The 553,413-nt window shown below is 43.1% G+C and overlaps 3 protein-coding genes across 7 annotated transcripts; 1 reads left to right on the forward strand and 2 right to left on the reverse strand.

Annotated features, from left to right (window-relative positions):
* The first annotated feature begins 19,415 nt into the window (after positions 1 to 19,415).
* Positions 19,416 to 297,001, forward strand: mid2 (midline 2). 3 transcript variants are annotated; one of them, XM_041195865.1, is made up of 10 exons: positions 19,416 to 19,603; positions 143,187 to 143,902; positions 231,491 to 231,586; positions 246,320 to 246,427; positions 251,177 to 251,325; positions 254,226 to 254,353; positions 259,668 to 259,811; positions 283,155 to 283,316; positions 293,006 to 293,213; positions 295,064 to 297,001. In XM_041195865.1, the coding sequence occupies exons 2-10, from the start codon at positions 143,243 to 143,245 to the stop codon at positions 295,467 to 295,469; spliced, it is 2,061 nt and encodes a 686-aa protein (XP_041051799.1). In that variant the 5' UTR covers positions 19,416 to 19,603; positions 143,187 to 143,242; the 3' UTR covers positions 295,470 to 297,001. The 3 variants fall into 3 exon arrangements, with proteins under 3 accessions (XP_041051799.1, XP_041051798.1, XP_041051800.1); XM_041195864.1 differs by lacking the exon at positions 19,416 to 19,603 and adding an exon at positions 129,950 to 130,082; XM_041195866.1 differs by lacking the exon at positions 19,416 to 19,603 and adding an exon at positions 129,950 to 130,082 and having other exon boundaries at positions 143,187 to 143,788.
* Positions 297,002 to 491,107: 194,106 nt separating this feature from the next.
* On the reverse strand, positions 491,108 to 512,153 carry nek12 (NIMA-related kinase 12). 3 transcript variants are annotated; one of them, XM_041194826.1, is made up of 4 exons: positions 512,047 to 512,153; positions 502,741 to 503,940; positions 501,713 to 501,913; positions 491,108 to 492,376 (listed from the first exon to the last, which is right to left on the reverse strand). In XM_041194826.1, exons 2-4 carry the CDS (start codon positions 503,897 to 503,899, stop codon positions 492,222 to 492,224), a joined length of 1,515 nt encoding a protein of 504 aa, XP_041050760.1. In that variant the 5' UTR covers positions 503,900 to 503,940; positions 512,047 to 512,153; the 3' UTR covers positions 491,108 to 492,221. The 3 variants fall into 3 exon arrangements, with proteins under 3 accessions (XP_041050760.1, XP_041050761.1, XP_041050759.1); XM_041194827.1 differs by having other exon boundaries at positions 511,805 to 512,137; XM_041194825.1 differs by having other exon boundaries at positions 511,674 to 512,137.
* Positions 512,154 to 515,928: 3,775 nt separating this feature from the next.
* Positions 515,929 to 518,019, reverse strand: bmp15 (bone morphogenetic protein 15). The gene is made up of 2 exons (XM_041196155.1): positions 517,872 to 518,019; positions 515,929 to 516,800 (listed from the first exon to the last, which is right to left on the reverse strand). The coding sequence occupies exons 1-2, from the start codon at positions 517,990 to 517,992 to the stop codon at positions 515,929 to 515,931; spliced, it is 993 nt and encodes a 330-aa protein (XP_041052089.1). The 5' UTR covers positions 517,993 to 518,019.
* Positions 518,020 to 553,413: the final 35,394 nt, after the last annotated feature.

The following is a 553,413-nucleotide window of genomic DNA, read 5'->3' on the forward strand; positions in this document are numbered from 1 at the left end:
AGATTTTGGTCCTCAGCAGACGGAGGCAGGGACATCCAAGGACACCGGCACTCAGAGGACTGCTGGAGCCAGGATTCTGCTGAGTCCCAATCAGATGACGAGCCAGTGGACTCGGTCTTAATGCAGATGTTAGAGCTGCAGTAGCAGTCACTGGAATATCAGGCACGGTTGTCAGATGCATTCCACAGATTGTAATAGCTGATTGAAGAATTCCATCGCATTCAGGTGTTAGTGCTGATATGCCAGCGCACTGAGGTCAACATTGGTCGGATGGTAGTCGCCATGGTGGCCTTGGTCCAGGACCTAGGTCCTGAATTGTGCCACGAGTTGCACCCCATCGCTGTAGGCATTGGTGGAATCTATCAGTGGCTACGCAAGAGGGGATCAGGGCACCTCGATCTCAATCCAGCTGCCCCTGAGCCTCTGGGAGTCAGCCGGGGGCCCTCAGCTACCCATAGGGAGGACCATCAGCTGGATGTGGCAGGGCCATCTGCCCAGGTGACTCCAAGAGTGTCCAGCCAACCCCAACCCCCCCTGCCTGTGACACCATCACTTCCAGATCCATGGGCCAAGAAGGGCACACCTCCCCCACAGAAGAAGATCCAAAGCCAGTGGGACCCTCCAAGTCTCAGCCCTCCAGAGGACACCTGCCAAAGTCATCACAGGCAATTGGCGTAGCAGTCAGCATGCTGTCTCCACCTCCACTATGGATGTTAGGGAAGCACCAAGACATAGTGGCAGGGTTAGGAAGATCAGGAAATAGTAGATGAGGTGAGATTGACTGCCCTTGACATCGAGGCAGCATTTGACCAAGTGTGACATCACTGCAGGAATTCCTTAGGGTGATGACCTAGGCCCAACGATTTTCAGCTGCTTCATCAATGACCTTCCTTCCATCATAAGGTCAGAAGTGGGGATGTTTGTTGATGATTGCACAACGTTCAGCACCATTAGCGATTCCTCAGATACTAAAGCTGTCCATGTCCAAATGCAGCAAGACCTGGACAATATCCAGGCTTAGGCTGGCAAGTGGTAAGTAACATTTGTGCCACACAAGTGTCAGTCAATGACCATCTCCAAAAGATAGAATCTAGCCATCACCCCTTGACATTCAATGGCGTTACCATCACTGAATCCCCCAATATCAACATCCTGGGGGTTACCGTTGACCAGAAACTGAACTGGACTAGCTATAGAGATACTGTAGCTACAAGAGCAGGCCAGAGGCTAGGAATAGTGCGACGAGTAACTCACCTCCTGATTCCCCAAAGCCTGTCACAAATCCACAAGCAACAAGTTAGGAATGTGATGAAATATTCATCACTTGCTGGATAAATGCAGCTCCAACAACACTCAAGAAGCTTGACACCATCCAGGACAAAGCAGCTCGCTTGATTGGCACCACATCCACAAACATTCACTCCCTCTTCCATCAACGCATAGTGGCAGCAGTGAACACCATCTACACAATGCACTGCAGGAGTTCACCAAGGCTCCTTAGACAGCACCTTCCAAACCCATGACCACTGCTATCTAGAAGGACAAAAGCAGCCAACACATGGAAACACCACCACCTGGAAGTTTCTCTCCAAGCCACTCACCATCCTGACTTGGAAATATATCGCTGTTCCTTCACTGTCTCTGGTTCAAAATCCTGGAACTCCCTCCCTAACAGCACTGCGGATGTACTTACACCACATGGACTACAGCAGTTCAATAAGGCAGCTCACAACCACCTGCTGAAGTGCAATTAGGGATGGGCAATAAACGCTGGCCTAGCCAGGGACACCCACATCCCATTAATGAATACAAAAAAATACAACAATGGCACGGGTGTTCACCATATGTATATACTTTTCACCTATGTAAATACAATGCACCCATTCCCCATCTTTTGTGTATGCCTCCTCTGTATCCTGAATTGTGTTGTGATTGATCAGGGGTCACACCATGTTCCCTGCCCCCACTTATCGCTGATCTCTCATCTTGTGCCTCTGGTTCATGTTCTGTGAAACCATCTCATCACATTGTGTGTCCCTTTTCAGTTCTTCTCCGACATCACTGATGCATCGCCCCCTATGTAAAAAGTGCTTGTGTGAGACATCTTGTTGACAAGTGCTGCCGGTATAAATGATGTTCATCTTTGGCTATCTAAGATGGAAGCTCATGTAGCGCCCCCCAACTTATCACAGTTGTGGAAAGATGAAGGTGTAGCGTACAAGGAGAGATGTAGATGCGCGGAGAAGGGTAATGTTAAATCCAGTATCCTTGGTTTGTAGGTGAGTCGCTTGTTTCAGGGTGACCGAGTTGGTATAGAGACAGGGAACATCTGAAGATCATTGTTAGAATAAATGCATGCTGTCTATTTACAAACTAAACCCAACAGCTACACTTGTGTACTCACTGCATAAAACTCTGTCTTCACTTATCTGTGACTAACTCAAGACTGCACATAGAGATAGCCCGCACTACCCTGCTATTGGATATTAAGATCATGTGACCTTACATTACAATGCTTGTCTTAAAGGTATATTACATATCAGATTACTACATCTCTCTCCCTTTACTGAAAAATACATTTTACAATTTTTCAATATATCAAGTTATTAACACAGATCATTTATTTACAAAGTCAGTCTTTCTGGGGGTTTCCTCATGCATCTCAGCTCTACAGCTTCTGAAGATTGCTTTGGAATCTCCCTTACTGAAGTTGTCTGAGCATCTGGTTCTATGGCAGGTACCTGTAAATTTGTTTCTTCGACTCTTTCAGGTACAGTCGGCCCTTCAAATACATTTGTACTTGGTTGAGTTCTTTCAACGGGAAATGTTGATTCAGTCTCAAACACTGGTGGAATCCCTGCTGGATATTTGGTTTCTCCACTTTGTATGTGATCTGTATGTCCTCTTACTAGTCAATCTCCAACTTCCACATGGTAGGAAAGGGGTTCCGTTACAGCATTTATTTCACCAAACAACCGTGTTGGTCCTTCTCTAAAATTTTTCACAAATACCTTCTCTCCTACATTAAATGTTTTGTCCCGACCGTGACAATCATGTCCCATTTTGTACCTTTTCTGCCTTCTTTCTACCTTCCCCCCCAAGTTTGGCATGATTAGGCTCAGTCTCGACTAGAGATGGCGCTTCACCAACAATTCCGTTGGTGTGACACCTGTTGATGAATGAGGAGTGGTTCTATAATGGAAAAGAAAATGTACTAATTTAGTCACAATCGAATCTCCAGAAAATTTCTTCATGCCAGATTTGAATGTCCGAACTGCTCTCTTGGCGAGTCCATTTGAAGAAGGGTGGTATGGAGATGTTTTCACATGAACACTGCCATTGGGGCTTGTAAATCGGTTAAATTCAGCACTTGTGAATATTGCCCCATTGTCTGATACTAGCACTTCAGGAATCCATTCATAGCGAAGCTTTGTCGTAGCTTGTCTATTGTCGCTGAAGATGTGGGTGACCTCACTTCGTATACATCCATCCATTTTGAATGAGAGTCTATGATAAGGAGAAACATTGTTCCCATAAAAGATCCCACATAACCATTGTGTACTCATACCCATCTCCTTCCTGGCCACTTCCCGGGGTGTAATGGGGCTGTTGCAGGTAATTTTTGCACTTGTTGACACTGCATACAACTTCTCACTAAGTTCTCTATCTCTCCATCCATTCCCGGCTACTACATATAGATATTGCCTTCATTTTAAAAATTCCAGGATGTGCACTGTGAAGTTCAGATAACAATAACTTTCATCCTTTTGGAGGAACAATCAAACAAGCTCCCCACAATAAAATACCATCTTGGCTGGTTATCTCGTATCTTCTCAGGAAACACAATTTAATTTCATCAGGCTCTTGTGTTGTGACCAACCATAAAGAACTTGATTTCTCACCTTGGATAAGACTGGGTCTCAGTTCGTCCAATCTTTAATTCGTTTTGTACATATCGGTGATGAGTCCAGGAAGTTCAATAGTTATACATATTTCCGAGGAATTGGCATATCCTCATCTTTTATGTGCAAGGGTAAATGACTGAGTGCAATTTGACTTCGGGTCTGTGAATAGAAGTATACTCATATGCTGCTATGATCAGCGCCCATCTTTGTACTCTTGCTGAAGCCATAGGAGATATAGCCTTGTCTTCACTGAATAATCCTAATAATGGTTTGTGGTCCGTTATGATAGTAAAATGATGAACATGTACATATTGATGAAAGTTTTTATCATCAAAAATGATTGCCAGGGCTTCTTTTTCAATTTGTGAGTACTTTTCTCTGCAATACTAAATGTCCTTGACACATATCCTATAGGTCCTTCTGATCCATCATCCATTCGATGGGAAAGCACTGCTCCCACTGCATAAGGTGATGCTTCTCACGTTAATGTGAACTCTTTCTTTGGATCAAAATGTACAAGCAGTGGAGATGACTGTGGCAACTTTTTCACTTTTGTGGCAGCTTCTTCTTGTGGTGTTTGCCATGACCATCTCTGGTTTTTCTCGAGCAAGTAATACAGGGGTGCCAGTTCTGTCGACAAATTAGGCAAAAAACGTCCATCGTAATTGATCATCGCCAAGAATGATTTCAATTCAGATGTATTTCTTGGTGTTGGGACTTTTTAATGGCTTTCACTTTTTCTTCAACTGGATATAAGCCTTGTGAATCTACCTTGTGACCTAGCTAAGTTACCTCTTTTGCCTGGAATGTGCACTTTTCCTTTTTCAATATCACTCCAACCTACGAAAAACGTTTCAGGACTTCTTCCAAGTTCATCAAATGTTCGTTTTCAGTGAGCCCAGCCACGAGAACATCTCCCAAATAAACTACAACATGGGGCAGTCCCTGTAGTAAACTTTCCATGATTCTTTGGACTATGGCACAAGCAGAAGATATGTCAAATGGTAAACGAGTGTATTGGTTCAATCCCTTAAGTGTATTTATAGTGACCAACCTCTTTCTTTAATTACAGTTGCTGGTAGGCATGACTTATATCTAACGTTACGTACACCCTTCCACCTACCAGTTTCTCATATAAATATTCAATTTTAGGTATGGGGTGTCTATCCAATTTTGTGACTTTGTTAACTGTTAATTTATAGTCCCCACATATTCTAATGCGTCAGTCAGGTTTGAGAACAGGTATGGGGCTGCACATTCTGAAAACTGTACTGGTTGTATCACTCCCAGTTTTTCTAATCTGTCCAGTTCAGCGTCTACCTTATCCCGCATTGCATAAGGTACTACTCTTCCTGCCTTCATGAATCTTGGGGTTGCCTCTGGATCTACATGGATTTTTGCTTGTAGTCCCTCATTTTTTCCAAGTTCTTCCTTGAAAACTGAGGCATATTTTTGTAATAGTTGTGATAACCCACTGGTTCTCAGTTGGAAGATTTAAGTCCGTTCCAATTTAATTCTTTTCAGCCAGTTTCATCCGAGGAGACTAGGTCCCTCAACTGCTATTGCTATCGAGGGTAATCTCACTGTTTGACTGTCATAGATGACTGTGACTTTACATACACCCTTGACTTATATGTCTTCTCCTATGTAAGTTTTTAATTTTTCATCAGTTTCTTCTAAATTCAACTTACATTCTCTATGATTCAGGGATTTGAACGTATACTCACCATGTATTCACTTCTATTCTGAGAGGCTTCTCATTCACTCTCATGGTTAAAAGCAAAAAACTGCGGATGCTAGAAATCCAAAACAAAAACAAAAATACTGGGAAAAACTCAGCAGGTCTGGCAGCACCTGCAGAGAGGAGCACAGTTAAAGTTTCGAGTCCGTATGACTGTTCAACAGAACTAAGGAAAAATAGAAAAGAGGTGAAATATAAGCAGGTTTAAGGGGGCGGGGGGAACAAGAAGATCTGGATAGAGAACTAGTGATAGGTGGAGATAACCAAAAGATGTCACAGACAAAAGGACAAAGATGTGTTGAAGGTGGTGATATTATCTAAGGAATGTGTTAATTAAGGGTAGAAAGCAGGACGAGCAAGGTACAGATATCCCTAGTGGGTGTGGGGTGGGGTTAAGGAATCGAAAAAGGCTAAAAGGTAGAGATAAAACAATGGATGGAAATATATTCAAAAATAATGGAAATAGGTGGGAAAAGAAAAATCTATATAAATTATTGGAAAAAACAAAAAGGAGGGGGAAAATCGGAAAGGGGATGGGGATGGAGGAGAGAGTTCATGATCTAAAATTGTTGAACTCAATATTCAGTCCGGAAGGCTGTAAAGTGCCTAGTCAGAAGATGAGCTGCTGTTCCTCCTGTTTGCGTTGAGCTTCACTGGAACAATGCAGCAAGCCAAGGACGGACATGTGGGCATGAGAGCAGGGTGGAGTGTTGAAATGGCAAGCAACAGGGAGGTCTGGGTAATGCTTGTGGACAGACCGAAGGTGTTCTGCAAAGCGGTCACCCAGTCTGCATTTGGTCTCTCCAATGTAGAGGAAACTGCATTGGGAGCAATGAATGCAGTAGACTAAGTTGAGGGAAGTACAAGTGAAATGCTGCTTCACTTGAAAGGAGTGTTTGGGCCCTTGGACAGTGAGGAGAGGGGAAGTAAAGGGGCAGGTGTTGCACCTTCTGCGGTTGCATGGGAAGAAGGTGCCGTGGGAGGAGTAGGGGGTGATGGAGGAGTGGACCATGGTGTCCCGGAGGGAACGATCCCTGCGGATTGCCAGCAGGAGGGTGAAAGGAAGATGTGTTTGGTGGTGGCATCATGCTGGAGTTGGCGGAAATGGCGGAGGATGATCCTTTGAATGCGGAGGCTGGTGGGGTGATAAGTGAGGACAAGGGGGACCCTGCCATGTTTCTGGGAGGGAGAAGAAGATGTGAGGGCGGATGCGCGGGAGATGGGCCGGACACGGTTGAGGGCCCTGTCAACCACCATGGGTGGAAAACCTTGGTTAAGGAAGAAGGAGGACATGTCAGAGGAACTGTTTTTGAAAGTGGCATCATCAGAACAGATGCGATGGAGGCGAAGGAACTGAGAGATTGGGATGGAGTCCTTACAGGAAGTGGGGTGTGAGGAGCTGTAATTGAGGTAGCTGTGGGAGTCGATAGGCTTGTAATGGATATTGGTGGACAGTCTATCACCAGAAATTGAGACAGAGAGGTCAAGGAAGGGAAGGGAAGTGTCAGAGATGGACCATGTGAAAATGATGGCGTGGTGGATATTGGAAGCAAAATTAATAAAATTTTTCCAGGTCCAGACGAGAGCATGAAGCAGCACCGAAGTAATCATCGAAAAACCGGAGAAAGTGTTGTGGGAGGGGGCGGAGTAGGACTGGAACAAGGAATGTTCCACATACCCCATAAAGAGACAGGCATAGCTCGGGCCCATGCGGATACCCATAGCCACACCTTTTATTTGGAGGAAGTGAGAGGAGTTAAAGGAGAAATTGTTCAGTGTGAGAACATGTTCAGCCAGATGGAGGAGAGTAGCAGTCGATGGGGATTGTTCGGGCCTCTGTTCAAGTAAGAAGCGGAGAGCCATCAGACCACCCCAGTGGGAGATGGAGGTGTAGAGGGATTGGATGTTCATGGTGAAGAGGAAGCAGTTGGGGCCAGGGAATTGGAAATTGTTGATATGATGTAGGGTGTCAGAGGATTCACGGATGTAGGTGGGAAGGGACTGGACAAGGGGAGAGAGAATGGAGTCAAGATAGCAAGAAATGAGTTCTGTGGGCCAGGAATAGGCTGACACGATCGGTCTACTGGGACAGTCCTATTTGTGGATTTTGGGTAGGAGATAGAAGCGGGCCGTCCGAGGTTGGGAGACTATCAGGTTGGAAGCTGTGGAAGGGAGATCTCCAGAGGAGATGAGGTCAGTAACAGTCCTGGAAACAATGGCTTGATATTCAGTGGTGGGGTCATGGTCCAGGGAGAGGAAGGAGGAACTGTCTGCGAGTTGACGCTCAGCCTCTGCGAGGTAGAGGTCAGTGCGCCAGACAATAACAGCACCACCCTTGTCAGCGGGTTTGATGACAATGTCAGGGTTGGACCTGAGAGAACGGAGTGCAGCAAGTTCAGAGAGAGACAGGTTAGAGTGGGTGAGAGGAGCAGAGAAATTGAGACAACTAATGTCACGCCGACAGTTCTCAATGAAAAGATCAAGAAAAGGTAAGAATCCAGAGAGAGGGGTCCAGGTGGAGCAAGAATATTGGAGATGGGTAAAAAGATCCACTGAACGGGGAGAGGACTCCTGCCCAAAGAAGTGAGCATGGAGACAAAGGCAGCGGAAGAAGAGTTCAGCATCGTGCCTCTCATGGTTACTTAGATAGGCTCCATTCTCCCTCCCTTTAAATTATACAGCAAATAGATATCAGCATCTATTTCTTCAGGCTTTTTAAACTGTTTATCTCATTGAGTTTTTGCTTTTGTCTGAAAATCTGCCTGCTTCTGTCTTTACAATGTCTCATGAGGTGTCCATTACAATGGCAGAAGAAACATTCAATTTTTTAAACCATGTTTCAGTACAGGGCTGTCTGCTTCCACCTCTGTCACTATTATGCCATGTTTTTTGCTACAAAGTTTTCCTTTTTAATTTGTCTGCTCGCGGTGGCTGCTTCCTACTTCGGAACAAAGCTCCGCACTTCTGTTCTTTTTTTTGTTGAGGCTCCCTGCCCAACATGGAGGACAGTGCCATTTTGCACTCCTCGAATGTCTTCTGAGTCTCGCACTGCACCTTCCACTGCAACAGCAATTTCCAATGCCTTCTGAAAATCTAGATTTGATTCAGCCAACAATCTCTTCCAAACCACGTTTTTATTTTGTCCACCCACCAAACGATCTCTAAGCATATCATTAATAGATGTACCAAACTCGCAATACTCGGTGAATTGCTTCAGATTTGCCACTTAACAAGCGACTGTCTCCCCCACAACTCTATTTCTTGTGTTAAATTTAAACCGCTGCATCATCATCGAAGGCTTGGGCTGGTAATGATTTTTTACGAGGTTCACTAAATCATCAAAACTTTCCAAGTCTGGGTCACTGGGTGCCAACAGATTCTGAATTAGTCCCTCACATGGACAGAAGGATCACATGCCTCTTCTCCTCCCCCGCAATGTTGTTCACCTGGAAGAAGAACACGAGGCGTTCAACATAATGAGACCAGTCGTCCGAGGTTGGATCAAAAGGCTCCACTCTTCCATATTGCAGCATGCTTAGAGGGGATCAGTTCGACGGTCAGAAGGAAATTTTCTTTTAATTATCGCTACCGTGTGAGATGCGGCCCGATTTCGATTCTTCTGGATTCCTTCATTTTTTTCGCTCTTTTTACCTTGCCTTTTCCATGATTTTTTGTGCTTTTAATCTCGTCACCAGTTGGATCTGGTGCCCTCGGTTTGTTGGATCTAAAGGATCCGGGTTGCACTCTTGTTTCCGGGTGACCGAGTCGGTACAGAGAAGAGAACATCCGGAGATCGTTAGAATAAATACGCACTGTTTATTTACAAACTAAACTCTACAGCTACATTTGAGTGCTCATTACATACAACTCTTTTTTCACTCATCAGTAACTAACGCAAGACTCTGCACATAGTGATAGCCCACACTACTCTTATATTGGATATTGAGATCATGTGACCTTACATTACAATGCTTGTCTTAAAGGTATATTACATATAAGATAACTACAGATAACGTCTTCTTTATCTCCATGAACTCTCTGTCATAACTGAGGGTCTGCAAACTAAAGGGCCATGCTCAGAGATCGTGCGCGCTTCTGTCTGCGATAAAGCAGGCAACATTAAATGCAGCCTCTATTTTCTTCACGTTCTCCTCTCTGTTGGATCATTGAAATACACACATGAGTTAGCAGCAGTCTCCAAAGATTCTTTTTCTTTCTCTGACTAGTGAGTGACTGTGGCTTTAAAGGCTTGCTTACAGTATTGACACCTATTAGCCAATGCAATCGTGGCCATGGCTATGCATGCTCTCAGTGTCACAGTATCCTTGCATTGATATCCCTGTGTTACCGCTGTGAGTAATTTACTCCCCCCCCCAATCTTGAGGCCTACCGTACCGTGACATATAGGGACAACTCCCCATGAGATCATTGACTGCCTGCCCCTACACTACATCTACAGGCTGAAGATGCCTCCCCTGACTGTGACTATGCCAACTGCAGCTGAGTACTATGCCAGAAAACTCTGGACTGCTGTGTATGAGGTGCTCCACACAACATACTGGACACTACTGACAGTGGAATGGCATGTCCTCCCCTTCCCTGCACTGGTACAAGGACAGTCTTTTCAAGCTCTAGTCACTACTTAAGTGCTTCTTTAGTTGGCTGTCTTGCCATTTTGCCTGGGGCTTCTTTGGGACTGCTGCCCTTACTCTCTGTTTGGCCATGAGATTTCTTTGCCCCCAGTCTCCACCACCTCCCCCCCTGCCCCCTCCTGCAATCATGTGTCTGAGTTCAACATCCCTCAGTCTTCCTCCCCCACAGTCAAGCCTTTGCCCTCCTGTCCCTTCCCTTGTCTACCCTCACCTAGCCAAATCTTAAACCTGTAGTACATTAGCAACCATCTCTACTTCCCGCTGGTCTGGTATATGGAGCATTGTCTGAGATAGCTCTCTGAAGTTGATGTGCTGAAGCCTGGCACATAGTTTGCTGAGGTGCAAGCGTAGTGCAATGCAAGGTAGGTGAACTTATCTCGAAGTCACGAGCAAAGTGCAGTTTGACAAGTGCACCTCACTTATACCCGGTCATGATGCATGTTGGTCTAATTAGACACCGATGTAGCCTTTTGACCCAACACTGGTATGTGATTCCGGCGAACTGCCTTGATAATGAGCATTCATGATATTCTAATGTATTCAAATGGATCGGCGGGAAATGTGACCCGCCATTGAAGGCTAGAGTGGACGATTGCAACCTGTTTTCCCACTGGCAGGAAACTGACTCTTTGGCTCCCATGATATTGGTTCCTGCCCACCATTATCTCTGCCGCAGGTGGGAGTGGAAAATCCTGGCCAATGTGACTAGCTTATAAAATAAGAATGTGGCAGCTGATTAGAGGCAAAGGAAGTAAACTTGTTGGAAAGTGTAAGTGAATCTGATAATACTAAACAAGCACTTTGCCTCAGGTTTCACAAAGATAGAAATTGGGAAGTACAGCCCTGATTTTAACCTAACCCATATAGCTTAGATAAGGTCACAACAAAGCCAAGTGGAATCCTTGGCGGTAAATTTCACATGAAGTTGCGGCCCGCCAGTGGAAAGTTAGGTTGAACCCACCTCTGCTGACCCAGGAAGCCATACCCGAATTTTACAGTTGTCAGGCAGTTAATTGCCTCAAGTCATGGCTTCCTCCCTCATTAGCGAGGATGTCCAGATCGGCCAACCAAATGGCTAGCAGCTTTCCAGTCCCAGCAGCACCACTTGGAGTGGTGATCGCTGTTAGAATTGCAGCCAGTGCCCAAGAAGAGACAGCTATGGAGGCCTGAGCTAAGTCAGGGCAGCTTCACCAACGCAAGTCCGGCAGCCCGCAGTAAGGTGGAGGGGGGTGTCAATCAGGAGGCCAGTGTGGTTCAAGCGGGAGCAGCCCTTTCTAGTAGGAAGCCCCTCCATTAGGAGCAGGGTGCTTGTTTAAGTGGAATCCCACTCCCCCCACCACCCCGCTCCCCCTAGCCTGCAAGCTAGCTCCCAGAATTTATCTGCCAGACTCACCATGTGGCAGGAGCAACATCTGTCACTGCTAAAATCCTAGCAGCAGTGGGAGGAGGCACTTGAGTGGCCATTAATTAAACACTTAAGGGCCTCAATTGGCCTAGGGTAGTCAGACCACCCAACAGCTACCTCACGACTAGTAAAATACCAGCAGAGGTGCCTAGGCATTGGGTATGGCACCCCCCACCATGACACCTGATTTTTCACTCCATCCTTCCTGCTAGCCTGCTCCGGGAGTGCAAGTTGGGATGGCATGTGACTTGGTGCAGAACTTACAGGTAGTGGTATCACCTTCTATAAAAGAGCAAACAAGAAGTGACCTTTCCCCAGGCATGAAGGAGATGTTCAGCTTTTTGAATAAGCAAGTAAGGAGCCTGCTTCAGATCCTTGGTCCAACATTTGCTTTTGAGCCAGCCAATGCCATTATAGAGCTTCACTCAGGGAAAGCAGATCTACAGAATGCCTGCAAATAAGAAGGTAAGTAACTTAACTGTACATGAAGCCAGGAGGAGCAGGAGTGCTACACCCTACACTACATTAAAGGGCCCAATCATTGTCTCTCACAAATCCCCAGCTCCCTGGCTCTGTGATTCCCAAACCCTGATTAAGAAGTATTTGCATATGCACTTGCGATGCCATTGCATACAAAGCTATGTGCCTAGTGCTGGAAAATGTGATTAGAATAGTTAGGTACTTGTTTGACTGGTGCAGACTTGATGGACTGAAGGGCCCTTTTCTGTGCTGTAGACCTCTATGACTCTATGATTTCCCGTCACAGCCCCAAGAGAGTCAACCTCCAACCCTCCACCCCGGATTAACTCTGGATTTTCCTTCTTCATGACTCCGTGTCCCATAGCCCTCACCATTTTTCAAATACATTGCACCTACGAAGTGCTCAAAAATACCAGCTCCCAATTTCTAGGCTATAGAATATAGAAGCAAGCATTGAAGCTGTGCAAGATGTTAGATCATAGATATTGCATTTCTCATTTCGGAAAGATTTAAAAGTAAAGGAAAAGTGGAGTATAGCTTCTCTCAGATGTTACAAGGGATGAATGTTACAAAAGGAGATTTGACAAAGTGTTTTTTTAAGTGGAACAGAGAAAGTTAAGCAGTGACCAGATAAAGGTCTTAAAGATTATGAAAAATTTTGATAAGGTAAGCAATGACAGGTTGTTTTCACTTGTGAAATAGTAACAAGACAGCACAAATTAATGTAATTACTAAAAGAATTTTTGGAGGTCATGTCTTTACACAGAGGGTGGTTAGAATGTGAATTTCTGTGCAACAAAGCATTGTCAAAACAATGTCCATAAATTAATTGAAAAGGAAATAAATCATTTCTTGAAACGTTAAGGGAACAGGACAGTGGGATTAGACAACATCGCTCACACGGAGAAAAACACAGCTGCAGGCCTGATGAGCTGAATGGTCTGTTTCTGTATTCCTATTTTGTATTCTGTAACATTATACGATTTTATAATTGTAAATCCTAAATCAGAACACCAAGACCTCTTTATGTTAGCAACTAGAGATGTACAGAATTTAATTGGAAGATGGATTTAAATAAAGGGCCAGAATTTGCTGTCAAAATAACAGTAATGCTAGTGGTGCTCATGGTTATTTATGTGTAAATGGAACAACAACTTCAGGTGAGGAATACATGTATGGTTATATGTTAATGTCCGAGAGCTGCTGGGTCCAATTTGTACCACTCCACTATTAGCTTTGTGAAGTTGGCATCTCGCCTTCAGCCTCCCTGTTTTTTTAGGAGCTTCCTGTGTTTGTTCATTAATTGCTCTTCAAACTCACCACAGAAAGCTAAATGTTGTCATTATGAGTGTAAGTACCCTGCTAACATTGTGATAAATGTTAATGACTACTAATCAACCTTGGGGCACTGAAAATACACCATTACAAGTGTGGAGTCCCATTCCTTCCAATCTTGAATATTTTGGGGACATTTTAAAAATGTCAAATTTTAAATCAAGTATTTTTCCTTTCCTTTCTGTCTCCTGGTTCTCTCTCTCTCCCTCTCTCAATTCAATCTTTCTTTTGCTCTCTTTATTTCTCTTTCTGTGTCTGATTTACATTGAATTAATCCGCTTTTAATACACCCTCATTCTCAGTCCTTCCTGGGTTTATTTTCAATCCTTAAATATCATTTGGCAAGAGATACACTTTCATTACCCTTTCAATCAGTTCCCAAATGCCCATCTACCTGGCTGCACTGTTATTTCTTGTACTTTTAACAAAGTTGTGATAAAAATATTTTGAGTTGAAAGATATAGGAATGGGTATAACTAATAGCAGATACCATTAGATGACTTGTTACAGAAAATTCTGGCCCGATATTATACATGTGTCATGAAGACAAAAGCTTGGACCACTCCTGTCTTCTGTCCAATACTTTAGCAAAGAACATAAAAATGTCTGCTATGCATGATTAAAAGGCAGGCAGGTCAAGAATGGTAGAGAATTGGCAGTCACCACCCACTCACCCAAACTTCAAATAACCTGTTTGCTGCCCCCGTCTAGTGATAATGAGGCTCTGAGCCTTCCTTCATTTATTCAGCCTATACCCTTTGCAAAATGATTTCAGCCTTAGTTACAAGCACCACTTAACTTGTTATGGCCGAGTGAGGAGGGGTAAAAATGATTCCACTATCCTACCACTCCAAGTCAATTCGTAGAGTCTATTTGGGACAGTTTCCTAGAACAATATATTATGGAACCAACCAGGGACCAGGCTATTTTGGATCTTGTAATGTGTAATGAGGCAGGCTTAATAAATGATCTCAGAGTAAAAGATCCCCTAGGAAACAGTGATCATAACATGGTAGGATTTAGCATTCAGTTTGAGAGTGAGAAACTTGGGTCGGAAACAACGGTGCTAAACTTAACTAAGGGTATTACAAAGGAATGAGGGCAGAGTTGGCTGGAGTGGACTGGGAAAGGGATTTAGCAGAAAAGGCAGCTGGTAAACAATGGCAGACATTTAAGAAAATTGTTCATGACTCATAAAGATATATCCCAGTGAGGAAGAAGGATTCTAGGAAGAGGATAAACCAACCATAGTTAACCAAGGAAGTTAAGGATAGTATCAAATTGAAAGAAAAAACAACGTGGCAAAGATTAGTGGTAAGCCAAAGGATTGGGAAAGTTTTAAAACCAACAGAAAATTACCAAAAAAAAGGGAGAAAATAAACTTCAAGGGTAAACTAGCAAGTAATATTAAAATGGACAGTAACAGCTTCTTTAAATATATAAAAAGAAAGAGAGGGATCAAAGTGAACATAGGGCCCTTAGAGAATGAGGCTGGGAAAATAATAATGGGGAACCAAGAAATGGCAGAGGAGTTAAAATAAATACTTTACATCGATCTTCACGGTAGAAGACACTAATAGCCTTCCAAAAATACTAAATAATCAAAGGGCAAAAGGGTGGGGGAGAAAATAAATACAATAACTATCACTAGAGAAAAGTACTAGGGAAAGTAATGGGGCTAAAGGCTGATATGTCCCCTGAGCCTGATGAATTGCATCCTAGGATATTAAACAAAGTAACTACAGAGATAGTGGATACACCGATATGGTAATTTTCCAAGAAACCTTAGAATCTGGATAAGTCCAAGAGGATTGGAAAGCTGCCAATGTGTAATACCCTTATTCAAAAAGGGAGACAAAAAACAGGTAACTATAGGCCAGTTAGCTTAACATCCGTCTTTGGGAAAATATAAAGGATGTAATAGCAGAGCATTTAGAAATGCATAATATAATCAAGCAGAGTCAGCATGGCTTCATGAAGGGGGAGATCATGCCTAAAAATTTTATTAGAATCCTTTAAGGAGGTAACAAGCAGGATAGCTAAAGGGGAACCAGTTGGTAATATATTTGGATTTCCAAAAGGCATTCAATTGGGTACCGCACATAAGGCTATTTAATAAGATAAGAGCCCATGGTGTTGGGGGTAGTATATTAGCTTGGATAAAGGATTGGCTAACTAATAGAAGACAGAGAGTCAGGATAAGGGGGGCATTTTCGGGATGACAACCTGTAACTATTGGAGTGCCACAGAAATCAGTGCTGGGACCTCAATTATTTACAATATATATTAATGGCTTAGATGAGGGAAGTGATTGTACTATCACCAAGTTTGCATTTTATGTAAAAATAGGTGGGAAGGCAAGTGGTGAAGATGACAGAAAGAGACTACCGAGGGATATAGGCAAAAACTTGGCAGATGGAATGTGGGAAAATGTGAGATCAGGCACTTTGGCAGGAAGAATAGAGGAGCTGAATATTATTTAAATGGAGAATTTAAGAAAGTTGTAGCACCGAGGGATTCGGGGATCCTCATGCATGAATCACAAAAATCTAGCATACAAGTTCAACAGATAATAGGGAAGGCAAATGGAATGTTAGCCTTTATTTCAAAAGGAATGGAGTGTAAAAATCGGCAAGTCTTGCTAATACTATACAAGGCACTAGTTTGACCTCACCTAGAATACTGTGAATAGTTTTGCTCCCCTTATCTAAGGAAAGATATACTGGCATTGGAGGCAATCCAGAGAAGGTTCACTAGGTTAATCCTGGGTATGGAGGGATTTTCTTATGAGGAGAGGTTGAGTAGGTTGGGCCTGTACTCATTGCAGTTTAGAAGAATGAGAGGCAACCTTCTTGAAACTTGCAAGTTTCTCATGGGACTTGACGGGGTAGATGCTGAGAGGTTTTTTCCCCTTATGGGAGAGCCTAGGACCAGAGGGCATAATCTCAAAATAAGGAGTCGCCCATTTAAGACAGAGATGAGGAGAAATTTCTTCTCTCAGAAGGTAGTAAATCTGTGGAATTCTTTACCACAGAGGGCTGTAGAGGCTGGGTTGTAAAGTATATTCATGGCTGAGATAGACAGATTTTTAATCAGTAAGGGAATCAAAGGTTATGGGGAAAAGGCAGGAAAGTGGAGTTGTTGATTATCATATCAGCCATGATCTCATTGAATGGTGGAACAGACTCGATGGGTCAAATAGCCTACTTCTGCTCCTACATCTTATGATCTTATGGGCGGTAATGGTTTTTTTGTGAATTTAGTGAGGATGAAGACATTTACTCAATGTCTGCACTTAACCATTTATGTGCTGATTACAAACAAACTAGTCTGGCAGGCTTTCTTGAGTTCAAAACAAAAAACGGTTAGTTTTTATTGAGTTAAAAACCCACCCAGGTAAAGATATAAAAATATTTTAAAAAGTAAATCCTCGTCTCAACTTTCACAATACACACATCCACACGCACACAGAATTATAAGTTATATAGTAGGAAGTTACTTTTTTAGCAACTTCAATACTAAAAGGTAAGAAAATTGAGTATTCACTGTTAATAAGTGCTTTGCTGCTATCTGTGGCTAAAGCAGTTTTTTTTCCACGGTGGTCTTGAAAACTCAATGGAGTTGAAGCCCAGGTAGGCTGCAATTTCTGGAGACACTTACATTTTTAAGCATAATCTTTCCCAAAGGTCAATGATTTTTGCACCTGAGGTTTCTTTTAATGGAAATTCTCTATCTCTGTACTGGATTTTAAACTGTCACAGAGATAAGGTCTTGAACTTGGGACAGAAGTGCAGACAGAGAGTATTACTGCTCAAGTGGCAGGTTTTTTCCAGTCTATTGCTTAGCAGCTTGCATGCTGTAATTAAAGAGATTTCAAAAATGGTTACTCTAATTTCATGACCTCTCTCCCCATAATGATTTCAGAATATTTGCTTAGCTCATGTCTGGACAGACCATGGTTATTGTTTTATTGCTGAGGTGATTAGATTCTATAATGTCCCAGCCATTGACTCCTGAATGATTCATTACCCATCTTGATGATATAGGAAAAGTGCCTTTCCATATAACTGTTGTCCTGGTGTCTCCACTTAAGAGGTAGCCTTATAGAAATGCAAATTTGAGGCCCAGTATAGTTTCAGTAAATCTTTTGAAGTAGTTCTTGACATCAGTCAGTGTGAAATTTCATCGGAGGATGCCTGGGCATGTCTTAATTGTATTCCACATTGGAACCTTTCAGAAAACTGGTCAACTTGGAATACTAGACATCAGATGACTTGTGGCTGCCATGTTTTGTCAACATCTTTGCTTGCTTTTTAAAATCCCTCTTTAAACAACTTAACATGTGTTTGATTAGCCAATGAAATTGGAGATTAACATCACACATGCATAAGTCACACCATCATGACAACTATATTCAGCAACTATTTACTATTTATTTATGAATTAATGAGTTGCATTTGAGTGTATTTATATCACAGTTCACCTGGATGTACAAAATGCATGATTATGTGAATAGTGTGTAACTTTGCATGTACCTTAATTTAACTAGTTGTATAATCTTCACAACTGACAAGGAATCTTTGATTACTGCCCCCGCCCCTCCAAAACTCTCAGCCACTACCCCTGCATCTGCCCCTGCCCAACCACCAATGAGTTAACTGGTAAGTGCACAGCCCAGATTAGTTCTGAGCGAAGGGATACATTTAGAAAGGTCTTATGTTTAATGCCCAGGCTGTGCCAAGTCCATCTGTGATACTTCAATCAGCATCAATGGCCCTGGGAAGGGAAACATTCCCTCACTGATTTGCAGCTGAGTACATGAATGTAAGTATCAGATCAAGCCAGGTCAAACTGTAATGGTTGAATAGACCATGAAGAATGCCCAATTGGTCAAACTATGGGAAAGATATGGAGCTGAACTTGAAAGAATGAAAATAACTTATATTTATATTGCATCTTTCACTACCTCAGTAGGTCCCAAATGCTTTACAGGCATTGAAGAACTTTTAAAATGTAGGCACCGTTGTAATTTAGGAAATGTGGTAGATAATGTTCACATGACGAAGATACACATATGGACAATAACCAGATAATCTGTTTTTGCTTATGATGGTTAACGAAAATGGTCAGGGAGAATTCTCCTGCCTTTCTTCAAAGTAATGCTGTTGGATCTTTTACATGCACCTGAGAGGGCAGCCAAAGCCTTTGTTTAACATCTTATCTGAAAGGCAATATCTCTGACAGTACAGCACTCCTTCACCACGTCATTGAAGTGTTAGCTTAGATTTTGTGCTCATGTTTCCCTAGAGGGGCTTGAACCCATGACCTTTTTACTCAGGGGTGAGAATGCCAGCCAGAGTAATTGAAAGAGGAGAACACGAGAGAAAACTGAAGGGGGAAATGTAAAAAACAAAAATAAAATAACTTCCTTAAAACCTACAAATATAATGCCCCCCCCCCACCCCCACACAAATATAGTGACTTAGCTCCAGCCAATTGCTTAAGGCAGCAGAATCTCTTTTAAAATTTAGATTGCCAACAGCTCAAGAAATAATTTCCCCCGAGACTGTTAAAATGGATGGTGTATGACCATATATAGAAGCAAGAGAATTCCATTGTTTTTCCACTACGCAGAGTGTTTCCAGACAGTTGGATTAATAGCACAAAGAATGTTGGTGCTTCCTACAGAGCTAGAACTAGGAAAAGGCAATCAGTAGAGGGTGGGAGGATATCCGCGGTCCAGCCAACTGCAGTGAAGCAGCATTTTAATTGATCCCAGCTGCTTGTGAGATGAAAGTCATTCTGGCAGCTTTAGTCACGTGTCCCCTGGGAAGCTGGTCACTGAGCTCTGGGCTGTGTATCTCTGCTCCCGCCTTGCCATTTGCTGATGACATTGGGGTGGGTGATAGAGTAGAGTAAATGAGCACAGTTTGAAAAGCTCTTGCACAGAGAGACCGGAGCACAGCAAAGGGGCTCTCAGCTTCATTGACGTTGCTGCCAGCTAGGCAGCAGAAGGGAAAGAGATACATTGAGGGAGAAGTAAACACAGGCTGTTGGCAAGGGACGTGTACACTGACGGATGAAGGTAAGAGCTAAAGAAGTAACAAATGGAGAAATCTCTGCTCCGAACAGTGAGAAATCAAGAGCACAATGCTGTATTAATGATTCAATTGTTGTTGGACTTGTCCAGCTTTGATGAAAACTTTTAAATATTTTGTAAAACACTTTTACAACAGCAAGAAGTTTATTAAAGGCTTATGAGAACGTTACTTCTGCGTTTCCACAGTTTTGAATTCTTGTATGGAAAAAATGTACACCTAAACCTTTTAAGCTGGAGTTTGATACTGAGCCAAAGTTAAGATTTTAGTCTTTCAATGCCAGTGAAAGGGATTTATCAAATGAGACAGGATGTTTGAAGGATGTGTTGTATTCCTTATTTAAATAGCCAGCCTTAGTTACAGATTTATATAATGACTGGCTTGCTGCACATTTGTAGCCAGTGAAAAGGTACGTGGGCTACTAACAGCCAGAATTTTACGGCCCCGTCACGGCAGGGACGGGGCTATAAAATGCGATGAGACATTCTAAACTCCATTGACTTTGGCGGGAACGTAAAATCCCATTGACATAAAATTCAACCCATTGTGTGGACCACAGTGCTGGTAGTAAAAAGTACTCTCATTTTATGGAAAGGAGGGTAATAATTAATTTGAATGAGTTTGAAATATGCAACGGTATTGTTATGTTTTAGAAAATTCCATGTTAGTACGTTCTCTTTTACAATTTGTGTTTTCACCCACTATTCCTTCCATCAGTAAAATCTTTTTTAAAAGATCTTAATGCTCAGTAGGTGAATGTGCATAATGTTGTAGTCCTGAGTCTCACAGGTCAGCAAAGACCCTGCTGTTTTATACAGCTAATTGTTTGGAGCTCGGATGGCAGTAGGGGTTATTATGATTACCTTATCACTCTCAGCCTGCCGCATCACCCCCACCCCCCAATTCTCTGCAAGCCCCCAACAAACTGGGAAGGTAAAAACAAAAAAACTGCGGATGCTGGAAATCCAAAACAAAAACAGAATTACCTGGAAAAACTCAGCAGGTCTGGCAAAGTTAGATGGAAAGTGTGTGTGTGAGTATGTAATGAAGGAAAGAATTAAGTGTAACTGTGACGCCCTCTTGGTCAGGCAACATGCCGTCACCCTTTATTTAGGCTCATGCATAAAGACTGACTAACAAGTGAAATACTAGAGAACTGCTGGCACCTGTTATCCCACTGTACTAAAGACATGAGTACATAACAAATAGGAGCTGGAGTTGACCATATGGCCCCTCTAGCACGATCTGCCATTCAATATGATCATGGCTGATCTTCTGCCTTTTACTCCATTTTCCTACCCGCTCCCCATATCCCTTGACTTCCTGAGTGACTAAACATCTGTCTATCTCACCTTTAAATATATTCAGTGATGGTGCATCCACTGGGATAGAGAATTCCAATGATACACAGGCCTTTGAGTGAAGAGATTCCTCCTCATATCTCAGTCCTAATGATTGACCCCTTATTGTGAGTCTGTGTCCTCATATTCTAGCTTCCCCAGCCAGGGGAAGCAGCCTCTGTATCTACCCTGTCAGGCCCTTCTGAATTGTGTATGTTTCAGTGAGATCACCTCTCATTCTTCTAAACTTAAGAGATTGCAAGGCCAATTTACTCAGCCTTTCATCATAGGGCAAATCATTCATCCCAGTAACCAATCTAGTGAGATTCAGGACCTTCAGGAGTGGAGAGGGGAAAATGAAACAAAGAGTTGAAAAAAAGCCACTTCCTCATTGCAGCATAATGGAATGATGCTGGTGTGAAATTACAAAGTGGGACAAGCAAAATCTCACAGCAGGATTCACTCATTCAATTCTTCCTTCCCAAAAGTAACAGTATGATTTGTAAGAGAGAATATTTCTCTACCAGTTGCTCTGTCTGACAACCTAACCAAGATCACACACAACTCACTTGATGAAGGAGAACAACTTTTGATGTGATTTAAGGCTGGGTCTAGATGGGGGACATGTTCTCCTGCAGTTACTGCAACTGACCTGCTATCGTTAAATAGAATAGGAGCTGAGGCTTCCTGTAAACCAATGTTTATACCTTAAACCCTGAGAGGCAGAGGGGCAGAAGGAAATTGTATCATGTTTGAACCCAAAGTAGCACAAACTCCTACAAGATAGAATTACAAATGGAAATCAAACATGGTAGATTTTACATCCCATTGTATTCGAGCAGGGAGATAGGAAGAGGGTGAGGTAAGGTTGTGTTCCTACTCAAGGAGGGGAATGGCATGATTTTTGATAGATTTTTAAGGGCCAGGTGAGGAGAAGGCAGAATCAGACTATTTTATTTGCTATTTATGAGATCTTGGTGCTTGTGACAGGATAATTGAAATACTGATGGAGATGGGCATGTAAGTGAGGTGGTTAATTTGGGAAAGAAGATCCAGCCACTGGTAGCTAATTCCAACAGGTGAAATGCTTCTTTGACTTGCAGATATTCAAAGGTGTTTTCTAGTGATGGGAGTGAAGAACAAGCTCAGATCAAAGCTGATGTGGAAGCTTGAGTTGGGTAGAGTAAGGCGCATAAGCATCTATTGTTATCCCAGGGAGTAAATATGGGTGGTGGATCTGCTAAGTCCTCCACACTGTAAGGCTTGGGCTATTCCAAATCCTGGCCTCATTTTAATTTCTCCAATGACTCCTGCCTGAAGTCAGTGCAGACAATATGGAGCCTAGGGGGCAGGGGTATAGGAATTAACTAAGGAAATGGATCCCAGTAAAATAAGTGAGGAGAGGGGGTTGGGGAAGCACAGCACACCATCACTGTCAAAGAAAGGGGAGAATCCCAGTACAGAGGAGCCCCAAGGTTTCCTTGAGTGGTCAGGAGGAACAACCTAATGTAATTTTACTTCTGAAGAATTTACCTATGCATTTTTGGTTCTGACCTTTCTTGCAGTCAGCTTTTCTCTAGACATAAAGCAACCAGCAACCTCATTTCATCCTGCCACTCGGGGATTATACAGAAGCAAAAATAGGGCTTTGAATTTCCTCACCACCTTCCACACTTACATAGTTATTATTGCACTAAAAGGATTCATGGAAAGGGCATCTAGTTCATTAAAGCCTAATAAATGGCATGATGTGTTAAATATGTGCATGCTTGATCTTTTTGCCAGCTTTTACGATCCGTCCATCTAAGTTGCATGGGGCTCATTTGTATAGGACCACTACTCTTATGATGGCACTGGCCTGGGGATCTCCATTTTTTGGTTCTATGGCACTACCCTCCCATTCTGGTTCCGACACTACACAGGTTAAAATTGGGACTTAAGTATCAACAAAGTTAGCTTGTAGATGCAGGCAGGATAGGTGAATCAGTCCTAAAGTGGACACGGTCAGTAAAAGCAAGTCAAATACTTATTGTCTAAAACAGTTGGTGTTGCTTGTCTGATTGATTCAGTACACCAGACGGCTCTGTATGAGTTTGCCAGCACTGGATCTGTTATCAGTCCTTGCACACATTTATGGCTCAGTTCTTTGACCGGACTAATTCACCTGTCTCGTTTGACTAATGACAGACAAATTTAATCAATTTTATCTGGACCAAACACACCCACATAATGAGATGTTTGATCAATGTGATGAACAATTAGTCCAATCAATTTTTGATTCTTTACTGAGATTTTGCTGGACCATCAAAGAAACCCACATCCTCTCCTTTCCCAGTGGGTTTGTCCCAGCCTTCCCCTTCCTCCCGTACACTTAAAAAGATCTGAATAAAATTCTCTAGACTAGTTATTAAGTATGGCTTCATTATTGATTGAATTATAAATCCAGAAATCTTCAACTTGCAAAGGAAGGGCACAGTCCAATAATTACAAAACCAAAATACTGCCAATGCTGGAAATCTGAAATAAAAACAGAAAATGCAGGAAACAATCAGCAGTCGGAGGGTCAGTGCTGAGGGAGCGCCGCACTGTTGGAGGGTCAGTGCTGAGGGAGCGTCGCACTGTCGGCGGGTCTGTGCTTTGGGAGCACCGCACTGTCGGAGGGTCCAACAGCATCTGCAGAAAAACAAACTGTAGGCTGGATTTAATGTTGGTGGTGGGGTTCCCATGACAGGCCTGAAAACATGGGGCAACCCCACATCAGCAGCCAGTGGGGCCTGGGGTCACATATTGTCAGCAGCAGACAATTAAGTGGCTGTCATCTGGGCTGCTGTCCGTACTAAGGAGGCTGCCTGCCATGAAGAACTGCAGGCAGATCAGAGGGTAAGTGGGGTCTGAGGGAGCCGGCCCAGTCAGATAGGCCCTGATGGGCAGGGTTTGTTGGTGAGGGCAGACAGCGCTATTGCCACAGAGGCAGCATTAATGCTGGGGACCTCTCCTCGAACCAAGAGTGTCTGAATAGGAGGACCTCCTGCTCTGGAGTCCACCAGGCTGCTGCAAGGTTTAATTTGCAGTATTCTCATGTAGTAGAGGAAATCTCCTCCCCTTGCCGCAACTAATAAAATGTCAGTGGGGTTGGGAAGGCCCTTAATTGGCCACTTAAGTGGCTCACTTGGCCTCCGGGCAGGATGGCCCTCCGCCACCTTTATGGCTACTGGCAAGATGGCATGATGGTGGGAAGACTACGGGCACACCACTCCCTGCCTTCTCTCTCCATTTTACAGCCACCATTCTGACCCTGGCTACAACCTTGCTCTAAATGGCCCAGTAAAATTCCAGCCAGAGTTAAAATTTCATGATGCTGACATATTATCAGAACTGGAAATAGAGATTGAACAGACGTGAAGCAATTACAGAAGCAGGGAAAGCTGTAAGGGGAGCAAAGAACAAAATGGAAGGTCTGTGATATGGTGGAAGACAAGGGTGATTAAATGTCATAAAAGATGATAGTGTAAGCCAAAAATAGGATGGCAATGGTACAGGTAAAGAAGTAAAAGATGTGTCTTGAGGAAGTGTTCATAGAAAATGCAGAGTCATTACAAAAGCTCCCATCCAAAAACAAACAAAGTGAGAGCAGATTTAAGGAATATTTTTTAAATATTCCACATTGCTTATTTAATGTCATAACTTTTAATCTAATTTCCCAACCTACTTTAGCTAACTCACCTCTTATGCCAATGTAATTGGCTTTATTTAAGTTCAACACTCTAGTTTCGGACATACGTATGTCACTCTCAAACTCAGTGTAACTTTATCACCCCTAGTGGGTTCCTTACTCTGAGATTACTAATTAAACTTGGTTTCATTACACAAAACAAGATTTAAAATAGCATTTTCCCTGGTTGGTTCCACAATGTATTGTTCTAGGAAACTATTTTGAACACTTTCCATTAAATTATCCTCCAAAGTATTTTTGCCAGTTTGATTTGTTCAGTCTGTATGAAGATTAAAGTCCCTTATGATTATTGCATTTCCCTTGTTACAAGCTCCTCTTATTTCTTGGTTAATACTCAGTCCAACCATATAGCTACTATTAGGGGGGCTGCAACTATTTGTACCCAATGTTTTCAGACAATTGTTCTATCTTAGCTCCACCCATACTGAATCTACTTCCTGCTCCTTTGAGTAAAGATCCTTCCAGCCATTGGTGCTGTGTTCTTTGCTGCTTAACGTGTACAATTGATAACTATTCAAAGTACTGAAAGATTATTTGAACATGAAGACTATGATATTGAATATGTAGTTTACACATCCACGTAATACAAGGTGGTGGCGAACACTCCTATCTGCTGAGGACACTTAATATTTTGAGGACTTGTATATAAGTCCTATGGTTGTATCTTTTGGCAGTTATTTACTCCTGCTATGTATTTTGTGCTGCTTCCCAGAAAAAAAACAGTATAAACTGGAAAATAAGAATACTGGTCTGAACTGGTCTTGTGTACTTTAAAATGGAACACCAGTAAAAACTGGGAAATAGGAGTATTGGATCGAACATTTTTTTTCCTGTTCTACATAGATAAGGAAGGAAACTGTCAGTTCCAGGTAGGTGCCCTTGCTAAACAAAAAAGAATTACCTGGAAAAACTCAGTAGGTCTGGCAGCATCGGTGGAGAAGAAAAGAGTTGACATTTCAAGTCCTCATGACCCTTCAACAGAACTGAGTGAATATTAGGAGAGGGGTGAAATATAAGCTGGTTTAAGATGGGGGGGGTGGGGTGGGTGGGGGGAAGAGAAGTGGGGGGGGGCTGGTGTGGTTGTAGGGACAAGCAAGCAGTGATAGGAGCAGATAATCAAAAGATGTCACAGACAAAAGAACAAAGATGTTGAAGGTGGTGATGTTATCTAACGAATGTGCTAATTAAGAATGGATGGCAGGGCACTCAAGGTACAGCTCTAGTGGGGGTGGGGTGGAAAGACTAGCAGGGCATAAAAGATTTAAAAATAATGGAAATAGGTGGGAAAAGAAAAATCTATATAAATTATTGGTAAAAATAAAAGGAAGGGGGAAGAAACGGAAAGGGGGTGGGGATGGAGGAGGGAGTTCAAGATCTAAGGTTGTTGAATTCAATATTCAGTTCGGAAGGCTATAAAGTGCCTAGTCGGAAGATGAGGTGCTGTTTCTCCAGTTTGTGTTGGGCTTCACTGGAACAATGCAGCAAGCCAAGGATAGACGTGGGCAAGAGAGCAGGGTGGAGTGTTAAAATGGCAAGCGACAGGGAGGTTTGGGTCTTTCTTGCGGACAGACCGCAGGTGTTCTGCAAAGCGGTCGCCCAGTTTACGTTTGGTCTCTCCAATGTAGAGGAGACCACATTGGGAGCAACGAATGCAGTAGACTAAGTTAGGGGAAATGCAAGTGAAATGCTGCTTCACTTGAAAGGAATGTTTGGGCCCTTGGACGGTGAGGAGAGAGGAAGTGAAGGGGCAGGTGTTGCATCTTTTGCGTGGGCATGGGGAGGTGCCATAGGTAGGGGTTGAGGAGTAGGGGGTGATGGAGGAGTGGACCAGGGTGTCCCGGAGGGAACGATCCCTACGGAATGCCGACAGGGGGCGTGAAGGGAAGATGGGTTTGGTGGTGGCATCATGCTGGAGATGGCGGAAATGACAGAGGATGATCCTTTGAATGCGGAGGCTGGTGGGGTGATAAGTGAGGACAAAGGGGACCCCATCATGTCTCTGGGAGGAAGGAGAAGGCGTGAGGGTGGATGCACGGGAGATGGGCCGGACACGGTTGAGGGCCCTGTCAACGACCATGGGTGGAAAACCTCGGTTAAGGAAGAAGGAGGACATGTCAGAGGAACTGTTTTTGAAGGTAGCATCATCAGAACAGAGGCGAAGGAACTTAGAGAATGGGATGGATTCCTTACAGGAAGCGGGGTGTGAGGAGCTGTAGTTGAGGTAGCTTTGGGAGGCGGTAGGCTTGTAATGGATAGTGGTGGACAGTCTATCACCAGAAATTGAGACAGAGAGGTCAAGGAAGGGAAGGGAAGTGTCAAAGATGGACCATGTGAAAATGATGGAGGTGTGGAGATTGGAAGCAAAATTAATAAATTTTTCCAGGTCCCGACGAGAGCATGAAGCACCGAAGTAATCATCGATGTACTGGAGAAAGAGTTGTGGGAGGGGGCTGGAGTAGGACTGGAACAAGGAATGTTCCACATACCCCATAAAGAGACAGGCTTGGCTGGGGCCCATGCGGGTACCCATAGCCACACCTTTTATTTGGAGGAAGTGAGAGGAGTTGAAGGAGAAATTGTTCAGTGTGAGAACAAGTTCAGCCAGACGGAGGAGAGTAGTGGTGGATGTGGATTGTTCGGGCCTCTGTTCGAGGAAGAAGCTAAGGGCCCTCAGACCATCCTGGTGGGGGATGGAGGTGTAGAGGGATTGGACGTCCATGGTGAAAAGGAAGCGGTTGGGGCCAGGGAACTGGAAATTGTTGATGTGACGTAAGGTGTCAGAGGGATCACGGATGTAGGTGGGAAGGGACTGGACAAGGGGAGAGAGAAGGGGGTCAAGATAATGAGAAATGAGTTCCATGAGGCTGAAGTGATCAGTCTACCGGGACAGTTCTGTTTGTGGATTTTGGGTAGGAGGTAGAAGCGGGCCGTCCAAGGTTGGGCGACTATCAGGTTGGAAGCTGTGGGAGGAAGATCTCCAGAGGAGATGAGGTCAGTGACAGTCCTGGAAACAAGGTGCCCTTGGTGCCTGTTCAGATAAGTATTTAAGACAACAAGATCTAGGCGGGGCATCAGCAGATAAGTCAATTGATTGAGTTTAACTTTCTACTGTCCCAGTTTCTGCTGGCTGAGTAGGGCTTAATTCGACATTTAGGATCAAAAGAATAGAAAATTCCCTGTTCTCCAAAAATGAAAATGCTCAGTTTGACTGCAGTATAAAGTATTGATGCTGTAATTTGCAGATCTTTATGGGTGACCACAAAAAAACTGCAATAGATCTTAGGCCTGAGAATATATAGGATGCACCCAGCAGTGACCCCTGGCACTGACACTGCAGGGTCAGAGGGAGGTCACTATTCTTACAGGATTCAGGCTTGTGCCTGCACTACTAAGGGTACATAGCAAGTGCCTGTCAGGGGGAACACTAAAAGTTCTATTATCAGACAACTCTGGGAGAAGATGCAGGGACCACTACCTCCAACCTGCCCTTCCCAGAAAGAAGTTTTAAGTGCATCATCAGATTCAATTAAAATTACAATAGCAAAATTTCAGTCTTTAGGCATCTTGGCCATACACCAGTTCTGCATCTCCAAGTTGGTCCATGCGCTGAATGGTACACCTCCTCTCACTCAGCATACCACCACCTTACTGCTTTGCCAGGCTCGGATGTAGGAAATCCTAACTTCAAGACCCCTCCCGCAGTAAAATTGCCTTTGACATCAGTGGCTATCTTTGGAGTGGGTGGAGGCTCCAGCTCTTAAAAGTTCCTGCGGAAACTCGCAGGAAAAGCCTGGACCTGCATATAAGGGTCCAGGATTACTTTTCAACCCCTTCACCTGTGAGACATATGGCGGAAGTGCGCCATAAGATCCACTCTTTTTGGCCCCAGTGTTTTGAACTGTGTGAAGGGGCTTAATGAAGGGGATAGAAGGCTTTGAAGGCACGATAAAGGAGAAAAGGTCTAAGAGGACACTTGATGCTCAAAATGAGAGCATATTTAATCTCCCAACACTAACACCCTTCCACCCCTAGCTGAAGGTTGTCTGGTGTGGTGCAGTCATCCACTTTTGAGACTGGACTATCTATGAATGCTGACTCCATCTAATTTGTAAACTGTCTGCCTGTGATTGATTTATCTGAATTCTTATTATTACTACTGCATATCTGTCAGTATAGTAAACTCCCCTGCAAACTGAAATAAACATGAACTAAGGCCAGCATGAAAATTGACAGATCATGATAGACTATTGATTATTGCACAGGTCATGTTAATCAGTGTGAAATCCACTTTCATCCAATTGGCACGTATGTTTCAAAGAAGAATTCATTTATTGAGAAGAAAATTTCCACCAATTAACCATGTGTCTCTCAAACACCTTGTGCAATCAATGATCAATTCTGCTATTGACAATCAGCAGTGAGGTGGCTAGCCTAGATGTTCCACATGGGATGCATCTGGAGATCAGCACCACTCTCATAATCTCGGGTGCTACTGGTGTGAAAATAGTCCTCTGAATAGAAGATTTATAGCTGCTCACCTGGAAATTTGTAATAGACTGTAATTTGAACCAACTTTCATTGTTAGGGAACACTGCCATACACTTTTGGCTCTCAACAAGACTCCCACCATTGGAGAGAGAGCCCATTGCTGCAAGGACACAAAATCTTATCTCTTAATTAACAGAATGAGATAGGCACCCCATCAGATAGATTTAAGAAGTAGAAAAGTTTGCACCTTCTGTGTTGGGTTTATGTGCTCGTGTCAATGGCTCCCAATATGTAGGTCTTGCGCAGCTGGTAACAACCCAAAAGTAGACTTGCAGGATCCATTAAGACTGATGAGCAGAAGAACCTGTTTTTTTTTATCAGGTCTTCCCTTTCAACCAGTCTAAGTGAAACCAGGAAATTTATATTGAGCTAGAATGACCCCTGCCATGGCAATAATGCTAAACAATACAAAAGAAGATTAAGGCTCCAATATGCCCTACCCCTGCCAGTGTACAGGTTGAGCACCACACAACTGCACTATGTGACATGGCCTGAACACACCTAATTTTGTAGGCTAATGTAATTTACATGGTCCCGATTTGTCCTTGGAACAAGCTATCCCCTGAATGAGGCCTGCACCCAGAATTTGGGTCTGGCAAAGCCTAGGAGGCCTGCAGCAGTAATGGCCCTGGACTACATGACCTTTGGAATGCTGTGTAAAAACAACCGTCAAAAAACCTCATTTCTGAAGATTTGTTGGTCTGTGTGGGAGGAAGAAATAGCCACTTACCTTTTTTCGCCTTTGCCTTGCTGCCTCAGACACATCCTACCCAATCTGAAAAACCCCTATTAAAGTCACAAAAAACATCTTCTACAACTGTGGCCATGGTGTGCTTCCTCCTTGCCCTTTCCTAACACACTGCAGCCTTTGACACAGTCCATGCTCCTCCAAAACCTTTCATCCACTGTCCAGCTGAGCAGAAACGTTCTTGCTTGATTCCATTCTTAGCTATTCAACTGTAGCCAGAACAATTCTAACAATGGTCTCTCTTCTCATTCATGCACTATTATCCCCGGAACCCAGCCAAGGATCTATTCTTGGTCTTTTCTTCCTCCTCATCTACTTGCTACCCTTGGCCACATCATCCAAATACATTGTGGGGAAGTAATTTTAATCTTGAGCACCTTACAGGAAAGGGCTAGACACCCAGATATACATTGCATCTGATTTTACTTTCCACTCTTGGTGAGGTAGAGACACCAAACAGGCCTCTCCAGCTGACCTTTCTCGACAATTAGGAATGGGGACGTGGGTTAATATTCCCTCCATAGCCCTAGGGCACCAAAACATCCACCCCAACTGATCTCAGCTAATTCAACAAAGACTAAAGATCAAACTTTTAATTCTGTTGGTTTGTATAGCTCAACTGCCCAGTGCATTTACCAGCTGAGTCAATTGAGAATGATTTTTTCTAATAATCTTGAATTATGTTTGAAGCAATGTCGAAACTTAAAAAACAAGTTACTGGACAGCTACTATTTTCTTCTTTGAAATCCATATTGCTAATGCATCAGCTGATCCAGGAACCTTCCAGAGATGCCCAGTCCATCACAGTATTAAGCTTAAGGGTCTTTACCTGTACATTGAATCGATTTAAAGCAGAATATCTTACAAAAAGAGAAAAGGGAATCTAACAGACACAGCAATGTAGAAAGATCAATTATTCTGGCTGTTATATCTGTAGATCTAAGAACCCAGGCACCCTATTAGTAACACTTTGCTCACTGGATCAGCAAAGTTTATCTTCCTAGAAGCATTTACCATAAATTTATATGAATAATGTACACCGTTGTTATCATCCAAATCTGCCCATTAATCACCATTTCCATTGTTTCTGGAACTTTTTGTATTCAAAACTACAGCAGTCAGACAGCAAACTGGTTGTAAGTTAAGAAATTCACAAACTTTGTCTTAGCCAGAACACTTGAGTTAACTGTTTCATATTAGAAAATATTTGCAAAACCCAATTAAATGTGAACATATTTTTACAGAGACAGGGAAAAATGTGAGTTATATGCAACTGTGTACTAAGTATGATGTAAATTTGAGGAAAAGTGGTCCTAATCTTTGTGGGAGATGGTGACATAGTGGTGATGTCAGTGGACTAGTAATCCAGAGACCCAGGCTCATGCTCTGGGAACATGGGTTCAAATCTAACCATGGCAGCTGGTAAAATTTAAATCCAATTGATAAATCTGGAATTATAAATCTAGTCTCAGAAATGAGTTTCAGTGAACCATGAAACTATCATCGATTGTGGTAAAAACCCATCTGGTTCACTAATGCCCTTAGCTGCTTTGGCTTACATGTGACTCTTGATCCACAGCAATGCCCTCTGAAAAGGCCTAGCAAACTGCTCAGTTCAAGAGGGATGGGGGCAACAAACGCTAGTCTTGCCTGTGACGCCCACATCCAATGAAAGAATAAGGAAAAAAATGGCAATGCAGATTGCAGAATTGGGCATGGAGGTCATTGGTTATGGAATCACTACCAACTGTGCAGGCTGTGAATTAGGCATGCTTATGCACATGAGTGTTTTCTTGTAATACATATCCTTGTCTATGTCAGCACCAAATGATCCACTGATCTTCCACTGAAGTTACAGTTGCAGATTAGGGAAAACCCCTGTGGAACTTTTTTTTGACTGTGCTAAAACAGCTCTGTCCTGACTCTAAGGGCAGAATTTTTTGCCCTGCGGGCGGGGGTGCGCCCACCCGATCGGGAGTTAAATAACTCGTGCGATATTTTACTCGGCGGATGTGTGTAGGTGACGCCCCCATTAATTAAGCAGCCACTTAAGGCTCTTAACAGTCCATGTGACTGTGATTTTTCCTAGCCTGAGCAATTTTCTGCACGTTGCTTGGGCAAAACATTTTCACAAACCTCATCCAAGGGTGAGATAAAAAGGATCAGCAGCATTGCCAATGTGAGTGGTGAGGAGTTTGGGAGATAGTTTGCAACTGGTTGTTTATTGGTACTTGACGGCTTCATTCTTAGCATTTCCAGGCTTCATTTCAGGGCTCATTGCTGTCTGCCAGGCCCCCAGAGGATTCAGACCGTGTGGACCCTTCCAGGTATCAGACAGCCTTCCCTTACCCTGGTAATGGGTAATGGGGATGGTGGTATCTACTGGAGGCACCTCCTCTGAGGAGGAAGAGAGGGGCAGAAGGGAGAGGAGGCCAGGTGTCCCAATGCAGCTTCCAGGGGAGGGACTTGTGGGAGGAGAGGCGCTGGCACAAGGGGCGGAGGGCCAGTAGGAAGTCCAAGGTGGAAGGGGCTGCAGAAGACATCCCTATCCTGCTGCCAGGGTTTACAGGCAGCGATGCAGCTACCTCAGTATGTCTGAGATGTGCAATGTGCAATGACAAGGGAGACACAGCCTCTCAAGGGAGACCATGACCTCCGTTTGCCAGATGATTGGGCCTGAGATCAGCTCTGACTGTGTGGGTGGACACCTCATGCCAGTGGCTCTGAAGGTCACAGTGGCCCTCAAATTCTATACCTCCGACTCTTCCCAGTGGGGGAATCTGTGTGGAGTCTCCCAATCAGCTGTCCACAGTTGCATCAAGCTGGTGAAAGAAGCTCTGTTGCGGCAGGTACTGATCTTTATTCTTTACTGTGTGGAGGAGGTCAGCCAGGCTGAGCAAGCCAGAGGCTTTGCAGCAATTTCTGGGTTCCCTCATGTCCAGGGTGTCATCGACTGCACACATGTGGCTATCAAGGTGCCAGCAGGTCAGCCGGGTGCCTTCGTCAACAGGAAGGGTTTCCACCCCATGAACGTGCAGATAGTGTGTGATCACAGGATACAAATTCTACAAGTCTGTGCAAGATGCCCAGGCAGCTCCCATAATGCTTACATCCTGAGACTCTTCAGTTCTCCAGCCTGACTGGATGGATGGCTGTTGGGTGACAAGGACTATCCATTGAAGAAGTGGCTCATGACACCTCTCTGCCACCCAAGAACAGAGGCAGAGAAGCTTTACAATATCCGTCATGCCTCCACAAGGGCGGTGGTAGAGAGGACTGTTGTCTTTTCGAGATGCGCTTCCAATCCCTGAACCGTTCAGGGGGAGCACTACAATAGCCCCAGAGTGGGTGTCATTGATATTGGTTGCGTGCTGTACTCTCCACAAACTGGCACTGGCAAGGGGGCACCCACTGGATGAATCCAATTGTGAGTCCAAAGAGGAGCACAGTGAGGAGAACGCTGACGATGTGGAGCCAGGCCTCGGTAACCTGCAGGGAGATGGGGACACCAGGGATGCCTTGATACAACACTCCTTCAGCTAGGCTGCCAAAGATCAGCTTCAAATGAATGTCAAAGCTGCCGCCTCCATCCCGGATGTCTGAAAGGACCCTTTCATTTTAACACAAAGAACACTCAGTGCCTGTACAATAAAGTTCAGAGCCACTTCAATCCAGCATTACATACTGGCATTCCCCGTACCAATGAAATAAAAATGTGAAGCATACTCAGGCCATGATGACAAAAATGCAATTTATGTCATTCTGACAGTTCAATAATCTTAACAGAAATGATTCTGGTATTCAACATCAGACCAGTAAAGTAAACAAAAATGAACATAAAATTATCCATGACCTGTCCTTCTTGTGCTTATGGTGCCTTTAACTTATATTTGCGAGTGCTTCTCCCCCCTCGCTGGCACCAGCATAGGAGACAGCCTGCTGATTCTGCCGTCTTGTTGGCCTCAATGACCTTGGCAATCGTCCTCTGGCCAGTGGAGTCTGAATAGGCCCCACCTGGGAGGGAGTGGCCAGTACCATGGCTGGCATATCTCCAGTCACCACAGCCTCATCAGATGCCACAGTCACTGGCAGAGGAGTGGCACTAGCCAGGATACTGGTTGCCTCATCCATCTCCCACACTGCCACTGACCTGATGTCAGTGCTTGTGTGAGAGCTTGCAGATCCAAGCACAACCCCAGGAACCCCTCATTCTGTCCTTGAAGCTGCCTCTTCAAGACAGTTACCACTCTCTCAATGGAAGAGGCAGTGCACTCAGCCATGATGGTTAACACAGTGCTCACGCTTCGCATGGACTCCTCCATCATGGAGACGATGGCACGCAGACCCTCATGGATCTCTGCCAGATCCTCCCACACATCCCATTGGACATCCAGTATCTGCTGCCAAATGGACAACTCCAGAGGCTCATCGTCAGCCTTCGACTGAGCATTGTCCTGGTCCCCAGCAGCCCTCCGACTGCCGACGCCCTGGGCACTCTCTGCCTTCGCCTGCACCTCAAGCGATTGTGAAGTGCCCTCACCAATGTGCACCGAGATACTATCCACCACTGTAATGCCCACCGAGATGCTGGTATATGCGCTGGTGCCTGCTTCAGAGAGCAGGTGTGACACAGGCGCAAATGACACTTGGTGGTCCGCCAGTGTCAGGGATGGCCCTTTGGGGTCCGGAGGTCGAATGCCAGCTGGACAACCTAAAAGGGAGAAGAAGGACATGTTATTTGTTTAAGTCATCACACTATCACTGTGCATGCCAGGCACCCTGGTGAGGCAATGGGGACCTGCATCACAGTGCCATCATCTTCCAATGATTAATGGGGACTCCAGGTTCGAGGCTCACATCAATGAAGAGAATACACTTGAATGGTTGCACAAGCTGAAACTCTCACCTCTGTGCACTGCACTCTTGCCTTCGTCTGGCACCTCCGTGTCTCCATGCCCAGTTGCACATGGGGTGTGCCGGCTCTCAAACTCCAGGATGTCTTGCTCCTACCTCAAGAGAGTTAGGAGGCTAACCTTTCTATATTCTTATGCACTGTCTTCTCCTGAAACAACAGAGGAGCATTGATTAGCCCACTCTCTGCCTGGAGCACCATTGCAGCCAGGCCAATCCCAGCTGAGGAGCACCTGACAGGGCACATCCAAGTCATGGCCCTCAAGCCACAAGGCACTCAATCAAGCAGCCTTGGCCAGCTCCAGTGTGACTGACAGTTGGCACTCAGACTCTAGCATCCGCTCAGGTCCATGGGGGGTGCGGGGAACGGTCAGACCATTCTGCATTCTGTGTACTGACCCATACCAACATAGTACTCACCCTGAGTGCAGCAGGTCATTGAAGCCCTTCCGGTACTGCACTCAGGAGCGCTGCACCATGTTAATATAAAAGCAAAAAACTGCAGATGCTGGAAATCTAGAACAAAAACAAAAATAACTGGAAAAAATCAGCAGGTCAGACAGCATGTGGAGAGGGATACAGTTGACGTTTCGAACCTGTATGACCCTTCATCAGAACTAAGACATATAGAAATGAGATGAAATATAAGCTGGTAGAAGGGAGTGGGTCAGGAGAGCTCAATAGGGGGCCAGTGATAGGTGGAGGCCAAGAAGAGACTGCCAAAGATGTCATAGACAAAGGGACAAAGGGGTGTTGACGGTGGTGATATTATCTAAAGGATTCCTAATGGGGACATTAAGGGAAGGAAGCAGGACAAGCTAGTGGCAGATGGTCCTAGTGGGGGTGGGGTGGGGGGGAAGGGATTGAAATGGACTAAAAGGTGGACAGCAAGGCACTCATCAGAGAAGCGGGGACCGAGTGCCCTCCAACCTGCCGTTTCCAGCTGCACATGGGCCCATAGTGCCAGCTCAGGGAATGTCTTCCGTGGCAGCCTTTCAGGATCTGCCAGAGCCATTTTTAAACCGACCACTGGGGCCACCTTTGGACAGGGCAGATGACTGACCCTTGCACCCGCACACTGTTTGCCGACCAGTGAGGAGCCTTGTTTCACGCTGGCTGGGTCTTAATTGGCCCACCAGTGTGAAATCGTGGTCGGGGCCTGATCACGGGTGGCAGGCTGTTTCGCGGCTGCTCCCGATCCTGCCCACTGCACCTTTCCTTCAGCAAGTAAACAAGACTGCTGCCATACATCTTACTAAATTATGGCAGTGAAACTTTGAGGAAATTCCCAGCTCAACAGTGTCTTTCGCAAGACTGACTCTCCTGACACTAACTGTGTTAAAAAAGACTGACCGTCCTGACACTAACTGTGTGTAAAACAGACTGACTGTCCTGACACTAACTGTCTTTCACAGGACTGACTGTCCTGACACTAACTGTGTGTAAAAAGGACTGACTGTCCTGACACTAACTGTCTTTCACAGGACTGACTATCCTGACACTAACTCTGTGTAAGCAGGACTGACTGTCCTGACACTAACTGTCTTTCATAGGACTGACTGTGCTGACACTAACTGTGTGTAAAAAGGACTGACTGTCCTGACACTAACTGTGTGTAAAAAGGACAGACTGTCCTGAGACTAACTGTCTTTCACAGGACTGACTGTCCTGATACTAACTCTGTGTAAAAAGGACTGATTGTCCTGACACTAACCCTGTGTAAGCAGGACTGACTTCCAACATTGATGGCAACTCCTGGGGGTGGGGTTGTAAAATTGGGCTGGGACACATTTTTACTACATTCCTGCTGATTTTCCTACTCATTAATTTGTCATTAGTAACTTTCAACATTCCTGTCTATGGATGTGTATATTGAAATGATATTCAGATAATGGAAATATGTCACTTGACATGTTTTCCATCAGATAACCCATAGCAACACTGGCAAAAGGGACTGCTATTGATTCCTGGATCCATTGTTGCTAAGGATGGCTAATTAAAATTCAAATTGTTCAAAAGTGTATGCAGGGGATTGCTGAGTGAATGTGTGCATATGCCTTGGTGTTAAATTAAATCAGATTCTGAATTTATTCTTCATGCTATTATGGACTAACTATCCTGTGGAACCTGCAATTCCAACCATAATGGCACAGATGATTCTGGCACATATCTTCATGATGGCCAGTGGCCCTACCAAACACAAGAGTCTAACTCCACCAAAGCAGAATATCAGCCTCATGTTCATCATTAGTACTCAATAATCAGCCCTGTTATTGACAGATTTGAAATAAAGGTGATGTTGGCTATTCAGAATCAATCCCTTTGTAAAATATTAACAGTATCACTATCATATTGATAAGTTCTAAATAACAGAATACTAGCCAAGGATGGGCTCAAGATGTAAAAATATTGAATATGGAAATAAAATTTGAAGTGTTAATTGTCAGTAAGTTCTGAATGCTGCTGACCATTCTTTTGTTTTTGGTGTTACAGTATTTTTGCTCATGCTATGAAATATAATGTGTACTCACTAAGGAGTCAATACTAGTGTTATAATGAGCACATTTGCCTTGGAGTGTTATGGGTTTGTATTACTTCATTCTTGGTTAGATAGGCCATAGGATGTGTAATCTGCATATCTGCCCCCAGAGCCATCTGAAACTGACTAAACAATAACTGTAACAGGCCAACAATGTTAGAGCTGGTCATCCTTTAGACCACCGGTAGTCCAAATAGATACCAATCAAAAGTCTAAGGTATTCAAATTTGGAAGTCTGTTATTATAAAAACAATATAAATTAATGTAGAATTGATACCCTGTCACTAGATATCATAGCACATTTAGTAAATACTATATTCACCATATTAATGATTCCATTAATGACATGCTAAACATAGTCTTTCCTGGACTCGTAATTCTCCTGTTCATCATGCACTTTGGATGGTATCAATCTATGCAGCCCAGTAAGGCCCAAGTTCCACCCTAGCCTCTGCTGAGTTAGCCTTGCTCAGCCAGAACAGTAGTTATTGAAAGTGAAGGGCTGTAAGAATTGCTGAGTTTGTCATAAAGAAAGAAAAGATCAGGCACAGTTCCTACATTTTTCCCTATCCAGTAACTTGTGTTGAAAGGTTGCTTGCATGATGTTAGCTAAGTACAGACACTGGTTCAGTTGTGACATTTTGTTTGTTATCGGATTGTCATGCCTACTCCTCTGAGAATTGTGATGATCACTTGGGTGAGGTAAGGACAACTTTCAGGACCCAGGGGTCTATTTCTCATCTTGAATTATCCCTAGGTGTTTGCTGTTTGTGCCACTTTAGCAATTATAAGTGTAATCCTAAGAGTTCTTTGATGGACACCTCTGATATTTCCTCTGGGGCAGAAGGCAAATAGCTTATGTATTGGATTCACCCACCAGCAGATTTCCTTGTGAATCAAAGAGAAGGAAAACATTGTGGGTGGGAGGTTCAGGGAGGGAGAATGATCCTTGAATTGAGGCAGCCTTGAGTGAAGTTCATCTGATTGCATTACCCATAATCCACATGACTTTGTCCATTTCCAGTTAATTCAAAGTTGACTTGCATTCCTGTAGAGCTGCTTCAGTGAATTAATATAACGTGCCTTAAAAGTAACAAACAGGATTATAGATCAACTGACTGACATAAACATATTCCATGGCATATATTCTACCAGCTGAATAAACTTATTTACAATCAAAGAAATCAAAATCGCTTGTAGCTTGTGCCATAAAGTTCATAATTAGGTATGTTTTATACTGCTAGTACTTTTGACAATCTAACTGGGGGGTGAAAAATGAGAAAAGGTTTTTCAGATCTTTGCCTCAACATTAACCCCAGAGTAGTAAGAAACCACTTCCAGCAGAAACGCAACATGGAAGGAGATAGCATTAGTCAAATAGATACATCTTCCCTGAGAACCAGAAATGGAAAATATATTGTAATCAGTCTCATATCAGTAACTAATATTCTTCAGTGTCTCCCCTCCACCCCCTTCAGATTCAGCTAACACACCTCGCACTTTGATTCCTATTTGTAGAGTTTGCCTTTAATCAAAGGGGTACAATCAGTCGGGTGAAGCATCTTGAGAGACACCTTTGTTTCTATGCAGAAACAAACTAATATCAGGACTGGGAATTTCCCCCGAACTTGTCTGCTGTAACGTTGGCTGAGGTGTGGCAGAAACCTTGGCATAGTTTGGAACGTGATTGAGTTAACAGCCGTTGTTCTTACTTTAATTTTAATAGAATTGTTCAAAACATTGAAAAATCAAAAACACATCAAAAAGCTTGGCATGGCAGAAGATTTATGCATAATATGGTTGTCAAGCTGAACAGTTTTCACACGGAACTGTTCCTGTAGCTCACTGTCCCCAGGACCTCCCTGATTTGCACCAACACCATCTCTTTAAATATCAACACTTGATTTAAAAAACATGAACTCTGGAGATGTTTACAACTCTCAGCACTGCCATCATGCACCCAATGCAAAAAAAAGTATATTGTGCATTCACTGGGAGAAAAACTTTTAAGGATTTCTTCCTTTTCCTTTAGTAAGGTGTAATTTATGTTATATGGTTAAGTAGGAAGTTGTGTCCAAGAAGGTATTGTCATTTGAAATGTCATACCACAGGGAACAAACCACAATCAAGTCCAATTCTTATCTGATTCATGGCTGTATTTACCATGTTTCGTTTGAAGAGGTCAAGAGCATATCACCTCCTTCACTTAAAGCTGCTTAAAATTTAAATCAAACAATCTGGAGTTTAATACTCAAAGTTCCTGCATGCTTACAGACAGCACTGCTTTAGCTAGAGTAGAAGTGGAATTAAATGAATAATTCAATTGTCTCCTAAATAAGCTCAACAATTAAGTTCATTAAGATAGTTGTAAAAGACAATGTCGTGAGGTAAGACTAGAAATTTGGGCTCTTTATGCTTGAACACAGGTGATCAAGAGGATCTCGGATGCATCTTTCGTAGGAAATAGGCTGTATTTGTGAAAAATATAAACTATTTCTTCTGGTGAGTGAATCCAGAGGCATTGGGCAGCCTACTCACCCATGCCTGGTCACCTAGTGGCCTAGTAAAACCTGGCAAGCTTTGATGTTAGGTTTGGTGTAGTTGCTTCCTTGATGGGCACACCTTACCCATTGTATGACCCAAGGTGCAACAACCCCTGCCCAATCCCCCAAATCCCTATTCATGGTATGTGGGCATCACTGGCCATTGCCCATCCCTCATTGCACTGCTTAGAGGGTATTTAAGAATCAACCACATTGCTGTGGGTCTGAAGTCACATGTAGGCCAGGCCAGGAGGACAGCAGATTTCCTTCCCAAAAGGGCATTAGTGAACGAGATGGGTTTTTACAACAATAACCAATAGTTTCATGGTCATCATTAGACTTTTAACTCCAGATTTTTATTGAATTCAAATTCCACCATCTGCTGTGGCGGGATTCAAACCCGGGTCCCCAGAGCATTACCCTGGGTCTCTGGATTACTAGTCCAGTGAAAATACCATTACACCATCCGCTGGTGAAGGGAGGACATCCCACTTCAAGCCAGTTATAGGACCATTGGCCGTTATGGCTGCGAAGTGAGACAGCCATGTGGAAGTAGGCTCGCCTCTGACTATTACAGTGGGGTTAGGGAACCCCACCCCCAGTGTAAAATTTAGCCCCATGTTTTGATGTTCCAAGGTGCCCTGGTCATCCCTATCCTATCTAACTCAAATTGCTGCTTAATCACTGCAAGGCAAGTTGCCAGATATTGTTCAAAGTAAAGTCATAATCTGCCTGCGGTAACACAAGAGTTGCTGACAGTTTGTGCAAAAATGTTCCTAAGGGACCCAAGACCCAATTTTGGACTGGTCATATGCTTCCTAATTTGGCCACGCACTGTCTATGCAACCCAGATTCTAGGACTGAAATGGGCCCAGACAAATTTCTTTTTAAAGGATTTGCCAGCAAGCAGCCTTCTTAGAAAAAAATATTGTGGTGCTACTCACCAAAAGATATCCTGACAGTCTTCTTTATTAGAGGTATTAATGGAAAGACACCCTGTCAAAAAGAAGTTTCTACAGCAACACTGCCTGTTTATCACTGTCAAACACTAATCTCTGGTAACTGATTAAAATGAAATTTTCTGCAGTTACTAAAGGCAATTATGCCACATGTGTCAAAAAGAATGGGACTGGATTTAGGCTAATCTTTCCAAGGAGCCAGAATCACCAAACACTTGCCTCCGGACTGAAAATCAATCTTTGAAAACAGCTGTGCTTCCTTAATGTGAACGAATTTGTTAAGTTCCAGCAATCTCCCCCCCAGGAGGTGACCTGCTGGACAGAAAACCCAAGGCGGAAGAGTAATTACTTTTTTAGCCTTGAGCAAAAATAGGCCACAGCACCTCCGGATATTCAATGATAGATAACATTTTTCATCTGTCTTATTAAAGCAATTGGCCAGTAACTTAAAATAAAAACAATAAGAGAAGCTTTTTGTTCCATTTCATCAGGGCCCTGATTAACAATACAAATGTAATCTCTTATGTTCATCCTCTTGGTCTGTTACAATTCTGTAAATGCATTAATGTTCAAATCAAATCACTTTCAAACATGAAAATAACAAGCAAAATAATCAGTGGGGATCATACAAGAAGACCAAGTACTGTGCAGTTCTGCTTCAATCAATTCATTTCAGTGAATAACTAATTAAGAATAATTTGAGTAAATAGGAATTGAGTCAGACCAACACAGCAGTTAGGAAATTATAAAACAGAATTCTGTCAATTATTGCTGAACATAAACAGGATCCTATGGAGGTAAAATGGGACAATATTGGCTTGCCAGCACAACTTGACCACAAGCTGTTTTCAACAGAAGCCCTCAGGTAGGTCTTAAGAGAGGTGGGGAGGAAGTGATTGGGAAGGAGAGGGGCAATCAGAGGGAGGGAATGAAAGCGAAGAAAACTGAATGAGTTCGGGATAGAGTTGGTGTCATGTGTGATATAATATTGTAAAGGCACCGATCGCTCATAAGGAAATGCACAAACACATTGTGGGTTCATTTATTGAGACTAGGCACATGGAAACATGTATGCAGAAGCATAAAGCTTGAAGACACCAGCAGCAGAGCTGTATATTGTGTGATCTGCTTAAAAGCAAAAGTGAAACTAAAGCTGGATCGCATGACACACTTCCTCCTAGTGATGTCATGCTGCAATCTCTTAAAGGCATATTACAACATTACCCTTTTTAATGATACTTCCCCACTCTTCCAAAGAAGTATAACTATTCACAATACATATTCATGTTTAGTTACCATTACAAAAGTATATAGACCTGATGAATATATGACTCTCTAAAGCGTAGAGGCAATCTGCTAGTATGCCCAGATTTTGTAATGGTAATCTTGTCTGGAGGTTTCTTTAATTGCTCACAGTGAGCTGTGGGATTGTCATTCCTGAATGTTGTTCTTAGTTGAGTTTGGGATCTTGTCTGAGATGCTATAGGACTGTATGGTGGTTGAGGAGCTGGGATTGATCTGATTTGGCTTGGTTACATCTCAACATTGTGCCTTTGTGTGTAATGACTTCATAGGCCCTTTATTCCAAACAAATGCTTGTCATCTCAGCTGGTTATCACATACATTCTGTGGGATCCTGCATGTGAACTTGTTGTCCCAACTCAAAACTTGGCAATTCTGTCCCTACATTTTTATCGTGCCCTTCGGTAATTTTCTCTTGCAGTTTTACAAGTTGTTCTCTATTTCTGAGAGAATAGTATGGGTAAGAGCAGACAAATTAGTAGGCACTGGTCTGCCAAACAGGAGCTCTGCCAATGATGCAATAGTTGCACTCAAAGGCATTACTCTCAAATGTAACATTGCAATGTGTAGATCGTGTTTGGTCTGTCTACATTTGAGAATTAGGGATTTCACCATGTGAATCATTCAGCAAGGCCATCAGATCTAGGGTAATGAGGAGAAGAAGTAGTGTGATCAATATTCCACTTCTCTCGCATGTCCTGAAATAACTTACCAATAAATTGTGGATCATTATCTGTAATGATCTCTAGGTGCACCAAATAAACTGAAAATAGCACTTGGAGTGTGCTTGACATATTGTGCAATTGTCAAATGATGGGATAGTTGGTAAAGTAGTTAACGATGATGATGAAGTCAGTGTCATGGAAATGAAAGATGGCTGATGTGATTTTGGACCAAGGATGTGTAGGAACTTCATGTGGAATCAATGGTTCTTTATGCTATCTCAGCATATGCTCTTGGCATGCCTCTCCCTTCCACAGACAAATTCAATGTCATTGTTCATAGCCGGCCAATAGAATGCCTTTCTTGTAAGTCTTTCCATCCAATCTATGCCCAAGCGTGAGTGAGTGATGGCATCTATGTTTTCCACGAAATTGATGGTGTGAATCATATTTTCCCCACTCTTCATCTTGTTGTCCTCATCATTGTCATGTTTTGGTTTGTCAATCACCTCATGTATATGTTGCGGATGGGATACCGGGTGGTTATTCTTGTTGCTTGATGGTACCCATTTTGTATGGTCTGTTTAGATCAGTGCACTGCTCTTTGTAGCTGCATCAGCCTTTGCTCTAGTGCACTGCTGCCAATGGCCCTTTCTGCCACATGATTTGTTGAATTGTTAGAAAGCTGGGCATTTCCTTGATGCGTACAAAAGGCCACACCTTCCACACGCCTTGCTAGGTTTAGGTGTTCTAGTAAGTGCGTCAACAATTGGGGTTGTACTTAGGACCTGTGAACATCATCAACCTGTCAGGAATGTTTTATATTTACGTCCATCCTTCAGTAGGTTTGTGATGCTATATATTTTGGGCTTGTCTAGCATATCTTTCTGGAATGCTTCCAGGGAGTGGATGCAATTATCAACTCAACAATTCTGTCTGCTAGCTCTGTGTTTGAAAAATCACAGTATGTACCCTTTTCTCTGCATCTGCTGATGAAGTGGTTTATGGATTCTGTAGCTGTTGTCGAAATGACATGAACTCTAGTCGATGAATACAAAGGTTTAACCTGACTGTGAATTAGTCTTCCAATGTAGTTCATATCTTTTGGAGATCCTTTAATTCTTCTGCTATTAATCCTGACATGTTCAGCCTGTGTAGACCTTCATTCCCAATTGCCAGATGAATTTTTATGACTTGCTTATCTGGTTCAGACACTCCTGAATCAAGAAACCATAGCTCTGTTTAAACATTTTGAATGCGGACAGTGGGTCAGCTGCATCCCAATTCAACCTGGGGAATTTTGTGGATATTTTGACAATATCCCTTTGACCTTCCTTCTCCTATAGTACCTGGAAAGAGTGTCTCTGGAGCCACTTTCATGCTCTTTTCCAAAGTTCCACCCATTATAATTGCAACCTTCTCTGGCCCGATTTTTTTTTTGTGTGTGATGGTTTTGTTTTGTTTTTGTTTGACTCTCCCTTGCTTCCTATCAATCCAGCCCACACCCTGGTCGCTCGTCTTTCCCCACTGAGCTAACCCAGTGCTGGTCCTCTCAAATGTGCTGCCCTATTCACCATGAGGGACCCATCAGCTTACCATTTCTTTACTTGAGGACTGTCCCGGCATTGTGTCTTCAAAGCCTTTCTCCGCAGTCAGCACACTGCAATTTCAACGCTTTCCAACGATGCAGTTTGTTGTGGTCTTACCAAAACATCAAGGGTCACCTCATACCATGTAGCATGATCTAAGGCTCTTCTCTGTGTTGCATCCATATTTAATCTTGCTGCCAGGCTGAGCAACACGATGTTAAGAAGGAACCACTGCTGTACACCACATTACATGTGTAATAATAATGTAAAGGCATCAATTGCTCATAAGAAGGTGTGAAAACACATTGTGGCTTCATTTATTGCAAATATGCACGGAGAACATTTAAACAGAGACATAAAGCTTGAAGACACCAGCAACAGAGCTGTGCACTGTGTGCTCTGCTTAAAAGCAAAAGTGAACCTAAAACTGGACACTTCCTCCTAGTGATATCAAAATGCAATCCTTTAAAGTCATATTACAACAGTTGGTGTGATCGAGAGAGAGTAGAAGTGGCTAGGTGGGAGAGAGAGACAGATCAAGAGTAAGGTGAATGGGTCAGTTGCACGCAGGGAAAATGTGAAATGTTGGCAACCAAGTCAGTTGCCTTTTAGCGGCTGCCTGACACCCAGCATGCACTTATTTAAATGAGTCCCAAGGACTAGTATCAGGTGGGCCTCAGGCCCCCGGCCGCCCCATTTTAGCAGGCCGGCCTAAAACAATTTTAAGTCAGTGATTTCTTCTTTTGCTACATAGTATTTATTTTCATTCAGTTTCAGCTATTTGAGGAAATACAATGCTTTGTGGTGCGATTGCATTAAATGGATTGATCTGACCATTACCATCACGGCAGTTTGAGTGACATTGGAGTAGTGATCAGTTTTACATAATTGTATTACCACATCAAGAATGCTCTGTTTCTGGCTTTTTCATTGTAGCTTGTACTGACAGAAATTCAAAAGCATTTTTAATTTTCCATCATTCCACCCAAGGGTAGAGAAAAAGCAAATCTCAGCGCTAACAGTATTCTTTCAAGTAGTTACTGACACATATTAATACCCAGTATTCTCAAAGCTCAAAATTATAATTTTACATCTAATAGAGAAATCATCATTCTCAGTAACTTTGAAGGAGGCAGTCTTGGGGATAAGCTATCACAGTAGATTAGCTAAGTATCCTTTGACATCTATGGCCTGGATTTAAGTCCAGGTGACTTAGGAGCTCTTTAAAAATGGCAGGTGGGTCCTGATTCTAAAATTCCTGACCCCATTCCCTATTGTCACTATAGGGGTCATTGGTCCTATACAGTGTATTATGGGTCTATGGGCATGAAAGTACCATAGCTTGGCATTTGGAGCATGAGGGGCCATAGCAACTGGGTGGAGGGCATAGCATGGCATGGGGGCATGAGGTGGCATGGGAATGTGTGGGGAGCGATGCATGAGAGCTGGAAGGCCTTTGTGTTTGTGACAGCCCGCCTCAGCACATGGCAGTCCATGTAGCTAGCTCTGACCACTTTCCCACCTTGGCTAGCCTAACTCCAGCCCGCATCCATCCCCACACCCCCGACAATGAAGATCCTGCCTTTACAGGCACTTTCTCCAATGGCAGGCTGGCTGCGCTGGGCTGGGAATTATCTCCCTGCCTTGAGGATGAAAGTCCAGGGGCAGAATTTTACGGCCCCGTTTCGGCGGGGATGGGGCCGTAAAATGCAGCGAGACATTATAAACCCCATTGACTTCAGCGGGAAGGTAAAATCCTGCTGCCGTAAAATTCTGCCCCAGGTATGGGTTGATGGTATAGAAACCTCCTCTCTGCACTGTCTTAATTAGAATAAACTTGGACAGTCCCAACCAAATCCCGAATGATCCCTGAACTAGCAGCACAAAACCAGCATTAATCAGCATACACACCCCCATTTAACAAAGTAGCAAGAATTGCTTGTGTCAGGAAAGATACCTTTGTTTGTAGCCATCCAGTCAATATCAATGAGAATCTTGGGCTCCAGCATACAAGGTTGGGGGTGGGTCCAGGACTCATGTTTACTTTACTTTATTAGTATCAGCAACCTTCATATGACAAAAGAATCAGTTGGTCTACATTTTTTATGGGGTGACAATGCTGCTAGTTTCTGGAAGTTGATTTGTTTACACTACCTGAGCCTGCAGTCAAATATATTCCTTCAGTGTAAAAACATTTTAAAGGAGGGATTTTCACCAGCAGTGCCAGCTCATCTTTAATCCAATACTGACAGAGGTCAGGGAGCAATAACCAGCCTGTCATTTTATACATTGAATGATGATACAGGAACAGATCTAATAGCGGGCGAGGAATATGAACAAAACATAGAAAAAAGTACAAAAATGTACAAATATGCATGCATTTATTAAGGACCCTGTAATTCACTCTGAGGCATGGTAGAGGGATGGTCATAAGTTTCCCTCAGGCAAGGCATTGATGGGATGTGGAAGCACTCGAATCAATCCCTGAGCACCTTCTTCTATCTACAGAGACATCATCAGTCAGAGTTACTGCTAACTGCTGACTAGTGATCCCTGCTAGAAAGTCTAATTGTGCGGATGACAGATGAGGAAAGGATAAGGTTTGGTTGTCATGTCTTCCATGGTGCAATTCTGATGCTTGCTGTCTTGGCTGATATGTGAACAGCAGCCACTGCCGGTACCCTATGAACAACACCAGGGGAGGAGGGGAAAACAGGACAAAGAAATTTAACCGAGCAGAAAAAAAAGTGACCTGGCTCTACAATATTTCCAGGCAGTTGTCAAAATGTTTATAGACACTGAGCATTGTCATTGTCATACCCTACCTCAGATTTTAGTTAACAATAGGGTGCAGCAAGCTTTCAAGCATGTATACTGTTTGTATTTTCTTGAAAGTCAAGAATACGGTTTATTTTGTCAAAAGTAATGCTCTCCATATAAATTATATACACTCTCTGCTGTGTGTAAAGCAAAGCGATAGCCAAGGGGATGACATATACATCATTCTCTTCACCTACTGAAACATGTAAGGGCAAAGGTTTATTTTTCTGAATTTTTACAGGCAAGATGCAATTTTTACTGTCACTCAAGATCACTTGGAGCGTGTGCAGCGAATATTCTGTCTGGAATTTCTGCAGGCATTCTCTGCTGGGAGATCAATGCAACTCCCAAAGAAAGATCATAAAAGATTTCAAATGACCAGTGCAATTTAATGGAAATTCTTCTCTCCCATATGTTCATACAGAGTTAGCTAATCGGAGCTTGGATAGTATTAGGTGCCTTGTGTCTGACTTCAGTGCCCTTAAGATAAGAAGGGAGAAATCATGAATCATTTGTGTCCTTGATCACCTTCCAACAACCCATGTAGAAGTGTCAAGCATGGGTGTTGAGTGAAGACAAGATTGGCTGTGACATCTGGTACCTCCCAGCACTCGCTGGAATGGCTCACACAGGGAGGAGCAACTCCTGTGAATTTAGGTAATCTCAATTCCTTATATGAGTTGAAATAATTGTTGAAATTACCTTTGCTAGTGAGACTCTATTTAAAAGAGTCCTATTGACATATCATGGGGTCCTAATTGTAAGGTTCTGGGTGTAATTTGAACTTTACCTGCTAGGCAGGTTAATTTAAAATTTAAAAGTTTTCTTTCAGTCAACCAGGTAACTCCTCCAATGGTTCATGATGTTTCACTAAGTCTTTATAGCCCAGGATAATTGCCGGTCCAATCACTAGTCTGTGCTGAAGAGGTTGACCTCAGTGGAATGCCAGCAAGAGTATCTCAACTGAGCTCAGTGCTCCTGAATAGAGAAGGAAAGATCAATGTGATTTCTGCTCCTGATTGCATTCAGCCACACTTCTGGGAGTTCACCAGGTCTGCGGATTATTGAAGATATGATGATGTTTGACTATGAATAGTTTGTTAATACTCACATGTGAAACACAGTCACTGGGGTGAGACACTGCCAGTGCCTGTGGAACTATGATGTAGCACAGGCGTCAGGAGGATAGAGGAGAAAATTGAGGTCAAAAGCCTAAATAAATCAGCCATAATCTTTCAGCCAGGTTCAAATTGATGGTATATAACATTGCCTATCATAATCTTTTTGCATAGATTTAAGAATCCCAGTGCAAATTTGGACTTTTCCAAAAGATAATTCATAATTAAATTAGACTATTTTCCAGCATGTCCTTTTCCTTCCGCAGTCCTGTCTTATAGATCACTTGTGCATCCCTAATGTTACAAGATTTTAGACCAGATCAGATTATTATGTTGTATTCACTAAAACAGGAAAAATATTTGCAAATGCTTCTACTCAGTCTTGAAGGCATCAGCAGAGTTACCCACTGACATGCAGACCGAGAAAGAACTATACACTGACAGAGCTACACACTGAGGGGAAGACAGAGAGAGAGAGAGAGAAAAAGAACTGCACCCAGACAGAGAGAGTGAGAAAGAGTGATACGTACTGACAGGAGAGAGATACACGGTGGCAGGGTAGGAGAAATACAGGTGACAAAAAGAGAGAGAAATACAGAGAGAGAGAGAAAGATAGACATCATCAGAGAGATGCATGCTGACAGAAAGAGAGCGACACTGACAGAGACACAGAAAGGGAGAGAAACATGCTGAGACACAGATATACACCAACAGAGAGAGTACAGACTGACAGAGAAAAGGAGAGATTAAATGACTGAGAAAGACAGAGATACACACTGACACAGAGGGCTGAATTTTCCCCCTGTCAGGGGGGAAATTGATGGGCGGGCGCGCTTCCGATCGGCACCCCCGATCGGAGGCGTGACGCCATTTTATGTGAGCGGGCCAATTAAGGCCCATTCAGCGTGATGTCCGCGTGGAAGCACTGTGCGCTCCCTATATGGGCGGGGGGAATCCCAAAATCGAGAGTGTGCTCTTTTGCGCATACGCACAAAAAAGCACACTCATCTCCTTGAGGCTAAATGCAGCCTCAGGAAGATCGCCTCTACTGTAAAATTTATTAAAAATAGAAAAATAAAATTTCCCTTACATGTCCCCTCATGTGACAATGTTACATGAGTTGGGACGTGTCCATAATTTTTACAAAATCTTTATTAAAATTTTTTAAAGCCTACATGAAACCTCATCCCACCCATGGATGAGGTTTCATGTTTTTTCTAGTTCCCGCTGAGGTTCCTGGCCTGCCCACCAACCTTAAGGTTGGACAGGCAGGTCCTTTAATTACTTAATTGACCCTGTCAATGGCCACAATTGGCCATTGCTACTTCGGCGGGTGTGCAGCTGATTTTGCTGTGCCCCCACCTTCCTGAAAATTTAAATCAGGCGCGGTGACATCGGGAGTACCCTCTAATGTCATTGCGTGTCATTTTATGCGTCGGCGAGGGGGCCCCAACCCGACTCGCCAAGTCGTAAAATTCTGCCCAGAGAGAGAGAGATATACTCAACGACAGAGAGAGATACACAGTGAGGGAGAGGGAATGATATAGACTGACAGAGAGTTAGTCAGTTAGAGAAAAAGGGAGAGTGGGAGATACATTAACAGAGAAAGACACACACACACATTGACAGAGAGAGTGAGAGATTCACTGACAGGGAAAGAAAAGGATTAGATGCACACTGACAGGTAGTGGGAGAGAGCGACATACATTGACAGAGGAAGAGAAAAAGAGACAGATCGGCAGAGAGAGAGAGAGAGAGCAATGTACAGCAACAGAGTGAGAGACACACTGAGAGAGCTACACACTGACCGAGACAGAGAGAGAGGTACACTCTTACAGAGAGAGAGAGAGATATATACTCTGACAGAGAGTGAGGTACACACTGACAGAGAGAGGGAGAGAAAGGTACATACTGACAGAGACAGAGAGAGAGAAAGGGCTACACACTGACAGAGACAAAGAGAAAGACACACTGACAGAGATAGAGAGAGGTACACTCAGAGAGAGAGGGGTACACACTGACAGAGACAGAGAGAGAAGGAGAGGTAATTTCTGACAGATACAGAGAGAGAGAGAGAGAGGTACACACTGAAAAAGAGAGATGCACACTTACTGACTCAGAGCGGGGGAACTAGTCACCAATAGAGATTAAACATTGATGTGCCTTTATGCAGTAAATCTTCAGGAGGTTAAAAATTATCAAAACATACTCGTTGATTTACGTTATTGTACATTTTACTCTCATCTCATCCTTTGCTTCGCTGTAGTTTTTAAATAAATTCCTGGACTTACATATTACTTTTCCATTAGAACTGCTACAAAAAGTTAAGCCTAATAATTAAGTGTGCATTTGCCTTTCTAAGCAAGCAAACAGCCAATTCATTTTTTGTGTTCCCTGTGGCTGTCAATCCAATACATCCTGGCACAGGACCAGGAAAGTCTTATCATTGGATTTTGAATTAACAGTTACGTTGTTTATTGTAATCAGCATTAGAGATCACAAAAAGGAAAAATTGAAGAGACACTGTTCTATCTGCCTGTTTCAGAGTCATTTAATAGCACATTTATGGATTGGTTGTTCCCAATTTTTTTTATTCATTTATGGGATGTGGGTGTCACTGGCTAGGCCAGCATTTATTGCCCATCCCTTAATTGCCCTTGAGAAAGTGGTGCTGAGCTGCCTTCTTGAACCGCTGTAGTCCATTTGGTGTAGGTACACCCACAGTGCTGTTAGGAAGGGAGTTCCAGGATTTTGACACGGTGACAGTGAAGGAACAGTGATATATTTCCAAGTCAGGATGGTGTGTGACTTGGAGGGGAACTTCCAGGTGCTGGTGCTCCCACGTGTCTGCTGCCCTGGTATTTCTAGATGGTAGTGGTCGTGGATTTGGAAGGTGCTGCCAAAGGGGCCTTGGTGAATTTCTGCAGTGCACCTTGTAGGTGGTACTCACTGCTGCTACTGTACATCGTTGTTGGAGGGAGTGAATGTTTGTGGATGGGGTGCCAATCAAGCGGGCTGCTTTGTCCTGCGTGGTGTCAAGCTTCTTGAGTGTTGTTGGAGCTGCATTCATCCAGGCAAGTGGAGAGTATTCCATCAGACTCTTCACTTGTGCCTTATAGATGATGGATAGGCTTTGGGGGGTCAGGAGGTGAGTTACCCGTCGCAGGATTCCTAGCCTTTGACTTGCTCTTATAGCCATAGTATTTATATGGTTAGCCCAGTTCAGTTCCTGGTCAATGGTCATCCCCAGGATGTTGATAGTGGGGCTTTCAGTAATGGTAATGCCATTGAATGTCAAGGAGTGATGGTTAGATTCTCACTTGCTGGAGGTGATCATTGCCTGGCACTTGTGTGGCATGAATGTTAATTGCCATTTGTCAGCCCAAGCCTGGATATTGTCCAGGTCTTGCTGAGTTTGGACATGGATTGCTTCAGTACCTGAGGAGTCATGCATGGTGCTTAACATTCTGCAACCATCAGCGAACATCCCCACTTCTGATCTTACGATGGAAGGAAGGTCATTGATGTAGCAGCTGAAGATGGTTGGGCCTAGGACACTACCCTGAGGAACTCCTGCAGTAATGTCCTGGAACTGAAATGATTGACCTCCAACAACTGCTTTTGTGCTAGGTATGACTCCAACCAGCAGAGAGTTTTCCCCTGATTCTCATTGACTCCAGTTTTGCTAGGACTCTTTGATGCCACATTCAGTCAATTGCTGCCTTGATGTTAAGGGCAGACACTCCCACCTCACTTCGGGAGTTCAGCTCTTTTATCCATGTTTGAACCAAGACTGTATTGAGGTCAGGAGCTGATTTCAGAGTCGATTTCACAGAGCTCCCCAAAAAATATTGTGATTGACTTTCTTCAACCAATATCTCTGATATCTGTGCATTGTCAGAACAGTGTTGGGAGAGTTTCAAAGCCTTAATTCAGTATGGTAGTACTAACTATCCATTAGTGGTCCTCATCAACATAAATCTCTATTCTTGTTATGCAGCAATGATTGTGAGAATATTCCCAGAATTCTGGTGAGAGGTGGAAGGAGAGGGAATGGCGACAAGAAGGCCTTTAATTTAAAACTTCCTCCATCTTCATGATGATATATGTGTGGATCCTGTGAAGGATAGGAATTTAAAATGAATCACAGACTCACTGATTTGTACCGGTTGTTTTCTAGCTATGGCCCATTCAGCAACTTTTAACTGACTTCTCAAACTGGTGGTCAGCAAGATGCTCGAAAAGCTATCAATTAGTCTGTCTCCAGTGCTTTGAAGGTGAAGAAAGTCAGTTGGGTAATGTCTTAGTGAAAAATTGGGAGTATATCTAGAAGAGTGAGTCTATTTCCTCATAACTAGGATATCTAGAAGAGCTATGAGTCTATCTCTTCATAACTACTTCACAAAAGAGAAGTGATGCATTTGAATTTAATTTACCTCACTGAGATATGCAAATTTCCCTTTTGTGAAAACAACACTGCTTTGAAAAATCGTTGATAAATGAGTAATTGATGGTTTTTTCACAGCAAATTATTGGGAGAGAATTTAAAAAAAAATAAATGGAATGCAAGCTTTTCTGTAACCACAGGAATATAAATAGTGATTAAAACTGGCATTCTGTAAAAGAGCATGCTGGATGGGGAGGAGGGTAGGAGGATATTTACTGAAGCAAAATACAACGGATGCTGAATGGGAAAAAGCAGTTAAAGCTGGGAAATAAGAATACTGGTCCAAACTGGTCTTGTATATCTTGAAGTGGAATGCCAGTTCAGACCAGTACTCTTATTTCCCAGTTTTTACTGTTTTTTCCTATAGGGTAGGAATCTGAAATAAAAACAAAAAATGCTGGAGATACTCAGCAGGTCAGGCAGTATCTGTGAAGAGAAACAGAGTTAATGTTTCCTTTCATCAGAATAGAAGAACGATAGAAATGTAAGAGTTTTTAAGCCAGTGAAATGGGGGAGGGGGCAGGAAGAACCAGGGGAAGGTCTGTGGTGTGGTGGAGGGCAAGAGAGATTAACTAACAAAAGATTTCATGATGTTAAAGCTTGCCTGTTTAAGAGTGGTTTCTTCTGTGGAATCTACATGCAAGTTTTGGCAAATCAATCTTGCAACTGAGTGATAGGTAAAAATGTAATCATTTCAAAGAAAGCTCACTGCAAGGCCATTTCCTACCCTGATTTCAGCAAGAAATAATGTAGTATCCTCACATTCAGAAACCAGATGACAGATGCAACCATCTTGGTAAACACTTTTTTTTTACACTTCAGAAGCGAGTCTCTTCATGTAAATTCTATAATTTGCTGGCAGCGAGTGTGGGGTGCAATTAATTATTACATCAATAATACAACTGGTAAGTAATTAGTGTCAGGTCTAGAAGACATCCAAAGTGTGTTCCCCGCCACCCCCCCCACCCCCCTACTCAGCAGGATTGAACAATCTTCACTGGGTTGGCACATTGTCTAGTATGTGCTGATTTCTCTCCAGCAATACCTCCTCTACTTTTTCAAAGAGCCGGATATGAAAGGTAGAAAGATAACTCTGAAATTGTGATGGTGATTTTCATATTTATGTGTGCATATCATTTGCTGGTTGCTTATATTTCAATCTATATTTCTGATGTGGCTCAGACACTGGGATTCCTGAATATATTTTAAATTGAGTTCATAATAGGGAATTCTGATTATCTTATCAGGATATTGATTTTGTTCCTGTATAGACCATTTGTTTGGGTAAACAACTTGAGCTGCAAATATAGAAAAAAATTGTACCATGACCTACGTAGGATGATCTATAATCTTTGTGCTTGTCTTTCACATTCACACTTTTTTTCTCCATCCCAAAACCTCCCCCACTCCATGGATATTGAGAATGGTTTTAGGCATGATTCAATACATTAATAATCATTGCATTTTCCTCTGATTCATAGGACTACTCTAATGAAGGAAACTCCTGTGGCTTTACAGTCAACATGTATTCTTTAATTACATATATCCAATTGTTATGTTCTACTGCAGGGTCGCTTTGCTCGCGAACTGGTTGCACACTTATCCGTCAGCGGGTGAGTCGATAACAATACTCTGCAGATGCAGTGACCAATGTGAAATGAAGTGCATGCTACTTATTTACACAGACAACAGAGCATGAACATGGTGTGTGCTTCTCCAGCCAGACCCTACTCTGGAATAACATTGTAGCCCACATTACACGCTATTGGGTCGTAAAGTCAAGAGGTCAATCTGCCTACATTCTCTTAAAGGTGCATTGCACCTCAGATTATAACAACAACCCTTCTGGCTTCAAAATCATTCTAACTGATTTACTAATACTAGTTGTATTTGCAAGCGAAGAATGGGGATGGCTGGAAATGGGGATGGAAATAAATCAGACCATCATGTGATACATGTAATAATTCTTAGTGGTACTTCTCAAAGAGTTAACAAACCACTTTACCAAGATAACAAAGTTCATTAATCCAACTGTTGCATCCAATATCTATGTGAAACAGCACTAACATTTGGGAAAATGCTAATTTACCCAGTGGAGCTTGAATTTCTGGACCAACATCTGCTGTCTTGTAAAAGGAATCTGATGTGTTTACAGATCCCTCTCACTGAACAATGGCCAATCTGTCTAAACCTCACAAACAAACTCACACAGAAGTTTTCTTTTTACTGGATGCATGTGATGTCTTTTGACAGTTAACTTTCATGTTTTGTATTTTATGTTGAAATCATGCTGGAAGCTAAAAGAATAGTTTGTTGTGATAATGATCTGCATTTTAGTCCAGAGGCTGAAATTCCTTGTGGGAGGCGCTGTTTTGAGATTCCCAGAAGAATGAATGTCCCAAATATTCCATCATTTTTAACTTATTTAAATTATTTTCTGTCAGTTCTCTACTCACAGGCAGCCTGATTGACAGGCTGGAGGCCTGTAAGAGGGGAAGCCTGTAGCACAAGGCTGCAGTCAAGGGGAGCGGATAGGTCCATTAAGGCTCCAGCTCCGGGCATCTGAATTGTATGTGGTCCTGATCTTGAGAAGAAAGTCCTGATTGTGGGAGGGTGGGGCGATGATGCTTGTTAGGGTTCAATCACAGGCAGTGGGGCAGAGCAGACTGATCACGGGGTGGTCAGAGTGCAGTATTTACTCAGTTGCTTGTTGGTCCTAGAGAAAACAATGTTTCTCTTCCTGCTCTATAAACTGTAAAGGCTCCTAACTAATGGATTCAGCCCTTCTCACTTCCTTTCACCTGCCAGGTTTCCCTAGGCCTGGACACTCCAGCCAACATGAGTAAAAATGAAATGACTGTTAAAATGAAGACGGACAACCTCATTATAACATTTTAAAGACCAACCCACCTCCCTTTAGCAGATTGTTCACCTGTGCCTTGTGCCATTTCCATTGAAACTGGAAGTGGGCATGTTTCAGGTGAGTTGTTTCATTTTTGTTGAATTTTAACCTCTGACACAACCCTAACTGATCCGTTTTTGGGAGTTAAGTTTCAGCCCAATGCATCTCTATTCCCATTCAGTTGTGAGATCTTGATAAAAGCCTTTGTTTGCACACTTCTAAGGGGCATTTGCAAAACGTGGCTAATAAACCTTTGTTCAACCTGATTTCAAAAGAAATTAGTACTTTCTATGTGAAAACATTAACTGTTGTAAACTTTAATGGATTGGTGTTTAGACAGGCTGATCAACAAGTCATTTAACTTGCATTAGTTTCCTAATTATGAGTGCCAGTTCTGCTTGGTTAGTAGCATTCTTATTCTGAGTTAAGTTTAAGTCCAATTGCAGACATGAGCACATAATCCAGGCTGATGCTTTAATACATTAGTGATGAATGTTGGAAGGTCTCTATGAGACTCTAAACCAAAGCTCCATCTAGCTGCTTAAGTGGACATTAAAAGATTCATAGTACTATTCAAAGAAGAGCAAGGAGTACCCATTGTGTCCTGGTCAATCTTTTTGTTAACCAATGTAACTAAATGTACATTGGGCATCCGCTTACTGTGGTTTATGGGATTTGTCTGAAGATAGTGCATGTGTTTGACAATTCATTGGCTGGGAAGCTCATTAGGATGTGATAAAGTGCTCTGCAAGTTCTTTTTGTTGTGAAAGAAATAAACGGCGCCTTGGCAGAAACCAAGCACTCCATTTTATATTTGGCTTGCCTTGGGCCATGGTATTACCATTCACCTTTCTTTTCCTTTCTTGTACATTCATCCCCATACCCTCATCCCCAATACAAACTAAGTGCGCATTATTCTCTATCTAAATAGCAGGCTGTTAACATAGCTCAAATGTTAGTGCCAAATATTCCATTACAAAACATGTCAGCATCAGGAACCAATATCCTTTAAGGGCTGGTTTGTCTCACCCAAGTGTCTACTTGGACCATCTTAGGACGAATTGCCGGGATCTTCCCGCCTCACCATAGCGGGAGCTGCTGCGGGGATGCAGCAACCCTGCCAAAAGTCCATTGACTTTCAATGGGACCAGATGATCCCGGTGTCAGGTGGGGCCAGGAAATCCCGCCCCTTGAAAAAGCACACATGGAAAAGATATAATTATGTAGTATATTTATTACGCCCTTAGGTCATACAGATATAGAGGAATATGAGCAAACTCTCGTTAAAAGTAGAACACCCAAATCACTTACAGGAGTGACTGATGTCACTGAACCCAAGAAAGGATCTAGAGCTGACCCAAATTTGTAACTCTATTTCCTTTAATTCATTTTATATGGACCACATCAAGAGTGGATATTATAATAATCATATTCAAAGAGAATTGTAATAACATGGAAGAATGTCAAAACTGCCTTAATCTTTTCTCCATTTTGATTACTTGGCAGCAAAATTCCACAGCACGCACAGCTTCAATTGCATAACACCTGCATTTTCAGAGTAACAGATAACATTTCAGATCCAAAATGACATTTGCGCCATGCACACGTGCTTCTGATACATGCTCTGCTAGACAGCATTTTGGGTAGGTTCTCAGCACGAACACTGGGAACGTGCATTAGAAGTATGCAGAGTAGGCAGATCACAACATCAGTCAGAGTGCACTGCTGATTTGACAGTAGCGCTGCCATTTGCAAATTCTTTGCTCCATCTAATGCTCCCTCAGTAGCAGGGAGGACAACCCCACCTGTGCTATTTAAAGGGATCATCAACTACTTTCAGGTTAGTTGTTGACTGATGTTGCTGAATTAGTGGAAATGTTTGAAGGTTTGTACTGCTACTTAAAAGCTGGTGATGTCTACAGGGAGTGTTGAAGCATGTGCTGAAGTCCTTGGTTCTCACTCAGACCACTTGCTGTCAGTCATGAGTAATATAGTTGCCATCCCCTCTGTGCTCTATGGGCTGTTCCCAGGGACACACACCGAGACAAACGTCAACTGCAGCTGGAGGATCATCAACTCAGTGAAAGGCGATCTTTGGTCTGCCCGAAACTTGTTGGTCTTCCAGTGCAAAGAGTTGTCCCCAACCAAGTGTTGCAGACTGGCACATTCCAAAGTCCAGGACTACGTGCTGAGGGACGCACTAAAGCTTGGGGCAGCCACCGCAAAAGTGCAATGGGGAAAGGTCGCTGTCTAAGACCTTTCTGCCATAGTGCACCGAGGGGCTGGGAAATGTGTAGACCCCTCAGGCTTTATGGCTCACAGTGAATGTATGCATTGAATACTAATTGTATTATAATTGTATTGAAGCACCTTAGAGTGCAGCATGATGTATGTTGATAACTCCAATACCATTGCACTGTCTGTAATGACCATATTGAAATGATTGTAATATTCATTGATTGTTTTGAAGCATCTCGTGATCCATGTGTAAAAGTTGAATCTGATTGCACTTTTTGTGATGGCGATTTAGGAATGTTTTGTAATGTTCTTCCAGATATTTTATGAATAAAGTATATTTTTCAACAAAAAAAAATTGTAGTTACCATCCCCCTTGGCCTGCAGCATGACAGTGAGATTGAGCAGAGATAAAAGAGTGATGGACAAGCCGCTTAAAGAGGGAGGAGGGGAAGAGCTCTCAGCAATTGGCCCTGCATTTCCAGCAGATCTCAGTCTCAGAGAGGAACAGTGTGTGCAATACCTTCTTTTCTTTATAGTGATGCTTACTGAAATCTGAAACCTATTGCAAGCAGAACTGCAGCCTGACAGCATGGTGAGGACAGCATGTCCAGTGGCTGTTCCTGTGACATGGTTATGAATATTTTTGCTTCAGCTTCTTTCCAGTTGGAGCAGGTGACATTTCCAAAATCTCACAGTTCAATGTCCACTGTTGTATAAAGGAGGTCTCTGAGGCTTTGTATACAGAGTGAGCTGAATACATCATTCTCTCCTGCCAGAAAGAAGTAAACAGAATAAACATATAATCTCACCAGGGATGGAATCATCCCAGATTTAGACTAAGTATGGTAACAGGTGGGAAAAATAACATTTTACCTGCTAGCAACATTGGCGGCTTCTCATGCCGTATCTTCCAAATTAACGATGCATTTTTGGGAAACATGCCATTTTAATGCCAGGCATGATCTCATTCGCCCACCACGCCATCACCTCATCACGTCATCATGTCGGGCGCTACATTTAAAGTGCAGCAACACACACACCTCTCAGTGTTCCCAGCCCAGGACTGCTGCATAGAAGACAGGAAGGCAAAAAGACTGCAGCCCCCCCTGTTTAGTGACATGTCCCTCGAGCGCCTTTTGGACATCCTGGAGGCCCACCGTGATGTCCTCGAACACCGCTCTGGCCACATGATAGGCAGCAGCATCATCAATCCAGCATGGGAGGTGGTGGCAGTGGGGATCGGCGCCAATGCCCTGTAAAAGAGGACAGCCACCCAGTGCCGCAGCAGGATGAATGATCTCCTTTATTCTGCCAGGGTAAGTCACTCTTCTCATCACTCTCAACTCTCAACTCACAAACCCATCACACATCTACAAGGATCTCACCCCTCAAGGAACAACTAACCACTAACTCTCGCAAGCACCCTCACATCTCCATTGGTCTCATATCCTCTCAAGCTCACATCCTCATCCTGTCCATGGCTCCGCTCACCACACAAACATTCTATGCAGTACCATGTGTTCTGCTCACACTCTCTCCATCTGTTTTCATGCAGGAAAAGCTGGCTCACAACAGCAAGGACAGATCACAGACCAGAGGTGGAGTGGCCCTCACTCACTTTGAGGAGTGTGACACCACACTGACTGGTGAGGACATGGACCGTGGTGACAGTGAGGTTGGCAGCAAAAACCTCGTGAGGATCCTGCACCACATAATCCCTCTCTCAACGCAACTGTGAGTGCTCTCTCTCTCCTGCTTTTGACCCTGGTGCCATGCACTAATTATCTCTACTTTGGTTCACAGGGAGCTCTGCCAAGCGACCGACACCTTCAGCCAGCCAGTCCCTCAGCTCCACCCAGGACCTCTCCTCCAGCCAAGAGGGCACCTCCTCCATTGAAGAGCGGAAATAAGCAGCCTGGAAGATCCTTCGCAGTGCTTACCCACACGCACCAGCACAGAGACACCACCTCGGTGGGACCTAGATTTAGAGCAGGCTCAGGTTCACAATCTGGTGGTCACCGCAGCAGGTGGATGCAGGTGCAGCTGGACTTCCCGGCACTCGGAGGACCGCTGGGGAAGAGGCATCTGTGAGGTCCGAGTCAGATGACAAACCTCGGAATTTGGCCTTCCAACTCATCCTGGAGAGTCAGCAGAAGGTGGGGGAACATCACAGAGCTGTTGGAAGCCCCCAGCAGAGTAGCTCATGAATTGGAGAAGAATATCTTCCTCCTGTCTGATGAAGTGGTGCCCACGTGGAGTACGGAGGTCTCCATGAGAAGGATGGCAGATGCCATGGAGACCCTGGTGTTGCAGAACACGGAAACATGTACAGAGTTGCACTCCTTTACAGGAACCATGGGTGAGTTCCTGCAGTGGCAACGCAAGAGGGAAATGGGGCACCTCAACATCCCTCCAGGTGCTCCTTCTCCTCAAGGAGTTAGGCCAGGGCCCCCGGACACCTGAAGGGAGGGGGGCCAGCAGTTGGACACCCCAGGTCATCCAGTCAGGAATCTGAGGCTGCGCCCTCTCTCCAAGTCCACTTTGCCTGTGAACCCCTCAACCTTGTCCTCTGTCACCACAGAGGAAGCATCTAGCCAATAAGTGATTCTGAGGGGAGAAGTGTGTGTGGCAGGGCCTTTCGGAGCCTCATGCAAGCACTCTCTCCAGCATGTGGACCCTTCCCGTATCACACTCACCTCAATGTCCTGAGCATTTTCAGTGCTGCCTGCTGGGGTTCGCTTTCAGCTGTCCATTTGAGTCAACCTGCATCTCCCCCCACCCACTGGTCACACTCCCATGTGCAGCACTTGATCTCGCCAACCACGACTCTCATTTCACTTTTGATTTTGACAGCATGGTGGCAGTACAGCTTTTCATTTGCTCCCTCAGTCACCCATTTCCTTTCTCCATCATTGTTGCCTCCCCCCACCCCAACCTGGCATCACTTTCCTCCTCCCTTCCATAACCTAGCAGCCACAATCCTTGCCCTTCGGGGATGTCCAGGTGGAGGTAAACGTTCCCTTCCTTCCCAAAAAATTCCACCTACATCCACATTAACCTCCCCAACCACTTCCTTCCCACCCCCAGGGTCCATGTCTGCCTCTGAATCCCCACCAACCACCCTCACTATCCCTTCTACCAAGACCATCAAACCCTCAACCTCCCACTCCACTGCCTCACTCTGCCCTCGGTCATTCTCAGAATTCCCTCATATCATGCCCACCCTCAGTTTGCTCCCAGGAGGCCATCATGGACTCATCAGAGCCCTCCCTTGTATGCTCACCCGGACAGCCCCGCAAACTCCAGCCACCTTTCCCCTCTTGGAACCCATTCCCCCTTCCTTGGAGTCCCTTCCTCCCCAGAACTCCTTCCCCACCCCGGACTCCACCTCCCCTTAGTCCTTTCCCCCCTCCTGACTTCTTTCTCCAGCCTTAAACCTTCCCCCTTCTTCCACCTGTACTTCTTCCTCCACTCTTCCTCCCTCCCCTCTCCCCACTCCTTCCTCCCCCTGGACTCCCTCCCCTCTCTGCATTCCTTCCTTCGCCTGGGCTCCTTCACCCCTCCGAACTCCTCCCCTTACACCTTCACCCCCCTTATACCTACCTTCCCAGTTGCTGTCTTCACCCTCATTTCCCCTCCTCATCCCCGCCCCCCCCCCCCAACCTACCCCATCCGATACCTTTGTTTCCCCCCTCCCAATCTCACCTCTTCCCCAGGCACCTCTTACTCTCCCAGTCGATCCTAGACCTCCCTCTCCCATCCCCCAGTACATCTTCCTCTCCCAAACACAGCTGGACCTTCCTCTCCACCCCCTCATCCATCATCCGTTGTGAGCAAACTCTCAACACTGACTTTACAACTCCCATGAACTGCTTCACAGGGGAGCCATGCCCATGAGAACCCACCCGGCATGCCATGGATGTTCCTCTAGTGTGCCATTGCTATCCGGCTCCAGCATCTTCTACTCCTCGGATGTCCACAATGTGAGCAAGGCTTTGGCAGTTATTCCCAACTTCTGCATGTCACAAAAAAAACAAAAAAACTGCGGATGCTGGAAATCCAAAACAAAACCAAAAACAGAATTACCTGGAAAAACCTAGCAGGTCTGGCAGCATCGGCGGAGAAGAAAAGAGTTGACGTTTCGAGTCCTCATGACCCTTCGACAGAACATTCTGTATTACAATGAGGTTCCAGATGTCTGTTGGTGGGAAACACGGACTTCCATCAGTGGGCTGAGCGGATGATCACAAACTCATTTCACAACATGGTTAAATAGATTTCTGGCCTTTTCGCCATATTGTCCGCTCACGCCACTGAACATGCCTGACGCCAGGGGCACAGAAAATTCCACCCCAGGACTGCAGGCTTCCCCATGATGCAGGATGTTGTTGACTGTACATACATCAGTTTTTGGGTGTCACATGTAAGCTCAGAGACACACTGCAACTAGAAGGGACAGAGCCTCTATCTCCAGCTGGTGTACAATCATGCAGATCAATGCTCAGTATCCTGGTAGTGGTCATGACACCTTCATTCTGAGCCAGTTTGTAGTAGCATCTGCATTTGCAGCACAATGACAAACCAAAGATTGGCTATGGAACTAAAAGGGCTTTCTGCCCAACAGCCTCTGGTTAACCATTGTGACTCAATTTTCTTTCATATTCATTCATGGGATGTGGGCATTGCTCTTTAGGTGGATGGTGCAATAGGCTTCCTCAAGATGAAGGCACAGCGCTTGCTATATAGTGATAGTATATAACTGCTGCCAAGATACTGGGCATTGAACTGGCCATCTGGCTTATGAGTCTGGTGCACAACCCAGGAGGGCAGCATGCATGAAGTGGGAGCCATGTTACCGCACAAAATGTCATTGAGAAAACCATTGGGGTGCTCAAGCAACCACTGCCTGAGGACTGCTCTGGAGGAACTCTACAGTATTCATGGGTATCTATGTGGCCTGCTGTATCCTGCACAAGCTCGTCAGCATGAAGGCACAGCGCTTGCTATATAGTGATATAGTGAGCAGCAGAGGAGGAGGAGGAAGGGAGAAGATGGAAGGAAGGAGGAAACCAACACAGTTCCTTTTTGGCCAGGAAAGTAGAGTTGTGACCGCAATCAGATCAACCATGATTTATCAAATGGCAGAGCAGGCTCAAGGGGACAAGTGACCTACTCAAACTTATAATTTGCATGATTATTGTGTGTCGCCTCTAGCAACCATAAGTGAACCACGTTATGAGTTTGCCTGATTATCTTAAATTGGTTGTTAACGTAACTATTAGTGCAGTCAGGATCATTCAGCAATGCTGCCTAACTGAGGAGTCACTTCTCACAGTACACATTTTGTTTTTGGTTTTGCATGCATGGGCTGGTTGAGTACCGTCTGTAATCTGCATATTATAAATAAACAGAAGAACATGCCATTTGATTCGATCACCAATCACTGGGACATATGGCCTACATACCTGGCATCGTATAGATACTGAAATTCATAAATGTCATTGCTCAATTGAGTAGTGGGCAGAATGTCTTTTTGGGCTGACAGCAGCATTCTGTTAGTGGCAAATATCACTCACGTAGCCATAGTGTAGTAGTAGCATGAAATGGACAGTGATGGTAGAGGCTCCAACTTTATTTCCATCATATGATTAACCAGGAATCTCTCCCATTCTGATTTGCATGTTGATAATCAACCTGTTTGGCCATGTTAAGTTGCCACCTTTCTTGGCCGTCATTTAAAGCTAGCTTGTACCTTATAAAGAGGAGGTGCATTCTGGCTGGAGCCAGTGCTGGAAATGGCTGTGAAAACTGTCCATGCAGAAAGAACCCTGAATATTGATGTAACAGGACAGAGAGATTGCTCTAGGGTTCTCCAATGCAGCATTGCAAGCCTTGGTGCAGGAGGAGGGAAGCCCTCTATCCACAGTAGGACAGGAATCCCTTCAGACAGACATTATGATGGGCAGGAGAGCAGATAGCCATTGAGTCAATGTGGCTCCGAGGACTGGATGTATCACTACAAACTGTTCAAAATCTTGAATATTGCTGAAAAGAGAGACATGTTGCTGAAGCTTTTCATCTTGCACTCATCAGGACTAATGCAAGAATGCCAAATTTCAAACAGTCACAACAATTTATACTGCGGGAGAAAAGGGTGCTGATTGGTTGGCAAGTCGACTCTTGCCGAAACATTGCCATGAAGAAAGCAATGGAGAACTATAGGTTCCCAAAGGTCCCGAGTAATTCGAAAAATGCAAGACTGGAGCACAGTCCTGGAATGGGACTTGAACCCAGAGTTTCTGGCTTAAAGACAGGGACACTACCATTGAACCTCATTTTAAATAGTGTGTGAACTTAGGACCCCTACTCAAGTGTGCAGCCATTCAACAGCACATTTAGTGCTGTCTGCCTGCTATAATCATAGTAAGGAGCAGGCAGCATGAAGTCTGTGAACAGCCTGCATTGGAAAGAACGGGCGTTAGTTAATGGCACATTATGCTTCCTGCGTCTGTTTTCGAAGGCGCGACATTTCTGAGCTCTTCACCACGCCGCCCCCCCCCCCCCCACCAAGTCCTATATGGCGATTAACTTCTGCATGACAGTTTATTTCAGAAACCTAGATTAAATGCCTTGTAGCCTTTCCTGAACTACAGATTGCTTATTTCAGAACTAGTAAAAGTAACTGTTTTCTTAGTGTGAAGTGAAACAGCATTTAGCAAAATGCTAAGAAAAAATGTAAATACCACTTGAAAGGTGATGTGTATGGTTGAGAAAGTGGGACATATCCTCTGAGGGTTAAATGTGCTGTTCCAAATCTCCTTTAATTGAATTTTATAGAAGAGACTGACTTCAGAAAGCCTTTCAAGCTTGTTTAGTTGCTTCAATTAGCAGAAGCAACATTCCTTGGCTCTGCTGAGGAAATCAGGATGCTTGAACTTCTGAGTAACAGAGAGTACCTTATATTTTTATAGAGAACTGAGAGACCGTGGGAACATTCCATTCATCGTCCATGAGGGGTAGACAAACTGAAACTGCGTAAAGGCCAGTGTTTATATGGCCTAGTTAAACAATCAGAGAACACATTAGGGAAGATAATACACAAACACATTACCCCGAGATAGAAAATATTTCAACTGGCACACAGCCTACAAAATAGTGATTATTATTCACATGTTGTGTGTTAGAATGAGTGCCAAAGTTATTTAGGTCTTTTGTTTCCTGTTACTCTTCATTGTGCATTGCTCTCAGACGTGGGCTAAAAGACCTGGCCTTCTAAAAATAAATTAGGATAGAGTAAGCTCGAAACCTTTCATTTCTACAACTTGGTCATGTTTCCTCTCAGTTCTTTAAAATTGCAAGCTCCATTCTAGACCTGCCTTAGTACGGTCTGTCACCTTGTTTATTGTTGTGTAGTCACAGACAAAGAAGCAATAACTGTGTAAAGCATGAGCAAGATAATTTAAGCTGATCCATCTATTGTTCTAACTCTCTCATCTTGGCACTGAGCTGCGTTTTGAATATTCATAATTCGGTATCTTCACTACATTCCCTGTCAAAATATTTGAAACATTTTGTGATCGCTCTGACAAATTTAAATAGCAATGAAAAAAATTCCCCAGATCCTCCTCCTTCTCCTCATCATCACCATCACCATCTTCATCCTGCTCTGCCCCCTGGTGGTGGACCTGCAGGAAAGTGATTTTAAAGCTAAGAATGGGTGAGTGTTACTCTCTTGAGATTAAAGAGATAGAGAAAGAAAATGGAAGGTTCTGTCTCTAAGGGATTTCAGAGTGACATTGTAGGTACTTGCTTAGGAACCTGGTGCTAGCAAGATCTCATAAACCTTCCTACCTCCCATTGCAAGGGCCAACTAAGCACTTATGATCTGCATGGCCTTGTCCTCAGAGTGTGAGTGGTTTAAAGGTAGAGAGGGACCCTCCTGTGGCCCAGCTTTGGCAGCCAATTTTCCCTGCAAGAAGGTAAAGTGAATGTGTTAAAGGTTAACAGTTGAGGACAACGTGACATGCAATAGGGGAGAGTTGAACTATGACATGTCAGGATATGAGGCTCTTAAAAGTGCAGTTTTTGGGTTGTGCATTTAATAATTGATATGGGGGAGCTGGGTGGGCATAGTACACCCCTAACTGGAGTACAGTATGAAGGATTTGTTGTAGAAGTATTGCTTTGAGAGGGTGAAGAATGTGCTGTTGCTCTCGGAGGGCAAGGAACTATGGTGGGAAGCTCACTGTCCCGTGTTTTTCTCTGAGAGTGAATGACACAAGTTGAAAGATTCCAAGCAATGAATCCACCTTGTTATTCAATCACAACAATGAGAACAACTCTGCCAAGATCAGTTGGACCTCAGGCTGATGAAGTCTGTCAGTTCTTTTCTGTTCTTCAAGTTCCAGTACTGACAATTGTGTTCCCTTAACATGCAATGACCATATCCAGCAACTGGTGCTCTGGTGTATTGATACAGAATATGGACACAATCGAGACATATTACAGCTAATGTACCTGACCCAACGGTAAAGGCTCAGTCCTTTTCTCAGACCATTTCTCCTTTCATTCCTCTTCTCATGAAGGCGTTCCTGACTTTTTACTGGGCTGCCGTTCCACAAGCAACAAACACCCTCCAATGCAGGTAGCAGTGGTGGATGATAAACCACAAGCAATCACAACAAAACTCAAGCCTAGTTAAAGTTCATAAAATATTACTGGAATTCAAAGAAGTAAGAGTGAAACACAAACAGCAACTCTTGGAATGGTCAAACTTATTTTTGCACCAAAACTAATGTACTATTGTTATGCATGTCTGGTAATAAATGTCAATATTTAATGACATAGCTCTTAAACTAGCCCCCTGCCGACACACTCGGAAACACTCAGTGGTGTATAATGTCAGAATGCTCTTTAATTGACATACACACAGCCAGACTTAAAAATAAATTACTTTCATGGACACACACACACAGTAAACTAACTACTAATCTGATAACTTTCTGACTCAAGTGAGATGTTATGAATTTGAAGTCTGAGAGGACTTAAGTGCATAATCTAGTACAGCATTACCTTGTCAGAGGTGTTGCCTCTCAGAAAAGATATTAAAGGGCCCAACTCCTTCTAGGTGGCTTAAGTAGATGCTATAAAAACTCATTAGCACCAATTAAAGTAGACTAGAGAGTTCCCTGCGCAATTTAGTTCATTGTTATTTGTAATAAAATTGCTAATGTGTTTATCTACAGAAAAATGGTTGATGTAAGTGAATTAATTGTATAAGAGATATTTGAGATGTTTCTATGAGATGTAAGATGTAATAAGGTACCATATGAAGGCAGGCCTTTTTTTACAATATCATGATACTATTTTGAAAGGAAATTCACTGAACTGCGTGACAAGAGCTCTCTTGGTCTCCTGCTTTGGATGTAGTGGCAGTACTGGTGAGGTGATAGTGACTGCCCTTGGCAACAAGGCCACATTTGACTAAGTGTGGTATCAAGGAGCCCTAGCAAAACTGGATTCAGTGGGAATCTGGGGGAAATCTCTCCGCTGGCTGGAGTCATACCTAGCACAAAGGAAGATGTTTATGGTTGTTGGAGGTCAATCATCTCCAGGGCATCACTGCTAGAGTTCCTTAGGGTAGTGTCCTAGGCCCAACCATCTTTGGCTGCTTCATCAATGACTTTCCTTCCATCATAAGGTCAGAAGTGGGGATGTTCGCTGATGATTGCACAATTCATGACAGCATCATTCATAACTCCTCAGATACTGAAGCAGTCATGTCCAAATGCAGCAAGTCCTGGACAATATCCAGGCTTGGGCTGACAAAGTGGCAAGTAACATTCGTGCCATACAAGTGCCAGGCAATGACCTTCTCCAACAAGGGAGAATCTAACCATCACCCCTTGACATTCAATGGCATTATCATCTCTGAATCCCCCACTATCCACATCCTAGGGGTTGCCATTGACCAGAAACTGAACTGGACTAGCCATATAAATACTGTGGCTACAAGAGCAAGTCAGAGGCTAGGAATCCTGTGATGAGTAATTCACCTCCTGACTCCCCAAAGCCTGTCCACCATCTACAAGGCACAAGTCAGGAGTGTGATGGAATATTCCCCACTTGTCTGGATCAGTGCAGCTCCCACAACACTCAACAAGCTTGACACCATCCAGGACAAAGCAGTCTGCTTGATTGGCACCATATCCACAAACATTCACTGCCTCCACCACTGACGAACAGTAGCAGCAGTGTGTACCATCATCAAGATGCATTGCAGGAATTCACCACAGCTACTTAGACAGCACCTTCCAAACCCATGACCACTACCATCTTGAAGGACAAGGGCAGCAGATGAATGGGAAAACCACCCTGGAAGTTCCCCTCCAAGTCACTCACCACTCTGACTAGAAAATATATCGCTGTTCCTTCACTGTCGCTGGGTCAAAATCCTGGAACTCCCTTCCTAACAGCACTGTGGGTGCACCTACACCACATGGACTGCAGTGGTTCAAGAAGGCAGCTCACCACCACCTTCTCAAGGGCAACAAGGGATCAGTAATAAATGCTGAGCCAGCCAGTGAATTCCACATCCCGTGAATGAATAAAAAATAAGTTCTATCATCAAATCGTGAAAAACAAGTTGAAAAAGTTGGGTTATTAATTCAGAATTCAAACATACTGGTAATAGACCAGTTCTTGCAGATGAGGTTTGTTAATGCTGAACAACAGAACTGTTTATCTATTTTTTATACCCTGTGTCAGCAGTCAGTGCCTCCCTCACAGGTATAGTATAAATGCAGAATAATGCTCCTACTACATTACACCATTAAGCAGTTCCAGGTCAGATAATGGTAGTGACAAGATGCTGAGTTGGCTCGCACTCTACACTGTCCCACTAAGTACTCCAAGGCCAAGTATAACATGGTGAGATGCAAAATGAAGATCCTGCCACACTTTCCTATTAATGTACAGTCATTCTGGTAAAAGAAATGTAGCCATGACAGAATTACCATATATACACCGAAATGCATCCAATGTGCAATTCTTTCCATTTGTGGGGCAACTGGTGGGCTTTCTGAATGCAGTTGGCATTTTGTGTCCATTTCTGCATCAAATTAAGGGTTGATCTTTGTTGTAGATTAACTCCCATTTGAATGAATCTACGGCGTAGATACTGACAGTTGAAACTGGTTTTTTACCTAATTGGTACATGTATTTAAAAAAAGAGGTCATATGGGAGTACAACAGCTTCAATGAAAAGCAGAGTAGAAAGTGGGCTGCAAATAGAATGAGATTAGTACTTTGAAAAACAGGAATTTGTCTAGATTGGAATTCAATGCTGAGGAGAAGTAAGTAGCTGCAGAGAAATTTAAATGTCAGTGTAGAGTATGCACTTAAAATTTAACTATGACTTGAAGAATGGCAATAGAGTGATTCATGGCTCATGCAGGTTGTGGGAACTTTGAGCAGCAGATATGATTCAGATAAACATGCCTGAAGCAGTTCTCACCCATAGGAACTGCCTGAGTTCAAGAACTCAAAGTGGATTGGGATTTTCAGAGCAAGGACAGTCACCCTACTAAGAGATTGGGAGCTGGCAATGGGAGAAGGAATGTGACCAGCCAAAAATCAGGGGTCGGATGAAGCAGAAACGCACAATGCAGATTATTCTGTTCAATAGGTTTGAAGCATTTGTTTCCTGTTAAGAAGATGAGAAATCTGGACAGAGCTATTAAATGAATTAAATGGCATTGAATAAAATGAGGATGAAACTAACATTTCTATTGGGAATGCAGTAAGAGACTTGAACACTCTCATTTGCAATTCAGACCAAGAGTCCAGAATGTTGTGTTGCCTCCCAAAAGCCAGGATAAGCAACATTTCTTAAAGAATATAAAGGGGAGGAAGAGCAACATGTCATTGTGGTCCACCTGTGAACCTACAGTATTGGAAAGGAGTAGCATGAAATCCTGCAAAAGGGATTGAGGAGATAAGGAAGCAGGTTTAGGAGCAGGACTTCAGGGGCAGTAATATCCCAATTAAAATTGGGAAGGACAGGCAACACATGGCTGAAAGAGTGGTGTCAGGAAGAGAGTTTATTTTGTCATGAGTTGTGAACAAGATGGGGGCTGTTCTGCAAGAATGGGCTACACCTGAACATGGAGGGAGTTAATGCAGTGCCCAAACTAATCAATAGGGAAGTGAAAAATCATTTAAACTAAGAAGGAAGGGGATAGTGAAAATAAAAGCAAACAGAAAAATCAAGCAGGGAAAGTAAAAATAAATGAGGTTAATATACACATTTTTAAAAAATTAACAAAAAAGATTGAATGTGGAAAGAATAAATGGTGTAGATAAGGAAATTCAAATTGGCCAGCGATGAGCAGGGAAAAGATGAGATAAAGGATGTGTTGACTTGAACCAACATAATTAAAGGAAAATGATTAGCATTAATTGTATGCAAAGGAAGATAAAGTGCATATATTATAATGCTCAGTGGGAATTAAAGTGCAAATTAAAAGCAGTTATGTTACAGGAAGATATAGATTTAACAGCAGCCACAGGCATGACTGTAAACTTGGCAGGAGTGGAAAATAAATATATTGAGTTATAATATTTTTCAGAGGATGAAGGAAGGAAGGATAAGGGAATATAAGAATAGAGTGGGCACAAGGGATTAGAATTGCTGCTATATGGAAATAAATAGCAATATGGGTTGCATTGACTAGCTTGTTTCCATGTTGTAATTTTTATTTAATTCAGAGAATGAAATGGTTAGAGATCATATGACAGTTATTTCACATTAAGTCCTCATGGAGAAAGGAACATTCCACCATTGTATGTACAGTTTGGACTGGCCTAGTAAGTATTTGTACTGTTTGTCCATACAGAAGCTGTAAAGCCCTGGGTCTGGATTTCTATGGGAATTGGGAGGTGGTTTGATTCCAAGTTGCAAACCTGCCCCTGTCTCCAGCGTGCTGTGAAGCATGATTTTCACGGGGTCATGGTCTTAATGACCCTAATTCGTGGCCGGTTTGGTGGAAATGGAGGTGGGACACCAGGGAAGTGGGCCCATTTTGGCCCGAATCAGCAGCCATTAGTATGGCTGCTGTATGTGCATGGTCTTAAACAAATGAGGATCTTCATCTTCAGAGTGACTAGCGTAAATAGAGACCTATGATATGTAAGGTTGGTTAGTAAAATTTCCTTACTACTCGGCTGTACTTTGTCCAAACTTTAACCAATTTGCATTAAAAAAAACCCTTCCCGCGCTGCCATATCCACCAGGTTGCAGTTGGTGCACTCAGAGAACTCCTAATGGCCACCCAAGCCCAGGAAAATCACTGGCAGTTAGAGGGTGTGGTAATTATAGTTCTATCTAATGTGTAGTGTACCTTTAAGAGGTATGTTATAAAGGAAGATCATATGATCTTGTATAACCAATAGAGGAGTAGTGTGGGCTACCTCTGTAGTCAGTAGTCTGTAATTGGTAATCAGGAGTATGGAGATTGGGTTGGATGTGAAAGCACACATGTTTAGCTGCTGAGCACCTTTGTTAATAAACAGAATGTGTTCCACCTAAGAATTGTTTGCTGATCAACTCTATCTATAGTACCAACTTGGCCATCCCACAATAAGCGTACAACTGTGATTCACAAGTCCCAACAAAGAGTGAGCTCTTAACGAGCTGCCGCATGAACTCAATCCACCCACTTAATGAGGTAGGCAATTGCAAATTCCACTCATCCACCCACCCCGTCTCCTCCCCATGCCCACCCCTTGTACTTCGTTTCCTTCCCCAACCCCATCCCCCATCCTCGGAATCATCAGGTTGGGAATGAATGTGGCAGATCAGCACACAGGCCGCCATTTTGTTTGCCATTCAGCTTCCGTTCAGTCCCAATTTGGGACAGGACAATCTGGCCTTTTATCTGTCCTAACCAACCATTTAAGAAATAAAATAACAGTTTTAATCCAGTGCTTGGCTCCCTCTGTTGGATACATATGTAATTAAGTAGAACAGGGAATAATTTTAAGACTGCCCACTCATCAGAGACTAAACAATTAGGCAGTTAAATTGGCCCAAGCTACTTATACAACTTGGGCTTACCAGAATCCTGCTGTCCACAGTTTAATCTTTCTCTCCTGCTTGCCAAGGGCAAGCCAGCAGCACCTTTATTTAGCTAGACATGTCAGACCTCAAAGGAATCATTTTTCGCCTGATTGTAATCAGGTTTAAATTGCGAATCAGCTTTGATTTTCCTGTCAGGCTGACTCAGGACAGAGCTGGATCAGTTCCAGAAGCGACCAAAAAAGGCAGATATTTTTGTTTCACTTTTGGTGCCCCCATAAGGAAAACTGAGGCCTCCCTGCTCCCGGAGCTCCCCTGCTCCCTCCAATTCATCTCCCTGTCCATTCCAGGTGGGATATCGGCTGGTGGGATTTAATTGAGGCCCAGCTGTTAAAGTCAACCAGACTGCATTCTGCTGCAGGCAGGAAATATAACTTGCCAGCATGGTTTCCTGTTGGCAGTTAAAATCCTGGCCATAGCCACAAGCACTCTAGCCACTGCATTGTAGAGCTGCTAGAATTGTCATTGCTAGTGAAACATTTGGGCTGAAGTTTATGCCTCAGAGCGAGTGAGAGAGGTTATAATTTTTAGCCGAACTGAGCAAATGTTAGATAAAAACAAAAAACTGCGGATGCTGGAAATCCAAAACAAAAACAGAATTACCTGGAAAAACTCAGCAGGTCTGGCAGCATCGACGGAGAAGAAAAGAGTTGACGTTTTGAGTCCTCATGACCCTTCAACAGAACTAGGTGAATCCAAGGAGAGGGGTGAAATATAAGCTGGTTTAAGGTTGGGGGGGGGTGTTGGGGGTTTGGGTTGGGGGAGAGAAGTGGAGGGGGGTGTGGTTGTAGGGACAAGCAAGCAGTGATAGGAGCAGATAATCAAAAGATGTCACAGACAAAAGAACAAAAGAACACAGAGGTGTTGAAGTTGGTGATATTATCTAAACGAATGTGCTAATTAAGAATGGATGGTAGGGCACTCAAGATATAGCTCTAATGGGGGTTGGGGGGCATAAAAGATTTTAATATAATGAAAATAGGTGGGAAAAGATAAATCGATATAAATTATTGGTAAAAACAAAAGGAAGGGGGAGAAAACAGAAAAGGGGTGGGGTTGGAGGAGGGAGTTCAAGATCTAAAGTTGTTGAATTCAATATTCAGTCCGGAAGGCTGTAAAGTGCCTAGTCGGAAGATGAGGTGTTGTTCCTCCAGTTTGCGTTGGGCTTCACTGGAACAATGCAGCAAGCCAAGGACAGACATGTGGGTAAGAGAGCAGGGTAGAGTGTTAAAATGGCAAGCGACAGGGAGGTTGGGTCATTCTTGCGGACCGAGGTTTTCCACCCACGGTCGTTGACAGGGCCCTCAACTGTGTCCGGCCCATCTCCCGCGCATCAGCCCTCACGCCTTCTCCTCCCTCCCAGAAACATGGCAGGGTCCCCCTTGTCCTCACTTATCACCCCACCAGCCTCCGCATTCAAAGGATCATCCTCTGCCATTTCCGCCAACTCCAGCATGATGCCACCACCAAACACATCTTCCCTTCATGCCCCCTGTCGGCATTCCGTAGGGATCGTTCCCTCCGGGACGCCCTGGTCCACTCCTCCATCACCCCCTACTCCTCAACCCCCACCTATGGCACCTCCCCATGTCCACGCAAAAAATGCAACACCTGCCCCTTCACTTCCTCTCTCCTCACCGTCCAAGGGCCCAAACACTCCTTTCAAGTGAAGCAGCATTTCACTTGCATTTCCCCCAACTTAGTCTACTGCATTCGTTGCTCCCAATGCGGTCTCCTCTACATTGGAGAGACCAAACGTAAACTGGGCGACCGCTTTGCAGAACACCTGCAGTCTGTCTGCAAGAATGCCCCAAACCTCCCTGTCGCTTGCCATTTTAACACTCCACCCTGCTCTCTTGCCCACATGTCTGTCCTTGGCTTGCTACATTGTTCCAGTGAAGCCTAACGCAAGCTGGAGGAACAACACCTCATCTTCTGACTAGGCACTTTACAGCCATCCGGACTAAATATTGAATTCAACAACTTTAGATCTTGAACTCCCTCCTCCATCCCCACCCCCTTTCCGTTTCTTCCCCCTTCCTTTTGTTTTTTCCAATAATTTATCTAGATTTTTCTTTTCCCACCTATTTCCATTATTTTTAAATCGTTTATGCCCCCCCACCCCCACTAGAGCTATACCTTGAGTGCCCTACCATCTATTCTTAATTAGCACATTCGTTTAGATAATATCACCAACTTCAACACCTCTGTGTTCTTTTGTCTGTGACATCTTTTGATTATCTGCTCCTATCACTGCTTGTTTGTCCCTACAACCACACTCCCCCCCTCCACTTCTCTCCTCCACCCAACCGCCACCACCCACCCCCCCCCCCCCCCCCCCCCCCCCCACCCCCCCCCGCCACCACCCACCTTAAACCAGCTTATATTTCACCCCTCTCCTTGGATTCACCTAGTTCTGTTGAAAGGTCATGAGGACTCGAAACATCAACTCTTTTCTTCTCCGCCGATGCTGCCAGACCTGCTGAGTTTTTCCAGGTAATTCTGTTTTTGTTTTGAGCAAGTGTTAGTTTTGTCACTGGGTAAATACTTTTCAGGAATGCTTAATGCTTCCTATTTGGTTGATCCGCCCAATAAAGAACTTGCATTTTATAGTACCATTCAAGACCACCGGACATCTCAAGGAGTTTTACAGCCAATTAGATGTTTTTTGCCATATAGTCACTGTTGTAACATACAAAACACAGCAGCCAATTTGCACACAGCAAGCTCCCACAATTAGCGACACAATAATAACCAAATAGCATGTTTTTGGTGATGTTGATTGAGATAAATATTGCCCAGATCACTGGAGATAACTTCCCTGCTCATCCTCCAAAATAGTACATTGAGATATTTTACATCCACAAGAAGGTAGATGTGTCCTTGGTGTAGCATTTTGTTATGACCCATCCCCGGCAAGGTCTCCCAATTTGTTATGATCCTGGACAAGGTACCCCAAATTATTATGCTCCCAGGTGAGAAGGGATGAACTGCCTCACCTTTTTTATTCAACCCCACTGGTTGGTCACAACAAGGTTAATTTAAATAGGATCCCTTCCCGCATGGATACCTTTTCCCAGTCCAAATGTATTTATGTTTTAGAAGGAGCCAATTTAACCAGCCTTTCTTGAGTCAAAGAAAGAGTAAGTTTATTATCTACTTCAAAATCTGAGAAAAAAATAATAAAAGCACAACACACATACACACAAATCAGAAATGAGAAGTGGAATCCAAAAATAAAAGTTAAAAAAGACATACAAATCAGTCTTTGGCTTGTCCGTGAGGCACAGATGGTGAAACGTAGAGGCTGTTAAGTTGGGTGGTTCTGATACAGCTGGCTTTGGCAGTTGGTTTGGAGACACTTGGTTCTGCAGGTTAGCTGAAGGAGCTGTCCTGTTTCCTTTTTGACTGTGGCTTTGTTGACTTGCCTCCAGCAACAGAGAGTTTTTTTTAACCTGCAAGCTGCAGGGATGCCTAGTTGATGTTCTTCAGCTGTGAAGTTCACAGCACATACTAGCACACCAGAACTAGCACACACAGATCAGCATTGCAGTTGGCTTTTTAACCCCGTTTTCTTGTGTATTCTTGGAAGGGAAAAACAAGTATGTCTTTCACCTAGAACCTGCTTTCTTTCAATTCGGGTCATTTCCACCTTCTGAGATATAACTCATCAGGAGATGGTTTCTGCTGAGATGGTAATCAGTCTCCTTTGTCTCCGCAACCACAAGAGATTAAAGTTCAGTTTTTTGCATTGCATCTCTTCCTTTGAAGTGTCTCTGTCTGAAGTAGGCCTTGACACCTTTTTAGGTGCGACTTTCCATGTTTTCTGGGCCAGTCAGTCAAATGTAATCACATAGGAATTTTCCAGCAAGTGGCTACTTTACAGTCTCAGCCAGTTTTTGCTTGTATGTCCTTTTAAAAAATACATGTCTTCCTCAAAAAGTTCAGTATGCCCGTAAGTAATTTGGGCTGTGATCTTCTGTTTTGATAATCTCATCCAAAAGCCAACCCCTCCAACAGCAATGGAGTGTCAGCCTTGATTTCTGGGCTCAAGTCCTGGAGTGGGACTTGAACCCACCACTGTCTAATGGACAAGACATGGGTTACTATCATGCTTTCCCACTATGCCATATCATTTGACTCAGTGGCTTTGCTGTGGGAGGTGTTGCAATGGGAGGCCAGGCGCTTCCCCTTGGGGAGAATTATTGCCATTCACTGGGCAAGGGTGTAGAACTGGGATAAGGCATTTGCCTAACTTCTTTGTTGAGGAGGCATATCACTCAGGGAGCTCGGTACACAATGAAAAAGAAGGAAGGTAGAAAGATTTCACACCTTCATTAAAAAAAAAGATACTTAGCTTTTTTTGACAAATTAAAAAACAATTTTATGGATGGGGCCATCAACTTATTCATTGGAATCCTTATCTTCATTCTCCATAAATACAAAATGCTCCTGAATTTTCCCAAGACAAGTAAAATAACACTCATTTGCATAAAAAGAAAGCTTTTATTCCAAATTGGACCAACCTTGCTGGAACATACTCTACATTTATGTACAAAAAGCCTTATGATATGCATTTGTTTGGAGTGAAAGCCAATAGTGAAAGCCAAGTCAGCAGTCCCTGAGACTGAGAAAATGGGATTTCTGTTATTAAACACTTGCCCTTCTTAAATCAACCTTCAAAAGTCAAATAGATCAGTTTTTCTAAAGTGTTATAATCTATTTGGTGACCAGTAACCTTTTGTTTAAAGTAGATGGAATTTAAAATCCGTGTTACTTACTAAGAAAATAAAGCCACAAGATTCCACGGTGTCAAACAAAAATAATATTTTTTTACAATACGAGAGTCAACAAAACAAACAGTCAATACTATCTATCTTATATTCCAACATCCAGAATTAACGAGGTAAACATGAATTAGCAGGCAAAACATGGTTGAATGCAATGCAAAGTGTACATTAAATAGCAGACACAACCAAGATGGAATCCATAAATTTTCTCAACAAACTACCCAGAGTTCAATGATCACTGTGAGATACAAAAACCATTTAAACTCTCTTCCTCATGAAGGATTTCAGCTCCTCCCTTTTAAGGATTTGGCCTCTGATTTCCCTCAACAGCAGCTCCAATTCAGCCTGCAAGCTCTCTAGCTTCTTCTGCCTGCAAAGGATTGTCAGGCAACCAGATTCCAGCTCAGACTCAACTGTTCACCTTCCAGCCGCTCAATGACTTAGTTCAGGACAGGGTTCCCATGATAATTACCAGGCTGCACAACAGAGCCTATACTCAGTCACAATTTCAGATCTCCAGCTGCACTGTTACCAATCTTCTTCATTGTCCCCAGCTCTCAGTTGCACTGAACAATTATTTCTCCTGGGCTTCTCTGAGCCCCAGTTGCATGGAGCTAATGATAGCACTTCAGCTGTATGGAGCCGACCCTCTTCTTCTGCTCTTGGCTAACTGTCACACGGACTGCCTTTCACACATCTAGAAATTTCAACCTGGCTGAGGACAGCCAAAGTCAAATTGACCCTCACAAACCTGATGGCAAAGCTTCTTCCATCAATTGGAGGACACAGTTCCATTTATCTTTACTAAGTCATCATGTGCAGCCTTACATTGACCTCACAATGTGAAAGAAAATTGGAACAAAATCACATTGCTGCACAACAACACCATATTAGGAATCTATGCTCTGTAAAAGGTTTAAGAAAATTAAGAACAAAAACAGAATTACCTGGAAAAACTCAGCAGGTCTGGCAGCATCGGCGGAGAAGAAAAGAGTTGACGTTTCGAGTCCTCATGACCCTTCAACAGAACTAGGTGAATCCAAGGAAGGGGTGAAATATAAGCTGGTTTAAGGTGTGTGTGTGTGGGGGGGGTTGTTGGGGGAGAGAAGTGGAGGGGGGTGGTGTGGTTATAGGGACAAACAAGCAGTGATAGAAGCAGATCATCAAAAGATGTCACAGACAACAGAACAAAAGAACACATAGGTGTTAAACTTGGTGATATTATCTAAACAAATGTGCTAATTAAGAATGGATGGTAAGGCATTCAAGGTATAGCTCTAGTGGGGGTGGGGGGAGCATAAAAGATTTAAAAATATTTTAAAATAATGGAAATAGGTGGGAAAAGAAAAATCTAGATAATTTATTGGAAAAAACAAAAGGAAGGGGGAAGAAACAGAAAGGGGGTGGGGATGGAGGAGGGAGCTCAAGACCTAAAGTTGTTGAATTCAATATTCAGTCCAGAAAGCTGTAAAGTGCCTAGTCGGAAGATGAGGTGTTGTTCCTCCAGTTTACGTTTGGTCTCTCCAATGTAGAGGAGACCACATTGGGAGCAACAAATGCAGTAGACTAAGTTGGGGGAAATGCAAGTGAAATGCTGCTTCACTTGAAAGGAGTGTTTGGGCCCTTGGACCAGCTTATATTTCACCCCTTCCTTGGATTCACCTAGTTCTGTTGAAGGGTCATAAGGATTCGAAACGTCAACTCTGTTCCTCTCCACCGATGCTGCCAGACCTGCTGAGTTTTTCCAGGTAATTCTGTTTTTGTTTTGGATTTCCAGCATCCGCAGTTTTTTTGTTTTTAAGAAAATTAAGGTTGCTTTCTTTGGAAAACACACTTTGAGGTGGTCTAACTAATGCTCCGAAAGGGATTAATAAACAATTACTGCCACAAAACACTGGCTCTCAAAATGATGTCTTTCAGAGTGAAATATTTACCTTTGATATATAGGCCTGAATTTTACTCTTGGTTGGCGGGTGTGATCAATGGACCAGCGATCAGCCCCCAATCGCAATTTCATGCTGGCTGGCCAGTTAAGGCCCACCCAGCGTGAAATGCGTCCTCCCAATGGTTGGGAAGCGGCAGGCAGGGGCGGGGGCCTGTCAGCCACCGGGTCCAATGGCGACCCGGCAGCCAGTTTAAAAATGGCACAGGGAGCTCCTTGAAGGCTAGAAGGGAAGAACATATCTCCTACATTGTGAACACTGAAGCAATGGTATTAAGCGGGGCTGGAGACGCCAGGTGGGAGTGCAGGTTGGGTAAGCACTCGGCAACCCCCTCCGTCCCCGGTTTTTGGATGAGTGCCTCGTGGTGCTCCTGGAGGAGGCGGCTGCCAGGAGGGACACCCTTGTCCCCAGGGATGGAAGGAGGAGGCCATCGCATCTAACAAAAAGAGCTTGGGAGGCAGTGGCAGCGCAGGTCAGCAGCCAGGATGTTGTGTGGCGCACATGGGTGCAGTGCCAGAAAAGGCTTAATGACCTGCTGCAGTCTGGAAGGGTGAATAATGTGTTGGCATGGGTCAGTTTGTTGAAGTGTTAAGGGCTGGCTGTCCCCACCAAGGAGCTCAGGGGCGCTAGAGTCTGAATGCCAACTGGCAATGACGCCGGAGCTGGCCAGGGTGAGTCCTGGCTGCTTAGACTGAGTGCTTTGCGGCTTGAGGGCCACAACTCGGATGTGCCCTGCAAGGTCTTCCTCAGTTGGGGTTGGCCAGGCTGCAATGGTGCTGCAGGTAGAGAGTGGACTAATCAATGCTCCTCTGTCCTTTCAGGAGAAGGCAACCCATAACAACATCGAAATGTCGGGGACAGGAGGAGGTCCTCAAAACCTCCTAATCCTATCCCGATTCGAGCAGGACGCCTTGGAGCTGGAGAGGCGCTGCGCGCCTTGGTCAACTGACCAAGTAGAGGCTGGGGTGTCAGACAAAGGTAAGAGTGTAGTGCACAGAGGAGAGAGTTTCAGCTGGTGCAAACATTCTTGTGCAGTCTCATCATTAATGGGAGCCTCAAAACTGGATTCCCCATTGATCATTGAAAGGTGATGGCACCATGGTGCAGATTTTCATTGTCTCACCAGGGTACCTGGCATGCACAGTGACAATGTGATGACTTAAACTAATAACATGCTGTTGTTCTCCCTTAGACTCACCAGCATGCACTCAATTGCAGGACCCCAATGAGCCACCCCTAACGCCAGAGGACCGCCAGGCTCCACATGCATCTGCATCACACCCTCTCTCCGCACCAGGCACCAGTGCAGATACCAGCACCTCAGTGGGCGTTAGATCCTCAGCCAGAATGTCAGAGTACAGCAGTAAAGGCACTTCACATTCGCTTTAGGAGCAGGTGGAGGCAGAGAGTGCCCAGGGCGCTGGCAGTCGGGAGACTGCTGGAGACCAGGACCATGCTCAGTTGAAGGCAGATGATGAGCCTCTGGCGTTGTCCATTAGGCAGCAGATACTAGACGTCCAGCGGGATGTGCGGGAGGATCTGGTGGAGATCCATGAGGGTATGCGTGTCATAGTCGCTGTTGTTGATGAGTCCATGCAGAGGTTGAGCACTGCACTGACCCTCATGGCCAAATGTACTGCCTCCTCCATTGAGAGAGTGGTGACTCTCATGGAGAGGCAGCTTTAGGAACAGAATCAGGGGTTCCTGGGGTTGCACTTGAACTTGCAAGCCCTCACACAGGCACTGACTTCAGATGGTCTCTGCCAGTTGGGAGATGGATGATACACCCACTACCCCATCAATGGTAAGCAGGGAGGTCCAGGGCGACCTCACATTGGTGCACAAACTGCTTGTCATCTCTATGGGCTCCTCTCAGGGCACTCCGGATGACAGCAGCAGCTCTTGCGCCCCTCTGCCAGTGACCGTGGCATCAGATGAGGTTGCAATGACTGGGGAGATGCCAGCTGTGGCACTGGCTGCTCCCTCCCAGGTGGGGCCAGCACCAGTTCCACTGGCCAGAGGACGACCGCCAAGGTCATCAAGGCCAACAGGTCAGCAGAGTGAGCAGGTTGTCTCCAATGCCAATGCCAGCGAAGGTGGGGTGGGGGGGGGGCACCAAGATATAGCACCCGCAAATGTACGTTTAATGCATCATGAATGAGCACAAGAGGGACTGGTCATGGATGATCTTCTGTTGTGGAATGTTTTGTTTATGTTTACTGAATGAAGACCAGAGAAGGTGATGTTAATTTTTTTGGATTGTCAAAATGAGAAAAATTTTGATTTTGTCGTAATGGCTTGACCCTGCTTCACCTTTGTATATTTTTGGTGCAGGGTATGCCAGTATGTAATGCTGGATGTGAGTGATTTTAAACCTTATTGCACAGGCACTGAGTGGACTTTGGGTTCAAATGAAAAGGTCCTTTCAGACATCCTGGATGGAGGTGGGAGCCCTGCCATGAGGTGGAAGCAGACCTTTGGCAGCCCAGCTGAAGGAGCGTTGGATCAAGGCATCCCTGGTGTCCCTGACTCCTTGAAGGATAGAGAGGTCTGCTTCAACACCCTCAGCATTCTCCTCACCATGCTCCTCTTCTGACTCACCACTGGATTCATCCTCTGTGGCCTGTGGAGCTGCCTCAAGATCCTCTTCCTCCAGTGGGTCCCCTCTTGCAAGTGCCAGATTGTGGAGAGCGCGGCATGCAACCTCGATCAGTGACACCCACTCTGGTGGGTATTGTAGTGCTCACCCTGAATGGTCCAGGCTTTGGAAGCACATCTTCAGAAGACCTATAGTCATCTCTATCACCATCCTTGTGGAGGCATGAATCCTATTATAATGCTGCTCTGCCCCTGTTCTTGGATGGCGGAGAGGCATCATGAGCCATCTTTTCAACAGATAGCCCTTGTCACCCAGCAGCCATCCATCCAGTCAGGCTGGAGCACTGAATAGCTTCCGCACCTGGGGGTGTCTGAGGATATAAGGATCATGGGAGCTGCCAGTGCACCTTGCACAGACTTGCAGAATCTGCATCTTGTGGTCACACACTATCTGCATGTTCATGGAGTGGAATCCCTTCCTGTTGACAAAGGCACTTGGCTGACCTGCTGGCACCTTGATGGACACATGTGTGCAGTTGATTGCACCCTGGATGCGGGGGACCCAGCAATCGCTGCAAAGCCCCTGGCTCACTCAGCCTGGCTAGCCTCGTCCATAGGGAAATGAATAAATGCCATTGCCTGCTAAACAGAGCTTCAGTAACCAGCTTGATGCAACTGTGGACAGCTGATTGGGACACTCCACAAAGATCTCCCACTGACCCCTCAGGCAGAATTTTCCGCTGAGTGGGTGGGCACACGCCCGGTCCCGCTCAAGTGTAAATTAGCACGTGATGACATCGGGATGTTCGCCCGACGTCTTCTCGCGCTACTTAATGCCCGATTGGGTTGGGTGCGCGACTGCCCGCGAGGCACAAAATTCTGCCCATAATGTGTCAAGCACTATCAGGCCTGTTTTGCTAAGGCGAGTTACAGGATAAATTTCCCTCTACAGTGGTCCAACATGTTTCAATTTGAAACATAGTACAGCATCAATGTGATTTTTTTTATCTTCATACACGAAGAGTGCTGTCAGATTGCTCATTTTGTGGCAAAATTATTGGTGCGTTTGGGCTGTTGACTCATGCCCTTTAGAAATTGGGATTAATATCGCACTTAGCACTTTGACACAGGACCCTTATACTGTAGCTAATAGTAATAGTAAGTAGTAAAATATCCCCGCAGGCTCAGGTGTACATGAACCAAAGGCCTCAGAAGTACAAGGTCTACATGTTAACCTATTCAGTCTGTCTCCCTAGAAATTCACACGGGGTTAAAAGAATGTTATAGGTGGAGAACAAATGATTTTACATAAATATGTTTCTCAACACCCAAGTCATTTGTACCTCAGGGAGGCGGTGGCCTACTTTGGCTCATAGTAAGTTTCCAATGCTCTGAATGTATAACTGATTCCAGAGCTGGAGAAATAAAATGAACAACTTGTATAGCATTAATAATAGGTGTCTAGTTTAAATGTGGACAGGTGCCCCAGATGTATTCCTATAACTAATGTTATTTTTGCATCAGTAAAGAATAGAAGTGAATAAATCATTGTCATGGAGAAGGATGGGGGAAGGGGGTGCAAGGGAGAGATAATTGCTTGGCCTATTTACTGTCACAGTTCCCTCCAGTAAAATAGAAGTAGTGATTATTTGCTGTGTGGCGTTCTGTAGTTGTGGTTCTTGATATTTGTTAAACCATTGTACCACCCAGTCTCCAGTTCAACCACATTACAAGATAGTTAAGGACGTAAAATAGTATTTATCACGTTTCAGCTCATCCATTCAGAATGAATGCATATTCTACCAATTATATAAATTAGCTGTTTCTTAAAAGACTTCAGGGTGTTTTCCTCAGTTACTTGGTCCAGAAGTCCATTGTACATGCTGACCACTCTTGTGGTAGATTTTGAATTTGTGTGTTAGTGTAAGACAGATGATGACGCATCAGCAGACTATTTTACAACTCAGACATTTTTTACTTCTGTTGTGGCAAAAATACAAAACAGACTGTCGATTTGTAACCCTTTGTATGAAAAGCTGATTGACATCAATTCATTTTCAGGGTCAAGCTACATTATCATATATGCAACAAGCTGCACATCTCAAATGGTATCCCAGTGCAGTTCCCTGGCTCTGTGTTTGTGCTATATCAGGCAACCCAAAGGATGACCAAGCCAAGAAAATTGGTCAAAACAGTCCAATATCTGCTTGTCAATCCAGGAGGGCTATCCCTGCACTTCTTCACTCAACAAAAATAACTTAAATGCTTACCTTTCCAGACCTCTTGTGCTATCCTTCCAGCTTTTACTGAGTGGACCAATATCAGGATCCTATATCCACATGATTTGCATGAATTAGTGACTCTTCCACTTGACATAGGTGAGCACCTTGGTTGCCCAGAGAAACATGGAAGGGCGTATGATGGTGGGCGAAAAGTCCACTGCTGCAATATTAAAACACCACCCCCTGGTTTCTTTCAGACAGAGGGAATTGAAATCAGCCCGTAGAAGCTATTTTGATCTATGAACCAAATCTGTGGTCATCCCTTTCTACACAGAAAAGATATTGGGCTTGAGTTATGTTTAAGCGTTGAGTTTTAAAACAAAGCGAATAAGGTCTTTTAAAACACACAACTACTTGCTGCGGGCTTTGAAGATGCGTTTTATGCCAGTGAAATGTGACAGCTCAGAGTCTATCTCAAACTGAAGCAGCGAAGGTCAATTAGCCTATTAGCCAGGATGTCCCTCATTTTGAGAACACCAGGAAATGCTGTCTTTAATCCTGCACCCTGGGTACTCTGTCAGTACTGCATAGAAATGTGAGCTTAAATTTCTACCCACAGCGTATTAACTCAGAGGTGAGAATGCTACCATGGAGCCAAGCTGGCACTCTGATCATCTTGAAACTCCACTTCACACTGTGCATGAGATCCAGTTATCATTGTACCTCAGCAAACAGACTGTGCTTTGAGTCACATTTGACACATACATACACAAATAGAAAATACATCAACTGAGTCTATTGAATTGCTTAGTCTTGAAAACAAGGCCTAAGTGCTGCAGGTGGAAGGATAGGAGCACTGCCTCAGCCAAGTGAAGTAATTGCTCTCTGATACATGTCAACAGTTTCCTGTACATTTTACATCTGGGATACAGATGGGAACTCTCAACACAGCTCAACCAACTAGTCTGGAACATTATAGTGAGTTATAAATAGCAACCCAATGTGAAACATTGTCATTCCCATAAATGATAATGAATCGATATGCCTGAAAACCAATGGGAGATTTGGCAGCAGCTAAACTCACACCAGAAATCATTGTAACTGTTAGATAAACTAGAATAGCAGTAAAGTAGGAAAGCTTCAGTGCATTACATCTGCAGTGAATTAAGTTTCTTGGGCTGAAAGTTTTTCTATTCCTGTGGTATAATTAATGGAAGCCAGCAAATGACTAAACTATAAACCGTATACATCTTGCTCAGTTAGAGCACGCTGTGCAGGTAATTTATATCAGAAAATTAATCTTTAAATTGTCAGGACTTGCATTAAGTTACTCCAGGGAATTTCTGAAAAATATCATTCAGTAAAATAAATTACTTGGTTTGTTCTGATAAATGTTAACTGAATATTTGGTGTTGATTTTGTTTAACAAAGGCGATCTTCATTGTTGAGATTCCTTCACTTGTTCCATGCACTGTTCATCAGCCAAGATAATGAGTAGATGTTGTCATCCAGTGCCCTAAGGAAGTCTTTTTAAACTGTTCCATTTGAGATACACTTGAATACCATGGACTGAGAGCACTTATAGTGCAAATAAATACCTTCTCTTCGCTTTTTTAGCCTCATTTGAGGCAGTGCATATTTCCCAGCCTCAGTTCTTCAAGAATCTTTAATGCAGTGGTATTCCAATTGTTTGAATGGCACTGAAGCATGATTAAATCTAATGAGGGCTCACCCTGTGAATAATGTTACATGCCAAATTTAGTCTATGGAGAACGGTAGTCCTGGCTCAGTTTATTACTGCCAGGCCTGTAGGCAAAGCTAGTCTCAACCACATGAGCAACGCTGGCTCCACTTACATAGACTTATACCAACCCTAAAGTATACCCCCCTCCCGCCCCTGACCGCCCCCCCCCCCCCCCCCACCGCCAACCACCCAGATTCTGAGTGACTATGGTTCTAAAAAAGTTAATGTACAATATGCCCCATTTTGTTTTACTTTCATTTTTCAGTTTCCTCCCTCTTCTGAAAATTCCTGGAGTCCTCCAAGTACCTTAAGTGACCATTTACCATGTGTGAGCCTAGCCAGCCAGTTACAGCAGTTGAGGTCCAGCTGTTGAACTCAAGACCAATCTTGGCTGATTTTTTTTCCCTACCCTAATTCAGAGCACCATGAAAGTTGTAGTGGTTTTACAGCCTCCCCAGCTGAAATCAGTTAACTTAGCACAAACCCATATCAAATATGCCACTTTTATGGGTGTGTATGGCTCAGCTACACGCTGAGCAGTGCATTTCCTGAGCAATTGGAAAGCTAGTATTCTTGATAATTGTAGAGAAGCTTCCATACCAAACCTTCCTGATACGGGAATCAAGTGTGACAGAAACTAAAAAGTGTCTATAGACAAACTTTGTTTGCTCCAAGTAGAAGGTTAATATGACAGATGCCAACTATATAGTATGTAAATCACAACAGTCATCCAAACTGTGTTTATAGTCAACAAAAGAAAAGCTCTCTGGTCTCTGCTGAAGCAGCTCAGGTCTAAAAGTGTGATTCCTTCAGAGCAAGTTTAAGCCTGGTTAACCTCAACTGCAAAAGAAACAAATATTGGAGCTCTCGGTAAACCAGCTGTCCTCTAATTTATTTTGTTTAACAGAAGTGTTCTCCCTTCTTCAAATTCCTTCCATCTGTTCCCTGCACTGTTTATCAGCCAAGATAGTAAGCAGATGATCTTACCTCAGGCATCAAAAAAGCTGTTTTTGGATGTTACAATTACCAGCAGATGGCAGCAGAGTAGACTTAATAGGAATAAAAATAAAAACCTGCGGATGCTGGAAATCCAAAACAAAAACAGAAATACCTGGAAAAACTCAGCAGGTCTGGCAGCATTGGCGGAGAAGAACAAAGTTGACGTTTCGAATCCTCATGACCCTTCAACAGAACTAAGTAGAAATAAGAAAGGGGTGAAATAACAGCTGGTTTAAGGGGGAGGGGGCAGGAAACCAGCTTATATTTCACCCCCTTCCTATTTCTACTTAGTTCTGTTGAAGGGTCATGAGGACTCGAAACGTCAACTTTGTTCTTCTCCGCCGATGCTGCCAGACCTGCTGAGTTTTTCCAGGTATTTCTGTTTTTGACTTAATAGGAAGTTGCTTTCAGTGATTGTACTATTGCTGGAGAAATATTTCAAGTTAGGGTCCAGATGGGATCCCATGAATTCATGATGGGAAATTTGGACTTAAGTCATTACAGCTGAAATTCCTTCAGACCAGTGCACAGAGTGCATTATAAATAAATATTAACTGTTAGATGTCAATATACTGTATGGCCAGGATCTTTAGGGCGGGAGGCGAGGCCACCCACCGACGTAAAATTATGCGGGATGACTTCGGGCAGAACTCCCAACCTTTCCCCGCCTCATTTCAATTTTCAGATCTGGGGGCACAGCCGAATCAGCTGTGTGCCTGCCGACCTATCAACGGCCTATTGAGGCCACTTAAAAAGTAATTGGCTTAATTAATGGACCTGCCCATCCAATCTTAAGGTTGGCGGGCAGGCCAGGAGCCCTGGTGGGCTTCAGAAAATTGTGAAACCTCATCCATGGGCGGGATGAGGTTTCATGAGGGTTTTTAAAAATTTAATACAGGTTAGAATTAAAGTGATGGACATGTCCCAACTCATGTGACAGTGTCACATGAGGGGACATGTCAAGGAAATTTTGTTTCTGCTGCTTGACTATTTTTAAATTTGGCGCTGATCTCCCTGAGGCAGCACTTAGTCTCAGGGAGATGAATGCACTTTTTCGCATGCATGAGCGAGAGAGCACACTCGTTGATGGATTCCCCCACCCATACAGGGAACGCATAACGCTTCCTGGCGGACATCAAGCTGGGCAGGCTTTAATTGGCCCGCCCAAGTAAAATGGCAGCGCTCCCCTGATTGGGGGAGCCGATCGGAGGCATGCCCACACCTGCACTTCCCCCCTGACGGGGGGAAAATACTTCATTAAGTGTTTTAAGGATCTTTCTGGAATACATGGTTTGTTCCCTGCCATTCAGTGTTTCTGGACTGAATTACTTGTGCAGTAAAGGATGCTCATCTAAGTCTGATTTATGTTAGGATAAAGAAAATGGATTTACTCTGCATCTAAGTATATCGTATCCAACTTGAAAGTTCTTTATGCTGGCCCTGGGTGCTTGAAAGGGAAAGTGTCTCCTTCTCAAAGACCAATATCCCTCACTTTGATAAGTATAATGTTCACCAAATGAAGTAGTGACATGTGTGACAATATTCATTTTGGGTAAATTAAGTGAAGCCTGCTGCATCCCTTATAGCTAGAATGGCAGCGGATGAGAGATATATATTATTGGCTGCGTGGTGATGTTCACATCTTCTGCTGTCACACAGTCATTGTGATGGAAAATTATCAAAAGAGTTTTTGTGACAACAGACATAGCATCTATGGCAATGAAAGCCTTCACCAATGAATTATACTGTTGGCCTAATGAAGCAGATAGAGTGTTCTATGTTCCACCTTGCATCCAAAATCTGAAATTGTGGTGGCAGTAATTTCCCCAATGCCCAGTCTTGGCTATTTAAGCATTCTATGCACCATAAGGATAGTGACCACTCTGCGATGCTTCAAGGAGAGTGTGTAGTGGCTATGCAGCTCTTGCCAGTTATACCCTCTCTGATGCTCTACTAATGGGCATGGATATGCCAGGAAATTCATTATCAATGCATTCTCCTGTAAATCTATCAAAATGTACAACTGCATGCTAACCCAGGCAGACAGTGCAACATGCTTATCCTCTCAGTGTCCCTGATTTGAATGCTCACACAAAAATCTATGGCAGGAACAATATGGTGCATAAAATCTAAGTTAGCTAGGAATTCATAAAGAGCAATTCTAAAAATTATCTTAAGTGTGAGATTCATGTGTACAAAAGATATATAAAAATTGCATCAATTATAATATTTGATCAGCATTCTTATTTTCAGAAGGAACAATATCCCCTGTTTTGTTTTAAGTTCTCTTCAGAATGCAGTAACTTATTCTGTGCACCCTCTGGGTACTTCATCCAAGTGAAGAGTGTCAGTTGGCATAGAACACATCATCACTGAGCTTAATCTCACCCAACATAAACACATGCATAAAGAGGGAATAAAAAGATCAAAGAGAAGCATGAAAGATTGGCAAAGTAAAACTGTCTTCATTGGCTCAAGGACCTGGCTAAAGAAACCTGCCAACTGTTGATCCAACAGAAGTCACAAACTCCAACCACTAATCCCTCCCCAAAACCCATCCCACATTGACAGTGGTTTCCTGCTGGATAGAAAATGTCCAAAGTCATTAAAGTCAATATTAAAGTCAAAGTGCTGTTCTTCAAACTTGTGCTGAGTTTCATTGAACCAATACACAAGGTCAAAGAGAGGATGATCAGAGTTGGGCTGTCCCTTTGCAGCATCATCCAAAAGCGCAGCGTTAGTTTTCACCTGTACACTGACAACATCTAGCTCTATCCCACCACTACCTCTTTTGACTCCTCTACTGTTGCTAAGATATCAGAATGCTTATCCGACATCCAATACTGAATGAACAGAAATTTCCTCCAATTAAATGTTAGAAAGAGTAAAGTCACTGTTTTCGGTCCCTGCTCCAAAACTCAATTTCCCAGTCCATCTTCCTGGCAACAGTGTGAGGTTAAACCAGACTGTTCACAACCTTCGTGTCATATTTGACCTCAAGATGATCTTCCGACCACATAGTCACACCATCACTAAGATTGTCTATTTCCACCTCTGTAATATCCTCCAACTTCACTCCTGTCTTAGCTCATCTGCTGCTGAAACTCTCACTCATGCCTTCACTACCTCTAGCAAACAAAAATTTCAAAACTTTTATCTTTTGCTTTAATAAGAACATATTCTGTACAAGTACAGGTGCTACCGAGTGGCTCTTGAAGAGCTGCCACTTCTCTGATAGCTGGTGATATTGTGATTACAGTGAAGTCAGTGTGGAAACAGCACCTCCGGATGGAATGTAGCCTCATAGTTCTTCCCCACACACTCCCAGCTGCCCTCATATGTAGATCCCGATCCATAAGAGGAGGAAAAGTATTCCAAATCCCATTGGCCTTCTACATACTACCCTCCATAAACTTGAGGTCACCAAACTCTGTTGCCTGTACCTTAACTCACAAAAAGCCCAATTGCCCCATCACCTCTGTGCTCACTGACCCACATTGACTTGCAGTCAAGCAAAGTTTTGATTTTGAAGTTCTCATCCTTGTTTTCAAATCCCTCCATGGTCTCACTCCTTCCTTTCTCTGTAATTTCCTCCAGCCCCACAGCCCTCTGAGATATCTGCACTCCTTTAAACTTGGCCTCTTGAGCATTCCCGATTTTAATCTCTTTACTATTGGTGGTCTTGCCTTTACTTGTCTAGGCCTTAAGCTCGAAATTCCCTCCTTATACTTCTCCACCTCTCTACCTTGCTTTCCTTCTTTAAGACATCCCTGAAAACCTAAACCATTGATCAAGCCCATGGTCCTTTGATCTAAAATCTCCTAATGTGACTTGATGGCATATTTTGTTATAAAATTCTCCTGTTGTTATTGTTCTTAATCACATCTCTACATTTAAGTCGAAATCATTAATAAATACTATGAAAAGCAAGAAAATGTCAGTCATCATTACGGATGCATTCTTCGTGTGGTGCATCCTTTACGGCAAAACCACTATCAATCAGAGTCCACTTGGCAACCAAACAGCACTTTCTTCTCATACAGCATAAATTGTTGTTTTTCCCCTTATGTTGACTTTCTTGCGAAGTGTCCTGATGAGTGCAAGACAAAAAGCTTCAACATGTCTCTTTTTCTAGCAATAGTAAGCTAGTAAGTGGATTCAGAGTAAGGAAGGAAGTAATAAAATTTAACTTAGGGTTACTGTGCATGTATGTGAATGTGTGGAGGGTAGTAAATAATTTGGTGAGTTATATGCACAGGTTGCCATGTGAAAATATGATGTTGTGGCTATAACAAGACCTGGCTCAAAGAAGGGCAGGAACTGGATATTAAATATTCCTGGAAACAATGTGTTCAGGAAAGATAGGAAAGGGAGGAAAATGGGAGAGATGGCAGTATTGATTAAGGAGAACATTGCACTGCTCGATAGAGAAGGTATCTCAGAGGGGTTGAGGACGGAATGTATTTGGCTAGAACTATGGAACAAAAAGGTACAGTTACATTCCTCGGTATAGTCCAGAGACCACCAACTAGTAGGAAATATGTAGGGAAATAAATTTGCAAGGACCTTACAGGGAGGTGCAAAAATTATAGAGTAATGATAATGGGGGATGTGAATTATCTGAATATAGACTGGGATAGTAGTAGTGTAAAGGACAGAGAGGGTCAAGAGTTCCTCAAGTATGTTCAAGAGAATTTTCTGCAGTAGTGTGTCCTGTCCAATGATTAAGGAGGCACTGCTGGACCTGGTTCTTGGGAATGAGGTGGACCAAGTGGATGAAGTGTTAGTAAAGGAACATTTAGGGAACAGTGACCATTGTATTCTAACTAAGCTTTAGGTTGACCATGGAAAAGGACAAGGAACAATCCAGAATAAGAATAATTAACTGGGGAAAGCCAACTTCAATGGGGTAAGAATGGATCTGACCCAGATAAATTGGAATCAAATGTTGGCAGGCAAAATTGTAATTAAACAATGGGCTTTTTTCTTTCTTCATTCATGGGGTGTGGGCTTCGCTGGCTGAGCCAGCATCTGTTGCCCATACCTAGTTTCCCTTGAGAAGGTGGAGGTGAGCTGTCTTCTTGAACCGCTGCAGTCCATGTGGTGTAGGTACACCCACAGTGCTGTTAGGGAGGGAGTTCCAGAATTTTGACCCATCGATACTGAAGGAACAGTGATATATTTCCAAGTCAGGCAGGTGAGTGGCTTGGAGGGGGACTTCCAGGTGGTGGTGTTCCCATCCATCTGCTACCCTTGTCCTTCTAGATGGTAGTGGGCGTGGGTTTGGAAGGTTCTATCTAAGGAGCCTTGGTGAGTCCCTGCAGTGCATTTTGTAGATGGTATATGTAGCTGCTACTGTGCATTGGTGGTGGAGGAAGTGAATGTTTGTGGATGTGGTGCCAATCAAGTGGGCTGCTTTGTCCTGGATGATGTCATGTTTTTTGAGTGTTGTGGGAGCTGCACTCATCCAGGCAAGTGGGGTGTATTCCATCACACTCCTGACTTGTGCCTTGTAGATGGTGGACAGGCTTTGGGGAGTCAGGAGGTGAGTTACTCGTCGCAGGATTCCTAACCTCTAACCTGTTCTTGTAGCCACAGTATTTATATGGCTGGTCTAGTTCAGTTTCTAGTCAATGGTAACCCCCAGGATGTGGATATGGGGGATTCAGTGATGGCAATGCCATTGAATGTCAAGAGGCAAAGGTTGGATTCTCCCTTGTTGGAGATGGTCATTGCCTGGCACTTATGTGGCGCGAATGTTACTTGCCGCTTGTCAGCCCAAGCCTGGATATTGTCCAGGTCTTGCTGCATTTGGAGATGGACTGCTTCAGTGTCTCAGGAGTCATGAATGCTGCTAGATATTGTGCAATCATCAGTGAACATCCCCACTTCTAACCTTATGATGGAAGGAAGGTCATTTATGAAGCAGCTGAAGTTGAAGCTGAGGAAACTACCCTGAGGAACTCCTGCAGTGATGTCCTGGAGCTGAGATGACTGACCTCCAACAACCACAACCATCTTCCTGTGTGCTAGGTATGACTCCAACCAGTGGAGAGTTTTCCCCTGATTCCCATTGACTCCAGTTTTGCTAGGGCTCCTTGATGCCACATTCGGTCAAATGTTGCCTTGATGTCAAGGGCTGCCTTGGAAGAAGAGAGAGTTCGGGTACAGTTAAGCTATATTCCCACATAGGGGAAAGGCATGGCAAACAAATCCAAAGCTCCCCAGATGACAATGATATAGGGATTAAGATGAAGAAGGAAAAGTTTGCTTATGACAGCTGGCAGGTAGATAATACAACCAAGAACTTGGTTGAATACAGAAGGTTCAGAACGGAATTGAAAAAAGCAAATAAGCATAGCAAAGAAAGTGTATGAAAATAGATTGGCAGCTAAAATAAAATGAAATCCCAAAGTCCTCTATAGGCATATAAATAGTAAAAGGGTGGCAAAAGGAGAAGTGGGTCCCATTATGAACCAAAAAGGGGATTTATGCATGGAGGCAGGGTACCTGGCTGAGGTATAAATTAATACTTAGCATTTTTCTTCGCCAAGGAAGAAGATACTGTGCAGGTCATGGCAACAGGAGGAGATCATTTGGAGGGTTAAAATTGATAAGGAGATGGCATTGGATAGACTGTCCGTAACTAAAGTTGATAAGGTACCAGTAGCAGATGAGATGCATCCAAGGATACTGAGAGAAGTAAGAGTAGAAATTGCAGAGGCACTGGCCATAATTTTCCACTCTTCCTTAGACTCAGCAGTGGTCCCAGAGGACTAGAGAATTGCAAATTTTACACCCTTGTTCAAAAAAGGGTATAAAGATAAGCCACTACAGGCCAGTGATGAGAAAGCATCTAGAAATGATAATTTGGGACAAAATTAATAGTCACTTAGGCAAATGCAGGCTAATTCAGGACAGCCAGCATGGATTTGTTAAGGGAAAATTGTGTTTAACTAACTTGCTAGAGTTTGTTGATGAGGTAACACAAAGGTTTGATGAGGGTAATGCTATTGATGTGTACATGGACTTCCAAAAGGCATTTGATGAAGTGCTGCACAGCAGACTTTTGATCCAAACTTAGAGATCACAGACTAAAGGGGACAGTAGAGGGGAGAGACGATGGCATAGTGATAATATCGCTGGTCTTATAATCGTGAGGCTCAGGCTAATGTTCTGGTGACAGGGGTTCAAAATCCACCATGGTAGCTGATAGAATTTAAGTTCAATTAATAATCTGGAATTGAAAAGCTAGCCTCAGTAATGGTAACCATGAAACCATTGTCAATTGTAGTAAAAACCCACCTGGTTCACTAATGTCCTTTAGAGAGAGAAATCTGCTGTCCTTATCCAGTCTGGCTTCCATGTAAATCCAGACTCACAGCAATGTGGTTGGCTCTTACCTGCCCTCTGAAATGGTGTGGCAAGCCACTCAGTTCAAGGGCAATTAGGGATGGGCAACAAATGCTGGCCTTGCCAGTGACACCCACCCCATGAAAGAATAAAGGAAAAAAACATGGATACAAGGTTGGCTGAGTGACACGAAACAGAAAGTAGTCGTTAATTGATGTTTTTTGGACTTGAGGAAGTTTTAAAATAGAATTCCCCAGGAATTGGCGTTAGGGCCCTAGTGACCTGGACCTTGGTGTACAGGGCACAATTTTTAAAATATGCAGTGATACAAATCTTGTAAGTTTTGTGAACTGTGGGGAGTGTGTAGCAATTCAAAAATACATTGAGAGGTTCGTGGAATAGGCGGATAGGTGACAGATGAAGTTCAATGTGGAGAAATGAGAAGTGATTCATTTTGGTAGGAAGAACACAGAAAGACAAAATAAAATAAAGGGTACAATGCTGAAGGTGGTGCAGGAGCAGAGGAGCTTGGGTGTATTTCTACATAAATCATTGAAGGTGGCAGTAAAGGTTTGGAGAGCGGTTAATAACGCATACAGCATCCTAGGCTTTATTAATAGGGACATAAAGTACAAGAGCAAGGGAGTTATGTTAAACTTGTTTAGAACACTAATTCAGCTTCAACTGGAGTATTGCATCCACATCTGGATGCCACACTTTAAGAAGGATGTGAAAGCATTAGAGAGAGTGCAGAAAAGATTCACAAAAATGGTTCCAGGGATGAGGAATTTCAGTAACACAGATAGATTGGAGAATTTGGGACTGTTGTCCTTGGAGAAGAGAAGCTTCAGATGAGATTTGATTTAAAATCATGAGGGGTCTGGACTGAACAGTTGAGGAAAAACTGGTCCTATTGGTGGAATAATCAAGAACAGGGGGGCACAGATTTAAGGTAATTGGTAAAGGAAGCAATGGTGACATTTGAGAAAACAGGGGATGGCATTAGATGGAGAGCCAGCTCAGACACAACAGGCTGAATAGCCTCATCCTGTGCTGTAACCATCCTATAATTGGACATGCTTGCTGTCAATATAATTTCAATTAAATTAACAGCGCAAGTCAGACATCATTCCCCTGTGATCAACCCCCACTACACAAGTATCAGATCACCATAATTATTGGAGATTATTGAGAGCAAGCAATTCACTACTGATAATGATTGACAGTCCACTGACTCAAAGTCAGTGCACATGACAGCAGAGACTTTTGCTCCTCACCTCACCTTCAATTATTCCCTACATCTACTAGGGTTCAGTGAATCCAATTAAGTGCCTCAAACTGAGGCCTGAAGCCACCAAAGGAAATCATGTTAAACCTACAGAAGTGAAGCTGTCAACACTATTCCATTTTACAACTATCATACAGCAGCACAGAATAGATAAGGCCACTGAAGCATTCATCCAAATCCCCATGTAAATAATATAAAACATTTCATTCTTGAGCCAGAATATTCACATGCAGATTAATTAAATTAATTAAGGATAATTATGGGGTTAATTAAGGACATTGTATACAGGGGAACTGTGATTTTATTGGTTTTCTGAGACAATCAGCCTGAATATGAAAGATCTGTGAGGGTCTTTCACTGACTAACCATGCAGCAGTGGTCTGGAAGAGCAGGGCACTAATAGATTTAGCCAATGTTTTTGTTTCTGGCTCTTTGGCATTCCTTTCTCCTCTATTTTTGAATCATTTCTGTGACTTGTCCAATATATTGTCACACCTTCTCTCAGGACAAGGGAATAGAAAAGAATGACCCAAACCTCTGCTTTGGGCCCTTTCTTGAGTCTTATTCCGGGAAATGAACGCTTTAATCTTGGAGTCGAATGTATTACATGCACCAATATCTGGCAAGAAATTTTATAGCACTTATTTTAATTACTGTCTTGAGAGAGTGACATTCTTGTCTCACATGTCCCCCTTTTACACTTTGCTGTCACATGCTGAGTTCTACAGGATGGATGGACTGCACACAGAGGCCAATTATCACAGATTGCCAATGAATGGGATCAGTTCACTGTCAGACCTACATTCCCTGCAAATCAAGTTGTTTCCACTTAGATGCGAACACAATGGAAAGGAGAATAATAGGTGGAATTTTCCACTCCTGCCAGCAGTGGCAATCATGACTGATGGGGGCAAGTAATTTGGTGGGAGGTAAAAAAAATCTACTTCCCGATGGTGGGATAAACAGCTGGAATTTTGTTCTCCTGGCTTTCAAGGTGGGTTGAGCTTCCCAACAAACATTGTTAGGAACCCCATTTGCATGCATTCACATCTCATATAGGCTCATTAAAAGGCCACCCTTGTCGGAATTAAGTTCCTCCTTCAAATTAAGCTTCCCGCCAGTGAGAATTTAGAATGTTTGGTTTTACCACTGTATATAAGTAGCATGCACCTGGCCAGTTTCACCTCTTCCACGACTTTGAGCTCAGTGGATGTTGCTTTCTTCCTCTTGGGGACCTCACATAACTTCACTCGAGTGCCATTAGGAAACACTGCACCATGGCCTGACAAGAGAGACAGGTGGAGGCTGGAAGGAGTGAAGGCTGGACAGGTAAACGGGCTTAAGGGGGAAGGGGTGGGGGGAGAAGAGTGTCTGGGGAAAGGAGGGGCTAGTGTTTTAGAAGGTAGGGGGTTGGTGTCGATGGTGAGGTGCTGGGGGGTTGATTGGGAGTAACGGTGATAGAAGGGAACAGTCACAGTCAGAAGGGGGAGTGAGATGCAGTAGGGTGGCAAGTCCAGGGTGAGAGTCTGGTAGGTGAAGGTTTCATCAGGTGGGTCACGGAGGGGGACATGACAGGTGGCTCGGATAACAGGAGGGGGCAAGGTCAGGGTGGGCATGGGGACAGTTCTGAGGGGAGGAAAGGCATGTGAAGGTGGATAGTGATAGGGTGCTAGGTAATGGGGGGAGCGGGTGTCCAAGGGTGACAGAGGGGAGAGGAATGGTAATATTGGGTGGGTCTGTGGTAATGGGGGGAAGTTGCTGGGTGACAGTGGGAGGGTAAAAGCTGGTGGACCAAGTGTGGAAGATAACAGGAGCCATTTTTTTCAAATCTGACCTTGACCATGCAGTTAGTCAGTCAGTGAAATCCCTCGAGGTGGGAGAAGGGTCTTTTTGGGCGGGCGGAGTTCAATGTCAGCACAAGTGACCAATTAAAGGGACACCCTAATAATTATGGGGCAGCTAGAGAAAAACATTGTCTTGACAAATATTTTTCTATATGTTGAAAGCACAATAGGTTAACCACAACCGAGTTGTGGACACCAAAAATGGATCCCATACCTGACAGTCCTTAGGCTGTTATGCCTCTTTCTTCTTGAGGTACCAATATGATACATCAAGGATTGAGAAATCCCAGGAAAGGCCTAACCCCCAAACAAGGCCACAGGAATTTCAAATGCAAATGTGGGATGCAGTGTATCCAGATATGGGTGTCAGGCAGTTTCCGCATAATTGATTTGCAATCCTTTAATAACTTACTCACAGTTATTCCTCATTTGTGAGCCTGAACAGTCAGCGCCAACAGGCTATTTGACAATGGGAGATCATAAATGAGCTGAATTATACCTTAACCCATTGTGCATGCACACACACACAAGTAGGGATCGCCAGGTCCCTGGCTGATATTATTCAAACCTGTTTAGCTCAGTACAGACTGGAATGGACCATGACACCATCTGGACATTATGGCTTAGCATAATAGCAAACTAACCGAGTGATAAGCATAGTTAATGCATTTTTGTAAAATGATGTGGATGCATGACTACTTCAATGTCCAGCACTGGGTGGCTTTATCAATTTATCATGTCTCATAAAAGCTGTTCCCCAAAGGCACAACTTGTTTAAGGCTTAGGATTCCTAAAAGAAATGACTGAATTTGTTACACATACATTGAGTCCTTCCCATCTTTCAAAAATATCAGCACATCTCTTTTAAGATTTTAAAACAACTTCTTTGTATCTCTCCATCTGAAAAATGTCCCTCTCAAAGGAATAGCTGCAAGAGGAAGAAAGTAGGAGGATATGCTGAAAAAGTTAGATGAAGCCAGGTGGGAAGAGGTTTATTGTAGCATAAACGCCATAGCATTGGCCAGTTCGGTTGAATAGACTCTTTCTGTAAATCCTATTAATTCCCAACTGCTAACTGCCCTCAGTCTGTGTTTTTTTGAACTGTGCATTAGATTCCTTCTCGAGGTTGAACCAGAGACCATATAAATTTCATAACACTATGAGGTAAGCCTAGCACAAAAATCTGGCTTAGGCTGTTAAAAACCCTAGCACAGACAAGGACTGTATCAAGACTTACACAAAGAAAATGCACCATTTTCACAAGGGTTTCCTGAATCTCCAGCCATTTATTTCTTTGATGAAAGATGGGTGGAAATCTCCAAGAAACAGTATAAATGTCAGTTAACGTCATTTCTTTAGGGTTACTGATGAACCATCATTGAATTTAAGGAGTAATAGCAGAACAATATCAATAGGAATTATACCCCAAAGACTCAGAGGCAGCATCACTATCAATTTAACCAAACTGACACAATTGTTCCAGCCCCCAGAATTATATTATTTCCAATCTCTATTCAATTGACCACAGATGTTGATGTGTCAGTGAATCTGCCTGCAAGTACTTGAAATAAAACTATGCAGTGACTCAACAAAATATACTGATGGATTCTTTTGAATAATCAACTATTTTATTCCTTATATCTTGCATTTTGCTTACTGTTGATATCGATGAATATTTTAAATTTCTCTTCCACTCTAATTGATTTGCAATTCTCAGTTCACTTTTGTTGTCATTTCATGATTCCTTCTGTTGCTTTAAATTTGCCTATTTAATTTTATATTTATATTTTTATTTAACAGCCTGTGTTTTCAAATTATTGACTTCCTCTTTAACAGCATAAATTGGAATTAAATCTCTCCAAGATTTTCTTTAAGTAAAATCATTATTGTATCCAGTGTATTTAGACAAAAGAGGAAAGAGAACAAGCGGCCTATTTGAGATGTGTATGAAAATGAGAAGTAAGAAGCAAGTGGATAGTTCAGTGACAGGAAATGTTCTTGAAGCTGAAACAACATGGAGGCTGGGATAGCATAAGATCTGGAGCTGAGGGTAGGACATTGACTGGAATGAGTGAATTGGAAGAGGTACTTGGATTTGGAGGAAAAGTGTCAAGTTTATTCTTAGAATAAAGGGGTTAAGAGAACGTTTGATAGAGGTTTTCAAAAGCATTCATGGTTTTGATAGAATAAATAAGAAGGAATTGTTTCCAATAGCAGAATAGTCAGTAGCCAGAGAATACAAATTTGACATGATTGCCAAAAGAAGGCAACATGAAGAAATTTGTTTTGCAAAGGAAATGTTTGCGACCTGGAATGCACTGCCTGAAAGGCTGATAGAAATAAATTCAGTAGTAGCTTTCAAAAGGAAATTGGATAAGTACTTGAAGTGGAAAAAATCGTAGGTCTATGGGGAAAGAGCAGGGGAATGGGACTAATCTACCAAAGACCGGCCATAGGCATGATGGGTCAAGTGGCCTCCATCTGTGCTGTAAGGTTATATGTATCTACGTTTATTTCAACAACAGATTGATCAAGTTCTGTAAAACATAACAGCATGCTTAGCTGTATTTGGTTAGGTAATGGTTTCTGGGAGTTATAATCTGATTGCTTGGTTATCTTGCAACATCTCTTTACAGATGCTTTGTTTTTGAAACAAGGTCATGCAGTGGCTGGTGAAAATTATAGTATGGGTGTCTGAGCTGCGAAGTATCAGGGGAAAGATTTACCCAAGGTTGGAAATATTCATTAGACCCAGTAGGATAGGTGATGGTGTGTGAGATCATTTATCTGATCACTTTAGGCTGGATTGTACCCAGCTACCATAGTTGAAAAAGTAGTCTTCTTTTGATTCACTTTTTATAAGGACCACTAAAAGAAAAAAAAATTATACCGCTTTTTACAAAGGTGCTTAAAATGTTAAGGGCATAGATGATGCAGATGGAAGTAGGCTACTTAGACTGCGAGCACAGAGTTGGAAAATACAGGCTTAAATTAGTAAGCTTGAAGTCAGACTGATGCCTTGAAATTACAATGTAGAAGATTTAGATGAAATTCCTGCTTCATTTTAGCAACTTGGTTAAAGTAAGGCATTTGTTATTGATGTCATGTAGCACTATCAATCCAGAAGAGATTGGAAGAAATTTTTCACCCACAGAGTTCATGTTAAGAAGAAAGAAAGACTTGCATGTATATTGAGCCTTTCACAAACTCAGGATAGCACAAAGTGCTTTGTAGCCAATGAAGTACTTTTGTAGTGTGGTCACATGTAGTAACGTAGGAAAACGATAGCTAATTTGTGCACAGCAAGCTTCCACAAACAGCAATGTGATAATGATCAAATAATCCATTTTGTGATGTTGATTGAGGGACAAATATTGACCAGGATACAGGGGATAATTCCCTTGCTCTTCATCAAAATATTGCTGTGGGATATTTAACATCCGCCTGATAGGGCCTTGCACCTAGAATTTAGTGCTCGTCCTGGAATGGGACCTTGATCCACAACCTTCTGACTCAGAGGTAAGAATGCTAGCAACTGAACCACAGCTGACTTTTTATATTAACTCCTTTAGAAAACATTGGATAAATTTCTGAGTTTGAACAAAAATGAAGATTATTGGAATAAATACAGAAGCTAAATAAATACTTCACATTAGCTTCTCACTAAAAAATTCAATACTGTTTCCAACGAAATATGCTGGGATCAGGAGAAGGTATAGGGACGGGGAAGAGGGTGAAATACGATTTGTTTTTTTAAAAAAACTTGTTGATGTTGAAAAATGGGAATTATTTTTTAGGAGACTTGCTTGATTAACTTTGTGGATCAGGGAGTCTTTATTCAGAAGGAGTAGTGTCAATTCTATGATAGCCTAGTTTTACAAGGTCTATAAAAGGAATAGGCTAATGTGTTGAATTTCACTTTTGTAATTCATGCTTTTTTATCTTTTTATGCAAATGTATGTGTTCCACTGTATAGAAGTACATTTTTCCTCGGTGTATTTTCCTCAAATTCCAGTGTGGAGATACTTTCAAAGCATCCACACCATACAACGATGCAGCATGATGTCTGACCAAACATAGATATGGCATTGGGCCAGTCAAGACCACTTTCACTATGTATATTTTAAACAGTGCACGTAATACTTCTCAATTTCCGCCATAACAAACAGATGGCAGAGTCTCACTCAACAGATGAGCCAACAGTTGCTTAAACGCATATTTCCTTAAGAAAACAGGCATTTAAATATATCATAACAACAATCTACTGGAAACTTTACAAAATGAAGTATCATTCACAAGGAATGCTGTAGAACAGAGAGAAAACATCAATAGATAATTGTCAATGCTGTGAGAATTCCTCCTCCTTAAAAACAGGTGCTAGAAACACGAGAAACAAAGACCAACTGACTGAACTTGTTAGGACCTTGTTAAAAGTCATGAATGAGCATCCTGCTGTTACTGAGGCACACCAGATGGTATCACATGCGAGTTCTGGCTTGGCTTTCATCAGGATTAGGTATGTGCACGTAGGGGGTGTCCTGCAATAGAGTTAACTACCAGGTCATGACATGAAGCAACATCTGAAGAGGTTGAGGTTCATCAGGGAGATTGTGAGTAAATCATTCAAGAAAACCTGATGGGGCACTAAATGATTCATCACACATTGCCAATGATATCAAAGGCCATCAAATAACCTCAATTTTTATACCTCAGAATTTTTTCAGGCACTTGTGGAAGACATCACAGACTTCAATTGCTTTACCATTTTTACACATCCAACTATATATGCCCCAACATTATTTGCAGGGATACAGATGTGTAAGCATCGCATTGTCCCTTCTTTTAGTGAGGTCTGTAATCAGATATTATGTTCTTTTGCACATTTTTACAATCAGACTTGTTTATTATTTATTATCCCTGTTTAGTTTGATTGCATACTTGCAGAGATTTTGTTAGGCATTTGGACAAATGATACCAAATTGCCTGCACAATGGAGGAATGAAAGGTGCAAGATCATGTGCTCTACACCAAGTATTCCCCTTCATGAGCACAGTTATCCACAGGAAAGGCTTCATCCTTTCTTTATTTTCCATTGTGGTACAGTATTTCATTTTGAAATAAAAGTAACACTGCGTGCAATATGCTGCTGGTTTGATGATGTGGATGGCTGAATCACAGACTGTATAAAGAGGCAAAGCATCCATCTGAAAGGTTTTGAAGTATCAAAGATAAAACAACAGTATTCTAGGCTGGGAATAGTTTCTGTATTTTTCAGAATTACAGAATTGATACAGCAATGTGTCTGCACTGGCTCTCCAAATAAGCAATTCGCCTGGTACTATTTTCCTGCCTTCTCCCTGTAACCCTGCACATTCTCCCTTTTCAGATAATAGTCTAATTCCCTTTTGAATGCCTCAGTTGCCTCCACCACACTCTCAGGCAGTGCAATCCAGGTTTTAAACAACCGCTTCATGAAAATATTTTCCCTTGCTTCTTTTGCCAATTACTTTAAAACTCTCATTCTTGATCCTTTCACCAGTGGGAAAAGATTCTACCTAACTACTCTGTCCAGAACCTCGTGGTTTTGAAATCCCCTATCAAATCTCCTCGCAGCCTTCTCTTCTCCAAGGTAAACAATCCCAACTTCTCCAATCTACCTTCATAACTGAAGTTTCTCATCCCTGGAGCCATTCTCGTGAATTTTTTCTGCACTCTCTTCAATGCCTTTACATCTTTCATAAGGTGCGGTGCCCAGCAGAGGATGCAACTCCAACTATGGCCAAACTATACAAATTCAACATAACCTCCTTGCTCTTTTACTCTATGTCTCTATTAATAAAGCCCATGATACTGTATGTTTTATTAATCGCTCTCTAACCTTTCCTACCACCTTCAATAATTTATGCTCACGTACATTTAGATCCCTCTGCAGCTGCACCCCCTTCAGAATTGTATCCTTTATTTCATATTGACTCTCCATGTTCTTGCTACCAAAATGACTCACTTCACATTTCTCCACATTAAATTTCATCTGCTATTTATCCACCCATTCCACCAACTTGTCTTTGTCTTTTGAAGTTCTATATCTTCCTTACTGTTCACAATACTCCAAGTTTCATATCATCTACAAACTTTGAAATTATGCTCTGTACATCAAGATCTAGGCTATTAACATATATCAGGAAGATCAAAGGTCTCAACACTGACCCCTGGGGAACTCCATGACAAACCTTCCTCCAGTGTGAAAAATATTTATTACGCACTACCCCCAGTTTCCTGCCACTCAGCCAATTTTGTATCCATATTGCCACTGTCCCTTTTATTCCACAAGCTCTAAGTTTTCTTCTAATTCTGTTGTGCAGCACTGGATCATGTACTTTATAGAAATACCACATCAACAGCGTTGCCCTCATCAGCCCTCTCTATTACCTCATCAGAAAATTCAAGCAACTTAGTTAAACATAATTTTCCCTTAACAATTCCATGCTGGCTTTCATTAATTAACTTGCATTTGTCCATGTGGCTATTAATTTTGTCCCAGATTATTGTTTCTAGAAGTTTCCCCGCCACTGAATTTAACTGACTGGCCTTAGCTGCTGGTAAAGTTGTTGGATAAAACTTGTTACATTCTAGACTGTCTCAACTAGTTCCCAGGCTGTGTATCCCACAACAAAATTATCAATAAATCAGCATTAACTGGAAATTCCACTCAGGAAGGTCACAGGATGGCAAGTGTGAGAAATAGAAAATAGTCACATTGAATTAAGGGTTGCTTTTCCAAGTTTGGCGCTGAAGTACATTGTTGGGGCAAAGAAGAGACATTGTTAACCAAAAACAACAAGGACAACATAAGTAGTAACTTGTATTTATATAGAGGTTTTAACATATTAAATGTCCCAAGGCATTTCACAGGAGTGAAGAAAATTGGACATCAAGCCAGATAAGGGTAGATGGCCAAAAGCTTGGCCAAACAGATTGGATTTTAAGGTTTGACTTAGAGGTGAAAAGAGAGCTAGAGAGGCTTATGGAGGGAATTGCAGAGTTTAGGGCTTAGGGAGCTAAAGGCTCAGCCACCAATGGTGCAGTAATTAAAATCAGGGATGTTCAAGAGGCCAGAATTAGATAAGCGCAGATATCTCGGAGGATTGTGGAACTGGGGGAGATGACAGAGGTAGGGAGGGGCGAGGCCATGCAGGAATTTGAATCAAGGATGAGAATTTTAAAGCCAAGATGTTGCTAGACCGGGAGCCAAAGTAAATCAGTGAGCACAAAGTTGATAGGTGAAGAGGACTTCACATTGAATTATGGATGAATTCAAGTACTCTGCATTTAACACATATTTTGGAATTTCTAGAATACTTTTCTACAGAAATAATTTCAAAATACTGTTATTTTCATCAAAGAATATTCCCACAGAAAATGACAAGGTAAAATGTGACTAAAATACTTAATTGTTGTTTTCACTGATATCAAAACTATAAGCAATTTGACTGAACGTGTTTGACTAATCAAGCAAAATCTCTCACCATTGAGGTGGAAAGTCCTTTTTATCTCAGTTAAAGAGTTTATATCCTATAAAGAGTGGAATAAAAGAGACACATGTAGACACAAAAAGAAAAGCTTTTAAAACAGGAATGTCTGTAAGCGCAATCAGTTATGTTAAAGGGAAAACTGTAGTGGCCCTTTGCTGTGGTGAATAGCTTAGAAATGATGGAGAAAATTTAGATAGTATCTTGTTCAAGTTGAATAAGATGGCCTTCTTGAAGCATGGTATATTCTTTGTTTTGTACCTCACATTAAATTAAGTTGTACTGATTGAATTGTATGAATCTGATCATCACTTGCTTTGCATATCCACTTGCTGTGAAGTAAAAACAGAAAATACTAGAAATACTCAGCAGGTCTGGCAGCATCAGTGGAGAGAGAATTAGAGTTAACATTTTGGGTTGTGAAGTAAGCCTGCTTAATGACCTTATCATATGTTAACTCAGTCCATCATTGGAGAATTTCAAGAAATATGTGTGAAGGAAGAAAGAAAGACTGCCCTCAATGAGCCAGCATGCCAAGGGCAAAATTCTGCCCCTAATGTTGTGATATCCTTTTAATTTGCTCATGGTCTTAATGAATAGCACACAACGTCTGATGTGTAATCTTAACTGCACTGTCAGAAATGAACATGATAGTCCTCTTCAAACAGGGCACCATTTAATGTTGTCAGTCATAATTCTAACAGTTCTTCCTAACTGTGGTATTACATTCAGTTCTAGTCACTTAATCATAGAAAGGATATTATTCATTTTGAGAGAATACAAATGTGAGCAAAAATGATTAACTAATTTATGAGGATCAGTGGGTGGGAATCAGATAGGTTTCCTATTAAATCTGGAGTCAGGCAGGGCTGTCCTCTCTTGCCTGTTCTTTTCGTGTGTTGCATAGAACCCTTTGCTGAGTCCATCAGAAAAGATCCGGGCATAAGAGGAGTGACGATCCCAGGCAGTGGAGGCACTCAGATCAAAGCCTCCCTGTACATGGACGATGTTGCCATCTTCTGCTTGGATCCACTGTCGGTGCACAGACTGATCCACATCTGCAACCAGTTCGAACTGGCCTTGGGAGCCAAGGTAAATCATGGGAAGAGCGAGGCCATGTTCTTCGGGAACTGGGCCGACCGATCTTTTGACCCCTTCACTGTCAGGGCTGACGGCCTGAAGGTGCTGAGGGTATGGTTCGGAGGGACCGGGGCATGCATTAGAACCTGGAAGGAGCGAGTGTCTATGGTAAAAAGGAGACTGGGCATGTGGGAGTGACGCTCCCTCTCCATTGCGGGTAAGAACCTGGTCATCAGGTGTGAGGCACTCTCGCTGTTGCTGTACGTGGTGCAGGTCTGGCCCATTCCACATTCCTGCGCGATGGCAATCACCCGAACCATCTTTCGCTTTATCTGGAGGTCGAAAATGTATCGTGTCCGCAGGGACGTGATGTACAAGCCTCTAGATAAAGGGGGAAAAAACGTGCCCAACATCGCCCTCATACTGATGGCCATCTTTGTGCATGGCTGCATCAAGCGGTGCGTAGACCCTCAGCACGCAAACACCAAGTGCCACTACGTGCTGAGGTTCTACCTGTCCCCGGTGTTGAGAAGGATGGGTCTGGCCACGCTGCTGCGGAACGCTCCAAGTAGTTGGACCGTGCCGTACCACCTGTCCCTTGTGGAAAAATTTATGCAGAGAAACAGCTTTGACCACAAGTCCATCAGGCAGTGGTCATCACGTAACGTCTTAGAGGCCCTGCAGGAAAAGGAGAGGGTGGATCCTGCGGGATGGTTCCCGGAGCAGACTGTCAAAGTCATTTGGCAGAATGCCTCATCGCCAGAACTTTCCAACAAGCCCCAAGATGTAGCTTGGCTGGTGGTGAGAAAAGCCCTCCCCGTCAGATCCTTCCTACATGCCAGGAGTCTCACTCCCTCAGCACGTTGCCCTTAAGGTGGCTGTGGTGGGGACGAGACCGTCGTTCACCTCCTTGTGGATTGTGCCTTTGCAAAGAAGATCTGGAGAGCGATGCAGCGGTTTCTGTCGAGGTTCATCCTGAGCAGTTCTGTGACACAGGACTCTGTGATCTACGGGCTGTTCCCAAGGACACAGACCGAGACAAACATCAACTGCAGCTGGAGGATCATCAACTCGGTGAAAGACACTCTTTGCTCTGCCCGAAACTTGTTGGTCTTCCAGTGCAGAGTTGTCCCCGACCAAGTGTTGCAGACTGACACATTCCAAAGTCCAGGATTACGTGCTGAGGGACGCACTAAAGCTCGGGGCAGCCGCTGCAAAGGCGCAATGGGGAAGGGTCGCTATCTAAGACCTTTCTGCCACAGTTCACCGAGGGACTGAGAAACTGTTTAGAGCCCCTCAGGCTGTACAGCTCAAAATGAATGTCTGCAAATGATTGTAATATTCATTTATTGTATTGATGCACCTCGTGATACATGTAAAAGTTGAACCTGATTGTACCTTTATATTGGGGATTTTGAAATGGTTTGGTATGTTCCTCCAGATATTTTATGAATAAAGTATATTTTTCCCAAAAAAATAGATTAACTAATTTATGATTGTTAAAATATATGCTGCAATCCTGTTTCTTTCAATCCTAAAATGATAATTGTACGTGGGGATATCTGATGATAAATTCTGATGGGGTACTTGAGCACATGATAATCCACCACTCATGCAAAACATGAAGACTTCATCTTGTTAACATTTCAGCTCTCCTTTTCCTACGTATCACCTCAGATTTGCTAAAATTGGAGTCAATCTGTCATCCTTCATGCCAACTACTAATTGGCCAAAGTGCTTTAGAATCTGTCCCTATTATTGTACTGTAATTGATTAACTATCGCATCATATGGGAGAACATTGAATTCCAATGTCTTTTCCAAAAGAAACTGTCTGCCTAGGCATCCTCTATGTAAACTTTGTTCACCCTTTCAACATCTACTCAATCGAGACAACATTTTTGCCTCCTTTTACCACATTCTCCCCTAGCCGGCCTCTTCTCTCATTTATTTTTCAGAAGCTCATTTCACACAAATAAAGCAATATCGGCTCTCTGGGGTGTTCCAGCCTGACTACCTCAAAGCATGTTTCCAATACATAACGTTGCCAGCACTGTTCTTCTAGTTTTAATCGCTTTTTGTGAGTTCCACAATCATGACATCATAAGAAATAGGGTCGGTGGTAGGCCATTCTGCACCTCAAGTTAAGATCATGGCTGACCTGATTGTAGCCATAATTCCACTTTCCTGCCTGTCCTCCCATAACCTCTGACTCCCTTGTAGTTCAAGGGCAATTAGGGATGGGCAACAAATACTGGCCTTGCCAACGAAGCCCACATCCCAAGAAAGAATAAAGGGTCAAGGGGTTAGAGATGTGGAGGAGGTGGGACAGAAGTTATCTCCAAGCTATATTGAGAATCACTGACTTAAATATTTTATGCTCTTTAGGAAGCTTATAAACATACAACGATTTCTGATATGAGACTACAGGGGTGATCTTAATGCTACTTTCCCAGAGGAAACCTGGCTGATTCCCCTGATTATTTATCCACTCTGGAATCACCGGCAGCTAGCCAGCTGGGATTTTTAGCAATGTAAAGGGAATTAGGATACTGCCACCCCCCCCACCCCGAAGTCAGTTAGAACCTTATAAATATATGCAATTCAGGTTCAATGACACAACCTTGACTCGGTGGCCTGTGCAGGAAAGGGCAGTCAGTTTCTCACCTGGTCAACCCAGAAAGGGAGTGAATCAGACCCTGAAGAAGCCAATAAAGGTAAGTACTCCTCGAGGCCCAATAACAAAACCTTAGGCCTTCCCTGTAAAATATCCTCACCCATAAACCCTGCCATGAGGACACCCAGCTGATAATCCGGCAGCCAGATTTTGCTTTACCGCCACATGAATCACCAGAACTGTTTACTATCTCACCTGATGGACACAGCTCTCACAATGCAGAAGTATTTCAATACTGCACTGCTGTGTCAACTATGGTTGTGTGCCCAAGTCTTAATGAGACTTAGACTCAAACCTGCTGTCCTTTGACTTAGAGCCAAGAGTGCAATCAAGGGAGACAAAACTGAGCAAATTAATGAGCAAGAGGTCAAGAAATATCCAGTTTCTCTATTTTAAGCCCCTGTTCAGCTTTCAGTTTCCTGTTCACCATTTTTCTCTTGCTTCCATTTCTGCTATCATATGTTTTTCATGTTGTAAACAATCCTAAGGGTTTTTTTGCAAGTGCCAATAGCACACCCTTAACCTTGTCCAACTGGCCAGTTATCAGACTTTTCAATCACGAGGGAGGAATCTTCAGAGTTGAGCTGAATCCTGTCCCTAGTTCAGTGTCCACACATTTATTGTGGGAAAGATTTTTATGCATGCGTCATGTACCCGCTTATCAAGAAAAGAAATCTGAATTCAGAAATCTTCCCCTCCTTTTTTTGTTCTAAGGCTCACAGTAAGGAAGCAGGAACCCTGAATGATTTTACTCTTCTCTAATCCAGGTGGTAGACCTGCACCATTTGTTGCATGCTTACCATAAACTAATAAACTAAAAAAAATCAGACTAAGGATTGAATTTGAGAACTCCTGGTCTGTGTATCATACCACATGTTGCATTTAACCAAAGTGCTCTTCCACTCCCTTTTTTAGGCTTTATGTAAGAACAACAACTTGTCCTTCCCGCAAATGGAGCTTCTATTAATAATAATCTTGTTAGAATCAATTTTCTTCAAAGGTGAGCTAATTTAATTCTTCATTGTTTGCAAACTGGCCTCTATGTTTTATGGATTAAATTATTACTTTTCGCACAAGGAAAATGCTAAGCCTAATGTCTAGAAGCGAAAAAAAAAATCTTTGGCTTCAAGCAAGCATTGGATTTGCATTCTAGTTCTCTTGAATTCAGCAGCTATCTTTGAAGTCTAACCTTTGGGAACTCCTGCTTCAGATCCCAGTCAGTGGGCCACACCATATCAGAGCAGTCAAGTGTGTTTTGTCCACACTTAAATCTCCAAAAAGTATATGATTCATAGATTTATAGATCCCAGTGATTATCTAGGACAAAGCCTTAAAACAAAAAAAGGAGGGGAAGATTTCTGAATTCAGATTTCTTTTCTTGATAAGCGGGTGCATGATGCATGCACAACAATCTTTCCCACAATAAATAAATGGACCAGCAGCAGCTACTAATAATGTAAAGTCAGTAGGGAAGGTCAACAATGAGTATACCTATATAATGTATGCAGAGCAGAAAAAACATGATTATACATTTTGCCAAATGCAGCAACTTGAATGACCCACCAGAGTCCTTTCAAACATATCTACTAGAAACCTGAAAGCATCACATCTTTGAAAGCACCAGAAACAAATATAATGGTGGGCAAGCAAAGTAATTTCTAAAACATAACACTGGATGATCTAATTGCAGTAAATTGTTATTATATGGGGGAAAGCATGAAATATAACCCAGTTCCAACTATAGAATTAACTCTGCTAGCCATTTTGTTTTTCAATTCACCTTGAATCTAACAATATGAAACAAGGTTGACAGCTTAATCCATCATTAACAAAACAAACAGGATAATCAGCTAATATACTGGAGAACTGCCAGCTCTCAACTACAAACACACCCAGAAGGAAATTGTTTGAATGTCATTGAATTGTTTAGCAGTTAAGAGTACCAGCAGGTGCCAGGTAGGCCCCAGGTTGGATCACTTACCTGCACTAAGCCAATTAGCCTCAGCTAGGACAGTGGTTGAAATGTTAACATTGCCCTTAGCCAGATCAAAGAGAGAAAGTAATTGAAGTTTCAATTCAAGTGACATGTGGTGGAAAATGCACATCTGTCCTTCCACCTTAAATTGAATAGTTCACTCGCAATCTCAGCTGACAAACGTCGATCTGAGCAAGATGCCAACTGGTACCTGGCACCTCTGGAATTGGACACCAGGGGCTGGATTTTGCTGTCCTGAGGCTGAGAAAACCTACATTGAGTAGCCAAAAATGGAGATGGTGGGACTGTAAATTTAAATTTCCCAGCCGATTCCCTCTGGCCCCCATTTTGACCAGCACAGGAAGATAGCAGATCTCAATGTCAGGTTCAGCTTTTTAAATGTCCCCTCTGTCTCAATACTGAATTTCCCTGAGTTTTAAGATCTTCAGCAAGGCAGTGTGGGTTCCTGATAGCTGTGTGAAACACCTTGTGTCAGTCAGTTTGTGAATCTTGAGGGACGTCTGTGTGGGTTTGGGAACCTTTTGACGGGTCAGTTAAAAAGGTGTTGCCAATGTCAGATGTGATAATTAGATGCTGTATGATAAGTTAACCATGCTTTTAATGCAGTGATTGATCACAGGGCTTTGTCCTTAAAAGCTAAGTAATCATTAAATTGACCAGCATTGTGTAAGTGTTTGGATGAATAAGAATACTTTCTCCAGTAGGTAAAGGGCTCTTATGCAATCAATAATATTGGGAGTCAGATATTAATGTGCCTTATTGACCCTGTGCTTTGATTTTTATAAGTCCAGATATCCATTGAGCCTTTGAAAAAACGAAATTTCAAAGGCTCTATGGTATTAGGTTTTGAAAGGTTTGTTTGTACAGCCGTGCATTGGAATCTCACTATGAAAGCATGGCTGAGAACCAAACCCCACTAATGGATTTAGCTCAGCAGGGGGTGATGACACAGCTGTCAAGAGGACTGTGAGTTTTGTTTGATTGACAATTTAGTGAGCAAAAACCTTTAATAGGATTAAAGATTTTGAAGAGGTCTTTGAATGGATAGTTTTTATTTTGACAGTTTCATGAGCACTTAAGAGGAGTAAATTTTTCTTCAACTGGAGTTTGAATGGCTGTATGTTTGACTGATAATTTTATAAGTTCCTAAGTGGAGCATTTTTTCAATTGGAGATTGAATGGATGATTGTTGATTTTAATGGTTTCATGAACACTTCAAAGACTTCCCAGTGTTATTATTAAAGGACTCATCTGTCCATAGTGGATACTGGATGAGTGGTGTGGAGAATGAATGAGGGGTATGGAGGGGGCATGGGGAGGATGCATGGAGCATGGGAGATATGAAGGGCCATTGAGGGGACTTGGGAGATTGAAGTAGACATTGGGGGATGAGGGGGGTAAGGGGTGAGGGCTAGGGGGCCTAACAACCATAAATAGGTCTGTCTAATGTCCCAGAAAACAGAGGCGGGCCAATCCATCCTGCCAGCCTCAGCTACCACCCGCCTTCATTACCATCTCAGGGTTGCTTCATGGGCAGAGGACTCGTCTCCACCCACACTCTGACTCATAGGGCAGAAATTTCCCCCCGTTGGGGGGATAGTGTGGGGGCGGGCGGGGTCGGGCGCAAACCTGATCAGCGCCCCTGATCGTAGACGCACTGTCATTTTACGTGGGCGGGCCAATTAAGGCCTGCCTGGAAGCGCTGAGCGGGTGGGGGGGGTGATTCCTTGAGTCAGGGCCTGCGTTCTTTCACACATGCGCGCAAAAGAGCGCAGAAATTTTCCTGAGGCACAGAGGTGCCTCAGGGAGATTACTTTCACTTATGAAACATGGAAGAATGGTAAAAAAAATTTAAGGACATGACCCCTCATGTGAAGCTGTCACATGAGCTGGGACATGTCCATTAATTTTTTCAAAATTTTTTATTTAATTAATAAACCCTTCATGAAACCTTATCCCACCCGTGGATGAGGTTTCATGAAAAATGCGAAGGCCACCTGGGCTCTTCGCCTGCCCAGCAACCTTAAGGTTGGATGGGCAGCATTCTTAACAACTTTAATTACTTTCTCAATGGCGGTGACGTTGGGATGCACGTCTGACGTCACCACGCGTCATTTTATGCTTTTATCCCACCCCCACTCGCCAACCCAAAAATTCTTCCCATAGAGTGGAAATAATATGTGCATGCAAGTTTATACAGAAGGTGGGATGTGACGTTAGGAAGTGGCACAACTCAAAATCCTCAACTCTGACATGAAAATCTGACCCTAAGTTTCTCCCATGGGAAAGGAGGAAAAGATAATTGGAGATAGAAAAAATAACTGTGTGGCTGTGTGAAAACTTTATGATGCTGAGAGAAAAATAGATTGCACAAGTTAATTATCTTTAAATATGTATTTTGCAATAGGCCATCTAACACCAATGGAAAGCAGATCCTTCCCATGAGTTACATCTTTATATTTCCACTAAAACTGCAACATCAGACTTTGAAGTTTGAACCATAGAGACCCATTAAATTTAAAGGGAATTCATCTGGGGCAGGTCTGTGGAAGTGGGAACACTGCTCAGGGATTCTGGAGATGGGATTAATAGCCAGTTTCATGGCCCATTATCACTTTAGTGTGAATATTTCCTGTCGAAAGTACACCTTTCTGCTTTTCCTTCCTGTCTCCAAGACAATTTGATCTGATTACATGCATGGCTGGAGTACAACTGGTGGCAGGGCTATTAGCAGGATTGATTCTTTATCACAGACGCTCCCCTTTGCGAACGTGTTACTTGAGTTCAGTGGTGTGATCCATCAGAAACTTGATTAAATAGATGGTGCACGTCTACTGTCATCCGAAAGTATTAAGCCGTCAAACAATGAAATACAATGAGGGTCTTTGTGATAAGTGCAAGCATCTCATGGTTCATCTTATACCATTCTAATTAAAATTTACTTAAAGGGGCACTATCTTTATTAAATAATTTTTTGGCTAACAATTATTTCATTAGTGAGGGAGCTCTGTACACCATTTTAGTTATAATGATCAAATATGACACATTTTCATTATGTCATATGTTTGTAAAGCAACTATAAAAGCTTCCCAAATTTATGTTCATAATGACAATATTCTTTTAATTACTTCGTATTCACATTCTATCAAACATCATCAAGAAACTGCTTGTTTCTGTGCAGCCCTTCAGCATTTTTCGCAAATGGTGACTTTTCAAATGTAGGCCTAAACAGTACTGGTAGATAATTCAACCTTATGGAAAGTAAACTACTGAGCCTGCTCTTATCTTCATCTATTGTCCACGCACACAACTGCTCTAGGAATCATCAGTTAGACTGAGGAGTGGGTACCCCAATCCACCCAAGGGACTTTGAGGCCTCTTTACTATTGCCTGCCTGGCTTTATCTAATTCAGCACTGACCAGAGATTGAACCCAATACCTTACTCTTTATGGATAATATGTCTACCAGCTGAGTCATGGGGGAGCCTCTTCCTTGTAAGATTTACTTGAACGGTTTATCTCAATTGTCTCAGGAATTAAATTCCTAGAAATGACCAGTTTGTTATAACTGTGTGAATATCAATACTTGTGGTGGTTTTTGAGTGCCCTGCACTCATTGAAATAGTAAATTTATTTTTTCATTATTCATAGTGAAACGGATGTGTGGAATAATAGGAACATCCACTGTTAGACAAGTACCATCTCACCACACTCCTTGGCTTCTTTCACAGCAGAGAAAACTCATTTTAACAGAGAATGAAGCGTGGGCATTGATAACAGGGTCTTGACTGGTTGATTTCACCCCATTTATTCACTTGGGCTTTCAAGTGTTCAGCCAGAACCAAATTGTTAAAAGGTTCATGACCTGGCCATTCTATAGCAGTTGTGTCAGAGCAAGCCTTAGGAAACAATACTTACCTCAGAAGTATCTCAGAAGAAAAGGAGTCTACAAATTCATTACCGACCATTAGTAATGATACAGAATTGTTTCCTGATGCAACTGTTCTTTCCTGCATCTCTTTGTTGAGCTTTTGTTTACAGTGAGAGTATTCTCTTTTTCTGAGACATTCAACCTGTTATTAAAAGCTTAGAATCAGATTGATCACTAGGATGTGCTAAGATCACTAATAAAGTACATGATGGGCGTATATATCTTTTTCACTATGCTTATTTAAATTATGAAAATGCTCCAGCTGTGAAATTATGGATTTTGTCCTTTCAGACCTGGCTTGTGCCTGAAGAGAGTGTTTGAGTGTAATGGGTTACAAACCTCACTTTGAAGGTAGTCAGTCAGACCCATCTAAAAGCACAAAATATAATATCCATAACTGTCTCTGCAACATGTTTTCAGGCATGTTTTTTAATGACTGCAGTATGCAGTGATTTTTACTTCCAGTACAAGAAAATGAACCTATTTTGACACGGTCAAAAGAACAAAGTGCTACAAAATGTGCCAAATAAAATGTCAGAAATAAAAATGTCCTAAAGCGGAGTTGAACATGGTCCTATAATCAGCCATAAAATGAACCTCAAAGCTTCAGTGCTCACATTCCCGTCAGTAATCTCTAAATCCATCATTGCTGAAAAATACATTTCTTGTGAACTTTAGTTCATTTCCCTCTCTGCAGTAAAAACGATGGGATATTGGGTGTAACTGCTGTGTAAGTGATGACGAGCCGTTCCCCTGGTCCACTTTCAGCCTAGCTCCTTGTTGTCAACTATCGAAAAGACCTAAATTAAGGATTGGTTTAGAGTCTAGGGTTTTTGGAACTGTCAACTTTTGATGCTGTTACTCCATCGTAGCTAGTTTTCTATATTAGCATGAATATATTCTACAATGTAGTATGGCTCCCTCTGTTTTGTTAAAAACAAAAAACTGCGGATGCTGGAAATCCAAAACAAAAACAGAATTACCTGGAAAAACTCAGCAGGTCTGGCAGCATTGGCGGAAAAGGAAAGAGTTGATGTTTCGAGTCCTCATGACCCTTCAACAGGTAATTCTGTTTTTGTCCCTCTGTTTTGTGTTCATCCAATTTATTCTGTATGATGGCACCATAGCAACTCAGCATACAAGAGATTTCTAGTTGAGTAATTGTCCAAATGTTGAAAATCGACTCTAAAGCATTGGTACGGATGATCCTCTTTGCAACTTTACTTTCCTGACTTTCATCTACCCTTGATACGAAAGAAAATTCTAAAGGCCATCAATTAAATGAAGAATACCCATCGATATAGCACATTTCACATCCTCAGATCATCCCAAAGTGCTTCACTACCAAATAAATGTTTTTGAAGTATAGCCACTGTTATAATATAGTCACAGGTGGCGCCTAATGTGCACAGAGCAAGATACCGCAGAGCACGATGAAAGGAATGACCGGATGATTTGTCTTTGGTTGAGGGATAAATGTTAATCAGTATACGGGAAAAATTGCCCAGATCTTTTTTGAACCTTGCCATGAAAGCTTTTACTGGCTCCCAGGGCACCAGATAAGGCCTCAATTTGATGGTTCAGCCAAAGACAGCATCTTAAACTATGCAATCCAGCTCAAGATTGCACTGAATTGTCAGAGGTGGAATTCTGTGCCTTGAGTCTTATATTTACTGTATGCTTTAGATTGCAGACCTGTAACCTGAGACATGCTCCAGTGACAATATTGTAATATAAAGAGGATTAGAGAGTAATGCATTGGTGACACTCACCGACTATAATGATACTAAATCACTAAATAAGCCAGATGGCATTGCATTTGGCTTCTAACCTTGCTGTAATTTAGAAATAAGCTATGAATGGGCAGGTACTGTTTGTACACAATATATAAAGTAAAGGTGGAGAGGAACAGGGCACAGGAAACTACAGAATGTTTGCAGGGCCAGAATCTTTAGGTCGGCGTGCAGGGGTGGGCCCTAATCGCCGATGTGTAAAATGGCTTGCATCCCGAAGTCACCGCACATCATTATGACCCTCAGTTTGGCGGGCATACAACAGAGTCAGCTGAGCGCCTGCCAAATTATCAAAGGCCTATTAAGGCCATTTAGGTATCAATTAAACTAATTAATGGAGCTAATTAACTAGTTAAGGTTGGCGGGCAGGCGAAGAGCCCAGGCGGTCTTAGCATTTATCACGAAACCTCATCCACGGACGGGATGAGGTTTCATGAAAGTTTTTAAAGTTTAATAAAATTTTTTAATAAAAGTCATAGACATGTCCCAGCTCATGTGACACTGTCACGTGAGGGGACATGTCTTAAATGTTTTTTTTTCTTTTTATTTAAAATTTTCAAGTTCAAACTGATTTCCCTGTGCCTCAGGGAGATTGCTGTGCTCTTCTGCGCGCCCTGACTCAGCCTCCTCCCTCCACCCACACAGGGAGCACTCAGTGCTTCTGGGTGTGCATCACGCTGGGCGATCCTTAATTGGCCCGACCACATAAAATGGCGCCATATTGCCAATCGCGGGCAGCAATTGGCTGTGTGGCTGCCCGTGCCGGCTCCCGCCCAAGCCCCCCATTGGGAAGAAAATTCTCCCCCAGGAGTTTGAAAGAAAGGAATTTAATCGGTAATCAAAGAGACACTGTCTTTATGAAATTAAAAGCTGAAAATACTGGAAGTACACAGCAGCTCTGGCAGCATCTTGGAGAGAGAAACAGAGGATGGAATTTTTCATGCCTGCTGGTGTCAGGTGTGTTTGGCAGCCTGAGTGGACAATATGGCGAGAAGGCCTGAAATCGGTTTCACAATGTCATGATCATTGGATTGTCCGCCCACGTCAGCAGGAAACCACGCTGGTGCAGAAAACGTCTTGACAAGTGTGATGTGCAGAAGTTGGGACTTACCGCAGGGCCTTGCTCACATCGCGGACATCCGAGGAGCAGAAGATGCTGGAACTCAACAGCAACAGGACCCTGGAGGAACGTCCATGGCATGCTGAGTGGATTCTCATGGACATGGCTCCACCATGAAGCAGCTCACGGAAGTTGGAAAGTCACCGTTGAGGATCTGCTCACAACGGATGATGGTTGAGGAGGTGGAGAGGAAGATCCAGCTGTGTTTGGGAGAGGAAGATGTACCCGGGGGTGGGAGATGAAAGCCTAGGATCGATTGGGAGAGGAAGAGGTGTCAGGAGGGTGGTGAGGTTGAGAGGGGAGGAATGAAAGTGTCAGGGGGTGGTGAGGTTGGGAATGGGGAACAAAGGTGTCAGGAGGAGGTTGGAAGGGGGAGGGAGTGCAGGGAAGGAGGGGGTAACAGAGAAGCAGACAGCAACTGGGGCGGTAGTATAAGGGGGTTAGGTGTACGGGAAGGAGTTCAAGGGGGAAGGAGTGCAGAGAGGGGAGGGAGTCCAGGGGGCGGAAGAAATCTGGAGAGGGGAGAGGGTCTGTGGGGAGGAAAGAGTTCAGGGAGAGGAGGGAGTCCAGGGGGAGCAAAAACTGCAGAGAGGGGAGGGAGTAAGGCTGGAGGAAGGAGTGAGGCTGGAGGAAGGAGTCAGAAGGGGGGAAGGACTAAGTGTGACAGAAGAATTAAGAGTGTCTGAAGGAATCAGAAAGGGGGAAGGACTAAACGGGGGGGAGTCTGTGGGGGGGATTGACCAAGGGAGGGGAGTCCGGGGGGAGGGAGGAGTTCTGGAGGGGGAAGGGTCCAGGGAAGTAAGTGTTCCAGGGGTGAAGGAGTTCTGGGGGGGAATTCCGGGGGGGAAAGGGATCCAAGGGGGAAAGCGGTCCTGAGGGGGGGATGCCCAGGTGAATGTGTGGAGCCATGGACAAGATGAAGATGTGAGTTCTAGACGATATGAGCCTGATGGAGATGTGAAGGTGTGCTTGAGAGTTCATCATGTTGTCCCTTGAGCTGTGAGACCCCTGTAAATGTATGATATGTTTGTGAGTGTGTGAGTTGAGAATGATGAGAAGAGTGACTTACCCTGGTGGAACAGATGAGACCATTCATCCTGCAGCAGCACTGGGTGGCTGTCCCCTTTTGCAGGGCATTGGCACTGACCACCTCTGTCATCGCCTCCCATGCTAGATTAGTGATGCTGCTGCCCATCCTGAGGCCAGAGCAGGGATAGAGGGCATCACAGAGGGTCTCCACAATGTCCAAATGGCGTTCGAGGGACATGTTACTGAAGCTGGGGGCTGCAGCCTTTTTGACTTTAGGGGCCATCTTCTCTTCTGTGCAACAGTCCTGGCCTGGAAGAACTGAGAGGTGTGCGCACGGCTGCGCTTTAAAAATGACGCCCTGCGTGATGAAACGGCGAGGTGATGGCGTGGCGGGCAAATGAGAACACGCCCACCATTGAAATGGCGTGTGTTTCCCGGGAACACATAATTAACGTGACGGGTTTTGGATGATATGACGTGAGAAGCTGCCATTGTGGCTGGCGGGTAAAACGTCGTTTTTCCCGCTCCACTACCACATTTAGTGAAAATCTGGGACTTGCCATCAGAAATTTCATTTTGTCTTTATGGAAATGTATTTAATAAATTATGGCTCAGGGGAGCAGCAGATGACCTGACTGCTGGCTGGGTGGGACTGCACCCGCCTATATCTATTCCATCCAGTTGTAGCCAGCAAGTCACCTGCAATGGATTCTCTCCCCCACTGTCACATTGTTACCTCTGTATCCATTAAGATTCTACCCTTGCCCCCTCACCCCCACCCCTCACCGCCCCTCCCCCCCCCCCCCCACCACCATTTCTCTTCTGCATGCAGCACTGTGCTGACATCATCCTAAAACACCCTAGATTTTCATGCCTCCATCCGTCCATGTTGAAATCAAGGTGGACAGGGTTAACAATGGCAGGTGGGCCCTAATTCCAGAATCTCCACCCTCATTCCCATCTGTGCAGGATTAATATGGCCCCAGGATAAGGGTGCGGATAATGAGCCTACATGCAACAATCCTGCCTTGCCTGCTCCATTGCGGGAATGTGGTTATTTTAGACACCCATTATTTCCATAGATTTGGGATTCATTTTGGTAGGAGGCATAGTTCAGGGCATCTCAGACGAGTTGTGAATCATGGGCGGAGGCCTATCCTGGAGCCGGGAGCCTCTTCATAGGTGAGTTCCAAAGGTGTTGATATTTTCATGGACAGAATTTCTAGCTCACACAATATTTCAGTTGGCGGCCATGCGCGAAAGTCGGAAGCATGTCCGCCAGTAATTAAGAGGGCAATTAAGCTGATTAAAGTTTCTATTGTCCCAGATTTTCCATGGCCCATCCAATCTTACGGTGGTTGGTGGATGGGCAAATATGCCAGGCGGACTTTGCATTTTTGATGCAACCACATCCAAGGCGGGATGAGGTTTCCATTATTAAATTTCTAAAAATAAAAATGTATGGAATGAATTTTCATCATGTATGTGTTCAGGTGGCTGATTCTTGTGCGCAGACATTTTTTTCCAGATTTTAAATTCTTTCTGTATTGCTTTTAAATTCTTCAGCTGCCTGAGGCAGCTCTCTGCATTTTGATAGCTTTCATTCCATGTGCCTGTGCTTACGTCAGCGCCTGCCCTCTTCCTGCCCCCACTCCGGTAGTACTGAGCATTTCAGTGCATGTGTCATGCGGTCGGGGGCCAATCGCGGGCAGACGCTGACTTAAAAATCCTGCCCCATATGTCATAATGATAATAACTTCAAAAAGCTTTAATGTATTCAGCCCAGCATCTGTTCAACATTTAAAGCATTGGAACGGATAGCCAACTGTTCCCCTGCTTCAAAAGTTGAACAGATGGCTGAGGTCTTTCAACAACATCAGAGGTTTTAATATATTCAGCTCTGGAGGTTTTGTTGACACATTTCTGCAATGGAATCAGATTATGAATGTTTGACTGAGTTCCAAAGCTACTAATAGATTGAGTTTAGTTGACACAGCTATTAAGGGGCTCGAGAGTTTTCTTTTGTTGACAGCTTTATGAGCAGTTAAAGTTTTTTGAAGAGGTTTGTTTGTCTTTTTTGACAGTTTAATGGCCACTTGAGAGGAGTAAGTTTTATTGACAGTTTTATGAGCTCCTAAGAGGATTAACATTTTTTTGAATTTTTTTTTATTTTGACAGTTTCATGAGCATGTTAAAGACTTCCCAATGTTATCATTGGACTCATGAATTCTGCCCGTATTTGATAATGGATGAATGGGCATAGGAGATATGGAGGGCTGTGGAGGAGGAATGAGAGGACATGAAAGGACATTTTTAATTCTTTCATGGGATGTGGGCATTGTTAATAAGGCGAGTATTTATTGCTCATCCCTAATTGCCCTTGAACTGATATTGCTAGGTCATTTCAGAGGACAGCTAAGTTGCTGTGGGTCTAGAGTCACATGTAGGCCAGATCAGGTAAGGATGGTAGATTTCCTTCCCTAAAGGACATTAGTGAACAAGGTGGGTTTTTACAACAATCGATGATAGTTTTCTGGCCGCCATTATTGAGGCTAGCTTTATATTCCAGATTTATTAACTGAATTCAAATTCTACCAGCTGCCGTGCGATTTGAAATCATATCCTCAGAACATTAGCCTGGGTCTCTGGATTACTAGTCCAGCAACATTACCACTATGCCACCATCGCCCTGATGCGGGGATATGAAGGGACATGGTGGGATGGGAGAGACATGGGGTGGTCGGGTGTTCAGAGCTATATTTACAGAACTGAGCTGATATCACAATGAACTGAAAGGGGCCTTCTAACCTTCTGGCTTTGACATCCGACCACCTCCATTCCCACCTCAGGCCTGTTTCTGGTGGCGGCAGCCCCGACCACTTGCTGCCCCCGGCACCCTAGCATGAAAATAGTGATGATGGGCACAGGAGGCATGATGGAGACATTGGGAAATGGCCCAACTCATGATTCCTGCCATGGAGGATGGAAATCTGGGCCACAGTATCAGTTTACACCTCTACACTGAGAACATCCAGCTGTACCTCACCAACTCTTCCGATTCCTCCTCTTTGTCTGAATTGTCAGACTTCCAGGACTGGATGAGCAGAAATTTCCTCCAATGAAATGTTGGGAAGACTGACGACTTTATCTTCAGTACAAGCCATAAACTCCGTTCCTGAGTCATCAACTCCATCCCTCTTCCTGGCAACTGTCTGAGGTTAAATCATTCCGTTTGTAAGCTCAGTGGCACATTTGACCCTGAAATGAGCCTCTGACCACAAATGCAAGCCATCACAAGGACCTCCATAATAATGCTAAACTCCACCCGAGTAGGGTGCCACTGCCGGAAGCCACTAATACTGGACACTGCTTCAGCATGTGGAAATGGAATCACCACGATAGGGTGGTGCCATCATGAAGAGGTGGCATCATCATGTACAGAGATTATGTCATCACACACAGAAATCCATTGCGGTTTGAGATGGAAAACACTCAATATCAAGTAAGTGAGAGATGATGAGCAAGTGAGAAAAAAAATAAAAACATGGTTTCCATATCCTAGTCAAATTGAGGCTGCTACAGATGAGGAAAGGAACAAGTATAGGCCCCTGTTGGTGCTTCACTGAGTTAAGTGTACTAAGGCACACAATATTTGACTTAAAGCCATCATGTACTGAACCACTGCCAGACTGGCTAAAAACTGAACTATCCTGTTCACTCATTACCTCTGTCTTCCTAGCCTATATTGACACTTGGTTCAGCAACTCCACAATTTGAAAATTCTCATATTTGTTTTCGAATTCCTCAAAGGCCTCACTTCTCCCATCTCTGTCATTTTCTCCAGCCCTCTGAGATATCTGCACTTCTCTAATTCTTGCTTCTGGAGCTTACTCAATTTTAATAACTCCACTATTGGCAACTGTGTCTCCAGTTGTTGAGGCCTTAAGCTCTGCAATTCCCTCTCTAAATCTATCCACTTCTTTCTCTCTCTTCTCTCTTTTAAGAAACTTCTTAAAAACTACATCTCTGACCCAGCATTTGGTCACCTACCCCCAGTATTTCCTTATATGGCTTGGCGTGAAATTATAATTTGATAGCACTCCTATGAAGTGCCCTGAGATGTTCTGCTACTTTAAAGACAATATATAAATACAAGTTGTTGTTGTTTCCAGCATGTAACAGTATGATTGTTATGACACAGCAGTTTGTAAAGGCTGAGTTATTTAAACTCCCAGAGGGAAACTTTAAACAACTGTTATAACCTATATTTAAAAAAATAATAATTTCCAATAACATTATACACATTAATAGCTTCATGATAATGATGCATTTGTCTATTTTACGTAAAGACTGTATCACTGTCAGATTCCCTTTTAAACTGTTAAGCTATAAGGAGGCATATGAATTAATTATAACATTACTATATCTGTTTAAATCTTTTCTCTTAAACATGTGAGGGATCTGCTGGGAGAAGTTGGTGGAATCAACAAAGGAGCTAGTGGAGTTATGGTCATTAGCCCTGGGTGATTGTGTCATTTCAGCTTTGTGTGTTAATTCAGTTTCCTCATCCTGTTTCCTCCTGGTCAGTTCCCTTGGTGATGCCACCAGCTCTCAATGTTTAAAATAAAAATACTTCAAAAAGAAAAAGACAGCAAAATACAAAAGGATGTTAAAGAGACATCACTGGAAGAGATGAACTGGTCATTATCTCATTGCTGTTTTGATCACTGCCTTTCATAACAGAGACTATACTTCAAAAGAGTACTTCATTGGCTGTAAACATCCAGAGGTTATGTAATGTTTTGTATAAATGTAAATTCTTTCTTTTTATCAAAATTGTTTTGACTATCCAATTTTTAAAGGGGCAATCTGCTTGAAAGAACTTTTTTTTCTTTTGGAAGACTGAAGAGTCAAATATTATTTTTGTCATTTTAGGGGTGGGTGTGAGATGGTGGGTTGAGGAGAGGTATGAAATGTTTAGTCACAGTGCTCCAAACATCGTGGTGTGGACCAGACTTGATGGATAAACTAATCTTTTCCTGTCTATAAGTTTTGTATGTTTGTATATCATAGACACGAGCAATGAGATTAAAACCACATGTCATTTACTAATCACATTGGGTGTTTATAAACAAACAAAAAATGGTTTACCAAACATTTTTTCATGAAAATAATGACCTTTTTTAAAAGCTTCCTGTTGGCGAAAATTGCTCCTGAAGACAATGGGCGGAATCATTCCGGATTTACATAAAGTGCGGTAGCGGGCGGGAAAAAAATCATTTTACCCGCCAGCTGCAATGGCGGGCTTTTGCACCTATTGTCCCATTCCCACCTCATTAATTATGCAGCCAAAGGAAACATGCCCGTCTCGCTGGTGGGCAGCCTCAGATTTGCCTATGCAGGGCGCCATATTTAAACGGCAGCCGTGCGTACACTTCTCAATGCTTGCAGCCCAGGACTGCTCTGGTGAAGATATGGCCCCAAAGGCCAAGAAGACTGCCTACTGGACACCGTGAAGGCCCACCGTGATGTCCTCTACCCCCATGCTGGCTGCAGGAGACCCATCAGTCTCACCATTCCAGCCTGGGAGGTGGAGGCAGAGGTGGTCAGTGCCAATGCTGCACACAAGAGGTTGGCCATCCAGTGCAGAAAGAGGATGTATGATCTCATCCATCCTGCCAGGGTAAGGCAACCGCCTTATCACTCTAAACACACTCTCACAAGGCCATCACACATTCACTTGCATTTCACTCACTGCCAGCTCAAGGCTGTCTCTCACACACACCCACACATCTCCATCTGGCCTCATTTCCTCTGGAGACTGCCTCCTCAGCCCTCACCATCTTGAGGCCACTTGCAAAGATCAACTTGTGCCCTCGCACACATACCCTGGGATACCCCACTTCGGCTGTACAGCTCTCGCCGTGCAGCCTCTTCCCTTGTCTGAGGCCACTTCTCCCCCTTCCCCAAGCAAGCCCTGGTTCTGCAGCAGTTGAAAAGTCATCCAAGCTTTACGGCTGGTCTGGTAAGTAGACATCTCCCCATAAGCCCCCCTAAAAGAGATGTGGTGCTGCTGGCAAAGCCTGGTGTTGATAGCCATGAGCGCGACCCAAAGCAAGGTAGGCAAACAAACCTTGAAGTGCAGGTCGCCAGGTGCATGTTGCTTATGTACAGTTGTGAAACATATCAGAGTGATGTGCCCGGATGATCCAGTATGGGGGGCTGATTCCTGCGAGCAGGGCTTATAATGAGATGCTAAAGTATTGAAATTAGGTTCCAGGCATGCAGTGGCAGGAATTGTGTCCTGCCATTGATGGGTGGAGCAATCACAAACTGGCTTCAAGATGACATGAAACTGATTTTTGACCTTCTCACCATATTGCCCCCATTCACCCACCATGACGCCTGATGGCAACTGGGCTGGAAATTTCCAGGCAATGTTGGGCAAACATTTGTCTTGGGCACTTGTTTAAAACAGGCAGTGTCAGATCGGCCACCCACTATACACAGCACTTGATATGTAACTCTATTGACAATAATGAAACAAAATAGCAGACACTATGTATAACTGGCAGCCAACCCGATATCACCCATTTTGTACCACTTCCCAAGATGAATTTCTATCCCGGTGTTATTTTAAGGTTTTTATTTTTATTTAAAGCCTCCTGTTTATTTTTTTCTACCAGCTACAGGCTGTTAATACTTGTGTGATATCCTGGTGAGTGATAATATCATTACCTCAGCTTCTGCATGTAACTATGGATGTTCAGAATTCAGTTACCAGCTGCTCTTCCCACCAAAGTAGCTCTGAGAGTAGGGACATAAACCTCTGGGACATCACTTTTGAAGCAAATGTCAACCCTCTCCCAAATGTTCCCCTTTCACAATGAAGCTCAGAGCTTCAGAGTGGAAGTTCTCATCAATTCATGAGTGCAAGGGAGATAGCAGTCTGTAGGAACCTTTACACACACCCAATGGACGAAGTATAGAGTCACCAGCAGCAACTTCTGGATCTCCGCATTATTTTGTCCTTGTCTACATTCCCTGACATTGCTGTTAGTTTTCATGGAATAATGATGGCGAACACTGAGAGTTTCACCATCATTGCCTCAATAAAACATGACTCTAGAGATATTGTGTGGGGGTGCACAGGCAGAATTTGTTTTGCTATTTCAAGTCAGTTTTCAACTGTCAGCTGTTACAGAAGCCAGAAAGCAGCACTGTGAGGAATGGAAGCATGTTGCAAGTTCTGGTCTTGAATGCTTTTGCCAATTAATACTGGAAGATGTCTGCATTGAATGGGTATCAGACCATGACTCTCCTCTCCCCTATACCCCAGGAAAGTATAAGTCGCATAAGTGCTAAACTATTCATTTAGAATTCAGGAGATTGTTCTGGCCAAACAGATGTTGGACTGAGACCAGTTTTATCCTGTATCTAAACACCATCCACTGCTACAAATGAATATGTTGCTGTCACATATAATAGATTCGCTTCAAGGCTCAGTGAATGTCAACTAGGAGTTACTCGTCAATTAAGCACCATTCAAATCTAGGGACACAGTCGTGAATGAGCACAGCAGGGAAAATCTCAGTTCAGGCAACTGAATAGTTCAAAATACCACCGCGCTTGCTGCAGGAGGGACTGCTCAGTTCACTGAGGACATGCAACGTGGCCTGGTGCAGCCAAGGTGAAGCAATGTCGGACTTTGTGTAAACAGTTCTTAGCTGAATGGCAAATGCAGTGAACTACAAATTCAACTAATCAGCATTCATTAAAGCCATGCTAACACCACCTCTTAATGAATGACTTGTCAAATTCAGGTCAGTTTCGTGAATTCAGAATCAGCCAACCGCTGAGAGATGTTGGGCTGAAATAGAAACAGGACCACAAGTTTGAAAAAAAAATTCCAAACAAACAAATCACTTTTAAGTGGAATTGATTTTTACTGAAATCAGAAGTATACAGCAGAGAATTTACTTAAAATCTCATGACCTCTTCTGGCACTGTATTTATGGTACTATCTTGCTGTCTCTATTAATGTGAGCTGTAATTTAAATCTAGTTCAACAAGTCAAAGCCTATTCCAAACAAAAATTCTCATTTTATAATTTCCATAAACATGCACTTAACAATAGGCACCGGCTGTGTCAGGGAGGTCTGTTATCTAGGATACCCACAAGAAAAGTATCCTTTCAACTCACCCCTTTCTTTCCAAAAACTAATTTCCCCTCCCTCCTCCTTATGGTCTGCCCAAACAGATCATACTTGAATGGTTGGTCAGGTGAGATTACCTTCTCATTTGAGGGTCCAGCTATGTGAAATGAGCTCCTTACATTTCTTCATAAAATTTTTCACAAGAACATTTTGTGAGATAAGATTGGGAAAACTTTAAAGCTGATAAATGTACAACAGTACAAAGGAATAAATAAAAAGTTTTAGTATGCTGCACTGTATCACAGAGTGGTAGTGGTAGTGGTAAGATGGGACTTATTACCTCTAATATATCTGAGTTTGTCACCTATTTAGTTTTTGAGTAGGTTGTTTGGAAATTGACAAAATACAGACCAGACACACATGTTTGGAAACCTGTGGATTATATAAACTGAGTGCTAGACGGCCATGAACTTTCCCTAACACTTCATTCCCCCTCACTTCTATTTGGTGAGTGAACTGAAATCAGGAACTCATCACAGGTGGCAGAGGGATGGAATCATCATACCGTGACATTGCGCATTAGCATCCAAACCCTTTATGCACTCAAGCCAAGCTAAAAGTTTGCAAAAGGGCAATTTGCAACCAAGCCAAGAGAAAATTCTAGTGCTGAAATTTGACGGACACATAACCAACAATGGAATCAGCCTGACCCCCAAAGCCCAGTCCCAGAAGTGAGTGAATGATGCTCCTGAACCGACTGTCACACAGCATCCAATTGGGATGTTTAATGCACTGGCCTTTTCCAGAAATGTGTTCTAAAATCTTTAGCATCTGTTTAAAATGAAGCAATGCATCGACTTAAAGGCCAGAAGAAAGAGAATACACAATTAATTGGTAGCACTCTCACCCCTGAGTCAGAAGGTTGTGGGTTCAAGTCTCACCCCCAAACTTGAACACACAAACCTAGGCTGACGGTCCAGTGAAGGAGGGCATGCTGCATTGTCAGAGGTGCCATCTTTCAGGTGAGACATTAAACCAAGGCCCCTTCTGCTCCTTCAAATGGATGTAAAAGATTATGTGATTCTATTTTGAAGAGCAGGTGAGTTATCCCTGGTGTCCTGGCCAATATGTATCGGTCAATCAACATCACTAAAAAAAAATGATCTGGTCATTATTACTTTGCTGTTTGTGAGAGTTTGATGTGTGTAATTTGTCTGCTACTTTTCCTACATTACATACATTACAACAGTGAGCAATGAGTTAAAACTTCAAAAGTCCTTCATTGGTTTTAAAGCACTTTGGAACACCTTGAAGTTGTGAAAGGTGAAATATAAATGTAAGTCCGTCTATCTGCCTGTCTGAGAGCTGCATAATGTGAGTGTGATGCAGCTGAAAGAGCATTAAATCTGAGAGCCTTATAATACGTATAAGGTAAACAGAGAGTTTTAAACTAAGACTTAAAAACAAGGATGACATATTACAGAATTTTATAACTGAGAGCTTCTTGTGCATAGGCTGACAAGTAATTAGATGTCTTTTATATAACAATAACACTTTGTAGGATTCGGATGTTAATTATCCCATTCTTTCCTGTGTGTAACATTATGACCCCGCCGCAGTGGTGTCTCTCCCCAGCAGATGCAGCGAGCCATTTAAATCTCCATTCAGTTCAGCGGGACCGTAATATCCCGCCAGGTGGGAGGGGCCATTAAATCCTGGCCATAGGCCACTTAGTATTCTATCCTGTTTATAATATCGCCTACCTATATGTTATCCTCTGTGTAATGCATTCTACTCTATTCAGTGCTCATTATATGCACTGCACCGTGGCTCCAGCGTCTGCATGAAATGTCAATCTTAGTGTTATCCTGCGTGTAGTAGCTACAATCCAAGAACAATTCTATGTAAAGCATGTTCTGACCTTTGTGTTATCCTTTGTTAACTCGGCTTATTCCATTCACAATCCTCTGTGTTGAGTACTCTACTCACATGCTACCCTGTGGCTACTTTCTTAAATTCCATTAGGAGTGGTCTTAGTAAAACTTGTTTCTAGCAATGATGTGCTAGACATCGAGAGAGAGCATGCCGATAAGGTTGTGTCACATGAGTTGAACTGAAAAAATATTGTATTTTATTTATAGCAGAATAATTGCTAAATTTAAAAATGTAACTCAAAATGAATGTCCAGGTTCATGCACTAAGAAAGGTCATTAAGTAAGGGTACTGGAGTCAAAGAATCATAGAATGTTACAGCACAGAAGGAGGCCATCAGGCCCATCGTGTCTGCGATGGCTCTCTGAAGGAGCAATTCATATGCAACTATATCATGGCTTACATCACTCCTTTAGGGCAGGATTAGGAAGAAGAATACATTAAAGGGGAAGGAAAAAAGCCATGTGGCTCACATAGGCAGTTGCTCCCATCTTGTGTCTATTCACAGTACAAAATGGTGACAGATATAATAAGTGCCAGTTTGGCTCAGACTTTGAATTAGAAGGTTGTGGTGTTAAGCTAGGACCAGACGATGTATTACAGATTGACGCTGATGTAGTACTGAGGTAATGCTGTGTTGTCCAAAGTAGTGTCTTTAGAATGAAACATTAAACTGAGGTTCTTTCTGCCCGGGTTATTGTCAATGATCCCATGGCACTCATTACAGCAGAGAGTTCTTTCAGTACCCATGCCAGCACTTGATCAATGTCACAAAAAGCTTGCCAATCTCAATGCTGTATATAGAACTTTGCTGAGTGCAAATTAATCATTACATTTTCTACATCACGACAATGACAACACTGAACAGTAATTTTGTCTTGGGTAAATTGTTTCTCACACTTGTGATGCAGTTGTCAATTTTTGTCTTGTTAATTGGAACTTATGTTTTACGATGTGTCTATTTTTGAGTTCACCTCCAATATTCTCCCCTGATCACACTACCTCTTCTGGTGTACAGTTGTGGGGGCACCTCTGTTAAATTTGTTTATTGTTTAGGCTCATACTTGTGTATCAAACACATTTCTGTCATGGGGGGCATCACAGTTGAGTTTGATCCTGTCCTCACCTACTGTCCACAAACACATACTTTGTAGGAGATGTTACTAGAAAGCGAACAGGAGGGCAGCTGACTGATTTTCCCTCCTTCACCCTGGGATCCTTAGTGGTTCTAGCAATACTCTGTTGGAGGGAGGTAACTCAGAATTGAACAAGAACTGAACCTGCGGTCTTCTGATCCCTTGTGTACCGAAGAGTTACCATCTTACCCCATCCGAGCACTCTTTACCTTTCCCAACCCTTCCAGATTCAACCTCCGCAGTATGTAAATGAGAACCAAAATCTCCAGCCCTGCATGAGTTAAATTGTCAGAGGAGTTGTTGCGGGCTATAAAGAGGCCAGCTGTTTTTAAAATCATGAATAAATACGGACTGGAGTGAGCTTTCTTCGGTATCCCCAGCCTAGTAGTCAGAGGTCAATTATATTAACTATGTGAGGCGGTGGTCGTGGTCGTTAACAAGTGCTTTATTGTAGCTTTTCCACTGAATTTACATGGGAGAGGATAAAGGAAATAGCCCCCTCAGTATGCTCTAGTGCGCCAGTAAATCTTGCAGCTCGCTCTCTGTTTGTGTCAGTGAGGTAAAGTGGGAGGAGTTGTTTTTCCTGCAATTGTGTCGCTTCAGAAGTTGGATATTCCGATTCCAGTGCTCAGTCTGCTGCTGTCGGGACTCGGAGCGGCTGCTTTTCTGCTCCCACCTTGTTTCCACATTCCTCTGGTTTTGTGTTTCTTATTCCCTTTCTTCTACTTCTCCACGATGACAGGACAGTCAGCTGCATACCAGAGTCAGCTGGTAAGTAACCCCTCCCACCAGGGTCTTCATGGGTACCAGATTTCATTCCTGTTTCTGCTATCAGCCTCTTTATTGTGAGAGGGTGAAAGAGGGGGAAAGGGCCCGAGAGAAAAATTAGAAAAGACTTGCGACTGAACAGCGGTAGCCTGAACTCAGTTTAAAAAGTACCTTCCTCTTGCAGTCTTGCTCTCAGTTCGATTTTGGTCTCTAGATACATTTGAACGCTGCCTTTTCATTCAGAAAACATGGCAAGTGTTTTAGGTTTATAGTATTCAATTGTGGTTGACAGAGTCTGAAAAATTTCCCGTGTGCAAGTGCAACAGTATAAACTGAAAAGGGGGACTCCAGCATGTCAATAAACTGTATATGACAGTAATTTGACCCTAATTTTGCTACAGAAACTTTAAAGTGTGTGATACTTCTGTTAATATTCTCGTGAGGTCTGTGTCCTGATTAGAATGCACTATGCAGCTCTTTAAGTTCGATGTGTTTTTTCCCCAACTCTTGTTTCTGGGTAATTACTAAAGATGTACATAGTGGAGCTCTCATCAGTTAATAGAATTTGTGCTGTTTGGCTAATTGTGAATCGCTGCTGTGTTATATCTATTATTTTATTGACATGGTTCAAATTCTTCAAAACATGTTTGCCTGCTCCGTGCCCTGTTCGTGTGAGTGCTTCTTTCAAAGGGCCACAGTAAAAATTAGTCTGGGGCGGTGGGTTGTGTGGAGGATCTAGATACCGATTCATTATAAGAGAGTGTGTGCTGTAAAACCGATTTAATAAAAAAAAATCAGTGCGCGAACTTGAATCTGTTGGGGAGAAGATCAGATGTGCCTCAGAGGGTCTCTTGCACCTTTGAGGCTGAGCACACTTGAGGGATGACGGCGGCTTCTGGTCGGATATCAGTGAAGTGATTCGCTGCAGAATGCGTGTGGTGTTCAAAATGTATTTGCGGTTTTATTGTATAAAAGCGCAATATCTCTTCTGTAAACATCTGGAAAACAGTGCTATATATAAGAAAACAATCATCTGGTGCCTGCCTTTGCTGAGTAATAGGAATAGTTACTTGTCTCGCCCTCCTCCCCATGGTTGTGCAAGCTGCGTTGGGTTTGTTCCGGCCATGATGCGCAAGCTAACTGGATATCACCTCCTGCGGCTCGCAATTTCCCCTCTCAACTTTGCTCGCTGCGCGCGGCTTGTTTCTTTGAACGCGCGGTATTTTTTAAAAATTTTTTTGTGAGACCGTACATGTGTGCAACCTTAAAGAGGACAACTTATGAATGAGTTGTGCGGTATTGGCCGGGCGGCTGCGTGCCTGGCCCCATATGTACGCTGGTGGCTAAATGTCAAATGTCGCCAGCGTTCCTGTGAAGCACCTGGGACATTTTACTTTAAGAGTTCCAAATAAATGCAAGTTGTTGGTGTATTATTTTGTTTACCATACTTTTTTTGCAACATTACAAGAACGCTGAGCTAACTTTGCCTTTTCTCATCATTTTAAAGCTAAAGCCAATTATAAATTCCCATTGAAGACAATGGGTGTTCCTGACATTTCTGGGCAAGAAAAGCATTTAACAGATGATCTGTTTATATGGATTAAACTCAAAACATATGCTGGCCAGTAATGTGAAGTTACAAGGCGCTGAGGTAATCGTGTCATAATAAGAGTGAAACTCAACCAGTTTCTGATGTTAGATACTGGAGATTGGAATATCTCCCTGATGCATTCATTTTGATTTTTTTTCCTTCTGGCATTATCAAATCTGCTGGAGATAATTTCATGGGCACAGTCCTCCATAACCTTGCCAGAGTGACTGTTGTTTATGTGCAAGCCTAAATGATGGAGTGACAACAGGCTATTCTACCATGGAAGCATCATGGCTGAGCCTGTCCAAATCTCCCTGACAGGTACAGTAGGTGTTGTTCAATAGCGATCAGCGATAACATCCTCATTCATTTATTTTCCTCCTCCTTTCCCAGAATTTGAGGCCAGTTTTAATACTTGTCCCCTTCCACTGCCAATGCTGAGATCAGTTAACTCCAGACAAGTCAGGGTCAAGCCAAAGGGTGGGTGCACTGTACAAATCCAGGGCTTGCAAGTGGCAGGGGTAGGTGTTGGGGAGAAAGGTTTATGCTCCATAACAATAACATTGTATGTTGAACAGTGCCAATTACTGAAACTATTATATAGAAACCTCATATGTAGATGAACTGTGGAAATATATCTTTTGGGAATATAGATAACAGTTGGGAGTGTTAACAGTTCTAAGAAGGAGCTTCCCCAGTGGCTCTGCTCTGAAAGGCTTTGCAGTCATAAACTATAGGGGTCAGAAGCTCCCAAGTTCAATTCCTGACCTGTGTTGAGTTTGTTGATCGCGCCTGAAGCAACAGTCAAAAAACAATTCTGGATTTTGGGATAGTCAGAAGGAAAGAAGAGCTAGGTTTCCTGTTCAGTGTTAAACATTGGATCTCCTGAAATCTGTGGAATTACATGCCAGTAACAGCTGCCCAGTTTAGGGTGGGACCAAAACTATAAGATTAAAAGTTGTAATACATCTGAGGATTTCAGATGACATTACAAGCATTGAAATTATAACATCAAGCAGTTTTGAATCACCTCCAAGTTGTTTGCTTGTGGAATTGTTTAAGTTACAATCATTTTTAAATTTTACATATTGTATTCCTCATGACATCACTCATAGTCTAAGAAGGAGATGGATTAGTGCTGTCTGCAGGTGAGGTTTGGGTGTGTAGATATTATCAATGCTATTTAAAAACTGTTCTTAGCCTGTGCTTGGGAATGTCATAGCACCCATTTCTCAAAATTAAATTGGGTTGGTTATTTTGCAAGAATGTGATTGCAGTGAAGATTGAAATTGAGAAAGATTATGTACAATATGATTGATACATGACAAACAATGGAAAAGAAAACCACAGCAATGTAAACAACCAGGAATAAGAAAATTGATACGCATGCTCAATGGCCAATGTTGATAACAAACAGTTGAAATGTTATTCAAATATGGAGCTTTTACTTTGTATAATTACAGGTATAAAATCAAAGCATCCATTTGGACATCAATTTATATTTTTATTTTTTCATGGCATGTGAGATACGATTATTGGAATGTTAGTACATTTTGGCTCATTACTGCCAGAGCCAAACCAGATAAACACATTTTAATGCAGGCATCATACTATTTTGGTCTATTAAGGACATATAAAGCTGGGAATAAAGTTAAATTTGCTGTGAACTGTGGTTTGTTGTCTACATAATACAATGAAGACACTGGATGCAGTGTTGGAACTTGTTGGCGAGAGGATGCAAGCTGTTGCTTCTGGGATTGTGGTTTATTTGTAACTGGAAGAAAAAGTCATGTGATAAGTCATTACACATAGTTGAGTGTGTATGTTGTTGCTATGCAGTCATACAGCTTGCACCTCATCCAGAGGGTGTCCACATTCCCTAATGACTTGCAAGACAGTATTTTAGAAGATCAGTGCTTTCCTGCTGAGTTCCTCCACATTCATATTAGTTAAAGGGTGTTCTTCCTGCAAGGAAAATATAAGTATATGCATTGAATACCATGCACTGTATGTTTTAGGTGCCAGCAAAGTTTTATCACTGTGCATGTTCTGTTTGAATACAAAGTACCTAACCAGCAGAATGTCTGAGAGCCAAAGTAGTACATAGTAACAGTCATCTGTAAGTGTGAATATTTGGTCAGGCTTTGAACAATATCCTCTGTACAATGCTTTCTCGGTTTTTTTAGTTCCTGCTGTGCTAGTTCACAACCATGATTAATATTTCTCTTTTGCGCTATATTAGCTGGGTTAAGCTTAATTAGGTATACTAAGGTTACAGATCTCAGACAAGTCTATGACCTATTGCTTATTTGTCATCAGTGTTCTATTCCAGAAATTCAGTTGGTGGGTGATAGAACCGGAGTGAATCTTTACACAATTTTATTTATTCACATTCTAAGCATACACCACCTAACACAACATAACCACAGTTTTAGTCTGCCTATATATTAGGGGCTCAAGTAAATCTCTAGTTAATGCCCAGCACCTGCGTACAATTAACAATCAGTGCCCCTCTATAAACATTAGCCTTCCCTTATTGGCAGGCTGTTTATTCACAACATTTTTTTTCATGTATGACACATTACTCTGGCTACCATAATAACCTCCAATGTTCTTCCATATCTGCTTTCTTGAGCTTGCCTCTCTCTTTTGTTGGCAGTACTTTGTTATGCCCTCACACTGTCTACTATGATCTGCTGGGCTTGATGTACAAATAGTAATTTATGCCTTCAAGCACTCTACCTCCATTCTCATTGAATCCATATACTCTATGGTAGAAATTGGCCCACAGTACAGGATTTATACCAGTTGAACCAATTAATTGGTTTTCAGGTGGTTTCTAATTGACCACTTAGTTTGGCATTAGTGGAGCCTTATGAACTCCAAGTCAAGAAAGCGTGCTAAAGAAAGTTGTGCATTTCTGGCAGTGTTTTTTTAAAACAATCTTAACTCTAATTTGGCATACTAGTCTGTGTTAAGGTTCACTTCCAATGCTGGTTACTGGGTATAACATTCCTAAATAGATTATGAACAATGATAATGAGTAGGAGAATCATAAATTACATTTTTGTAATTATTTATATTATCTTATAATCTCTCAATCGTATCCTGTTGTCATCCTTTGTTGAATTTGTGTAGTGTTGTTTAAGAATCTGTATCTGATTCCATGTTATCCTTTGTTCTCATCATTCACTAAATGTTCTCATTGTCCAGTTTTATTTTGAGTGGGTTATGAGCTATAAGGGAAAAATCCAGCAATTATAATGCAGTAGAATAGAGTGTTTTGGTGTGAATGACAATTTTTGTGTTCCACAAGAAAAGTATCTGAATATGAAACAAAGGCCCCATACACGGTTTCCATCTTTTTCCCTCTCTTTTTGCATGCTACCCATTGATGAGGGGTCAGCATTCACATATACGCTGATGACATTCATCTATTTCTCTGTCACTGTCCTTGATTTGAAGAGCATTATTGTGTTGTTTTACTTCTTATCTGATACCAGTTGATATATATGCAAATGTCTTCTTCAACCTGACATATTGTTTGGTTCCCATCAAAACTTCCAAAGCCTGGCCCCTTGATTCTAGCCTCTGTCTCAAGCTGAACCTGAGGTCACAACCTTGATGTTTGATTCGTCACTGACATGAGCATCAAACCCCAAACCATTGCCACCATCAAGACCACCTATTTCCACTCTTGCAACCTTCCTGCCTTTGCCTTGCATCACCCCCACAACCACGAAAACTCTTAACACCTTTTTTATTAGTTCAACTCTACCCATGCTAGCCACCAGAGATCCACCCCTTATAAACTACAGTTAATCCCAAAACTCCCCATCCTCATTCAATTACTGATTCCTATTACCTGTATCACTCCTATCCTCAGCAATGTTGATTAGGTTCCCAATCACCAACACAGAATTCCAGATTGCTCATCCTTGCCCTCCCCTACTTCTAGAACCTTCTCAAACCCTACATCCTATGACACACCCTCTTTCTGACTCTAATCCTCTCCCACCTTTTGATTGCAGAATTTTCAGCCTTCTTTATCCCTTCACCTTGCTAATTCTCTCTTCCTCCAAATCATCATCAAAACTTGTCCCTTTGACTGTGCTCACAGTTACCTCCCCTAATTATCTTTTTCCCATCACTCCTTAGTTGACTTTTTGAAACGCTTTGAGATATATTAAATTCTATATTGCCATTAATTTAAGCTGTTGTTGAAGTAAAACTAGTAATCTACAGCAAAATTGGAGACTGACAAAATAGAGAGAGAGGATACCAAAGAGGTACATAATTAAATGGAGATACGTATAAATGAACAAAAGAGATTCTCAGCAAGACAGATAATGAGACTCTGAGGGCACAGAATATAGAGAGATAAAGGGGCATGAAATACATAGAGAGAACCAGGGAAAGGAAAAGACACAGAAGAGGTACATAACATATAGGGAAGTTGACAGAAAGCAAAGAGAGCTACAGACCCACAGAAAGATACCAACAATTAATATGGAAGATACAAAAGAAAAAGGACATGGAATAAAAAGAGAGAAAAGCAGAACATGCCAGAGTGCAGAAAAAAGTCACAGAAATGGGAAAAGAAAACTGAGAAGTGCCCTGCTTAACAAACTGTCACAATTTATAAATTTTAAACCAACACTACCAGCATTATCTTTGCAACTTCAATTTCTATAGGAATCAGCAAAGTAACAATTTTGAACATTGGCCTCATTCCTGAAGAGGCATTTACTTCTGGGTTAACAAAATATGCCAAGACCCCTGTTTTCTTAAATGATTTACCAAAATATAAGCAAAAATGTCATTTCTGTGGTACTATTATACACGGGAAAAGACAAAGAAACAAAAGAATGAAAATATGCTGCACTGTAACATCAGAATATGATAGGCAAGGCTAGAAGCAAGAATGGTAAACAGTGGGCAAATCTTGTGTCAAGTTTTTAGTCATGGTTCACATACAAGACTTGCACCATAAATATGGCTAAGAGTGACAGTTTTTCCATCATGTAGGCTGTAGAGATGGTCAAATGAATTTTTTTTGTCCTCTTTCCACACTGCCTTTTTTTCACAACCTCCTGGCTGCTGGTCAGAGCAGGTGCCGCATGGGTTGGATGCAGGTTAAAGTTTTTTGTATCAGAATCAGAAAAGCAAGTGCCACTGTGACAATTCTGTTCCCTACCCCAATAATCATTATGGGCTTTGAGTGAAACCGGAAGCATCTGCTAATTGGTGCAAAATTGCCCAATTTGAACATGCCCAAGGAATTGAATTAAGATAATTCCAAAATCATTTCACATGAATCCTTACTGATAGTCAATTTTAATCTATTATGTTGTGGTTGAATTAGAATTAGACTCCCATAAGTGAAAAGACAGTGGACAAATTGTACCATCCAGTCTCTCCAGATATGCTGTAATAAAATATCTGAAAATTATTTTTCTGTTTTGGTTATATACCTGTTTAAATCAAGGATCAACTTGACGTTATATGTTTTTTTTTCATTTGAAGTTGATCGTCAGTCAAGAAGACAAGATGATGGAGCTTTCTTATCTAATTTATGTACATACAGTGCACATGTTCATGTGTCCACCCATGCATTCCAAACATGATACTTGCTTGGCATATCAAGTAGTTTGGATTGTTCCCAGATTATGATCAGGCTTTTCTTGTGTAAAATGGCAAAAAATCGTAAATCAATTGTGTTTCCTGGATGACTTCTTGCTATGCAGTGAAGTCTTTACCTTCCTCAAAACGCTTCTGACCTCCCTGTATTAGGTCTGTTTTTGTTGTATACTGTGACATTTCCATTTCTCTCAACAGCAATCCTTACAACCCTTCTGAACAAAAATATCGATTACTGAAGTTTTTTTTTGCTTATGCCAACTAGAGATTGCATAAATCTGCATAAATTCACTTCTGCACAGCAAGAGAAATATTGACATGAAAATGTTTTCTTATCTAGCTAGATTTGAACCTGGCCCACAAAGCTGAAAAGACCATGTGCTAGGTCTATCATGCCATCCATGCATTTACACCCCCAATTTATTTTTAAGCAGAACAAAAATTGACTTTGCTGCTTGAGATTGGGGTATTGAAGTTGCTGTAATGGGTACTTTGTGTCATTTTTCCTTCCCCTCACCTCCCCAAATTAATAGGCAAGTGTGTGTACAAGCATGAGCATCCCTAATCTCCCATCTGAAGTTACGTCTGGAAGCTGGGGAGGCCTAGACAGCACTGAAAGACATTTCACTAATGAGCAGACTAACCGCTAAGTGCATGTGTCATACCCAAGGGGAAAAACAAAACAGTCATGGTCACGAGTTGACTAATAGAAAGTTTTCTGTTTTAATTTTTATCAATCTTCAAATCAGTTTTCAGGCTGAGTAAAATTTGCTATATAAAACCTCGCAGGAGTTTTCCCAACGTAGAAAATGCAGAGCTTTGAATGTTTTGTGGTTTTGAAGCAGCTTTTTCATAAACCTACTCTCTAAAGAATCCAGAAGATTATCTCATGGGATAGACTGGCTTCCAATCAGATCACATTGAAGACAGTTCTACATTCAATGAGTGCAAGAGATGTGAGTTATTCCTTGTGTCAGCTGTAGTCCTAATGTATATGGCCAAATCTGAAGGAAATCTTTGGGTGGCCCAATTCACCATTTTTTTTTTAAACAGGTGCTGGCCTGAAATGTGTTGTTGGATTGTGAAATTTCAGAAACTTGGTTACTAAAGTAGCAAATACATGAGAAATGTTTTAGCTTGAGCCTGTTGGTACCTGAGCTCTAGATAGATTCTGAGATCTATATTTTTGAGCGCTCATAAAGTGGCTGACAGGTTGCCTCATTAAACATTGCCAAAGCAGCCATAGTGTGAATTAGATGCAGAGGGCAAGCCCTCAAAACTACCTTATCAGTTTTTTGAGGCCTGATGCAGCACACAAAGGTGAAATGTCCCTTAACTCCAATCTCAGAATGACACCTATCACTATTGATATTTCCTACGTCAATGCTTTTTATGGCTCTGACAATGAGATGCGTAATTCAGTGTCAAATAGTATTGAACTATAGGCAGCTCTAGGCTGTGACCTGGTGTAATACTGGCTCAAAAGCATTTCACATCTGACTTGTACAGTTGTCAACAAAGTAGACTTTAATACTACCCATTTTTGGCTCCTTGGCTGGCGTGATGCTTTGAAGGTAAAATGCGAGTGTTCTTAATTCATTAAGTTATCCCTTGCTGTTAAATTGTTGCTTTTCCATTACCAAAAAATTTCTTTGGTTCCATACCTGCAAATTTGACCCATGATCAGAGACATTCAAACACAGATAACCATCGACCTGCTGAATGAAGTTGTTAAAATGTGCATTAGGGTCTTTTGGCTAGCCCTGAAATGAATTCTTTTATGCTCCCATCAAACATGGAAGTTAGTGTATTAGAATAACAAACCTTATTTCTGTTGAATCCACCAGTATGCTAACAATACAAAATCAACTATAGTATAAAAAGCTTTTCTGAACAGTCTTTTTCTGTGATCTCTATCATTATCAGTCTACTGACTATCTAATTGATTTTTCTTTGTAAATGATCTCCAATTTCTACCTTCAAATTTTTTTTTAGTGCATTGCTGCTTTTAAAACATTCTTTAGCTTTGTCCTTTTTTAAATTCTCCCTTCTTCCATTCCTATAGGGCAAGCCAAAAGACCCTAAAGCAAATTTGAATGCCTTAATTCAGCAGGTTGATAGTTATTGGTGTTTGAATGTCTCTGACCATGCATCAAATTTGCAAATCTGGAACTGAAGAAACTTCTTGGTAATGGAAAAGCAACAATTTAATGGCAATGGATTTTCTCCTTGTTGGTGTACATACAGTACAGCGCTACAGGATTGTCTGCCTGTACCTTGCCAAGTGACATGTAATAATGTATGAGAGGGCCGGCAGGTTATTTTACCAAAGGAATAGATGCATCACACTAAGGTTGTTGCTGCCCTCCCCCAACATTAGTCCAGATGCTCTTTCAGCAGTGATTGCTGAAGAAGTGATCAGCAATAGGAATCCTGGCTGAATTTCCCTGTTTGATCAACCTAAGCACCCCTGGATTACAACGTACATCTGTCACTGCTCTGGTTGAAATTTCGGGCTGAATTTTTGGGCCCCGCCAATGCAGGAACAGAGGCAGACATGGCCCAAAAGTTACGAGGCTGGTTGGCCTGCTGGCTTTCCAGCAATGGCTTGATGCAGGTCAGGCAATTAGGCTCAATAACAGCCTTAAAGGTAGGTAATGGAGGCTGACTGGGTTTTTCCAGTCAGTCCCCAATTTCTCGATGCAAAATGTAGGGGTGGCAGATCAACTGGCAGTGGCAGACTGCAGTGCCAACACTCCTGGGAGGCCTGCAGACCTTTCCTGCTTGCATTGTTGGGGATACAGTGAAAAACCATCTCTCCACCGCCCCTCGCCCACAACTCTTCCACCACTTCCACTACAGTTGTGGCTTGGCTTTTATTTATTTATTTGTTTATTTATTAAAGCTTTTAAGAAGTAGCTGAGAGAGCACCCTCTTGTTGAAGTGCCCTCCCAGCTACTTACTTCAAATGTAAAGCCTTAAAGCCAAGTGCTTCTCTGAAGCTGGAAAACCTCTTGGCCTTCCAGCTTCAAGAGCCCACTCATCTCCCTTAATTGAACAGGAAGCCAGGCTCTGCCCAATTAAGAGTTCACCCATGTGAAAAACCTTGACTTTGATCAGTTTCCCATTGGAGACAGGTTATGGACCCCCAAGCAGTTCCAACTCCTACTTTCCCAGCTCAGTGGGGAAGATTCAGTTACGGATAATATCAGCCGTGAATTGGACCTGAGACCTGTCTAATCTGCATGGCTCAACTACTTTTTGTCATTCGTTGGGTTTACCTAGAAAGCCCCTCCATTTTGACTGGCTTAATAGAGTTATTGCAAGGTTACAGTTCAGGAGGAGGGTATTCGGCCTGCCATGTCTGTGACTGCTTTCAAGCAACTCAGCTAGTCCCACATAGAATCGTCGAATTGTTACTGAATAGATTTTCAGAGTGGAAAGTCCTTTCTGATCCAAGATATATCTTCACTCACACAACTGCAGCCTGCTTCCTGGGCCTCCGCCTGATCATATTCATCAAATGAATTAGTTTAAGGGCCATTGCCACCATAAGCAGATTCACAATTTCAGCTTAATATGTTATTTTGACATGATACTCAGCTGAGTGATATTCATATGTAGTGACATTTAGTAGATTTGGCACTGGCAAATCCAATTACTGAAGCTGCAATTGACAAAGCAAATAAAATACTGAACTATCTTTCTAAATCAGTTGATTGCAAGTTGAAAGTTTTTCTCATACCAATTAATTATCTGGCCAGAGCACGTTTTTATTATAAGTGTCCAGTTTTGTTCAGTGAGCTATGAGGAAGACATTTCACCAAGCTAATATCTACTGTCGGGCGATTGAGTTACTAGGAAAGATTGAAGAATTACTGGCTCTCCATTGAAAGGAGATGACTCGTAGAAATATATAAATTATTAAATAAATAGGTATAAATAAGGTAAATACTGAATACTACTTCGGGTTCAGCTGAAAAGGGTCACAAGTTCAAATTGGTGAGAAACAATAGGACTGATGTCAGGAAGTTCTTCACAAACTGATTATTAGTTGGAATGAATTTTCAGTTCAAGTCGTGCAAACAAAAGCATTGGAATTGTTTAACAGGCAGTTGGATAAATGACGTGGGACTTATATTTATGTGGATAGTTGAGCCCGGATGGACCAAATGACTTTCCCTGTCCTTATGTACTTTGTAATCTTTTGACAAGGCACTGGCAATACCTGTGACAGACTAGTCAGTTTTATAGGGTACCTTCTCAGTTATTGCTCAGGGCTTTTGAGTGGATTTTAGAACCTAGTGCAACTGTGACTGAGAGGCAAGGTGAGTATAGTATTAAGTGGCAGAATGAAGATCTAGACCCTCATGTGGTGTGCCAGCCTGTAGGAAGACACTTATAGGATAGGGAGGCACTTTCACCAAAGGAAGAAAATGAGAAATCAGGCAGGTCAGCAGTTGCTCAGAGCAATTTCTTCTCGCTTACTGTTTTTAAAAGAACAGAATGATGCAGTCCCTGACTTGTCACTCTTGTCCCTGTAAGAAAGGTTGGCTCATGAGTAACAGGCATTGTCCACGATTGCACTCATCCATTCAGACTAGGAAGGACCCAAAAAAGGGCCATGCAATTTCAGTGGTGAACTGATCATTCTCCTCCTGTCTTCCTTCTTTCAGTTACAAAGTTATTTTTGTTTTCTCCCTTGACCCCCAATTACAATGCACCTCCCAATCGTACGTGAGCGTCTTTTATTTCTGTCACATGAGCCTTTGGAATAAATACTGGCTAGTCTTGGATACAGACAGGAATAGAAAATTACTTTGTCTAAGATGACAAACTACACGCCACGAGCTTGCCAACTAGGATAGTGTTTACTGCACAGATGGTGCTCCAAAAGACACACTGAATCCCGTAACGTATCACACTACAACTCAGCTTGATCTTGGGCAGTAAGCATGAACCTATTTGAGTAAGACCTACATCATTGTATGATGTAACATATTTCCAATTTCCCAGAGTATGCAGCATCATTTTACAGATATCCTGTGTTTACATTGAAATGTCAATATTTGCTCCTCTGAAAGATTTTCTTTGTTTTGGGGCCAAGTGGGAACTTATCAGCTAAACTGTTTTAATACATTAATACATTACAGTTCTTTTTTTCAAAGAGAAGCAAGTGCTTGGTTACCGAACTTTTTCACATTTGTTTATAAACTAATTGTATGAACTAGATTTAAGAATGCCATGATATCACTTGCATGTTATTATCATCATAATGAGACACATCTCTACTGGCTGCAGTTCACCCTAAACAGAAAAAGGTTTGCCATAAACATTTTGCATGAAGATGCTCCCACATCAGCAGCAGCAGCAGCACCCGCCCCCCCCCCCCCCCCCCCCCCCAGCACTACTACAATTTTCTTCATCTTTTCCTCTATTGAAAATGTTGGCTCCTGCTGGGACTGCTCAGCTACAGTGAACACCAGTGGCCCTTCAATAACTTGTCCAAATTCTCATACTTTCCCTCTGAGACAGGACAGCAAATACTAGCAGGAAACAAGGGTGAGTATCACAAGTTAAGCTCATCCCCCTTTGCAATTTCCAGCAGGAGTCAACTGAGCAGGACAAAGATCAATTGTTTCTATTTGGTTTTTGTAGAACTTACACCATAAACTAATATTAGGAAATTTGACATCGACTGAGGATTAAGCATAGGTTTTCTGGTTCACTACTTACTGAACTATCAGGAGAACCAATGGGGCTTCATTGACACTGGTCTTTAACATTACAGTTGTAGCTGAGGGAAAAATCTTTGGCATGTTTTAAATGGTGTGTGGCCAGCTCAAGTTGATTCTTTTTCTTCTTTATTCTTGTAGGTAGCTGACCAGCTTCTCTGGGTACCGCTGATGATGCAATCTTGCTTTGCCTGAAGATGGAAACACTTGAATCTGAATTAACCTGCCCAATTTGTCTAGAGCTATTTGAAGATCCTCTGCTGTTACCGTGTGCCCACAGCTTGTGCTTCAACTGTGCCCATCGGATCCTCGTCTCTCACTGCACCTCCAACGAGACAATCCAATCGATTGCTGCCTTCCAGTGCCCGACCTGCCGGTATGTTATATCTCTGAATCACCGCGGCTTGGAGGGGTTGAAGCGGAATGTAACACTGCAAAACATCATTGATCGCTTTCAGAAAGCCTCACTGAGCGGACCGAACTCCCCCAGTGAATGTCGCCGTGAGCGATCCTACAAGGATCCTGTCACCATGTCCTCCGAGAAAGTCCAGTGCCAGTTCTGCGAGCAAGAACCACCGCGGGATGCCATCAAGACCTGTGTGACCTGCGAGGTTTCCTACTGTGACCGGTGCCTCAGGGCCACCCACCCGAACAAGAAGCCGTTCACCAGCCACCGGCTGATTGAGCCCATTCCGGACTCTCATCTCCGTGGACTAATGTGTCTGGAACATGAAGATGAAAAGGTGAATATGTACTGTGTCACGGATGATCAGCTGATCTGTGCCTTATGCAAACTTGTAGGACGTCATCGGGAGCACCAGGTTTCCTCACTGAGCGATAGATATGACAAACTGAAGGTACAGTTTTTAAGATTCATTATCTGAGAACACTTTTTTAGAAATCAATGCAGATTTAATGTTATAATTTGGTCATTGACAATCTAATGTTGTATCTGAAATTGGATTATCAGTGGCCAGGTTGTTTAACCTATTTAATCTCATCTTTTGTTGCAGAATTTCAGACTTCCCAGTGCCGTTTTGAATACCCACTGAAACAGGCAGACAGCACCTTGGTTTAGTATCCTATTCCAAAGAATGGCACCTCCACTAATGTAGCATTTCCTCAATGCTGCATTATGGTGTCAACCCAGATTATACACCCAAATCTTGGTGTGGGATATTAACCCATAGCCTTCTGTCTCAGAAACAAGATTGTTTTCAACCACTATACATACATGAATAGTGGTGCTTGGAGGACAATTTCAAATGTACCAAAACCTTTTTCCACTTTGTGCACAATGATGAAAAGTTTTGATAGAGTAGGTGGAGTATAACTGTTAAAAACAAAAAACTGCGGATGCTGGAAATCCAAAACAAAAACAGAATTACCTGGAAAAACTCAGCAGGTCTGGCAGCATCGGTGGAGAAGAAAAGAGTTGATGTTTCGAGTCCTTGTGACCCTTCAACAGAACTGAGTGAATCTTAGGAAAGGGGTGAAATATAAGCTGGTTTAAGGTGGGGGGGGGGGGGGGGGGGGGGGGGGGGGCGTGGGGGGTTGGGTGGGGGGAGAGAAGTGGAGGGGGGGTGGTGTGGTTGTAGGGACAAGCAACCAGTGATAGGAGCAGATAATCAGTAGATGTCACAGACAAAAGAACACAGAGGTGTTGAAGGTAGTGAAATTATCTAAACGAATGTGCTAATTAAGAATGGATGGTAGGGCACTCAAGGTACAGCTCTAGTGGGGGTGGGGTGGAAAGGCTAGCAGGGCATAAAAGATTTAAAAATAATGGAAATAGGTGGGAAAAGAAAAATCTATATAAATTATCCTCCGCCATTTCCGCCAACTCCAGCATGATGCCACCACCAAACACATCTTCCCTTCAACCCCCCTGGCGGCATTCCGTAGGGATCGTTCCCTCCGGGACACCCTGGTCCACTCCTCCATCACCCCCTACTCCTCAACCCCCACCTATGGCATTTCCCCATGCATACGCAAAAGATGCAACACCTGCCCCTTCACTTCCACTCTCCTCACTGTCCCAGGGCCCAAACACTCATTTCAAGTGAAGCAGCATTTCATTTGCATTTCCCCCAACTTAGTCTACTGCATTCGTTGCTCCCAATGCGGTCTCCTCTACATTGGAGAGACCAAACGTTAAACTGGGCGACCGCTTTGCAGAACACCTGCGGTCTGCACGCAAGAATGACCCAAACCTCCCTGTCACTTGCCATTTTAACACTCCACTCTGCTCTCTTGCCCACATGTCTGTCCTTGGCTTGCTGCATTGTTCCAGTGAAGCCCAACGCAAACTGGAGGAACAGCACCTCATCTTCCGACTAGGCACTTTACATCCTTCTGGACTGAATATTAAATTCAACAACTTTAGATCTTGAACTGCCTTCTCCACCCCCACCCCCTTTCTGTTTCTTCCCCCTTCCTTTTGTTTTTTCCAATAATTTATATAGATTTTTCTTTTCCCACCTATTTCCATTATTTTTAAATATTTTATGCCCTGCTAGCCTTTCCACCCCACCCCCACTAGAGCTGTACCTTGAGTGCCCTACCATCCATTCTTAATTAGCACATTCGTTTAGATAATTTCACTACCTTCAACACCTCTGTGTTCTTTTGTCTGTGACATCTTTTGATTATCTGCTCCTATCACTGGTTGCTTGTCCCTACAACCACCCCCCCCCCCCCACCTTAAACCAGCTTATATTTCACCCCTTTCCTAAGATTCACTCAGTTCTGTCGAAGGGTCATGAGGACTCGAAACATCAACTCTTTTCTTCTACACCAATGCTGCCAGACCTGCTGAGTTTTCCCAGGTAATTCTGTTTTTGTTTTGGAGTATAACTGTTTCTGTTTGTAGTAACTGGAGGTCACAGATTTAAGATAATTAGCAAAAGGACTGGGAAGTAAATTATATTTTTCCTTTTTACATAGTAAGTTATGATGACCTGGAAAGCATAGTGGAAACAGAGTCAAAGGGAATTAAGTATATATCTGTACAGGAAAAATTTGCAGGACTATTGAAAAAAAGCAGGGGAATAAATAGATAACTCTTTCAAAGAGCCAATATGATATACTCAATGACCTCTTTTTTTTGCTATATGGTTTTGAATTTAGCAAGGATTATGGAGACAATAAAGCATAGAGAACGTGATCCTGTTGTAAGTTCTCAATTTTTCTTTGCTAATGGATATTAACGAAGCACTTCACAGAACAAATAGTCAAATTACAAAAGTAAACCAAAAAAAGAGCACTTATGTTCAAATATTGAAACCCTTTTTATTTTAAAAATAACAGTCCATTCTTCCAGGTAAAATTTTTCCAAGTATTTCACCAGGTTAGTAAATAGAATCAACAATAACACAATCTTGTGTAGGAAATCATATCATTTTTTTGAATATCTTGCCATTTTATTTTCACAAAAAAGCATCTTTTCAACATCTAAAGTATATTTGATCACCCTTTCCCTCCTAACAACCCCATTTCATTAACACTGTCCAAAAATGACAAGCTGTAATAAGAAGCACATTTGTTTATTGTATTTCACTAATGGAGAAGTCATATGCTTGGGGCCTTGTTAGGGAGGTGAATCTGTGTAACATAGTACTCAGTAACATCTGTAGGAAGAAAAGAATGTACTTGCTTTTGCTGAATCTGGAACTGCACTATTTGTGTGTTGTACTTTTTTCTTGAATTTTTGTTTGTCTGTTTTCTTTGCACATGGTACACAAAATTACACAGCTTTTTGCGAATAGCTACACTGAGGATCCAACATATTTCTGTACATATCGCTAATATTAGATGTTGTCACTTCAAGTTCTAAATCACTTCTATTTGATCCAGATTTTCATCATTTTTGTGCCAATTTCTGCTTTCTCTTCATCACTGTATCTATAGATTGAAAGCATGTTCTCAAATGGATTGTGTACTTAAACGGGAGTAGCCATTAATTGCTGTTGAGTACTTATCTACTATGTCACATCCCATTTTGCCTGAGGGAAATACAGGAGGGATTCATAAACCCAGCAGATTTTGTTAAACTATTTTTTTTCTCTAACAATTTCTCAAAAATTAAGGGGTAAAGTTGATGGGATAAAAATTAGACATAGGCCTTAGTTTTTTCAATGGCAGAATCTCCCTTCCCGCTATCCGAATCCCCGCCAACCGAATCCCCGCCAACTCCCAGTGCCCTACAGCTATTTCGCGCCCAAATGAGTGTTAATTAGCTGCAGGCAGGACTTCCTCCTCTCACTCGGGAGGAAGTCCTGCCTTAGAGATCTGCCAGCCCATCTGATCTGCCAGCAGCTCTTCAGCCCTTGTAGCGACAGCGCTGCAGTGGACAGAAAATTATATGCAGGAGGACGTCTGAGAAAAAGTCTGTGCACCGGAGGCCCAGGTAAGATCAAGGGGTCCTAGGGCAGGGAGGGTAGGGAAGGCCTGAGTGGGGTGGGGTGGGGGTGGTGGTGGGGGGCGCAAACGGGATGATCAGGGACTTGGGGGAGAGGTCTGGGATGGGTAGGGAGATCCGGAGACCATCGGACCTTAAGTGGGGTGCGCCGACTTCAGAAGGGGGCTTCCGATGGAGGTGCTGCCCCACCTTCCCACCCGAGATGTAACTTTGCTGATTTTTAGCTTTTCCCCATGCAACTTCAATCCTCCTGCCAGCCTAAAAATTGAGGCTGGGTCAGAAACAACCCTTAAGTGGCCAACAATGGACCATTTTAGGGCTTCAATTGGGGTAAGGGCAGGTTGCCTGTCTGGAGCCTTGCCCGCTCCAGCATAAAATCACAGTGTGGTCAGGATAGATGGGAATCCAGAGGGAATCCCATCCCTTCAATTTCATGCTCTTTCAGCACCCACTCCCTCCCTCCAATGCCCCAACTAAAAGCGGCAGGGGTGGGAGGGGAGCATAAAATTGTGGTCCTAGCATATTTCCTATTTTATCAGTATAAGATGGCTGTAACAAGGATTATTTTGGGAGACCAACCTCTGCAATCGGGTCAGAATATTTTTTCAGGTGTCCCTGGAGGCTGCCTCACAAGTGTTGAACAAAACGCCCATGGAGAAATTGGATTGTAGTGGATTCCTCAACGACTGCCGTGACCTAAGCAGCAGGTGCCAACAAAACAACACTTTTTTACTTTATAAATAACATCAAAACATTTTTTGGAGGGAGCCAGGAGGAGCAGGAGTGTTCTCCTTACTCCACAGTCCTTGTGATCTACCCCCATTGTTGCTCTACCACCAAACCTTACTCCCCACCCAACTCACGGAACTTACCTTGAGGCCAACGCTGAAGGGACAAACAGCCTGAAATTAAAATGGGTGAGCTGCCTCTGGACACTGGCTGCTCTCCCAAATAATGTTGTTGAGGAACCAGGTCCAAATTTGAGCTGGCCTTGAGCTTCCCAGTTCAGGCCCTGGTAGTTACATGCCTGAGTATGGGCTAAAACTAATTGTACCCTTGACTGATGCTAGAGTAGCACCAACTTGCATCTTTTTACATTAAGCACAAAAGAAAAAGAACGATACTGATCATGCGAGAAAAATTATTTGGGGGGGGTGAGTGGGGTTGGTGGGGGGGGTGGGGGGTGGTTGCGGGGAGGCCAAAGCAATAAGCTAAGGCAAGAGGCTTGTGAAGAGGTGAGGGGCAAGAGAAAGAGAAATAGAGGCGCCATCATCAAGCAGTTGCCAATGGTGGAAAGGAAGAAATGAGAAACAAGTCTAATCAGAGGGTATGAGCAGGGATTTAAGCTGAAGATCACTCAGATATCTGTAGGTTCAATCCTTAGTGTGTCCTGAGTAAAGTGATTTTTCAGCAGTTCTGATACTGCTGTCCTGTGTGTCCTGAGGTTTACCACGCAGCAGCTTCTAATGGAAATGTGCATGGGTGGATGCCAAGGAAGGACAGGATCAGGCTCGGCTATGATGTCTTCCAGTCAACAGCTTGTTGGCACTAGCTAACAAGGCTCACATGACTAACAGTCACTGGGAGAAAAGCTCCTGAAGGCAAATATTGCCTGTAAAACTGTCCCATGAGGGAAATGATGGCCCTGATTACAGGTGAGGCAAAAGCGGGGATGTAGGTGGATGTCAGTGAAGGTAACCTTTAGCTGCTGAATATGCAGAGGATTGAATGCCCAGCTAGATAAACAGACGATATTTAATCACTCTCACAACTAGCTTAGTGCAAACCAGGGATGAAACTTCATAAAATCCCATCCATTATTTTAACAGAAAAAGAGAGATTGAAGGAACTTTGTTTGAACTTGGAGTTCCATAGTGTAGTGTGACAGTGAAACTGAATAGTTTTCCATAATTCCTTCTGATCAGACAATATAAAACCACATGCTGTCTGTTGGCTCCAAGGGTTGTTAATGTTATGCTGTGGGTGTTGAAGATGGGTTTGAGATCTGTGTTCCACTGGAATTTAGCCAGGCCTGGAGAAACATTCTGCCACGTTAGCAGTTTCTTAGTATTGTTGTTGCATTAAAAAGTAGAAACTGTTGACATTGTAAAAGCAAGAAAAATATAAAGGATTGAACAGTTGGGAGGAGAGGCAAGGTGAGATGCTGCATCAAGTTCATGATGGCAGAGGTCTCCGTGCATGCAACCAAGACCAGCTCCTGAGACTGCAATAGTACCTAAAGAGAGGGAAAGTGAGCCGCACTGTCGATCAGTGAATAAATACGCAACCCAGAGGGTCAGAGAGCCATACCGACCAGTAAATAATGACATTGATTGCTGGTCTGTACTAATTTAGCTGATCTCAACCAGGAGGTTGGGATTAGCTCCTCCTGAGAGATGGGAGGGAAATTAGTCAAGATTCCCGCTTCTGCTCACTCTCCTATAGAGAGTGAGTATAAAAAATATGTATTTGGTCCTGGTGTGAAGAGAAAATGGGGCAAATTTGTGATGCCACCCCATTCTTTCTCCCACTTTGGAAGCAGGCCACGCCCACTTCCTGATGTCAAGTCCCTCGATCAGACTCTGAGTGCCTTTGATTAAGGGACCTCCCCACTCCCCAGGAGATGACAGGCTGGCAGCATGGTTTTTGCTGCCATGTACACCGGATGGCAATGCGCCCTCCTGCAGCTGGGTTACACCAGCAGTGGCGGGATGAGGTGAACATTAATTGGTCACTTAAGAGCCTTAATAGCGGCGGGGCAAGCAGGTCCACCATGGGCCTTCCCGCCCAGAACTTGGCTCTGGCAGTGACAGGAAGGTGGCCAGCTGTACATTCTGGTATGCCACCATCCCACCTAATTATATGCCTTTCCTCCCTTCAAGCTCACCACCAGCAAAAGTGGAAGATTTTTCCCCATGTCTCCAGGGCCTGAATTTTTCCTGCATCGGACAGGCTCGGCGGGAGAGGGCAGAGGCAGTCGGGAAGCCAACTGCTGCCAGCGATCAGCTCTGCACCGCGATTTCACGCGGGTGGGCCAATTAAGGCCCGCCCTGCATTGATCGCGAGCGGGACCTATGCAGGTGGGGGGAGGAGGAGAGCTGGCCTGGCGTGCAAAAATGCGTTTCAATCTCCCTGAGGCAGGGAGCTGCTTCAGGGAGATTGAAGCACTTTTCAAAAAATTTAATAATGACATTAAAAATTTAATGAAACGACCCCTCATGACTGTGTCACATGAGAGGGACACATTTTTAATGGCAAAAGATAGTTTTTATTTAATTGATATTAGCTTTAGGAAACCTCATCCTGCTCATGGATGAGGTTTCCTAAAATATGTAAAGGCTGCTTGGCCTTTTCGCCTGCCCACCAACTGTAAGGTTGGACAGGCAGCGTAAAATTCAAGTTAATTAGGTCCTTAATGGTCTTAGTAGGCCATTCAATTATCAGCGGACATGCAGCCGACTCTGGCGCCTGCCTGCCGAATGAAATATCATGATGGTGCACAGTGACATCGGCATGCACACCCGATATCATCGCGTGCCATTTGTTGTTCTGTCGTGTCGGGCGTGCGTTCGCACCCTAATGTAAAATTCAGGCCCAGGAGTTTTATCGCAGTTACAGTGGCTGACTGACAACAGAAATTTCCTCAGGGATTTTCTCAATGTTCAGATTCTCATACAGCCAATTGAACGAGGTATAGGAGACCAGTGGCACCTGTTGAATCATATTTGACCAAGCCAGTGCCTTAACTGGAAAGGAAGAGGAGAGGAAATAAAAATAGGCAAAATTTAGGCTCTTGTTGTAGCAGTGAATTCATAACTGGCTTTAGGATGCATTCCAAATCACGCAGCAAATCATATTTGATTTTTGTCATTTCAATTTAAAACATAAATTAAAAAAATTATAGGGTACAAATTATAGGGTACAAAGAAAAACATTTCGTTTAATAAAATAAATGTAATTATCGAGCTATATTGTGTGTCAGTAGCATTTTCCCTAATGCTTTCTACATTTTCTGGATGTACTGATGGTCACACAATTACTCTTGTGTCAATTATCGCAAGTATTAAGACCAGCAGGAAGCACAGACAATAAAGCCTTAGAATGAACCGTAGTTAGATATTCAGTAATGCCAGATTTACTGATGGGATGAAATTGGCTTTTTCTTGTTTTGTTGGAGGGATGCCAATACATTTATGAGCAAAGCCTTGAACAGCTCGCAATTTAACATATGCAATTGACCAACCCTTGTTAGGTTTCAAAGGATTTAGAGTTCAAGTTGTTCAAAGTAAGAAGGCATTTTCCCAAGATGTTCCGGTAGACAAGACAATGGATGGAAAGAAAGTTTCCTTTTAACAATATGTCTGCAGTATTTTGGTACCCGACATCCATTGCATTTTAGGTCACAGACAATAAAAATGTTACAGGTACATTATTATGTAATGCTGTATTGAATAAATGTGAAAATAAAATTACTGCTGAAACCAGCTTCACATACAGTTTCATTTAGTAGTGCCCTACTAATTTATAAACTCCATCAGTCAGTATCTTTCAGTTGCTTAATTGACATAATTACAAATAACCAAGGCCATTTGACCCATTTTGGACATCCATTTAGATTGATGGCAATGTCCCCCTACTACAGCATTTACTTTGGAGAATATTTCTAAATGTTTCTGTTAAAATATATATCGCCAGGATTTTGCAGGCAACACCAGAAATTCCCGCCCAAAGTGAATGGACCTTTGGCTGGTCTGTCAAAATTTCTATCCTGCCCGTGACAATTCCGGCAGGACCAGAAAATTATCGTCACAGCATGCCTTCAATACAAAATAAGGATGAAAGCTAAAAGGTGCACTATCTTTATAAGAAGTATTTGTCATACTTTTTTGTTCCCTTAATACAAAACACATCAAGAATATTGTCTCTCTCCTTGGCTTCTAAGGCTGAAGAATACTATTTGCAAACTTGGTGTCTTATTTGACTCTGAGCTGAGTTTCAAATCCTATAATCCTCCACCTACTAATATCATATCTAATACTCCACATTCTAATATTACCTGTCTCTGCCCTACTTCAGCTCATCTGCTGCTGAAACTCTCACCCATGCCTTTGTTACCTCCTATTTCAAAGGTCTCTTGGCCAGCCTCCCACCTTGCACCTCTGTAAACTTGAGTTCATACAAAACTCTGCCCATATCCTAACATCACGTCCTGTTCAAACATCAGCCCTGTGCTTGATGCGGTACATTGGTTTCAGTCCCACAGTCCTCTGAGATCCCTGTGCTCCTCCAATTGTGGCCTCTTGCACATCCTTGATTTTCTCCGCTCCACCATTGCTGGCCTTGCCTACAAATGCCTAAGCCCTGGAACTCCCTCTCTCTCCTTCAAAAACCTACCTTCTTGGCCAAGCTTATGGTCACCTGTTCTATCCTTATGTGGCTCAGTGTCATTTTGTTTAATCACTCCTGTTTTACTATGTTAAAGGTTGTTATCTTTATTTAAGGTTTATAAGATCATTTTGGGACTATGTCTTTAACTTATAGTAAAATGAAGGGGTCATGTGAGCTGTCTGAAGTCCGCCTGACAACAGGCCTGAGGAAGGGGGTTGTTAAAGATTAAAAGAAGGCCCAGATTGTTTTGCTGGGAAGAAGTTGTAAGGTGTTCACACTTGCAGGCAATGGCAGCAACATCTGTACTATCATAGACTGATACTCTTGAAAGTACCAGGAAGGTGTTCAGAATAACTGTTTACAACCCGACATGCTTTAAGCTGTCCACTTCTAGGATGAAAGTTGGAGTCTAAAGAATACCTAATTAGCATTTCTACATGGATACAAAGCCCATGTGATTGATGTTGCAATAGAGATGGGCTTTGAGATGGGAAGGGTTTCTAAGATAGCGCTGAAAACTCTCGGACACTGGAAGTCTGTTGGGAGAGAGGGAGCAGCTAGAGGCCAAACGTCTCTATGGTTCACCATGCAGGAATGCAGGTGGGAGCTCATGCTTGGATCAAGAAGACCAAATTCATGACGATTTCAAATGAGGCTGGAAAATTTACCTAGCTTGTGCTACAGAGAGAATCATCAATGGAAAAACCATCACCATGAAAAGACAGTTCTGGGGGATAAAAGTTAACAGGCGGGTAACTGAAATAAACCCTTGGGAGTTAAGAATCTCTTTGGACTGGGTCCAGGGAAATAAAATTACTAAAGGGACAGCATAAAGTATACCTGTGAAGCGGATTTTTTTCAGTTGTGTTGAAATTAAAAGGGGAAAGTTCTGTTCTGTAAGTATAAGTTGCCTATAAATCTCATGTTAGGCCAAGAATGCTTTTAATCTGTTTGTTACATTAAAAGTCTTCAACATGTGAAATCTTGTATGTCATCCTTTTACCTATCAACTGCAAGTTTGAATTTTTTTTTAAAACTTATCAGTCTCCACAGAGATTGCAACATTACTAATCCTAATGTCACTGCACCCTGCAGCCATGTTGGTTAGTTCCACAGGCTTCAAGAGTTCATCTGTTGAACCTTTGCTGGATCAGATGGTCGCTCACAATAATGGCTTCCTCGACAGACGTTGTTGGGACACTCCGAGCCTGGCCATCTCCATGGTCATCTGGACCAGCTCACATAACAGAAGGCTCCCCCTCCATGTCACCTACCCCATTCTCTACCATGGATATCCTCTTCCTCCGAAGATATCATCCCTTCCTCTCTCTCCACCTCTTCAAAGGTTTTACTGTATCCCTTTGCTGGACATATTGTGAAGCATGCAGTCAATTGCAACCATGTGAGAAACTCTGGCAGATGAGTATTGTAAGGCCCAATCCCTGTGGTCCAGGCAACAAAAATGCATCTTGAAGGCTGATGGGCCACCCTGAGGGTTCTTATCAGTAGAAAGCTGTCATTGTAACACCTTTGGCTTAGGTAGAGAGGTGAGGAGGTATTGCTTCAGAGAGCAATCCTTGTCTCCTAGAATCCATCCGTGGACTTGGGAGGTGAGGTGGAAGAGCTGCGGAGGGCTTGACTTGAATGAAAGCGTGCACAGACATGCCTGAAGTTTTTCTTGTTGCAGGTCTTCTTCACATTAATGGAACGGTAGGTCTTCCTGCTGATGAACTGGATGCCCCGATAACCACATGGGGGCAGTTAATGCCCTGGACTTGAGGGGGCACCTGATGATTGAAAATCCAAATGCCCTCTGAGGCCCCAGCAGTGAGGAATTTGATGCAGTCTCCAGCTTTGCAAAAGAGGGCATCCGTGACTATCGTGGCGTTGCTGACTGTGGAATGCTGCAGAGATCCTTGGCTGAGTCCTGAAATGAGATGAAGGAATTTGAGGCTGTGGTAACTTTGACTGCTACTGGCAAGACCTGGCCATGAGTTGAGTGAGGTGTGAGCTCCTCATCGATGAAGGGACAAATGACCATTTCCCTGGAGAGTCTCAGTCTCCTTCTGCACTGCTTTTCTGTCCTGTCCAGACAGCATCGCCTGTTCTGGTAGACCCTGCACTAGAACACTCTCTCCTACTCCATGGCTGTGCACTACTGATGCCCTGGTCCCCTTCATTGCTGCACATGCTGCCACTGAGATTCCTCAACATTCTCTGTGCACACATGGAGCCAGTCCCATTTCCAGGTGTGTTCTTTCTGTTTCCAAGCAGCCTGATTCAATGCCCCAATGGCCAGGCGATGTCAGTTATGTTCACAGCCCCTGAAGTGACAGGAACCTCATCCCTGGGTCACCATCCTACCTTGAACAGCTCCTGCAGCTTTTTGGTGCATGCTGTGAGACCTTTTGACTAATTCAATTAGAATAAAGTTTCAAAGACTTTCCTTGCCTGCTGCCTTAACTTCATGACTTTTCATGCCTTCACTCACTGAGCATGATTGCTGAGGGCTCCCAACTCCCAGCCACTTCCCGGAAAGTTGCTTGGCATCTAAATTTGGGTCCTTTACTGTGGCCTCAGTGAGCTGGATTGCTGCTTCAGTATGTGGAAGTCTGGTTTCCTGCCAGCGCCCTTTCCTGTGCTGCATAAAATGGCAGAGTGTGGAAACGGGGGCAGGATTTCTGCCATGGCTCAGCGGACTATTTTATTTGTCCTCCAACTTCCATTCTATTCTGAATCTGGCTCTCTACTTGTAGCTTGAACTTGACTTGACATTGAGTTGTAATTGTGGTCTTTATTTCAATAACAAATTGCATTTATATAGTGTCTTTAATGTAGTAAAGTGCCAAGGTACTTCATAGGAATGCTATCAAATAAAATTTGACACAACAATGTGAGATATTAAGGTAACAAAGGCATGGATGAAGGTTTTAGCAGCAGATGAACTGAGGCAGAATAAGATGTTACGGAGATAGGAATAGGCGGTCCTAGTAATGGCGTGAATATGCGGACAAATGTGGCACCAACACTCGAATTTTAACCGAGTTGGAAGGGCTCTGTGCCTTGGTCAAATTGGCACTGGAATCCTGATTCTGGAAGTCTCAGAGCCCACCATTTTCACCGGGGGTGGGGGTGAGGACGGGAGGTATTTTCCACAGTCATGGCTCACGAAGGCAGCTGCACATTTAAAAGTGCAGATGCCTTCAGTTAGAAGCAGTTTTGGTCCCTCAGGTTTCTGTAAAAGGATGGGTGGGCTTTAGATATTTAGGGAAAAGGTCTAAACCTGCTGAAGTTCTTTGGAGAGGTCAGGTACCCCTTTCGAATTATTCAGATTAAACATGAATATGTGTAAAAAGTGGATAAGGTCTGTCCAGCTGTCAAGTTATTTAAATCTGTTGCCCTTTAAATGTTGCAAAAAAACAGCCAGCCTGTAGTTGAAAAAAAATTGATGCTTTCACTTTCACGCGATGTTTGTTGATATAAGCCTAAATGCTATGACAAAATATTATTTCTGCTTGACTGCTTCCACAATCTATCATTATCACAGTGTGGGGCAGTGAAGGTGGGGGTGGGCTTATAGTTTGACTGCTTGAATTGGTTATAAAGAAATCAGCTGTCTTTGTGGGGTTATGAATGTAAATGTTTGTTTTTATAAGGGATTAAGTACTTGAAAGGATTTAAGTGTGTTGAATGGGTTTTTACCGAACAGACACTGGAAACCTTTCTTATTTCATCTCAGCATGGTTCTTGAGTTCTGGATACTGGGTGAATTGGTGTGGAGGGTTTGTGGGCAAAGGGTGGTAGTTGATATGTTGACATGTGTTAGCACCAAGCTGGTACAGAGGCTATAAAAGGCTATGGGATAAGTGGGTGGGTCATAGATTTGCGTGAGTTGGCATAGGGACTATAAAGGGCCATGAGGTGGGTAGAGGGGGATGTGTTGACATGGAAGGTATGAGGGGCCATGTGTGGGTAGCATGGATGGGGAGTGTGGAGCGGTGGGGGTGGGAACTTGAGGGTTTTTTTTTGTTTTATTGATTTTATTATAACTGGGACCAAGTCCCAGAGGACCAAGGTGGGCCTTTCAAATAGCCCACCTCGGCACCTGGCAGCCCTTGTGGCTGCCTCTGCACTGTTTGTTGGGAGAGTCAGGTTTGACTCAGTTAACAGTCCACCAAAATGAGAGTCAGGCAGGTCATGGCAGTTTCTCCCTCAGGTTTGCAGAGTCCCAACTCTGTGTATCCGACTCAGGAATGAAAATTTGGCCTCAAGTTTGTAACAGTCTGTGCCTTAGGCAATTGCCAGGTAGTCCAATGGTGTCAGTGACTAGGGAATGGAGTTTGTGACAGGTACCAAGAACAGTGGCTTCAGTCTTCACAAAACTTGTTGGATGAAATTTCTGCATATCCAATACCAGAATGTTGGTCAAGCAGTGGGACACTGACAGTAGAAGGGTTGAGAGAGGTGCTGATATAGGACATGTGGAAGCTGACATGTTTTCGGATGATGAAGGGACCTTGTGCACTGATAAGTAAAGAAGAACAAGATAGTTGCAAACCTGTATTATAGTAAGGCAGAAAGCTTTCGGAAACTGAGTGAACTAAGTTATCCCATTGGTGATTGATATTTGGACTAACAAGTACTTACCACCATGCAAATGTATGTTTATGAGCTATTTAACACAAAGGTTGGAGGTATGTGTGAAAGACGGAGTTAGGCTGCATAGGGCAACCTGAAGAACTGCATTCTTCTGACACTAAATCAGAAATTAGCTTTTATCTACCAGGTAGGTATATTGTTAGTGTAATCAGCTGTTCTGCTGGTATTTTGAAATGTAATACTGTAGAAGATGGAAATTAAAACACCTTATTAAACCTGTTATTTGGACAAGGGATTCAGAAAAATTTCTATTATCAGGATTCATGCCCTTAAGGGTAATGGAGGATACCCCCCAAAAGGTAGAAATTTTTAACTACTTATTTTTATGTGGCATTTGAGGAAAAGGCATGCTCCTTCCAGCTCCAAAACATTATTGCAGGCTGCTGCAGTCTGCTGCAGGCCACAGTTTTGCCTTCATGGAGGGATGGTTTCTGCCTCACAAAATGATCTTCTCACAATGGTGACCAAACACCATCATGAAAGTGTCTGTTAACTGGAATGTCCTGGCTGCCTTTTACTCATTTACCAACAGTTGGCGGAGTTTGGGGATGGAAGGATTGTTTTCTTCACTAACTATATTTAGCTCAGTTTTACAATCTGCTTTTGGCTTCTTATGTCTGAATTTTTGGAGTCCTGTTTTTCTTTTTGCTAAACTGGATCGATGCATTCCCTAAAATTGAGAAGCAAATCTAAGAAATTAGCCACAGAGTGAAAACACAATTCTCCTTCCTTTAAGAATTTTAAGTTAACTTTCTTGGGAATAAGACCAGTCATAAAATTGTGCATTGTTTGCGCTTGGGTAACAAATTATGGCTTATTTCCTGCTGCTAAAATGCCAGTGCATACGTAAGCAAGGATGCAGAAATCTAAAGTTAGAAACTGCTTTATCGGAAACAGCCCTGGTGGGGAAAAGTAAAACTATGTTTAATCAAAGGTTGAAAATCATCATTGACAGTGCAATATTCAAGATCTGTAATATATTTGCTTCACCACTTTTCCTTATTTTCTTCAGGACCCAGAATTGGACGGTACAGCAGCATAACGTGTTAGAAATGTTCACCTTTTTTGAATCTTGTCTGGGTTAATAGGTTTTCTTCATTTGAGAGGTGTGAATGCTTTGTGAAATGAACTCGGAGAAGTGTATTTTCTAATCTCTCAGCACCCCGCAGTAAACCGCAAACTGTCAGTCTCACTCAGAATTCCCAAAGATGGCTAACATTGTAAATGGAAAATATCACTCCGGTGTAGGAGGGAATAGTGTTTTCATAGTCAAGCCATTTGCTCTGATTTTAAGCCATACTTGGGGCTAGGCATGAAAAGTGGAAAATGTTGCCATTTCCCAAAACTGTCATTCTTTTGTTTCAACATGACTCAATGACTTCTTATATTTAATGTAGTAACTGTATATTTAAGATCCAAAGAGCAATTCGTTCTAAATAAACTCTGATGTTCTTGCTGCATAAGTGTTCATGGAACCTCTTAACAAACTCAATGTTCCAGAGGCAGCAATAGCAATTTTTGTTAATAGGGGTTTCCAGAATTACTTTAGACCATTTTACCAAAACTAGAAGCTTGCAACCTGGAAGGAACAGACATTGACTTTAAACTTTTCATCAAATATTCACCCTATTTTCTACCAAACTATTTTCTCATCATAATTAGAAACATCTGCTGGCAGACTAAAATTATGAGCTCCAGTAGCCCTCTGCAGTTCTCTGGAGAATGGCTCCTGCAGCCATAATATAATTCCTTATTAGAGTTATAAATCAGCGAGTGGAAGATGACTATCTCCCAAAATTATTTCTTCCTATACTTGTCATTGTGTAGCTACATATTATATCAAGTGGCAATCACTTGTGTTTATTATTGACCTATAGCTCCCATTAAGCTGCCTGAGCAATATAATTCACCACAATCTTAAGAGTTCCTATTTCTGTAATGATGTGACATTTGCACTTGACACTGAATGAGGTGATTCATTTGTGCAGTACTGTAGGAACTTTTGTGTTTTTTTAATTCATTCACGGGATTTGGGCTTTACTGGCTGTCCCAGCATTTATTGGTCATCCCTATTTTCCCTTGAAAGGATGGTGGTGAGCTGCCTTCTTGAACCGCTGCAGTCCATGTGGTGTAGGTACACCCACAGTGCTGTTAGGAAGGGAGTTCCAGAATTTTGATCCAGCGACAGTGAAGGATCGGCAATATATTTCCAAGTCAGGATGGTGAGTGATTTGGAGGGGAACTTCCAGGTGGTGCTGTTCCCATCTATCTGCTGCCCTTGTCTTTCTAGATGGTAGCGGTCATGGGTTTGGAAGGTGCTGTTGAAGGAGCCTTGGTGAATTCCTGCAGTGCATCTTGTAGATGGTACACACTGCTGCTACTGTGCATTGGTGGTGGAAGGAGTGAATGTTTGTGGATTTGGTGCCAATCAAGTGGGCTGCTTTGTCCTGGACAGTGTCGAGCTTCTTGAGTGCATTCATCCGGGCAAATGGGAAGTATTCCATCACACTCCTGACTTATGCCTTGTAGATGGTTGACAGGCTTTGGGGAGTCAGGAGGTAGGTTACCCATCGCAATATTCCTAGCCTCTGACCTGGCCTTGTAGCCACAGGATTTATATAGTTAGTCCAGTTCAGTTTCTTGTCAATGGTAACCCCCAGGATGTTGATAGTGGGGGATTCAGTGATGGTAATGCCATTGAACATCTAGGGGCAACGGCTGGATTCTCTCTTGTTGGTGGTGGTCATTGCCTGACACTTGTGTGGTGCAAATGTTACTTGCGACTTGTCAGCCCAAGCCTGGATATTGTCCAGGTCTTGCTGCATTTGGACATTGATTGCTTCAGTAGATGAGGAATCGCAAATGGTGCTGAACATTGTGCAATCATCAGCCTACATCCCCACTTCTGACCATTGATGGAAGGAAGGTCATTGATGAAGCAGTTGAAGATGGTTGGGCCTAGGACACTACACTGAGGAACTTCTGCTGAGATGACTGACCTCCAACAGCCACAACTATCTTCCTTTGTGCAAGGTGTGACTCCAACCAGCAGAGAGTTTTCCCCCTGATTCCCATTGACTCCAGTTTTGCTAGGGCTCCTTGATACCGCACTCTGTCAAATGCTGCCTGGATGTCAAGGGCAGACACTCTCACCTCACCTCTGGAGTTCAGCTCTTATGTCCATGTTTGAACCAAGGCTGGAATGAGGTCAGGAGCTGAGTGGCCCTGGCGGAACCCAAACTGGGCATCAGTGAGCAGGTTATTGCTAAGCAAGTGCTGCCTGATAGCACTGTTGATGACTCCTTCCATTACTTTACTGATGATTGAGAGTAGGCTGGTGGGGCGGTAATTGGCCGGGTTGGATTTGTCCTGCTTTCTGTGTACAGGACATACTATTGTGTTGTGAGTCTCATGCCGATTTTGCATCTGAGCTGAGACTGCCCAGACTTATTACACTCGAAACGTTTGCAGCCATGTAGTGGTCAGACACTCGTCCGATTATTCATCTGGACTAAAACCATGTTGAGATGCCTGTTTACCAAGTCTCATACGCCCATTACCCCTGTGCTCGCTGATTTACATAGGCTCTTAGTTAAGCAATGGCTCAATTTTACAATTCTCACCCTTGCATTCAAATTGCTCCACAGCCTTGACTCTTCCTATCTCTGTAACTTCCTCCAGTGTCTAAACCCTCCAAGGTATCTGGCTGCTCTAATTCTGGCTTCTTGAGCATCCACGATTTTAATTGCTCCACCATTGGCAGCTGTGCTTTCAACTGCTAAGCCCTAATTCACTCCCTAAATGTTATTGCCTCTCTTTCGTTCTTGATACATCTCGTAAAACCTACCCCTTGGACCAAGATTTTGGTGATCTGTTCCAATATCTCCTCACATAGCTCGGTGTCAAATTTTGACATTTGTGAAGAAGCTTGGGATGTTTTTCTACATTAAAGTCACTATATAAATGCATATTGTTTTGATGAATGGATAGGGCTCTAATTGACTGTACCATCCAGTCCCAAAACTGATTTCTTACAGGCTGTGACTTGTTCAGATTTGTCAAAGCACGGGTTAACAAAAAACTTGCATTGAATTATTAAAAAAATGAATATTTGAAAGAAAAGAAAACTTGCATTTACCTAGAGCCATTCAAAACCTCAGTGCCCAATGCACCTTCTATCCAACGAAATACTTTGGAAGTCTAGTCACACTTGTATTCCATTACTAATATCTCAAACCACTTTGCTTAATGAATAACCTTCGTGGAGCATGACTATATTGTTATGTTGGAAAAAATGTATTGTTCTAATTTTACAATAGCCATGCTCATTATTGGTATTGAAAGATTTTTAGCACATCAATATGGATGTCAAAACAAAAACAAAAACAGAATTACCTGGAAAAACTCAGCAGGTCTGGCAGCATCAGCGGAGAAGAAAAGAGTTGACGTTTCGAGTCCTCAAGACCCTTCGACAGAACTATGGATATGGATGTCAATGCTAGTTGAGGTTTACTTTAAATATTTTCATTGGTGTCTGCAATCCTTTTGGTTTTGTAGTAGTTCTAAATCACAATTTGTGTCTGGGGCAGAACCATCATTGTTCCAAACAGGTGAGGAGGGGTCAAATGGCTCCCCTCTTTTCCCTCAACAGTTTTTTTTTGTTGGAAAAGGATATACTGCCAATTCAAGTGCAATGATCATAAAAGAACCATTAGGAGACATTTTCTTGAGCTTAACAAAGAAAGAGGTTGGCATTATTATATCTAAATTTGTTCAGGTAAAATAATAAGATATGCAGGACTTTTTGCCCACACTCACATACAGGTTACAGCATGGGGAGGGATAGGCTTGCCAAATGAGTGTTCATTGAAGTTGAAAGGAAATCAGTTTGTAGTTTAGTGATTCGGTTGGCTTTAGGCTGAATTCGATGGCCTTGATGATTCCAATTTAAAGATGTAGACAACAGAGCTGGTCTTTCTTCAGGAAATGACAGTGAAGTGTTGGATTCTCTAGAAAATCTCCACCTGCTGCAAGGTGTCCCTGGATGATCCCAGTCAGCAAACAGGGCTTGAAGCTGCTTGTCCTCAGTTCTGCTGAGAAAATTTGTGCTTAAAACATACAAATGTTTGGTTTGTCATGTGACTTTCCTTCTCCATCTGCAGGGGGGTTAAAAAATACATTGTCCATGCTTTCAAAAGGTGACCTGATTAGCTCATTTCTGCAAGTTAACTTAGCTGGGTGCCATTGCCTAAGCAGTTAGTCTTAATGGCCCATCTCCATCTGTTGAATACCTAAGGCAATTGCCATAGGTGCCTTGCTAATTAGACAGAAGATGCAAGTCCTTCACATTCCCCTGAAGTCATTGTCATTGGGGTTGCAGAGAGACTGACTCCAGTCCAAGGAATTGGAATGTGGACGGTATAGTAATGCAGCTGGGGTTAGCCATCTTGGGCTGTGAATTCAAAATACTTTAGTCTCTGTGTCTTTAAAAAGTCTGCTTTAAAAGTTCAATTTAGGTATCTAGTTATGGACTAAAAGTCATTATTTGGCATAAAACGCATCTTCAATGGTGCCTGTTATGACACAGCAGTTGATAAAGCTGAGTTATTTAAAAATCCCAAAGGGAAACCTTAAACAACTGTCATAACCTATATTTTCAAGTAATATATTTGAGATGCAACTCTAAATTCAGGCATCAGACCACCAGTTCTTGAGAGGTTTTATATCAAACTACATGAGACATTTATTAATTTACACAAGTTAAATACATACACATGGCTACAAATTACTACGATCATAACTTAGAATAAATTCCCAAACCAATCTCCATTAAGGCAACAGCAACCCATAGGACAGAATTCTCCCTTTGGCAAGCGGGGGCGGGGCCCAGGCCCAGGCCCGCCCACCAACACATAAAATGAAGCGCGGTGATATCGGGCGGGCGTCTTGACGTCATTGCGCGTCATTTAGATTTTCAGTTCAGCAGGCATGCAGCCGAGTCAGCTGCGTGCTCACTGACCTGTCAACAGCCACTTAAGGCCATTAGTGAGGTACTTAAAACACTTAATGGACCATTAGCTCAGTGCCAGTTTTCACTCCCCTTCTTGAATGCTCTTTTCAACAAAATGCAAATATACCTCTACCTCTCTTACATCTCAAAATTAGTATACATCAAAGCACCCAGACTAGCTGGTTTTAATCCAGTTAAGACACACCCACAGACTAACCTCTATTTTAAAAAAATAATTTCCAACAATATTATATGTATTAATAGCTTCATGACAATGCCATCCATTTGTTTTTGTTTTCCCTGTATGATCACACATCACCTGAGTACAATGTCACTATTACAAAAAAGGACAAGCATCTCTGCTGACACTTCCCTCCATTCCTTGTCTGCCGCCAAACTATTGCCAAGTTCTTTTTTGTGAAGACTCTGCCCCTTTAAAGCTTACATAAACTGCCCTGTACAGTAATAAATGTCCACATAAAGTTACAGACCGCCCATTCACTCTGTGCTGCTTGCAGTGTGTCACTACCTGGTGGTTACGCTAACAAAATGGATCATTGTTGATACCTGCCCCTAGGAAGACAAGACTTTAACTTCAATTATAGGGCATGCGATCAATATGGAGTACCCTTTTTTGGAATGTTTGATATTAGTCTACAGTGAAGGGTAGGGCACAATCACATCATTGTGTTTGATTGCATGTAATGATAAACATTTCCCTTCGATAGCTTTCATGAAATAAACTACAAAAGCCAAAATAAAATATGTTGATGTGAGAGCAGGCATTGAAACAAGTTGTGTACAGCCTAATACAATGCATATAGTGTCTGTTAATTTTTTTATTGATTCATGGGATGTGGACATTGCTGGCTAGGTCAGCATGTATTGCCCATTGCTAATTGCCCTTGAGAAGGTGGTAGTGAGGCACCTCCTTGAACCACTGCAGTCCATATGGCATAGAAACACCCACAGTGCTGTTAAGAAGGGAGTTCCAGGATTTTGACTGATTGAAAGTGAAAGAACAGTGATATATTTCCAAATCAGGATGGTGTGTGGATTGGATGGGAACTTCCAAGTGATGGTGTTCTCATCTATCTGGTGCCCTTGTCCTTCTAGATGATAGCAGTCATGGATTTGGAAGGTGCTGTCTAAGGAGGCTTGGTGAGTTCCTGCAGTGCATCTTGTAGATGGTACACACTGCTGCCACTGTGCGTCGATGGAGGGAGTGAATTTTTGTGGATAGGGTGCCAATCCAGCGGGCTGCTTTGTCCTGGATGGTGTGCAGCTTCTTGAGTGTTGTGGGAGCTGCAGTCATCCAGACAAGTGGAGAGTATTCCATCACACTCCTGATCTGTGCCTTGTAGATGGTGGACAGGCTTTGCTGAGTCAGGAGGTGAGTTACTCATCGCAGGATTCCTAGCCCCTGACCTGCTCTTGTAGCCACAGTATTTATGATCAGTTGGAAGGAAAGGGTTTGGTGAATAGAATAATCTTTCTTCACTCCTACCACCCCCTCTTGCCTCCATCATTCTTTTTTCCATTTAGTCACTTCTCTTCTCACCCCTAATCTTCCCCTATTTTCTGACCCCAGCCACACACCTTTCCCTGGCTTAGTACTTTCTTAAAAGCTGTTAAATCTGTATCTTTTTCCAGTTCTGTTGAAAAATCATCAAATTGAAATGTTAACTCCATTATTCCCTCCTGATGCTGATCATCTGAGTGTTTCAAACACTTTCTGCTTTCCTCATTCACCCTTTCTCCTGTTCTTAACATGCAGGGTCAGTAATGTGCCTAAAGCTACTGCTTATTGTCAGATCACTGTTTGTTGTAAAGACTTAAATAATGGGTTGTCAATTTTAAATATAAAAATACCAGCATAGGACTCAGAGGTTGCCTCTCAAAATTAAACAGGATTGTTTTTAAAATTCCAATTGAAAGGTGCTACTACTATTGAGGGAAGTTTATTTTGGAAGTGGAGAGGATGGGGTAGACGAGCAAGGGTATATTCCCTGGAAGACTGAGGAAATACCAGGCTCCAGTAAAGGAAACAATGTTGGTCATTTAAAATAAAAATACCTGGAAAAACTCAGCAGGTCTGGCAGTATCTGTGGAGAGGAACACAGTTAACGTTTCGAGTCCATATGACTCTTCAACAGAACTAAGTAAAAATAGAAAAGAGGTGAAATATAAGCTGGTTTAAGGGGAGGGGGGTGGGACAGGTAGAGCTGGATAGAGGGCCAGTGATAGGTGGAGATTGCCAAAAGATGTCATAGACAAAAGGACAAAGAGGGTGTTGAAGGTGGTGTTGGTCATTTGTCCCTTTCATGTAGGACCATGGTAGGAAGTATGTTTTTTGCCCTTCCACTATTAATTTTGTAAAATATTTTATGTTAGAAGTAAAGAATGATTAAAAGACCAATGTGCAAATGTCATCCCGCCCCAGCGAGAGCTGAAAGTAGTCTTTCCTAGCGTGCGCTTTGGGATTCTGAATCTATCTTTGACTTGAGCTTTAAACTGTTCTTTAGATTCTAACTTTTAAAATTCTAACTTTAGAAAATGTTTTGCATTTTAGCCTAAATAGATCTCCCTTCTTCCCCACCCCACCAATTCCAAGTGGTTCCTTCCTCAGTTTGTGGAACCAGCTATTCACAAAGCATGATCAAGCTCCACCCAGCATAAGGGGAATGTGTGTGAAATTCCTCGGAATGCTGACAGATTGCCAAACCAGCTTGCTAGGTGGTAGAAAGGCTGACTGATCCAATCACCCATGAGGGTTACATTCTATGCTTCACTGGTGCAGAGCTGCAATACACAGTGTATTTGAAGGGAGCTGATGCAGAAAGGCTTAGCTTAACAGGAACTGTCCAAAAACTAGGACACCATGATTCTGGGTGACATTGGCTGATGCTGAAGGAGGCTAATACCTTAAAGATAAAAGTCATTACGACGTAGGAAAGCTTACACTAGAACACTGTTATAGGGTTCAATTCAGGGTTTAATTTCCTCCAGTAGTGCACTTAATGCATTCATATATTTTTATGCACTATTTTAATTTCTACTGATTAATGACTGCATTAAAGTACAAATAAATGTTACGTAAACACATTAACCAGTGCACTGCCAGTGAAAATTAAATTCCACTGTTTGTGCCCCCTTTCCAGATTTCCAGAAATTCCAGACAATGTCCTCCCATAAACTACCTCCACTGGTATAGCATGTCCCCTTACATCATCTTATGGGTCCTTTAGGGTTTGAGGACTCCATTTTGAAATATTTACAATTGCATGTTATAGATATTGTACTGAACTAAGATTGCTGATTGACTGCAAATGTTAAGAGTTGAAGGAGCATGCACTTTTTTCCTGGTGCCAGGCTTTTGTCAGTTTGACAGAGACTTAATAACAGGTCATTGGGTAAAAATTTTACATTACAAAAACAGAATTACCTGGAAAAACTCAGCAGGTCTGGCAGCATCGGCGGAGAAGAAAAGAGTTGACGTTTCGAGTCCTCATGACCCTTCGACAGAACTTGAGTTCGAGTCCAGGAAAAAAAAAGGGTCATGAGGACTCGAAACGTCAACTCTTTTCTTCTCCGCCGATGCTGCCAGACCTGCTGAGTTTTTCCAGGTAATTCTGTTTTTGTTTTGGATTTCCAGCATCCGCAGTTTTTTTGTTTTTAAAAATTTTACATTGGTCAGTCATCCAGTTTTGAAATTTGACACTTTTGTCCCGCATCTGTACCACCAATTCAATGTTGATATGTTTGATGCTCTGTGAAGGAAAAGTAAACTGAAACAGGTAGTTTGGAGAGGCAATAGGCCTAAAAATACACCAATGTGAAGGTCAATATGACATCAACCTGTAGCAGTGAGTAGTAGGGTTGAAGCCTCTCCATTGCTAAGGTGCAGGATCGACAACTTCTCTGATAAATATTGCTGGCCAGAGTTTTTAGGATGGCAGGGGCTGATCCCCACTGACTTCAGTAGTACCGATGCCCTATCATGCTCTAACGAGTGTTGATTGGCAGAAGGTGGGACTTCTGCCTGTCACCGGGAGGAAGTGTTGCCTTGGAGAGCTGTCAGCCAATCAGGTTGGCCTGCAGTTCTCCAGTCATTCCAGGAACAGTACTGCAGTGACCAAAGGAGGCCTGGAACTAAACACCAGGAACTGGAGGAGAGGTAAGTGGCAAGGGTCAAGGGTGGGTGTGGTCACGAGGGGGGTGGTGATCTGTGTCCTGGTGGGTGGCGGGGGGAAAGGAGGTCTGGAGGTCACCAGAGCCCAATGGGAGAGTGCCCCCAGTCAGAAGGGGGCTTCTGAAGGAGGTGCCATTCCCCGACCCCCTTCCTGCCCGAGATCAAAGTTTGTTCAATTTCGCATTTCCACCGATCTATCATTCACCTGTCAGCCTAAAAATTGAGCATGGGTGGGAAAAGGCCCTGAAGTAGTCATTAAGTGGCCACGAAAGGGCCTTAATTGGGGCAAGGGCAGGTTTCCTGGCCAAGGCCCTGCCCGCTCCAGCATAAAATCAGTACCTGGTTGGGGTGGACGGGACCCTGGAGGGAATCCCATCATGCTATTTCATGCTGCCCTCCCCACCTCAGAATCCGCTAGGCTTGGAGGGTGGGGGGGTTGGGGGAGTGGGGGGGCAGCATAAAATTCTGGACAGTTTCTTTAAAAAAATTGCTTTTGAAGTGAAGCTCGAGCTGTTTTTCATGGATGTGCTAACACTTTGGTAATGCATTAAAATGATTGTCATCTCCTGAACGGTAGCCATCACTTCAAAGATTATAAGATAACGGGCCGTAACTTCCAAGCTCCCCAGCATTGGATTTGGAGAGTACCCCAAAGATGCGATGGGGAACCCCTCTCGGAACTTCAAAGGTCAGGGGTTTGCACAGCATTTGCCCAGAAGTGCAAACTTCCTCTGGGCAATTGCCCTGCTCTGAGAACCATCCGAAAATGTGATTTTAAATTGCAAATTTCAGATGGTTCCGGCTGTGTTACACAAATAGTTACCCAGGAAAAGTTTGAAAAATTAAAACCTCTGCTAACTTCTGGGCAACTATTGTAAAGACACAGACTGCCCCCCCTCCCCCACAACGTGCCCAGGAGCAAAAATTGCTGGGAAAACTCAGCAGGTCTAACAGCGTCTGTAGAGAGAAAGACAGAGTTAATATTTTGAGTCCGTATAACTCTACTTCAGAACAAAAGAGAAGTAAAAATGTGGTGAAATATATACTGCTTCTATCCAGCTTCACCTGTCCCACCTCCCCTTAAACAGTATATATTTCACCACGTTTCTACTTCTCTTTAGTTCTGAAGAAGAGTCATATGGACTCGAAACGATAACTCTGTTTTTCTTGCCACAGATGCTGTCAGACCTGCTGAGCTTTTCTAGCAATTTTTGTTTTTGATTTAGATTAAGTAATTGGACACAGAGTGGTAATCTGACACCATAGCCACTCTGAAAAAGTTATGGCCCAACAGCAGATAAGGAACATTGTTCAGCACATTTGATTCACCATCCAGGGAGATCCAATATCCCTTCCCCACATTGAACCTCCCCAATGTTCCTTTAGATGATTCTCGGGTATTTACTTCACATGTTGATCACTCTGTGGATAACAATTTCCTGGCTATATGTCCTAAAAGTATATGCTAAACAGTGATAACTATGTTCATTTAAAATACAACGGAGCAGTTTTCAGGATGACGCATTGAAGACAATAGTGCAGGTCACATGCATACATCCTCAGCCAGCGAGAGGAACAAAAGAAATAGATCACACTCAATTATTTTCCTTTTGGTCCCCCAGGATAAATCCAGCTCTCAGAATGCAGTGTTGTCACCTGTACGTCATTCTGATCAGGTTATCTGGTTAACTCTTGCACAAAACTTGCCTCTTGTTAGTCATTAAGAGGTGTCGATAGTGACCACAGAACATTCCAAGACATAATCACATCCTCACAGATGAATAGATTGTTGAAGCAAAAAAGTGACAATCAAACCCCAAAATTTAAACCTATACATTATTGCAATGTTCCTGTTCACCTTCCTTCATTTTTAAAATCCATTTTCTTAATGTCTGCACTATCACCCCATTTAAAGCCCTCTTACTTCCCCTGTTTTCTTTCTTGATTGCCACCTCCTTTCAACGTAAACTAAAGCTGAGGAATTTTCTAACATGAGAAATCATAAACTAAGGTGGGAGGGCATGTTGTGATGAGGACATAAGGAATCTGCAAGGGGAAAAAGACATGTTGAGTGAGTGGGCAAAAACTTGGCAGATGGAGTTTAATGTAGGAAAGTGTGAGGTCATGCACTTTGGTAGGGAGAGTCAAAAGGGAGACAATTATTTAAATGGCGAGATTCCAAAAAGGTGCAGCACAGAGGGATCTGGGTGTTCTTGTGCATGAAACACTAAAATTTAGCATGCAGGTGTAGCAAGTAATTAAGAAGGTAAATGGAATTTTGGCCTGTATTGCTAGAGGGTTGGGGTTGAAAAGTAGGGAAGTCTTGTTACAACCGTACAGGGTGTTAGTGAGGCCGCACCTGGAGCACTGCATACAGTGTTGGTCCCCGTATTTAAGAAAGGCTTTACTGGCATTGGAGGCAATTCAAAAGAAATTCACTAGGCTGATTCCTGGGATGAAGGGGTTGATTTATCAAGAACGGCCCAGGTTAGGCCTTTATTCATTTAGAGTTTAGAAGAATGAGGGGTGACCTAATTGAAACGTAGAAGATTCTGAGGAGGCGTGACAGGGTAGATGCTGAGAAGATGTTTCCACTTGTGGGGAACAGAGTTGCAGAATAAGGGGACATTCATTTAAAACTGAGATGCGAAAGAATTTCTTCTCTCAGAGTGCAGTGAATGTCTGGAATTCTGTACCCCAGAGAGATGTGGAAGCCAGGTCACTGAAAGTATTCAAAGAGGTGGTAGATAGATTTTTGGAATATCGGGGAGTTGACGGTTATGAGGAGCTAGCATAAAAGAGGAGTTGAGGCCTGGCACAGATCAGACACAATCTTATTGAATGGCAGGGCAGGCTTCAGGGGCCAAATGGCCTACACCTCCTATTTCATATGTTCTTATGCATAGTCTGTGCTGAAGTGGGATTGATACCCATCTGGTTTGAAGTAGGCAATCCAGTTTTCTGGCATGTTGTCTGACAATTAATATAATTCAGTCATCAAAGGTTATAAAGCATTTTAACCATGCGCACCCTGGGAGGTGGGGGAGGGGGGACATGGTTGATGTGATTTTTCCACACCAATACCAATGTCTTCCCATGCATCCTCCTTTAAATGGGCAGATTAGGCTCCAGATAGTTGCAATTTTAACTAGAAACTTGAGTTTCCTTGTTAGGCCAACCCATCAGCAGAAGGAACCTGGGCCAAAAGAAGTGCAGAAAGATGAGTTTTTTATTTAGTTTCCTTAAGGAGCAGGAGCCCAATAAGGAAACTTTGGGCCTCCCTTTCCCCAGGCTTCTCAGCTGCCTCTGTTGACTATGATGCCCTCTCATCCCTTCTCCCGGTGCTAGAGACTGAAATCCTGCCCCTATCCACTGGCCATCTGCTTCCCACTGGTTGCATATAGAAGACTGATGGAGTCTATGCAGGTGGGGCCCAGGAGTTTATAATATCTCAGGCCTCAGGCTGTCCACATTGGCCTACACCCATACACGGCTAAAGCTTCCATTAAAATAACATTGCTTATTCACTTTTCAGTGTTCCACAAATTCAAGTTTTTGAGGAATTACAGTCAACAGTAAAGCAAACATTGAAACACTAGGCATGATTTCACACCCTCATCCTAGCCCTAGAACCAAACCCCTCCCAGAAACCACAACACTCCAGTCTATTATGCAAACAGACAGATGTGCTTTCATAAAGCAGAACTGGTTCTGCCAATTCCTATTGGATCTCAAACTTTGAAACATTATATCAAAGAAAATCTGAGCTTTTCAGGTTGGCAGAAGGAGTTAGAGTGGACTCAAAAATTGCAACTGTCTAAATTTAGAATAATTGTTCAGCAACAACAAAATGTTTGCTTAGAAGCCAGGCTGAAGAGGTTCCCTAACAACAAAGGCAGAAACTATGGTGATTTAATTAATGCAGCTTCCTGCTACATTTTAAACAAAGGAATCTATAAACAATGCTGACCTTAATTCTGTCTGTCAGCTACAGATATGCAAATATTCATCCTTAAAAGGCTTCACATCAAAGCATCTCCACAGCTCATCTTCAAAGCAGAAGAAACTTAGATGATGGGTAAGTGAGTTGTGTCAGGGTGACAATGTTCACTACATTTAGGTCACAATCTCCCCTCCCATGGAGGCATGTGTTTTGAAAACCACTCCTGACAGTCAGTTATCTAAAATCTGGAACTCCTTACCCCTCTTTCCCCAGCCCCCCACACAAAGCTGTTGAAGCTGTAAGTCTATTGCAAATTTATAAACTGAGATTGATAGATTTATGCTATGCAAGGGTATTAAGGGTTAAGGCAGATAGATAGAGTTAAGATTCCAATCAGCCATGGTCTAATTGAATGCCAAAACAGAGCACTTCCTCCAATGATAGGACGTACCAACCAGAATAGTTTCCTGCAGGGTTGCTTTTGACAAGCAGGTGAGCCTGTTTTGGGACTTGAGAACAATTATGCATGCATAATTCTTGTGTATGCATGATTTTCTGTTGATGCAGGGTCTATCATGCAGTTTAGATGGATTACAATTGGTCACAAGCTGGGTTATGTTACAGAACTACTTCAGCAATGTAAGCGGCATATGAAAAATCAAAAGGTGGCTATAGAGAACATAAAAGATTCATGAAATTTTTTTTGATGACTAAACTTTGCTTTACTTTCCATCTGTTATCCTTTGCATTTGAATGCAAATGAGGATCCATTTTTGCATGGATGACAATTCATCAATGGGTGTCATTGCATTTTTTATTCCATCCCCATTAAAACACAACTGTTATTACACAACAAAAACAGAATTAACTGGAAAAACTCAGCAGGTCTGGCAGCATGAGCGGAGAAGAAAAGAGTTGACGTTTCGAGTCCTCCTGACCCTTCAACAGAACTGAGTTTTTTGTTTTGGATTTCCAGCATCTGCAGTTTTTTGTTTTTATGTCAACTGTTATTACACACCTATGGTGTAAGGCCGCTGACTTTAGATCACTTAAGTCTTTAGATGACAGAAATCAAATAATTTTAGGCTAATGGTCCAATGCCAATCTTGAAAACCCATTTGTTTGCTTGCTTTTAGCCTTGATATTTCCCCCAATTCTCTCAAAACAGGGCAGGCATCAAAACCAAAAATTAAATGCTATTCTTCACCACCAATACACTAAGCGTACATTCTAACAAATTGATAACTGAGAAGATGGTGAAAGTATCAATTTAATGAAAAATTGATTTGTTGATTGTATTACGACAATAAAGTAACAGTTTTGATTCTTTATACGTGGTTTAAGAGAACAGCCTGGCACTGTACCCTGGAATACCAGGACACAAGTTTTAACTGTAGTCCCTTATGATAGTTCACAATCTTGAAATTTTGATGTGCTAAAATTCTTTTACTCCCAGTATTTAGGGAGAAAAATTCCAGCCAGGCCAAGGCGAAAACCTCTGGGAGTTGGGATCGGAGCTGGCATAGACAAAGAGCATTGTTAAGACTGGTCCCCGACAAGGTCCCCCAATTAGTTAATTTCCCGAACGGGACCCTGATTTTATTATGCTCCTGAGTGAGGAGGAATGGCTCCCCCTTATTAAGTGCCTTGGTTGGTCGCAACAAGGTTAATTTAAAAGGGATCCCTTACCCCCGTGGATACCTTTGCCCAGTCCAAATGTATTTATTTTTTAGCAGGAGCCAATTTAACTAGGTTTACTTGAGTCAAAGAAAGAGTACATTTATTAGTTACTAAAACCCAAGAAAAATAATAAAAATGCAACACACAAATATATAGATCAGAAGTTACAAGTCCAAATAAAAGTTTCTTTTAAAAATATATGAATCTGTCTGTGGCTTGTCCATGAGGTGTACATAGCAGTATGTTGCAGCTGTTAAGTTGAATGATTCTGTTAGAGCTGACATTGGCAGTTTTGCAGTTGGTTTGGAGACACTTGGTTCTGCAGGGTGGCTGAAAGGCTGTCCTATTTCCTATAGATTGTAGCTTCTGCTGAGCTTTGCCTCCAGCAACGGAGAGAGAGATATTTCATCTGCAAGTGGCAGGGGGTGACTAGCCTGTTCTCCTGCTTGCCGTCACACAGTCATACCAGCACATCAGCTTTTTTACCCATTTTTTCTCTGTGTATTCCAGGAGAGGAAATATTTGTCTTGCATTCATATCAGAACTATTTACACATTCTGAGATATAAATGAGATGGATTTTTGGGTGACTGCTGAGATGTGCAAATCAGTCCTTCATCTCTGCAACCACAGGAGATTAAAGTTTAGTGTTTTGCATCTTTCCTATCGCCCTTTCAAATGACTCTGCTTGAAAGAGGCCATGACACCTTTTTAGGTGGGACATTCCATGTTCTCTCAAGACAGGTTTGTCAGTCTAATCCACATAGGAATTTTCAGTGTATTTGCTTGTATTTCTTTAAAAACACTTAAATCTTCCTTTAAAACGTTCAATATGCCCGTAAGTAATTTGCGGCTGCAAACGGCTTTTCATGACAGCAGAAAGTCCTTTCTTTGTGCTAACTGTAAGACTCCGATATGAAATGAGCTTAGAGCAATTTCATCCATAAACGTTTACAAAAAAGAAGCATGCCTCAATCCAATCTCATAAGAGCATCCTCTTCTCAAGTGAGAGATTTGGTTTCCCAAATCAATCATCCTGATGGCTTCTCTAAGTGAGATTGTCAAATTCCAGATAGTTTTGTGCTATACCGACTTGGAATTAGATTGGCTTGTCAAATAATTTGAGGAAGAAATTTTTTATACAGCGAGTGAAATAAGTGGTCACTGCTTACAAGAGTGGTGGAAGCAGAGATAATAAATAGTTTCAGAAGGAAATTGGATGGGCACTTGAGGAAATTAAACCTACAGATCTATGGGAATAGAATGGGCGAATGGAACTGATTGGATTGTTCTATAGAGAGCTGGCATGGACTCAATGGATTGAATGGCCTTTCTTTCAGTTGACAGAAAATATAGACCTTCATGCCTGGGTTGGACTCAAATTTAGGCCCCATCGAAGTTTTCACTGTCTGGCTTTGTTTTTGTATTCTTTCATGGGATATGGGCACTGCTAGTTTTGTTGACTGTCCTTGAATGAAGTGGCTTGCTAGGCCATTTCAGAGCAGTTGAGTCAACCACATTGTTTTGTAGGCCAAACCAACTAAGGATGACAGATTTCCTTTTCCTAAAAGACATTTATGAATCAGAAGTTTTTACATCAATCAATGCTAGTAATGGTGACTAGCTTTCAATTCCAGATTTATTAATTATTTGAAATTCCATGTCATGTCAGGATTAGAACCTGTGTCCCAGAGAATTAAACAGGGCTACTAGATTACTGAGCAAGTGACATTACCACCAGACCACCATCTCCTTTGTAAAGTTAATTGTCTAAATGAAGAATCCATTGTGAAGAATACTACTAGCTCAGTAAAACAACATCAAACAAAAAGATAAGAATCTATTAAATTGATGCCTTCCTTTCATCAAATGGTAAGAAACTTTTTGGTTTGTAAGAGTGTTTAAATGCTTGAAAAAAGTAGAGTAAGACCAACATTCCCTCAAGAAAAATTCAGTTATAATTTTTATTGTCATTTATAACTGCTGCCACCCTCCCCCCCCCCCTCCACCCCCCCAACATCCCCATGAGGAAATGCCAATTGTGTTTTCCAAAGCCTAACTGGAAGTACTACGCACATGCTCACTTGTAAATATAGGAATTTTCTGACGTATAGGCTTGCATTGAATTCCGGTGAATGCTTTCTCTTTTTCAGATGTAAATCTTTTCTTTCCTTAGCTAGCCAATCAAGGTCACACAGATTTCCTGACAACGCACAAAAAACAATGTCATCTCCTTGCCCTGACAGACTAAGTTCATTTCCCTCTGTTCAGGTCTTGAAAATTGAAGGAGAAACTCACCCAATTCCAAATGAACTTAACAGCTGATCCAAGCATATTTCAGTCCACTTGGGAATATCAGCATTTTATCGTCTTCAACAAAGAACTGAGCATAGCTCTTCGTGCAAAATTGCCATTCAAACATAAAATTCCAATTAGTTCCATGCATCTGTCTTTAATTGCAGGGAGAGATAGCCTCTGGTTTCTAGTTTGTAGTGCCCTTGTTTTTTATATTGTCCAGAACATCATCAAAGTAAAAAAATATATATTGGTAGGGGGTAGATATCCAAAGTGCATGGTCCTGGGAGGATTCGTCTGATATACATAGGAATGTGCCGCTGTGCCATAAGGGAGCTCACCTTGGGAAAGAGGCCAAAAGGTCCAGTGGAGGTTCCCAGGCAAAGAGGCTTTTCATTCCCCCTCAGAAACAAAATGGAATTGCCCCAGAGGTCTCCTTTGTAAGGGGACAGTGTTGTTATGACCAGTCCGCGGGCGAGGTCCCCCAATTTGTTAACTTCCCGAACGGGACCCCAAATTTGTTATGGTCCCAGATGGGGAGGAATGAACTGGCTCCTCTTCTTGGTTCAACACCCCCGGTTGGTCACAACAAGGTTAATTTAAAAGGGATCCTTTCCCCATCTCTCTGCCTTCCTCCCATGGATACCTTTTCCCAGTCCAAATGTATTTTTTTTAGAAGGTGCCAATTTAACCAGGATTTCTTGAGTCAAGGAAAGAGTAAGTTATTAGTTACTAAAACCCGAGAAAAATAATAAAGATGCAACACACATACAGATCAGAAATGAGAAGTTAAGAGTCCAAATAAAAGTTTAAAAAATACAAATCAATTTTTGGCTTGCCTGTGCAGCATAGATGACGGTACATTGTAGCCGTTAAGTTGGGTGATTCTGGTAGACCTGACTTTAGCAGTTTCTCAGTTGGTTTGGAGACATTTGGTTCTGCAGGGGAGCTGAAGAGGCTGTCCTATTTCCTTTTTAATTCTGGCTTTGCTGACTTGCCTCCAACAACAGAGAGAGAGACTTCATCTGCAACCGCAGGGCTGACTAGTTTGTTTTCTTATGCTGTCACTCTCATAACACACCAGCACACTTTGCACTGCTCTGCTGCTAGCTTTTCAACCCACTTTTTTTTTTCCTATATACTCCAGGAGAGAAAATAGTCCTCTTACATTCATATCAGAGCTATTTATACATTCTGAGATATAAATCAACAGGAGATGGATTTTTGGGTGACTACTGAGACATGCAAATCAGTCTTTTGTATCCATAACCACAGGAGATTAAAGTTCAGTCTTTTACATCCTTCCTACCCCATTTTCAAGTGTCCCTACTTGAAGAAGGCCATGACACCTTTTCAGGTATGACACTCCATGTTCTCTCAGGACAGGTCTGTCATATAATCCATGTAGGAATTTTCCAGAAAATGGTCACTTTACATTATCAGCCATCTTTTGCTCAGTGTCCTTGCTTGTATTTCTTTAAAAACGCAAATCTTCTTTAAAACGTTCAATATGCCCGTAAGTAATTTGTGGCCGTAATTGGCTTTTCATGACAGTATTTAATATTTTTTAAGTAGTTCATCTTTGGGAGTCAATGTGCTGATGGTCAGCATTTTATATCTGGTCTCAGCAGATGGAATGGTTGCATAGTGATAATTTCACTAAACTAGTTATCCAGCAACCCAGACTAATGTTCCAGAGTCACGTTCAAATCACACCATAGCAGCTGGAGGAATTTAAGTTTAATTAATAAATCTGGAATAAAATGCTTGTTTTGTTAATAATGATCATGTAACCACTTGATTGTTGTAAAAACAGGAGGAAATCTGTCTGACTTAACTGGCCTCTGAAATATTTGGCAAGCCACTCAGTTGTGTCAAACTGCTGCAGAAATGTTGATGAGGGCAATTATGGATGGACAATAAGTGCTGGCCTTGCCAGTGGTACCCACATTCAAGCACAAATCAAAAAATGCTATGCTGGTGCCTTTGAGCCAGGGACTCAGGAATTCCCAAAATAGGGAGCCCATGGCTGATTAGCCTCAATAGGCCAGCCCAAATGCTCCAGCAGTAGGCTGGGACTCAACCTATCCTAGCCCTGGCCAAATTTTGCATTCTTCTGGCATTGTTATACTGAAGTTACAGCAGGAATGCTGTGGACATGTATAGATAGAAAGATATAACTATGTGTAGAAATAGTTAAACCCATAGATGTGCAATTGTTTTCACATCTAGTAATAATTATGAACTCGGTGTATTTTAATATCGAGGCTATAAAGAATAATATATGGCTATAAGGTAAATAAGGAAGTAGTTGCATTTTGCAGTTACAATAACCATTGTGAAATGCTTGAAATTTGAGTTCTCCAGTAGCTCAGTGCCACGTGTGGTTCTTAATGACTCAGGTTGGGAGGGCTCTGGGTTTGATGACTGAACTGTGCTGGTTTGGCTAATTGAGATGACAGCAAAGGGGCTTCATTTGGCTACAGAGGAGAAGAAAAATACTCAGGGCTCGTACTCACGATAACTCTTGTCTCTGACTCGGTTGTGTGTTAATTCCACTTCAGAGACTTGAGCACAAAAATCCAGGCTGACACTCCAGTGCAGGAGTGAGCTTTCAGAGGTGTTGTCTTTTGGGTGAGATGTTAAAATAAGGCCCTGTCTGCTTTTTCAGGGGGGTGTTAAAGATCCCATGGTATTATTTTGAAGAGCAGGGAAGTTCTCCCCAATACAAAAACAAAAATACCTGGAAAAACTCAGCAGGTCTGACAGCATCTGCGGAGAGGAACACAGTTAACGTTTCGAGTCCGTATGACTCTTCAACAGAACTAAGGAAAAATAGAAAAGGGGTGAAATATAAGCTGGTTTAAGGGGGGTGGGACAGGTAGAGCTGGATAGAGGGCCAGCAATAGGTGGAGAGAACCAAAATATGTCATTGACAAAAGGACAAAGAGGTGTTGAAGCTGGTGATATTATCTAAGGAATGTGATAATAAAGGTACAGATAGCCCTAGTGGGGGTGGGGTGGGGAGAAGGGATTGAAATAGGCTAAAAGGCAGAAATAAAACAATGGATGGAAATACATTTAAAAATAATGGAAATAGGTGGGAAAAGAAAAATCTATATAAATATTTGGAAAAAAAGGGGGATCAGAATGGGGGTGGGGATGGAGGAGAGAGTTCATGATCTAAAATTATTGAACTCAATATTCAGTCCGGTAGGCTGAGAAATGCCTAGTCGGAAGATGAGGTGCTGTTCCTCCAGTTTGCGTTGAGCTTCACTGGAACAATGCAGCAGGCCAAGGACGGACATGTGGGCAACAGAACAGGGTGGAGTGTTGAAATGGCAAGCGACAGAGAGGACTAGGTCATGCTTGCGGACAGACTGAAGGTGTTCCCCAAAGTGGTCACCCAGTCTGCGTTTGGTCATTCCAATGTAGAGGAAACTGCTTTGGGAGCAGCGAATGCAGTAGACTAAATTGAGGGAAGTGCAAGTGAAATGCTGCTTCACTTGAAAGGAGTGTTTGGGCCCTTGGACAGTGAGGAGAGGGGAAGTAAAGGGGCAGGCGTTGCACCTTCTGCAGTTGCATGGGAAGGTGCCGTGGGAGGGGGTTGTGATGTAGGGGTTGATGGAGGAGTGGACCATGGTGTCCCAGAGGGATCGATCCCTGCGGAATGCTGCCAGGGTGGGTGAAGGGAAAATGTGTTTTGTGGTGGCATCGTGCTAGAGTTGGCGGAAATGGTGGAGGACGATCCTTTGAATGCGGAGGCTGGTGGGATGATAAGTGAGGACAAGGGGGACCCTATCATGGTTCTGGGAGGGAGAGGAAGGTGTGAGGGCAGATGCGCAGGAGATGGGCCGGACACGGTTGAGGGCCCTGTCAACCACTGTGGATGGAAAGCCTCGGTCAAGGAAGAAGAAAGATATGTCAGAGGAACTGTTTTTGAAAGTAGCATCATCAGAACAGATGCGACGGAGGCAAAGAAACTGAGAGAATGAGATGGACTCCTTACAGGAAGCGGGGTGTGAGGAGCTGTAGTCAAGATAGTTGTGGGAGTCGGTAGGCTTGTAATGAATATTGGTGATAAAAACAAAAAAACTGCGGATGCTGGAAATCCAAAACAAAAACAGAATTACCTGGAAAAACTCAGCAGGTCTGGCAGCATCGGCGGAGAAGAAAAGAGTTGACGTTTCGAGTCCTCATGACCCTTCGACAGAACTTGAGTTCGAGTCCAAGAAAGAGTTGAAATATAAGCTGGTTTAAACTCTTTCTTGGACTCGAACTCAAGTTCTGTCGAAGGGTCATGAGGACTCGAAACGTGAACTCTTTTCTTCTCCGCTGATGCTGCCAGACCTGCTGAGTTTTTCCAATGAATATTGGTGGACAGTCTATCACCAGAAATTGAGACAGAGAGGTCAAGGAAGTGTCAGAGATGGACCATGTTCTCCCCAATGTCCTGGCGAATAACACCACAAAACTGAGTACTTGATTCTTATTGTATTGCTATTTCTGGGACCTTACTGTGCACAAATTGGCTGCTGTGTTTCCTATATTACAACAGTGACTACATTTTAAAAGTACTTCATTGGCTGTAAAGTGCCTTGGGACATTCTGAGGTTTTGATAGGTGCTATATGAAAGAATTATTTCTTTTAACTGTCCATGACTCCAGTTGGAAACTTGAGCTAAAGATTAGATAACGTTTGGTTGCATTGTGCCTTTTGGTCGAATGGTTCACCAACACCCGTTGTCCAAGTTCATTATATGAAGAAAAATTGCTGAAGGACTACCACTATACATATAGCAGTATTACAGAATGAGTAACTGCCTTCAGGAGATGATTAGGAGATGCTGGAAAAGTCTTTTTAAGTTGCCCTTGTTTTGAAATCCTTTTGAATCCAGTCATAACTGTAAAAAGAGACTTGCATTTATATAGCGTTTTTAACAACCACCAAGCATCTGAAAGAGCTTTACAGTCAATGAAGTGTACTTTTCAAATATAGTCACTGGTGTAATGTAGGAAACAGGCAGCCAATTTGCACTCAGCAAACTCCCACAAACAGCAAATGTGCTAATGACCAAATAATCTGTTTTTTGTATGGTATTGATTTGAGGGATAAATATCAGCCAGGACACTGGGGACAACTCCCCTGCTCTTCTTTGAAATAGTGTCATGGGATCATTTGCATCCACCTGAGTAGGCAGATGGGGCCTTGGTTTAATGTTTCATCTGAAAAAAATGGTATCTCCAATAATGTAGTACTCCCTTAGTACTGCACTGCAAAGTCAGCCTTGCTTTTTGTGTTCAAGTCCTGGAGTGGGACTTGAAAGCAGAATCTTGTGACGCAGGTGAAGTGCTACCAATTTTTGAGCCATCGCGGACACTTCAACATTAAACCTTCCTTTCCTCCCTGTCAAAAGCCAGCTATAAATTAGCTTAAGACACAATCTGATGCTTTTCCAGGGAATGACTGAAAGCTTTGAAGGACATGGAGCTGGATTTTTGCATCTGGGGTGCTAAACAGGAATCGGAGCTGTTAAAAACAAAAAACTGCGGATGCTGGAAATCCAAAACAAAAACAGAATTACCTGGAAAAACTCAGCAGGTCTGGCAGCATCGGCGGAGAAGAAAAGAGTTGACGTTTCGAGTCCTCATGACCTTTCCTAGACCCGAACCCACCTCCAGGGTCAAATGGTCTCTCTTTCTTTGTGAATTTCATAGAAGCATCCTGCTAATTGGCATGGAGACAAGTTCCCTATCTAATTAAGGGTGGCGGGTGCGCTAGACTGCTAGTCAGAGATCTTCCAGCTTGATAGGAGAGAGATTAAGTGAGTCAGTAAAAATTTGGCAGATGGGGAATAACATGGATAAATGTGAACTTCTCCACTTTGGCCGAAGAATAGAAAAGCAGTACACTATCCAAATGGAGAGAGATTGCAGAACTTGGTGGTACAGAGAGATCTGGGTGTCCTCATATGTGAATCACAAGAAGTTAGCATGCAGGTACAGCAAGTGTTTAGGAAGGAAAATGGAATGTTGATATTCATTGCAAGAGGAATAGAATTTAAAAGCAGGGAAGTTTTACTGCAGCTGTACAGGGCCTTGGCGAGACCACATTTGGAATACTGTGTGTGATTTTGATCTCCTTATTGAACAAAGATATAACTGCTTTAGGAGCAGTTTAGAGAAAGTTCACTGGACTCATTGCTGGGATGAAGGGCTGATCTAATGAAGGAAGATTGAACAGGTTGGGCCTATGCTCGTTGGAGTCTAGAAAAATAAGAGGTGATCTTATTAAAACATATAAGATCTTGGGGGACTTGATTGGGTAGATACCCGGCGGATGTTTCCTCTTGCGGGGGAGACTAAAACTTGGGGACATAGTTTAAGAATAAGTGTTCTCCGTTTTAAGACAGGTGAGAATTTTTTTCTTTGAGAGGGTCATTAGCCTGTGGAATTCTCTTCCTCCAGAAGGTAGTGGAGGCTGGGTCTTTAAATTTTTTCAGGCTGAGTTTTGATAGATTTTTGATAGACAAAGGAGTCAAGAGTTACGGGGAGGGATGGTGGACGCAGACAAGAAAGTGGAGCTGAGACCACAACCAGAATAGCCATGTTCTTATTGAATGGTGGAGCAGGCTCATAGGGCCAAATTGACTACCCCTGCTCCTAAGTTTTATGTTCCTATGAGAGGTACAGCTTTACAGCCAATTAAGTACATTTGAAGTGTAGTTACTATTGCCTATATTGGCAGGCAAATAACAGAGTGCTTCAATAAGCAGGTGCTATCTCCCTGACATGTTTCTTAAACAAAAAATGGCTTCTGCAGCAAGGCCGCCACTGTGTGGGGGAGGGTGAATCCATCGACAGGTCAGCCTGAGGTTGCACTGACATCCAGGCAGTCAGGGACAGCCTCTCAGCCTGCCTTGAATGCTGCCTCCTCATACTGCTACTGGGTGCTCATCTTAAGGCAGTTAACCTGCTCTATCAGCCCCATCCAGAGCAGGAAACTGGCAGCCTATTTGAAAATTCCAGTCGGCTTCCCTTACTTGCAGTTAACAAAGCTCTCAATGAGCCTAATTGGCTGCCTGCATTATGAGGGTGGATAGACCTGCCAGCCTCAAACCTGCCGCCTCTGAAATGGCCAGTGCCGGGAATGGTGTTGGGAAACTGGCACACTGGCCAGTGTTGACATTTTTGAGCCCTATCTGCCTCTGTTTCAGGTGGAGCCTGAAAATTCAACTTGGTAAGAAAACAGATATGTGGGATTGACAAAACCTCCTGTTAAGCCCTGTCCTGTGGAACTCTTTCCTTGAAGATTTCAATCTTGCTATCCCTTCCAATGTGTCAAATGCCTCCTAAAATATCACCATTTCTATTGAGCTTAACTTTTCATTTTCTAACATCCCTCTTGTGAAATACACTGACACATTCTCTTGTGTGCTAGCTAATATATAAATGGAAATTGCTGCATTAAATTCCTCATCATATGAAATAAGCAAGACCCTAATTGAAGCATAAAATATTGCCTGATTGTACACTGGCTCCTACATTGACAAACACCATCAAAAACTAATTGCTATTTGTGGGATCTTGTGATCAAAATGGTTCCCAATTTCTGGATTGTTTTTCTATTTCCTGGAACAGAATTATTATCAACATTTGTTGAGAGAAATAGCCGTGTCAATCTGACATGTTCTCTAATTGATTCCTTGTTGTTGAGTGGATGTGAGGACTGCTGTAGAGTGTATAAATGAGCCTGTTGAGTGATCACTGATCAGCTATGGTTCAGTCCTTATAATTTTGATTACCTCTATTAGGTCTCCTCATAACCTTCTACATCTAAGGAGAATAATCCCAGCTTCTGCAATCTCTTCCTATCCCCAGTTTCATCCTGGTAAACCACCTCTGTAGTTTCTCCAGGGCCTTGAAATCTTTCTTTAAATGTGGTGCCTAGGATTGAGGCCTCACCAGAGATTTGTAAAAGTTTGGCATGACTTCCTTTTGTTTTTGTCTAAAAGACAAATGCAAATACCGCATTTCTTAACCACCTTATCAACTTGTCCTGCCATTTTCAAAGGTTTATGAATAACTAAGACAATTGCAAGTGCAGCTTCAAAGGTTTGGATGTCCAAGAAACTATATCACAATCTTGCAACAGCTGCATGATGGTATGACTGCAACTGTGTTGAGTAGGAGATTGAAACCGACACAAGATTGTGTGATAATCCTCATACTATTTACAATCTACCTGACAGTGGCTTTTCACCTGATCAAAGATCGACTAACCTCTGGTGTCGGTATTAATTACCATCTAGAAGGAAACTCATTAACCCCAGTCGCCTCCATGCCAAAACTAAACTGACCTCCATAGATATAAATGATCTATGCTTTGGAGATGACTGTAGTGTTGTTGCCCATTCTGTAATGAATTTGCAAGCCTTGATCTTTTAATTCTTCACACAAGAAATATGACCTGTTCTTGAATGTTGCCAAAACAAAACTTGTATCAGCCCATACCTGGTCATATTCCACCTCCCATATGTGTTGGAGGAGAGCGTCTGTAATGTGTTGAGCACTTCCCATACTTTGGCAGCCACTGTCTCAAAAGGCTGCCACAATTGATGAAGATATCCAACACCTGATCAGCTACGCCAGCTCAGCCTTCTTCAAACGATGGCAGTGAGTGCTTGACAACAAATACCTCCAAGTCAACAAAAGCCCCAGTGTAGAGAACAGTTGTTGTCACCACACTCCTGTACTGCAGTGAGACTCGGACTGTGAATTAGCGAAACGAGTGCTAGAGAAATTCCATCAGCAATTCCTCCTCTGTCTTCAGGATCCAATGGCGGGACTGTTGAAGCAAAGTCCATAAGCATTCCGACAAACCTCCTGCAAAATCAACTTCGATGGATGGGACACTATGTCCAAATGGCCAAAAACCATCTGCCCCACCAGGTCCTGTTTTCTAAGCTCTCAAATGGCCACTGTTCCATGGGAGGACAAAGAAATCATTCCGAAGTTCTCCTTGAAATGCAGAAGTGTTGACTTTAACGAATAGGAGGAGCTTGCTACTAATCATTCAGAATGTTGAATTTGTCCATCAAGCTCCATCGCCCTGTCAATTCCTTTAATGATGAGGCAGAGTGGCAATAGAGAAAGAAAGAAAAGGAAGAAAATCTTGCACTCTGAATCCCACTACCTTGTGGGATGTTCTCCCTACGTGCCCAAAGATGTTTGGATCGAGAATCGGCCTGTTCAGTCACGTTCAGGACCCATGACAGAAACTCATGCCCCTGAGGTAGATGTCATTTTTGAATAGAGGGACAGCTGACAATTTTTGTCAGTAAATATGATAGGTGCCATATTGTGGCCGATCAGGTTTTGTTTGATCAGTTTACTATGATTGGGGTGCTTCTGAAGAACTAGTCTGTATAATGTTTAGTCAGCAGTTCTGTGGTAAAGTGGAGTGCTACGTACCTTAAGAGAATGTAGTTAACTGACCACAACTGTATCGACTAATTGCTATACAGCGCGGGCTACTTGGGTAACGGTAAGTCTAGAGCTGGAGGTGTTTGAAGAAGCACACATGGGGCAGAATTTTTTCTTTGGTGAGGAGCTTGGCAAAGGCAGGCAGGGATGGTCAGGAAGCTGACTGCCACCTGCGATCGGCACCAGACCACGATTTCATGCTGGCAGGCCAATGAAGGCCCACCCAGCGTGAAATGCGAGTAGCAGTACCTGTGTGGGGTGGGAGGGGCGGTAAGCAGGCTGAGTGCGAACTTCGTGCATGCACGTGAGCGCGCGCTTCATAATCTCCCTGAGAAACAGAGCTGCCTCAGGGAGATGAAGAGATATGAAAAAAAATTTTAAATAAAAATGTAATTAACATGTCCCATCATGTGACTCTGTCACATGAGCAGGAACATGTTATTAATGAAAAATTAATGTTTTTATTTTTATTTGGTTTTGGAAACCTCATCCCGCCCATGGATGAGGTTTCTAAAAAAATGCAAAGGCTGCTTGTCCTTTTCGCCTGCACACCAACTATTAGGTTGGACGGGCAGTGAAAAATTTAAGTTAATTGATTAACAGGCCTTTTAACTGCTGGCTCCAGCACGTGCCCGCTAACTGAATTATCGCGCAACTGCGTGTTGACGTCGGCACGCTCGGCCAACGTCACGCACGTCATTTCAGGCTCAAGTGGGTCGGGTGCATGCCTGCCCACCGAGGGAAAATTCCTGCCCATGGTGTTAATGCTCTGTTCTTAGTTCCAATAAACCCCCTGTGTTTGTTCAGTTAATCTCTCTGCCTATATTGTTTCAAGCACCAACTAATATGTTAATATCAAGGGTGCAGCTTGCGTTTGCTGGACAAAGCGAACCTGATAACCTGAAAAATTAGAAGTTCACACTCTTACTGCAGGTAGATTAGGCTGGGAAATAGGCACAAACTGCCTGACAAAGCAAAGTCAGCCTGCAGGTAGGTGTGTACTGGTACCAGCAGGTGGGAACAAGGCACCTCTTGTACATCATAACCCGGTTGTGATCCCACAGTGACCTCCATTTCTTCTCACCAGTCCAAATCAAATCATGTCTGCTCAGTTACAATGTTACAGATGCAGAACAATCTTTAAAGAATGGATTACAAAAAAAGGAAAGCCACATGCTGCTGCCAAAGTATTCACAAATAAGGTCAATAATGCAATGGTAGGTGTCTAAAATGCTGACGCGAACCAGCTCTCTGTGTTATGGTGCAGGGGCCTGCAGCTTGCAATGTAACTGGTGTGCAAAAGAAGCCAGAATGATCCTTGAGTGCTTGGAACCAGTGCACGGACAGTGCTCCAGGATCAATATAATCTACAATTTTAGATGTTTGAGCAGCCCTTCCCCTCATGATCAGCGTGCATGAATAGGCCCAAGAAGATGAATGTGATATTAAAAAGGAACTGTGGAGGCTATTCCCTTCAGTTTGGTCACTGTTATTAAAGATACATTGCTATAGGCATAGATCTTTATTTACAGGTTCTGGAGGAGAAAGATCAGAGGAAGCATAACAGAATCAGTCATGCTTCCCCAATTTTGGAAATCACATCATTGTGTATACTACTTTTTAATGGTTAAAGTTTGTAATGATTTTTATTTCCAAGTTAGAAGAAAATAAACCTTTTTTGACGGGTTCAAAAGAGCAACATAGGCTAGGGATTACTGTTGCCTATAACAACAGAAAAATACTTAACATGTTCATTTGATGTTTCTCTATCTTTAATTTCAACGGATCTTAACCTATTTATTTTGACTTATTGAAGTCTGGAAAATTTTGAATATTAGAAATATTTTAATGCTTTTAAGAAGAATAACTTTTAGCTTAAAGCAGAATTACAGTAAAATCAAATGCCAGACAGAAACTCCGAAGAGCAGAATGTTCAGCTCTTTGATAACTCTGGAGAAGATTTAGCACAGTAAATTGGAGTTTTTATGTTTCCAGTCAGAGCATTGGGGAAAGAAGCTAAGCTTGAGTTTAACGCTTCAAACAAGGAGTGTGGCACAGTGCTCTGGGGTGGCCACGTTCTATCAGTTCTGTTGAAGGGTGATGAGGACTCGAAACATCAACTTTTTTCTTCTCCGCCGTTGCTGCCAGATCGGCTGAGTTTTTCCAGGTAATTCTGTTTTTGTTCTCTCTCTCCAGCTTTGTGCTCTGGTCATGCAACTGTTGTTTACACCTCCATGAATGCCCCCAGACATAGAGGCTACATGGCAGAGGCTCCAGTGACTGATCCCATGAAGTGCTGACGTTGAGCTACTAAATAACCATTGAACAGAGGTCCTGTGAAATGCAAATCTGTTAAGCACAGCACCTTGCACACAGTTCAGCATGTTGCACCTCCTGTAATTCCACTTGCGCTTTCTCTTCCTTATTTGTGCTCAATGCTTCAAATATTCCCTCCTGCAACTCGCTAATGAAAGCCCCCCTCTCCCTCACTAGGTCTGTGAGGGTGCTTGTCCTAATAGCACTGGGTGATGATTGGCCCAGGATGTGAACTGTTCGGTTCAGGCTGTTTGGTTGGCTCAGCCAAATTAGTCCTCCTGGGCATGTGAAGGAAACTTATTGCCATATACTTAGTTAGTGCCTTTAACGTAATTTAGTTAGTGCCTTTAATGTAATGAAATATTCTAAGGCGCTTCACAGGAGTGATAAGTTTGACACCGAACCACATAAGGAGATATTAGGTCAGATGACCAAAAGCTTGGTCAAAGAGAGAGGTTTAAGAAGCGTCTTAAAGTAAGATAGAGAGGTGTAGGGAGGAAGTTCCAGAGCTTGGGGCCCAGGCAACCGAAGCTACCAAAGAAGCAATTATAATTGGTACATACTGCTGCACTGTGCATCAGTGATGGAGAGAGTGACTGTTTAAGATGGTGGATGGACTGCCAATTAAGTGGACTGCTTTGTCCTGGATGGTGCCAAGCATCTTGAGAGTTATTGAAGCCACATTTATCCAGGCAAGTGGAGAGTATTCCATCACAATCCCATCTTGTGCCTTGTAGATGGTGGACAGGCTTTGGATGAGTTAGTCGCCGCAGAATTCCCAGCCTCTGACCTACTCTTGTAGCCATATGAGCACATTATGAGCGTGCATGAGGGAATAAATGACTCCTTGTCAACGTCTATACACAATGAAAATCAAAGGAGGCTAGGCATGAACTTACAACTTCACCCACTCTCTCATTGTCTTTATGTGCAACTTTGTCTTGCAAATAGTTATGAAAGAAGTATATGAAAGAGGTGATTGTGAGAGAAATTGTGGTCTAATAATGTGGCCAGGACAACAGCAGCTTTTTTGTAATTGTGTGAACATGCAACTGTAAGAAACTTGGTGTTGGTACAGTACTTGGCACTTGATAGTAAATCCATTCAATGGCCCACAAGGGCAGCTATGTGATACAGTAACATGAGCAGCGTAAAATAGAAGCAATTGAGCATGCCTCAGAATTTGCAATGATCAGTAATTAGCAAAGCTCTGTGCATGCTCCCTCTGTGATGGTTTACCAAGTTTACAGTGAGGAACAAAAGGATGGTTGCAAAGTCCACCTACTAAGATGATGTCACTTCAGTTTTGCAAAGGCCACAGTTTCTTTCTTGTCTGCCCCAGTTTCGGACCAGAAGTAAAACTGAACTGACAGGGTCTTTAACCTCCATGCATGTTGCTCTGTTTTTAATAGTTAATGCTGGGTGACCCCTTCAATGTAGAACTTCTGCAGCAGGATTTCTAACGTTAGGGCCATGAATAGGGCCATTCTGTCCCTAACCTTAAAGGACTACCAATAGTTCTTTTAAGAAGTGTTGGAACAGGACATCGGCTACCTGATCCCTGTAGACTCCAAGCACATCATTTGCAACACTGGTGTGCTGGTAGACTATGTTAATAAGTCAGCTTCTTAGGACATTGGTGTAGCTAACATCCTATTCTTTTCTTTCAGACTCAATTAGCCCACTTAATGATCTCTGTTCCTCAGATAAATTAGCCTTCAGTTAATATCAGGATGCCTTTAATAGCAAATAGATCTTTCAAGATTTATGCTACAGGCTTTGTGATATATGGTTGTATCTTAGTTGTAGACTAATACATGGCATTACACAGTAACATGCTCGTGTCCATGTATTAAAACAAAATCAGTTTAATACCACTTGAATTCAAAAAAGGTTGCTTTATTTTTGCTTTGTGATTGCCTGGGGATGGGAGGAGACAATGGCATCTGTGTAACCAAATGATAAATATTTACTCGCCACCTGTTTACTGTAAGTGCCAAGGGATGCTCGTTGGCAGTGTTGCATTTATGATTTCAGTAGAGCAGATATGGAGGAATGCAGGATTGACCTAGGCCAAATCTCAGTGAAGAATGAAAATCATAGACTGCTCATTATTCTATAAAATAGGAATAGACAAAATGCTGCAAGATCACCAAAAAGATACAGATGAGGAAGGCTACTCAGCCCATCCTAGCTCATCCATCCATCATGATCTCCAGCCTTTATCATGCTATCTGTGATCAGTCTTGTGCCCTGTCAACAATCATTCATTTGGACCCATGTTTAATTTGGCCCCGACACACAGCTTTTTTAAAATCTGTTTGTAGATCATAACAATACTGTACACTGACATAAATGCTTTTAAAATAGTGAAACATCCAAAAGCTCTTTGCAAAGACGCAAATGAATACTGAATAATTTCAAAGGCGCATACGAATGCTGAATAATAATAGAAGAGTTAGAAAAGGTGAGCTAAGGCATGCTAGAAAAGGACTGTTTTGAGGAGCTGATCTTAGATTGTGAGAGAGGTAGCAAGACAGGTTTTGAAGGAGATTTCTGAAGTTTGGAGTCAAGGTTAGGCACAGAGAGGGGAATTCAGAGAGAAAAGTGTGTGTATTGGTATGTACAGCTGGAGGGTAGGAAGCATCAAAGCCATAGAGGGATTTGGAGATAACCATGTAGATTTTCCAGGTAATTCTGTTTTTGTTTTGGATTTCCAGCATCCGCAGTTTTTTTGTTTTTATCTCGAAACGTCAACTCTTTTCTTCTCCGCCGATGCTGCCAGACCTGCTGAGTTTTTCCAGGTAATTCTGTTTTTGTTTTAGATTTTGAATTCAATGCTTTGGGGTACATGGTGCTAATGGAGGTTGGTCAGAATAGAATGTTAACTCACCTGCAAACCCTTCACTACTTCACAATATTCTACACACTAATTCTCCAAAGGAAGAGAGTGCAGATATGTAAGTGGGTGAGGTTTGTGCAGAGTCGCTCCCACTCTCACAAGCACAGCATCTGAAAAGATGCAGGTTTTAATTTTGGAGTTGTCCTTCTAGATAAGGTGCTAAACAAGTGAAAGAGCCTGACCTGCCCTGTCTGTATTACCATCTAGTCCATTCCTGCCTATGTTCTTCTGCACTGTCAGCTGACAAAGACATTACCATTTGGTCCATATATGGGGCATTTAAAAATCAAGAGTTCTCCTTCTCCTAGGCCAACCACCAACCAAGGCTGGCGAGCCCTGCATGCCCGGAGCTATCTGATTTTGAGGCGTCATTATCCTAATGCATGGCTAATGGCAGATGGGGAAAATTCGGAACAGCTTCTTTATTATTGAAGAATTGTTGTTTTCTTATCTTCAAAACCTTTCGGCCTTGCTATCTCTCTCACAGTCTAAGGTCACCTCCTCAAAATAATCCTTTGTGAACATACCTTAGCTCACCTTTTCTAATTCTTCTATTATTGTTCAGCATTCATTTGAGTCTGTACAAAGAGCTTTTGGATGTTTCACTATTTTAAAAAGCACATGTTAGTGTATAGTATTGTTATAATCTACAAATGGAATTAAAAAAAGGCTGTGTGTGTCAAGTTAAACATGGATTCTCAGTCATGATGGTCACTCTCCACTGATTGGGGTAGATTTGGAGTGCGTATTCTCCTAAAATGACAAAGCAGACCTTTTTGGGTACTGCATTGTTCTCCCCAATCCAGGGAAGTGGAAAAAAAGGAAACCTAAACACAGCCTGCCCTCCCTGCGCCTGCCAGGTCACTGCTCCTGGCTGGTCACCAATCACTGCAGTCAAAAAATCAACTAACTACTGGATGACACTTGGCTCATGGAATATTATAACACTTTCAGACAATGTTACAAGAACAGCTCTCATAAGCAGAACACTGGACAGGTACAATATTGATATAGCTGCTCGAAGTGAAACAACATTTGTAGAGGAGTATCATCTTGAAGTAGGCACAAGCTACATATTTTACAGGATTGGCAAGTACGAGGACTAGCGTTGACAGTCCTGTATGGGCTTTGCCATTCGATCTGAATTGAAATGCAAGCTCGACTTACTTTCCAAGGGTATCAATGACTGATTAATGGTACTTTGAAGTATTGCTAGAAACCAGTATGCAACACTCATCAACCGCAACAATGACACACAGATGAGTGAGGTCTTCTACAACAATCTCAGTAGGATCAATGCCCGTGTTGGTACAGACTCTAATACATGTGGGGAGTACTGTGGCACCATGGAATGGGAGAGTAAACTCCAACAGTCAGCTTCCCTCGAAGTGCCGCAAGTTAGATCTTGGCATTACAAATACAAGCTTCCAACAGATTGTGATTAAATTGAAAATAACACTGATGGACCCCGGATCTGAACATTGGTGCATTTTGGACTATATTAATGTACAACACAGAGACGTCATGGACGTGCGCTTTACATGCTGTCTTAAAAGTGCTGAATGCTGGCCAGACCAGCACTATGACACGGAGTCAAACCACAAAGGAAGCTTGATATAACTATTCTAAAGATTTGGGCAAGAGGTAGGAACTGATAGAAAAATTAGCCATAGAGCTTGCTGGCACCCCAGAAGATTCTTGAAGAAGTTATGGGATGTTGTTCATTGCGTGGCACCTGAGGTTCGGATAGTCAAATGGAAGTATCAGAATTGGTTTTAACAAGAATGATCAAGATATCGCCAAGTTCACAGATCCTACATTTCTAACAAAAAATCTCCAGCAAGGAAAGCCAGATGCCATCAAGCAAACACATACTGCATACCAAACTAAGAAACAAAGAACCATTGATGGGAGAACAAGACATCGGCAGCTTCCTGAAGCCCTGCAAAGTATGACCCAAAGGTTCTCAAGGCCTGCCATCTGTCTATGGCCCCAAAACCAATGGTACCACACCTGTCCTCTCAACAGACATCAATCAGCATCTAATGAACAGGTATGAGGTTCTCTCTCATTGGGCAGTGCACATTAATTATCTCCTGAGCCTAGAATCCACAGTGTGCGAAGATGCCATTGAATCATTTCTACAGCATTCTGTTCTTGATGAGCTTGCCCTTGATCCATCTCAAGCCGAAGTCACCAAGGCTGAAAAGCAACTGTCTGTGGGTAAGCCTCTGGGAGCTGATGGCATTCCACCTGAAGGATTCAAGTAATGAGGAGCTCACATGGTTAGGAAACTTATTAGCCTTCTTTGCTTCATTTAGAACGAGGGCATTGTGCCCAAGAATACAAAGATGCTGCTCCCTTCAAAAATTTACACAATTGTCTGTACAGATGGAAGGGAAACAAATCTATCTATGGCAGTCATCATGGTATTTCACTTTACTCCACAGGAGGAAAAATTCTTGCAAAGGTTATTCTCAACAGGATTGTCACTCATCTCACAGACATTGTGTACCCTGAAGCACAGTGGCTTTTGTGCTGGACAAATAACAAACAACATTATCCTTGTGGTGCATCAAATTCAAGAAAAGTCCCATGAACAGAACAAAGATCTCCAAATGGTGTTCATTGACTGGACCAAGGCCTTTGACACAGTAAACTGTGAAGACCTGTGAAAGATGCTGTACAAACTAGGGTCATCTGCACATTTCATGATAGCCAGTGTGATATAAAATGGTGCCCAATGCCTTTCCTGCCATGAATGGCACCAAGCAAGATTGTGTAATAGCTCCAGTTCTGTTTGCTGCCTGATTTTCAGCCATGTTCTTAGGTGCACTCCAGGACCTCAACTTTGGAGTACACATTTGGCTCAGGACAGATGGCAATATCTTCAACCTGCAAAAGCTCAAGGCTTACACAGCGGTTACAGAAGTTACTAAGGGCAGAATTTCGCCCATGTCGGATGGGCTCAGTGGACCGGAGGGGGCAGTCGGGGAGCCAACCGCCACCTGCAATCAGGGCTGGAAGGCAATTTCATGCTGGCAAGCCATTTAAGGCCTGCCCAGTGTGAAACGGGACTGGCAGTGCTCAGCGCTGCCTTTGTAGGTGGTGGTGGTGGTGATGTTGGTGGGGTTGGGGGGGGGGTGGGGTGTGAGCTGGGTGAACACGAACTTCGCACACGCACACGAGTGCGCGCTTCATAATCTCCGAGGCATAGAGCTGCTTCAGGGAGATGAAGAGTTTTTAGAAAATAATAATAAAGAAAATAAAAATGTAATGAAACCTATCCCCTCATGTGACTCTGTTGCATGAACAGGGCCATGCTATTAATTAAGTTTTTCAATTTTTATTTAATTTTTATTTGCTTTAGGAAACCTCATCCCGCCTGTGGATGAGGTTTCCTAAAAAGTACAAAGGCCGCTTGGCCTTTTCGCCTGCCCGCCAACCGTAAAGTTGGGCAGGCAGTGAAAAACTCATGTTAATTTATCATTTAAAGGCCTTAACGAGCCTTTTAATTGTCAGCAGGCGCGCTGTCGATTTCGGCGGCACTCGCCAACTGAAATATCGCATGAGTGCACAATGACGTCGGGACATTCGCCCCATGTCACTGCACATCATTTATGCTTGTCACGCCCACCCACAGAACTAAAAATTTTACCCTAAGTGAATTCTTGTTTGCCAACAACTATGCTGTCATAGCACACGCTCCGGAGAACATCCAACTGCTTGTTACAACTTTGCCCAAGCCTTAGAATGCTTTGGCCTTACAAGATCTGTCTTTTTCAGATTTTTGTATCAACCTGACCATGAACACAAACTCCAAGACCCCATAGTCACAATTAACAATACACCCCTCAACTGAGTTCAGAAATTCTGCTATCTTGGGAGTGTCCTCTCCAACAACACCACTCTGGGTGATGAGATTGCTGAATTCCTGGTAAAAGCAAGTTCAGCATTCTTCAGGCTCGACTGCAAGCTTTAGAGAGAGACTCAAAACAAAAATCAAAGTCTACCAGCCAGTGGTTCCATCATCACTGGTCTATGGTCACAGCCATAAAAAACCTTCCAGTGCCACTTAAAGCAATTAGATCTGAAGCAGTGAAGGCACTTATGCAGTGAATGCATCTATCTAAAACATCAGGTGGAAGGACAAAATCCCTAACACTGAAGTTCTTGCAAAAGTGTTGCATAGCTGGTAGCGAGAACATACTCAGCAGAGATAAAAACAAAAAACTGCGGATGCTGGAAATCCAAAACAAAAACAGAATTACCTGGAAAAACTCAGCAGGTCTGGCAGCATCGGCGGAGAAGAAAAGATTTGACGTTTCGAGTCCTCATGACCCTTCAACAGAACTAGGTGAATCCAAGGAGAGGGGTGAAATATAAGCCGGTTTAAGGTGTGTGGGTGGGGGGGAGGGTTGGGTGGGGGGAGAGAAGTGGAGGGGGGGGGTGGTGTGTTTGTAGGGACAAACAAGCAGTGATAGGAGCAGATCATCAAAAGATGTCACAGACAAAAGAACACAGAGGTGTTGAAGTTGGTGATATTATCTAAACGAATGTGCTAATTAAGAATGGATGGTAGGGCACTCAAGGTATAGCTCTAGTGGGGGTGGGGGGAGCATAAAAGATTTAAAAATAATGGAAATTTGCTGGGTCAGCCATGTAGTTTACATGGAGATTCCAGCATATCAAAGATATTTTAAAAGCCAGCTGAGCATGGGAACCGACACCATAGGACATCCCAAACTCCAATACAAAGCCAATCTCAGAGCCTGTAAGTTGGGCCTCATTACATGAGGGGAAGAACAACCCTGGATAAACCCAAATGGAGAAGTCTCTGTCATCAAGCAATCTCAACATCTTGAGGAGAACAGAGTCAGGTCCCTGCAGGACAAGTGAGAAAACTGCAAAGCAAATGCCTTCATCCACCCCTCCAACCATGATATTTGCAATTGGATCTGCAAACTGAGATTTGGCTTAGCATTACTTATGAGATGACACCAATCTAGACAGTGAACAATTGGTCTCTTTGCTGAGCACTCATCCATCAAAGAGACAGGAAATGCTGCACATTTTATTATCTACCATGGCGATTGTGTTTTTAATTTTAATTGTGCTGCTTAAGGGCAAAATAATTATTTTAAAACAGAATGGATTTTTCTTTACACCTGCAGTCAAAAATTTGGCCGTTGAGCCATACCTTTTAAAATAGTACAAACTTAAACTTGACCATTGGGATCCACTAGAGCTGGGGATATAGAGTGGGAGCTATGCTGTAGCTCCCACTCATGATAGCTGTACATAAGCTGATCCCAGCCCCCTAAATTAGATATTTACTGTGTTAGTAATTGCTAATTGCAAGCTATCTTAAAAATAAATCTATTAGCATCATACTTGCACCGGAGCACTTTTCAATGACGATGGCCATTTGCTTATGCCAGCAGTAAGCCAATATAAAATGCTTTTACTTTGCAGCCTGAGTGTTGGGAAAAGTAAGCTAACTGTGCTGTTCTGCAATTAGTTTTGTGCTGTACAGCCAGTTTCCTGTAAAGTGCTATGGGCACCTGCTGGTTATGACATTTTGACCAGTGCACATACATAGAGTATGAACAGAATGAGTACGACTAAATATTTAGCACGCAATGGATTACTATGAAGAAGTCACTGTTGTCATATGGGTACCTATCATTGCCACCAATAAAGGGTGTTCTTGGCACATCAGGCCTATTGCAATTATGACTGGATCTCAAGCTTCAGCACTTTCAATGTACTGTTGACTTGAAGGTCTAATAAGTTACTTAACTTAATGTATGTGTGCAATAAGCAGTAGACTGTTTACCTGAGTCTGTGTTTTAATCTGATTGAATGATAAAGATGGACAATATATGTTGATGGCATCATTTAATGGATGACAAGGCAAAACTTCCACCTGCTATTATGCTTTCACTATGACTCCATCCCAAATATAATCATTTAAATAATAATATGGATGGCTTCCCACACAATTAATAACAAAACAGGGGCACTAACGCCCCCAGGCAGGCACATGGGACCACCTCCACCTGCAAGTCCCAGTTCCAGTCACACACCATCCTGACTTTGAAATACATTGCCATTCCTTCACTGTCATTTGATCCTGAAACCCCTTAGCTAACAACACTGAAGAGTTCCTTCATCACACAGACTGCAGAAGTTCAAGAAGGTAGCTCACCACTACCTCCTTGAGGCCAATTAGGGATGGGCAATAAATGCTGGCCTTGCTAAAAATACTTTCTTTCATTCTGTGAATGATTAATTTTTTAAAAATCTTGAATGGCACCCATCTGTTTCAGCTTGAAGATCAAAAGGTGCATTATTGTCTTATTTCTATAATGTTAGACTTTTTGGGTAAGTCACCTACCATGTGGATAGAGACAGATGTTATTCATATGGACTTCAGAAGGCATTTGATTTAGTTCCACATGAGATTATTTACAAAAGTAAAAGTACATGTATATGGGTTAGTGTAGGAGACCGAGAAAAGGAACCAATGGAACTGACCTTATTTGCAGAATATAGGATCCATTGGATCATTAGAGGGCTGGGATCATCTTATGCACAGCTTTCGTGAGTGGGAGCATTGTTGTGGACATTCAACTATAGCATGGCTGAGCACCAAGCTACATCTCCAGCTCCAGTGATATTCTCCAGAGATCTGTACTCCGCTTTGGCTTTTCACCATAAATATCAATTACTTGGGTGAATGAATAGATGACACCAAATTAGGAGGCACAGTAATTGATTTAAGAGTGGATGCTGGAAATCTGAAACAAAAACAGAAAATGCTGGAAAAACTCAGCACGTTTAACAGCATCCGTGGAGAGAAAAACAGAGTTAAGGTTTTGAGTTCGTATGACTTTTCTTCAGAGCTAAAGAGAAGTAAAAATGTGATGACGTTTACACTGTTTAAGAGGGTGGAGCAGGTGAAGCTGGATAGAAGGCCAGCAATAGGTGGGGGCAAGGGAGAGATTGACAAAGATGTCATGAACAAAAGGACAAAGGGGGTATTAACAGTAGTGGTAAGGGCTAAAGGAGGTACTGATAGTGGCATTAAGGTAAGAAAGCAGAATGTGATAATAGCAGGTCAAGGGTAAGCACTCTGAAAATGACAACATGAACAAGCAACAGATGGCCCTTGTGGGGGTGGGGTGGGGGGAGGGGATGGTTGTGGGGAAAACAGATCAAAAATAGCATAAAAGGTGGGGATAAAACAATGAATAAATGAATAAAAATGAAAATAAATAAAAATAAGTGGATAAAAAATGAAAAATAAAAATTAATATTGTAAAAAGGGTTGAGGATAGATGAGAATTCATGGTTTGACGTTGTTGAACTCAATGTTAAGTCCGGAAGGCTGTAAAGTGCCTAAGTGGAAGATGAGGTGCTGTTCCTCCAGTTTGAGTTGGGCTTCACTGGAACATTGCAGCAGACCAAATACAGACGTGTGGGCATGAGAGCAGAATGGTGTGTTGAAATGGTAAGTGACAGGAAGGTCTGGTTTATGTTTGCGGACAGACCAAAGGTGTTCCGGAAGCAGTCACTCAGTCTGCATTTGGTCTCTCCAATATAGACGAGACCACATTGGGAGCAGTGAATACAGTAGACCATATTGTAGGAGGTGCAAGTGAAGCGCTGCTTCACCTTAAAGGAGTGTTTGGGGCCCTTGGATGGTGCAGAGGGAGCAGGTAAAGGGGCAGGTGTTGCACCTTCTGCAATTGCATGGGAAGGTGCCATGGGATGGGGATGAGGTGCTAGGGGTGATGGAGGAATGGACCAGGTTGTCCCGGCGGGAACAGTCCCTACAGAATGCCGATGGGCGGGGTGAGTGGAAGATGTGTTTGGGGGTGGTGGCATCATGCTGGAGTTGGTGGAAATGGCGGAGGATGATCCTTTGAATGCAGAGGCTGGTGGGGTGAAAAGTGAGGACAAGGGGGATTAATACTGTTGAGGCTGATAAATCGGTGAAATTCAGCACTCGTAAATACCGTTCCATTGTCTGATACGACCACTTCTGGTAGTCCGTTGATTGTGAAACTTTGTGGTAGCTTGTCTATTATAGCAGAAGATGTCGGCGACCTCACTTCACATATGTCCATCCATTTTGAACGTGCGTCGACAATAAGTAAAAACATTATTCCCATTAAAGCTCCCACATAGTTGATGTGTACTCACACCCATGGTCTTCCTGGCCACTTCCAGGGGTGTGAGAGCTGTTGAAGGTAATTTTTGTACTTGCTGACACCGCATGCAACTTCTCACTAAGTTTTCTACTTCATCCATCCCAGGCCACCATAGACGGCTACGTGCTATTTCTTCATTTGGGAAATTCCTGGATGTGCGCTGTGAAGTTCAGATAACAATGGCTTTAGTCCTTCTAGAAGAACATTCAATCGTGCTCCCCACAATAAAATACCTTCCTGGCTGGTTATTTCATATCTTCTCTGGAAATACGGTTTCATTTCATCCGATTCTTGTTCTTGTGACCAACCATGAGTAACTTGATTTGCACTTTGGATAAGACTGGGTCTCAATTTGTCCAATCTTTAATCTGTCCAGCACATATCAGTGATGAGTTCAGCAAGTTCAATAATAAAACAAATTCTTAACATCCTTATCTTTTACTTGTGTGGGCAAACGACTGAGTGCATCTGCATTTGCAATTTGACTTCTGGGTCTATGAATGAAAATATACTCATACACTACCAAGATCAATGCCCATCTTTGTACTCTTGCTGAGGCTATTAGGGGTATAGCCTTGTCTTTGCTGAACAATTCCAATAATGGCTTGCGGTCCGATATGATAGTAAAATGACGATTGTGAACATATTAGTAAAATTTCTCAACACCAAAAATGGTTGACAGGCCTCCTTTTTCTATTTGACAGTACTATTCCTCTGCAGTACTGAGTGTTCTTGCTACATATCCTATAGGTCATTATTCCTACCTTTAAATTATATAATAAATATTCAAATCTATTACTTCTGGCTTTTCAATGTTGTTACTTTCATTGGGTTTTTGGTTTTGCCTGAAAGCCTGCCTGATTCTATTTTTACAATGTCTCATGAGGTGTCTATTTCAATGACAGGAAAAACATTTGGTCTTTTTAAACTGATTCAATAGAGGGTTGTCTGCCTTTGTTACCACTATGCCATGTTTTTGCTGCTAAGTTATCTCTTTTAATTTGTCTTCTGATGGTGGTTGCTTCCGACTTCTGAGTAAAGCTTTGCACTTTCATGCTCTTTTTGGCTGAGGCCCTCTGCCCAACACAGAGGACGGTGCCATTTTGCGCTCCCTGTATGGATTTCGAGTCTTGCACTGCACCTTTCATTGCCAGAGCAATTTCCAATGCCTTCTGAGAATCTTAATTTTTTTCAGACAGTAATCGCTTCTGAATCGCATCTTCATTTATACTTCACACCAAACAATCTCTAAGCATATCATCGATAGATGTACCAAATTCGCAATGTTCAGTTAATTGTTTCTGACTTGCCACATAACCAGCAACTCTCTCCCCCGCAGCTCTATTCCTAAATTTGAACCTTGCAGCGTCACTGAGGGCTTGGGCTGGTAATGATTCTTTATGATGTTCACTAAGTCATCATAACTTTGAGTTTAGGGCACTGGGTGCCAACAAATTTCAAATTAATCCATATGTCTTACGCCCACACGTGGATAAGAGGATCGCATACTTCTTTTCCTCCCTGTGATGTCGTTTGCTTGGAAGAAGAACACGAGATGTTCAACATAGTGAGACCAATCGCCCAAGATTAGATCAAAAGGCTCAACTCTTCCAAGTTGTGACATGCACTGAGGGGACTGTTTTGATGACCAGGAAGGAAATTGTTCTCTTTACTTACAACTGCCATGTGAGGTATGGCCCGATTTCAGTTCTTCTGATTTCGTTTGTCCTTTCTGGCTTTTTACCTCATCCTTTTGTGCCTTTTCTTGCTTTTTACTCTCGTCGCCAGTTTGTTGGATCCAGTGCCAAATGGTTAAAGGATCCTGGTTGCACGCTTATTTTGGGGTGAGCGAGTTGGTACCAAGACAGAGAAGATCAGTAGACCGTTCCTAGAAGAAACACATTCTGTTCATTTGTAAAAGGAACTCAGCAGCTACGCTTGTGTGCTTACAACTCAAAACTCTGCCTTTATTCTTCAGACTCAAGACTACTGACTACAGAGGTAGCCCGCACTACGCTGCTATTGGGTATCAAGATCATGTAATTTTACATTACAGTATTTGTCTTAATATCAGATGTCTACAGTACCTCAGTTCAGGAAGAATATATTGGCCATGTAATAGGTGCAGCACAAATTCACCAGAATTAGGGTTAAATTATGAGTACATAAACTTGGCTTGAATTCCCTTGAGAATAGAAAAGTGATATAGTTGAGATGTTTAACATTATTAAGTGACGCAATAGGGTAGAGACAGAGAGGTTATCCCCTCTGGTGGAAGGATCCAGAACAAGGGGAGTATATATTTACAATTAGGCCACCTAGAGGTAAAATCAAGAACGTTTTCACAAGTAAATTTTCAAGACTGAAATCATTGAATGTTTCCAAGATAAAAGCCTGCTGTTGAACATAAGAAATTGGAGCAGGAATAGATCATGTGGTCACTTAAAGTGATCTTCTACTTCAACTCCAACTCCACTTTCCTGCCCGCTCCCCATATCCCTTGATTCCCTGGGTGACCAAAAATCTGTCTATCTTAGCCTTAAATATATTCACTAGTGCATTCACAACCCTCTGGGTAAAAGAATTCCAAAGATTCATAACCCTTTTGGGTGAACAAATTTCTTCTCATCTCAATCCTAAATGATCAACCCTTTATTCTGAGACTGTGCCCCCATGTTCTAGGTTCCTCAACCAGCAGAAATAACCTCCATGTCTAGTCCCTGTCAAGTCCCTTCAGAACCTTATATATTTCAATGAGACCACCTCTCATTCTTCTAAACACAGGAAATTACTCCAATTTCCTCAGCCTCTCATCATATCATCCTATCATCCCAGGAGCCAATCTTATGAACCCTCAGTTATTGCCTTCAATGCAGGTATATCCTTCATAGTTATGGGGACCAAAATTGCACACAGTGGGCAGGATTTTTAGGTCGATGGGTAGGTGCGATCAGCAGGTCCAGGATGGCCGGGGAACAGACCATGGACCGCGATTGGCCCCCGACTGCGAATTCATGCTGACTGGCCAATTAATGGTGGGGGATCGGAAGGAGGGCGGGCACTGGAGTCAGTGCGGGCGTGGGTGAGCGCTCACAGAAAGCTTGCCCAAGGCAGAGAGCTGCCACAGGGAGCTGATGACCTGAACAACCTAAAATAAAGGTCACAGAAACCAGAAAAATAGTGTCCAAGCTTCATAATCAGTCACCTGAAATTGTAAGTAATGAAAATGTTACAAACAGAAATTTATTTTTATTTTAATTTATTATGGAAACCTCATCCCGCCCATGGGCGAGGTTTCATGAAAAATGGAAAGGCTGCCTGCCCAATTTGCCCGCCTGCCAGCCATGACTTTAGCCAGGCAACAAAAAATTTCTGTTAATTGTGACATTAATGGGCTTTTTTGACCTCTTAATTGTTGACGGGACCGCTTCCGAGTTTAGTGCGTTCCCACTGACCGAAATATCGCGTGAGTGCGTGATGACGTCGGGATGCTCACCCGACGTCATCATGCACTATTTTACACTCGAGCGGGTTGAGCGAGTAGGTGCCCGTTCAAGTGAAAAATTCTGCCCAGTATTTCAGATGTGGTCTCACCAAAGCCTTGTACAATTGTAGTAAGACTATTTTTGTACTCCAACCTCCCTTGCAATAAAGGCCAATGTGCCATTTACCTTAATTGCTTGCCACACCTGCATGCTAATTTTCCATGTTCCTTGTACAAGTACACCAAGTCCCACACTTGGCCTAAATAGCCAAGTGGTTATGGTACTGGGTTTGTAACCCCAAGATCAAGAGTTCAAATCTCACTATGAAACAATGTAACTTCATCGGAAATGGGTTTGTACTCGAAAGAGTTACACCAAGTCCCTGGCTTGGCCTAAATAGCCAAGTGGTTATGCGCCGCCATATGAACACACTCGACCTCTCCCTCCAGCAGCATCGCCGTACCCTTTTTCAAAGCTGCGCGTGCCCCCAGTTTCATTTTATTCTTCGGCTCATCCGACACCTCAACAAGAAACTTTTTCTCTTTCTCTCAAGTGTTAAGGAACGCAAGCTCCAACAACTCGTCGACACCAACACCCAAGTAGGACCCTCCACCCCTGCCCGTCCCTCCGTCCCCACCCCATCTTCCAATCCCAACCCCAGCCGTGTATTCACTATACCCCCTGACCTTCCCCTTTCCGATGCTGAACATTCAGTGCTCAGCAAAGGACTTAGTTTCATACCCTTACACCCTCACCTCAATGAATTTTGGGCTCGGCATGATGCTGAACTCTTCTTCCGCCGTCTTCGTCTCCGGGCTCACTTCTTTGGGCAGGAGTCCTCTCCCAGTTCAACGGATCCTTTTACCCATCTCCAATATTCTCCCTCCACCTGGACCCCTCCCTCTGGATTCTTACCTTCTCTTGATCTTTTCATTGAGAACTGTCGGCGCGACATTAGTCGTCTCAATTTCTCTGCTCCTCTCACCCATTCTAACCTGTCTCTCTCTGAACTTACTGCACTCCATTCTCTCAGGTCCAACCCTGACATTGTCATCAAACCCGCTGACAAGGGTGGTGCTGTTGTTGTCTGGCGCACTGACCTCTACCTCGCGGAGGCTGAGCGTCAACTCGCAGACACTTCCTCCTACCTCTCCCTGGACCATGACCCCACCACTGAACATCAAGCCATTGTTTCCAGGACTGTCACTGACCTCATCTCCTCTGGGGATCTTCCTCCCACAGCATCCAACCTGATAGTCGCCCAACCTCGGACGGCCCGCTTCTATCTCCTACCCAAAATCCACAAACAGAACTACCCCGGTAGACCGATCGTCTCAGCTTGCTCCTGCCCCACAGAACTCATTTCTCGTTATCTTGACTCCCTTCTCTCTCCCCTTGTCCGGTCCCTTCCCACCTACATCCGTGATTCCTCTGACACCATATGTCACATCAACAATTTCCAGTTCCCTGGCCCCATCCACTTCCTCTTCACCATGGATGTCCAATCCCTCTACACCTCCATCCCCCACCAGGATGGTCTAAGGGCCCTTAGCTTCTTCCTCGAACAGCGGCCCGAACAATCCCCATCCACCACTACTCTCCTCCGTCTGGCTGAACTTGTTCTCACGCTGAACAATTTCTCCATCAACTCCTCTCACTTCCTCCAAATAAAAGGTGGGGCTATGGGTACCCGCATGGGCCCCAGCTATGCCTGTCTCTTTATGGGTATGTGGAACATTCCTTGTTCCAGTCCTACTCCAGCCCCCTTCCACAACTCTTTCTCCGGTACATCGATGATTACTTCGGTGCCGCTTCATGCTCTCGTCAGGACTTGGATGAATTTATTAATTTTGCTTCCAATCTCCACCCCTCCATCATTTTCACATGGTCCATCTCTGACACTTTCCTTCCCTTCCTTGACCTGTCTGTCTCAATCTCTGGTGATAGACTGTCCACCAATATCCATTACAAACCCACCGACTCCCACAGCTACCTCAACTACAGCTCCTCACACCCTGCTTCCTGTAAGGACTCTATCCCATTCTCTCAGTTCCTTCGCCTCCGTCGCATCTGTTCTGATGATGCCACCTTCAAAAACAGTTCCTCTGACATGTCCTCCTTCTTCCTTAACCGAGGTTTTCCACCCACGGTCGTTGACAGGGTCCTCAACCGTGTCCGGCCCATCTCCCGCGCATCCACCCTCACGCCTTCTCCTCCCTCCCAGAAACATGATAGTGTCCCCCTTGTCCTCACTTATCACCCCACCAGCCTCCGCATTCAAAGGATCATCCTCCACCATTTCCGCCAACTCCAGCATGATGCCACCACCAAACACTTCTTCCCTTCACCCCCCCCTATCGGCATTCCGTAGGGATCGCTCCCTCCGGGACACCCTGGTCCACTCCTCCATCACCCCCTACTCCTCAACCCCCTCCTATGGCACCACCCCATGCCCACACAAAAGATGCAACACCTGCCCCTTCACTTCCTCTCTCCTCACCGTCCAAGGGCCCAAATACTCCTTTCAAGTGAAGCAGCATTTCACTTGCATTTCCCCCAACTTAGTCTACTGCATTCGTTGCTCCCAGTGTGGTCTCCTCTACATTGGAGAGACCAAACGTAAACTGGGCGACCGCTTTGCAGAACACCTGCGGTCTGTCTGCAAGAATGACCCAAACCTCCCTGTCGCTTGCCATTTTAACACTCCACCCTGCTCACTTGCCCACATGTCTGTTCTTGGCTTGCTGCGTTGTTCCAGTGAAGCCCAACGCAAACTGGAGGAACAACACCTCATCTTCCGACTAGGCACTTTACAGCCTTCCAGACTGAATATTGAATTCAACAACTTTAGGTCGTGAGCTCCCTCCTCCATCCCCACCCCCTTTCTGTTTCCCCCTTCCCTTTTTTTTCCAATAAATTATATAGATTTTTCTTTTCCCACCTATTTCCATTATTTTTAAATATCTTAAAATCTTTTATGCTCCCTCCACCCCCACTAGAGCTATACCTTGAGTGCCCTACCATCCATTCTTAATTAGCACATTCGTTTAGATAATATCACCAACTTTAACACCTGTGTTCTTTTGTTCTATTGTTGTTGACATCTTTTGATGATCTGCTTCTATCACTGCTTGTTTGTCCCTAAAACCACACCCCCCCCCCCCCCACCTCTCTGTCTCTCTATCTCTCCGCCCCCCACACACACACCTTAAACCAGCTTATATTTCAACTCTTTCTTGGACTCGAACTCAAGTTCTGTCGAAGGGTCATGAGGACTCGAAACGTCAACTCTTTTCTTCTCCGCCGATGCTGCCAGACCTGCTGAGTTTTTCCAGGTAATTCTGTTTTTGTTTTAAACTATTGTCAATGTTGCAGTTGGTCAACCCCAAAGTCTGTTAGTGAAGATTCCCTCTTTTTGACTTTTCTACCCACCCATTCCCTACATGTCCCTACAACCACACCCCCCCCCACTTCTCTCTCTCTCTCTCTCCGCCGCACCCCCCCCCCCCCCCCCCCAAAACCTTAAACCAGCTTATATTTCAACTCTTTCTTGGACTCGAACTCAAGGTCTGTCGAAGGGTCATGAGGACTCGAAACGTCAACTCTTTTCTTCTCTGCCGATGCTGCCAGACCTGCTGAGTTTTTCCAGGTAATTTTGTTTTTGAAGTGGTTATGGTACTGGGTTTGTAACCCCAAGATCAAGAGTTCAAATCTCACAATGGCAAACTATGAAACAATGTAACTTCATCTCAAACAGATGGAAACGTGTTTGTACTCAAAAGAGGCTTGGCCTAAGTAGCCAAGTGGTTATGGTACTGGGTTTGGAAGCCCAAGATCAAGAGTTCAAATCTCACAATGGCAAACCATGAAACAATGTAACTTCATCTGAATAGGAACAGATGGAAACATGTTTGTACTCAAAAGAGTTACAATAAGTCCCTGGCTTGGCCTAAATAGCCAAGTGGTTATGGTACTGGGTTTGTAACCCCAAGATCAAGAGTTCAAATTTCACAATGATAAACTATGAAACAATGTAACTTCATCTGAAACAGATGGAAATGTGTTTGTACTCAAAAGAATTACACCAAATCCCTCTTAAAAGGTGTGAAAGTTGATAGTCAGTTATTCTACTTCTCTATTCTTATTTATAAGTGAATAACCTCAATTTTCCACCATTACATTCTGTCTGCCACCTTATTTTCCTATTCACTTAACCTGTCTATATCCCTTTGCTGCCTCTTTGTGTCCTCATCACAGCTTACATTCCCATCTAGCTTTACATTATCCGCAAACTTGGATACATTACTCTCTGTCTCTTTGTCTAAGTTGATTAATATAGATCATAGATAGCTGAGACCCTAGCACTGATCATTACAGCGCTCCACTAGTCACAACTGCCAACTTGAAAATGCCCCATTTATCCATACTCTTTGCTTCCTGTCCATTAACCAATCTTCTATCCATGCTAATATATCACACCCAACTCCATGAGCCCTTATCTTGTGTATTAACCTTTTCAGTGACACCCTATTAAATGCCCTTTGGAAATTTAATTTTACCACATCTTCTGGATCCCGTTTCTCTAACCTACTAGTTACACATTGAAAGATTCTAATAACTTCATCAAACATATATTGCTTTTGTAAAACCATGCCAACTTTGTCTAAATGTGCTATGACTTCTAAGTGCATTGTTAAAACTTCCTTAATAGATTCCAGCAATTTCCTGACGAATGTCAGGCTAACTGGCCTGTTTTCGCTCTCCCTCCTTTTTTTGAATAGCAGTGTTTCATTTGCTAATTTCCAATCAGTTGGGACCATTCTAGAATTGAGAGAATTTTGAAAAATTATAACCAGCGCATCCACTATCTTTGCAACTGCCTCTTTTACCTGAGGGCCGCTGCTGGTGAGGCAAGCAACACTAAATTTATTTTCTCAAAAAGGCCAGCTGCCTGTGGTAGAAGCTTCCCAAAGGTAGGGAAATGATGCCCAAGGTTCAACTTTGGGTCGGCCTTGGACTTTGCTGTTGGGCATGCGTTGCAGTCAGGAGTTGAAAGCAGGCACAGATGAATATCTGCCAAATTTTTTTTGCAGAAATAGAAGCATTATTCTTCTGTCAGTTCACTGTTCACAGCTGCTTTTGGCTCCTTTCTACCGATCTGCCTGGGGATTAATCTCTGTACACTTGCAATATCAGGGATTGGCATCCATTTTAGGTATCAGAATTAGATTACCAAATAAAGCAGCAGTAAAGAATCCTGATTGAGAAAGAGGACAATAACTGTTTTTGTAAAAGAAGTAACATATGTCCTGATTTTAATGGCTCTAATTTGACTTGCCATGCCCTAGGTGGTTGTTTATTGCCCTTAGCTGAACTCCCACTGTGCTTTTAAGGAAGAGGAGGTTCTACCCTCCCTCAGGTTTTTCCTCACCATTCCTGATGGCATTTATTCCTGGCTGAGAAGTGGTTCCTAGGCCAGATTATAATCTCATATCTGAGCCTTAATATGCTAGTTGATGGGGAGTCATGTGGGGATGGGAGGACATTGCAGCCAATCTTAATTCTAATTGTGTTCCCACTTGATGTGTCTTTCATATTCAGGAAAGCAGTTTAGAAAAAGAAATGCTTCAAGATTGTTTTTCTTAAGGAAAATTAATTTTGAGCTTCAGGCATATTTCTGAGCTTGTTCAAGCAAAATATTTTTTGATGCCATGTGACTGTATCTAACCTTGTTTAGCTGGATTGATGACATAACTTCATATTTTAAGGCCAGGATTTCCCCTCGGAGATTTGGGGCGGGGCCCGGTCGACAGGAAAATGATGCGGGATGACATCGACAGGCTAATGACAGGCTATTTAAAGTAATTAAAGACCTGCCCAGCCAACCTTAAGGCTGGCGGGCAGGCCAGGAGCCCCAGTGGGCTCCAGATTATTCATGAAACTTCATCCACTGGCGGGATGAAGTTTTATGTCTGTTTTGAACAAAAATAATAAAGTTCGTGTTCTTTTTTAATATGTCCCATATCATGTGACATTGAACGCACTTTGACAGATGGGGATTCCCTCCCCCACTGGATTACTGCCTTAATTGGCCCGTCCACTTAAAATGGCGGTGGGGTCTGTTTCAGTGGCTGCCCGCCCGCAATCCAAGATTTTGCCCTAAGATTAAGCCCATGATTCAATGCCTGTGCAAAGTAGATCCTTAAGGATAATTTTACAGGAATACTTTTCACCATAGAATTTGCTCTGAATAGGCATTAACTTGCTCAAGTTACCAAAACCTTTTAGTTGTTTTCCTGATTGAGTCATTCAGTATGAGAAGGAGGAAGCATTACAGATATGCTTAACAGTCATTTGCCAGCAGCAGTAATTGGACAAAGATAAAAAGTGAGAATTTTGCTGATTTTCTTTCCTCTCCATTACACAATACACTGGATGGATACTTGTAGGAATAATGAGAGAGAAATTAGTCTACATCGGGAACATGGTTATAGCAAATTGGCAGCCTATTTTACAACATGTCCAATTAACTTCTCTATTGAAGTCAATGGAACCAAAGATTGGCTGTAGTGTGAAAACAGCCTGCCAACTCATCATGAGCCCATTTCGCACAACTGACTTAGAGCAATTCCACCTACAATGGTTCCAGTGGTTTTTACAGTCGATGTGGCTGAGACTGATAGTTCTTGAGGCAGAGAGGGGAAATAATTGGTTGTTTACCATTACTGGCTGCATAGCTACATGGTTAACAGTATTAAAAGCACAAGATGGAATTCTAAAGGGCCCTTTTGTAAGTGTGGCTAATAAATTATTGAATAGCTGAAGAAATTTAATTCAGCTTCAGCTGAAAAAGAACTTCAAGTGTTTTATGCACTGCAAACTCTTGAGTTTAGACTTAATTTATAAATATAGTAATATATAACTATTTCATTAATTTACTTATAATTAGGCATGAACAGAGTAAATTAGGCATGAACAGAGTAAATGCATAAGCTGCCAAGTGGTTGAGGGAGATAATGTCCTTTTCATTCCTTGATTTTATAACTCAGGATTTATATTGGAATGTCACTTGATGATAAACACTGGAGAATTTCCCACAATTTATCCACAGGCAATTGCTGGTTACTATGGTTACTATTGCAGTTTGGGTTTTCACTTGCATCTCTTTTCTCATGCAAAACGCTTGCTGGTATTTTCTGTAAGCAAACTGAAACCTGTGTCTTTTAAACATCACTGTGATACTTTTGTGTAGCACAGACCTGTTTATTAACCTCGACCATATAATTTGCTTACTGAAGAACAAAATGCACGTCTGTTACATATGTCAATTTGGAAGACGGAGTATATCATAATGTTCAGCCAGTTTGTACAGGCTAAACTATTGTCCAAATTTATTTACAAATAAAATGATTTCCAGAAGCAACAGTATAAGCAAGATACAATACAGTGTGTACTATGCGGACAGTTTATAAAGAATTTTGTCACCTATTCCCTTCGGGCAAACATTTGGAAAGACAATGCTTATAGAGCTCAATACACTATACCACTATACAAAGAGAAAATGGTGGCAATGAATAGAAATTGATAAGCACTAAAACTTTTTTAGCTGCGAGAATATATTCGCCTTAGTATTTTCATGGAACTTGCTAGAACAATCGCCTATCAAGCTTGATTACATAGACCACATCAAAGCAACACTGGGGTCACAAAAATACAAACAGAAATCAAAGGAAAATTTAGAGCCAAGGTAATAGAGGAAGAAGCATTAGGGTTATTTGAAATACCATCAGATGCCTTAATGGATGAGTTAAAGTACAAGTGGGATGAATGTCAAGAAGCCAGCTGGATTTTTCTCAGCCCCATAAGTTTTTATGACCACATCGATTGTGTTTGCCACTACTAATTATTAGTGCCCTTCAGTTCCACTCCTACAGATACACAGGCAACATGGTGGTGTGATGCTGGCCTTTCAGGAACAAATAGATCTTCAGTTACTGCTAGAACTCTGTAATGAGATGTCACTGCCTCAGTCGTGAGGTGCTGAAATATTGTACAATGATAGTGTACTTCTGTTTCATTTTAATGTACCTTCAGATCCCAGGCACCCAGTCTTGCTATAAGCCACATTCAGAAGAGAGTTTGTCACTGGTTTGACATATTTATGTGGCTGCTTGTTATACAAATCCATCCTGTATAACTGTGATAGAAGTAATCTGCTGTTTGCAATGAACCCCGTAACAAAATCTGTCGTGTTTCTCACTCATCAAGGTTTACACGATTATATTTGGAGGATGCAATGAGATGATTGATACTGTTGTTGATCACTCCTTTTATTCACCTGTACCACCTCTTTGCCAGAAAGATCAAATTTAATCTTACTGCCCGCCTCTCCCTCTCCACAGTCATGTACTATTCTTCCCTTAAAAATGCAATGGGTCTCTGCTTCAACGATTTCCTGTGGCAAAGCATTCCCCACTTGAAAGTGATGGGCTTTCCTTCTGTCTGACCCACTCACCACCACTTCCAAGATCCCCCATCTAGAAAGTAGCCCCAGCAATCAGTAGCATTGACCATATAGAAAGCAAGAGGTCCTTTCTACAGTTGCCTCCTGAGTCCGTATAGGCCTCTGCTTACACTTTGTAGGGTGTTAAGGAGAGTAATGCAGTACTGGAGAAAGAGAATGTCTCAGAGGATTCAAGGACAGAATCGATTTGGCTAGAGCTAAGGAATAAGAAGGGTGCAATTATATTGCTCAGTGTAATTTATAGACCACTAGCTACTGGGAAGGATATAGAGGAACAAATCTGCAAGGAAATTACAGAGAGGTGTAAACATCGTACAATAGTTATAATGAGGGACTTTAATTACCCGTAAATAGGCTGGGATAGTGGTAGTGTAAGGGGCAGTGAGGGACAAGCGTTCCTAGATTGTGTTCAGGAGAATTTCCTACAGCAGTACGTGTCCAGTCCAACAAGAAAGAAGGCACTGCTAGACTTGGTTCTTGGGAATGAGGTGGGCCGAGTAGATCAAGTGACAGTAGAGGAACATTTAGGGGATGGTGACCATTGTATCATAAGGTTTAGGATGATGGTGGAAAAGGATATTGGTCAATCCAGGGTAAGAATAATCAACTGGCACAAAGCAGACTTCAATGGGGCAAGAATGGAGCTGGGCCAGATTGACTGGAACCAAAGGTTGGTGGGAAAAACAGAAGCTGAACAATGGGCTACCTTCAAAGAGGAGATGGTTTGGGCGCAGTAAAGGTATGTTCCCTCAAAAGGGAAGGGTAGGACAGACAAATCCAGAGCTCCCTGGATGACAAAGGAGATAGAAAATGTGGGTATGACAGGTGTCAGGTAGCAAATACAACTGAGAACCAAACTGCATACAGAAGGATCAGCAGGGATGTGAAAAAGCAAATACGAGAAGCAAATAGAGATTATGAAAAAAGACTGGCAGCTAACATAAAAGGAAATCCCAAAGTATTCTATAAGCACATCAATAGTAAAAAGGTGGTAAAAGGAGGAGTAGGGCTGATTAGGGACCAAAAAGGGACCATGCAAGAGGCATGGCTGAGGTGTTAAATAAATACTTTGCATTTGTCTTTACCTACGAGATAGATGCTGCCCAGGCCATGGTGACAGAGGAGGAAACTCAGTCACTAGAAGGCTTTAAAATTGATAAGGAGGAGATATTGGATAAGCAGTCGGTACTTAAAGTTGATAAGGAACTGGGACTGGATGAGATGCATCCAAGAATATTGAAGGAAGTGAGAGTGAAAATTGCAGAGGCACTTGCAATAATCTTTCAATGTTCCCTGGATTTGGGAAAGGTGTCAGAGGACTTGCTAATTGCAAAAATTACCCCCTTGTTCAAAAAAGATTGTGAAGATCTGCCTTGCAATTACAGACCAGTCAATTTAACTTTGGTGGTGGGAAAACTTCTAGAAACAATTATTCAGGATAGACTTAACAGTCACATGGAAAAATTTGGATTGAAACGGAAGACCTGGCATGGATTTGTTAAAGGAAAATCGTGTCTAACTAACTTGCTGGAGTTTTTTGAAGCGGTAACAGAGATGGTTGATGAGGGCAAGGCTGCTGAAGTGGTGTATATGGACTTCCAAAAGGGGTTCAGTACAGTGCCACACAACAGACTTGTGAGGAAAGTTATAGGTCATGGAATAAAAGGGGCAATAGCAACGTGGATACAAAATTGGCTGAGGGATCGGAAACTCAAAGTAATGGTTAAAGGGTATTTTTCGGCTGGAAGAAGGTTTGTAGTGGAGTTCCCCAGGGATCGGTATTGGGACTCTTGCTCTTCCTGATATATATAAATGACCTAGATCTTGGTGTGTAGGGGACAATTTCAAAGTTTGGGGACAACACAAAACTTGGGAGAATTGTAAACTGTGAGGAGGACAGTGTAGAACTTCAAAAGGACATTGACACATTGGTGGAGTGGGCAGATAGATGGCAGATGAAGTTCTGTGTGGAGAAGTGTGAGGTGATACACTTTGGTGAACATGGAGAGACAGTATAAAATAAAGGATACTATTCTAAAGGGTGTGCAGGAGCAAAAAGACCTGGCTGTATATGTACATAAGTCTTTAAGATGGAAGGACAGGAAGAGAGAGCTGTTTCTAAAGCATACTGTATTCTGGGCTTGATTAATAGGGGCATAGAGTACAACAGCAGGGAGGTTATGATAAATTTATATAAGACACTGGTTAGACATCAGCTGGTATATTGTGTACAGTTCTGGGTGCCACACTATAGGAAGGCTGTGAACGCATTAGAGAGAGTGCAGAAGAGGTTTGCAAGAGTGGTTCCAGGGATGAGACACTTCAGTTATGAGAAAAGATTGGAGAAGTTGGGACTGTTTTCCTTGGAGAGGAGAAGGCTAGGAGGAAAGTTGATAGAAGTTTTCAAAATAAGAGGGGCCTAGTCAGAGTGGATTGGGAGAAACTGTTCCTGCTCGTAAATGGATCGAGAACCAGAGGGCACAGTTTTAAAGTATTTTGCAGAAGAAGCAAATGCAAGGTGAAGAAAAGCTTTTTCACATAGCGAGTTGTTAGGATTTGCAATGCACTGCCTTGAAGTGTGGTGGAGGCAGGTTCAACTGAGGCATTCAGGAGGGCATTGGATGATTATCTAAATAGTTTGTGCAGGGCTATGGGAAAAAGCCGCTGAGTTAAAATGCTCAGAGAGCCAGTGCAGATAAGATAGGCCGAATGGTCTCCTTCTACACTGTAACAATTCTGCGATTCTGTGTGGTCTGCTGAGGTCTGCATGGTAGTGGGCCTGGTGATCTTCAGGATACTTCTTCCTTTTAACCTGCCTGGGTGTAGAATTCTGCAATACTGCTGGAATCATGTGGCTGAACTTAGGCAGGCTTCATTTTCATAGCTCCAATGCATGGAGCCTACAAGTTTCTCTCCAAGTCACACAACATCCTGACTGTTGAGTCAAAACCCTGGAACTCCCTCCTTAATAATACTATGGCTACATCTACACCACATGAGCTGCAGCATTTCAAGAAGGCAGCTCAGCCATCTTCTCAAGGGCAATTGGGATGGGCAATAAATGTTGGCCTCGCCAATGACACCCACATCTCATGAACGGATACTTGAAAATACATCTTGGTGGTAGGACTTTCACTGTGAGCACTGCGCAACCAAAGTGACCTTAACCATGGAAATGGATCAAGAAAGAGGAACATCCAGGCAAGGCAATCCAGACCACGTTTAGCCTTCAGATGAAGTGAGGTCAGAGGGCAGGACATAATTGGATCATTTTAAAGTCATATAATCATATAATCTTATGTCCACATTTATAATGGCCCTTAAGTGACCAATAATTGGTCACTTAAAACCTTATAGGGGCAAAAGTTGGCTTTGGCCAGCCCAGCATAAAATCGTTGTGTGGCCAGGGCAGCAGGAACCAAGAGGGAATCCCATCCCTTCAATTTCAGACTCCCCCACCCCACCCCACCTAAAAACCCACTGGTGCGGTTGCATAAAATTCTGGCCCAGGCCTTGATGGCCAGGGAAGGTGCATTCATAATGTGGCCAAACCAGGTTGAGAATCAATCTGTAAATCCTTCCAACATCCACCAATGGCAGACAGTAAGAGTGGGAGAGATTCCTGGTCAACCATATGATAGAAAGAAAATTGGAGCCTCTACCATCACCATTCACAGTTCCAGGCTACAACATGCATGTAAATGTGTATATTATATAGCAACTAGGGCTTCTTGGGGGACAGATTGGCTCAGTTGGCTGGATGCCTGGTGTGGATCAGATTGGTGCCATCAACAAGGGGTGAATCCTTGCTCTGGCTGGGGTGGATTTGGGACCTGCCTTCTTGCCCTACCCATGGTGGAGGTTGTGGCCCTGTGGGTCGGTTTGGGCAGAGAACTAAAAGAGGAAGAATACACCTATCCCCCGACCTTCCTTTTTTGTTGAGTTTTGACAGATTCACAAACCATAAGCTGTTGAAGAAATGGTGAAGATTGATAGTCTTTTTGTCTTATGAAGTCATCAAGCACAGTCACAATACCCTCTGCTAGTTTGCTAATTCTAACACTAATTTATTAGAAAAAGAGATTTTGAGCCATTGACTTAAGCGCTTTGCTTCAGTTATATTCAGAAAATTTAACATCAGGTTTTTTTGGTTCATCTCTGCCTAGTGGTGTCATAAATTTGGAGTAGTACAGGATGTCAAGAGGAAATTGATGCAGCACAGTGAAACTGAATGAGCTCTTCTTAATCCTTGGGGCTGTTCAATTTCCTTCTAACCCGAAGCCAGCAGTGATCTTTTCCTCAAACTGATCTTTTTGAATTTGATACCATTCTCATTCCCAAAATAGACCAAGCTTTTACTTCATCTGTAAAAACCTAGTATATTGCAGCGATTATTTCAAAATGTCTTCTAGAATCTGGATAGAATATTGTATTTTTCCTTGGGCTTCAAATTAATTTTCCTGCCACTCTTTAGCACCCATTCTGCTTCAGTGTAGCTAGGTCAGGAATCATTACCCATGCACAGAGGGCACTCCCCACCATAACTAGCTCACTTTAACTCTAGTGTGCACATGATGCAGCAATTTGGCAAGATTAGTTTAACAGTACCTTTCTCCTCTGTAATGTCTACCACCAAGAAGAATAAGAACATTGTGAGAATTGTGAGAATACCAGCAGCTCTTTACGTTCTTCTCCAAGCAATACACCATCCCAGCTTGGGCAAATATTGCCTTTCTTCTTTCATTGCTTGGTTAGGATCCTAGAATCTCTACCAGCATATACAGTCACCGCAAACACCCTGACGTTACGTGGAGAATCTCCACCACGTGAACAGTGCTGGGCAATAAATATGATCTTGCCTGCCTCACTACGTCCCAAGGTCAAATTAAAAAAAGGAAGCCTACCTGTGTCATTGAGCAACATCAGTTAATGCTCCAGAGAAACTGCTGCCTCAGCACCTGAAGAGTGGTAAAGGACCTTAGATGGGCAGAGGACCTAAAAAATGGCACAAGCCGAGTAAGTACATCTAAGAGGGGAAGATAAAGGGAGAGGAAGACCCCACTAAGCTTTCTTCCTCCATTTGCAGACATTGGGGCTCCCTGTATGGGCTAACTGTTACATTCTTACAGGTGATCCCATAAATTGGTCTTAACAGGGCAGACAGGAAGGAATTGGAATGGGAAGCCAGAATGTGTCTTCTCCCTCATCCCAGCATCATTGCACATTGTGGGCAGGGAAGAGACTGTCACTGGCAAGCTCAATGAAAGTGGAGGAGTGAGCTTAGAATTGTAATCAAGGTGGCATTAATTTATTTGGATAATTCTTTGCCATCTAGAAATTCTGCAGTAATTAATTGAATTAATTAAGGAACATGTGTAGCAGGTCAGATGTAAAATCATTGACCCATCAACGCCCCTTATTGCCACTTAAAAAAGAAAATCACTTATTCATATCAGAGCTCCAACATGGCCTTTCACGCAGTGAAATTGCCAATTTACCACCCATTGGTTCTCACCTTTGGGCAGTACTGTGCTTCAGGTAAAAACTATCAAAACACATTTCACATAGGATCAGCACAGCGAGGTGTCATTCATTCCATCAGCTGGAATTGAATTCCCAATCCAACAAGCAAATGGTGCAGCTTACCCAGACATCAAATATTAACTTTGTAAAATAATTAGAGGTGATAGTTGGCTAGAAAGAGAAAAGTACATAAGTATGCTAACTCTACAGCAAAAAGCTAGGGGCAGAATTTTCCGTGGTTGGTGGCATTGGGCATGTTCGGTGGCGTGTGCAGACAATATGGCGAGAAGGCCAAAAATCAGTTTCACAATGTCGTGAAACCAGTTTGCGATCGTCTGCTCATCTCTTTAATGGCAGACTGTGTTTTCCACTGTCAGATGTCGGGGACTTCATTGTAATACATCTGCACAGGATCATAATCCCAGCTCACCAGAATCATCCCCCCATGCTGGATCATTCAAGCACGGCAGTGGGGGTGAGGTTGGGGGGGTGGAATGAAAGTGTATTTCGGGGGGTGGGAGGGAGTATGGCGGCGGGGGGACGAAGGGAGTAACAGGTGATAATCCGGCAAATGGGGAGGTAGATGTAAGGGGGGAGGATGATGTAAGGGAAGGAAGCTAGAGGGGAGAAGGAGTCTGGAGAGGAGAGGGATCACAGAGGGGACAGGGAAAGGAGTCCAGGGGGAGGAAGGAGTCCAGGGGAGAAAGGAGCCCAGAGAGGGGAAGAAGTAAGCCTGAGGAAGGAGTCAGTAAGGGGGAAGGAGTAAGGCTGGAGGAAAAAATAAGGATGGAGGAAGAAGTAAGGATGGAGGAAATGGGAAGGACAAAGAGGGATGGAGGAGTCTGGGGGGGTGCAATTTGAAGGTGTTTGGGGGGTGGGGGCGGTTGGATGGAGGAGTTCCAAGTGGGGATGTCGAGGTGAATATGCGAGGGAGGGCTTTGTTGAGCTCATGACTGTCTCCTGGGGAGCGAACTGAGGGTGGGTGTAGTATGAGTAAATGGTGAGAGTGAGGTGATATGAGAGGATGAGGGTGCGACGGTATCGATAGAAGGGACGACAAGGGTGGTAGGTAGCTACTCAGAGGCAGACATGGATCCTGGAGGTGGGAAGGAGGAGGTCAGGGCGTTAATGTGGATGGTGGTGGGATTTTTGGGAAGGAAGGGCACCTGGACATCCCCGAAAGAAAAGGTTTGTGGCTGGTAGGTGACAGTGGGGAGATGGAAAGTGATGCCGGGGAAGGTCAACAGTGATGCGGAAAAGGAAATGGATGACTGGGGGAGGGGGAAGAAAAACTGTACCACTACCATGCTTGTTTAATTGAAAGTGAAATGAGACTCGTGGTGGGTGAGAACAGGAGCTGCATGGGAGTATGATCAGTGGGTGGACGGACATGCAGGTCAGCTCAGATGGACAGCTGAAAGTGAGTCCCAGCTGGCAGTATTGAAATGAATGTGATTGGGGAAGGATCTGCATGTGTGGGAGAAGGCTTGCATGATGCTCTGAAAGGCTTGCCACACACACACTTCTCCCTCCATAATCATTTGTGAGCTGGCTGTGTGCAACTGAACTGCTAGTTGCAGGGAGTCCGGGGGGGGTGGGGTGGGGGGGGGGCAGCAGCGGTGGATACAGGGGTGGACTCGCAAAGCCTGGAAATGAAGTTAAAAGCTAAAGCATACCACTCCACATTGAGTGAAACTGAATACATTTTCAGTTTGTGAAGTGACAAACTGTGTTCACTCGTGCAACCAACTGTGACCAGAATTTCTTGACTTTTCTATGCTATAGACTTCTAGCTATTGTCCTGACATCTGCAGCAGGGGTGGAGACAGCCTGTGCAATGGTTGGCCTTGTTGCCTCTGATGACTTCAGCATGGGTCCTCTGGAGAGCCAAGGCCTTGGGGGCCCCGGCTTACTTTGGCTGCCCTCCTGTGGTCCAGCTGCTCCATGTGCAGTGACAGAGGACGAGGTTGAGGGGTTCACAGGCAAAGGGGACTCAGAGGGAGAGGACAGCCTCTGAGATTCCTGAGTGGATGAACCAGGGGTGAGTCCAGCTGCTGCTCGTCCTCCCTTCAGGTGCCTGAAGGCCCCAGCCTGACTCCCTGTGGGGAAGGAGCACCTGGAGGGATGTCAGGTGCCCCGTTCCCCCTCGCACTGTCACTGCAGGAACTCAACCGTGGCAACTGTGATGGGTACAGCCCTGCACGCATCTCTGCATTCTGCTGGACCAGGGTCTCCATGGCGTCCACCATCCTTCCCATGGAGACCTCCATTTGCACATATGTGGGCACCACTTCATAAAAGAGCAGGTGGACTCACCCCTCCAACTCACGTGCCACTCTGTTTATGGCTTTCAGCAACTCTGCATGATGTTCCCCTGCCTGCTGCTGAGTCTCCATGATGAGTTGGAAGGTCGAATCCAGAGGGTCATCAACTGACTCAAACCTTACTGATGCCTCTTCCTCAGCAGCCCTCCGACTGCCGGGGAGCTCAGCTGAACTTGCCTCTTCCTGCTACGGACACTTATCCATGCGGTGACCCGGTGAACCCGAGCCTGCTCAAGTTCTAGGTCCCACCGAGGTGTGTGTCTCTGCGCTGGTGGAGGGTGTGGGTAAGTGCTGTGGTGAACCTTCCAGGCTGCTTATTTCCAACTCTTCAATGGAGAACGCGACCTCTTGGCTGGCTGAGGGCGTTAGTTGCTTGGCAGAGCTCCCTGTGAAACAAAGTAGAGATAATTAGTGCATGGCAGCAGAGTCAAAAGTAGGAGGGAGAGCACTCACATTTGCGTTGAGAGAGAGATGATGTGGTGCACATGTGGTTGTTCACCACTGACCTCACTGTCGCCGCAGGCACATCCATGTCCTCACCAGTCAGCATGATGGCATGCTCCTCAAAGTGAGTGAGGGGTCTACTGTGGGACACTCCACCTCTCGTCTGGACCTCTCCCTGCTGTTGTGAGCCTGCATGAAAACAGATGGAGAGAGTGTGAGCAGGATGCATGGCACTGCCTGGAATGTTTGTGTGGTGAGCGGAGCCATGGATGGGATGAGGATGCGAGCTCGAGAGGATATGAGCCTGATGGAGATGTGAGGGTGTGTGTGAGAGTTAGTGATGCTGTCCTTTGAGGTGTGAGATCCCTGTGGATATGTAATGGGTTTGAGAGTGTGTGAGTTGAGAACAGTGACTTTTCCTGGCGAAATAGATATAACCATTCATCCTGTTACAGGACTGGGTGGCTGTCCTCTTTTGCAGTGCATTGGCACTGACCACCATTGCCACCGCCTCCCATGCTGGATTGGTGATGCTGCTGCCCCTCCTGTGGCCAGAGCAGGGTAGAGGACATCACAGTGGGCCTCCGTGGTGTCCAACAGGCGCTCAAGGGATGCTTCACTAAACCAGGGGCTGCAGCCTTCTTGCCTTTCAGGGCCATGTGTTCCATGCAGCAGTCCTGGGCTGGGAGCACTAGAGATGTGCGCATGGCTGCATTTTAACAGAATTACCTGTTGCCAGACCTGCTGAGTTTTTCCAGGTACTTTTGTATATTCTTTTTGGGGCCCTTCCTTCTCATGAGACAATCCCAGGACCCTCTTTTCCACACTCACCTATATTGTTCCCCAATTTTCCAGAGACTGCCAGTTGTTTTCCATCCATTCTTTGCCCAGAATGGGCGGGAAGAGGATCGCCATTTAATGGTTTCCATCTCAATACACCACCCATCTGCCCATTGAATTGGATGCTAAGCACTGCAGATTCCAGATGTTACCCGTCAGGTCTTCATTGTGTTTTTCTCCGCTGTGCCAAATGAGACCCAATCAGAGAGATCCCAGAACCACAAATATGTTCTTGCCATGCAGCAAGGTGATTATGATGGTTATCAAGGAAAAATATCATGTAGTTTTTCTTTCCTTATCTAACCCAGTGATACTCAATCTAATTGTAGTTACCCCACCACTACCATAGCCAAATTGGATCGCCATGGAACAAGAATAGGAGCTTAGAGCTTCCTGATTTATATGGCTAAGCAGCACTCTAGATTGATGAATGAACCCTTGGAAGGACACTACAGCAAGCTTGTCTTCATTTTAGAACATAAGAACTAGGAGCAGGAGTAGGCAATTCAGCCCCTCGAGCCTGCCCCGCCATTCAATACGATCATGGCTGATCTCATTTCAACCTCAACTCCAATTTCCCGCCCTCTCCATATAACCTTTCAACCCATTACTAATTAAAAATCTGTCTATCCCCTTCTTAAATTAATTCAGCGCCCCGGCATCCACTGAACTCTGAGATAGTGAATTCCACAGATTCACGACCCTTTGAGAAAAGTAATTCCTCCTCATATCTGATTTAAATCTACCACCCCTTAGCCTAAATCTATGGCCTCTCGTTCTAGAATGCCCCACAAGGGGAAACGTCCGTTCCACATCTACTTCGTCTATCCCCTTTAGCACCTTACACATCTCAAATAGATCTCCTCTCATCCTTCTAAACTCTAGCAAGTATAGGCCTAAACTGTTCAATCTCTCCTCATAAGACAAAGCCCGCATCTCTGGAATCAATCTAGTGAACCTCTTCTGAATCGCCTCCAAAGCAACTACATCCTTCCTGAAGTAAGAGGACCAAAACTGTGCACAGTACTCCAGGTGTGGTCTCACCAATGCCTTGTACAGGTGCAACAACACTTCCCTATTTTTATATTCTATTCCTTTAACAATAAATGCCAAAATTCCATTTGCCTTCCTTATTACCTGCTGTGCCTGCATACTAGCTTTCAGTGATTCATGCATGAGGACACTCAGATCCCTCTGCACTGAAGCATTCTGAAGTTTCTCTCCATTTAAATAATAAGGCACCTTTTTATTCTTCTGACCAAAATGGATAACCTCACACTTATCCATGTTAAACTCCATCTGCCAAATTTTGGCCCATTCACCTAACCTGTCCATATCCATTTGTAAATTTCTTATTTCTTCATTGCAACTCACTTTCCCACCTATTTTATGGAGGACTAACTCAACCGGTCATAGCATGACAAACATTCGTCCTTTGTTAATGTTGCAAGTTGCTTTAGCAAGAGCAGAAGTGTCTGATTGTACAAGAAAATGTCAAAAATATTGTTATTCTCATATTCTGTTTTGGTAAATCTTCCTCCATTTCACCCCCGCCCCCCCAAAAACACACCATCTACGTAAGCAACTCTGCAGAAAAGTAAATTTGAATACTTTCAGGATTCTATAATATAATTTTCCTTTGATCTTAGAATCTGACTCTATCTCTCTCCTAATTGGTAGCAGCTTTCATGCTGCTCCGGGGGGTTTGTATCATGGTTATTATTTGATACGTTTGGCAGAGAAGAGACCAACTTCAAGACCAACTAGTGATAGTTCAAGGCATTAGGTGCACTGATCTGTTGGAGGTATAAACTGTTGAGCATAATGCACCATTCTAAATGCCTCATGTTTGAATTATATCATTGGGGAATGATAATAACACTGAGAAGTTAAAATGGAATGGCTAATTAGAATTTACATTACACTGTCTGCCTTACCGTGTTGGCTTCTCAAGTCTCAGAGCTGATACATGTTCATGATCGGCTGGCAGAAATTGCTACAATGCCTGCCCATTTAGAATAGAATCTCTCAGATGCTTTGATTTATCCATGGCTAGGCCTCAAGGATCTGAGTCCATGAATAAAGGTGTTTTATACATTTATTTTTTGTTTTAAATTGCTGACTTATACATGCTTATGTATGCTCGCAAATGGGAGCTTTGCACTAGTTTGAGAGGTTAGAACGCAGTGTTTACCAATTCCAGTGAGATCCACTACTGTCAGAGTTGCATCTTCAGACGAGACATTAAATCAAGGCATTGGCCTGAATTTTACCAACCCCCAGGTGGCGGGAATGAAGGCAGGAGGTTCAAGTAAAATATCAGGGAGCCACCTCAGGATGGCTGCCCAATGTGGTCGCCCCACCTGGGATTTTCCCAGTCGCGAGACAAGATGCAGATTGGCTACCTGCTCCAAGGAGGCAGGCAGCCAAGACTCAATTAAGGATCATTTTAGGGGGCTGCCAGCATTTTGCCAGTGTGGCGGGGCAACTTCCTCCACATGGGGAGGCCAACAGCTCAATGGAGGTGGCCTACCTGCAGCAACGAAGGAGGGGGTCCTTTGTAGCCAGAGGCACAATGGCCTAAAGAAGGAGACCGCAAGATAAGAAGGCACCCACACAGCCCCAGCATCTCCACAGAGGGTTTTCCCTCAACCCTCGGCCCTCTGAACCTTTAATTTTTTTTTGAGCTGACCTGGTCGACCTCCTGAGGTCTCCTGTATTCCTCAGTAGCAACCAGGTGGTGCTACTGAGGCATCAGAGCTGTCAGCCCTGTGATTGGGCCAGCAACATCTGGAGCCCACCCAGGATGGCCAACTGTCCCATATTTTAAGGGATTGTTTGGCCTGCATCCCCTAAGGGCCACCATTGTCTGTTATTTCTAGGGCAGGTTTTGGGGGACCAAGCCCCTGCCCATATGGTTACCAGCAGGGACCCCACTCCCACTCTTATGTTCACCAGCACCCCACCATAAATCCCTCAGTTGAAGTGGCTCTTATTTTAGTTCATAAGCGTTAGTCACCCTGAGCCCATCCACCATTCTTAATTGGAAGCAGGCAGCTAATTAGGAGGCTTCCAGCAGTAAAATTGCTGAGCCGGTCCCACTGCCTGTAAGTCTGGGCACGGTACCAGGTTTTCATTGCAACATTGGGGTCCCATGTCTGTGGAAAAATTCAGACCATTGCCTCCTCTTTCAGGACCTATAAGTTCCCATAGCAATATTCCAAAAAGGGCAAGATAATTTATTATCTTTCATGGGCAACATTTATCTCTCAATCACTTTCACTATAATAGATTATCTGCTTATTTATCACATTGCTCTTTGTGGGACCTTGCTTTTTGCAAATTGCATGTTTTTCTACATTCCCACAGTAACTGCAATCCAGAAGTATTTGTTGGCTGTGAAGTACTTTGGGACCTGCTGAAGTTGACAAAAGTGCAATTTAAATGATATTTCTTAAAGTATTTACATTCTTTCAATTGGAACATTCAATTAATATAGAAGTCAAGCACTACAATAATATTTTCCATTATAAATATGGACAAATATACTTGTAACGGTAACATTTTAACACACACATGACAAGAATGTGACAATGGGCTGTAAGGTTTTGAGCGCAGAAAGCATACATAGACATCGGGATTTTTTAATAAGACAAGAGATCTACTTCCATAAGATTCCTTCTTAGTTGCATTTTCTCAAGGCCAAAGATTCCCTATTTCTTCAGCCTTTCTTCAGGGCTTCTGCTGTCCAACCTATGATGTAAATAGGCTTTCTACCAAAGTTATGATGTTTCAGCTAGAGAAGCCCCAAAGGAAATTCTGGTTTGTAATGAAACCTTCAGCACTCATTATCAGCTTCATGAGTCTTCTCTTCAACACTTACATGCCTTGAGGGATCTATGAGGCTCCATTTTAGGATCATATAAGGGTAATGTTCACCACAAGGACAATAAACAGGTGGAGCATTTTGTGTGCTCTCATTGAACTCATGCGACCTTCATTCCATTGAAATCCAATTTGAAGATACAAGTCTCCTTTCTTTGGTTCTGAAAGTCCTTTGTGAGTTATGTTAGTCTCAACCCAATTAATAACAGGCACTAGGTCACCCTGTAGCAAAAGGCTAGCTACAAATGACCACTGACTGACTTTTAATTGGGCAACATTATTCAAGCCATTAGGCTGACTGATCTGGAGAATGAAGATGCCATATTTATGCAGCAGGGGATAACTTATTTTGCAGCCAAGAATTATATACCTTATGCGAGTATAGGAGAGTCTAGAGGGATTTATTATGGATCTGACCTGTGCTATACTTAACACAGGTTGTCAAGTGGAAAACACATCCTTTGTCAGCTCAAATATAATTCCAAGAAGTATATGCAATATATTAGAGTTCTTTAAAAAAAGATTTATTGTCCAGATATGGGCATTGTCACCATTTATTACCCATCCCTGAGGCAACTGAATGGCTTGTTGGGTCATTCCAAAAGTTTATAATCAATCACACTTGTGTGTGACTTGGTTTACATGTAGGTTAATATGGACAATGATAGCAAGTTTGTTTCCCTAAAGGATATTAATAAACAGTTGGGTTTTTATAACAATCTGATAGCTTTCATGGTCAGTTTTTCACTGATAGCAGCACTTTTTAAAATTTCCTTTTTGTTTTTAATAGAATTCAAGTGTCATTAACTGCAATGGTGGGATTTGAATTTGCTTTCCCTGGATTATTAGTGCAAGCATCTAACTACTAGTTCAATAACATAACCATTACATCAGCATATTCCTCTTTCTGACAACAAGAAATGGGTGTTACAATGTAGTCAGGCTTTTTTGACATTAGTACCCTTCTGGTATGGTAACATTTTTTTTCCCATTCATTGTAATAGGACTTCCTATAACAATCATTTTGTGGCAATTTTCGATTCCTGAAGCAGTCTATTGGATCAATTACTTTTGGTCATCGGGAATGCAACATCAAAACTATCCTTTATTTGAAAAACCTTTTATTGATGTTTTGCTTGCACTTCAGCCCCACGCTCCTGATCTATGGGCACCCAGTGCGGAAGGGGGTCGGGAAGGAGGAGGACCTCCTCGTGAACCTGCTCCTGGGCCTGGCCAAGTTGGCCATTAACAGGTCCAGGCAGCGGGCGATCGACATGGGAGTCCCGCCCGATTGTTTGTCCCTCTTCCGCGGCTACGTTCGCTGCCGGATGTCCCTGGAGAGGGAGCACGCGGTGTCTGCTGACACGCTTGAGGCCTTCCGTGCTCGGTGGGCACCACGGGGACTGGGGTGTTTTGTTGACGCCTTTAATCACATTTTGATTTAAAGTTTGTAAGGTTCCTTTAACTTTTTGTCCTTGGTTTTACAGCTGACCTGAATTAGGGGCTGTGCCTGATTTATCCCAATTTTGTTGATTTGGTTTAATTGTTTTCATTTAAAAGATTATCAAAACTATCCTGTCACACATCTTCACCTTTTTTAACTTGCATGAACATTCTAGGTTTTAAAATACAAGTTTAAAGTAACTTTCTAAATCCTTTCTGTGCAACATGGTCAGAAGATTCAGAAAAATATGAAGTATCCTGTTAACTAAAATTAAAGATATAAATATTTTTTCAGTCACTTTAATTCAAATGCTTATCTCAGGCTCATGTTAAAATACATATCCTTATAGCTTCAGGTTACAAATGAGATTTCATCACATTCTTCCAGCCAATATATATGAGGAATTTTGTCTGCTGTAAGCTGAATCTCAACAAAAGCCTCTGTCATGTTGAATATTCACTGTGTTGCTTGGGGGTTTATGAATATTACTTAATCTAAATAGTTTTTTTTCAGAGATTTTTCACAGCATGGCTCAGAAATTATTCCACACTCTTAATGTTGAGCCAGATTCAAAGGAGCCAGTATTAAAGAATCAGGGCTATCTCTGACCAGTCACTTCAAGCATGACTCAATGAAGAAATGCTGAATTCACCTGATAATAAGCTGAGGTATTGGGAGATTCTAATTTGTATAATTAACACAGAGGGCAATGAATATAACACAGGATACAATCTTTCGTAGGTTACTGCCTTGAATCACATCTAACACATGTAAATTGGGACATCCCAGCATTAGACATATCAACAAACAGCAGTGGCATGCAAGACTTTCAAATTGGCAAAATGAACTGACTCGCTGGTTCTACAAAAGAAAATGGTTTGGCACTTGTAGCACCAACCCAAATCTAGCTCTTTCAAAATTGTATGGGTTGAGGTACAGCCATGAAAATGGATGGCATAATCTCAGTCAATAAATATATTGACCCAAAATTCTATGGGCTACGGTGCTAAAGTTTATGGGATCAACTGCTACAGTACTACAGGTATATCTCTAGCTTCCTATATAACTGATAAATCAAGCATCTGCTTGCAATTTTGGGGAGGGGGAGGAGGTGGAGGGGTGGGTTGTAGAGCAAGAGTTTCTCAGATCTCTTTTAGGCCACTTGCAAAGTCCAATTTTTGTAAAAAGGAACCCTTATTCTTCTGGAAGACAGTAAGCTTCACTTGTCATGATGCATTAGCTTCCAATGTTAAGCCAGTTCCCATTTGAGCTGGGGATGCAGGAACTCCCAGAGTAGAAGATGCTGACTAGAAGAACCTGAAATCAATGGGGACCCAGAGTATCGGTCTCTCTGATGTTTTCCACTGGGCTCAGACAGACTTACACTGGGGTCAGTAATTCAGGTATTACAGACTATGAAGCATTGTGCTGTAGTTAGTGTATCTCCACAGGCTTGTCACTAGAGTTTCAGCAATGCACAAGGTATGAAATTTTCATGGTTAGATTTTCCAGTTCCCCACTTAAGGCGTGTGAGGTACTCAATGAGTGTGAGGTCTTGAAGAATCAACTCTACAATATCATCTTGAACTTCGGCTGTACCTGGAGGAAATGCTTTTGAGTTATATATATCTCTATAGAGGTGCTGACAGGTCTGTCATTGGTGGTGGAACTATTCGGACTAATGAAGAGTATTATATAAGTGTCATATTTGGCACAGCTTTAAAGCATGGTATTACAAATGCAATTTTCTCTTTAGCATGCTGGTACTAATCCAATGACAAGACTAGCCTGTATGACAATGGCTAAACAGATTTAAAGAAATAAGTAGAACAATATTTACTATATATTAGGATCAAGGCTGAATGTTACTGAGTTTGAAAGGTGAAATCAAACCAGACATGGTTTGCATCTCAAACTAGTGCTTATTGATTTTTACTAAATCACATTCAATCCAATCATATTTTTTGCTTAAGTAAGGACTGCATGACACTGTATATTGCAAGGTCAGCATTCCAGGTGATCTCCAATGCCAGCTGTTTTGTTACCCAATGACTCAAAATGACTGTCCTTTCACTGTTTCTGTCATATTCGAAATGTGTGAGGTAACGTGATCAATTTGTAGGAACCATGTCATTATTTGTGTCAAACTTATGTCCATAATGTGTGAATCGGAATTAAACTCAGAATTTATACACAAAATAAACTGCATCTCTATCTCCATCTGTGCCTTTACTGGTGTGAGGAAATCCACCTCAGTATTGAAGAAAGTTAAAAGCTGAAAGTCAGTTTGTACACAATCCTCAGTGCATAAAGAAATTGTATAGATCCTATACCAAGAAACCAGCTCATAATCTAGACTGACGCTTCAACGCAATAATGAAAGAGTGTTGAAATGTTGGAACTAATAAGAGGAATTTAGCCCATTAACAGTGTAGTATAAGAATGCAGTTCACTACATATTGAGCTCTCAGTAGTTGCTCAAAATGTGTCAGCAAACACAGAAACATAGGGCTTAATTTTATGAGCCACCTGTGAGCAGGAAAACAGATGGGTGGAATGTAAATTAGGGTACAATGCCATCAGCGGTGTGCTCAGCACTGGCCTGCCCACCTTCACCCCCACCACAAGTTACAGGTAACGGGGGAGGCACCAGGTAGGCCGCCCTTCCTTGGCCCAGTTGAAGCTCTTAAGTGGGCAATTAATTCCCAATTAAGGGCCTCAACTGCCACTCCAACATAATGAGCTCTGGGAGAGGCCTGCGCCTAACATGTAGCCTGGCAAGTTTGACCCTATGGGCTGCTGATCAGTGAAAGAAGGAGTACCTCCTTCCTGGGCCCTCTGTGCCAATTGTGGGCTCACCCCACAGTTTTGCTTCCCCACATCCACACTTTCCTCCCCACAACTGTCCTGCCTTGTCCTCTCTCCCCTTCCCCCTGCCAACATGGCCCTGGCGAGATCCCAGATTTACCTGGGTTTGGGCTTCTCTTCCTGCCAGGTCTCCTGCAATACTGGCAGTGGCCATTGATCCTGTTATGAGATAGAGCTGCTGGCCTCTGATTGGCTGGCAGCTCTATGAGGTGGGACTTCCTCCTGGAGGCAGATGGAAATCCCGCCTCCTACTAATTAAAGGGCTATCGCCTGAAAAATTAAAGCGGAGTGAGCCAGCCAAGTGTGAAGGGAATCCACCTTCTGTGTATTCTGCAGCCCATAGGATATTTGCCACACAAAAGGAGGCTATTCGGCCCATTGTGACTCTGAAAAAGAGTTATCCAGCCTAATATCATTTTCTAGCTCTTGGTGTGTAGCCCTATAGGTTATGACACTTTGGCAGCATATCCAATTACTTTTTAAATGTGATAAGGGTTTGCCTCTCTACCCCCCTTTCAGACAGTGAGTTCCAGGCCTCCACCAACCTCAGGGTGAAAAAGATTCTCCTCAACTCCCCTCTAATCCTTCTGCCAATTACTTTAAATCTTTTTTTTACTAAATTCTCTGCTAAGCAAATAGAGCCTTCCCATCCACACTATCTAGGGCCCTCATAATTTTATACATCTCAACTAAATCTATCCTCGGCCTCTTCTGTTCCAAAGAAGCAACACCAACCAATCCTCATAGCTAAAATTCTCTGTTCCTAGCAACATCCTCATAAACTTGGTCTGTATCCTTTCTAATGCGATCACCTCCTTCCTGTAATGCGGCGAGAAAACTGTATGCTGTACTGTAGTTGTGACCAAACTAGTGTTCTGTATGGCTCTGGGAAAACTTCATTGCTCCTCTATTCTTTTTCCTCTGCTAATAAAAGAAAGTATCCTGTAAGCCTTCTTAATCACCTTATTTACTAGCCCTGCCACCATCATGAATCTGTGCATATGCACTCCAAGGTTCCTCTGTTCCTCTCTACTTCTCAGTTTTCTATTATTTATTCTGTATCTCCTGGCTTTGTTTGCCCTTTCCAACTGCAATACCTCATACTCCTCTGGATTGAATTCCAGTGGCGACTTTTCCGCCCACCTCACCCGTCCATTGATATCTTCCGGCACTATCTCTTCAGCCATACATCCATCTACAGTATTTTATTTCTGCACTTGCTGTGTGTGGCACCAGGATTACTATGGAGATTACTACCATTGAGGTCCTGCTATTTCTTTTCTTTCCTAACTTCCTAAAATCTGCATGCAGGTCCTCATACCTCTCTCTACTATGTCATTGGTACCAACACTGACCATAACCTCTGGCTTTTCATCCTCCCCTCAGAATGTTCTTAGCTACTCAATGACAGCTTTGACCCTCAAGAAAAATATACCATCCCAGATTCAAGTTTGCAGCTGCAGAAACACCTATTTGTTCCTTTAACTATTGAATACTCTACCATTATTGCTTTCCTGAACTGCACTGCCTTCAGCCCTCCTGTATAGCTGAGTTGTCCACAGTGTTGTGGCCTTGGCTCTGACTGTACTCCTCAGAGTACATTGTCCTCACCAAAATGCAGAACTAATCCCAGTTAGAGAGCAAGATGCACACAAGAGGCTCCTGCAATACCTGCCTGGACCACCTAGACTGTCCGGTGGTCACCCATTTCCCCTCTCCTGCACACCCTTAGGCTGTAAGGTGACCTTCTCCTGGAATGTACTATCCATATAGCCCTCAGCCTTACAGATGACCAGTGATGCCAGCTACTGCTTCAGCTGCTCTAGCTGATGAGGGAATGGTGACAGAACATATGGCTGTCCAGGGAGTCTTGGAGTTCCCAAATGGGACAGGATAAACATTTGACAAAACTAGAATGCCATACCTTGATTTATTAGACTACTCGCTAAAGTTCTTAATTTAGAGAATAAAAGACAATTACCAACTTGCTGTCCTGTAAGGTCTTCACAGGATGGATGTGTAAAGAATGTTTCCCCTTGTGGGAGAATTTAGAACGAGGGGTCACTGTTTAAAAACAAGAGGTCGCCCAATTAAGACTGAGATGAGGAGAAGTTTTTTTCTCTGAAAGTCGTGAGTCTTTGGAACTCTGTCCCTCAAAAGGTGATGGAAGCAGAGTCTTTGAACATTTTTAAGGCACAGGTAGATAAATTCTTGATAAGCAAGGGGGTGAAAGGTTAACAGGGGTTGGTGGGAATGTGGTGCCGAGGTTACAATCCGATAGGCCATGATCTTATTGAATGGCGAAGCAGGCTCAAGAGGCCGAGTGGCCTACTCCTGCTCCTAATTCAATTGCTCGTATGCCACTTAGGTCCATGCTTTGTCCTGGCCCTTCTGTCCTGCTGCTGTGAGAATATGGCATTGAGATAGAGGATCAGCCATGATCATATTGAATGGCAGAGCAGGCTCAAAGGGCCGAATGGCCTACTCCTGCTCCTAGTTTCTCTGTTTCTATGTTTCTATTTACACTTAGCTTATACATTTTAATCTTTTAACAAATTATTTGATCTTGCTTATGTTATAGGTAGATTAAATGTTTACATGTAACATGAACCACTACAAGTATTGAAAGCAAAAGCTACACCTCCATCCCCTCTGCACCAAATTCCCAACTTTTGCACCCTTGTTTGTGATGCACTCTGTTCTGCCACCATTCTGTTTTCTGCATATGGTTGGTATTTTACATCTATGATGTCAAATTCAGATGTCAAAATGTTTATTATGGTCTTAAAACCTATGTAAATACAATGATATAAAAGCAAATTACTGTGTTCAGTATAGTTGTTCAATTCCCCCAGACAGCTAGAAGGTAAAATGTAATTCATACTAGAGGAAATAGAAATGTGCCATTCATTTGTGTGGTGACTGCACTAACATGAGATGGCACATATTCCTGTAATCTTCCTCCACCATTAATTAATCTCCATAAACTATTTGAATAAACGTGAGATGATGGTCATTAATGCCGCATAAGAAATATTTTCTAAATGTTCCTCTACATGGCTAAAAAACAAATTAATGGCATAATGCATTAGGATTTAACATGCTACATCTACCTTCTTTGGATTTGAAGTTTAAGTTAAATGTAAGTGGTGCATAGACTGGGTGATCACGGACCAGGCAATCTCCTTTCAACGTCGGAACATTTGTTGAATCTAGCCCAGATTGACGGGATTGAGATTTCCCCCTCTCTGCTGTTATGATGGTCCTATGTCAAATGGGTTTAGGCCATTTTGACCCAGTTGCTGGTGAGCATGAATCCACTGCATACCATGACCCTAATTAACAGTTGATCAGTGGATGTGGAAATGTCAGATTGGTGCAGATAGAGGGACATTCGCCTGAGTTTGAGCTAATTTACATTACTTGGGCGGAAAGTAGATTCATTTTGCAGGTTTTATTTGATCCATGTTTTTTAATGGTAACTCAACATGACAGAAATTGTGTGCCTACACCCTTCAACTTGATAAGCATAAAAAAAAGCTAATATGGAAGGACATAGCAGCTGAAAACTCACATGACTATTTCTTGTCTCACCACAGCAAGCATTGGAGGCTAACCTTACAAATCTGGTGAAGAGGAACACTGAGCTGGAGTCACAGATGGGCAGACTCATTCAAATCTGCCAACAGGTGGAGGTAAGTTCCTTCTTATGCTAGCAAGCTACTTAACGGTCCTCACTGAGGCACAAACTAATGCAAACAAGTGAGTTGTGGAATTTTATTGCAGTACGCTCAACAGCAGTATTTTAGATTGAAAAACTGTAATAATCTGGCCTTTAATAGATTATTGATTTATGGTTTGTTTCCTCATTAGCTTGGAGGGTGTTATTTATTCTGGTAGGCAATGAAGACTTAACTGTAGATCCCAAATTGTCAAGAAAAGAGGTTTATTGCTAACAAGTTGATGAGGTTTCTAGGAGATTGAATGAACCCCCCATACTTTTGTAACAAATGGTGTTTTGTTGAGTGAATTTATAGAGGGGACTATGATTGCCAAATTCAGAGATTGCTTCTCAGTTTAACTGATGATTGGAAGTTGATACTCTGTGAGCAGGATTTTTATCTCGTCAGGCGCGGCGGGCGGGCCCAGGAGCGGTTGCAAAGTCGACAGCTGCTCATGATTTGGGCCCTGATATAGATTTCATGCTGGCTAACCAATTAATGGCCAGCCAGCGTGAATCACGCGCTGCAACAATGAGTGCTGCCTGGGTGGGGGCGGGAGGAGGGCAAGCACGAAGGTTTGTACATACACGCAGGTGCGCGCACTGAAAACTTCTTGAAGGCACTTAAGGCCCGCCCACCATGACGTCCGCAAGGCAGCGCTATGCGCTTCCTGTGCGGACGGGAGGGATACCCTGAGCCGAGGGTGCGAAAGAGCGCACTTATCTCCCTGAGGCTAAGTGCTGCCTGAAAAAATTTTAAAAACAGAAGAAATAAATTTCCCTGACATGTCCCCTCATGTGACACTGTCACATGAGTTGGGACATGTCCATCACTTTCATTGACAATTTTATTAAATTTTTAAAACCTACATGAAACCTCATCCCTCCCGTGGTTGAGTTTGACGCTTTTTCTGAAGCCCTCCAGGGCTCCCGGCTGCCAGCCAACCTTAAGGTTGGATGGGCAGGTCCATTAATTACTTTAACTACTTTGTCAATGGCCTCAATTGGCGGGCACACAGCTGATTTGGGAGGTCCGCCCAACATCATCCCACGTCATTTTACGTCGGCGAGCAAGCTCCGCCACCTGTTTGCCGACCGGGAAATCCTAACCTTCTAGACCACAGTACAATACTGACAGTTGCTGAATGAGGGGGCTGTTCCTTGGATGAAATATTAAACCAACACCCTATCTGCCAATCCTGTAGTTCAAGCAAATGCTAAAGGTTCCACGACACTCTTTGGAGATGACCAGGGATTTCTCTTGATGCATTGGCCAATATTTCTCCCACATCCAAAAATAGATTGACTCCTGCCTGTGGGATCTTGCTGTCCGCAAAACGGCTGTCACACTTGCTTATATAACAGCTCACTGCACTTCAAAATAATTTACTGAATACAAATTGCCTTAGAAACTTGTGATGGGATGAAGTACCATACAGAAGTCTTTTCTTTCCCTTTTCATTGATTCAACTAGAGTATGATTTATCAATAAAGACTCAATAAATTAACTGTAACTCCTTCCCCCTTCCTGCTACATCAGTGTTTGATACACTATCACTTACAGCAGGATGCTCACTTAAGCTGACTAAAGTGAAGGTGAATGCATTTGCTGTTTATAGGCATCAATTCCAAATTCTCACTTTTACACTATCAGTTCCAATATCATGTGCATTGCTTTTCAAAGATGAAATTCATTGCATGACTTAGTCACCCTTCCAGAAGACTTAGAGAACTTATTCTTGGATCACTCATCAATAAACCTGACCAGGCTTAAAAATTTCAAATGTCATGGGCATTATTCATTTTTATTTTAGATTGCATAAACACTGGACACAGCACCTTATTTGGCTTCTCTACGAGACACCCTCCTCCTGCTTTACAAAACTCTTTCCATCAGTCGTCTAATTGCAGGGAGGACCTGCTGCCTTACTGAGCTGAATACAAAGCAGCTTGATCAGAAACAAAGTAATCCCTGTTGGTAACTTGGGGCAGAATTTTGCTCTCGTCAGGCGGGGTTAGGTGGGAGAGGTCGGGAATCCAATTGCTGCCCGCGATCGGGGCCGGACCACGATTTCACGCTGGAGGGCCAATTAAGGCCTGCCCAGCATGAAACACATGCTGCAGCGCTCAGCACTACCTATGTAGGGAGGGGGGGGGGTGGTGGAGGCGGGTGAGCGGGGAACTTTGTGCATGTGCGCGGGTAAAGCTCCCTGAGGCACAGAGCTGCCTCAGGGAAATGAAGATATGAAAAATTAAAAATAAAGCATTTTAAAATGTTAAAAAACATGTCCCCTCATGTGACTCTGTCACATAAGCAGGGACATGTTAGCAATTAGTATGAAAATTTTTTTTTTCTAATGACAAACCGAAACCTCATCCCACCCATGGATGAGGTTTCACAAAAAATGCAACAGCCGCTTAGCCTTTTCACCTTCCTGTCAACCAGACAGTTAGATGAGCAGCAAAAAATTTAAATCAATTACATTCTTAATGGCCTTAATAAGCCTTTTAATTGTCGGGGAGCACGCTGCCAACTCCAATGCACACCCACTGACTGAAATATCACATGTCATTTTACATTCGTTTGGGTCGGGCACGCGCCCACCCAATGAGCGAAAAATTCTGCCCTTGGTGTCTCCAGAAATATATAGAGCAGGCACGAACTCAATCACAAGCTCTAGTGCAGTCTCAGCAAGGCCGAAAATCAATGCTCATGCAAATGCTGACAATAACCTGGCTGTGGGACACAGACAGTTGGATGCATCTGGAGCTGATGACTGGTGTTGTATAAACAGCACCTTAGGCACAATTCCATTTAAAATCATCGAGCTATATATAACTGCTTGAAGTGTATCCCTTAATCTCTTTACTTATGAATAATTGTCCAGGAAATGGTGGCTTTATTGGTAAATGCATGCCTGGAATCTTAGATTGAATTCAATCAGATTGTGATGTGTTACGTTCTACTATGAGGTCGCTTTGCTTGTGAACTGGTTGCACGCTCATCTGTCAGCTGGTGAGTCTATTACAATATACTGCAGATGCAGAGACCAATATGAAATGAAGCACATACTATTTATTTACACAAATAACAGAGCACTAACATGATGTATGCTCCTCCAACCAGACCCTACTCTAGACTAACAGTAATGTGATAGCCCGTGCTACACAGCTATTGGGTCTTATAGTTATGTGGTCAATCTGCTCACACTCTCTTAAAGGTGTATTACACCTCAGATTACCACATCCCTCCCCTTTACTTGAAGGTACATTTTACAATATATTAACTATTTGCAAATTTAGCCTCTCAAGAGGCTTTTTCAAATACGTCGACTGATGTAGTTCTACGACTTCAGATGGTTTACCTGAGGCCTCCCTCTCGGGAGTTATCAGTCAATAAGGCTCCCTAGTAGGAACCTGTAAGTTTGCCTCTTCAACCCTCTCAGGCTCAACAGGTCCTACAGGTCCTTCCAAAGCAAGAGGAGTTCCTTCTCCTTGCGGTGTAGACCCAAACGGGAATGTTTGATGCACCTTTACTTATGGATCTGTTTCCCTTTTCCTGAGGTGATCTACATGTCTCCTGATTATCAACCAATATATAGTAGGACAGGGGTCCTGTCACTGTACTGACTTTGCCTGATAGCCATTTGGGCCCATCTCCAAAGTTCTTTGTGAAAACAGCTTCTCCTATAGTGAAGTTTCTTTCACAACTGTGGTAATTGTGTTCATTTTTCTGGCCCCCTGCCTTCTCTCTACCCTCCCCAATAAATTTGGCCTTATGAGGCTTATCCGTGTCCTGAGACGTCTCTTTATTAATAACTCTGTGGGGGCAACACTGGTGGTCATATGTGGCATAGTCCAATGGCTGAGCAGGAAATGTGATAATTTTGTCGCTATGGAGTCCCCATTTAGTTTTTTTATTCCAGCCTTAAAGGCCTGGGCTGCCTTCTCAGCCAACCCATTGGACACAGGGTGGTATGGCAAGGTCTTGACATGTGTTATGCCATTGCGATTTGTAAATCTTTGGAATTCCCGTTGGTGAATGCTGTTCCATTATCATACACTATTATCTCTGGTAAACCGTGTATTGCAAAACTCTGATGCAATCTGTCTATGGTGGTGGCAGATGTGGGTGACCTCACCTCGGATGCATCCATCCATTTGGAATGAGTCAATAAGTAAGAGGAACATTGTGCCCTAAAAAGGCCGACAGAGTCCATGGCCAAGGGCCTCCAATCAAGCCCCAAAGAAATCTCTGAAGAGGAATCTGGAGGCACCCTCCCTGAAGACTCATCACAGCGCTCACCCACACCCTGGCACTGGTGGGTGGGATTCCCATGTTGAGCCCTTCCTGCCCCCAACTTAACTGAAGTCAGTTTTCCCAACTTCGGGAATCTGAATGTGGATACTGCTGCCCGATTCTCCCAGTCCTCCTGTTATCATGTCAGTTCTGATGGGCTCTATTAAATTCCACTCTTTAACTCCATTTTTCTCTCCACAGCTGCTGCCATGACTTGCTGAATATTTCCAACACGTTCAGTTTTTATTTCAGATTTCCAGTAGCATTCTGCTTTTGCATTGACTACTAATCTCTGCTTTCTGTCATATATTTCATATCCATGTAGCCACTAACCCTTTAATCCCTTGGGCCTGAATTTCGCTATCAAGTCTATTATACAACACTTTGTCAAATGCCTTTTGAAAGTCCATAAATACAGCATTAAACATACTGCTTTAATCAACCTTCTCCATTATTTCATCAAAAAACTTAATCAAGTTGGTCAATCATTGATTTGCCTTTAACAAAGCCACCCATCCCAGCTGTCAGTTATTCATTTATATTTTTCCAAGTGAAAATTAATCTTGGCCAAAATCTTCTGCTATTGTGAACCCCACCACATTCTCACCTCCACCCCAATTAAGTCTATGGTGGAAAGGCCTGCAGATGATCTTCTTGCCCTGTTGCCATTTGAGATGCTTAAATGGCCAATTAAGGCCTCCTTAGGGCCTCATCCCACCACTGCTGGTATTAACCCAGCAGTTGGAGCTTGCCATGTGGGGAGCACAACAAGCAAACCCTTGTGCCTAATATTGGTGGTGGGGAATCCTTTAGAGACAGAGTTGAGGGCTGATATCTTGACAGGCTGGCGGCGGGCCTTTCCTTAAGGTCAAGGACCCCGGGTGGAAGTCCCACCTGCCTGTCTGGGGTGGGGAGGCATCCCTTGTTCAACTGCATTCAAAGTCTTATCAAGGGACCCCGGCATCAAAAGGGTGTTCTGCTGTGAGCTACTCCCTGGTCATTCCCAAGGGTGCAGTGGAGCAGAAGGAGGCAATTTCTGCACCTGCTGGCACTGCATGCAGCTCTTGACCATTTTTATGTTCTCAGTGTTCATCCCTGACCACCATAAGTAGCTGCGCGTTAACATTTCATTCTAGAAATACTGGGGTGAATGCTATGCAATTCTATCAATAATGGTTGTCTTCCTCTGGGAGGCACAATGACTCTCGCTCCACACAATAAGATGCCATCCTGGCAGGTGAACTCTATCCCCTGTTAAAACAGGGCCTCCTTTTGTCTGACTTTGGCTCTTAAATCATCCCTGCAAGACTTGTTCCCTGACATGAGACAAAACTGGATCGTGGTCTGTCCATTCTCTGATCTGTTTGGTATTCACTGGTGACGAATCTGGAAAGTTTATTAACAAGACAAGTTCTTGAGGGATGGGGACGTTCACATTGTTGTCCTTCAGGGGTAATGGGTTAGTGCATCGGCATTGGCAATCTTACTTCCCGGCCGGTGGATAAAAGTATATTCGTAAGCAGCTAGAATCAGTGCCCGGCTTTGAATCCATCTGAGGCAATTGAAGATAATGCCTTATCTTCTCCAAACAAGCCCAGTAGTGGCATGTGATTGGATATGATGGTAAAATGGCGATGATGGATGTATTGGTGGAATTTCTTAATGACACATACAATGGATAAGCCTTCTTTCTCTATTTGTGAGTACTTTCATTCTGCCACACTGAGTGTTCTTGAGATGTAGTTCAGAACCATCCGCCATCCGTAGGAGAGTACTGCCCCTACTCCGTAAGGAGATGCATCGCAAGTTAAAATCAATTCTTTCTTTGGGTCGAAATGTACCAACAAGGCCGATGAACATAGTAACTGCTTTATTGCCATCAAAGCCTGTTGTTGTGGGGCTTGCCAAGTACTTTTGACAAATTTGAGAGAAAATGACCATAGTAGTTAACCATTCTCAAGCAGGACTTGAGTTCTGTGGCGGTTTTTGGTGCTGGCACCTCACAAATAGCTCTCACCTTGTCTTCTACTGAGTGAAGGCCCTGACAGTCATCCCTATGACCCAGGTAAATCACTTCTTTTACTTGGAAGATACATTTTTCCCTTTTCAAACGTACTCTGGCTTGTGAGAAATGCTTCAATATCTCTTCCAAGTGAGCCAGGTGTTCTTGATCAGTTTGTCCTTTTACTAGATATCATTGAGCTAAACCCCTACACAGGGTAGACCTTAGAGTAAATTTTCCATAGTCCGTTGGAAAATGGCACAAACCAATGAGACTCTGAAGGGTAACCTGGTATTCTGGTATAACCCCCATGTGTGTTGATAGTCACAAGATCCCGAGAAGCCTTTTCTAGCTCAACTTGCTGGTAAGTGTGGCTCATGTCAATTTTCGTTATGCGGTTCCCCCTTCCAGTTTGGAGTACAATTCATCAATTTTTGGTATAGGATGCCTCTCAAGTTTGGCCACTTTGTTAACAATCAACTTGTAGTCCCTGCATTTTCACACACTCTGGTCAGGCTTTAGTGCTGGAACCATGGGTGCTGCCCATTCGGAAAATTGTACAGGTTGTAAGACTCCCAACCTTTCCAGCCTGTCAAATTCAACATCAACTTTCTCCTTGTGATGCATAGGGGACTGGCCTCACCTTCAAATATCTGAGGGTTTCTCCAGGATCCAAGTGGATTTTAGCTTACAGTCCTTGAATCTTCCCAAGCTCTTCCCTGAATACAGGGGCATATTTCTGTAATAATTCTTGCAGCTCTTTCATCCTGAGTTGAAAAATCTCAGTTCACTCCAACTTTAATTCTTTAAGCCAGTTCCAACCAAGTAAAGTTGGACCCTCCCCTGCTACCAATTTTGCTACTATGAATGTGGTTTTTATCCGTTAAACCATTGCTTTTTGCTGGTCTGTTAATGGTGGCTGTTTCCCCCTTTCCACAGAGCCCTGCGCTGCCGTGCCATTTCCAACTGGTGCCTCCCTCCCAACGTGAAGGACGCCGCCATTTTGTGCTCCCTTGATTGCTTCTGAATCCCTGACTGCGCTCTCTATTGAGAACGCCAACTCCAGCGCCTTGCTGAGGTCTAAATTTGTTTCTGACAACAATCTTTTTTGAATGGCATCTTAGTTAATCCCACACACTAACAGGTCTCTTAACATGTCAGTTGTTTTAAGGCTGCTACATAGCAACTGACTGTCTCTCCAGGGATGCAACACCTTGAATTGAATTTAAAACATTGTGTTGGTACTGAGAGTTTTGGCTAAAATTGGCTTTTCACAAGATTCACCAACTCATCAAAGCATTTGGAATCTGTGGCATTGAGTGCTGTTAGACTATGGATTAGGCCTTATGTTTTACTGCCACATGTCAATAAGAAGATCACCTGCCTCTTCTCCTCCCCGATATGTCGTTGGCCAAAAGAAAATGGCGAGGCGTTCGATATATTGTGACCAGTCATCAGTGGTCTGATCAAACAGTTCAATGCAGCCAAATTGTGACATACTGGAGGGAGATAACGTCGACGAGTATGATGAGGGCTGTACTTACAATCAGCCTGCAAAATACAGCTAATTCACTTCAGTTGAGTTTTCGCAGCTTTTCTTGGTACCATTGACTGGTTGTGTTTTGCCTCATCGCCAGTTGTTATGTTCTACTATGGGGTCGCTTTGCTCACGAACCAGTTGCACACTTATCTGTCAAGGGTGAGTTGATTACAATATACTGCAAATGTAGAGACCAATATGAAATTAAGCACAAACTATTTATTTACACGAACAACAGAGCATTAACATGATGTGTGATTCTACAGCCAGACCCTACTCTAGACTAACATTTACATGGTAGCCCGTGCTACACAACTATCGGGCCTCATGGTCAAGTGGTCAATCTGCTCACACTTTCTTAAAGGTGTATTACACCTCAGATTACCACATCCCTCCCCTTTACCTGGTGAAGCTACATCACAGGACTACTTGCCTGCCAAACAGCGTAAGCAGCAAGTGATAGACAGAGCTAAGCAATCCCACAACCAACAGATCAGATCTAAGCTCTGCAGTCCTGCCATATCCAGTTGTAAAAGGTGGTGGACAATTAAACAACACACCGGAGGAGGAGGCTGCATAAATATCCCCATCCTCAATGATGGGGGAGCTCAGCACATCAGTGCAAAAGATAAGGCTGAAGCATTTGCAACAATCTTCAGCCAGAAGTGCCAAATGGATGTTCCATCTTGGCCTACTCCAGAGGTCCCCAGCATCACAAATGTTATTCTTCAGCCAATTTGATTCACTCCACGTAATATCAGGAAAGGGTTGAAGGCACTGGATACTGCAAAGGCTATGGGCCCTGACAATATTCCGGCAATAGTACTGGAGACTTGTGCTCCAGAACTTGCTGCACCCCTAGTCAAGCTGTTCCAGTGCAGCTACAAGACTGGTGTCTACCTGGCAATGTGGAAAATTACCCAAATGTGTCCTGTACACATAAAGCAGGACAAAACCAATCCGGCCAATTACCACCCCATCAGTCTACTCTCGATCATCAGTAAAATGATGGAAGGGATCATCAACAGTGCTATCAAGCAGCACTTGCTTAGCAATAACCTCACTAACACCCAGTTCGGATTTAGCCAGGATCTTCCAGCTCCTGACCTCATTACAGCCTAGATTCAAACCTAGACAATAGAGCTGAACTCCCGAGGTGCGGTGAAAGTGACTGCCATTGACATCAAGGCAGCATTTGACCAAGTGTGGCATCAAGGAGCCCTAGGAAAACTGGAGTCAATGGGAATCAGAGGGAAAATTCTCTGCTGGTTGGAGTCATACCTAGCACAAAGGAAAATGGTTGTGGTTGTTGGAGATCAGCCATCTCAGCTCCAGGACATCACTGCAGGAGTTCCTCAGGGTAGTTTCCTCAGCTCAACCATCTTCAGCTGCTTCACCAATGACCTTCCTTCCATCATAAGGTCAGAAGTGGGGATGTTCGCTAATGATTGCACAATGTTCAGCACCATTCACAGCTCCTCGGGTACTGAAGCAGCCCATGTCCAAATGTAGCAAGATCTGGACAATATCCAGGCTTGGGCTGACAAGTGGCAAGTAACATTCATGCCACACAAGTGTCAGGCAATGACCACTTCCAGCAAGTGAGAATCTAAGCATCGTCCCTTGACATTCAACGGCATTGCCATCATTGAATCCCCCCATAATAACAACTTGGGGTTACAATTGACCAGAAACTGAACTGGACTAGCCATATAAATACTGTGCCTACAAGAGCAGGTTAGAGGCTCGGAATCCTGTGGCAAGTAACTCACCTCCTGACTCCCCAAAACCTGTCCACCATCTACAGGGCACAAGTCAGGAGTGTGATGGAAAACTCCCCACTTGCCTGGATGAGTGCAGCTCCAACAACACTCAAGAAGCTCGACACCCTCCAGGACATAGCAGTCCACTTGATTGGCACCCCATCCACAAACATTCACTCCCTTAACCACCGACGCACAGTGGCAGCAGTGTGTACCATCTACAAGATACACTGCAGGAACTCACCAAGGCTCCTTAGGGAGCACCTTCCAAAACCACAACCTCTACCATCTAGAAGGACAAGGGCAGCACACACATGGGAACACCAGCACCTGGAAGTTCCTGTCCAATCCTCACACCATCCTGAGTTGGAAATATTTCACCATTCCTTCACTGTGGCTGGGTCAAAATCCTGGAACTCCCTCCTTCCCTCCCACCTGGTGTACTTACACCATGTGGACTCCATTGGTTCAAGAAGGCAGCTCACCATCGCCTTCTCAAGAGCAATTAGGGATGGGCAATAAATGCTGGCCTAACCAGTGAGGCCCACATCCTATAAATGAATTTTTTAAACTGGGCTGGATCCCAAGGCGACCTCCTTTTGTGCGTCAATCACAAATTACAGTGATGATTCACAACCCTCTAGATTAAAAAATGTTTCTCCCGCATCCATATCCCCTGGTCCTATATCCATCAATAGCTGGAAACAGTTGTTTTTATTTACCCTGTCTGACCCCTGCATAGAGACATCTTTATCAAATCACCCACACTCTTCTATTCTAACAAAGGCTTATTCAACCTTTTCTTCGTATTTGATTTCTAAGATAGCTGCCCTGTGAGGACAGACAGGGTAGAATAGATCTATGTTGCCTGGGCTTTAGAAGAATAGGAGGTGATTTCATAGAAGTGTATAAATGTCTTACAGGGCTTGAGAAGGGTAAATGCTGAGAGGCTGTTTCCCATAGCTGGACAGTCTAGGACTAGGATTCTTCATCTCAGGATGATGGGTCAGCCATTTATAACAGAGATAAGGAGAATTCTTCTCTCTGAGTGTTGTGAATCTTTGAAGTTCTTTTCTTTCATTCATTGATGGAATGTGGGTATCACTGGCTGGGCCAGAATTTATTGCCCATCCCTAATTGCCCTTGAGTGGGTGGTGGTGAGATGCCTTCTTGAACCTTCACTCCATTCTAGAACATTCTTTGTTCCAGAGTGCTGTGGAAGCTTGGTCAATGAGTATACTCGAGACTGAAACCAATAGATTTTTGGGCACCAATAGAGTAAAGGGATATGGCAATAGGATGGGACGTGATGTAAAAAAGCAGCCATTATCTTACTGAATGGTGGAGCAGGCTCAAGAGGCTGTACGACCTACTCCTGGGCAAGAATTTTCGGGTCGGTCAGCGGTGACGTTGGACATCACTGCGCGTCATTTAGATTTTCAGTTCAGCGGGCATGCAGCTGAGTCGGCTGCCCACCCACCAAACTGTCAAAGGCCTATTAGGGCCATTTAAAAAGCAATTAAAGTAATAAACTGAGCTGTCCGTCCAACCTTAAGGTTGCTGGGCAGGCAAAGAGCTCAGGCGGCCTTTGCATTTTTCATGGAACCTCATCCACGGGTGGGATGAGGTTTCATGAAGGGTTTATAAATTTAATAAATTTTTCCATTAATGTTCATTGACATGTCCCAGCTCATATGATGCTGTCACATGAGGGGACATGTCCTAAATTTTTTTATTTTCCTTATTTAAATTTTTGAAACTTAAACTAATCTCCCTGAGGCACCTTTTTGTGTGGAAGAGCGCAGGCCCTAACTCAGGGAATCCACCCCCCCCCCCTCCTGCTCAGGGACCGCTCAGTGCTTTCAGGCATGCTTCACGCTGGGAGGGCCTTAATTGGCCCGCCCACATAAACTGGCGGTACAGCCCCAATCAGGGGCACAGATTGGGTTCATCCCCCCCCCCCCCCCGCCACCCCCACACAACCTCCTCTATTGGGGGAAATTTCTGCCCCTGGTCTTAGTTCATATGTTATTCTTTAAGGGGTGCCTTGGCCTTGTTTGGCATAAAATACTAAAGAATAATTCCATGCTGAGGGCTCACAAACCCATGCCCATCCAACAGTATACCGCTGTTCACAACTTTTGTGGGTCTATCCTCTCCCAGGAAAGGATATATGCGGAGATAGTTAGACTGGGTAATGATGGCACATTCCCTTCCCTAAAAGACATTGGTAAACCTGTTGAGTTTTAACTATTGGCTATTTTTCCAGTACAAACCCACACAAAATTCAGTTTCACCATGGTGGAATTTGAACTGATGACCTTTGAGTTATGAGTTTAGAGACATAGCTATTCAACTACCATACTTTATAAGTGGAGCTGCGCCATTTTGCTAAGATTCACCATTACCCACAGTATGTAGCAGCCCCTTTATAGTGTGAGCAGTTACTTAACTGTTTAACTTGACATTAAAAAATAATGGGCAGATATGAAGTCAAGGGCTATTGCAGGATTACTGTAGAAAATGGAATTCTAACACATGCCCGACTGGCCTTCCACATTCTATCCTTCATAAAATTGAGGCCATCAAAACTTTGCTTACCGAATCCTAACTTATACCCATTCACTCATCATCCTTGTGTCTTGAATCTAAATTGGCTCCTGGTTAAGTAATGCCTCAATTTTTAAAATTCTCATCCTTGGTCAGAAATCCTCACCCCTCCCTTTCCCTGTAATCTCCTTCAGCCCTACAACCCTCCAATGTATCTGAATTTTTCTGATTCTGGTCTCCTGAGTGTTCCTGGTTTTCACTGCTCTACATTTGGCAGCCATGCAGTCAGCTGCCAGAGCCATAAGCTCTAGAATTTCTTCCCTAAACCTCCACCTCCCTTTACTCCTTTAATATGCTCCTTAAAGCCTACCTCTTGTGTCAAGCTTTTGATTATCTACCCTAAAATTTCCTTGTGTGGTTTGGTAACAAATTTTGCTTTATAACTCTCCTGTGAAGCACCTTGGAGTCTTTTATAATGTCAAAGATGCTAAATAAATACAACTTGTTGGCAATTTAGTAATCTATTTATTTCATACAAGGCAATAACAAACCAAATAAAAATTAGCTTGTGGGATTATTGCAAATTCTTTTCACCTCCAATATGTTGATTCAAATTCAGTTTATATGCATAGATAGAAAGTCTCTTCCCTCATCTGCCAGCAAGGATTCTACTTTCTTCTGATGAAAGTTCATCAACCTGAAACGTTAACTCTGTTTCTATCTCCATAGGTGCTGCCTGACCTGCTGAGTATTTCCAACATTTTCTGTTTCTATTTCAGATTTCCAGCATCTGCATTATTTTGCTTTTCTATGAGGATTCTACTTGCAATGGATTTGGGCACTCCCAATTTAGTTGCCAGTACGAAGAATCTTACAGCACAAAACTGGCCCTATTTATAGTATAAAATTGGTAATCTTACTCAGAGGCCCACATGATCGGCAGAATTTTGCCCTCAGATGGCGGGCAGGCCCCACCAGCTCAGCGGAAGGCAGACAGCCGACCCCCGCCACCGAAACGGGGCCCGCAGCCATTTTGAGTGGGCGGGCCAACGAAGGACTACCCAGCAGCCTGCCCAACAGGAAGCATTATGCGCTTCCTGTGTGGGGGTGGGGGGGAAGGGATTTCCCCATCTGTCAAAGTGCACTCTTTTGCGCATGCGCAGGAAAGAGCACACTGTTCCCTGAGGCAAAGTCCTGTCTCAGAGAGATTAGTGACAGGTAAGAAAAGTCAAAAAATAGAAAAATTAAAACATTATTAACATGTCCCCCTCATGTGACAATGTCACACGAGATGGGACCTGTTAATAAAAATGACATAAACTTTATTAGACTTTTTAAAAATGGACATGAAACCTCATCCCGCCAGTGGATAAGGTTTCATGCTTTATCAGAAGGCCACTGGGGCTCCTGGTCTGCCCGCCAGCCTTAAGATTGGACAGGCAGGTCTTTAATTATCTTAATTAGCCTGTCAATGGCCTTAATTGGCTCGACAGGTCAGCGGGTGGACAGCTGATTTCGCTGTCCGCCCATCTTCCTAAAAATTTAAAGGGACCGGGATGACGTCGGGGGTTCCTCCCGACGTCATCCCGCGTCATTTTCCCATTGGCGAGTGGGCCCCGCCCCCAAATCGCCAACGGGAAAATTCAGGCCGATGTGTGGTGTGGGTAATTAGTGCCCCACTAGTATAGTAGGAGGTGGTTTTCTGAAGATGGGGTACATTAGGGTGGGTTTTGAACTTCATCAGGACAATACCTGAACGAGCAGTGCTTGTATTGTACAGTATTTGCTAGAATAAAGAAATGAAGTATAGCTTTCAGTAATTTAAGTCAATGAATTTTCCAACTTATGCTAAGACATTCTTGGTTGGAATGTTACCTGGCCCTAGTTCGAAGTTTTTTTAAAAATTAATTTGAGATTTGGGAATCCCTAGCGTCTGTGGCCCTTGAGAAGGTGGTGATGATCTTTCTTCTTGAACTTCTTCAGCTTGTGTGGTGAAGTGCTCCCACAATGCTATTAGGTAGGGAATTCCATGAATTTGACCCAGCAATGTTGAGGAAACAATATATATCCAAGTGAGTGGGGTATGTGTCTTGGAGGGGAAGTTGAGGGTAATGGTATTTTCATGCAGATGCTGCATTTGTCCATCTTGGCAGTAGAGGTCATGGGTTTGGGAGGTGCTGCCAAAGAAGCCATGTTGAATTGCTACACTGCATCCAGTACAGATAGTACACGGCCGTCACAACCTGCTGATCGTAGAGGAAGCAGCTACTTTAAGCCAGTGGATGGGGTGCCAATCAAACACACTACTTTGTCTTGGATGGTGTTATTGGAGCTAAATCCCATTCCCAGGTATGGGAAGCATTCCATCACACTCGAGAGGAAACAGCACACTCAAACTCCGTGCAAAGAATAACATCAATGATGAATAATAGCCAAAGCAAAAAGGTTACCAATCTACTTCTATGTTTGCACTAAGACTTGGAATACTAGACTGAGAGTCAATGAATTCTTGAAGAATAGAAGATAACAGTTGCATTGATATTTGCTGACAGGTAAACACTGCAATACAAGAGAGCAAACTGAAAGAGGAATGCGATGAGCTGATGGACATTATTAGGCAAAGGAAGCAGATCATTGCTGTGAAAATCAAAGAGGGAAAGGTAGGCACTTTTCTGTGTAAATTGTTCATTTAAATTCACTCAAACAAAGACCAGGTTCTTAGTCCTATGGTCTATGGTTCACAACACATTGAGTAAGACACTTCTTCATATGGTATATGGAATAGCCTTTATTCATGACTAGCTTGAATGATCAGCTCAACCGGAAAACAGAGGAGCTTTCAGCTTTAATTCCTATCTTTTGAATTCTCTAAAGAACCATTAAAAACCATGCTCCTTTATACATTATATTTTATCTATATCAAATGTCATAGATAATAATTCATGATGCCAGAAATCCCACTCGTTGAGAGCTGCCGGTCAATCAGAGGCTGACTCCAGTGTCTTTGACAAGGATTGTTTATGGATCCCTAGACTCAGGTGAGTGAGTGAGGTGGGATGGAGGGGTCACATGGGGATTGGAGGCAAGAGCAGGGGGGTTGGCTTTCAGCAGTCACATCCCCCTTCACAATGCCAGATCCCTCAATCAGGCACTGAGTACCTTTGAAAGAGGGACCCGCCCTCAAAGGCACAGGCAGCATTCAAAGGTTGTGGATAAGTCATGCCATTCACATTTAATCCCTGAGCCTCCACTAAATTCTGTTGGGCTCAAGGATAATTGCTGTCAATTGGCTCAATAATAAGCCTAATTGACATCCCACCGTAAGCAGGCAAGTTTCCCTCGTGAGTCCCTTGCAGCCTTCAGCTTAATTGCCTTTCGCATGATTAAGTGGGCCCTACTGCCAAGTTTCGCACCAACATTGGCTGCAGTAAATCCAGCCCTGTCAACTCGTGCAAGTAGTTGTAGCTGTTTATCTTCCTTAAAAGAGTTACTGACTTAACTGTTCCTAAACTCTGAAAAACAGGCTTTATCTTTCTATACTACAGTTAATCAATCATCTGCCTTTCTTTATACCTAAATGTCTAAAGCTGGACCTTAATCACTCATGGTTGACTTCATTAGTCTCATGTATTTCTATACACAAGCACTTTTTATATCAAAGGCAAGATTTGTCTGTCAACACTTCAAAGCCCACCCTATGTATCCTGGAAGACCAATTGCTCAAGCTACAAAGAAGTTTGACAATAATCCTTAATTCTCCAAGATGCCCAAGATGCATCCCCCCAGAATGTCTAGCACAGGCCTTTAAAGTTTAAAAAAATGTCACCAGAGAGGAAGTGTTGTTCCATTAAAGAGGAAGTATCACTATGGCAAAATCATGATGCCATTCTTTAAATGACAGCATTTATTTCTTAAATACTCAGCCACATTTTGCACTGAGATTCGTGGACTACTGAGACTGCTGATGTGATAATGGTCCGATATTACATCTACCGCTATAGGTTGCTTTTACTTTTGAATTTTAGTTTTAAGGTGATCAGAATTTGTTGTTCTTTGTTTTCTGAAAAGGGAAGACGAGATGGTTTACTATATGTTGGAAGATTGGGCTCTTGACGGCAAGGTTCAACAATTTAAATGGCATCTCGATGATGTTCCATCATTAATCAGTTATGATTAAGTTTCCTCTCTTAAAAAAACATCCCATTATTGACCCTGCTCTTCTGATGTAGAAGCTCTCCTGTTTTTTTTCTTGTTCTCTGTCTTAAAATAATGCATTAAAAATAACGCCACGAATTGTGACATATTTTGGTGAGTGAGACATAAGCAGATTACTGCTCATGTAGCATTTGCATTCAATAAATATAAGGGGACCCTTAGAATTTATGCAATTTTTTCCTACGCCTTAACAGCTGAATTGTGTTCATGGAAATCTTGGGCTCACACCGGTGAAAATATACATGATTCCCAGTTGTGATTTGTATTTAGTGCTGGGTATTTAGGTAAACTGCTTAAAGCTCTCTCATAACTTGACAACAGTCAGATTTCAATCAAATAACAGTGGAGTTAGCTGGAAAATAGTTCAAAAGAGGAGGCCAGGTCCATTTTGAAGGTTAAATCTCATAAGCATAGGCCCGATGGACTGCAGGGGAACAATGAGACCCCTGGGGCAACCCACCACCTCAATATAAAGCAGCCTACAGACCAGGGCAAGTGGGAGCACTCCTCCTCTGGTCACATAAATACAAATGAAAGTTTACTTGCTAAGCTCCTCAACTGTTGGACCGCCAGCTGATACTGGATGGAGCATGCAGTGTGCATGGTATGCCCAGCACTGTCCTAAAATGACAATCAGGGTTCATAAGGCCTTCATTTGTATATTAAAAAGCTTTACTCAAGTGGGTGTTCTGACAAGGCCCTTCTGACATTAGTGTTACCCAGAATGGGAGCAGGAGCATAATGGTAAACATTACCCCACCTTTTAAAAGCACTTAGTGGCTGAAGTTAAAACCTACCTGTGTCTTACTCTGCTGTGAACACTAACAGATTGCTGAAAATATTAGTGATATTTTCAATTCATATTTACCCAGTGAGCTAATTGTTAGGGTTATCCCAGTTTTGATCATCAGCCTGTTATGTAAATATATCTGTCCCGGAATTTAAGAGGATTAAATCTGTGGTATCTCTCTTCCAGCAGACATGACAATTATGCAAAATTTTTCAAGGTTTTCAATGAAAAGCAGGAAATTATTATTTATTTAAGAAAATGAATTGGCAAAGCCAGAGCTATTCCCCACTGACCATGAAGTTGTCATGGGAGGTGTGCGCCATAATCCTAATGTCATTTAGGACAAGAGTTAACCATTCAATGCCTTTGATTTCATCGTTCAATGCACAATAAATTACTGTAAAATGAGTTTATTCTGCAGTAAATACATTTGCTATATTCGCATCTCACTTGAGTTTCTCAAAATATTTATTGTTAACATTATTTAATAATTAAGCTGATTCGAAGTATTTCAGAAATAAAATCAAAATGTTGGCATTAAAATCAAAAATTTCTAGAAATTAGCAGAAGCTAAGACAGTGTCTTGAAAGTGACGAGTATCTTAGGTATAGATCTCTTATCCTTTCTCATGTCGGGTGAGATTAGTTAACTCAGCACAGGTCAGAGATCTAATCTGGCAAAATAGCATATCATCAGACTTAGTGGTGAATTTACCATCCAATAGAAGTAGGGCAGTACCACCCAAAAACAGTGGGCTAGGACCTAAGATTGTCACCATCATTGTGACCATGCCAATATTCCTTCAGGTCCACTGCTTGGCAGCCTCGAGTTAGGCAATAGGCTCATTTAAATGCTCCTCCCAATACACAGAACTCTAATCAGAATTTTTAGACTGAACCAATCAGAGCATACTTTCCTGTGTTATTGTGTAATTCCAATATTGGTTTCATCCATTAAGAATTCCCAACAGGATTCTGACATTCTGCAGTGGAGTTTTTTAATATAGTGGTTCATATTAAAATAAGTATCCTGTAGGTCATGATACAAAAGGGTTGTTCAATGCAATAATTGAAACAGTTATTTCAACATTATTGAAAAATTATCTTTGACTTGCCAAAGCATCCTCCAGAGAGCAATGGTCATTTACTGAAGAATATTAATCATGCTTATGTATCCCTTAAGGGCCAAGATTTTCTTTAAAGTACTATTGCATTTGAAAACAGTCACTGCAGTGAACTCTACAGACAATTGAGCAGAATTTATTTTCCTGAGTTATGTTCAACAGTCTATTCATGTTGCTTTCTCTGCAGCTGGAATATGCAGATTAGTTGGGTTTTTTTCTGGCAATTCCATATGACTAGCGATCAAATCTGGCACCTTAGCATATCACTACACTTTTGGGATGCACTTTCCACATTACCATCTCCAGTTCCCCTCTTCTCCTAAAAAAGTACCCATGCTGGCTCTGATCAGTATCTTTGTTTTCATTCCCAGAGACAATGGGCCAGATTTTCGTTCCCAGTCAGGTGCACAGAGACAGAAGAATCCCAGTTTCACGAGCCGGACCTATAAAAATGGCTATCTGGACATCAGATTTTTGGTCTCGGGTGGGTGCAGCCTCGAATAGGAGTTGGGCTGGGCAACCTGAGAAGAAGTGAGGAGGCTGTTGGGTGCAGAGGCGGGCTGGGTAGAAGGGCTGCCTCAGGGCTTGGGCAGTATCCAAAATAAAAGAAATGAAGATTAAAAGATCCCTCCAACCCTCACCCTTCATCCCCCATACTCCCCATGCCCCATCCATGCCAATCCATGACACCTCTTGCCACCTACCCACCTCCATGGTCCCCATAGCCCCTATGCCCTCTACCCACCCCATGACCCTAATAACCCATATGCCAACCCATGCTCCCATTCATCCCCATGGTCCTTTATAGTCCCTGTGCCAACTCATATTAACCCATGCAACTCCCATCCACCACCCTTTGTAATTTTAAGTTAACTCAACATTGTCCTTAGATTGAAACAGGGACTCTCCTGATTTAGATTTTTAATTGCATTTACTATTTAAGCTGGCAGGCGTTGGATTTTTTTTTATTCACAGTCAAAACTATGGAGGTAGGAATTTAATCTCTGCACTTGTTAGCCCATTTTTTCCCACCCAATTATTTTAATGGATTGAAAATGATGTGTGTAAAGAACTGGAGTTCCTTCCCCTATAATTTTACATTAAACCCTTTTTCTTCTTTCTAGCCTTTTTTTTATATAACCACTTCAACAATCAAAATATGAATAGGGCAAGGTATTCTTTCTACAGAAGCAGGCTCAACACCTTCATTAATGAGTCTGTTCATTCAAATCCTAAGCCTTGTTTATATATTTTCTTTCTTTCTATCTATTCCTCATCAAGGTTATGAAGTTGAGAAAACTAGCACAGCAGATAGCAAATTGTCGACAATGCTTGGAGCGGTCAGGGTCTCTCATCAGTCAAGCGGAACACAGCCTGAAGGAGAATGATCATGCACGTTTTTTGCAAACGGCCAAAAATGTAACGGAAAGGTGGGTGAGACTTGCTGGGAATATTAGCTGTTCTATGGTTCAGGCCAACTGTATCTATGTACTACCCATACATTGTAAAGGACAATTTCTCTCTCCAGTTTTCTCAGCTCCTCTCCTAAGGGTGATGACTCATGTTAGGATGCAGTTTCATATGTATCACTCATCGCTTGTTACCTTGTCCAAGCTGCCATTCTTCGATGTCAGCTTGGACAGTGACCAGAATTAGGTTAATTGGCCCTGGGATTCATTATAATTGAGTCCAATCTTGTCTTCTCCCAATGTGTACATGCAAGTTCTTCCAAGTAATGGATTATGATTATGGGCAGGAATCCTAGCTGAAGTTTCTCCTTCCTTGTCCAAGGAATACTAATGTTGATTGCAGCATTAGTATCCAACCCCATCTGCAATCAGTTAGCATAGCTTGACCCTTGGGCATTCAGCTTATATGGTTCAGATCCACACAGAATAAGGTACAACCATCAAGGCACTGGGGAGTACTTTCTTTGCTCTTTTTGTTTTATTACTTTGAAGTGCTCAATTATTAGGAAAATATTATATCAGACATTACACTTCCTAGAATTTTATAAAATGGATGACAGTTCTGTCGAAGGGTCATGAGGACTCGAAACGTCAACTCTTTTCTTCTCCACCGATGCTGCCAGACCTGCTGAGTTTTTCCAGGTAATTCTGTTTTTGTTTTGTGACAGAATTTAAGGTTGTCGTAACCTTTTATGGGTTTTAAGTGACCAATTGGAATTTTTGATAAGGGATCAATAGTTATTGCAGATATACAACTAGGACAAAAGTATTTCACAAAAAAAGTTTGTTAATAAATGCAAAGCAAAGCTTAATTCTTTAATAACAAAAGAAGCTAACAGGCAATACTGCGCTTACTGATTGAGTCTACCATGTTCAAATTTATTTCTTATGCCTTAATTTTCTCTCAGTTTTGGTTCTTTCTTGTCAAAGCTAATGAAATAAGTTGAGATACTATTGCATAAATGCCAACTTTCTCAATACCAAATGTACATGACCATTCTCATTTTTAAACTGTGAAAGTTAGATTTACATGCAATTCTATCATAAGGTCTTGATTTCTGAACTTGATACCATCAACACACATCCAAATTGTTATGGGTAGTCATGAAAGAGATTTCATGTGGGGTAGCCCTGGTAGAATTTTCATTTCTTAGCTTAGAGAATTGAGACCAGTAGTGATGCCCCTACCATTGTCGTGAACGAGATCAGCTAACACAACTTAGACTGTATGGCTCAGTTCTAAAATGGTGGCAGATTTTCCACTGAGCCACCAAGAGGACTCTTCGTAAATTGAAATAAAAATGTAATGTGACAAATTTTCATCACCAAAGACTTATTGTGCAACCGATCTACTGTAGTATCAAATGCCACATTGTGCATTCTGGCTGCAACAACGGACATTTTTCAAGTGAACTGTTCAGATATTTAACATGTCTTTAAAAAATATTCCACATTAAGCTGTGCCTTTAAGAATTTGCATCTTTAGTTCTGTGACCCCTGTGAAACTTCAATGGCTCATAGTTCTGCTGGCTGTGGCCTGTGACTGCAAAGTTAATGCAGGAGGACAGCACACAGCAACTCAATGACTCAGCAAGTTATTGCAGTTCTAGTAATGCCTTACAGCACTAAGTATCACAGAACGGAAAGCAAACCAGACTTTGCTATTATTTGTGTCTCTAAGGAGCTCCACAAGATTGACCTCAAACACTCCTGTGTTTCTCAGTTCCCAGCAGTGTTAATTAAATTTCTTATTGAAGGTAATTATATCCTTAGTCAGTGATTATATGTCACATCAAATTTTAAAAAGTAACATAAAATCAAATGTGAGAAAAAGCCCTTCAGCCAATTGCAGTTCATCTTTCCAGTACCCTAACGCTCCCATTTCAACATCCAATGCATTTGAACATCTTTTTGTCTCTGTGCCTAAGTTTATTCCAAACATTTCTCACTTGAGTAAAGAAACCTTTCCCAACACAGTTCTACATTTACAATTGACTAAGTTTGACTTATAGCCTCTACTTCTAGTTCCTGGCTTATTATGAACCAATACTGGGGTTACTTTAGGTGTGCAATTCAATATTTCAAAAAGCTTAGGTTTACAATAATCATTTTTTTCTGGACAGTTTCTTTAATATTCCTTACAGCTCTCCACTTTACAGTTAGAATCAGTGCTGTTGCTTTTCTTTGTATCTTGTTTTATAGATGGATATTAGCTTTTGTGACGTGGTTACCAAAATGAAACTTTGTACATGCAATCTGACTAGTTTTAATATAATTTCTGAAGATTTATACTCTACTGTTCTACCTGTACGTGCTCCATCATATTATCTAGACATTGGTGGGGGGGGGGGGGATTTTCCAGCCCCACCAGCCACAGGCATCGTCACAGGCGGGATGGGAAAATTTGAAGAGCAGGCAAAAATCAATTGACTTTTGACCAATCTCCAAATTTTTCCATCCCACCCACGGAGATGCCTGCTGCTGGTAGGGGCCAGAAAATGCCACCCATTGAAAATGCCCGGTCTATTATCTGCAGTTTCTTGCATTGTCTTGCTGTGCTAATTCAATTCTGTTCCATATATGGTTTGAATATGGTAACATACCTATGTTACTGTACCCCAAAACAAATCTATCTCTTCAAGAGATGGGGGAAAATGTAAAAAAAAAATGTCAGTTCAACATAATAACTATTAATTCTGGTTATTTTCCTCAACAGTTTAAAAAGAATGCCGATTACACAAAACAATGAAGTCTAAAGCTTTGTCGCTTTTTTTTAAAACTTGCTTTACAAGTGAGATACTTCTTAAGAATTATTTTCTAATTCTTGTTAATTCATTTCTGTCTATGGTTGCTTTGGCCAGGGTCGCTATGGCAACAGCATCTTCTCAAGTCCTGATCCCAGACATCAATTTGAATGAGGCCTTTGAAAATTTTACCTTAGATTTTTCAAGAGAGAAGAAATTACTCGAAAGCCTGGACTATCTTACAGGTAAGGATGTTAGAACAATGGTGAAGATTTTTTTTGTGGTATATTATTACCCTACAACACTTTTGGAACTAATTCCCACCTTCCACAGATTCCAACTTACTAATAACTACACAGTATCATTTTCACTTAAACCAACTTCCATATAACTATTACAGTTGTCCTTGTCAAGCCCCACTGGCTTCCTATACCCCAGCAACTCATCTTCAGTATTGATGGGCAGAATTCTTAGGTAGTGGTGCGGGTACGTGCCCAACCCAATCGGACGTGAAATCGCATGAGATGAGATTGGGCAAGCATCCTGTAACGTGTACCACATTAAATAAAAAACGTGAAGCATACTCAGGCCATTATGAAAAAAAATTATCTCATTTTGACAGTCCAAACAAATTAACAGAACCTTCTCTGGTCTTGAACTCCAAACCAGTACACATAAACAAAACACTGCACAACAGAAGATGCCCCGTGACCAGTCCCTTGTGTGCTCAAGCCTTAAACTTACACTGCTTGTGCTACATCTTGGTTCTCCCCCCACCACCCCCCCCCCCCCCCCACACACATACACACACACACACCTCGCTGGCAGTAGCATTGGAGGCAGCCTGCTGACTCTGCTGTCTAGTTGGCCTTGATAACCTTTATAGTTGTCCTCAGGCCAGCGGAGCCTGTGCTGTCCCTGCCTGAAAGGGAGTAGCCAGTGCCACAGCTGGCATCTCCCCAGTCATTGGAGCCTCATCAGATGCCACGGTCATTGGCGGAGGGACAGAGGAGTTGCTGCTGTTATCTAGAGCACCCTGAGAGGAGTTGCAGGGATGACAAGCAGCTCATGCTCCAACATGATGACCGTGGCATCTGATGAGGCTCCAATGACTGGGGAGATGCCAGCTGTGGCACTGGCTACTCCTTCTCAGGCAGGGCCAGCACAGGCTTCGCTGGCCAGAGGACAACTATAAAGGTCATCAAGGACCTAACTGGGATACTGGGTGCCTCATCCATCTCCAACACTGACACTGACCACCTGAGGTCAGTGCTAGTGTGAGGGCTTGCAGGTCCAAGCGCAACCCCAGGGACCCCTCATTCTGTCCCTGGGCCTGCCTCGCCATGAGATTCGCCACTCTCTCAATGGAGGAGGCAGTGCGCTCGCCCATGACGGTCAACGTAGTGCTCACACTTCGCGTGGACTCCTCCATAATGGAGACCATGGCACACATACCCTCATGGATCTCCACCAGATCCTCCCATCTCGCTGGACATCCAGCATCTGCCTCCTAATGGATGACTCCAGAAGCTCATCATCCGCCTTCGATGCAGCAGCCCTCCGACTGCCGCTGCCCTGGGCACTCTCTGCCTCCGCCTGCGCCTCAAGTGAGTGCAAAGTGCCCTCACCTCTGTGCATCTACATTCTAGCCACCGATCTAATGCCCAGCAAGGTGCTGGCATCTGCACTGGTGCCTGATTTGGTAAGTAGGTGTGTCACAGGTGCATGTGGAGCCTGGCAGTCCTCTGGCATCAGGGGTGGCTCTACAGGGTCCTGGGTTTGGGTGCTTAGTGGCAAACCTAAGGGAGAACAACGACATGTCATTAGTTTATGTCATCACACTGTCACCGTGCAAGCTAGACACCCTGGTGAGACAATGGAGATCTGCATCATGGTGCCATCATCCTTCAATGATCAATGGGGAATCCAGTTTTGAGGCTCCCATCAGTGATGAGACTACACAGGAATGTTTGCACCATCCAAAACTCTCACCTCTATGCATTACACTCTTACCTTCGTCTGACACCCCAGCCCCTCCAGCCAGTTGACATGAGGATCGCTATCTCCATCTCCATCCTGCTCGTACCTCGTTAGGATTAGGAGATTTTGGGGGCCTCCGCTGGTCCACGACCTTTCAATGTTGTTAAAGGCAGTCTTCTCCTGAAAGCACAGAGGAGCGTGGATTAGTCCACTCTCTACCTGCAGCGCCATTGCAGCCTGGCCAACCCCACCTGAGGAACACCTCACAGGGCACATCCGAGTCATGGCCCTCAAGCCTCAAGGCACACAGTCCAAGGTGCTATGGCCTCCTTCTGCTATCGCTGGGGACAAGGGTGTCTCTCCTGCCAGCCACCTCCTCCAGGAGGACCACAAGCCACTCATCTGAAAACCAGAGGGCCGAGTGCCTACCCAACCCGCCCTCCTGCCTACCAGACCTGCCCTCCTGCCTAGCGTCTGCAACCGCATTTTATGCCACAGCTTCGTGGTCACAATGATGAAGAGGTGTTCGCCGCTGGCAACCTTCCAGGGGCTATCTGTGCCATTTTTAAACCGGTTGCTGGGTCGCCATTGGAACCGCTGTCTGACAGGCCCCCACCCCCAACCTGCCCTTCCCGACAATTGGGGAGTTGCATTTCACGCTGGCCAGGCCTTAATTGGCCCACCAGCGTGAAATCGTGATCGTGGGCAGCAGTCCATTTCCTGGCCGATCCTGGGCCCACACGCTGACCAAAAAATCCAGCCCTATGTCATCCTTTTCAAAGATCTCCATGGTCTCATTCCATCATAACCAATCTTGGTCAGCTGCACATCCATAAGTACTGGATAAATGTTTATTCTCCGTACTTTGTCCCACGTCCCTTTCCCTGAGATTCATTCCCAAAATCTCTTTGCCTCCCACCTTCAAAACCTTCAGCTTTGGCATCTTTGCCACCGCCAAATTCTTTCTCCCCCTTTAGTCCCAATGTTATTCTATCCTATAAAGCATTTTGAGGTGTTTTCCATTTTAGAAATGTAAATTACTAGCGTTCAAAGGCTCACTTCATCAACCAGTTTTCTACAAAGTGACTCCTCTCAATATCGAATTTCACGATTGTTACTTGAGTCTTTCACACCATCAGTGGATGGAGAACAGGAGGAGTGAGAGGTTGATGGTGGAATGGGAGAGGAAAGAATAAAGGTCAAGGACATGGTAAAAATGAAGAGAAAAAAGAGGGTTAGGATATAAAATTTTTTCTATGAAAACTTGGGAGCTTTGCTCATTAGACGTTTCTTTTAGTGGGAACATACCTGTAGGGAGTATGTGCACTCATAGTGAGGAGACAGAAACTCCACCTATGTGGATTGATTGCACTTTGTTTGGAAGCTCTTCAGCAAGGTAATAAATTTCCACCTGTTTCAGGTGCCCAGCTGACCAAAAATAAAAGCCAGGATTGAATGCTAATGGCTAAATTTCTGCCAATGTTACCCCTGTTCAAAGGGACTGAAGTTACTCCTCTCAAGCAGTTATGAACTGACTTGCTACTGACATAATCCAGTTCACACATTGCTGGCTCAGTAACTTCTCCCAATGAGCATCCTATGCTACTAACTTTATATCAATTGATATTAATCCATGGTGTGCACGTCCATCAGTTTCAGTAATTATACATATTGTGTTAAACCTGAGCTCATATTAATCTAGCTCACTCAAAGTGTTGGGTGTCAGAGAACTAGATTAACTTTTTGGTCTAAAGACTCAAGGCATTCTCAACACTCAAGTATGTAATGGATACATTTAATGTTGACAAGAGCATAGTAGGCTTATATCCAGAGTGAAGTCTGTAAGGTAGATTACTACTCGATTGTGAATCTTACAGGTACCATAACCAACATAGGCACTGACCTGGCAAGAGATGATTGCAGCAGTCACTGTGGAAATAGTCTGAGGGATTCAGTCTGGAGTTGCTAGTTCATTGAGCTTTGATGTTATATGATTATACAGCTACAAACAAGGTGATACCAGATGGGCATGTCATCACCTCACTGGCATCTATCCAGCACTGCACTATTAAAATTCCCAGTCTCTCACATGCCTTCAGGTAAAACAGGCTATACACTGTTTATTACCTGAAAAGCATGGAGCAAGCTTAACTGGAGTTCCTCTTTGGATACAAAACATAGCTGAACCTGCTTCAATTCAACTTCATAGGAGTGAAATATCCTTTTTATACTTTGAGCCTAAGACATTCATGAAATTGAATCCAAGCCTCAATCACCTTTTAAATTCTCACATCTGACCTACTCATTCTATTTCTTATGTACTTTGCAATACCCCTTTCAGAGTTTTAAGTAGCATTTTAAAATTAGATTGACTTAACCTTATCTCAGATGCTTGATTAATGCAAACATATGTTTGCTGGTTACTTTTACAATATTGCCATTCTGTCACATATATTATAATAATACTGACTTATTAAAATCTTCCTTTTTTGCATTTGCACTTTTAGTTCCCCCTCCATCCCCAACATGTGGAAATGCTGTGTAATTCAAAAATTCCAAATAGTTTTAAATATATATATATAAATTATTGAAATACCCAACAAGTTGATTAGCTTACTTTTCTCTTTTAGATACCACTGCTCCAAGTAGGACCCTTCTTCAGAAAACCTGAAACTTTAGTCTATTTTTCCCTTTCAGTTTCTGACCAGACTGCTGTGTCCTGATTTTATTTCGGGTTTCCATATTTATGCTTTGTCGTTATGTCCTTATTAATATAACTGTTTTTTCTACAGTTGCTGAAAGTAATACAGGTAGATGTTTCTTGCATTCTGATCTCTGCGCTGTCACCCCTAGATCCATCCAATGTACCCTTAGCAAAGTTTCTCATACATCAAAGCTATACATAGTGACAGAACCTTTCAGGTGATCTATGGGCTGCCTTTCCACACAGAAGAAAAAACTATAGTTTACCATTTACATTGAAGCCCCAGCCCTTGCCCTGATAATCTGGCAAAGACAGATAGATTTGTGTTGCAGCAAAGCTTGGCCGAGTGATGGAGAGGACCAAGTTTTAATAGATACTGACGTAGTTGAAGAGGGAGGATAATGGATGACGCTGTTTCACACAATTATCTTTTCACTTGTACCAATATAAAATTGATGTTAACCAAAGGAATCAAATTCAAAATTCAAATTCAACACATAGTTGTTCAAAGATGAAGAGCGAATAAGTGGGGTAGTGAGGAGCTAGAATATGGGGAAAAAACAATAGATAAGATACAGCAGGAAAGCAGGTGAAGAAAAGGGGTAAATTTAGATATAGTTCATTGTCCAGTTTAACTTCATTCCTTTCATGGCAATGGCACAAGCCTGGGTAAAGTCACCAACCTCCTATATAATTGAAACTGTGACTCCTTCCACTTTTGTTTTTTTGTCCTACTCAACTTCCCTGCCTCTTCAATATTGTTGATCACTCCATTTCTTTCACCCCTTTTACATCAATACGACGAGAGTGTATGCCATTTTAGGATTTGCACAAAACCATCCACTGAAATGATTTTTTCCACTTTTCCTTTGCAGCCCCAAACCCTCCAAGCATTCGAGAAGAGCTCTGCACAGCATCTCATGACACCATCACTGTTCATTGGACCTCGGAAGATGAATTCAGCATTGTTTCCTATGAGCTGCAGTATACTATCTTCACAGGACAAGCAAACTTTATCAGTAAGTTTAAGAAAAATCATGGAAGTACAGTAAATCAGACATTTTTATAAGGATAAGATGGGCAAACTATTGTCAATAATAAGATAAAAACAAAAAAACTGCGGATGCTGGAAATCCAAAACAAAAACAGAATTACCTGGAAAAACTCAGCAGGTCTGGCAGCATCGGCGGAGAAGAAAAGAGTTCACGTTTCGAGGCCTCATGACCCTTCGACAGAACTTGAGTTCGAGTCCAAGAAAGAGTTGAAATATAAGCTGGTTTAAGGTGTGTGTGGGGGGGGCGGAGAGATAGAGAGACAGAGAGGTGGAGGGGGGGGTGTGGTTGTAGGGACAAACAAGCAGTGATAGAAGCAGATCATCAAAAGATGTCAACGACAATAGTACAATAGAACACATAGGTGTTAAAGTTAAAGTTGGTGATATTATCTAAACGAATGTGCTAATTAAGAATGGATGGTAGGGCACTCAAGGTATAGCTCTAGTGGGGTTTTTTTTTAAATAATGGAAATAGGTGGGAAAAGGAAAATCTTTATAATTTATTGGAAAAAAAAAGGAAGGGGGAAACAGAAAGGGGGTGGGGATGGGGGAGGGAGCTCACGACCTAAAGTTGTTGAATTCAATATTCAATCCGGAAGGCTGTAAAGTCCCTAGTCGGAAGATGAGGTGTTGTTCCTCCAGTTTGCGTTGGGCTTCACTGGAACAATGCAGCAAGCCAAGGACAGACATGTGGGCAAGAGAGCAGGGTGGAGTGTTAAAATGGCAAGCGACAGGGAGGTTTGGGTCATTCTTGCGGACAGACCGCAGGTGTTCTGCAAAGCGGTCACCCAGTTTACGTTTGGTCTCTCCAATGTAGAGGAGACCACATTGGGAGCAACGAATACAGTAGACTAAGTTGGGGGAAATGCAAGTGAAATGCTGCTTCACTTGGAGGCTGAGCGTCAACTCACAGACACTTCCTCCTACCTCTCCCTGGACCATGACCCCACCACTGAACATCAAGCCATTGTTTCCAGGACTGTTACTGACCTCATCTCCTCTGGGGATCTCCCTCCCACAGCTTCCAACCTGATAGTCGCCCAACCTCGGACAGCCCGCTTCTATCTCCTACCCAAAATCCACAAACAGAACTGCCCCGGTAGACCGATCGTCTCAGCTTGCTCCTGCCCCACAGAACTCATTTCTCGTTATCTTGACTCCCTTCTCTCTCCCCTTGTCCAGTCCCTTCCCACCTACATCCGTGATTCCTCTGACACCTTACGTCACATCAACAATTTCCAGTTCCCTGGCCCCAACCGCTTCCTCTTCACCATGGACGTCCAATCCCTCTACACCTCCATCACCCACCAGGATGGTCTGAGGGCCCTTAGCTTCTTCCTCGAACAGAGGCCCGAACAATCCCCATCCACTACTACTCTCCTCCGTCTGGCTGAACTTGTTCTCACGCTGAACAATTTCTCCTTCAACTCCTCTCACTTCCTCCAAATAAAAGGTGTGGCTATGGGTACCCGCATGGGCCCCAGCAATGCCTGTCTCTTTATGGGGTATGTGGAACATTCCTTGTTGCAGTCCTACTCCGGCCCCCTTCCACAACTCTTTCTCCAGTACATCGATGATTACTTCGGTGCCGCTTCATGCTCTCGTCGGGACTTGGAAAAATTTATTAATTTTGCTTCCAATCTCCACCCCTCCATCATTTTCACGTGGTCCATCTCTGACACTTCCCTTCCCTTCCTTGACCTCTCTGTCTCAATCTCTGGTGATAGACTGTCCACCAATATCCATTACAAACCCACCGACTCCCACAGCTATCTCGACTACAGCTCCTCACACCCCGCTTCCTGTAAGGACTCCATCCCATTCTCTCAGTTCCTTCGCCTCCGTCGCATCAGTTCCGATGATGCTACATTCAAAAACAGTTCCTCTGACATGTCCTCCTTCTTCCTTAACCGAGGTTTTCCACCCACGGTCGTTGACAGGGCCCTCAACCGTGTGCGGCCCATCTCCCGCGCATCCGCCCTCACGCCTTCTCCTCCCTCCCAGAAACATGATAGGGTCCCCCTTGTCCTCACTTATCACCCCACCAGCCTCCGCATTCAAAGGATCATCCTCCGCCATTTCCGCCAACTCCAGCATGATGCCACCACCAAACACCTCTTCCCTTCACCCCCCTTATCGGCATTCCGTAGGGATCGCTCCCTCCGGGACACCCTGGTCCACTCCTCCATCACCCCCTACTCCTCAACCCCCTCCTATGGCACCACCCCATGCCCACGCAAAAGATGCAACACCTGCCCCTTCACTTCCTCTCTCCTCACCGTCCAAGGACCCAAACACTCCTTTCAAGTGAAGCAGCATTTCACTTGCATTTCCCCCAATTTAGTCTACTGCATTCGTTGCTCCCAATGTGGTCTCCTCTACATTGGAGAGACCAAACGTAAACTGGGCAACCGCTTTGCAGAACACCTGCGGTCTGTCCGCAAGAATGACCCAAACCTCCCTGTCGCTTGCCATTTTAACACTCCACCCTGCTCTCTTGCCCACATGTCTGTCCTTGGCTTGCTGCATTGTTCCAGTGAAGCCCAACGCAAACTGGAGGAACAACACCTCATCTTCTGACTAGGGACTTTACAGCCTTCCGGACTGAATATTGAATTCAACAACTTTAGGTCGTGAGCTCCCTCCCCCATCCCCACCCCCTTTCTGTTTCCCCCTTCCTTTTTTTTCCAATAAATTATAAAGATTTTCCTTTTCCCACTATTTCCATTATAAAAAAAAACCCCCACTAGAGCTATACCTTGAGTGCCCTACCATCCATTCTTAATTAGCACATTCGTTTAGATAATATCACCAACTTTAACTTTAACACTTATGTGTTCTATTGTACTATTGTCGTTGACATCTTTTGATGATCTGCTTCTATCACTGCTTGTTTGTCCCTACAACCACACCCCCCCCCCTCCACCTCTCTGTCTCTCTATCTCTCCGCCCCCCCCACACACACCTTAAACCAGCTTATATTTCAACTCTTTCTTGGACTCGAACTCAAGTTCTGTCGAAGGGTCATGAGGCCTCGAAACGTGAACTCTTTTCTTCTCCGCCGATGCTGCCGGACCTGCTGAGTTTTTCCAGGTAATTCTGTTTTTGTTTTAAACTATTGTCAATGTTTCAGTTGGTCAACCCCAAAGTCCGTTAGTGAAGATTCCCTCTTTTTGACTTTTCTACCCACCCATTCCTCTCTGTGGGAGCTTTTGCTGGACCCTTTATTCATTTGTGCAGTCGATATTGAGAACTTGGTGAAGCAGAGAAAACTGAATCTACATCAGAACACTTATTTTTTTAACCCCTTCATTGTCCATTGATTTTCCACTTCCTGCACATCTACCCCTTTCCCTATGACATTGGTTTGTGTTGGGGTATAGACCCAAGTATCCTTTGCCTTTCATGTAGCCATTCTTCGTGTGTGAGTGTACACTTGGAATCTCCAATACCCTCCAAGTTTGAAAAGCCTGTCAACAATCCCTGTCTCGTCTTGACCCAGTGTCAATAAATGCACTTCAAACAAGCGTCACTGGGTGGTAATCAGTACAGGGAACCCTAGCTGCTTTTTTCCCTTCCAGTCTAGGAACTCTGATAAACACTGATAGTGTCCCCTGCTGTGATCAGCACAGTTCACAGCTGAACCTGGAACTCATGATCTGCCTGAGTTTCTGATCATAATGGAGTGAAATGCCATCCTTTTGATGGGTATCTTACTGAAGTCCCAGCTGTTTTTTTTCAACTATTTAAAAAATATTAAATATCTTGCGCTGTTCAAAGAATAAGAATTCTACTGGTGTCCTGGTTCATTTGATTGCTGTTTGTGGACTTTGTGAATGTAAAATGACTGCCCAATTCACATGCAAAACAACAGTTACTGCACCTCAAAATTCAGTGCTAAGAGCTATAAACATTTTGGCATTAAGGAGCACTATAATAAGAAAAACAAAACATTTTCCTCCCTTTTCCAGCTGTCCTGTCAGAGAACTCACCCTGTCCATTTTTACACAACAGACGACAATGTAACATTGCAAATTGGTAAAATATGGATTTGCACTTACTATACCTGTAACACAGAAATTTCCAAGTGTCAGCAGTACCAGAAAAGGGGGGAAGCCGTTTGTATTAGGCTGCAATATGCTTTTGCCATTGCTAGCCTTTACAAACCTTTCCCTGACATCAGAGAATGTCTTGGCCAGATTGGCAAACTTGGCACTAACTCTACTTATGCGCAATCTGCAGGTAATCATGTGTTTTTGCAATATTTCCGAACTAGATATGCAAAACTACACATTGACCTTCACAGACAAGGCCATTCTGATCACTTCCTTGTATTTCTCATTGTTTATATCTCCCTGTCTCCTTTCATCTCATATCCTTCTTATCTGCTCCTGTTTTATTTTAAAAACGCTCTCCCAGGCCATTGATAAACTTGTATTTTCAAACTCCAACTGTCTAGTCTTTGACTCTGTCTTTCGTAGATATTTCTGCAGCTGTCACTCTGCTCAATCTCTCACCAATGCCTTTGAGACTTCTACATTCAATAAAACCTTTACCCTCACCCACATTGCTCATTCCCCAATAGAGACCAGCCATTGCCCCCTCAAGGCCAAGGGGCAGAGACTTGAAAGGATCTCGTGCACTACAAGTTTAGACATTCATTTCCACACCTTGTGGAACTGCATCAAGCACTATTGGGAAATGCACTCGTCCGTCAAAACCATTCACCACCCCAGGAGCATCCTGGAGAGCAGAGGTAACCTTCTGCTTCTTTTCTCCATTACTAATCTCTCCTTTGGCCTCTCCATTCTCACCTCCAGCAAGAAGTGCAAGAAGTTCACAGCTTTCTTTTTCACTAATATCACGCCCACCTGTTCTGCTGCCTCTACTGCATTGCCACCAAATCAAAGTTCCCCAAGGTCCCTGGCCTAGTCCTAAGTGTACATCATTCTCTAGTTTCCTATCTCTCTTGGTGCCATCTCCAAGACAATCCTGTCAGGGACCCACCACTTGCTGTCTCACTAATCTGCTGACCACCCAAAGTCCCTTCCTGACACTTATGTTAGCTGACATTGTGACAGTTTCCTCTCCTCAGGTACTACCTTCCCCACTGACTTTAAAAACTGTTGTGATCAACTGCCTTGTTAAAAGATCCACCCTCGATCATTCTGTTCTTATAAATTACCAGCCCATCTCCAACCTCCAACTTCCCAAAACTGTTTGTTCCTGATGGTAGCCTCTTGGGTATCCTGCACTTCCTTCAGACCAGCACAGGTGGCCATGCCTTTAGCTGTCCAGGCGCTAAGTTCAGAAATCCATCCCTAAACTTTACTCTCCTTCTTTAAGATCCGTCGCTGACCAAACTTTTACTCATCCCTCCCACTAAGTTGTTCTTTTGCTCAATGTCAAGTTTTGTTTGATTATGCTTCTCTGAAAAGTCTTGGGGCATTTTCCTACATTCAAAGTGCTTTATAGAGGCAAGCTATCATTAATTATAGTACTGCATTATGAATGAGATGGAATTCCCAGACAGGCTTAAAGGGTGCAAATGAATAAATCTTCAGGGTAGATGGTATTTATCCCAGAGTGCTAAAGCAACAGGGAGGAGGTTTGAGAGACACTGTTAGACATTAGGAGGGAGTGTGCTATTGCTAACCCAACTGCTTTCTCCAATTTTCTGTCTCAATCTTGTCACGAGCAATTAGTGTCCTCTGCACTAACAAGATACTAGCCTAAGGCATTACCTTTTTTATGGTGCCATTAGTTTTATGTTAAAAATATTCTAACTTTTTCAAATTAACCATTTTTGTTGCACAATATCAAGTCACGTAAAATGATTAGTAAGATCAGTTCCTCTTGTTACTATGAAATCTCGCCTCTATATAAGAATTCATATGTCAGCCTGTTTTAAGATGCCAACCATCATTGGCACTTCAGTTCATACATAAGACCAGAAGACATAGGAGCAGAAGTAGACCATTGGGCCCATCGAGCCTGCCCCATTGATCTGATATTCCTCAACTCTACTTTCCTGCCTTTTCCCCATAACCCTTGATTCCTTTACTGATTAAAAATCTGCCTATAAGACCATATGAATACAAATTTATTTTAGACTTTTGTGAAATAAGCATTGTTTTGCTCTGTGGGCAGAATCATCCCAGATTTGCACAAAGTGTGGTAGCAGGCGGGAAAAAGGACATTTTACCCGCTGGCCGCAATGGCGGTTTGTTGCACCATATCGTCCTATTCCCAGCCTGTCCAGCCTCAGTAATAATGTATTCATGGGAAACACGCTGGATCGCTGGCAGGAGGGTGCAGATTTCCCTGCCATGCCGTGACCTCAGTGCTTCCTCGCTCCGGGCACCATATTTAAAACGCACCATAACACATGCCTACTTCATGTCTTCAGACCAGTACTGCTTCTGGCGACATATGGCAGCCCCCAAATTTAGTGACACCTCTCAGTGCACTGTTGGATGCAGTGGAAGGCCGCCGCGATGTCCTCTACCTCCACTCTGGCCGTTGGAGGTCCACCAGAGTCACCAATCTGGCCTGGAAAACAGTGGCAGCGGCGGTCAGCACCACCTGAAAAACAATGGAGGTTAGCCATCCAGTGCAGGAAGAGGATGAATGATCTCATCCATTCCACCAGGGTAAGTCAACCACCTCATCACTCTCAACTCACATACTCACAAACCCATCACACATCCACAGGGATCTCACTCCTCAAGGAATAATACCACTAACTGTCACACACACTCTCACGTCTCCATCAGGCTCATATTCTTTGGAGCTTGCGTCTTCATCCCGTCCATGGCTCCGCCCACCACGAGTCCTCCTCTGCATTCCCCCGACCCCCCAACCCACTGGCAGTTCAGCTGCACACAGCTGGACCACAACTGATGCTGGAGGGAGAAGTGTGTGTGTGGCAGGGCCTTATGAGCTTTGTACAAGCACTCTCCCACACACGTGGAGCCTTCCTCCATCGCAATCATCTCAATGTCCTGAGCATTTTCAATGCTGCCTGCTGGGTTTCTCTCTCAGTTGTCTATCTGAGCCGACCTGCATCTCTGCCCACCCACTGATCACACTCCCATGCAGCACCTGGTCTCGCCCAACACGAGGCTCCGCCCACTTTCAATTTGAAAACCATGTTCGTTGTCACGTTTCTCGTAAACTCCCCCATCTTTTCCCCTCCCCTAGTCATCCACGTCCTTTACTCCATCACTATTGACCCCCCATGGCATCACCTTCCAGCTCCCCACCATCACCTACCAACCCAAACCCTTGTCATTCCACGATCTCCAGGTGAATGCATATATTCCCTACCTTCCTGAGAATCCCAACCCAATCGACCTCCCCTTTCCCACTGCCAGGGCCCATGTCTGCCACTGAGTCCCCACCACCCATCCTCACCATCCCATCTACTGCCACTGACACACCCTCATGCTCCCATCCTCCCAGCTCACTCTGCCTCTTCTCATACTCACCATTCCCTCCTACAAGCCCACCCTCAGTTCTCTCCCAGGAGACAGTCATTGATTCCAGAGACCCCTCCCTTACACATTCACCTAGACATTCTCCACCCTTACTCCTCCTCCACCCTTACTCCTTCCTCCCACCCCGGACTCCTCTCTCCACCCCTCCCGGACTCCTCCTACCCCACTGGACCCCTTCCCCACTCTGAACTCTTCACTCTCTCCTGGACTCCTTCCTTCCCCCAGACTCCTTCCCCCCTCTGAACCCTTTCCCCGCTTCTGAACCCTTTCCCCGCCTCTGAACCCTTTCCCTGCCTCTGAACCCTTTCCCACCTCCTCCCAACCCTCCCCCTTCTGAACCCTTTCCCCCCCGAACCTTTTACCCCTTCTAAACCTCCCCCCCAAAATCTTTCTCCCCATCCAAACTCCTTCCCCCCTCCAAACTCCTTCCCCCCCTCTGAACTCCTTCCCCCCCCCCGAACTCCTCCCCTTACAGCTACCTCCCCACTTGCTGCATTCTCCCCCATTACACCCTCCTCCCACATACTCTCTCCTCCCCCTAACCTCACCCACTTCTGACACCTTTGTCCTCCCCCTCCAATCTCACCCCCCCAACTCATTCATTCCCCCCCTCCCTCCTTATCCTCTCCCTAGCTATGCCAACCTCACCCCTCCCTGACACCTTCATCCCCCCCACTACCAACTTCACCCCCACCCCGGTACACCTTCCTCTCCGAGTCAAACCTAGACCACTTTCCTCTCCCACCCCCAGGTACACCTTCCTCTCCCATTCACAGCTGGACCTTCCTCTCCACCCCGCACCCCCAGCCTCCCCGCCAATTATCTGTAGCAGCCCATGGCCAAGACCGTGGCCAGACCCGAGACACATCGGCGGAGACCTCCCGTCTTCCGAGAGCTGCTTTGCAGCAGAGCCCAGTCCATGATAATCCACCCAGCATGTGACACATGTATTCCTCCAGAGTCCGGTAGCTTTAGGGCTCCAGCATCTTCTGCTCCTCGGATGTCTGCGATCTGAGCAAGGTCCTAATGGTAAGTCCCGACTCCTGCACATCACACTTGTCCAGATGTGTTCTGGGCCGGCGTGTTTTCCCACCGACGTAACAGAAAACCTGGTGTGGGGCGACATTTCCAGTCGGACCTTGCTTTGCATTCCATTAGGAGGATGCAAGCGGGCCTCCAGCGGGATTGGCATTCTGCCATGGCGAACACCATCGGATGATCCCGCTGTGCTTTCACACCAGCGTGAAACCGATTTTTTGCCTTCTCACCATATTGATCTGCCCCATCCACCCACCCTAACACCCGATGCCAGCAGGGCCAGAAAGTTCCGGCCTGTATCCCTGGATAGTTCTTACAAAGACTTAATGTTGTATCAGAATTTAAGAGCTCTTAAATGAGGAAAAAATTATTTATGCAGCATGTTATTGTCATTTTCATCCCTGTTTTAATTCCAACAACAGACCCTGATCTCGCTCACAATACATGTGCAGTACAGTTCAGGAGGCAGCCATTTCTAGCAATATTTCAAGCAATTCTTAACTGCTCTCAGGCAATGTTTTGCAACTTGGACAATTGCTAGCACAGCATTGTCTGCTGCAATCAAAGTCACTGCAGCCTTGAACTTTTTTGCCTCTGGCTCCTTCCTGGCAGCCTCAGGGGACGTCAGTAACATCAGCCTGTCTGCAGTCATGCATGCATTAAACAGGTGACTGATGCTACGTTTGCTACATCAAACATTTTTCGTACTTTCCCCATAGACAAGCAGAAGCAACAGGAGAAGGCTGCGTGGTTCACACAGATAACAGGAATCCCACAAATGCAAGTGTCATTGACTGCACTCACATCACCCTATTGGCTCCTTCACATGCCCTCATTGCCTTCATGAATCATAGAGGCTTCCATCCTATTTATATTCCATTTATATGTAAATGTGGTCTGATCACCACAGCACATCACACAGGTCAGTGTCTGCTTTCCTGGCTGCTGCCATAATGCTTTTACTTGGCACCTAATCTGTGCCTCTTTATACTCTGTCCGCTAATTTATGCAACCTGTAACAATCACTCCCTTACTGCTCTTCTGATCCTGCCAAAATGTTTTTTCTTGCACTGGGAATAAAAATCACAACACAATGCAATCATTTAAAAAGAAAAGTACATGAAAACATGGTGTGCAGGAACAACCATAGGGAGCTGAAGTTTGGTGCTAGCAGCTGTATCCAATTACTTGCTCCCACTCTGGGGATTGTCATGTTATATTTTAATTGACTATCAAGGACTCATTTTCCTGCCCATGCTCAAGTGCTGGAAAGGAGCAACATGTATCCAAAGTGCATCAGAGGCTTGTACCTGTGGTAGGGCCACCAGAGTCAGTGCTTTCTGGCCACTAATGGAGATTAGTAATTAGAAAACTGTAAGCTAACTAAGTTAATGAGTATAAATTTCTCCTCTGTCTTTAATTCTTCAGTCAATGGGATCCCAGGGAAAGTTTAGCAGAGTTTTCCTTGGAGAAGAGAAGGCTAAAAGGAGGTTTGATAGAGGTATTCAAAATCATGAGAGGCCTGGACAGTGGAGACTGGGGGAAACTGTTCCCGCACATGAAAGGATCGAGGACGAGAGGCCACAGATTTAAAGTAATTTGCAAAGGAAGCAAAAGCGATAAGAGAAAAAACTTTTTCACCCAGCAAGGGGTTAAGATGCACTGCCTGAGAGGGTGGTGGAGACAGAGCCAACTGAAGCATTCAAAAGGGAACTAGACTATTATTTGAAAAGGAAGAATATGGAATATCATGGGGGGAAAGTGGGAGAATGACACTAAGTAAATTGCTCATTCGAGAACTGGTGCAGATACAATGGGCTAAATGACCTCCTTCTGTGCTGTAAAAATCCTGTGATTCCATTAGGCTTGCCTGCCTTGGCACATCTAGGAAACATTACTCCATGGGAAAAATAACGAGGCTGGATGTCAGGAATGACCTCACTTTGTATTGGTACCTTGAGCCTGTTTCTGTTACAGGTGTAAGCACAAAAGCAGAAAAGCCCCGAGGCTACATTGAAGGGGAGGAGATCTGGAAAAACAGCCTCCACCCTTCTTTTCTGATCTTTATAGCCAGGCAAATAAGTGTTTTCAAAGGACAAGGGTCTGGCAGATTGTTTTTTCTTGTTAACGTTAATAGCTGTATTATAGATAATGTGGGCTGCCTTCCAGTTACTGCAGGGTGAAAAAGCACCCTCACCAAGATACCTTAAACAAACTCAAAACAGCTATCAAATTTACTGAGCGTAGCCAGACTGTGCAACTCCTGTGTATTTGAATATGTATACTTTTTAAAATTAAGGATAATTCACTACAACTCCCATCAGATTTCTCATTTTATCTCCAACTCTTGAAAATTTCACAAGTGCATTGACAAGTATGCTCATATAAAGCCAGTTAATTGCAGTTGCATCAAGAGCATCTCAATAAAAAACCATTGAAGGAAATAAAGATTCTCACAGACAGCACACAGGCATGCTGGGGAACATTTCTTTGTGGAAAAATAAAAGTTTAACATAGCAACTGATTTTTTCAATATGATTTCTTTCAATAACAGCAGCTTGCACTGGTCTTGTAGAAACATGTCCCAACATACTTCATAGAGGTGTAATCAACCAAAAACTGATGTAGAAACAAAGAAGGAGATATTAAGAGCAATTACTAAGCTTGATCAAGGTTTTAAAGAAGGCCTTAAAAGGAGGAGAAAGGGGTGGATGGAGCAAAGCGATTTAAGGAGGGAATTCCAGAATGTAAAGCTTAGATGTCTAAAGGCACAGTCACCAACCATGGGTGAAAGAAAGAGGGTAGTGGGGATGGACAAGAGGACAAAGCCGGAGAATTGGAGATCTGTGTGTGTGGTGTGGGAATGGGGTTAGGTTGAGGCTGGAAGAAGTTATAAAGAGGGATGAAGAAAGCAAGGTCATAAAGTGGTGTAAAGATGAGAATCAAAATTTTGAATTGGAGATGTTGGGGGATTAGAAGCAGGTCAGCAGTGATAGATTAATACATTTTGGTGTGGAAGAGGATACAAGCAATACAGCAATGCATACGGTGAAGCTCAAAGGGTGAAAAGTGGGAGGCCAACCAGGAAAGCATTGGAATAAGTGTCCGGAGGAGACCAAGGGATGGGTAAGTTTAGGCTAAGGCAAGGGAAGAAGTAACCATATTGTAGAGTTTGAAGTAGGTGATCATTGTGATGGAGGGCATATGGAGCTGGAACCTCTGCTCGGGGCTGGAACCTCTGCTTGGGGTTGAAAGCTCTGCTCGGGGTTGGAAAATAACACAAGATTAGGAACAGTCTGTTTCAGAATGAGTGGCTGTGTGGGGTGGGGGGGTGGCATTGTTGATACAATGGACTAATTAGTTGCTAGGGGCTTCAGTATTTAACAGGAGGAAATAGCAACTTATCCACGACTGGATGTTGAATAAACAGTCTAAAAGCACAAAAGCGAAGATAAGATGTTAAAAGAGGTGGGGGCATCAGTGTACATGTGGAATCCGACAGCGGACCTGTAGACAACAGGCCAGATTTTCCCTTTTGAGGTGGGGATAGGGACACAGGCAATTTCTCAACTTTGTGGTCTTGCCTTCTAAGTGCCCACCCACTGTACTTTCCCCTCTCCAAATCAGGCAGACTGGAGTCAGGGCTACAGTTTCCCAAGGTGGGTGGAGGCAAAAACAAGGCAGAAACAAAGACAGAGGTGGCCAGTTAGAAGGCCCATCTCCATTTGCTGGGACATTGGCCCAGTTCTGTAGATGTGTGTGAGGCCCCTTAACCCTCAACACCCCCCCCGACCACGCTTTTCACCCACCCCTTATTCCCCATGCTGCCCCTCCTACATGACCCTCTACAATCCCTCCAAATCTGATGTACTTCTCCATATGTCGCCTTGGTCCCCTCACCCACTAACCCGCCGATGCTCATTCACCCAGTATCCACTATGTACAGAACCCTTGAGCCCAATAATAACATTGGGAAGTCTTTGAGATGCTGATTAAACTGTCAAGATAAACAAAGACTCATTCAAAAACTACTTCAAAGAATATAATCCGATTACGTGGTCATAAATCTGTCAAGATCTCACAGTCTCCTTGAAAGCTGGAGCACCAACCCCTGCTGGATTGAATCCATCGGTGGAATTTAATGCTCCCAGGGAGGCAAGTTCCGGGGAGTGTTAGGGGTGCTTTTGATGAGTGAAAGGGCTGAGAGTGGGAATCCCACCAGCTTCCCTGCCATCCCATCCAGGCAAATCGTTATTGGGCTTGGTTGCGGCCTTCAGGAGAGCGGAGGGGTGTGCTTCTTTAAAGGCCAGATTGAGGGACCTGGCATTGGAATGATGGCGCACTGAGGACCCCCGCCGGCCCTTTCCTCCATTTCCCCCTCATCCCTTTGCCCACGACCCCTGTCGTACCTTCACTTACCTTTCACCAGCAAACCCTGGTGAAAGTCCCAAGTGTATTGCGGGCAGCCTCCATTGCTGCTGGTGTTGTTGTCGGTAATGGAGAGCTGCCAGCCTCTGATTGGCCAGCAGTTCTCAGGTGGGATTTCTGCCCCCCTGGGCAAAGTGCAGCAATTAAATGTCCCCCGTGGAGCTTGGAGCCTGGGCAGCAGGGATCGCTTGCCAATTAGGGACTTCAGAAGGCTTTTCCATTTTCACAATGTTAGTCAGTTTAATGACCTTAAGAACAAACCCCAATTATTAATCACTATTAAAAACATATTTAATTATCATAGACCATTACTTTATGACATTGTGAAGTTGTCAACACCTTTTGAACTTAACCTGTCAAAAGGTTCCCAACTCCAAACTTGGGTTCCCCATGATTCACAACTCCCTTGAACTCCTTGCTGGACCACATCGCCTTCAAAAGCCAACTCAACTCCATGAAAATTGTGGGGAGTCTAAAATGCCCATCTCTGCAATGGAGCTGGCCAGGGCAAGAGTGCTGTGTGCTGGCTGGTGACCCACCCTCTTGCCAACACTGATCAAAATCATTAGCGGCAGAATGGGGGTGGGACCTCTGCTTCCGGGACTCACCGCTTTCACTTCCGCCGGCCTGACGTGGCTTTGCTGGAAAACCTGGCTCAATGTCACCACACAGCGTGGAGATGATGGAGAAAGAGAAGGGCGCCAAGGATAGACCTTTAGGGGACTCCAAATGTAATAGACAAACACTAACTAAACACACCTGTAACTGTAACTCTCAAACATCATCAGTTCAATAAAAATCTTCTACCTCAAGTTTGTGTATAATTAATGGTGCAAGAAAGTAACATCTGATGGATTAGTCCTGACAGGTTCCTGTCCTGTCCTCCAAATGAACTGATTGATAGATAGTGACAACTTTCACTTCCAGTGCAAAAGGCTGAGTTTCTTGTGAAACAGTAACAAGCTGTCCCATGGGATGAAATGCTGTCAGCTTAAAACAATCCCTCTTTTCTTACTGTGCACATATTTAGTATCCTGTACCTTATCTCAGCATGCCAGCCCATGTGCTTAGTGAATGTCTTTCATTTCATCAACTTACTCCAGGAATCCTATTATACAAGGCTAGAACTGGTTCTGAATAAATAACTATTCATTGAATCCTCTAAGAGTGGTAAGTAAAACTAAGAGGAATACTTGCGGCCAACAAACTCAATCTTTCGTTTGAATAAAGCAGGTTACCTCCCTATTAAAAGGTACCTCTATTTTTGTATTAGGTCTTCCACCTTATTCCTTGTCAGCCTCCCAAAGCCCTTGGATATGGCAGATTTGGAGTTGGCCACGTACCTCTGAAGTAGCTTTACTGATTTCAGTAGGAACCCAGGGACAAATGTAGAGTGATCTCTCAAAAGGTGAATTGGATCATTTTTGATGGAGAATGTGACTGTGGAGTAAAAAATATGAAATGTATTATTGTGGTTTTGTTTTATCTTTGGGACAAGCCAGATGAACTGCTGTTCATTCTTTTTAATCCTGTATATTCGCAAGTTCCTATGTACCTGACTGCAGGAAAACGACCTCGTGAGTACACATTCTGTGCTATGCGAGAGCTCCAGGACACTTTCCGTATCTAGGATAACCATATGTGCAGGAAGTGCCGAGCTGGGTTTCAGAGCTTGAACAACAGCTGGCGTCACTGTGGAACATCTGTGAGGTTGAGAGCTTTGTGTATAACACATTTATGGATGTCACTGACCCACAGTTTAAAAGTATGCAGGGAGAGAGGGAATGAGTGACTACCAGGCAGTCAAGAAGAAACAGGCAGGTGGTGCAGGAGTCTCCTAAGTGCATCTAACTTTACAACCAGTGTTCAGCTCTGAATGCTAATGAAAGTGGAAGTTCATGGGGAGTGCAGCCATAGCCGAGTCCTTGGTACCACAGTTGGCTCAGCTGTATAGGAGCCAGGAAGAAGTCTGGAAGGGCAATAGTGATAGGAGATCGACAGTTAGGGGAACAGACAGGTGTTTTTGCAGCCGCAGGTGTAAATCCAGGATGGTATGTTGCAATCCTGGTGTCAGGGTCAAGGATGTCACTAGGGCTCCCTGAGGGGGGAGGGTGCAGAGCCAGTAGTCATGGTCCATATCAGTACCAATGACATAGGCAGAAAGAGAGATGTGATCTTACACTCAGAATTCAGGGAGCTAGGCAAGAAATTAGCAAATAGACTTCAAAATATTAACCTTCGGATTACTCCTGGTACCACACGAGTGAGTATAGAGATAGGAGGATAAAGCAGGGGAATGTGTGACTGAAAAAATGGTGCTGAAGGGAGGGCCTTGGATTCCTGGGACATTGGAACCAGTTCTAAACAGAGCCAGGACCAAAATCTACTTGCAGGGCAATTTGCTAGTGCTATTGGGGAGGGTTAAGCTAACTTGGCAGGGGTGTGGAAACCAATAGGTAAAGCAGAGAGGAATACCAAGATGCACATAATACTGGGAAAGGCAGATAGCACTACAGTAGGAAACAGGCAGTTATTAACAGGGTTCAGAGTAAAGAAAGAAGTAATAAAGAGCAGGATTAGCCAGTCCTGCTGGCAGTTGGGAGGGGGCGATGGTGAGGACAATTCAGCGTGAGGGGCAGAAATTGGTTTCACGCTGGTGTGAAATCACGGCAGGATCATCTAATGATATCCACCATGGCAGAACATGAATCCCACTGCAGGCCAACGTCAACCCGATTTGCATCCTGGTAGTGGGATGCAAAGTAAGGACGAACCGGAATCGTCCTCCCATGCCTGCTTTGCCATTCCATTGGCGGGAAAACACACCAACCCAGAACACGTCTGGACAGATGTGACTTGCAGAAGTCGGGACTTACTGTTAGGGCCTTGCTCAGATCGCGGACACCCGAGGAGATGATCCTGGAGCCCTACAGCTACCTGATGCTGGAGGAACACGTGTATCGCATGCTGGGACATGGACATGGTTCTGCTGTGAAGCAGCTCTCAGAAGGTGGGAGGTCTCCATTGATGCTTTGGGTCTGCTTTGAAACATCATGATCTTGGCCATGGGCTACGGATGATCGACGAGAGGGGTGCGGGAGAGGAACGTTTAGGGAGAGGAAGGTGTACCATGGGGTGGTAGGAGAGGTATATCTAGGTGTGACTGAGTGGGGAAGGTGTATCTTAGAACCATAGAAAAGTTACGATGCGGAAAGAAACCATTCAGCCCATCATGTCTATGCTGGCTAGAAAAAGATGAAAAAGTAACTGGTCACTTATTTTAATCCCATTTTCCGGCACCTGGTCCATAGCCTTGCAGGTTACAGTGCTTCAGATGCAGATCCAAGTACCTTTTAAATGAGTTGAGCATCTCAGCCTCAACCACTGATTTAGGCAGTAAATTCCAGATGCCCACCACGCTCTGCGTGAAGAGGTTTTTCCTCACGTCCCCTCTAATCCTTTTACCAATCACCTTAAATCTATGCCGCCTGGTAATTGACCTGTCAGCTCGGGGAAATAAGTCTTTCCTGTCTACCCTATCTAGGCCTCTCATAATTTTGTACACCTCAATTAGGTCACCCCTCAGCCTCCTCTGTTCTAAGGAAAACAACCCTAGCCAATCCAATCTCTCCTCATAGCTGTAATTTTCCAGCCTTGGCAACATTCTTGTAAATCTCCTCTGCATTCTCTCCAGAGCAATTATGTCTTTCCTGTAATGTGGTGACCAGAACTGTACATAAAATTCCAGCTGCGGCCTAACCAGCATTTTATACAGTTCCATCATTACAAGCCTGCTTTTGTATTCAATGCCTTGTCCAATAAAGGAAAGCATTCCATATGCTTTCTTTACCACCTTATCCATTGTCCTGCCACCTTCAGGGACCTGTGGATATGCACTGCATATATCTCACTTCCTCAACCTCTCTCAATATCCTCCCATTTATTGAGTATTCCCTTGTTTTGTTCGCCCTCCCCAGATGAATTACCTCACACTTTTCCATTTTGAATTCCATTTGCTACTGTTCTGCTCACTCAGCCAAACCATTGATATTATCCTATACTACAGCTATCCTCTTCACTATCAACTATCTGGCCAATTTTTGTGTCATCTGCAAATTTCTCAATCATACCTCCCACATTGTGTCCAAATCATTAATATATACAACAAACAGCAAAGGCCCCAGTACTGAACCCTGTGGAATGCCAATGGAAACCCTTTTCCATTTGCAAAAACATCCATTGACTGTTACCCTTTGTTTCCTGTCACTGAGCCAATTTTGGATCCAACTTGCCACCTTCTCCTGTATCCTATGGGATCTCACTTTTCTGACCAGTCTGTCATGTGGGACCTTGTCAAATGCCTTACTAAAATCCATGTAGACAACATCCACTACACTGCCCTCATCAATCCTCCTTGTTACTTCCCTAAAAAATTCTATTATGTTAGTAAGACACAATCTTCCCCTAATAAAACCATATTGACTGTCCCTTGTCAATCCGCGCCTTCCTAAGTGACAGTTTATTCTGTCTCCCAGAATTGATTCCAATAGTTTGCCTACCACTGAAGTCAGACTGACCAGTCTATAATTTTCTGGCCTAGCACCCTTTTTAAATATTGGTACAATATTTGCAGACTTCCAATCCTCTGGTACCTCGTCTGTATCTAGTGAGAATTGGAAAATGATCTTCAGAGCATCTGCTATTTCCTCCCTGGCTTCCATTAACAGCCGGGGATACAATCCATTCGGCCCTGGTGACTTATCCACCTTCAAGGATGTCAGTCGCTCCAGTACTTACTCTCTCACTATGCTTATTATATCTAATGTTTCACACTCCCCCTCATTGACTAGAATGTCTGCATCATCCCTCCCCTTAGTAAAGACAGAGACTAAATACTCATCTTCAGCATCAATGCACAAGTTACCATGTACATCTGTGATAAGCCCTACCCTTTCCTTAGCTATTCTCTTGCTCTTAATATATTGGTAAAAACATTTTTGGGTTTTCTTCGATTTTACCTGCCAATATTTTTTCATATCCTTTCTTTGCTTTCCTAATTTCCATTTTTACTTCACCCCTGTACTTTCTATATTCCTGTATGATTTCTACAGTATTAAGTCTTTTGTGGCTGACATAATTTCTTTTTCTGCTTTATCTTGGCCTTGTATACTTCTGGATAACCAGGGGGCTCTAGATTTGGCAGTACCACCCTTTTTTATGGGGACAGGTCTACACTGTGCCAGTAGAATCTCACTTTTGAATGCCTCCCACTGATTTGACACTATTTTTCCTTCTAATAGCGGTATCCAGTCCACTCTCGCCAGCTCACCTCTGAGCTTCGTAAAATTTGTTTACCACCAATTTAGAACTTTTACTCCTGTTCTATCTTTGTCCTTTTCCATAATGATGCTAAATCTAACTGCATTATGGTCACCGCCTCCAAAATAATCCCCCACTGCTACTTCATCCACTTGCCCAGCTTCATTTCCTAAAACTAAATCTAGAATTGCACCCCCTCAGGCATTGTTGGGCTTGTTACGTGCTGGCTGAAGAAATTCTCTTGAATGCAGTTCAAGAATTTTGCACCCTTGTGCCCTTCACATTGTTCGTATCCAAATCGACATTAGGGTAGTTGAAGTCTCCAACGGTTACTGCCCTATTGTTTTTACACTCAGAAATCTGCCTACATATTTGCTCCTCTAACTCCCTCCCACTATTTGAGGATCTATAGTACACTTCTAGTAGCATGGATGCCCCTTTTTCATTTCTGAGCTCAGCCCAAATGGCTTCACTTCTTGCCTGAAGTGACCTTGTGCTGCATGTCGTCATCTGCTTGGCTTGCTGTGTAATGTCCTTGCATGTCTAGCAGGATGAAGTTCTTTGCATCTCTCACAGTAACTAATGTATTATCCTATAAGAGGCCATGGGATGTTGGCACACTTACAGAAAGTTTCTTGTGAGTCATTTCAACAACATGGCCAGTTTCAATGTGGGCTTGACGCACGATATCTAGGACTGCTTCCTCGGTAGCCGTGTATTTCCCATTGTTCTTGGTAACCTTGTCCACACCACCTAGAGATCTAAGCGCGAAAGTTTTCAGGATGTGATATTCATCTCTTGGGGGTTTCTGTCCAGTTTTCCCATGCTTGAAGACAGCAATAACCTTCTATTCATATTCAGCAGACCACAAAACAGCACAGCTCTCAATACAGTCATCCATCTTCAGTGTTTGCAGGGGTTATGCTAGTTAGTATAGATATCTATGTTTTCTACTGGTTCTACAAGAGGTGTGAATGCCATCACATTTTCATCTGGGTACAACAAAGGAAAGATGAGCTTGTCACCAATGAACTGTTAAGTGTTACTTGCCATATGAGCCTTTGAAGTCAACACCAAGTTGTTTTCACTTCCAGCATGGATTTCCACACCTTCCATCACCTGCTGTGTGAACCATTGAAGTCAAACAGGCAGATGTGAACCAGTCCTTTTGAAACTTATATTAAATTTTACACCTTCCACCAGCCACTGTGCATTTGTGGACAAACTTGCTTTCCCAAATTTAAAGTGTTCATGCTGTTATTGAGCAGCTTAGTACATGATATTAAGCCTGTTCACTAAAACAGGCTTGAGCAACAACTCCACGAATAAGATTTTAAAACTCGTACGTAGCACTGGCCATTTCATGGGCCAGGATTTTCCGGTGATCGGGCAGGCTCAGCGGACGGGCCTGGGAGTGGCCAGGATGTCGACTGCAGTCCATGATCAGGCTGCAACCTCGATTTCACGCTGGCTGACCAGTTAACGGCCAGCCAGCATGAGTCGCGCACTGCAGCACTCAGTTCTGCTGGGGTGGGGGGTGGAAGGAACGCAAGCACAGAATTGTGTGCACGCGTAGGGGTGCGCGCCTTAAAAGTTCCTTGAGGCACAGAGCTGCCTCAGAGAGCTGAAGAATTTTGAAAATAAAAAATAAAGTTAAAAATGTTAATAATATGTCCCCTCATGTGACTGTCACATTAACAGGGACATGTTAGAAATTAATTTGAAAATGTTTCTGTTTGATCAAAACCCCATAAGGTTGGACAGGCAGCAAAAAAATTCATTTAATTAGATTTTTAATGGCCTTAATAGGCCTGTTAGTTGTCAGTAGGAATGCTGCTGACTTCCACACCCGCCCGCCAACCAAAATATAGTGTGAGCGCGCGATGACATCAGAATGCTCACCCGACTTCATCACGCATCTTTTTACGCTTGTTCGGGTTGGGCGCACCCCTGCCTAATGAGTGCAATATTCTGCTCATGAAATGAGCAGTCAAACTGTCTATTTTATGATCCGGGCAATGGGTTTGCCTAGTTCATGAAATGGGTTCTACCAGTGCCAAGTTCATGAAATGGGCAGTTTCACAAATTGGGTGTAACACTAGCAACTACAAGCCAGTTAGTTTAAATTTGGTGGTAGGGGAGCTTCTACAAACAATAATTTGGGACAAAATTATTAGTGCTTGGGCAAATACAGGTTAATTAATAAAAGCCAGCATGTATTTGTTAAGGACATATGATGTTTAACTAACTTGCTTAAGCTTTTTTAAGAGGTAACAGAGCGGGTTATTAAGGGTAATGCTGGTGATGTGGTGAGCATGGACTTCCAAAAAGGCATTCGCTAAAGTTCCTCAGAACAGACTTGTGAGCAAAATTAGAACACATGGAATAAAATGGACAGTAGCAGCATGGATACAAAATTGGCTGAGTTACAAGAAATAGAGAGTAGTGGTTAATGGATGTTATTTGGACTGGAGGAAGGTTTATGGTGGAGTTCCCCAGGAGCCAATGTTAGGATCCCATCTTCCTGAGATACTCTGGACCTTGGTGTATAGGGCACAATTTCAAAATTTGTGGACGGTACAAAAGTATTGTGAACTATGCACTGGATAGTGGGGAACTTCATAAGAACATTGGTTGGTGGAATGGATGGACAAATGGCAGATGACACTTAACGTGAAGTGATTCATTTTGGTAGGAAGAATGTGGAGACACAATATGAAATAAAGGGTGCAATTCTGAAGAGGGTGTAGGAGCAGAGGGGCCTTGGGGTATATGTGAATAAATCGTTAAAGATGGCAGGACATGTTAAGAGAGCAGTTAATAAAGCATACAGCATCTCAGGCTTTATTAATAGGGGCATATGATACAAAAGCAAGGAAGCCACATTAAACTTGTATACTTGTAAATTGGTTCGAACTCAACTGGAGTACTGTGCTCAGCTCTGGGCACCCCACGTTAGGAAGGATGTGAAGGCTTAGAAAGAGTTCAAAGAAATAGTCATGAGAATGGTTTAAGGGATGAGTAACTTCAGTTGTCTGATAGGTTGGAGAAAATGGTACTGTTTTCCTTGGAGAAGAGAGGGTTGAGGGGAGATTTGATAGTCGTATTCAAAATCATGAGGGGTCTGGACAGAATACATAGGGAGAAAATGCTCCCATAGGTGGAAGGGTTTATAGCCAGAGGGCATAGATTTAAGTTAAGTGGCTGAAGAAGCAACGGTGACATGGGAAAATATTTTTCATGCAGCAAGTGGTTATGATCTGGAATGCACTGCCTGAGAGTGCGATAAAGGTAGGCTCAATCGAGGCTTTCAATACAGAATTGGATTATTATCTGAAAAGGAAGAATGTACAGCGCTACAGGGAGAAGGCAGGGGAATGATACAAGATGATTTGCTTCTTCAGAGAGACAGAACAGACATGATGGTCCAAATGGCCTCTTCTGTGCTGTAACCAATCTGTGATTCTATGATAAACGGCTTCAATAAAGTGATTCAATTTCATAACTTCTGAAATACTACAATGGATTTTGAATAACCAATTGATAGCAAATATTGCAAGGATTGATTCTTCATGCAGCCTGAATTGAAACAAGTTTAAGCATCATTCCACCCACCATTCCCTCCCACCCCCACCCCAAATAGACTAGATTGATCATGGAGTCATTTGCCGATTGATTCAACCTAATAATAAGACAATTAACCACTGCCTATGCAAATTGAATAAAGTAATTAATTGTTGATTGAATTGAATGACCAAAGCCTCTTCCCAGAATTCTCCTGCTGACCTAATGGGTTAAACTTGTCTGGTGACCATAAGTTTCCAGGTTTGATTTGCATCCTGTGCTGAGTTAGTTTGTGTTATTGAGGGCAACAATAGGGAAGATGTAATTGGCCTGAGGGCTCCCAGAAGTTGGAGAAAATCTGCCAGGGTTTTCACTCTAGTTCACTATCCAACCAGATGAGTTATGGATGTTGAATTAGGACAGGAACATCCTCAGCTTTGATGGCTTCATTAGTTGAATAGCAAAGTGACACCACAGTTTGTACACTTGGGGAGGGTTGCCCATCGTACTGTACTCCAACTGGAGTCACCAACTTTAATGGAAGACATGGGAAAAGATATTAAGCAAATTAAAAAACCTCATTTGAATGATGGTGCTTCGAACATTGCAGTATTTCCTTTCTACTATAAAGTATCTACCTAGATTGGCTGGAGAGTACAACACACAACATCATAAAATAAAATGGCACATCTAGCATGCATTTCTTGTGATCACACTTGTCCATCTTTTGAAATGTCATACCAAATTTGTGTGTGACACTTCTATAAAATAAATATCTATGAACAGAGAATGTCAGAATCAGAATATCTGAAGTCAGAATTAACTTTACCAATTCACTTAAAAAAAACCAAGTCAGGGATCTAGTCTGGAATATGAATTAAGATCCCAAATTCACACAACTAGTGTTTATTTATCAACAATTCAATGTGGTGCATTAGCAAGGACATGGCTCCAATTAACTATAGAATAGTTAATTGTGCATTACATGACATAACATTTGTGTCCTTATAAAATCACATATCATCCAACCTAAGTGTTCCAACTTATTGTGAGCCATGTAGCATGAAATTTGTAACTCTCATAATAATCTTGGTCACAAAATTCCAGTGGAAGGGCTGAAATTGGATGGATCAGCCACAGTGGTAATCAGAATTTGGGGAGGAACCTAGATCTGCCAAGTTTCTGTTCTGTGCATCCAAAAATCCAACTTCTTGTTAAGAGGAGCAGGTGAGTCTTCCATCATCCCTCCCCAAGTTCAATGGATGCAATTCCAAAAGCTCTTGTCATTACATATATGATTGAATGTCTTCTTTACCAGAGTCATAGTTTACAAATAACAGGTAAATTCAAACCTCTATGCAAGTCTCCTGTGGAGTTTTTTTTTTGTTCACATGCAGCTCAAGTGTCTAATAATTTTTTGTGCTTATTTCTTTATTTAGTCATAACTCTTCTCATTACAGGTTTGTACAACTCCATTGATAGTTGGATGATTGTTCCCAACATCAAGCAAAACCATTACACTGTGCATGGACTACAGTCTGGGACCAGATATATCTTTATTGTGAAGGCAATTAACCAGGCTGGCAGTCGCATCAGTGAACCGGCTAGACTGAAGACTAATAGTAAGTACTCCCTTATGATTTCTTAGCCATGTTGTTTACTCAAGACTGCACTGTTAATTAACTAGATAGAAATCATTGGTTGGCCTCATCCTTGCCGTTGACAATTAACAAACTTCAGGCCAGAATCATCCTTTTAGTTAACAAATGAATAAATCTTATTCTGATCTCATCCTCTTAGCAATGGGAAATCCTTGCCTTGTTGTTACCCTCTTGGTTAACATAAGCAATAATTGGGTTTTGCTAAGAAAAACAGTACATAACTGAAGCATTTACAGTTCCATTTCAGTTAGCTAATCTCAGCTAGATGAGCAGGAGGCATGTTAAAATTGGCACTAAGAACCCCTTGGCTAGAGAGAGGAAAAGTAGCTATAGTTTCTCCTCCTGTTGGCTATTCAGTAATTTTTGGCAGAAAGTGTTTGCATAGATGATAATTGAGCTAGGATTAGGCATGCAATCAGCCTCCAGGGCCTAGCAAAAGTCATTTTGTAAGGCTTACTTGTTATCACTGTATACCATGTATAGTCTGAATGGAATGTATAATGATGTGTTGTAGCAATATAATAATAAAAAAATGATTTAATTTCCTCTGGTGGTGCATTGGTTACCATGTTTGAGTTATATTCCTTTGTGTGCTGTTTAAATGCAATTAACAGATCTATTGCATTACAATTACACACAAAGGGATTTTGCATTAATACAATAACCATGTGCAACTAGGAGGAAATGAAAACTCTCACCAGACTTTTCCCATCAGGACCCTTTTAAGGAGCATTCAAAAGGAATGTGAACTTTTAGTGTTAGTTTTTATGTTTATTTATCTTAAAAGTCTCCTTCACATAGTAAATTTAATGAAGTAATCAAAGGCTTGATGTTTTTATTCAGGAACTGCTTTGGTACTGTTCATAATGTGGGGTCAAATTTCAGAACATTGAGTCACAGAATAGTACAGCACAGGAGGCCATTCATACATAAAACATAATAGAGAAGTGGTTGAGACCTGGCAATGCGAGGGAGATGGATTTATGCACTCAATTCAAATGAGACATCACTGAAACATTTTTCAACTTTGTACTGATATTGGTTGTTGTTTAAAGCAAAAATATTCAAAAAATAGAAATGAAGTAAAAATTCTGCTTCTGTTCTTTTTCCTTCTTTCTCTCTTTTCTTGAAAAAGTCAACTCAATTTCACAAGTTAGCAGCGCAATGGTAACTCATCCTATTCTTTATGTGCAAGTATCCGCCAGCTGTTCAATCTTGAGGAGGTGACATTGTCAATATCAATTCTGTAATCACCTAATGGTTAGATGTCATTCCAAAGAGAACTTGATAAATATCAGAAGCAGGAATTAGGGCTGATTTTACTCTTTAGCCAGGCTATGGAGGCCAATCTCGATTGTTGTTACAATAAAATAGTAAGTAGTACAGCTCAAAACGAGGATCAAACCTTGGACCTTTTAACTGTATGATTATGTATTACACTGGGACGTGCTTTTAACTACATGGCTGTCCAGTTCAACCGGCTGTTTAAATATTCAGTAACTCCATCTTAAAAAAAATTGGTTCTGAGTCCGGGAATGTGCCAGGTTTAATCCCTGGTCTATGCCGAGTTAAATGATCTCAGTCAGGATGGTGTAGTTAAACTCCATGTACACTCACTTGGAGAGTGTAAAAATCAGGCTAGAGTCCTGCTTCTAATGAATCTCCAATTTGTGGGCCTTTGAAAGATAAAATTTGTATCTCGAGAGTGCCTTTCACCACCAAAGAAGAACGCAAAGTGCTTCATGGCCAATGAAGTACTTTTGAAATGTAGTCACTGTTGTGAAGGTAGGGCTGTTTTAGCTGTGATGCTCTTTGCATTCAAATAAAATGGGGAGGTGGTGGTGTAGTGGTATTGTTGGTGGACTGGTAATCCAGAGACCCAGAGCAATGCTCTGGGGACTTGGGTTTGAATCAGGCCACGGCAGATGATGGAATTTGAATTCAGTAAAATACCTGGAATTTAAAGTCTAATAATGACCATGAAACCATTGTCAACTGTTGCAAAAACCCATCTGGTTCACTAACGTCCTTTAGGGAAGGAAATCTGCCATCCATACCTGGTCTATATGTGACTCTAGACCCACAGCAATGTGGTTGGCTCTGAACAAGGGCAGTTAGGGATGGGCAATAAATGTTGGCCTAGACAGTGATGTCCACCATCCCATGAATGAATAAAAAAATAAATAAATCACCTGATGACACTCAATGCATAGGATAACATATGAGGAACAGCACTGAGCCAACACCTATGGATCCACAGATGCTCACTGCATTGCTGAGGGAGTGCTATATTACCCTTTTTCCTTTGATTAAACAAACAGAGACCATGGTTGCTCGCCCACTTGCATGTAAAAGATGCATTGGCAGTGTTTGAAGAACAGAGTAAGGAATTAGGGGAATCCCATGATGTACTGACCAACACCTACCACTAACGATTATCTGATCATGTATTTCGTTGCAATTTTTGAGACCTTGCTGGGTTGAAATTAGCTCCTGTGCTTTACCGACATTACAATAGTGATTATATTTCAAAATCTGCTCTATTGCTTGCAGAGTGCTTTGGGAGATGTTTTATAAATGCCAGTTCCATCTTTACTTGAAAAAAATGGGGTGGAAAATATCTGTATATAATGCAAGGATTGTACCTTTTCTAAAATTATTTACCAGTGTCCCAGAATAGTGTATGAGTCAGGGATTCAGCACAGTAAGAGTGAATCAGGCAGATTTGGTCCATTGAAATTGTGGGCTGAATTTTCCAGGTCCTGGGGTGGTAGGCTTTGAGGTGGGTTGGGGGTGGTGGGTGGGGGTTCCAGGCTAGCGAAGACCTGAGTCAGGACAGCTCACCAATGGATTTCTGCCATCAGGGAAGTTTCCTAATGACCGACTGGGATGAATATCGGCTGCCGATACCACGGAGGTGGGCAGCTAAATTAAATAATGAAGGTCCCGACAAAGTGGCAATTTAGAGAGCCCAGTGGCATTTTGCCAGTGGACGGGGTAGTCCTCCACCAAATGAGGAAGCTTCAACCTCAATGGATGTGGCCTCCCTGCAGCAGGCTGGCAGGGCCATTGGATCCGGAGACTCCATCCCCCAAAAAGGGGGCCTCCACCGCCCCCCATCGACCAAACACTGTTGTCAGAGGGATTTCCCCTCATCTGCCTGCTTGGTCCATCTGTATTTGATTTTAAATTGATACCTCTGAGGGCACCTCCAGTTTTAGGCCTTGAGGTCTCCTGACTGCCTCAGTAGCGCCCACCTCTCCTGGTGTGATTGCCAGGGCTCTAGAGCTGGCAGCCCTGTGTTTGAGCCGGCTACAGCATTGGGAGTGTGCTGTCGTTCTTAATTTGATGGTGAGCAGGGCCAATTAGGCCTGTACCCCAGCAAGTCCAGGCTCAGCACTCATTGTCCTGAAGCCCATTGGAAAATCTTGTCCTGTGTACCTGAATCAGGTTTCTATTTGAATCAAAAGCACATCTATTTGGAGCTGGAACAAAATATCAACGTGACATCAAATGATCAGATATCTTGACAGGTTAATCTCAGGGAGAACACCAACAATCAATGTAGTTATGACAGGAGCTTTGTTGCCTAGCTGAGAAGGTATCACACACTGAAGGATTAGAATTGCCGAATCCCTTCCAATATTGATGTAGTCATGTTCATGTGAAGGAATCTAACTTACTACTTATTTTCAAGTACATGTATATTGGGGAACTGTTGCTATGGAGGCTGTTTGTATTATGCATTCTATTTTGTTTATTATCACAAGTTGGAGTAGACAGCACCATTCTCAAAGGAGAGCTGACTGAATTGCCAAAATCATAAAAATTAAACTGTTTAAAATTACAATCATGACTTCAATTTGCTGGCTGCTACTTTATTCCAATGTTGGGCATAGTATCTATCTAATAGTAACGTAAATGCAACATTGCTGGCCCATGCAGGACACACCTCTGACCTGAAAAAGTAGCCTCCAATGTTATGTTACAAGTGTTTTTTTTTAATCCAGTATGACAGAGAAGCATCATCTGCTGAACTGTGTCTCTGTGATATTGGGGTCAATATTATTGTTTTATGCTAGCACTGGAGTCTAAGGGCAGAATATTACGCAGAGATCATTGCCAGTATGAGGATTTGCAGGTCTAAGCGCAACCCCAGGAACCCCTGATTCTGTTCCTGGAGCTGCCTCTCCATGAGGGTTGCCACTCTCTCAATGGAGGAGGCAGTGCGCTCGGCCATGAGGGTCAACACAGTGCTCAACCTCCGCATGGACCTCTTCACAACAGAGGCCATGGCACGCATACCTTAATAGATCTCTGCCAGATCCTCCCGCACATCCCGCTGGACATCCAGCATCTGCCACCCAATGGATGACTCCAGAGGCTCATCTTCTGCCTTCAACCCAGCATCATCCTGGTCTCCAACAGCTCGCTGATTGCCGGCACCCTGGGCACTCTCTGCCTCCGCCTGCACCTCAAGCGAATGTGAATGCTCTCACCAATGTGCACTGACAATGTAGCCAATGAGCTAATGCCCACTGAGATGCTGGTCTCTGTGCTGGTCCCTGGTTCAGAGAGCAGGTGTGACGCAGGTGCAGATGAAGCCTGGTGACCCTCAGGGCTGGCCCTTCGGGGTCCTGCGATTGAGTGTGTGCTGTCAAATCTAAGTGACAACAAGGACTTCACAATGTCACTGTGCATGCCAGGCACCCTGCTGAGTCAATGGAAATCTGCATTGTCGTGCCATTGTCTTTCAATGATCAATGGGGACTCTAGGTTTGAGGCTGCCATCAATGAAGAGACTACACTAGAATGGTTGCACAATCCAAAACTGTATGTGCACTGTGTTTTTACCTTTGCCTGACACCCCAGCCTCTCCACGCCCAGTTGCACAGAGAGCATGCCAGTTCTCCAGCTCATGGGCATCTTGCTCGAACCTGGTCAGCAGCAGCAGGTTGGGCAGGCCTCTACCTGTATGTGACCTCTCTTATTGGTTATAGCTTGTCTTCTCCTGAAAGGACAGAAGAGCATTGATTAGTCCACTCTGTACCTGCAGCGCCATTGCAGCCTGGCCAACTCCACCTGAGGAACACTTTGCAGGGCACATCCGAGTCATGGCCCTCAAGCCGCAAGGCACTCAGTCCAAGCAGCCAGAGCTCACCCCCTTGGCCAGCTCTCAGACTCTAGCACCCCTGAGCTCCACAGGGTGACAGCCAGCCCTTAACACTTCACCACACTGATCCATGCCAACATGGTACTCACCCTTCCTGAGCGCAGCAGGTCATTGAACCTTTTGTGGCTCTGAACCTATGCGTGCCGCACAAAATCATGGCTGCTGACCTGCGCTGCCACCTCCTCCCAGTCTCTCTTCATCAGGTGTGGTGGCCTCCTCCTTCTGTCTGTTGGTACAAGGGTGTCCCTCCTGGCAGTCAACTCCTCCAGGAGCATGGCAGGGCACTCGTCCGAAAAGCGGGAGGCCAAGTGCCCACCCAACTTGCCTTCCCGCCTGGTGTCTCCAACCATTGCCGAGGCTATAGGTACCGTCTCCGCACCGCAGACTGTATGCTTCTTCACTGGCAGTCTTCAAGGTGCTGCCATTGCCAGTTTTAAACTGCCTGCCGGGTTGCCAATGAACCCAGTACACAACACGCCCCCACCCGCATCTGGCCCCTCCCGACCATTGGGAAGCCGCGTTTCACGCTGGGAAGGCCTTAATTGGCCAGCCAGTGTGAAATCACGGTCGTGGGCCGATCATGGGCGGCAGCCCATTTCCTGGCCTATCCAGGGCCTGCCAATCATACCCATCCGCCGATCTGAAAATTCTGTCCTAGGTCTCTGCTAGTGTCAACTCTATTGAACTGCAACCAAGTCAACAACAAAACAGAGCCAACTGTCTGGCATTAACAGCATATGGTGTGCTACATGGCTCATTAAATAAACTGTCATTGACAGTTTGTTGGTACATATGGTATACCCAATAATCTGGCATTGATAGGTCTTGGATTTACAAGGATGTATACCCCATAGCCTGGCATTGGTAGAAAGTTTCTAACACATCATATCCATTGACAGTAATAGAAACAGAAAAGCTGGAAATATTCAGCAGGTCAGGCAGCATCTGGAGAGGGAAGCAGAGTTAACGTTTCCAGTCAGTGACCTTTCATCATATTTCCTGCACTTTCTATTTTTAGTTCAGATATCCAGCAGCTGCAGTATTTCGCTTTTATGGCCATTGACAGTTTTTTTGTATCAAATTACATACCCTGGGGTGAATCATATATCAGGGACAAGGTCCCTGCCCCCCCCGGCTTAGAAGTTGGAGGCAAGCCTACCTATGCTTGGCTGGCTGAACCTCCAGCCACTTAACAGCCACTGGGGTTTCACCAGGGCCAGGCTGGAGGGCTGGGATCATCGGAAAGTGGGTGGAGAAAGCTGGTGAGGGAGAATGACCTTGGGATGAGGGGGAGGGGCCTGCCCTGGGCACAGGGAGCCTGAAAAGGAGGCGTTTCCACCTTGCCCAGCCACCAGTCTGCCAGTTTTCACCTGGCAAGCTGGGCACTTGGCTCCAGCCTCTCCCACCACAGGTAAAATCCCAGCGGCAGCAGAAGGAGGTTCTTAAGTGGCCATTAATTGGCCACCTAAGGACCTTATTTGGTCCACGGGGGAGTGGGCCGCCTGACACCTCTACCACCACTGGTAAAATTGCAGTAGGATTGGGAAGGGGCAGGTAGGCAGCAGGCATGGCGCCACTGCCATGGCACCCAATTTGCAGCACCCCCACCTGCCATCCCACCCCTGGTGGTCGGGTGGGGGGGTGGGGTTGTGCGTTGTAAAACTCCAGCCCTTATCCCTTTCTATTTTCATCAATTCCACTTATTTTACTTTTTAAAAGTTATTCTTGCGTTTCCAGAATGGAGAATGAGGCTGCTGTTGCATTGCAGCTAACATGCTGAAAAGTAAGGAGGAATTTGGACATAGGATTAGTGCTGGAACAACAGAACAGAAGGACAGGTTAGGGTGTGTGACCCAAGTTCTTTATATAAATACACAGAGTATAAGGGACTAACTGAATGAATTACAGAAACAAATTCAACTTGGAGGGTATGATATACATGGTTCATGGTTACAAGGTCAGGACAGGAATTAAATATGTCAGGTTAAGGCCTGGAGGAAATATAGAGAAACTATAAAGGAGGGGAGGACCCTTAATGATTAAGGATGTAATCATTTCAATGATGAGCGAGTTAGCAGGCAGTGGAAGCCATATGGGTAGAATTAAGAAATAAAAAAGATTTAAGATTGTAGTGGAAGTTGTGAATAGAGCCCTGGGAGAAATGGGAGCCCTCTAAATATAGTGCCCTGACCTACGACTCGTAACAGCAGGATCATCGACTTCCTGCCCACCCCTACTGCATGATTGGTCAGGCACCTCATTCATTAATACCTAATTGTTAGGCTACCACACAAATCCATATGGCCAGCTGCCCTGCCCACGACCTGAAATCCCCCACACTTCCATCCCACCATTGACATACTCGACATTGCAAGAAAATTCGTGCCAGGGAGTGGGCAGGAAAGTGGAGTTGAGACAGAAGGTCAGCTTTGATCATATTGAATAGTGGAGCAGGCTCATGGAGCTGCATGGTCTACCCCTGCTCCTATTTCTTATAGTCTTATGTTCAAGTTTGCTGATGACACAAGGATAGGTAGCATTGTAAGCAGTTTAGTTGGAAGCATAAAATTGTAAAGAGGTATTAATAGATTAACTGAATAGGTAAAGCTGTGGCAAATGGATTTCAATGTGGGCAAATGTGCAGTCAACTTGGATCCAAAAAGATAGAACAAAGTACTTTCTAATTGGTGAAAAATTAAAAACAGTGGAGGCCCAAAGAGAATTAAGGGTCCATAGATCAGGTAAATAGATCATTAAAATGGAATGAACAGGTACAAAAGTAATCAAAAAGCTTCATGGAATGCTGGCCTTTATAGACGACTAGGGTACAAGGGGCTGGAATATATGCTACAACTGTGCAAAGTCCTGGAGTACTGCAAGAAGTTCTGGGCAACTTACGAAGGATGTATTGGCCATATAGCTAGTGCAGCGTAGATTTACAGAAATGGTGTGCTTGGACTTCAAAGTGATAAATTACAAGGAGGGATGATTAAACAACTGAGGGTTCTATTCACTGAAATTTAGAAGCTGCAATGCAACAGCAGCCTCATTCTCCACTTTGAAAACTCAAGAATAACTTTTAAAAAGTAAAATAAGTGGAATTGATGAAAATAGGAAGGAGTGATTTGATCAAAATTTTCAAGATATTAAGAAAAATAGGGTGAATACAGAGAAACTATTACTGCTGGCTGCAGAATCCAGAACTAGGAGGCTAACTAGTCTAAAATTTAGAGCCTTTCAGGAGTGAAATTAGGAAATACTTGTACGTACACTGGGCAATATTTAATGTCCTTCCCTGTGGCGAGTATGTAGGCAAGGAGGGCATTTAATTGGGCAGGATGGTAGTGGGTGGGGACCCCTCCGCTACCCCAATTAAGTCTGTGGCAGGAAGGCCCATGGATGGCCTTGCCACCTCACCATCAATTAAGGCCCTTAGGTGGGCAATTAATGCCCGCTTAAGGGCCTCATCCTACCACCTTTGGTTTTAAACCAACAACAGGCAGGCCTGTTGCCACTCAGTGACCATGACAAGCATAACTGTACAGGTTCCTTGTGATCTCCCAGAAGATGTCCCTTGTTCAAAGGCACTCAGTGCCTGATCAAAGGGACTTGACATCACAAAGCAGGGCGACCCACTAACAGGCAGCCTCTGCCCTTGCTACTGGCCCCTCTATACTTCTCTCCCCCGTGGCCTCCAAACCACAAAACCTCTCCCTCTATCATTGGCCTGGGTCACTCCACAATCCTAGGCCTCTGCTGGGTTTACTTCCCACAGCAGCCACCACTCCCCAGTAGCACTACTGAGCAAAAGAGCCGCCATTCTCTGATTGGCCAGCAGCTCTTAGCTGGCAGGACTTCCCACCCTCGGGGCCTTGATCCCATGGAATGCCTGCCGATAGCCGATTATTAGAGGAGGGAACCAAGGTCTCTCGCCGGCTCTCCAACCAACAGCCAAGACCCCTGCCACTTGCATAAAATTCCCCCTAAAGGGAAATTGTTAATTTTAAAACTGATGTTAATAGATTTCTGAAAACCAAATATAGCAAGGGATATGGGACAAAAGCGGCTATATTTATTTCAGTGGCAGGTCAGCCATGATCTCACTAAGTGGCACAACAGGTTCGAAGGCTAAATGGCCCATTCCTGGTCCTATGCTGTTAAGGGGTGGGAGTTATAAATGAAAAGTAAATCAGAAAGAAATAACATGAAGGAAATCAATCCCTTTCTGTAGATCTACTTAAATATACCCATGTGGAAAACCCTTTTGTTATTGTAACTGAAGCTGGGGTTCAAATGTCATCAAGTTGTTGAAGTGATGTAACTATCATTGGTGCTGATCTTTAACTGATACCAATAGATTATAAATGAAGTGCAAAGAACAGTCAAGCTCATAATAACGTTAGTTGAAAGGTAATGCAGTGCTAATGGCGACGGTTTGTTTAAATTTACATTTTTGTTCTTGGCATGCATTTTCCAGGTCAACCATTCAAACTGGATCCCAAAACTGCTCACAAGAAGTTGAAGCTGTCCAATGATGGCCTGGCTATGGAACGGGATGAGAATTCCATGAAGAAAAGCCATACCCCCGAGCGGTTTGGCAGCCAAGGGAGCTACGGGGCATTGGGGAATGTATTCATCGACAGTGGCTGCCATTACTGGGAGGTCCTACTTGGTGGATGCACATGGTACAGAGTTTTGAACGAATAACATCAAACATCTCCACCCATACCTCTCTTATAAAGTTATAAACAATGTGGATTTAAAATTTTTGATAGACTCTGCTCCCAACTCTCACCCCTTTTCAGTTTTTAGCTTAAGGTAACAAATCATACTGTAGTATATTAAACAGCCCTCCATTACCACAACCAAATAGCAATTCTTCACGTTAATCTGTATGTAACATCCTGGCATTTGAGGCTCTGTATCACATTATACAGTGCACTTATCCATTCAGCCATTAAGGGAGCTTCTTTTCATTCATATTTTTTCACCTTCTGGCAATCTTAAAAAATAGTTTAAACAGGAAAAGCTGATGACAGCAGGATGAAAGAATTGACCATCTACCATCACTAATGGAACTATAGATGGAAAATTTAAACCTAAACAAAATAGGGTCGAATTGGGTCGAAAGGAGGATTTTGGTGTGGGGCGGAGGGGTCAAAGTCTGAAAAATCTGTTTCCCAATCCAAACTCACCACCAACCACCCCCCACCACCCGTTTCCACCACCCGTTTCCAGCTTCACCTGAAGCCAAAAGGTAGGGGAAGCCAACACGGCCCTTGGTACTTGAAATATGATAATGAGGCTGTGAGCCTCATACTATTCAGCTTTCCAACTTTAACTCTGGTCGATCAGGTTTTCTAAAGGCAGAATACTACAGGTGGGGTGGAGATGCGGCAGTGGTAGGGCTGCCTGGCCAGGGCCCTGGACTTACCTGTTTCGAGGGACCCTTTGGGCCTTATTCTGCTTCCTCATTGCAGCCCCAGCAGCTCCCACTAATGCGCTCTTGGTGCTGCTGGAGCTGCTGGCCAATCTTGCTTGGCCGGTAGCCCCTGAGGTTGGGGCTTCCTCTGCAGTGAGGGGCAGATGTCCCACTCTGCCCATGTTTAGCCTGCCCACAGCACTTTATGGTTGCAGGCCGGGCTGGAGTGGAACTGTCTCTGCTTCCAAGGAGGACGAACCATGCACCCCCCACCACCGCCTCCCAATTGGCTTGGTAAGAAGCCTAGTTGACCTTTGATTAATATTTAAATATGGTGAACAGGCTGCCGATTTTGGTGCACGCCCACTCCCCTGTATTATGGGGGTGAACACAGGGGTGGAAGGGAAGTTGGTGGGGTGGGCACCCACCCTACTTTACATGTTCCGCTGCAGAAAACACACCTGGTGGGGGTACATAAAATGTAGCCCTAACTATTGGGAAGCCCAGCAGCTTCATTGAGGATTCAGGAGGTGAATGTCCATACACCTACCTCCTGGACCCAGGTGCCTGCCTGAGGAATCTCCACGATCAGACACCACTCCCACCTAACAACCTTCTCTTAACAGCATCAGATCCCACAATGAGAATTACAAACCCCCATTCCTGACACCACCACCACCAGGCTTCCAATTCTCCCCCCACCCCACCAGCACCACCAACACCCCCAACCTCCCAACCCAGGCCTGCAGTCTTCATCACAATCTGGAACCGCATGGCCGAGTGGTTGAGCATATCCTTCACTCTAGCGTTACCAACAAGCCAATGAAACAACCCTGGTGTAATGAGAAGTGTAGGAGAGCATGCTGTGGAGCAGAATCAGGCTTACCTAAAAATGAGGTACAAACCTAGTGAAACTACAATACAAGACAACATGCATGCCAAATAGCGAAAGCAGCACAAGATAGACAGAAGGAGCGATCCCATAACCAACAGATCAGATCAAAGCACTGCCGTCCTGTCCTCTTTCACACCTCTAGCTAGAAATGCTAGCAAACTGAAGACTAATAATTGAGAAAGGCTACATGACTTTTCATTCTGTTTCTATCTCTCCAGGTATTCCATTGGCATTTCCTATAAATCAGCCCCGAAGAATGAGTGGAATGGAAAGAATTCATCCTCTTGGGTATTCTCGCGCTGCAATAACAACTTTGCTGTCAGGCACAGTGGCAAAGAGATGTCAGTGGATGCTAGCCATCAGCTGCGGAGGCTTGGTGTCCTCCTAGACTATGATGGTAACACACTATCATTCTACGATGCCATGAACACGCATCACCTGCACACATTTGACATTTCTTTTGCTCTACCTGTGTGCCCCACATTTACAATCTGGAACAAATCATTAATGATCCTGTCAGGGCTCCCTGTCCCGGACCCATTAGACTGCTTGGAGCAGCAGCAGGAGTGCATTTGTAGACCCCAGGAATCTCCTTACATGACAGGGATAAAAGTCAGTCAATAAAGGCCAGACTGAAATGGAGCCCTGACCCATCCACTATTCCCCTCCACCCCAAAAATTACATTATCCCAGGCAGGGCTAGACTATGCATCGTGCCCCCTCAAGATAGCACAAGAGCCGCCTTACACAGAATGACTACTATTATATGAATTTATAAATTATTTATGATAAATATGTTCACAGATTATCATTGGAGAGAGATTGTATTCCAAATGCACTTTCAAGACATGCTTTTAGATTATGGAAAGCTGTTTTTAATATGTCAAAGCTGGAAGAAGATATATTAAGTAGATCTGAAGATGTGGCTTCTTCAATTTCTAGAAACTCGTGTATTGTACACTAGACACACCTAACTACGAGAGTCTGAAACAAATTGTTGTTCTTGTTTGCTGAGAGAATCATCTGCACCACAGAGAAGAGAGCTTCTCACAGTGAAAGGAGAATGATTCCACCCTTCATGTGTCACTTAACAGTACTGCAGTCACCATGAAGGGATCATCAGGAGTTGCTGTAAGGTGACAGACAAGGTGTACAGAGAACAGAGACAGCAAGCATGTTTAGACAGTGCCTCAAAGCAGAACCTAATTCCATCAAGAAATTTGTCCTGATATATTCATGGATTCATTATATTGTCAACTTTGTTGGTATTGTTTGTGAATGAAGAAAATTCCATTCAAGGATGTGTATAAGATCCATGCTGTTGATATATGGAACTTTAACTGGTCTGTGTAATGTTAAAACGTTAAAAATGGTATAAATATTTAATGACAAACTGGTTGTTTGTACTTCACCCAATTTGAAAAGAGGGATTATTTTCCTAGCTGTTGTTATTTTTGAAAATGGAAGAAATTTCATTGCAACTAGGTATGATTCTAGTTTAAAATGTAAAGGAATGTATTAAAGGGTGGAGTCTGCAAAATTCAGATACTCGTGAGGGGGAAATCAGCAATCAAAATCCAACAGCCTGGCATCCAGACCTCCAAGGAACACAAACATCTTTCCAATTTAGCAAAATCTTCTCCTTCCCTCCACATTCACATCACAAGGGAACACATCGGTATTCACCTCCACATCATCAGGGATCCAAGCACAAGCACCCATGCCCTGTAGATTTCTAACTATCAACTGGGGAAAACAAGATATGTCCTCCAACTTAGATTTTTAGGAAAGCCAAGTGCTTACTGTACTGCTAAACTACTAAAGATAAAACCATAAATACATACTGTGTATGTAAACATACCAGAGTCAAACAGTGATCAGTGCTTCCCACCCTAGTATACAAGGAATGAAACATAAAATTCATTTTAGCTTAAGAATGTTAGCATGACATTGGTATACATCTAGTAGCCATGCAAGTGCAGAGGCACAAATGCTCCCATGTATCTAACATGCCATAGAAGCAGAAATAGAAAATGGAGGCTAATGGATGGAAATGATTTGTTCTTCTGGTTACTGTGCTCATAATTGAAAAACGAAATTAAAATGAGTCTACCCAGTTCCAAAGTACCTAAATAAAAAATAAAATCATGGCTTGGTCACCATTTCTATACTGAAGTCATATTTGATACAAAAGCTGAATATAAATAGAAAACAATAAAAAATTGTAAAAGAAATTAGGTTGACTCACATGCTGATCAGACAACAGGCTTATACATCAGGGACCTATATTTAAATATTAGGGTAGTTGGTGAACATATTTGTGTGTGTGAAATGGATTTGGATAATCTTAACCCAGTTCCAAATGGACAGGGATCACAGAACAGTGCCTCAAATGCTGCACAAAAATTGGCAATCTCACCTAAAGACATCGGGTGGTGTAGAACCAAGGTATGCATCATACTAATGCAGTTTACTTTTTTGGATTTGTTCATGGGATGTGTGTGTCACCAGTTAGGCCAGCATTTATTGCCCATCCCTAATTGCCCTTGAGAAGGTGGTTGGGAGCTGACTTCTTGAACCACTGCAGTCCATGTGGTTTAGGTACACCCACAGTGCTGTTAGGGAGAGCGTTCCAGGATTTTGACCCAGCGACAGTAAAAGAACGACAATTTATTTCAAAGTCAGGATGGTGAGTGGCTTGGAAGGGAACTTCCAGGTGGTGGTGTTCCCATCTGTCTGCTGCTCTTGTCCATCTAAATAGTAGTCGTCATGGGTTTGGGAGGTGCTGTCTAAGCAGCCTTGGTGAGTTCCTGCAGTGCATCTTGTAGATGGTACACACTGCTCCCACTGTTCATCAGTGGTTGAGGGAGTGAATATTGGATGGGGTGTCAGTCAAGTGGACTGCTTTGTCCTGGATGGTGTCAAGCTTCTTGAGTGTTGCTGGAGCTGCACTCATCCAGGCAAGTGGAGAGTATTCCATCACAATCCTAGCTTGTGCCTTGTAGATGGTGGACAGGCTTTCAGAAGTCAGGAGGTGAATTACTCATTGCAGGATTCCTAGTTTCTGACCTTCTGTTGTACCACAGTATTTATATGGCTAGTCCAGTTCAGTTTCTAGTCGATGGTAACCCCCAAGATGTTGATAGTAGGGGATTCAGCGATGGTAATGCCATTGAATGTCAAGGGGCGATTGTTAGATTCTGTCTTGGTGGAGATGGTCATTGCCTGGCATTTGTGTGACATGAATATTACTTGTCAGCCCAAGCTTGGATATTGTCCAGGTCTTGCTGCATTTGGACATGGACTGCTTCAGTATCTGAGGAGTCGCAAATGGTGCTGAACATTGTGCAATCATCAGTGAACATTCTGACCTTATGATGGAAGGTCATTGATGAAGCAGCTGAAGATGGTTGGGCTGAAGACACTACCCTGAGGAACTCCTGCAATAATGTCCTGGAACTGAGATGATTGACCTTCAACAAACACAGCTTTTGTGCTAGGTATGACTCCAACAAGTGGAGAAATTTCTCTGATTCCCATTGTCCCCAGTTTTGATAGGGTTCCTTGATGCCACACCCGGTCAAATGCAGCCTTGATGTCAAGGACAGCCACTCTCACCTCACCTCTGGAGTTCAGCTCTTTTGTCCATGTTTGAACCAAGGCTGTAATAAGGTCAGGAGCCAAATGCCTTTTGCAGGTCTCAAGCTGAGCATCAGTGAGCAGGTATTGTTAAGCAAGTGCTGACTGTTGATGACCCCTTACATCACTTTACTGATAATGGAGAGTAAATAGACTGATGGGGCAGTAATTTGCCTGGTTGGATTTGTCCTGCTTTTTGTATACAGGATGTACCTGGACAATTTTCCACATTGCTGGGTAGATGCCAAGCGTTGTAAGAGTTAGAGGTGTTGGTTAGGTTGAAATAAAGCATATTGTTAACTTGGAATAAAAAGGATTTTTCTTTATACCTAACTAATTCTGTACCAGATCTGCAAATGCACAATGCTACCATTAGCACCCAAAATAGGAGAATGCTTAGGATCAACATCCCTCACTGTACACCCATAAACATATTCTTGTTTGTAAGTTACTGTTATTGGTTTCTAACTCAATGAGGTTTTTCAACTTTTTAAACTTAATTAATTCTTTCAGTGCCTAGATCTTGAACATTGCCACAAAATGAATAATTTTGTTAACCTGCACACTTCTGAGTTTCACAGAAGTGTGAATCATACTTCCAACTTATTGCTACTGACTTAGATTTGTTCAGCTACTGTGACAGCATAATACTAAAAAAAATAATTGAACTAAAATTTTGGGTAGAGGAGTTTAATATTTGGTGGAGAATTCCAGGATTTAGTATCAGCATTGAAGAAACAGTGGTACATGTCCAAGTCAGGATGATATTTGATTAGGAGGAAACTTGGAGACGGTGTTCCCAGTGGAGGTCTAAAGGCTGGGGGATATTACATTTTAGTCTAAACTTCACTGCTATTTAGCTGTTGTACAGCTTGTGATGTGTCTGTAAATGTGCAATATTTTTTATATTTATATTTGCTCTTCTCGTTGGAGGTCTAAAGGCTAGGGGTTATTACTGATGGAAGCTTGGTGAGTTTCTACAGTCAAAGCTGTCAATAGGAAATACTGCAGAGTTGAGTTATATGGGAGTTGCATTTCAAAAAGAAGTTTACATCTATCTCACAAAATGACAAAGTTGTTGGGGAGTGGTATAAAGGAATAGTAAGCTTATTAGTGAGCAAGCATTAGGATATTTAATCAGCTTTATATTGCCCCCAAAAATAGGATTTTAACATGCATTAGCTCAGATACAATTTTGCCATTAAGTGGCAACCTCCAAAAAATAGAGATCAAGTGTAAACCTACACACCAGGTTTTGCAATCATATACTGATTGTCTTCAGTAATGCTCATTACAAGTTAGTTGTTCTTGTAATTCATAATCATAAATCATAATATGGTGTTTCAACCTAAGGACCAGCATTTTATAAGAAAAGTCAAATGTTCATGTGTAGAATTGAAGGTTCCTTATATTTTCCAATCACAGCAGTTGTAGAGTAGGCTGGAGGTTGTTCAAAGCAATCAGATCAATTTGCATGTTGGACTGGAGACTCTCAAAACCAGTCAGATCAGTTGGAAGATAGGATTAGAACCTCCCTGAACCAATCAGATTGATCTGAAAATTGTCTGTCGGTCATCAAAAGCACTTTAATTAGCTGAAGGACAGTCAGCTGGAGCCTGTCAAAGTTTTAAAGTGAGCCAATGGTTTCTTGAAGTTATAAGTGTCTTTACTGTGTGACTCTGAAAAAATTATATCAGATCAGCTGTTAAGCTACAGCCTTTTCAATTTTCCTGAAAAGATGTGTTATCTGTATGAAGGTTTATTTGTTCCCAAACAAAAACAGAAACAGAAATACCTGGAAAAACTCAGCAGGTCTGGCAGCATCGGCACAGGAGAGCGAAGTTGACGTTTCGAGTCCTCATGACCCTTCAACAGAACTAAGTAAAAATAGGAAAGGGGTGAAATATAAGCTGGTTTAAGGTGGGGGGGGGGGGATGGTTTGTTGGCACAAGCAACCAGTAATGGGTGGAGATAATTGGAAAACTAAAAGTACAACCCCACCCGCACTAGAGCTACCTGTACCTTGTCTGTCCTGCTTTCCACTCTTAATTAGCACCTTTCTTTAGATAATATCACCATCTTCAACACGTCTTTGTCCTTTTGTCTGTGACTTCTTTTGGTTATCTCCACCTATTACTGGCTGCTTGTCCCAACAACCCACCCCCCCCCAATTTAAACCAACTTATATTTCACCCCTTTCCTATTTTTACTTACTTCTGTTGAAGGGTCATGAGGACTCGAAACATCAACTGTGCTCTCCTCCGCTGATGCTGCCAGACCTGCTGAGTTTTTCCAGGTATTTGTTTCTGTTTTGGATTTCCAGCATCCACAGTTTTTTGCTTTTATTTGTTCCCAGACTCATTTCAGCTAAGGCTGTTACTGCTGCAAATATATTACTTTCACTGCAATTGTTAAACTTTAAGAGTTAGGAAATAAAATAGGTAGAGGTATTAGAGTGGTCATAGATTTACTTATATTTGAAAAATTATAAGTTTCCATGCTTAGAATTTTACTGTGGTGTGCTATTATGAGCGAATTGTAATACCTGGCCTATAACTTTGAAAGCTTGTTTTTTGTTTACTTATGTCATGAAGGTGTTTTTGTTAAACCTCATTCCCCAACCACCAAGAAAAAAGAGAGCCCATGTTGTCTAGCTGGAGAGTGAGCCACATAGAGGCAAAGGTGAGGAGTCAATTTAAAAATCATTAACTGAATAATAAATATATTTATAAAGTTCCTCTCTAGGGAGGGGAGGGGGGGAGAGAGGTAGAAATAACCTCCCCCCTTTTAGGCAGTAAAGGAGAGGAGGGAGAGGAGTAAAGGGCAGGGAGGCACAGGAGGGAAAAGAGCAAGTTCAGGTGGGTGTCTCTGGTGTTTGAAAGTACGTTGGGTGGGGGCCTGTTGATCTTCAGGCAGGCAGGGGGAGGTGATGTCTTCCCCCTGAATAATAAATGGTGAGCTTCTTAATAGAGACTGTCAATTGGATTCACCTAACGGCAGAAACCCCTGATTGCTATGCTTATTCCTGCCAACCACATTTTCATGCACATTTGCTTGTTAATGGTTTCAAGACTTAAATGACAAAATCTTTGAAATGCACAGTTAATCAGCATCTGATAAACAAAAATGCAAGTTAATGTGTGGTTGTGACGTTTCACAAAGCTCAAAGATTTGCATAGCTGAGGGAAGCAAAATAACCCCTTGAATTCATTGTTAATAAAAAACCTACTACCCTCCTCTCCCATCATAGCCTTCAGCTACCTACAGCCTGAGGTTTTTGCCACCAGTAACTTGCCTATGAGACTATTTTGAGTATTGGAAAGAATGCTTCATGACATCAGTGCTGAACTTGTCTTTTAACAATTGAAACTATGGGTAGAATTTTACACCCCATCGTGGTTTACAACAGGCTATAAAATGTTGCAAAGTTCACACATGTCAGAAATAAACTTGGTAAAGTGGGAATACACCCAGACCCCCTTAGAAAATAAATCTCATCTTTCAGCCTTCACATTTCCTTTCAGGTGATTCCTAAATTGATCATTACCCTATGCAATAAATGGCCTTGAGCATGCCTTTGTCCTTTTTTTTAAAAAAGGAAAATACTGCATATGCTGGAGATCTCAAACAAATTCTGAAAATGCTGGAAATACTCAATAAATTTGGCGTCAGTAGATCTGTGGAGAGAGAAACAGAGTTAATGTGTCAAACCCAATATGACTCCTCTTCAGAACTTGGGCATATCTCAGCTTAATTTATGACAAACTTGTGTTTTGTAAATCTAACTCATCTTCGCATGTTACATACCATAGACAATTTTGGGCTATTTTTTGTTTTTGAAACAGTGAGCTTTTGCTAGCCTTCAAATTGGTATGTGTGGATGTCACATGCGGCAATCTTTGCCCTGGATGCAGTACAGTTAGGAAATTGTAATTTCTTTAAAATATCTATGGAATGCATAATTGGTTATAAAAATGTTTGAAAATAACTTTTAAAGGCTTGCATCAATTGTAAACGGATAAATTGTGATTTCCTTGGCTAATAAGAAACAATGGTTCATGTGACCTGGTGACTCTTGACCTGGAAGCAGTAACAACAGGAAGGAAGTTAACATATGAAGTTGTCTGGGCAGACATAAAAGAGATCTGCAGTAGAAAAGAGATTAGAGGAGGCACATTTATAAGGACCTCTGTATGTGCAATACAGTTAATATTACAGAAAGCTAAAGACAGGGTTAGAGCAGGGATTGTGAATTGGACAATTTTACTGGTGCTTCTTCAGTTTTGCCAGAGTCGACAAGACTATTTATTGGGGTTTATCAAGGGGTTCAAATAAAGGAGTCTCTGTGCCAATAAGACAATCCTGAAGCTAGCTAAGGAGGTTCTGCAGGCGTGTACCATCCGGGTGACAACCATCTCTGGAACCTGGTTGGAATATGACTCAAAGGCCAAATCGATTAAGTCGGAAAGTGAGCAATCCTACCTAACGGGCTGAGTTAGAGAACTTCGAAACTGCACGTGGCGCCAGATGTCTGCAGGGAGTAATGCAGGTGATTGTAGTTGTATAAGATGTATCTATGTAGTATCACCTATTTAAACTGAAATGTACTTTTTATTTGAAGTATCATTTGCCTGTTAATTCATATTTAATTTGTGTTCGTTTTGAACATAAAGTGAAATCTTGATGGTAATTTCCTTATTTGAAGGTTGGTAAATTTGGTTGTTTTGGTTTATGGTGATTGTAAGACATTGGACAGTAGAGGATTACAATAAATCACATGCAAATGGGGAGAGGGGTTGCCAATACTTTGCTCTTCAAAAGGCCTAAGACTTGTGATAAAGGTCCTGCCCTCATTCAGAAAAGTTACAGAATTTCATGAACAATACATGGGCTGAACATACAGAAACAAATTTAACATCTGTAGCCACAGTGATTGTCTAATTGTCAACTGATTTGGGGTGGAATAAGCATATCTGACATCATGTACACAGAATATTGTAAAATTTTGCAATGACCTGATATTTGCACCTAAACACTTCCAAATCACAAACAATTATCATATTGTTTTGAATCTTTGACTAAGTGCGCAATCATTCTAGGCCAGCAGATTTCATGAGAATTGAAGTTGTAATTTTGATGTTGAAGCAACTGTGGTTTCGAAAAGAATTGTCAACAAATTTTGGAATACCAGTACCTTGTCCAGGATCCTCCCAGTATTTGATATATGGATGAAGACCGTAAATTAAATTAAATTAATGCCTGCCAGAAACAAAATTTAGCAATTAGATTAGCATCTAATTTCCATCAGCGTTAATACTTTGTAAACGCAAAGCATCATTTTGTGTCAGTCTGGTGTTTGCATGATTGTAAACTTTCAAAATCATCTTGGATTCTTCAGTTTTGCTGTACAAATGGCAGCTGTGCCACCTTGTTAAATCATTGCTCTGTAATGTAGGCATGAAAATTGTTACGACCAGTTAAGGAGGGACACATCCTCACTTTAACCACTCTTCTTTGACTGTAGCAGAGGTTTTGAATTTTAAAAGGATGCTATATTACCAATTCAGGATGTACTTGACTGTTGTTTGTAATAATTAAACCAGGTACTGTTGAGTTAAACACAAAGGGTTATACTGGACTAAAACCCACTCAGGTAAAAATGTTAATGTACAAATATGTCCTCCTTCCCACTAACACACACAAATGCCAAACATACTCTGTAAAAATGTTTTTTCTGCATTACATGTTAAACTTGGCCAAGCTAAAGTGCAGATAAAAAAAAAAGGAAAAATCAATAAAGATTCACTGATTGTATTCGAAGGCACTTGCTCTCAGCTGAGGCAGTTACTTTTCATGGTCATGGCTGATATGTCCCTTTTTTCTCCTGGTAGAAATCCAACAGCTTTTAGTGGAGAGTCTGCTATAGAAATGCAGACACATTTTTTACCTTGAAAAAACAGGGTTCAAAGCTTCGATGGAATCTTAGAGAGAGAGAGTCTCTTAGTTCAAAAATCCAGCAGTGAAGCACAAGAGCTGGGTCACATGACCTCTCTAGTTTAATCACAGCAGTTGAAAGAAATCAATTGTGAATTCCAAAAGGAAACTGGTTTCCCATGTCCAGGCTGACCTTTAACCATTGTCTCTTTTAGCTGAGGTAATTATTTTTAATGACCCAGCCATTAACTTCTGAATGTAGCTAGTTAGTTCAGTTGGTAGCTAATGGAATTCTTGATCCAAGGATCATGGGTTCAAGTCCCATGTTGGGTAATACGGTTTTTATTCAGATATTTAAGGGGATATTTCAGAATATTCAGTAAGTATATTCCTACTAATAAATAAACATTCTAAGGGGAGGATCCACCATCTGTGGTTAATTAAAGAAGTTAAGGAAAGCATCAAAGTTAAGGAAAAAGCATTTAACTGTGCAAAGATGAGTGGCAGGTTAGATGATTTGTCAGAAAATAAACAATGGCAGGGAATGACTAAAAGGTTAAACAGGAGAAAAATCAGAGTATGAGAGGAAGCTAGCTAGAAATGTAAAAACGGATAGCAAGAGCTTCTTCAGGTATTTAAAAAAGAAAAGTGTATGTAAAGTGAGTGTTGGTCCTTTAGAGTGACAATGGGGAGTTAATGATAGATAATAAGGAAATAGTAGATGAAATAAACAAATATTTTGCTTCTGTCCTCACCATAGAGGATACAAAAAACATTCCAGTAATAGCCATAAGTCAAGGGGTGGAAGGGAGAGAAGAACTTGGTGAAATTATAATCACTAGGGAAGCCTTACTGAGCAAACTGTTGGAGCTGCAGGCTGACAAGTCAATGGGTCTTGATGGACTTCATCCTAGTGTCTCAAAAGAGGTTGGTCTCAAAAGAGTTGGCTAAGGTGGTAGTAGTTAGGTTGATAATTTTCCAAAATTCCATAGGCTCTGGAAAGGCTCCATCAGATTGGAAAATAGCAAATATAACCCCCGTACTCAAGAAAGGAGGGAGGCAAATAGCAGGAAACTATAGGCCAATTAGCTTCACATCTGTTGCAAGGAAGATACTAGAATTGATCATTAAGGAGGTTATAGCTGGGCACTTAGAAAAACTCAAAGTAATTGGGAAGAATCAGTATGGTTTTGTGAAAGGGAAATCATGTTTAACCAATTTACTGGAGCTCTTGTGCAGTGGATAAAGGGGGGCCTGTAGATGTACTTAGATTTCCAGATGGTATTTGATAAGGGGCCACATCTAAGGTTATTGCGGGAAATAAAAGCCTATGGTGTAGGGGGTAACATATTAGCATGGATGGAAGATTAGCAGAAAGCAGGGCATCCATAAATGGGTCATTTTCTGATTGGCAGAGTGTAACAAACAGAGCCCCACTGGGACCTCAACTTTTTTACAATTTATATCAATGACTTAGATGAGGGGAGCGATGCCATGGTAGCTAAATTTGCAGACGACACTAAGATAAGTAAGAAAATATGTTGTGACGAGGATATAAGGTTGCAGGTGGATATAGGTAGGTTGAATGAATGGGCAAAAACCTGGCAGAGTACAATGAGTACAATGTAGGAAAATGTGAAGTTGTTCACTTTGGCAAAAAGAATAAAAAACAGAGCATTACTTAAATGAAGAATGGCTGCAGAATTCTGGGGTGCAGAGGGATCCAGGTGTTCTCATGCATGAGTCACAAAAAGTTAGTATGCAAAGTACAACAAGTAGTTAAGACCAATGGAATGCTATCCTTTATTACGAGAGGAATTTAATATAAAAGCAAGGATGTTATGCTTCAGTTATACAGGGCATTGGTGAGACCCACAACTCGAATAATATGTGCATTTTTGGTCTCTTTATCTAAGGAAGGATATAAATGCATTGGAGGCGGTTCAGAGGAGGTTTACTTGATTGATACCTGGAATGATTGGGTTGACTTATGAGGATGGTTTGGACAGGCTGGGCTTGTTTCCACTAGAGTTTAGGAGAGTGGGATGTGGCTTGATTGAAATATATAAGATCCTGGGCAGCTGTGGGGGGGTCACTGTTTCAAAATTGGGTGGTGCCCTTTTAGGATGGAGATGAGGAGAAATTTTTTCTAAGTTGCATGACTTTGGAACTCTGTCTCAGAAGCAGTGGAGTTGAGGTCCTTGAACATTTTTAAGACGGAGATAGATTCTTATTAGGCAAGTGAATCAAAGGTTATCGGGGGTGGATGGGAATGTGGAATTAGAAACACAAACGGATCAGCCATGATCTTATTAAATGGCGAAGTAGGCTCAGGAGACTGAATGACCTACTCCTGCTCCTCTTTCGCATGTTTCTATGCAATGATCTATCATCCATTTTAATGAGATAGGAAGGAGCTGTTCATGCCTCCAGGAGCACTTTTGTCTCTGTTGGAATCTCCACAGATTTTACATTCCATTCCATGGCAATGCAATATCACGGGTGTAAATTAGCAGCTACTTCAAGTCAATATCCAAAAGTGTCTTTCTAAAAAAAGTGCTTCTCTATAACTAGCTGATGAAATTTCAAATTGATATTTCATATAGCAGGTCTTTATGACAAAAGAAAAAGTTATAATTATCTCTTTGCCTCTTTTAGTGAGTGATTCACCAGGTGTACAATCAAGTTTTCTGGACCAAGGAATTCCCACATAACTGCTGACCAGTACAAGATTAGCTGTGTCATAATGAGGATAATAAAACTGACCTCAATGTCCCTGAGCTAGAGAGGAGGGGGAAAATATATCACTTAATGTTTCAAAATTTCCTGTTCGGATTGTTCAATGAACATTTCTTGGTAATGCATATCTGTGTAGGTATGGTGAAGACTGAGCTAATCTTTGTAGCCCACTGTATCAAATAGTTTGCTGTACACATTGTTCTGACTCCCATATGAATGATTACTTTGGAGATGGAGCAGAAGACAGATGCATTGATGTAACCATACATCTTTAGGGAAAAACAAACTTAGGAAGGTAGCTGATTATGTAAATGTGTAATGCTAAATTTACATTGTAGTGTACAACAGTCAACATTAGGAAACAGCTCATTCAGCCCAACTTGACTGTGCTGATGTTTATGCTCCACATGAGTCTTCACCATCTCCGTATCCCAACTATTTCAATTAACTATCAGCATATACCCCCATTCCTTTCTCATTCATTTGTTATCTAACTTCCCCTTAAATGCATCTACATTAGCCTCAACTACTCAATGTGGTATCAAGTTCCACATTCTAACCACTTATTGGGTAAAGAAGCTTCTTCTGAATTCCTTGTTTGTTTTATTAGTGACTAGTTTATGCTTATGACCTCTAGTTTTTGATTCCCCCAAAGCAGAGAAATGTTCTCTCCATTTACCATATGAAACTCTTAATCACACAAGGTTTCACTGCTTGAGAGACCATTGGTTTTCTGGAAACTTTAATGAAATATAGAGGACACTGGCAGTGAGATTTTGAGGAAAGGAAGTGTCAGGAAATGGACCGAAGAGAATTCATTGTGTTGAATGTGTTTTCAGAGATAACTCACTTAGCAATTGGGCTGCTCATGCTTCACCTTGTATATCACGGATAATAAAGTAAAGCAGCTTTATCATGAGCATAACTCAGAACTTCTGCAGATAGAAAGATTTATCAACTCACTGCCTACTAACAAGGGCAGAGAAAATATTTCTCAAGCTCTGCAGTTATTGTGATTTCAGTAATATATTTGGAGGGATACTAGTACCTGGCACATGAAGCATCTTACTAATTTTTCTTCCACTATTTGTTTTTTTTCCTTGCTGTCATCACAGAAGTCAGCATCATACTAATGAACACGGTTTACCCATAACACTGTGAAAGTGAATCCATTAGGTGGCGGTCTAAATGGCAACTTTGTTTGCTCAGAACAGTTTGGGTACATTCTGTCTCTGTTAAATGTGAAACTTAGGAAGAGATTTTAACTCAAAACCCACAGTTAAAATCAGGCTCCTAGCCGATTAACAGGAAGCACACAGAAAATGTAGTGCTCAAGATCTGAAGCTGGGTTAGTGGAGCCATGAAAGTTCAATTTTTAATTTTTTTTTAGTTTATGAATTTCTGCTCAGCTTAAACACACAAGCCTGGTTCTTCAAGTTATTGTTATTGGTTGGGAAGCCTTATTCACCAGCTGCCCATAGCAGATAATCATGAATGCAAAGCCAATTATTTGCTCTCAATTGGAATGAATGGATGGAAAACTATGCAGCTGTTGATGAATTACTCATTCATACAGCTCGCAGGCAGCGTTATTTACAGGCAGAACTTAAAAAACTCAGAACTTAAATTAATTTTCCTCCTCCTGGCTCTCAAAATGAGTTATTAACCTTTTCAACAAATTTTCACCAAGAAGAATGTAAAGATCAAAACTCAAATCAGCAACCTTCATAACTCCACTCTCTACCCCACCCTTACCCTGTCCTTGGTTTCTTTTTGGACTTGGAAAAAGATAGCAACCCCAGTGCATGAAACACGGAGAAAGTATAGCCACAATGATGGTCCTGGACAACCATCTGTGGGAATTATGATTAGACAGACAACAGACTGCTCAAGCTGACAGTGACTGATTTGTCCCATTCTGTACTTTTTTTTATCAGCTGAGTACAGTTTGTAATTTCAATAACATTTCTAATTGGCAAGGTGATTTAAAACGTCCCAGCTGTTTATTATGCATACTATATGGAGGCTGGAAATTGCAGTACATTTTTAATTAAGTGGATGTTTAAAACAAAACAAACATTGGCTCAACAGTAATGCTTAAAGGACAAGCAACTGAATTTTATAAAAGAATGAGTGAGGTACTGATTTATTGGTTAAACACCTATTAATGCTGCATGAGTTCAGTCGACTACACTAGAAAAATCTCAGGATTACATCAAGGGATGCTAACAAGCAGGTTCTTAAAACATGCTTGAAAATGTTCTCTCCACTATTTTAACTGGGACATTGATGCATTTATGTTAAATGGGTTTTGTGCTTTTATTTATATCATATAGAAGAGACATTTTAGATGAGTATGTGAAGAATCCATCCACTAGTATCCAACACCATAATTTCTGAGCCATATAGTTTGTTCTTGTATCGGTGACACTGCTTTCAAATACTGCTAGAGATTTGCCATTCCTTGGACTCTGAAATCTCTAATAATTATCAGCATAAAAAATTGCATTGGAGTAAATGGCACTTAAATAGGTTGTGCCATTAAGCAGATGCAGCATGGTTAAGCCGTAGAGTTGTTGAAAATAGGTTTCTACCCCTCATATCCCGTCGGGCTTTTCTCATTCAAGTAAAAGAAATTGAGTTTCTGAAGGCCTGAAAGCAGGTTATTTTGGTCATAGGTGTTGTGCAACTCAGGAGACACTAGGACTGGAAAAGCTCAATCCTTTTGATACCACCCATCCATAATTAACCATAGTCCATGAGGGGCTGTAGAGATCCCTTTCTGCTCACTTCTGGTATACTGCCATTGTATCTCACTGGACTAAGATACTCCAGGTTACAGACTTCATCCAGAGTTTCCATTTCATCTTGTAGGTAAACTATCTAACCATCTTAAAACAAAGCCAAAGAGAGAGAAGAATGCAAGGACTCTCCTGTATCGAAAGTTTCCATATTCCCAGCCTCAGAGGCAGACAGCGCATCACCAAGTAGTATACTTGGTGAAACCAGATATGTTAGACCACCAGGTGGCAGATGTGGGGCCTAGCTTGGTGGTCAAGGCCTGGGACATGAGCTGGAGCCCAAAGATTCTGCTAGTAGAAGAGTACTCAAGACACTTGCTGATGGAGCCGTTTTTTAAATGTTTGTTAGCTAATTGACACTTTTTATACAGCAAAGTAAAATAATTGTTTCATACATTTAAGCTTTTTATTGGTTCTCCTCAACTTCTTCCATCCCTTAGCCCCTCTACTTCTTTAATCTCCTTTTAATACAGTCCTTGAACCTAACAAAGCTTTTGATCACCAATCTTGAAATCTCCTTATGTAGCCCAGTATCAAAACTGTTCCGATGATGCCACCTTCAAAAACAGTTCCTCTGACATGTCCTCCTTCTTCCGTAATCGAGGTTTTCCACCCACGGTCGTTGACAGGGCCCTCAACCGTGTCCGGCATATCTCCCGCGCATCCGCCCTCACGCCTTCTCCTCCCTCCCAGAAACATGATAGGGTCCCCCTTGTCCTCACTTATCACCCCACCAGCCTCCGCATTCAAAGGATCATCCTCCGCCATTTCCACCAGCTCCAGCATGATGCCACCACCAAACACATCTTCCCTTCACCCCCCCTATCGGCATTCCGTAGGGATCGCTCCCTCCGGGACACCCTGGTCCACTCCTCCATCACCCCCTACTCCTCAACCCCCTCCTATGGCACCACCCCATGCCCACGCAAAAGATGCAACACCTGCCCCTTCACTTCCTCTCTCCTCACCGTCCAAGGGCCCAAACGCTCCTTTCAAGTGAAGCAGCATTTCACTTGCATTTCCCCCAACTTAGTCTACTGCATTCGTTGCTCCTAATGTGGTCTCCTCTACATTGGAGAGGCCAAACGTAAACTGGGCGACCGCTTTGCAGAACACCTGCGGTCTGTCCGCAAGAATGACCCAAACCTCCCTGTCGCTTGCCATTTTAACACTCCACTCTGCTCTCTTGCCTACATGTCTGTCCTTGGCTTGCTGCATTGTTCCAGTGAAGCCCAACGCAAACTGGAGGAACAACACCTCATCTTCCGACTAGGCACTTTACAGCCTTCCGAACTGAATATTGAATTCAACAACTTTAGGTCGTGAGCTCCCTCCTCCATCCCCACCCCCTTTCTGTTTCCCCCTTCCTTTTTTTTCCAATAAATTATATAGATTTTTCTTTTCCCACCTATTTCCATTATTTTTAAATATCTTAAAATCTTTTATGCTCTCCCCACCCCCACTAGAGCTATACCTTGCGTGCCCTACCATCCATTCTTAATTAGCACATTCGTTTAGATAATATCACCAACTTTAACACCTATGTGTTCTTTTGTTCTATTGTTGTTGACATCTTTTGATGATCTGCTTCTATCACTGCTTGTTTGTCCCTACAACCACACCCACCCTCCACTTCTCTCTCGCTCTCTCCACCCCCCCCACACACACACACACACACACACACACACACACACACACACACACCTTAAACCAGCTTATATTTCAAATCTTTCTTGGACTCGAACTCAAGTTCTGTCGAAGGGTCATGAGGACTCGAAACATCAACTCTTTTCTTCTCCGCCGATGCTGCCAGACCTGCTGAGTTTTTCCAGGTAATTCTGTTTTTGTTTTGTATTTCCAGCATCCGCAGTTTTTTTGTTTTTACCTCTGTTTTATAATATGGTTTTCTAGGACCTGCAAAGGTAAGTGACACTGATTACCTTTAAGAGGGCCGGCTGCAGCACTCCTGCAAGTAGCCACACTCAAAGGTAGACTGCAGGGTGTGAAAAGTCCTGCAAATAACACCATAAAAGTGAGGCTGAAAGTGGATTCCTCTCTACTTCTCAGCTATTGTGATGAAACTCCTTGGCAGGCTTTCTAATGTCTGATATAACTGCTTGTGTGAAGCAAGAAGCTTCCTTCTCATGACTGGGACTCCCAAAATGCTCATCTGTGTCCTCCATGTCGAGCTGGAAGAGGTCCTTGCCCTCTGACAGGCTATCTCCTGGGAAATTCCCATCATCAGTATTTGCAGCTGTTCATTAACCGAGTGATTTACATCAGAAAAACTATTTGTGAAAATTTGAGTTGCTTGTCTAAAACTCCAGTCTTTCACAGATTATGTATTGTTGTGCAAAGACAATATGTTTCTCAATCATGGTTTTTGAAGTCATTATTTTGCCATGAGCATTCAGACGTCAGGTTAAGGATTCGCGGGCTTTGATTTAAGTTAATGAAACAAGGATAGACAGAAATGAATCAAGTAATTACAGTAACAATGTACTTGAAATTAGACATCCTGTTCCTAGCCTTAGAGCTACAATATCATTGCGCAGGAATGGATCCGCTAATTATTATATATGCAGTATATAATTACACAGTCTTTAAATAGCAGGGTTGTGCTTTAAAAATAAGGGTGAGGATTGTATACATAATTGAACCAAATTGCTGCTTTTGTTTTTAAGATAGGAATGAAATGCCAGCATTAGAATAAAGGGATCAGGGAATTACTGATAATGTTCTGCAGTGTCTAAGTCCATATCTCTTTAGAAAAGAATGTGACACATAGAGACTTTACAGATAATTACAACAATTGTACATCCATAATTAGAACCTGTACCTTTTTTTTGCAGCAGAATACTGCTGTAGGGAAAGGATCAAGTAATCAGGATAAGGGACTGTACAAGTCAGCAGTAAAAGGTAATCAGCAAAGGGAAACCATTTGGTTAATGTGCTTTCAGCAGCTGGAGAAATTTAAAGAATTGCAAGGGTAGAAGAATTTTGTTAAATTCAAGTTGCTCCACTCTCACTATAACCATCAATACTCCTAGTCTGAAGGTATCAACTAATGGCAGGAACAGTTCCATGAACTGCAGTCACCTTCTGTTACCTCACCCAAATGAGCAATGCTCATTTGTGAAATTAAACAGCAAGTGAATATGGATTATTTGAGCACAGAGAATCACCACAGACAAAGCACAATCTGTACAATGTCTCCAATTCCGAATATTTCAGAGCCCCACCATCATTGGTAAAAGCAAGGTAGAATGTCACTCCTGCATGCTGATAGCACAGGATGCAGATCATATCATATCCCAAATCCCAAAAATGGGGTAAGCTTGCCTAACATTTCAATTTGGAACTGCATACAGCTATTACAGTACAGAGGACCTAGAGGCCCTATTCAGCTTGACAAGAACCTGGGGGATCTTATCAGAACTTCAGGGTCACTCTATGGCCCAAAGGATATCAATTGGGAGCATGAGTACATAATTTTTACTTCATTTCTGAGCTAGCTCCAAAACAATTATGGTACACATATTGCTGGCCTGCCAGAGATCTGCTATTGCAGTACAGACTGGGAATTTAACCATGGGCCTTTGAGTTTGCGTCAGCACCATTCTTGGTAGTGTATTTTACTATTAAGCCAACCAGAAAGTCTTTGAATTGCAAATTCCTCCCAAACAAAGATTGAGGATGTGGTGCAGGAATGAGGTTCATATGCTGCAGTCTTCTTAGGCAATCCCTCAGGTTTGAGGATGACTTGCTTCCACATTGATTTGATGGGTTGATGGCTGATGAGCCCGATGTGCGATCTGCAGACTTTGCCAGATGCAGGGCAGGTTGTGCTTGAAGGGTCAAGCAGATGAGATGTTTGGAGGTTTGTGTGCTTTCTCCAATGCTTTGACTTCACCTCTTCCATGCTCCCGATGAAGTCTCTTTCTGTTTTTGATGTCTTCCTGAATAAGCCGCCTCCGTTTTGGTCATTCACAGGCCAGGGATTCCAGTGAGTTGGCCGGGATGGTTGGTCTCTTCAGAGATGCTTTGAAGCATTTCTGAGCCCTTCTAGAAGTCTTCTGGCCCGAGTGAGATCTGAATAGAACAGTTGCTTCAGGAGTTTTACATCGGGCATACAAACATGTCCTGCCCAGCAGAGCTGGTTTTAAGGAATTAGTACCTCGATGCTGCTATGTTGGCTTCGGGGAGGATGCTGCTGTTGGACTGCCTCTTTTTGCCATTGAATATGGAGGATCTTGTGACAGTACTGCTGGTGGTACTTCTCCAGTGCTTTGAAATGGCTACCGTAGGTTACCCAAGTCTGAGAATGTAAAATGCTGCCAACCAACAATCTCCAGCCACCAGGAGCTATAGTGCACCCCAATATTGAATGCCATATTAAAATAAAACTGTTACTGAAATTAAAGAAGAGCGAGGGGAAAAAAGACAATGTGGAACAAAAAATAAAATGCAGGACATTGGACAATAGAGCCCATGAAAAGAAAGGGAAATAAATAGTGACAACAGTACAATAGTTCAAGATATCTCTGGTTGGGGATAGGAGGGTGGGAAGTGTGTGGATGGAATCTGAAATTTGATGATGTCAGAATGGCGAGTGAAGTATTGGAGGCAGAACTATTTCTATCAGGTATCAACCACATTCAAGTTGAAAATCACATCCTGATAAAGGAGGTAGAGGGTGCTTCTTCCTCTAACCCCTGCCCTAGTTGTGTTCTTTCATCATTCCCACCACCAAATGTGATTTTACCTGAGGAAGGGCAATGGCACTCACCAGATTGAAAGGTTGCCTGATGAAGTCCCAGCAGTTCCACCAACTGTATGTCACTGGTATATGGATCCAATAGTGCCATGTCCAAATGGGGAATTGATCTTGGAGAGATCAGTTGTTATTTTAAACATTGGGCACTCGGGAAAGGGGCAATATTGAAGAAGCTTTGTTTTAAAATTTCATCTACTCCACTCTGCATTCATTTCCTGACAGTGACAAGCTACTAATCCCAAATTCCACTAGGTCTCTGTCAACCTTTTAAATGGCCCTGTTTCCAGGATTTGGGACAAGGCTCAAGCATGATCAAATAGTGACCAAAGCCCTGGTCCACTACATGTGCTGGCCTTATCACACTTCATTGCAAAAGTGACAGCGTAACTGGAGTTGCAATCAGTCTCTAAAATGCACAAAAGCCAAGTAATTCAAAGACCCCATCGCATGATCTGTCAGCACAGCATCAGCCAGATTTAGAAAGAAACTGGACAAGCAATTGGTCACTTTAAATTTGACAGTTTCTTTAATAATATTAAAAAGCGGGTGATGCTTTCCCCAAAATATTTTTTAAAGAGCCACTATAGGGGTCGGACTTTACACAAGCATCTAAACGTACATTACTGGACATTGTGGTTCACAGTAAGATGCAGCCCACAACATAACCGGTATTGGCAAGTACATTTGCTATCTGCAGTGACAGACCTGACACACAGTGCAGTTTTAGAGGGCGAGAGAAAGCATTAGAGCTATTTTTCAGCTTCCTACTATTGGTCATCTGGGAGTAACATGTTGTGAAAACTTGGGTAATTACTGTGCAAGGCTTCACAGCCATTAGTTTGAAATGATCCTTTCTGATGCACATTCTGACAGTAACAGTCAGAAAATGGCTTAAGTCAGGGTTTATTCTTGTTGGAGAACCCTAACAATGTATTTATAATTAGACCACAAATGACTTCCAAAAATAAATTAGACAACCCCAATAACAATGTGTCTATAATTAGATCTCCTGTACGCTTTTGTTTACTGGACTGGTGTTTCCTGTTGTGTTGTATCTCCCCCGTTTCAGCAGTTAAGTCACACTGACCTACATTGGTTCCCAGTCCAGCAATGCATTAGTTTCAAAATTCTCATCCTTTTCAAATCCCTCCATGGCCCCACCTCCCTATCTTTGTAACTACCTCCATCCCCACAACCCTCAGATAATTGCACTCCTCCATATTCTAATCTCTTTGGAATCCTGGATTTTAATCACTCCACCAGGGGGTGGCCATGCCTTCAGCTGCCAAGACTCCAAGATCTGGAATGCCTTCCCTAACTCTCTCTGCCTCTCTACCCTTCTTTATGACACCCCTTAAAACATACCTTTCGCAACAAGCTTTTGGACACTTGTCCTAACACTTCATTATGTGATTTGGTGTCAGATTTTATTTATTAACACCTCTGTAAAGTACCTTGCAACATTTTACTACATTGGAGGGGGTGGGGGGGGTGGTTTATAAATGCAAGTTGTTGTTGCAAAAGAAGGGTTCATTGAGGAACGGATCAGAAAAGTCTTTGGAGGACAAAAGGTGGATCACCAGAGAAACAGCAAACTTCCCAAAAGAACAAAAGGCTGCTATTGTCTAATCTCAACTCATGGTTTAAAGGTAACCCTTCTGCTACACCAAAGGCCAATCTTTCAGACACTTCACCAATATCTGCTCCCCGTCACCTTCTTGCCTCTGCTATTTAAGTCCGCAGCAGGAAAGCTGTTGGACAGCCTTCCTGCCCAGCTGCTAATTGAGGCCCACAAATGAGTAATTAATGCAGTGGTTGGGGGAGTCGCCATGTGGGAAGCCAGGAATGCAAACACTGTCAAGTTTGCTAGTGGGCTTCTGGGAGGGGAAGACACTCAATGCCGGATCAAGGAACCCGACATCGGGAAGGGGGCCCTGCTGAAAGCCCTGCCCTTGCCTCTGACTCCCCTCCCCATCCCGCAACCCCCATCCCACCCTCACCTTTGGCCTGGGGTCCGTTGTTGATCCTGGGCCCATGGTGGATGCATTACCGGCAGCTTCCACTGCTCCCGGTGGTGCTGATGGCAAAAGAGAACTGCCAACCACTGACTGCAGCTCTCGGGGGTAGGATGTTTCCCCTGTGGTCCTTAATCCAGTTGAAGGCCCCTGGTGGCCATTTAAGTGCATTTAATGCCAGCAGGTTTTCCTTGAGAGTGTGACATTGCATTAGTTAGGGGTAAGTACATGTAAGTTCATTAAATGTAAATTCATGTAAAAGCAAGCTGCTGAATTGTTTAATTGGAATATACACTCCAAGGATTAGAAAAGACACACTTCTTTCCATACAAAAAATACTGATTATGTGTAGTGTGAGCAGTTACATTGGGTGGGATTTTCCGCACCCGCCTGCTGCCGGGGTCTTCCAGTCCTGCCACAAGTCAATGGACTTCTGACTGGTGCGCCACCTTGCCCGCGGTGGGTCCCACCTGCAACAGGGCCAGAAAATCCCAGCTATTCTATCCATGATAGTTATTTTGATTAAACAACAACACACAGGACCAGAGAGGCTCACTCTCTTCAGGTAACATGCCCTGAAAGGGCGTTGGTGACCATGGACTTCTGTGATAGGCCCACAGTTAGGCTTGGCAAGATATTGCAAAGGTTGCCATTGCCTTCTGCAGATGGCTGACCAGGAAACTCTCCCATTCTTATTGCCTGCTATAGGCGTATCAGAAGGGTTTACATATTGACAATCAACCTGTTTGGCCAAGTTGTAACACACCTTCTGTGGCCATCCAGTCCTGAAGTGGGAATGGAACATTGTGCTTCAGGCCCAGAGATTTTTCACTACCACTGCACCAAAAGACCTTCACCAGAGTCTCTTAATCTATTTCTATCCATGTAGTTGTTAGAATTAGTGTTTTCTCACACTCTTTTGCTTATAGCAAAAGAAAACATTAATGGATCCAGATGTTGTATGAACTGAAACTTGCAACTTTGATGCATGATGTTATGGGACAGTGTGTCACAGGGCTAAGATTTACCCTTTAGCCTTGGCATTTTGTGCAGGAGATATCATAAACTGCCTATGAAATTCCACTTCAAGGGTCTCAAATGTCATTGGAGCATATTACACAGGCTGAAACTAGTCGCCAAATATTTTTACAAATGAGATAATTATACAGAAAGATTACACCACAAGCAACTTGTAATACGACACTTGACAATGGTAGACAACACTTAAACTTTAGATTTTTACTTTTTGGAACAGTTTTTGTCATGTATTCTATTATCTCATATCAGAATTTGTTGAAATGTTAAGCAGGTAACAGCTTTCCGAAGAATTCCTCTTAGTCACCCTAATGTGGAAATAATCAGCCAAAACAGGAACTTGAAGCCCCAAGGGAAAATAGTCATTGCTAACACAACTTTGAAAGTTCCAAAAACACGTTTTGACACAACATCAAAGACATTCTGGCAGGGCAAACTCACAAATAGTCTGACATGTCTCCTTGCAGTTTCATACCTGTCAACATCAGAAACAATACACAGTAGAATTTTGACTAGTGTAAAACATCCCAGATGATTCAACTGCTGGATGCTAATAAAATTGGGGGTATACTTGTCTGGAAAACAGACTTACTTCTGCTTATGGAGGGGTGGTGGGGGCAGGGGGTGTGTGTGTGAGGAAAGCTATTCCCACCTGTCCATAAGCTAAATAGACAACAGGAAGCCTGAATAATAACACGAGTGGCTGGAGGAGAATTCAGCGAGGTAGCAACAATTCTTAAAGGGCTACTCCCTGGCATTAATAAAGGGATTTCATACTTTGCCATAATTGTTTGTTCACAGAAAATTTGGTGATTGTTGTGCAAATATTTAACTGCACAAATATGTGAAATATGGCCTGAGGTGTAAATGTTTTACTTGACAGTAGACAACTTGGGAGGGCCTGCTGGAAGAACTATAACCAAGAAATTAACCCACTTTGGAGCAAAAGGCCAATCCTGGGAGAGTTAAGGTGTAAACTGCATGGATGGAGGTAGCTCATTGATAACATGCAGTTTCAAATGAAGTATCAAAATGTCCCCAGATTTGCATATATATGACCACTGAGGCAAAGAAGGGATGGCGTAAATGCACATGGCAAGCTGTTGTAATGTCAAGAACATCATATGCAAATCATAAAGATAACCATTGCTTTATTTAAGCACTTTTATTGCACAAAGAGGGGAGGCATATTGATAGTTTACACAAAAACAATTATTTTTTTCTTCTTTCACCAGATGTGGGCATTGCTGCAAAGGCCAGCATTTGTTGCCCACTCCTAATTACCTTTGAGAATGTGATGCTAAGCCGCTGCCTTGAACCACTGCAACCCATGTAGTGTAGGTACACCCACAGTACTGTTGGGGAGTGAGTTCCAGGATTTTGAATGTGATTATGAAGGAGTGGCGATAGAGTTCCAAGTTGGGAGGGGAATTCGCAGGCGATGCAGTATTCCCTTGCATATGCTGCCTTTCTCCTTCTAGATGGTAGTGGTCGCGGGTTTGAAGGTGCTGTTGAAGGATCCTTGCTGAGTTTGCTGCAGTGCATCTTGTATAAAGTACGCACTGCTACAACTGTGCATTGGTGGTAGAGGGAGTGAATGTTTAAGGTGATGGATGGGTGCCAAACAGCAGGCTACTTTGTCCTAGATGGTGTCAAGCTTCTTGAGTGCTTTTGGAGCTGCACTCATACAGTCAAGTAGAAAGTATTCCATCACACTCCTGATTTGTGCCTTGTAGATGGTGATCAGGCTTTGGGGAGTCAGGAGGTTACTGACTCGCCACAGAATCCCCAGCCTCTGACCTGCTCTTGTAGCCACAGTGTTTACATGGCTGGTTCAGTTAAGTTTCTGGTCAACGGTAACCCCTGGGATGTTGATGGGGGGGTGGATTCAGCAATGGTAATACCATTGAACGTCAAGAGAAGATGGTTAAATTCTCTCTTGTTGGAGATGGTCATTGCCTGGCACTTGCGTGACATGAATGTCACTTCCCACTGATCAGCCCAAGCCTGAGTGTTGTCCAGGTCTTGGTGCATATGGACAAGGTTAGCTTCAGTATCTGAGGAATCACAAATGGTGCTGAACATTGTGCAGTCATCAGCAAACATTCCCACTTCTGACCTTATGATAGAAGGAAGGTCATTGACAAAGCAACTGAACGTGGTTGGGCCTGGGACACTACCCGGGGAACTCCTACAGCGCTGTCTTAGGGCCGAAATGATTGACCTCTAATAACCACAACCATTTTCCTTTGTACTAGGTATGACTCCAGCGAGCTGAGAGTTTTCCCCCTAAGTCCCATTGACTTCAGTTTTGCTAGGGCTCCCTGATACCACATTTGGTCAAATGCGGCCTTGATATCAAGGGTAGTCATTCTCACCTCACTTCAGGATTTCTGCCCTTTTGTCCAAGTTTGGACCAAGGCTGTAATGAGTTCAGGAGCTAAGTGGTCCAGATGGAACCCAAACTGAGTGTCAGTGATCAGGTTATTGCTTTATAAGTGCTGCATGATAGCAGTGTCAATGACACTTTCCATCACTTTGATGATTGAGAGTAGACTGTTGGGGCAGTAATTGGCTGGGTTGGATTTGTCCTTTTTGTGGAGAGGACATACCTGGGCAATTTTCCACATTGTCAGGTAAATGCCAGTGATGTAGCTGTATTGGAACAGCTTGGCTAGGTGTGCAGCTAGTTCTTTGGTAAATGCCTTCAGTAGTACTGCCAGAATGTTGTCAGAGCCTTCAGCCATTTCTTGGTATTACGTGGAATGAATCAAATTGGCAGAAGAATGGAATCTGTGATGCTGGAGACCTCCAGAGGCCAAGATAGATCGTCACTCAGCACTTTCCTGAACGTCCCCAAAATTTCTAAGGGGTGGTACTCTTAATTTTATCAATGAGCTCATATATCTATACTGCTACATATATTTTAAAATCAATTAAACAAAGTGTTTAATGTGAAAGAGTGCTGTAGATCAGGAGAAAGGACCACATACTTTCAAATGGGGAAGAGCCAGCCAATGGAATTTTCCCATTAGTGAGGAATTCAAAATTAATCTTTGGGAGTCCATGTAAATATTTTCCATAAAACTGGCTGACCATTAAACAAACTATGAAAGGTCAGAGTTTAAATTAGCAAAAGTTGGTTTGCATACAGTACACAATTCCAAAAAAAACTGTCCTACCTGAATTCATAGCCACTTGTGTTTCAAGTGTTAATCGAATAGATTTGCTTTGCTTCTAATTGGCTTCATAAAATACAGCGACATATTATTTGTCCTCGGACCTTGCTAATTAATTTAGTTTAGATGCAAATGAGTCTCAAGTTACTGTATAGATCCCTAGTAAGCAATCAAAAAATCTGCCATTGAGGGACAGAAGCTGACAGCCTACAGCCTACAGTGTGCTTCAGGGTCCAGGACTGTTTTGCAACTGCAACAATATTAAAGAGGAGCAAAGAAGAGTCTTTTTAAAAAAAAAATTCTAAACTCCTTGATGCCTGATGTCATCCCTCAAGCCAGCTTGAGCTGATTCCAATAGTAGCGTTTTATTAGCATTGATCTCACTGCTAACGAGGCAAGCATGCATATGTAATTAGTTGGTGTGAATGTGATGGCTAACTTGCCAAATTGGAATTGCTGCTGGAAAGCTCACAACAAATTATATCAGCATCACTTAATAATCCTATTAATACCAATCAGAATATAGGCTATTTTATTTAAAAGCTAAGTTAATTCAAGCCTACTGATCTCAGCTGGGGTAATGATGTATTCCCTATAATTGGCTTCAGTGACTCAAGGCTAGTAAAGAAGAGAAAAATGCCCATTTTTTGTGTTCCCTATTGTTATTTAGCAACTATTACTGAAAAATGCATGTATGTGGATGTATTTGTTTTAGTTATGATGTTCCCTAAGATCAAATAGACTTTTTAAATGTCAAGGTCCATAGTACAGTCCACCACCAAGTTTGAAAAGGAAATGAGCTAAATAAAAAATAGATATTAGATGATGGGAAGTCAGAAAAACAATGAGCATCTTTTTGGTGCTGGGTAAAGGGTTGGGTTTTTGAGGAAAGGGGTGAAAACAGCAGATTTAAAGGAGAGAGAGATACAGCACCTGAAGAGAGAGAAACCCGTTAACAATATCAGCTGACATGGGAATCAGGAGAGGAAGTTGGGCGGTCAGAAGTTTAATGGGAATACGGCCGTCAAGCCAAAAAGACGTTCTGCTTAGCTCACAAATGAATAATGTGGTATATGAATTTCAGTGCCAGTGTGATGCTAGGTACGTAGACCATACGTCCCAAAGACTGGTGGATCATATCAAACAGCATGTCCCAGCTGCTGTCCACAACGGGCACGGTACAGACCGTACCAATCAGGCCGTGCTTGCAAAACTCAAAACATAATGTCCAACATTAGATGTGATTCTGCGATTGGACAACATTTTCTAAGTAATCCTCAGTGCGCTAAGAATTACGCTGACAACCAATTTAAGATTGTCAGTCGGACTTGCAGTGTGGCACATTTGTGTGTACTGGGAGCCACCTATATTAATACACAGGGCCCTGTTCTTTACTGACAGAAAGAACATGTACACACATTGTGCTTGTTTCAGCCAAAATGTGATAGCCAGTCACTGACTTGCCTTGACCAATCAGAGTCAGGCTGCCTAATTTAAATTTGAAATAATGCTAGGCAGTTAACTGTCAGTCACCATCATTGGTGCATTCTCCATGGCAACGCCACTTGCCAACCAACCAGCACACTCTTCCTATACAGTGTAAATTGTTATTTTCCCCTTATTGGTATTCTTGCGAATGTTCTAATGAGCACAAGACGAAAAGCATGGACATCTTTCTTTTCAGCAATATTTGAAAGTTGTTAATGTCATTAAATAGCAGAGAGGAAAAATTTCAGATAAACACATTTAGGTATTCATCTTGTTGCATAACAACTTCATGCCCTCAGTACTCTTGCAACTAACTGAATGCTATACAGTATTTGCGATCGAAGCTTAAAGAGACCCTTGGAAATCTATTGCAAAGGACCTTGGAAGTTTGCCTTAACATCAACTGCTAACTAGTACAGCATTTATCAAATGACAGAATATGCTCCATCCGACTGACACATGAGGAAGGCTTTGTTGTCTCTCTCGTTTATGAAATGGGCAGATCAATTCAAATTGATTAAAACTTTGTGAATTAATCTGATGTAAACAAATGAGATTCATCATGGTTAAGGCATTTATGTAGTGATCACACGTATAAACGTGGCGTTGACATATGTATTTGGGCATGATTTCATTATTTCCAAATAAAATGCATTTAATTTGGACTCTCGTGTGTCTTTTGCTGTACTGATAAGCTTTCAAACAAATTAAAACTGATTTCACTTCAATGAAATTCCAGCCTTCATGTGCTTGCCCAGGTGGCAACATCCAGTCAAGGTCACCTTGACCTCTCTCTCAATTTCTGGGATAGACTGTCCACCAATATCCATTATAAGTCTACTGACTCCACAGCTACCTCGACTACAGCTCCTCACACCCCGCTTCCTGTAAGGACTCCATCCCATTCTCTCAGTTCCTTCGCCTCTGTCGCATCTGTTCTGATGATGCTACCTTCAAAAACAGTTCCTCTGACGTGTCCTCCTTCTTCGTTAACCGAGGGTTTCCACCCACGGTAGTTGACAGGGCCCTCAACCATGTCCGGCCCATCTTCCACACATCCGCCCTCACGCCTTCTCCTCCCTCCCAGAAACATGATAGGGTCCCCCTTGTCCTCACTTATCACCCCACCAGCCTCCGCATTCAAAGGATCATCCTCCGCCATTTCTGCCAACTCCAGCACGATGCCACCACCAAACACATCTTCACTTCACCTCCCCCCCGGTGGCATTCCGTAGGGATCGTTCCCTCCGGGACACCGTGGTCCACTCCTCCATCATCCCCTACTCCTCAACCCCCACCTATGGCACCTCCCCATGCATACGCAAAATATGCAACACCTGCCCCTTCACTTCCTCTCTCCTCACCGTCCAAGGGCCCAAACACTCCTTTCAGGTGAAGCAGCATTTCACTTGCATTTCCCCCAACTTAGTCTGCTGCATTCGTTGCTCCCAATGCGGTTTCCTCTACATTGGAGAGACCAAATGTAAACTGGGCGACCGCTTTACAGAACACCTTCAGTCTGTCCACAAGAATGACCTAGACCTCCCTGTCGCTTGCCATTTCAACACTCCACCCTGTTCTCTTGCCCACATGTCTGCCCTTGGCTTGCTGCATTGTTCCAGTGAAGCTCAACGCAAACAGGAGTAACAGCACCTCACCTTCCGACTAGGCACTTTACGGCCTTCCGGACTGAATATTGAATTCAGCAACTTGAGATCTTGAACTCCCTCCTCCATCCCTTTTCCGTTTCTTCCCCCTTCCTTTTGTTTTTTCCAATAATTTATATAGATTTTTCTTTTCCCACCTATTTCCATTATTTTTAAATCTATACCTTTTATGCCCTTTTAATCTTATTTCACCCCAACCCCACTAGAGCTATCGGTACCTTAACTGTCCTGCTATCCATTCTTAATTAGCACATTCTTTTAGATAATATCACCACCTTCAACACCTCTTTGTTCTTTTTGTCTGTGACATCTTTTGGTTATCTGCTCCTATCACTGCTTGCTTGTCCCTACAACCACCGCCTCTGCCACCCCCCCCCACCTTAAACCAGCTTATATTTCACCTCCTTTCTATTTTTACTTAGTGTTGTTGAAGGGTCATTAGGATTCGAAATATCAACTTTGTTCTTCTCCGCCGATGCTACCAAACCTGCTGAGCTTTTCCAGGTATTTCTGTTTTTGTTTTGGATTTCCAGCATCTGCAGTTTTTTGCTTTTATCTCTGTATTTAATTGACTGCCACTTCTCTTCAAGAAATTCCTACCATGAAGAAGTTTTGTACTACTCTCCGTCAGGATTTTTGAATCTCTCTCTTGCCTTGTTCACCTTCATTGCTTTCCATTTCTCTCCTGGCGTTTGACAAGGTGTTTACTAAAACCGGCTTTCACAGCCATATTTTCTTTCTCAGTGACTGTCTCCGTCTCTAACTTACCCCATGTGGATTTCAACTGAAATTCCATCCCTCATGTTTCAAACCCACCCAGATTACAGGTATCCCCGGGACATAAAACATTTCTTGGACTGCTGTTCCCGTAGCATTCTGAGATCCACACTCAGTGCCATGAACAGCCGTATGAACACACTCGACCTCTTCCTCCAGCAGCACCGCCGCACCCTTTTTCAAAGCTGCGCACGCCCCCAGTTTCATTTTATTCTTTGTCTCATCCGACGCCTCAACAAGGAACTTTTTCTCTTTCTCTCAAGTGCTAAGAAACACAAGCCCCAACAACTCATCGACACCAACACCCATCCAGGACCCTCCACCCCTGCCTGTCCCTCTGTCCCCACCCCATCTTCCAATCCCAACCCCAGCCGTGTATTCACTATACCCCCTGACCTTCCCCTCTCTGACGCTGAACGTTCAGTGCTCAGCAAAGGACTTAGTTTCATACCCTTACACCCTCATCTCAATAAACTTCGGGCTTGGCACAATGCTGAACTCTTCTTCCGCTGCCTTCGTCTCCGTGCTCACTTCTTTGGGCACAAATCCTTTCTTTGTTCAACGGATCCTTTTACCCACCTCCAATATTCTCCTTCCACCTGGACCCCTCCCTCTGGATTCTTACCTTCTCTTGATCTTTTCATTGAGAACTGTCGGCGTGACATTAGTTGTCTCAATTTCTCTGCTCCTCTCACCCATTCTAACCTGTCTCTCTCTGAACTTACTGTACTCCGTTCTCTCAGGTCCAACCCTAACATTGTCATCAAACCCACTGACAAGGGTGGTGCTGTTGTTGTCTGACGCACTGACCTCTACCTCGCGAGGCTGAGCGTCAACTCGCAGACACTTCCTCCTACCTCTCCCTAGACCATGACCCCACCACTGAACATCAAGCCATTGTTTCCAAGACTGTCACTGACCTCATCTCCTTTCGAGATCTTCCTCCCACATCTTCCAACCTGATAGTCGCCCAACCTCGGACAGCCCGCTTCTACCTCCTACCCAAAATCCACAAACAGGACTGTCCCGGCAGACTGATTGTGTCAGCCAGTTCCTGCCCCATGGAACTCATTTCTCGTTATCTTGACTCCCTTCTCTCTCCATGTCCAGTCCCTTCCCACCTACATCCGTGATTCCTCTGACACCTTACGTAACATCAACAATTTCCAGTTCCCTGGCCCCAACCGCCTCCTCTTCACTGTGGACGTCCAATCCCTCTACACCTCCATCCCCCACCAGGATGATCTGAGGGCTCTCACCTTCTTCCTTGAACAGAGGCCCGAACAATCCCCATCCACCACTACTCTCCTCCGTCTGGCTGAACTTGTTCTCATACTGAATAATTTCTCCTTTAACTCCACTCACTTCCTCCAAATAAAAGGTGTGGCTATGGGTACCCACATGGGCCCCAGCTATGCCTGTCTCTTTATGGGGTATGTGGAACATTCCTTGTTCCAGTCCTACTCCAGCCCCATCCCACAACTCTTTCTCCAGTACATTGATGATTACTTCGGTGCTGTATGTTAAACTAGATCAAAATGTTACATATTTACTTGTATTTATAAGCAAGGCTCTTCACAATGCAATTTAAAAGTTAGGATCTGAATCCTGCTACCTGTTTAATGAGGATCAAAGAAAGACATGAAAGCAGAGACCAACTGGGATTTCATTCTAATTACATTGAAGTCATCTGCACTCTTCCTGAGATAAAACGTCTATTAGGGATGATCTGCCAATGAAGTGACAAGAAATTCCCAATTTGGAAGGTTGTAAACTTCTGATTCTGTCTTATCAGAAATTTTACAAGTCAGGCAAGAGAGATACATTGTGTAATCCCTCCAGGAAGATTAGCTTTTTTTTCAAAATGGTATTTATTTCAATGATCTGTATTGCTAATGTCAGCTGAAAGTAGACTGCAAATCCTGTAGTATATCTTTATAGAACCTAATTGCCCTAGTTTTCTGAGCACATCTGAGTTTTCAAAACACATGATTAATAAATAATTACATTGGAGACATTCTTAGAAAAACAGCATGCTCTACATGATGAACCAAATAAATTAGTCTATCTCTTTAATTGCCAGTATTTTTGTTACATATTAATGAGTAAGATTTTACTTTACATTTTACTTGAAGCTTAGTTGTGGTGGTTTTTTTTTTAACTTGCCATACCCTCCAGTAACTGACTGAGTGATGTACTCATTAACCACTCTGATAATATATTGTAAAGAAAGTTATTTTGGTCTTTATTGATAACAACATGTTCTATTTTGATTATTAATATTTGAACATTTCCTGCAGTGAAATAATCCTGTATTTTTGAATATACCATTTGAGCATTAACCAAAAAAGGGCTAATAAAATAAAAGGGGTTTATTCTAGTAAGTTAGATACAGCGAAAAAAATGAAAGACCAGCATTTATATCATTTTATCGTGTTTCTGAGATTTACTTTGAACTGGAACAGCTGTTATGTTGACACATAAGGCAGCCATTTCGCACATGGCAAATCCAACAAAGAACAATGTAGCCACCAGCTAATATGTTGTGTGGTATTGGCTCAATGAGGAATTGTGACCAGGACACCCAGAGAACTTTCTTCGGAGCACAAGGAAAGGACCGCAGCTAGTTCAAAAAGAAGCAGCAGTGAGGGTGAAGCTCCAGTCAGTGCTGATCACCGAGGAGGAACCAAGATAGCTTAAAAAGGAGCGGTCATGAGGGAGAACCCCTAGCCAGCACTGAGGGAGAAGCGTCTAGCACAAACACTGGACTATTCTCTGAATTTTGATAGAGTGCTGTCAACATTGACTTCAGAGAAGGTGAAGCACTGAGTGAGTAAACAGGAAATAATTTCTTCCTTTCTTTAACCAGTTCGGAGAGCCTGGCAATAAGGAAAGCAGACCCGGAGGATTTCAGGGGCCGAGCAGCAGATTGGAGTAAGTGTGAAAGTCAGGCAGTGAGGTAAAATAAAACAAAAAGGGATGTCAGCACAAGGGAAGGTGCCGATGGGAAGCAGCTGGTGGTTTCTTTTTCTATACATTTAAAAAGTTTTTTGTTTATTTCTGTTAAGTTTAGCTGGTATGATAAATAGAGATATGGAAAGGAATCTCAGTCTTGTGGAGTCCACATCCTGTTCCATTTTGGAATTCCAGGCCACTTCTCAGGTTCTGGACAAGCACTTGTGCAGAAGCGTTCTCAGCTGGAGCAGTTGGTTCCAGTCAAAAGCCTGCACGCTGCATTCCTGACCTGGCCGGCTCTATGGCGGGGATAGGCATTTCCTACTCTCATGCAGTCAAGCCAGGTTTTTTAAAAAGTCGTAGTTCACCACATCTCAAGAGGAGTCATGAACCATTGCCTACATGAGAGAACCTTTTTTGAAAGGTAAGCTGAAAAGGTCTTCCTCATGCCCACTATACCAGGCTACACCCATGGCTCTTCATGTCCCCTGTGATATGCTATGCCCCTCCACCGACCCCCAAGGCCCTCACGTCTCCTATTCCAAGCTAAGTCTTTCACCCACCCCTGTGGCGCCTCATACACCTATGCTAAGCTCCTCCACCTACTGCTTTGGCTCCTCATGCCCCCTATGCCAAGCTGCAGCACTTCCATGACCATTGACCCACTATAGACTGTATAGCCAATTAACCCAATAGGATGTGTAAAAACAAAGATTTAAATTCATTCATTCATAAGTTTCCACTATGTTTAAATAGTCATTTTACTACAGGGAAATAAAAGTGTGAGCCATCCAGACCTTTTTAAAGTATCAAAAGGAGAGCATGAAATCCCTTAATTTTGTGTAAATAAACACTGTACAATTGAGAGCATAGATCAGAGAGCCAGAGCTGTCAATCAAACAATGTTTTCCCTAGGGCTCAGGTGTTTCAACAGGCTAATGGGTTTCTGGGCTCTCAGCCAAGTCTTAGTTTGTATTCTTGGTTTTTATGTATTCATGGCTTAGCATAGGGGGCATGTAGTTTCATTTGGGGGATGAGTGAAGAGGCATAACTTGTCATAAGCATGAGGGATTATGGGGGTGTGCGTCGAGGGGCACAAGATGGCATGGATGGGGCACGGGGTGTGTGTGAGGGGTGAAGGCTACAGGACCTTTTAATTGGGACAAATTTCAACCACACTGAGGTGGGCCATTTAAAGAGCCACCTCCAGCACCCAGCAGCCCCTGTGGCTCCCTACAACCTATTTCTGGGTCAGCTGGCCTGACTGCAGCCCACAGCCCCCCACCCTCCCCCTCCCCACAAGGCAATGGAGATCCCATCTTTGCGTGCACTTACTCCCAAGGCTGGTGCGCGAAGCTGGGAATTTTCCCGACTTCTGTTACCCATTTTAAAGATGAAAATCCAGGTCACAGTTCCAAGGAGTGCATTTGTCCTATAGGTACAAGGACAGAATCAATTTGTTTAGAGTTAAGAAACAATAGAGGTACCATTATTCTACTGGCTACAGTACATCAATGAGTGGGAAAGACATAGAGGAGCAGATTTGCAGGGAAATTAGAGAGATGCAAAAACTATAGAGTAGTGATAATGGGGGACTTAATCCTCCTAATATAAACTGAGATAGTTTTCATGTAAAGAGCAGAGGGAGGGAAGAGTTTTTGAAGTGTGATCCAGTGAGTTTACTTGAACCATATGTTTTCAATGAAGAGGACGACATTGCTGATTGTGTTCTGGGGAATGAGGTGGACCATGTGTCAGAAGGGGAACATGTAGAAGACAGTGATCAGAGTATCATATGGTTTAGATTAGCTATAGAAAAGGCAAGGAACAATCCAAGGTAAAAAATATTTAATTGGAGGAGGACAAACTTAGCTGGGTGAGAACAGATCTGACATAGATCAACGGAAATCAGTAATTGGCAGGCAAAATGGAACAATGGGAGCTTTATAAAGAGGTGGTGGTTCGGATACAGTTGAAGTTCGTTTCCTCATTTCCACAATGGGGAGAGGAAGAGTAAACAAACCCGGAGCTCCCTGGATGATGAAAGGGAGAGTAAGATGAAAGCAGAAAAAGTGTGCACATGACTGATGTCAGGTTGATAATAAAAGTGCAAACTAGGCTGAAGATAGAAAGTTCAGAGGAGAAGTGAAAAAGACAATTGAAGGCAAAGGGACAGTATGAGAAGAAACTGGTAGCTAACATAAAAGGGAATCCAAAAAAATTCTAAAGGCTTATAAATAGTAAAATTGTGGTAAGAGGAGGGATGAGGGCAGTTAAAGACCTAAAATGGGATCTAACATGGAGGCAAAGGGCATGGCTAAGGTACTAACTGAGAACTTTGTATCTGTCATTATTAAGGAAGAAACTGCTATCCAATTGATAATGAAATAGGAGGTAGTTGAGGCATTGGATGAGTGAACAATTGCTAAAGAGGTAGTATTAGAAAGGCAGGCTGCACTTAAAGTTGATAAGTCACCAGAACCAGATGGGATGTATCTGGGGATACTGATGGAAGTAAGGGTGGAAATTGAGGAGACACAAGCCATAATCTTCCAATCCTCCTCAGACACAGGGATGGTGCCAAAGGACTGGAGAATTGCAAATGTTACACCTTTGTTCAAAAATAGTGTGTAAAGATAAACACGGACTACAGGGCACCCAGTTTATCCTCGGTGGTAGAGAGGCTTTTAGAAATTATAATCCAGGACAAAACTAACAGCCACTTGGACAAATGTGGTTTAATTAAGGAAAGCTAGCAGAGATTTGTTAAATGTAAATACCATTTAACTAACTTGAATTTTTGATGAGATAACAGGTTGTTGAGGGTAATGTGGTTAATGTGGTCTACCTGGATTTCCAAAAGGTGTTTGATAAAGTCTGACATAATAGGCTTGCCAGCAAAGCTGAAGCCCAGGGAATAAAGATACATTAGTAGTATGGATAAGAAGTTTGCTAAGTGGCAAGAAATATAGTAGTAAATGGTTGTTTTTTTTTTTAGCCTGTAGGAGAGTATATTGTGGGGTTCTGTAGGAGTGGATGCTGGGACAACTGCCTTTCTTGATGTATATTAATGACTTGGTTGTACGGGACAGAATTTCAATTTGTGGATGACAAAGCTTGGGAGTAATGTGAAATATTAGGAGGATAATGATGTACTTCAAGAGGTGGAATGGGTTGGCACGTGGCAGGTGAAATTTAATGCAGTGAAGTGTGAAGAAATACCTTTTGACAGAAAGAATGAGGAGAAGCAATGTAAAATAAAGGGTGTAATTTCAAAGGGATACAGGAGCATAAGACTTGGTATGGGTGCACAAATTACTGAAGATGGCAGGGCAGGTTGAGAAAGTGGTTAAAAAGGCATACAGGATCCTGTGCTTATAAATTGAAGAAGCAAGTACAAAAGCAAGGAGGTAATAATGAACTATTATAAAACATTGATTTGGCCTCAACTAGAGCATTATGTCCAATTCTGAACACCACACTTTGTGAAGGCTGTGAAGGTTTTAGAGAAGGTGAAGAAAATGTTTACTAGAATGGTTCTGGGTATGAATATGTTCAGCTTGGAGAAGCTGGGGTTGTGCTCCTTACAGGAGGAAAGATATGGTGTTTAAAGATCATAAGGGACCTAGACAGAGAAAAATCATTCCCATTCGTGGAAATGTCAAGAACCAGAAGACACTGACATAAAGCGAATGGCAAAGGAACCAGAGGCAACACAAGGAAAAATGCTTCTAAGCAGCGTGTGGTTATGATCTGGAAGGCATTGCCTGATTCTGATGGAGGTAGATTCAGTTGTGGCTTTCAAAGGGAATTGAATAAACATCCAGTGAGAAAATATTTGCAGGGGCAGAATATTTCGGTTGGCAGGCGGACGCGATCGGCCCCCAACTGTGATTTCACACTGGCTGGCCAACTAATGGCCAGCCAGCATGAAGCACGTGCTGAGAAGCTCAGTGCCACCGGGGTGGGGGCGGATGGAGGGCAGGCACTGACATCGGTGCTGGCGAGCACTGACAGCAAGCTCCCTGAAGGCAGACAGCTGAAATACTTTAAATAAAGTCTTAAAATCAGGAAAAAATATGTCCTAATATCACATTTAGTTATATGAATATATACATGATAAAAATGCTGTCCATAGATTATTATTTTTCTTTCATTTAATAACACAAACCTCATCCCGCCCTTGGACGAGATTCCATGAAAAATGTAAAGTCCACCTGGCCAATTCAGTTAATATAATCATAAGGTTGGAGGGACCACGAAAAATCAGAGACAATTGCACCTTTAATAACCTTAATTGGCCTCTTAATTGTCAGCAGGCGCGCTTCCGGCTTTTGCGCTTGCCCACTGACCGAAATATCGTGCAAGCTTCAGGACATTCGCCCGACATCATTTTGCGCGATTTCTGATCCATTCGGGTCGGGCACGAGCCCGCCCAATCAGCATAAATTTCTGCCTCAGGGCTACAGGGAATGGGACTAGCTGGTTGCTCTTGTAGAGAGCTGGCATGGACACAATGGGCTGAATGATGGCCTCCTGTGCAGTTACCATTCTATGATATGATTTATCTTGGAATGGTGTTGGGGATCTTTAATGTGTACCTGACTCATTGGGACATAATTACAAAAGCAAAATACTGCAGATGCTGGAAATCTGAAACTGGCCATCATGCCCTTGAAACACTAACTGTTTCTCTGCTCATTTAACCTGCTGAGTATTTCCAGCATTTTCTGTTTTTATCATCAAAACATAAAATTACATAGGATTACATATATGTGACACAGAAACAGACTATTTGGCCAAACCATCCATGCTGACATTTATACTTCATTCGAGTCTTGTCTTATCCATCCACCCTCTATTCCCCTCGCCCTCATATGGTTTTTCAAGCTTCCCCTTGAATGTATCTATACTATTTGGTTCAACCGCTCCCTGGTATAGGGAGTTCTATATTCCTACTACTCTGAGTATAGAAGGTTCTTTTGCATTCTCTATTGGATTTCTTGGCGACCTTCTTATATTGATGGCTTCTTTCCCACAAGTGGAACATTCTCACTCTATCAACATCTTTTTAGACTTTTAAATACCTCTATTAGATCATGTCTCGACCTTTTTTCAAAGAGATCCAGCCTGTAATCCTTTCCTGAAATTGTTACGAACCCTGTGGTGCCGCAGAACTTTTTTTAAAGAGACAAAAACTTTTCAGTGCCAACGCAAAGGATTCCACAAGATTTCACATTTGAAGACTTTTACTGTTACAAACTTAATCCATCAGCTACACGTTACTTAGACAACTAATACATTACACTACACAAAAGGTATTCCTTTTTTAACACTACTGAAAGCCCCTTGGCCAGGTTTATACATTACACTGCCCTCTCAGCAGAAATGTTGCCCTGTATTTAAAGTCCAAAGCTCCTCCCAGCTTTAAGAGGATCTCTTCTCCCTGCCCCTTCCAGCATCCTTAATAACAAAATCTCCTTCATTCAATCTTCTGAGCATACTCGAGTGGGCTACCGGTAACAAACCACCCTCTGACAACTCTTTGGTCCTTCACTCTCCTTCAAGCCTCATTTCTTAGAACCAGGAACCCATCCTCGCCAGTGCACTGTTTGGCGACTAACCCAAAAACAATACTTCCTGGCATAAAAGCATCTGTTGTGGTTCTTCTTCCTCAAATTTCTCTGTCTGACTAGCTCTGAGAATATGAGAGTCCATATACAGTAAAACCATCTGCCTTCTCCATATTTTCAAGGCACTAGAACTCGCATCTTAACTCAAATCAAAACTTGTTGGAAGTCTGTCTGCATAAGGAGCTTCTGACAGATCTGTCTCCCTGCAGATTTAGCAGCAAGTCACATGGGCTTGTCTCCAGGTAGATTTCGTAGGAGGTCACATCCCTCTCCAAACTACTCCATTTTACTTTCAATTCAAGGAGACTATTTAAAACATAACCATCTTGTAAAGTCCAGCAGTCATAACAATATGTATACAATAAAGGTTGGTCAAGCAAAATTTTCCCTTTTGAACTCCATGCTCACAATTCATTATTACATGGGTTTAAAATCCTGATATGGGAGTTTGCTCAAGAGGTGAATGTACTGCTAATTGAACCAAAATGCCAAACCATGGAGAAGGTCATTTTTGCATGGCATTCCTATTATTCATTAGAGTGGGAGCAGGTATTGCAGGGACTCCATTCTTACAGGGATAATCTCAGCAAATGTTAAAATTCTTTTTTGTCCAGCGCACAGACACTAAACCAATAGTAACGAATTGTAATAAAAACAAAAAACTACGGATGCTGGAAATCCAAAACAAAAACAGAATTACCTGGAAAAACTCAGCAGGTCTGGCAGCATCGGCGGAGAAGAAAAGAGTTGACGTTTCAAGTCCCCATGACCTTTCAACAGAACTAAGTAGAAATAGGAAAGGGGTGAAATATAAGCTGGTTTAAGGTGTGTGTGTGTGGGGGGGGGGGGGGGAGGGGGGGAGAAGTGGAGGGAGGGTGTGGTTGTAGGGACAAGCAAGCAGTGCTAGAAGCAGATCAGCAAAAGATGTCACAGACAACAGAACAAAAGAACACATAGGTGTTGAAGTTGGTGATATATATCTAAACGAATGTGCTAATTAGGAATGGATGGTAGGGCACTCAAGGTATAGCTCTAGTGGGGGTGGGGGGAGCATAAAAGATTTAAAAATAATGGAAATAGGTGGGAAAAAGAAAAATCTATATAATTTATTGGAAAAAAACAAAAGGAAGGGGGAAGAAACAGAAAAGGGGTGGGGATGGAGGAGGGAGTTCAGGACCTAAAGTTGTTGAATTCAATATTCAGTCCGGAAGGCTGTAAAGTGCCTAGTCGGAAAATGAGGTGTTGTTCCTCCAGTCTGCGTTGGGCTTCACTGGAACAATGCAGCAAGCCAAGGACAGACATGTGGGCAAGGGAGCAGGGTGGAGTGTTGAAATGGCAAGCGACAGGGAGGTTTGGGTCATTCTTGCGGACAGACCGCAGGTGTTCTGCAAAGCAGTCGCCAAGTTTACGTTTGGTCTCTCCAATTTAGAGGAGACCACATTGGGAGCGATGAATGCAGTAGACTAAGTTGGGGGAAATGCAAGTGAAATGTTGCTTCACTTGAAAGGAGAGTTTGGGCCCTTGGACGGTGAGGAGAGAGGAAGTGAAGGGGCAGGTGTTACATCTTTTGCGTGGGCATGGGGTGGTGCCTTAGGTGGGGGTTGAGGAGTAGGGGGTGATGGAGGAGTGGACCAGGGTCCCCCAACTTAGTCTACTGCATTCGTTGCTCCCAATGCGGTCTCCTCTACATTGGAGAGACCAAACGTAAACTGGGTGACCGCTTTGCAGAACACCTGCGGTCTGTCCGCAAGAATGACCCAAACCTCCCTGTCGCTTGCCATTTCAACATTCCACCCTGCTCCCTTGCCCACATGTCTGTCCTTGGCTTGCTGCATTGTTCCAGTGAAGCCCAACGCAAACTGGAGGAACAACACCTCATCTTCCGACTAGGCACTTTACAGCCTTCCGGACTGAATATTGAATTCAACAACTTTAGATCCTGAACTCCCTCCTCCATCCCCACCCCCTTTCTGTTTCTTCCCCCTTCCTTTTGTTTTTTTCCAATAAATTATATAGATTTTTCTTTTTCCCACCTATTTCCATTATTTTTAAATCTTTTATGCTCCCCCCACCCCCACTAGAGCTATACCTTGAGTGCCCTACCATCCATTCTTAATTAGCACATTCGTTTAGATAATATCACCAACTTCAACACCTATGTGTTCTTTTGATCTGTTGTCTGTGACATCTTTTGCTGATCTGCTTCTATCTCTGCTTGCTTGTCCCTACAACCACACCCCCCCCCGTCCACTTCTCTCCCCCCATCCAACCCACCACACCCCCCACCACACACACACACACCTTAAACCAGCTTATATTTCACTCCTTTCCTATTTCTACTTAGTTCTGTCATGAGGACTCGAAACATCAACTCTTTTCTTCTCCGCCGATGCTGCCAGACCTGCTGAGTTTTTCCAGGTAACGAATTGTAAGTTAGTCTGAAATTTATTGAAAATTTCAGTGACTCTGCCTTCATTGAAAAAGTGAACACTATCACCTGGAAGTTCACCTCCGAGCCACTCTCATCATCCTGACTTGGAAATACATTGCCATTCCTTCATTGTTGCTGGATCAAAATCCTGGAACTCCCTCCCTAACAGCACTGTGGGTGTACCCCCCTACACCATATGGACTGTAGCTGTTCAAGAAGGCAGCTCAACACCACCTTCTCGAGGGGAACTAGGGATGGGCAATAAATGCTGGTCTAGTCAGCAATGTCCACATCCCACGAATGGGAAAAAAAAATGTTGTAGGATGGCCGAGTTGTACTATTAGTGATAAAGTTGATCTGCAGACACTTTTTGAATCTTTCCTTGCACTACCTAGTTATATGTCCTTTTCTGTGACAATAGTAACATTTAATTTTTTTTTAAATTACCAATCGCTAAAAGACTGTTTCCACCTCTACTGAAATTATTCTTCAATTTCGCTAAGTTATTTTTCTTTATCCTTCGGCTAGCGGGGGCTGTTCCCTGCTTCTTGTCAGAGTTCATTTCGGGATGGGAGGAGAATTTTAGATTGGTGTGTAGTATCTTCAGTCCTGATAAAATATTCAACTTTCTTCTCACAGTACACAAGCCCTTCAATATCCAACATGAGACCTAATGGTGGATTACAGTAAAAGAAATAAAACTATCATATTTTCATGATGTATCACAGTTAATACAATTTGAAGAGTAATCACTGTTGTTGCATAGGCAAACACAGCTGCCAATTTGTATAAAGCTAGGTCCTATACCCAGCAAATGAGAGAAATATCTAGCCAATCCATGTTTTTTTTTCTCCAAGTTTGTAATTAAGGAAGGAATTCTGATCAGCATGCTAGGAAAATAGGAGAATTCCCCATGCTCTACCTCAACTGGTGCCAAGGGATCTTTTACATCCACATGAACAGGCAGACAGTGCCTCAGTTAAATGTCACATCTCATCTGAAAGATGGCAACTGTGAGAACACAAATTCCCTTGGTGCTGCATTGAAGTATCAGCCTAGATTATGTACTCAAGTCCTGCAGTGGGGCTTGAATTCATATGTAAGAGTGCAACCAACTGAGCAAAGCTGGCACAGGATTCCAGTGAATGTAAATGATAAACGGGGCACAATTGTATTATAGCTCTTTTGAGCAAATACGCAAAGAGGAACTTTTATTTACTAGGACAGTGGCTAGTGGTCACATAGCGCAGTACATTCAAGAGCAAGATTGTACTTGCATTAAATATGGGATGAGGTCAATTGAGATGTTTTACTATAACCTTATTCTGCTCATATAGGTTACATAATATTTTAAGGTGCATTCTCCTAAACCAGAATATTAAAGCAGAACAGGATAATAGCATTTTACTCTGTGTTCCATATTCTGACACCCTTCTGATAGTTGTATTATGGTTTCTTTCTTTGACACATTTTATCTTGAAACAACACAACTGGCAACTTTCTCCTTGCTGTGTCCAGTGTTCTACTCAGACCAGAAAATGAAATAGACTTGCATTACATTAGTTCCTTATTGGCAAAAGAAGCAATAGTGACTTAAGGAAAAACGTTTTTATTCAGCAAGTAGTTAGGATCTGGAATGTGGTGGAGGCAGGTTCACTCGTGACTTTCAAATTGGATCATTACCTGAAGAGGAAAAATTTGCAGTGCTGCGGTGAAAATGCAGGAGAGACTAGGTGAATTGCTCTTGCAAAGACATGACAGGCTAAGTGGCCTCCTTCTATGTCGTAACCATTCTATGATTCATTAAACATCTCGGGCACTTCACACACAAACAATTATTTTGAAGTGCACCAATTATCACGTAGGGAAACAAAATCTCTCAAGCTATGAAGGAACTGACATCATTTGTCATTGTAAGTAATTGGAAAAAATATAGGAACAATGACTTAGAGTTTTAACATTTGGAATGCGATAAATGCAAACCAAGGTAACATTGAAAATTGAAGTTTAGTTTAATTTTACACTTTTTGATAAATCTTTCTAGGAATAATTTAAGTGTAGGAATGAGATGAATGCTTGAACCAATTTATGGTTGATTATAGATAAAGGACTGAGGTAGCACATACAGGCAGAACAAGTAAATTGAATAACAAGTTAATGTAGGATGTCAGCACTGTAAAACAGCATAGACATGCTGTCAGGCAAATAATTCATATGTACACTAAAACAAAGTTAAATAAAGCATCTGAGACAGAGGCTAGAGAAATAAAGGTAGGGGATGCACTCTGGCATTCACACAACACAAATAATGTCTCTGGGCTCCACTAATGTTGTCATAATTATATTAACCATCTCCACACAAAATTATGACTGCCTTTTTATCAACACTCAATTATTGACAGCAATGGGCAAATAGCTAAGATCTTTATAATTCCTCATGGTAACTAATTTTTTTTCTTGGTGATCTGATTTGTTCTGAATGTACAAGTTTTAGTGCTTTTATTTACAAAGACGCTTGTTTTTTTTACTGTTTGGTGTTCAAATGCTAATTGAGAATGGCATTAGCAGTAATTATCATGTAGAGCTGAATGAGAGCACAAAAGCTTAAGGTAAGTTGGTGGGGTGGGTAGGATGCCAGCTGGGTAGGGCAGTAGGATGGTGAAGTTAGGTCGTTGGAGGGTCCAGAGGAATGGGGGTTGGAGGGTCGAGGAGAGTCGCAGAGTCAGGGGGAAGCTGGAGGGACAGGGTTCTGAGGTTTGGAGGGCTGTTGGGGGCGGTCCAGGGAGTGTCTGAAGGTCAGGGGGAGTTGAAAATTCAGTGGAATGTCGAGGGGATGGGGATTGCAGGGTCAAGGGAGAGTCAGAGGGTCAGTTGTGTTGGAGGGTCAAAAGGAAGTCGGACGAGCAGAGGGAAGTAATGGGGGTTGGCTGGGGGGGCTGGGGGGGTAGTTGGGGACTTGAGCATCAGTTACCCAGGAGTTAGATATGTTTATTCCTAATATTTCCTGGGTAACTATATACTGGTAAGTGAGTCTGAACCCTTTGAAGTCTCCTACTCTAATTCAGAGTTGGAGACTTGAAGGGTTCTGGTTGCAGGGAAATTTCCCATCAGAAGTTGAAGCCTTCTGGGCAATTCCTGTGGAATCCTTGCATTGGGACTTCCAAGGGGCTCCCCAGCACATCTTCCAAGATGTCTCCAGGGTACGACCATACAGAGACTGGAAGATGTTGGGTTAAGGTTATCAGATTGACAGCCCAATATACAGTCATACCAAATTACAAGATAGGAGTAGAAGAAGGCCATTTGGCCCCTCGAGCCTGTTCTGTCATTCATTAAGATCTTGGCTGATCTGTTTGTGTTTCGCATTCCACATTCCCATCTACCTCCAATAATCTTTGATTTCCTTGCTTAACAAGAATATTTCTACCTCTGCCTTAAAAATATTCAATGACCCCGCCTCCACCACCTTCAGAGGCTGAGAATTTCAAAGTCTCTCAATCCTCAGACACAAAATTTCTCCTCATCTCTGTCCTCAAAGGGCAACCCCTAATCTTAAAACAGTGCCTCCTTGTTCTGGACTCGCCCACAAGAGAAAACATCCTTTCAACGTCCACCTTGTCAATACTGTTCAGGATCATTTATACTTCAATCAAGTCACTCCTCACTCTTCTAATCGCCAATGGAAATGAGCCCAGTCTGTCTAACCTTTCCTCATTAAACAACCCAATTATTTCAGGTCTAGTAAACCTCCTCTAAACCTCCTCCAACACACTTACATTCTTCCTTAAATAAGGAGACCAAAGCTGTGCCAACTATCCAAGATGTGGTCTCACCAGTGCCCTGTATAACTGAAGCATAACATCCTTACTTTTATGTTCAATTCCTCTCACAATAAAGGATGGCATTCCATTAGCCATAATTACTTGCTGTACCAGTATACTAACTTTCTATGACTCATGAACAAGAACACATAGATCACTCTGCACCTCGGAATTCTGCAGCCGTTCTCTGTTTAAGTAATACTCTGCTTTTCTATTCTTCCTGTCAAGGTGAACAACTTCCCATTTTCCTACATTGTACTCCATCTACCAGATTTTTGCCCACTCAATCAACCTATCTATATCCATCTGCAACCTCCTTATGTCCTCTTCACAAAATACTTTGTGTCATCTGCAAATTTAGCTACCATGCCTTCACTCCCCTCGTCTAAGTCATTGATATAAATTGTAAAAGATTGAAGCCCGAGCAGAGACCCTTGTGGGACTCCACCCGTCACATCCTGGCAGTCAGAAAAAAAACCCATTTAATGCATGCATGCTGGGTGGCAGAAAACAATCTTCTATCCAGGCTAATATGTTAACCGCTACGCCATGGGCTTTTATTTTCTACAATAACCATTGATGTGCACCTTTTCAGATGTTTTCTGGAAATCTAAGCACAGCATGTCTAAAAGCTCCCCTTTATCCATAGCACATGTTACTCCTTCAAAGAACTCCAATAAATTGGTCAAACATGGTTTCCCTGTCACAAAACCATACTGACTCTCCTCAATTGCCTTGAGTTTCTCATTTCTCTTTCCATTAAAGTCTGCGGGCAGCTGATCCAACATTGTCTGTTTACATCCTGTCCAATCTAAAAGCTTTGCCCAGCTGTGTGTGTGCTTCTGAATTTGATTTTGGCTTTCTCTCAAGACTTGAACAAGAACCATTTGTGAAAGTAATATATTGTATGTGATATCATCGTCTTTGTAATCTCCAGCATACCAGACCAGAAAGAAGATCAGTTCAGAAAGATTTCATTTTGACACATCACAATCTGGAAATGAATCTAATCTGACTCTCCAATTTGAATGTCTATATTGCATGGGAAACCAAAGCTCGGTCATCACAAGTTGAGTATTGGAACTTTGTGTGCATGTGACAGTATGATGAACAATCATTTACAATGTAAAGTTAAAAACATTAATAGCATTTTGTATTACTAATCCTCAGCTCTATTAAGAACTATAACTGATAGCCACAGTGTGCAAAACAGCCTGTGGTTTTTTGCATCTCTTGTCACCCTATGGATTTGTTTCAGCTTCCCCATTGTTACACCTCTTTGTTTGGTCTGTTTCTGATCACTTCATTAGAAACTGTTCAGAGAACGTTTACTCGACTAATACCAGGAATCGGTGGGTTGTCTTGTGATAACAGGGTAGGCTTGTATCCACTGGCATTTTAGGAGAGTAAGAGGCATATAAGACCCTGAGGGGCCTTGACAGGGTGGATGTGGAGAGGAAAGCAAAATTCTGTGGATACGGGAAATCTGAAATAAAAAAAGATGCTGGAAAAACTCAGGTTTGGCAGCATCCGTGGAGAGAGAAACTGAGTTAATGTTTCATGTCTGTATGACTCTTCTACGGATGCAAAAAGTTGGGCAGAATTGTTCCAGATTTGCACTAAGTGCGGTAGCGGATGGGTTATCTGCTGGCCACAGTGGCGGTTTTTCATACCGTACTGTCCCAAACCTCTGCATTAATTATGCATCCCTGGGAAACATGCCGTTTCCATGGCAGGTGGGCTTTCATTTCCCTGCCACGCCATCACCTCGCCACTTCGTCACGCCGGGTGCCATAGTTAAAGTCCAGCCATTTACACACCTGTCAGTGCTTCCAGCCCACAAGTGCTGCATGGAAGACCTAGCCCTGAAAAGCAAGAAGACTGAAACCCCCAGGTTCAATGTCACGTCCCTTGAGTGTCTTTTGGATGCAGTGGGGCTCACCGTGATATCCTTTACCCCCACTCTGGCCACAGGATGGACAGCAACATCACTAATCCGGCTTGGGAGGCAGTGGCAGCAGTGGTCAGCGCCAATGCCCTGCAAAAGAGGACAGCCACCCACTACTGCAAGAGGATAAATGATCTCATCTGTTCCATTAGGGTAAGTCACTTTTCTCATCACACTCAACGCTTACACTCTCAACCCCATCAAACCCATCAGACATCCAGTGATCTCACCCACTGCCAGTTCAAGGGACATCACCATTCACACACACACAGACAGACACACCACACACACACACACACACACACACACCCCTTCATTGTCCTCATCCCGTCCATGGAACCAGTCAGCACCCATACATGCCAGGGAAATTTAATATCTGGCCTGGTAGGTATCTTGCTTACACTCTCTCCATCTCTATTCATGCAGGACAAGCTGGCACACAACAAGAGGGAGAGGTTGCAGACTGGTGGTGGAATGCCTGAAATCAAGGTCCTCATGGAATTTGAAAACAGAGCCAACCAACTGGCCGGCAAGGATCTGGACCATTCCTGTGCTGACAGTGAGGTCGGAGCTGCTCTACCAAGTGAGGATCCAGCAGTGCAAAATCCATCAAACAGCCATAGTGCGAGTGATGTGTCCTGTTTTACAGGCCGCTGCCATGCACTAATTATCTCTCCTTACTTTCACAGGCATATCTGAGAAACAGCCAAGAGAGTCCACGACTCAGGGCTACCAATCAAGTCCTTAGGGATGATCGAAGAGGAATCCACTGAAAGCCTCCCTGAAGTCTTGTCACAGCGCTCACGCACACCCTCCACCAGTGCAGAGACATGTACCTCAGTGGGACTTAGCTTTAGAGTTGCCATGGGATCACAATCTGGTGAGCACTTTCTGATCCACAGCAGGCGGTGGCAGGGACTTCCCAGGTATCCGGCACTGGGAGGACTGATGGAGGCCAGAAATTTGCTGAGTCCGAGTCAAATGATGAGTCTCTGGAATCAGTTATGTCACAGCCACTGGAGCTGCAAAGACCAGCTCAGGAGCATCAGGAAGGGATGTCCACTCCACTCCTCAGATTGCAAGGCACGATGGAGGAGTCTGTCCACCTTCAGGCTGAGATGATAGCATGGTATGCCAATGCACCAAGGCCAACACTGGTAAGATGGCAGTTGCTGTGGACACCTTGGTCCAGGATGTCGCTCCTGCACTGCTGCCCGGGCTGAACTCCATCACTGATGCCTTAATTCATCTCTAACAGTGTGTATGAGGGAGGGATACGGGCAGCTCCATCTCACTCCAGCTACTCCTTCTCCTCAAGGAGTCAGCCAGGGGCAGTTGGGCACCCACAGGGAGGAGGATCAGCAGGTGTACCCCCCTGGGGCCTTCCATCCAGGTGACTCTGGGATTGTCCGGCCCATCCAACTATCCTCTTCCTGTGACCTCAGTAGCTCCAGCTACACAGGCCGACGAGGGTGTCACTGCCACACAGCAGCTCCCTGAAAGCAGGCAGGGGCCATCCAAGTCTCGGCCCTCCAGAGGATGCCCAACAAAGTCATCACAGGCAGGATAGCGGTCAGCAGGCTGCCTCCACCTCTGCTGTGGATGTCCAGGGAGCACCAAGTCTTGGTGGCAGGGTAAGGAAAGTTAAGAAGATGTAACTCTTTTGTTACAAAACAAATAAACTAAATCAAGGGACAAAGTAAAAGGCAGCCCCTTAAAGGGAAACTGCCAAAACAAAGACAAAATTCAAAGGAGTTAAGAAGATGTAATTCTTTCTTGAGTCAAACAATCAAACTAAATTAACAAAATTGGGATAAAGAAGATGTAACTCTTTCGAGTACAAACCCGACAGATGAAGTTACATTGTTTCATAGTTTGCCATTGTGAGATTTGAACTCTTGATCTTGGGGTTACAAACCCAGTACCATAACCACTTGGCTATTTAGGCCAAGCAATAAAGAAGATGTAGTTGCACAGCCTGGTCATGGGTGTAAATCACTTGTACATAAAGTTCATTATCGTAAATAACTCCCAAGAATGTCTCCCTGCCAAGGCTCCTTGTTCTGATGAGCAGTGTTTCCCTCACTCAGATGTGAAACCTTTCTGCACAAAATAACCGCAGGTGTCTCAGTCCAGGGCCTCTTCCCTGTGCTTTATGCAGCTTTCAGACCAAAGTGATGTCCAGCCTCTGGACAAATTAGTGATGCCTGCCTTGTCATTGCTGCCAGAATGTAGTGTGCAGGCGTCACAGAATTCCATTATTCTCTCCGTGTGCTCTCAGCAGCTTTTTAAGGTGGGGCTGACGCCACCCCCCCCCCCCCTCCGCCCCCAATCTCTTCAGTATCTGTGACCAGTGACAATGTGCTCCTGAAGGGATCAAATGCTGAAGGCAGACAAAGGATCAGATGCTTTTAAAGTTTCACGGATGTGTCTCTGTATGACCCCTGATCACAGAGTGCAAGCGGGCTACCCTCAGCCAGATAGGAGTCAGACATTGTCAGAGGCCATGTGAAGTTCTATGGAGTGTCCTCATTGAACATCATTGTCATCATCCTCCTGCAATCGAGCAACTATTAGGGTCTCTACTGCATCTCCATGACAGGTGCATTGTCACAGAAGGTATTTGCGCTGCCATAAGTCAGACTGGAGTTGTGCCTTCACAGATGCAATGTGAGGATCATATGGTCTCTCCTCACTGCATATCGTCGTCATCATCCTCCTCTACAAATCTAGCAGCCATGGGAGCCTCCTGAGCATGCCTGCCTCACCTAGCCAGTGCAAGGGCCTCATCGCCATCATCGTCTCCTTTTGAAGACCTCCTCACCATCAACAGCCTCCTCATCGGAGGAGACCTCCAGCTCCTGCATCTCCTCCTTAGCCAGCTCCTCTCCCCATTGGAGCACCAGGTTGTAGGGGGCCCAGCAGGTGACAACAATGTATGACAGCCTCTGTGACCTATATTGCAGAGCTCCACCAGACTGGTCCGGACACTGAAAGCTTATTTTCAGCATCCTGATGGTCTGCTCCACCAAGTTGCTCTGCTGCAGTATGAAGCCACCACACAGGTGTCATCAGACACATTCTTCTGCAGCCCTTGTCCTCTAGGAGCCAACCCTGCAGCCTCTGTGGACCCTGGAAGATGTCTGGGATCTCTGACCAACTGGGAATGTAGGAGTCGTGGACAATCCCTGGAAACAGTGCGCAGATTTTCAGGATGCATTTGTAGTAGTTGCACACCAGCTACACATTCACAGAAAGGAGGCCCTTGCAGTCGACATAGTTTACCGTGTGTTTCAACAGTGATCTGAGCATCACATGAGTGTAATCGATGGCACCCTGCACCTGTAGGAAACCCAAGAGGGGCAACTCCAATCACTCTTGCATCCTGGGTCTCTAGGTTCTGGGCGAAATGCACAAAGTTGTGTACCCTCGCAAAGGTGACATACATGATCTTTTGTAGTGGAGTTTTGTGATATGCCACAGAGGTCACCTGTGCAACCCTGAAAAATTGAGATCTGTGGTCACTTTCATGGCCACTAGCAGTGGATGCCCTCTATGTACCCATGATGCCAAATCCTGCAGTAGCTGGCAGATGTGAAAGACCAGCTCCCTAGATTGGTCCCTCCTCTGCACAGCTAAGTGCCTCTGTTGCTCTCCTCTTCTTTGTCTCCACTCTCTGTACACCACGAGGCTTACGGCTAGTTCACCAGGCTCCATGCTCCTGATGTCATCCTCCTGCAAGATGAAAGAGAGAGGTGCGCGGGTTAGCTTGGGTTTTCTAAGAATCTCTCTTGGTTAAGTCTGAAGGCACCTAAAATACATCCCGGACAGTGCTGGCCACCACTTGAATTGCCAGAGTTTAGTGTGCGGCCCGAGACCCTCCTCTGCCCACTCCACCTGATCGATTGGCAGCCTTGCCCATTAGACTTCATACTGTGGCCTCAGCTCAGGCATAGGCATTCTCCTAAGCCATACTGCCACATTCTCACCAGTCAGTGTGATGGCACGGTCCTCAAAGTGAGTGAAGGGCCTAATGTGGGCCATTCCACCCCCATGTCTGGGACCTCTCCCTGTTGACGTGAGCCAGCTTCTCCTGCATGAAAACAGATGGAGAGAGTGTGAGCAGGATGCATGGCACTGCCTGGAATGTTTGTGTGGTGAGCAGAGCCATGGACAGGATGACAACGCGAGGTCGAGAGGATATGAGCCTGATGGCGATGTGAGTGTGTATGTGAGAGTTAGTGTGTTATCCCTTGAGATGTGAGATCCCTGTGGATGTGAGATGGGTTTGAGAGTGATGAGTAGAGTGAATTACCCTGGCAGATCAGATGAGACCGTTCATCCTTTTTCAGCACTAGTGGCTGTCCTCTTTTGCAAGGCATTGGCACTGACCACCACTGCCACTGCCTCCCAATCCAGATTAGTGCGGTTGCTGCCCATCCTGCAGCCAGAGCGGGGGAAGAGGACATCACAGGAAGCCCCCCACTGCGTTCAAAAGGCACTCGAGGGACATGTCATTAAACCTGGGGGCTGCAGTCTTTTTGCCTTTCGGGGCCATGTTGTCTTTGCAGCAGTCATAGGTTGGAAGCACTGAGAGGTGTGCATGCGGCTGGACTTTAAATGTGGTGCCTGGCGTGCTGAAGCGGCGAGGTGATGGTGTGGTGGGTGAATGAGAGCCTGCCCACCGTGGAAACGGCATGTTTCACAGGAATGCGTAATTAATGCGGCGGGTTTGGGATGATACAGCATGAAAAGCTGCCGGTGCGGCTGGCAGGTAAAACATTGATTAACCTGCCCGCTACTGCACTTTGGGCGGAATCATCCCAGATTTGCACTGAGTCTTTGAATATTTTTAAGGCAGTGCTGTATTGATTCTTGATTAACAAGGGGGTAGACGGTTATCTGGTAAGCAGGAATGTGGAGTTGAGGTTACAATCAGATCAGCCATGATCTTATTGAATGGCAGAGCAGGCTCAAGGGGATGAGTGGCCTACTCCTCCTAATTCGTATGTTCGTATGTTCTTCAAACACTTCCCTGTTCCTTCTGCTCTAAAGCCACAATAAAACAGGTGTGCATATAGATCTTTGCCATTAATAATCAAAATTTAAGGATTTAATATGAACCCTTTAATTGATGCTTAACAGTTCCAAAAAACTATTATTGCCTAGGCTGAGAGAGGTTGGAAGTGAATAATCACTTTGCTACCTCAAATGCCGAGGAGAGAAAGAAGGTTTTATGTGATGGAATTCTCACCACTTGCCTGGATGAGTGCAACTCCAACAACACTGAATACCATCCAGGACAAAGCAGCCCGCTTGACTGGCACCCCATCCACAAACATTCACTCCCTGCACCATCAATGCACAGTAGCAGCAGTGCGTACCATCTACAAGATGCTCTGCAGGAACTCACCAAGGTTCCTTAGACAGCACCTTCCAAACCCACGACCACTACCACCTAGAAGGACAAGGGCAGCAGATGCATGGAACGCCACCATCTGGAAGTTCCCCTCCAAGCTACTCGCCATCCTGACTGGGAATTATATCACCGTTCATTCACTGTCGCTGGGTCAAAATCCAGGAACTCAGGCCCTAACGGCACTGTTTATGTATCTACACCATATGAACTGCAGCGGTTCAAGAAGGCAGCTCACTACTGTCTTCTCAAGGGCAATTAGGGATGGACAATAAATGAACTGCACTCATCCAGGCAAGTGAAGAGTATTCCATCACACTCCTGATTTCTGCCTTGTAGATGGTGGACAGACTCTGGGGAATCGGGAGGTGAGTTACTCGATGCAGGATTCCTAGCCTCTGACCTGCTCTTGTAGCCAAAGTATTTATATGGCTAGTCCAGTTCAGTTTCTGGCTGACAGTAACCCCCAGGATGTTGATAGTAGGGGATTCAGTGATGGTAATGCCATTGAATGTCAAGAGGCGATGGTTAGATTCTCTTGTTGGAGATGGTCATTGCCTGACACTTGTGTGCCATGAATGTTACTTGCCATTTGTCAGCCCAGCCTGGATATTGTCCAGGTCTTGCTGCATCTGGACATGAACTGTTTCAGTATCTGACCTTATGATGGAAGGAAGTTTACATGATTGGGCCTAGAACATTAACCTGAGGAACTCCTGCAGTGATGTCCTGGAGCTGAGATGATTGACCTCAGACAATCACAATCATCTTCCTTTGTGCTAGGTATGACTCCAACCCTGATATTCCCCCTGATTCCCATTGACTCCAGTTTTGCTACTGTGCCTTGATGCTACACTTGGTCAAATGTCGCCTTGATGTCAAGGGCAGTCACTCTCACCTCACTTAGGGAGTTCAGCTCTTTTGTCCATGTTAGAATGAAGGCTGTAATGAGATCAGCAGCTGAGTGGCCCTGACGGAACCGAAATTGAGCATCGGCAAACAGTGCTGCTTGGTAGCACTGTTGATGACCCCTTCCATTACTTTACTGGGGTGGGAATTGCCAGGTTGCATTTGTCTTTCTTTTTGTGCATAGAACATACCTGGGCAATTTTCCACATAACCAGGTAGATGCCAGTGTTGTAGCTGAGCTGGAACAGCTTGGCTAGGGACGCGGCAAGTTCTGGAGCACAAGTCTTCAGTACTATTGCCAGAATATTGTAAGGGCCATAGCCTCTGCAGTACCCAGTGCCTTCAGACATTTCTTATATCACAGAGTGAATCGTATTGACTGAAGACTGGCATCTGTGAAGCTGGGGAACTCTGGAGGAGACTAAGATGGGTCATCCACTCAGCACTTCTGGCTGAAGGTATTTGCAAATGTACTTATCTTTAGCACTGATGTGCTAGGCTCCCCTCACTGAGGATGGGGACACTTTTATGGAGCCACCTCCTCCAGTGAGTTAATTGTCCTCCACCATTCACGACTGGATATGGCAGGGCTGCAGAACTTAGACCTGATCCGTTGGTTGTGGGATTGCTTAGCTCTATTTCAAGCTGCTTGGTGCTACTTGGCCCTGGCATGCCCTCCTGCATGCTTCATTGAACCAGGGTTGATCTCCTGGCTTGGTGGTAATGGTGGAGTGGGGGATATGCCAGGCCATAAGGTTATAGATTGTGGTTGAGTATAATTCTGCTGCTAATAGCCCACAGTGCATTATGGATGCCCAGTCCTGGGTTGCTGGATCTGTGTGAAATCTATTCTATTTAGCACAATCGTAGTGCCACACAACTTAGTGGAGGGTATCCTCCAATGTGAAGGCGGGACTTCATCTCCACATGGCCTTTGCGGTGGTCACTCCTATCGATACTGTCATGGACAGATGCATCTGTGGCAGGCGGATTGGAGAGGATGAGGTCAAGTGTGTTTTTCCTCCTTGTTGGTTCCCTCACCACTCTTCTGCAGACTCAGTTTAGTAGCTATGTCCTTTAGAACACAGCCAACTCAGTCATTAGTGGTGCTACCAGACCACTCTTAGTGATAGACATTGAAGCCCCCCGCCCAGAGTACTTTCTGCATCCTTGCCACCCTCAGTGTTTCCTCCAAGTGGTATTCAACATGGAGGAGCACTGATTTATCAGTTGGGGGCGGAGAACACGGTGGGGATAAGTGGTAACCAGCAGGAGGTTTTCACCCATATTTGGCCTGATGTCATGAGACTTCATGGGGGCTGGAATCGATGTTGAGGACTCCCAGGGCAAATCCCTCCTGATTGTGCAGTACTGTGCAGCTACCTCTTCAGTGTCTGTCCTGCAGGTGGACAAGACATACCCAGTGATGGTAGTGCCTGGGACATAACCTGTCTCCATGAGTATGACTATGTCAGGCTGTTGCTTTACTAGTCTGGGGGACAGGTGTCTCAATTTTGGCACAAGACTTCAAATGTTAGTAAGGGCTTTGCAGGGCTGAGTTAGCCATTGTCATTTCTGATGCAAAGGTTGATGCGTCCAGTTTCACTCCTTTTTGCATGCTTCATAATGGTTTGATACAACTGAGTAGCTTGCTAGGCTATTTCAGAGGGCAGTTAAGAGTCAACCACATTATTGTGGATCTGGAGTCACATGTAAGTCAGACCAGGCAAGGACAGCTGATATTACTGAACCAGATGGGTTTTTAGGGCAATGGTGTCATGGTCATCATTAGACTTTTAATTCTATATTTTACTGAATTCAAATTTCAACACCTATCAGGTGGGATTTGAACCCAGGTCCCCAGAGCATTCCCCCTGGGTCTCTGGATTACTAGTCCAGATGGAACAAAAAACAATGGAGAAGAAAACAAACTTGAAGGCAAGAAATGGAGCTTGTGGGTAAGTGTTGATGGTACTCAGTATCCAAACTCTGAGGACCATATAAATGAAATGTTGCTGCATATGGTGAATGTGATGAAGGTTGCTCCATTTGACACTTCAGTGCTTTCTCTGTAGAGGTCAGCAGTACAGTATGATTGACAGGAGATGGGTACCTGGGGAAACTTTGTTCATGCAGATCTGGGAACAGAGGAAGAGGCACAACTTAAAGTGTTAATGGGCTCTCCTTAGGTTTGTCTGTTACCCTAAGTATGCTACCATAGCCTGTTATTTGTAAAAACCATTCTTGTTTACTTACCGATCTGTATACATCTCAGTACTCTACAAAAGGTTGTTGCTTCTTACCAGGTTTCAGTCTCTTAGTCAAGTGACATTGCATCCTAGTTACATCAGTTTTGGGTGCTCCTGATGTTAACCCTTTACTCTACATGTTCAGCAAAGAGTGTGGGATACACAAGTGGCCGGAGTCAGAAGAATAGATAGATTGCGTGGTGGGAGTTGTTGTTAGGGGTACGCAGGTGGAGGAGGTTACAGAGAGAGGGGAGGGACAAACTCAATAAAACAGTAAATTGAGAAGGTTCTATAGCCAATCCCTTTCACCATTCACCACTCAGTGAAGGTTAAAATTTACCCCCAGAGAGTTTCCATTATAAATATGGGCATAGGAATTTATAATGCAAATATTAAAATACAGACACAATATATGACTTTATATTAGGGGCTAAATTACAACTATACCCTGGTCCAATTATCCCCTGTTCTCCAACCCCATTTCATCTAAAAACTATACGTGTCTTGGCTCTCTATTGGTAACATCGTGGGAGATCAGGGTGGCCACTAACAATGAAATATCTCTTTCACATATTGAAATCTGCTTTTGAGTTTGGCAGTGCTATCAGCTCTTTTTTACATAAGTACCTATACACCTTTAATAAGCTAATGATTAAAAATTGAAAAAACATGATAGAGTGACAGAATGGTCTATTCTGTTGCTCTGAACTGTATGCCATGATGCTATTATGTAGCTGTTCTAATCCCTTTTCTAGTGTTTCCAATACTAAGAGTGGAGGTGGGGGAGTGGGGGGGTGCTGAGGGGTTGTTGGTGGTAGGCATGCGTTGGTTCCTTAGCATTTTCAGCACATTACCAGTACCTACTGGTAGACTATGGGCAACAAATGTTTGCCTTACCAGCGATGCCCACATTGAATGAATAAATTTAAATAAACAACTTTAAAGATTCAAGTCAAGAAAATCAGGTGGAAGTCGTTTATGGTCATTTTGTACCATTTGAAACATTCTGCGCCCAACCTCCACCCCCACCTCCTCCCACCAAGTCCCTTCCTGCTCTTTGTGCCTTCCTGCAATCTGCTTGACAAGTCCCCAATGCCTGTATTTACATATGTCAGAGTGAGACCCAGTGGTGTAGCAGCTGCAAGTTTCCTGGGTTCGCACTGTTAATGGATTCTGGGTAAATTACCTTCAGATATAAGAGGCACAGCAGCTACCAGAACAAGCTGATTAAAGCAAAAGTCAAAGTCTGAGAGCCTGGAGAGCTTAAGCATGATTTCTACAGCTGTGTCCGCTTTTTTCAACATTTTTGGGAGGAATTTCTAACTACAAATAATTGCTCTTGCTGTTGATACAGTCAGTTCACCAGCGTACTTTCAGACCCCCTCTCAGCCACAGCCGGGGCTTCTCAGCATCATTTCCTATGAGCATGCTATTATGTTATATCATGGATAAGGTGGAGTAAAGAGTCAGGCACCATTAGTGGAGAATGTGGCTGACCAAATATTAATTCCCGTTGAATATATAGGTCATCATAGGCCTGTGCCACATATCTTAGGAGCTGTACTTAAGTAAACTATGCATCAGCTAAGAGATAGTAGAGCAACTCTGTGACTTTCAACAGGAGGACCTCAAGTTACCTTCATCTTTTTAAGCTTCTCTGTGTTTATTAAAGTGACCACTACACTAAACTTCAATAAACAAGGACAACTTGAAGCCACCACAGGCTATTTCTGTAGTGACAGCCAAGGTCCAATTCAGGCATTCATTTGTCAGGTCACTGGCATACTTTGCAGGAAAGCTGATCTACAGTAAGATTGCAGATGATACAGGAAGCACGTTTTTGGGGTTGCAAGGTCCAGACTGCAATCAATAGCACCATCATATTGTTCTCAGAACGGGAAGGGCTTTCATTCCTTCAACATCCTGATTGCCTGTCGCAAAAAACTAAGGATCCTCAAATGAAATAAATGAGAAGGGCTCGCATTGTAGGGTAAGAACAACATGATCGGATGCATGAGCATATGCGGCCAGTGCATTGTGAACATTGTACTGTGACAGCATTGTGGTGGGACTACATATTCAGCCCATAGGGGATATCAACATAAATTCGTACTTTAGGGAGTTATATTCCATCTTCCCAAAATAATGAAATAAAATCAGAATAACACAGGGCACTGTGATGTCAAAAGGATATCAATTTTATTGAACTTCAAACTTTTTTTTGCAGCAGTCAGGCAATCCACTTTAACATCCCATTTAACAGTGGACAACTGCTTTGTCATGGTTAGACTTCATCATCTTCATTTCAACTGTTCATGCATGAACTGCCATTGAAATTACAACTCCTTCTTCTCTCAGGCAGCACATTTAAATGTTTTAAAAATGTTACCACAGGCATTAAGGCGAATTTTTTGACAATTTGACTGAAGCTTAGGTTTTCCACTGGCCATCACCCACCATTACAATATTAATCAGGTGGACAGCAGCAGATTGCTTGTTATGATAGCAATAGCAGGAAAGTGTTCAGCGGACAAAGATTTAGCACTAACATGTGCAATATGAAGTTACTTCTCAGTCATTTCTTTCCTGTTTTCTACCTGTCAGGGCTTTTGTGTGACATCGCAGGAAAACAGTTGATTGATGGATATCTCTTCCACGTCTCTTTTGATTGGGCAAATAGTTTAAATTGAGAGACATTATTACAGCTGAAGAGTACAGTTAGAAATTCATTTTTAAAATATTTACTATCCAAATTGATTAATTAAATAGAATAGAGATGGCTGGTAACCACACCTGCAGCAAATGTTGGCTGCTCGAGGATCTTCAGCTCAGAGTTGATGAGCTGGAGACCGAACTACAGATACTGCAACACATCAGGGAGGGGGGAGAGTTACCTAGACACTGTTTCAGGAGGCAGTCACACCCTTTAGATTAATTACATCAAATTTGGTCCGTGGTCAAGGACAGGAGGGTGTGACTGCAAGTGAGGCAGGTATGGGGATCCAGAATTTAGCTTTGGAGGTTCCTCAGCCAGTGCCCTTGTCCAATAGGTTCAAGGTTTTTGCTATCGGTGTGGACGAGGGCACAGACTGCAGGGAGGCTGAATGAACTGACCACAGTACCATGGTACAGAGTGCCATTTAAGTGGGGGGAGAAAAGAGAAATGTGGGAGTAATAAGGGTAGCATAGTTAGGGGAATAGATACTGTTCGCTGCAGCAAAGATAGAGTCCCGAAGGCTGTGTTGCCTACCTGGTGCCAAGATTAAGGGCATCTCTTCTGGGCTGGAGACGAACTTAGGGTGGGAGAGGAAGGATCCAGCTGTCGTGGTCCATGTATGTACCAATGACATAGGTAGGACTAGGATTGAGGTTCTACTGAGGGACTATGAGCAGCTCGGGGCTAAATTAAAAAGCAGAACCACAAAGGTGGTAATCTCTGGATTACTACCTGAGCCATGTGCAAACTGGCTAGGATAAATAAGATTAGAGAGGTAAATGCATGGCTCAAAGATTGGTATGGGAGAAATGGGTTTGGATTCATGGGTCACTGGCAACAGTACTGGGGAAGGAGAGAGCTGTTCTGTTGGGATAGGCTTCATTTGAACTGTGCTGGGACCAGTGTCCTGGCAAATCATATAACTAGGGTTGTAGGTGGGACTTTTAAAATAATTAATTGGGGGGGGGGGCAGGTGAGATGGGGGGAGGGCTCAATTGAAAGGAAGTTTTAAAAAATCAAAAAGAAACAAGGCAGCAGAGGTACAAGGTAGTGAAGAGGTGAACAATAATCAAAGCATGACAGGAAGGGGCATAAAATATAAGCAGAAGATTACAGCAGAAATTAGAATCAGAATGAGTAATAAAGGTAAAATTTCGAAGCTTAAGGCTCTTTATCTGAATGCATACAGCATTTGTAACAAGATAGATGAGTTGATGGCACAAATAAAAATAAATGGACATGACTTGATAGCTATTACAGAGACGTGGTTGCAGGGTGATCAAGACTGGGAACTCAATATTCAAGGTTATTTGACGTTCCAGAAAAATAGGCAAAAAGGAAAAGGAGGTGGGATAGCTTTGTTAATAAAGGAAGGTATCAGTGCAGTGGTGAGTAGTGATATAGGTGCAATAAATTATGATGTGAAATCAGTTTGGGTGGAAATAAGGAATAGCAAGGGGAAGAAGTCATGGGTGGGAGTCGTTCATAAGTCCCTGAAGAGTTGCCTCACTGTAGAACAAAGTATAAATCGGGAAATAATGGAGGCGTGTAAGAAAGGCGCTACAATTGTCATGGGTGCTTTTAATCTGCATATTGACTGGATAAATCAGATTGGCAGGGTAACATGGAAGACAAATTTGTGGAGTGCATCAGGGATTGTTTCTTAGAGCAATATGTTGCAGAACCTACCCAGGAACAGGCTATTTTAGATCTAGTAATGTGTAATGAGGTAGGATTAATTAGAGATCTCATAGTTAAGGATCCTCTAGGGAGTAGCAATCACAACATGGCAGAACTTCAAATTCAGTTTCAGGGTGAGCAACTCAGGTCTCAAACCAATGTCCTCAATTTAAATAAGGGCAATTACAGAGGTATGAAGAAAGAGTTGGCTAAAGCGGGCTGGGAAAATAGACCAAGGGGAAGTTCAGTGGGTGAGCAGTGGCAAACATTTAGGCAGATACTTCATAACGTTCAGCAAAAATTTATCCCGTTCAAAAAGGACTCAATGAGAAGGATAAACCACCCGTGGTTAACAAAAGTGGTCAAGGAGAGTATCCAAACAAAAACTAAGGCATACAAGGGGGTGAAAACTAGTGGCAGGCCAGAGGATTGGAAATTTTTTTAGGAACCAATTTTTTAAGATGACTAAAAAGCTAATAAAGAGGGAGAAAATTGAGTATGAAAGTAATTTGGCAAGAAATATAAAAACAAATAGCAAGAGCTTCTACAGGTATATAAAAAGAAAGAGAGTAGCTAAAGTGAGCATGGGACCCTTGGAGGATGCACCTGGAGGATTGATAACAGGGAAATGACAGATAATTTAAACCAATATTTTGCACCGGTCTTCACAGTGGAGGACACTATAAACATTCCAAAAATATCAGATAAGCAAGGAGCTAATGGGAGGAAAGATCTTGTAACAGTCTCTATCACAAGGGACAAAGTATTTGACAAACTATTGGGACTAAAGGCAGACAATTTGCCAAGACCTGATGGCCTGCATCCAATGGTTTTAAAGGAAGTGGCTGCAGAGATAATGGAGACATTGGTCAAAATATTTCTGAACTCACTGGATTCTGGGAGGATCCCTGATTGGGAGGATTGGAAAGCCACTAATGTGATGCCCCTGTTCAAGAAGGGAGGGAGACAAAAAGCAGGAAACTATAGGCCAGTCAGCCTAACACCCATCGTTGGGAAAATGCTAGAGTCCATTATTAAGGAGGAAATAGCAGGACATTTAGAAAAGATTAACGCAATCGAAGAGAGTCAACATAGTTTTGTGAAAGGGAAATCCTGTTTGACAAATTTGCTAGAGTTTTTTGAGGATATAACAAGCAGAGTTGATAAAGGGGAACTGGTAGATATAGTGTATTTGGATTTCCAGAAGGCATGCACTAAGATGCTACATAAAAGGTTATTGCACAAGATAGGAGCTCATGGTATTGGGGGTAATGTATTAGCATGGATTGAGGATTGGTTAACACACAGAAAACAGAGAGTCGGGATTAATGGGTCTTTTTCAGGTTGGAAAGACATAACTAGTGGTGTGCTACAAGGATCAGTCTCAGGGCCTCAATTATTTACTATCTATATTAATGACTTGGAGGAGGGGGCAGAGTGTAATGTATCCAAATTTGCTGATGACACAAAAATAGGTGGGAGGGCATGTTGTGATGAAAACATAAGGAATCTGCAAGGGGACATAGGTTGAGTGAGTGGGCAAAAACTTGGCAGATAGAGTTTAATGTAGGAAAGTGTGAGGTCATGCACTTTGGTAGGAAAAATCAAAAGGCAGACTATTATTTAAACAGGGAAAGAGAATCCAAAAAAAAAACACAGCACAGAGGGACCTGGGTGTTCTTGTGCATGAAACACAAAAAGTTAGCATGCAGGGGCAGCAAGTAATTAAGAAGGCAAATGGAATTTTGGCCTGTATTGCTAGGGGGTTGGAGTTTAAAAATAGGGAAATCTTGTTACAATTGTACAGGGTGTTTGTGAGGCCGCACCTGAAATACTGTGTACAGTGTTGGTCTCCATGTTTAAGAAAAGATATACTGGCATTAGAGGCAGTTCCAAAGAGATTCACCAAGCTGATTCCTGGGATGAAAGAGTTGACTTATCAAGGACAGCTAAACAGGTTGGGCCTTTATTCATTAGAGTTTAGAAGAATGAGGAGTGATCTTATTGAAATGTAGAAGCTTTTGAGGGAGCCTTGAGAAGATGTTTCCACTAGTGGGGGAATCTCAAACTAGGGGACATAGTTACAGAATAAGGGGACACTCATTTAAAACTGAGATGTGAAGGAATTTCTTCTCTGAGGGTAATGAATGTCTGGAATACTCTACCCCAGAGAGCTGTGGATGCTAGATCACAAAGTATTTAAAGAGGAGGTAGATAGATTTTTGAAATATCGGGGAGTTGAGGGTTATGAGGTGCTGGCATGAAAGAGGAGTTGAGGCCTAAGGCAGATCAGCCATGATCTCATTGAAGTTTGGGACAGGCTTGAGGGGCAGAATGGCTTACTCCTGCTCCTATTTCTTATGTTATTATGTAACCATACTCTTGTCAACAGATGTTTCATCTGATAATATTCCTTTCTCTGGCTATTTACATAAGAGCAACCATTCCCAAAGTTCACTGATTCAGACAGGGAACAATAGCTTTCCTATTGAAAAGTCCATTCTATCTTTGTCTCTTGGGAGAAGAGAAAGAGGAGAATTGGAAGAATATTAAGTACGTGAGGATGTACAAGATGAATACCACCGATTTGTCAGTCATTCAAAGGTGCTTCTACTTGCATTTAACATGAGAAACACTGCCTGTGGAGTCTTTATTTTCTAATGGAACTCATCATTGAGTTGCACCAGATGCTGCTAGGCGACCTACAGATCAACTCCATCTCACCCACCACCTTGACAGTGACAAAACTTACCTTTATATAGTATCTTTAATGTTGTAAAACATGCAATGCTGCTTCACAGAAGAATTATCAAACAAAATTTGACATTGAACTTACGTAGGAAGTATTCGGACAGGTGACTAAAATCTTGGTCAAAGTTAGAAACTTTAGGGAGTGTTTTAAAGGAGGAGAGGTAGAGAGACCTGAGTTTTAGAGACTTCCAGAGCATCAGGCCTTGGCAGCTGAAGGTACCAATGATAGAGTGATTAAAACTGGGGAAGTGCAAGAGGCCAGAATTGGAGAGGTACAGAGACCTTGGAGAGTTGTAGGGCTGGAGGAGACTTTAAAGATGAGGATGGGCGAGGCCATGGAACAATTTGAAAACAGGGATGAGAATTTTAAAATCAAGTGACTCTTAAGGTCACCAAGGCCCTAGTATGGACCTGGCCTCATACTTTTTCCCAATGCCAAAACCACGTCAGCAAGGAAGGATTCCGTTCTGTCAATATGAAGGTTGTTTGTAACTGGTACACAAATGAATGCTTTCTTTCCTGGGTATTACTTTGATTATATTTTAAAACAATATGACATTCTTTAACCCTGAAAGACAAATCTCTGTATGACACATAGCTCCTACCCTCCAGAGCCAAGGTGGTTCACTTTTCAATTTCAAGGGATATGGAAAGAATAACAACTATATGAGCTTAAGATAGACCCGAAAAGGAGGGGAGACAGAATAGTCTGAAACAGCTGACAAACTGGTGACATGTTCTGTAACTATGGCTTTGCTGAAGCTATGCAAAACATCATCTTTTGTAGTGTTACTACATTAATTACTCTATAAAAGAAGCTGCTCAGTAAATAAAGCTGACACTGCAAACCTTAAAGGAAAAAATACAACTTTTGTTATAAATCTGCAGTATGCTAGAAAAAATAAACTAGCCTTCGGCTATAAGAGCATTATCACGTATTATTCCTTTTTACATAATTATTGATGTGCCGTATACATGACGGAACAGCATGAAGTGGGTATGGCAATGTGACAAGTTTCATGGATCATCTTAAGCTTCCGAGTTTTTCTTCATTTCTGATTGAAAAAAATCTCTCTACACAAACCTACTTAAATTGGGGAAAATACTGTGGCACAAAGCATTTCTATGATGACAAAAGTAGGGAGGAGCACTATACAGGGCTGCAGGGGGTAATTGACAATGCTTGTGTTCTGATATTCATGCAAATGTACTAGAAAGTCCAACCTTTTTAAAAAGCACAATGGTTATGTTAAAAAGTCGTTCCTAATTAAGGATCCTGAAACTTCATTTAAAGTCATTTCATTCCATTGAAGTCAATTGAAAAAAATCAGTTCTGATGTAAAAATGGGCACGTTTTGCAGTCAGTGCTGTCAAAAACCATTTTCACCCATTTCAGATCACTATTCTTATCAAGGGTATGGTTAATTAATGCTAGCTGAAAAAACATGGAGGAGCCACTCCATAAGGAATTCTGTAAATCAGAATTATCTCAAAACTTGATAGAGTTTGCAATAATTGATGCCAGAGTCTGTTATATACAATCCTTTGTTATTCCTCATAAGCTAAGCAGTAATGAATGGAGTTCAATTAAAAAAAGGAGCAAATGCCCACTCATGCATATACAATACTGAAACAATTTTGTTTCAATCCTCCAAATTTTAAAAGATGAATCTGAGTTAGATCTCATTTAATGTGAGGAAATATGTGTAGCAAGTCTGTTATTGTATATTTTGACTACATGCCCTCCTAAGGTATGGGCATGCATGAATGTAATGAAACACTGGTAAGGTTATATGATTCCTTGGGATGGACAAGTAGTTAATGTGGAATATATCAACAGACCAACTCTGTAGTATGTGCTTTCTACCTGGCCTCTAATACTGTTGGTTAGTTTTACTTTGCCAGATCTCTTAAAGTGTGTATCTTCTTCCAAGTCTGTTTCAAGTTTTGGAGGTGCTTGGAAACAGCCTTCTGTCTCATTGCCACATCCTACAAAGAATGGCAGACTGCTGTCCTCTAGAAAGAGTGCCTGAGGATGTTAATCAGGGTTAGCCTCCTTGCATCGCGCTCATGTACCACAGGTTCAGCTGCATATGTTGAAGTAATGACATTAGTAGTCACCCAGATCAGACTGCTCACCATGCTGTGAATGAATGTGGCCTATCAAAATTTGCCATAGGACTCAAGGCAATCCACCTAACAACACAGTACTGGGAGTTGACTGCCCAATTTGGACTTATACAGTTGTGAGATCTCATATGCAAACAGGTTAACTTCAGTAATCATTAAAGATGGGATTGGGAGGTGCGCACAACTATCTCACTATGATCTATCTCTGATGGAGCAAGAGTATGGCCACATCTTGCCGTTGATGCTATAAACTGTGTCCTGCCACCCTGCAGGTTCTCCCAAGAAACTAATATCACCCACAAGGACTAGGTCATCCGGAAAAGCAATCCTCTCAATCTCCAGACACGTTACCACCCTTTCAAAGCTTATCAGTTCTCAGTGTCAGGAAATCAGACTTTTGAAATCTTCCCTCATATAAACCCAAACACATTGACCATACCCCCCAACATCCAAAGCTGATGTTCACGCACACAAATAAAAACAAAAAAATGCTGGAATTACTCAGTAGGTCAGGCAGCATCTGTGGAGGGAAACGGAGCTAACCTTTCGGGTTGATGACCATTCATCAGAACTGGGAAAAGTTAGAAATGTAATTAGAATTAAGCAAGTGGTGGCTGGGACAAAGACCAAACGACGTCTATGATAGGGTGGAAGACAGGAGAAGTTAAATGACAGAAGAGTTACTCTTATAGGGCTACAGAGAATGGCGATGGGGCAAGAAAAGAAACTAAGAAACAAAAGATGTACCTAGAGCAGGTGTTCTGCTGTCCGGAAGCAAAAGTAAAAATGAAACATGGAAAGGAAACAAATTGTTTATGGGCTGAAATTGTTGAACTCAACGTTAAGTCCTAAAAGCTGTAAAGTTCCAAATTGAAAGATGAAGTGCTATTCTTTGAGCTTCAATGGAACAGTGCAGCAGACCAAGGTCAGGGATGTCAGCATGGGAGCAAGGTGGAGAATTAAAATGACAGGGCAGCTGAAGCCCGGGATCATGCTCGTGGACTGGATGCAATTGTTCTGCAGATTGCTTACCCAATCCGCGTTTGGTCCTTCCCAATGTAAAGGAGACCACATTGTGAGCAGCATATACTAAATTGAAAGACTTACACGTAAATAGCTGCTTCGCCTGAAAGGAGTGCTTGGGACCTTGGATGGTGAGGAGAGAAGAGGTATTTCAGTTTACATGGAAAAGATGCCGTGGGAAGGTACAAGATGTTCGTGGTGATTGAGGAGTGGACCAGAGCATCACAAATAGAGTGGTCCTTTCGGAATGCTGAAAGGGGAGGGGAGGGGAGGGGAAGATGTGTTTGGTGGTGTCATCACACAGGACACGGCAGAATTGGTGGAAAGTGATCTGTTGAATACGAAGGCTGATGGGGCAGAAGGCAAGGACAAGGGGAACCCTATTGTGGTTCTGCGAGGGAGGGGAAGGGGTAAGAGCAGGAATGTGAAGGATGCGCTGGAGGACCATGTCAACCATGGTGGAAGGGAGTAATCCTTAGTAGAGGGGAAAAAATAAGATATCTCAGAAATGCTGGTGTGGAAGATTGTATCATCAGAACAGATGCAACGGGGACGGAGGAACTGGGAGAATGGAAGAAAGTTCTTACAGGTGTAGGATGTGAGCAAGTATAGTCGGTAGCTGTGGGAGTTGGTGGGCTGAAAATGAATATTAGTTGATAGCCTTTCACCAGAAGTGGAGACAGGGGGCTCAAGGAAGGGAAAGGAAGAGTCAAAGATGGGCAATGTGAAACAGAAAAGGGTGGAAATTGGAAGAAAAGTTAATGAAGTTTTTCAATTCCAGGTGAAAGCATGACACAGTACTGATACAGTTAACAATATACTAGAAAAAGAATTGAGGGAGGGGGCCCAGGTAGGACTCGGAATTGGAATGGAGGTCCAACCAGTTTTCATCAACCACCGCCATCCTCTGCCTGGCTGAACTTGTTCTCTCACTGAACAATTCCTCATTTAATTCATCTCACTTCTTCCAAATAAAAGATGTTGCTATGGGTACCCTATTGGTCCTAGCTATGCCTAGGTGGAACATTCATTGTTCCTGTCTTCCATCCTATCACTAATCCATTTCTAACTTTTCCAAGTTCTAATATAAGGTCATCAGCTTGAAACATTGAGCTGAATTTTCATCCCGGAGGTGAATAGAGAGATTTGGGAAAATTTCCTGCTCCGTTCACCTGCCTAGGGAGAAAGAGGCCACAAGGATGGGATTTTTATTGTGGCGGATCAAGTGTAGGCTGCAGTCAGGCCAACCAGCCCAGGAAAATGTTTGGAGGCAGCCACAGGGACGGTTGGGTGCTGAGATGGGCTGTTTAAAAGGCCCGCCTTGGTACTGTGTGACTTTGTCCCAGTTATAATCAAAAACAGGCACTCCAGCATTCATCCCTCACACCCACTCACTCCCCATGTTCCATCCATGCCCCTCGCTCCCCATGCCAAGGTGTGCCCCCAAACATCCTCAATTGCCACTTATGCCTTCCCAAATAATCCCTATGGCCCCTTATATCCCCATGCCAAGCTATGCCCCCAAACATCCAGCCCCATGGCCTATCATGCCCCCTTGCCAAACTATACTCCCCAAAAAACATACCCTATGGCCCACCATGCCCCCCCATGCCAAGCTATGGCACTTCCACGCCCACTTACCTACTGTACACTGTGTAGAAGTAATGAACCCTATAGTGACAGTAGGATTGTGTTTTTAAAAAAAAAGCTTTAAGAAAGTCATTCATTGATAAGTTTCCATTTTCTTTAAAAAAATCCTTTTTAATACAGCCCAATAAAAGCGTGAATCATTCAGACCCTTTAAAGTATCAATAGTAGAATGTCCAAAGGGACCTGGGTGTCCTTGTTCATGAGTCACTGAAAGCTAACATGCAGATGGAGCAAGCAATTAGGAAGGCAAATGGTAAGTTGGCCTTTATTGCAAAAGAATTTGAGATCAGGGAGTAAAGACATCGAGCTGCAATTGTATCGAGCCTTGGTAAGACGATACCTGGAGTATCATGTGTCGTTTTGGTCTCCTTACCAGAAGTATATACATGCCATAGAGGGTTTGCAAAAAAGGTTCACCAGGCTGATTCCTGGGATGGTGGGATTGTCCTATGAGGAGAGATTGAGGAGGCTGGGCCTGTATCCTCTAGAGTTTAGAAGAATAAGAAGTGATCTCATTGTAACAAACAAAATTCTTACACAGCTAGACAGGGTAGGTGTTTCCCCTGGTTGGGGGGGTGGTGATCTAGAACCGGGGACACCATCTCAGAATAAGGGGCAGACCATTTAAATTTCTTCCCTCAGAGGGTGGTGAACCTTTGGAATTCACTATACCAAGGCAGAGATTGATAGATTTCTGCACAAGGACATCAAGGGATATGGGGATAGTGTTGGAAATTGATGTTGAGGTAGATAATCCAGTTGAATGGTGGAGCAGGCTTGACGGACCGAATGGCCTACTCCTATTTCCTACGTTCCTAAACTGCAAGCAGTTGAAACCTCTTTATCTTATGTTAAGAAACATTGTGCAATTGACAGAGATCAGAGACCCAGAGCTGTCAATCAAATAATGTTTTCAGACCCTGGTCCCTCCTTCCCTGCAAATCATGGGGACACAGGATCATAGATACAGAAGTAGGCCATTTAACTCCTCGAGCCTGTTCCATCATTTAATGAGATCATGGCTGCCCTGTGACCTGACTCCATGTACCCACCTTTGCCCCATATTCTTTCATACTTTTGGTTAACAAAAATCTATTAATCCCAGATTTAAAATGAACAACTAAGCAAGCTTCGATTGTCATTTGCAACTCAGAGTTCCAAACTTTCAGCACTCTTTGGACAGAATTTAATGCCCTCACCTGTGCTGCGTTTGGTGTTGGGGAGGCATTTAAGGAAGAACTTGCTACCCAGGCCAAGGTGAGAGAGGAGGTAGCTGGTATGCTAGAAAAACTTACAATTGAGAGGCAGGTGTTGGAAAGGTTATCTTTATTTAAAATAGATAAGGTACCAGGACCGGATGAGATGCATCCAAGGGTACTGAGGGACGTGAGAGTGGAAATTGGAGAGGCATTAGTGATAATCTTCCAGTCTTCCTTAGACACAGGGGAAGTGCCAGAGGATCGGAGAACTGTGAATGTTACAGCCTTGTTCAAAAAGGGGTGCAAGGATAAAGCTGCTAACTACAGACCAGTCAGTTTGACTTCAATGGCATGGAAACTTTTGGAAGCTATAGTATGGGATAACATCAATAATCACTTGGGCAAGTGCAGGATAATTAAGGAAAGCCAGCATGGGTTCATCAAGGGAAAATCATGGGCAGAATTTTTAGGTCGGTGGGCAGGTGACCTGATTGGGTGCAAAATCACGCGAGATGATGTTGGGTGAGCGTCCCGAAGTCATCCCGCACTTAGGAGATATTTCGGTCGGCGCACATGCGCAAAAGTCGGAAGCGAGCACGCCGACAATTAAGAGTCCAATTTGTGTAATTTAAGTTGCAATTGTCCCTGATTTTTCGTGGTCCGTCCAACATTACATTTGGCGAATGGGCAAATCGACCAGGCAGACTTTGCATTTTTCATGACACCTCATCCAAGGATGAGGATTCCGTTATTAAATTAAAAAAAAAATAAAGATCTGTTTGTTCAGGTGACTGATTGATTGTAATGCTTGGACATTTTTCTCCTGATTTTTAAAACCTTATTTAATTGTTTTCAAGTCTACAGCTCCCTGAGGCACTTCTCTACCTTCAGGGAGCTTTCATTTACTGCTTGCCCACGCCTGCACTTACATCAGCGCCCGCCCTTCTCCCACCCCCACCCTGGCAGTGCTGAGCATTTCAGTTCATGTTTCACGCCAGTCAGCACGAAATAGTGCTCAGGAGCCAACCACAGTCAGCAGTCCATTCCTCGGCCGATTCCTGACCTGCCGATTGCACCCACCTGTCAACTTAAAAATTCTGCCCCACGTTTAACTAACTTGCTGGAGTTTTTTTGAGGAGGTAACAGAGAAGGTTGATAAACAAAACACTGTTGATGTTCTATATATGGATTTTCAAAAGGCATTTGATACAGTGCCACACAACAGACTTGAGAGTAAAATTCAAGGTCATAGAATAAAATGGAAAGTAGGCACTTGGATAAGAAATTGGCTGAGTGACAGGAAACAGAGAGTAGTGATAAATGGTGGTTTTTCAGATTGGAGGAAGTTTGTAGTGGATTTCCTCAGGGGTCAGTGTTAGGAACCTTGCTCTTCCTGATATATATTAATGATCTAAACTGTAGTATGCAGGGCATGATTTCAAAATTTGCAGATGATACGAAGATTGGAAATGATGTCAACTGTGATGGGGATAGTCTTGAACTTCAAAAGGACATAGACATGTTGGTGGATTGGGCAGAGAAGTGTGAGGTGATTCGTTTTGGCAGGAAAAATATGGTGAGACAGTTTAAAATAAAGGGAGAGCCTCTAAAGGAATGCAGGAACAGAGGGACCTCAATGTATACTTACGTAAGCCATTGAAGATGGCAGGGCATGTTGGGAGAGCAGCTAATAAAGCATATAATATCTTAGGCTTTATTAATAGGCGTTGAGTACAAGAGTAAGGAAGTCATGTTGAACTTGTATATGAAGCTGGTTGGCCTTATCTGGGGTGCTGGATCCTTGAGGAAGGATGTGAAGGCATTGGAGAGAGTACAGACGAGATTCATAAGAATGATTCCCAGGATGAAGAACTGTAGCTATGAGGATAGATTGAAGAGATTGGGCCTGTTTTCCTTGGAGAAAAAGCAGCTGAGAGGAGAAGATCCTGAGGGGTTTGGGCAGGGTAAATAGTGAGAAACTGTTCTCACTCAAGAGAACATCAAGAGCTAGAGGGCACAGATTCAAAATAATTGGCAAAAGGAGTAAATGTGATGTGAGGAAAAATATTTTCACCCAGAGGGTGGTTAAGAGTCTGGAATAAACTTCCTGAAATGGTGGTGGAGGCAGGTTTGATCGAGGTATTCAAAAGAGAATTGGATTGCTAACTGAAAAGAGAGAATGTGCAAGGTTACAGGGCTAAGGCAGGGGAGTGGGACTAGGTGGAACATTCTTTCAGAGAGCCAGTACAGACTCACTGGCCTCCTGCACTATAAAGATACTGTGATTAATCAGGCAGGAGGGTGGAAGTGGGGCTTCATTACTTTTCTAAAAAGGGAAAAAACAGTTCAGCCCAGTACTCTTATTTCCCAGTTTTTACTGTTTATTTTCATCCTGCTACCTCTACCCCGATTAAGTCCAGGACAGCCTTGCACAGCATTCCTATCACACTACCAATTAATTAACCAATTATTAGCCCAATGGTAGGCAGGGGCCTCACCTTGAGGGGAACGCAACAAGCAAACTCATGTGGGGTTGCTTGCAGGCTCCCAGCAGGGTCCCTCATTCAAAGGCACTCAGTGCCTTATCACGAACAGTCATCAGGAAGGGTTGGGAGACCCGCTGAGAGCCACCTCCTACCCTTCATGCTAACCTACCCACCACTCCACCACGCACCCCCCCCCCACCCCGCCCCTGCCCCCCGACCTGGCTCCCAAAAGGCTTTCAATATTTCATTTTGAGCCAAATAGTAGATGAATGAATGAGAGGAGAATATATAAGCTTGAATTTTCACTGAGTTGGAATGGGTCTGCACCTTAGTCAAAATCTGCCAGAGCCCCATTTCTGGGAGTCCTACCCCCAAACATGGCACCTACTATTTTCACCGGTGGGGATGGGAACTGACGGGATGTATTTTGCACATCCACAGTTCACAGAGGTACCAGCACATTTAAAAGTGCAGCTGCCTTCGTACAGAAGCAAATTTAGTCATCAATGTTTCAGAAACATGACTCATGGGCTTTGGATACTTGAGGAAAAGATCTGAACCTACCCGAGTTTTTTTGGAGAGCTCAGGTACCCTATTTGGGACATTAACATAAATATGAATGTACATAAAAAGTGGATACGCTCTGTAGAACTGTCAAGCTGTCAAGTCATTATTTTTCAAAATTTAAAGAGCAGGAAATTTTAAAGACCCCACCTGCAGTTGAAAAAAATTGGTGCTTGCAATTTCAATGGTTGTTTGTTGACATATGCCTGAGGCCGATCATTGTAGTATTTCTTTTTGAAGACCTGGGGGGAAGTATTAGAGGACTCAACATGGGGGGGGAGAATGGCGGTTTCAATGGGGAGGTTTGGAGGGACAGAGGCCTGGGAGCAATGGATCAAAAGAAGGCTGGTGGAAGGTGGGGGAAATCAAAGGGCTGGATGGCGAGGGTAACCAGAGGCCAGAGAAGAGTGAGTAGAAGGCCTTGTGAGACCTTTTGTTGGGAGATCGGAAGAATTCGGGAGGTGGGGTATCTGATCACAAGGGTTTGTTCAGGCTGACAGGCTCTCTAGGTCCAGCAACGCAGTGGAAATGCACTTACCTCCTGGCTCCAACAGCCCTTGTCTGAGTTTAGCTGCCAGGTTTCCTGAAGTTCAGGAAACCCTGCCGTCCATAGTTAAATTCAAACATTGAAAAGGAATGAGCCTCTCAGTCTCATTATTGGAGTGCTTTGGTTCTCCATCCACTATCCAGCCTCCATTAAAAATAGATATGGTGGATGGAGGCAGCTTGGTATCAGGCTTCATATTTTTAACACTTAATCTTTCCAACCTACCCAAACCTGCCCGTTTGAGGGTTACAAGTTCCCCAGTGTTTCCACTTGTGGGGAACAGCAAAACATGATATAAGATAGTTACTAAGATATCTAATAGGAAATTGAGAAGGAACTTCTTTACCCAGAGAGAGATGAGAATGTGGAACTTGCTACGACGGCGAGTGGTTGAGATGAGTAGTATAGATACATTTAAACAGAAGCTAATTAAGCATATCAGGAAGAAGAGAAATAGACGTTTGCCGATCAAATTAGATAAGGAAGGATGCGAGGACACATGAGTGAACCATAAATGGCAGCATGGACTGGAGGAGCTGAATTACCTCCTTTCTGTGTAATTCTATATAAGACCAGATAATCCACACCTGTTGTAAGACTCCCTCTGCCCTCCATACTGATGCCTCCACCCCCCACCTCCGAAAACTCTCCATCTACCAAGGCCTGCCTGACTGGCCTTGGCAGCCACAAGCTGTTCCACTCACCTCTCTTCTGGGCCTCCAGTGATGCGTCTAGTCTGAAATCTGCTGCAATCCCTCTGGCTGGCAGCTCTTGAGCAGACTCTTTGTCTTTTAAAGACCCGGGAATGCAGACGGCAGCCAGTGGACTTCCCGATTGCCATTTCTATCTAGCTCCAGAAATGGTTACTGTGGGACTGCCCCTGGCTTTCCAGCTGGTGGACAGGGCCACTGCTGCAGCCATTAAATTCTACTCAGAGGGATAATACAGCACAGAAGAAGGACATTCAGCCCATTGAGTCCATGCTGAGAAGTCAATAAAACCATTGAATCCATGACACTATGAACTTGCCAACCACATTAGTAATGGCATGAAGTATAATACCTAAATGTTAATTGAGCAGATCAGTTTCTCATTCTGGAAGACAGCTCCACATGCACCCGAATGTCCCAAACCATTAAACAAGTCACTAATAGTTATTTGATACCTATAAGTGGATTAACTTGGACCTTGAGGTATAATATAAAACCTTGAAAAAATAGAGACGTTTTCACATAAGTGCATGGAGCGTTCATATCAGGCCTAGTTCTCTGCTCTTTTCAGCAGAGGTATTTGTCATGTTTTTGAAATAGGTTAAGGTCTCTGTTAAAGCTGTGGATAAGGGAATTTGATATGATTGCATAGAATGATATCATTCTCACTAATTTCCAGGCACAAATCTAACTCTTCTTCAAACAAACTTAAGAGTATTCGAAGTTCCATCAAGATCTTGTGAAACAATGGGGTGCCAGTATTTTAGGAGCTCAGCAGGTAACTTTGATGAACCTAATGTTGAATGCTGACAAACACATGACCAGCCTGTGAAGAAATAGTGCACCTGAATCAAGATTATGCCTGCCTCAGGGTTTTCTCAAAACTGTTGCTAAAAATAGACAATTTCTGATCTTTATCTTTTGGTACATTTATTCGCTCTGCAAATCAATACAAAGAAAACACTTTGCAGATGCAAGTCACCCTCCCCCAACTTTTCTAAACTTGCTATTTTTATTTGATTTTTCTCATTGTGATTAGTTCTTCCTACCAGAGCACACCATTCCCTGGGCAAATGACTGCACAGGCAGGCAACCTGTTATAAGGCCCATGTTCATTCCTCCCCTTGAGTCAACAGCTAGGCACACCCAAGGAATAGGAATGCCTTACCTATAATGAATTTCTTTCCTGCACTCACCATGATTTTCCTGCTTGTGACCTTCCCAGACAGATGTGCTGAGATCCAAGACTCACCACAATATAGGGCTGGATCAGTAAAAGAGGTATCACAAAGGCAAAAACAGCACTTTTTTATTAAATGGCACACTGCACACTAGAAGACCAATGCACCATCAAGTCAGATCTGTTTAACTTAGAAGCTCAATTACTGGTGTTACTGTTGCTAAAAACCCCACAGGAGAACTGTAAGGCAAGATAACCACATTTGCCAAAACAACCCCTAAAAAGAAGAAATTACCAACAAGATTCCACTTTTTGTAGTTCTTACTTTAACACAAACCAGAACCAATGCAAATTAACAGGCAAATGATACTTCAAATAAAAGAGGTAAATAGCTGATACAACGGAGATACATCTTGCACAGCTACAAGTACCTGCAAGTACTCGGCCGACACGACACAGCTCCACAATGTGCATTTTATTCAGGAAAGATAGATCAGGAGTCCTATCCGACAACAGCTTTCACCTTCAAGTTTCAGGGGTATAATTATCATCAGCCATCCACACTTCTACAAACCCTCTTTCCCTCAGGTAATGACAGTTCTGATGGTGTAGATTTCTGGAGTTCCCTTTCAATTAACGAACCATTAATGCCCCCGTTCACAGTTTGGCCACTTCTAGGAGAACATGCAGCTATTTAGCGTCTCCGAGCTGGTCACGCAGCTTTCTAGGTTTTAGGCCTTTTTAGCCAGCTTGTACAGTACCTCCAAGAGTTACTGTCTCCTTTTTAGCTAGACAAAAAAGTGATCTCTTCCTGAGAGAGATTTGATTCTTCTCCTCACAAGAATTCAATCTTTCTGATTCTGTCTGCTTTCTCTTTGTGTATGTATCTGTGTGCTGATCATACTCACCCTCCAACTCTCCGGCTGATAGCTCTCCGTGTCTGTGAGTCATATGGTGTCTGCATCTTAATTTCCTTGGTGCTATTCCAGGTGAAGGATCATTAACGCTAATAATAGCTATTGAGCATGCACTTAAGGAGCTATGTCATAATGAGGTCACTCTGAGAGATGAGTGAGAAGAACCTAAGAGGGGAGCAGTGTATTTCTGTCCTGATGTTCTGTAATCTTGTATATAGTTAGATATGTTAATAAAAACACTCTTAAAGAAAGATCTTTGCCTCCAGCCAGATCTCTTACCAAAATAAGAGAGGTTTAAGTGCTCTGTCATGGAGTGCCCTGTTATAGAGTGGAATTGCTGTGAGTTTGGTGAGAAGTGAGTTGGGTGAGGAGGGGAGGGAGGTGCTCTTTTCTTTTTCTTTCTCAGCCTGCAAGTGACCAAGAATTTAAAAACCGCACAAGAGGGCTGAGCCTTGAAAACACCCAAGTTGTTACATCACAGGAGGAACACAAGTTCATCAGTTGGTGAGAAACTGCTGTTAGGAAGGGTCTTCTAGTAGCTGAAAATTAGAAAAACACATTCCTCTTAAAAGGAGGTACTTAGATTTCAGCAAGAAACAAGCAATAGGGAAGTAAAGTTTAGTCAAGGCCAGGTAAAATAAATTAGTATAAGTAAAACAAAGTAAAATAAAGTTAACATCAGGGAAGTAAATTGAAGCAATGGCAGGGCCGCTCGGTCTAGTGGAGTGTGTGTCCTGTAATATGTGGGAAGTCATGGAAACTACCTGTGTCCTAGATAACCATATTTGCAGGAATTGTCACCAGCTGCAGAACTTTGAGCTCCAGGTTTTAGAGCTTGAGCGGCAGCTAGAGTCATTGTAGCTCATCTGTGAGGCTGAGGGGTATGTGGCTAGCACATTCAGAGAGGTGGTCACACCACAGCTTAGGAGCCTGGAGGCAGAAAGGGAATGGGTGACTGTCGGGCAGTCCAAGAGAACCTGGCAAGTAGTGCAGGAGTCCCCTGGGATCCCGCTCACCAATCGTTTTTCCAGTTTGGATATGGGTGAGGGCACTCCTCAGAAGAGTGCAGTCAGAGCCAGGTTTGTGGCACCACAGGTGGCTCTGTTGTACAGAAGGGGAGAAAGAAGAGGGAAGAGAAATAGTATTAGGCGATTCGTTGGTTAAAGGAACAGACAGGCGTTTCTGTGGCCATAGCCATGACTGTAGGATGGTATATTGCTTCCTGGGTCCCAGGGTCAAGGATGTCATGGAGAGGCTGCAGGACATTCTTCTGGGAACGGTGATCAGCTGGAGGTCGTGGTCCATGTTGGTACCAATAACTTAGATAGGAAACAGGATGAAGTCCTGAAAGCAGATTTCAGGGAGCTAGGCAAGAGATTGAAAAGCAGGACCTTTAAAGCAGTAATCTCAGGATTACTCCCAGTCCCAAGTGCAAACTAGTATATAAATAGGAGATTAGAGTGAATAAACATGTGACTGGAAAGCTGGTGTAGGAGGGAGGGCATCAGAGTTCTGAGGCATTGGGACTGGTTCTGGGGAAGGTAGGGCCTGTACAAACCTGACAGTCTATACCTGAATAGGACTGAGACGAATATCCTTGCAAGGAGATTTGCTACTGCTGTTGGGGGTGGTTTAAACTAGATTGTCAGGGGACTGGGAACCTGAGGGCAAATACAGAGCAGGAAACAGGAGCTGCAGGATTAGTGAGTGACTCTGAAAGATAGAAGCACAGGTTAAAAAATGTACAGCACAGAAATTTCAGTGTTAAAAGGTGATGTATATGTAAACGCTAGGAGTATAGCCAAGGGAACAGATTGATACATGGCAACATGATATCATCGCTTTAACAGAAACTTACCTTAAACAGGGCAAAATGGCAGCTCAACATCCTTGGATATTGTGTCCAGGCAGGATATACTAACTGAAGTACCAAATGAGGCCATATGGGTTGAGCTCAGAAATAAAAAAGGGGCAGTCACACTGCTAGAAGTGTACTATGCACCCCCAAATAATGGAAGGAAATTAGAAGAGCAAATATGTAGGCAAATATCTGAGTGCAAATAAAGGGCAGTTACATTTGGAGACTTCAACTACCCTAATATCAATTGGGATATGAATAGTGTGAAGGGCACAAAATTCTTGAACTGCATTCAAGAGAATTTTTTCAACCAGCACGTAACAAGCCCAACAAGAAGGGGTGCAATTCTAGATTTAGTCTTAGGAAATGAAACTGGGCAAGTAGATTAAGTAGCAGTGAGGGACCATTTTGGAAATAGTGACCATAATACAGTTAGATCTAGTATCATTATGGAAAAGAACAAAGATAGAACAGGGGTAAAAGTTCTGCATTGGGGGAAGACAAATTTTACAAAGCTCAGAGGTGAGCTGATGAGAGTGGACCAGCAGAATGAGAGACCCTGCCTGAACCACATCTAGTACCCAACAAGCTATGTGCCTCTGTACTCATGGAGAGTGCAGGTTACTGCTGTGATCTGTGATGCCTCAACAGGCGCACTTTCTTCCTCCTCCCCAATGTCCTGGGTCATCTGTGGACTGGATGAACTGATGGACAAGGTCTTCTCTTGTTCCTTTGTCCTGTTCCTGCTGGTCCCTGCAAATGAGAGAGGAGAAAGTGAATGACTGCATAGCTGCCTTCAACATGGAGGAGTGCATGACCCTTAGGTTTCTATGTGACATGCATGGATCCTTACTGGATGGATGGAGATCACCCGTTTACCGCTACATCACAGCAGGCTCAATCTGGTTCCTCACCAGCTAGCCAGGCTGCCCATTCCTTGAAGTCGGTGAGGTTCTTAAGGCCAGGCTGGCCCCCTCCCGTCTTCTCTCTCTCTCTCTCCTGTGGTGCCTCAATTTTTCTTGTGCAAAGAGAGAAGATGGGGTTGAGAGCAATTGGGTTTTATGTACCTTTCTTATGCTTTCAATCTTACAGATAACCCACTTAATTGTGTGCCATGTGATTGATGCAGTGCAGGTTGTCCACAAGAATTCTGGGGCAGCACCCTCCAGAGCGGTGAGCCCATGCAAATAGAAGGATAAGGCTCACAGAGGCATGTCATTAGCAGTGCTTGCTGGTGCCCTCAATGCCTAACCCCCTCCCCTCCCCCACCATCCCAGAGACAGTGTCTGAGCTCTCCGTGTGGAAGGGTCAATGACCCAGAGTGGCCTTCCCACTTGCAGACTAGGTGGACCGCAGGGGACTATGAGGCATCACCTTATCACATTGAATAGTTTTTTTTGTGCATGGGCTGCATGGATGGTATGTTGCCACTGAGGCCCACATCCCCTGTACAAGTGTGAGCAGTTGAGGGTTCACTTACCCTGGTGGAGCAGACAAAGTCGTTCATTCATTTGTGACATTGCAGGGCAGTCCTCTGGTGGAAACCCTGGACACTGGCCACCCTGGAGACTTCCTCCCATGCTGGGATTGTGTAACAGTTCGGCCTCCTCCTTCCATCCTCTGCCCAGAGGACGGCCATCCTGGCCTCCACTGCATTGAGAAGGACTTCCAAGGAAGCATCACTGAATCCGGGGGCCGGAGCTTCCTGTGATCGGCGGGCCATCTACTCCTCCAATTCTGGATAAGTTGATGTCCGGGCGCCTTTTAAATATGGTGCCCGACATGAAGGCAGGGCGTGCGCCAACCAGCCCGCCCTTCTGTGGAAAATGTCTGGAGACCCCCAACTGCATAATTAATAAGGCCGGCATCATGCGATACAGCACAAATTCACTCCAGCCTCTGCGGCAGAAACACACCTGGCTCCCAGCAGCCCCACGGGATGTAGTCCCAGAATGGAAAATTCCAGCCTTAGTTTTATCTGATAGTTCAGTGGTTGCAAAAAAATTACTCTCTAACCTTCATCAATTTAACTGCAAGGAGTGGGAGGAATCAAGCTAAATGTTAAAGGTAAGCTTGATGAAACATTAAAATACAAAGATAGAAAAATCTTAGATGCACTATATATGTTATTCAGCGCCAGGGATTGTTATTGTTGAGCAGAAAAGTCTGTCTGAACCTAATCCTTAAAGTAGGTGAAGTCAACGAACAAGAGGAAATAATTTTCATTGAGGAAGTCAAGGCCTTCACAACTTTAACCGTTTAATACTTGCCAGCAACAGAACAAAAGTTGCAAGAATTTTGAGAGGCTTGACGGTGAGATGAAGAATGTATAAAGATTCTCACATACTGCCTTAATGGATGGCTATATTACTATATTCCTAGTAACCCCGTCCTGAGGCAGTATTTTGAACATCACAAATTAGCATCATAGATGACCTTTTGGTCTACAATGAGTAATTGGTGGCACCACAAACTATCCATCTGGAAGCCCTCCAGAAGAATAACCAATGACATCTTGGTATTACCAAGAGTCGGGCCAGGGCACGACAGTCCGTAGAGTGGCCAGATATCTCATGCTCTATCGAGGACATGATCTCAAATTGCATCACCTGCAGCATTCACAGACAAGCAGAAAGAGCCGCACCTGCCTTTCTCTTTCCCACCCGAGCCATGGGAATGTCTTGGTATGGACTTATTTGAATTCAAAGGGAAAGTGTTTCTCATCGTTGTGGATTAATATCCCCACTGGGTTGAGATGCAAAAGCTATATGGCCTCAGCTCTGAAGCCATTGTCGTCTCTTTGAAGAGGATGTTCTCCACACATGGCATCCCAAGTATTGGCATCTCTGAAAATGGGCCACAATTCACCAGAGTGTTCCTAATCCTTTGCAGCATCATATGGATTTGTCCATATCACAAGTTCACCTAGATACCTTCAGGCCGATAGAGAAGCTGAGAGAGGGGTACATCCAATAAAGATCTCCTCAGAGAAAATGAAGGTTTTGAGTTAGCCCTGCTCAATTATCGCTCTAAACCATTGCAGAACAGTTTTGCCCCATGCGAGCTTTTAATGGGCCACAGGCTAAGTACACAATTTCCTTTCCTTCCCCACACATAGACATCACAGTAGAAGACCATGGTGGTGCCAGAGAAAGGAAGAAAGTAACAGAGTAGGCCAAGCCTGCACTTTCAACCAATGACACAGGGCTCAAGACCTTCCCACTCTCAAAGGGAGAAATGGTGTGGATTAGAGACCAGCAGCGAGAAGGTACCATAATGGAGAAGTTACCACAACCAAAATCGTATCTGGTCCAGACAGAAACGGGTATCATCTAAAAAAAAATAGAAGTGCCTTGATTTCAATGAACAGGAAATGCAGGATGGGCTGTGTACCTTGATCCTCAGGGGAATGTCACGCCTGCGGAACCACTAACAAGAGAAACAAGGAGTGACAACTCTCGGAGAATAAGTTCAAAGTGAACAGATCCTCAACAACCTCGAAAGGAACACCATACACATCAGGGAAACTGGTGAAACTACCAAGGAGACCATCCCTTTAAAAACAGAGACTTTGGAGAGGTGTAGGAGGATGTGTATATAATATGTGGGGATAAAGACTTGGGGGAAGATGTAAAGGGTTGACTACCCTAATCAAAGCCACTGTATACGTGCATAAGGAGCTAAGTTATGTTACTCAGAGAGAGATGAGTGAGAAGAACCTGAGAGTAGCAGCCTATTTCTGTCCTGATGTTCTGTAACCTTGTATATAGTTAATTTTGTCAATAAACGTACTTTTAAGGAAAGATCTTGCCTCCATCCAGATCTAATGGAGCGAGAACCCAATGTCTACTGAGTCACCAGATCACATGGATTTGGAGTGGGTTAAAATCTTATTATCCAAGAAAATTACAGTTGAACCCTTTACCATTGATGCAAACTCTTAAAATTCCTTTCAAACATTCATAAAAATAATTACAGATTCCCCAGACATTTTAAAGAAATTACAAATTTTCCTTTCTGTTATTGTTTCCGGGTCATCACGCTGTATAAAATAGAAATAGCAACTGTTGAATAATGAATGCTGATTCTGCTATGTAAACATGGATAAGGGTAACACCTCTTCCAACCAAATAAGATTCAAATCAAATGATTTTATTGACTTACTAAATACTAAGTGCATTTTCTAAGGCAAGAGGATTTATCTAGCAGTCACAAGCATAACAGCCGATTAAAAGGCCCTAGGTCATTTGTCTGTTAGTAACTTTATTACCAGTGTATGTCTGGGTGAAAATTAGGTTTAATATATCTTTAATGTACACTGCCTTTATCCGTTGGCTGCTAAACAAAATCAGACAATTACTAGAGCTAAAGATTTATTGGGTCTAAATATATTGAGTCTTGTTTAAATAGGTTAGGATAGAATGATCTTAAATCACGTATTTCTGCAATTTATATCACAAATGAATATTTTAAAATGTACACTAGATTTAATTCAATTTATTTAATTCCAATGATTAAAGCACCCTGTAATTGAGCTATTGGAGTGCCATAGTAAACTGGCTGCAGTCATGAGATTTATGCTCTTTTATATTATTGAGTAATGTGCGTCAGCTTCTGTTGTACTGAATAAGCCTTGTTTTTGCTGTGGAATATTTGGCAACAATGAGAATTGAATGTGCAAATTAGTAATTTGTAGAACCTGTAATTAGTGCAAATACAACTTTAGGCCAGGCTGTGACTTTGGATTGACAACAGATTGAAGTAATTTCAGAGCTCGTTGAAGCTTCAACACCAGATTTATACGCACAAGTTTAGCATTGCTGTCAAGCCAAGTGCATTCACAGTAACACTAAACTGGTTGTAGGAAGTTACAGTAGACAGGGGATAGGGAGGGCTATATTCATGAGTCCATGATGTTCCCCTTGCCTGGACAATTCTCGTGGGGCTGACTTCTGCCTATTAGAAGGCCAGTATGCTTCATCTCACTCTGTGTACTGACCTCTAGCATTATATTGGGTCCATATACCATGTCAAGAAAGACCATAAACCCGAAATGGGTGAGATTTTAACCCACTCCAAATCCATCCACTTGCACAGAGTTCAACTTGGGCCTGTTTCTATCTCCACAGATGTTGAGTACATTCAGCATTATCTGTTACTTTTTGTTTTCGAATAATTTGGCCTCTACATTAGCCTAGCAATTTATGCCTCTTCACTCTCCAAGGATGCAGTCTCACCTCAAATTGTCCCAAACACCAACAGATGTGCCAGCACCCACCACTGCTTTATTGAAAATGCATGAGCCACACCCCAGTATTCAGAACAGCCCCAAGTTTCCATAATACTAGCTGGTCATTCCTTGCCACTTTGCTCCCAAATCATCTGCATAAACTCAGGCACCAGGTCCACCACACTCTCTCCCAGGCCTCCAGCCACTCCCAGCTCCAAGCTTCCAATGTGCATTTCTATGAAAAATTATATCACGTAATGCATCCTGATTGGACCAGGGGTGGGCATTTGGTCTGCCTAGTTTTCCACAAACCCCTATTCCAACTGCCAAGAATTGATTTTCTTTACACAGAATAGTTCAGAAGTGCTGGAGATGATATCAAAGGAGCATTGCGTTTACCTGCAAGTTTATGTTGGAAGTGATGGGAAAAGAAAGCACAAAACATAAAGGAAAAAAGAAATATGCAGAGAATAGGAGCAAATCAGTGATTGTGGCATGCAAACTGTAGAGAGCAAAGAAGCAGAGGAAAGAAGAAACTTACTGAAATTTGGGGGAAAAGGAATAAAAGAGTTTTAGACAGTTGTTCAGAAGATACTGTGAGGAAATATGTAGAATATGTGGGATCTTATGCCTTTAAAAATAATTGCAGATCGGAATCATTTCCTGGTGTCAACCCCACACTTGCTGGCAGTGTTCCCACCAGCATGGTCTTGTAGGATATGTCTGCTAATTGGCCACCTCCATGTCTGCTGTCTAATTAAGGACAATATGGGTGTTCCTGAGGATGCAGCCCTATTCAGAAGGCCTACAGCATTGAAAGGACGGCAGACCCACTGTTTTGGCACAGTGGATGGTGAATGCTGAGCTGTTCAAATCTCAGAGGGAAAAATTGACACAACTGCCACAACTATTTTACAGTTTGTATTTGTTTTGAGATGCGTGCCTTGAATTCAGTAATAATAAGATCACCGAATCTTATAGGTTTCTTACAAAACTAAATTAAACCTTTATTAATAAAAATAAGACTTTAAGCACATACATAGGTTTAAAAATTACTACTATGATAATTTCTAGATCCCTTAGTTAATCTAACTCCCAGTTACCTCTCCTTTGAGGCAACAGTAAAACATGCAGGCCTCCGCTTGCCGACATGTAAAGTGACACGCCGTGACGTCAGGCGGGCATCCCGATGTCACTGCACGTCATTTAGATTTCCAGTTCGGCGGGTGCGCAGCCAAGTTAGCTGCACACCCACTGAACCATCAAAGGGTTATTAAGGCCATTTAAAACCTAATTAACTCAATTAAATGAGCTGTCCAACTTTAAGGTTGGTGGACAAGCGAAGAGCCCAGGCAGACTTGCGTTTTTCATGAAATGTCATCCACGGGTGTGATGAGGTTTCATGAAGTGTTTTAAAATCTAATAATAATTTTTACGTTAATTCTTTGACATGTCCCAGCTCATGTGACAGTATCACATGAGGGGACATGTTTTAAAAGTATTTTTCTCCTTTATTTAAATTTACACATGTCAAACTAATCTCCCTGAGGCACAGATTTCTGTGCTCTTTGGCGTGCACGCGCGAAAGAGCCCAGGAAATGACTCAGGGAATCCTTCCCTGCCCGCATAGGCTGCCAGGCCCCCATCGTGAAGTGGAAACTCTCCAGAGAATAGCCTGCAGCTGCAGCCCCTGGAAGGAACCATGTGGCTCTGCTTTTTGAAAAAAGTGGAGACCTTGTGCATACCCACCAACCCCGCTTCACCACCCCCCCCCCCCCCCGGCGGACATTATGATGGGTGGCCCTTAATTGGCCTGCCCACGTAAAATGGCAGCGCCGCCCCAATTGGGGGCACCGATTGGGTTCGCACCCGACCCCGCCCCTGCATGACCTCCCCAACGGGGGGGGGGGGGGGATTTTTCCCATAGATTTAAACCGACCTTGGCAAAGCACACACCCTGGTAAGTCAAATTCAAAGTGAGTTTTTCTCAGCTTCAGTTCCTTGTAGATAGCAGCTTGAGGCTTAGATGCTGAAGGCTTTTCACACTTGTATTAGATCTTAAAATGCCTGCCCTTACACACAGCCTTCTCTCTTTTATACATATTTTTCTCTTTTGAATGCAAATTCCCATTGTTTCACCATGTCTTTGGACTTTACCTCTCTAATAATAAAAATCTATCGTATTAATTTTACCAGTAATCTTAGGCAAAAATAAACACACTGTTTCCTACTTCTTCTGGCTAGGTGTAACATTTCACCCCCTCTTTTGAATTCAAGCTCCTCTGGTTTATTTAAAAATTCAAATTTTTCCTTTACACCTCACATTCTAAAACTTCACCCATGATTACCTATTTAGCATTTAAAACCTAGCTTCTCTTCTTAACATCAAAGCCTTCAGACCAGCTGACTTTTCAATTAAGACACACACACAGACCCATAGACACAGACCCCACTATTACTCTACTTTACAATAAAATCCAATAATATGAAAATTATTATATCTCCCTGACACCCACTAGCAGAGTGGGTGGTGTTGGGGAGCATAAAAGTGCCTCCATCTTGAAGTGCTCTCTGAAGCGGTTTTTAAAAATAAACAATTGCCACAGCTGCCAGGCCTCCATCGTGAAGTGGAAACTCTCCAGAGAATAGCCTGCAGCTGCAGCCCCTGGAAGGAACCATGTGGCTCTGCTTTTTGAAAAAAGTGGAGACCTCATGCATACCCACCAACACCCCCCACCGCTTCACCCCCCCCCCCCTCCCCCCCCAACGTTAGCCGCAGCAGGCCACCTCCAAGCACCTTCCATCCTTTGGCCTTAGTGGTGGGCCTAATCCTGCTAGGAGGATCCCCTGGGTCCTTAAATATGTAGATTGTCTATCCACCACTGCTGGGCCTTTCAGCCCACCTCTAGCAAGATTGGCGGAGGCTGGAACACATTGGCCTGCTGACCTGATACGTTCCCTTTCAACCTTCCTCCCAACAAAGCTACCTCATTTCACCCTCGGACAGAGCTAGAAGGGAAGCATGCAGCAAGATGAGGGAAAAGGGAAGAATTAGGGAGTTTCAGACAAACATAGACCTAAGGCTGCAACTTCCCTTTCAGGGCAGGAAACAGAGGTTGGGACTGGTCCTGGGTCCCGAAACCACCCCCAGGGGCAAAACAATCACCCACCCAAGATTTTCCCCAGAGCCTGCCACTTAACAGCCTGGAGGCAGGGTTGCCACCCAATTAAGGATGGTGGGTGGGCTCTCAGGGTCAGAGTCCTTCCAGCCTCAGAGGAGCAGCAGGCTATAATAGAAGGTAAGTAACAGAGAGGGTGCTTCAAAATGGAGATGCCCTTTAAAATTAGGTTCAGCGGCCAGGCCACTGCTGTGGGTCTAATGGAGGTGGGGACAGGGAAGGGGGTTGGGCAGGGGGAACCCTCTACAGAGTGGCCTTTGGCTGCACCTGCAACTAGGCAGGCAGGGAGGATTGCTAGGCCTCCCTCGAGTGATGGTCCACTGGTCTGCTGCCAGGTGCCCACCTCTATACCTAAACTGGCCCCGGTGTATGTGGCAACCTGCAGGCCAATTGGAAAATTCTCGTCAGTCTCCTGTAATTGGCCTCATTTAGATTCCTAATGCTAATGACTACCCACCATAAATGGCCCAAAGGCAGAAAGGCATGTCGACCAGCGGGGCTATTTTTAGCTCCCACTCACATCCGATCCCAACTCCCAACAAAGGCTCAAAATCTAGTCCATAGTTACAAGACAAGAGAGACAGAATTTTTTTTTTATATTTGTGAGCTACAGCAACATATTCTACCATTATGATTAAATACTGTAAGTCATGGAAATGTAAGATTGATTGCGCATGTTGAGAAGCTTTGTAGCTAATTGAGTCAATCAAATGAAGAATTTTGCTACATTCCCCCTTGGAATAATGAAATTATTACTGCTCTTATTTTAATGAAGATACCTATTTTTAATGATCTATATTCAGCAGGAAGTAGAAGCACAGATGGTCTGCAAAACTGCGAACACCTGCTAAGAATTAGTAGCCTCTGGGTTCAGTATATTGGCAAGGTTTTAATTAATCGTGATTGAATGGAAAAAGAATTTAAATTGATTCCCGTCACCCGACCTGTCATTTAGATTCATCTCTATTTAACTGTCCAACTAAGTTGAGGCAGATTCTGCAAAGGACCTGATGAATACAGAATGTGTTAAACCAATATAAATGCACTTTTGTGCTTTTTTTCATTTGTGTCGTATGGGCATCGCTGGCAATGCTGATATTTATTGCTCATCATAAACTGAGAAGGTGGTGAGCCTTTCTCTAGAAGTGCTGGAGTCCATGTGGTGCTTGCTACTCTTTGTATGGCTTGCTAGGCCAGTTCAGCAGGCCATTAAGAGTCATCAACATTAGTGTGGGTTTGAGTTATTAGACTGGTAAGGACAGCATATTTGCTTTCCAATTAGAGAAGCAGTTAAGTTTTTCATTTCCTAGCTTCAAGGTTAATTTTTACTGGTTCCAGCTTTTTATATCTTGAAGCTAAGTTACATTTTTCAAACAGCCAGGATGGGATTGAACTCAGGCCTTATTAGTCCATGCCAAGTAGATTACTAGTCCAGTCACATCACTATGCTACCATACCCACTTCACTGAATCATAATTAAGTGCTATGTGAAGTAGACCTAGGGATATTACATTTTCATTGTGATGGTGATTGACAAGTATTTTATGGAGGCCAGAATGAAGACCCACACCAGCCTTCCCTCTTTGTCGTAAAGCTGCATGTTGCCCATGTCATCTTAGCTGGGGAAAGCTATGAACAGAGAAAAAACTTTGGAAGAGAAAAGCCAAAAGATACATTTGATTCAATATTAGCCCTTCAATCACTAGCTGCAGAACACAATTTTCCTTTACTGTGGTTGCAGGATGAAACTCAATTTGTTCTGCAAAAGTTAAAACAATAAGTAGTCAAATAAAAACAAGCAGCAAAGTGTAGAAATGGGACTATACAAGAGTTAGTTGGGGTAACTGATCTTCATTTGTGACTGCAGGTGACATTTGATATTTTCTAAGTAGTTAAGCAATAGTTATGTTGCAATGCTGACTACTTCTGTGGCCAATTTCTTCAATTCATCATTCATCTATAAGATTTATCTTGTAATGTGTAACCCCTCGTGAAAGAACCACCTGTAATAATTGATTTTCACTTGCCTGTAGACTAGAGTTAGGGAGAGGGTTTCTGTGGGCCATAGATGAAGGATCCCATTGCCATTTGTGGATGGGCATGTCTGTCCACCACCACATAACATCCTGCCTTACTGAGAGCTACCCTATAATTAACCTCATGACCTTATTGGCCTTTCAACTGAACTTCTCTTCATTTTGATATCATTCCTACATTTTCCTTCTTGGTTCTGGTTTTCGCTGCATTCTTCATTGCAGGATATTCATTTCATCATTTAATTTTGTTACTCTGTTAGTGAGCTAATTGCATATCAATTACAATACTAGATAGAACCTAAAATTGACAGGACAATGTCATGAAAATGAACATTTTCACTACTACAGTACACTTTCTAGTTCTCAGCAAGAATTTAAAGAGGTGTGAGCTTTGCTAACTTTGAGATACACTGACAGTTGGCCTCAGAAAATGTCCTTGCACTTTAAAAAAATATATATAATTTTATTACTGCGGCAAAAACCACACAGCTGATCTTCCTCCCAGGCATACAGACAGTCCAGTACCTGCTTAACAGGAAACGACAAGATCCAGATGCATTGCACGGAGAAAAATAGAAACAAGGCAGCAAATAGCTGTATACTGTTGGAAATGAAACAAAGACGAAAGGATTAGTTCAATGTTAGTGTGCTTGTAGGATTAAAAGTAAAATATGTCGGAGCATTCGGGGCCGTTGAATATTAAATGCACTTAATCCTGTTTATAAGGGATGCTTTAATCTAGAAATATTTGTGTTAATATAAAATCTGCAAATTAATTGAAGGTATTAAATATCTTTTATGGATTCATGTTGAAGTTGATTTGTAACATTAGTTATATGTTAAGAGGTTACATTGACTGGTGGATGACATGGTGTTATCACTCAGGACCTAATGGCAGTGGATCTTGATTTTTTAAGTTTTTGAGGGTTATGTGCAGCATAGTGTTATGGTGCATTGGGCTCCAATTGGCTTCACAATGAAATGATATTGCACAGGTTCAATTGTGTACTGCCCCATGGAGTGAGTTTCCAGATTTTAGATGTAGGCTGATGGGGAAATCATTAAGCAGAGAGGATTGGTCTGTCAGAGGAAGAGTCATCCAAGTCAGCTGATTGCTATTTAAAGTAGATCATTTGCAACCCTTAAATCCAGAAGAAGTACATGGAGCGCAACCAGGACGGTATTAATGATCTTTTTGCTTTGCCATGGATTGCATCGTTATCCTGATGATCTTCAATCTTTAATTTGTATTTAATAACATAAGGCTGAATAAACGTTATTACTTTTCCAGAGTCTTAAAATATTGTTTTATCAAGGAAAGGCAGTGTACAGGCAAATAACCTGAGTAGACTCTTAAGAGTGTCCTAATTGGCATATTTCTTATTTTATACTTTTAGTTTACTTTTTATTCCCTCTTCTAAAGATGCAAAAGTTTGGCTCCATGTGTGCTGAACAGCCTCTGAAAGCACACCCAAGCATCCATTTTTCAATTCAGGATACTGAGACTGGGATTTTCCACTTCAGTGCTCCTAGTATATGCTAGGGACCTGTGTCAGGGAATTCCATTCTCCCCCCACACCCCCACATGGTGCTCCAAACAGTTTTGTAGAAAATTGTGCAGAGTTTCCCCTTATACATTCTAATGTGCGCTGAGTACTGAAGTGAATAATCCCAGCCTCAATGTTAGAAGGTCACTGGAAAACATCATAACTGAGTCAGATCCTATTCTCATTCGGCTTCCAAACATGGAAAGAGGAGAATAACTGAATTTGGATAGAAAATGGACAGGGGGAATCACAATGCACAATTAACCTGCCACCCTTCATTGTAATTCAGTCAGCACACAAACTATGTGCTGCCTGCTACCTTAAATGATAGTTCATGCTGGAGCAGATGGTCCAAGTTCATTCTTAAAGCCAGCCTCCTATTCTTAAAGACGAGGTACATACTGGCTGCAGCATGTGCTGGAACTGGTTACAGAAGAGTCTCTGAACAAGAAGAAGAGTGCATAGAATGTAATAGGCCTAAGAGCATGTTCCCAGTCGCAGCTCTGGGGGCCTTGGTATAGGAGATGGACAGGAGGATAAAGGATCTCTTCCCTCAGGGGAGCAAGAAGCCCTTTCGACCAATACTGTGATAGTTGTCCTGGTCAATGTCCATAGTCTTGCACTGAGGACCTGGAGTCAGTGATTAGAAGCAGAAAGCATAAACAATATTTCCCCTAACCCAGAAGCATTGAAGCCAATTGAAGCACTCTTTCCACTCCTCCCTGGCTAAAGTCAATGTAGATTAAGGACCAAACCTGGGATCTGGGTCTTTTCTATTCTGTTTGGATTGTTTCCTTACTGGGTATTATATTTAACCAAAGTAATCAAGGCAGCCTAAAAGGTGTCAGCAATGGCTCAGTGGCAGCATTTGCCTCAGAAGGTGGTGGGCTCAAGCCTGACTTTATAGATTTAAGTGCACTCTGGGTTGCCATGTCAGTGCTACACTGCTGGAAGTACAAGCTTTTAGATAAAATCTTAAATTGAGGCTTTATCCCCCTCGACCAGTGGAAGGAAAAGATTCCATAGCACTATTTGAAGAAGAATACCGAGTTGCCTTGACCAACATTTAACCCAGAACCATTGTCACCAAGAATAGATTGTACGGTCATTTATTTCATTGCTGTTTGTGTGACCTCATGCATAAATTGGCTGCTATGTTTCCCTACATTAAAACAAAACTTCAAACGATACCTCACTGACTGAAGTGCTTTAGAAACTTCCTGAGGTCATAAAAGCCACAATATGCATGTAAACCCTTTCTTTCAGTTTTACTGTTCAAATTATTCAAACAGTTTTCTTTCACATTTGTTCTCAATTTCCCCTTCCTCTCAAAAAGTGGAAACTGTGGATAGAAAGGCATTTAGTTCAATTAAAAATTTAATTAAAGAGATGGTTCCATGTTTTGGCTCAATAGTAGCCTCTGCTGGGGCTGTGCTTGCAGGATGAGGACGCATCTATAATCTTGCATGCTCAAAGTGGGGTCAAGCAGGCCATTGCGGCTGGGGGAAACCTCTCTGCGGACCAAGGAAGGCCCCCTCGGGAGAGACCACACACACACACACACACACACACACACACACCCCAGCAGTTGGGAAAATGCCAGCAGAGCCAGGCAGAGGTCTTTTTAGTTGGCCACGTAAGTGGCTAAATTGGACTTCAGAAGGGCAGGCCATCTGTTTGCTTTCCCATCGGCTTTCCTCTTTTTCTCTCATTTCTTCTTCAATGTTTGTACACTAATCACTCTTCCTGTGTTACCTTTTTATCTTACTCTCTTTACACTTGCCTAAACTTGTTTTTTTTCTCTATCTTTCCCTTCTAATTTAGTTATATCTGAATCATTCCTGTTTCAATTTTTTCTCTCCTTTGTCTTGCTTCCAGCTGAATCTTAAAGCACTTTAGCAACAGCAGGTGCCCTTACAATGATAGCACATCATTTAATAAGCCCTGATATTCTACACCAGGCCTTCAGGACTAGGCTCCCTTTAACATGGCACCAGCATCCACCCTGCTTTATGTATAGCCTGCTGGCTGAAGACGTTCTGAATCAGTCAATATGTATCTGGAGATCCACATAGGAAGCAGAAAGCTGATTTAACTGCTGCCAGAGATGCTGTCATCCAGAAGAGCAGCAAAGGAAGTTCATTTTGGGTAAAATCACTCCCATAGATCAAAAGTTACAAAATATATGAAGCCTCACAGATCAAGAAGCAAAATTTTGACTCCAGTCCCACCAGTAATGATCAGAGCAAATGTCAGCCTTTACATGGTAATGAATAAGAGTGCATGTATATACATTTATTAAATCAAGCAATTCTGATTAAATCAATTTTTGCAATATAACCTGTAATTCACTCAAATACAACTATTATGCAATGCACTTGCATTTCACAAAATATAATCTGACTATTTTTATGCAATGTTGCTTTGTGTACATATCAAATTGATGTGTTGGGGATTGGAATAGTTTTAATTTTTCTTCCCACGGCAATAATTAATTGCAGGGCAGGGATGGCATTAGATAAAATCTAAATTGAACTTACTCTTGTTCAAAGTGCTTTGATCCTAATTTCACAAACGTGCCCCTTGTGGCAGCATCCTAAAATTTGCAAACAATGACCAATGACTCTCAGCTAACGGGTAATACTTCTGCAAAGCCACATTGAACATTTACATTTAACAATTGTTTTCCAATGTCATTTTTTTCATCTGTTCCTGTGACAAATGGTCTACCACAATTTGTATTTATATAGTGCCTTTAACATAATGAATCATCCCAAGGCATTTCACAGAAGCATTATAAAACAAAGCATGACACATTAGGGGCTAAATCTTTGGGTGGGTGGGACTCACACACACAAGTGGCTGGATAATAAGGCAATCATCCAATTGATGGCTGCAGGATGAGTTTTCAGCAGGGACACCGCTGGATTGTTGTTTCCCTTCCCACCCCAACCTCCCCCACACCCAGCCAAATCGGAAATGAAGGGCAGGATGTCCAGCAGCCAAATTTGCTGGCCATTACCTGGAAGGAGGTCACAACCACCTGGAATGGGACAGTGACAGGTGCACCTGCGATTTGCTGCAGTCCAAGGCCAGAAGGAAGTTTTTGATTTCTGCAAAATTTTCGGGCATTGACCGAAGTAAGTATTGTGAATATGAATAATGTTAGAGATTCTGCAGAGGCTTGGAATTAAGTGTTTTTGGCAGGGAACACAGATGGCATGCATCCGGATCATCTACATAATGTTATGAACTGACTACTGAGCAACTGATTCAGCCTAACATGTTTTCCTCCATAGATGACCAAGGGAAGGAAGCGAGGGGAGAGGGAGGGATGAAGATCCCGAACTCCCCAAGTTGGAATGATGACTTCCTCTGAGCCCTCCTCCAGGCTGTGTCCACCAGGCGTGAGGCCCTGATGCTAGCTGACAGGGCACAACCTGCCAGGACAGAGGTGGCTGCGGAGGTCAGCAGTGTTGATGATTAGCCTTGAAAATGCCACCAACACAGGAAAAGACTGAATTATCTTTTGAGATCCGCAAGAGTGAGTACATCCTCACTCGGTCTATTAGTGTGCAAGGAAGGGAAAAGAAAGGCTCGAAGAAGCTCAAGACTTGAGAGCACCTCTGAGGTCCAAGGCAGCATTATGCACCACTGTCACCATTGGTGGCCCCGATGCCTCTATAGAGGTGTCATTGTGGCTCTAGTGGTGGGGGGGTGGAGGGTGTGGGGGTGGTTGGTCTTACACTTGAGGAAGATAATGGCCGCCAACCATTGTGTAGAGTATGCATTCCTCTCTGAGCTTGGACATGTGCTGAAGTTGACGTACCTGAGAATAATCATCATTGCAATGTGACATTGTGGGCCCGGGAAAGTGGGCCCACAATGCCCGGGAAAGAAACATGGCTGGAATTGTCCTGCGGTTGATAGTAGTGCACAAGCATGTGCGGGGTGGGTGGAGGGAAGCGATCATGCATTTTGGAAACCTTGTAAAAAGTGACCATTTCTCCACAGCTGAGACCATTCAGACACAGCCACATTGACATGCTTGGAGTCAGGCCTCTAGCTTATCTACCCACTTAAGCAACGCAGAGGCATGAAATTGCCACCAAATGCTCCTGAACTTTTCACCCCTTGAGCACAGACAGCAAACCATTGAGCGTTTTAGTGGACTGCAAAAGAGTTGGATGACTGGGCACATTGTACAATCTCCTTGCTAAAGGTGACAAAGGAGCAGTCACTGGTGGAGGCGCTCACAGCCCCTTGCACTGTCATCATTTAGGTTTGGACCAGTTTCCCCCCATGGTTCAAGCTAACAGTGCAGCCTTGCAGTGCAGGTTAGGAGAATGCCTGATTTGAGAGCACAGCATGCAGTCCAGTGGGCAAAGCTGCCACCAATTGGTCAGGTGGAGTGGGGCAGAGGTGGGTGAGGCCTTGGGCAGCTGTGCTTTGCACTAAATTCTGGCCATCCAAGTGGTGGCCAGCACACAAGATGTGTTAAAGGGCCTTCAGACTTAACCAAGAGAGGTTCTTAGAACACCCAAGCTAACCCAAGCATGTCTCTCTTTCATCCTGCAGGAGGAGGACATCAGGAGTGTGGACCCTGGTGACCTAGCTGTATGCATTGTGGCGTACAGAGAGCAGAGATGAAGGAGAAGAGAACACCGGAGGTCTGGCTGGGCAGGGGAGGTCCAACACCCTCAGGAAGAAGGGGCAGCTGAGGCTCCCACACACACTGCTGAAAATCCACAGCGAGCCGCCACTGTTTGTCATCTAGCTAGACTCAGGTTCTGTAGATGCCGCCTTTCATTTCTGCAGATGATCAAGAACCAGTGTCACCAAAGACTGTGCATGTCCAGGGAACTTGTCATTCACATGCCAGCTGCTGCAGGATTTGGCGCCACGGGGCCATGGAGGTCATCCACTGCCAGTGGCCATGAAAGTGACCACGACATTCAAATTTTACACCAGTGGCTCCTTTCAGGGCTCCACAGGCAGCCTCTGTGGGATATCGCAAGCCTCCAACCATAAATGCATCCATGAGGTCAGCCATGAAACTTTAAATGCACCTGATCTTTTGTCAGCCTTCAGCACCTGACCCCTTCAGGAGCACAGCATCACTGGTCACAGATGTGGACGAGCTGGGGGCCAGCCCCAGCTTAAAGGCGCCGAGAGCACACAGAATGACGGAACTCTGTGACATCAGCCGACGACATTCTGGCAGCAACGACAAGCACCATCAAGGTGGAGGCATCACTAATATATCCAGGGATTGTGAGGCTGGACCACCACTTTGGTCTGAAGGTTTCATATCTGAGTGACACGAGCACTGTTTATCAGAACAAAGAGCATTCTTGGGAGTTTTTTTTACAATAGTGAACATTATGTACAGGTGATTAACACCCATGCCCAGGCTGTGCAACTAGATTGTCTTAACCTTCCTAGCTCTGCCGCTACATCTTGGTGCTCCCCCGATATCTACAGTGGAGGTGGAGGCAGCCTGCTGACTGCTACACATTGTCTGTGATGACCTTGGTGGGTGTCCTTTGGCGGGCAGAGACCTGGAGGGCTGTGGCCTGCTTTCAGGCTCCTGCTGTGTGGCAGTGGCACCCTCCTCGGCCTCTGGAGCTGGAGCTACTTGGGTCACAGGAAGAGGCGATTTGGTTGGACCAGACACCCCCGGAGTCACCTGAGTGGATGGCCCCGGGGTGTATGCCTGTTGATGCTCTTCTGTACAGGAGACCGAAGGCCCCTGGCTGACTCCTTCTGGAGAAGGGGTAGCTGGAGGAGATCAATCTGCCCTGCATCCATCTCATGTACATACTATTGAAGGCCAACTATTTCGTCAGTGATGGTGTTCAGCCCACACAGCAATGCAGGACCGATATCCTATACAAGTTCTCCATGGCGGCCTCCATCCTACCAGTGTGGATCTCGGTGCATTGGCAAACTGGTGCTATTACCCCAGCCTGAAGATGACTGATTCCTCCATCATGCCTTGCAACCTGAGGAGCATAGCAGACATCCCTTCCTGATGTTCCCGAGCTTGCCTTTGCAGCTCCAGCAACTGTGACATGACCGAGTCCAGAGGCTCATCAACTGACTCAGACTCAGCAGATTTCTGGCCTCCAGCAGTCTTCTGAGTGCTGGTGACCTGGGAAGTCCCTCCCGCCACCTGCTGTGGATCAAGCAGAGTGATATGTTCACCAGATTTTGATCCCAAGGTTACTCTAAAGCTAGGTCCCATCAAGGTGTGTCTCTCTGCACTGGTGGAATGTGTGGGTGAGCGCTGTGATGGGTCTTCAATGAAGGTGCCTTCAGATTCCTCTTCAGAGGTTTCTTTGATTGGGGACCCTGGGTTGTGGACTCTGTTGGCTGTTTCTCAGGTGTACCTGCAAAAATAAGGAGAGATAATTAGTGCATGGCAGCGGACTGCGGAACAGGACACATAACTCACAGCATAGTTGTCTGATAGATGCTGCACTACTGGATCCTGACTTGGCTGAGCACCGCCAACTTCACTGTCAGCACAGGAATGGTCCAGATCCATCCTTACTGGCCAGCTCTTTGACTCTATTTTCGAAGTTCGTGAGGACCTTGATTTCAGGCATTCCTCCACCAGTCTGCAATCTCTCCTTGTTGTTGTGTGCCAGCCTGACCTGCTTGAATAGAGTTGGAGAGAGTGTAAGTAGGTCGCCTGCCAGGCCAGATGATAAGTATGCTTGGCATGTGCAGGTGGTAAGTGGTCCTATGAACAGGATGAGGACAATGAAGGTGTGCGTGAGAGAGTGAATGGTGATGTCCCTTGAACAGGCAGTGAGAGAGATCCTGTAAATGTGTAATGAGTTTAAGAGTGTGACAGTTGAGAGTAATGAGAGGAGTAACTTACCATGGTGGAATGAAAGAGATCATTCATCTTTTGTTGGCACTGGGTGGCTGTCCTCTTTTGTAGGCTGTTGGTACTGATCACCGCTGCCACCGCCTCCCATGCTGGATTGGTGATGTTGCTGCCCCTCCTGCAGCCAGAGCAGGGGTAGGGGACATCACGGCAGGCCTCCATTGCATTCAAAAGGCACTCTAGGAACGCATCATTAAATCTGAGGGCTGCAGTCTTCTTGCCTTTCGAGGCCACGTCTTCTTTGCAGCAGTCTTTCTCTAGAAGCACTTTAAATATTGCACCCGGTGTGATGAAGCAGCGAGGTGATGGCGTAGCAGGTGAATGAGAGCCCGCCCGCCATCGAAATAGCGTGTTTCCTGGGAATGCATTATTACTAAGGTAAGACTGGCACAATGCGGCGTGAAAAGCCATCATTGTAGCCAACGGGTAAAACATCCTTTTTCCCACCCGCCACTGCACTTAACGTCAAAGCTGGGACAATTCCACCCCATGTGACAGAGGAAATTTCCTGCATCATCTTGGAGTAGTGCCAAGGGATCTTTTGCATCAAACTGACCAACATGAATAGACATTAAGGCTTTGGTTAATGCCTTATCTGAAGAACATACATGCAGGCTGGCACTGACCACTGTAGGTTATTATAAAGGAAGGTTACATTAATCCATATTAAATCCAGTCTTTATTAACATTCCAGAGAGGAAAAAGATTATATTTAACTTCATTTTTTTATATGTGTGACAAGCCCAGCCACCAAAATGTAGGTCTACCATTCTGCTATTGGAAGTAAGGAAACAGTTACAGCAATGTGAAGAAGGGGAGGTATATTGGAAATTGGCCTTTCACAACCTAAATGAGACAAAAAAAGAATTTGCATTTATATAGCACTTTTCACAGCTTCAGGATATCCCAATAAGCTTCACTGCCAATTAAGTCCTTTTATAATGTAAGACGAGATGAATATAAAAGTACAATTTCACATTCTTTCCATGTTCACACATCTTTTGTAGGTGCTAAAGAAGATCATGTGCAGTATTTTCTTTTAGCAGCTTATAGGCAAATAACATTAGTGATGATTAAAAAGTAATCATATTCCTCACTCACATGCTAAATTCAATGTCACAAAATACTGAAATTTGGTAGGGAGACACAAAGGGGATGGTGGAGGGTGCAATCTTAGCATGGGTTCCCTTTATTAACAACCTGTGTTTTTTTTTAGTTAATTCCTTCGGGAGTTGCTCAATAGGGGGCTTCCTGAAGCTGATTTTGTTGGCAACTAAGGTTTTAAAGTGGTAGTCGAACAAAGAAAAGCATCATAATGGCTGGAAAGTACCAATGCTAATGAAGGGCATAAATCACTATGTGTATGGGAGACTAATATAACCTTTGGATTAGAAAACCATTTAGCACTGTCATCTGCATTATTTAAAGTTGCCCTCAAGAAAAAGTTATTCAGCACAACTTATTTTTGACTCAGGGAAGCAAGTCTCACGTTTGATTGACACGGTGATGATAACATGATATGGGGATCATAGAATATGAACATACAAACATATGAATTTGGAGAATTAAAGTAATGTTGGTACAGGAGGCTTTGTCTTCACAAATGCATTCTGGAAATTTCTCCCCGCAGTGTATCCTGACCCCAGCTAGGTTTGCAAACATTCTAGTGGATTCCTAAAGTTAAGGCAGGAGTTCAGCAGAACATTTGGGGAATTTTAACCCCATTATAAATGCACTTGTGAAGATGTCCTCTGTTCAGAATTTCTAACGAAATTTAATATATTCTAAAACAACTGTTTACAAAATGCTAGAAATAGCATTTACAATAAAAGTAAATAAATTGACAAATGAATTCTTAACCAAATGTGTCTTACCCTCAAACCTAGAACGATATAACTAACTGCAATAGTTAAAAATTCCATTTTCACAACTAATTAACATTAAGGTTTATTTGAGTGAGGCTATGATTTTGTACCAAACTAGAGGATAATTTTGTTTTACAGATTCACAGCCACTGGGAACTGGGTTAAGACTCCTAAAAATTAAACCACTTGGGACTCTTGCAGCTAATGAATCAAGATCAGACTCAAACCTATTCCCCAGGAGTGGACAATAACTTTTTTCACTCTGATAAATAGCTTACAATGTATTCTGTCCTTGTGTTCAGAGTTTGTTGTATTGTGTTGGATATTACAGGTTTGGGGAGGGTGGTATACTGCTTCACCCCTCCTGACTTTAAAGGAGGCAGCTCCGCAACAATAACACTGTGGGTGGCCTTAACAAGGGAGTGGGGCTTCTGCCTCTCAGTGGAAGGAAGTCCCACCCTCAAGAGCTGCTGGCCAATCTGATTAGCCGGCAGCTTTTGCAGTCCCAGCAGTGCCAGAGCTCAGTAGTAGGCTCTGTTAGGATGCAAACGAAGATTGAAGGTGGACACCAGACCCAGGTGAGTCCTGGGATTTTTAGGTGGGGAGGGATTGGACACACTAGGAAGTGAGGTGAAGGAAGGGTAGAGAGCAGGTTTTAGAGGCCAGGCAGGGAGGCACAAAGGGGATGGTGGGAGGGTACAATCTTAGCATGGGGTTGTCTCCAAAGAGCACAGGGCACCCCACAAAAGGATTAACCCCCTCTTCCTTCCAACCTTTTCACCAGCTTGGGTGTAAAAACAGCCTTATGGCAGTGGAGATGGATTGAGGGCCTAGAGTGGCAAATAATTGACCACTAAAGAGTCTCAATAAGCATAAGGGAGGGTAGGTTGGTGGGAGCTTTACCCACCCTCATCCCGTGCCATGTTATGGGAACCAGGTTGGAGTGGGCGGGAAGACGGTGGGCTGGCCACCCATATATTTTATGAGCTCCTCTGCCAAAAACACATCTGGCAGGCTGGGGAGCCATGAAATCCAGCCCCCTTTTCTATTTTATAGTTTATTAAATGGTGGTGGTGTTGCATCAGTTTACAATTCTTCATTCATTAAATGATATAGCAAACAGTAGAGACTGAAATATTAGTTAATACTGCCCTGGGAATACAGAGCTAGTGAAAGCTGAGCAATGAGAATTTTCAGTAGCTATAAAAGAAAATTGCGCAAAACACACATCAGATCCTAAAAAGATAAGAAACTGGGTTAACATTTCAAGTAAAACCTAATTTCAAAATTAGCAACAAAATAAAGCCATATCTTTAACCCCTTTCTGGTAATGAGTGGTTTGGGAAGTGAAAATTCTTTTAGCAACACGGGATTTGGATTGGGACCTGCCTACATGTTTGTCTATTTTCTAAGACCTCAAATTGATCAATGCATCAGACCATGGTATATGGTATGGGAAATTTCAGAGCAAAGAAGTTTGTAATGTATTGAATTTAGTCATGTTAACAGCTGAATCCAAACTTTGTTTGAAACACTAAGCACAAAGCTGAAATCCTCTTGGTAATATTTAGATAAAGGAAATAAAATTTCACAACAATCATGATTGCAACATTGGCAGGACAGTGATAGTACAACTTCACTTTGATAGACACACAGGGGTTAACAACATTGCATTTACATACCTACTGGATCTTCTACAGCGCTGTAGTAACATCACCTGTAAAACTCTTCCTTAACTCATTTAGCAAAACATTGAGGCCCTTAAGTAGCCAATTATTGTCCACTTAAGGTCCTCAATCCACCTCCACTGCCATAATGCACTGGGCAATGGAAGATGGCGAGAATGGGAAAGCTTTTTACACCCAAGTTGATGAAAAGGTTGGAAGGAATGGGGGTTAATCCTTTTGGGGGGTGCCCTCTGTGAATCTGAGGCAACCCTATGTTAAGATCATACCTCTCACCATCTGCTTTGTGCCTCCCTGCCTGGCCTCCAAAACCTGCCGTCCACCTCTTCTTCACCCTCCCTCCCTAGCAAGCTCGATCCCTCCCCACCCAAAAAGCGTCCTTGCAACCTAACAGAGCCCACTACTGAGCTCTGGCACTGCTGCGACTGCAAGAGCTGCTGTCCAATCAGATTGTCCAGCAGCTCTTGAGGGCAGGACTTCCTTCCACTGAGAGATTCAATGTTATACAAGATTCTATTTATTTACCTATATATCAAGTAAGTACACCACATCTGTGGAGAGATGGTGGCTTAGTGGTCATGTCACTGGCCTAGTAATTCAGTGGCCCAGCTTGCTCTGGTGACACAGCAGCTGGCTGAATTTGAATTCAGTTAATAAACCTGGAATTATAAAGCTAGTCTCAGTGATAGTGGCCATGAAACTATCATTGATTGTCATTAAAAAACCCATCTGGCGCACTAATGCCCTTTAGAGAAAGAAATCTGCCATCGTTACCCCAGTCTGGCCTACATGTGACTCCAGACCGACAGCAATGTGGCTGACTCTTAATTTCCCTCTGAAATGGCCCAGCAAGACACTCAGTTCAAGTGCAGTTAGGGATGGGTAACAAATGCTGGCCAGCATTTGTATATCAAAGTGAAGTTGTACTGTCACATCCTATGGAAAAATAAAGGGAAAAAAAATCAGAGACTTCTCCAAGTTAAGTTTATATCCTGGGATCCTCCATGTCTTCATTTCCTCTAACACCATCCATTCCTAAGAGAATGTTGAAAGAGTGAGAATCAAACAGAATAGATAATGTGCCATGGGCCAGTTTCTTCCAGCAGAAGGTTAAGACTGTTCTAAGCACACTTCATGGATAGCAGAAGAAAGAGATTCACATTTCATCAGACACAGCTGAATTCCTACCCAGGTCATACAGGAAAAAGGTCATCAGGAAGTGGATTATCATATCATTAATGGTATTTAAATCAGCATCAGACCTGACTGTTCCCACCCCCACTTCCACCAGTGGGATTTCACACCGATCTAATGAACAACCAGACCAACATGGGCGAGACAGCACTTACCTGAAAAGCTGCAGCCTAGATCACCAGAGGACCACACAGAGGTAAGGTGTGCGATGAGTGGGGCTGGGGCTGGGGGGAAACCTGTGAGTCTTGAAGGTAGGGGGTTGCAGTTGAGAAACCAGGGTCCCCTGAAGAGGGGATGTGGTGGAAAACCAGGGAACCTTGAAGGGGGCAGGGTAGAAACTAGGGAGCCTTGAACAGGGAGGGGAGCGAATGTTCAGAGAAAGGGTCTGTGCTGTCAATGCTGGAATCTTGGGAGGCAAACCGAGGGTAATGGTGATGGGAGGGCACGGCATCTGAGAGAGGGGGCAGTAGGATGCAGTAGGGTGGGAGGATGATCTGTAGCGGCTGTAATTCTCATCAGGGTCATTGGAGGGGACAAGAAAGTTAACGTGGATCATGGGAGTGGGCAGGATCAGGTTGAGCATGGGGACTGTGACAGGTGTGTAGGGAGGGAAGGTATTTGAAGGGTGACGGTGATGGGCTCTAGAGTGATGGTAGGGGAGGTTCAAGGATGACATGGGAGGATGAAGGGGTGTCAATGATGTTGGTGGGGGATGTGGGTGAGTTACAGGAGAAGGGTAGAATGTATTGGAGACAGTTCGGAATGTGATGTGCACCATTCTCATATGAAGACAAATCAGGATGTCGACACCCTTGATGGCCAACAGAAAAATTGCTCAGTGGGAGCAGGGTCATCGGGCGGGCAGAGCTGAAGGTCCATTAAACTGGACAACTGAAGGAGAATGCTGATAATCTATCCTGACAAGGAAAAGGTCTCTCTATAAGGTCAAGCGTAGTGGGGGAAAGGAGAATAGTGTGATTGGGAGACATCTCGCTTATGACTCCCAAGAGCCTCGGCAAAGAGTGATGCCTCCATGTGCAGACATGATTCAGAGGGGCATAGACCCAGCCTTGGACCCCCTGGAAGTGGTGGGGGGGATGGGGAGAGTGCATACAGGCAATAACATAAGCAGCAGCAACTAAAACCCAAGAGACCTCCTTGAAGTGCAATGTTTCATGTATTTACAAAGGTGCAATAACTGTTTACAATGATTGTACACCCATGCCACCATTGTGAACTTAATACTTCTTAATTTTTCTTACCCTACTACCATGTCCAGGTGCTTCCCTGACATCCGCAGCAGAGATGGAGGCAGCCTGTTGATGCCTATGCCTCTTGTCTCTGATGACCTTAGTGGGCGTCCTCTAGAGGGCCCCAGACTTCTTGAGGTCTCCTGCTCTAAGGCAAATGCGCCCTCAGCTGATGGGTCAGATTTATCCTGGCCTAGTCTACCCCATCAAACCCTTTCATTTTCTTGAAGATCTCTATCAGTTCATCCTTCAACCTTCTGTTTTCTAGAGTAAGGATTCTCAATCTGTTTGGTCTTTCCTGATAAGTCACATACCAGAACTGAGAGGATATGTTGGTGAGTCTTTTATGGACTTTCACCAATGGCTGTATAACTTTCTTACCATATGGTGACTAGGACTAGTCACAGTATTCCAAGTGTGGTTTAACCTACATTCAATACAAATTTAACATAATTTCTTTGCTTTTCAGTTCTATCATCTAGAAATTACCCCAGTGTTTTTTTTATGGTCTTAATAACTTGTGTTGTTGCTTTCAGTGATTTGTGTATCTGCACTACTATATCTCTTTGCTCCTTTACCCCATTCAGACTTATCCAAGCAGTATGTGGCTCCCTTATTCATACTACAAAATGCTCCATCTCGCACTTATCTATATTGAAGCTCATTTGCCAAGTATGCACTCATTCTGCAATCTTATTAATGTCTTCCTGTGTTTTGTCACATTTTTCCTTTTGCATTATTCTTCCCAATTTTGTATGGACTGTGAATTTTGAAATTGTACTTTCAATTCCCGAATCCAAATCACTCATAGAAATTGTGGACAGCCGATCTCTGGTTGTTCCCATCTTTTGCCAGCCTGAATAGCTACCTTAACCTCTGATCTCTGTTTTCTGTTTTGTGGTCAGCATAGCTCTCATATCGCAAGTCCAATGAGCAGGCTGCCACACATGCTTATTGATAGAGACACTACTCTTCTTTGTGGAACCATGCCTCAGCTTGATGTCACTTAGCTACTCATCATTCTTCATCTACTTTAGGTTTGTTCCTACTCTTTCAATTTATCTTCCTTCACCCGAGTTTGTCAACTTAAAAGAATGTTCTCGGATTACTATTCACTACCAAGTCAAAATAACTGTTTTATGCATGTAGTGATTCTGTAAACTTATATAGCCATAAAATTGTTTCCAGGTTTGAACCTAATCCAGCATATTGCACTTTTTCTTTTGTGTAACCGAATTCTCATAAGAAACCTTATAAAACTAGAAGTTGTCATTCTTTTCTGCCCTTGAGTCCTACAGAATGCCTTTCAATTAAATATGGAATATTTTTGCAGGAAGCTGAGTGTGGAACATAATCTGCATTCTTCCTCCACCATCTTTTCAAAGGCAATAAATGCTGGCCCAGCTAATGAAGCCCACATCCCGTGGATTAATTTTTAAAAATCTACATCAGTGTATTAGTTTGACTCTGCCCCATTTCACTAATTGTTCCATTTTTCCTTTAATGACTTTTTGGAAATTCAGGAGAGTATATCACTTAGTGCTAGAACGCTATTCCAAAATGCTTTGCCTGCAAAATCTTAATCTCTACAAATCCTACAAATAGATTAGATAACATTCAATGCTCATTTTTAATAGCATATTTGTATTTAGTAATCTGTTTCAGGGTTGAAGTAGTTCCAAATGAATCATAAGTATTGCAAAGAGTACTTTGACTAAACACTTATATCCCTTTGCACTTGTATTTCTGGACCAATTCGCAATGAACCATCTTAAACTTCAAAACTGCTGATTACTGATAACCTGAAAACAGACATTTTGTACAGAAGTTGTCATCCTGTAATGTCATGAATGAGGAACATCACCCACTATCCATTCCCATCACTGCAGCAGGCTTTCTGATGTCACAACAAGGAAGGGTTCACCACACAAATATCGGATCTGAGGTTATCTGTGGCCAACAATGTTAAAGCACAATATTAGACAGGAGATGGCTGAGCAGTAGCAATATAAATGCACAGGTATTTCCTTGATGACTCTTCAAACTATATAACAATTCAATAGAATGGTACGAAATATCTCACTCGACTGTCCATTTGATGTTTAAGGACATTTATTCAAAACCTAATGCTGCATTGACCTAACATTGAGACATACACATTTTCCAGCATGAGTCACTAAATAACTATCTGGAGAAGGGCCACTGGCTCTTGCATCATCTTTGTAACACAGCAGCTCTGAGACTAATTATAGCAACGTAACTGCTGGAGATCTTTAATTTTTTTATCTGGAATGGGGATATGACAGTTAATGAATGTGAACATTGTTGTTGAAAATGTAATAGACAGATTGTGGGTTAACCTCCAGGGTCAAAGAACTGTCCATTTAATTAAAGAGTGATGGCTGCAAACCCTACTCAAATGATTGCAGATTAAATTTAGCACCTTCTTATCTATCTGTCATCTTCTGTCGATATTTTGGATATTTTTGTTCAGACATGGACACTGATGAGATCACTGGGGGGGGAAACTGACTTAAAGGAGTTACTGAGTCTCAATGTTCAAAAGAACTGATCTCAAGGAAAACTCTTGAATATATATTTATCTTTACAGCTCCATTATGAAACCTTGTCCAGTAGCCTTCTATGGATTACATTTCTACATATCAGCAACTTAAAAACCATGATGCCTGCTTATCACTACAGTATTCAATCTCATTCTGAGCCTTAAACTATACCTATTTCTACAGCCAACTTCTTTTTCAGCACATGATGGTTGTTGGAGGTCAGTCATCTCAGCTTCAGGACATCACTCAGTTCCTGAGGGTAGTGTCCTCAGCCCAACCATCTTCAGCTGCTTCATCAATAACCTTCCTTCGATCACAAGGTCAGAAGTGGGGATGCTCGCTGATGATTTCATAACGTTCAGCACCATTTGCGACTCCTCAGATAGTGAAGCAGTCCATGTCCAAATGCAGCAAGACCTGGACAATATCCAGGCTTGGGCTGACAAGTAACATTCGCACCACACATGACCATCTCCAGCAAGGGAGAATCAAACCATCGCCCCTTGATGTTCAATTGCATTACCATCACTGAATTCTCCCAGTATCAACATCCTGGGGGTTACCATTGACCAGAAACTGAACTGGACTAGCCATATAAATACAAGAGGCTACAAGAGCAGGTCAAAGGCCAGGAATAGTGCGTTGAGTAATCCACCTCCTGACTCCCCAAAGCCTGTCCACCATCTACAAGGCTCAAGTCAGGAATGTGATGGAATACTCCCCACTTGCCTGGATGAATGCAACTGCCACAACACTCAAGAAGCTTGACAACATTCTGGACAAAGCAGCCCACTTGATTGGCACCACATCCACAAATATTCACTTCCTTCACCACCGATCCACAGTAACAGCAGTGTGTACCATTTATAAGATGCATTGCAAGAATTCACCGAGGCTCCTTCAACAGCACCTTCCAAACCCATGACCACTACATCTAGAAGGACAAGGGCAGCAGATAGATGGGAATAACACCACCTAGAATTTCCCCTCCAAGTCACTCATCATCCTGACTTGGAAATATATTGCTGTTCCTTCACTGTCGCTGAGTCAAAATCCTGGAACTCCCTAACAGCACTGTGGGTGTACCTACACCACATGGACTACAGCAGTTCGAGAAGGCAGCTCACCATCACCTTCTCAAGGATGGGCAATAAATGCTGGCCCAGCCAGCAAAGCCCACATCCCATGAATGAATTTAAAAAAAATGAAGAGATACCATGAATGAACATTCACAACCTTCATCCCCCAAACATTCACTGCCATATTACCTTCATGCACAGATGTTTTTACATAACTTGCCTTGGTCATTGCTTCTATAATGGTAAAAATTGAAGTAAAATTAAAGAGAGGGACAACCTGCACCTACATGAGCACGTGAACACAATCTATCAATGTACATGTAATGTGTATGTCTTCCTTCTTCCTTAACTGAGGTTTTCCACCCATGGTGGTTGACAGGGCCCTCAACTGTGCCTGGCCCATCTTCCGCGCATCCACCCTCACACCTTCCTCTCCCTCCCAGAACCATGATAGAGTCCCCCTTGTCCTCACTTATCACCCCAACAGCCTCCGCGTTCAAAGGATCATCTGCCGCCATTTCCGCCAACTCCAGCATGATGCCACCACCAAACACATCTTCTCTTCACCACCCCTGGCAACATTTCGCAGGGATTGTTCCCTCCAGGACACCCTGGTCTACCCTCCATCACCCCCTCCACCTCAACCCCCTCCCATGGCACCTTCCCATGCAACCGCAGAAGGTGCAACACCTGCCCCTTTACTCCCCCCTCCTCACCATCCAAGGGCCCAAACACTCCTTTCAAGTGAAGCAACATTTCACTTGCACTTCCCTCAATTTAGTCTACTGCATTCGCTGCTCCCAATATGGTTTCCTCTACATTGGAGAGACCAAACGCAGACTGGGTGACCGCTTTGCAGAACACCTTCGGTCCGTCCGCAAGCATGACCCAGATCTCCCTGTCGCTTGCCTTTTCAACACACCAATCTGCTCTCATGCCCACATGTCCATCCTTGGCCTGCTGCATTGTTCCAGTGAAGCTCAACGTAAACTGGAGAAACAACACCTCATCTTCCAACTAGGTACTTTACAGCCTTCCGGACTGAATATTGAGTTCAACAACTTTAGATCATGAATTCTCTCCTCCTTCCCCACTCCCTTTCCGATCACCCTTTTTCCAATAATTTATATATATATTACTTTTCCTAAATATTTCCATTATTTTTAAGTATGTTTCCATCCATCGTTTTATCTCTACCTTTTAGCCTATTTTGATTTCCCCCCACCCCACCCCAACTAGGGCTATCTGTACCTTGCTTGTCCTGCTTTTCACCCTTAATGTCCCCATTAGCACATTCCTTAGCTAATATCACCACCGTCAACACCTTTGTCCATTTGTCCATGACATCTTTTGGCAATCTCAACCTATCACTGGCCCTCTATCCAGCTCTTCCTGTCCCACCCCCCCTTAAACCAGCTTATATTTCACCTCTTTTCTATTTTTCCTTAGTTCTGATAAAGAGTCATTCAGAGTCGAAACGTTAACTGTATTCCTCTCCGCAAACGCTGTCAGACCTGCTGAGTTTTTCCAGGTATTTTTGTTTTTGTTCTACCAATACACATGTTATGTCGGTGTACATCCTTTTATGGGCTGTCAATTTTCTTCTTTATTCCTACTGGCATTGCAAACTACCCTAACCCAACAGCACACAACTAACAGTTAAATGAAGTTATATAAAAAAAGGTTTAGTTGAAGGGCAAGCAAACAGATTTGTCTACAAATTCAAATAGATCTGATACTTGCTTTGTAGACTAAGGTATAAGTTAAGGTGCAGATGCATGCCCTTGCTTTCATAGTGGTAATGTCATTGGTTGCCTCACAATGGCTTTGAACAGAAGCTATGATTAGGCATTAAAAAGGGTAACTGTCAGTTTCTTAATCCTTACAAAATATAAAGAAAAATTGTCAGCCACCTCTTCTCAATAAAATGCACAGTATATACAGATGCGCCATTTCACATTCCATGGAAGCAACTCATCCTTCAGCCTTCCCACGCAATCTCAATAGCTATCATCTGCCCTTTGCAAAATGTAAGAACACACAGGTGGCTAAGGCAATATCTCTAACTGATACTCTTGAATTATACCTGGTACCTGCTTGTGGGAAAGCCTTTGACAATCATCAGCTAAATACCTAAAAAAGAAGACAAGAGCTCACCAAAATCACATTCTTTACAGGCTCTGAGAAAATATTATTCAGGAGGTTGAAAGGCTGTTGGGTAAGAATTCAAATAGCATTTCATAAAAATCTGCTAGAAAATAATTTCAGAGAAAAATATGTTCAGTTGGCTCTGAAGGGATTGCAGAGAAATGGATAGTTTTTCAATATAACCCAAACTGCCATATCCTCTCTCTTTGTCCTGCTGGGACCGATTAATTTTGTTTACCTTCTGCTTCTGTAGTAACTAAATATTATTTGTGGCATTGTTGAATCCTGATAACAGTGTAACTGTTGTCTGTTCTGTTTAAATCAGGATTATGTTTTGGTTTTTATGTCTACAAGTCCAGGTATAAATAGCACCTTGCAACTCTTTGAACCTTTCATTCAATCACTGAGCAATTCAGCCTATATAAAAATAAAAATGCTGAACATAAACAGACTTTATGTCAAAGCGATGGGATTTCAGAAATAATCCCTTTTATGTGAAATGTGATAATGGGTAACTACATTTATGCACCATGCATTAAAAAAACAGATCATTGAGGATTGTTATCTTATTGGATCAGCATTTTGTCTCTGGGAATCAAGCTTAGATTGAGAATTCTATGTAACGGTTGTAAAGGGAAATATTTTTCCTGCTGCAATGTGGGAGCAAAGGGAAAGTGGATGTGGTCTCTGGAATTCTCAACATTGAAAGTGATTGAGATGGAGCTTGGTTTGCTGGATTTCAATAGGAGTAAGAAAGAAAGACTTGCATTTATATAGCGCTTCTCATGACAGCCAGACATCCCAAAGCATTTTACAGCCAATAAAGTACTTTTGAGGTGTAGTCACTGTGGTAACATAGAAAACACAGCAGCCAGTTTGGGCATAGCAAGCTTCCACAAACAGCAGTTTGATAATTGACAGAATCTAATTTTGTGGTGATTGAGGTATAAATATTGGCCTGGACTCAAGGGATAATTGACCTGTTTCTCTTCAAAATAATGCTACAGGATCTTTTTTCTGAGGGGACATGCAGGGCCGCAAATTAATGTCTCATACAAAAGAGAGCACTTCTGACTGTCAGTACTCCCTCAGTACTGCACTGCAGTGTCAGCCTTGATTCTTATACTCAAGGCCTGGAATGTGACTTAGAGGTAAGAGTGCTACCAACAATGACTGACAATGTGCACCGATATTCTATAAAATGGAGAGAGAATGGGTCCATTGGAAATCTGTAGGATGGAAGTGATTAGTTAGGAAAAAATAATTAAATATGTATTTGGAGAAAATCATTGGTGTGTCTTTTTAAGAAGATTGAATGAAAGGCTCTGCAGATGGTCTTTTAATCAAATAATAATTGTACTCTAGAATAAATCAATCTGTTTAGTTTCTGATACATTTTTACTCACTGAACATGCCTCATAGATGCTTGATCATGCATTAATCATTCTTTGCCAGCATTGTGCATAAAACGTCAAGCTGATTTTCACATCAAAGCAAGCTTTTGATGTATAGACATAAACTCAAGACCCAGGATTGTTCCAAATTCACAATCCCTCGCGGTAATAATCTCCTTGTTAGCAGTGTTTAATGAGAAGCCAGTGTTTGAAGTCAGCTTGACTTGATGGAAGCATCTCCGCTGCCATTATACTAAATTATTTTCACTTGAACCTGGTGTTACCTTATCATTTTGCAGGTTTAAGTGCATTTTCCGCCAAGTGATCTTGTTCCCGCCGTTTTAGTTGCTCAGTGTTTTGACTGCTTTAACTTATCTTTGTCAAACAGCTACGTTTATGTTCATCTCCTGTCACTCATAACTGTTAACCTCCCTGTTTTCCTGGAACTGAGTGACACAAGTAGAAGCAGTTTCAGAAGTACTCTGTTAAGCTACTTTTTACAGGCACTGTTCAAGGCTGGATTTCAAAATAAATCCATTGTTTGCAATCGCTCCCTAGCATTCACACTGTTAAATCCAGACTACTTCTCCTAGTCACAGATTCATAGGGCAGAATTTTGCCCTCGTCGGGCGGGAGTGGGCGGGGCTACTGGGAAGCCGCCCGTGCCCACAATCAGGGCTGGACGGCAATTTCGCCCTGGCGGGCTGATTAAGGGCCCGTGCAGCGAGAAATACATGCTTCAGCGCTGCCTGTGTGGGTTGGGGAGGGGGGATGGAGGAGGGCGAGAGTGCAAGTTCGTCTATTGAGCTCCTCAAGGCACAGAGCTGCCTCAGGGAGATGGAGAGTTTTGAAAATGAAAAATAAAAGACTTTTAAAATGTTAACAAACATGTCCGCTCATGGGATTGTCACATGAGCAGGGACATGTTAGAAATTAGGAGGAATTTTTGTTTTAACGACGGATCAAAATCTTATCCCACTCGTAGATGAGATTTCGCAAAAAATGCAAAGGCTGCTTGGCTTTTTTGCCTGTAAGCTTGGACGGGCAGTGAAAAATGTAATTCAATTACATCATTAATGGCCTTAATAGGCCTTTTATCAGCGGGCACACTGCTGACTCCTGCGCTCACCCACTGACCAAAATATTGTACGAGTACATGATGATGTTGGGATGCTTGCCCCGTGTCATTTTACACTCGAGCAGGTCGGGGTGCACCTACCCACTCTGCAAAAAATCCTGTCCATAAAGTCACAAAAAACTCACAGGAATAAGTAACTTCGATCTTATCAGGGTTATCGGTGTAAAAAGATGCTTGTCTCACAAAAGCTAGAGTAAAATAGCACCAGAAATGAAGTGAGAGTGACAGCCCTTGACATCAAAGCAGCATTTGACCAAGTGTGAAATCAAGGAGCCTGAGGAAAAATTGAGTCATTGAGAATAATGGGGAAAATTCTCTGCTGGTTGGAGTCATACCTAGCATAAAGGTGGTTCTTGGAGGGCAATCATCTCAGTTCCAGCAGGACATCACTGCAGGAGTTCCTCAAGGCAGTGTCCTAGAACCAACCATCTTCAGCTGCTTCTTCAATGACCTTCCTTCCATCAGAAGGCCAGAAGCGGGGATATTCAATGATGATTGCACAACATTCAGCACCATTCACGGCTCCTCAGATACTGAAACAATCCATGTCCAAATACTGCAAGGCCTGGACAATATCCAGGCTTGAGCTGACAAATGACAAGAAACATTCACACCACACAAGTGCCAGGCAATGACCAGCTCCAGCAAGAGAGGATCTAACCAATGTCCCTTGACCTTCAATGGCATTACCATCGCTGAATCCCCCACTATCAACATCCTGGAGGGATACCATTGACCAGAAACTGAATTGGACTAGCCATATAAATACTGTGGCTACAAGAGCAGGTCAGAGGCTAAGAATCCTGTGGTGAGTGACTCACCTCCTGACTCCCCAAAACCTGTTCACCATCTACAAGTCAGGAGTGTGACGGAATACTCTCCACTTGCCTAGATGAGTGCAGCTCTAACAACACTCAAGAAGCTTGACGCTATCCAGACAAAACAGCCCGCTTGATTGGCACCACATCCACAAACATTCACTCCCTCCACCACTGACAAACAGTGGTGGCGGTGTGTATTATCTACAAGATGCACTGCAGAAATTCACCAAGGCTCCTTCAGCAGCACCTTCTAAACTAATGTCCACTACCATCTAGAATGACAAGGTCAGCAGATACATGGGAACACCACCACCTGGAAGTTCCCTTGCAAGCCACTCACCATCCTGCTTAGAAATATATCGCCATTCCTTCATTGCCACTAGGTCAAAAAATCCTGGAACTCGTGCCCTAACAGTGCTGTAGATGTACCTACACCACATGAGCTGCAGTGGTTCAAGAAGGCAGCTCATCACCACTTTCTCAAGGGCAATTAGGGGTGGGCAATAAATGTTGGCTGGGTCAGTGATGCCCACATCCCTTAAATGAATAAAAATTAGTATTAAGCTATTTCAGTAGCATTAGAGTGATTTTTGTTTGTTCATTCATGGGATGTGTGCGCCACTGACTAGGCCTGCATTTATTGACCATCCATAATTGCCCTTGAGAAGGTGATGGTGAGCTGTCTTCTTGAACTGCTGCAGTCCATGTGGTGTAGGTACACCCACAGTGCTGTTAGGGAGGGAGTTCCAGGATTTTGACCCAGCAGCAGTGAAGGAATAGTGATATATTTCCAATTCAGGATGGTGAGTGGCTTGAAGGGCAACTTCTAGGTGGTGTTGTCCCCTTGTGTTGCTGCCCTTATTCTTCTAAATGGTAATGGTTGTGGGTTTGGAAGTACTGCCTAAGGAGGCTTGGTGAGTTCCTGCAACACATCTTGTAGATGGTACTCATTGCTGCCACTGTGGTGGAGGGAGTGAATGTTTGTGGATGGGGTGCCAATCAAGTGGGCTGCTTTGCTCTGGATGGTGTTGAGCTTCTTGAGTGCTGTTGGAGCTGCACTCATCCAGGCAAGTGGAGAGTATTCCATCACACTCCTGACTTGTGCCTTGTAGATGGTGGACAGGCTTTGGGGAGTGAGGAGGTGAGTTACTCTCCACAGGATTCCTAGCCTCTGACCTGATCTTGTAGCCACAATGTTTATATAGCTAGTCTAGTTCAACTTCTGGTCAATGGTAACCCCCCAGGATGTTGTCAGTGGGGGATTCAGTGATGCTAATGCCATTGAATGTCAAGGGGCGATGGTTAGATTCTCTCTTGTTGGAGATGATCATTGCCTGGCACTTGTGTGGTGCAAATATTACTTGCCACTTGTAAGCCCATGCCTGGATATTGTCCAGGCCTTGCTGCATTTGGACGTGAGCTGCTTCAGTATCTGAGGAGTCACAAATGGTGCTGAACACTGTGCAGTCATCTACGAACATCCCCACTTCTGATCTTATGATGGAAGAAAGGTCATTGATGAAGCAGCTGAAGATGGTTGGGCCTAGGACACTATCCTGAGGAACTCCTGCAGTGATGTCCTGGAACTGGGATGACTGACTTCCAACAAACACAGCCATCTTCCTTTGTGCTACATATGCAGGTGAGCACTCCTTATTTTGTTGGAGCAAAATTCTGAATCTCTGGAGCATAATTACATTTTTAATAAGCTTTATGTCATCCTTCACTCATAGCTATGAGGAGAGATACAAAGTTAACATGTCAGGTTGATGGAAAATTCAGACAGGTAACAATTTTTAAGCAAGTGCAGAAGCAGGGAAAAGGAGAGGGGAGAAAGAACAAAAGGGAAGGTCTGTGATGGGGTGGAAGTCAGGAGTGAATAAATTACAAAAGAAAAGCTTGGTAAAAGGAACTGTTAATCAGCCAAGTAAAGAAACAAAAATTGGGTCTAAACTCGAGACAAGCGTGTAAATGAGAATAGCAGAATCAATATTAACAGCAGCTGTCCAAAAATGGCTATGATCTGAAGTGCCTCATTGAAAGATGTGCTGCAGTTCCACGAGTGTGCAATAGGCTTCATATGAACAATGCAGGAGGCCGAGGGCAGAGAGGTCAGAGTGAGAGTGGGGCAGAGAATTATAATGGCAAGTGACCAGAAGCTTAGGGTCACATTCGCAGACTGAACAGGGGTGTTCCAGAAAACGATCACCCAATCTTCATTTGGTCCCTCCAGTGTAGAGGAGATTGCATCATGAACATTGAATATAGAATACTAAATTGAAAAAAAGCACAAGGTGCACTTGAAAGGTGTTTGATTCCCTGGACAGTGTGTAGGGAGGAGATAAAAGGGCAGGGTTGCCTCTCCAGAGTTTGCACAGGAAGGTGCTGTGGAAAGGGGAGGGGCTGTGAGACTTGATTGAGCTGTGGATCAAGATGTTGTGAAGCGAACAATCCCTTTCGAATGCTGAAAAGGAAGGGAAGAGGGGACGATGTGTTTTATGGTAACATCATAGTGGAGATGGCAGAAATGCCAGATGATGATCTGTTGATAGTGAGGGCTGGTAGATTGGAAGTTGAGAACCAGAGAAACATTATCATGGTTTTGGGAGAAAGGATAAGGTGAGACCAGAAGTGTGGGTCGAGGGCCCTAACAACCACAGTGGAGGAGAATCCTTGGTTGATCAAAAAGACATATCAGAAGCTGGGGAAGGTGGCATCATCAGAACAGAAATCATGTTTAACAAATTTGTTAAGAGATTTTTGAGAAAGTAACTGGCAAGATCAATAAAGGGGAACCTGTGGATGTGATGATCTGGATTTCCAAAAGGCATTTGACATGATGCCACATTAAAGGTTAATAATCAAGCTAAGATAACATATTGTAGGGGGCAACATATTAGCATGGATAAAGGATCGGATGGCTAACAGGAAGCAGAGTGTAGGGATCAATTGGTCTTTTTTGGGTTGGCAGTCTGTAACAAGTGGAGTGCCACAGGGATCAGTGCTGGGGCCTCATCTATTTACAAGCTACATCAATGGTTTGGACGAAGGGTCCGAATGTATGGTAGCTAAATTTGCCGATGACATCAAGATAGGTAGGAAAGTAAGTTGTGAAAAGGAGGTAGAGAGTTTACAAAGGGATATAGACAGGTTAAGTGAGTGGGAAAAAAATGGCAGATGGTGTATAATGTGGGAAAATGTAAACTTGTCCACTTTGGCAGGAAGAACAGAAAAGCTGTATACAATTTAAATGGAGAGAGATTGCAGAGTTTGGTGGTACAGAGGGACTGTGGGATGTCCTGGTACAAGAAACACAAAAATTTAGTATGCAGGTACAGCAAGTGATTAGAAAGGCAAGTGAAATGTTGGCATTTATTGCGAGGGAGATGGAATGTATATGTAGAGAAATTTCACTGCAGCTGTACAGGGCCTTCATGAGACCACAGCTAGAATGCTGTGTACAGTTTTGGTCTCCTTACTTGAAAAAAGTTATAATTGTATGAGAAACAGTTCAGAGAAGGTTCACTTGACTCATTCCTGGTTTGAAGGGGTTATTTTATGAAGAAAGGGTGAACACTTTGGGCCTATACCCATTGGAGCTTAGAAGAATGAGAGATGATCTTATTGAAACACATAGGGCAGGATTTTTAGTTCGGTGGGCGCTCCCAATAAGCGGGCCTGGGAGCAGCTGAGGAACGGATCCCCTACTGCAATCGACCCCTGACCACGATTTCATGCTGGCTGGCCAATTAACAGCCAGCCAGTGTGAAGCGTGCGCTGAGAAGCTCAATGCTGCTGGGATGGGGTCGGGAGAAGGGCAGGCACTAACGTAAACGTGGGTGCAGGGGAGTGCGGAATGAAAGCTCCCTGAAGGCAGCGAGCTGCCTCAGGGACCTGAAGAATTTAAATGCAATAAAAAAAGATTTTAAAATCTGGAAAGAATTGCCTACACATCAAAATCTATCACCTGAACATAAAAAAGATGGGGGTTCTGTCCATACATTTTTTTTATTTAATAACAGAAATCTCATCCCACCCTTGGATGAGGTTTTCTGAAAAATGCAAAGGCCGCCTGGCCAATTCGCCCGCCCACCAACTGTAATGTTGGACCTGCAACGAAAAATCTCTGTTAACTGTGCTGTTAATTGGCTTAATTACCCTCTTAATAGTCAGCGGGCATGATACTGAGTTTGGTGCGCGCCCGCTGACCGAAATATCGTGTGAGTGCGCGATGACATCCAGACACTCACTCAATGTCATCACGCACTATTTCATGCTCAAGCAGGTCGGGCACGCACTCACATGCCAAGCGAAAAATTCTGCCCATACAATCCTGAGGTGACTTGGTAGGGTAGATACTGGAAGGATGTTTCCATTTGTGGGGAAGGCAGGAACTAGGGGGACACAATTTAAGAATAAGAGGTCTCCCTTTCAAGATAGATCAGGATATTTTTTTTCTCTCTGAGGGTCATTGGTCTGTGAAATTCTCTTCTGCAGAAAGAAGTGGAGGCTGGGTCACTGAATTTATTCAAGGCAGAGTTAGACAGATTTTTGTTAGGAAAGGGAGTCAAGGATTATGGGGGACAAACAGAAAAGTGGAGTTGCAACCACAACCAGATCATCCATGATCTTATTGAATGGCGGAGCAGGCTCAAAGGGCTGAATAATCTACCCTGCTCCTAAGTCCCAAGTTCCTATGTAATAGCAATGCATAAACTAGAAGAATGGAATCAAGTCCTCAAATGAGGTGGGGCAGGGAAAGTGTAGTCAATGTACCTGTAGGAATCAGTGGGCATACAATGAAATAAAAACAGAAAATGGTGAAAAAAAACCCATGAAGAGACAGACAGAGGGGTCAATGTTTGAGCCCCAATGACTCTTCTTCAGAGCATACAATGGATATTGGTCAATGGCCTGTCTTAAGTATTGAGAAATCCACACAGGTAGAATTTTGTTTAAACAGGAAATGCTGGAAACACTCAGCAGGTCTGGCAGCATGGGTGGAACGAAAATCAGAGTTAATGATTCAGATCTGTGACCTATCATCAGAATTGACCAGAACTGTTCTGATGAAAGGTTACAGACCTGAACTGTTAACACTATTTCTCTCTCCAAAGATGCTGCCAGACCTTCTGAGTATTTCAAGTTTCCAGCTTTTGCAGTATTTTGCTTTTGTCGAATATCTGCTTGCCAGCTGTGAAGTGCGTGATCTCTCCATTGGGAACATGTCCCATTTATCTAACTTCAGAGAGCTTACATACAGCTTGACAACTTATCAAATGCGAAGTGTACTGGAGTTAAACCAGTTGAAATCATGCAATTTATGAAATTTAGAACATTGTTAAACGTTATACTGCTTATTCGGTTTATCCAACAAGGGCCACCATATTCATTAAAACATTGGTATATATGGATATATAGAGGCAAGGATATTCTAGCTCCCAATGAAAGGTTCAGCCCTCCAGGCCCCATTAATGAGCCAGGTTGCCTAATCAATTGTCAACAATGCTATTAAATCCTATTATCATAAGTGATTATTCAGCCAATGCACAGGATTAACTTTTTAAATACTGCAATTGGTTAGTACATGAATGCATGCAAAAATTGCCTAAAAGTCTCCAACGGAAACAATTCAGCTGTTGCAAATTAACCCCAATGTATTTAGCACCGATAGGGCACAGAAAAATACAAATATTTACACATATACATAAATAGGTCTAAGCTGGAGCTTAGTGGTAGCAATCCTGCCTCTGAGTTAGACCGTTGTGGGTTTGAGTCCCACTCTAGGGATTTGAGCATAAAATCCAGGCTGACACTCCAGTGCACTACTGAGTGAGTGCTGCATTGTTGAAGGTGTCATCTTTCGGATGAGATGTTAAATTTATTGCTCTCTGAGGTGAATGTAAAAGGTCCCATGACATTACTCCTGGTAAATATTTATCCGTCAACTAACACCTAAAAAATCAAATTATCAAATCATTATCACATTGCTGTTTGTGAGACCTTTTGTGAATGCAAATTGTTTGCTATGTTTCCTACATCACACAGTGACCATTTAAGTACCTAATATTCCAAATTATGAGCCAATTATGAAGGTGTGAAAAATGTTTTATAAATGAAAGATTTTCTTGTTTTAGAGTAAAATTGTGTGCACTTTATCCTTTTTGTGGTTTGTTGGTAAAATGATCAGATGTGTGTCATATGTTTTTAAAGTGTTGCATGCACTTCCATGGTTACGACTTACTGGTTCTTTACTAAAATAATGGTCTGAATTTTTCAGGCGGCGGGCGAGGTGAACCATAACGCTGAGTGCTACCTGTGTGGCGGGGGAGGAGGGAGGGTCGGGGCCAGCACTCTTTCGCGTGCATGCGCACGAAAGACCACTTCAATCTCCCTGAGGCACAGAGCTGCCTCAGGGAGATTGAATCGCCATTGTAAATAATGAATAAAATGTTTAAAAATTTATTTAAACATGTCCCCTCTTGTGACTGTTTCACATGAGATGGGAAATTTGTTTAGATTTATGAAAACTTTTTTATTTAATTCATAAAAGCTTCAGGAAACCTTATCCCACTTGGCCTTTTTGCTTGCCCGCCAACCTTAAGGTTGGATGGGAAGCATTTACAATTACCTTAATTAGTTCCTTAATGGCCTTAATAGGCTGTTTACATATCCGCGGGTGGGCAGCTGACTCTGGCGCCCACTTGCCGAGCGTAACATCGCAACTCAGCGCGATGAAATCAGGACGCAATCCTGACGTCATCACGCGTCATTTTGCGTGTCGGGCCTGCCCCCTACCCCGACTGAAATATCCTGCTTAATGTGTAACACAAACTAAAATATCAGCACCATGGAAACAACAGCAATATTGTATGGTCAGGGAACGGTCACTGTGATCATCTTGAACAACTTGGTCAGCAGAGAAAAGCAAGCCCACCCAATAACAGGCAACTCCAACAGGGCACATTGTAGTAAGCAGTTTCCAACCACATACTGAACGGAGAAAAAGGGCATTCCTGGATCGTCTCAAAGAAAAATAAAGAGAAGACCAACCCTCGTTCTGAATGGTGGTAGATGTTCTTTTTAAATAAATATACATGTGTGAGGTAATTTTGCTGGTAATATATGAGGATGTGTAAGGCTTTTTTCTAGTGCATGTAGCTAAAAGGATTTTCTCTTAGCCACATATATAGCTAAGCATTTTTTGCTAAATAAAATTGATAAAAGGCACCATAAGAACGGACACCAAGCTAAGCAAGGTAAAGGGTGATAAGAAGCACCAAAGGTCAAAGGAGAGCTACTCAATCTATGTGTACAAAGTGATGAAGCAGGTCCACCCTTATACCAGCATCTCCTCCAAGGTCATAATCAAGTGTATTGCAGGAGAAACTTCCTACATGGCCCATTACAACAAGTGTTCAACAATCACTTCAAGGAAGATGCCAACCAGTGTGCAGATGCTGCTCCTTGGGAAGCTCACAGAGCATGGTGTCTTGGAAGGGACAAATGCAGTAACCAAATTAAGTTGCATAATATATTGGAAAACCTCAAATAAGTGATTCATCAGTAATAATAGTAAAGCTGCCATGCATACAGGTGAAATTTGCAGTTTAAAAAAGCTGAAAAACAGTTGTTGATAATTCAGGAAGCCAAAGAAAACTTCATAAAATAAAACAACAATTGTTTCCAATCTCCTAAGATAAGATAGATAAAAGCGTGAACGTAGTAGAAATAGAACATCAGGATTCTGATATGCATGGAGAGGCAATACATAGAACAAGATCAAGAAAATTCACAGATGACTCAATTTCTTGTAGCTCTGCTTCTATTTCAGGGTTTTTTTTAATGCAACTGAATTTACCAGTTTGAATTTGTTGGAAATAGTGTCTTACAAAAAATTGCTCTCTGTACTGTTCTCAATATGGCAGATAAATCCTAAATCCTGCAATGGATGTTCTAGAAGATGAATGTTCCTGGAGCAATACACTGTGATAAAGCTATTTTAGCTCGAGTATTGTACGATGAGGTGAGGTTAATTAGTAATCTTATAGCAAAAGATCCACTGGGAAATAGGTTTCTTTTTAATTAATTTGTGGGACATGGGCATCACTGGCTAGGCCAGCATTTATTGCCTATTCCTAATTGTCCTTGAGAAGCTGCATGGCTTGCTAAGCCATTTCAGAGGGCATTACTGTGGATCCAGAATCACATGTAGGCCATACCAGGTAAGGACAGCAGATTTCCTTTCCCAAAGGGCATTAGTGAACCAGATAGGTTTTTATGACAATTGTTTTGTTGCATTGCAGATTTTTATTGCATTCAAATTCCACCGTCTGCCATGATGGGATTCCAACTCAAGTCCCCAGAGTATTATCCTGGGTCTCTGGATCATTATTCCAGTGACAGCACCACTACACCCCCCAATCATAATACAATTGAATTCCATGTTAAGTTTGAAAGGACGTATTCCAATCACAAAGAAGAATCTTAAACTTAGCTGTGTTGAATTACATAGTTATGAGGGGACAGTTGGCTAAGGTTGGTTAGGTATATAGGTAAATAAACATTTAAAAAAACAATTGAGAATGTTCAACAAAAATGCATTATGTAAAGTTCAGGGATTTCAAGGTAATTTAATTAAAATCTCTAAGTTCCAAATTCTAATGCATTCCATTAAAAAACAGAAACTCAGCAAGAAAGATCCATCTGTGGTTTACTCGGGGAGTTGAGGATAGTATTAGATTAAACGCCAAGAGGCTTATAATGTTACAAAGACTAATAGCAAGTCTGAGGATTGGGAGTGCTTTAGAAACAAGCAAACGGCCACGAAAAAGTTGATAAAAAGGGAAAAAATAAAATGCAAGAATAAGGTAGCCAGGAATATAAAAATAGATTGTCAAAGCTTTCACAAGTATATAAAAAGGAAGAGAATAGTGAAAGTAAACATTAGTTCCTTAGAAGCAGAGACAGAAAAAATACTATGGGGAATGAAGAAATGGCAAAGACATTGAACAAATATTTTTTGTGTTGTCTTCACAGTAGAAGACACAAGTTGCATACCAAAAGTAGATGGTAACTTAGGTGCTAAAAAGTGAGGGAATTGAGGTAATTGATATCAGCAGAGGAAAAGGTTCTGGAGAAACTTAAAATACTAAAATCTGACAAACCCCCAGGACCTGATTGCCTACATCTTAAGATTCTAAAAGAGATAGCTGCATAGATAGTGGATGCACTGGCTATGATTTAAAAATATCCCTAGATTCTGGAAACGTCCCAGCAGATTGGAAATTAGCCAAAGTAACACTACTACTCAAGAAAGGAGAGAGAGAGAGAGGAAAGGGACCTACTGGTCTGTCATCAGGAAAGTGCTGGAATCTCTTATTAAGGAAGTCTTAGCAATACATTTAAAAAATCAGTATGATCAGACAAAGGCAACATGCTTTTACGAAAGGGAAATCATACTTGACAAATTTATCGGTGCTTTCTACTAGAGGATGCAACTACTAGGGTAGATAAAGGGGAACCAGTAAATGTAGTGTACTTGGATTTCCAAAAGGCATTCTATAAGGTGCCACACAAAAAGTTAATATGCAAGATGAAGCCCATGGAGTTGAAGGTAATATACTAGCATGAATAGAGGATTGGTTAATGGACAGAAAGCAAAGAGTTAGGCAGAAATGGGGCATTTTTAAGTTGGCAAGCTGTGACTAATGGAATGCTGCAAAGATTAGTGCTGGGGCCTCAGCTATTTCTATCTATATTAATGACTTAGACAAGGGGAGGAGAATAATGTATTAAAGTTTGCTAAGTGGAAACATAAACTGTGAAGAGGACACATAGAGGCTGCAAAGAAATACAGACAGGTTAAATGAGTAGGCAACAAGATGCCAGATGGATTATAATTTTTGGAAGTGTGAGATTATTCACTTTGGTTGCATGAATAGAAAAGCAGAATATTTTTTAAAAGGTGTGAAACTTGTAAATGTTGACATTCAGACAGACTTTTTTTACTCTTTAACAGGATGTGGGCGCTGATAGGTCATCATTTTTATTGCCCATCCCTAATTGTCCTTGAGAAGGTGGTAGTGAGCTATCATCTTGAACAGCTGTAGCCCATGTGGTGTAGGTACACCCACAGTGCTATTAGGAAGGGAGTTCCAGGAACTTCACCCAGCGACAGCGAAGGAACGGCGATATAGTTCCAAGTCCAGATGGTGTGTGGCTTGGAAGGGAACTTGCAGATGGTGGTGTTCCCATGCATCTGCTGCTCTTATCCTTCTAGGTGGTAGAGGTCACGGGTTTAGAAGGTGCTGCTGAAAGAACCTTGGTGAACTGCTGCACTGCATTTTATAGATGGTACACACTGCTGCCATTGTGTGTCGGTGGTGCAGGGAATGGATATTGAAGGTGGTGGATGGGGTGTCAATCAAGAGGGCTGCTTTTTCCTGATTGGTGTCAGACTTCTTGAGTGTTGTTGGAGCTGCATTCACCCAGGCAAGTGGAGAGAATTCCATCACACTCCTGACTTGTGCCTTGTGGATGGTGGACAGGCTTTGGGGAGTCAGGAGGTGAATTACTCGCTGCAGAATTCCCATCCTCTGACCTGCTCTTGTAGCCACAGTATTTATATGGCTGCTCCAGTTCAGTTTCTGGTCAATGGTAACCCTCCAGGATGTTGATAGTGGCGGATTCAACGATGGTAATGACATTGAATGTCAAGGGTTAAATTCTCCCATGTTGGAGATAGTCATTGCCTGGTATTTGTGTGGCACAAATGTTACCTGCCACTTGTCAGCACAAGCACAGATATTGTCCTGGCCTTGCTGCTTATGAGTATGGACTGCTTCAGTATATGAGAAGTCATGAATGATGCTGAACATTGTGCAATCATCAGCGAACGTCCCCATTTCTGACCTTATGATGGAAGAAAGGTCACTGATGAAGCAACTTGGGGGTTACCATTGACCAGAAACTGAACTGGACTAGCCATATAAATACTGTGGCTACAAGGGCAGGTCAGAGGATGGAAATTCTGCAGTGAGTAACTCACCTCCTGATTCCCCAAATCCTGTCCACCATCTACAAGTCACATATCAGCAGTGTGATGGAATAATCCCCACTTTCCTAGATGAGTGCAGCCCCAACAACACTCAAGAAGCTTAACGCCATCCAGGACAAAGCAACCCGTTTGATTTGCATCCCTTCCACAAACATTCATTCCCTCCATTATCGACGAGCAATAGCAGCAGTGTGTAACATCTACAAGATGCACTGTAGAAGCTCACTGAGCCTCTTTAGACAGCACCTTCCAAACCCACGACCACTACCGTCTAGAAGGACAAGGGCAGCAGATAAATGGGAACGCCACCACCTGGAAGTTCCCCTCCAAGTCACTCACCATCCTGACTTGGAAATATATCACCGTTCCTTCACTGTCGCTGGGTCAATATCCTGGAACTCCCTTCCTAACAGCACTGTGGGTATACCTACACCATATGGACTGCAGCAGTTCAAGAAGACAGGTCACCACCTTCTTCTCAAGGGTATTAGGGATGGGCAATAAATGCTTGCCTAGCCAGTGATGCCCACACCTCATAAATGAATAAATAAATGCTGTAATGAAGTCAAGAGCCTAGTGGCCCTGGCACAACCCAAACCAAGCATCACTGAGAGTTTATTGCTGAGTAAGTGCCACTTGATAATACTGCCAACAAGCAACAAGCACTTCCATCATGGGGTGGTAATTGGCCAGGTTGGATTTGTCCTGCTTTTTGTGTACACAACATACCTGGACAGTTTTCCGCATTGTCGGGTAGATGCAAGTGTGCTCCTACCAGGAACACAGAAAGTTAGCACACAGGTGCAGCAAGCAATTAGAAAGGCAAATGTCATTTTGACCTTTATTGCAAGGGATTGGAGTACAGGAATAAAGGAGACTTGCTACAAATTGTACAGGGCTTTGATGAGACCACATATGGAATATTGCATGCAGTTTTGGCCTCCATATCTAAGGAAGGATATACTTGCTTGGAGACAGTACAACAAAGTTCACTAGTTTGATCCCTGGGATGAGAAGGTTGTCCTGCGTTGAGAAACTGAGTGAATTGGGTCTATATCCTCTGGAGTTTAGAAGAATGAGAAGCTCATTGCAGCATTTAAGATTCTGAAGGGACTTGACAAGGTAGATACTGAGAGCTTGTTCCTGCTGGCTGGGGAACCTAAATCACGGGGGCATAGTAACAGGTTAAGGGGTTGCTCATTTAGGACTGAGATGAGGAGAAACTTTCCACTCAAAAGATTGTGAATATTTGGAATTCTCTACCTTCAAGGGTAGTGGGTGTTCCATCATTGAATATGTTTAAGGCTGAGATAGACAGATTTTTGATCTCTCAAATAATTAAGGGACACATGGAGCAGGTGGGAAAGTGGAGTTGAAGCCCAAGATCAGCTGTGATGGTATTGAATGGCAGAGCAGGCTCAATGGGCTGTATGGTCTACTATTTCATGGGTTGTTGTATGAGAGATCAGTGCTAGGACTGACTTTTCCATAATAGCTGCAAATCTCATCAAATTTGACCAGACAAACCCAGTGACATATTTTTAAAAAGAAATAGAAATAGTTAATTAAATAATAGTTTTGAACTTCAAAATTAGCCTGTAAGCCACAACCCATATGGCAACTGTGGCAAAGGAAACCATTCAGATTGAGGGAGCAATTTCTCCCTTTACCTCTCCTACTGGCACCTTTGGCTATAGGTCAGTATAAATTACGTTTAATTGGCCTTTATTTGAATACAGCTTAGTCAAACAGGATGAAAGTTTCTCTTCTCTTACAGATTTCTTTAATGTGAACTGAGTTTAGGCAGTCACAACCTAATACCTATTGGGTCTGGGCCTACACCCACAGTTAGATACTAAATGATCAATCTCCCTTCAAAATGTTGGAAGGATGGTTGGGGTCAAGAATGGAAATATTAAACTGGTAAAAAAAAGAAAGAGGCATCATCTGAGTTGTAAGAAAGGTTGACTGGATTGGAATATATACAACTTCAGCAATATTAGAGTTACTTTTCATAGAGCGTATTGATTCATTGTTCCTTCCAAACAAATTTAACATGATGATTATTACTTAACAGGTAATCTTCAACTTCCCTGAAAAATAAATTGTTTCTTTTTGAGAAAGTATCATAAATGTAGTCACTGCTGATCCAAATCAAGTAATAGAGGTTGACAGTATTTTTCACAAATTACATATTTATAGAAAACTTGGGAAATGTTTGACCTAAGAAGCCTTATTGCAGTTATGGAAATGTTTAACAGATATCTTTATGGTCCATGTTCCAAATGCCCAGTGTTTAAAATGAACATTTTGTTTTAATTGAGCTTCTGTTTTTTAATCATCACTCCTGTCCTTTTTAGTATTGAATCAGTCAAGATGAAGGTTGAATGGGAGTTTCAGGTAGAAGGGTTCTTATTTTTAATCAGTTTGGCTGAATTTGTGATTCTGTTCAATAACGTAGCTCTTTGGGGAGACTAACAATGTCCAAAATACACAGGTGACATTGAATTACCTGATATTTTGCAATAAGCAATGAAAATAATGGCGACATGAGAATTTGGTCCTAAAAAGTGAAATGATCAGGTGATTTGGATTAAATTCAATTCGAGTTAAGATAAGTAGACTGTTGAGGGATATTTTATTCTACCACTATTTTGTGTTTAACCTGATGTGAGGAGTGCTTGATAGTCACTGAAACTGAACACTATTCTGCATGTAACATATAACGAACCTGAGAGTACTTGATAGGGCATAACAAAAGATGCTTTACCCTACATTTAACCTGTGTTACATCTGACCCAGATGTACCAAGAGCAGTTCAGTTTCAGTTATCATTAAGTACTCCTCAGGTCAGGTCAAGTACAGATTAAAGGCTCTTCTTGATTCAAAGTAAATTTAATTCAAATAACTTGGATCATTTCATTTTTTAGTCTTAAATTCTCACTTTGCTGTTATTTCCATTGCTTAATGCAAAAATAACAAAAAATGGGAAATGTTCATTTTCCCAGCACTTCTCACCTTGGTGAGCACAAAAGTAATCCCTCAAAGTAAAAATTCATTAAGAACTCATTTTTGCTGCTTACAGCTGAGGAATTCAGAACAGCAACATCAAACCTAAATCATCTCAGTGAAATACGGCAGCTGATGAGCCTAGCAGCATGCCAATGTGCTCCCAGGTTGGAAGACCATATTTCCAATACACCCTTTAGAAAATCCACCTGACAATCTGCCCTGTCAGTTTACAATACAATGGTGAAGGTGATGATTACCTACCTGGTTTCTTAGCCCAATAGACATTTAAATAACAACTAGAGTAAATATTTAACCATTATGTACAATAAGGTCAAATAGCCAGCAAATCCTATTAGAAATGTAATGTGATAGTGCAGTTATCAGAATGGCTGGGGACCAGTTCAGGGAGTTTGTAGATGGAAATCAAGGTATCAAAGTTAGCTTTTCAATTTGCTGACAGAATACCGTTCATTTGCTCTCCGTGTCACTTTCCCCCTTTCTCTGTGAAATATTAATGATCCCTGGAGTGGGAACAGAAGCAATCTGATTTACACAGCAGTTTCATTTTTGCACAGTATTTTTCAGGCTAAGGTAAAACACTGACTGAAGATCAAAGAAAACTGAGAGGTAATTTCTATCGATGAAAGTAATACTACTTCCTATCTGTCATACTTGTCTTTTCCTATTCATTACACTTCAATATTTATATCCACACATCAAAAAATGTGCAAACAAACAAAAGTAATAATTTCCAAAGTACAGAGAAATTCCGCAACAATAGAATCTACCAGTAAGAACGTTCACAATCTCTTAATCTATTTTAGCAATCGCACTAAGAACTAAGGTATGTTTGGGACCTGTAGCTAAAATAGCAATTATAGTCTAAATGATCTTACTTAGTGTTTACTTAGCAGCAATCAGATGTTATGGTTTTATGGATTTAATGGGATATATTTTCATTTTATATATTCTGCATTACATATGCCCGGAATTTGGCTGGGGTCCAGGTCCCAACCATCCCTTGTTTGCCCTATTTCTTAGTGCGATTGCTAAGATAAATTAAGAGGCTGTGGACATTCTTACTGGTGCATTCAACTGTTGCACAATTTCTCTTTACTTTGGAAATTATTACCTTTGTTTACTTGCACATTTCCTGATGTGGGGGTGGTGGCGTAGTGGTATTGTCACTGGACTAGTATTCCAGGGACCCAGGATAATCCTCTGGGGATCTGTTTTGAATCCCACCACGGCAGATGGTGAAATTTGAATTCAGTAAAAATCTGAAATTAAAAGTCTTGTTCCAATGTTGGTTGTTGTAAAAACCCATCCAGTTCACTAATGCCCTTTAAGGAAGAAAATCTGCAGACCCACAGCAATGCAATTGACTCTTTAAATGGCCTTTGAACAAGAGCAATTAGAGATGGGCAATAAGTGCTAATTTGAACATATAAATCAAAGCATAGTGTGGTGCAGAACAGAGGGAATGCTGCACTAACAGAGGTGCCATCTTTCAGATAAAACATTAAACCAAGTCGGTCTACTCTCTCAGGTGGATGTAAAAGATCCAAAGACACAACTTAGAAGAAGTGAGAATGGAGTGACTCTGAGAGGAAGCAGTACAAGAGCAGTGAGAAAATAAAAGAGTGAGTCTGAGAGGGAACAGTGCGAGAGTGGCAAGAGGATTAAAGAGGGAGACTGAGAGGGAGCAATGCGAGAGCAGAGAGAGGGTAAAAGAATGAGACTGAGAGAGAGTAGTGCGGGAGCGGAAAGAGGATTAAGGAGCTAGACTGAGTGGGAACAGTATGAAAGTGGAGAGAGGATTAAAGAGCTGGACTGAGAAGGAACAGTACAAGACCGGAGAGAGGTTTAAAGAGTAAGTCTGAGAGAGAACAGTGCGAGAGCGGAGAGAGGATTAAAGCACCAGTATGAGAGGGAACAGTGAGCAGAGAGAGGATCAAAGAGCTAGAATGAGAGGAACAGTGCAACAGTGGAGAGAGGATTAAAGCATGAGAATGAGAGGGAGCAGTGCAAGAGCGGAGAGAGGGTAAAAGAGCAAGTCTGAGAGGGAGCAGGGCGAGAGCAGATAGAGGATTAAAGCCCAAGACTGAGGGGCAACAATGCAAGAGCAGAGAAAGGATTAAGGAGCTACACCAAGAGGGAACATTGCCAGAGGGGAGAGAGGATTAAAGAGCTAAATTGAGAGGGAGCAGGGTGAGAGTGCAAAGAGGATTGAAGTGCTAGACTGAGAAGAAGCAGTGCGAGAGCAAAGAGAGAATTAAAGAGCTAGGCTGAGAGGGAGCAGGGAGAGGATTAAAGCCCAAGACTGAGAGGGAGCAGTGCAACATTGGAGAGTGGATTAAAGTGAAAGACTGAGAGGGAGCAGTGTGAGAGTAGAGAGAGAATTAAAGACCTAGTGTGGTGAGAGGATTAAAGCTCGAGACTGAGAGGGACAGTGCGACACCGGAGAAAGGGATTAAAGAGCTAGGCCGAAAGGGAACAGTGTGAGAGTGGAGAGAGGATTAAGGAGCTAGACTGAGAGGGAACAGCGTGAGAGCGTAATAGAAAGAGATTGAGAGGGTGCAGTGCGAGAGTAGGGAGAGGATTAAACAGCTAAATTGAGAGGCCACAGTGCAAGTGTGGTGAGAGGATTAAAGACCTAGACTGACGGGCAACAGTGCGAGAGCAGTGAAAGGATAAAATAGCTACATTGAGAGGGAGCAGTGCAAGAATGGAGAGAGGATTAATACACTAGACTGAGAGGGAGCAATGCAACAGTGGAAAGAGGATTAAAGCGCTAGACAGAGAGAACGGTATGAGAGTGGAGATAGGATTAAAGATCTACACCGAGAGAAAACAGAGCAAGAGAGGATTAAAGAGTGAGGCTGAGAGGGAGCATTGCAAGAGTGGAGAGGGCAAAAGAGCGAGTCTGAGAGAGAGCAGTGTGAGAGTGGTGAGAGGATTAAAGAGCGACATTGAGAGGGAAGAGTGCCAGAGTGGAGAGAGGGTAGTAGTGAGACTGAGTGGGAGCAGTGCAAGAGCGGAGCGAGGGTAAAAGAGTGAGACAGAGAGAGAGCAGAGCAAGAGTGGAGAGTGGATTAAATCGCTAGACTGAGAGGGAGCAGTGCGAGAGGAGAGAAGATTAAAGAGCAAGGCTGAGAGGGAGCAGTGCGAGAGGAGAGAGGATTAAAGAGCAAGGCTGAGAGGGAGCAGAGTGAGAACGGAGAGAGTGAGAACTCCGCGAGAGTGGTGAGGGGATTTAAGAGCTAGGCCGAGAGGGAAATCTGTATGAGAAGAGAGAGTATTAAAGAGCTAGGTTCAGAGGGAGCAGTGTGAGAGCGGAGAGAGGGCAAAAGACCGAGCCTGAGAGGGAGCTGTTCGAGAGTGGAGACAGAATTGAAGTGCTAGACTTCGATGGCGCAGTGCGAAAGCAGAGAGAGGGTTAAGCAGCTAGACTGAGAGGGTGCAGTGTAAGCGTGGTGAGAGGATTAACGCACTAGACTGAGAGAGAGCAGTGTGACAGCGGATAGAGGATTAAAGAGCTAGACCAAGAGGGAACAATGTGAGAGCAGAGAGAGGATTGAAGTGCTAAACTGAGAGGAAGCTCCGCGAGAGTGGTGAGGGGATTTAAGAGCTAGGCCGAGAGGGAAATCTGTATGAGAAGAGAGAGTATTAAAGAGCTAGGTTCAGAGGGAGCAGTGTGAGAGTGGAGATAGGGTAAAAGAGTAAGACTGAGAGGGAGCAGTGTACGAGTGGAGAGAGGATTAAAGAGCTAGAGTGAAAGGGAGCAGTGCGAGAGCAGAAAGAGGGTAGAGAGAGACCGAGGGAGCAGTGTGCAAGTCGAGAGAGGATTGAAGTGCTAGACTGAGAGGGAGCAGTGTGAGAGCGAAGAGCGGGTAATGGAGCAAAACTGAGGGGGAGCACTGCGCGAACGGAGAGAGGATTAAAGTGTGAGTCTGCAAGGGAACTGTGTGAGAGTGGAGAGGTGATTGAAGTGTGAGTCTGAGAGAGTGCAGTGTGAGAGTGGAGAGAGCAGAGTGGCTCTAAGAGGGAGCAGTTCGAGAGTGGGGAGATGATGAAAGAGCAAGACTGAAAGCGAGCAGTGCAAGAGGATTTCGAATTTGTAGGGCAACTAGAGTTACTGCAGAGCACCAGAGAAGGATGAGAGTATCCTGGATTGTTCATTCCAGCTGGTGGTCACCACTTGCCAAGTTGTTCCTGTACAGCTACAACACTGGCATCTACTCAGAAATGTGGAAAATTGCCCAGGTCCTGTACACAAAAAGCAGGGCAAATCCAAGCCTGCCAATTACTGCCCCATCAGTCTACTCTCGATAATCAGTAAAGTAACTGAAGGGGTCATCAGCAGTGCTATCAAGTAGCACTTCCTTAGCAATAACCTGCTCAGTGACACTCAATTTGGGTTCCGTCAGGGCCACTCAATTGCTGACCTCACTATAGCCTTATATCAAACATGGACAAAAGAGCTGAACTCCAGAGGTGAGGTGAGAGACTGCCCTTGACATCAAGGCCACATTTGACCGAGTGTGTTATCAAGGATCCCTAGCAAAACTGGAGTCAATAGAAATCAGGGGGAATACTCTGCACTGATTGGAATCATACCTAGCACAAAAGAAGATGGTATTGGTTTACAAGATGGGCTGAATGGCCTCCTTCTGTGCTGTAACTTTTCTATGGTTGTTGGAGGTCAATCATCTCAGTTAGGTCATCACTGCAAGAGTTTTTCAGGTTAATGTCTTAGGTCCAACCATCTTCAGCTGCTTTATCAATTACCATCCTTCCATCATAAAGTCAGAAGTGGGGATGTTCGCTGATGATTGCACAATGTTCAGCACCATTCACGACTCCTCAGGTACTAAAGCACTCCATGCCAAATGCAGAAAGACCTGGACAATATCCAGGCTTGGCCTGACAAGTGGCAAGTAGCATTTGTACCACACAAGTGTCAGGCAATGACCATCTCCAACAAGAGAGAATCTAACAATCACCTCTCAACATTCAATAGAATTACCATTACTGAGTCCCCCACTACCAACATCCTTAAGGGTTACCATTGACCAGAAACTGAACTAGACTAGCCATATAAATGCAGTGGCTACAAGAGCAGGTCAGTAGCTAGGAATCCTGTGACGGGTAACTCACCTCCTGACTCCCCAAAGCCTGTCCACCATCTACAAGGCATAGATCAGGAGTGTGATGGAATACTCTCCACTTGCCTGGATGACTGCAGCTCCAACAACACTTGAAGCTTGACACAGTCCAAGACAAAGCTGCCTGCTTGATTGGCACCCCATCCACAAATATTCACTCCCTCCACTCACTGATGCATAATGGCAGCAGTATGTACCATCTGCAGGAACTTAACAAGCCTCGTTAGACAGCACCTTCAAAACACACACACGCTACAATCTAGAAGGACAAGGAAAGCAAAGAAATAGGAACACCACCACCTGGAACTTCCCCTCCAAGCTACTCACCATCCTGATTTGCAAATATATCATCGTTCCTTCACTGTCGCTGGATCAAAATCCTGGAATTCCCTCCCTAACAGCACTGTGTGTGTACCTACACCACATGGACTGCAGCGGTTCAAAAAGGCAGCTCACCACCACCTTCTCAAGAGCAATTAGAAATGAGCAATAAATGCTGGCCTAGCCAGTCATTCGCACATCCCATGAATGAATTTTAAAAAAGAGTTCAGAATAGTAGGTGAGTGGCCATCAGGAAGCGTAGAAAGAGGCAGAAAGTACAGGAGTCTTCAGGGTGTCTGCCGCTGTCAACCAGATACTCAGTATTAGAGACTGCTGGGAGTGACTATCTGCTGAAGGAGTGCAGCCCAGGCCATGGCACCAATGGACAAGCAGCTGAACAGGAGGGAAAAGCAAAGCATAGAAATACAGTTGTTATGGTATATTCCATAATTAGGCATTTTTGTAACTGTCATCATGAATCCTGCACAGTGTGTTGCCTCCCTGGTGCTAGGGTAAATGACATTACGGGGAGGGTGCAGAATATTCTGCAGGAGGGAGTGGGCCAGAAATTGTAGTACACATTGATACCAATGACATAAAAAGAGCACATATTGAGATTGTAAGGTCAGATTTTTAGGAGCTAGGAAGTAAGTGAAAAAGTAGGACCTTGAAGGTAGCAATCTTTGGATTACTCCCAGTGTCACATGCTAGCTAGAGTAGAAATAAGATAAGGAGGATCAATGTGTAGCTTGAAGGATGGTGCAGGAGGGAGGGTTTCAGAATCTTGGGGCATTGAGACCAGTTCTGGGGCCGAAAGCACCTCTTGAAAAGGGATGGGTTGCTCTTCAATAGGATTGGGACAAAAGTCCTCATGGGGACATTCACTATGTGGTTGGAAAGGGTTTAAACTAAGTTGGCAGAGGGATGGGCATCGGTATATAGAATTAGAAGAAAATGGTGCATAAAGTGAGAGTGTTGGACAGTACTAGAGAGAGTAGTAACATATTAGAAAGGAGCAGACTAAGAAGGGCTATGAGGGATGCAATGACAGGATTAAAATGCATATATGTAAATGTAAAAAGTGTGGTGAATAAAGTTGGTGAGCGATAAACACAAATTTTAGTGTGGGAATACGATGTATGGCTGGCTTTTCGCTACCAACGCGGGTAGCTCGAGTCAGGAAATTTCCTGACTCAGTAGAACAGCCTTGGTAGAAAGTGCTCCATCAGCCTGAATTTTCGCTCTGGACACGTGCAAAATGGAGTCAGGCCTGCTGCCTGTGGAAGCAGATCAAAGGCGGAACAGGGGCAGCTGAGTGCAAATAACAGAAGCACTTGACACCTCTTTATCTTGTGTAAGTTAACATTGAGACATTAACAAAAGAGATTACAGAAAAAAAATCTTATTATAACACTACAAAGCTGTCAATCAGCTAGAGTTTGCCCTTATCCCCAATTTATTCAACAGTGGTGATCCTTTTACAGGGGCTGAGCTCTCTGCCAAACTTGACAAGGTGTTTACTAAAACTCGAATATCACCACCTTCAACACATCTTTGTCCTTTTGTCCAAGACATCTTTTGGCTATCTCCACATATCACTGGCCCGCTATCCAGCTCTACTTGTCCCACCCCCCCCACCCCCCCCCCCCCCAATTAAACCAGCTTATATTTCACGTCACTACTATTTTTCTTTAGTTCCGTTGAAGAGTCATACGGACTCGAAACGTTAACTGTGTTCCTCTCCACAGATGCTGTCAGACCTGCTGAGTTTTTCCAGGTATTTTTATTTTGGATTTCCAGCATCCGCAGTTTTTTGCTTTTATCTTAGTGTTTAATTGACTGCCACTTCTCTTCAAGGACTGTCTATGTTGAAGAAGTATTGCTCTTCTCTCCGACAGGATTTCCGTCTCTCTCTTTTGCCTTGTTCACTTTCATTGTTTTCCATTTCTCACCTAGTGTTTGACAAAGTGTTTACTAAAACTCGAATATCACCACCTTCAACACCTCTTTGTCCTTTTGTCTATGACATCGTTTGGCTATCTCCACCTATCACTAGCCCTCTATCCAGCTCTACTTGTCCCACCCCCCCTTTAAACCAGCTTATATTTCACCTCTTTTCTATTTTTCCTTAATTCTGATGAAGAGTCATACGGACTCGAAACGTTAACTGTGTTCCTCTCCGCAGATGCTGTCAGACTTGCTGAGTTTTTCCAGGTATTTCTGTTTTTGCTTTTTCATTATGTATTCATGGCTAAGAAACCAGGCTCCCAATAAAAGGTTTTACTTTGTTGACATAGATCAGGAGAAGCGAAAACTTTGCCTGATTGACACATGAAGGGAATAAAACTTTCAGGGTTATTGGGGCCGAACTGGGGAGTAGGACTGACTGGATTTCTCCGTGGACGGCAGCATGGCCTCCATGGGCTTAGTGGCCACCTCCTATACCATAAATGACTCTATGACTTTAGGATCTGGGTGTTATCCCTGGTGTCCTAGCCAAAATTTATCCCTCAATCAACATCACAAAAAGACAGATGGAGCAGACTATGAAGTTTGTCATGTAGAGTTTGCCATGTTCCCTATATTACAACTGTGAATATACTTCAAAATTACTTCACTGGCTGTAAAGCATGCTGAGACCATACAATGGTTGTGAAAGGCACTATATAAATGAAAGTCTTTCTTTTTTTCCCTATACTTCACTCTGGTGTCATCACCTATCTGGCTGCAATCAGTCTGTAAAGCACCTTCACCCCTGATTCAAAGATTCTCACATATTTAAATTTTTACTTAATTCCAATGGCTTCAGGGCCAATCTCTAGCCTCATGTGTCACCTAACTATACCATTATTTCCACTGTTCCAGCAAACAGAACTGCTTTATTGATTAGCCACAGACTTTCCTGTCTCTCTCCATCCATTTTGCCTTCTGACACCACCAATAAACACAAACTTGCATTTATATAGCACCTTTAACTAAGTAAAATGTCCCAATGTACTTCACAGGAACATTATTAGACAAAATTTTACACCAAGCCACATAGAGCAACATTAGGAAGGTGACCAACGTCTCAATCGAGTAATGCTCTAAGAGGAGGAAAAGACATACTCATACAGAGGGGTTTAGTGAGGGAATTCCAGAGCCTCCTTCTTACTTACAGCCTGGAGCAACAGAGCTGGGTGACTGCATAGACTTAAATCAGTCACCTCAATCCATGTTGCTTTCACGAATGACTTTCAGCCTCAAATAGAACCATTCTTCTTTGGGCTATCTCTTGCAATAGGACTTCCAACTCTTCATAATAAAAAGGTGCAGAATTATCTACATGTCTCTACTGTGCTACTGGAAATAAATAGGCAACTTTTCTGTCACCGCCATAGCTTCCCCTTCTTTGGTAAGCCAAGTGAATTGTGGACCAAGTACTATGGGTAAGCTTTTGCTTCACCTATAGCCTAGTCAAAGAGGAAGGTGTTTTAGCTTTATAACAAAAAGTTTGACACTGCCTGGTAAGGGTTTGCATGGCAATTGCCCAGAAGTGCACACTTTCTTTGAACAATTGCGCTGCGCTGGGAACCATCCGAAAATGCGGTTTAAATCGCAAACTTCAGGAGGTTCCACCAGGGTTATGCCAATAGTTAGTCAGAAAAAGTTAAAGAATTAAAACCTCTTCTAACTTCTGGGTAACGATTGTAAAGACCCAGACCGACCCCATAGGACTACTGCCACATCTACAATCCAACCCCCCACTCCCTTCAGACTTTTGACTCACTCCCCCCACCAACCACAAGATCTCAGACCATCCAATCCCCCTGGACCTCAGACTATCCCTCCCCCCACCTCGTCCAGACCTCAGACTCTCCACAACCACCACCACCTCCCCCCGCCTCTTCCACCCCACTCTCCATGGACTTCTGACACATACCCCCTACCGAACCTCCAACTGACCCCCCCCCCCCCACACCGCCCCAACCCCGGACCTCCAACTGACACTCCCCCGGACACACCCACCCCCCAAATCCTATCCAATTACCTTAGACACTTACCTTCTCTCTGGCCTGTCAATTTCCCTGGCCCTTTAAACTTATCGGCTTTATGGCAGCTAGCTCTATAAAAAAAAGGGGGCATGGCCTCCTTAAATCTGCCGGAGCTGCACTTTGCTGGGATCTGCGAGGAGTCTTTCAATGCAGGCCCTGAGCAGCTCTGGCGAACGGAAAGGTCAGTGCAATTTTCAAGACCAGGTAAGTGTACATTTATTTCTTCAAATTCCTGTGGGCCAACACTTTCTGATGCTAGTTGGAAGTTACAGCCCATTATGTCCTTTTTATCAAAAATTGAAGAATGTCCATATTCATATGGCACTAATAATTGGGCAGAAGAAACCTGATGCAGCATTGCAATGTGGGCACAGAGACCTGCAATGTGGTCAGCCTGCCAAATGTGCACCAATGCAGCATGGCAGTACAACAGGTACTGGAGTCTTGCATGAAGTTAATCAAGGCCTTGAATTTTTATTTAAATTGGGACTTCCCTATAATGAGCAGTGCTTCACCTCCATAACATTTGTCACAAAATGTGTTCCCATGTCACGTGTCTCTCCCTCACACTGGAAAATCCTGCAAAAACTCTTTCTCTGACTGCTTGACCTTATAATGCTGAAGATTTCTTGTGTCAAATGATGGAGGAACATAATGCATTCGCATAAACTTTGCCATCTCCTTTGAGCAGCATGCAGCATTTGTTTCAAAATATTGTAGAAAATGTGTACGGTACCTTGAGCATCACTGTAATCCTGACAAAGGTACAAATGCAGAGTACTGTTATGCTAGTGACACCTTCATGGCCATCTGTAGGGGAACCCCTCCACTATGTTGGGCCAGACACAGAATTGGGCCCTCTTGACATTGCAATTGAAGCCATGCAAACCTTGTCCACTCAGTTCCAGGAAGCACTCACTGCTTGCTTAAGAATAGGAGATTGGTTTATAAGAGCACTGACGGCAGCTCATACCTACATTAGAGACACTCTTCATATTGCTTTCATGTAGTCAGACAGGCCACAAACTCCAAGACCTAGAAGCATCCCAAAGTGTCTTTCCCTCAGGTAGCCACACATCCCACCATTCCAGTCATACCCCTGAAGCAATGGAGCTAGCATCGGAAAGCAAACAGGTTCTGGCAGCCATTGAACTGACACATGTGCCTCCAGCTTCTGGGTGTTCTACGCCCAGAGGTACAGAGCTTTGATCATCCCAGAAGGATTACAACACCCACCTACCTTTACATTCCTCCTCCCACTCAGGTTACACTCCAGCAGAGATGAAGATTAAGTATAGCGAGCACACTGACAGAAAGCATAATGAAAATAAACCATTTGAATATTCACATAAATAACATTAGACTTTATGTTCTTTGTGTAGTGTTTCACTGTTGTTTGAGTGGATGGCAAAAGTGATGGCTACTTTCAGCATCCAAACAGGTCAGCACAAGTATCTTGAGGTCTACTGTAATTCAGACTGTGCCAGATAGCCTGGGGGCTGTATCTTGTAAGGAAACAGAGGCAGCAAAGACAAGTCACTTTATGTGCTTAAGGAGAAGTGGTATATCCTGTAAAAACATGAATCCTCAGCTAGCGGTTACCGCACGCCAAAGTATCTGTGCACCTGCAGGTAAAGCATCATTATGACCTGGTTCTCCTGGGCACTTCAGTTGGGATTTCATCTGCTCCAGAGGCCTTGTTGTTTCTTGACTGTCAACTCATTTTCTTCAACTTCGTTCAGTACCAGGCTAGCTGCAAGACTGAACAGATGGGTTATTGAGGAATGGGGTTGAGGATGTTCAAGTCGAAGACAGGGAGACAGTGGTGTCGTGGAATTGTCACTGGACTGGTAATCCAGAGACCCAGGGTAATACTCCAGGAACTCTGGTTCGAATCCCATCATGGCACATGGTAGAATTTGAATTTAATAAGAATCAAGAATTAAAAGTCTAATGATGACCATGAAACCATTGTCGATTGTCATAAAAATCTATCTCGTTCACTAATGTCCTTTAAGGAAGGAAATCTGATATCTGCACCTGGCCTGGCCTACATGTGACTCCAGATCTGCAGTGATGTGGTTGATTCTTAAACGCCCTATCAAACTTCTAAAAGGTCGATAAAGAGGAATGAAATCGGATGGACCACTCGGCATTGACCCAGAAACAACAATGGCAAACAGACCCCTGTCGACCCTGCAAAGCCCTCCTTACGAACATCTTGGGGCTGGCGCCAAAATTGGGAGAGCTGTCTCACAGCCTAGTCAAGCAACAGCCTGACATAGTCATACTCACAGAATCATACCTACAGATCATGTTCCAGACATCACCAATATCCCTGGGTATGTCCTGTCCCACCAGCAGGACAGACCCAGCAGAGGTGTGGCACAGTGGTATACAATTGGGAGATAGTTGCCCTGGGAGTCTTCAACATCAACTCTGGCCCCCATAAAGTCTCACAGCATCAAGTCAAATATGGGCAAAGAAACCTCCTATTGATTACAATGTATCAACTCCCCTCAGCTGCTGAATCAGTGCTCCTCCATGTTGAACACCACTTGGAGGAAGCACTGAGGGTGGCAAAGGTGCAGAATATACATTAGATGGGGGACTTCAATGTCTGTCACCAAGAGTGACTCAGTAGCACCACCACAGACCAAGCTGGCCGAGCCCTAAGGACATAGCTGCAAGGACTGGGTCCGCGGTAGGTGGAGATGGAACCAACCTGCCTGCTGCAGATGCATCTGTCCATGACAGTATCAGTAGGAGTGACCATCGCACAGTCATTGCGGAGACAAAGTCCTGCCTTCACATTGAGGATACCCTCCATCATGTTGTGTGGCACTATGACTGTGCTAAATGGGATAGATTTCCAACAGATCTAGCACCTCAAAACTGGCATCCATGAGGCTTTGTGGGCCATTAGCAGCAGCAGAATTATCTGTAACCTCATAGCCTGGCATACCCCTGCTCCACCATTACCACCAAGCCAGGGGATCAACCCTTGTTTAATGAAGAATGCAGGAGGGCATATTTTTTTTCATTCGTGGGATGCGGGCTTCGCTGACTGGGCCAGCATTTATTGCCCATCCCTTGTTGCCCTTGAGGTGATGGTGAGCTGCCTTCTTGAACCTCTGCAGTCCATGTGGTGTAGGTACAACCACAGTGCTGTTAGGAAGGGAGTTCCAGGATTTTGATCCAGCGACAGTGAAGGAACAGCAATATATTTCCTAGTCAGGCATGCCAGAAGCAGCACCAGGCAGACCTAAAAATGAGGCGTCACCTGGAGAAGCTACAACACAGGGCTATTTGCATACCAAACAGCATAAGCAGCAAGTGACAAACAGAAATAAGTGATTCCACAACAAATGGATCAGATCTAAGCTCTGTGGTCCTGCCACATCCAGTCATCAATGGTGGTTGACAATTAAACAACTCACTGGAGGAAGAGGTTCCACAAATATCCCCATCCTCAACAATGGAGGAGCCCAGCATATTAGTGCAAAAGATAGGGCTGAAGCATTCACAACAACCTTCAGCCAGAGGTGCTGAGCGGATGATTCATTTTGGCCTCCTCCAGAGGTCCCCAACATCACAGATTCACTCCACGCGATATCAAGAAATGGCTGAAGGCACTGGATACTGCAAAGACTATGGGCCCTGACAATATTCCGGCAATAGTACTGAAAACTTGTGCTCCAGAACTTCCCACGCCACTTGCCAAGCTGATCCAGCTACAACACTGGCAACTACCCGGCAATGTGAAAAATTGCCCAGGTATGTCCTGTACACAAAAAGCAGGACAAATCCAACCTGGCCAGTTACCATCCCACCACCCATATTCTGGATCACCAGTAATGTGATGGAAGTGGTCATCAACAGTGCTATTAAGCAGCACTTGCTTAGCAATAACCTGATCACTGACGCTCATTTTGGGTTCTGCCAGGTCACTCAGCTTCTCACTTCATTACAGTGTTGGTTCAAACATGGACAAAAGAGCTGAACTCTCGAGGTGAGGTGAGAGAGAATGCCCTAAACATCAAGGCAGCATTTAACAGTGTGGCATCAAGGAGCTGTAACAAAACTTGAGTCAATGGGAATCAGGGAAAACTCTCTGCTGCTTGGAGTCATAAATAGCGCAAAGGTTGTGGTTGTTGGAAGTCAATCATCTCAGTTCCAGGACGTCAATGCAGGAATTCCCCAGGATAATGTCATAGGCCCAGCCATCTTCACCTGCTTCATCAATGATCTTCCTCCTATCATAAGGTCAGAAGTGGGGATGTTCGCTGATGATTGCACAATGTTTAGCACCATTCACAATTCCTCAGATACCAAAGCAGCCCGTGTGCAAATGCAACAAAACTTGGACAATATCCAGTCTTGGGCTGACAGTGTCAAGTAACATTTGCGCCACACAAGTGCCTGGCAATGACCATCTCCAACAATAGAGAATCTAACCATCGCCCCTTGACATTCAATGGCATTATCATCATTGAATCCCCCATTGTTAACATCTTGGGGGTTACCATTGATTAAAAAATGAACTGGACCAGCCATATAAATACTGTGGCTACAAGAGCAGGTCAGAGGCTGGGAATTCTGCAGTGAGTAACTCACCTTCTGACTCCCCAAAGCCTGTTCACCATCCATAAGGCACAAATCAGGAGTGTGATGGAATACTTAACACTTGCCTGGATGAATGCAGCTCCTATAACTCTCAAGAAGCTCGACACCATCCAGGACAAAGCAGTCCGCTTAATGACACCCCATTCACCACCTTCAATATCCACTCCATCCACCACCGACACACAGTGGCAGCAGTGTGTCCCACCTACAAGATACACTGCAGCAACTCACCAAGGCTCCTTAGACAGCAACTTCTAATCCCGCAACCTCTACCACCTAGAAGAACAAGGGCAGCAGACATACGAGAACACCACCACCTGCAAGTTCCCTTCCAAGCCACATGTGGAAATGTTCTTTCACAGTCGCTGGGTCAAAATTCTGGAACTCCCTTCCTTACAGCACTGTGGGTGTGCCTACACCACATGGACTACAATGGTTCAAGATGGCATCTCACCACCTTCTGTAGGATAATTGGGGATGGGCAATAAAAGTGTTGACCTGGCCAGCGATGCCATGTCCTGTGAATGAATAAAAAAAAAATTCCCTCTAATTTTTTCATCCTTGTGTGGAATAGATCTTGTTATGTGCATCAATGTCAAGGCAATGTGCAGGTGTGAGCCACCAATATAAACTTGTCTTGTTTCTTTCATTGCAATATGAATGGATAAAGAGAAGACTGCTACATAGCTATTAACACCTCATCTGGACACAGCTTTTGTTTCTTTACTTACGCCCATTACCACTTCCTTTGGCTTTTTCACCATGAAATCTTTTGATATCTAATCTCTCCTGGCCTATCAGAGACCTGCTCCTTTGTTCTTCCTGCTGCCTCCACCCTTCCGCTGGTTTAAAAACTCTTACATTTCTTTCTGCAGTTCTGATGAAAGGTCATTAGCCTGAAATGTTAAAGCTGTTTCTCTCCACAGATACTGCCTGACCTGCTGGGTATCTCCAGCATTTTTTATTCTTATTACTAATTAGTTCACTGCCTCTCCCAACTCACCACTTCCACGTCCAGTTTACTGCCTCTCCCAACTCACCTATTCCAAGTCGCCTCTTCCCACCTCCAGCTCACTGCCTCTCCCGACTCAGCTCCCCCCACCTCCAGCTCACTGCCTCTCCCGACTCAGCTCATCCCACCTCCAGCTCACTGCCTCTCCCGACTCAGCTCATCCCACCTCCAGCTCTCTGCCTTTCCCGACTCGGCTCCTCCCACCTCCAGCTCACTCCCTCTCCCAACTTGGCTCTTCCCAGCTCCAGCTCACTGCCTCTCCCAACTCAGCTCCTCCCACCTCCAGCTCACTGCCTCTCCCGACTCAGCTCCTCCCACTTCCAGCTCACTGCCTCTCCCGACTTGGGTCCTCCCACCTCCAGCTCACTGCCTCTCCCGACTCAGCTCCTCCCACCTCCAGCTCACTGCCTCTCCCGACTCAGCTCCTCCCACCTCCAGCTCACTGCCTCTCCCGACTTGGGACCTCCCACCTCCAGCTCACTACCTCTCCCAACTCAGCTCTTCCCAACTTCAGCTTACCGCCTCTCCCAATTCACCACTTCCCTCCCAAACCCTGTCAGCCACTGCTTCTTGTGACTATCTGCTTCCCTTCCAAACCCTCCTGCTCACCAACTCTCCCAAATCACCAACCCTTCAATTTGCTGCTTCTCCAGCCTCGCCAACCCTCCCACTTGCTGCTTTCATCTGGCCCACTGCCTCTTTCAACTCGCTGTTTCACTCCCGAACCCTCTTACTTGCTGCCCTTCCAGACTCATCATTTCCCTCCGGCTTGCCTCCTCTTCTGACTCACCAGTTCACTCCCGAACCCTCTCACTCACCACCTCTCTAGATCCTGAATTGCCATTTACCTCCCGAACCTCCCCATTCATCGCCTCTCCTGACTCGCTGGCCCTCCTACTTGCCGATTCTCTCTCACTTGCCGCCTCTACCGAACACATCTGATTCTTGGAGTCCTAGTGTTCCCACTCCACACTTGATCCTTATCAGTTAATGTGAGCAGCTGCATCTCTGCTGGGATAACATCACAACATCCAAAATTCCACCTCGGAAACAAATATTTGTGCCCACAGAGCTCACGGTTCCTCAGAAACTACTCATCAATTCACAGTCAGTCAGACAGACTCCTCAAATTTTCTTCACCATCTCCCAATTCCAGAGCTCCCACTCTCTCTTCCTACATTTTCATTAGGCAAATTGCCAGCAAATCAGTTGTTGCCACATGGCCTGGCCAGCCAAATCAAGTGGGATCCGGCACTAATGGAAATCCTGCCAAGCCATGGTGTCACAGCTTCATGATGCATAGATTGACAGAGCATCAGAATACTCTTCACATGCCTTGTGAGTGGCATTAATAGTCCAGTGTGCGACTATGCCAGCACAAAGCTTAGAGCGAACTTAGCTGAGCATCAGTGATCCCCACACTCCTATGTGCTTCAGGGACTTGGACAACCTACAACAGGCACCTCACAGCACTGGAGAAATACCATCAACAGTGCTTTTGCAAGATCCTCCAAATCTGGTGGCAAGAAATGTCAGCATCCACTCCCAAGCCTACATGCCCAATATCAAGGTGCTAATCACTTAAAATCAGCTCTGCTGGGTGGGACATGTCACTCATAAGCCTGACACCAGACTCGCAAAGCAAGTCTACTCCGAACTCAGTTGCTGCAGTGTTTCCACCATTTTTGTTTCTTATTTCAGATTTTTAACATCTGCAGTTTTTTTGTTTTTGGAGAGCTACTGGAGTCTGTTTCAGGTTGATGATGCAAGTGCACGGATAGAAACACAGAATCACAGAATGCTCATAGCACAGGAGGAGGCCATTCGGTCTATTGAGTCCATGCTGGCTCTCTGCAAAAGCAGTTCAGCTATTCCCACTCCACCACCCTTTCCCTGTTTCCCTGCACAAGCTGTCTCCTCAGGTGTTTACCCCTGTGTCCCTTTTGAAAGCCGCAGTTAAATCTGCCTCCACAATAGTCTCAGGCAGTGCATTCCAGATCTTAACCACTCACTGCATAAATAAATAATATCATGTTACAGAGTCACAGAATTGTTACAGTGCAGAAGGAAGCTATTCAGCCCATCATGTCTGCACTTGCTCCCAGTATGAGCAATTAATTTAATGCCATTCTCTCGCTTTCGCCCCGTAACCCTGCACGTTCTTACTTTTCAGATAACAGTCTAATTCCCTTTTGAATGCTTCAGTTGACCCTGTCTCCACTACATTCTCAGGCAGTGCATTCCAGACCTTAACCACCTGCTGCGTGAAAATGTTTTTACTCATCTCTTTGCTTCTTTTGCTGATAATTTTAAATCTGTGTGCTCTCATTCTTAATCCTTTCACAAGTGGGAATAGTATGTCCCTATCTACTCTGTTTAGAACCCTCATGCTTTTGAATGCCTTTATCAAATCTCCTGTCAGCTTTCTTTTCTCCAAGGAAAATTGTCCTAACATCTCTAATCTATCTTCATAACTGAAGTTCCTCATCCCTAGAACCGTTCTCGTGAATCTTTTCCGCACTCTCTCCAATGCTTTCAAATCTTTCCTAAAGTGCGGTGCCCAGAGCTGGATACAATACTCTAGTTGAGGCCAAACTAGTGTCTTATACAAGTTCAACATAATCTCTTTGCTCTTGGTACTCTGTGCTGCTATTAATAAAGCCTAAGATACTGTACACTTTATTAACTGGCTCTCAGCCTGTCCTGCCACCTTTAATGACTTATACGCATATACAGCCAGGACCCTCTGCTCCTGCACCTCTTTTAGAATTGTACCCTTTATTTTATATTGTTACAGTTGTACCCTTTATTTTATACCATGTTCTTCCTACCAAAATGAATCAGTTTCTCCACATTGAACTTCACTGCCCCCTGTCCACCCATTCCACCAACTTGTCTATATCCTTTTGAAATTCTATACATGTCGCCATTGGTTCTTTTGCCAATCATCTTATATCAGTATCCTTTGGATCATGCCCCGCTGCCAAAGTGGACAATTTCTCTCTGCCTGTACTCTTCTGGACCCCTCCTGATTTTGGACAACGTTATCAAATTTCCTCTCAGCCTTCTCTTCTCTAAGGAGAACAATCCCAGCTGCACCATTATGTTCTGATAACTGAAGTCCCTCATTCCTGGAACCATTCCTGTAAATCTTTTCTGCACCCGCTCTAAAACCTTCACATCTTTCCTGAAGTGTGGTGCTCAGAATTCGACACAATACTCCAGCTGAGATCAGACTAGTGTATTATAAAGATTCATCAAAACGTCCTTGCTTACTCTATGCCTTGATCTATAAAACCCAGGTTCTCACAAGCCTTTTTCACCACTTTCTCAACCTGCCCTTCAATCGTCAACGACTTGTGTCCCCAGGTCTTTCTGTTCCTGCACCTCCTTTAGAAATATAGCCTGTAGTTTACGTTGCCTCTCCTCGTTCTCCCTACCAAAATGTAATATTTCGCATTTAGCTACATTAAATTTCATCTGTCACTTATCTGCCCATTCCACCAGCCTGTCCTGTTGTATTCTATTCCTCTCCTCTTTGACATAAAATTAATTATTTAGTAATGTATTTATAAGGTAAATACAGAAAAGTTTATCAAATTATTTTCATGTACAGAAACTTGCATGTATATAGCAGCTTTGACATGGTAAACATCCCAAGGCACTTCACATGCGTGTGATAAAAAAATAATTTGACATACAGTAACCAAAAACTGGGTCAAAGAGGGAGTTTTTATGAAGTATCTTTGTTATGACTCGTGGTCCCCAGAAGTCTGAAATAATCACACTTTTAGATACAAATGGAGGAGCTGATATCAGGTATATTTCTCTGGATCTCAAGTGTGCTGCAGAATGATTCATTGTTGCTTCGGTACACTAACTGTAGTGCAGTAGTGGGTGGTGACATTCTGAACTTACAAGTATACATGTGTGTAACTCTTTTTGAATAATATAGCAAATGACGGTCTTAAAGGAGGAAGGAGGGGTAGAGAGGTGGAGAAGTTTAACAAGGGAATTGCAGAGCTTAGGGGCAAGATGGCTGAAGACACAGTTGCCATTTGCGGAGCAAAATCAGGGATTCAGAAGTGGCTAGAATTGGAGGAAAACAGAGATCTCAGAAGGTTGTAAGGCTGGAGGAGGTTACAGAGATGGGGAGGCACGAGGGCATGGAGGGATAAGGAAATGAAGATGAGAATTTTAAAATGGAGGTGTTGCTGGACCAGGAGCCATGTGGGACAGTGAGCAGAGGGGTAATGGATGAATGGGACTTGTTGCAAGTTAGCATACCGGCAGCAGAGTACTAGATGTAAAATTCTAATCTGCGGAGTGAATGGAATATTGCACACCTAAAAAGATATCACCTTACAATGTATTCTGAATGCTGAAATGATTCTTGAACATCGGCAAAGGGGGACAATATGGCGGGAAAGCCAAAAATCAGTTTCACACTGTCGTGAGACCAGTTTGCGATCATCCACTCCACTCCAGTCAATGGCGGGCTGCGTATCCCACCACCACATGTTGGGAAACTAATTTCAATACTTTAGCATCTCATTATAAGCCCTGCTTGTGCTGGAATCATCCCCCCATGCTGGATCATCCGGGCACATTGGCATACTTGCATGCTGACGTATTTCACAACTGTACATAAGCGATGTGCAACTAGCAAGCTGCACTTCACTTGGGACTTAGACGTTTGTTTACCTACCTTGCTCTGGGCAGCACTCGCGGTCATCAATACCAGGCTTCGCAGGCAGCACCACATAACTTTTAGGGGGCTCACAGGCAGGTCCCTACCTACTAGGCCATCCCTAAGGTGGGGGTGGCTTTTCATCGGCTGCAGAGCTAGGGCTTGCTTGGGGAAGGGGAAGAAATGGCTTCAGGTAAGGGAAGAGGCTGCAGGGTGAGGGCTGTACTGAGGAAGGGGAATATCCCAGGGTGCGTGTGGGGGCACGTGTTGATCTGTGCAAATGGCCTCAAGATGGTGAGGGCTGAGGAGGCAGTCTCCAGAGGAGATAAGGCCAGATGAAGATGCGAGGGTGTGTGTGAGAGAGTGAGTGGTGATGTCTCTTGAGCTGGCAGTGAGTGAGATGACTGTGAAAGCCTTGTGAGTGTGTAAGTTTAGAGTGATGGGATGGTTGTTTTACTCTGGTGACACAGATGAGATCATCCATTTTCTGCAATGGATGGCCGACCTCAGGTATGCAGCATTGGCACTGACCACCTCTGCCACTTCCTCACAAGCCAGAGTGGTGAGACTGATGGCTCCTGCGGCCAGAGCAGGGGTAGAGGGCATCAAGGCAGGCCTCCACGGTGTCCAGAAGGCATCCCAGGGATGTGTTATTGAATTGGGGAGCTGCACTCTTCTTGGATTTTTGGGGCCAAGTCCTGGGCTCAAGCGTCGAGAAGTGTGTTTGCAGCTGCCATTTAAATATGGCGCCCTGTGTGAGGAAACAACGAGGTAACGGCATGGCGGGCAAATCAGAGGCTGCCCACCAGCAAGATAGCATGTTTCCTGTGGCTGCATAATTAATGAAGTGGGAATAGGGTGATACGGCGTGAAAACCCGCCATTGCGGCTGGCAGGTAAAATTAGTTCTTTCCCACCTGCTCCCTCACTTTATGCAAATCTGGAACAATTCCACCCAAAATCTCAACAAGTGAATAATGTTCTTCAGTGGTCCTATCAATGTTCTACAGAATCTAAATGTGCCCAGTAAAATAATCTTCATCAAGCTGCAATGAAAATCCATTTCTTGCTACTGGTGTTTATACAGTTTAAACCAGCATATGTTTTGCATGTCAGAGTTGATTCTCTTAAACACTAGGCTGCGAGTCCTTAACAAAATCATAAGTAAACTACCACAACAAATATTACTCAGGATGTAGTCCATGTTTTTGCCAAGATTATAACACTTGCTGAAGCTGCATCTTAACATTCTCGGGTACTCCAAAAATTTATTATGGAATAGCTTCACTCAGTGCACATTCTGCCTTGGGGATTCTCTCAGGCAATATTATCATTTCAAATTCTCCTTTGCATACAAAACTTACCCACCACTTGCTAGGCTGGATTAGGCAAAGAATGAGCTTTAGGCTCCAGAAGAAAATCTACGGCAGATTCATCCCAGATTTACACTAAGTGTGGAAGTGGGCGGGAAAATGGGTGGCAATGGCTGCTTTTCACGCCATATCATCCCATTCTTGGCACATCCCATGTCAGTAATAAGTCATTCCTGGAAAACATGCTAGATTGCTGGCAGCACATCCTCTGATTAATCCGCCCCGCTGGTACCTCAGACCTTCAGTAAACCGGGCACCATATTTAAAGGCTGTCCCAGCACACAGCTAGCACTCAAGGGATAGGAAGCTGCTGGGAACTGATTACTGCAAAAGGGAGGAAACATGCTGGCCCCAAATTTAGCAACGCCTTCCTCAAGCACCTATTGGATGCAGTGGAGGCCTGCCATGATGTCCTCTACCCCTGCTCTGGGTGAAGGCCAGCAAGCAAGGTCACTAATCCAGCATGGGAGGCAGTGGCAGCGGTGGTCAGTGCCAACACCCTGAAAAAGAGGACAACCACCCAGTGCTAAAAGAGGATGAATGGTCTCATCTGTTGCACCAGGGCAAGTCACTCTTCTCATCACTCTCAACTCACACACTCACAAACCCATCACACATCCACAGGGATCTCACACTGCAAGTGACAACACATTAACCCTCACACACACCCTCACATCTTCATCAGGCTCATATCCTCTGGAGCTCACGTCCTCATCCTGTCCATGGCTCCTCTCTCCACACAAACATTCCAGGCAGTGCTATGCATCCTGCTCACACTCTCTCTCTCTGTTTATATGCAGGAGAAGCTGGCTCACATCAGCAATGAGAAGCCCCAGACTGGAGGTAGAGTGGCCCACATTAGATCCCTCACTCACATTGAGGAACATGCCAGCATGTTGACTGGTGAGGACATGGACTGATGGACTGTGCCTGTGGCGACAGTGAGATCAACGACGAGCACCCATGTGAGAGTCCTGCACCACACCATCTTTCTCTCAACACAAATGTGAGTGCTCTCTCTCCTGCTTTTGACTCTGCTGCCATGCACTAATTACCTCTACTTTGGTTCACAGGGAGCTCTGCCAGGCGACCGACACCCTCAGTCAGCCGGTCCCTCAGCTCCATCCGGGTTCTCATCTCCAGCCAAGCGGACACCCCCTTCATTGAAGAGCTGGAAATAAGCAACCAGGAAGACCCATCACAGCGCTTAGCCACATCCTGCACCAGTGCAGAGGCACACACCTTGGTGGTGCCTAAATCTAGATCAAACTCGGGTTCACAATTTGGTGGTCACTGCACAGACATGTGTCTGCACTTGCATGGGGCAGTTCAGCCAAGCACTCCGGCACTTGGAGGACTGCTGGGGAAGAGGCATATGTGAGGTCCAAGTCAGATGACGAGCCACTAAATTTGGCCTTCCAATTCATCGTGGAGAGTCAGCTGAAGGCAGGGTTCATTGCGCAGAGCTGTTGAAAGCCCTTAACAGAGTGGCATGTGAGTTGGAGGAGTGCGTCCACCAGCTCTCTAATGAAGTGGAGTCCACATGTGCACGTATGGAGGTCTCAATGGGGAGGATGGCAACGCCATGGAAACCCTGGTCCACCAGAACGCAGAGATTCACGCAGACCTGCACTCCATTGCAGTAGCCATGGGTGAGTTCCTGCAGTTGCAACGCAAGAGGGAAATGGCACCACAACATCTCTCAAGGAGTCAGGCCAGGGTCCTCGGACAACTGAAGGGAGGGGGAGTGGCAGCTGGACACCCTTGGGTCATCCACTCAGGAATCTTAGAGGCTGTCCTCTCCCTCTGAGTCCCGTTTGCCTGTCACCCCCTCAACCTCATCCTCTGTCACGGCAGAGGGAGCAGCTGGCCCGCAGGCAGACAGCCAAAACAAGCTGGGACCCTCAAGGCCTTGACTCTCCAGAGGACCCACACCAAAGTCATCAGAGGCAACAGGGTCAACCATTGCACTGGCTGTCTCCACCACTCCTGCAGATGTCAGGGCAACAGGTAGATGATGTGGTAGGCCTAGAAAAGTTAAGAATTTCTGATCACAAGTGGTGATTTTGTCACTTTATAATCTGAAAATATATTCACTTTCACTGAATAATGTGTAATGGTATCTTTCAGCTTGATTTACAGGCTTCCCGAGTCCTCCCACTGCACACCCCCACTAATAGTTCAGCTGCATGCAGCCAGACTATAAGTGATTCTGGAGGGAATAGTATTCATAAGGCAGGGCTTTTCGGAGCCTTGTGCAAGCACTCTCCCACACAGGCCGAGCCTTCCTCAATCACACTCATTGCAATGTCCCGAGCATTTTCAATGCTGCCTGCTGGGGTTCACTTTCAGTTGTCCATCTGAGCTGACCTGCATCTCCGCTCACCCAGTGATCGTATTCCCATGCAGCACCTGTGCCCGCCCAACACGAGGCTCCGCCCACTTTCCGTCTCAGAAGCATGGTGCTGTACGATTTGTTTCCAGCTCCCCATCCTTTCCCCTCCCCCAGTCACCCATGTCCTTTCCCCCATCACTGTTCACCCTCTTGGCATCACCTTCCACCTCCAACCTGTCACCTACCAACCTGAACACTTTTCTTTCCAGGATGTCCAGGTGAACATGCTGCATGTTCGCTATCTTCCCGAAAATCTCACCCCATCCACAGTGGCCTCCCTGACCTCCTCCTTCCCGCCTCCAAGGTCAGAGTCTGCCTCTGAGTCCCCACCAATTATCCTCACCATCCCTTCTACCGTTACCATTGCACCCTCACCCTACTGGCTCACTCTGCCCTCTTTCATACTCACCATTCCCTCCTACCACATCCACCCTCAGTTTGCTCCCGAGGAGGCAGTCAACGGCTCCACAGACCCCCTCCCTTGCACATTCACCTGGACAACCCCCGCCGCTTATTCCCTTCTCTGCCCTTACTCCCTCCTCCACCCTTATTCCCTCCTCTCCCTGGGCTCCTTCACCTCCCCATCCCTCCTTCCTCTACCCACCTCCCCAACCTCCATCCTGGACCCCATCCACACCCCCTGAACTCTTGCCCCTCCCCTGAACTCCTTCCCTTACACCTTCCTCCCCCCTTTACACCTACCTCCCCACTTGCTGCACTCTCCCCCATTACATCCTCCTCCCCACATACTCCTTCCGCACCCCTTCCCAACCTCACCTCCCCCCGAAACCTTCATTCCCCCCTCACAACTTCACCCACCCGACACCTTCATTTTCCCCCTCCCAACCTCACCCTCCTCCCGACAACTTTATTTCCTCCCTCAAATTCACCCCTTCCCATCCCCCGACCGTCACACCTTCCTCTCCCACTCATAGCTGGACCTTCCTCTCCCCCTGCTCGACAATCATTTGTAACAGCGCAAGGTCAAGACACTGAGCAGACCCCCAGACATCAAAGGATACCTTTCATGAGCCACTTCGCAACAGAACCACATCGATATAAATCCGCAAGCATCCGACGCACTGTGTTCTTTCAGGGTCTGGTAGCTGTAGGGCTCCAGCATCTTCTGCTCCTTGGATGTCTCGATGTGAGCAAGGCCCTAACGGTAAATCCAGAGATCTGCATGTCACACTTGTCAAGACATGTTTTGGGCCAGCACGTTTACCTGCCGACATGGCCGGTAAATTTGACGTGGGGGGGGGGTATTCCAGCAAGCAGGACTCATAATTAGATACAGATGTATTAAAATAACGTTTCCAACATGAAAGGGGACCCGCCATTGTTGGGTGGAGTGGACAATCGCAAACTGGTTTCACAACGGCATGAAACCGATTTTTGTTCTCACCATATTGTCCGCTCACACCCGCCATGACGCCAGACGCCAACAGGGACAGAAAATTCTGATTTGTGTCTTTTGCCTATTGATTTCCTGTTACAGTAGCTCCAAGTTTTTCAATTTCTGAGCAACAACCAGGATAAATTTAATGAGACGTTTGTCCTTGTTACAGTGATGTTTGTCCTCAGCCAATTATTCAACACATATATATGTATATATACATACATTATTGTATATATACATAGATAAATGTGTGACAAAGCTAGCAGATTGTACTGTCAGCAATATTATCAGTGCCATCAGTCATCTTTATTCCATTTCTGAATGAATACTGAGAGGTAATGACTAAGAAAGCTTCTATATTTATTGCTTCATCTTTCTTCACTCAGTACTGTTGCTTCATTGCTTCCTCGAAGCTTTTGATGTTTTCTGAACAGTTGTGTCTCTTCATGATATTGTATCATTATCTCTCGAGCGTTGCGGCACAGCATATCATTAGGTTGCACATTGCAAGTGAAAATAAATGAATTATAAAAGAGAAAAAGTCATTCTGCAATCGACAGTTTCTCTAAAAGCATCTGAATATGATTCAATAATTAACGGCTCAGAAAGATTCCACAGATGGTGATTCTGGCAGGTGTACTGTGATTGCACACACCAATGGCCTCCTACATTGACCCCGCCAGAATTCGCAAAGTCGCTGAGAGGCTATCTGAGTTGTCATGTGGCCAATGAGCACAAGTGCCACTTTGGGTGTTCTTGGCCCCTAGCTTCTCAAGGTACCAGTAATCTGAAGTAACTGACCTCCCCAGAGGAGGGTGATCACCTAACCCTACACCCCATTCACTTCTCCATACTCCCCCAAACTGCACAAAGCTTCAATCCGCAGCCAATACAAGGGGTCAATCCAGGACACATTTTTAAAAATTTTCCACCAGTGTGGCGACCTTTCCTGGTGAGGTGTGCTAGCCTCCACAAGTGCACTTGTTATGGCAAATCGCCAACCAGGGCCAAAGGTAGGAACCCTCTCTTAGGATGTCCCCGGCCCAGCCACCATTTTTCTTTTTAAGGGGAGAATGAAAATTACATCCCTTATTATGCTGAAAGTGTCAGAAGCCTTGCGAGAAAGTATGTAACCAGATACCCTCAGTTCCTTAAGTGGGGTGGGGTGGGTGGGGAAAAGTGCTTTGTCAGTCTCCCTCTAAAGTTACAGCTGGAGACTGGTAGATCTCCTAATGGAATCTCAGGGCAGTTCTGTACAATTGGTGAAAAATTGGAAAAACACAAAGCTGTACGGAGTTGACTAAATTAGCTGCAATTAAGTCCTGACAGAATCTCTACAGTACTACAGAAAGTCATCACCAAACATCACCCTACACAATGTTGCTTCACTCTCCAATTGGAGCTCTGCATTAGCATTGTGTTGCTGCTGTTTTACATTAACGTCACTGTACAGCTGAAAGTTCCTGCGTAACTCCCATGTTAAGCCTGTGAGAGCTGGGTCTCAGGTCTCAGATTGGTGGGGCATGAAATCTTGGGAGGGTATAATGAGTCTCAGACAGACTGTTTCACACAACATTGTTTCACATTGCGTCACATTTTCCAATGACATTAAGTGAGGACTTGCAGTAATATGAAGGCAAAGTAACACCAACGCTAAGTGAAGCTAACAAAAAGGCCTCCTTCAAGCAGGATCTACCTCAGGGAGACCTTACAAATGTTCTTACTGATACTTGTGTAGTGATGGTAAAATTTAGAGATGGTTGAGGAAAATGCATCAGATGGTTTAATAATGCCAACTTTACCATGTTTAAATGCAGTAGGGCAAGTTCCCAATGGATCCTAAAGGGTGCTAGGATGTTTTGGCACGAAAACGCTGGTGCAGTTTTAGATTGGTAATTTTGAGACTGTATTTACACCCATTTTCCTCCATGCACCACCCCCAAAATGTGTGATAATTTAAAGTAATATTCAGCCCACTGGTGTCTCTTACACTTGTGCTTCTGCTTATTTAGGGAGAATGTTTCCTCATTTTAACTCTGGTTCTTTTGCCAAATATTTTAAATCTCTTTCTTCGAGTTACTAATCCTCCTGCCACTGAAAACAGTTTTCCCTTCATTAATCTACCAAAACCCTTCAAGATTTTGAATACCTCTATCAAATCTCCACTTGGCCTTCTCTGCTGCAAGGAGAACCATCCCAGTTTCACTAGTCTCTCCACGTAACTGAAGCCTTTCATCTTTGGTGCCATTCTAGTAAATATCCTCTGCACCCTCTCTAAAGTCATGACATCCCTCCTCAAGTGCAGTGCTCAGAACTGACCACACAAACTGGAGTTTAAACAGTGTTTAATTAAGGTTTAACATAATTTTATTGCTCTTGTATTCTGTGCCTCTATTTACAAAACCAAGGATTGTGTTAAAAATTTTAACCACCTTCTCAACTTGTCTTGCCACCTTCAAAAACATACACCACCAGGTCTCTCTGTTAGTGCATCTCCTTTAAAATTGTACCATTTAGTTCAGATTGTCTCTCCTCATTCTTCCTACTAAACTGAATCACTTTGTAATTCTCTGTATTAAATTCGAACTGTCACATCTCTGCCCATTTCATCTGACGATCTATCTTCTCCTGAAGTCTGTTACTATCCATTTCACTGTCTACTACATTTACAGGTCTTGTGACATCTGCAAGCCTTTAAATTATGTCCTGTTCCCAGACATAGGTCATTAATACGTATCAATTAGATCAGCGGTCCCAACACTGAGCCCTGGGGGACACGACTACACCCTGCCCTCCAGTCTGAAAATAATTCTCTACTCTCTGCTATTGCCTTTTCTAAAGTTCCTTCTAGGTGATGCCCATTTGGGAGAAGACATTTTGGTGGTTAGGTGCTGTATATCATTGGAGATTCCTTGGATAGACAATGTGGGCACTGTACCTCTTTCTAAAGAGTCATAACATAACCATGCAATAGTCAGTACAACATCTGCTATTGTGATAGTTATCTGGTTCCCCCTGGTTTCTAGTTTCCATGGATCTTTTGAGCAGAGTAGCCAAGTGGCATGGATGGAGGCTGCTCAGTGGTACATCACATGACTAGTCCCAACATGGCCTTGTTTTTGCCAGGCCTTCATCAAGTCCTGTTATCTGTGTGAAAGGGTATTTCAGGGCTGTAATGCAATTGTTGGACCCATACTTCATGGTACTGTCTGGATGATTCCTTAGCATGATGTCTCCAGATACAACTGACTAACTAAATTTGGAGCCTGAGGTCTTTATAGCAATGGCTGGGACATTACTGAGGAGAATCTATAGATACACTTAGGACCTCTATTAGGTAGGCTCTGCTGCAGATGCGCTGGAGATGTCAATTGCTCAAATTTGAACTGCAGTCAGTGAAGTTATCAAAATGTAGCCAGAGCTGGGCAATGAACTCACCATGTGAGCTATACATCCTGCAGGGTGCTGGAACATTTATAACGGGCTCAATGAATTATCAGTACAATGAACTGTTGGCTTGGCTCACTTGGCTGGACTCTTGCCTTTGAGTTCAAGCATCTAGCTTGTCATTTCACAGCAGTACTGAAGTAACTTTGCATTATCAAATGCTGTCTCTTTGATAAGAAACTGAGGCTCATTGCCTGATTTGGTGGACACAAAAGATTCCATTGTACTAATCAATGAAAAGCACTAAGTTCTTCTGGTACCTGGCTCTTGATCTTCCTTCAGCCAACATATCCATGAACAGGTCATTCTTTTAATTTGTTTTGCTTGTGGAACTTTGCCTTACACAAATTGATTGCGTGTTTACCTACATGACAATAATGACAACATTTCAAAAATACCGCAGTGACCTTTGCAATTTTCCCACTTAGAAGTATGCCCATTTCATTATGCATCTAATAATGATGCTGTATTTCGGAAGCACACCACACTTTTTTCAAACCTCAAATGAGGCTTGAGTTCTTGAGCACCCAATGCAGCCCAGTCAACCAAATCATGCGGTATACAACTCGTGCACCTTTTGCAATTCTTCCTTCAAGCTGGGCATTTATATGTGTTATCAATACACAGCAGTGGGAAATCTCTCCATAGGACCAAATTCCATCTCACACACTGGGACCATAGAACTGGATTTCTGCTGCACACATTGGAATTTGGAATTGGACCCCCATGGTACATATGGGAAATGCAGAATGGTGGGAATGTTAAACTGGATCCCTCCTAAGCAAACTGGGAATTTAGAACCACAATACTGTTGCTAGAACAGGAAGTTGAGAAAATTATCCCTTTGAATGTACTCACATGAGAACTGGATTCCCACTCTAGATACTGAGGTTCAGAAATGAATCCAAATTGTGCATCGAGAATAAGGAGCCAAAATCAAATCTTTCATTGCTCTGCTTTCTGATTCTGTATGCGTATATCTCATGGCACCAAGAGTGAGATGGTTTATTTCTCAGTCAACCATCAGTTTCGGTCTGGTTCCAGCTATTATCTTTGTTACTATTTTACAATATTTATGAATATATGCTCAGACCAGTTATACAGGTTTAATGTACTGAAAGGCACACAGTCTTAGAATATCCATGCACTGTCTGCTGAATACTATAACTGTGTCCCATGGGCCTTTCAGCAACAAAATATTGTAGGAGTCTGGAGAAATCTGTAGAAATTGGCTTTAAATACAAGCACTGCATGAATCTTATATGCATAAGATGTATACATTTACTGAGAGGCTTGTATAGCTACACTGACCAAAATAAATTATGCATTACATTCTATTGTGGGCAATGAAAACTCATGCCCTTGTTGAAAACAAATTTGATTTGACTATATTTTTCTAATGGTGGGGTTTAGCTACCTCAATCAAATGGTTTCAGAAGACGAAAACTGCATTATTATTGCACTGTTCACACTGTTTTAATCATAATCGTCTTATTATTACAGAACTCTAGACTCCTGACCATTTTCTATTTGTTTCTGTCAAACAAAGGCATGAAAGACAAAGAAATGCATTTCTTTCTGTCTCTGCATTTAAAGGAGTACTCCCTTCCACAGTAACTTGTTATAAAGCCCTAGCCCATTAAAAGCTAGAAACTGGAACAGCAGAAGGGCAAAAGATAAGAACTTGCCACAAATACCACCAAGCAAATCTTCCCTCCACCACCACCAAAGCCCCCCCCCACCCCCCCGCCTCCCCCACCGGCGGCATTCCTCAGGGATCGTTCCCTCCATGACACCCTGGTCCACTCCACCATGACCCCCTACACCTCAACTGCCTTCTCAGCTTGTCTTGCCACCTTCAAAAACATACACAACCAGGTCTCTCTGTTAGTGCATCTCCTTTAAAATTGTACCATTTAGTTCAGATTGTCTCTCCTCATTCTTCCTACTAAACTGAATCACTTTGCAATTCTCTGTATTAAATTCCAACTGTCACATCTCTGCCCATTTCATCTGATGGCCTATGTTCTCCTGAAGTCTGTTACTATCCGTTTCACTGTTTACTACATTTCCAGTTCTTGTGATATCTGCAAGCCTTGAAATTATGTCCTGTTCCCAGACTTAGGTCATTAATACATATCAAATGGATCAGTCGTCCCAACACTGAGCCCTGGGGGACACAACTATGCTCTTCCCTCCAGTCTGAAAATAACTTTCTACTCTCTGCTTTCTGTGCCTCAGCCAATTTCGTATCCAAGCAGCCTTTGCTCTTTTCATCCCATGGACTTCAATTTCATGTGGTATTTATAGACTTTCAAAAGGTATTCGATATATACAACATCAACTGTACTATCCTCATCACCTTCTGTTACATCATCGCAAAGCTCAATCAAGTCAATCAAATATAATTTGACTTTTAACAAATCTGTGCTGGCTTTTAGTTAGTAATCCATGTTGGTTGAGGAAGCCATGATAGTTATCAATAGAATGTCCTATTCTTCTTTAGGTAGCATCCTAGAATCTTTAATGTCCCCTGAACTGACAAGAATTCAGTATGACATTTCATCTATCAGAGCCTTGTTCTCCTAGTTATGCTATACTCCACATATGAGGCGGAATTTAATGCCCTCCCCCTTGGTGAGTTTGGTGGTGGGGAGGGCATTTAATCAGGCGGGAGGGTGGTGGTTGGGAGGCTGTTAATTCCAGCCTCTCCCCCAATTGAGTCCGTGACGGGAAGGGGTGAGCCCACTGAGAGCCAACTACCCTGCCCTGGGTGCTGACACCTCCAACCCCTCCTGTGACCCCCACCCCGTGAACCCCCCTCTCGCCATCACTCACCTGTGTCTGGTTCCCTCCTCCATCGTAAATCTCAGATGAGTGTCAGACTGTCAGCAGCCACTGCTTCCCTGGTGGGGCTACCATTCAATAGCGTTGCCAGCCTCCGATTGGCCGGCAGATCTCTGTTGTTGGGGCTTTCACCCCCAGGGTCCTTGATCCTGGAGGAGGCCCACCACTGGCCTGTTAAGTGCCTAAGGAATACTTAATGCTGCGGGCCTTTCCTAAAACAGACAATGTGGGGTTCTCTCCAGCCAGCAGGCACAGTTGACTTTATTAAACACTGCCCTTGGTGTCCTACTTCCTGACTGTATTGAAATCAAGAGATATTGTGCCATTCCTACTTAAACTCACTCTTTTTCAGGACCTGAGAACTGTGGATCTTCTTAAATCCTTTAGTCTTCTATTCCGCCAACAAGTGGTGTTTGAACTATAGCTTCTCAAACACTGGTAATACAGCTCTTGAAGTCCAGGTAATTAAGTCCTGTTGGGTTCATTTCTTTATTTCTATATTTGCTAGTTTATGTGAATTTGAAGGTTAGACAGATCTAATCTTGTTGATAAATTCTAAAACCAATAATTTCTGGTATTCACACCTTAAAATATAAGGAAATTAATAGAAACTTTGAACTTAAACATTTCTGTGCCTTGAGGTTCCATGGTATATTCTCCATGGTATATATGAATGACCAACAAAGACAAATTAAGTTTGAATAACAATGTCCCACTCCTATAGATTTTTAAACTACAAGCATGGTGTCAACTTATCATCATTTAGATAGTGCGAATGACAAATTTCTCCAGCGCTCTTATTTGTTGCTGATACATAGTCCAGGTCTCATTTCAGTACAGGAGTGTGGTGACGACAACTGCTCTCTACACTAGGACTTTTGCTGGCATGTGGAAGTCTTTGTTGTCAAACGCTCGCTGCCATGGTTTGTAGCAGACTGAACTGGTGCAGTTAATCCAGTGTTGGATCACCTCATCAATGGTGGCCTTTTAGGAGAGACGGCTGTCAAAGAATGGGAAGTGCTTAACATATTCCAGAGGTTCTTCTTCAACATATCCAGGAAGTGGAATATTTGGCTGACCAAGCATGGGTTGATATTTGAGGTTTGTTTTGGCAACATTCAAGGACAGGCTGAGTTTCTTGCATGCAGAACTGAAGAGACCAAGAGTGGCTTGCAAATCTGGTGCAGAGTGTGCAGCAACACTGTAGTCATCTGCAAATTGTAGATCATGTATGATAGTCTTGCTGTGCTTGATTCTCCAGATTCAAGGGAAGGACTGTCAACAAACAAATGCCAGTGTTGATCTTGAAGCCAAGTCCACAAACATTCAGGCAAAACCCGTGCAAAATCAACTTCGATGAACTGGACACAGTGACCAGATGGCCGCAAACAGCCCCACAGGCCAGGTTCTGTTTTCTCAACTCTCAAAAGGTCAGCAGTCTAGGAATAACAAAGAAAACACTTCAAAGATACCCTGAAGGCCTTCTTGAAGTGTGACAGCATTGATGTTAATACTGGGAGGAGCTTGTTACCAATCATCCAAAAATAGCAACAACCTGTCCATCAAGCTGCATCATGTTTTGAGTCCCAACATTTTAATGATGCAGCAGAGCGGCGGCAGAGAAATAATGAAAAATAGAAAATCCTGCACTCTGGATTCCTCTACCTCGTGAAATACCCTGCCTCGTGTGCTTAAAGATCTGTGGGTTGGGAATCAATCTGCTCAGTCACATGTAGGTCCATGCCAGAAACCTGTGACCCTGAATAGAGATCATCATCGAATCGAGGCACATTGGATGGCGAGTGTGAATGAGTATTCAGCCCTGGTGATTCACACAAACAAAAGAATTGGAGGAGCGAGAAGTGGGCAAAGATTTGCCATGGCTGAAGAATAAGTTGACTTTTGAGTTCTGGGATGCAGGGAGTTCTAGGTTCTTGTCTCAAAAGAAGGATGTTTGAGGAACATTACATCTATGTGCAGACTTCAGGATCAATTTCAGAGTATCTATAGCAATTAATGGTTGTGACTCTTAAGACTATTGCCCTCCACTCTGGCAACATCAAGGAGTTTTCATTAGAGGAACAATGTGGCAACTTCAATGGGATCTGCAGCAGATTCCCAACCAGATAGTGGTCAGGTTATCAATCGATCTCTTTAGAAATACTGATTGCATCTCAGATGGCGAGAGTATTGCACTGCAGCTTCCATATGATGCTGCTGGCTTCCTGATTTCTGTCATTAGTCCAGCATTCTCCTCATCAATGGGGCACCAGATTTAAGTCCCAGTACAATTAAGGAGTCCACCTTCCCTCAGGACATCAGCACATGCCAGGCCCCTGGTCTTCCACACAGAATATTATATCAGCTAAACTTGGGAGATGACATCAAACTGCCCAGAAACAAGTTTCAGAGGTATAGCCCTAGTCTTCCTGCCAGGAGCAAGTTACCATTAAACAAGGGCAATCTCTATTCCATGACCTTTTTTATACAGCATGAGCACCTCCTGAAAACTGGACATCAGATTCCATCTAGGAGAAGCACTGGAATAGGTGAGGCACATGTAAACATTAGGGAATGCACAATAGTAGTCTAGTTTGCGTACATGATAGATGTACTAGTTCGTTGTTTTAAAGTAGCATGTGAGCTGACAAAATGCTTTCTATTCCTGGTGGTTGGAGTCATACAATCATTTATTTGGTGCTGATTTATTCACTCAAGTATTGACACATTCATACACGGGCAAGGAGGGCTGAAGTTTTGTCATGTTGTAGGATGAGTAATAGATTGAGGGAGCGTCCCTTTATTGGAAAGTGGTAAATGAGGTGGAGCAGTGATGTTGAAGGTGGATTGTGCTAAACAGAGGAGGAGACTTTAGTGATGAGATAAGTTTATAAGTGCAGTCACTGAGGAGGCCTCTCAGTTCATCATGCTTCCAACCTCCATATAGCTCTGGTTCCAGTGTGACAAAGGCTTCCTCCCCAGCAATGTCAAAGACCACCATCTTGAATGATGAGGGAAGAAGCAGGCTGTAGCTATTTGTGAAACATGATCTGTAGTAAACTGGAAGACCCCACTTACCCTCTCCAGAAATGATAACTTGCCTTTAAGATCCCGCCCACCATTCAATAATGGTACAAAAACAAAAATAAAAATACCTGGAAAAACTCAGCAGGTCTGACAGAATCTGCAGAAAGGAATACGGTTAACATTTTGAGTCCGTAAAACAGAAGAGTCATACGGACTCGAAACGTTAACTGTATTCCTCTCCACAGGTGCTGTCAGACCTGCTGAGTTTTTCCAGGTATTTTTATTTTTGTTTTTGTTTTGGATTTCCAGCATACGCAGTTTTTTGCTTTTATTCAGTAATGGTGATTTGGCTGAAACTCCATTTTTGTGTCTGCGCCCGTGCCCCGCCATGCCCTCCCCGTCCCCCAGCCCCTCCATAACCCTTGTCTATCAAAATTCTGTCTAACTCTGCCTTGAATAAACTCAATAACCCAGCCTCCACTGCTCTCTGAGGAACATAATTCCACATACTAATGATCCTCTGAGAGAAAAAAAATTCTCTTCATCTCCCTCTTAAAAAGGAGACCTTTTATTCTTAAACCCTAGTTCTAGTCTCCCACAAGTGGAAACATCCTCCTGGTATCTACCCTATCAAATCTGCTCAGGATCTTATATATTTCAAAAAGATCACTATTTTTATATTCTATTCCCCTTACAATAAATGCCAATAGTCTATTCGCCTTCCTAATCACTTGCTGTGCCTGCATACTAACTTTTTGTGATTCATGTACCAGTTCAGGTAGAAGGTCAGCCATAATTGTACTGAATGATGGAGCAGAGTCGTGGGGGCAGGGGGTGGGGTGGGTGGGTATGATCTCCTGCTGTTCCTATTTTTTAATGTTCTTACGTTCTTATGTCTCCACTTTACTCGGGATGTCTTCTTTGAAATCTGTCACCGGCTGCAGACACAACTGTAACCTCAGTGCTGGGAGAGAACAATATTGCCATTGACCTTGAAGGTGACCATGACCACGTGTCTGACTCCTTCCAAGCTGGAGCAGACAATATTTGCAACATCTCCCAATTTGCTGTCCAATATTGCATAAGGGAGGTCACTGAAGCTCTACACTCTGAGATAGTTGAATACGTTTCATTTTCTCTCGCCAGAAAGAATGCCGAGTGAACACGCAGCTCTGCAAGGACTGTAGATTTCTCGATGGTGCAGGGTGCACGCATGCTGCTTTGTAGGTGGCGCATATCAACTGTGGGAGGCACTGCAACTGTAAATGATTCTAGTTCCTCAATGTCCAGCTAGTGTTCAATGATATACCGAGTGTCATGTAAGTTAATGCCCAGTATTTCGGCAACAGTCATGATGCCTTCTTCATTCTGTGGCTGTGCTGTGTCATCTCCCCACATTTAAGGTGCCATGACAAACCAGAGGGTGGCTATTGAATGGCAAGTGCTTTACTTTGACAATTTGGCTCGTGACTCTGGCATGCTGCCCACACACAAGTGGCAGCATGCAGCTAACAAAAGCCATACTGCCGCAAGAAATGTCACAGATGCCATGATCAGAAGATGGGAAAATATATATACCTATATCATCCTGGCTACTTTATAAACTTAGTATTTTTGTTAAAATGGACAAATGCTGGACTGATAAAATGGCTGCAGCTGACCACATGATGGTAGTTCTGGAAGCTTCTGGGTAGTTTCAACATGCACAAAGGCTAACTCATCAAACTCCTGGAATGCAACACTTCTTGCATTGTACAAACAGTCGAACCATGCCAACACAAAGGGTTAGTTGATGAGGCAACTGCAGCAGCCAGTGCTGGACAAAAGCATAGCTATTGGGATCCTCATCTCTAACGTTGTGCTATTGGTTCTTCAGTTACCCGCTCAAACACAATGGATTTTAACCAGGGTGCCTCGTTAGCTGAATAGCACGACTCAAAATCACTCTGTCACGTGACAAAGACTTGAGCTTTTTGAATTGCTTTAATTATACAGTTTTAGGATTCCATCTTCAGTTGCAGTTTAACCTCAGAAGAAAACTGGACTCCGGCGAGGAGCCTGTCTCTGACCTCCATCTCTCTCAGAGTCTGATCACCAGAAAGAACCCTGTATTTCACTGACAAAGCAAGCTAATTCCCAGGTTACAAGAATACTTTGCTGCATCTTCAACTGACTCAAACTGCAACTGAGTTCCTAGGACCAAGGTCAGGAATTCTGCCAGACAAAGACACCTAAAAGAACCTTCCTTGGACATTGATTCTGGACTCTGGACACACATGAAACCATAATTCTTATTTTTATTGTGTTCTTTGCCCTGAACCCCTTTCTTTCCTTTATCCCGCTTTTATTGTATGAAAGCAAAAGGGGCAGGTGTTGAGATACCCCATCCCGTGCTGTGTGTGTGTGGGTAGCGAGTAGAGAAATCTGGGCTGTTTAAATTAATCCCCCTCCTGTCCATAACACAGAGCAGATGACCAGAGTGCTTAACCAATTCTTCTATTGTCTGGACCACTCTGGAGGAATTCAACAGAACCCAGCAGGGTACGTGTCAAGAATCATGATGGGATGCTACTTGCTGCATAAGCATACCGCCATGAGGATACAGCTCTTGCCACCAATTATATGGCAACCAACTGAGGAGGAAGAGGAGGAGGTAACAAATAGAGCCCCTTTCTGAAGAAGGGTCATACAGGCTTGAAATGTTAACTCTGTCTTTCTCTCCACAGATGGTGTATGACTTGCTGAGTTTTTGTTTTTGTTTCAGGGCCTTTTTCTGCACAGGCTGTCCATGACCAACTCATCCGACTCCAATACCTGTCAACGCAATCTCACTTCCTTATTCATCAACATTTCCATACCTTCCTCTCACTCTGTTACTGACCATCACAGCTTCCTCTTGGCCACAATATAAAAATAAAAGTCAGGATGAAAGAAACATCCCAAATCAAATCTATAAATCAAACCATATGTAAACTAATCACCTTTGTGCATTCCCTTGGTGCCTGTCTACCTTGCACCGTTGCCTGTTCTAGTGCTCCTGCAGATGGCCTTGGAGGACAAACTTGAGCAGCTTTGGACCTAAAAGGCCTGGCTTCAAACTTCACAATCTCAGCATGGGCAGCTACAATCTGGGTTGGCTGCTGACAGGCAACTGCTAGGGCACTGGCAAAGTGGCAGTGGTAAGAGCATGAGTGCTATCACCTTGAGAGAAGATAGAAGGTTCATGTTCCACAGAGCCACTGCCACTCCTCTGTGGCAGCCCCTAAACAAGGCTAGTAATGTGCTGAAGGACAAATTACTGGACTGCTGTGACACATTGTAAGCCCCACATTGATATCCACAGTTATGATGGTAGCAGTCTTAGGTTGCACAGCAACAAGCTATGCATGCATGATTTCAGTCTGAGCTCCCACTGAAACCAAAATGGTGGGAGGTTTCTGCTTGTGCTGCAATGGAAACTGAGATGTCAACCATTAGATGCTGCATCATGATTGGGTTCACAAGTGCTTTCATGGAGTTAGCCTTCCACATAGGAAAGGATGGTCTCCATGTTGTACGCAAAGTCTTGTGCAAAGTTGGTGCTGGATTCCTCCATGCTCCTTGACATTGGCCACATTTGAAGATGCATTCACTGATCTTGACTAATGGTGTGAGGTCAATGAAGTTTTTGTGGCACTGCATCCAAGTACTTTGGGGCTTGATTCCTGGCATTGGCTGTCATGGATATGTAGTCCCATTGGTCTCACAAATTTCGTCTGGAGGGTGTCCTGACTCCCAGTGGAAATGGCATCTTCCTCCTCCTGCACCAAGGTATCAGAAAATCTTGGAGCCTGCTGTCTGCCATGTTTTGCCATTCTTTTTTCTTTCCCAATTCAGAATCAGTTATCGAATGACTTTCAGCACCTGCTCCAGCCACAAAATGCACCCCCTTTTAAGAAATGCACACTGGCTTTAAGTAACGCTGGCAAGTTTTTGACTTACATTAGCCTTTCACAGTTTTACACCTCCTCCTCAGGCATGCAGCCAATCAGCAATGCACTTAGTGTTGACTACATGTTACAATCATTTAAATTAGCAGGCAATACAAAGTTTGAGTGCTACCTGCATCAGAAAAAATGGGCACGTGGTAATCCCACAATATGATTCCCATGCCCCTGTTTGCGGGTCTCGTCCAATTTCATGGCCATGTACTGTAAGCAGGAAACTGGGATAACACAAATTATGTTAATGAAAATGCACATTCAGGACTGTGGAACAGTCCTTTGTACTGAACAGATAGATGACAACACAAAATGCCTGAGGTTCGCATGTAAGCTTGTTTGTGCCAAGTATACGATCAGAGTGGTAGGGAAGTGTATAAGAAACATTTGTTTCATATATCACTGCACTTCTTTGGACTGGGTTTGAAAATAAAAGATTTAAGGTTATGTGGCATGGAGAGATCTGCCTGACAGGAATGCCCTCAGTACATGTTATGTAACTTGAGATCATTCAGGCAAGAAGCTTCACCTGGACTGAACGTAAATGTAACATAAAAGTATGAAGATATACACAACACATACTGAATAACATGGTCAGACATGATCAGCAGAATATGCCCAAGGCCAATCTACCAAAGATCATTCGTTACAAGTGACAGTAACTTACTTTAGTTTAAAACTAGTTTTGATTTATGTCACTCTTTAAAAGTAACACAGTTAAATAGGTTTGCAATTTGTTCATAAATGTCACTCCTAATCTTTCACCAATATTCATAGCTCTGTGAAGGACATATCACAAGACATGAATTGACTCAGACTGAGAGCTTTATCGGACCTGCATATGCGTATGTTGTATAAATGTTCACATTCTCTCTATCAATCTACAGCTTTCTCTTTATCCAAATACCTCTTTTACAGAATCTTAGAAATACTCATACTGAAGGAGGCCATTCAGTCTTTTTCACCTTTCATTCTGTATCTATCACCATTTAAAATCTAATATGCAGTTATTAATTTTGATCCTGATAATATTGTAAAGAAAGAAGGAGCTAGGTGGTGCAGCTTTTGCTTTGTAATATTGTTATTGTTTATGTGAGAGAAAAATGTAAGGAGGTTAAGGCCATGATTTTCCTCTGTAATCCACCCAATATCAAGTGGATCAAGGAGAAGGGTGAATGAAAATGCTAGTGGTGAGGCCAATCTGGCATCTGACGTGTACTTCTATTCTCTGCCCACACTCCACCTGGACCACTACTGGCCTATCTTTGCCCACCTACAACATGTAGAAAGCAGTGGGAAACACCAGGTCCCTAGCGGAATTTCCCTCCATCCACCTCTGTTACTACCGCTTCTTGGGTCACAATGGGGAATGTTAGTAGGAAAGAAAAGTGATGGTGTCAGTCCTGAGGTCCCCCATTGAGGGAGAGGGCTTTCTAGTATATTCCCCACTTTCCTTCTGGCATAGGCCTTGTTCTGAACTGAGGCTACACAGCAGTCATTTTTCAATCTTCAATCATGTGCAGTTACAATAAGATTTCACAGCCAGGCATTAGGGGCTACCTCTTGGTTGCACCCAGGCATCTGTACTTAGGATTTTGGCAATGTTGCAGCAGCAGGTGCCCTGCCCTACTGGAACATCACTGATGAGTAACAATTCTGTTTTAAATGTGCCATAAAATTGATCTGGATGGTTTCTGTGAGCAAAGAAAGACAAGGGAAATTATAGGAGGATACTAAAATGTACGATCAATGCAATATGCGATGACCTTTGCTCACCATGTGAAATTTACTCAAAATTTATTATTTGCTGCATGCACACAGGCAGAGGTTCTAATAATGTTGTCTGGGAGAAAGTTCCAGGGTAGGAGAAATTATATAAAGATTTTTTTAATGCTTGTTTTTTTGGGTTTGTTCCCCACCTCTCCTGAAAATGTCAGTTGATATTTGGGTGCAATTCCACATTCCTGTAAGATTTTGATAATACTACTAATTTTTAGGGTTTATTATTGGTTTGTAACATCTATGGATTTTATTTAATCACGTTTTAAATTAAATAGCTCAGTTTGAATTTCTGTTCCTGAGGCAACAGACAGTCAAGGCAGTTGGGATACTTTACAGGGTGGCGGCTGTTACTCGTGAGAGACTACAGTTAATGGTTTTATGACATTAAGTTGCCTAAGAGTCTGGATTCAACAGCTCTGTTTGAAGAAATGGCTAGAAAGGTAGCTTAACTTAGGATGATACTTTATCTATAAACAAAACCCATGTATTGATTTAATTGATTAACCATATCTGTAGGGAAGAACATCTGTATTAGAGGGAAAATTTTCTTTCTGTTTTGACATTATGGTGGCAAGTTTTATTAACATTTGTTCCTAATGGTTTTAGTATCTGTGAGGTTTGGGTTAAAATATGTTCACATTGTTTGTAACTGCTCTATATATACAGGGAATGTGTTATTTGTTTGCAGTGGAATGTAAACTCTGGGGGTCCAAGGGAAAAGGCATTTATCTTAGTCTATATAACTCTAATTACAGGGGTGGGGTGACACAAGATGACTTTCAGCCTAAGCCAATGGAAGAGGTGAATTTGGGCTATTTCCAAATAAGGGATTCAGGAATAATGAGAAGTGGGGGTGAAAGTTGGAAAATTGAGTCTTTGTTGGCTCAGTTACTTCTGGGGTATGACTCTTCTAGACACAGTTCAACATCACTTCAAAGATAGAAAAAAGGAAAGACATCACCAATGCTGGCAACACTCAAGGAATCCTAGGGACTTCCATGTTGTCTTCACTGTTTTTTGTTAAGTATATGTAAAATCTTGCTTAATAAATTCTACTTGATTAATAAATGCTAGTTAGTCGTACTTTGTTAGGTAAGACAATGAAGAACCTTAATGTTAGAAATTAAGAATTCAGAACTTAGATATTTTAATTAAAAGGGTTTTACACCTTGAAGCCCTAAACCTTACAGTCCTCTGCTCATGAAAGTGCCATCCTTCACATCAGCCTAGATAGTCAGTGTTGGAAGACATCACATATGAAGAATATATGCTTAGGCCACATCTATAGCACATGATTTCCAACAACAACAATTTGCATTTATCAAGTGCTTTTAAAATAGAAAGTTTCCTAAGTCACATCATAGAGGTGTAAACAGACAAAAATGAACATCAAAACAAAGGCAATATTAAGGGTGAAAGAAGTGGCTTAATGCAAGGTCTTAAAGGGGGAGAGGTAAGTGGAGGGGCAGAGGGGTTTATGGAGGAAATTCCAGAATCTGGAACTTAGACAGCTATAAGGCATGGATGCCATACTGGACTGAAGGGAATGGGGTGTGCATGAAAGGCCAGAGTAAGAACGGAATGTGTGGGGATGGTTAGGGATTTTAGTGTTGGAGGGATCATCCGGTAGCTATTAGGGACTGGAACATAAATGATTTTTCTCCTTTCTAGCCCAAGGCACTTTAGCTAACTGTCATCCCTCAACTGCCATTCCAATGGGATTAGCTAATTCAGCACAGACCAGGAAATTGCAGTAAGATTTTGGGCTGATGCACAATTTCGATTTGTAGCTACAGCAGCTTCTAAGTTCCTGACAAATGCTTGAAAGCCTGGTGCAAGCACTATCCACCCTTGTGGCACTGCTTTGATCCTTATCTTGCAGAGTACTGACAGTTGAGTTTCATCTTTATTATCTTGTAAACATAGGAACATAGGACTTAGGAGCAGGAATAGGCCATTCAGCCTTTTGAGCCTGATCTGCCATCCAATAAGATCATGGCTGATCTGGTTGTGTTTCAAGTTTATTTTCCCATCTGCCCCCCATAACCATTAACTCCCTTATCAAAAATCGAATTTGGCTTTGAATAAATTCAATGACCCAGCCTCCACTGTTTACTGAAGGAGAGAATCCACAAACTAACCACCCTTTGAGAGAAAAAAAATCTCCTAATCTCTGTCTTAAATGTCTTAACCTCATATTCTTAAACCATGTCCCCTGGTTCTAGTCTCTCCCACAAATGGAAACATCCTCCTGGTATCTACCCTATCAAATACCCTCAAAGATCTTATAAGTTTCAAAAAGATCACCGTTCATTTTTCTAAACTCCAATGGGTATAAGCATAACCTGTTCAACCTTTCTTCATAAGAAAATTCTTCATCCCAGGAATGAGTCGAGTGAACCTTCTCTGAACTGTTTGCCACTCTCTACCTCCTCTTGATACCTTACTTTCCTACCCATCTTGGTGTCATTGGCAAATTTAGCCACTTATTTATTCATTCCCTTCATCCAAATCATTGACGTAGATTGTAAATAGTTGAAGCCCCAGGACTGATCCCTGTGGCACTCCACTTGTTACGGATTCCAACCTGAAAGCGACCCATTTATCCCTACTCCCTGCTTCCTGTCAGCCAATCAATCCTTTATCCATGCTAATATGTTCCCCCTACACCATGTAATCTTATTTTGTTGCAGCACCTTATCTAGAACACCCCATCTACAGGTTCCCCTTTATCCACTTTGCTTGTTAACTCTTCAAAAAACTCCAAATAATTAGTTAAACATGATTTCCCTTTTACAAACCCATGTTGACTCTGCCTCATCAAATTATGATTTTCTAAGTATCTTGCTATAACCTACTTAATAATGGATTCTAACAATTTCCCTATGACAGATGTTAGCTGGCCAGTAGTTTCCTGCTTTCTGTCTCCCACCTTTCTTGAATAAAGATGTTACATTAGCTATTTTCTTAACCACTAGGACCCTTTCAGAATCTAAGGAATTTTGAAAGATAATAACCAATGCATCTACCATCTCTGCAACCATTTCTTTTAAGATCCTAGGATGTAAGCCATCTGGTCACCGGGACTTGTTAGCCTTTAGATCTAACAGTTTTCCCAATAGCCTTTTCCTAATGATGGTGATTGTTTTGAGTTCCTCCCTCCAATTCGCCTCTTGATATTCAAGTATCTTTGGGAACTTTTTCTAAGCCTTCTACAGAGAAGATAGACACAAAACATCTGTTCAATGCCTCTACCATGTCATTGTATTTCATTATCAATTCCTCAAACTGACTCTCTAGAGGATCAACACCATCTTTAGTTACTCTTTTCCTATTTAAATACTTGTCGAAGCTCTTACCATCTGCTTTTATATTGCTAACTCTTCTTTCTCCTTCTTTATTACTTTTTAGTCTTTAGATTCCTAAAATTTGACCAATCTTCTGACCTACCACTAATCTTTGTAGGTTTGTGCAGTGTTTCTTCCAATGTGATGCTATCCTTAACTTCCTTATCCAGCCATGGATGATGCATCCTTCTCAAAGAGTCTTTCTTTCTCACTGGGATAATAACCGTTCAAATCATTCGAATTTGTGGAGACTACAAATTGACTGTCAATGCTGAGGGAGGCAAGGGAAGAGATCACTGGGGCACTGACCCAAATTTTTAATTCCTCTCTGGCCACAGGGGAGGTGCCAGAGGACTGCAGAACAGCTAATATGGTTGCGCTATTTAAGAAGGGTTGTAGAGATAAGCCAGGGAACTACAGACCAGTGAGTCTCATGTCAGTGGTAGGGAAACTATTGGAGAAAATTGACATAAGGAGTGACAAGGTATTGGAGGTGTTGGCAGGCTTAAAAGTGGACAAATCTCCAGGTCCGGATGATTTGTGTCCCAGACTGCTAAGGGAGGAGATTGCAGAGGCTCTGACCCAAATTTTTAATTTATCTGTGGCCACAGGGGAGGTGCCAGAGGACTGGAGAACAGCTAATGTGGTTCTGCTATTTAAGAAGGGCTGTAGAGATAAGCCAGGGAACTCTAGACCAGTGAGTCTCATGTCAGTGGTAGGGAAACTATTGGAGAAAATTCTGAAGGAGAGAATCTATCTCCACTTGAAGAGACAAGGTTTGATCAGGGATAGTCAGCATGGCTTTGTCAGAGGGAGGTCAAGCCTAACAAATTTAATTGAATGTTTTGAGGAGGTAACCAGGTGATGAGGGTAATGCAGTTGATGTAGTTTATATGGATTTCAGCAAAGCCTTTGACAAGTTCCTACATGGGAGATTTATAAAGAAGGCAAATGCACATGGGATACAGGGTAATTTGATAAGGGGGATTCAAAATTGGCTTAGCTGTAGGAGGCAGAGGGTGATGACAGAAGGTTGCTTTAGTGACTGGAAGCCAGTGACCAGTGGCGTACCACCGCGATCTGTGCTCGGTCCCCTATTATTTGTCATTTACATAAATGACATAGATGACTATGTGGGGTTGGATTAGTAAGTTTGCGGATGAAACAAAGATTGGCCAGGCGGTTAACAGTGAGGTTGAGTATCTTGGGACAGGAAGATATAGATGGGATTGTCAAATGGGCAGATAATTGGCAGATGGAATTTAACCCTAAAAAGTGTGAGGTGATACACTTTGGAATGAGTAATTTGACAAGGAAGTATTAAATGAATGGCATGACACTAGGAAGTTCTGAGGAACAAAGGGACCTTGGTGTGTGTGTCCATAGATCTCTGAAGGCAGAGGGGCATGTTAGTGGGGGTGGTGAAAAAGGCATGTGGGACACTTGCCTTTATCAATCGAGGCATAGATTACAAAAGTAGGGAGGTCATGTTGGAGTTGTATAGAACCTTAGTGAGACCACAGTTGGAGTACTGTCTGCAGTTCTGGTCACCACATTATAGGAAGGATGTGATTGTTCTGAAGGGGGTGCAGAGGAGATTCACCAGGATGTTGCCTGGGATGAAACATTTAAGTTATGGAGAGAGGTTGGATAGACTTGGGTTATTTTCATTGAAGCAGAGAAGACTGAGCGGCGACCTGATCGAGGCGTACAAGATTATGAGGGGCATGGACAGGGTGGATAGGGTGCAGCTGTTCCCCTTAGTTGAAGGTTTAGTCACAAGGGGACATAAGTTCAAGGTGAGGGGCAGGAGGTTTAGGGGGATGTGAGGAAAAATTTTTTTACCCAGAGGCTGGTGACAGTCTGGAATGCGCTGCCTGGGAGGTTGTGGAGGCGGGTTGCCTCACATCCTTTAAAAAGTACCTGGATGAGCACTTGGCATGTCATAACATTCAAGGCCACGGGCCAAGTGCTGGTAAATGGGATTAGGTAGGTAGGTCAGGTGCTTCTCACATGTCATTGCAGACTCGATGGGCCGAAGGGCCTCTTCTGCACTGTGATTCTGTGATCCTGTGAAAGTGGCTAAGACCTATATGCTAAGCTGGCAGGTGGAACTGCCTACATGAAGCTTGATATGAGTCATGCTTATCAATAATTGGAGTTAGAGAAGGCCTCCCACAAAGTGTTGTACCAGTTTACCTTCTTGCCTTTTGGTGTATGCTCAGCATATGCCATATATGCCATATCCCAGAGAAAAGTGGAAAGTTTACTTCAAGGATTGCCTCATGTTGTAGTGACAGGACTCACTGAAAAGGAGCATATGGCAAACTTGGAAGAAGTTTTGAAATGTTTTTCACAGGTGGGAGTGTATTTAAAAAAAGAGTGCACATTTCAAGCAAAAGAGGTAATTTAGTTAGGTCACAGGGTGGATTCACAGACCCTCCACCCAGCTGGAGATAAAGTGAGAGCCATTAGAGAGGCACCAGTGCCAAAGAACATCTCTGAGCTCAAAGCATCCTTGGGGATTATCAATTACTATGGACACTTCTTGCCTAATTTGTCGACAGAACTGGCACCCCTGTATTACCTACTCAAGAAAAAACAATGTTGGTCTTGGCAAATACCATGGAAAGATGCTTTCAGAAAGGTGAAACACTCATCCACCCTAGTATATTTTGACCAAAGAAAAGAGGTGGTTTTGACATATGACGCATCCCCCAATGGAGTGGGAGCAATGTTCTCCCATCAAATGGACAATGGTTCAGAAAGACCTATCGGATATATATCAAGAGTGCTCAATACAGCAGAAAAGGGATACTCACAGATAGAAAAAGGTGGCTTATCGATCACCTTTGGTGTCATGAAATTCCACCAGTATGTACACGGTCGTCATTTTACTATTATTTTGGACCACAAGCCTTTGTTAGGATCGCTCAGCGAGGACAAGGCTATACCACCCATAGCCTCAGCAAGAATACAAAGGTGGGCATGGATTCTGGGTGCGTATGAGTATACTTTCATCCATATGCCTGGAAATCAGATTGCAAACACTGATGTACTTAGTCATTTGCCTTTGAAAGAAAATGATGAGGATGTTCCATTCCTCAAGAACTCATTTTGTTATTGAACTTCTTAGATTCATCCCTGCTAAGTACTAGATAGATTAGAGATTGGACAAGTTGAGACCCAGTCTTATCCAAAGTACAAGAACAGGAATCTGATGAAATGAAACAGTATTTTCACAGAAAAATGAGATAACCAGTCAGGATGGTATCTTATTGTGGGGAGCTCAAGTGATTGTTCCTCCAAAAGGACAAAAACCATTGTTAACTGAACGACATAGTGCACATCCAGGTATTTGCCGAATGAAGGCCATAGCCCGCAGCTGCCTATGATGGCCTGGAATGGATGGAGAAATAGAGAGTTTAGTGAGAAGTTGTATGCAGTGTCAACAAGTGCAAAAGTTACCTCCTACAATTCTGTTACATCCTTGGGAGTAGCCAGGAAGGCCATGGATGCGATTACATATTGACTATGTGGCACCTTTTTTGGGAACAATGTTTCTCCTTATTGTTGATGCTCACTCAAAATGAATGGACGTATATGAGGTGAAGTCACTAACATCTTATGCTACAATTGACAAGCTATGTCAAAGTTTCTCCATTAACGGACTACCAGTAATGGTCGTATTAGATAATGGCACAGCATTTACAAGTGCTGAGTTTCAACTGTTTATCAGCCTCAACGATATCACTCATAAAAGCTTCACTGTACTACACCACCCTTCTTTGAATGGACTAGCAGAGAGAGCGGTTCAAACATTCAAAACTGGCATGAAGAAATTAACCAGAGACTCCATAGCGACCAAGCTAGCATGTTTTCTTCTCTATTACAGAACCACCCCTCACACAACAACAGAATCGTTGATGAAATGCCATCTCAGAATGAGATTGAGCTTAATAATGTCAAATTTGGGGGGCGGGCGGGGGCGGAGGAGCAGGTGAAAGAAGTCAGGGAAGTCAGAAAACTGGACATGAATGCCATAGTCATGACAGAAAGTTGACCGTAGGAGAGATGGTACATGTGAAAATTTTGGAGAAGGACCCAAGTGGTTATCAGGTGAAATAGGTAAAGTGACTGGACCTCTTTATTACCACGTGAAAGTGGAAGACTGAGCCATATGGACACATATAGATCATGTAAGGAGGAGAGAAACAAAGTGTCAGGAAATGGTTCCTCCGATGTTCACAACTGCGTCAACATCTGTTGAAAGAACTCAACTGAATACAGCGGTACCTGCAAGAGTTGATGAAATAGATTTGCAGGTACCCACTGAAGAACCTGATGTTTGGACAACACCCAAAATGGAGGTTCCTGACAAAGCATCTGAAGTTATAGAGCTGAGATGTTCTACACACTTAAGGAAACCCCCAAAAAGACTGAATTTGTAAATTAATTATCTGTGTAAATAATTTGATATTTTGAGAAAAATTGTAATTGTAAATGTAAAAAGTATTTTTGAGTAACGGGGGAGGGGTGTGATAACCTGATGTGTAATATACCTTTAAGAGTGTTATAAGGGAAGATCACATGATCTTAGTATCCTTAGTATAGCAGAGTAGCGCAGGCCACCTCAGTAGTCAGTAGTTAGTAGGAGAAGTCAAATGTGAAGACAGGGTTTGAGTTGTAAGCACACAAGGGTAATGGCTGAGTTCCTTTGTGAATAAATAGAATGCGTTCGATATAATAACAGTCTGCTGATTGACTGTGTCCATGGTACCAACTCAGTCATCCTGAAACAAGCGTGCAACCCGGATCTATTTGTCCAACTAAACTAAGGACTAGGATCCAACACCGGCCTTACATGCTGGTGCACTCTTAAGTTTGTACTGTCTGTCCCTTCCTGCCTCATACTGGTTATCATTATCCAAAATGCTATCCTCCTCTATTACCTTGCTGATTCCCTTTGATTTACCACATCTCCTCTTGCATGATCCTTTCCCGCCACGATTTAGTTTAAAGCCCTCTCTACCATCCTAGTTATATGACCTGCCAGATCACTGGTCCCAACATGGTTCAGATGAAGATCATCCCAACAGTACTGCTCCCACTTTCCCCAGTACTAATACCAGTGTCCCACGAATCGAAACCCATTTCTCCCACACCAATCTTTGAGCCACGCATTCATCTCTCTAATATTATTTAACCTATGCCAATTTGCTTGTGGCTCTGTAATAATCCAGATATTATTACTTTATTAGCTAGTGCCATAACAAAGGGGGTGTGTCCTCTTTACCTCTAATGCTGCAGCCCTGGATAGAAGGCCATGGGAACCTACTGCACTATGAGTTGGCAGGTTGGGCAAGATAGGAGCGGCTGGATTTCTAGGTAAGAATCTATGAGTGGAGTGGCAATCCAACTCAATTGCCACTCCACCGGAAGTTATGGCCTGTGATTAGCCAAAGCAGTATCCCATTGTGCTCACTGCGTATCACTTGCAACATGGGCACATGATCATGGTACAGGTTAGGCAGGGAATGGGCAGGTTCATTATCATTACATTTGATTCCCACTCACCCATCCCACAGCAACAACAATACTGCTGATTAAAATTTTCACCTTTATCAGTAAAAGGTGATTAAACTGATGCACACACAGTCAACAATGGTATCAGTTATAGACATAGTCAGCATTGATTATTTTGAAAAAAAACCCATTTAAAATGCTAAATCCTAACCCCAACCAGTGAATGAGGATCTGTAAGTAATGCCCATTTCTCCTGAAACCACGCCTTGTTCCTGCTGACCTCTCAAAGTTCCATATCATCTTCTCACTGAATTTTTAGAGGCTCCAACCCTGCCAAATATGCACACATCCACTTATGTGAAAATTCACATCTGGCTTTGATGTTGAAAGTTAACCAAAAATTATTTACTCGCCAACTTTGTGGAGCTAAACTGTCAAATAGTCTGGTAATAGAAAATTTATTCCTGTAACCATTAATGTCTTCACGTATTGTAGTAACAGGTAAGTTGTGATACATAAGTAGGTACAAAATGGAAGGATCTGCTCTTTAAAATCAAGCAATAATTGTGTTGCACATTGAAGTAACTGAGAATTAGGGTAGTTAATATATCTTTCTGTGTCTACTAGGCCTCCACTAAAGGAGTGAATTGCATGGTTTTCCTTGGGCTAATTTGGCCACCTGAGGATTGAGATTTTACAATGACAAATCTGTGTGAGAAGGTCTTGAGACAGACACCATCAGATAGGCACGTACAAGAGAAAACTAGCGTGTATTGAAAGAAATGCAGAACAATCAAGTGATAACGCTACCTACTTCTCTTTACAAGTGTCGTGTGTTTCAAACATTTTCTTTTTCATTACTGCAAAAACAATGTTTTCTCAATGAGGAGAATACATTTAATACAAAGAGAACCAAGCAAGGGTGTGAGAGGATCTACTGCACTGGAAATCTCTTTGAATAACCAGTCCATCAGAACTGGATAAAGACTTTGAAGTTAAATTGAAGCACATCAGGGGGGAGAGAAGGGGGTGGGATGGTCTCGAAATGTCAGTTGTGCTCTTCTCCGCCGATGCTGCCAGACCTGCTGAGTTTTTCCAGGTGTTTCTGTTTTTGTTTTGGATTTCCAGCATCCGCAGTTTTTTGTTTTTATAACTAATCATTCCTGTTGTACTTCTGAATGCCAATGATGGTTGCAGCAGAATGCAATATTTAAAGAGGTATTCAAAGAAAATTGAACTGACAATTTATCTGATTGGTTATTGTATGTTGGAGGCAACTAACTTAAAACAACAAGGCAGAAATTCAAGAAAAGCATTCAAAAGTTGAATATCAATCCATCAAAATTGTCAGCCTTTGTAATAGATCTAACTTTGAAATTATACTTTAAAATGCATGTGTCATATTACATGCGTTGCATATTTACTGTTACCTGTTGATGACACTTTGCAGAAGGAATCAATAATGCGAGAGAATCAATATATTTCCTATATCTGTTAAAAAAAAATCTTTACTCTATACAAAACCCAGAAAGCTTCAGACACTTTTAACAACATCAAATGCATTTTTATATTATAGTGCTGCAGAGGAGCCTCTTGGTGCGCCACCTCCCATTTACAGTTTAATCTGGTACAGTACTTAAATAGGTGCCAGGCCGATGCAGAGCCAATCAAAATATTATCCCTGCTCCACTGGACAGCTTATACTTATAATTATAGTAATGACAAGAGAGCTGTGTGCTTACTGTTGGCTGTTGCTTCATAACATAAAAGCTGATAAAGGAAAAAAAACAAATATTTCTCAAATACTAGTTCAGACAACTTGGAATTTGTGGTTTGAAGTTGTGGGTTACTAAAAAGAGACTCATAATGATTTTGCCACATTCTTCCAAGAGAAGGTGAAGCACAAACAATATCTGTTTGTGTTTTAACACCTTTATTAACTGTTATGTCAAGAAGCAGTGGCCAATGGTAAGTGCATAGTTCTCTTGTCTTTACCTGCAATTATAAATATAAATTGCATGATGTATCTTTTTCTTGTAGAGCAGTGATGTTATTTTGATTGGCTTTGCATCCACCAGTCACTATTTGCCACATGACATTGTGAAAATAGTGATGTACTTCGCACAAGTGCTGCTCCCTGTGATTTAAGCATACGTTTCTCACTTTATTTCTTGTGATTTAAAAAAAGCTAGGTTCAAAATTTACATTGCTCTTCTCCTCACTAACCTAGAGAACAAAAGGCAGACATTCAAGTCCACAAGAAACAGTTCATAAAAGGATTTGTTTGATGGATGGAGAATAGACATAAAGATGTTAACATACACAGCTGATAGATGGATGTCAAATTTCTATGGCACTTAGCAATTATGGAATAACTGCTGGATGCAAAAAGCTCAGTATTCCATGAGTGCTAAACCATTAGACAACCTATTGTAAATTGTGATTCGGGATTGGCATCACTGTCAAGGGATAAGATACAATTGTTGCTCTGACAGCTAATTCAATCTGAGAAGATGGGGCAATATTATTCTCAGTAACTATGCTTCTATATCAGGGGGAAAATGGCTTTATGATCATATAATCCCTGCTGACACATCAGTGTAGTATTCAGGGAATATTGCATTGTTAGAAGAACCATGTTTAGAGAAGGTTTTAAACAAAGGGCTGAATTTTCCCAGAATTGCACTTACAGTAGCGAGCGGGTAAAATGGAGACCTACCCGCCAATGAAAATGGTGGGTTTTCACGCCATATCTTCCCAAGCCCACCTCATTATATATTCACTCCCGCAAAACACACCGTTTCCATGGTGAGTGGGCTCTCATTCGCCCTCTCGCCATCGCCCCACTGTTGCATCATGCCGGCCGCCATCTTCAAAAGGCAGCCGCTCATCACCAGCTCACCGCGGCTGCCTGGGAGACATGGCCTGCAAAGACAAAAAGACTGCAGGACCCCACTTCAACGACGAGTCCCTCGAATGACTGCTGGATGCTGTGGAGGCCTGCCCGAATGTGCTGTACCCACCCCTGGTCACAAGATGGGTAGCAATGTCACCAATCTGGTTTGGGAGGCAGTGGCAGCGGCGGTCAGCACCAATGGCCTTCAGAAGAGGGCAGCCACCCAGTGCCACAACAGGATGAATGATCTCCTCTGTTCCGCCAAGGTAAGTCACTCTTCTCATCACTCCCAACTCATACACTCACAAACACATCACACACCCACAGGGTCCTCACACACTGCCAGTGCAAGTGACATCACATCACGATTCACTCTTTCACACACACCATAATTGTCCTCATCCCGTCCATGGGGCTACCCACACAAGCCAGGCATACGTATCATCTGGGCCCGACAGGCATCCTGATACATTCTCCCCTTCTCTATCTATGCAGGACAAATATCTCAGAACAGAAGAGAAAGGTTGCAGACAGATGGAGGGATGCCAGAATTCAAAGGTCTCACAGAATTTGAAAACAGAGTCATCCACCTGGCTGGCGATGACCGGGACTGGTCCTGTACTGATGGTGAGGTCAACCATGCCGTGAGTGATGTGTCCTCTTTCAAGGCCACTACCATGCACTAATTATCTCCCCTTGCTTTCGCAGGCACATCTGGGAAGCAGTAGACGGAGTCCACGACCTAGGGCCTCCAAGCAAGCTCCCAAGAAACCACCGAAGAGGAATCAGAAGGCATCCTCCCTGAAGTCCCATCACAGCACTCACCAGTGCAGAGACGCACACCTCGGTGGGACCTAGTTTTAGAGTAGCCTCGGGACCACAATCTGGTGAGCACATTGCACTTTGTGATCCACAGCAGGCGGACGCAGGGACTTCCCAGGTCCCTGGCACTGAGATGACTGTTGGAGGCCAGAACATTGCTGAGTCCGAGTCAGATGACAAGCCTGTGGACTCATGGCACAGTTGCTGGAGCTGCAAAGGCAAGCTCAGGAACATCAGGAAGGGATGGTTGCTGCACTCCTCAGATTGCAAGGCACGATGGAGGAGCCCTTCCGTCTTCAGGCTGAGGTGATACTGCTGGCATTGCAACGCACTGAGGTCAACACTGGCAGGATTGTGGTCACCATGGAGACCTTGGTCCAGGACGTCACTCCTCTACTGCTGCGCGGACTTAACTCCATCACTGGCCTCCAACAGTGTGTACGCAAGAGGGGTGCTGTGTCAATCGCACTCTAGCTACCCCTTCCACTCACGGAGTCAGCCGGGGCCCTTGGGCACGCAAAGAGAGGAGGTTCAGCAGGTGCACACTCCGAGGCTATTGGTCCAGGTGACTCTGGGAGTGTCCAGCCCATCTGTCTTCAGGTGCAGTAAGTGACAGACTAAGGTACGGAGCGCTTGGTGGCCCTTTGGTGCCTCCACTTTGCTTGCATGGTTGGGCAGGCTAGGAGCCTGACTCCAATCATGTCACTGTGGCTATGCCTGATCTGTCTTAGTTGCAGAGGCATGGTCAGTTTATACAGGTGTCCCTAACACATGGCCTTGTCCCTCGCTTACTCTGCCTTGCACCTCGATTGCACGGGATGCAGCGCCAGGGCAGCATTTGACCCCACCCCCCCTCAGCATTCGCCTCCGAGGCTGGCCAGCACTTGCCCCCAGACCCCCCCCCCCCACCACCCCACCCCTCAGCTGTTGCCTGCGGGGCTAGGCATCAGTTTCCCCTGCCCCACCACCCCCCGCCCCCCCCCCCCCCCCCCACACCAGCGCCTGAGGCCTGTAAACAACAGGTGAGCTGTGGTGAATGCTGCTGTTCATTCACCTTAGCTCCCTCAAAGTGAAGGCCGCTAAGTGCACGTCGCCTGCATGCTCATGAAACACATCGGTGTGCTTTCCCACCAATGTGGACGGATGATACGGCAGGGTTCTAAGAGCCTAGCGGGATGGTCTTTTAATTATATGCTAATGTATTACAATTAGCTCCCTGCCGACTGACGGTGGGAAACATAGCCCGTCAACGGCAGAACACACCGCCGTGAAGTGAGTCCCACCATATTTTCCGCACATGCCATCTATCACGCCCATAGCTTCTTTCTGACTGTTCCTGTACATGTAAAAGATTCCATGGTAGTATTTGAAAAAGAGTAAGCAGTGAGTTATCCCAATGTTGGAATCAACATATCTCAGACAACCTTTACTGCCAAGGACTAGCTAACTGGTTGTTCATCTGACATTTGCTGTTTTGGGGCCTTGCTGTATCCAAATTGTCTGCTGAATTTGTCTACACAACAACAGTTATTGTAATCCAAAATTAATTATTTGGTTGTAAAGAGCTTTGTCATGTCCTGAGGATGTAATAAAATGTTATGCACTTTAATAAATATTTTAGCTTTGTCTCCGCTGAATAGTTCATGTAACTATAACTTTTTTAAATAAGTATAATCTAACAATAACACTGAATTATTACATTTTGAGAACACCAGATGAGTCACTTTTACTTTTTGTGCCAAACTATTACTGATTACAGCTTTGACTTTAAGCAAATTAGTCATACAGGGCATTTCTCAAAGAAACAGGTGTGAATGCTCAATGTGATAGAATTGTGTCCTTTCATCCTATGTTTCCAACACAGTATCTGACTCCAACATGCATACAAATCATACAGGAGCACACCTGAGCATGTCATTTAGTGGAACCAATAAAAAGTCCTGTGTAGTGATAGTGCTTTCCAAATGTTAGCTGTGCCTGTGCATAAATTAATCTCATCAAGCCAATTATTCTAATGCTCTCGGCCCATCATTGAAGATATGCTGGGAGCAATGAGCCTGGTTTTGTGATGCCAGTTGTTACGATACCAGTAGAGACCAATAACTTTTTAAAAGGAAGGGATCCCCACGACACCAATGGAAAGAAAACCAATGGACATTACTTCACTTTTTATAACTTTTACTGTAACAATCAAAAATCAACAACATTCAAATATTAATTAACAAACAAATTATACTTCAAATCAAAGGTAAAATCCAAATTTACAACAATGATACTGATTACTCATATAGTTACACGCAGTCTCATCACTTCCCACAAAAATGTGGCACCACGTGCAATCTCTCAGTCTTTCCAACTCGGCCTCCAGTACATAGCATATCTTACTTCCCACACGACAGATTTGGCCTTCAAGTCGCTTTCACCAGCAGCCGTATCCCAACCAAAATTCTCAGCTATGATCAACACTTAAATAGCACATCCTTACAGAATCTTCCCAGGTGGGCTTACAACAGCCTTGGTGGTACAGCCCAGAAACTCCCTTCTCCAATCCCTTTAAATGGTCTGGTTGGCTCTGGCAAACCTGAAACAGCAGTAGTGATGGTTTTGTCCAATCTACAATCCCTGCTTTCCCTTTCTGTCCTTTCCAATCGTATAACATAGAATCTGTTCTGAACTGTAGGTTCTGAGACCAGCCTTAATTTGATCTCCAATTTGTATTTACGCTTTGCTTTTTAGTTTTCATCGCCACAGTAACTTCAGATCACAAGAGCATTTATTGGAATAAAAATGCTTGCTATGGAGTTCAATTACATCGTTTTCAGAACACTCCTCCGTTTCACTTTGGAATTAAAGGGACACCACATAAAAATAAAATAGTTTTTTTTCCCCCCAAAGCACAAGGGTCATCATACAGTAAGTGGGTGCTTGTTACTGTTGTGCAGGGTTGGAACTAAATTGTGCAGTGCATATGAGACTGAGACACACATGAGCTAAATGGTACCAGAGAGGAATGATCTATTCCATCTTACCCATCTTTCTACGGGGGTTGAAAGAACTAGCATTTATACAAGATTGGGCGGAATCGTATGGTGCCGTTGGCGGTGGGCGTCATGACAGGCGCGGGGGGGGGGGTGGGATCTATTCAGAGTGGTGATCTTGGGTGGGAATGGAAAAAGGTGTCATGGTAGGTGAGGCTGGTGGGTGGGGGGTACTGAACGTGTCAAGGCAGTGAGGTTGGGAGGGGAGGGATGAATGTATCAGAGGCGGTGCAGTTGGGAGAAGGGAGGAGGGGAGGGGGTATATCAGGGAAAATGCTGAAAATGGGGAGGTAGATGTAAGGGAGGAGGAAGGTATAAGGAAGTGAGCTTGGAATAGGGAAGGTGTCCAGGGGAGGAGGGAATTCGGAAGTGGGGGAAGGTGTTCAGGGGGAAAAGAGAGTTTGGATGGGGGAAGGTGTCTGGGAGGGAGGAGGGAGTTCGGAGGGGCAAGATGTCCAGGGGGAGGAGGGAGTAAGGGTGGAGGAGAGAGTAAGGACGGAGGAGAGAGTAAGGGTGGAGGAGAAAGTAAGGTTGTAGGGGAGGAGGGGAGGGAACGTCCAGGTGAACATGCAAGGGAGGAGTCTTTTGGAGTCAATGACTATCTCCTGGGTAGTGAGCTGAGGATGGGTGTGGCAGGAGGGAATTGGGGCAGAGGGAGCCAGTAGGTCTGGAGGCTGAGCGTGTGTCAGTAATAGTAGAAGGGACAGCAAGGGTGGTTGGTGGGGCCTTGGAGACAGACACAGACCCTGGGGGTGGGAAGGAGGAGGTCAGGGAGGTCAATGTGGATGGGGGTGGGATTCTCAGGAAGGTAGGGAACATGCACGCTCTCCTGGACATCCTGGAATGAGAAGGGTTCAGGTTGGGAGGTGACGGTGGGGAGGTGGAAGGTGATGCCATGGGGGGGTCAACAGTGATGGGGTAAAGGACATGGGTGACTGGTGGAGGGAAAAGGATAGGGGGAGTGTGATCAGTGGTGGGCGGAGATGCAGGTCGGCTCAGATATACCACTGAAAGAGAACCCCAGCAGGCAGCATTAAAAATGTCCTGGACAGTAAGATGAGTGTGATGGATGAACACTCTACGTGCATGGGAGAGTGCTTGCACAAGGCTCCGAAAGGCCCTACCCCATACCAACCATTTCCAGAATCACTCATGATCCGGCTGTGGCAGCTGAACAGCTAGTTTGGGGTGGGGTGGTGGGGGGGTGGGGGGGTGCAGGATGCAGTGGGTGGACACGCAAAGCCTGCCAATGAAGCTGAAAGACAACATTACATACCATTCAGTGAAAATGAATATACTTTCAGATTATAAAGTGACAAACTGTGTTCACCCGTGCAGCCATTTATGATCAGAATTTCTCAACTTTTCTAGGCCTACCACATCTTCTAGGTGCTGCCCTGACATCCGCAGCAGGGGTGGGAACAGCTTGTGCAATGGTTGGCCCTGTTGCCTCTGATGGCTTTGGTGTGCTTCCTTTGGAGAGCTGAGGCCTTGGGAACCTTGGCTTGCTTTGGCTGTCCTCCTGCGGGCCAGCTGCTCCCTCCACGATGACAAAGGACGAGGCTGAGGGGGCAACACTCAGAGGGAGTGGACAGCCTCTGAGATTCCTGAGTGGATGACCCAGGGGTACTCCGCTGCTGCTGCTCCTCCCTTTGGTTGCTCGAGAGCCCCGGCCTGACTCCTTGAGGAGAAGGCGCACCTGGAAGGACATTGAGGTGCCCCATTTCTCTCTTACTTTGTCACTGCAGGAACTCACCCATGGCTACCACAATGGAGTGCAGGTCTGTGGGCATCTCTGTGTTCTGCTGGACCAGGGTCTCCATGGCATCCGCTATTGCTCCCATGGAGACCTCCATACGTGCACATGTGGGCACCACTTTATTAGAGAGCAGGGGGCGACTCCTCCACTCACGCGGCACTCTACTGAGGTCTTCCAACAGCTCTGCCCAATATTCCCTTGTATTCTGCTGACCCTCCCCGATGAGTTAGAAGGCCGAATCCAGAGGTTCGCCATCTAAGCTGGATCTTACAGATGTCTCTTCCCCAGTAGTCCTCCAAGTGCCGGTGAGTTCAGCTGAACCTACCTCCTCCTGCTGCTGCAGACACGTGTCCATGCAGTGACCACCAGATTGTGAACCCGAGTCTGCTCTAGATCTAGGTCCCACTGCGGTGTGTCTCTCTACACTGGTGGAGGGTGTGACTAAGCGTTGTGACAGATCTTCCAGGCTGCTTATTTCTAGCTCTTCAACAGAGGTGTTGTCCTCTTGGCTGGATGTAGATGGGGACGAGGGACTGGCTGGCTGGGGGTGTCGGTCACTTGGCAAAGCTCCCTGTGAGCCAAAGTAGAGATAATTAGTGCATAGCAGCAGAGTCAAAAGCAGGAGAGACAGCACTCATTGTTGCTTTGAGAGAGGGATGATGTGGTGTAGGATCCTAATGAGGATGTTCGCTGCTGACCTCACTGTCACTGCAGGCATGGTCCATGTCCTCACCAGTCGGCATGATGGCACTCTCTTCAAAGTGAATAAGGGACTTAATGTGAGAGTTCCATTTTCTATATTTTTTAGTTCTGATGAAGACTCATATGGACTTGAAACGTCAACTGTATCCCTCTCCGCAGATGCTGTCAGACCTGCTGAGTTTATCCAGGTATTTTTGTTTTTGTACTAGATTTCTAACATCCACAGTATTTTGCTTTTTTATGATGTGTGAGTTTCTCTTTTATCTGATGTGCCAATAAACAAACTGATACTGAGACACACAAACTATATGGTGCTGAACAGCAGCAAATTGTTTACCTTTGCCCAGTAGGTCCTGTACATTGGTAGGTACAAAAATAAAAAAAACTGTAAAAAATTATTTATGAGCAAGACATTTCCTACTACTTAGTGCAGATTACGCCCATACATGGTGAGCACTGAAACAAGCATAAGCCTCACAATATTATATTTGTAATCATTATGCACTCTCTCCAATTTACTTGTAGTCCTATTTAGACTTGCACAACCATGTGCCTCTGGACCAGCATTCCCAGATTAACAACTGCAGGATGTTGACCAGCCCAGAGTTCAGTGTTTGTTCTCCATTGCTCACTGTCCAGAAAAGGAAGGTAAAGGAATAATATTAGAAGACATGGGAAGCCTTTAGAAAGTAGATTAAAATAGAACTGGTCCCATAGTTTATTTTTTCTTTCTCTGCCTGTTGGAAATTGCTTGGCCTTCCACTCGGCACTAGCCACAGTAGCATTCAGAAGCCCATCGTGTGAGATCTCACAGGCACAGATCTGCATCCTAACTTCTAGTATTTCACAGAGTGGCACTGAAACAAGACATTATGGGGAATTTTGACCTTTTACAAACAAATGATTAATACTTACATCCCTTCAGTGATGTGATGACATTGCTATGTTCTATTTTGTTCTGTTTGCTGAACAGCATGTAAGTATCAAAACTTGTTCTATCCTCTTCCAGGTATCCCAAGGGGTCAGATAGGAGTTCAAGGGTTCAAAGCAGATTTTCAGCAGATGTGGTGTGTTGTGACTTTGAATCAATTCCGGTTACTCTGAGCAAATGGGTAAGGTGAAAGGCCATTGAATATCAGTTACTCTAAACATCCGCCTACTGTATAATCATGTCTGTGACCACCAGAAGCAGCTGAGGCAAACTGTTTGTGTCATGACTCTAAAAAGCCATCCAATATTACAGACCACAATCTGAACAGCATTAATTCCAGTGAATCAGATGCACCCACAAATTCCATCCTTCAGTGGCTTTTTACAGAGCTTGTGGCTCTGGGTAATCAATAAACTAAATTCAAATCCCTTTATAGGCATGCCTCCATGTAGCACATTTGGCCAAACTCAATTATGTCAGTAATGGTAATCAATGCAAAGATTTGCAACATATGCTTTACCTTCTTCCTGAGATCTCTGCCTGAAGGCAGGTCCTTTGCGATTATTCATCAGGGATGGGGCAAGAAGGCAAGCTCTGACTCTACCTTAGCCTGAATGGGGATTGAGCCCTGTGCTGTTGGTGTTAATCTGATCCACACACTAGTCATCTAGCCATCACCGGCCCCCCAGGTATTAACTGTGAAAACAAAATATATGATTAAATAAAAATAGGAATTACTGGAAATTCACAGTAATTCAGTCAGCATCTTTAGATAGGTATTTTGGTGTTTCAGGTATGTTGCCTTTATCAGTGCCCTGATAACAATTTACATTTATAAAGTGCCTTTAGCTTAGCAAAACTTCTCAAGGCGCTTCACAGAAGAATCATCAAACAAAATTTGACACCAAATATAGAATTTAGTGGCTGTCAGGAAGGAAGTCCTGTCTCTCAGCTGCTGGGCAATCAGAATAGGTGAAAGAGGCAGGTTTTAAGGATTGTCTTAATGGAGAAGAGGTAGAGTAATGGAAAGGATAAAGGAGAGAATTCCTGAACCTAGGGCCCTGGAAGCTGAAGGCCAATAGGAATGTACAACATTGGTGGAGCACAGACATCTCAGAGGTTTGCAGGGTTGGAAGAGGTTACAGAGAGAGTGCAAGGCTATGGATGAGTTCAATTTATGCAAGGTGGAAGATGGGAGGCCAGCCAGGAGAGCATTAGAACAGTCGAGTCTAGGGGTAACAAAGGCACAAATTAGGATTTTAGCAGCAGTAGTTGAACTGGGAGGGGGCAGGAGCAGAGATGGGTGATATTACAGAGGTGGTGCCGCGGCTAAGTGGTCAAAGTTCACCTTAGGCCTGGCAAATCCCAGACTTACATTTATAGCATCTGTTCCTCAGGGACTGTCTGTAGTCCTAGCAATGGCACTTCCAGTGTGACTGCTGGGACTAGAGAGCTGCCAGCCATCTGATTGCCCAGCAGCTGAGAGACAGGACTTCCTTCCTGACAGCCACTAAATGTCTGCTGGGAAAGCCAGCCAAGCGAAGGCAGTTTCAACTCCAATTTTCAGCAAGGTAGGGAGGGTGGCAAGCTGATCACCTCCGTGTAAATTTCCAGTAAATGGCTTTGGTCTTTCCAATATTTAGTTGAAGGAAGTATCTGCCCATCCATAACAAATAAGGGATGTAGGGTTTAGTAGTTCCTTTTACAATCATTTTATGATGTTGGTTGTCTTTTTATGCCAAGGTCAAATTGCAAAGTAGAACAGAAAATCTTGTCCAGAAAATGTCAAGATGTGTTTTTTAAATAATATGGTTAAACCAACTGTGGTTGTTCATCAACAATGCTATTAAGCAAGCTGTGAGAAGGACAAAAGTAATTAAGCATTTGACAAACTTAACCATGGTCTGCCTGACACCTTATGCTGAAATAGCAATTACATAGTATTGTGGTTTCTCACATGTGTTGAAGTTTAAGGAACAAGTCATTATGTTGAGAAGCGAATTAATGGTCTAACTATATGTAACAATGCCATGCAAAACACAAATGTGGTTATGTATCTTATAAAATGTTTGGGATTTGTACTAGGAAATTCTTTGAAATGCTATGCAGAGCTGTGACCTTTGGAATCTTTTGCAAGAACTGTTAAGAAGAACAGGAAAAACCCGTGAGTGTCTGTTGGACTGAAATGTAAAGAGGTTATGACCTCAGACTAAGAATCGTGAAAGAGAGATTGGGATACGCCCTAACATGGTAGACCACTAGAAAAAGAGGATAAAGGGTGAGGTGGTTTGAGACATTGGTGCACACCAATAGAAGAAGAATCAAAGATCATCAGTCAACAGAACACTTGAGATAGTGCCATGGCAATCCAGGAGGTGAGGACTGGAGTGGCAGATGACACAGCTGTATATTGCTGCCTATGTTAAATACCACATAATTTAAAAACAAAAAACTGCGGATGCTGGAAATTCAAAACAAAAACAGAAATGCCTGGAAAAACTCATCAGGATATTGGTGGACAGTCTATCACCAGAAATTGAGACAGAAAGGTCAAGGAAGGGAAGGGAAGTGTCAGAGATGGACCATGGGAAAATGATGGAGGGGTGGAGATTGGAAGCAAAATTAATAAATTTTTCCAGGTCCTGACGAGAGCATGAAGTAATCATCGAAAAAGAGTTGTGGGAGGGGGCCGGAGTAGGACTGGAACAAGGAATGTTCCACATATCCCACAAAGAGACAGGCATCTATGGGTATCCGGGTAACTATGGGTACCCGCATGGGCCCCAGCTATGCCTGTCTCTTTATGGGGTATGTGGAACATTCCTTGTTCCAGTCCTACTCCGGCCCCCTCCCACAACTCTTTCTCCGGTACCTCGATAATTACTTCGGTGCTGCTTCATGCTCTTGTCGGGACCTGGAAAAATTTATTAATTTTGCTTCCAATCTCCACCCCTCCATCATTTTCACATGGTCCATCTCTGACACTTCCCTTCCCTTCCTTGACCACTCTGTCTCAATTTCTGGTGATAGACTGTCCACCAATATCCATTACAAGCCTACCCACTCCCACAGCTACCTCGACTACAGCTCCTCACACCCCGCTTGCTGTAAGGACTCCATCCCATTCTCTCAGTTCCTTCGCCTCCGTTGCATCTGTTCTGATGATGCTACCTTCAAAAACAGTTTCACTGACATGACCTCCTTCTTCCTTAACCGATGTTTTCCAGCCACGGTAGTTGACAGGGCCCTCAACTGTGCCCAGCCCATCTCCTGCAAATCCGCCCTCACACCTTCTCCTCCCTCCCAGAAACATGATAGGGTCCCCCTTGTCCTCACTTATCACCCCACCAGCCTCCGCATTCAAAGGATCATCCTCCGCCAACTCCAGCATGATGCCACCAAACACATTTTCCCTTCACCTTCCCTGGTGGCATTCCGTCAGGATCGTTCCCTCCGTGACACCCTGGTCCACTCCTCCATCACCCCCTACTCCTCAACCCCTACCTACAGCACCTCCCCATCCAAACGCAAAATATGCAACACCTGCCCCTTCACTTCCTTTCTCCTCACCGTCCAAGGGCCCAAACACTCCTTTCAAGTGAAGCAGTATTTCACTTGCATTTCCCCCAATTTAGTCTACTGTATTCATTGCTCCCAATGTGGTTTCCTCTACATTGGAGAGACCAAACGCAGACTGGGCGACTGCTTTGCAGAACACCTTTGGTCTGTCCGCAAGAATGACCCAGACCTCCCTGTCACTTGCCATTTTAACACTCCACCCTGCTCTCTTGCCCACATGTCTGTCCTTGGCTTGCTGCATTGTTCCAGTGAAGCTCAACGCAAACTGGAGGAACAGCACCTCATCTTCCGACTAGGCATTTTACAGCTTTCCGGACTGAATATTGAGTTCAACAACTTTAGATCTTGAACTCCCTCCTCCATCCCCCACCCCCTTTCCGTTTCTTCCCCCTCCCTTTTGTTTTTTCCAATAATTTATATAGATTTTTCTTTTCCTACCTATTTCCATTATTTTTAAATCTATACCTTTTATGCCCTTTTAGTCCTATTACACCCCACCCCCACTAGAGCTATCTGTACCTTGCGTGTCCTGCTATCCATTCTTAATTAGCACATTCTTTTAGATAATATCACCACCTTCAACACCTCTTTGTTCTTTTGTCTGTGACATCTCTTGGTTATCTGCTCCTATCACTGCTTGCTTGTCCCTACAACCACCACCCCCCACTTCTCCCCCCACCTTAAACCAGCTTATATTTCACCCCTCTCCTATTTTACTTAGTTCTGTTGAAGGGTCATGAGGACTTGAAACGTCAACATTGTTCTTCTGCACCGATGCTGCCAGACCTGCTGAGTTTTTCCAGGTATTTGTTTTTGTACCACATAATTTAACTTGTGTTGCTTCATAAATCTATCATCAATCATAATCACAGTCTGTACCTGCGTGATCCTTAAACAGTCACAAACAAGTCTCAAATCTAACAGTACAAACCCAAAGTGTTTGAATCAGTGCTTACTCTTTTCAGAAACTGACTCAGTTGCTCTGCATTTCTGGCATTTGCTGATCTCATTTCGGAATTCCAGCATTTGTACTTTTTCCATTTTTTTTGCAGGTTATTTTAACTTGATAAATTCTAGACAAGTACGTCTTTTTTTCTCTCAAAACATTCTGGTCTAAATTTGAAGCAAAAATTCTGCAAATGTATACTATATTAACATATGAATGAGAAAGACAGTCAGAGGATGATAGAAATTACTTCATTTCTGGATCTAGATTTTACTGGGGAGCTGACAAATGGTTTAAACTCTAAATGTACTGTAAGCATTAAGATTATTAAACAGAATCGCTACGGCACAAAGTAAACAGAATTTGGCACAAGTTGGTAAAGAGTCAAGGCCATGGTGGTGCAGGAAATGGATGCAGGGGAAACTTTTCCAACAGTGAGGGTTAAGGAACATTGTGCAACAGTGCAGAAGGGACATGATAGTATACTTAATACAGGATTACATAGGAAAAACGGCAGTTTCTGGAACAGCAACAGCCATTCGGTCCAACCAGTCCATGTCAGTGTCTCTGCTCTACTCAAGCCTCCTCCTATCTCTTATCTAAATCTGCCATCATATCTACTCACTTCTCCCTCATATGCTTGTCTAACTTCCCCTTAAATGCTTCGATACTCATCATGGTAGTGAGTACCACATTGTCACCACTCTTTGGGAAAAGAAGTTTCTTCTGAATTCCTCATTGGATTTCTCAGTGACTATCTTATATTTGTGGCCTCTAGTTATGCTCTTCCCCACAAAAGGAAACCTTCCCTCTGTACCCACTCTATCAAAACCTTGCATAATTTTAAATATCTCAATCAGGCCACCCATCAGCCTTTTTCCAAGAGAAAAGAGAGCCCGCCTATCAATCCTTTCCTGATACATATACCCACACATTTCTGGTATCATCTTTGTAAATCTTCTCTCCATCCTCTCCAGTGCCTCCATAATCTTTTTATTACATGACAACCAGAACTGCATGTGGTACTCTATAACTGCGGTCTAACCAAAGTTTGATACAGGTTTAGAATAACTTCCCTACATTTAAATTCTATGTTTAATCTGAGCAAAATGTTGGCCAGATGTACAAAAAGTATAAAAAGATCTTTCTATTCAACAGTCTTAATCATTATCCAAATTACCAGAAAGAAAATGGAGAATCAATCAGTCTGTAGCAACTGATGACATCCTGATAGCCAAAGACAACAGCTAGCAATATTCAAGAGAACCACTAATATCATTAACATCAAAAACAGGATAACAACTCAACAGAAACTAGAATTTCTATCAAGCACTGCATACTCAATTCGTAGGATGTAATTTTACAGTCCCCTAATGGCAGGTTTGTAGACTGGGGTGTCTGTAAATTCCCATGGCTGGATTATAAACTAAGGGTAAGCTCCCCACACCCCAGCAAAGATGTTGGGGGTGAACCCACCTCTGCTTGACCAGCTCACCCTGCTTTAACAGTCAGGCAGATGTTAATAAAGCTTCAAGCTACTGCCACTCAATTGGAAAATTTACTCAATTTCATCCTTGACCCTTTTAAGATATTTAAGAGCAAATTGAATGTTTGATTATCTTCTCCTGCCACCTAGTGTAATGTAGTGGTAACTGAAGTGTCTGTGAGTCAGCAGCTAGACAATAATCTTGAAGAATAGAAAGTCGCATTAAATGACTTGACACTAGACTGCTGTGAGAGGTGACTATTTAAGACCGGAGGTGATACACTCAATCCTGGTGGCTGTTTAAAGCACAGTAAAACTTGTAGAAATTGTAATGAGGTCAAATGTGTTAAATGCGCCTCAGTGGTAGCACTTTCTAGATAAAAACAAAAAACTGCGGATGCTGGAAATCCAAAACAAAAAACAGAAATACATGGAAAAACTCAGCAGGTCTGGCAGCATCGGTGGAGAAGAGCAAAGTTGACATTTCGAGTCTTCATGACCCTTCGACAGAACTAAGTAAAAATAGGGAAGGGGGTGAAATATAAACTAGTTTAAGGGGGATTGGCGGGGGGGGGGGGGGGGGGGGGGGGGAAGAAGGGGGGGGTGTTGGGACAAGCAAGCAGTGGTAGGAGGAGATAACCAAAAGATGTCACAGACAAAAGAACAAAGAGGTGTTGAAGGTGGTGATATTATCTAAATGAATGTGCTAATTAAGAGTGGAGAGCAGGACAAGCAAGGTAGCTCTAGTGGGGGTGGGGTGAAATAAGCGATGGGTGGAATACATTTAAAAATAATGGAAATAGGTGGGAAAAGAAAAATTTATATAAATTATTGGAAAAAACAAAAGGGAGGGGGAAGAAACAGAAAGGGGGTGGGGATGGAGGAGGGAGTTCAACATCTAAAGTTGTTGAACTCAATATTCAGTCCGGAAGGCTGTAAAGTGCCTAGTTGGAAGATGAGGTGCCGTTCCTCCAGTTTGCGTTGAGCTTTTGCCCCTGGCGGCATTCCGTAGGGATCGTTCCCTCCGTGACACCCTGGTCCACTCCTTCATCATCCCCTACTCCTCAAACCCCACCTACGGCACCTCCCCATGCAAATGCAAAATATGCAACACCTGCCCCTTCACTTCCTCTCTCCTCACCATCCACGGGCCCAAACACTCCTTTCAAGTGAAGCAGCATTTCACTTGCATTTCCCCCAACTTAGTCTACTGCATTCATTGCTCCCAATGTGCTTTCCTCTACATTGGAGAGACCAAATGCAGACTGGGTGACCTCTTTGCAGGACACCTTTGGTCTGTCTGCAAGAATGACCTAGACCTCCATGTCGCTTGCCATTTTAACACTCCACCCTGCTCTCTTGCCCACGTCTGTCCTTGGCTTGCTGCATTGTTCCAGTAAAGCTCAACGCAAACTGGAGGAACAGCACCTCATCTTCCGACTAGGCACTTTACAGCCTTTTGGACTAAATATTGAGCTCAATAATTTTAGATCTTGAACTCCCTCCTCCATCCCCACCCCCTTTCCATTTCTCCCCCCTCCCTTTTGTTTTTCCAATAATTTATATAGATTTTTCTTTTCCCACCTATTTTCATTATTTTTAAATATATTCCACCCATTGCTTATTTCACCCCACCCCCGCTAGAGTTACCTTGCTTGTCCTGCTCTCCACTCTTAATTAGCATTCTTTTAGATAATATCACTACCTTCAACACCTTTTTGTTCTTTTGTCTGACATCTTTTAGTTATCTCCTCCTATCACTGCTTGCTTGTCCCAACCAAACCCTGCTCCAGCCCCCTTCTTCCCTCCCCGCCTTAAACCAGCTTATATTTCACCCCTTCCCTATTTTTACTTAGTTCTGAGGGTACAGCTACCAATGATGGAACAATTAAAATTAGGGATGCTCAAAAGGCTGAAATTAGAGCACAGATATCTTGGAGGCTTGTAGTGCCAGAGGGTATTACAGAAATAGGGAGATACCATAGCATAGAGGGATTTAAAATCAAGGATGAGCATTTTAAAATGGAGGTATTAACTAGGCACCAGTGCAGGTCAGTGAGCTCAAGGCTGATGGGTGAATGGTATTCGGTAGTAGTTACATCATGAGCAGCAGAGGTTTGGATGAACTCAAGTTTATGGGTGTAGATTGTGGGAGGCTGACCGGAGGTGTGTTAGAACAGTCAAGTGTGGAAGTAACAAATGCATGGATGATTGTTTCAGCAGCAGAAGAGCTGAAGCAGGAGGGCACAGGTGGAAACAGGCAGCCTCAATGACAGCAGAAATGTACAGTTTAAAGCTTGTGTCAGGGTTAAATATGAGGTTATGAACAGTCTGGTTCAGTTGCAGACAGTTTCCAGGCAGAAGGATGGAATCATTGGATTGGTATTCTCCCAATAACAGAAGAATTTCAAAGGCAGTTTGCAGCTCCTCTAGTGACCTTACTAGATAACATTTTGGTCTTACATGTATAGTACAGCAATACTCTAGGCACAGGAATGAAAACAAATACAACACAAAAACATTTTTTCTGTTTCATTCAGCAAACCCCACCCCCCCCCCCCCCCCCCCCCCCCCCCCCCCCCCCACCCCACCACCCCTCCAAAATAACAGAAAGAACAAAAGAAGCTGTGCAACTCTTCAACCGGAAGAAATCCCAGTCAATGATCAGAGTGGCAAATAATGGAAGTTCCTCGGTATACAAGGATTGTCTAACTTTTACAAATGCTCACATTTTTAAATATGATTGTGTAACAAATTATGAGAGAACAGTTTTAATTGCAAGCTATTGAAAAAATTTCCAAAACAGATACGACAATATCTGCTCAACAATTTAGAATTCCTATTTCACAAATATGCTTTTAAGGCTTAATGGCAGTGCATGGAACATTTTTCAATTCAACTATGGTAGCATAGGTTGTATGTACTGAATGTGTTACATTAATTAGTGTTTGTTCTACAGGTCAAGTATCCTTTATCCATAAATCTGAAAACCAAAAAGCCAAAAAACGCAATTTTTTTAACTTCATCAACCGTTAGCACAGGAAATCTAGTTGTTTTTCTGCACTGTTTACCTTGCAATTTTTGTGGTGAACATGTCAAAAAAAACCTTATTCCAGGTACCCGCATTTATTGTTCAGTGATACATCTTACTTTTCTAGCAATGTTATTTACTTTAGACTGTAGCTAGTCTAGGCTTAGGCCATTGTCTTGCAAGTTTACATGCAGTATCCAAAAACTGAAATTATCTGAAATCTGAAATGAAGTCAACTCCGAGGGTTTTGGATAGATACTTGACCTGTATTTACAATTAAAATTGACTAGCCACAAGTAGCTACCGTGACACTGTTTAGGCCACATGCACTAATTTTTGCAGAAAAATGAATTTCATGCACTCACGTAACACAGCTAACTGTATTTCAAACAAATGTATATTTACATCCTTTTACTGGATGATGGTTGTTAAGTAAAGTACTGAATGATCAAAAAGCATTTGCACACTTGTGCTTTTTATCTTAGCACTTTACCAATATATTTTGCATGTGCTCTGTGAATTATGAGTATTGAGATTACATGCTCAACATGGTATCTATTCATAATTTTTATTTAATAATTGGAAATACAATTAGCTACATCCGTGTTCCCAATTAGCCACAAGTGGCTAGCATATTGCATAACACTAATTTAGTGAGCAAAACAGTCATTAAATAGTCCTACAGTGCTTGAATCAAATATTATTCTTTAAACCAAAACTACATACGAACATACGAATTAGGTGCATGAGTAAGCCATTCAGCCCCTTGAGCCTGCTTTCCCATTCACTAAGATCATGACCTGATCTGATTGTGGCCTCAATGCTACTATCCTGCCTACCCCAACACCCTTTGATTCCCTCATTAGTCAAGAATATATCTCCCTCTTCTTTAAAAATATTCAATGACCCTGCCTCTATCACTCACTGGGGAACAGAGTTCCACAGGCTCACAACCCTCAAAGAAAAAAGTTCTCATCTCCATCTTAAATGGGAGACCCTTATTTTTAAAATGTGGGCCCTAGTTCTGGTCTCTCCCATAAGGGGAAACACCCTTCCAGTATCCACTCTGTCAAGCCCCCTCAGGATCTTATATGTTTCTAATTACCTCACATTCTTCTAAATTCCAATGGATATAGTCCCAACATTTCCTCATTACACCACCCCCTCCCCCCCACCACCCCCCCCCGCCACCCCACTGTGATAATAACTTATCACGCTTCTAAACTATCAGAGGATATCAAAGATTTTATGTAAACAAAAAACTATACAATCTCTACATGTCTGATGAAAGAGTGTGTCTAAAATGTCTTGCTAGCCAGCTTTGGCTATATATTAAAGTTATAAAATTGTACAACTGCTATATTGCAACTTGCTCTGAAATCAAACATTCTAAAATAATTTAACAGTACAAAGCGTCAAACACTATTACAGACATTCACCAGAGGTATTACTTTACTCATGATTAAAGTCGGCCTTCAAATATTCTTCCAAAGGGGAGATAATTTCTGCCAGTTACTATAGCCCAAAATTTGCAGAAGCAACATATCTTGCAATAAGCACCATGAGTTGTATCTTTTTCCTCATGCTTCAGCTTTAACCATGTGCTGCCAATTTCTGGAAATGAGAGTTGATAACGGTGCTGAGAGATCAGCAGGACACCTGGAACCTTGGTGGCTGACAGGACCCACAATATATCTCCCTAACCAACTAAATTTAAGGATTTGAATGATTAGCAAATGTCTGAAATGGCAGCATGGACATCTGATTATTTAAATGAAGTTTATCACAGCATTAAATGCAAAAGAAATGTGGAGTTAGGTTTTTATGTCAATGGAACGTGACACAAAAACCTCTAGCCTAATGTGCAAATTATTATTATTTTTTTAATTTATGAAGTTCAGAAACTGAATATAGCTGCTGCCCATGTAGAAAACTGAAAACTATATACTTTATAGTATTGCAAGGCATGATGTTACTTGTGGAATCAGCATGGTGATTGTTGGTTTCTTACAAATTGGTGAACCTACATACTTTGCGGAGCTGGTGGGTAATTTAGCATTGACATAGAAATCAGTGTATTGTGGAGTCAAAATTGATTCAATCAGTTAAACAAATCAATTTAACTAATGTGCTTTACATGACATTGTGGAATAATTATCATTTCATTGATAACTGCTTTCAGAATGGAAGGCCCATTTCAGAAACACAAACTAACAGGGTAATTATGCCGCTAAATACAAGCCCTAAATTTCAGTGCAAATTTTATTTGTTTTAACAGTGCAAATGCAGCATTTTCTTCTTAACACTAATGGGGAAGTTAGCCCCCAGGTTTATGAGGCTAAAGATGAAGCTGCACAAATCATCCAATGACTTGCAGGGATTCACAACGCTCAGCACATCTCTTCCTTGCCATAAATTACTGGATTTCTTTTATGCATTAAAAACAATGTGCACCTGTAATGTGCTGTTATTTTTCCAGCAAATTCTGGGCCTATGCAAAGCTATATATTTAAAAAGAACATATTTATAATTTATCAAAGGAAATCATTCACCATTATGTTATGATAAAACTACACAAAGCAATTGGAAAAAAATAACCCCAAGGGTTTTTAAAATGGTTACTTCATTATCCACTATCACTCAGACAAAAAAGTTAATTAAACCACACCTTTTAACCTAAAGCCATTCTCTTAGAATGTTATATTTTTCCTTATAACATGCTTCTCGCTTTGAGAATACTGGGATAGATATGAAACTGAATGCTGTGCAGCCTTAATTCTCAATTCAAATTTACCTTCATCCACTCAAATTTGTCACTGAAAATGCAATTTTTCAAAATGTTTCTGCTGAAACTGGTTAAATCCCAGCAACGTGGTCCATCGAAAAAGTATTACCTTCTGTTTTTCTGAGATTTTTCTGCAAGTGCTGAGAACATTTTGTAATCAAGATTCCCCAGAGAAGGGCTAAGGTTCATTATGGAAACTATGTTGAAATGTCCCTGTCTCCAACTAATTTAAGGCGGGATATATAAAGTGTCAAAAAACTTTTGTGCCAAAAGTTTGCGTTGAATTTGCAGCCAGGTGCCAGAGACCACGGATAATGTGTTAATCCACTGCACCACCAGACAATAAAGGAAAAAGAGAGAGCAAGGTGGTGGTGGGAAGTGCTCTCTGTTCAAGTATTTCACCTTTTTATTTGAAGTATTGTACAATTTTTAAAATACTCTTACTATACATATATTTGATCTTTTTTTAAAAAAACCTGCACAAAGAAGTTCAAGTCTACATGGCCAATTATAGAGTGCAAGTTCAAACTGGCCTGTAGTACAAGTCCACCCTTTCCCCAACCATAGGACACACACATTACCAGCTGAGAATCCAAGTTTCCCAGTCTGTATCAAGATTTCATAGGAATATGTGGCTCCAAAGCTGCCATCAGGCTCTTCTAAATTGGGATGCTTAGGAAAATTAAACACCCTAGCAGGGAAGGGGTCATACTAAAATGACTCGATGCTTTTATAAAAAGTTTGTAGAAATATCTGGTAAATGTATATTTTTTTTATAAAAAAAGTTACATGAAAAATATGATCCCATCTGCACTTTCCTTCACAAAATAGATTAGAAAGTCTTCAGTCCATTTGATCTCATCCTTCCAGAACACTAATTCTAACTTTTTTTTCATTATAATACCTACTTCTTTTTTCAAATAAGTCCAGTGTCATGTCCCCACAGTCCTGGAGGACCTGCAGAGTAAGATTGCAGTCAAAACTGAGCCACCAGTGTGCAGCTTTCCCAGGCAGCGAAGGAAAAATAAAATTGGTGAAACACCTGTGGACTTCCTAACATGCCAGCTTCATAGAACTATAGGCGAAAGTTGAGGCAGATGTCAACAGTCAATATTTAGGAGAACCATATACAGAAGTGAAGGAAAATAATACCAAATAAAATTTAGAGAAATAATGGGAACTATCAAGAGAACTACAGAAAATATAAAATGTAGTGCTTCCCTTAAATTTGGAACGCAACATATCAGCCACCTGGCAACCAACTAACTACAAAATAATAGGGAAGCCCATTACATCCCTGCTCAAAAGATAGGGATATTGTACTGCTGCTTACTACTGCATAAAAAGCAAAAGACTGCAGCAGGCAACCAGAGGCTTAACAATATGTACAGTGAGGTCCTCATCAATCAGTTCTACTTGCAGGAATCAATTCGAGTAGTGCTGTTGTTTTTTTGAAAACAAAAGACAACCAAGGTTCAGTTCATGCTTTGCAGTTGCACACTGGGTCACGCATTTTCTTGATCCATGTTGAAGATAATGTAACAAGTCTCTAAGTGGTCAGATCCCAACCGATGCTCGAAGTGAGGTTGGAGGTCTTCAGGGGTCAAACCCTTGAGAAACTGAGAAGTAACTTCATGGAAAAGCATCTGACCAATATCATCTGTAAACATAGAGAGATGTCAATAATTTGGTTACAAACTGGGCTGACTGCTGTTAAAGATAAATGCAAATGGATTAACTATCAATTCAAGAACAGGCTCATGAGTTCTAACTCCAACATTAAATTGCTGGGGTCCACTCCAACAATGCAAGTGTGGCAGAACTAAAGCCCTTCTTCCCATGACCAAAGATGCAAATGTCATCTCAAAGTCTAGGGACAAGGCCATTTGCATGATTGCAGCTAGGGTAACATGCTTGTGAGGGTGTTTTAGTAGCATCTTCCACGAAGCATCAGAATCTGACGGTGGAAAGAAGCACACCCCCCCCCCCCCAAAAAAAAACTTTATTTCTTCAATCTCCTGCACCCAACAGAGCAAACAACCAACTTGGGGAAGGTAATTTATTCCTTCCAGAATCAGCTACTTTTCCTTAGTAAATGTCTGGAGTCTTTTTAAGACTCTCACTAGGACTCGAGCCATCTTTCCACTGGAGCAAGTTGCACGGAGGCCTTATAAGAGTGCAGTGGGTGGAATTTCCTGACGCAGCTTGGGAACTCCTCCGGACACACTCCCCTGCTGGCAGGGTAGCAGCAGGTCTGCCAATGTCTCTCTTCCACATCAGAATATAAAGTTGCATTGTAACAGCAGAGAATCCTTTCTTTAAGGATTGTCGCGATGAAATTGTTTATTGTTTCTCTGCCCTGATGTGATGCGGAACTCTCAGGAATCTCTAACAATCAATACAATGGCTCACTAGTTTGTTTTCCTGCGACAAAAATGATTTATGACTGCTGTATTTAACCAATAATTCCCTATAGCCAATAATTTTTACATGCACATAAGTACAATAGTTTAGCTGATCAAAAACAATTATTAAATAAGAATTTAACCAAAATTCCTGATATCAGATCATCTATTACACAGTGCAAAAGCTCAAGTTTTTGTTGAATGGCGCAATTTTGAAGAAAAGTTCATACTGTTCACCAGTTCAGGGTGTACCTAAAGCAGTCTTCTCAAATAAAATAATAATTAGGGAACTGTGGCAGAAAAAGTCAAAACAAAAACTGTGATGCCCAGCTAAAAGCCTTTTGCCACCACTGCCCCTCATTGAAGTGGAGAGAGAGGAAGAATCATCATATTTCAAAAGAGTATAGTTTAAGAAAAATTTCAAAAGAAATAAGGCTGTCCAGTCGACATTCATGATTTGTCAAGTATTCTTTAACCCTACAGGCAAGCAAGCAAGATTATTCCACATCTGGTGTATTCTCTGTCCTAACTTCCTTTCTCCCCCATTTAATTGTTGGTGAGAGACTTCATACTGCAGCACTCTGGAATTGCCATCCTAAATTTCTTCATCTTGTTATTGCCTACCCAATCTTCAAAATGGATCTCCTTGGCCTACTTTCAGTTGCCTCCTCTAACTTCTCTCCCACTTACTTAGTATCCATTGGTCCTTCTTGTAGATTACTTTGAAACTTTTGTTATCTGAAAGATAGATAGCTGTGCCTCTTAACTTATAAATATAGGTATAAATCTCTTTTCCATGTGAAAGTATGAAGTATTCCTGTATTCAAAGTATGAACATTCTCACTTCTGAGTCAGGGGATTACGTGTTTAAACCCTGCCCTATAGACTCAAGTGCAAAAGCAAAGCTGACATTCCAGTGCGGTACTGAGGGACTGCTACACTATCAGAGGTGCTGTCTTTCAATGAAATATTAAACTGAGGCCCCATTTGTTTTCTTAAGCGGACATAAATATTCCACGGCCATTACTTCAAAGAAAGGGCAATTCTCTCTCTTGTTTGTCTATTGGATCCTAGTCACTAGTTTGGTTGAACTTATGGATCCTGGTTGCATGCTTATTTCGGGATGGCAGAGTTGGTACCATAGAGTAGGTCAGCATACTGTTCTTAAGTAGAACATTCTATTATTCACAAAGGAACTCAGCAGCTACACTTGTGTGTTAACAACTCAAACCCTGTCTTTACATTACAGACTAACTATAGACTACTGAGGTAGTCCAAACTACTCTGCTATTGGATACTAAGATCATGTGATCTTCCATTATAATATTCCTCTTAAAGGTATATTACACATCAGATTACCACATCCCTCCCCCCTTACTCAGAAATACATTTTACAGTTACAATTACAATTACAATTTTTCTCAAAGTAACAAATTATATACACAGATAAGTAATGAAAATAAAAATACCTCCCATAATGAAATAGATTTCTGTTCTTCTATATAAAAGTGCAGTAGGTATTGTGCACCACAGTTAACACAACTTTCACAAGTATACTTTGTACCCAATATATGGTCCAGGAAGCTTCATAATCTTTCATAAATAGCTTTGGATACCTTGGACACAATTATATAAAGTGTGTAGATTTGTCCGAAAACAACAATAAGGCTCTATAGAGCAAAATGGTTTATCATTCAAACCAGTATATAGTGCTGCTAACTTAAACATGTTTAGCAAACTTCTATTACGCTTTAGAAAATTCTCCCATTCCAAAAGGGTAATCACACAAAAACATAAGTCAGTGATCTCACAAAATTACAGAATTGTGACATTGCAAAAGGAGGGTATTCACCCCATTATGTCTGAACTGGCTCACTGAGCAATTCATCTAGTGCCATTTCCCTGTAACCCTGCATATTCTTTCTTTTCAGATAACAGTCTAATTTCCTTTTGAATGCCTCATCTGAACCTGCGTCCACCACACTCTCAGTCAGTGCATTCCACACCCCAACCACTCGCAGCATGATAAAGTTTTTCCTCATGTCACTTTTGCTTCTTTTGCAATTACCTAAAATCTGTACTCTCTTCTTCTTGATCTTTTTTCAACAGTGGGAACAGTTTCTCCCTAATCACTCTATCCAGATCCCTCATGGTTTTGAATACCTCTTAAAAAAAAAATCTCCTGCTTTCTCTCAACCTCTCCAAGCGATCCTATAACTGAAGTTCCTCATTCTCGTGAATTGTTTCTGCACTCCCTCCAAAGCTTCACATCTTTCCTAAAGTGCAGCACCCAGAACTGGATGCAATCCCCCAACTTTTCTCATCAGTATGCTGAGCTATCACGTGCCTTTTGGAAGTCCATGTACACAGCATCAACAGCATCGCCCTCATCAACCTCTGTTACCGCTTCAAAAAATTTAAGTTAGTTAAACACCATTTTTCCTTGACAAAGCCATGCTGGCTTTTCTTAATTAACCCACAATTGTCAACGTGACTATTAATTTTGGTCTGAACTATTGTTTTTAGAAGTTTCCCCAACACGAAGATAAACTGACTGACCTGTAGAGTCATACAGATTCGAAACCTTATCTCTGCCTCTCTCTCCACAGATGCTGTCAGACCTGCTGAGCTTTTCCAGAGTTTTTTGTTTTCATTTCAGACTTCCAGCATCCGCAGTTTTTTGCCTTTATTCATTTAATACCTCAGCTGCCTCCTTGCGTAAATCCCCTTTTTGGACCCAAATTGGCCCTACTCCTTCTTCTCCCACCCTTTTACTATTTATATGCCTACAGGAGACTTTAGGATTCCCTTTTATGTTAGCTGTCAGTCTCTTTTCATGCTCCCTCTTTGTTTCTCTTATTTGCTTTTTCATTCCCCCCCTGAACCTTCTATATTCACGCTGGTGCTTTATTGTATTATCAAGCTGACATCTGTCATCGGCATACTTTTTCTTCTTCATCTTAAATTCCGTCTCTTTTTTCATCCAGGGAGCTCTGGATTTGTTTACCCTACTTTTCCCTTTCCAGGGCTTATATCTTGCCTGTGCCCGAACTGTCTCTTCTTTGAAGGTAGCCCATTGTTCAGCTACCAATGCCAACAGTTGATTACAATTTATTCAGCCCAGATCCATTCTTACTCCATTGATATTGACTTTGCCCCAGTTAATTATTCTTATTCTAGATTGTTCTTTGTCCTTTCCCATAGCCAGCCTAAACCTTATGATACTATGATCACTGTTCCCTTAATGTTCTCCTTCTGATATTCGATTCATTTGGCCCACCTCATTCCCAAGAACCAGGTACAGACAGTGTCTCCTTTCTCGCTAAACTATAAACATACTGTGAAAATTTTCGTGAACACACTCTAGGAACTCTTGTCCCTCTCTGCCCTTTATACTACTAAGTCCATATTTGGATAATTAAAACTACTCCATGATTCTTGCATCTCTCTGCAATTTTTGTGCAAATTTGTGCCTCCACATCCTTTCCACTAGTTGGTGGCCTAAAGACTACACTGTGCAATGTCACGGCACCTTTTTTGTTCCTTAGCTCTAGCCAAATAGATTCTGTCCTTGACCCCTCTGGGATATCCTCTCTCTCCAGCACTGCAATGCTCTCCTTAATCAATACCGTAACTTGTCTCTCGTTGCTTCCTTTCCTAGCTTTCCCGAATGCCTTGTCTCCATGAATCTTCAACACCCAGTCCTGCCCTTTCTATCTATCACTATTGCACTTCGGGTCTTCCTTGTAACCCCCTATACAGCTGAGCCACTCGTGGTGCCATGGACGTGACTCTGGCTGCACACCCCTAGATGAACTATCATTTTCCCCTCAGTATTCAGAACTGAATACTGGTTGGAGAGTGGAAAGCACTCAGGGGATTCCTGGAGTTCCCACATAGCACAGAATGTGTACCCCATAGGTTAGAGCAGCCCTGCCATCCCTTTTTTTGTTAGTTAATAACCTTGCTACTGCTAATAAGTCTTACTACTGCTAATAAAATGTTACCAATACTGATATTAATATACCTTACCAAAACTAATAAACCTTACTAATACTGATAAACCCTGATAATACTCAATACACTTTACTAATAACAATCAACCCTAATAATGCTTAGTACAACTTACTAATACTGATAAGTTCTAATAATACTTAATACATCATATAAGTAGTAGGAACCCTTACTTAAATAAAAGATAAGGCTCCTCAGTTTATTCTCGTTTAGAAAAGATAAATAGGAAATACACGCCAGCCAATTACCTAACTGCTTCCCTGTGCTGTTTATTTCCGAATGCAGGCTCTGAACCCACAGACTGGCTCCTGCTGGCAGCAGATAGCCCTGCTCTTCAACAAGTGAAGTCTTGCTCTCTGCGCTGATTTAAGCTCTACTCTGCTCTTGCTGTTTCCCACTGCTCACCAAGTCTAACTCTGGATAAAGGAAAAGCAACAGTAATACTCACCAGCTAATCAATTCACTGATTTCCAATGATGTCAGAGTTTCACTTTTTTTCTTTCTCTCTCACCTCAGTGATGCTGCTCTGCTTCACACTCCTCCCAGTCTCTTCAGTGATGCTGACCTGCTTCAAGCTCCTCCCGGTCTCTTCACAGTGTTGTTGGCCTGCTTCACATGCCTCCTTGTCTCTTCACAGAGATGCTCACCTGCTTCACACTCCTCCCTGTCTCTTCAGTGATGCTGACCTGCTTCACACACCTCCCAGTCTCTTCACAGTGATGTTGGCCTGCTTCACACTCCTCCCAGTCTCTTCTCAGTGATGCTCACCTGCTTCACACTCCTCCCAGTCTCTTCACAGTGATGTTGGCCTGCTTTACACTCCTCCCAGTCTCTTCTCAGTGATGTTGGCCTGCTTCACACTCCGCCCAGTCTCTTCACAGTGATGTTGGCCTGCTTCACACTCCTCCCGGACTCTTCACAGTGATGCTGACCTGCTTCACGCTCCTCCCAGTCTCTTCATAGTGATGCTGACCTACTTCACAGTCCTCCCAGTCTCTTCATAGTGATGCTGACCTGCTTCACACTCATCCCAGTCTCTTCACAGTGTTGCTGAGCTACTTCACATACCTCCAGGTCTCTTCACAGCGATACTGGCCTGCTTCACCCTCCTCCCCTCAAGTTCTAAATGCATTAAGCATGTTTTTAAAAATTATATCTTCTTATTCCATCTTTTTTCAGGTGACATATCCACAGGTGATAAATGCTACTTCACCCAAGTGTCCAACTTACATGCATGAGTCTGGACAGTGAATGCAACATGCTATTCAACTGTGGAATGCATCCTCACCCAACTTCCATAAACTCACTTAGTTACCAGCAGTGTCCACAGGGTGAGGTCCGTGGTGCTGTGGGTTAGTCACTGCTCCAAGCCAGAAGCTCCGGGTTCAAGTTCCACTGCAGGATCTTGATGGCCAAGGAAGGTGCATTCATATCGCCATTAAACAGGTCGAGTATCAACTTGTAAATCCTTACAACATTCGCCAATGGCAGACAATAAGTGAGGAAGAGGTTTCTGGTCAGCCATGTGATGGAAAGAAATTGGAGCCTCTACCAACACTGTCCATAGCTCCAAGCTAAAACATTCATGTAAAAGTGTTTGCTGCCACAGCAACTCAGGCTACTTGGGGGTTCTATTTGGCTGCATGGCCAGGGTGGATCAGATTGGTGCCAACAGCATGGGGTTCAATCCCCGTTCCATTCAAGTCCCACTTAAGGACTTTATGACCATGGTTCATAGTGCGGTTACAAGTTGATTATCAGCCTGCAAGTTCCTCCAATATGCCTGATGGCAGGCGATAAGAGCAGAAGAGTTTCCTGGTCAGCAATACTGCAGAAGGCAACACCAAACCACTGCAGTACTTTACCAAGTATAATCATAGACCAATCCAATGGATGTCCATGGTTGCCAATACCCTCTCAAGGCATGGTACCTGAAGGAGGAGGAAGCAGAGAACCTAGGACCTTTTGTTATGTTTCAATACCACATATTGCTGATGGAATAAATAGGTTTAAATTAACTTGAATCCAGACTTGTCCAACCTGCGGCTCACAGGCGACGTCCAGTCCCCAAAAACCCTCTATGCGGCCCCGGAACCAATTTTCAAAATGTCGGTCAAACTGGAGTAGAAGATTCTGCAAAGAGCTACTCCTCCAATCACAGGCCACTTCTCTCCCATATTTGCTGCTCCCACTGCAAACGTGGGGGAGAAACATTGTGATTGGAGAAGCAGCGAACACCAGGTTAATTTGCTGGGGCGAAAGAGATTTTTTTTCAGGTGCAGTGGAGAGAAAGAGAGAGAGCGAGAGCTAGAGGGGGGGTGGGGCCGTGGGAAGGAGAGTGAAGAGTGAGTGTAGGTGAGTGCGTGTGGGGGGTGGTGAGAGAGAACGTGTGCGTGGAGTGGTGGAGTGAGATAGTGAATGTGTGTGTGTGTGTTTAGGGGGGTGGGAGGAGTGAGAAAGTGCATGTGTGGGAGTGAGTGAATGTGTTTGTGTGTTTGGGGGGTGGCGTGGAGTGAGAGAGTGAGACTGAGAGTGAGCGTGCATGTGTGCGTGAGCACATGAGAGAGAGAGAAAGAGTGGGAACGTGTGAGTGAGTGAGTCAGTTTGTGGGAGTGAGTGTGTGCCCACCTTACTCCCAGTCTCAGGTTTCTCACCCACTCTCGCCACAATACACCAACACAGTGGGTGAGGGTGAGTGAGTGAGTACCCTGATACTGGGAGTAAGCCTTTCACACAAACTCTGACCCTCTCGCACTATGGTTATTTTTATTAAAAGAAACTCTATGCTGGTTGGAGTCATTCCCAGCACAAAGGAAGATGGTGGTTAAAAGATGTCAGCTCCAAGTCGTCACTGCATGAGTTCCTCAGGGTGGTGTCCTCGGCCCAACCATCTTCAGCTGCTTCATCATTGACCTTCCTTCCATCATAAGGTAAGAAGTGAGGATGTTCGCTGATGATTGCATAATGTTCAGATACTGAAGCAATCCACGTCCAAATGCGGCAAGAACTGGACAATGTCCAGGCTTGGGCTGACAAGTGGTAAGTAACATTCATGCCACACAAGTGCCAGGCAATGACCATCTCCAACAAGAGAAAATCTAACCATCGCCCCTTGACATTCAATGGCATTATCATCACTGACTCCCCCACTATCAACATCCTGGGTTTACCATTGACCAGAAACTGAACTGGACTATCCATATAAATACTGTGGCTACAAGAGCAGGTCAGAGGCTAGGAATCCTGCGACAAGTAACTCACCTTCTGACTCCCCAAAGCCTGTCCACCATCTACAAGGCATAAGTCAGGAGTGTGATGGAATATTCCCCACTTGCCTGGATGAGTCCAGGAGCGGGCAGCTTCAACAACTTCAAGAAGCTCGACACCATCCAAGGCAAAGTAGCCTGCTTGATTGGCACCCCACCCACAAATATTTACTCCCTCTACCACCGATGCACAGTAGCAGCAGTGTGTACCATCTACAAGATGCACTGCAGGAACTCACCAACGCTCCTTAGACAGCACCTTCTAAACACACGACTGATACCATCTAGACGGACAAGGGCAGCAGATGCATGAGATCACCACCACTTGGAAGCTGCCCTCCAACCCACTCACCATCCTGACTCAGAAATATATCACTGTTCCTTCATTGTCACTGGGTCAAAATCCTGGAACACCCTTCCTAACAGCACTATGGGTGTACCTATACCACATGGACCGCATGGTTCAAGGAGGCAGCTCGTCTCCCCATTCTCAAGGGCAATTAGGGATGGACAATAAATGCTGGCCCAGCCAGCGACGCCCACATCCCATGAATGAATTTTTAAAATTATTTGTTCTCAACAGAACAATTTATTGCTTTGACATTGCTTCATTTTTTGCTCAGCAAGTCGTTTCTTTTCTAAATACCACAATTTTTTTTGAAATTCAGTTTAATGCTGTGGCAAACCTTATCTTTCTGAAATTTGCTCATCGGTCCCATGAGTGAGAAAAAAAAATGGAAATGTGCCCCCATCGCCCCAAACAAAAAAGGTTCGAAAAGCCTGCCATATCATGACATAAGAAGATGTAGGTTTTCATCCATGACTACTCAACACTGCAACTCCGTTGTGCAATCATAAGGAAGAACCAAGCATAGGCCAGAGAGAGAAGTCAATTGGAGGGTCAGGCACCTTCTGTTGCTCATTTACAACTTTTAGGAGCCAACAGCAGTATAGAAGGAATGTCTCCAGTCTGTCCTCTCAGCTGATTAGTTACATGGAGCGACAATAAATAAGCTCACAAACAATATTAACATTGACTGAATGTTGCTATGAAGAATTTGTTTTGCTTCTCAACAAATTAACACAGGAAAGAAAGGAATCCATGGGGGAAAAAAATAAGTTAAATTACTCTGGGGTTTCCATTTCATAAGTCTGTACTTTTTTTTTAAGGTTACACAACATTCTGATGTATTCTTATAAAGACGTGATATAACAGCCCATGTACTAATTAATAGATAACAGGACAGTAAGGCAGAATCCATACATTATCTCTTCCATTGCAGTTTTTGAACATTTCATATGCCTCCCTACCTATACACTTCTCTCGCAGAGTCTTAATGGTGCTGGACAGATTGACAGCAGCTTCTTTTTGATCGTCTCTTTCTTCTCGAAATACTTCATTATTTGCCTCAACTTCCATGGCTGAACGAGCATTACATACTATCTCTGCAACATCGTCCTCCCATTCCTCAAAATCATCGGGGTACTCTGTAAAGTCCACCTCTTCAGTGGCTACCAATCATAAATATAAACAAAGATTAGAACAGGTATACATGCTTAGGCACAACTCATTCATACATTCTCAGGATGACATCACAAATTGAATTTCCTGTTTAGATAACATGTTTTGAAGTGAGCCACTAACCTTAACACTTTGACAAGCAACGCTCAGGTACATTCCTTCAGATTGTGTCGCTCTTTTTCTTTAATTACTCCTATTTCTCCTAATAGACTGTTCTACTGATGTCATCACAAGATCTCATAAATAGCAATGAGATGAACCAACAACTTTTATGTTTATATGGTGCTGTATGTTAAGGGATGAATATTGGCCAGAATACCAAGTGACAATAAATAAAACTACAGAAGTGTAGATTCTAGATTTTTATCAAGACATTAGGTGTTACAATGTGGAAGACATAATATCGTTGTCATTAGAATTTCAGTAAAGCATAATGGTGTGAAATGTTTAAGTGGAGATAATATAAAAATACACATTAAGTGTTTTTAGAGTTTATCCTTCAAAACTTGGATTGAGACAGGGACAATACTTGATCATTTATATCTGAGCAAGTATAGATGTGATATCTTATTATAACACTATAATGAAGGACAGGTGAGTTATAGGTTTTTCACTTCTCATTGATGATTGTGTGGTGAGAATGATCTGAGATGTTAAATTAAGACTATTACCAAGAAATATATTGGATCAATAGTAAAAGGTCCTGACAATATTTGCTTTGGCATACTGGTAATTTGCTAAAGATACCAAGTAATAACACCGGAAGTATTGGGGATTAAGCAAAAAGTAGCAAAACTGATTCTAAATACCAAACTACCTTCTGTCTCTTCACAGGTTTCAACACTTGAAGGTGGTACTGATATTTCATCGTCCTCTGCATGCTCCTCTACTGAGGACAAACTATCCAGATCAAAGTCATCAGAGTAATTACATTTATCTCCTTCATCACTGGGCCCCATGTTTTCGCACACCTCTGAGGCCATCTCTTCTAAGTTTTTATCACTAAGACGATGTGAAGTTGAGACCGCTTTGGTGTTCCCAACACACATGCCCTCTTCACGATGATCCAGAGATTCCTGTAGGTCATCAGTGATCTCATCACTCTCTTTCTTAGCCAAGTGCAGATGTTTTACAGAATGATATCTTGTGAGCTGGGATTCCTGATCTCTGATGAAGAGCTTGAGGTGTTCTTGGACATAAGGTATTTTGAGGATAGTGCTGGCACTAGGCCTTTCTTCAGGGCACTTGTTGAGAATGTTTTTGATCAAATCTTGCAGGTTTTCTGAGTAGCTCTTGGGTACACAGGCATATTCTCCCCTTACAATTTTATAAAACAAGCTTAAGAGGTTCCTTGCATGAAAGGCAGGTTCCAAAGCACAAAGTTCAAATAAAAGGCAACCAAGTGCCCAGATATCAGACTTGGAACTATAGGGAATATCTTGACAGAGTTCAGGGCTCAAATAGCATGGTGTGCCAACACAGGTATTTGCCATATCCAAAGTGTGTGTCATCACTTTCGAAATTCCAAAATCCCCAAGTTTAACCGTGCCTTTTTTTGTAAGAAAGACATTGGATGTTTTAATATCTCGATGAAGAATCTTCAGGGAGTGAATGTACTGAATGGCCATAACTATCTGAACCAGCCACCGAATAATATCCTCCTCAGCAAAGGACCCCTTCTCTTTTTGAGACTGGATTAAGTCATCCAAAGTACCACCATCACAATAATCTTGCACAATGAAGACATATTCTTCTTGGTCAATGAAGTACTCATGACAAGTGACAATGTGAGGGTGCTTGAGTCTGGTCAAAATGGTTGCTTCCTGCATTACAGCTTCTTTGGTTCTAGTCTTAAGTGAGGAATCAATCTTTATTCTTTTGACAGCATACAACTTTTTTGTTTCCATATTATTCATTAAGAGGACCTCTGCACTTGCACCCCTTCCTATTGTCATAACATTCTCGTACGTCTCCATATTATTTTGTTCAGTCACAGTTGAGGAGTTTTGGGGTTACGCTATATATGCACAAAGATAGATAACAAAAAATTGTCATTTCTGCTCAGTTTGCATAACGAGACACAGAGAAAAAACAATAATTTACATGATCCTTAATTAATAATTACTTGCCAATTAGTTGGCAAGAATTATTTCTGTGGCCTTTGAAATATTGGGCACAGGCTACAAGTTATGATTCTCTACATGCATGTTCTTGATGTTTATGAAAAGGTTGAAAGGTCAATACTCTTGCGGGAAGAGGAGAAGGGAACAAATTTTCAATCTTTATTTATTTGTCATCTCAATAAATGCTACAAATTTATTCATAGTTTCCTGTACCAGAAGCAAAAAAAACACTTTAACTAAGGAGCAAACTGCTTTGTATTCATCACACTATATTTCCCAATCAGATATGGGGCAGAAGCAATGAAAGTTGACAAAATGGAAACAGGCAATCTTAGTGATGGGAAGAATATAACGTCTGAAACCCAACTTCAGGAAGCAGAAAGTAAGGGTACCAACAGTCCGCTCCTGTGAGAATGGTCAGGGCAAGATAGCAATAGTCTCCTACAGCCTGTGACAGTGGTTGGCAAAGGATAGCAATAGCATTGCTCGCTGGCTTCAAGGCAGAAAGCAGAGAGTGGGACCAAAGGGTAGATGTTCAGAGTGGCAGAAGTTGGTAAGTGGTGTTCCACAAGGATCAGTGCTAGGACCACTGCTCTTCACAATTTACACTAGCAATTTGGACTCTGGAATCAAATACAAAATTCCTAAATTTGCAGATGATGCAAAATTGGGCGGAGGACTGCAGCAAATTACAGGGGATTATTAATAAACTTGTAGAATGGGCAAATAATTGACAAATGAAGTTCAATACAGCCAAAATTGGGAGAGCTGTCTCACAGACCAGTCAAGCAACAGCCTGAAATAGTCATACTCACGAATCATACCTCACAGATCATGTTCCAGACGACACCATCACCATCCGAGTATGTCCTGTCCCACCGCCAGGACAGACCCAGCAAAAGTGGCGGCACAGTGGTATACAGTCAGGAGGGAGTTACCCTGGGAATCCTCAACATCGACTTCGGCCCCCTTGAAATCTCACGGCATCTGGTCAAACATGGGCAAGGAAACCTCCTGCTGCTTACCATGTACCATCCCCCCTCAGCTAATGAATTCATGCTGCTCCATGTTGAACACCACTTGGAGGAAGCACTGAGGGTAGCAAGGGTGAGGATGTACTCTGGGTGAGGGGCTTCAATGTCCATCACCAAGAGTGGCTAGGTAGCACCACCACAGACCGACTGGCCAAGTCCTAAAGGACATTGCTGCTAGGCTGGGTCTGCAGCAGTTGGTGAGGGAACCAACCAGAGGGAAAAACATGCTTCACCTCATCCTCACCAATCTGCTTGCCGCAGATGCATCTGTCCATGACAGTATTGGTAGGAATGACCACCACAAAATCTGTGTGGAGAACAAGTCCTGTCTTCATACAGAGGATATCCTCCATTGTTTTGTGTGCCACTACCACCATGCTAAATGGGATAGATTTCGAACTGATCTAGCAACTCAAGACTAGGCATCCATGAGGTGCTGTGGGCCATCAGCAGCAGCAGAATTGTAATCAACCACAGTCTGTAATCTCATGATCCTGCACATCCCAAATGGCCATAAGACGTAGGAGCAGGTAGGCCATTTGGCCCATCGAGTCTGCTCTGCCATTCAATGAGATCATGGCCGCTCTGATAATCCTCAACTCCACTTTCCTGCCCTTTCTCCATAACCTTTAATTCCCTTACTGATTAAAAATCTGTTTATCTCAGCCTTGAATATACTTAATGATCCAGCCTCTACTCTGCAGTAAAGAATTCCACAGATTCACTACCCTCTGAGAGAAGAAATTCTCCTTATCTCTGTTTTAAATGGGCGATCCCTTACTCTGAGATTATGCCCTCTGGTCCTAGACTCTCCCATGAGGGGGAACAACTTCTCAGCATCTACCTTGTTGAGCCCCCTAAGAATCTTCAATAAGGTTGCTTCTCATTCTTCTAAACTCCAATGAGTACAGGCCCAACTTATTCAACGTCTCATAAGAAAATCCCTCAATACCCGGGATCAACCTAGTGAATCTTCTCTGGGATGCCTCCAATGCCAGTATATCTTTCCTTAGATAAGGGGACCAAAACTGTTCAGGATTCTAGGTGTGGTCTAACTAGTGCCTTGTACAGTTTTAGCAAGACTTCCCTATTTTTATACTCCATTCCCTTTGAAATAAAGGCCAACATTCCATTTGTCTTACCTATTACCTGCTGTACTTATATGCTAGTCTTTTGTGACTCATGCACAAAGACCCCAAATCCCTCTGCGCTGCAGCTTTCTCCATTTAAATAATATTCACCCCTTCTATTCTTCATGTCAAAGTGCAAAGCCTCACATTTTCCCTCATTATATTCCATCTGCCAAGTTTTTGCCCATTCACTTAACCTGTCCCTCTGTAGACTCTTTGTGTCATCCTCACCACTTGCCTTCCAACCTATTTCTGTGTCATCCGCAAACTTGACAATAGTACATTCATTTCCCTCATCCATGTCAATATATATTGCAAATAATTGTGGACCCAGTATTGATCCCTGTGGCACTCCATTAGTTACAGGTTGCCATCCTGAAAATGCCCCCCCTTATCCCAACTCTCTGTCTTCTATTAGTTAGCCAATCCTCTATCCATGTTAATATACTACTTCCAACAACATGGGCTCTTACCTTATTAAGTAACCTTATGTGTGGTACCTTATCCAATAACTTTTGGAAATCCAAATATATTACATCCACTGGTTCCCCTTTTTCTATCCTGCTTGTTACCATCTCAAAGAATTCTAATAAATTTGTCAGGCATGATTTCCCCTTCATGAAGCCATGCTGAACCTGCTTGATTAGACTACTTCCACCACTATCTTCGTCCCCTTGTTATTTCTTATACCTCTGCTCATATGGATTCTACGTCTTCCGATCCAAGATCATTTCTTGCTATCGTACTTATTCCATCTCATACGAACAAACCCACCACCCTTTCCTTCCTGCCTTTCCTTTCAAAAAGTCACATACCCATGAAAAGTTAGTTCACAACTTTGATCTCCTTGTAGCCGTGTCTCCATAATGGCTATATGATCATACCCATTAGCCTCTATTTGTGCGGTTAATTCATTTATTTTATTCCGAATACTACGTGCAACTAAGTAAAGTCATTAATTTTGCCTTTTTACCATTTTATCCCCCTTTGACCCTATTTGCTATAGATTTTTTTATGTTTGCACACTCTGTCCCTTCCTGTCACACAGTGGGTATCATTACCTAAATGGCCGCCCTGCAATGCTGCCATGTCCTTTTGCTTTGTACGCCTACATATCCCTTCTCCAGGGCACTCCTTTCTCTTTGTCTTCCTCTCTCTTCTCTCCTCCCCTTCCTCCTGCCTCCTCCTACCACCCCACCCACCGAGCCCCCCACCCCTCCTCCTACCTCCCACCGACCCCCACCCCACACCTAGCCCCCCACCTCCCTCCTCCTACCCCCCCCAACCCCCTCCTCCTATCCCCCCAGCCCCCACCTCACCTCCTCCTATCTCACCAACCCCCCCACCCCAACCCCTCCTCCCCCTACCCCCCTCCCTCCCCCACCCCACCCCCCCTCCACCCCTCCCCCCGCTCCCCCTCCCCCCTCAACCTCCACCTTCCTCCCCCACACCCCTCAATCTCCACCCTCCCCCCCAACCCCAACCTCCCCCCTCCCCCCAACCCCAACCTCCCCCCAACACAAACAGTCCCCTCCCCCAACCCCTCTCCCCCCAACCACCACCCAACCCCAAACAACCCCCTCCTCCACATCAGTCCCACATCCTCCACTCTACCATGACCACCAAGCCAGGGGATCAACCCTGGTTCAATAAAGAGTGCAAGAGGGCATACCAGGGGCAGCACCAGGCATACCTAAAAATGAACTGTCAACCTGGTGAAGCTGCAACACAGAACTACTTGCGTGCCAAACAGAATAAGCAGCAAGTGATAGACAGAGCTAAGCAATTCCACATCAAACGGTTCAGATTTAAGTTCTGCAGTCCTGTCACATCCAGTCATGAATGGTGGTGAACAATTAAACAACCCACTGGAGAAGGAGGATCCACAAATATCCGCACCCTCAATGATGGAGGAGCCCAGCACATCAGTGCAAAAGGTAAGAAACATTCGCAACAATCTTCAGCCAGAAGTGCCAAGTGCATGATCCATCTCAGCCTCCTCCAGAGGTCCCTAGTATCACAGACTCACTCCATGTGATATTAAGAAATGGCTGAAGGCACTGGATACTGCAAAGGCGATGGGCCCTGACAATATTTCAGCAATAGTACTGAAAACTTGTTCTCCCGAATTTGCCGCACCACTAGCCAAGCTGTTCCAGTACAGCTACAACACTGGCATCTACCCAGCTTTGTGGAAAATTGCCCAGGTATGTCCTGCACACAAAAAGCAGGACAAATCAAACCCGACCAATTACCGTTCCATCAGTCTACTCTCAAACATCAGTGAAGTAACTGAAGGGATCATCAACAGTGCTACCAAGCTGCACTTGCTCAGCAATAACCAGCTCACGGACACTCAGTTTGAGTTCTCCCAGGGCCACTCAGCTTCTGACCTCATTACAATCTTGGTTCAAACATGGACAAAAAAGCTGAATTCCAAAGGTGAGGTGAAAGTGACTGTCCTCGATATTAAGGCAGCATTTAACTGAATGTGGCATCAAGGAGCCCTAGCAAAACTAGTGTCAATGGGAATCAGGGGCAAAACTCTCCACTAGTTGGAGTCATACCTAGCACAAAGGAATATGGTTGTGGTTGTTGCAGTCAATGATCTCATTTCCAGGACATCTCTGCAGTAGCTCCTCAGAGTAGTGTCCTAGGCCCAACCATTTTCAACTGTTTCATCAATGACCTTCTTTCCATCATAAGGTTAGAAGTGGAGATGTTCGCTGATGATTGCACAATGTTCAGCAGCATTCACGACTCCTCAGATGCTGAAGCAGTCCACATCCAAATCTGGACAATATTCAGATTTAGGCTGACAAATGGCAAATAACATTCACGCCACACAAGTGCCAGGCAATGGCCATCTCCAACAAGAAAGAATCTAACTATCACCCCATTGACATTCAATGGCATTACCATCACTGAATGCCCCAATATCAACATCCTGGGGGTTACTTTGACCAGAAACTCAACTGGACCAGCCATATAAATACTGTGGCTACAAGAGAAGGTCAGAAGCTAGGAATCCTGTGACGTGTAACTCACCTCCTGACTCCCTAAAGCCTGTCCATCTACAAGGCACAAGTCAGGAGTGTGATGGAATAGTCACCACTTGCCTGGATGAGTGTAGCTCCAGCAACACTCAAGAAGCTTGACACCATCCAGGATAAGGCAGCCCACTTGATTGGCACCACATCCACAAACATTCACTCCCTCCACCACCAACGCACAGTGGCAGCAGTGCATACCATCTACAAGATGCACTGCAAGAACTCACCAAGGCTCTTTAGACAGCACCTTCCAAACCCACAACTGCTACCATCGAGAAGGACAAGGGCAGCAGGTACATGAGAACAGCACCACCTGGAAGTTGCCCTCCAAGCCACTCACCATCTTGACTTGGAAATATATCGCCATTCCTTCACTGGCGCTGGATCAAAATCCTGGAATTCCCTCCTGAATAGCACTGTGGGTATACCTACACCGCATGGACTACAGCGGTTCAAGAAGGCAGCTCACCACTAGATTCTTAAGGGCAATTGGGGATGAGCAATAAATGCTGGCCTAGACACCCACATCCTGTATGAATTTAAAAAAAATTAGAGGTAGTACATTTTGATAGGAGGAATAGCGAGGTCACTTATTAACTGGAAGGTGCAAATTGAGATGTGAAGAGGAACAAAGGGATCCTAGAGTTCAAATATCCCAATTGGTTAGCAAGGCCATAAAAAACGCAAGTCTATCACTAGACTTTATTTTTTGAGGAACAGAATTGAAAAGTAGGAAAGTTATGCTGAACCTATATCGAACCTTGGTTAGAGCACACTTAAGAGTACTGCATGCAATTCTGGTCGTCAAATTATAAAAAGAATATTGAAGCACTACAGAAGATGCAGAGATTTACAAAGCCAATATCATAAATGAGTGGGCATACATATCAGGAAAGATATGACAGATTAGTTCTCTTCTCTCTTGAAAAAAGGCTGAGGGGTGGCCTAAAAAAGGTCTTAAAATTATGAAAGATTTTGCTGGGGTGAATGCAAAAAGAACATTTCCTCTTTTGGGGAAAAGCAAACTAGAGGTCCTCAATCTAAGATAGCCGCCAAGAAATCCAAAGAAAAAAGACTTGCATTTATATAGCACTTTTCATGACCACCAGGTGTGTCAAAGTGCTTTACAGCCATTGAAGTACTTCCTGAAGTGTAATCACTGTGTAAAGTAGGAAATGCAGCAGCCAATATGCAGACAGCAAGCTCCCACAAACAGCATGATGATAATAACCAGAATATCTGCTTTTGTGATGTTGTTTGAAGGATAAATATTGCCCAGGACACCAGGGACAACGCCGCTGCTCATTTTTGAAACAGTGCCTAAGAGGCAGATGTGACCTTAGTTTGCCATCTCATCCAAAAGACAGCACCCCCGACAGTCAAGCACTCCCTTAGTACTGCATTGGAGTGTCAGCCTTTATTTTTTTTTACTCAAGCCCTGGAGTGAGACTTAAATGCAGAGCCTTGTGGTTCAGAGACAAGCATGCTACCAACTGAGCCACTGCTGAGACGGTCACCAAGAAAGGCAATACGGAATTCAGGAGTAATTACTTTACCTGAAGAGTGGTGAGAATGTGGAACTTGCTACCACAGGGAGTGGTTGAAGCAAATAGTATAGATACAGTTAATAGGAATCTGGACAAGCATATACGGGAGAAGGGAATTGATGTTTACGATGGTAGATTTAGGTGAGAAAAGATGGGAGGAGGTTTTTGTGAGGCATGTACACTGGCATGGACTAGTTGGACCAAATGGCCTGTTTTTGCACAGTACATCCTATGTAATCTGCTCCAGCCTATTGCAGCATTCAACAACAATGACTTATATTTATATAGTGCCTTCAACATAATGAAACATTCCAGGGCACTTCACAAAGCATTATAAAACAAAGTATGACACCAAGCCACAACAGGAGATATTGGGTCAGATGACTAAAGAGTTGGTTTTAAGGAGTTTCTTAAAGGAGAAACTCAAGGTAGTGTGGCAAAGAGATGTAGGGAGGTAGTTCCAGATCTTGGGGCATTTAGTGGAGCAATCATAATTGGGAATGCACAAGAGACCAGAATTAGAGGAGCGTTGGTATCTCAGGGGTTTATGGGGCTAGAGGAGATTACAGAGATAGGGAGGGGCAAGGCCATGGAGGGATTTGAAAACAAAGGTGAGAATCTTAAAAACAAGATGTTGCTTGACTGGGTGCCACAGGAGGTCAGACAACACAGGAGTGATAGGGGAATGGGGCTTGGTGCAAATTAAGACACAAGCAACAAGAGGGTAGAATGTGGGAGACCAGCCAGTGATAGTCAAGTCTAGAGGCAACAAAGGGTTTCAGCAGCAGATGAGCTGAGGTTAGGGACATTCTGTGGAAATAGGTGATCTTAGTGATGACACAAATATGAGATCAGAAGCTCACCTTGGGATCATACGTGATACGAACGTTGTAAATAAACTAGTTTAATCGCAGAATGTTGCCAGGGAGAAGGTTGGAGTTGGCGACTAGTGGACAGAATTTGGGGGCGGGGACCCAAAAATTGATGGCTATACCAGATAAGAACAGTCTGCTCCAGCTGTGATAGTGGCCAGAAAGGGTGTGTGATCCGTGGTGTAGAAACGGAGTTTGCGGCACGGACCGAAAATGCTGGCTTCAGTGTTAGCGAATTTGAGCAGGCGCTGAGAGCCGAGCGAAGGTAAGAGTCAGGCTTGCCTCCTGCGCTGTGCCGGCTCCAGCTTCACTAACTCAGTCCTAATTTAGCCTCGAGGTGGCCTCCTGCTGCCCCCGCACTCACTCTGCTCCTGGAGGGGCTCTCCTCTCTATTTCGGCCCAAAATCAGGTCGGCCGACCCTCCCACTCCAGTCGATTGCACCCTCTTCACCTGTTTCCGGCGTCGCCTTGTCTCTCGGGAAGTGACGTTGTAGCTCACCTGCCGAGGTAAAATCCGGCAGCTAATCAACTGTAGAGCTGAGAGCAGAGGTCACCAGATAACCACATAAATGCAAAGCAACACAACTAATCCCTTGTTATTGTGTCACCAAATAGTAAAGTGTATATTCTTAAATTTCGAACACTTCCATCTCCTCAATCTCTGGTGAACAAAACCAGTCATCTTATATTTAAGTTGTGCTTATTTTACGGAGTTCCAATAATCTTTAAGACGATATGCAGACTTCCACTATCTAATGTTATGGTTGTCAATTTTCCCATTTTAATCCTTCAGTAAACGTGAAACTCTAACCACTGTACCTGACAGTCTTGGTCTCGATTTCTTGTAAAATGCCCCCGAGGGATCAGCTAATATTACGAAAACCAGAATAGCTTTGGCCCCCAGCTGAAATTTTACTCGAAGACCTGTTTCTCCACGATTATTTTCCACTCCGTTGAAGATTTTACTCTTTAGGACAAGCTTTTCATATTCCCAAAATGCACCACAATAAACTATCATTTCCTGTAGCTCTGATGGAAGATCACAACTTGATATGCTATCAGACCAGCTGAATATTTCCAGCATTTTATTTTTAATTTCAGATCTCCTGCATCTACGCTAATTTGCTTTTGCATTTCACTATATCTTTCTCAACCCTTAGATCAGTTTGTTAACTATATTCATCCATGCCCAATTTAGTACTACAAATTCTGGCTACTAGTTTTCCCAGTCTTAAGTCACCCTATAAATAATGATTTCCCCTTATATATTGCTTCAATAAATTATCAAATTTAATGTCATTAACTGTTAAAAATGAAAATATATTAAGGCCAGAATTTGTAACGCTGTGTACTTGCACACAAGGCACATAAATGTGAATGATTGAAGAAAGAATCAGCAGTTGTTAACAATGTAATGCAAGTACTTATACCTCAGACTGTCTTCCTAGATCCCTTCCTTTGGTTATTGGAGCAACTTTCTCTCCTCTCCACTACCCCCCCCCCCCCCCCCCCCCCCCCCCCCGTATAAAAGTGTAGTTTCAATACTGCATTTAGAACAAACAGCTAAGTAGGTATTCTATTACTCTTTGAAAATATTAAGCACATCAAACTTTACAGGAGATGACAGACAGTAAGAAACTTACCAAGCACAACTGCGGAAAGTAACTTTTGATGGTTCATGCTTCAAGTTACCAAAAGACAGTTCCTACATTTGCCTAGAATGGAATATTTTTTTCTGGTAGCACCAAAAGCACAAAGGGAGGTTGCCAATTAGGTTACCATTAGTTTCAAAATCACAAGGGAGAAAATTTGACTTACTACCACTCCATTTTTTTTTTAAAGGGTCTGTGAATGCAGCACTGACATATGTACCTTAAATTTTACTGTTCTTCAATCAAGGCTGTTAATAGTTCACTGCCATAATTACACCACTACCAATTCCTAGACAAAGTTTGCAGACAGCCACTAGCTACAGCCTATGAAGATGATTCAATTCCATAGAATCAGTTCATTCACTAATGTGTCAAAAACCTGGAATGCTCTTGGTGGGTGCACTTACTACATGGTCTGCAGCACACCACAGGTCAATAAATGCTGGTTATGCCAGTAATGTTCACAGCGCAGGAATGAATTTAAAACATGCTCAAGGTCTGCTCAAGTTTAGACTCCTTTGTATGCACCAAATCTTAGGCAGGAGTACTGCCAACTGCAACAAGGGGTGGATGATTGAAACTGATGAAGGATCAGTTTCAATCACCTGAACATGCTCCAGAAATGTTCCCCAACCCAGGATTTCCAGCATTTAAGTTACTTCATGCCACAGGATTTCTGTTTCTTCCTGCCTCTCCACAAAAAGAATGCAGCGCATTATTTTACATTTGTCAGTTGCTTATTTAAAATGTTAATAGCTGATACATGCATTGGCCCACTTTAGCATTCCAGTTATAGTCAATGAATTCAGGAACACGGATTGCCAATCTCATGATCGTCCCCTTTACATTAGATAGGCTATACTGCCCATCATTCCATTACAGCTTTTATAATCAGTGAGTTCATTGGATCAAAAATTGCACAGCATCAGGTTTAGTTTGTGGGAGGTGCAAAAATCTTTAATAAGCAGTTAAAGATCAATCCTGCTTTACACAGTTCAAGCCATTTCTTTATTAAATATACAAGTTAGACAAGACGGTACAAAGACCAGGGTCAGCACAGTACAATCTTAATATCTACATTACAATACTTTTACTTGGTATACAAATACATAGATCCTAGACACCATTTGTATTGGTAGTCTATAAATAGATGCAGTATTGCACCTTAATTTAAACATCTGGCTGGTTTTAAACAACTGGGAGGTGAATACAAATTACTGATTTATCAGCTGTGACTGCCTCAGTTACTTAGGATTTCTGTTTCCAAGTTAGAACTTTATGGTATGACTTAGTTCACTGATACAGTACATGTACAACCAAATGAGTATGCTGTCCCATCAAATCTTTTGCATGTGGAAATTTGTAATTGCACATGTAGTGCCAATATTTCAACTTTTGCTAAAACAACAGCAATAAGTTAGTGCTATTAGCAAGACAAATCAAGACTAGCCTAGTGAATAATTCAGAACATTAACACTTCAGACTAGATTGTAATAGCTTTCAATTCTACCTGCATACATTTCAGATTAAGTTAACCCTCAAGAACTACAGTAGCCAATATTAATTTCAGTTCCAATCTTGATACTATAGTAAGTTCTTTAAAAAGATGCAAAAATTTGGGGGTTTAAAAACCAAAGTGCATTAGCTATTTAAAAAATTGTTAAACTTTGTTTCATTGTATAGAATTGTGAATTAAACAATAGTTGCTCACTTAAGTGAGTTTCTCCAGCCACCCCCCTCCCATTGTCTTGTGCTTCCCTCTGCTCCCACCCACCCAATTAATCCCCACCCCCTGCATAATCTTGTGCACCATGTAGGAAAAAGCTACATACAATGAAGGTGCAGACATTCACTTGTGTAATTTATATCAGGGCTTCCTGAGTCACCTAGTGAGTGAACTACCCTCAAGTGAAACTTCAGCTGCTGAAGCAATAGTAAGTTCCCATGGTATGGCTTAAAAGGTTACTGCAGCTCAGGTTAAACAATTTGAGTCCTAATTTTTGCAAGTTAAAACTTGACTATTTACATTTGGCTTGAAAGGATTATTATGTTGATCAGTCAAGAGTAACAGACTTGACAAGTTTAATATAAAAGATGGACAAAGTTTTAGCATAGACTGGAAATTTCAGTGATACTTACAAAAATCAATTATAAATACGTAAACTTCAGACTACAAAATTATATTATTTCTTACGACAAGTATATTGGTTATTTCTTAGCAATTTCATTGTATTTGCAGCAGGAAAAAGGCAGAATAGGTGGCCTTCTGCAAAGACAATGGTCTTCAAAAACCCTTCTTAGCATTAAGGCAAGTGTCAATACTGTGGGGCTACAATTGCACCATGAATTCAGACACTGGTTCCCATAATTGGTAGCAGGAAGAAATAAATAAGAAGCCTTCACTGCAATTAAATCCAAGAACAAGTCATTGTATGACTTGCTTTATAGATGTGGTCAAGTATAAAACATAACCAGTCCAATTTACTTAAGCATGCATTTTATAATAACCATCTCATGGAACAACTTGCAGTGCACTCAATTCTTTCCTAAACTAGCTAACCAATTAGTGCCAGTTAGCAATTCTGGATCAGGTTCTATTTGCATGTACAAGACATTGCAATCATGTCCTTGTATTCCTTGTAGACAATGTGATCATTTTGCTCCTTCAAAAGGACACTAATTGGGCTGTATTTCAAAGGGACACAAGATGGACGGGGGACATTTTTATCAACAATTTCATTGATAAAATTTTGCACTATTGCATGATTTGGAGATTGGTAACCATAATGAAGAATTCTAGGACAGTCTCCCCTGCAAAATTTGGGATTGTACCTGTGAGGAGCCACAATCCAATGATCCCATCCCAGTTGCTCAAAGCTTACCCAGAATGAATGAAGCTTGCATTTGTTCCTTGGAGGGCTTTTATGAAGATAATTAGGAATGTCTGAGCCAATGTTACTTAATTGCCGTGGCTTCCTAGACAGCACATGGGATTTAGATGAACTCTCTGGCATTTGCTTTTCTGGCTTCCCCCTCCTTTGATGGGCAGTTCCATCAGTATCATTCAAAAATAGCAGCAGTGAAGGCACTTGTAAATGAACAGCATAGTTTCTTTTTTTGTCCAAAGTTCTTTGACTGACCTTTCCAAATTCAGCACACTTGTAACTGATGTGCAGGTTGACTTTCTTCACAGAATTACCAGTTGGGAAGATGACACATGGAGTTACATCAGCCTCTGCCCATCGGTCATTCAGATTTAATACAAACCTGATGGGCAATTCTATGTCCGTGTCATTCTGTATGAAGTTCAGGTTAACATAATTTGCTAGGAGACATTTGATTTCACAAGAAACCAAGAACTGATTGGGTAGAGGATTGTGCAAATACACAACAACAACTTTAATCAAATGCTCCAGCTCTGGAAGATAGTGCAGATTGTATTGAACATGATGTATGTGCCAATGACCTAGTAAAGAGAGACAGACATTGGAGATTAGCATCTGAATGTTTGTATCTTACCTCTTACCATTAATTTGTAAAATCCTGTTCTTCCTTTCTCCTCCCAGCCATTTCAATTCCTAATAGCAGGATTGCTAAGTTCCTACAGGCTAGCTAAAGTCAAAAGCACACAGTTAAACTAGAGAACTTCTCTGCATATCCCAGTACATGTTTAAAAAGGCAAGACTTCATTATGTTAGGTGTTCCAAAATGGAAAAAATATCAATTATTCAAGCCTAAGTACATTATCTATTTCAACATGTTAGGTTGAACACATTTAGGGGGTAAATATGTTTGAGCAATTTACATTTATTCCAATATGATCATTCTTACATCTTTTCAAGATCAACTATTGAAGCCAGGAACTAAAACTCCCACCCCAACCAATAGAATCTAATTAGGAGTCAACAGGACAGCAAGCTCCACAGCAAAAGCCCTGGCAACTCTGATGCATAACCAACTAAAGTTTGAGATGAAAATGAAACTTCTACTTGAAGAGAGATGGCCTATAATGCAGTGACCACCCAAGTTGTCAAAACTTCCACAGGCTCGTCAAATAGCCATCTTCCAAAAGAAAAAAAAAGTCTAGTGGTATAATGGAGGTAGAATATATGAGCGAGCTCTTAAGGGAAAGACATGTAATAACCTATTGGGAGAGTGTTAAGAACCAATTCACACCATCTTAATTGGGTATGAGTTGTCAATCCATCCTCTTGATTAGTTAAGAAAATAATATCAAAGTAACTTCTTATAAAACCTTCCAGGCATTGGTTAAGTACTAGATTTAAAACAAGGAGCAGCACTCTCAACAGCTCGTTTTTCTAAAAGCCACCAGTGACCTTGAATAAGTTGAGTTGGTGTTCACAAATATTGGGTTTAAAAATTAAATCGTTCCAATTCCGTAAAACGAATTGATACTGCAGTCCGCCACACTTCCAACCATGAGACACAAGCTTCTAGAACTCGCTAATGAAATTTGAAAGAGAATATGTGAATAAAAGGCTCCCATTTAACTCGTAAGTTCCCAAAGTTGATTTACCTGAGTCGGCGAGCACTACACTTGTGCTAGGTTTCACCAACCGAATGGTGTTAGTCAGAATAGTCCGGTTAACTTTGGGTTTCCCATCTCGATCTGCCAACTGCTTGTAGAGATTGGCCATGTATTCTATGTGTCGATCATCTATCCTCTGTTTAGAGAGCAGCGGAGGGCGGGGGCTGACCTTCCCGGCCAACATCTCAATCAGAGGACCCAAATCCCTGACTTCCCTCCCACCAGGCTCTTCACTCACCCCGGCACCTCCATGCAACACTACAAGCTCTAATACACATATCAAAATGCGGAATACGTTACAATTCCAAATCATCACCCAGCACATATTGGCTCCGAAAGGCATCACCGTACAGATTTCTGCAAAGCAGATAGGACCATAACTATGACCATAGGAACGACTAAACTCAAGCACGTTTCTCAGAATGCCTCATAAAGCAGCTTATGCAAATTATCTCCTCATTAAGGGTGACCTCATGTGATGTCATCGGGTTGATCAGTTTTGCGTGACGTAGTTTAATTTCCATTTGACATAATTGAACGAACTATGTTAGATCAGAAAGGCTGTACTGTTGTAGTTTGTTCATTCAGAAACCATCGTTTTTAACATATAGAAGTTATAAATTATGTATTGAATTATTTTACTTTCTGCTTCACTGTGCCTTGATTTCGGAAAGTATCGAGCTAATAGCTAATTGAAATTTTAATTATCTTAAAAGGGCATTTACAAAAGTGCCTGGTCCCACATATTGGAGCATCAACACACAGTATTAGGAAAGGCTGTTTTACTTACGATATTATTGACCATTCTAAAATGCCTCATTCTTTCACTGAGAAGTTAATGAACAGTATATTCCGAGTATCATTATCTGAGCCGGTCTGTACTTTGCGCTTTCACCCACTGTTCTCGGGCCCATTAGTAAGTCCCTATGTATCCTTAAAGGGAAAAATTCTTCTGCCTTTAAACTGATGGTAAATATTAATAGTTAACTTTAGTCATAAAACCATTTCAAAGTTCTGATAAAAGGATTGGAGGACCTTTGTTAGCTGTATGTACTCTTCAGTTGATACGAGAATGATATATTTTAAAATAATCTACCATTAACAAAACTATAAATTATAGTTTTTAATTGAAAAACATTAAATATTGAATTGATAAAGGTGAAGTTGGAAAGTATTTTGTCCAAAATATTATGTTTAATTGAACGTTTACATCATTCTGTTGGTTATTTTGTAACTCATATTTTCCCATAATGATCAGCATACTTTTTCTTTGCTATCCAGTAATACAATTGAACTTGAGGAAAATATTATAAGGAAAACTTGCATAAATAAACAAATTTTATTCCGAAGGTTAGTTTTGGATGGATCCCCAGCTGGAGTTACTCATTGTAAACACTGACTGCAAGAAGCTTTCCTACCTTTAAATCTATGCAATTTTATGTTACCAAGCATGAGTAATGTTTGCTAGTTCCTGATGAAGAGCTCAAATTAAGAAATAGGAGAGGAAAAAGACCATAAGGCCCATGGAGCCTGCACTGCCAATCAACATGATCATGGATGATCTTGGCCTTCAACTTCACTTTTGCACCCGCTCCCCGTTTCTCTTAATTCCCTGAGAGACCAAAAATCTGTCTATCCTAGCCTTAAATATATTCAATGATGATGCATCCACAACCCTCTGGAGCACTGTACAGCAGAGAATGTTATTAAAACAGTACAAACAGACCACCTCCAGCAGCAACAAGAGCATAGGCCCCTATGTACATTTAAAGGAAAAAAATCTCCTGCCTTTAAACTAATGTTAAGTATCAATATTTAACTTTAGTTATAAAACTAAATATATATATAATATAGTCTTGATAAAAGGATTTGAGGACCTTTCACAATCTTATTCAATGATTTGGATACGGGGACCAGTTGTTATATTTCCAAGTTTGCTGAGAGAAAGTGGAAAGGAATGGAGACACTACAATGGGGCATCGAAAGCACATTCAAAAGGAAGCTACTGAGGAGGATTTTGAAAACCAGGAGAGAGGTGGCAAGGTAGAACTGGAAAACATTCCTGATTCATGAATGTAGTGCCAGAACAAGTGGCTGCCAATGGTGTAGAAGATGAAGTGGCAGGGATGGAGACAAGTCCCGTGATGGAGTAAACGAGAGTACATGCAGAGATGTAAGCCAGAAGGAGATGATTAAGGTAGAGTGGCACAAGGACATGAAAATATTTTAAAACAAAGATAAGAATATTTCAATTAATACAGGTAACCATTGAGTTTGGGAAAGGCATGGGTGATAGAAATTTAGAACTAATATGAGTAAAGATGCAGGCAATGGTGTTTGAACGAGTTGAAGCTTGTGGATGGTTGATGCATGGAGGCCAACTGGAAAAGTTAGTCCTTGTGGTAATGAAACATGGGCTGGGTGTTGGTGACAAAAGTAGATAGATGGAGTGAGGTTAAATAAAATGGTTTTGGTGACAAAGTGGATAGATAAAAGGGAGCTGAGCTCAGGATTGAGCAGAATGCCAAGGCTCTGCATCATTTCCTTGAGAAAACAGTCAGGGAGATTGTTATACTAGAGATGACAGTTTGAAGAGACTGACTGCAACCAAAGAGCATGTCAGCATTCAGGTGGAAGAAGATTTGGCTTATCTAGCTCTTAATATCAGTCAGGCAATTTGAGAGTGTGGCAGCAAACTTTGCATCAATAGAGATAAAGCTTTGTGTCACCAGTGGACATATGAAAACTTTCCTGTGCTTCTGGAAAATGTTCCCAAGTGCCAACGAGTGCAGATGAGGGAGCAAGGATGTGGTAGATCAGAGGTGAGCAAAAGAGAAGAGACTAATATTAGCAATGAAGTGCCAACATGGTCAGGTAATAGCAGAACCAGGAGAGAACAGTACCCTGGAGGTGCACTGCAGAGGAGACATACTGAAAGATTGAATTGGAAATTATAAGGATTGAAGTGGAAGAGGAGAGTTGGAGAGCCTATCTCAGCAGACTTGACATGATTTGAATCACTGTGATCTTGGAACCATTTGCGAGACAGTAAATAGAATATGTATTACTTGAGGAAAGAGTGATGGCAGATGAGACATATGTTTAAGACAAGACATGTTTTGGATTTTGGAGGATGAAGGAAGGTTTGAGATTGTGCAACAATTATAGAGGATAGAGCGGTTGAAGAGGAGAATGCTAATGATTGTTTTGAAGGAGGTGGCAGCAGTGGCATATGATGGAAACAGGATAATTTTGTTCACAAAGTTATTGGTGTTCACAAATATTGGGTTTAAAAATTAAATCATTCCAATTCCGTAAAACGAATTGATACTACAGTCCACCACACTTCTAACCATGATACACAAGCTTCTAGAACTCGCTAATGAAATTTGAAAAAAAATATGTGAATACAAGGCTCCCATTTAACTCGGAAGTTCCCAAAGTTGATAATTTTGTCAAGTACAGGGATAAGGAGGTGAAGTCAGATGGTCAGGAGTTGGGAAGCTGTAATGGGATGGGATTGAGGTAGCAGGTGGTATCAGGGATCAGACAGCAAGTGGATGAAAACATAATTGTCATAAAAGTTAGATGCGTCGCACCTGGTCTTTGCTACTATGGATACCCTTTGGCCTCTGAAATGGTGATGCACATGCACAGTCTGGTGCTGACCATGCAGGATGCCATTTTAATGAGGGAGTTAGTGCATGGGCAAGGAGTATCTGCCACAAGTATTCAAAGTAGGTAGATCATGACATAAATCAGTGTGTATCACTGATTTCATGCCTTTGCTGTTATTTTCTAAATCAACACTCCAGTTAACATCCTCTTTTAATGTTGTATTGCTGAAAATATGCTCAGCAGCAGGAAATGTTTTGGTTGTTTCAAGAGTTGTAGAGTTGCTGAAGTCTACAGGAAGTGGAATGGCAGACATGGGTGCATAATATGTATTTCCCTTGGACTGCAGCATTTACAAGGTGAATGAGCAGAGGTAACACAGGACAAGTTTCTGGAAGAAGTTGGAGGAGGAGCAGGAGAAGGGTAGGCAGATGGAGCCCACATCTGGCCAAAGGTGCAGGAAGCAATTGTCTTAGTTGAACCCTAGTGAGGAACAGTGTGTCGGACATTTCTGCTTCACTAAGGAGGTCCTCACTAAAGTCTGCCAAGTGCTGCAGCCACAATACAGTCTTAGAGCTGGGTGAGGGCGTATGGCAGCTGGAAAGGATTCCACGCCCTCAATATCTAACTGGTGTTTGACCATACGTGGCAAATCATACAGGTCAATTCCCGATATCCAGGCAGCAGACATTATGCTTTGTTATTTTGCAGCAGTTCACTGTGCCTTCTGCATTTAAGCCACCAAGACATGTCAAAGGGTAGCTGCTTCTCAACAATGGGTGGCTCAGTTGTTAGCACTCTGAGTCAGAAGGTTGCATATGAGCTCAACTGCAGTGGACTTAGAGGAGGACTTCAATGTGGTGCCCGACAGAAGAAGGCTGATGAGTGTGCATATTGAATTGCTTGGTGCATAGGAAGGCAAGACAGAATGGAGGAGCCTGACACCAACCTGACACAGATCTTTCCACAGAGCTTGTAGCTCAAACTTTCTAGCATGGTGGTTGCCAACTCCAGGAGAACATTCATAGAACGTTGGCCGATGTCTCAGCTTCCAATGTAGCACAAGCAGAAGACACCCAAACATCTGGGTGCTGCAGTTGAAGCTCAGACTAAGGAAACTCGGCTTGCTGTCATGAAGGCTCACACTCCTGCCATCATAGCTGCAGATACCAGTGTTCAAAAAGTCTTGCAGAGTGTCACAGTAGTCCAACATTTAAAAAAAATTCTTTCATGGGATGTGAGTGCCGCTGGCAAACCTTTGTTGTCCATTCCTAATAGCCCTTGAGAATGTGGTGGTCAGCCACCTTCTTGAACCGCTGCAGTCCAACTGGTGTAAGTACACCTGCAGTACTTTTAGGAAGGGAGTTCCGGGTTTTTGACCCCGTGACAGAGAGGAAACAGCAATATGGTTTCAAGAGGCGATGGTGTGTGGCTTGGAGGGGAACTTGCTGTTCTCCAACACATTGCCTGGATTGCTAAGGCACCACCCAGGGAATGCCACTGGCTCCATGAAGCACAAATCTACTGTCCTCTTTCAGGATGCCAGCATTCATCCTCCCACCACTACCACTCTGCCATTGTTCTTGCTGCTGCCTGCCAGCCAGCCAACCCAGACTGCTGTTGCCCATACCGAAGTGGTGCAATCTGAAGCTGGGCCTTATTGGGCTAGAGCTGCTTAACGTTCTCCTGTAATGTCATCTATAGTCATCCCCACTGAAAGTCAGTATCCTTCAACCAGCCATGCTTCAGCCACTCTGGTAGGTCTGCATAGGAGCACTAAGACAGGTAAATGTCCATGGAAGGTACTAAGGGAATTTAAAAGGGTGATTAGTTGACTTTTGTATGCAGTATGGCATGGTTTCCTTTATAAATTTTGATTTGGCATTTTTGCTTTGTGGCTGTTTAATTGTAGCACTCTGGCCAAGACAATGCTGTGATGGTCAGTGACAGAGGGAAGGTAATGTGTGGGACTATTGGTAAATGGAGGATCTGTGTTGCATTCAGTGGTACCACAGTCAGATGATTTGATCATGGGAAGTCTGGTCAGAAAGTGGTGTGTTGGTTGCCTCTCCCTTCCTCCTGTTACTCTAGCACCTCTTTCTCAGATAGTCACTACACGCTAATGGATAATGCCTTCATTATGGTAAGGTTGGTACGTAGCAGATTGTGACGAGTATTGGCCCCTGCTCAACCAAGTACTGAGGACTCCTCCAGAGCATTCCAGCAGTGGAAGTGTTACTTAAGCATACCAATCATCTCTTTGATCACATTTAATTTGGTAGCATGGCTTTTGTTTATGCATATGCATGGGTTGTGCACTGGAATTATGAGCCACGTCAAAAGATAGTCCATAGAAAAAAAGAAAGACATGCATTTATGTAGCACCTTTCATGACCTCAGGATTTCTCAAAGTGCTTTACAGCCAATGAAATGCCTTTGAAGTATACTCACTGTTGTAATGTAGGAAATGCATGAGCCAATTTGTACACAACAAGCTCCCACAAATAGCAATGTGATAATGATCAAATAAGCTGAAGTTTGTTATGTTGATTGAAGGATAAATATTGGCCAGGACTCTGGGCATAACTCACCTGGTTTTCTTCAAAGTAGTGTTATGGGATATTTTATGTCCCCCTGAGAGGGCAGGCAGGTATCAGTTTAACGTCTTATCCAAAGAACAAAATTCCAACAGTTCAGCACCGCCTCAGCACTGCATTGAAGTGTCTGCCTAAATTTTTGTGCTCAAGTCCTGGATTGGGACAGCGAGATGGCACCTACACTACCCTTGACCACAGCACTCACTGCAGGCCACACGTGCATTGTATCTCACCATCTGTAGTCCTCACCTCTAAGCTGTCTTCTAAATTATGCACAGTATCAGTATCTGAGCAGGTAGCTGCAAGTGTGAGAGTGAGTGATAGTGTTGCTTCTTCATCACTGTCTTCATCACTGACCAGGTTGCAGTTCTTTGGTAACTAAAAGAAGAAATGCACAATATTAGGGTTGTTGTGAGAAGAGTAAAGGAAAGCAGAGATGCATGCTTGTTAATCAGGAGAGAGTGTGGAATGAGGGGTCAAAATCTGGGTTAAAATTCTGAGTTAAGATCCTGGAACTCCCTCCCTAACAGCACTGTGGGTGTATCTACACCACATGGACTGCAGTAGTTCAAGAAGGCAGCTCACCACCACTGTCTCAAGGGCATTTAGGGATGGGCAATAAATGCTGGCCTAGCCAGCGAAGCCCACACCCCATGAATTATTTTTTAAAAAATAATTTTAAAAGTGGGATGTGAGAAGGAAGGTTAAGTATGAGGATACCATCATCTTTGATGGTATCAGCCCTGCTGCTGGCCAGGGATTCAGTTATGGTTGCTCCAGTGATTGTGACCACCAACCATGAGGATGAGGATGTGCAGCTTGCCACCCACAGGTTAGGTGCTACTGCCTGCTGTTATTTACCACCTTGTCCTGTAGGAATGTGGAAAGTGTATCAGTGTTTGGCTGATGTATCTGTTATGGTTGAAAAGCTAACTGTGTGCAAGCTGTGAGATGTCGGTGTAAAGCTTGCAGCAGTGCTAAGTGGGTGAGGGTGAGGGTGAGGGGAAGAACATAAGAAATAGGAGCAGGAGTAGATCGTATGGTCCCTCGTGCCTGCTCCACCATTCAATAAAATCATGGCTGATTTGATTTTGGCCTCAATGTCAGTGTCCTGCCTGTTCCCTGTAATCCTTGACTCCACTATGGTTCACAAATCAATCAATCTCAGCCATGAATGTGTTCAATTATTCAGCTTCCATAGATCTCTGGGATAGATAATGCCAAAGATTCATGATCCTCTGAGAGAAGAATTTCCTCTTCGGCTCCATTTTAAATGTGTGACCCCTTATTCTACAACAATGCCCCCTATTTCTAGGTTCCCTCACAAGGAGAAACATCCTCTCAGCATCTAGCCCTATCAAGCCTCCTCAGAATCTTATATGTTTCAACAAGATCGCCTCTCATCATCTAAACTCCAATGAGTATAGGCCCATACTATTTAACCTTTCCTCATAAGATACCCCTTCATTCCAAGAATCAACCTAGTGAAGCTTCTCTGAACTGTCTCCAATGCAAGTATATCCCTCCTCAAATAAGGAGACCAAAACTGTACGCAGTATTGTAGATGTGGTCTCACTAATGCCCTATACATTTGTAGCAAAACTTCTCTAGTTTTATGTTCCATTCATCCTTGCAATAAAGGCCAACATTCCATTTGCCTTCATAATTACTTGCTTTACCTGCATGCTAACTTTTTGTATTTCAAATACAAGGACACTCAAATCCCTCAGTATGTAGCATTCTGTAGTCTCTTTCCATTTTAGTAATATTCTGCTTCTTTATTCTTCTTACCAAAGTGAATAATCTCCAGATATTCCAGATTATACTCCATCTGCCAAATCTTTTTCCATTCACTTAACCTATCTATATCACTTTGCAGACTCTGTGCTCTCTTTTCCACCTGACGTTGTATTATTAGCAAATGTGGCTGGAATACTCAGTCCCTTCATCCAAGTTATTAATGTAGATTGTAAATAATTGAGACCTCAGCACTGATCGATGTGGCACCCCACCAGTTATGCCTTGCCAACCTGAAAATGACACAATTTTTCTGATTCTGTTTCCTTTAGTTCGCCAATCCATTATCCATGCTAATATATTACCCCAACACCATGAGCTCTTTTCTTGTGTAGTTACATTTTATGTGGTACCTTATTGAATGTCTTTAGAAAATCTAAATACAGTACATCTACTGATTCCCATTTATTCACCCTCTGCTCATTACATCCTCAGAGACTCTAATAAATTTGTCAAACATGATTTCCCTTTCATAAAATCACATTGACTCTGCTTGAATTGTATTATGATGTTCAAATGTCCTGCTACTACTTAATAATGGATTCCCGCATTTTCCCTTTGACAATTTCCCTGCTTTTTTGAATAGGGACATAACGTTTGAGATTTTCCAATCCACTGGGACCTTCCAAGAGTCTAGGGAATTTTGGAAGATTACAACCAATATATCCAGTATTTCTGCAGTCACCATCAGGTCCAAGGGATCTGTCAGCCTTTAGTCCCATTAGTTTGCCTAGCACTTTTTCTCTAGTGATAATGATTGTTCCACCCTCCCTTTTGCCCCCAATTTTCTACTATTAGTGGGATGTTTTATGTCTTTTACTGTGAAGACAGATACAAAATATGTGTTCAAAGTCTCTGCCATTTCCTTGTTTCCCATTATTAATTCCCGAGTCTCATTGTCTGAGGAACCAACATTTACTTTGGCTACTCTCTTCCTTTTTCTTTACTTGTAGAAGCCCCTAGTGGCAATTTTTAGATTTTCTCCTGCTTTGTTTTAGTATCCTTTACTGATTTCTAAAATTTACCCAGCCTCTGGCCTACTGTCATCTTGGCGACATTGTATGTCTTTTCTTTCAAATTGATGCCATCATTAACGTCCTTAGTTAGCCTCACACACTACTTAATGCATCACAGTCACATCACTCATCCACTAACTATGAATGTTAGGTATGAGTTGTGATTGATCAACATTGTTGGAGGGTGAGTAAGGGGTGTGTGGTGCAATCAATAGAGTGTAAAGCTAGTGGGGCAGTTGATAGAATATGGCATCTGTAGATACATTCATTGACTTTGATCATTCTTGTGAACATTGCATCCTGGCCCTTGGAGTAGACTCATGGCATTGACCGCCACAGCTATCTGCTCCCAGTGCCTCTGCAAGTCTTGCCAGGGGAGCCTCCTGGACCCCGTTAAATAGATGACACTACCCCCTCCTCTGTATTTCCTCCATCAAGGTCTCAAAGAGGTTAATGCTCTTTGTGGAGAGGGGTTACACAAATATATATGTTTCAAATGCCTATCCCAGGGCTTGTATGGGCATGTTTATTAATTTTGTCCCAGGCACATTTTGGGAAGTTTTTATGTGTCTGGTAAAATGCTTGAGGAAAATTCATCCATCAGTTTGAAGGAATAGCACTGACCGGGCACCAGATGGCAGTGTGTTGGGATTGTGCAATTTCCCCAAAGTTCAGAGCACTTGAATGAACAACCAGAAGTGAGCTGATGAAGGGTCATACGGACTTGAAACAACAGCTGTATCCCTCTCCGCAGTTGCTGTCAGACCTGCTGAGTTTTTCCAGGTATTTTTGTTTTTGTTCCAGAAGAGAGCTAAGGTGTTTGCTGCTACATTTGTTTAAATGGGTCTAAAATTCCCCCACTTTTTGTGAAAAATCTTGCTACAACATTTCCCTAATCTTTATGACTATAATTAATATTCTATTGGATAATCAGACTAACAGGCCTATTAAAAAATTGACTTCCTTAGAATGAAATCCACTCTTTAAAATGTGACAAACACAATTGCATGTTGTTTAAAGAAAAGATGTGTTTCATTTTAGATATAGGCTCAGAGTTTCCTTAAACAGGCAACTATTTTCAATTGGTGCAGACACAATCTAGCAAACAAAATGGGACAAAGAAACTTGGCATTGGAACTTGGCACTTAAGAATAGCTTCCATGCTTACCCAGCCATGACCCCACTCTGACCCAGAACTTCCTGCTGTAAATGCATTTAGTGAAGTGGGGGCATTACCAAGTGCCCCCTGAAATTAACCTCTATTTCCACTCACACAATGCCTCTTTAGAATCATTAATGTAGAGGTGGTGGAACTGAGCCTTTATGGTACTCTACAGGTGAGAAGTGCTTGGGAAGGTGAAAGTACACGTAAGTGTGTGAATCTGCAACAGTTTGTCTGAAAATCATTGCCATTACTTTGAAGCCTTAAGTTCTGAACATCTGGAAGGTACTTTGTCAAGCTTGCTGAGGAATTTAAAAGGGATCTTGTATCGTGAAATTCCATTGTTCCTATGTTTTAAGGAGAAGGATGGCAAAGACATGGAGCATGAAAGAATGGAAACCAGGTAGCTGAGTGCAGTATGGTGCACACAGGCAACTCCTGCAGGTATCCATGTCAGCATCTACAGATTGTGGAGGACCACTTTTTCTCTAAGGGTAGTGCCTGAAAAGGCTACATTTTCCTCTTAACACTGTAATGGTAACATGTACGCTGTTGGAACCTGGCTTGTAGCTTCTTTCCGCTGAGGTCACAGCTTTGTCTGTGGCTGTTAAAGTGACAAAGTATTTAACCTCTGTTCATCCAAGTCTTTCCAGGCAGCCTCTGATGACATTCGTCACATTAGTCAGTTGGCCTTTATTGCTGCATTAGATACATTATGAATGCCTTATTCAGGAATGCCTCTGAGTTCATTCAATTCCACATGGACTCAGCAAAACAAAATAGAAACAGCCGCATCAACTTCTTGAACAGCTGAATTTTTAGAAGAGCATGGCGCCCTTGAAGTCACCCATGTTGCTATAAAGGACCATCTTAAGACCCCATCAATATGAACCTTAATAAACAGGAAGGAATTTTGTTTGTTGCAAGTTCAGATAGTGTGTAAGAGTAGCTGCTTCGTTTTGCAGCTCAGTACATGCTATTCAGGAGGTAGCCATTACTTGTTTATTCCCAAGCAATCCAGGGTGCCACCACTACTCAGCCAAGGCAATGTGACAGAATAGCTGATAAAGATTAGAAGTAGCCAGTTCAGGCTTGGCTAATGACATCTTTTCAGAATCCAAGGACAGAGATTGAAAACAGGTTCACTGAGACATTGAGACAGGATCAACCAAAATTCTCAAGTCCTGTCCCGGTGCCTGGACAGGTCAGAAATGTAATGATTTACTGAATTCTTCATAAGTTTGGTCATTACAAAGAGATTGGGTCTTCCAAGTACAGAGGTGAAAAGAAGGACAAAGATGCCGGAAATCAATTTCCTGGTATTGACAAAGAATCCCAGGAGAAAAGGGGTAGGCTTATATACTATGCTGCCAGGAGTATGTAATGTCAAGCTGGAGATCATCACCAACTTCTCCCAATAAAGAGAATAAAAGTCCATCTGCATGGCGCAGTAAAACCCTTCATGATCTCTTGCATTGCTCTCTACTCAGTTAAGCCTCATACCTCTAATACTCTCCCTGTGAGATAACAGATGCAAACAATAATCACTATACATGAGGGATAACATGAGGCCACCTGAGAAAAAAAATACACAATACTGACACGGCCCTAAAACCTGAAAGGGATCATAAACTGTGAAAATCTAACTTTATTTTTTGTTGCTTATTTAAAAGGCTGCTTTTGATGCCAACACCATGTTTGCACTGTCGCCATCTTTATAGGGGATAATGTGCAGCAGGGCCATGTGCAGTGATCACTGGCCCTGAAATTGCAAATGTTACAGTGCCGGCAGCAGAATCTCTCGGGGGTCCCACAGTTTCCCATTTGGTTTCTTTAACATTTTTCTTGCCTTTTTTCCTTGTTCTTTTGGGAAGGCACCTTTCTTCCAATAAAGCACCTTGTTCAAAGCAGCATAACTCAGTGGTGTGAAAGGGATAGTGTGTAATTAATCTTGTATTTCATCACCTGCCTGCCCTGATGCTTAAATATGCTACGCTGTGCTGGGAGAAAGAAACCCCAGAGCTGCAAATGGAATTGCGGCCATCACCAGGTGGATCAGAAGCCTCCTCCTCCCTCCCCATCCCGATCCCCAGAAACTGGGGGAAGGCCATGCCCTGATTGCCCACCCACCATGGGGCTTAGAAACTGAATGAATGACTTCCAACCAGCATGGTATCTCTTGCAAATGATGACATAGGATTCTGCGTAGATGCAGCAAAGTACGCATACGCAGACAGCTATCAGCGGTGATTTTGTATAGCCATCTTGCGTTGGCAGGAGTTACAGTGTATTTAAAAATGGACTTTGTTGAACCAAGATATGGCTGCTACAGGTCACATGATTCACTAGATTGGCCATAGTTTCTGGAAACACATTTAAGGGCACATTATAATCCATGAAACCAGAGGTCCAGCAGACAACTTGTCCCCCCGGTCTGGACTATAACAAGGGGACAACCATAAAACTTGTTCTACCTACAAAGCTGCTAAACACCACCATCTATCTCCTATTTTCAAATTAAGGTAAACAATGGACTTTGGCCAGAAGCACAGAAACTGCTTGTTAAGCTGCAATTAATTAATTAATGGGCAAAATCACATGACCCAAGCTTCTAGCCCTTTGACAGCTTTTAATATTATTTTTCTAGCCTCACAAGGCAGTCTGCTGATTTACCTCCAATCTGTGAACATCAAAAAAGCGGGACACCAGGCTGACAAAGCAGCCTGCTACAAGTCTGAGCCTCTTTGAAGCTTGTGATCCAGAAGCCACTGGTCATCACCTGCCTAGCAGATCAAGTCTCTGGATATCAAGATAAAGGAAAAATACTGTAGATGCTGGAAATCTGAAACAAAAATGAAAAATGCTAGAAAAAATGCTAGAAAAATTCTTTCTGAAGAAGAGTCATACAGACTCAAAACATTAACTCTGTCTTTCTCGCCACAGATGCTATCAGAATCTCTGAATATCAGCTTTATCTCACTGCACTACCATCATCTTTAGCAGAATTCTGCACTTCTGTATTCAGCCATGAATCCGCCTGAATTGGAACTTCTTCGTGAGGGAACCCACTTTGGATTTAGACTTTTTGTTCTCTGGAAATCAGGTAAACTGATATCTATTTCTGTGGTTCTTTTTGCTGTTAAGTAATTCATAGTTGTAAAACACCCTCTTTTCCAATTCACTTACTGTATATTTCTGTGCGGGTGTGAAGTTGCGATCACGCCCCCCCCCCCCCCCCCCGGGTTTGAATGTGTGAATAAACTAAACTTTCGATTTAGTCCTAAGAGAGTTTGTTGCAAGTTACTTTAAGAACTGACTACACAAATAAAGTGTTTTTGGAATAAGTACCATAGCCTATTTTTAAAACAAAAAACATCTTTGCTTATGAGCAGATGATGAAAGATTAAGGGAGTTCAGTTTTTCCTCTCTCTCTCCTGTTCATGACTATGACAGTCCTTTGGGACTAAAACTCTTTTCATGCAGAATCCTAACCTCTTATTCCTATGCACCTAGACCTCTAAATAGGAAGGTTGTGATCATTTATAGCAAGGACTGTACTAATGGACTCCTTGAAACTGAGGAGGCATTCATCTTGAAGCCAGGCATCAGTTTTAGATGTCATTTTGTTTGTGTGACCAATATCTACTGGGCCCAGACCTAAAACTTCCTCTTATATTGGGTTTGACATGACTGTATAATGATACTGCCATGAAAAGCAGCGATATCTTCATTAACACCTTCTGGCTCACTGTTGCAAGGAAGGAAGAAAGAAAGGGAAGGAATAAACTTGCACCACTGCATCACAAGTCAGGGTGCTGATGGTCACAAATCAAAATTGTTTTTATTTTGAGGCTCATCCTCTGAGAAAACTCGGAAATGACCTAACAGGAACAAGAAGTGAATGGCAGGAAACCAATTTCATTTTGCATTCTTCTTATTTCCACCAAAGCCCGAAACAAAGAAAGTGTTGCAGAGAAAAGAAACCAATGTTAGAACTTTCAGCATCTGTCACTGCCAGTAGGAATTCACCCAATCTGTTATGAATTCTATCACTGGCATCCTTCATCCCAGATGGGTTCAGTCCAAATGTGTTAACTCTGGGTGATCTACATGAGGTTCAAACATAGGGTGATTCACAATGCACTAGGAAGCCAGAGGATGAAGTATCGGAGTTGGAACATTATGCACCAGAGTGGAGGCATTGGGGATGTCAGATCCTGGCTGTTGACAATTAAGATACTGAGGGTGGGAGTTCTGCCATGAAAAGACAAATGCGTGAAGAACATCAAAACTTTGCAGGGACTCTCTGATTATGTGTGACAGGAATGGTGGCAAATCCAATGCCATCCTTCTGAAACATTAACAGAGGGGCCTCATGCATTATAATAATAATAAAAACAAAAAAACTGCGGATGCTGGAAATCCAAAACAAAAACAGAATTACCTGGAAAAACTCAGCAGGTCTGGCAGCATCGGCGGAGAAGAAAAGAGTTGACGTTTCGAGTCCTCATGACCCTTCGACAGAACTTGAGTTCGAGTCCAGGAAAGAGCTGAAATATAAGCTGGTTTAAGGTGTGTGTGTGGGGGGCGGAGAGATAGAGAGACAGAGAGGTGGAGGGGGGGGGGGGGGGTGTGGTTGTAGGGACAAACAAGCAGTGATAGAAGCAGATCATCAAAAGATGTCAACGACAATAGTACAATAGAACACATAGGTGTTAAAGTTAAAGTTGGTGATATTATCTAAACGAATGTGCTAATTAAGAATGGATGGTAGGGCACTCAAGGTATAGCTCTAGTGGGGTTTTTTTTTATATAATGGAAATAGGTGGGAAAAGGAAAATCTTTATAATTTATTGGAGAGAAAAAAAAAAGGAAGGGGGAAACAGAAAGGGGGTGGGGATGGGGGAGGGAGCTCACGACCTAAAGTTGTTGAATTCAATATTCAGTCCAGAAGGCTGTAAAGTCCCTAGTCGGAAGATGAGGTGTTGTTCCTCCAGTTTGCGTTGGGCTTCACTGGAACAATGCAGCAAGCCAAGGACAGACATGTGGGCAAGAGAGCAGGGTGGAGTGTTAAAATGGCAAGCGACAGGGAGGTTTGGGTCATTCTTGCGGACAGACCGCAGGTGTTCTGCAAAGCGGTCGCCCAGTTTACGTTTATTGTTCGGAGCATGCTGGAGCACGAGGCAGTTCCAACAACTTCCGTATATGTTCCAAGGACAAAGAGCTTCGGCACATAATTCCAGATATGTACTGAATAAGGATTGTCTGGGCTATATAGGTAATGCTGGAGACTCTGGGCTTCTTGTTTTACCAACTATTCTTCCAACCAATAATTCTTAAGGATTTTAATCCCATATTTTAACTGTCAATGATTTTGCTCAACATACCATCAGAAAATAGGCTGTGTATTGAAAGGCAGTTCAACGGCAAGAGGACAGTGTAACCAAGCCCAATCCCATTCTCATCTAACATTTGCACACACTATCGGTGAAGAGGAGTGTGACCAGGTAAGGTGTGATCCCTTTCCTAGCCCATGATACTGAAATCAGTTATATTGCCATACTATTTCCCAGCTCAAATCAGTTAAATCAGCATAGATCAAGGATAAATTCTGGGCCTTATTGAGTTGTACCACTACACACAAGGCAGTGCATATCAATTGCATGAGCAGAAAAGTATGTGATTTTTTTTTATTATCTTGCAGATGGTTTTAATTTTTGTAATATGTGTATAAGACTTTGCCTTGAATTATGTGAATGTTGTCTTTTCCTGTTTGCATAATATGCTATCTGCGCAGGCTGCAGTATACTCATCACTTCCCAATCTAACGTAACTTGGAATCCCCAACCACCCCTATAGCCAGGTCTCAATGTTCTTCTGTTTTTGAAAGGTGGTTTTAGATTTGTGAGGTGGGATTTTGCTCGTATAGTGTCTCTTCTATTGACTCCAATGGACTTTCCAGTGCAGATTCACAATTGGGCAGGGTTTCAAGATTATGTACGACTGGAAAATATAACTCCAATAAGGGACCAGATATCTTTATGGAGACCTTGGACTTAAAAGAAGAAGCAAAGTTAATGCGAAAGGGGCACTATGAGCAGTCCAACCACAGAATTTGCCTAACAGTAATGGAGGTTTCACTGCAGGGAACCAAGAGAGAGTAGACACAGTTTCTTGGTGGCAGAGGGGTTGGAAGTGGGAGGCAGAGGGGTGGGGGCAGGGAACAAGAGCAGGTCACTCAATGCAATAGATGCAAGGGGCTTTAGTAGTTAGTGCCAATTCAATGCCCATGCCTCAACATTCTGTGTTAAAACAAGTTTTATGACCTGTCAGATCAGGCAAGTTAATAATGGACTGTCCAATAGCACTCTAAGACCACCCCCTCCTTTTCTTGCATAAAGGCTCTTGTCTTTACCCTTGATATAAATGGCACACAACAACTTGGGTACGGTTTTACTAAATGCGGCACACCTTTATTAAATCGCTAAGCAATTGTTCATACTCACAATGACACTGGTTGCTTAGGAATCCCTTGAGCTAGGGTCCATCTCAGGTAGTCAGTCCTTCAACAGATCTCCCAGCATGACTTTGGAATGGCTGACCAAGCCATTCTACCGACTGCAGTAACAATGCCCTTGAGTGCTATGTATTTCTACACCTTCCTGACCCTGATCCTTGGCGTAGAAGGCAATACTGCATTGTCTAATTGGTTTATTAATCCCACCCTGGCCATCCAGGACCACCCCCATTTAGTCATATCCTGCCCTCAGCAGGGGGATGTCTCCAGGTGCATGCCAACAATGTGTGTGATTACTGTATTTTTGGGCAGGAAGAAGACCATTCACACATTCCCACATGGCCATTGCCTAGTTCATTGTCTGGCAAACCACCACCTCAGGCACATGCCTTAACATGTCTAGGTGTGTGTGTCTGTTTTAGTCAAAACTTTCCCAGCAATAACGTCTTTGGCTAAAATTCTTCCTTTGTAGCTCCATCTTCTTACCACCATGTGACAAGCTCTGCTCACAGGACTCCACCACAACCAGTTTACATTCATTAATATGAAAGAAATAAAAGCATGGTTACATGGTTAAAAGTAAATAATACGATACAAAGGTAAATAATGATGAAGAGTCATACGGACTCGAAATGTTAACTCTGTCTTTCTCTCCAGAGATGCTGTCAGACCTGCTGAGTTTTTCCAGCAATTTTTGTTTTTGTTTCAGATCTCCAGCATCCACAGTATTTTGCTTTTATAAAGGTAAATAATGCATTGGCTTACAGCATCCATCCTTTAAGTGTATAATTTCAATTCCTGAGAACATTACTACACTAACATAAGCTTTGCTTGCTCTGAACGTAGGCTTTTAGCCTATTGCTTCAGTTTTCTATGTCTACGTCGGTGACATAAATCAATACAATAGATATATGACAATAATAAACTGCTAAACAACTGACACATGAGAGATAATTTGTATCCAAGGATGGACTTCAAAATTACTTCCCCCATTCCCATAACATATCCCAACAAGACCATTGTTTAATGGTCTGGATTTCCTGCAGGATCTCATGATTTGTTGTAACTGATAATATATTTTCTGATAATATATTTATCAGTCTCTTCCCACAGCTCAGCAAGATGTTCTGGTAATGGGGGAATATCGGGCCATAACCTCCGATTAGAAGAACTAAATACCTATTTACCTGGTCTTGAAAATTATGTTGCCTCTTCCGTTTGCCTTGCAGGCCCCAGTGAAGTCTAGCTCCAGAATATTCAAGGAGGCTGTGTCGCTTTTTTATTGCACTTGCTGCTGTAAAGCAGATAAGTTTAAACAGCCAAAGAAATTTACAGGCTAGGGGAAGGTAAGTATCTAAGGTAAGTGCGTCAGATTTGGCAGTTGGTGGTTGGGAAGTGTGTGTCTGGGCGTTGCAAGGGTTAGTGGTCCGGGGGTTGGGGAGGGGTGGTGGTCCAGGGGTTGGGTGGGGTGTGGTGGTCTGAGGGTTGTGGGGAGTGGAGGTCTGGGTGTTGGTGGGAGCGGTGGTGTGGGTGTTGGGGGTGGGGTGGTGGTCTGGGGTTTGGAGGGGGTCAGGTTGGGAGGGGTCCAATGTGGGAGGGGCCCAAGGTTGGAGGGTGGTCCGAGGCCGTGGGGGCTCCGGGGTCGGGTGGGGTGGGGGGGGGGGCACGGGTGGGGGGGGCGGGGGGGGGGGGTGCGGTTTCCAAGGCCGTGTGGGGGTCCAAGATCGGGGTGGGGTGTGGGCCTGAGGTCGGGCGGGGGGTGATGTTGCGGGGAGGGGAATGTGTGGGGTTTTGGAGGTTGGGGGAGGGAGGATGGGTGATGGGGGTCAACCTGGGACTTTACAATAGTTACCAGAAGTTAGAAGATGTTATTCTAACCTTTACTGGATAACTATTGGTATAACCCCAGTGGAACCATCTGATGTTAGCAATTTAAACCGCAATTTTGGATGGTTCCCAGTGCAGCACAATTGTCCAGAGGAAGTTGACACTTCTGGGCAATTACCCTGCAAACCCTTACCTGGGAACCTGCCAGCGGCATTCCCCAGCACATCTTTGGGGTACCCCCCAAATCCGATGTTGGGGAGCACAGAGGTTACGGGCCACCATAACCAAATCTTTTCATATATTCCCACAACGTCCCCTTATTCATGTCCCGGACTTTAATTTCAGTGTCGTTATGACTATAAATGTTCACCAGTTCTCTTTCCCCAACCAGCGCGGGTCTCTCAGGAGTCAAACAAAATGTATGAAGGGTTATTGGACAAAGCAAATTTGACCCAAACTGATACCATTTCCTGTTTGTGGTAACACCGTACTCTCCCTGCTCTACATAGGCTACCTGAGTAGACTTAAAGATTGCCTCCACTATCTCCATTGTACAATTTACTTCTGCGATGTATCTTTCAATGCTAACCTTTCTTCTCTTCTTCCAGATTAGCTCAATGAGAAGAAGCAGAGGAAGAGGAACAAGTAGCTATCAACAGAACACTAAGTACTCTCTCCTTGGCAATTGCCAGCACTGAGATAGTTACCCAGGAAATATTAGAGAGTGAGCAACAGGATATCAGGGAAGGCAAGGGTGGACAGAAGTATCTCAGGTTGGAGTTAAGAAAGAAGGTGTTTGACCTGGAAGTCCCACTCTCATTGGTCCTGCTTTTAGAAGAAAGGTTGTTGCTGAGCATTAGACCTATTTTTAAACACTGGGATGGGGAGAATGGGTTCTCAATATCCCTGGCAACAGTGTATTCAGGAAAAATAGAGAAGGGAAAAAAAGAGGGTGTGGAAGTATTGACCAGAGTTATGATCACGGCACTAGAAGAGGAAAATGAGCTCAATAGCTTAAAGTTTAAGAGTTTAAAGAATAAATCTATTTAATTAGAATTAAGGAACAATGTAAAACCTATTACACTCAAAATAGTGAAGGAAATGGAGGAGAAAATTTGCAGGCAGATTACAGAAAGATGCAAGAACTTTAAAGTAGTGATAATGGGGCCTCAATTATATGAATGCAGAGATTGGAAAAAAGCAGGGAAAAGGGCAAAGAGGCAGAGGAATTCCTATAAAGTGTAGAAGAGAATTATCTTGATCATATATTTGCACTCAAAAGGGGAAGGAAGCAGTGCTGGATCTGGTTCTGGGGAATAAAGTGGACCAAGTGAAGCATGATTCAGTGGTTGAGTATTTGAGTAATAGTAATAATAACACTAGTAAGCTTAGAGTAATTATGGAAAGGCACAAGGAGAAATCAAATATGAAAATACTTAACTGGAAAGGAGCTAATTTCAATGAGTTAAAATGGGCTCTGGCCAGGTGGATTGAGATCAAAGATTGGGAGGTAAAAGAGCAAATGAACAATGAGAGGCCTTGAAAGAAGAGATAGTTTAGGTACAGATTAGACAAAATCCCATGGGGTGGTGGGGGGGAGGTGGTGGTGGAGGGAATGCAAAACTAAGCTCATGAGATAACTAAAAATATAGAGATTAGAATGAAACAGATAGTGGAGGCTTATGGCAAATATCAAGTTCATAATTCTGTAAAGAATTAAGCTGAATGTAAAAAGTACAGAGAAGTGAAAACACAATTAACAGGAGATGAGAATAGATTCTCAGAAAACAGAACTCAAAAGTCGTCTATAAACATATAAGTATTAAAAGGGTAGTCAAAGGAAGGATGGGTCTAATTAGGAACCCAAAGTAGTATTTGTAGTGGAGCCAGAGGGCATGGCTAATACTAAATAGTACTTTGTATCTGTCTTCACTGGAGAACAGGATGTTGTCAATGTCAAAGTAAAGAAAAGTTAGTTGAGAAATTGGATAAGGTAAAAATAAATAAAAAGGAGGTATTTAAAAGATTGGCTGCGCTCAAAGTCAAACAGCCACCCTGTCCAGATATTATGCACCTTAAGTTGCTGAGGGTGTGAATTGCAAAGGCTCTGACCAGAATCTTTCAGTCCTCCTTAGATACAGAACTAGTACCAGTAGGCTGGAGGATTACACGTTATGGAATGTGTCATCCTCGAAATTTGAAATTATGCCCTATGTAACCAAATCCAGGTCATTAATAAATATCAAAAAACTCAGGGGTCTCGACACCAAACCCAATGGAACATCACTGCACACTTCCCCCCAATCTGAAAACAGATTGTAACCAGTACTATCTAACCAGTATTACATAATGGTTTTACCATACCTTCCTTGCTTTCATACTCTGTGGGCAGAATCTTCTGTTCTTGCTAGTGGCAAGCTTGGAGGCAGGAAGGGCATGTAAATAGGTGGTTTGGTGGCATACCAGATACCTGCCGCCTCCCACCTCTGCCAGAATTAAGTTCACGGCAGGAAGGCCCATGATTGACCTTCCTGTCCCCATTGCCAATTTAGGCAATAAGTGGCCAATTAATGACTGCTGCTGTTGCTGGTGTTAACCCAGCTACAGGTAGGCCTGTCATCATGCGACGTACACGGCAGCTAAAACCATGCAGCCAGCTTGTCACATCCAAGATGCAGTGGAGGTGGGGAGTGGGGAGTGGTGTCCCCTTGATCAAAGGCACTCAGTGCCTGATCGAGGAATTGGACGTTAGGAAGGTTGGGGGAACTGTTGAGAGCCACTCCTGCCCTTGATGCCAATCCACCTGCACCTCTCTGTCCATAATCCCCATCCTGTGAAAGCCCCCATTCTCTCCACACCCCACCCCTCCTCCCCCCCACCCCCAATCCCCATCCCTATGTTATTTACCTGTGGCCTGACTCGCTCTGCGATCCTGGGACTCCAGGTGGTGTCCTTCCGGCAGCAGTGGAGCTGCTTAGTGGAAGAGCTGCTAGCCTTTGATTAGCTGGCATTCTCACTAGGTAAGGCACACTACTGGCCTCATCACTGCCTGACTGGCTTGTAGTTTGGCACACCTTCCCGAAAAGAGATAGCGCGGGTCTCTCACCGGCTCTCCAGCTGGCAGGCAAGACCTCCGATGTCTCAGCAAGATTCAGTCTATGCCTCTATAAAGTAAAGAATCCCACATGCCTTTTTAATAGCCTTCTCAATTTATCCTGCCACCATCAAAGATTTCTGTATGTCATGCCCCTCATCCCACTGTTTATGCATCCCCTTTAAAATTGTACCATTTAATGTAAATTGCCTCTCCTCAATCATCGTACCAAAATAGATCATTTCATGCATCTCTGCATGAGCACCAGTACAAAAACCACCATGAAGAGCACATTTATTTGCTCAACATTCCTATGGACTAGTTAACCTGAATTTTACTAATTTGCCAAGTCATGTAAAACTCCAATATCCTGTGACTTGGCCAAAGCCATGGGTCAGCAAAACTTGGATAAAATATACTTCCAGTCCTTCCCAGAATGAACGGTATAATTACAACTCAGCACAGGCAAATAATAATGTGTCACATATAATTACCTCATCATCCAAATCACCATCTGTTCAAGGAGTTTGTAAAGAAGAAGTGGAAAGTTTACTAAATACAGGAAAAATGAGTCATAAACAAGTCTCGAGGCAAACTTTGAGGATTTCCGGAGAATGCTCCTGTCATTGGCAATTTTGGTTTTTAGGGATGTCTGTATGTATGTTTAATATAGGATTATAATATTTACCTTTTCTCTGCAGCACCATGAATTTGAACAAGTGAGTGTTTTTTTTTCATTTAAGCATTTTGAAAGATAGTATTTGTCAATATCAACCCTGAAATGTTGGTGGGCTGGGATGGCTGACATGGCATATTAAAAGCAGTTAAGTGCTTAGAGAGCAACACTGAAGGCTACCAATGATTGTTGTAATCTAATTCAAACCAGGCTGTAAAATACATGTATTGATTTTCCTTATTTATTTTGCAATAAATTTCTGTTGGGTTCCTGCCCGATTGTACCTAGCGGAAGAAGCAGGTAAACAATCTGATCTCCACCATGCAGAAACCTGTCATGAAAATTTGTACACTGGAGATTGAGACTTATCTTTCAATTTTATATCCCTACCTGTTTGAAAATTTGCAATATAGACGATTGTGGGAGCACAATTATAAAACCCCAAGAGAACTCAGGTGCCAGTAATCTAACAGACTATTCGTTTATGACAACTACCTTTGAAAGGAGCAAGGGGAAACTGGGTTGGAGAGGCACGAGATTAATTATTAAAAATAAAATGGTTCTAGATCCTGGGGGTTACCATTGACCAGAAATTGAACTGGATTAGCCATTTAAATACTGTGGCTACAAGAGCACGTCAGAAGCTGGTAATTCTACGGAAAGTAACTCACCTCCTGACTCCCCAAAGCCTGTCCACCATCTATAAGGCACAAGTCAGGAGTGTGATGGAATACACTCCACTTGCCTGGAGGAGTGCAGCTCCAATGAAAGTTAATAATCTTGACACTGTATGGACAAAGCAGCCTGTTTGATTGGCACCCCATCCACCATCTTCAACATTCACTCCCTCTACCACTTACACACAGTAACTGCAGTGTGTACCATCAACAAAATGCACTGCAACAACTCACCAAGGCTCCATCGACAGCACCTTCCAAACCTGTGAACACTACCATCTAGAAGGACAAGGGCAACAGATATACAGGAACACCACCACCTGCAAGTTCCCCTCTAAGCCACTCACCATCCTGACTTGGAAACATATTGCTGTTCCTTCACTGTCAAAGTCCTGGAAATCCCTCCCTAACAGCACTATGAGTGTACCTACACCACATGGACTGCAGCGGTTCAAGATGGTGGTTCCCCACCACCTTCTCAACAGCAATTAGGGATGGGCAATAAATGCTGGCCTAGCCAGCAATGCCCAGTTCCCATGAAAAAATAAAACAAAACTAGGTGAGAACAGGGTCATAATTGGCTGCGTGGGCTTTGGATAACCTACTAATATTCACTGTACACTTAAAAGTGAAGAATAAGGCATGGGATGGCTACTGGCCCTGCAGAAGTACATTTGGTTCTAGTAACCTTAACCCCAATTCCCCATTCATCAATAACCACACAGCTTCCCTCCTGTCTATCACTGACCATTGCATTGTCCACTTAATGAAAATGCAAAAATAAATGTCACCACAAAGTGAACATTCCAAACCAAATTTATAAATGAAATCATGCCACATTGCATCCAAAAGTCAACTAATCGCCTCTTTGCATTCTCTTGTGCCTGTCTTGCATGTCCTTTTGCCTGTCCAAGTGATCCTTTCCCAGTAGCTGCAGCATGGTTAGCGGAAGGCTGTTGAATTTTAATGGGCAAGACTGCAGGTGTCCTTGCAGCTCAAGTCCTAGAAGATCTGGCTTCAGAGTGCACCATCTCAACAAGGATGGCAGCAGTCTGGGCTGCCAAACTGAGAGTTAGCAACAAGGGCAGGGTGGAGTAGTAGCAGTGGAGGACAAATACTGTCTTGCTCAGAGAGGGCAGCAGATTTGTGCACTATGGAGCCACTATCACATCCCTGGGGTGCAGGTTCAGCAATCCTAGTAATCTGTAAGAGGACAGTTTGCTGGACTGCTATGAGATCATACAAGCCCTTTGCACATGGTAACCCACTGCCACATGGCAGTAGTCTGAGCTTGCATGACAACAAACTGAACTTCCACCCAACAATCAGACAGTGGGTGGCTACTGCTTTTGCTGTGATGGAAGCTGGGACATTGACCATTGGATATTGTATCATGGTTGGATTCACAGCCATGTAAATGGAGTAGACTACCATTTCCATGCTGCAAAATATGGGTTACAAGTTCTGCACAAAGCCCTGTACCAAGTTAGTGCTGGATTCCTCGACGATCCGTGATATTGAATACAGGCTTTCATCTCGGCTTCCTATTGCACCAAATATTTTGTAGGGCATATCTATCGCTGGTCCTCTGTAGGTTGCCCCATTCAATTCCTCATCTGGGTCCTCTGCAGAAGGGCCTCAATGCCACATTGTCCTGCAGTGAGCTGGCACCTGCTCTACCCTTGCCCCTGCCCTGTCTATGGTCCACTTGTACCTGGTGTCTCACCATGTACAGAACCCACCTCTAATTTATTTTCTAACATACACATTTGGGCAGAATTGCAAGAATGGAGGTAGGCATGCATGAAAACTTGCACTGCCAGTTGGTGTGCCAATTTTCCTGCACCATCCTGGTTATTGGCCAATTAGAGAGGTCCCTTGGGGCATCAAGAACTAGGTCAGCTGCCTGGAGGCGGCTTTTCAGTAACAGACCTGGGGAGCCAGCATTCCAGTCAGGCTTTGAGGGCCTCCCAGCCTGTCTGACCACAACTGCAGCTGCAGACTGCCCAAACCCCTCCAGTGGCCTTACTGCTCTGGCCATTTTTTAATTTGAAAGATTGCACCTTCCGGGTGTAGTCACGTTCACTCCTGCTGCCCCTCTCTTCCAAGATGAAACAAGTAAAGAGCAACAAGCACAAAGCAATACAGTGATGAGCGACATGATGTGTGAGGAGAAAGAAGAAAAGGGAAAAAAAATCTTCTTGTTTTTCTTTCCGACAGCTATCAATAATTTCTCCTTTTCTTCCTGCATGTCCTTTTCTTGGTAGCACTGACCCATAGCTCTGTCTTCTTTTTCATTTTGCTGTTGGCTAGACTAGACTCAGTTATGAGCTGAATATGAATGTGCTCAGTAGTTGAGTTTTCCACAGCTCTTCTGAGAATTCAGGGCCATCTAGCTTTCAAACTTAAGGGCTTTTATGCAGCTGCTGCTTCAGCTCTTCCAATTCTTTCATATTCTCATTAATAGTTTCCCGGAGAATCGCATATCATTGCTCCTTTTCAGCTAATTCATTCCTTAACTTGGTCAGAGACAGGCTTAACTTCTTATTTTTCTTTGTATCTTTTTTGTGGCACAAATTGGGAGTTGATTGAATTTAGTAGCGCACAAAAGTCCTTTAACAGATTTTCCATTTCCTTTCGAAGGATGTTGACTTCAGCTTGATCCCTGTTCCAGTTTAATACTTCTATGGGCTTCTCCAGTTGGGTCTTTGTGTACTCATTTTATCTTGCAGCAACACTTCTGGTTTCAAATTGGGAACTTAGCGGGCCCTCAAGATTTATCTCTCCCAGCCAGTTCCTTCCAAGATGACTTGGTCCCCTACCTGACATTACAAATAGGGGTAATTTTGCAACCTGTTCCTCAAACTGCATCTTGACTTGACATACCCTTTTCACATTTATTTCTTCACCCGTGTTTGACCTCAGCTTTGTGTCCGAAACTTCTAACTTCAAAGGATGGGTTTCTTTACTCAGATATCTAAATATATGCTCTCCAATAACGGACATTGATGCTTGCGTAACAACTTCTATCTTAATGGGTTATCCATTGATCATTATGGCTACTTGGATTGGCTTAATTCTATCCATTTTGAGGTTATATAAGTAATGGATGTCTGATTCTTTTTCTTATGGTTCTTCCATGAAGCATATTTCACGATTTTCCCTTCTGCCTTTTTAGTGTTGTTTTAGCCTTAGCAGTGCTGCCGGATGTGGCCATAGCGGCGGCAGAAAGAGCATTCGACTTGTTTGAGTTGTCGTTTGCTTACTGGAGTCCTAAATGTATTTCTCTCATTTTCACTGCAGCACCATTGTTTTTCAATAGTCTGGAGCTAGACAGCGTTTCCCGCCTTTCCGTGGAGTATGAAGTTTTTGCACCTTTTGTTATCAGATTGTCCTGCTCAACCAGATGGACAGTGCCATTTTGTGTATCTTTTATAACTTCGGAATTTCTAACAGCACCCTCCAACACAGTAGCTAATTCTAATGCCTTATTGAAGTCTAGACTATGTTCGGCTAGCAAAAGCCTTTGGATAGTATCATCTCTAATCCCGCATATCAGCTGGTCTCTCAACATATCACTAATGTTCCGAGTTCACAATGTTCAGTTAATGCCTTTGAAATGGCCTCAAAGTCAGCTATTGTCTCCTATGGAAGCCTCTTCCTTGAATTGAACTTGAAGTGCTGCATAGTAACTGAGGTCTTTGGTCTCAGGTGGCTCTGTACAATTTTTATTAACTCATCGAAAGTTTTCGAGTTTGGGGCGCTAGGTGACGTAAGGCTGCGGATCAGCCCATATGTTTTGCTCCAACATGAGGACAAAAGAATCGCCTTCATCTTTCCCTGCCCCGCGATGTCATTAGTGGTTAAAATAAAGTTAGACGTTCGACATACTGAGACCAGTCATCTGAAGTGGGGTCGAATGGATCGACATGCCCAAACTGTGGCATTGTGAATGACTGCAAGGGGACTGCACTACCGATAGGCTTTCCAGGTAATGACGAATTTAGGTGTTTGGCTTACCACGGAGTTGCGTTCTCTCTGGGGTCTCTTATAATTTTCTGTCTATAGCTATTTTTCATGTCGTTACCCTTTTAAATGTATTGTCGCTTTAAGAGCAGTCAGCCCTGTTTCGTTTAACTGAATCCGCAGCTGTCGGCTTTTCTCTGCGGAGTTTCGCACTCTTTTTGAGTTTTGGCGGGATCCCCACAATCACAATTCTGAAAGGTTTTTTTAAATTTTAAATTGCAGCACTGCTTTCTGCTCCGATTTCCGACTGTCACCTATTTTATAAGTAAGTACAGATGCTCTTTCCAATGCTTTGCTCACCCGTCATGAAATTTATTTTCTTTTGTTCTTTATCCTCGTCGCCACTTTTATGTCTTGGGTAAATGAGTTCGTTGGTCAACCGAACTCTAACTGCACGTCTTCCTATGTTCTCCTCAATTGATGCTTGCAAGCAATACCGGGGAGAGACTGATGTAAGAATCAACAGCAATGGTTTATTGAGACATAAGGCAAAGCACTCACTCAGAAATCTCCAGAACTGAACTTAAAATTCCAAGTTGCTCGCACTGTACAGTGATTTGTCAGTGCTGTCACATGATCAGTATACTTGAATTCACTTAAAGGGACAGGGTACCTCATGTTACCACAGGCAGGCTTCAGCGTCTGCTATGTGCGAGGGCCTCCTAATGGCCCTCAGAAGCCCACCACCTAATTGAACACACGCATGCCCTTTGACCACTAATTGGCCAATTCAGGGAAAATCATTTCCAGGGGCAGAATCTTCTGCTTGGCGAGTGGGGATGGGGCCCGCTCGCCAAGGCATAAAATGACACGGGGAGATGTCGGCCATGCATCCCGACATCACTCCGCGTCATTTAAATTTTCAGTTCAGCGGGCACGCAGCCAACTCAGCTGCGCACCTGCTGAACTGTCAAAGGCCAATTAAGGCCTGTTAAAAACTAATTAACAAAATTAAATAATCTGTCCATCCAGCTTTAAGGTTGGCGGGCAGGTGAAGAGTCCAGGTGGTCTTCGCGTTTTGCATGAAACTTCATCCATGGGCGGGATGAGGTTTCATGATGGTTTTATTAAATTAATAAATATTTTTCAAACATTTCATAAACATGACCCAGACACTGTCACATGAGGGGACATGCCTGAATAATGTTAATTTTTCTTTATTTTAAACTTTAAATCTGAGCTTAATCTCCCTTAGTCAGCAGTTTGCCTCAGGGAGATTTATGCATTCATTCGTGCGCATGCACGTGAAAAAGCGCACTCTCGACTAGGGAAACCCCACACCCCCTCATTACCTGCCGCTCCCGCTCCCAACAGGCAGGAAATTCTGCCCCAGGTTACCATTTCCCACACAGTGTGGAGTCAGGGCCTCTATTTGACCCCAACGTTGAGATCTTGATCCAAAATGCAAAATCCTGCCCAGAGTTTCAATATCTGGTCCAGTGGCAGCAAGTGTAAATCAAGTGAGAGTGCTGTGTTTTCATCATCACTGTCTTCAGTGTTCCTCCACTGCCTAACCAGGTTGAACCTTTTGGGAACCTGAAAGGAAGAAGCACAAGAATAAGGTTATGGTGAGGCGAGTGGGGTAAAGTAAGAGGAGCATGCATACATAATCTATGGTTTGAAAATCAGAATAAATTGTGAGATGAAGGGGAAGTCAAATGTGAAAAGAAGAATTGGATAGGGTATTCCATCATTTTCAATGTTTTTAGCCCAGCCACAGTCTCAGTCATGGCAGCTCTAAAGATGGTCAAAGATGGTAAAGATGGAAAAGATGGGAGGAAAGGGTAAAACACCAAGAAGTATGACTAATGGGAAACAAAGCAGCAGGTTAGTGTGTGTGGGGTGGGGGTGGAGGATGGATTCAACTTCATGGAAAATTATGAAAAAACTGAAAAGAAAGGAGAGCCCAGGAGAGGCTATTAATGTCTCCAGAACACAAAATAAGACAGAGTGTTTGGAAAGGGCTAGGAATCTAACTTCAAGCACATCAGATAAAGGGACAAGAGTGAGAAAGGGGACGGGAAATACAGGACTGAAGGTGTTGAATCTGAATGCACACAGTATACGAAATAAGGTAAATGAGCTTGTGGCACAGATTGAAATTGGCAGGTATGATGTGGTGGGCATTATGGAGACATGGCTGCAAGGGGATCAGGACTGGAAGCTAATTATCCAAGGATATACATCCTATCGGAAAGATAGGCAGGTTGGCAGAGGGGGTGGGGTTGCTTTGTTAGTAAGAAATGAAATTAAATCGATAGCAAGAAATGATGTAAGGTCAGATGATGTAGAATCTGTGTGGGTAGAGTTGGGGAACCGCAAAGGTAATAAAACCATAATGGGAGTTATGTACAGGCCTCCGAACAGTAGTCAGGATGTGGGGCACAAGATACACCAGGAGATAGAAAAGGTGTGTAAGAAAGGCAAGGTTACAGTGATCATGGGGAATTTCAATATGCAGGTAGACTGGGAAAATCAGGTTGGTAGTGGATCCCAAGAAAAGGAATTTGTGGAATGTCTATGAGATGGCTTTTTGGAGCAGCTTGTGGTGGAGCCCGCTAGGGAACAGGCAATTCTAGATTTAGTGATGTGTAATGAGGCAGATTTGATAAGGGAGCTTAAGGTGAAGGAACCCTTAGGAGGAAGTGACCATAATATGATAGAATTTACCCTGCAATTTGAGAGGAAAAAGCTGGAATCAGATGTAACGGTATTACAGTTGAATAAAGGCAACGACAGAGGCATGAGGGAGGAGCTGGCCAGAATTGACTGGGAGATGAGCCTAGCAGGAAAGACAGTGGAACAGCAATGGCAGGAGTTTCTGGGAGTAATTTGGGAGACACAGCAAAAATTCATCCCTAGGAAGAAGAAGCATACTAAAGGGAGGACGAGGCAACCATGGCTGACAAAGGAAGTCAGGGATAGCATAAAAGCTAAAGAGAAAGCATACAATGCAGTGAAGAGCAGTGGGAAACCAGGGGATTGGGAAGCCTCCAAAGACCAACAGAGGACAACTAAAAAAGAAATAAGGAGGGAGAAGATTAAATATGAGGGTGAACTAGCCAGTAATATAAAAGAAAATTGCAAGAGATTTTTTTAGTTTTTAAAGGGTAAGAGAGAGGCAAAAGTGGACATTGGGCCACTGGAAAATGACGCTGGAGAAGTAGTAGTGGGAAACAAAGAAATGGCAGAGGAACTGAATAGGTACTTTGTGTCATTCTTCACAGTGGAAGACACGAGTGACATCCCCAAAGTTCAAGAGAGTCGGGGGGGGCAAAGGTGAGTATGGTGGTCATTACTAAGGAGAAGGTGCTAGGAAAACTGAAAGGTCTGAAGGTGGATAAATCACCTGGACCAGATGGATTACACCTCAGAGTTCTGAAGGAGATAGCTGAAGAAATAGTGGAGGTGTTAGTGGTGATCTTTCAGGAATCATTGGAGTCAGGGAAGGTCCCAGAGGACTGGAAAATCGCTAATGTAACCCCCCAGTTTAAGAAGGGAGTGGGGCAAAAGATGGGAAATTACAGGCCGATTAGCCTGACCTCGGTCGTTGGTAAGATTTTAGAGTCCATTATTAAGGATGAGATTTCAGAATACTTGGAAGTGCATGGGAAAATTGGGCAAAGTCAGCATGGTTTCACCAAGGGGAGACCATGCCTGACAAATCTGTTAGAAGTCTTTGAGGAGGTAATGAGTAGGTTAGACAAAGGAGAGCCAATGGATGTTATCTACTTGGACTTCCAGAAGGCCTTTGACAAGGTGCCGCACAGGAGGATGCTCAGTAAGATAAGAGCCCATGGTGTTAGAGGCAAGATACTAGCATGGATAGAAGATTGGCTATCTGGCAGGAGGCAGAAAATGGGGATAAGGGGGTCCTTCTCAGGATGGCGGCCGGTGACTAGTGGAGTTCTGCAGGGGTCAGTGTTGGGACCACAACTTTTCACTTTATACATTAATGATCTAGATGAAGGAATTGAGGGCATCCTAGCTAAGTTTGCAGGTGATACAAAAATAGGTGGAGGGACAGGTAGTATTAAGGTGGCAGGGAGGCGGCAGAAGGATTTGGACAGGTTAGGAGAATGGGCAAAGAAGTGGCAGATGGAATACAACATGGGCAAGTGTGAGGTAATGCACTTTTGTAGGAAGAATAGAGGCATAGGCTATTTTCTAAATGGGGAGAGAATTCAGAAATCTGGAGTGCAGAGGGACTTGGGAGTTCTAGTCCAGGATTCTCTTAAGGTTAACTTGCAGGTTGAGTCGGTGGTTAGGAAGGCAAATGCATTGTTGGCATTTATTTCGAGAGGACTAGAATATAAAAGCAGGGATGTGCTGCTAAGGCTTTACAAGGCTCTGGTCAGACCACATTTAGAATATTGTGAGCAATTTTGAGCCCTGTAACTCAGGAAGGATGTGCTGGCCCTGGAGAGGGTCCAGAGGAGGTTCAAGAGAATGATCCCTGGAATGAAAGGCTTAATATATGAGGACTCTGGGTCTATACTCGATGGAGTTTAGAAGGATGAGGGGGGATCTGATTGAAATTTACAGAATACTGGAAGGCCTGGATAAAGTGGACATGGGGAAGATTTTCCATTAGTAGGAGAGACTAGGATCCGTGTAAAGGGAAGACCTATTAGAACAGATATGAGGAGAAACTTCTTTAGCCAGAGAGTGGTGAATCTATGGAATTCATTGCCACAGAAGGCTGTGGAGGCCAGGTCACTGAGTGTATTTAAGACCGAGATAGACAGGTTCTTGATTGGTAAGGGGATCAAAGGTTACGGGGAGAAGGTGGGAGAATGAGGTTGAGAAACGTTTCAGCCATGATTGAATGGTGTGGCAGACTCGATTGGCCGAATGGCCTAATTTCTGCACCTATGTCTTATGGTCTTATGGTCTTATGGTCAGCACTATCTTCTCCAGGGGGATTAGGACACAAGTATCTCTGTTCCTTCCAGTTAACTCCTGCTGCCTCTGGTTGTGCAGCACCTTGTCCTGCAAGATGGAGGCAGCCTGTCAGTGAGTGTCATGCAATCTGTTTGTGTGGTGTGGCTGTCATGGTTGAAAAGCTTGCAGTACATGCAAGTTGTTAGCTGTGGGTGTGTGGCTTGCAGTATTGCTAAGTGTTTGAGGATGCGGGAAAGCACATCACTGTTGGGTATGAATCCTGATTATTAGATATTATTGGTAGGTGAGTGATGGGGTGTGGTGAATTGCGAAGTGTCTAAGGCTAGGGGTTCAGTTAGTGGGATATGGCATTTGAAAATGCATTCACTAACCATGACCACTTTTGTGAGGTCATGAATCTCTTGCGGCAGTGCATCCAGGACCTTGAGATGTGACACCTGGCATTGACCTTCATGGCTATCTGCTCCCACTGCCTTTTGACTTTGTGTCTGGAGGGTCTCCCTGCTCCTGCAGATGCAGGATATCTGTCCTCCTTTTCACCTCTTCCATCAAGATCTCCAAATGTAGCATCCAAAAGCCTCAGAGTCCAATCTCTCCCACGTTGTTCACTTTTTTCCAGAACAAATTCTCTTCTTGCACAACTCCCAGCCAGTGTTCCCTCCAAGCTGTGCAGCAGCATGGAAGTCCCCATGCAGGACACATACAAGCTGACCCCTTTAAATTATTGCGCAAAATAATTTAAAGGGGTCATACACTTAAAGGAATCACTGACACACTTAAAATTGTTTTTACAGGGAACGTTGTTTCCTTCATCAGGACCTGTCATAATGCATTTCCCTTTAAGAGATGTAGGTTACCTTTAAGCAGTGCAGTCTAGCTTTAAGTGATGCTAGGAAGTTCCAATTTTAGGCTCCCTGCTGATTTTTTAAACTTATTAATTAATGGGATATGGATGTCACTGGACAGTTTAGTGTTTATTACCCATCCCTAATTGCCAACTTCATGAACCATTCCAGGTTGTGTATTGAAGGTGCTCCCACATTGCTGTTAGGTAGAAAGTTCTGGAATTTTGACCTGGAGTCAATGAAAGATTGACAAAATACTTCCATGCCAGGGTGCTGTGTGACTTGGAGGGAACTTACAGGTGATGATGTTCACAGGCACTTGCTGTCCTTGTTCTTCTAGTTGGTGGAGGGTGAGTTTTGGAAAAGTGTTGTCAAAAGAAGCCTTGGTGAGTTGCTACTGGGCCTTTTGTGGATGGTACACATTGCAGTAATGGTGCTTCAGTGGTGGAGGGAGTGGATGCTTAAGGTGGTGGATGGGGCGCCATTCAAGTGGGCTATTTCATCCTGGATGGTGGTGAGCATCTTGACTGTTATAGGAACCAACTTCATCCAGGCAAGTGAAGAGTATTCCATCACACTCTTGAGTTGTCCCTTGTATCTGGGGATTCCAAAGGTAAGTTACTTACCACATAATTCCCAGCGTCTGATCTACACTCGCAGCCGCATTAATTATGTGGTTGGTCCACTTAAATTTCTTGTCAATGGTAGCCCCCAGGATGCTGATGGTGGGGTATTTCAGTGATGGTGATGAATTAAGGAATGGGGTTTAGGCACCTTCTTGTTGGAAATGGCCACCGCACAGTTGTGTGGTGCAAATGTTACTCGCCACTTATTATCTCAAATCTGAATGTTGCCCAGGTCTTGCTGCATGCAGGCATAGACTGCTTAATTATCTAAGGAGTTGTGAATGAAACTGCACACTGTGCAATCATCAGCTAACACCTCACCTATGATCTTTTGGTAGAGAGAGATCTTTGATGAAGCAGCTGAAGGCGGTTTGGCTTAGGGCACTACCCTGAGTAACTCTTGCAATAATGTCCTTGGGCTGAGATGATTGGCCTCGTATTAAACAACCACAACCAGTTTATTTTGTGCTAGGTAAGGCTCCAATCAATGGAGAGTCTTCCACTTGATTCCCATTGACTTCAATTTTAATAGCGCTAATCCAGTGAGGGATATGTTGGGTTATAAGATTACAGATTGTGGCTGAATACAATTCTGCTGCTGCTTATGGCCCATAATGCCTCATGAAAATCCAGTTTTGAGTTGTTGGGTCTGTCCTGAAACTATCCCATTTAACAGAGTGGTAATGCCACACAATATGATGGAGGGTGTTCCCTGTGTGAAGACAGGACTTCATTTCCTCAAAGACTCTGATAACTTCCACCAATACTATCATGAACAGATACATCTACAACAGGTAGATTAGTGAGGACAAAGTCAAGTAGAATTTTCCCTTATGTTGGTTCTCTCACCACTTGCTCCAAGTTCCTGTCTGGCAGGTATGTCCTTCCTAAGTTGGCCAGCTTCATCAGTAGTGGCATTACTGAGTACGTCTTTGTGATGGTCACTGAAGTCCCCATTCCAGTGCACATTTTGTGCATTTTTCTATTATCTGCCAAATGGTGTTCAACATGAAGGAATGCTGATTCATCAGCTGAGGGAGGGCAGGAGGTGGGATTTAGCAGGAGGTTTCCTTGCTCATGTTTGACCTGATACCATAAGTCTTCATGGGCCTGGTATCAATGTTGAGGACTCCCAGTGCAACTCCCTGGTGTTATACCTCTGGTAGTTCTAAACTGCTGTTGGATCAGGACATACCCAGGGATGGGATGGAGGAGTCCTGGTACTGGCTGAAGGAGCCAAAGCGCAGCTAATTAACAGTATAGTTAGCACAGAAATCATTACAATGAGCAGGCAGAATGAAGGTGGCCTATCACGAACCACGTACCCCTTTTTGGGGACGATCCAATTTAGTCCCCATTGATTGTAAAGCATTTTGTGACAACCTGAAGCTGAACAAAGCACTGCATAAATGACTCTTCTTCGGAACTTCTCTCTCCACAGATGCTACCAGACCTTCTGAATTTTTCCAGCATTTTCTGTTTTATTTCAGATTTCTAGCATCTGCAGTACTTTGCTTTTATTTTAGTGCTACATAAATGCAAATTCTTCTTTCCATTCTGTCAGGTTTGGGAAATTGGAATCCTCCTGGATTAATTGTAAGGTATACTTGTGTTAGAATGGGCTGCCATAGGTGGCTCAACATTAACAAGTTATACCTTCTATTAAAATAGTTCAATAATTGTGCTACTTCCAACAGCACCAAATCTCCATATTTGTACTGAGGAAACTGTACCAGCAACAGAAAAATTGTGTATGCATGTTAGTACAAAATCTCTGCCGTATGGTAGGCTCTGAGGTGAACCTGCCTACAGCCAGACCCAAAATCGTTGGGTTTGACACCAAATGTCATCAGCAACATTTTCCATTGTTCTACTACATAGATTTGCTATGGAACTGCAGTTATTATCATTAATCCTGTCTTATAAAGGGAGATCAAATGGCCCAGTGCCAGGAAACTATTTAGGCCTGGGGATTTCCTTCTTTAGGAAAATATTAGGAAAATGTGTCAACTCATCATTATTTTTATTTTCTGCCTTCTCCCTTTTCTATGTTTTTCACTCCAACTCTCTTATCTGCTTCACCTTTCAAACTATTTGGCCTATGGTGCAAGTCCAACATTTTTTATTTTTATTTAGATTTTCAGAACTCC

This window comes from Carcharodon carcharias, chromosome 9 (genome assembly GCF_017639515.1).
Source record: "Carcharodon carcharias isolate sCarCar2 chromosome 9, sCarCar2.pri, whole genome shotgun sequence".
In the NCBI taxonomy this organism is placed as follows: Eukaryota; Metazoa; Chordata; class Chondrichthyes; order Lamniformes; family Lamnidae; genus Carcharodon; species Carcharodon carcharias.

Coding starts and splice junctions, on each gene's coding strand:
- mid2 (XM_041195865.1), top strand. CDS start 143,243: ATGGAAACACTTGAATCTGAATTAACCTGCCCAATTTGTCTAGAGCTA. Junction 246,428..251,176: donor TGAAAATCAAAGAGGGAAAG/GTAGGCACTTTT, acceptor TTCCTCATCAAG/GTTATGAAGTTGAGAAAACT. Junction 259,812..283,154: donor AGGACAAGCAAACTTTATCA/GTAAGTTTAAGA, acceptor TTCTCATTACAG/GTTTGTACAACTCCATTGAT.
- nek12 (XM_041194826.1), bottom strand. CDS start 503,899: ATGGAGACGTACGAGAATGTTATGACAATAGGAAGGGGTGCAAGTGCA. Junction 501,914..502,740: donor AACCTGTGAAGAGACAGAAG/GTAGTTTGGTAT, acceptor TATGATTGGTAG/CCACTGAAGAGGTGGACTTT. Junction 492,377..501,712: donor TCTGCGAGAGAAGTGTATAG/GTAGGGAGGCAT, acceptor CTATGTTTACAG/ATGATATTGGTCAGATGCTT.
- bmp15 (XM_041196155.1), bottom strand. CDS start 517,992: ATGGCCAATCTCTACAAGCAGTTGGCAGATCGAGATGGGAAACCCAAA. Junction 516,801..517,871: donor TGTAGTGCTCGCCGACTCAG/GTAAATCAACTT, acceptor TCTCTTTACTAG/GTCATTGGCACATACATCAT.